The 576,716-nt window shown below is 43.9% G+C and overlaps 1 protein-coding gene and 3 non-coding genes across 4 annotated transcripts; 2 read left to right on the top strand and 2 right to left on the bottom strand.

Annotated features, from left to right (window-relative positions):
- The first annotated feature begins 141,709 nt into the window (after nt 1-141,709).
- Nucleotides 141,710-380,150, top strand: LOC126109439 (mothers against decapentaplegic homolog 6). The gene is made up of 6 exons (XM_049914470.1): nt 141,710-142,058; nt 255,322-255,375; nt 309,521-309,577; nt 368,207-368,410; nt 370,342-370,645; nt 376,160-380,150. The coding sequence occupies exons 1-6, from the start codon at nt 141,710-141,712 to the stop codon at nt 376,161-376,163; spliced, it is 972 nt and encodes a 323-aa protein (XP_049770427.1). The 3' UTR covers nt 376,164-380,150.
- Nucleotides 165,034-165,107, bottom strand: Trnat-ugu (transfer RNA threonine (anticodon UGU)). Its single transcript has one exon. It is a non-coding gene; the product is annotated as a tRNA-Thr (tRNA).
- On the bottom strand, nt 318,717-318,791 carry Trnal-caa (transfer RNA leucine (anticodon CAA)). The gene has a single exon. It is a non-coding gene; the product is annotated as a tRNA-Leu (tRNA).
- Nucleotides 380,151-481,108: 100,958 nt separating the features above from the next.
- On the top strand, nt 481,109-481,179 carry Trnag-gcc (transfer RNA glycine (anticodon GCC)). The gene has a single exon. It is a non-coding gene; the product is annotated as a tRNA-Gly (tRNA).
- Nucleotides 481,180-576,716: the final 95,537 nt, after the last annotated feature.

The following is a 576,716-nucleotide window of genomic DNA, read 5'->3' as shown; positions in this document are numbered from 1 at the left end:
ATACAGCGTGTCCACAATCTTCACATTGGTGATAATGCCGCACGACTTTAAATTTTGTCGCCGATTAAATGGCAATCGTCATTCGCTTTCATTAACACTGACCACCCATTAAGCCAGATTTACATGGAATGGAAGCTACAGCACATGTAATAGTCACTGATGGTTGCAGTGAACCATATAGTGGAAACCAGTTTCCAATTTCGTTTCTCGGTCAATATTTGGTGTGGCATGATAGGTAAAGTGTTGACAGATCCAGTCATGGATACCAGAACAGACGACAGGGATCACAAGGTGTATGCGCAGTACCAAGTCGCGCGGCTGACGTCACAGTGAACCCAACCAGCGCCCAGCAGCACTCAATCGCCGCAACGCATTGTGCTGTAATTGCGTTTACGAGCCAAACCAAGATCGTTTACGGCAGTGTGAATGTTTATTAGTGTCTGGCGACTGAGTTCAGAGCTACGCCGTAATTTTCTGTGTATTGACAGATTTTTAGTTTTTAAGCGAAAAATAATGGTCTGCTGCGCGATCACTGTGGTGTCACCGCCAGACACCACACTTGCTAGGTGGTAGCCTTTAAATCGGCCGCGGTCCGCTAGTATACGACGGACCCGCGTGTCGCCACTGTCAGTGATGGCAGACCGCCACACGGCAGGTCTAGAGACAGATCCTAGCACTCAGCCCCAGTAGTACAGCCGACTTTGCAAGGAACGGTTCACTGACAACTACGCTCTCATTTGCCGAGACGATAGTTAGCATAGCCTTCAGCTACATTTGCTATGACCTAGCAAGGCGCCGTATTCAATTGATATTGAGATTCTATTAATGTATCATCAAGAGTGATGTTCTACAAATGTGGATTAAAGTTAAGTATTCCAGAAGCTACGTACTTTTCTTTATAGCATTCATTACGTATCCTGTTTCAGACCTCACGCCAGCCTGCGTGAGTTTAAGCGCGTGCCTTTCGGCTTCCTCTCATTGTGTCTAGGCTGTCTTGTCTAGACACAACAATCACCAGTTGTACTAACCACAGCACGCGACTAAAAAAGTTAGGTACTAAGGCTTATATATTTCCTAAAAACAATGAGAAGAAACGAAAATTAATAAATGCTTGTAAATGTGCGGATTCGTTGTCAGTTGGAAATGCTTCTGTCCGCTGAGTACATTTTATTGATTTGGATTAGGAACGGATTTTAAAAGTGGTACAGTTGAATATTCCTTCGAAACCCAAGCTGAAGACTGGTGCTGTTCCAGCTCGAAATCTGCCCTCTTCTGGTGCTGATTTAGGGCGTAGTAGTGAGTCTAATAATTTGAGAAATATTCAGGCACAAAAACGTAGCTACAGTAAAGGACGTTTTTATAGATAAAATACTATTAAGTATTGAACAAATTATTACTAGACAAAAGATTAACCGTGAAAGAAAACACTGCTGTAAATGTCACAATGCGTGCTTACGCCAAGAATCAGAAATTATGGAAACAGAAATACACTCCTGGAAATTGAAATAAGAACACCGTGAATTCATTGTCCCAGGAAGAGGAAACTTTATTGACACTTTCCTGGGGTCAGATACATCACATGATCACACTGACAGAACCACAGGCACATAGACACAGGCAACAGAGCATGCACAATGTCGGCACTAGTACAGTGTATATCCACCTTTCGCAGCAATGCAGGCTGCTATTCTCCCATGGAGACGATCGTAGAGATGCTGGATGTAGTCCTGTGGAACGGCTTGCCATGCCATTTCCACCTGGCGCCTCAGTTGGACCAGCGTTCGTGCTGGACGTGCAGACCGCGTGAGACGACGCTTCATCCAGTCCCAAACATGCTCAATGGGGGACAGATCCGGAGATCTTGCTGGCCAGGGTAGTTGACTTACACCTTCTAGAGCACGTTGGGTGGCACGGGATACATGCGGACGTGCATTGTCCTGTTGGAACAGTAAGTTCCCTTGCCGGTCTAGGAATGGTAGAACGATGGGTTCGATGACGGTTTGGATGTCCCCTCGACGATCACCAGTGGTGTACGGCCAGTGTAGAAGATCGCTCCCCACACCATGATGCCGGGTGTTGGCCCTGTGTGCCTCAGTCGTATGCAGTCCTGATTGTGGCGCTCACCTGCACGGCGCCAAACACGCATACGACCATCATTGGCACCAAGGCAGAAGCGACTCTCATCGCTGAAGACGACACGTCTCCATTCGTCCCTCCATTCACGCCTGTCGCGACACCGCTGGAGGCGGGCTGCACGATGTTGGGGCGTGAGCGGAAGACGGCCTAACGGTGTGCGGGACCGTAGCCCAGCTTCATGGAGACGGTTGCGAATGCTCCTCGCCGATACCCCAGGAGCAACAGTGTCCCTAATTTGCTGGGAAGTGGCGGTGCGGTCCCCTACGGCACTGCGTAGGATCCTACGGTCTTGGCGTGCATCCGTGCGTCGCTGCGGTCTGGTCCCAGGTCGACGGGCACGTGCACCTTCCGCCGACCACTGGCGACAACATCGATGTACTGTGGAGACCTCACGCCCCACGTGTTGAGCAATTCGGCGGTACGTCCACCCGGCCTCCCGCATGGCCACTATACGCCCTCGCTCAAAGTCCGTCAACTGCACATACGGTTCACGTCCACGCTGTCGCGGCATGCTACCAGTGTTAAAGACTGCGATGGAGCTCCGTATGCCACGGCAAACTGGCTGACACTGACGGCGGCGGTGCACAAATGCTGCGCAGCTAGCGCCATTCGACGGCCAACACCGCGGTTCCTGGTGTGTCCGCTGTGCCGTGCGTGTGATCATTGCTTGTACAGCCCTCTCGAAGTGTCCGGAGCAAGTATGGTGGGTCTGACACACCGGTGTCAATGTGTTCTTTTTTCCATTTCCAGGAGTGTAATAGACCTCAGGCAATACAATGCAGATTTACGGGATCGCCTCTCTCGAAGTACGGCTGAGTTATATGAAATCAAAACATGTTCAAAAAGTGTTTCAGGGTTCATTTTCTGACCGTCAACAACGAGTGGTTATGAAAGAACATTGCACTAACTGGTCATCTGATGCTATAGCGAAGGCCGTGACTGTACGTTGCGTATCTTATAAAGTGTCATATTTTGTTAGAGATGTACTGAAATATCCTCTTACTTGTGAAGTCCCTATTAAAAAGAAGACCCAGACAAATTAGCGTTCTACCAGGTTCTATCAAACTCAAAGCTATTAACAAATTTTGAAAATGAAACCATAGTTCGCAGGCTATAACATTTCAACGACCATAGAAATATATAGTCTAACTAATATAAAGCTTAAAAATAATAGGAGTTACAATACACTAAAACCTTGTCTGTGTATGAGTTAAACATGAGTGCGCCGTGTGCCTATAAACTTCAATACAGTGCGGCGGCTTGGAGGGAGGGTTCACAGTGACGTCACAGCTCACGGCTTGCCTGCCTGTGACCCCTACCGTGTGTTCTGGTATCCGTGGCTCCAGTCAGTTCAGAACTGCGAACAATGGGGCAGAATTATTTGTATTTTTGAAAAGCTTTGAGGACGTTCCTTCCTGCATGACGAAACCCCTTCAAACGTACCAAACGTGTGAGGGAACATCTAGATCACACTTACCCAGATCGCTGAACTGGTCGTGCTGGTACAGTTAACTGGCCACCAAGATCACCAGAGCTTCTGCCACTATATATTTTGTTGATGGGGTTAGATGAAGTTGTAACCTCCCCCTCACTTATCGACCTTAATGACAGTGAAAAATTAAACCGCGTGTACCTAATGGAAATTTGGGAAAAGCAATCGTCACCGAAGTTAATCTGTCGGTAAAGAGGGAGGAAAGGGTTACATCTGAATGAAAGGAAAAATGCAAATGAAACTGGTGGAAATTAATTTTGAAAAGGGGTAAAGTTAATAAAGAAAGTAAATGTGCGGCCGTTACGTTAACAATTAACTAGCGGTAATTAGATATTTGAGATTTGGGGGAAATTACGGTTGCCAGTCATAAGGACAATTACTATAGTAACTGAAAAAGAAACGTTATTACACATATAATTAGCACCAGAAGCGTGGCAACTGAAGGTTGACACGTGTAGTGTGAAAACTGAAAGTTTTCAGAAGTAATAAATTTCGCTACACTCTGACTTAATTTAGCAAAAGAATTAATAAAACCGGAAAATTGAAAGTTAATTTAGTGACTGAAGTTAATAGTGAGCTTTCTTTCTGAAGCACATCGAAATTCAGTAAAATACGGTTATTCTTGGACTACCTCAACCATCATTTCAAAAGCTACTTGAATCTAGGCAATTTAGAAATAAGAGATTTAACTTTGATCTTTAATTAAATGATTCTGAACAATTAACAATAGTGAAATTTAGTACGTACCAAGCTGAGCTGCAGTCACAGGTAAGGTAAAATATGGTAACAAAACTCGCACTCTTAATTTGTGCTTGTGTAATCTAAGTATTGTAGCCAGCTATGAATACTTTAACTGAACTTTGAAATTAAAGTAGTGAAATGGAATGATTGTACTTTAATGCTGGCATCTGAATTTCAACGACGGGTTCATTTCAGAAAAGGAAGGGACCCTGCTTGGTAATGCAATTGGGACAATGAGCAACAAAGGTTCATGCTAAGTTGCTGTAATTTTGTGATGCAACAATTTTAAATGTTTGAAAAGCTGAGGTCTGCCATACAGTTCTAAAACTTTACGTTCTTCCAGTCTTCCTTGTTGGTTTATTGAAGGTTTGAAGCCGTCAATCTAGGAGGTGGCGACAGTCACTCATTTTCGGCCGTCGCTGATGCAGAAGCTGGATGTTGGCGCGCCTTCTTCTCGACACGGTCACCAGGCGAAACGGGCTCTTGATGTGCGCCAGCTAATGCTTCCCGTCCGCGACACCGTGTCTGAAACTATCATCGCAAGTCGAGCGCAATTACATGCTGCGAAACCCCGACAGTGCGGCAACTCGCGGGAGCTTCACACAACACACCTGCTCCACTGCACCACCCCAGCCAGAGTCTCCCTGCTCTGCCCGCACTCCACGCGGCAGAGTTAACACTACCAAAGATCCTAAACACTTTGGTTCTCCACACGACCTATCGACGTATTCGTTCGATAGCATAGTTTTCCCTAGGCAAGACCCAGCGTAAAAATACAAATAATATTTACAAAACTACCAATTATACATCGACATAAATGCATAAATATATATATACAAATAGTAAAACAATTGCAATATGTAAAGACACAGAAATGTCATATATTCAGGTAACAAAATAAGGAAAACAAATTTATAGTACAATAGATGGAAATAGGAGGATATGCATTTCCGGCGTTACACATGAAAAGCGAATATGCAAGATAAACAGGTTGGTCGCACCATTGACGCTGCGGCCGTCAGTGGGGAAGATGTAGAGGCACTTTAGACAAGCAACACAAACACTGAAACTGATGGTGGGATATTCGATCATCTATTGTGAACAGTACAACAGCTATAATGTGACATGCATGATAATGCTTTGAAGTGAATTGTTACAAACAGCATATACACGGTGAATCACCTAAAACTTGCAACGCAGATATTGCGGATATGGAAAGTGCTGTTGATGGGCGGTTTTCACAGAACGGACTGGATGTCCGGGACTCGTATTGTTAGCCAGTCAACAGATTATAATAATACTTAGAAAGTGTACATTTGGCGATTTGTGGTAAGTTCCTATGGAACCAAACTGCTGAGGTCATCGGTCCCTACGCTTAGACACTACTTAATCTAACTGAAACTAACTTACGCTGAGGGAAACAGACACACCCATTCCCGAAGGAGAACTTGAACCTCCGACGGGGGAAGCCTCGCTAACCGTGGCAAGGCGCCGAGACCGTGCGGCTACCCCGCGCGGCCTAGAACTTGTATTTTTTATGCTAAGATACACTTTTTAAACGGAACAATTCCTATTGACATAAACAGACTAAAAGTGGCATAAATCAGAAGGTCAGTGTGTGGGGCGGCTGGTTGGAATTAATACTTGTTCATAATATTTGGTTTGTAATGTAGAAACATTTCATTTCCCTGCCGTTTAACTATATGTGGGACGGCGGGTGGAATTAATTGTTATATAAATGTTCCTATTATTTATGCTGTCTTTTGCTGTTCTCAACACTGGCTCTCTAACTACAATATTGGCAACCAGAAAGTGATTAGCAAAACATGAAGCCTGTAATTAGAACTCCTAGTGCCCACTTCATCTGAGAAATACACTTATAGCTACAGCTTATAGCTCTGAGGAATTAGGAGAGTGTCTGGGATTCATAATCAAAAAACGATCCTGTAAAAACGTTCGCTATATTCTGAAAGTCACAGATCAAAAAAAAGAATCCACACAAGCCAACTACCAGAGCAGTTCAGAGTCTAATGCGCTGATGCAACTATAACTGTTCAAATTCAATGTTTAAGTGAATGTTCGCCAAAATTTGATGATAATGTTCATCAAACGCCACGCTAAATAATGGTAGAATGTTTGCCCCGCGACGGCACGTGAAAATACGACATACTCAAACTGAAGATAGATCATTAAAGTCATCCCAGAATTAACACTTCACTTGAAAATGATTTCATGGTTACGCGTAGCCCGAGTAACTTAATACGGCATCCGAGGCTGTTTATAGCAATGATACCGACGCGACTCCTGGCACAGGTGGTGTACTATTCAGCGTCTGGAGAGAACTGGGGCCTTCCTTCCTCGCACAGCGTTCTTATATATAAAGCCGCGGTGCGGACGGCTAAGGGAACGCCTGATCAAATCGGCTCTCCCAACTAGCCGCTGGGCTAGTAATGCACCACTTTAAGTTATTGAATAAATCATCGCTTCCTTTGCTGATGGCCGATGAAGCTCTCAATTTCAATGTGCATTCAGCACACAGGTAAGTAATCATAATAAAAGTCTGACGTGGCTAAGTCAATTATTTTGGGCGAGAGAATTAATTTCATTACACTACACGCAGTAGACGAGCTCTGAACTTGCCCTTTGGAGATACGCTATCGTTATAGTTATTGAGTTGAAACTTCTCACATCTTTATGATTATAGCGGATCTCCATTCTACTGAAATTTAAACATCCTAGCCTTATTTATTAGCCCACTTAATCCATCTTGCTTCCTTAATTTTTAAGACAAAAACCAGAAAATATTGAATTTCAACTAAAATCTTAATTTGTGAGATCCAGAAGACTGTTTCTACTAAATTATTATGAAAAAGGAATCTAAATATAAAGTTTTAACTCTCTAGCTCTTTTCTGTTGCGCCAATGATATTTACAGAAAAACGTCCAAATTTCGAAAATGATTAAAGTTATTGAACATATTCAACACATATTGATTTAGTATTACTCCTGACATGCTAGAACCGTTTCAGGTTATTTACTTGATTTTTTAAAGTATTGAGCAACATTTATGACGTCAGAGCTAGTTACAGCGGACTAGGCTGGCACACAATGGAAAGACTGGTGAGAATTTTATACGGCGTGAGTAGGCTGCTTCCCTAGAAGTGGTGTTCGTTGTAGGACTCTAGTGTCAGTACTGTGCAAAGTACTTCATTTATTTAATATATAAATTAAAAGTTTTTTTTTAGAAATTAGGTTCTCCGACACTTATTTGTGCCAGTCAGCCTGAGTAGTTGTTAGATATGATGTTATGTTTGCTTACAGTGTGTTTGTGTGTTCCTTGCGTGCTTTGCGACTTGCTAGTCACTTACTGTGTGACAGTCCAAGCAGTAGGCTGTGAGTGGACAATGGGATTTACCAATGCAGAAAACACCGACATGCTGATGATGTATGCAGCACGATATCCCAGTAGCATGAACCACCGCGGAAATTATTTAACAACCTCTTCCACCATTTAGATGAAAGTCGTAGTGTGACCTAGACAAAACACAACAGAAGGAAACACGTGACGACAGAAGATGGGGTAATTACTGCTGTTGCAGTCGATCCGCACGTTATCTCCCACGCAATCGCACGAGGCAGAGGCACGAGTCAGGCAAGTGTCCTACGCATTCTCCACCGACCTAGGTACCACCCCTATGACATCTCTCTCCACCATTAGCTGCATGGAAACGATTATGAGAATCGAGCTAACTTCTGTACATGGGCATTACAACAGGACACTCCATATTCAAACTTCATTTAAATATGTGAATCCGTACTTAAATTGAAGAATGACTGAGAAGATGAAACTTCTACGTTATTTGAGTCTGAAACAGATGAGTAAACCTGAACATACTCAGCCTACTTTCTCTTTACTTTTTCTTATCATGTCAACACTGACCCACAATATTCTAGCGCAACGCAAACTGACTGCTCAAAAAAATTGCAACTTGACTTCAACTAATTAGGGCAACGGCCTTGCGGCAGTGGATACCCCGGTTCCCGTTAGATCACCTAAGTTAAGCGCTGTCGGGTGTGGTCGGCACTTGGATGGGTGACCATCCAGGCCGCCCTGTGCTGTTGCCATTTTTCGGGGTGCACTCAGCCTCGTGATGCCAATTGAGGAGCTACTCGACCGAATAGTAGCGGCTTCGGTCAAGAATACCATCACAACGACCACCGGGAGAGCGGTGTGCTCACCCTACGCCCCTCCTATTCGCATCCTCCTCTGAGGATGACACGGCGGTCGGATGGTCCCGGTAGGCCACCCGAGGCTTTTTTTTTTTGAGTGCTTCAAATAATTAGTTCAAAAGAATGGCCATGCTTAAAAAGAAATCGTAACAATAACCTGTACATTTTATTAAGTGCTTACCTCACAAAAATCTTCATTACGCGAACTACTGCAATACAGCGAGCGTGAATAGTGCCACCTAATTACAAGATTCTAACTACTAAAGCAACTAACTACTAATAAGCATGTGGTTAGCAAAGAAAGATTTTGTTGCAAACCAAATAATGTATTTCTTACCTTAATATTGTGACATCCAGTTCAAACACGAATATAAATTGTCGTTGACATCCAGTACAAAGATATATAATCATTTATTTACTCGTTCGGCATCACAGAGGCATAATTTACAATATTCTTATCACTATATACTAAAAGAAAACAATATAATTCTACACTATATTAGATATGTTTTTGAGCCACTCTATGGCTGAGTCACTGAGTCTATGTATGTCCATAGCCATACACTTTGCACACGAGTAGATGGTCCATTGTCTGTATTTCACCGCACTCACATACAGCGCTGTCTGTCAGGCCCCACTTGTTCATCAAGTGTTTACATCTCCCAACACTCGTTCTGACCCGGTTTAGAGCTGTCCACACTCTTCTTGGTAGGTTGAAGCCATCAATCTTCTTGTTCGGATCGTGTACTAAGTTTTTGTTCTTAAATTCACTTGCCGACCATACTTCGTTCCAGGCCGTTCTCGGCTCAAAGGCTTGTAGTTCACCGATTTTCCAAAAAGGTGATCTGGATTTAAGCCTGTTTGTCGGTGACAGATCTTGGTGGATAGGGAGGTCCGGGTTGTCTATAATTTTCCTGTAGGTTTTTAGGGCTAGCTGTGATCGCCTGATTTCTGGAGGCTCTATGTTCGCCAGTACAGGAAGCCATGCACAGGGGGTGGCCCTGAGTGTTCCCAAGATTATTCGCATTGTCTTCCTCAGCTGGACATCCACTTTAGATACGTGTGCACCTCTCCTCCAGACTGGTGAACAGTATTCAGCTACACTGTAGACAAGGGCTAGTGCTGAAGTTCTCAAAGTGTTCGTTCCACATCCCCATGTTGTTCCAGCCAGTTTCGAAAGGATAGCATTGCGGGATTTTAGTTTTTGCTTTGTGTCTTCGAGGTGTGAGCTGTACGTTAGGGTCCGGTCTAGTTTCACTCCCAAATACGAAGTGCAGACAACCTCCTAGATGGTGTACCCCGGACAACGCTGTAACATGGTACAGCGGCGAAAAGTCTACACATCACGGCGGCCGGCCGCGACAATGCCTCCCGGCCCACACAAAGGCAAATAAAGCAGAGTCTTAGCATGAAAAGAAAATATAATCATGAATAATATTCAATCTCCAAGTCGGATACTTCCAGATCGTTAGCCTACGCTAACACTTCATACCTCTACCCTCTATGAACGCTAACTTCTCACATCTAACATCCATCACTGCTGGCTATTCACCTCCAACAGCCCAGTTGCTGGCGACTAACTTCCAACTGCAGAATGAGATTTTCACTCTGCAGCGGAGTGTGCGCTGATATGAAACTTCCTGGCAGATTAAAACTGTGTGCCGGACCGAGACTCGAACTTGGGACCTTTGTCTTTCGCTGGCAAGTCCTCTACCAACTGAGCTACCCAAGCACGACTCACGCCCCATCCAAGGTTCGCAGGAGGGCTTCTGTAAAGTTTGGAAGGTAGGAGACGAAGTACTGGCAGAAGTAAAGCTGTGAGAATGGGGCGTGAGTCGTGCTTGGGTAGCTCAGTTGGTACAGCACTTGCCCGCGAAAGGCAAAGGTCCCGAGTTCGAGTCTCGGTCCGGCACACAGTTTTAATCTGCCAGGAAGTTTCAACTTCCAACTCCTCAACACTACTGGCGATTAACTTCCAACAACGAGTCCAACCAGCCATAGAGTCTCTGACAAAGAAAGCTCAGTCAGAGATCCAATGCAAAGCGCTACACAGCGCTGCCAACACAGAATCAGCCCACTTAAAATATGTCTCACGTATCTTGTTTGGTGATGAAACCACATTTACCAATCATGGCCAGTTAAACAGCCGAATCGGTTCTGGCGCTGCAGTCCGGAACCGCGAGACTGCTACGGTCGCAGGTTCGAATCCTGCCTCGGGCATGGGTGTGTGTGATGTCCTTAGGTTAGTTAGGTTTAAGTAGTTCTAAGTTCTAGGGGACTTATGACCTAAGATGTTGAGTCCCATAGTGCTCAGAACCATTTTTTTAAACAGCCGAAACATACACTATTGGTCTGTTGACAATTCCCGTCGGCTTCATCAGGAACGTCAGCGTCCATGGAATGTAAACGCGTAGTATCGGACAGTAACAGTTCATAGGCCAGTTTCTCACAGACGGCACACTGAACACGCACAAGTATCGCAGCCCCCTAACAGACCATCTTCCGAGGATGCTAGAAAACGTTTCCCCGTCGACTAGGTGGAACCTGTGGTACCAACATGATGGCTGTCCAGACCACAGTGCACTAAGTACTACAGCGTGCCATTATGAATTGTTTCCAACTCGTTGCATTGGATGGAGAGGATCTGTAATTTGGCCGGCCCATTCCCCGGATTTAAAGCCCGTAAACTTTTTAGTGCAGAAAGCTAAAAGAAGCTGTCAACAAGGACATAACAAACTACACTCGATGCAACGACGTATTACTGCAGCCTGCTCGGACATCTCCACTGAAATGCTGGCACGTGTGCAGCAGTCATCCATACCAGACTGGAAGCATGTATTGCCACTGCCGGTGGTCGTTTTGAACACAACCTATGATGGTCAGCTGTCTCGTTACTGTTCAGAAACAACAGGACTAGTGTATGTTGTTCAAATGTGAGTGAATTCGTAAGGGACTAAACTGCAGATGTCATCGATCCCTATACTTACACACTACTTAAGCTAACTTATGCTAAGAACAGCACACACAGCCACGCCCGAGGGTGGACTCGAACCTCTGGCGGGAGGGACCGCGCAGTCCGAGACATGGCGCCTCAAACCGCTCGGCCACTCCGCGCAGCTAACTAGTGTATGCATTTGTGTTGTTCTTTAGTGTATGCTACCACAGACTGTACAAGAGTCGGTGTGGGAACTTTTAGAAATACGATATCTCGTAAACAGCTCGCACTAGAATACTGCAACAAACATCAGTGACATTCTAGTTTTGCCCAATTTTTTTAGTGTAGGGGGAGCAAAAGTAAGCGGGACCGTAATGCTGCACGTCGTGTACTTGTAGTAGCAGGTTGCGCCGCCAGAGGATTGAAGTAGGAGCTCTGCTGAGTCATTCTGCCACGCGGCGTTATCCATCAGTGAGAAGTGTGGTTTCTGTGGCAGTTCTTTGAGTGTGCGTACATTGCACACGTGACACGAGGAAATGGCTGGTTCTTACGAACAACGTGCGGCAGTTCAAATGGTTCAAATGGCTCTGAGCACTATGGGACTCAACATCTGTGGTCATAAGTCCCCTAGAACTTAGAACTACTTAAACCTAACTAACCTAAGGACATCACACACATCCATGCCCGAGGCAGGATTCGAACCTGCGACTGCAGCGGTCACGCGGTTCCAGACTGAAGCGCCTTTAACCGCACGGCCACACCGGCCGGCCCGTGCGGCAGTGAAGGTTTGTTTCTTGCTGGGCAAGAACGCAGCAGAAATTGTTGCGATGATTCAGACAGTCTACAAAGACCACGCTCTCAGTAAAACGCAGGTGTACGAATGGTTTTCTCGGTTTAAAAAGGGAGAAATGGTGGTCGAAGATCAGCCCCTTTCCGGTCGACCTTCAAGTCCCCAAACCGAAGACAACATCGACAAAATCCGTGATCTCATCAGTGAAGATCGATGCAGGACAATCGACCAACTCGAGAACTTGCCGGGTTGTCCTGGAGCCCAATTCAGCGTGTCTTTACCATCGATTTGGGGATGCGAAGAGTGGCAGCAAAATTCGTGCCGAAGCTTCTCTTACCAGAGATCAAAGGGATTGTCAGGTTCAAGCCTGTCTTGAAATGAAGGACGCGTTCAAAGATGATCGACACTTTTTCAACAAAATCATTACAGGTGACGAGTCATGGTGCTATGGGTACGATCCAGAAAGTAAACAACAATCATCACAATGGAAGTCACCTGGCTCACCTCGACCAAAAAAAGCTCGACAAGTGAAATCGAATGTAAAAACGGTGTTGATCTGGTTTTTTTTTGTTTTTTTTTTTTTTTGACATCAAAGGGATCGTACACTCTGAATTTGTCCCTGAAACCCAGACAGTAAACCAACAATTCTATTTGGAGGTTACGAAGCGGCTTCGCAGAAGTTTGTCGCGAAAACGTCCGGCTTTGTGGGATTCTGGTGTGTGGTTCCTGCATCACGACAACGCTCTCGCGCAGACGGCTCTCAGCTTTCGCCAGTTTTTGGCCTCAACGAAAACGACTACCTCGGCCCACGCGCCCTATCGCCGGATTTAGCAGCCTCGCACTTCTTCCTATTCCCGAGGATGAAAAGAGACTTGAGAGGGAAGCGTTTTGCGGATGTGGAAGACGTAAAACACAATGTCATGAAAGTGCTAGCAGGTATCAAAGAGGATGAATTTAAAAGGTGCTTCGAACACTGGAACGAACGTTTGGACAAGTGTATTAATGCTAATGGAGAGTACATCGAAGGAGATTAAGGTTGTATTTGAAAACAATAAAGTATATGCTTTCTAGAAAGAAATTCCGCTTATTTTTGGGTCCCCCTTCGTATAAATAGGAATTGTCCCATTTAAATAAGTGTATGTTTGCACAAAAATATACTTCCTGATATTAGAGAATCTCTTTATTGGATAACAATACGAGCCCGTTACTACCAGTCCATTCTGTGAAAACTGTTCATAAGTAGCACTTTACATTTCCGAAATATTTGTGACACATGTCTTAGATGATTCGCCTGGATATGTGCGGTGTCTGTTCTGTCGGTCATGTGAGATGTCCCCTTAGAAAAATTTGTGAATTATTGTGCTGGTAAACCCCTTACGTTATTTGATTTTCCAACAGCTGAGCAAAACTGAACGTACTCAGACATTACTCTCTCTACTTATTCTGATCAACACTAAACTGACACACAATATTTTTAGCGCAACGCAATCTGACTTTCAATAATCCCTACAAAACAATGGCCCTGACTAACATTATCCTATACCTTTCACATATCACCTACCTCATAAAAATCTTCGTTACTCGAACTACTGAAATACAGCAAGCGCCACTACTGCCAGCTAAATAAAAGATTCAAACTACTGAAGGCACTAACTACTGATAGGCATAGTTAGCAAATACAAGATTTTGATAGAGAACAAACAATGTATTTACCTTAATAGTGTTCAAAAGTCATGATATGTATAGCAGTTCATGACATCCAGTCTTACAAATTTACAGTCTCTGATGGACACACGTCCACATCATCCGCTCTCAAAACCCCGCCATTTCTCTCCCCACATCCACCACTGCTGGCGGCTCACCTCCAACTGCGCAACACTACGCGCTGTTAACAGCCAACTGCCCGACACTACAATGGCGACTCTTCCAACAATGCAAACCAGCCACAGACTGCACACAGCACAGTCAGTGATTTTCATATACAGCGTTACATGGCGTTACCAACATTAAAACCTAAACAGCCTACTTACACATGTTCTAGCGGACAATTCAGAAACAACAATCGCCACTGTTTTCGATACAGTGGTCGTAAACATCAACATTTCGAATGTCGGTATCTCCCTCGAAATACTGTTCCTAATTAATATTCTTCAATCGAATCACTTATTACTGAAAGGAGAACTCCTCAAAAATGGAAAATTCAGATTTCGTTGGTTTCGGCTTCTTGAGATGCATCGACGTGAATTAAAATGTGAGACCGCCATTGCCTGCTGCTTGTAAAGAGCGGATTTAAATCTGCAAATGTTTCTAATGGAGGAGATGTCACGTTTTAGAAATAAACGTGTCTGGAATCACGCTGAAACAGTCGGTGACTTTTGTCGAAAACTTTTTAACTATTCCACCTATAATATTGCGATGAGCAGCTGAGCGTTTGAAGTTTCAAATAATGATGAGAAAAAAACGAAAAAGAAAGAAACGTAAGCTTGATTACTTTTTTAGTATTCTCTGCGTCTTTCATTTTGAGGATAACAATATGAAGACAGATGGTTTTATTCTTGTCATGAGAGCTAAGGTAAGAAATGTCCTAATGACGAGTGTGTCTTTCTATACAGTCAATATTTTGTCCCCCTAAAAGAACTCCGTTTGTTCAAAGATGCATGCAGAGGTCAAAATCGCAATTATACAGTTACAACATTATTGTTCTTAACAGACATCGGCAGATTTGACAAAATCTTCCACTATTACCTACCATTTGCCCGGGTGAAAGATGTCGTGAAAAGAAAGTTACGAATGAGCGGTTGATTACTTATTCCAGATCAGTATATGACACTTATCACCGAATCCAGCCGCTTTCGTCGCTTTAAAGTTTATGTCGCAAAAATTTATACAGAAAGGTCGTCATCTCAACTGAAACAATGAGACGGACATTTGAAAACTGGACAAAGTATTTTTCGCTCTCCATAAATTTCTGTACCATGAATACATTCAGGAGAGGAAAGGTCTCGAAACAAGAACATTGTGTTTCCAGAAACAGAAGTATATGATGGAAACGTTCCCATAAACAAGAAAAAGAAAGACGATATTGAGAAACTACTAAAGTATATTACAGGTAAACAGTATCAAGTTTTTATAATCAGTAGGAGACGTAGCCTACAACAGAAGTGTATGAAGATGACTGAAAAGCGACCAGAACCAATCACTTTTTGCGACACGGTTTGTCTTCATTTTTGTATAAACTCAATATAATTTTGTGAACAAATGGCCTATCATCATTTGTAACATGTTCCGTATTCATTTTTTATGACCGTAGGCCGGTTTTCTGAACAAAGGTCATATTAAATATATTCAGTAGTTTAGGTTCAAAAGTATTTGGAAACGATATGTTATTTGATTATCATTTAAATGTAATTTATATCATGATTATGTACCGTAATTTTTCTGTATAATAGTATGCTCCGTGTAAATTGTTGTGGGTTGGCAGGAGAGCCAACACCGGGTACTAGAGGAAGCCGAAAGGCACGCGTTTTAGGTCACGCAGGCTGGCGTGAGGTCTGGAACAGGACAAGAAAATTAGAAAATTAGACTTTCGAAAAAAAACGGACGTAGCTGGTGGAATACTTAACTTTAATCCATTAATGATGAGCGTCGCTCTTGACTGTACATGATTACAGTATCAATAGTAACTGGTAATGGCGCCTTGCCTGGTCGTAGCAAATGACGTAGTTGAAGGCTATGCTAAACTATCGTCTCGGCAAATGAGAGCGTAATTCTCAGTGAACCATGGCTAGCAACGTCGGCTGTACAACTGGGGCGAGTGCTAGGAAGTGTCTCTAGACCAGCCGTGTGGCGGCGCTCGGTCTGCAATCACTGATAGTGGCGACACGCGGGTCCGACGTATACTAACGGACCGCGGCCGATTTAAAGGCTACCACCTAGCAAGTGTGGTGTTGGCGGTGACACCACATAAATATCTAAACTTTACATTATTTATTGCGCTGAAAATGCTGCCATTCATTAAACGTGTTTACTTTCATGTAATTGAAATAAGTGCCTTATATTCGCTTCATCATTTCTTGCTATAAAGGAATAACTCCATGTCATAAAAATCAGCATAGCAGCTACAAATGTTTTCCAAACTAGGTAATATAAGTCTTACACATGCCACCAAATGAATTGTTTCACACAGCAGAAAGAAATTCGACATTAAATTTTTAAATAATGCTGTGGAATGTTTTTTCTTCTTTCTGAATAATTTATCAGTGTGAGCTGTAGCCTTTTTGAAATAAGGGATGTAATTGGTATTTTGTAAAACGCGTTTCGTAATGTTTATTAACTCTTGTACAGGTGTAAACCTCGAAATGTATTGAATAATAGAGAAAATAAATGACAATGCATATTAAATGTGTTCTCTGTCGAAAAGCATTCTCTATAGAGTCTATGTACATATGAACTTTTGTTTCAAATTCTCGCTTCCGTCATAACTCCTGAGTACCCGACAATTTCTTGTGGGACAACCTGTATATGCGGGGGGCGCTCAGTAACTAATGCAACACATTTTTTTTTTTCTGAAAGCAGGTTGGCTTTATTCAGAATTCCAATACACTATATTATTATACACTCTTTTCGCTACAAACCCCTATTTTTCAGCACACTCTCCGTTCAAAGCGACGGCCATACGGCATCTTACTGGAAGGGTCTGTATGCCCGTCTAATTTTTCCTCCTATCTACGTGATTATGTAGCTCTCAATTCGTTCCAGCAATCAATCATTCATGATAGGAAACACAGTCATAACTCAGTCACTCAAAATGATTCAGAAATTTTAATTGTTAGAATGAAATTAGGCGATGATTCTTCTTCTCTGCAGGCTCGTGCTTTGCGGCTGTCTGCTAATCTGTACAAATAAACTGCCTCGTAATTTTGGGAGCGTTGTATAATCAGTCGGGAAACCTCAGATCAAGCGGATATTTGACTTTGATGAAGTTTAACCTTCCGAAGAAGTAATGGAGCTCTTGGATTATTGAATACAGGTTCGTATCCAGTCTTTCGGAAGTTCCCTTGAGATTAACAACTACGCAATATATCGATAAATATCATTAATACTCAAATGTCAAATACACATATTTTGTATGAAGGAGCAATCTATATACACTCCTGGAAATGGAAAAAAGAACACATTGACACCGGTGTGTCAGACCCACCATACTTGCTCCGGACACTGCGAGAGGGCAGTACAAGCAATGATTACACGCACGGCACAGCGGACACACCAGGAACCGCGGTGTTGGCCGTCGAATGGCGCTAGCTGCGCAGCATTTGTGCACCGCCGCCGTCAGTGTCAGCCAGTTTGCCGTGGCATACGGAGCTCCATCGCAGTCTTTAACACTGGTAGCATGCCGCGACAGCGTGGACGTGAACCGTATGTGCAGTTGACGGACTTTGAGCGAGGGCGTATAGTGGGCATGCGGGAGGCCGGGTGGACGTACCGCCGAATTGCTCAACACGTGGGGCGTGAGGTCTCCACAGTACATCGATGTTGTCGCCAGTGGTCGGCGGAAGGTGCACGTGCCCGTCGACCTGGGACCGGACCGCAGCGACGCACGGATGCACGCCAAGATCGTAGGATCCTACGCAGTGCCGTAGGGGACCGCACCGCCACTTCCCAGCAAATTAGGGACACTGTTGCTCCTGGGGTATCGGCGAGGACCATTCGCAACCGTCTCCATGAAGCTGGGCTACGGTCCCGCACACCGTCAGGCCGTCTTCCGCTCACGCCCCAACATCGTGCAGCCCGCCTCCAGTGGTGTTGCGACAGGCGTGAATGGAGGGACGAATGGAGACGTGTCGTCTTCAGCGATGAGAGTCGCTTCTGCCTTGGTGCCAATGATGGTCGTATGCGTGTTTGGCGCCGTGCAGGTGAGCGCCACAATCAGGACTGCATACGACCGAGGCACAAAGGGCCAACACCCGGCATCATGGTGTGGGGAGCGATCTCCTACACTGGCCGTACACCACTGGTGATCGTCGAGGGGACACTGAATAGTGCACGGTACATCCAAACCGTCATCGAACCCACCGTTCTACCATTCCTAGACCGGCAAGGGAACTTGCTGTTCCAACAGGACAATGCACGTCCGCATGTATCCCGTGCCACCCAACGTGCTCTAGAAGGTGTAAGTCAACTACTCTGGCCAGCAAGATCTCCGGATCTGTCCCCCATTGAGCATGTTTGGGACTGGATGAAGCGTCGTCTCACGCGGTCTGCACGTCCAGCACGAACGCTGGTCCAACTGAGGCGCCAGGTGGAAATGGCATGGCAAGCCGTTCCACAGGACTACATCCAGCATCTCTACGATCGTCTCCATGGGAGAATAGCAGCCTGCATTGCTGCGAAAGGTGGATATACACTGTACTAGCGCCGACATTGTGCATGCTCTATTGCCTGTGTCTATGTGCCTGTGGTTCTGTCAGTGTGATCATGTGATGTATCTGACCCCAGGAATGTGTCAATAAAGTTTCCCGTTCCTGGGACAATGAATTCACGGTGTTCTTATTTCAATTTCCAGGAGTGTATATTTCCTTTTTAATCGTACAGTTCGTATCAGTTATGTTCTGTGATAAATATCAATAATCAGATTACAGTTCTTCAAACAAAGCTCAGGCTAATCGGCACGAAGACAATCTCGGAAGCTCCCTTTCATTTTTTTTTAACAACCACCAGAGTACTCCAAAGAATAATTTTGCGCTTATGGCATAGCTATTGTATGAAACTATTTTGCGCATGGATTCTGCGAGTATGAAGATAGAAAATTTGTAAACGTCATTCAAGGGTAGAATTGTATCAGAATAATTCATCGAATATAAAGAGATATTACACCCGGATGGTACCACTCTACCGGTCGACGTCGGGGGCAACGTCTTGCTGCATCAGTAACCTCCCCATCATCCACGTCCTGCTTCTCCCGGTCTCCTTTGTTGGGTCATACAGATGACAGTCGGCAGGTGCGCGATCCGGACTGTAGGGTGGATCAGCTAGAAGAGCACAGTGAAGTTTTGTGAGCTGCTCTCGGGCCCGCGCATTCGTCCGAGGCGTAGCGAAGTTCCTCTGCATCCGACGATCACCTCGAATGAGAGTGTCCGCACGTTCCAATATTGCCGTAGTCACAGCTGCGAGCGGCAGGCCGGCACACGGGAGACAAACACCGCGTCCAACGACTCGCCGTGCTTTTGTTCAGTGCAAGGTCTCCGCAGACATTCTTCAAACGACTATTCGTAACTGCGAAGCTCTGGTTTCGCGCCATGCTCTGGATTTTCAGCTTGGAAACCACCTCCGTTAGAGACGCCATATTGAAGGCTACCTGTAGCGCCACCAACTGTCGAAACTTCATGAAACTCTAGGGGCTGAAACAGGAATATTCCACAACCTCTCGCTACAAATTCCACATTTCTTCAACCGAGAAAAAAAAGCGTTACATTACTTATTGTACGCCGCTCGCACAGGCCGTGTTTTGGTGCCAAGAAGCCCCTGACTGCACATTACAGGACTCCGGGAGCCACAGCCTGCACTTAGAGGATGTCCCCTCATGGTGGGTGTCGAGACTCGGCCGCGGGAGGCGAAGCCCCGTAGCCCGGGCGCTTATCACGGCAGCCGACAGCCCCCTGCAATGGATCAACACACGGCGCCGTGTCTCGGCCGACACGGCGCCGACACACAGTCCAGTCACGCTGTTATCACACACCCGGACCGGCGACCGTTAGCGGCGTACACACATTCAGACCGGTAGCCAGCGGAGCTGGGTGTGTGTGCGCGTGAGTCAGCTGTTGACGGCGACACTACGGCGCCGGTAGTCACCAGACGCCTCGCCAAAAGCGCCCGCCACAGCAACTGGGCTCTGCGTCTCAAAGGGTAGACACACTGAGCTGGCACCACAAGCGGCACATGGGCGAAACTTCAGGCCATTCCACATCCAAGGAAGAAGTTTAACATCACCATCATCATCATCATCATCATTTAAGACCGATTATGCCTTTCAGCGTTCAGTCTGGAGCATAGCCCCCCTTATACAGTTCCTCCATGATCCCCTATTCAGTGCTAACATTGGTGCCTCTTCTGACGTTAAACCTATTACTTCAAAATCATTCTTAACCGAATCCAGGTACCTTCTCCTCGGTCTGCCCCGACTCCTCCTACCCTCTACTGCTGAATCCATGAGTCTCTTGGGTAACCTTGCTTCTCCCATGCGTGTAACATGACCCCACCATCTAAGCCTGTTCGCCCTGACTGCTACATCTATAGAGTTCATTCCCAGTTTTTCTTTGATTTCCTCATCGTGGACACCCTCCTGCCATTGTTCCCATCTACTAGTACATGCAATCATCCTAGCTACTTTCATATCTGTAACCTCAACCTTCTTGATAAGGTAACCTGAATCCACCCAGCTTTCGCTCCCATACAACAAAGTTGGTCGAAAGATTGAACGGTGCACAGATAACTTAGTCTTGGTACTGACTTCCTTCTTGCAGAAGAGAGTAGATCGTAGCTGAGCGCTCACTGCACTAGCTTTGCTACACCTCGCTTCCAGTTCTTTCACTATGTTGCCATCCTGTGAGAATATGCATCCTAAGTACTTGAAACCGTCCACTTGTTCTAACTTTGTTCCTCCTATTTGGCACTCAATCCGTTTATATTTCTTTCCCACTGACATTACTTTCGTTTTGGAGATGCTAATCTTCATACCATAGTCCTTACATTTCTGATCTAGCTCTGAAATATTACTTTGCAAACTTTCAATCGAATCTGCCATCACAACTAAGTCATCCGCATATGCAAGACTGCTTATTTTGTGTTCACATATCTTAATCTCACCCAGACAGTCTATTGTTTTCAACATATGATCCATAAATAATATGAACAACTGTGGACACAGGTTGCAGCCTTGTCTTACCCCTGAAACTACTCTGAACCATGAACTCAATTTACCGTCAACTCTAACTGCTGCCTGAGTATCCATGTAAAGACCTTTAATTGCGTGCAAAAGTTTGCCTCCTAATCCATAATCTTGTAGAACAGACAATAACTTCCTCCTAGGAACCCGGTCATATGCTTTTTCTAGATCTATAAAGCATAGATACAATTCCATGTTCCACTCATAACACTTCTCTATTATTTGCCGTAAGCTAAAGATCTGGTCCTGACAACCTCTAAGAGGCCTAAACCCACACTGATTTTCATCCAATTGGTCCTCAACTAATACTCGCACTTTCGTTTCAACAATACCTGAGAAGATTTTACCCACAACACTGATTAAAGAGATACCTCTGTAGTTGTTACAATCTTTTCGATTTTCATGTATAAAGATTGGTGTGATTACTGCTTTTGGCCAGTCTGATGGAACCTGTCCCGACTCCCAGGCCATTTCAATTATCCTGTGTAGCCATTTAAGACCTGACATTCCACTGTATTTGATGGGTTCCGACTTAATTTCATCCACCCCAGCTGCTTTATTGCACTGCAATCTATTGACCATTTTTTCCACTTCCTCAAATGTGATCCTATTTCCATCATCATTCCTATCCCATTCTACCTCGAAATCTGAAACATTACCGATCGCATTTTCACCTACATTGAGCAACTCTTCAAAATATTCCCTCCATCTGCCCAAGGCATCCACAGGATTCACCAGCAGTTTTCTTGACCTGTCCAAAATACTTGTCATTTCCTTCTTACTTCCCTTTCGAAGACTGCTAATTACACTCCAGAATGGTTTTCCAGCAGCTTGACCCATAGTCTCCAACCTGTTTCCAAAGTCTTCCCACGATTTCTTCTTGGATGCTGCAATTATCTATTTGGCTTTGTTTCTTTCTTCAACATAGCTTTCTCTGTCTACCTGGGTTCTGGTATGTAGCCATTTTTGATACGCCTTCTTTTTCCTTTTACAGGCTGCCTTGACTGTATCATTCCACCAAGCTGTTTGCTTCATCCTACTTTTACACACTACTGTTCCAAGACATTCTTTAGCCACTTCTAGTACTGTGTCCCTGTACCTTGTCCATTCCTTTTCCAATGACTGTAATTGACTACATTCAACTAACTGGTACCTTTCTGAGATCGCTGTTATGTACTTCTGCCTGATTTCCTTATCCTGACGTTTCTCCACTCTTATCCTCCTACATATGGACCTGACCTCCTGCACATTCGGCCTCACAATCCCAATTTCACTGCAGATTAAATAATGATCAGTGTCATCAAAGAATCCCCGAATACACGTGTGTCTCTCACAGCCTTCCTGAATTCCTGATCTGTTATTATATAGTCAATGACAGATCTGGTTCCCCTGCCTTTCCAAGTATACCGGTGAATGTTCTTATGTTTAAAAAACGAGTTTGTGATTACTAAGCCCATACTGGCACAGAAATCCAAGAACTGTTTCCCGTTCCTGTTGGCCTCCATATCCTCTCCAAATTTACTCATAACCTTTTCATACCCTTCTGTTCGATTTCCAATCCTGGCGTTAAAATCACCCATGAGCAGAACACTATCCTTGTCCTTTACTCTAACATCACTGAGTGCCTCATAAAAACTATCCATCTTATCTTGATCTGTCCCTTCACAATGCGAATATACTGACACAATCCTAATTTTCTTGCTAGACACTGTCAAATCTATCCACATCAGTCGTTTGTTTACATACCTTATTGCAACTACGCTGGGTTCCATTTCTTTCCTGATGTAAAGCCCTACACCCCATTGTGCTATTCCTGCTTTGACTCCTGACACGTAGACCTTGTATTCTCCCATTTCCTCTTCTTTCTCACCCCTTACCCGAATGTCACTAACAGCTAAAACGTCCAGCCCCAACTTACTTGCAGCCTCTGCCAGCTCTACCTTCTTCCCAGAGTAGCCCCCATTGATATTAATAGCTCCCCATCTCATTACCATTTGTTTGCCAAGTCGTATCTTAGGAGTCCCTGGTTTGTCAGTTAGAGGTGGGACTCCGTCACCTCCAAACGTCCGAGGCATTTTGCTCTGATTGTTGCCAGCATCATATTTAAAGTACCAGGGAAGCAGGTTGCTAGCCTTACTTGCTCCGAGTCCCATTGGGTTTTACCCCTAACGGCTGAGGGACTAACCGGTGGATTTGGTAGTCTTTGCCGTATGAGCACAAAGGTGACCACGACTCAGAATATGTCCGAGATGCCCAGCCTTATTCCAAAGTAACTGGTATCCCGACTGTCGGGACCACTTACTTGGCCACTCATACGTTGCCCGTGGTTCATGAACTAGGACATGACTACAGAAACCCACACCATGAACCACTGAAGTTTAACAGGAAAAAAAAAATATTAGTCACCCTTCTGAAAGGGCACAATTTTCGCTTCGGAGTTCTTCCTTTTTTTTTACTGGAGTCAGTACTCGAAAAAAACTCTAACATTATATGATTGTGCAGTATTATGGGATACTGCTCAAACAACAATTTACATAATCTAAAACTCCGACTTGCATGGTTTACATAATAGAATGAAAGTGAAGAAAATTTTAACGATCTTCGCCCAGGATTTTCGCAACAGCACCTACGCTGTCTTGGACGCAAATCAGTTGTTCATCACCGAATGACTGGGCAGCGTGAACAGTGGCATTGGTGGTCCATTCCCTGTTCTCCTGTGTTGTCACATTGTGTCGGTCCTTTGGAAACTCCCCATTTCACAAGGTTCTACATCTACGCAGATACTGCGCAAGCCACCATACCGTGCGTGCCGGAGGGTACTCTGTACCACCGCTAGTGCTCAGTTCCGTTCCTGTTCCACTCGCAAGTAGAGCGAGAGGTAAACGGCTGCGTATATGCCTCCGTATGAGCCGTAATTTCTCGTATCTTCGTGGTCCTTAGGCGCACTGTATGTTGGCGGAAGCAGAATCGTTTGGCAGTCACCTTCAAATGCCGGTTCTCTAAATTTTCTCAGCAGCGTTTCCCCAAGAGAACGCCACCTTTCCTCCAGGGATTCTGATTCGAGTTCCCAAGGGATTAAAACATTTAAAATTTTGTTCGCATCTACCGGTAACGAATCTAGCAGCCCGCCTCTGAATTGCTTCGATGTCTTCCTTCAATCCGACCTGGTGCAGATCCCAAACACTCGAGCAGTACTCAAGAACAGGTCGCACCAGCTTCCTGTATGCGGTCTCCTTTACAGGTTCCACTCATCCCCAAAATTCTCCCAACAAACCATAGTCGACCATTCGCCTTCCCTACCAAAGTCCTCACATACTTGTTCCACCTCATATCGCTCTGCAACGTTACGCCCAGATATTTAAACGACTTGGCTGTATCAAGCAGGACATTGGTGTGTGTGTGTGAAATCTTACGGGACTTAACTGCTAAGGTCATCAATCCCTAAGCTTGCACACTACTTAACCTAAATTATCCTAAGGACAAACACACACACCCACGCCCGAGGGAGGACTCGAACCTCCGCCGGGATCAGCCGCACAGTCCATGACTGCAGCACCTTAGACCGCTCGGCTAATCCTGCGCGGCAGGACACTGGTAACACTGTATCCAAACGTTACAGGTTTGTTCTTCCTACTCATCCGCATTAACTTATATTTTTCCGCATTTAGGGTTAGCTGCCATTCATCACAGCAACTGGAAGTTATGTCTAAGTCGTCTTGTATCTTCCTACAGTCACTGAACTGCGACACCTTACCGTACACTACGGCATCATCAGCAAACAACCGTACATTTCTGCCCACGTGTCCGTCAAATCATTTATGTATGCAGAGAACAACAGCGGTCCTGTCACACTTCCCTGGGGCACTCCAGACGATACCCTTGTCTCTGATGAAGACTCGCCGCCTAGAACAACATACTGAGTTCTATTATTTAAGAAGTCTTCAAGCCACTCACAGATCTGTTTACTTATTCCATAGGCTGACAACGACCTTGCCGCAGTGGATACACCGGTTCCCGTGTGATCCCCGATGTTAAGCGCTGTTGGCCTTGGTCGCCACTTGGATGGGTGACCATCCAGGCCGCCATGCGCTGTTGCCATTTTTCGGGGTGCACTCAGCCTCGTGAAGCCAATTGAGGAGCTGCTCGACCGAATAGTAGCGGCTACGGTCAAGAATACCATCATAACGACCAGGAGAGCGGTGTGCTGATAACACGCCCCTCCTATCCGCATCCTCAACTGAGGATGACACGGCGGTCGGATGGTCCCGGTAGGCCACTCGTGGCCTGAAGACGGAGTGTTTTTCTTTATTCCATAGGCTCGTATCTTTGTTGACAGCCTGCAGTTGGGCACCGTGTCAAGGGCTTTCCGGAAATGTAGAAATATGGAATCTCCTGTTGGCCTTCGTCCTTTGTGAAGGTTGTCCCTGCCATTATCAACACCTGTGCCTGTACAGTGATCTGAGGATTGTGGTAGGGAGGGCTGACGGTCGACTCCAGTTTCTTGGGAGAATTTTGGGAAAGTGTGGTTCACCTGTAAAGGAGACCGCATACAGGACTCTAGTGCGATCTGTCTTGAGTACTGCTCGAGTGTTTGGAATCCAAACCAGGTCGGACTGAAAGAAATCGAAGCAGTTCAGAGGCGGGCTGCTAGATTTGTTACTGGTACACGCAAGTGTTGCGCAGATGCGTCGAGAACTCAAATCGGAATGTCTGAAGGGAAGATGTAGTTCTTTTCGAGGAAATCTACTGAGAAAATTTAGAGGACAGGCATTTGAAGCTGATTGCAGAACTATTCTACTGCCACCAACATACATAGCGCGTAAAGACAAGACGAGAGAAGTTAGGGCTCGTACGGAGACATAGGCATATAGACAGTCGTTTTTCCCTCGATCTATTTGCGTGTGTAGCACGAAAGGTGAAAACTGCTAGTGGTACTCGGTACCCTCCGCCACGCACCGTACGGCTGCTCGCGGAGTATGTATGTAGACGTAGATGTAGACAGCCTTACTCACCAAACTGCGCTGGAAACGGTGTAACACAGCACTAGCGTCATGTCTTCAGGAGATGACTAATTATTTGCCCAGTGTGCCCATTTGCCAGACATCTCAGCGAGGCTGAAACTCACCGCACGTCACCGCATGTAAACTAAAGATGTGCGAGATAACCGAAGGCGTGAAAAACAGGCTCGACTCCTGTCATACATAAAAAAAGGGTATTTTCTGCCTAGTGTCTTCTGAGTGAGATGCTGCAATTTCTTTTGAACGAGTCCTGCTTGCTAACCAAAAATCCCGCGCGGCAGTTCATGTAAAGGGACGCCAGACCAAGAAGCCCGAGCCACTTAAACGTCAGTCTGTTCGAACTTCGTGATCTTGCACTGTTCGCTATTACAAACTCGTGATAAAATCCAGCAGTAAAATTTCATAAGGTGTGGATCCACGGGGTGTAATCTCGGTGATTTTGTGATCCATAGCTATCTTACGTTAATGTTAATGACAACCATCTCAACTCTATTTCAAAGTCAACGTCAAAGTAGTCCCATACTCTGCAAATGAGCGAAGGAGAGCAGATGCAGAAATTCTCTATCGGAGCTCTTGGCAAGGTCCCCGTCACACGAATGTAGAATATCAACAGTGTTACATGGCCTCACATCGGGAGACACTGCTGAGAGAATTGTAATTGAATCCCGGACATTGGCGTAAACATTTGACTAATCGCGAAATACTTCCTGACAGTTAGTATGGGCAGAGGTCATTGTTGGCAACCGGAATAAAATAATAATTGGATCCTTTTACTGACCTCCCAGTTCAGATGATACAGTTGCCGTTAGGTTCAAAGAAAGCTTGAGTCTGATTTCAAACACGTACCCGACTCATACGATAATAGTTCGTGGTGACTTTAATTTACCCTCGATATTTTGGCGAAAATACATGTTTAATTCCGGAGGTACGCATAAAATACCATCTGAAATTGTGCTAAACGCATTGTCTGACAATTATTTCGAGCAGTTAGTTCATGAGCCCATGCGAATAGTAAACGGTTGTGAAAACACACTTGAACTCTTAGCAACAAATAATCCTGAATTAATAACGAGCATCATTACCGATTCAGGGATTAGTGAACACAGGGTTGTCGTATCGAGATTGAATATTGTAATCCCTAAATCCTCGAAAAATAAGTGAAAAATATACCTATTCAAAAAATCAGATAAAAATTCACATGACGCCTTCCTGAGACACAATCGCCAATCATTCCAAATTAACAATATTACTGTAGACCAGATATGGCTTAAATTCAAAGAAATAGTATCGGCAACAATTGAGAGATTTATACCAAATAAATTAACAAACGACGGAGCTGATACTCCTTGATACGCAAAACGGATTAGAACACTGTTGCAGAAACAACGAATCAAACATGCCAAACTCAAACAGACACAAAACCACCAAGACTGGCGATCTTTTATAGAAGCTCGAAATTTAGCACGGACTTCAATGCGAGATGCCTATAACAGTTCCCACAACGAAACTGTCTCGAAACCTGGCAGAAATACAAAACAAATTCTAGTCGTATGTGAAGTATGTTAGCGACAATACACAATCAAAGCCTTCGCGCAATGGAGATACTATCGAAGACAGTGCTGCCAAAGCAGAGTTCCTAAACACAGCCTCCCGAAATGCCTTCACAAAAGAAGACGAAGTAAATATTCCAGAATTCGAATCGAGAGCAGCTGCCGACATGAGTAACGTAGAAGTAAATATCCTCGAAGTAGAGAAGCAACTCAAATCACTTAATAAAAGCAAGTCTTCTGGTCCAGACTGTATACCAATTAGGTTCCTTCCGGAGTATGCTGATGCATTAGGTCCATACCTAAAAAACATATACAACCGTCTGCTCGAAGAAAGATCCGTACCCAAAGATTGGAAACTTGCACAGGCCACACCAATATTCCAGAAAGATAGTAGGAGTAATGCACTAAATTACAGGCCCATATCGTTAACGTCGATATGCAGCAGGTTTTTGAACATATATTGTGTTCAAACATTATGAATTACGTCGAAGAAAACGGCCTATTGACACACAGCCAACATGGGTATAGAAAACATCGTTCCTGGGAAACTAGCTCTTTATTCACATGAAGTGTTGAGTGCTATTGACAAGGGATTTCAGATCATTTCCGTATTTCTGGAAGGCTTTTGACACTGTACCACACAATCGGTTCGTAGTGAAATTGCGTGCTTGTGGAATATCGTCTCAGTTATGTGACTCGATTTGTGATTTCCTGTCAGAGAGGTCACACTTCGTAGTAATTGACGGAAAGTCATCGAGTAAAACAGAAGTGATTTCTGGCGTTCCCCAAGGTAGTGTTATAGGCCCTTCGCTGTTCCTTATCTATATAAAGTATTTGGGAGACAATATGAGCAGCTGTCTTCGGTTGTTTGCAGATGACGCTGTCGTTTATCGACTAATGAAGTCATGAGAAGAAGAAAAAAAATTGCAAAACCATTTAGAAAAGATATCTGTATGGTGCGAAAAGTAGCAGTTGACCCTAAATAACGAAAACCGTGATGTCATCGACATGAGTGCTAAAAGGAACTGGAACTTCGGTTGCACGATAAATCAGTCTAATCTAAAAGCCGTAAATTCAACTAAATACCTAGGTATTACAATTACGAACAACTTAAATTGGAAGGAACACATAGAAAATGTTCTGGAAAGGCTAACCAAACAGTGCGTTTTATTTGCAGGACACTTAGAAAATGTAACAGACCTACTAAGCAGACTGCCTACACTACGCTTGTCCGTCCTCTTTTAGAATACTGTTGCGCGGTGTGGGATCATAACCAGATAGGACTGACGGAGTACATCGAAAAGTTCAAAGAAAGGCAATACGTTTTGTATTATGGCGAAATAGGGGAGAGAGTGTCACAGAAATGATACAGGATTTGGACTGGACATCATTAAAAGCAAGGCGTTTTTCGTTGTGACGGAATCTTCTCACGAAATTCCAATCACCAACATTCTCCTCCGAATGCGAAAACATTTTGTTGACGCCGGCCTACATAGAGAGAAACGATCACCAAGATAAAATAAGGGAAATCAGAGCTCGTACGGAAAGATATAGGTGTTCATTCTTTCCGCGCTCTACACGAGATTGGAATAATGGAGAATTGTGAAGGTGGTTCGATGAACCCTCTGCCAGGCACTTGAATGTGATTTGCAGAGTATTCATGTAGATGTAGATGTAGATAAGAAACTTCGTGCCGCCATCTCTCCGGCTGACTCTCCTACGAGTCGTCAGATGCAATTTTGGCAGATGTTTGCAATTTAATTTTTTGAATTCTGTTGCTGGACTCATCCTGAACAATTACTTCTCATGCTCATCATGACTTCAAGCAACAAACAGTGTCAACAAAAATAATCTTTTTTTTTTTTACATCACAATCAAAATTATTTTTAAATCAGAATGTTACGTACTCGTTCGATAGAGCTCTCACAAGTTACTCTAATGCGGTACTCCTTCTATCGATACCATGTTAACAGGTACAGTAAAACGCGAAGAATGACAATCAGTACTCCAGCACCGACTGAGCAGCGCTGCTGCGCGCCGGTAACAGTTCAACAGGGGCCAGGGCGGTGCCGTCGCTAGTGTAGTACTGGCTATTGTTCCTGTTTTACAGTCTCTGTAAGTACAAACCGATAAAACGAATACAGCGCTAGACTAGCCTGGGACCGACGCCTTCCATCTAGACACAGAAAAACCTAAGTAAATTGTCAATTATTTCAAAAGCATTCGCTTATAGCGAATACATTCATCAATACATTTATCCCATTATGAGACAAAATGGTCAATGCCCTCATGGAAAAATGTTTGTCGTTCCCTACGGAACCAAGTTTGTATCTGGGAGTGCTCCTCTCCCTTCGAAGCCAATCGACTGCCACAAACGTATTTCTTCAGGACTCAAAAAAACATGGAAATCTCGTGAGGAGTCATAGGGACTGTTTGGAGGATGTGTGAGGCCTTTCCAGAGAAACTTTTGCTAGCGCAGTCGAAACAACCTTGGCAACATGTCGATCCGTCCACGTGTACTGTGCAAATGTTTCGCTGGGAAGCCCTTACACATCCTCCCCATGCGGTTTCCATATTTTTGGAGCCATGAAAAAAGCCGTGATATGCTTCGGGCTAAGAGCTGCACGCATGGGTACAATAGTGATTCAGCTGGCAATAGCAAACATTTTTCCATAAAGGCATTGACCGCCTTGCCTCACACTGGGATAAATGTAGTAACAGTTATAGCGACTGCTTTTGAAATAATAAATAGTTTACTTACTTTTTCCCATCTGTACTGTTTTCGTTTGACTGTCCCTTATATTTTTGACGACAACTTAAGAAATTTGAAATTTTTTTGCTCACCCCGCTTTAAAAGAGATCACACAAAATACAAATGAACACGAGTTTATTCGCTGATGCTGAGTTAATTGTAAATGATAAAAATAGACTGCAAACCGTTGTCCACAAGCTCAGCTGACTGTCTTCTTATAAGACAACATTAATGGCATTTAGGGGAGTTGATCATACAAGATCAAAAGTTGTCGTCTGCTATCAAACAATAGGACACTTAACTATCTGGAAAGTCAAATGAGTTACCTATCTTGCAAAATTGAAATATGTTTCTGGCACTGTAAACGGAAACTTCAAAAAATTGGTCAAATTGGAGTAGATTTCGCGCACTCAGGGTTCTCCACAAACTTAATTAAATAGGTCATCCATCCCAGTAATCGAGAAGCTCGACAATTTTTGCCTGCTATCGACACTGATATTGGCAAGATATCAGTCCCGGTAATTCCAAGGCATTCTAGAACGTTTTATCTTAATTTTCAGGTCGGATTACAAATTACAAAAAGAAACTTTTCGTGTGATACAAGTACAAATTAACAGTTTTCCGATTTTTTTATTTCCTTATACTGTGAAACCTTGTTTCTTGGCAATTTTCATCGCCCTAGGTCGTGGGCTTTGATGAGTGAGTTTTCGACTATCAAAATATGTGACATAAATGTCCGTATCTTTCGACTGTATTGACTTTAGAAGCTTCAATTTTTTACGCCCCCAACCGACCGTAGACCTCGGTGTATGTGACATCCAATTTATACAATGTAACTCCTCCATGAAAGAAATGGCTTACAAGGCGCTTGTTCGTCCGAGTCTTCAGTATTGTTAATTTATCTGGGATCCCTGTCTGGTAGACTGTTAGAGGAGATGGAGAAGATGCAACGAACAGCGGCGCGATTCGTCACGGGACCGTTTAGCTGGCGAGAGAGAGCGACACGGAGATGCTAAACAAACTCCACTGGCAGACGTCACAAGAGAGTCGTTGTGCAGCACGGAGAGATTTTCTATTGAAATTTCGGGACAGCACTTTCCAGGAAAAGTCGGACAATGTATTGCTTTCGCACACATACATATCACGTAATGACCACGAGCAGAAAATTCGATAAATTAGAGTCAATACAGAGTCTTACCGACAATCATTCAACCCACGCACTATTTCCGAGTGGAACAGGGTTGGAGGGATCAGATAGGGGTACCGAAAGTACCCTTCGCCACACATGATTAGGTGGCTTGCGGAGTATGATGTAGATGTAGATGTAGATCTTCATACGTCAACCCATTCCCGAGAAAAAGGCGTCTTAACAGACAGACAGACAGATACACAGTCGAGCAAATGACAAAGAAAATATATTTTTCATTTGATGCAATTACAAACTTACACTTTTTAGACTTTTTCCTTTACTTTTACTGTGAATCATTGTTCCCTGCCAAATTTAATGATTGTAGGCCAACAGGACGTAGCCTGTAGATCTGATGAGTGAGTTTGAGAGTACCAAAATATGTGACATAAATGGCCGTAACTTTTTATTTCATTTACTGTACAGCTTATACTTAATACGATGCCAAGGGCCATGAGCCTTAGTATGTGACATAAATTTCAGCTTGTTACGTCTGCGCGTTCCTGCAAAAACAGACCGGCAACAGATAACAAAATGGTTCAAATGGCTCTGAGCACTATGGTACTCAACTGCTGTGGTCATTAGTCCCCTAGAACTTAGAACTACTTAAACCTAACTAACCTAAGGACAGCACACAACACCCAGCCATCACGAGGCAGAGAAAATCCCTGACCCCGCCGGGAATCGAACCCGGGAACCCGGGAGTGGGAAGCGAGAACGCTACCGCACGACCACGAGATGCGGGCCAACAGATAACAAATGAGAAAACATTTTTGTGTGATATAGTTAGAAACTACGAATGTTCGGATATTTTTCTTTAGTTATACCATGAAACCTTGCTTTCTTTCCAAATTTCGTGGTTCTAGTTCATCGCGAAGTACCCCATAGGTATTGACCAACGAGTTCGCGAGCGTCAAAATACTTGACATAAATAACCGTCTCACAAGTTCCGACATGGTCGCGAATAAAGCAGCGACCCGAACATAGAATAAATGTCCTTTACTTTACGTCTATGGTTACAATTTTTTTGTCATCAGACTACCGGTTTCGGTCTATGATGACCATCTTCAGATCTGTATTATAAAAACATGTCCAATATACTGCAGCCATAGTGGCATCTTCAAATATTAAACACAAAATTAGCACCTGCATCGTCAAATATATATAAATTACACCATAGCCAAGAGCCATCTTGTCAGCAGCACCGCAAGACTTGTTTTTATAAAACAGATCTGAAGATGGTCATTATAGACCGAAACCGATGGTCTGATGACAAAAAATTAGTGACCATAGACGTAAACGAAATATATATAAATAACCGTGAAAGGTCTCTGTTGGATTCCTTTCATGTTTAATTTCTTAAATCTGTTGTCATTTATGGAATAAATTCCTCTTCTAAATGTACTGTGGCGTTTCTGACTATCTGGGAGGAGACTGAGCAGTGGAACGTGTTACTTTTACACATAAACAAGAACGATCTGTCACACTACTACACTTTAAAGCACAGTTTATATGTAATTCTTATATGTAATTCATGTCACACAGTCTCATACGGAACCTACATCCGCTTTCCTTTATATACTGTATATGATAAGATACTGTCATCCCCCTTCCCTTTTGTGTGAGAGGATGAATGAGCATATGTATTTCTAGTTGCATGCTTGAGGGCAGCAGACAAGGCTGTCTGCTAGAGAACAGTAGGACCAACGTCGGAACAGGTAGCTACGCTTCCTAAAAGCAAAGAGGTTTCTATCGTTAGTATGGTCCTGTCCGTCCGTTGTCATGTTGGTATAGGAAGCTGCCCCTCTGGCCACTTCCGTTGGTCTTTGTGAGCCACCCTCAGAAAGCACGCTGGGCAGTAGGGCAGTTGCAGTGTGGCCGTGGCGAGCGTCTGAAGTGGTAAGATCTCCGGCTAAGCGCGTGTCTGTTAAGTCCGTAGGACAATGGATTTCTTAAGTTCAGCCTAACTGAAAATTTAATCACCTTGATTTCAGGTTTAGCTCTAAAGTATCTAATGCTATCTTAAAGTGCAGCGGAGTGTAATTCTCGTGTTAAATTCAGATTATTTTGCGGTAGTTGCTTTGTTACTACTTTGTGAGTAAAGTGGAACCACGTGTTGATCAGTAACTCTAACTAAGTTCATCAATCTTAAATCCGAATGTGCGTGAGATTATAACGTCTCGTCTTGAGAATATTTTTTTTAATATAGCAACTTTTCTTTATGCTTTTCTTTATGTTCAACCCACGTGGGGTGTACTTTGCGAGACCACTACCACGTGCTTATATAACTGTTTGACCCATCAGGTTAATAGTAAGACGTTAGTAACCAGTTCAAGGTTTTTCTTTTGTCAATTGCTTTTCAATCTAATGTATTTTAATTATCAAAATTATTGTGGAGTTGTACGCTTTGTGTAAACCAAGTTGACCACGTGAAGCATGTGGTGTAATCATCAAAGTAGCCCTCAGCTATTCTTTTTGCGAAGACTTCACAAAGAGTTAATATGAATTTAGTATACCAGTGTGTGGTAATTACATGACAGACAGGATTGTGGTATGAACGTAATTTCTTTGGGTAAAAACTGAATCTGTTGGTTGTGGTTAATTTCTTCTTTCAACCTTACACATGGCGACCCTGTAAGGTTGTATCTTTAATTTGCTATGCTGAAGTGTAATATTGGTCAATAAAAGCGGTTTAAAACTGTGATCTGTCTGGGGACGTTAACCGTGGATTACTGGGCAACTGTTTCATCAGATATTTAGTCTAGGTTTACCAAGCAGACAAAACCGGTAATATACATATATAAAAAGGAGAATTTAAATAAAAGGAAAGAAATCAGTTTATATTTGGAAATTTATTTTAAGATTGTTCATTGGAATTTCAGCATATTACACGTGAGCTATAACTGAGCTGGTGCCTTATTTACGATTAAAAAAAAAAGTGAGATTGTAATTTTACGGAACACATAAAATATGGAGCCAAGATTGGGAGACTGTATACAACACTGCATTCATAAAATCACACACGAAGAACATTGAAACATAAGCAAGAAGAAATTAACCACAACCAACAGATTCAGTTTTTACCCAAAGAAATTACGTTCATACCACAATCCTGTCTGTCATGTAATTACCACACACTGGTATACTAAATTCATATTAACTCTTTGTGAAGTCTTCGCAAAAAGAATAGCTGAGGGCTACTTTGATGATTACACCACATGCTTCACGTGGTCAACTTGGTTTACACAAAGCGTACAACTCCACAATAATTTTGATAATTAAAATACATTAGATTGAAAAGCAATTGACAAAAGAAAAACCTTGAACTGGTTACTAACGTCTTACTATTAACCTGATGGGTCAAACAGTTATATAAGCACGTGGTAGTGGTCTCGCAAAGTACACCCCACGTGGGTTGAACATAAAGAAAAGCATAAAGGAAAGTTGCTATATTAAAAAAAATATTCTCAAGACGAGACGTTATAATCTCACGCACATTCGGATTTAAGATTGATGAACTTAGTTAGAGTTACTGATCAACACGTGGTTCCACTTTACTCACAAAGTAGTAACAAAGCAACTACCGCAAAATAATCTGAATTTAACACGAGAATTACACTCCGCTGCACTTTAAGATAGCATTAGATACTTTAGAGCTAAACCTGAAATCAAGGTGATTAAATTTTCAGTTAGGCTGAACTTAAGAAATCCATTGTCCTACGGACTTAACAGACACGCGCTTAGCCGGAGATCTTACCACTTCAGACGCTCGCCACGGCCACACTGCAACTGCCCTACTGCCCAGCGTGCTTTCTGAGGGTGGCTCACAAAGACCAACGGAAGTGGCCAGAGGGGCAGCTTCCTATACCAACATGACAACGGACGGACAGGACCATACTAACGATAGAAACCTCTTTGCTTTTAGGAAGCGTAGCTACCTGTTCCGACGTTGGTCCTACTGTTCTCTAGCAGACAGCCTTGTCTGCTGTCCTCAAGCATGCAACTAGAAATACAGATGCTCATTCATCCTCTCACACAAAAGGGAAGGGGGATGACAGTATCTTATCATATACAGTATATAAAGGAAAGCGGATGTAGGTTCCGTATGAGACTGTGTGACATGAATTACATATAAGAATTACATATAAACTGTGCTTTAAAGTGTAGTAGTGTGACAGATCGTTCTTGTTTATGTGTAAAAGTAACACGTTCCACTGCTCAGTCTCCTCCCAGATAGTCAGAAACGCCACAGTACATTTAGAAGAGGAATTTATTCCATAAATGACAACAGATTTAAGAAATTAAACATGAAAGGAATCCAACAGAGACCTTTCAACCGTAACTTCTGATTGCATTGATTTAGAAGCTTCAATTTTCTGCACCGCCAAGAGAACGTAGATCTTCGTATGTGACATAAATCCCAATACGTTACGGAGAAAATGAGGTTTCTAAAGTCGGACAGACACACAGACGAACGGACAGCATAACGACCCTATAGGGGTTCCGTTTTTACCGACAGAGATACGAGACAATGAAAATAAGGCGAGGAAAGAATTCAAAATTAAATTTCGTAAAACTTCGGCAGTTCTGATCTTAGCTACGGCAGAGAGACTTGTAACTTTGCTACATCACAGAGAAATAAGAATCAGGCGCATCGAATAAGATTTTAATGGCGGACATTTTAGGCTATGCTTTACCGCGACTGTTATTGATATCAAACGAAACAATAGGTTTACTGTTACCAGTTATTGTCTGTTTATCTCCACGACGTATTTCGAAGATTTAAACTTCCATCATCAGGTGGATTTACGTCTGTGAGTATGACATACACTATGTGATCAAAAGTATCCGGACATCTGCATGAAAATGACTTACAAGTTTGTGACACCCTCCATCGGTGATGGTGGAATTGAATATGGTGTTGGCCCACCCACAGCTTCCACTCTCGCAGGCATACGTTCAGTCAGGTGATGGAAAGTTTCTTGACGAATGACAGCCCATTCTTCATGGAGTGCTGCACTGAGGAGAGGTATCGATGTCGGTCGGTGAGGCCTGGCACAAAGACGCCGTTCCAAAACATCCCAAAGGTGTTCCATAGGATTCAGATCAGGACTCTGTGCAGACGAGTCAATTACAGGGATGTTATTGTCGTGTAACCACTCCGCCACAGGCCGTGCATTATGAACAGGTGCTCGATCGTGTTGAAAGATGCAATCGTCATCCCCGAATTGCTCTTCAACAGTGGGCAGTGAGAATGTGCTTAAAACATCAATGTATGCCTGTGCTGTGATAGTGCCACGCAAAACAACAAGGGATGCAAGACCCCTCCGTGAAAAACACGACCACACCATAACACCACCGCCTCCGACTTTGACTGTTGGCACTGCACACGCTGGCAGATGGACGTTCACCGAGCATTCGTCATTCCCACATCCTACCATCGGATCGCCACTTGTGTACCGTGACTCGTCACTCTACACAACGTTTTTCCACAGTTCAGTCGTCCAATGTTTACGCTGACTACATCAAGTGAGGTGTCGTTTGGCATTTATCGGCATGATGTGTGGTTTATAAGCAGCCGCTCAACCATGAAATCCAAGTTTTGTCATCTCTCGCCTAACTGTCATAGTACTTGCAGTGGATCCTGATGGCCGGCCGAAGTGGCCGTGCGATTAAAGGCGCTGCAGTCTGGAACCGCAAGACCGCTGCGGTCGCAGGTTCGAATCCTGCCTCGATCATAGATGTGTGTGATTTCCTTAGGTTAGTTAGGTTTAACTAGTTCTAAGTTCTAGGGGACTAATGACCTCAGCAGTTGAGTCCCATAGTGCTCAGAGCCATTTTTTTGGATCCTGATGCAGTTTGGAATTCCTGTGTGATGGTCTGGATAGATGTGCGTGTTGTGTTGCGATGTTTCGGGGAGCTTGTGACACTTTCAAGTGGAGAAACAAAACATTATTACAGAACATGGTTTGAGTTTCTTTGACTAAAAACTAAACGCGTATCTAATAGGTTACCCGCAGTCGTCAGGGGTTCCTTTCATTGTCGTAACACATGACATGTAAATTATCATATTTTGTAAACAAAGGTGGCATCTGGAAACTATTTGTGGTCTTGAAACTTCCTGGCAGATTAAAACTGTGTGCCGGACCGAGACTCGAACTCGGGACCTTTGCCTTTCGCGGGCAAGTCTTCTACCATCTGACCTACCGAAGCACGACTCACGCCCCGTCCTCACAGCTTCAATTCCGCCAGTACCTCGTCTCCTCGTCAGCGCACACTCCGCCCCAGAGTGAAAATCTCATTCTATCTGTGGTCTTGTTTTATTATCACTTGTAGATACATGTTTACTGTTTAGTAAAAAATCCCAAAATCATGTTCTGCAATAGTGTTTTGTTTCTTCACTACACGGTGTCACAAGTTCCCCAAAAAATCGCAACACACCACGCACATATGTAATTACTAACGAATGTAAATCCACTTGTCGATGGAGGTATAAACCTTCGAAACGCGTCATGGAGATAAATAAACAGTGACTGGTAACAATAAACTTGTTTCATTCGATTAAATAAGATGGCTAAGAGCTGTGAAAGGATGTACAAAATTAGATAATGCACAAAGTGAAGAAAACAGTTAAATACGTAATCAATAAACGACTGAAGAGATGAATATAGATGGAACGACCATTTGGAAATAGTGCAAGAGTGGAGATTATCATTAAAAGCCATGAAAATGTGCCACACGGAAAGCCAAGGAGGAGGTGGCGTAAATGAGGCTGATCTAAATACATTCAACAGGCGCCACATCTAATACCTAAAAGAGAAGATTACTATTATTATTATTATTATTATTATTATTATTATTCTTTACTGTCTCAGACATTATGTCTGGTTAAAAATGGAAAGTGACGCGGACCTTGATCAAGCGTGACTCCTTTTGACTGTACGGTATATGTTACATTGCATTTAGGAACTTTCGGGTAATTGAACATGTACCAATAATTACAGATTTCTGTAGTTGTATATATATGTTTGGATGTAGTTGTATTGCGTTGATGTACTGGTGGATATTGTGTGGTATGACTCCTGCAGTTGATAGTATAATTGGTATAATGTCAACTTTATCCTGATGCCACATGTCCTTGACTTCCTCAGCCAGTTGGATGTATTTTTCAATTTTTTCTCCTGTTTTCTTCTGTATATTTGTTGTATTGGGTACAGATATTTCGATTAGTTGTGTTAATTTCTTATTTTTATTGGGTTGAGTACGATGTCAGGTTTGTTATGTGGTGTTGTTTTATCTGTTATAATGGTTCTGTTCCAGTATAATTTGTATTCATCATTCTCCAGTACATTTTGTGGTGCATACTTGTATGTGGGAACGTGTTGTTTTATTAGTTTATGTTGTATGGCAAGCTGTTGATGTATTATTTTTGCTACATTGTCATGTCTTCTGGGGTATTCTGTACTTGCTAGTATTGTACATCCGCTTGTGATGTGGTCTACTGTTTCTATTTATTGTTTGCAAAGTCTGCATTTATCTGTTGTGGTATTGAGATCTTTAATAACATGCTTGCTGTAATATCTGGTGTTTATTGTTTGATCCTGTATTGCAATCATGAATCCTTCCGTCTCACTGTATACATTGCCTTTTCTTAGCCATGCGTTGGATGCGTCTTGATCGATGTGTGGCTGTGTTAGATGATACGGGTGCTTACCATGTAGTGTTTTCTTTTTCCAATTTACTTTCTTCGTATCTGTTGATGTTATGTGATCTAAAGGGTTGTAGAAGTGGTTATGAAATTGCAATGGTGTAGCCGATGTATTTATATGAGTGATTGATTTGTGTATTTTGCTAGTTTCTGCTCGATCTATAAAGAATTTTCTTATATTGTCTACCTGTCCATAATGTAGGTTTTTTAAGTCGATAAATCCCCTTCCTCCTTCCTTTCTGCTTAATGTGAATCTTTCTGTTGCTGAATGTATGTGATGTATTCTATATTTGTGGCATTGTGATCGTGTAAGTGCATTGAGTGCTTCTAGGTCTGTGTTACTCCATTTCACTACTCCAAATGAGTAGGTCAATATTGTATAGCGTAAGTATTTATAGCTTTTGTCTTGTTTCTTGCTGTCAATTCTGTTTTCAGTATTTTTGTTAGTCTTTGTCTATATTTTTCTTTTAGTTCTTCCTTAATATTTGTATTATCTATTCCTATTTTTTGTCTGTATCCTAGATATTTATAGGCATCTCTTTTCTCCATCGCTTAATGCAGTCGCTGTGGTTATCCAACATGTAACCTTCTCGTTTAGTGTTTTTTCCGTGGACTACGCTATTTTTGTTACGTTTGTCTGTTCCAAAAGCCATATTTATATCATTGCTGAATACTTCTGTTATCTTTAGTAATTGGTTGAGTTGTTGATTTGTTGCTGCCAGTAGTTTTAGATCATCCATGTATAGCAAATGTGTGATTTTGTGTGGGTATATTCCAGTAATATTATAGCCATAATTTGTATTATTTAGCATGTTGGATAGTGAGTTCAGAGCAAGGCAGAACCAGAAAGGACTTAATGAATCTCCTTGGTATATTCCACGCTTAATCTGTATTGGCTGTGATGTGATATTATCTGAATTTGTTTGGATATTAAGTGTGGTTTTCCAATTTTTCATTACTATGTTTAGGAACTGTATCAATTTAGGATCTACTTTGTATATTCCCAATATCTGTAATAACCATGAGTGGGGTACACTATCAAAAGCTTTTTGGTAATCAATGTATGCGTAGTGCAGCGACCTTTGTTTAGTTTTAGCTTGATATGTCACCTCTGCATCTATTATCAGTTGCTCTTTACATCCTTATGCTCCTTTGCAGCAGCCTTTTTGTTCTTCATTTATAATTTTGTTCTGTGTTGTATGTGCCATTAATTTCTGTGCAATGACTGAAGTTAATATTTTGTATATTGTTGGTAGGCATGTTATAGGGCGATATTTTGCTGGGTTTGTTGTGTCTGCTATTATTATTATTATTTTCGATTATTCCCATTTAAGAGAGCGTTTGAACTTGAATTCCTTTGTGATGATTGTTTATGTTTTTTCTGAGCCCAAATTTTCTTCATGTGTTCACTGTGTTGTTTCTTTCGCTCCGCTGTCCATTTGCATCCTATTCTCTTCTGTGTTGTGGTGTCAAATTTATGTTTTTTGATGATGTTCCTGAATTCAGTTCTATTTTCTGCATCGTTTACTATTATGTGTGCTTGTCTGAGGTCATCTTCAACTTCTTTTATCCATTTTGTTTTTCCTCTACCTGAGTTGATGACTTTAAGAATTCGCTTTGAAATTCTGTTTTCATTCATACTGTGGATATGTCCGTAGAACTGCATTCTTCTTTTCCTTATTGTATCCGTAATCTTGTCTGTGTATTTGTATAATTCTGATGTTGGTCTCTTCATCCAGAGTCCTTGCTCTTGTATCGGGCCAAAACTTTTCCTGAGAATTTTCCTTTCTTGTTTCTCTATTTCTTTGATTTTAGTTTGCCCACCTATTTGTGTTGTTTCAGATGCATACAGTGCCTCCGGAAGTACGACAGTGTTGTAGTGCCTTAATTTTGCGTTAATGGACATGGACTTTTTGTTATAATAGTTCCACGTGAGTTTATATGCTTTCTGTGGTTTTTTATTCTTTCCTCATTGGCCTTTGGTTGATCCCTGATGGCTGGATGATATCCCCCAGGTACTTAAAATGTGGTACTTGTACGATTTTCCCATGGGTTGTCACAATAGGCAATTTGTCTTGTGGCGCTCTTTCTATTTACTGGGTTTTCTCATAAGAGATTTGCAGGCCAGTTCTTTGTGCAATTTCGTGTAACTTCTCTATGGCGTTAGTGGCTTCTTTTCTACTATTTGTGAGGATTGCAAGGTCATCCGCAAAAGCTAAACACTTCAAATTGAATCTATTATCTTTTCTAATGCCAATTTGGATTCCTTTGACTTCTTTTTCCCATGTCCTGATAATTTTTTCAAGAATGATATTAAAGAGTAATGGTGAAATTCCGTCACCCTGTCGCACTCCAGTTTGGATGTCAAATGGTTCCGAGATATCCCCCATAAATTTAACCTTGGAGACTGTGTCAGTTAATGTTTCCCGAATGATTGCTGTTGTCTTTCTGTCAATGCTGAATTCTTCCAGCTATTGTATCTGCTATTATTATTATTATTATTATTATTATTATTATTATTATTATCATTGCCGTCAAACTGTAGAATCCTGCCACACATGCAGGTCAGAGATCTAGTACATAAACCCTGCTTACCCCCTACTAAGCGTTTTCGTGAACTTCATTGTCTACCTGTGTTTGGTTTCCCGCCCTTGTTGCGGTTACGTCATGGTTCTTCTTCCTTTTACGTGTGACAGCAGCGATGTGTATAGATATTTTCATCGTGTACCATCTCTGGTTTTGTGCATATACACTCCTGGAAATGGAAAAAAGACCACATTGACACCGGTGTGTCAGACCCACCACACTTGCTCCGGACACTGCGAGAGGGCTGTACAAGCAATGATCACACGCACGGCACAGCGGACACACCAGAAACCGCGGTGTTGGCCGTCGAATGGCGCTAGCTGCGCAGCATTTGTGCACCGCCGCCGTCAGTGTCAGCCAGTTTCCCGTGGCATACGGAGCTCCATCGCAGTCTTTAACACTGGTAGCATGCCGCGACAGCGTGGACGTGAACCGTATGTGCAGTTGACGGACTTTGAGCGAGGGCGTATAGTGGGCATGCGGGAGGCCGGGTGGACGTACCGCCGAATTGCTCAACACGTGGGGCGTGAGGTCTCCACAGTACATCGATATTGTCGCCAGTGGTCGGCGGAAGGTGCACGTGCCCGTCGACCTGGGACCGGACCGCAGCGACGCACGGATGCACGCCAAGACCGTAGGATCCTACGCAGTGCCGTAGGGGACCGCACCGCCACTTCGCAGCAAATTAGGGACACTGTTGCTCCTGGGGTATCGGCGAGGACCATTCGCAACCGTCTCCATGAAGCTGGGCTACGGTCCCGCACACCGTTAGGCCGTCTTCCGCTCACGCCCCAACATCGTGCAGCCCGCCTCCAGTGGTGTCGCGACAGGCGTGAATGGAGGGACGAATGGAGACGTGTCGTCTTCAGCGATGAGAGTCGCTTCTGCCTTGGTGCCAATGATGGTCGTATGCGTGTTTGGCGCCGTGCAGGTGAGCGCCACAATCAGGACTGCATACGACCGAGGCACACAGGGCCAACACCCGGCATCATGGTGTGGGGAGCGATCTCCTACACTGGCCGTACACCACTGGTGATCGTCGAGGGGACACTGAATAGTGCACGGTACATCCAAACCGTCATCGAACCCATCGTTCTACCATTCCTAGACCGGCAAGGGAACTTGCTGTTCCAACAGGACAATGCACGTCCGCATGTATCCCGTGCCACCCAACGTGCTCTAGAAAGTGTAAGTCAACTACCCTGGCCAGCAAGATCTCCGGATCTGTCCCCCATTGAGCATGTTTGGGACTGGATGAAGCGTCGTCTCACGCGGTCTGCACGTCCAGCACGAACGCTGGTCCAACTGAGGCGCCAGGTGGAAATGGCATGGCAAGCCGTTCCACAGGACTACATCCAGCATCTCTACGATCGTCTCCATGGGAGAATAGCAGCCTGCATTGCTGCGAAAGGTGGATATACACTGTACTAGTGCCGACATTGTGCATGCTCTGTTGCCTGTGTCTATGTGCCTGTGGTTCTGTCAGTGTGATCACGTGATGTATCTGACCCCAGGAATGTGTCAATAAAGTTTCCCCTTCCTGGGACAATGAATTCACGGTGTTCTTATTTCAATTTCCAGGAGTGTATATTACTGTATTTCAAATTCAAGTGTACCAGTGGAACATTCTGCCTTGTAGCAGTAAGTGTTCTGGTTACTTTCCCGAGCCACTAATGTCCTTTCCTCACCTGTTGTCGCTGTCCAAGATGGTGTGTAGTTTTCACAGCTAATACATATTTCATTGTGGCTTATCACGTCCGTAACCTGTTATGTTTGAGTTGATTAGTGGTAAGCAAGTCGTTTTGTCGGTCAGGCGGTGGCTGGCCATTGGTTGGGCTCACAACCTGTCTCGCCTAAGTGAACGAGGGCAGACTGACCACACTGGAGGCTTCCGAGTGCCGTTTTCTTTATTGGCCATTTCGCCGGTGTTTAATTGTCTGTTTGTGATATATCATAGCCAATGATTTAAAGATTGTTGTTTTTACTGGAGTTTATATATTTACGAATTTTGGAAAATCAATTGTGGGCCTTGTTGTTGTTGTGGTCTTCAGTCCTGAGACTGGTTCGATGCAGCTCTCCATGCTACTCTATCCTGTGCAAGCTTCTTCATCTCCCAGTACCTACTGCAACCTACATCCTTCTGAATCTGCTAGTGTATTCATCTCTTGGTCTCCGTCTACGATTTTTACCCTCCACGCTTCCCTCCAATACTAAATTGGTGATCCCTTGATGCCTCAGAATATGTCCTACCAACCGATCCCTTCCCTAGTCAAGTTGTGCCACAAATTTCTCTTCTCCCCAATTCTACTCAATACCTCTTCATTATGTGATCTACCAATTTAATCTTCAGCATTCTTCTGCAGCACTGCATTTCGAAAGCTTCTATTTTCTTCTTGTCTAAACTATTTATCGTCCATGTTACACTTCCATACATGGCTACACTCCATACAAATACTTTCAGAAACGATTTCCTGGCACTTAAATCTATACTCGATGTTAACAAATTTCTCTTCTTCAGAAACGCTTTCCTCGCCATTGCCAGTCTACATTTTATATCCTCTCTACTTCGACCATCATCAGTTACTTTGCTCCCCAAATAGCAAAACTCATATACTACTTTCAGCGTCTCATTTCCCAATCTAATTCCCGTAGCATCACCCGATTTAATTTGACTACATTCCATTATTCTCTTTTTGCTTTAGTTGATGTTCATCTTATATCCTCCTTTCAACACACTGTCCATTCCGATCAGCTGCCTTTTCTGTCTCTGATATAACTACAATATCATTGGCGAACCTCAAAGTTTTTATTTCTTCTCCATGGATTTTAATACCTACTACGAATTTTTCTTTTGTTTCCTTTACTGCTTGCTCAATATACAGATTGAATAACATCGGGGAGAGGCTACAACCCTGTCTTACTCCCTTCCCAACCACTGCTTCCCTTTCGTGCCCCTCGACTGTTATAACTGCCATCTGGTTTCTGTACAAATTGTAAAGTGTGGGCCTTAAGCCGCTTAAAACCTTATTCTTGAAATTACCCCTTAAGCAGAAACATTGCGGCCTTCTGCCTTAAAAGATTAAGGTAATATATTTTAAAGTTTTCAAATTTATTTGTGGCCCTTATCCGCTTGTATTGGACGTTGCATATGTTTGTTCTATCTACTTTTACCTTGAGGCTTTCCAGCATAGTTGTGATAACATATATATTTTAATTATTTTATTTGCTATTTTAACTGCATTTTTATTTTTTTTTACTTTTAAGATTACTTGTTTGGAGGCCCTCAGCCATTAAATAATTGCCTTTTTGAAACCCGTAGTTCTAAAGGTTCGGCTATGTGCCGTTCAGGTTTAAACGTGTTATTAAGTTATAATACACTACTGGCCATTAAAATTGCTACACCAAGAAGAAATGCAGATGATTAACGGGTATTCATTGGACAAATATATTATACTAGAACTGACATGTGATTACGTTTTCACGCAGTTTGGGTGCATAGGTCCTGAGAAATCAGTACCCAGAACAACCACCTCTGGTCGTAATAACGGCCTTGATACGCCTCGGCATTCAGTCAAACACACCTTGGATGGCGTGTACAGGTACAGCTGCCCATGCAGCTTCAACACGATACCAGAGTAGTGCCTGGCGTATTGTGACGAGCCAGTTGCTCGGCCACCATTGACAAGACCTTTTCAATTGGTGAGAGATCTGGAGAATGTGCTGGCCAGGGTAGCAGTCTAACATTTTCTGTGTCCAGAAAGGCCCGTACAGGACCTGCAACATGCGGTCTTGCATTATGCTGCTGAAATATAGGTTTTCGCAAGGATCGAATGAAGGGTAGAGCCACGGGTCGTAACACATCTGAAATTTAACGTCCACTGTTCAAAGTGCCGTCAATGCCAACAAGAGGTAACCGAGACGCGTAACCAATGGCGCCCCATACCATCACGCCGGATGATACACCAGTATGGCGGTGACGAATAAACGCTTCCAATGTGTGTTCACCGGGATCAACACGGATGCGACCATGATGATGCTGTAAACAGAACCTGGATTTATCCGAAAAAATGACCTTTTGCCATTCGTGCATCGTGGTTCGTCGTTCACCATCGCAGGCGCTCCTGTCTGTGATGCAGGGTCAAGGGTAACCGCAGCCACGGTCTCCGAGCTGATAGTCCACGCTGCTGCAAACGTCGTCGAACTGTTCGTGCAGATGGTTGTTGTCTCGCAAACGTCCCCATCTGTTGACTCACGGATCGACACGTGGCTGCACGATCCGTTACAGCCGTGCGGATAAGATGCCTGTCATCTCGACTGCTAGTGATACGAGGCCGTTGGGATCCAGCACGGCGTTCCGTATTACCCTCCTGAACGCATCAATTCCATATTCTGCTAACAGTATATTGGATCTAGGCGACCGCGAGCAGCAATGTCGCGATACGATAAACCGCAATCGCGATAGACTGCAATCCGACGTTTACGGAAGTTGGAAACGTGATGGTACGCATTTCTCCTCCTTACACGAGGCATCACAATAACGTTTCACCAGGCAACGCCGGTCAACTGCTGTTTGTGTATGAGAAATCAGTTGGAAACTTTCCCCATGTCAGCACGATGTAGGTGTCGCCACCGGCGGCAACCTTGTGTGAATGCTCTGAAAAGCTAATCATTTGCATATCACAGCACCTTCTTCCTGTCGGTTAAATGTCGCGTCTGTAGCACGTCATCTTCGTGTTGTAGCAATTTTATGGCCAGTAGTGTAAATCACAATTTATGTGAACCTGACCGACACCTTATTTGGCGCTTTCCATAATCCTAATCACCTGTTCTGCCCTGCGGGTGTAGCGAGCGTCTCAGTACAGTACTTCCGTCGATCAGATTTTTTTTTTAAATATTCTTGGTGAGTGACAACTCTGCCGCGCTCCGAACGCTAGGAACGGTCTTCTGCGTTCCTGTGTAATGGGGTCGTGTCAAGGAGATAACATGCGAGTAGCGAACCGCGTTACTTGCTCCGCGAGAACGCGCGCAGCATTCCGATCGACCCCGCGCGCGAGGCATTCAGCGCATGGGGAGCCCCAGTGGCCGCTTATGGTCGCGAAACCGCCGTACTGTCTCGGCGCTGCGCCAACAGATTCCAAGTCGTGCGGCAGAAGGAAGATCACAGATTTAACGACTCGTCGACATCGGCGGGACTCAGCACGACTACGATTGAGAAAGACGGTTAAGGAAATCGGTTGTGTCCGTTCTAAAATGAAAAATCTACTCTACACAATGACCTCCTTCATGTCAACCAGCATGAATTCCGGAAACACTGTTCATGTGGAATCCGAGACGCACTTTTGACACCCGATATTCTGCAAGCCGCGATCGAGGGAGTCAAGCGGGAGAATAACTACGCAAAAAAAAAGAAAGTTCTGTAGGTTAACTGGACCTCTTCAAATGGTTCAAATGGCTCTGAGCACTATGGGACTTAACAGCTATGGGCATCAGTCCCCTAGAACTTAGAACTACTTAAACCTAACCAACCTAAGGACAGCACACAACACCCAGTCATCACGAGGCAGAGAAAATCCCTGACCCCGCCGGGAATCGAACCCGGGAACCCGGGCGTGGGAAGCGAGAACGCTACCGCACAACCACGAGCTGCGGACTAACTGGACCTCTATATAGGGTAAGTCACAACCTATTGCCACCAAGAATAACTCCGAAAGTATGATAGGAGCTGACAAGTTTGTGGGACAAAAGTTGCATGGGACAACGGGGGCCATAATATGACGTTGCTTTTTGTTGCCAGGTGGTTCGAATGGTTCAAATGGCTCTGAGCACTATGGGACTCAACATCTGAGGTCATCAGTCCCCTAGAGCCGGCCGGAGTGGCCGAGCGGTTCTAGGCGCTTCAGACTGGAACCGCGCGACCGCTACGGTCGCAGGTTCAAATCCTGCCTCGGACATGCACGTGTGTGAAGTCCTTAGGTTAGTTAGGTTTAAATAGTTCTAAGTTCTAGGGGACTGATGTCCTCAGAAGTTAAGTCGCATAGTCCTCAGAGCCATTTGAACCATTTTGAAGTCCCCTAGAACTTAGAACAACTTAAACCTAACTAACCATGGACATCACACACATCCATGCCAGAGGCAGGTTTCGAACCTGCTACCGTAGCGGTCGCGCGGTTCCAGACTGAAGCGCTTAGTTCGCTCGGCCACAGCGGCCGGCTTGCTAGGTGGGGTTGCTTCAGTGATATGACGTTCAACTTTGTTTTTTAAAATGGGATGCTATAGTTTGGTACTTATTTTCTGATAGCGGGTACCGAGTCGAATCCAACGATGTGTAGTACTAAGGTCCTTGAAGGTCAACGAAGGTCAAACAGGTGGTATGGACGTCCATTTACAGATGGTGTTCGAAGTGATTACTATTGGTGACAATGCAGTGTTCCAACCTTCTTATCATGGTAAAAATATTTTATAAAAATTTTTTGTTCCTTTATAGACGCAATCACATTCTTATGACACAGTCATAACCGGTTTCGGCCATACAATGGCCATCTTCAGATTCTAAAGGCGGCATACACTGAACACAGGTTCTGGGTAACTGGGTAACAGGTAACTGTTAGCAGAATATAGAATTGATGCGTTCAGGAGGGTAATACGCAACGCCGTGCTGGATCTCAACGGCCTCGTATCACTAGCAGTCGAGATGACAAGCATCTTATCCGCATGGCTGTAACGAATGGTACAGCCACGTCTCGATCCCTCAACAGATGGGGACGTTTGCAAGACAACAACCATCAGCACGAACAGTTCGACGACGTTTGCAGCAGCATGGACTATCAGCTCGGAGACCGTGGCTGCGGTTACCCTTGACGCTGCATCACAGACATTTAAATCTATACTTGATGTTAACAAATTTTTCTTCTTCAGAAACGCTTTTCTTGCCGTTGCCAGTCTACATTTTATATCCTCTCTACTTCGACGATCATCAGCTATTTTGCTACCCAAATAGCAATACTCCTTTACTACTTTAAGTGTCTCATTTCCTAATCTAATTCCCGCAGCATCACCCGACTTAATTCGACTACATTCCATTATCCTCGTTTTGCTTTTGTTGATGTTCATCTTACATCCTCCTTTCAGGACACTGTCCATTCCGTACAACTGCTCTTCCAGGTCCTTTGGTGATTCTGACAGTATTACAATGTCATCCGCAAACCTCAAAGTTTTTATTTCTTCTCCATGGATTTTAATACCTACTACGAATTTTTCTTTTGTTTCCTTTACTGCTTGCTCAATATACAGATTGAATAGCATCGGGGATAGGTTACAACCCTGTCTGACTCCCTTCCCAACCACTGCTTCCCTTTCATACCCCTCGACTCTTATAACTGCCATCTACTTTCTGTACAAATTGTAAATAGCCTTTCGCTCCCTGTATTTTACCCCTGCCACCTTTAGAATTTGAAAGAGAGTATTCCAGTCAACATTGTCCAAAGCTTTCTCTATGTCTACAAATGCTAGAAACGTAGGTTTGCCTTTCCTTAATCTTTCTTCTAAGATAAGCCGTAGGGTCAGTATTGCCTCACGTGTTCCAACATTTCTGCGGAATCCAAACTGATCTTCCCCAAGGTCGGTTTCCATCAGTTTTTCCATTCGCCTGTAAAGAATTCGTGTTAGTATTTTGCAGCTGTGACTTATTAAACTGATTGTTCGGTAATTTTCACATCTGTCAACACCTGCTTTCTTTGGGATTCGAATTATTATATTATTCTTGAAGTCCGAGGGTATTTCGCCTGAGTCATACATCTTGCTCACCAGATGGTAGAGTTTTGTCAGGACTGGCTCTCCCAAGGCTGTCAGTAGTTCTAATGGAATGTTGTCTACTCCCGGGGCCTTGTTTCGAGTTAGGTCTTTCAGTGCTCTGTCAAACTCTTCATGCAGTATCGTATCTCCCATTTCATCTTCATCTACCTCCTCTTCCATTTCCATAATATTGTCCTCAAGAACATCGCCACTGTATAGACCCTCTATATACTCCTTCCACCTTTCTGCTTTCCCTTCTTTGCTTAGAACTGGGTTTCCATCTGAGCTCTTGATATTCATGTAAGTGGTTCTCCTTTCTCCAAAGGTCTCTTTAATTTACCTGTACGCAGTATCTATCTTACCCCTAGTGAGATAAGCCTCTACATCCTTACACTTGTCCTCTAGCCATCCTTGCTTAGCCATTTTGCACTTCCTGTCGATATCATTTTTGAGACGTTTGTATTCCTTTTTGCCTGCTTCATTTACTGCATTTTTATATTTTCTTCTTTCATCATTAAATTCAATATTTCTTCTGTTACCCAAGGGTTTCTACTAGCCTCGTCCTTTTACCTATTTGAGCTTCTGCTGCCTTCACTATTTCATCCCTCAAAGCTATCTATTCTTCTTGTATTGTATTTCTTTCCCCAGTCCTGTCAATTGTTCACTTATGCTCTCCCTGAAACTCTGTATAACCTCTGGTTCTTTCAGTTTATCCAGGTCCCATCTCCGTAAATTCCCACCTTTTTGCAGTTTCTTCAGATTTAATCAACAGTTCATATCCAGTAGATTGTGGTTAGAGTCCACATCTGCCCCTGGAAATGTCTTACAATTTAAAACCTGGTTCCTAAATCTCTGTGTTAACATTATATAATCTATCTGATACCTTTTAGTATCTCCAGGGTTCTTCCTTGTATACAATCTTCTTTCATGATTCTTGAACCAAGTGTTAGCTATGATTAAGTTATGCTCTCTGCAAAATTCTACCAGGTGGCATCCTCTTTCATTTCTTGGCCCCAATCCATATTGACCTACTATGTTTCCTTCTGTCCCTTATCCTACTCTCGAATTGCAGTCACCCATGACTATTAAATTTTCGTCTCCCTTCACTAACTAGACACATGAGACACTCCATTTCGGAAAACGTCCGGGAATTCCGTATTCAGAGGTACACAGTGTCAAGAGTGCGTCCAGAGTGCCAGATTTCAGGCGTTACCTCTCACCACGGACGACGCAGCGGCGGACGGCCTTCACTTAACGACCGAGAGCAGCGGCGTTTCCATACGGTTGTCAGTGCTAACAGACAAGCAACATTTGGTCAAATAACCGCAGAAACCATTGTGGAACATACGACGGACATATCCGTGTGTCCGTTAGGACATAGCAGCGGATGTGGCGTTGAACAACCATGGCAGCAGTGCTTTTGTCAACAACACGACATTCCCTGCAGCGCCCCTCTCGGGGGTCTGACCAAATCGGTTGGACCTTAGACGACTGAGAAACCGTGTTCTGGTCAGATGAGCCGCAATTTCAGTTGGTAAGAACTGATCGTGGGGTTAGGGTGTGGCGCGGACCCCACGAATCCATGGACCCATGTGCTGGTGCCTCCATAATGGTGTGGGCTGTGTCTACATGGAATAGACTGGGTCCGCTGTTCCAACTGAACCGATCATTGACTGGAAATGGCTGTTTTCGGCTACGTGGAGACTATTTGCGTCCATATTCAAGTTCCCAAACAACGATATACACTCCTGGAAATGGAAAAAAGAACACATTGACACCGGTGATGTCAGACCCACCATACTTGCTCCGGACACTGCGAGAGGGCTGTACAAGCAATGATCACACGCACGGCACAGCGGACACACCAGGAACCGCGGTGTTGGCCGTCGAATGGCGCTAGCTGCGCAGCATTTGTGCACCGCCGCCGTCAGTGTCAGCCAGTTTGCCGTGGCATACGGAGCTCCATCGCAGTCTTTAACACTGGTAGCATGCCGCGACAGCGTGGACGTGAACCGTATGTGCAGTTGACGGACTTTGAGCGAGGGCGTACAGTGGGCATGTGGGAGGCCGGGTGGACGTACCGCCGAATTGCTCAACACGTGGGGCGTGAGGTCTTCACAGTACATCGATGTTGTCGCCAGTGGTCGGCGGAAGGTACACGTGCCCGTCGACCTGGGACCGGACCGCAGCGACGCACGGATGCACGCCAAGACCGTAGGATCCTACGCAGTGCCGTAGGGGACCGCACCGCCACTTCGCAGCAAATTAGGGACACTGTTGCTCCTGGGGTATCGGCGAGCACCATTCGCAACCGTCTCCATGAAGCTGGGCTACGGTCCCGCACACCGTTAGGCCGTCTTCCGCTCACGCCCCAACATCGTGCAGCCCGCCTCCAGTGGTGTCGCGACAGGCGTGAATGGAGGGACGAATGGAGACGTGTCGCCTTCAGCGATGAGAGTCGCTTCTGCCTTGGTGCCAATGATGGTCGTATGCGTGTTTGGCGCCGTGCAGGTGAGCGCCACAATCAGGACTGCATACGACCGAGGCACACAGGGCCAACACCCGGCATCATGGTGTGGGGAGCGATCTCCTACACTGGCCGTACACCACTGGTGATCGTCGAGGGGACACTGAATAGTGCACGGTACATCCAAACCGTCATCGAACCCATCGTTCTACCATTCCTAGACCGGCAAGGGAACTTGCTGTTCCAACAGGACAATGCACGTCCGCATGTATCCCGTGCCACCCAACGTGCTCTAGAAGGTGTAACTCAACTACCCTGGCCAGCAAGATCTCCGGATCTGTCCCCCATTGAGCATGTTTGGGACTGGATGAAGCGTCGTCTCACGCGGTCTGCACGTCCAGCACGAACGCTGGTCCAACTGAGGCGCCAGGTGGAAATTGCATGGCAAGCCGTTCCACAGGACTACATCCAGCATCTCTACGATCGTCTCCATGGGAGAATAGCAGCCTGCATTGCTGCGAAAGGTGGATATACACTGTACTAGTGCCGACATTGTGCATGCTCTGTTGCCTGTGTCTATGTGCCTGTGGTTCTGCCAGTGTGATCATGTGATGTATCTGACCCCAGGAATGTGTCAATAAAGTTTCCCCTTCCTGGGACAATGAATTCACGGTGTTCTTATTTCAATTTCCAGGAGTGTATTTTATGGATGACAATGTCCCATTGCACCAGTCCAAAAATGCTGCGAAATGTGGCGTCAATGTGGTATGGGAGCAGACCGTCTTTGCCAACAGCACGACATCGCCTGCAGCGCCTCTCGTGCGCTCGTGACCATATCCGTCGCACCCTAGACGACTGGAAAACGGTGGGCTAGTCAGATGAGTCCCGATTTCGGTTTGTGAAAGCTGATAATAGGGTTCGAGTGTTGCGTGGAACCCACGAAGCCTTGGACACAACTTGTCAACAGGGCACCGTGCAAGCTGGCGGTGTCTCCATAATGCTGACCGATGCGGCCGAGCGGTTCTAGGAGCTTCAATCCAGAACCTCGCTGCTGATACGATCGCAGGTTCGAATCGTGCCTTGGGCACACAAGTGCTGATCTGAAGCACAGCAGAGGTAGCAAGCATACCTACAAACATGCTTCGTTCTGCTGTGCAGAATTCATTCCTGCACTTTCAGGCCGGCCGAGGTGGCCGAGCAGCTCTAGGCGCTACAGTCTGGAACCGCGCGACCGCTACGGTCGCATGTTCGAATCCTGCCTCGGGCATGGATGTGTGTGATGTCCTTAGGCTAGTTAGGTTCAAGTAGTTCTAAGTCTACGGGACTGATGACCTCAAATGTTAAGTCCCGTAGCGCTTAGAGCCATTTTAACCATCTCCAAATTGTGTTTACATAGAATGGAGTGGGTCCTCTGGTCCAACTGAACCTATCATAAATTGTAAATGGTTATATTCAACTTCTTGGAGACCATTTGCAGCCATCCGTTGAATTCATGTCCCAAACAACGATGAAATTTTTATGGATGACAATGTTCCATGTCAGCGGACCACAATTGTTGGCAATCTGTTTGAAGAACATCCTGGAAAATTCGAGGGAATGATTTGGCCACCCAAATTTCCCGAAATGAATACCATCGAACATTTATGGGACGTGATCAAGAGGTCAGTTCGTGCACAAAATCTGCGACGGGAACACTTTCGCAATTATGGACGGCTATAGAGGCAACATGGCTCAATATTTGTGCAGGGTTCTGTTCCACGTCGTGTTGATTACCCCGGGCAAAAGTAGGCCCAACACTATATTGGGAGGTATCCCGTGACTTTTGTCGCCTCGTCGTAATGTTTCTGTAGCCCTTCCGTCGGTCTCGCTTCCGTGGCAGAACGCCACACGTGAACCCTGGGTACACGCTGAATGAGTCAGAGCGACCTTCAGCTGCCAGATAAGATCTTCAAATCTCCTGGCTTTGCTACAAAGCAAACTCAGACTGCCCCCTCGCAGGGCCGAATGTTTAACTATCTTAGCGACGCTGTCCGAATCTTCCAAATAAATGCTGAAGATGTTATCAGAGCTAAGAGTGACTTCAAATCGAAACCCTTGCTAGACCAAAATATAGACATGCCCATTACCCAGGAAATCTGCACAGAAAACGAAGGCCACCAACGTCGGACAGGCATTATACTGGGTGGTTATAGTTGAACTTTCCCTACTTAAAGCGTTATAACACGGAAAATAATTACCATACGAGTACCAAACCAGGTAGCACTAATGTCAAGGACATGGGGAAGAGAAATAACGCAGAATAAATTCAACCGAAGCACTTTTGTTGTGCTGCTACGGTACACCATAGAATTACATACCGGCACCATTACTGCTACAGAAGGGACTCAATATGACGCCCATCAGTCTCCAGAAGTCTGAAAGTGCAAAAAAAATTGTTCAAATGTCTCTGAGCACTATGGGACTTAACTTCTGAGGTCATCATCCCCCTAGAACTTAGAACTACTTAAACCTAACTAACCTAAGGACATCACACACATCCATGCCCGAGGCAGGATTCGAACCTGCGACCGTAGCGGTCGCGCGGTTCCAGACTGTAGCGCCTAGAACCGCTCGGCAACCCCGGCCGACCTGAAAGTGCAGGAATGAATTCTGCACAGCAGAACGAAGCATGTTTGTAGGTATGCTTGCTACCTCTGCTGCGCTTCTGATCAGCACATGTGTGAATGTTCCCCTGGTATACTCAGCCATTCAGGTAGCCCCACAACGAGAAATCACAGGGAGTGAGAGCAGGTGATCGTGCAGATCAAGCATTTGGAAACGATCGGCTGGTAATTCTATCGTTTCCAAATATGTTTCGGCGACGCAGGTGAACTTGACGAGTGATGTGCGGTGGGGCCCCATATTACATGAAAACTGTCGAGTTCAATGCATCTCTCTCCTGTTGGGTGGGTATGACATGCTGGCGAAGCATATAGCACTAACGCTGGCCAGTCACATTCCACGTCTTTGGTCCTTGAGTGCCAACCTGTTCAAAAAAGTATGGGCCAATCATGAACGTAGCCTTGAAGCCACACCATATAGTGACACGTTCACCACACAGAGCGCAGTGGTTAGACACTGGACTCGCATTCGGGACGATGACGGTTCAATCCCACGTCCGGCCATCCTGATTTAGGTTTTCCGTGATTTCCCTAAATCACTCCAGGCAAATGCCGGGATGGTTCCTCTGAAAGGGCACGGCCGACTTCCTTCCCCATCCTTCCCTAATCCGATGAGTCCGATGACCACGCTGTCTGGTCTCCTTCCCCAAACAACCAACCACACAGAGGAACTTCACGCACACTGACTGGAGGTGATGATCCGCATACTGGGAAATTCTCTGTGTTCACCTCACCCGTCAGAGAAAAATTAGCTTCGTGTGTCATAGGGCGGTCCAGTGCCAGACCTCACCAACTTCAGTCATTGCGAGAGAGCGCAGTCAATACGTCGTTGAGCAAGCTGCTGTACGATATGGATCTTGTATGGTTACCGTTTGAGGATGGTTCAAGGCACCCTCTGTACAGTGGACCACGGGATTTTCAACTGTCGTGATTCAGTTCGCGCACTGCCCAACACTACAATGGCAGACAACAATGCAAACTAGCCAGAGACTGCACACTAGAGGTGGGTCGAACTCGTTCATTCCCGTGAACTACTTCATTCATTTCGCTCTTTGCCGTGAAGCGTTCAAATGAAGTAGTTCATTCATGAAGTACGGAAGCCTGGCTAAGTTGCCCAGTTCGCCGCTCAGCCGCTGCTACGCTCGCTTCGCCTCGCTCGTACAATAAAGCTTCGTAATACTTCACAATTTTACCAACAGATGGCGGAACTATGGAGTAACGTGCACGCAACGTTTTACGCTCTTACAGCGTCTGAGTTAACTTAAATAGAGCATGGTCGAAGGGGACAAAGGAAAGATAAACAGAGAAGGCTGTCACGTATAAAGAAGGTACTACATTTAATCTTGCTCGACATTTTCTCGTGAAGCGCCCAAAAAAGTCTTTATCTGCCAAATGAAACATTATTTGTTGTACTCGTGGACTGAAAAATAGGGCTACCAACGAAATGCAGTCCAATTTTATGTTCCTTTTAAAATTTAATCCAAAATAGAATGAGTATGTTTAACACTGTCGCAAAGTCTATATACCTACATTAAGTAATTATTCAGAAGTTTTCCTGTAGATTTTATTTTTGTTGACAATAATAACCCACTAGATTCAAAACGTAAACTGTCACCTGTAGTCATTGGTATGATTTCAGGTAAAATCCCTCTTTGAGTGTTATTAACAAACCTTTTATTTTCATGTTGGCTGTGCGTGCTCACACAGATAGCCTCTTCGTTTCCATCTTTAATATTCATTTGTCTTCAAGCGCTGCCAACGGTAGGCTACCCGTAGACGCGAAGTTTAACTGCACAAATAGTCACGGGCAATGATGTCAGCACTGCAGGTAGCAGCTGACGCTGTCTTCTCCTCGCCCCTCACATCCCCCGCCCTCCTAAACCTATCGTTCCCCACAAACACCACGCGATTCGTCGACAGGCAGCACAGGGAGGACTGAAGTGAAGGGAGGATGAGTGACGTGGGTGAGGGAGAGGGGAAGAGAGTGAGTGAACTAGAAAAAAGTGTGGAGTGTGCCATCTGTGAAGAGTTTGAAGTACCAGTTCATTGAAATTGAGTGGTTAGTTCACACTTCACAGGAGTGAAGCGTTCATTTGAACGACTCATTCACGAGCTCCCCATCACTACTGCACACAGCACAGCCAGTGATTTTCATACAGAGCGCTACGTAACGTTGCCAAAAAGAAAACATAAACAGCCTACTTACAGCACTAAACTTGACTAAAACGGTAAGCAACATCTTTTTTCATATCAGTCTCATTACTTAATTGTCGCATCTCGTATGTTTGGGAAGACACTGATAACGCTGAACGAATTACTAGCACAAATTCAAATGTCCAACAAATGACAAGGAAAATAGTAGACATCACTGTCGTCAATGTTTATAAGTCGCCTCAATTAGATTGGCCAGACAACGTGTTAGATGTACACCCACACCCTGTAGCAAATGGTGGCGATTTTAATAGTCACCTCATTGCCTGGAAATATCGAATTACTCACAAAACTGGCGAGTACATTGTAAACTGGGTTGATTCAAAAAATGTTATTTTGAAGATATGGCCGCATCGACTTTAAGTTCTTTATTTATAAGCACAAACGGTTTCGCAGCATTTTAGCTGAATCGTCAGGCGCAATAAAATCAAGTCATGTTCCGATCGAGAAAAGAGAATGGGGTGATCCAGCTTTCATAGTCAGCAATTTTTCGCTAAGAAGCGCACATCAAGTATAAAACAGCGTAAAATAACAATCAATCCTCGTGTGATACTCTCCCGTAATACCATGAGTACCAGTATCAGATCAGATAACGGGTCGCCATGTACCGGAAAGTGGTGTTGTTGACAAACTTGGGTTCATTTGCGGCCATTCATGAACTTCATGTTCCCAAACAAAGATGGAATTTTTATGAATGACAATGCGCAGTGCCACTGGGCCACAATTGTTTGTGATTGGTTTGAAGGACATTTTGGACGATTCGATCGAATGATCTGGCCATCCACCGAACATTATGGGACCTATTCGAGAGGTCAGTTGGAGTACAAAATCCTGCACGGCAACACTTTAGCCATTATGGACGGGTTTGGAGCCAGCATCGCTCAATATTTCTGCAGGAGACTTGCAACGAGTTGTGCCTCTATGCCGCATCGAGTTACTGCTTACGCTGGGCAAAAGGAGATCAGACACGATATAGACCGAGCGAGGTGGCGCAGTGGTTAGCACACTGGACTCGCATTCGGGAGGACGACGGTTCAGTCCCGTCTCCAGCCATCCTGATTTAGGTTTTCCGTGATTTCCCTAAATCGTTTCAGGCAAATGCCGGGATGGTTCCTTTGAAAGGGCACGGCCGACTTCCTTCCCTAACCCGAGCTTGCGCTCCGTCTCTAATGACCTCGTTGTCGACGGGACGTTAAACACTAACCACCACCATCAGACACGATATGAAGAGGCATTAGGAGGTATCCGATGACTTTTGTCACCTCAGTTATACTGAACTCCACTTACATGCATAAGTTTCACATGCTGCTTGCTACATTCACAACAGTCAACACAGGCAAGACTTCGTTGCACAGATTTTTGTCGTACCAGTTATAATGCTCCCGGTGTCTTTGAACAGCCTAGCAGGCAACGAGAATTCTTACAGAAGATCGTCTTTAGCTTCAACAGGCGGTTCGTGCACCAGATTTTTCACAAGACCACAGAAGAAGAAATCGTGGGGTAATATCAGGGGAACGCACTGGCCACCAAACACGACTTCCTCTGTCTATCCGCCATTCATGGAATGTTTGGTTCAAGTGTTCCCGAACCCCCAGTCCAACTAACGAGGTTGGGACCGCGTACACTGACGAATAACAAGAATATTTTGTCAGGGTTATCAAGACGATATTTGCTTTTAAGTTTCGACTCAGTCGTTTCAGGACCAGGGTCCCTCGCTTCAAATTGATATGCGAGGTGCAACAATAAAATAATGAGACCAGATGAAGACATAACAAGATTAAACTTCCGCTCTGCACTGGAGATTAATTTTGGAAATGGTTTCCCTGTGATACCCTTCTTCTCAGGGGTGTTAGTCCAGAAATGTGTGCGTGGGTAAGTCCGTAGCAGCCTGTGAAGTCGAGAAGACAGATCGAATTGCTGGCAAAAGTAAAGCCGTGGGTCGTGACTGGAGAACAGAGTTGGTACGATCGGTTCTTCAGAAAGGTGCAGTTCTAGTTCAGAGTTAAATTACGGCAAACAGTGGCAGATTATAACTAAGATCGGAAATGGTGCGCACACTAACTTATAGCGAAAAGTTCATTCTGCAAATGAATGTACATTAATCTGTACGTGTTAACACCTCTGATTAGAAAATCTGAGCTAGAGCAATGCGCTATTAGTTAACACCACAGGTTACCTCACCAACATGCAATCGTTCTACATGGATCCTTCATACCACTATTGTTGTTCTCTGCTCACCTACCATTCCTGGAGCTCGAGGTACATGTCTATTTTCGCAAGAAAATATCTACACTTACCTTGAACATACGAGGTGCGACAATAAAATAATGAGACTGATTTTCTTTGCAAGATGTGGCAACCCTGCAGGCTTGCGTAGCCACAATATCTTTGACCTTGGTCTATAAGCTGCTTCTATTCCAAGCAGCACATCGATGCAACTGCTCAGTCGTGAGTTGTGCTATAATAAGTTAACACGTGTTGGTGTCTCTTTTCACGGAAATGGAACCGCATAATATTGCGCAACGGTATGCCGTTTCTTTTTGCGTTAAATTGGGTGAAAACGCAACGACAACTTAGACAACCTTCAGAAGGCTTTTGGAGAGGAAGTTATGTCAAGAGCTCAAGTTCTTCGTTGGCATAAAATGTTTAGTGAAGGCAGAACGAATGTTGAAGACCGCAGTGGACGACCATCAACCTCACGGACAGATGTCAACTTGGCCAGGCTGCGTGAACTCGTACGATCCGAGCGAAGGTTATCCGTGAAAATGATTGCAGAAGAAGTGAACATCAATCTAGAAACGGTTCGTCTAATAACAATTGAAGATCTTGATATGAGAGAGATTTGTGCAAAATGGTCCCGAAAAATCTCACACCACAACAGTGACAAACACGGAAAAATGTGGCAGCCGATCTATTAGAGCAAACGGAAATCAATCCAGAATTGTTAAGCCGTGTTATCACTGGTGGTGAAAGTTGGTTTTTTCAGTACAATCCAGAGACAAAACGCCAAAGTTCGCAATGGTGCTCAAAGGGATCACTCGGACCAAAAAAAAAAATAGCTCGCATGTCAAAGTCAAAAGTGAAATGCATGCTTCTGTACTTCTTTGATTCCAAGAGAAATTTTCATAAAGAGTGGGTGCCTCCTGGACAAGCAGTTAACCAATATCACTATAAAGAAATTTTAGAGAGACTTCGTAAAAGACTTCTTCGTGTCCGTGCCAACATTGCTGATTATTGGAGTCTGCATCACAATAATGCGCCATCCCATACTGCTCTGTCAGTACAGCAATTTTTAACCTCAAAACAAATTTCAGTACTACCACAGCCACCTTGTTCACCAGATATCGCTCCGTGCGGTTTTTTTTCTATTTCCAAGAGTCAAAACGGCGGTCAAGGGACGCCATTTTCAAACAACACAAGATGTCCAGAAAGCTGTGACGAGGGTCTTTGAGGATATTACAGAAGATGAGTTCCAGAAATGTTACCATCAATCGCAGAAACGCTGGAAAAAGTGTGTGCAATTAGAAGGGAAGTTTATGCTTATCCATTACGGATATTTTAGAACCGTGACTGTATATTAATGTAAATAAATTATACAAAACTGCAACCAGTCACTTTTTCATCAATAATGCTTTATTACATTAACCGGTTTTCGAACCCTTTCAGGTTCATCTTCAGATGATTTCGGCAGAATCCGGGAAGTTACATCATTACTGGTAGTAGCATAATGCTGGGTGCTGGTTCTATGGCAGAAAGATGGGTCACACTTCAATGTATCACCATGACTATACCTTATCTTTCGATATCGATGTAAATTTAGTTTTTACTTACTGCGACAGTATAAGCGGCTTTTTTCGTATCTGTCTGCCTCCATTTTGATGTCCAGAACACTTTCACACGAACTATATTAGTTCACACTTTAACAGTGACACTTTACCAGCATCCAGCATGCGCTTTACAACTGTTGCTTATAACAAAGATCTTGACAGAGAGATATGGCATAAGCCTACTTTGTACAGAGATGTAATTTGTTGTTCTTTACATGTGTTAAAGTCAATATAAGGGCAAGTTTTTTCATTAGAATGTTGATAGCATGAGAGCACTAGAGAAAATAATAATAAACTACTACAAGAATAAATTTCAGGTGATCTGTTATGTTATTTCTATTTGTGTGTTACAGGCAGGTTTTTTTTTTTTTTTTTTTTTTTTTTTTTTTTTTTTTTTTTTTTTTTACATGAATCCCTAGGAAACAATAATACAGAGTTACTGGTTCTGCAGTGAGGTGCAGTTGTCTGTATGACTAGGACCTGTATATTTAAATTAATAACAAATCTTCAGATGAAATGTTGGCTTATTTCTGTTGTTACGTTAACGTGATCTGGAATATTATCAAGAGCAGATTTTGTTTATTTTAACTAAAGGTATATGTATAAGAGTTAAAGTGTTTGTAATGGATTAAAGCTGTTTGAATGGCTGCACATTTAATATTTTAAAAAACATCATGAACAAAAGATTCTTTAACTGTTGACTTATTTTTATTCTAACATTAGAGTGATCTGGGATATTGGTAAAGGCAGCTTATGTTTGTTCCAGCTAGAATTAATATGTATAAATTACTGATTTATGTTAGCAATGGAGGGCTTTAGAATTTAGAGATATGGTACATGTCTTATTCTGTGGTAGTATATTACATTGACACCATTGTGGTTAGGATGTAAGGAGAGGGGGGGTGAGTCATTGGGAGGGGGGGGGGGTTTGGGGAGCCGGTGTAGCATTTATTGGGTGGTTACTTGTTTTTAACTAGTAGATCTTCAAAGTTCTGAAGGAAGAATTTGTTTCTCAGTTCAGTTTGATCATTGAGTAGGTTGTCAGGTGATGTATTTGTGTAGACAAATATTTCAATTTCTTCAAGAAGGTCAAGTATTGTGCCTTTGTTGGCAAAGTGTAGTATTCGGAGATTCTGTTCTATGTTGTTTGCAGAATGATTGTGTTGGGCAAGATGTGAGGCAAAGCTGGACTTGTTCAGGTTGTTAAGGCGGAGTGCATCCATGTGTTCTTTAAATCTTGTTGTGAAGCTTCTACCAGTTTGTCCAATATAGAAGCTTGGACATGAGTTGCAAGTGAGCTTGTACACACCTGACTTCTGATATTTTTGTATAGTGGTTTTGGTGCTGTGTATGATTTTATTTTGTACTTTGTTGTTGGTGAAGAAACTTATTTTTATGTTGTATGTCTTGAAGAGGTTGGCAATTTGGTGAGAAATCTTCCCTAGGAAAGGCAGGCTAACAAATGTGGTTTTCTTGTCTGTGGGTGGTTGTTCAGCAGTTGGTTGATTTAGTTTTGCTATATGGATTAGTTTATCTATTATTGCAGGGTTGTACCCATTGGTGGAAGCAATTGATTTAATAATTTCTGTTTCTTTTTGTCTTTCATTTGTGTCCATTGGGATTTTCAGCATGCGATTAACCATTGTTCTGAAGAATGCTTTTTTATGTTGGTCTGGATGGCAAGAGGATTTGTGTATGGTAACATTGGTGGTTGTTGGCTTTCTGAAAATTTGAAATTTATGCTTCTGATTTTTATTTGAGATTGTTAGATCAAGATAGTTAATGCCTTCTGGTGTTTCATGTTCTACTGTGAATTGGATTTTATTGTGTATTTTATTAAGTTCTTTGGCTAGATTATCTATTTCTTCTGTTGCTCCATTGAACAGAATGAGTGTGTCATCAACATAGCGTTTGTAATAAAGCAGCTTATCTTTTAGTTGTGTTTGGGACCTGAAAAAGTTATTTTCAAGGTTATTGATATATATGTCTGCTAGCAGGCCTGCAAGACTACTACCCATAGCCAGTCCATCTTCCTGAATGTAAAACTTGTTGTTGAACAGGAAGTAGTTGTGTGACAATATGAGTTCTAGGATCTCTATGAGTTCATAGATTTCAGCTCTCCCCATTGTCCCATGTTTCAGTAAGTTATTTCTTATTAAACTAATTGTTTCCTTGACGGGTATGTTTGTAAATAGGTTTACTATGTCAAGAGATGCAAATTTAGCTGTGACTGGGATGGGGATATCTTTTATACTATTGATGAGCTCATAACTGTTTTTAATGGAGTAGTTATTTTCAAATACATATGCCTTGCGGATAATATCATTAAGTTTTTTGGTGATTTTATAGCTTGGGCTATTGATAGAGTTCACAATGGGACGTATCGGACATTCTGGTTTGTGGATCTTAGGCTGTGATCTCAGTTTTGGTGCTGAAGGGTTCATCACTATACAGTGCTTTGCTTCTAATGGTGTCAACAAGAATTTGCAGTTTTTAAGTAACTTTTTAATATTAGCAAAACTTGTGTATTCTTCAGAAATAAAGGAAATAGCACATGACCCTACTCCCAAATTCCATGATAAAATTAAAAAGTTACTTAAAAACTGCAAATTCTTGTTGACACCATTAGAAGCAAAGCACTGTATAGTGATGAACCCTTCAGCACCAAAACTGAGATCACAGCCTAAGATCCACAAACCAGAATGTCCGATACGTCCCATTGTGAACTCTATCAATAGCCCAAGCTATAAAATCACCAAAAAACTTAATGATATTATCCGCAAGGCATATGTATTTGAAAATAACTACTCCATTAAAAACAGTTATGAGCTCATCAATAGTATAAAAGATATCCCCATCCCAGTCACAGCTAAATTTGCATCTCTTGACATAGTAAACCTATTTACAAACATACCCGTCAAGGAAACAATTAGTTTAATAAGAAATAACTTACTGAAACATGGGACAATGGGGAGAGCTGAAATCTATGAACTCATAGAGATCCTAGAACTCATATTGTCACACAACTACTTCCTGTTCAACAACAAGTTTTACATTCAGGAAGATGGACTGGCTATGGGTAGTAGTCTTGCAGGCCTGCTAGCAGACATATATATCAATAACCTTGAAAATAACTTTTTCAGGTCCCAAACACAACTAAAAGATAAGCTGCTTTATTACAAACGCTATGTTGATGACACACTCATTCTGTTCAATGGAGCAACAGAAGAAATAGATAATCTAGCCAAAGAACTTAATAAAATACACAATAAAATCCAATTCACAGTAGAACATGAAACACCAGAAGGCATTAACTATCTTGATCTAACAATCTCAAATAAAAATCAGAAGCATAAATTTCAAATTTTCAGAAAGCCAACAACCACCAATGTTACCATACACAAATCCTCTTGCCATCCAGACCAACATAAAAAAGCATTCTTCAGAACAATGGTTAATCGCATGCTGAAAATCCCAATGGACACAAATGAAAGACAAAAAGAAACAGAAATTATTAAATCAATTGCTTCCACCAATGGGTACAACCCTGCAATAATAGATAAACTAATCCATATAGCAAAACTAAATCAACCAACTGCTGAACAACCACCCACAGACAAGAAAACCACATTTGTTAGCCTGCCTTTCCTAGGGAAGATTTCTCACCAAATTGCCAACCTCTTCAAGACATACAACATAAAAATAAGTTTCTTCACCAACAACAAAGTACAAAATAAAATCATACACAGCACCAAAACCACTATACAAAAATATCAGAAGTCAGGTGTGTACAAGCTCACTTGCAACTCATGTCCAAGCTTCTATATTGGACAAACTGGTAGAAGCTTCACAACAAGATTTAAAGAACACATGGATGCACTCCGCCTTAACAACCTGAACAAGTCCAGCTTTGCCTCACATCTTGCCCAACACAATCATTCTGCAAACAACATAGAACAAAATCTCCGAATACTACACTTTGCCAACAAAGGCACAATACTTGACCTTCTTGAAGAAATTGAAATATTTGTCTACACAAATACATCACCTGACAACCTACTCAATGATCAAACTGAACTGAGAAACAAATTCTTCCTTCAGAACTTTGAAGATCTACTAGTTAAAAACAAGTAACCACCCAATAAATGCTACACCGGCTCCCCAAACCCCCCCCCCCCCTCCCAATGACTCACCCCCCCTCTCCTTACATCCTAACCACAATGGTGTCAATGTAATATACTACCACAGAATAAGACATGTACCATATCTCTAAATTCTAAAGCCCTCCATTGCTAACATAAATCAGTAATTTATACATATTAATTCTAGCTGGAACAAACATAAGCTGCCTTTACCAATATCCCAGATCACTCTAATGTTAGAATAAAAATAAGTCAACAGTTAAAGAATCTTTTGTTCATGATGTTTTTTAAAATATTAAATGTGCAGCCATTCAAACAGCTTTAATCCATTACAAACACTTTAACTCTTATACATATACCTTTAGTTAAAATAAACAAAATCTGCTCTTGATAATATTCCAGATCACGTTAACGTAACAACAGAAATAAGCCAACATTTCATCTGAAGATTTGTTATTAATTTAAATATACAGGTCCTAGTCATACAGACAACTGCACCTCACTGCAGAACCAATAACTCTGTATTATTGTTTCCTAGGGATTCATGTAAAAAAAAAAAAAAAAAAAAAAAAAAAAAAAAAAAAAAAAAAAAACCTGCCTGTAACACACAAATAGAAATAACATAACAGATCACCTGAAATTTATTCTTGTAGTAGTTTATTATTATTTTCTCTAGTGCTCTCATGCTATCAACATTCTAATGAAAAAACTTGCCCTTATATTGACTTTAACACATGTAAAGAACAACAAATTACATCTCTGTACAAAGTAGGCTTATGCCATATCTCTCTGTCAAGATCTTTGTTATAAGCAACAGTTGTAAAGCGCATGCTGGATGCTGGTAAAGTGTCACTGTTAAAGTGTGAACTAATATAGTTCGTGTGAAAGTGTTCTGGACATCAAAATGGAGGCAGACAGATACGAAAAAAGCCGCTTATACTGTCGCAGTAAGTAAAAACTAAATTTACATCGATATCGAAAGATAAGGTATAGTCATGGTGATACATTGAAGTGTGACCCATCTTTCTGCCATAGAACCAGCACCCAGCATTATGCTACTACCAGTAATGATGTAACTTCCCGGATTCTGCCGAAATCATCTGAAGATGAACCTGAAAGGGTTCGAAAACCGGTTAATGTAATAAAGCATTATTGATGAAAAAGTGACTGGTTGCAGTTTTGTATAATTTATTTACATTATAGAAGGGAAGTACTTTGAAGGAGACAACACTAAACTTGACTAAAACAGTAAGCAACATTTTTTTCACATCAGTCTTATTACATTATTGTCGCACCTCGTATTTATCGCCTTCCATCATCCCTGAAAATCTGTAACATCATTGCAGAATGTCCTTTTAGAAAGGAAGATCAGAGATTATCCTACCCATAAGCAGCACTATCCTGGGTTGAGGAAGGTTGAAGTTCATTATCACAGGAACAAATAAAGACAGGAACAAACAAATACAGAAAAAAAACATTTTTTCGACCATAATTTTATTTTTCCAAAAAGGGCCTTCACTTTCTTTTGAAGTCACAATGGTACAGTTATCAACAAACATTACTTCAAGAAAAAAATTTTCTCCCACTGATGCACAGAAGCACCTTACATAAACACATTGATTGAGGTGTTGGTTCTATATTATAACCAGCACAGTTTTCACATCTACCACGACTATAGCAATAAAATCTGGCCAAAATTTTGCGTTCCTATTTTGCTTGAAACATAAAATATCTTCTTCCTTCTTTTCTTATGAGAAGAGTTGGGTGATGTTTCTTGCTGTTATTGCTATCATCGAAATGAATTTCTTCAGCTTCTGGAGAATTAATGGAAGCATTTTGTTGATCACAGGTATATATCATGTGGTGTGGTTTCTCCTTTGTTTGGCCTGTGAATTGTTGAGTCCGCATTCTTCAAGAATCTCCATCGGTTTCAGAATCCCTACTTCCCACATTTGGTGTATCAACATCAGATGAAAACTCCTCCTAGAGAGCGGGTGGCAGTACTTTAGGTTCAGGGGCCACTTTGTGGAAGCAGAGATTAGCGGAGGTACGCATCTTTTAAAATGATCGCATGCATTAGTTAACTTTGCATTTCCGAAAAGGTATACATTGATACACAAAAATTCTGTCATGGTGGGCCGCACAAAAACCATTTCACCCACATCTGTCGTAGAGCGGTTCCAATATCTCCTCGTTTTTCAACTTTCTTATCATAGCCTGTTCTGCAAAAGTTTGAAGCTTGAGAGACTGCAGGGCACTCTCACTTCTGATTCGGTGTAGGGAATATGATCTACGGCGATGTGACTTCATACATTGTGATGAAATGGTAGGCAGCAGTTTATGGTCTTGTTTGCGTGCTCTAGGGAAAGAAATATAGTAAGCTTTACCTGCATCCAGGGTGCCGACTTAAATGACTGCAGTAAAAGCACGGCGTTGGTGGGGCAATGAACCGCATTTTTCTGGGGAACAATGAAGAGAGATTTCCAGACGACCGCGTGCAGCAGTCATATTGTGCAAAACACATTAGCTTTGGCGCCAGACGTCCAAGTATACAGCCTAGCGCCGAAAAGTTGCCGACAGCGCATTGTAGGCCTTGTTAGCGAGCAAGCCGCCAAAAGAAATGTAAACGTTCTGCAAATGTCCGTGGGACAGGAAAACTGGCACCCAGATGTGCAGACTCTGTTTCAAAACATGTTTTGTCAATGCAAGTTTATGGCCATTCTTTGCAAACTTTAAAAAGGACGCAACAGGGGAGATAACAAGCTGTTTATGGAGGGCTGTGCTTCCACCCTGTATTTTGTTAGCAAAAGACACGGCAAACGTGTGGGAAAGAGGCCGAGAAGCTGAATTTTTTTCTGTTTTCTGCCAATTAACTTAAAGTCTCTGACTGATCAAATTGGTTTGCAGTGCGAAGGCCATTCACCGAGCTAAGAATGCTGGGGTCCAGCCCGTGATTGGCTTGTGTGAAAATGGGGGAAGTCAAAAAAGAGAAAAGTGCTTTTGGAACCGAACTGACGAGGAAACAGGGAGAAAGGGAGATGGCACTCTTGTACAAGTCTCTTGTACAGGCGCTTCACTAGTAAAGAACTGTAGGTCTGTACCTAAACGGTGAGACTTGTGTCCTTTGCTACGGGGCGACTTAGAGCCTGTGCCAGTCACCTTCTGAACCGTCAGAGGTACTGCTTATATCAACACAGTCACAATGAGTGATGCGTGAGTGTACTTATTTGTTTTGAGTCGGCCGTCTAAACATTTGACGTATTCCAACACGCACAGTCGTGGTACGGAATCAAATTGATTTGACAGACCAGCAAATGGGTCCAACTGCACACTGGAATCCGTCGGGGATTCAGAGGCTCTTAGGGAAGAACCTGCGTTCTGAATTAACTGAACGCGAGACCACGTACTTGCATTTTTCGGGAATGCGCATCTAATAACAGATTGCCGCCGTCCATGACTTCAGTCGCCGAAAGCATCGTAGTGTGCCGCCTTGACCAGTAGGACGGTAAAGTATTCGCTGCTGCGACCTAGAGCTATAATATCTATTTCTCAGCACCCTGTTCTCACATACCATATTTTTCCTTTTTTTTTGTATGGTAGAATATAGATGCTTGTTGGTGGCATAGTTTGATGCCATAACCTGGATTCACGTGTATGAAGTGAGATAGAGCGAGTAGTGTTCTGGTTATTGTCGTTTGTCGATCCCCAGCAGATCACTTTGTCCACCACAGATCCTATTTTAGTAAGGCGTTTGTTACATAAATATTTTTTGTATGATGTTTCTTTAATAATTTTGTTGTCTTGTCTTGTTTAAGATCAATAAATCGATTGTGAATTAGACTACAACTTCTCCCGGAGTTCTGATTAATAGTTCCTTCGCATTTTTATGGCAGTCTAGATCAGAGACATAAGGAGTAGCTTTTTCATTTTACTGCATTAACAGTAATCCTCTTTCAAGATATAGGTTTGGCATTACATACAAGACAGGACATTTTAAACGAGAATTTTTAATATTTTCTGCTTATAAACAATTATTAGCAAAAAACACTTACCACAAACTGAGGGGGAAGTACACTCCTGGAAATTGAAATAAGAACACCGTGAATTCATTGTCCCAGGAAGGGAAAACTTTATTGACACATTCCTGGGGTCAGATACATCACATGATCACACTGACAGAACCACAGGCACATAGACACAGGCAACAGAGCATGCACAATGTCGGCACTAGTACAGTGTATATCCACCCTTCGCAGCAATGCAGGCTGCTATTCTCCCATGGAGACGATCGTAGAGATGCTGGATGTAGTCCTGTGGAACGGCTTGCCATGCCATTTCCACCTGGCGCCTCAGTTGGACCAGCGTTCGTGCTGGACGTGCAGACCGCGTGAGACGACGCTTCATCCAGTCCCAAACATGCTCAATGGGGGACAGATCCGGAGATCTTGCTGGCCAGGGTAGTTGACTTACACCTTCTAGAGCACGTTGGGTGGCGCGGGATACATGCGGACGTGCATTGTCCTGTTGGAACAGCAAGTTCCCTTGCCGGTCTAGGAATGGTAGAACGATGGGTTCGACGACGGTTTGGATGTACCGTGCACTATTCAGTGTCCCCATGACGATCACCAGTGGTGTACGGCCAGTGTAGGAGATCGCTCCCCACACCATGATGCCGGGTGTTGGCCCTGTGTGCCTCGGTCGTATGCAGTCCTGATTGTGGCGCTCACCTGCACGGCGCCAAACACGCATACGACCATCATTGGCACCAAGGCAGAAGCGACTCTCATCGCTGAAGACGACACGTCTCCATTCGTCCCTCCATTCACGCCTGTCGCGACACCACTGGAGGCGGGCTGCACGATGTTGGGGCGTGAGCGGAAGACGGCCTAACGGTGTGCGGGACCGTAGCCCAGCTTCATGGAGACGGTTGCGAATGGTCCTCGCCGATACCCCAGGAGCAACAGTGTCCCTAATTTGCTGGGAAGTGGCGTTGCGGTCCCCTACGGCACTGCGTAGGATCCTACGGTCTTGGCGTGCATCCGTGCGTCGCTGCGGTCCGGTCCCAGGTCGACGGGCACGTGCACCTTCCGCCGACCACTGGCGACAACATCGATGTACTGTGGAGACCTCACGCCCCACGTGTTGAGCAATTCGGCGGTACGTCCACCCGGCCTCCCGCATGCCCACTATACGCCCTCGCTCAAAGTCCGTCAACTGCACATACGGTTCACGTCCACGCTGTCGCGGCATGCTACCAGTGTTAAAGACTGCGATGGAGCTCCGTATGCCACGGCAAACTGGCTGACACTGACGGCGGCGGTGCACAAATGCTGCGCAGCTAGCGCCATTCGACGGCCAACACCGCGGTTCCTGGTGTGTCCGCTGTGCCGTGCGTGTGATCATTGCTTGTACAGCCCTCTCGCAGTGTCCGGAGCAAGTATGGTGGGTCTGACACACCGGTGTCAATGTGTTCTTTTTTCCATTTCCAGGAGTATATGAAGACCGGATTATCTGACGAAACAATCAGAATTTAGCACAGACCGACCACCTTCCATCTGCACGCAACCAAACAGGGCAAGTACTGCGAGCACATACAGGCTGCTTTGGTGCCACAGGCAACGCATTCGTGAAAAATCGTGCAGTGTGTCAAAAACGTAGCAAACAAAAAATAAACGGGACACCGCATCCCCCTCAGACTTCAAACAACTGAGAATACTGTACCATCTCTTTCTTGAAGCGAAACACAGGAGCCCTGGTGATTATAAAGGATTGAAACTGTGTGCCCAACCTGGACTCGAACGTGGGACCAAGGTAAAGGTGCCTGGTTGGAGCCCCGATCTAATCTACCAGGAAGTTTCAGACAGTCTGGATTTCAGGGCGCCGTTTTGAACCACGCGCGCTAGGCATGTGAATTTAGCTTCTTCACAAGTGCCCCTTGGGAGAGACGTATGCCTGGGATCTCGCTTTGTGATAAAACACTTAATGCGGAAATCCGTAAAAGAACCTGTCGAAGCGACGTGATCTAACACTCGCCACCCCTAAAGATATAGGTCTCAAGTTGACTAAATGAAGGTGAGTGGAGATAGAGCTAGGGACGGGTAAAACCGATCAGTTAAGACCGATACCGGTATTTTGGTTCTTAATGACGGGTATTTTTCGGTATTTGTTTTGTCTCGGTCACAGCAGCTGTTTTTTTACTAATATCAACTAGCTATAGTACCAGTGATAAAATTTTACTTTTTGTAATAAATCTTTTCTAAAAATAGGAGAAATTTTATACGCAAAATTTGCACCGGTTTGAAACAGTGCTATTTTAATAACAATGCCGATATAAACGGGCAACAAACACACGGCATAAGAATTGGTACAGCATTGTTGAGACAATAAGGTCCGTTTTGCCGCATGTATGCCTTAACGTACGCACGTACGTCCATTGTGCAGGACTTGCCCCCACCTGGTCTATACACACTACTGGCAATTAAAATTGCTACACCAAGAAGAAATGCAGATGACAGACGGGTATTGGACAAATATATTATACTAGAACTGACATGTGATTACATTTTCACGCAATTTGACTCCTTAGATCCTGAGAAATCAGTACCCAGAACAACCACCTCTGGCCGTAATAACGGCCTTGATACGTCTGGGTATTGAGTCAAACAGAGCTCGGATGGCGTGTACAGGTACAGCTGCCCGTGCAGCTTCAACACGATACCACAGTTCATCAAGACTAGTGACTGGCGTATTGTCACGAGCCAGTTGCTCGGCCACTATTGACCAGACGTTTTCAGTTGGTGAGAGATCTGGAGAATGTGCTGGACAGGACAGCAGTCGGACATTTTCTGTATCCAGGAAGGCTCGTACAGGACCTGCAACATGCGGTCGTGCATTATCCTGCTGAAATGTAGGGTTTTGCAGGGATCGTAATGAAGGGTAGAGCCACGGGTCGTAACACTTCTGAAATGTAACGTCCACTGTTCAAAGTGCCGTCAATGCGAACAAGAGGTGACCGAGACGTGTAACCAATGGTGTCCCATACCATCACGCCGGGTGATAAGCCAGTATGGCGATGACGAATACACTCTTCCAATGTGCGTTCAACGCGATGTCGCCAAACACGGATGCGACCATCATGATGCTGTAAACAGAACCTGGATTCATCCGAAAAAATGACGTTTTGCCATTCGTGCACCCAGGTTCGTCATCGAGTACACCATCGCAGGCGCTCCTGTCTGTGATGCAGCATCAAGGGTAACCGCAGCCACGGTCCCAGAGCTGATACTCCATGCTGCTGCAAACGTCGTCGAACTGTAGTTCTAAGTTCTAGGGGACTGATGACCTCAGAAGTTAAGTCCCATAGTGCTCAGAGCCATTTGAACCAATTACTTACCTTATGAGTCCACCTAATTTTCAACATTCTTCTGTAGCGCCACATCCCAAAGGCTTCGATTCTCTTGTCTCGCCTTCCCCACAGTCCATGTTTACTACCGCACAATGCTGTGCTCCAAAGGTACGTTCAGAAATTTCATTCTCACATTAGGGCCTATATTTGATGCTAGCAGACGTCTGTTGGCCAGGAATGCCCTTTTTGCCGTAGCTAGTCTGCTTTTGATGCCCGCCTTGCTCCGTCTGATTTATTTTGCTGCCTAGGTAGCAGAATTCCTTAACGTTGCCCACTTTGTGATCCCCAATTCTGATATTAAGTTTCTCGCTGTTCTCATTTCTGCTACTTCTCATTACTTTCCTCTTTCTTCGATTTACTCTCTGTCCGTACACTGTACTCTGACTGTTCATTCCATTCAACACAGCCTGTAATTCTTGTTCATTTTACTCGAGGATAGCAATGTCGCCAGCAAATCTTATCGCAGATATCCCTCCACCGTTAACTTTTATTCTTCCCCTCAACGTTTCTTTTATTTCCGCCATTGCTTCTTCGATGCGTAAACTGTAGGAGTGAAACACCACATTGCTCTCTCACACTCGTTTTAATCCTCCTACTTCGATCTTAGCCTTCCAGTCCCAGTGTTCCTTGTTGATTGCTATACATATTGTATATTATCCGTGTTTCTGTATAGTTTACAGCTGCTTTCTGAGACTTTAGAACATCTTGCAGATTTTTACATTGTCGAACGCTTTTCCCAGATCGACAGATCTTTTAAAACTGTCTCACTGTCTTTATTTTTCTGCAGTCTAGCTTCCATTGCGAACAAAATTGCCTCCCTCGTGCCTTTACCTTTCCTAAAGCCAAACTAAACGTCACCTAAGAGATTTTCAGTTTTCTTGTCCATCTTCGGGATATAATTTAGGTCAGCAGCTTGTGTCCATGAGCTGTTAAACTGATTCTGGGATATATCTCGCACTTGTCTGCCATTGCTAACTACGGAATTGGGTCGATAATATTTTCCCGAAAGTCTGATGGAATACCTTCACTCTCATAGATCCTACCAATCAATTTGAATAGTGAAACTTCTTGGCACATTAAAACTGTGTACCGGACCGAGACTCGAACTCGGGTCCCGAGTTCGGGTCTCGGTCCGGCACACAGTTTTAATCTGCCAAGACGTTACATATCAGCGAACACTCCGCTGCAGTGTGAAAATATCATTCTGGAACTTGAATAGTCATTTGGTTGCTATTTCCTCCAATAAGTACAGAAATTCCGAAAGAAAGTCATCTATGGCTTCCGCCTTATTTGATCACGTACCTCAGCATAAAGTGCGGCGGGACCACGTCGGTAAGTAGCTGACAAACGGGTTAGAAAGATTGTTCATGCGGGAATGAAACGGAACAACAGTAGCGGAAAAGGCAAACTGATGTATGAGACTGGGTTTTGGCGAGATGTTATCTACGCGAAGTTATCGTTGAGCACTGCCCCTCTGTTTGGAATAGATACGAGTATATAACGGAATACATTAAATGTATTCGCAATTGCGAATATAGACAACCATCGGCTCTGTAATTGAATAACAATTAAAATTTGTGCTGCACCGGGACTCGAACACGCATCTCCTACTTTCGCGAGGGGTAGTCACACGATTAGGCTAACTGAGCACGTTTCGCACCGATAGCACAAATTTCCATATGTTGTCAGCCACGTATCTACAGACTGTACTCATACATCCTTTATGTACACTATGCGATCAGCAGTGTCCGAACTCCCCCAAAAACACACGTTTTTCATATTACGTGCATTGTGCTGCCACCTACTGCCACTTACTCCATATCAGCGACCTCAGTAATCATTAGACATCGTGAGACAGCAGAACGGGGCGCTCCGCGGAACTCAGGGACTTCGAACGTGGGCAGGTGATTGGATGTCACTTGTGTCATACGTCTGAACACGAGATTTCCACACTCCTAACACCCCTAGGTCCACTGTTAACGATGTGATAGTGAATTGGAAACGTGAAGGGACACGTACAGCACAAAAGCGTACAGACCGACCTCGTCTGTCGACTGACAGAGACCGCCGACAGTTGAAGAGGGTCGTAGTGTGTAATAGGCAGACATCTATCCAGACTATCACACAGGAATTCCAAACTGCATCAGGATCCACTGTAAGTAGTATGACACGCGGGACGTAAGAAAGCTTGGATTTCATGGTCGAGCGGCTGCTCATAAGCCACACATCACGCCGGGAAATGCCAAACGACGCCTCGCTTGGCGTAAGGAGCGTAAACATTGGACGACTGAACAGGGAAAAACGTTGTGTGGAGTGACGAATCACGGTACACAATGTGGCGATCCGATGGCAGGGTGGACGGCCGAAGTGGCCGAGCGGTTAAAGGCGCTACAGTCTGGAACCGCACGACCGCTACGGTCGCAGGTTCGAATCCTATCTCGGGCATGGATGTGTGTGATGTCCTTAGGTTGGTTAGGTTTAAGTAGTTCTAAGCTCTAGGGGACTTATGACCACAGCAGTTGAGTCCCATAGTGCTCAGAGCCATTTGAACCATTTGATGGCAGGGTGTGGCTATGGCGAATGCCCGGTGAACATTATCTGCCAGCGCCTGTAGTGCCAACAGTAACATTCGGCGATGGTGGTGTTATGGTGTGGTCGCGTTTTTCACGGAGGGGGCTTTTTTGTGTGGCACTATCAGAGCACGGGCCTGCATTGATGTTTTAAGCACCTTCCTGCTTCCCACCGTTGAAGAGCAATTCGGGGATGGTGATTGCATCTTTCGACACGATCGAGCACCTGTTCAAAATGCACGGCCTGTGGCGGAGTGGTTACACGACAGTAGCATCCCTGTAATGGACCTACCTGCGCAGAGTCCTGACCTGAATCCTACAGGACACCTTCGGGATGTTTTGGAACGCCGACTTCGTGCCAGGCCTCACCGACCGACATTGATACCTCTCCTCAGTGCAGCACTCCGTGAAGAATGGGCTGCCATTCCCCCAAGAAACCTTCCACCACCTGACTGAACGTATGCCTGCGACAGTGGAAGCTATCAAGGCTAAGGGTGGGCTAACACCATATCGAATACCAGCATTACCGATGGAGGGCACCACGAACTTGTAAGTCATTTTCAGCCAGGTGTCCGGATACTTCTGATCATATAGTGTATATATTTTAATTGAAAATCGTTTGCCCGGTGTCGGCGGATAGATACGATATTGCAGCGCTTGTTTTGTTCAGAAGTACGGTGCAATGTTCCTTCGGACAAGCATGGAATGTAGTATTTATCCGCCGATAACGGGCAAGGGACTTTCAATTAAAATGTCTCCCCTGTAGGAAATATACGTAATGGATGTACGAGTGCAGCTTGTACACACATGACTGACTACATATGGAGGTTTGCGTCTGGTCGTGAGTCGCGCTCGAATAGCCCAATGTGAAAGCGACCGCTTGCTGTACGCGTGAAATCCGGGTTCGAGTCCCGCTGCGCCATAAATTTTTTACCGTCATCATTCCATTATACAGCTGATGCAACTGGGAATACAGTATTTTCATCTGTTTCATAACGGCCGTAGTCACCACAGTGCCTTCCTTCGGAAATGAATGCATGTATGTTGTTAACGAAATTTACGAAATTCAGTGTACCGTACATATACGAGGGTCATTCCAAAAGAAATGCACACTATTTTTGTAAAAATACAGTTTTCATTCTGCATGTGTGAAAGTGTTACAGTGTGTAGATACAACCTTTCCGCTTGTTTTCAAACTTAGTTCAACCTGTTCCCGTGAGTGACGCCGTCACAGCATGTCTTCAAGATGTCTGCTATACTTGTCGTTCGTCAGAAGCAAAGTGCTGTCACAGAACTCCTGTGCTGTGAAAACGAGACAGTGGGAAACATCGACAAGAGGTTGAAAAAGGTGTACGGAGATACTACTGTCGACCGCAGAACAGTTAGTCGGTGGGCAAGCAGGTTACGTGATGAAAGCGGGCACGGCAATATTGAGGATTGTCCTCGCAGTGGCAGGCCTCGTACTGCACACACTCCGGACAATGCGCAGAGAGTTAACGAATTGCTGACTGCTGACAGACGCATCACAGTGAACGAATTGTCACGCTACGTTGGGATAAGGGAAGGAACAGTTTGCAGAATAATGAAAGTGTTGGCGTTAAAAAAGGTTTGTGACAGGTAGGTTCCCAGGATGTTGACAGTGGCTCACAAAGAAACAAGAAAAACGGTATACAGCGAAACTTTGGAACAGTAAGAGAATGGTGGAGATGAATCTCTCGGAAGACTTGTGACAGGTGATCAAACATGGCTCCATCATTTCTCACCAGAGACGAAGAGGCAATCAATGCAGTGGCATCATGCAAATTCACCCAAGAAAATTTTTTACCGTGCGGGTATACAGACCCTGGTTCCAAGATAGCGTAAGGCAGTTGAGAGGGGGGGGGGGGGAATTATGTGGAGAAATGAAAATATTGTTCCTCAAGGATGTATCTACACACCGTAAAACTTTCAAATATGTTGAATAAAAGATGGATTAGGGGGGCTATGCTCCAGACTGAACGCTGAAAGGCATAATCAGTCTTAAATGATGATGATGATGATTACAAAAATAAGTGTGCATTTCTTTTGGAGTGACACTCGTAGAAGCATAACGTAGCTATTTCAACCACACTCCGTCCGTTAACTGAGAGATGTTTGGGTTAAGTAATTATACCACAAAACATCCTGCACCGCATATCATGCGGCAACTCTGACTATGAACACGTTTGTAGAGGACTGACCGAAAGCCACATTGCAGTTTTTAATTTGATTTAATCTTATCGGTCGTGGGACTTTCTCTGTCACTTACGGCTTCTTTCATTTCTGCCGATGATATGTATATGACTGTTATGAATGCCGAGTTACTTACAACATGGCTCGACGCTAACCTCTGCCTCCCTATAAACGGCTCACTAAGTCACAGCGATGATCAGAGGAAGGTAACGGCAAACCATTTCCAACAGGACCATGGTTAGTAAAGCACTGTGGAGCTCAAATCAGCCTGCGACTTGCGAACACCTTTGCCTTACAGATTTAACATGCAGCACGTAGCACTTGTGTGATTACCAAGAACTCTGATAGCAAGCCAGTACTGAGCAATGAATGAACGCTGAAAGCTGAAAGAAATACACTCCTGGAAATGGAAAAAAGAACACATTGACACCGGTGTGTCAGACCCACCATACTTGCTCCGGACACTGCGAGAGGGCTGTACAAGCAATGATTACACGCACGGCACAGCGGACACACCAGGAACCGCGGTGTTGGCCGTCGAATGGCGCTAGCTGCGCAGCATTTGTGCACCGCCGCCGTCAGTGTCAGCCAGTTTGCCGTGGCATACGGAGCTCCATCGCAGTCTTTAACACTGGTAGCATGCCGCGACAGCGTGGACGTGAACCGTATGTGCAGTTGACGGACTTTGAGCGAGGGCGTATAGTGGGCATGCGGGAGGCCGAGTGGACGTACCGCCGAATTGCTCAACACGTGGGGCGTGAGGTCTCCACAGTACATCGATGTTGTCGCCAGTGGTCGGCGGAAGGTGCACGTGCCCGTCGACCTGGGACCGGACCGCAGCGACGCACGGATGCACGCCAAGACCGTAGGATCCTACGCAGTGCCGTAGGGGACCGCACCGCCACTTCCCAGCAAATTTGGGACACTGTTGCTCCTGGGGTATCGGTGAGGACCATTCGCAACCGTCTCCATGAAGCTGGGCTACGGTCCCGCACACCGTTAGGCCGTCTTCCGCTCACGCCCCAACATCGTGCAGCCCGCCTCCAGTGGTGTCGCGACAGGCGTGAATGGAGGGACGAATGGAGACGTGTCGTCTTCAGCGATGAGAGTCGCTTCTGCCTTGGTGCCAATGATGGTCGTATGCGTGTTTGGCGCCGTGCAGGTGAGCGCCACAATCAGGACTGCATACGACCGAGGCACACAGGGCCAACACCCGGCATCATGGTGTGGGGAGCGATCTCCTACACTGGCCGTACACCACTGGTGATCGTCGAGGGGGCACTGAATAGTGCACGGTACATCCAAACCGTTATCGAACCCATCGTTCTACCATTCCTAGACCGGCAAGGGAACTTGCTGTTCCAACAGGACAATGCACGTCCGCATGTATCCCGTGCCACCCAACGTGCTCTAGAAGGTGTAAGTCAACTACCCTGGCCAGCAAGATCTCCGGATCTGTCCCCCATTGAGCATGTTTGGGACTGGATGAAGCGTCGTCTCACGCGGTCTGCACGTCCAGCACGAACGCTGGTCCAACTGAGGCGCCAGGTGGAAATGGCATGGCAAGCCGTTCCACAGGACTACATCCAGCATCTCTACGATCGTCTCCATGGGAGAATAGCAGCCTGCATTGCTGCGAAAGGTGGATATACACTGTACTAGTGCCGACATTGTGCATGCTCTGTTGCCTGTGTCTATGTGCCTGTGGTTCTGTCAGTGTGATCATGTGATGTATCTGACCCCAGGAATGTGTCAATAAAGTTTCCCCTTCCTGGGACAATGAATTCACGGTGTTCTTATTTCAATTTCCAGGAGTGTATATTGAAGGTCTGTACAAAGGCAATGAACATGAAGACTGGGTTATAGAAAGGAATGAGAAAGTAAATGAAAATGAGGCGGGAGATATAATTCTGCGAGAAGAATATGACAGAGCACTGAAAGACCTAAGTCGAAACAAGTCCTCAGGAGTAAAAACTATTAACATCTTTGTAAGGGCCAACCTTCACAAGACAATTCCACCGGGTGTGTAAGACATACGAGACATACGAAGGTTCAAAATGGTTCAAATGGCTGTGAGCACTATGGGACTTAACATCTGAGGTCATTCCCCTAGAACTTAGAACTACTTAAACCTAACTAACCTAAGGACATCACACACATCCATGCCCGAGACAGGATTCGAACCTGCGACCGTAGCGGTCGCGCGGTTCCAGACTGAAGCGCCTAGAACCGCTCGGCCACACCGGCCGGCACATACGAAGGTTCAAGAATAATGTAACAATTCCAAAGAAGCCAGATGCTCACAAATGTGAATACTACCAAAACATCAGTTTGGTAAGTTATGGTTGCATAATAATGACAAGCATTATTTACTGAAGAATGGAAAACCTGATAGATCCCAAACTCAGGGAACATCAGTTTGGGTTATGGAGAAATGTGGCAATACATTAGACAATACTGACCCGACGAATAACCTTAGAACAAAGGCTAAAAAAAAAGGCATGTCTACCTTTATAATACTGGTAGACATTGAAAAAGCATTTGACGATATCAACTAGAATACACTCTTTAAATTTTTGAAGGTATCAGGGGTAAAATACAGGGAGAGAAATTTTATTTACAGGTTGTGCAGAAACCAGACGTCTATTACAAGAGTTGAGGGGCATGAAAGGAAAGCAGTGGTTCACAAGGGTTTGAGACAAGGTTGTAGCCATCCCCGATGTTAATCAGTTTCTACACTGAGCGAGCAGTAAACGAAGCCAAAGCAAATTTTGGAGAAGGAATTGAAGTTCAAGGAGACGAAATAAAAGCTTTGAGGTTTACCGATGACTTTGTGATTCTGTTAGCAGAATGGAATGTGTGGTCTACTGAATAGAGCTTACAACATGAACATCAACAAAAGTAAAGTATAGGAAATGAAATGTAGACCATTTAAAACAAGTGATGGCGAGGGAATTAGGTTAGAAAATAAGACGCTAGGTAGTTCCGCAGCAAAGTAACTAATGTAGATTGTAATAGAAAGGATGTAAAATGCCGACTGGCAATTGCATGAAAAGCGTTTCACAATATGAGGAGTTTGTTAACAACAAATATGAAATTTAAATGTTAGGAAGTGTTTTCTGAATTTACACTCCTGGAAATTGAAATAAGAACACCGTGAATTCATTGTCCCAGGAAGGGGAAACTTTATTGACACATTCCTGGGGTCAGATACATCACATGATCACACTGACAGAACCACAGGCACATAGACACAGGCAACTGAGCATGCACAATGTCGGCACTAGTGCTGTGTATATCCACCTTTCGTAGCAATGCAGGCTGCTATTCTCCCATGGAGACGATCGTAGAGATGCTGGATGTAGTCCTGTGGAACGGCTTGCCATGCCATTTCCACCTGGCGCCTCAGTTGGACCAGCGTTCGTGCTGGACGTGCAGACCGCGTGAGACGACGCTTCATCCAGTCCCAAACATGCTCAATGGGGGACAGATCCGGAGATCTTGCTGGCCAGGGTAGTTGACTTACACCTTCTAGAGCACGTTGGGTGGCACGGGATACATGCGGACGTGCATTGTCCTGTTGGAACAGCAAGTTACCTTGCCGGTCTAGGAATGGTAGAACGATGGGTTCGATGACGGTTTGGATGTACCGTGCACTATTCAGTGTCCCCTCGACGATCACCAGTGGCGTACGGCCAGTGTAGGAGATCGCTCCCCACACCATGATTCCGGGTGTTGGCCCTGTGTGCCTCGGTCGTATGCAGTCCTGATTGTGGCGCTCACCTGCACGGCGCCAAACACGCATACGACCATCATTGGCGCCAAGGCAGAAGCGACTCTCATCGCTGAAGACGACACGTCTCCATTCGTCCCTCCATTCACGCCTGTCGCGACACCACTGGAGGCGGGCTGCACGATGTTGGGGCGTGAGCGGAAGACGGCCTAACGGTGTGCGGGACCGTAGCCCAGCTTCATGGAGACGGTTGCGAATGGTCCTCGCCGATACCCCAGGAGCAACAGTGTCCCTAATTTGCTGGGAAGTGGCGGTGCGGTCCCCTACGGCACTGCGTAGGATCCTACGGTCTTGGCGTGCATCCGTGCGTCGCTGCGGTCCGGTCCCAGGTCGACGGGCACGTGCACCTTCCGCCGACCACTGGCGACAACATCGATGTACTGTGGAGACCTCACGCCCCACGTGTTGAGCAATTCGGCGGTACGTCCACCCGGCCTCCCGCATGCCCACTATACGCCCTCGCTCAAAGTCCGTCAACTGCACATACGGTTCACGTCCACGCTGTCGCGGCATGCTACCAGTGTTAAAGACTGCGATGGAGCTCCGTATGCCACGGCAAACTGGCTGACACTGACGGCGGCGGTGCACAAATGCTGCGCAGCTAGCGCCATTCGACGGCCAACACCGCGGTTCCTGGTGTGTCCGCTGTGCCGTGCGTGTGATCATTGCTTGTAGAGCCCTGTCGCAGTGTCCGGAGCAAGTATGGTGGGTCTGACACACCGGTGTCAATGTGTTCTTTTTTCCATTTCCAGGAGTGTATTTGTATGCAGAGTAGCCATGTATGGAAGTGAAAGATGGACAATAAACAGCGGAAACAGAAAGAGAACAAAAGCTTATGAAATGTGGTGCTACAGAATAATGGTGAACATTAGATGGGTAGATCACATGACTAATGAAGAGATACTGAATAGTACTGGGGAGACAATAAATTTGTGGTACAACCTGATTAGAGGAAGGGATCGGTTGATAGGACGCCGAGGGATCGACAATTTAGTAATAGAGAGAAGTGTGAGGGGTAAAAACCGTGGAGCGAGGGCAAGAGATGAATACGGTAAGAATATTCAGAAGGAAGTAGGTTGCAGTAGTTACTTGGAGATGAAGTATCACAGAGAGCTGAATCAAACCAGTCTTCTGACTCAAGGCCACAATAACGACAAGTTCATGGAAAAAAAACTTGCTCATGTTTTATGGCTAATACTGTTATACTGTTGCAAGTGTAAGTATTTTTAAGTCTCTTGCATGTATAATAATTAGTTCTTCATATGTATTTCTACATTTATTTATTACACTTCATTGGAAAAGTTGATAAAGGTTGCCCCCTCGTTGAAACCTTCATTATTTATTGCCTGGGTGTATTTTGTGTCGACAGCTGCTGTATAATTCCTGTGATGCTGCTGGCTTCTTTTCCTGTCCCGTTGTTCTCAGTTGCTGTGCCTCAGAATTTCCGTTTATCAAATACGGAATACAAAAAGTTGCTGTTTATTCACCTGGCTATAGTACTCTTCCTTAAAATAACACGCAGTGAATTAAAGCATTTCGACAAGTAATCTGTAAACCTTGTACAGGCCTAATATAGGGTACGGCGCTTAAATCCGGACAAATTTCAAATAGTCGTCTTCAGTACTGAGACTGGTTTGATGCAGCTCTCCATGTTACTCTATCCTGTGCAAGTTTCTTCATATACCAGTACTTGCTGCAACCTACATCCTTCTGAATCTGCTTGGTGTATTCATCTCTTGGTCTCCCTCTACGATTTTTACCCTCCACACTGCCCTCCAATACTAAATTGGTGATCCCTTGATGCCTCAGAACATATCCTACCAACCGATCCCTTCTTCTGGTCAAGTTGTGCCACAAACTCCTCCCCAATCCTATTCAATACCTCCTCATTAGTTATGTGATCTACCCATCTACTCTTCAGCATTCTTCTGTAGCACCACATTTCGAAAGCTTCTATTGTCTTATTCATCATCATCATCATTTAAGACTGATTATGCCTTTCAGCGTTGTCCTATTGTCTAAACTACACTCCTGGAAATGGAAAAAAGAACACATTGACACCGGTGTGTCAGACCCACCATACTTACTCCGGACACTGCGAGAGGGCTGTACAAGCAATGATCACACGCACGGCACAGCGGACAGACCAGGAACCGCGGTGTTGGCCGTCGAATGACGCTAGCTGCGCAGCATTTGTGCACCGCCGCCGTCAGTGTCAGCCAGTTTGCCGTGGCATACGGAGCTCCATCGCAGTCTTTAACACTGGTAGCATGCCGCGACAGCGTGGACGTGAACCGTATGTGCAGTTGACGGACTTTGAGCGAGGGCGTATAGTGGGCATGCGGGAGGCCGGGTGGACGTACCGCCGAATTGCTCAACACGTGCGGCGTGAGGTCTCCACAGTACATCGATGTTGTCGCCAGTGGTCGGCGGAAGGTGCACGTGCCCGTCGACCTGGGACCGGACCGCAGCGACGCACGGATGCACGCCAAGACCGTAGGATCCTACGCAGTGCCGTAGGGGACCGCACCGCCACTTCCCAGCAAATTAGGGACACTGTTGCTCCTGGGGTATCGGCGAGGACCATTCGCAACCGTCTCCATGAAGCTGGGCTACGGTCCCGCACACCGTTAGGCCGTCTTCCGCTCACGCCCCAACATCGTGCAGCCCGCCTCCAGTGGTGTCGCGACAGGCGTGAATGGAGGGACGAATGGAGACGTGTCGTCTTCAGCGATGAGAGTCGCTTCTGCCTTGGCGCCAATGATGGTCGTATGCGTGTTTGGCGCCGTGCAGGTGAGCGCCACAATCAGGACTGCATACGACCGAGGCACACAGGGCCAACACCCGGCATCATGGTGTGGGGAGCGATCTCCTACACTGGCCGTACACCACTGGTGATCGTCGAGGGGACACTGAATAGTGCACGGTACATCCAAACCGTCATCGAACCCATCGTTCTACCATTCCTAGACCGGCAAGGGAACTTGCTGTTCCAACAGGACAATGCACGTCCGCATGTATCCCGTGCCACCCAACGTGCTCTAGAAGGTGTAAGTCAACTACCCTGGCCAGCAAGATCTCCGGATCTGTCCCCCATTGAACATGTTTGGGACTGGATGAAGCGTCGTCTCACGCGGTCTGCACGTCCAGCACGAACGCTGGTCCAACTGAGGCGCCAGGTGGAAATGGCATGGCAAGCTGTTCCACAGGACTACATCCAGCATCTCTACGATCGTCTCCATGGGAGAATAGCAGCCTGCATTGCTGCGAAAGGTGGATATACACTGTACTAGTGCCGACATTGTGCATGCTCTGTTGCCTGTGTCTATGTGCCTGTGGTTCTGTCAGTGTGATCATGTGATGTATCTGACCCCAGGAATGTGTCAATAAAGTTTCCCCTTCCTGGGACAATGAATTCACGGTGTTCTTATTTCAATTTCCAGGAGTGTATTTATCGTCCACGTTTCACTTCCATACATGGCTACACTCCATACAAATACTTTCAGAAACGACTTCCTGACGCTTAAATCTATACTCGATGTTAACAAATTTCTCTTGCCATTGCCAATCTACATTTTATATACTCTCTACTTCGACCCAAATAGCAAAACTCCTTTACTACTTTAAGTGTCTCATTTCCTAATCTAATTCACTCAGCATCACCCGACATAATTCGACTACATTCCATTATCCTCGTTTTGCTCTTGTTGATGTTCATCTTATACCCTCCTTTCAAGACACTGTCCATTCCGTTCAACTGCTCTTCCAAGTCCTTTGCTGTCTCTGACAGAATTACAATGTCATCGGCGAACCTCAAGGTTTTTATTTCTTCTCCATGGATTTTAATACCTACTCCTAATTTTTCTTTTGTTTCCTTTACTGCATGCTCAATATACAGATTGAATAACATCGGGGAGAGGCTACAACCCTGTCTCACTCCCTTCCCAACCACTGCTTCCCTTTCATGACCCTCGACTCTTATAACTGCTATCTGGTTTCTGTACAAATTGTAAATAGCCTTTCACTCCCTGTATTTTACCCCTGACACCTTCAGAATTTGAGAGAGAGTATTCCAGTCAACATTGTCAAAAGCTTTCTCTAAGTCTACAGATAGTTATTACGACTCATTATTACTTCTGCACAGTCCTTATTAATCAAAACAGAGTACGTCAGTCGTATTTTTATTATCTACGAGGCGCATTCAAGTTCTAAGGCCTCCGATCTTTTTTCTCTGGACTGGAAAGAGATAGAAACATGCGCATTGTTTTAAAATGAAGCCGCGTTCATTGTCAATACGTCCCAGAGATGGCAGCACCGTACGGCAGATGGAATTTTACCGACAGCGGCGAGAATGAGAACTGTTTTAAATACTTAAAAAGGTGATGTTTTCCTTACTTGAACAGCGTGCAATCATTCGTTTTCTGAATTTGCGTGGTGTGAAACCCATTGAAATTCATCGACAGTTGAAGGAGACATGTGGTGATGGAGTTACGGATGTGTCGAAAGTGCGTTCGTGGGTGCGACAGTTTAATGAAGGCAGAACATCGTGTGACATCAAACCGAAACAACCTCGGGCTCGCACGAGCCAGTCTGACGACATGATCGAGAAAGTGGAGAGAATTGTTTTGGGGGATCGCCGAATGACTGTTGAACAGATCGCCTCCAGGGTTGGCATTTCTGTGGTTTCTGTGCACACAATCCTGCATGAGGACCTGAAAATGCGAAAAGTGTCATCCAGGTGGGTGCCACGAATGCTGGCGGACGACCACACGGCTGCCCGTGCGGCACGTTGCCGAGCAATGTTGACGCGCAACGACAGCACGAATGGGACTTTCTTTTCGTCGGTTGTGACAATGGATGAGACATGGATGCCATTTTTCAATCCAGAAACAAAGCGCCAGTCAGCTCAGTGGAAGCACACAAATTCACCGCCACCGAAAATATTTCGGGTAACCGCCAGTACTGCAAAAAATGATGGTGCCCATGTTCTGGGACAGGGAGGGCGTAATCCTTACCCATTGCATTCCAAAGGGCACTACGGTAACAGGTGCATCCTACGAAAATGTTTTGAAGAACAAATTCCTTCCTGCACTGCAACAAAAACGTCCAGGAAGGGCTGCGCGTGTACTGTTTCACCGAGACAACGCACCCGCACATCGAGCTAACGTTACACAACAGTTTCTTCGTGATAACAACTTTGAAGTGATTCCTCGTGCTCCCTACTCACATGACCTGGCTCCTAGTGACTTTTGGCTTTTTCCAACAATGAAAGATACTCTCCGTGGCTGCACATTCACCAGCCATGCTGCTATTGCCTCAGCGGTTTTCCAGTGGTTAAAACAGACTCCTAAAGAAGCCTTCGCCGCTGCCGTGGAATCATGGCGTCAGCGTTGTGAAAAATGTGTACGTCTGCAGGGCGATTACGTCGAGAAGTAACGCCAGTTTCATCGATTTCGGGTGAGTAGTTAATTAGAAAAAAAATCGGAGGCCTTAGAACTTGAATGCACCTCGTAAATCGAACTTTCAAGTTTGTTTCTTCGGGTACCCCTGGTCTACCGTTTCCGATATTGTGGCCAAGTATAATGTTTCGGAGAAGTCTGGGGAAGGTTCCGCTAACCCGGCGAGGATACCTTATTCGAGGAGACACGTGTCACGAACTGCGGCAGTCACAGAAAAGGCCCATCAGGCGACGATTTCGAAGGACCTGGGGCAATCGCTGAGGAAACTGGCGTCAGTATTGAACGTCAGAGAGCCAACAATGCGTCGGATAGGAGAGAAGGACCTCATACGGGCCATTTAGTCCAAAAACTGGCTCTCAGGTAACGTTGATATGGTCTGGTCAAAGGAGTTCTGGCCCCCGAAAATCGCCTGCACCATATTCAATATTAAACCATGAAACTAATTCAGACTCGCCCTCAGAAAAATCAAAAAGAGTTCGATTAGTTTCAGCCAAACAAGAAACAAAACAAATGAGCCTCCTCAACTACTATGTTTGGAGCGCAGTCGAAAGAGTTACGAATAAGTTAAGACGAGACACCCGTATGTCGCATCTCAGCGCACGGCTGTCGAAGCAGCATGAAACGTCCCCTTAGAAAAATTATGAATTACTGTGCTGGTAAACTTCTACATTATTTGATGCAAAGACAGCTGAGTAAAACTGAACGTACTCACACAGTTCTCTCTTTACTTATTCTGATCATCACTAAACTGACACACAATATTTTAGCGCAACGCAATCTGACTTTCAATAATCCCCACAAAAGAATGGCCCTGACTAACAATAACCTATACCTTTCATGAATCACTTACCTCACAAAAATATTCGTTACTCGAACTACTGCAATACAGCGAGCGCCAATACTGCCAGATAAATAAAAGATTCTAACTACTGAGGTCACTAACTACTGATAGGCATAGTCAGCAAATAAAAGATTTTGATACAGAACAAACAATATATTTACCCTAATAATGTTCAAAAGTCATCATATATATATATATATATATATATATAATCAATTCATGACCTCCATCTTTACAAATTTCCTTCTTTTGGCGGACATTCGTCCAGATCGTCTGCTTATAGTAACCTCTCAAAACTCTGGCTTCTCTCTCCCCACATGCACCACTGCCGGCAGATCACCTCCAACTATAGTTGTGGCGATTCGTGAATGAGTCGTTCATTTGAACGACTCTGAATAAAGAATCGTAAGAATCGAATCGTGATACGGACGAATCGTCGTTCAAAAGAATCGTAAGAACGATTGCGTGTTTCCGAGTCGTGACGATTCCAAGCTCCAACGGTTCATCGATTCTTAGTACGCTATGCTTCGAAAGCAACTTCCGAATCATGCCGAGTCGTGGCGAATGATTACGACCGCCAGATGGCAGTCAAGTGGAGGATGCGTGTGAACAAAGGAAGCAATTTTGCACTACCTTTCGCACAAATCGACTCCTCTTTCCTGGCATACTGAAACAAAACAATAGATGCAATCAAATCAAACGCGAGCTTTTGTCAATTAAGGCATTACACGTATAAATCGAAAATGACACTTGTAACGTCATTTGCATGTTTACTCATATATAAACTATTTCTGACATAGTTCGATTCTAACCCCATTGACGATTTCAGACATGTCCTGCCATCTGTGAGTAAGATGTAGAACTTTTCGCATTCCATAAGAATCGTGCCATCGCAGACTAGAATGAATCGTGAAAGAATCGTGAACGAATCGTAGGAATCGATTCACGATGTGAGATTGAATCTTAGGAATCGAATCGGGAAAAAGAATTGTGTTGCCCAACTCTAGGTCCAACTGCACAACGCTACGTGCTGTTCACATCTAACTGCCCAACACTACACAAGCGAATATTTCAACAATGAGTCCAACCAGCCGCAGACTGCACACAGCACAGTCAGTGATTTTCATACAGAGCGCTACGTGGCGTTAATAACATGAAACTCTAAACAGCCTACTTAACAAGCATCGCGCATACGGAAAGGGCTGTTTTAAGGACTGCGTGCTATCGCAGACTGGAAGCGGTCATTGCGGCTCAAGGATGCTACATCGAGTAATGTTACTCTCGAAAGATATCACCACTTATACAGGGTGTTTCAAAAATGACCGGTATATTTGAAACGGCAATAAAAACTAAACGAGCAGCGATAGAAATACACCGTTTGTTGCGATATGCTTGGGACAACAGTACATTTTCAGGCAGACAAACTTTCGAAATTACAGTAGTTACAATTTTCAACAACAGATGGCGCTGCGGTCTGGGAAACTCTATAGTACGATATTTTCCACATATCCACCATGCGTAGCAATAATATGGCGTAGTCTCTGAATGAAATTACCCGAAACCTTTGACAACGTGTCTGGCGGAATGGCTTCACATGCAGATGAGATGTACTGCTTCAGCTGTTCAATTGTTTCTGGATTCTGGCGGTACACCTGGTCTTTCGAGTGTCCCCACAGAAAGAAGTCACAGGGGTTCATGTCTGGCGAATAGGGAGGCCAATCCACGCCGCCTCCTGTATGTTTCGGATAGCCCAAAGCAATCACACGATCATCGAAATATTCATTCAGGAAATTAAAGACGTCGGCCGTGCGATGTGGCCGGGCACCATCTTGCATAAACCACGAGGTGTTCGCAGTGTCGTCTAAGGCAGTTTGTACCGCCACAAATTCACGAAGAGTGTCCAGATAGCGTGATGCAGTAATCGTTTCGGATCTGAAAAATGGGCCAATGATTCCTTTGGAAGAAATGGCGGCCCAGACCAGTACTTTTGAGGATGCAGGGACGATGGGACTGCAACATGGGGCTTTTCGGTTCCCCATATGCGCCAGTTCTGTTTATTGACGAAGCCGTCCAGGTAAAAATAAGCTTCGTCAGTAAACCAAATGCTGCCCACATGCATATCGCCGTCATCAATCCTGTGCACTACATCGTTAGCGAATGTCTCTCGTGCAGCAATGGTAGCAGCGCTGAGGGGTTGCCGCGTTTGAATTGTGTACGGATAGAGGTGTAAACTCTGGTGCACGAGACGATACGTGGATGTTGGCGTCATTTGGACCGCAGCTGCAATACGGCGAACGGAAACCCGAGGCCGCTGTCGGATCACCTGCTGCACTAGCTGCGCGTTGCCCTCTGCGGTTGCCGTACGCGGTCGCCCTACCTTTCCAGCACGTTCATCCGTCACGTTCCCAGTCCGTTGAAATTTTTCAAACAGATCCTTTATTGTATCGCTTTTCGGTCCTTTGGTTACATTAAACCTCCGTTGAAAACTTCGTCTTGTTGCAACAACACTGTGTTCTAGGCGGTGGAATTCCAACACCAGAAAAATCCTCTGTTCTAAGGAATAAACCATGTTGTCCACAGCACACTTGCACGCTGTGAACAGCACACGCTTACAGCAGAAAGACGACGTACAGAATGGCGCACCCACAGACTGCGTTGTCTTCTATATCTTTCACATCACTTGCAGCGCCATCTGTTGTTGAAAATTGTAACCACTGTAATTTAGAAAGTTTGTCCGCCTGAAAATGTACTGTTGTCCCAAGCATATTGCAACAAACGGTGTATTTCTATCGCTGCCCGTGTAGTTTTTATTGCCGTTTCAAATATACCGGTCATTTTTGAAATACCCTGTATGTAAAAAGATTTTCATTTGTATTTCGTTTTAATAAATTTGCTTTTCAAAAAACGTTTCTTTTGTCCGTATTTCCTCTCCTTACCCGTTATGTATCAGTCTGTATATTACTAACCGGCTAACCCGGTTCCAGTTGCAGCATCCCTATCTAACGTTTCCTAGGAGCAACAAAAATTTGACTTTCAATATTTGATATCACTCCGTGCGCGGCAGTTCCAATATGCCGCGCACGAAAATGCCATTTTTCAGGGGTTTATATCTCGGGTTCTCTTCATCACGGAGATAAAGGGGTCAAGTGTTTTGGATAGCCCGCGCCCTAGCGATGATTTGTATACGTATCAGGAGAACGGACGTACTCTATCGTACAGAACAGGGTCAAAATTTACACATGACACACTTACTCAGTGCCAGGCGAAGTGAGGAAATCGGTTGGTTCTTTTGCATTAGTTGTGGTGTAATAAGGTCAAGCTTAGGTGCCTCATAAAAGCACCATCCGTTCATGGGTCCTCAGAAAACCCCGAAGAACCATGATTTTTTGATGCGAAAAGTACCTATTATGGGGATGGACACTTCCATAATTCCTATCCACGACAGATCGTCGAACTTTTTGCCATATGTTCATAAGATGATATTCTGTAGGAACTTCGAAACTTTTTTTAGATAGCATTATTCGTTTCCGAGATCCAGAGGTTCAAAGTTACCGTACTGATGCAGAAAAGCGCAAAACCGGATCTTAGCCGTTATTTCACGGTGGGTCGCAATTACCTAAACAACTAACCATAGAAAAAGTCTCAAATTTTAACTGTACATTCTTTAGACATTCATCTAGGAACGCCATTTTCCCGTTCTTGAAAATCAGTATGCGTTAACAAGATACACTTGAAAACTATAATTTTTGCTTACCTAAAGTACCAACTGTGGGAATTGGCACTTTAGTAATTTCTGTTCATGACAATTCGTCGAAATTTATTACCGTATCTTTCAAGATGATGTTCTCGGGAATCCCTGAAACTTTTATTCCAAATAATTTATCGTTTACCGAGATCCAGAAGTTCAAAGTTACCGTACTTATGCACGGACAATATCGACGTAATATCTGATCTGAAGCGTAAATGTACTTTTAACTGGCGTAGTGAACATATGCCAAGGGTTCTAGGGTCATCGTAAGCTTTCTGATGTGACCAAAGTATGTTTTAGGTTAACATTTTTTCATGAACAAAACTTTATAACGCGTTCTCTCTGTATAATGGGAATTTCACGCTCTCCCAGACATGCTCGAAGTAGTACCACTGTGACAAAAAAATGCTAAGAAGGGTCTTAACAGGCCTTTAAAAAAACTTAAAGTTATTGCCAAAAAATATGTAACACTGGAAAGACTGCAAATTCAGTAAAATATTTCTAATAAGATTTTTATTCTTTCAACATACAAATCGTAAGCCAGGCATTTTCGATGACCTGCGATCGTTGAGGAAAACATCCAGAAAAAATGTAAAGCAAACGTTTTGTGTTAACCCAATGTTATGCGTATTTATTTGTCGTTTATATGTGTGAAAGTATACTGAAATGCCAAAGAAACTGGTATAGGCATGCGTTTTCAAATACAGATATACGTTCCGGCCGCTGTGGCCGAGCGGTTCTAGGCTCTTCAGTCTGGAACCGCGCGATCGCTACGGTCGCAGGATCGAATCCTGCCTCGGGCATGGATGTGTGTGATGTCCTTAGGTTAGGTAGGTTTAAGTAGCTCTAAGTTTTAGGGGACTGATGACCTCATATGTTAAGTCCCATAGTCCTCAGAGCCATTTGAGCCAAGCGGAGCAAGTTATTTCGCATAATCTTTACAGAATCTTATAGGTATCTCATCTGGTCCTGACGCCTTCCCATTACTAAGCGATTGTAGCTGCTTTTCAATTCCGCGATCGGTTATCTCAATATCTGCCACTAGCAGACGTTGGAAATCGTACGAGGAGGTCAATCCCAATACGCTGGAAAGGCGTTTCGGCTGGTGGAGTTGGTATGAGTCGTCCAGGTGGTTTCTGAGGAACTGCCTTTCTCCTTTGACACTCTCGACAGTGTGACACACAGTGACGGACACTCCTAAATAAACCTGGCCACAAAAATCTCTTGCGGATTCTATCGTAGGTCTTAATACACCCTAAATGTCCAGCCTCAGGTGTGTCATGGAATTTCTGTAGAACATCTAAGCGCATGTGTTTAGGAGTCACTGGTAGCCACCTCTTTCCAAACGGATCAAAGTTTTTCTTGCAAAGTAATCCATTAACTACCTTAAATTGTCCTTTCACATCCTCTGGCCGGTTTAAGGCAAGCATAATTTATCTTGGGGTCTTTCTTCTGCTCAACAGAGAGATCCTGGAGTAGAGCGAGACAGTCACTATCTTCATCAAAGTCTTGATGGTCTTGCACAGGGTTTCTTGAGACAGTCGGCATCTTAGTGTTTTTTTTTTCACTTTTGTACACTATAGTAATGTCATACTCTTGAAGACCTAGTGCCCACCTGGCGAGTCGTCCTGATGGCTCCTTAAGATCTGCCAACCAACTAAGTGAATGATAGTCTGTAACAACTGTGAATGGCCTTCTATAGAGATACGTCGAAATTTGCACATGGCCTAGATCACAGCAAGACATTCTCTTTCTGTAGTTGAGTAGTTTCTCTGCTTTTGTAAGTGTCCCAGAAGCATAGGCTATAACCTCCTCTTTTCCATACGAAATTTGCACCATAACAGCACCGATCCCATACCCACTGTGTGTAGTTCTGTAGGTGCTCTATCATCATACAGACCATGTACAGGGTCAGTCGACAGAGCTTTTCGCAGCACATAGAAAGAGTCTTGTTGAGCACCAACCCAGATAGATTTAGCATCAGATTTTATCAACTCTTGGGGTGGCCTGGCTTTGATTGAAAAGTCTTTGATAAAACAACAGTAATAAGAACACAATCCGAGGAAGCTTCTCATATCTCTAATACTTTTAGGAATAGGAAATTCCGTAATAGATCTCACCTTTTCTGGGTCTGGCCGCACGCCTTCGTTTGACACAAGGTGTGCAAGTATTTTGATTTCTTTTGCTCCAAAGAGAGACTTTCTTGGATTAAGTTTCAGTCCGCCTTGTTGGAGACACTTAAGAACGGCCCTCAGTCTTTTTACGTGTTCACTAAATGTCTCTGAGAACACTACAATGTCATCTAAATAACAAAGACACATCGTCCACTTCAGGTGACGTAGAAGATTATCCATCATCCGTTCAAAAGTTGCTGGTGCATTACACACAGGCCCTCAGGGGTGATGAATGCAGTTTTCTCACGGCCTCATATACGTCGATTTGCCAGTATCCCGAGTACATGTCCATGGTTGAGAAAAACTTAGCCCCATCAGACAATCTAGGGTATCCTCAATTCGTGGAAGAGGGTAAACGTCCTTTTTTTGGTATCTTATTAAACTTCATGTAATCAACACAAAAGCGCCAACTGCCATCTTTCTTGCTGAAGACCACGGGCTCTGCGAAGGCTGAATGATGTCATTCTTCATCATTTTCTCCACATCGTCGCGAATTATTCGACGTTCCATTGCTGACACACGGTATGCTCTCTGGCTTATTGGTTGATGGTCTCCAGTGCTAATCCGGTGCTTCACTGTCGATTTGTCTAATTTGCTCTTCACCTGTCGATTGAAGCTTTCAGAGAACTCTTGAAGAATGGCAAGTAGCTTTTCCTGTTGTTCCTTAGTGAGATTTGGTGATAGTCGAGCTAGAAGATTGCCGGCCGGGGTGGCAGAGCGGTTCTAGGCGCTACAGTCTGGAACCGCGCGACCGCTGCGGTCGTAGGTTCGAATCCTGCCTCGGGCATGGATGTGTGTGATGTCCTTAGGTTAGTTAGGTTTAAGTAGTTCTAAGTTCTAGGGGACTGATGACCTCAGAAGTTAAGTCCCATAGTGCTCAGAGCCATTTGAACCATTTGTTAAAAGATTTTGTCTCGTAGCGGTAGCGCTAATTTCGCCCACAGACTCGGCATGAGAGGTTTCTATGAGACTCAGCTGTTCTTCAATTACGGCTCAGCGTTTGCTACGCACGTGCGTCTTGGAAGGATCTGCGGTTCAATGTCTATTCCACTTCCTCCCTTATGACATCTTGAAGCGTGTCAGTTTTTCGCTCGCCGTGTAAACCAAGTGCCTTCTGAACTTCCTCTCTCACTATCTGACGAATAACACTTGTGAAATCAGTTGCTTCCTCCATCACAGACATCGATACGCACTGGACTCGCATTCGGTAGGACGACGGTTCAATCCCGCGTCCGGCCATCCTGATTTAGGTTTTCCGTGATTTCCCTAAATCACTCCAGGCAAATGCCGGGATGGTTCCTCTGAAAAGGCACGGCCGACTTCCTTCCCCATCCTTCCCTAATCCGATGAGACCGATGACCACGCTGTCTGGTCTCCTTCCCCAAACCAACCAACCAACCAACATCGATACGACGTTTGGAAGCCGTTCAAACTTCTTGCGTGTTATTCCTTTTTGATGCATTGTCTCGATATACTGCACCATTTTATGAAGTCGTCTGCTGTGGAAACCTCCTTCAGGAGTAGGGCTTGATACGCGGCCTCAGCAACACCCTTCATGAGATGTGCAACCTTACCTTCCTCCTTCAATCTAGGATCCACTATTTTACACAGCTCCAAGACGTCTTGAACGTAGGATGCTGTAGTTTCTTCTGGACGCTGTGCCCTGCACTTTAATTTATCTTCAGCCTTGCACTTCTGTCGTCGGTTGTCGCCGAAATACTTGCGCAGTTCCGCTTGGAATACTTCCCAGCTTGTGAACTTCTCCTCTATACCATTTCTTGGCAGTGCCCTCCAAGTAGAAAAATACGTTAGCCAGACACGGTGTCATCCCATTTGTTAAATTTGGCTATACGCTCATATACCTTCAGCCACTTGTTTGGATCTTGGTCATCGTCACCAGGGAACCCGGAAGGATCTCTCGTGTGGTGGCACACAGTTGCTGTCATCGCAACATCCTCTTCTCCTTCTGTCTCCGATAGATTGCTATCAGTTGAATGTGGCTCGAACTCGGGTTTCTCTCCACGTAAACGGCGGCTCTGTCGTAGCCTGACGGGAGCCACTGTGTCGTCGATAATGTGCGCTGTCATAAGTTCAAACACCCGGCGTCTCCACCAGAATTGAGTCACGTAGAAGAAGGTGTAATTAGATGAATGATGAACACTAACTTCACTTAACGAAGATTTATTCAGCACTTGCACATACAAGAGCGCGGAGCGAACTGCCTCAGGCCAGAACACATACTGTAACACCCCACCCGTCACTTATCTGGTTTTGGTGTGTGTTCACCCCAGGTAATTGACTAACAGATCAACAGAGAGTGCAAAACTGCCGCAATATCGGATAACGCAAAGAAAGTAATAAGGCCCTGTGACTCCTGATTGAACAGCGGTGGCAGTGTTGACATTAATTGATTCAGAATTGATCCCTTTTAATTAAAAACGGGTGCACATTGATGTTATATTCAGCTATTGAACACGAGATGCAAATGTTGAACATAAAATTAAGAAAGTGACTTGGGATTTCAACTACTTGATTGAAAACAGATGCAGTCGATAGCACAAATTTATTTTAACTCCCGACCTTCAATCATCACATTACAAGACTCTACTATCAGGCAGTGGTAATAAATTGCGTTTGCGTGGAGTAAAGCGCGATAAATCAAAAGCAATTCCTACCGACTGACCCAGGCCTAATGCGAAGTGCGAGAAGAACTCTACAGTACACGGCCCATGAAACCCTCGTGGAAACTTTGCCGACGTGATCCAACAAATTAATCAGTGGCCGGAGCGGGCGCAATATCACCGAATTCAGCGTGGCGGAGCGGCGTCGTTGTGCGGACGTCGGCCGACCTCGTGGTGCTGCAAGGCTGCGCTCGTCTTATTCACTCCTAGCTATCTTGCTCAGCACATAGCTAGACCAAAACTTCCTATCTCCAAGCTCAACCGTTCCATTTGCTAAGTCCTAAAGTGCAGAGATGCTCACACTTTCTCAGGCAAGCTGAGTAAAGAACGCGACGTACGCACTCTACGCAAGCTGGGAACGGAAGACCTCCACAGGGACTTCTCCCAGTCCGCTCTTCGCCTAGGTTTCCCCTCCAGCAAAATCACTTACGCCAATTGCAGCGCCAGTCGCGTTAATTATGCGTCGCTTCCCAGCGCCGACCAATGCCTGCTCTGGGAAGTGAACAAATTCCCACAAAATTTCCCTTCCTCTCAACTTTTGCTATTTAGCTCCTCCCAGGCCACCCATCGAGGTTAGCGTCTGCACAAAACACAAATTTTTCTGGAATTCTGACTCCCAGGAGAGTACTTCAAATTCCTCGGTCCTACGTTCCCATCGGAGGCCGGCGTATTTCATTCTGTTGCTCTTCACCTGATTTACTTCAAACTCTGCGGACCGTGAATTCAGCATGAAGTTGCTATAGTCACGAACACGCATATTTTGGCCTCTGTTGACCGCTCCACCGTAGCTTTGTGCGGCTTTGTCGCATGTTTCACTGAAAATGGGACGACGGACATTTATCAACAGGCGTACTAGTTCTCCGTCTGCTTCCTGGTACACCAGCATGGAGTTGGGGTCAACCACCCCCTCTCACTGTCACTCATCTTAAGGCAGCCGGAGGCCGCGCCCTGTTACCGCTTTCTCAGAGCTCGAGCCGCCCTAAGCTGCCTATTGTCGCTTCTCTTAGCCGCTCCCCGGCCGGCCACGGTCAACTCTGTATACTTCCCTGGGGTAAACTAGCCTCCAGTAAATCGACGCGTTTCCACAAAGTTTTTCATGTCGTGTGAATTACCTTAAAACCATCACCCGACATTAATTATTCCAATACGTCCATACTATACCCTCTACAAGATGCATTGTGCCTTGTCAGTCATTTTTGTTCAGCCCTACTGTTCACTCAACGTGAGTTAGGTGATCTTTAATGACTTCATGTAAGGGGCATAGTTCTTGCCATCTTACAATACAGTATAGATACAGCTAGAGTACATTCCACTACAATGATTCTTAACATTTGTGGCTACTTCTAGAATGTAATCTATAAATTAAAATTGTACAGTCCTGGTGAGTTTTGAACTCACAGCCCTCCATACAAGAGTTTAGTATCATAACCACTACACGACAGTGCCACTTAGCTTCTTCTGCGACAATATGACGTGAAGTCACGAGGACTGTACACCGTCTTCGATCAGTCAGATTTCGCGGAAGTAAGTGTTTGTGTGCCACCCGTAACGTTGACAAAACCGCGTGACAAGTGGTGACATGATTTTCCACTTTTGTGGCGAGCAATCAACTTTGATTGTCAGAAGTTAGGGCGAAAGACCTTTTAATGGGAACTTACCGTAGAGGTCGCCTGTGAACTGCTCATTGTGCTGTTTGTGATAGAGACATCTAGTTATTATTATTAGTACCATCAGGAATATTACTATGTTATGTGTGTGAAAGTTTATCAAATACGTCAATTAGAACTCAAAATCTTCATTTATAATCATAATTCCTGATTCCACAGAGTAAATAAAGAATATAAATATTTTTTTTTCAGTGGGCAAGACAAGAATGTGGACTTGCAGACTGGAAACTATGGTCAGTACGTTTTCCATCGCTTTCTGGCTGACCACATAAATAGTTTTCAAGCTCTTGTGAAAGACGGTGAACAATATTTCCTACTACTTATGAGTCATTCTGAACTAACCCGCCGCCCCACAACAGGTTTTGATGAGTGAATTAGCATGTATCAAAATATCTCGCATAAATGGCCGTATCTTTTGACTATATTGACTTAGAAGCTTTTACACTGCCAAGGGGCCATAGAGCTCAGTATGTGACATACATTTCAACTTGACACGTCTACCGATATCTGAGAAAAAGGAGTCGTAACACACGGACTCACAGATAGATAAGAAATGTCAAAAAAGTTTTTGTTGCTATAATTACTAATTTTTCTTTTGGCTGTACTGTGAAACTTTCCTCTTCGCCTAATTTCATGACTGTACATCAACGGGAAGTACCCTATAGGTTTTCTTCAATGAACAAAAACACAACAAGTAGAACAACATCCATGGAGCCTGTAAGTAGAATTATAAATTATTACTACGCCAAAGAAAAGCTAACCACCAGAGCAGTTTATAGCCTATATACATTAAGTCTCTGTATGACCGTCTTTTTTTAAGATGGTTGCGGGACTCGACTGTTCGATAGAGGATATCAAATGAAACACCTTTCAGATGTCATATTACCCTAGTTTAAATTAAAAGGAAGGTCAGCGTTGCCCGTAATATTGATGGTTTATTGATAGCAAAATCGATTCTCAATCACATAATAGTGATCATCTTCAGTGCTGGAAGTTAAAACTTTCACATAGCGATCAGTGAATAAAAACAAAAAACAGCAATAACACCTGAGTATAAACCGTTGGAAAGAACATACCTGTGGTCTACAAATTAAACTCATGGACACTGGTATCACGTTATCAGTAACCAAAACTGAGAAGCGATCACAATAACTGAAGCCGCTGTTTACTTTCACCTATACAGCAGACCTCGGTGTGACAGGGTTTTGGAACGCCCTCTATGTGGCGTGTGTGACGTGAAGACTTAACAATTCTTTATTTGCCAAGAGATTACCACAAAATACCAAAGTGCACTTGCAAATCATTAATTATTTATTATTTCAATTTTAAAATTGTACATTAAAAAACGCATAGTAAAAAAGACATCTTGCCAACATACGCTGGCGTGTTGTTTTCAAACAACTTAAAAAAACATGCAAGAATAAAAATCAACAGGTGAAGTTATATGGTGTCATATTACAGGACTAGAAAAGAAGAAAAATATACAAATAGCATGACATCTTGCCAACATACGCTGGCGTGTTATTTTCAAACAACTTAAAAAAACATGCAAGAATAAAAATCAACAGGTGAAGTTATATGGTGTCATATTACAGGACTAGAAAAGATGAAAAATATACAAATAACATGACATCAAATATAACAGAATTTATTATACCACAGTAACCGCCATCTGGCGTAGGGAGTCAGAGATATAAAGTTCTTAATTTATGTAAAATATTACATTGAAACCAAGAAGTCAAATACATAAAGAGTGGTAATTATACAATGTATGTCACAATATAGCAGGTCAAAATACCATGAAACTCATTATGTGTTATAGAAATTTTTTTAAGGGTGCAGACTAACAATTTTTTTTATCGTATTTAACGACGTGATGAAACACACATCTCATTCATCCCGTTGGGACATGTTAACACTTTATATAAATTAAAAAATCATCGTAATTATGAAAGCAGAATGTTTTAAAAGCACATTGTGGATGCAGAGATCATTCAGCGCATTCGTGAGGGAAAACTACTGTTACAAATTATTTATTTACGCTGTATTTCATCGTTTGGAGGTAGTTATTTTCTCATAGGACGATTCTAACACTGTTTTCTACCGTAGGGCAACAACACACCAAAAATACTTCGCCACAGTGGAATAACAAAAATCGAAAACGGACGATAATGTAAAGTGTATCTTGAAAATCATGTGAACAGCCGTCTGATGATGAACTTGCCAGTTCGAAACCGGTAACGGCGCTCTTTACCTAAATAAATAGCAGTATTAATAGTGGCTGGTTGCTCTTTTCTAATTGGTAAGAATTAACCTACATTAAAATTCATGTCTATTGTAAGGCACAGTGATTGTCAGAGTGTTATTTGTGAAAATAATATATTAGGTCAGAAACTTAATACCAGCAAAAGATCTCAATAAAGTGCTATCTTGTGAACGTTCAAACAATTTTATCAGAAAGTCAGGTGCGTTAAATTATATATTCATTTGCTGTGTAATTAAATTAACAGTTCTGTTACAGTCATTGTTTGCAAGACTGAAGATAACAATTAACAATATTCAGGGCCAATATTTTAATCTGAGTCACTTGTTTTACAGTCAAATAGCATACGTTAATTACATTGAAAACGGATTGCTTTCTCAAATGGTTCAAATGGCTCTGAGCACTATGGGACTCAACTGCTGAGGTCATTAGTCCCCTAGAACTTAGAACTAGTTAAACCTAACTAACCTAAGGACATCACACACATCCATGCCCGAGGCAGGACTCGAACCCGCGACCGCAGCGGTCTCGCGGTTCCAGACTGCAGCGCCAGAACCGCGCGGCCACTTCGGCCGGCGATTGCTTTCTCGCCGCCGAATTGTTTGATGTCTGGATTTCACATGGTGTAATGTGCACTTCACATATTTTCATTCAAAATTAAACTTTCCCATAGTTCTGTTGCCCAGAACCGAGGTTTACGCATTTCGATATCAAAGCAAGTTTTACCAATTTCTTAGATACCAACCAAGCACTTGCAGATACGAGATCAGAAGCTTTTACACGTCAATTTCACATAAAGTGAAGTAATACATTCAGTGGTGCTTGCTACAAATAGTAGGGTTACCACCTTAAGTTCGACTTTATCATAAATTTCTCTGAATCCCTGTCAAAATAACAAAATTCCTAGAACACATTAAGACGATTCGCCCTGAAAAAAAAAAAAAAATGTCGAAACCTCTAACGGACGGAGCGCTGACAACAGCGGTACGTTTCTCTATAGCATTGGTACTTCATTGAATCTTCTGCCAGGCATTTTATTGCGAATAGCAGAAAAAAAGAGGGCGTGCTGGTCGCTCGACGCAACACAGGAAGTGAAATCTCATGTCATCCAATATGCGTAAAAAAAAAAAAAAAAGCTTTATGTAGATGAAGCGATGCTACGTACGACTCTATAGTTAGTTTCTCAATAAAACTTTTTCTTTCGTGTAAAAAAATAAAAACCATTCTTTTGTGATTCGCTCTCGTTTTCCGCTATACAATCTTTCTCGTACGGTTTTGAGGAAACTTCTCGGTAAAAAAAAATGATTTTCCGCATATTATTGCCGCACATCGCAGCTTGATAAGGGACTGATTTTTCTTTTTGTTATTGTCCATAGCTATTGCGATACTTCAAAGTAAAGTTTCTCTTCTTCGTTTGTTGCCGATATGTGCCGAAGCTGCAAATAAAAAAATTACCGAAACGAAAAGACAGCGGCAGCCATAAGCGGACGATGCTCACTGGACGTTTTTCAGTCTATGCTACCTTGTTTCAGGAAACTGTGACAAGAGTAAAAGAGACTGGCAGGCCAAATACCTGTTACTTCTCAATGAGCAGCTGAACGAAGCCCAGGAAGACACGTCGGGAGTTTCCTTATCATCATGGCCTTCTTTCGTTTCTTCAAACAGATCGTCTGCTCCTATGCGGACTTCACCACCCATTGCTGCACGATCGATTGTGATTGCTCTGTCTTCAAATACAGCAGTTTTTCCCCAATACTCCGTACGCTGAATTACATACTACTAAATTTAACAGGTGCTGAATGCCATTATACATCTATCTTCCGCATTGACTGAAGTACGCTACCATACTAGGTGGTATAAACAAAAATAAACTATTCATAGTGGTATTTTTATCGTCACTCAAACACTTGCACCGGTTTACATATACACCTACATCTACAATACATTACATCTATACCCGGTAAGCCACCGTGAAATGCATGGCAGAGGATGCGTCCCATTGTACCAGTTACTATGGTTTCTTCCCATTTCATTCATGTATGACGCTCGGGAAGAATGATTGTTCGAGTGCTTCTCTGCGTGCAGTAATTATTCTAATCTTACTCCCACGATCCCTATGTGAGAGATACGTAGGGTGGTCATTTAAAGCCAGGGTTCTTGAAGTTTTGTTATTATACTCTCTTGGGATAATTTACGTCTATCTTGAAGAGTCTTCCACCTCAGTTCCTTCAGTATCTCTACGACACTCTCCCCTGTTAGTCCTATCTGGTATGGATATTCCAGAAGAGGTCGCACGAGTGGTTTGTAAGTAGTCCCCTTTGTAGACTGACTGCACTTTCCCAGTGATCTACCGATAAACCGAAGTCTATCACTTGCTTTACACACTACTGAGCCTATGTAATCATTCAGTTTCATACCTGTACAAAATGTTACTCCGAGGGAATTGTATGAGTTGGCTGATTCTAGGTGTGACTCACTGATACTATAGTCATAGTTGAAGCACCCTGCTAAACCTGCAGGACAGGACAGGTAGTTGGAATTGTGGAAAGGGGCCAAAATAAGCGGCTGTCAGTTACACCCGAACACATATAACTTCATTTATTTGACTAAACATTACAGTACAAATTCTTGAACTTAGTTGTCGGCTGAATACGCCACACTATCTTATGCCTTAAGGGCACAACCACCTTAATTTAAAAAACAGCTAAAAGCCATTAACTCAAAATTCAGACGCACAAAAGAATATTTAGAAGGCAGAAGGCCTCACATTAAGTAAGTTCTATAATTTGGCTGAAGGCCCTGTTGCGTAACGGATAACGCTTCTGACTACATATCAGAAGATTCCAGGTTCGTATCCTGGAAGGGTCGCCATATGAAACATCCCCTTAGAAAAATTAATGAATTATTGTGCTGATAAACCTCTTACGTTATTTGATTTTCAAACAGATGAGCAAAACTGAATGTACTCAGACATTTCTCTCTTTACTTATTCTGATCATCAATAAACTAGCACACAATATTTTTAGCGCAACACAATGTGACTTTTAATAAACCCTACAAAAGAATGGCCCTGACCAACAATAACCTATGCCTTTCATGAATCACTTACCACACAAAAATCTTCGTTACTCGAACTACTGCAATACAGTGAGCGCCAATACTGCCAGCTAAATAAAAGATTCTAGCTACTGAAGGCACTAACTACTGATAGGCATAGTTAGCAAATGAAAGATTTGGATAGAGAACAATGTATTTACCTTAATAATATTCAAAAGTCGTCATTATATATAATATATATCAGTTCATGATAAAAGTATTACAAATTTACTCTTTCTGATTGACACACGTCCAGATCGTCTGCTCTCAAAATTCTGCCATCTCTCTCCCCACATCCACCACTGCTGGCGGCTCACCTCCAACTGCGCAGCGATCCCTGCTGTTCACATCCAACTGCCCAACGCTACAATAGCGAAAATTCCAACAATGCAAACCAGCCACAGACTGCACACAGCATAGTCAGTTATTTTCATACAGAGCGCTAAGTGGCGTTACCAACATAAAAACCTAAACAGCCTACTTACAACTTGAAAAGAAAGAAACTTTAATTTTAAAGCGGTTGAAGGCCAATGACCTAAAACACCACTAAAAACAATTCAACTTTAATTCAAAACAATTGTCTATGAGCCATGCAAATAGATGCAACAGAAAATAAGAAAAGGCAGTGCAGCTAACGGCCCTCAGAAGTTTATGTGAAACAGGCAGTCGGCCCAACCATTCTCGATCCGAAAAGAACCCAACCAACAGACAGTCAACGGACCCACCGACAAGGTAACTTGCACTCCACTCGACACAACCCAGAGTTCAATGCAAACGTAAAAGGCATGGACACGCACAACCAAGTATACAGGATGATTCAAAAAGAATACCACAACTTTAAAAATGTGTATTTAATGAAAGAAACATAATATAACCTTCTGTTATACATCATTACAAAGAGTATTTAAAAAGGCTTTTTTTTCACTCAAAAACAAGTTCAGAGATGTTCAATATGGCCCCCTCCAGACACTCGAGCAATATCAACCCGATACTCCAACTCGTTCCACACTCTCTGTAGCATATCAGGCGTAACAGTTTGGATAGCTGCTATTATTTCTCGTTTCAAATCATCAATGGTGGCTGGGAGAGGTGGCCGAAACACCATATCCTTAACATACCCCCGTAAGAAAAAATCGCAGGGGGTAAGATCAGGGCTTCTTGGAGGCCAATGATGAAGTGCTGTGTCACGGGCTGCCTGGCGGCCGATCCATCGCCTCGGGTAGTTGACGTTCAGGTAGTTACGGACAGATAAGTGCCAATGTGGTGGCGCTCCATCCTGCTGAAATATGAATTGTTGTGCTTCTTGTTCGATTTTCCTGGGCCGCGAACAAATGCTTGCTGGATGCGTCCTACATTTTCATCACTCGTTCTCGGCCGTCCAGAACTTTTCCCTTTGCACAAACACCCATTCTCTGTAAACTGTTTATACCAACGTTTAATACACCACCTATCAGGAGGTTAAACACCATACTTCGTTCGAAATGCACGCTGAACAACTGTCGTCGATTCACTTCTGCCGTACTCAATAACACAAAAAGCTTTCTGTTGAGCGGTCGCCATCTTAGCATCAACTGACGCTGACGCCTAGTCAACAGCGCCTCAAGCGAACAAATGTACAACTAAATGAAACTTTATAGCTCCCTTAATTCGCCGACAGATAGTGCTTAGCTCTGCCTTTTGTCGTTGCAGAGCTTTAAATTCCTACAGTTGTGGTATTCTTTTTGAATCACCCTGTACATTAAGCTGTCGAACTACACACCATGCTGGACAGCAACAACACAGTGAAGAAAGGACACTGCCTAAATTTACGTCAACAGCCAGGGCAGGCAACCGCAACATTAACGGCCACAAGGCAGAAAATTCCACTGGTGCAATTCAATTAATACAGTTAGACTCCACCGGACGGTGGCTAAACCTTCGCCAACTCGAACACCCACGTTGTTGCTCGTGGGAATGTCCCAACAGCCAACAACAAGAACCAAACGGCACAATGTGAACAGTCTTGACTTGCTGGTAAATTAAATCCACACTCAACTCTCGAGTCCAGGGTCGGTGAGCCACGGACCTCGTAGCAAGGGGAACAGCCCCACACACTCCGACACTGCGTAGAGACCGCCAGCGGGCCAGGCAATAGCACGCTCTGCGCAGATCTACTCGCTGCTCCACGCCAACCAACCAACTTCTCGCACACAGTACAGCCGGAAACTATCAGCACCAGGTTCAAAATGGTTCAAATGGCTCTGAGCACTATGGGACTTAACTTCTGAGGTCATGAGTCCCCTAGAACTTAGAACTACTTAAACCTAATTAACCTAAGGACATCACACACATCCATGCCCAAGGCAGGATTCGAACCTGCGACCGTAGCGGTCACGCGGTTCCAGACAGAAACGCCTAGAACCGCTCGGCCACCATCGGCCGGCATCAGCACCAGGCCAAAGATGGTACAAGGTGCGAATATTGATACACACTGCAGCTGCCTCTCATGGAGAGAGCGAACAACAGCATAATCGCAATAACCGCGGGAAACCAAACACGGAATAGGAACCAAGGTTTAAACCAACGCATAACATGAGCCCAACATGGCTCAATAGTATACTACATTTTTTTCCATTTAGCGAAGTGCACAATTTTACATTTCTGAACATTTAAAGCAAGTTGCCAATTTTTACACCACTTTAAAATATCATCAAGATCTGACTGAATATTTATGCATAGCTTCTTTCGGACAGTACTTCACTATAGATAACTGCATCATCTGCAAAAAGTCTCAGGTTACTATTGTCTGCGAGGTCATTAATATAAAGAATGAACAGCAAGGCTCCCAAAACACTTCCCTGGGGCACACTCAAAGCTACTGCTATGCCGGCCGCGGTGGTCTAGCGGTTCTAGGCGCGCAGTCCGGAACCGCGCGACTGCTACGGTCGCAGGTTCGAATCCTGCCTCGGGCATGGATGTGTGTGATGTCCTTAGGTTAGTTAGGTTTAAGTAGTTCTAAGTTCTAGGGGCCTGATGACCACAGATGTTAAGTCCCATAGTGCTCAGAGCCATTTGAACCATTTGAGCTACTTCTACATCTGAAGATGATTCTCCATCCTCCCTACCAAAAAGTTCTCAATCCAGTCACAAATTACATTTGATAATCCACATGATCGTACTTTTGACAAGAAGCATAGGTATGGTAGAGAGTCAAATGCTTTTCGGAAATCAAGAAATACTGCATCTGCCTGATTGGCTTCACCCAAAGCTTTCAGTATGTCATGTGAGAAAAGTGTGAGTTGTGTTTCACATGACTGATGTGGTATTCCAACTCAAAATACGTCATTATGCTTGAGCTCAGAATATGTTGTAAGATTCTACAAGAAGTCGATGTCAAGGATACTGGACGGTAGTTTTGTGGATCTCTTCTGTTGCCCTTTCTTCCAACTACTGGGCCTGTTTTGTGCTCGAGGGATCTACGATAGATTATAGTTAGAAGAGCGGCTAACTCAGCCGTAAATTGGGTTCAGAATCTGATGTGGATTCCACAGAGCCCTGGAGCTTTGTTCAGTTCTGACGATTTCAGCTATTTCTCAGCACCACTCACATTGTAAGGTGTTCACGTCATTTTGATTTTTATATGTTATTGATGTGAACGTCAGAGGGAGAGCAAGTTGCCCAAGTTAAACAATCTTTGGTCTTTTCGTGGCACAGTCTTTGCCTCTGCGCAATCTGATACATTCTTGGCTGAAGTGTGGTAGGTGATGGACGCGTCTAGTACTGCTGTGTTGAAGTGTTATTGTATCTGTTACTTGAAAATAGATTTATTGTAAAGGACATTTTTTAAAAAAATGTGTGTGAAATCTTATTGGACTTAACTGCTAAGGTCATCAGTCTCTAAGCTTACACACTACTTAATCTAAATTACCCCAAGAACAAACACACACACCCATGCCCGAGGGAGGATTCGAACCTCCGCCGGGACCAGCAGCATGTAAGGGACAGCTAGGACGAATATGAGGTATATATCGAACAGCGGAAGAGATTTAAATTCTGAATAAGGTTTTTTTTTCTTTTTCGAACAGAAGAAATTTGAGCTAAGGCTGCCGCACTGCGCACATAATTCGTAGAAATTATTTGTGACAGCTAGTTAACTTTATCGCTTGCTCAGAGCTAGAGAAAGATCACCCCGTTTCCGTGAAAGATGCATTAAGTTTGCAACTGATTAAGTTGCTTGGTTTTTATAGAAATTCTCTTTAAACATTGTACACTTTTTGAATCATTGTTCACTTCGCTAAATATGGTATTGTTCAGACCAACGTTGTGTATGAAGACCACGCGAAGTTTTACACTGTCTCTTTGAATACATACTTCATTCTAAAATCGTTGTCTTGGAATACCATTTCATAGGAATCCCACTGTTTATCATTACGCATTACCACATTGCTATGAGTATAGTTTGGAGCCGGCCGAGGTGGCCGAGCGGTTGTAGGCGCTACAGTCTGGAACTGAGTATGTACTGACTTGGCAGAAAATCCTAAGAAATTTTGCCCGCATCTCGTGGTCGTGCGGTAGCATTCTCGCTTCCCACGCCCGGGTTCCCGGGTTCGATTCCCGGCGGGGTCGGGGATTTTCTCTGCCTCGTGATGGCTGGGTGTTGTGCCCTGTCTTTAGGTTAGTTAGGTTTAAGTAGTTCTAAGTTCTAGGGGACTGATGACCATAGATATGAAGTCCCATAGTGCTCAGAGCCATTTGAACCATTTGAGCCATCCTAAGAAATTTTGGCCTTATGTCAAAGCGGTAGGTGGATCAAAACAAAATGTCCAGACACTCTGTGACCAAAATGGTACTGAAACAGAGGATGACAGACTAAAGGCCGAAATACTAATGTCTTTTTTCAAAGCTGTTTCACAGAGGAAGACTGCACTGTAGTTTCTTCTCTAGATTGTCGCACAGATGACAAAATGGTAGATATCGAAATAAACGACAGAGGGATAGAGAGACAATTAAAATAGCTCAAAAGAGGAAAGGCCGCTGGACCTGATGGGGTACCAGTTCGATTTTACACACAGTACGCGAAGGAACTTGCCCCCCTTCTTGCAGCGGTGTACCGTAGGTCATTAGAAGAGCGTAGCGTTCCAAAAGATAGGAAAAGGGCACAGGTCATCCCCGTTTTCAAGAAGGGACGTCGAACAGATGTGCAGAACTATAGATCTCTAACGTCGATCAGTTGTAGAATTTTGGAACACTTATTATGTTCGAGTATAATGACTTTTCTGGAGACTAGAAATCTACTCTGTAGGAATCAGCATGGGTTTCGAAAAAGACGGACGTGTAAAACCCAGCTCACGTTATTCGTCCACGAGACTCAGAGGGCCATAGACACGGGTTCACAGGTAGATGCCGTGTTTCTTGACTTCCGCAAGTCAACTTCGATACAGTTCCCCACAGTCGTTTAATGAACAAAGTAAGAGCATATGGACTATCAGACCAATTGTGTGATTGGATTGAAGAGTTCCTAGATAACAGAACGCAACATGTCATTCTCAATGGAGAGAAGTCTTCCGAAGTAAGAGTGATTTCAGGTGTGCCGCAGGGCAGTGTCGTAGGACCATTGCTATTCACAATATATATAAATGACCTTGTGGATGACATCGGAAGTTCACTGAGGCTTTTTGCGGATGATGTTGTGGTATATCGAGAGGTTGTAACAACGGAAAATTCTACTGAAATGTAGGAGGATCTGCAGCGAATTCACGCATGGTGCAGGGGATGGCAATTCAATCTCAATGTAGACAAGTGTAATGTGCTGCGAATACATAGAAAGATAGATCCCTTATCATATAGTTACAATATAGCAGGTCAGCAATTGGAAGCAGTTAATGCCATAAATTATCTGGGAGTACGCATTAGGAGTGATTTAAAATGGAATGATCATATAAAGTTGATCGTCGGTAAAGCAGATACCAGACTGAGATTCATTGGAAGAATCCTGAGGAAATGCAATCCGAAAAAAAAGGAAGTAGGTTACAGTACGCTTGTTCGGCCGCTGCTTGAATACTGCTCAGCAGTGTGGGATCCGTACCAGATGGGGTTGATAGAAGAGATAGAGAAGATCCAACGGAGAGCAGCGCGCTTCGTTACAGGATCATTTAGTAATCGCGAAAGCGTTACGGAGTTGATAGATAAACTCCAGTGGAAGACTCTGCAGGAGAGACGCTCAGTAGCTCGGTACGGGCTTTTGTTGAAGTTTCGAGAACATGCCTTCACCGAAGAGTCAAGCAGTATATTGCTCCCTCCCACGTATATCTCGCGAAGAGACCATGAGGATAAAATCAGAGAGATTTGAGCCCACACAGAGGCATACCAACAATTCTTCTTTCCACCAACAATACGAGACTGGAATAGAAGGGAGAACCGATAGAGGTACCCTCCGCCACACACCGTCAGGTAGCTTGCGGAGTATGGATGTAGATGTAGATGTAGATCAGTACGGTCGCAGGTTCGAATCCTGCCTCGGGCATGGATATGTGTGATGTCCTTGGGTTAGTTAGGTTTAAGTAGTTCTAAGTTCTAGGTTACTGATGACCTCAGAAGTTAAGTCCCATAGTGCTCGGAGCCATTTGAACCATATAGTTTGGAAATTTTATTTAGAAATAGAAATCGAGCTTAGCCGTTGCCTGCTTGCTGTCGGGTGTTGTGCTTTCGAGAGATCTGCAACAATGTTGCCATGACGCGAGGTAAATGGAAATTTTAATTAGAGCCAGGTAATTATTCTACTTCGGTTGCTCATTTAATACAAAGACAAGCTGCAGTCAGATACAGTTCAGTTGAAATTAGCTTCTCTTTAGTCAAAGGTGAATATACGAGTGTTAGTTGGATAACAGTTTGTGGATACATAGTTTTGGTAATACATAGATTTTTTAGAGTGGGAGGTAAAGCTGGGCAAATTTCATACACAAACAAATATAGTGGGGAGGTTACAGTCTTTCCAATAGTACGAGGATTAAACTGGGGCAGTTCTCCTGGGTTTTCCTCTGTAAACGAACATTTCAAAACAGAGTTAAGCAATTTATCCTTTGCTCTGCTACCCTGAGTGGTTCAGTTCGTGTGTCATTCGCTAAGGACTGGTCACTAACTTTGGTGCCAGGAATAGCTTCTCAGGAGGAGAAGTACTAAGTTCAAAATTTCTGCCCTACTTTGTCGGAGTAGCCGATGCCAGTTGCTCCAATAACTGGAAACTATCTCGACTAATTCTGTAGCAGTTGTGAAGTTTGTACTGGTGTTGGGGTAGCTCACGAGAAACCACACCTGAACGGTGGTAGGCATTTATACCGTTGAATGGGTCCACCCAGTGCTTCCGTTCCTTTTCCAGTTTCTTGTGCTTTAGTTAATGGTAAGCCACAAAGTGTCATCTAAGAAGAGCCCGTGACTACAACTGAAACTGAAACGTGATTCGTGCTGTCTTGATGGTGTCGTATGGCGAGCATCGTTTCATCCCAGAAGGCGTTCGACACCGTTGCTCACAAGCATATTCTAACCAAACTGCGTGCCTGCGGAGTATCGCCTCAGTTGTGCGACTGGATTCGTGATTTCCTGTCAGAAAGATCACAGTTCGTAGTTATAGACGGAAGGTCATCGAGTAAAAGTAATACCCGGCGTTCCTAAAGAAAGTGTTACAGGCCCTCTTTTGTTCCTGATCTACACTCCTGGAAATTGAAATAAGAACACCGTGAATTCATTGTCCCAGGAAGGGGAAACTTTATTGACACATTCCTGGGGTCAGATACATCACTTGATCACACTGACAGAACCACAGGCACATAGACACAGGCAACAGAGCATGCACAATGTCGGCACTAGTACAGTGTATATCCACCTTTCGCAGCAATGCAGGCTGCTATTCTCCCATGGAGACGATCGTAGAGATGCTGGATGTAGTCCTGTGGAACGGCTTGCCATGCAATTTCCACCTGGCGCCTCAGTTGCACCAGCGTTCGTGCTGGACGTGCAGACCGCGTGAGACGACGCTTCATCCAGTCCCAAACATGCTCAATGGGGGACAGATCCGGAGATCTTGCTGGCCAGGGTAGTTGACTTACACCTTCTAGAGCACGTTGGGTGGCACGGGATACATGCGGACGTGCATTGTCCTGTTGGAACAGCAAGTTCCCTTGCCGGTCTAGGAATGGTAGAACGATGGGTTCGATGACGGTTTGGATGTACCGTGCACTATTCAGTGTCCCCTCGACGATCACCAGTGGTGTACAGCCAGTGTAGGAGATCGCTCCCCACACCATGATGCCGGGTGTTGGCCCTGTGTGCCTCGGTCGTATGCAGTCCTTATTGTGGCGCTCACCTGCACGGCGCCAAACACGCATACGACCATCATTGGCACCAAGGCAGAAGCGACTCTCATCGCTGAAGACGACACGTCTCCATTCGTCCCTCCATTCACGCCTGTCGCGACACCACTGGAGGCGGGCTGCACGATGTTGGGGCGTGAGCGGAAGACGGCCTAACGGTGTGCGGGACCGTAGCCCAGCTTCATGGAGACGGTTGCGAATGGTCCTCGCCGATACCCCAGGAGCAACAGTGTCCCTAATTTGCTGGGAAGTGGCGGTGCGGTCCCCTACGGCACTGCGTAGGATCCTACGGTCTTGGCGTGCATCCGTGCGTCGCTGCGGTCCGGTCCCAGGTCGACGGGCACGTGCACCTTCCGCCGACCACTGGCGACAACATCGATGTACTGTGGAGACCTCACGCCCCACGTGTTGAGCAATTCGGCGGTACGTCCACCCGGCCTCCCGCATGCCCACTATACGCCCTCGCTCAAAGTCCGTCAACTACACATACGGTTCACGTCCACGCTGTCGCGGCATGATACCAGTGTTAAAGACTGCGATGGAGCTCCGTATGCCACGGCAAACTGGCTGACACTGACGGCGGCGGTGCACAAATGCTGCGCAGCTAGCGCCATTCGACGGCCAACACCGCGGTTCCTGGTGTGTCCGCTGTGCCGTGCGTGTGATCATTGCTTGTACAGCCCTCTCGCAGTGTCCGCAGCAAGTATGGTGGGTCTGACACACCGGTGTCAATGTGTTCTTTTTTCCATTTCCAGGAGTGTATATTAACGACATAGGAGACAATCTGTGTAACCGTCCTAGATTGTTTGCAGACGATGCTGTCATTTACCGTCTTGTAAAGTCATCAGATGATCAAAACGACTTTCAAAATGATTTAGGTAAGATATATGTGTGGTGCGAAAATTGGCGATTGACCCTGAATAAAGAAAAGTGTGAAGTTATCCACATGAGTACTAAAAGAATCCGCGAAATTTCGATTACGCGATAAGTCACACAAATCTGAAGGCTGTAAATTCAACTAAATACCTAGGGATTACAATTACAAGTAACCTACATTGGAACGATCCAACAGATGCATCAGGTCTACTAAAGAGACTGTTTACACCACGCTTGTCCGCCCTGTTCTGGAGTACTGCTGTGCGGTGTGGGATCCGCATCAGATGGGACTGACGGATGACATCGAAAAAGTACAAAGAAGGGCAGCTCGTTTTGTACTATCGCGAAATAGGGGAGATAGTGTCACAGACATGATACGTGAACTGCAGTGGCAATCATTAAAACAAAGGCGTTTTTCGTTGCGACGGAATCTTCTCATGAAATTTCAATCACCAGTTTTCTCCTCCGATTGCGAAAACATTCTGTTGGCACCCACCTACATACGGAGAAATGATAATCACGATAAAATAAGAGAAATCAGGGCTCGCGCGGAAAAATTTAAGTTCTCGTTTTTCCCGCGTGCCGTTCGAGAGTGGAACGGTAGAGAGGTGGTTCATTCAACCCTCTGCCAGGTACTTTATTGTGAATAGCAGAGTAATCACGTAGACGTAGATGTAGAAGCAGATGTAATACGAGTGTCGCATTGTTAAGCGTCGCGTCACACGACCCTCATTCCGACATCTCTGTATCTCCGTTTTTTCACAGATGGTTGCGAGTCCTGGGATGTTCAGTACAGAATGTCAAGTCAAACATCTTCCAACTGTCTAATTCCCGAAGTGTTATTTCATTGGGCTACCAGTTTCGACGATATACAGGATGTATAAAAAAGAACCATCCTATTTGGCACGCCTATATTTCGCAAACTAAAACACATAAAGAGCTAATTTTGATCTTTGGCGAACGTGAAACCCAAAAATTTTTTTCATACCTGTTCATAGGTGTTTAATATGCCCCCCTTGAGATGCACGGCATATGTCAATGCAGTGTACAAATTGTTCCCACACTGCAGCCAGCATGTCTTGAGTTACAGCTTCCACAGCTGCTGTTATGCGATGTCTCAGTTCATCCATTGTTGTTGGTAATGGAGGCACACAAACAGAGTCTTTTATAATACCCCACTAGAAGTATTCACATACCGGGTGATCAAAAAATCAGTATAAATTTGAAAACGGAATAACTTACGGAATAATGTAGATAGAGAGGTACAAATTGACACAGATGCTTGGAATGACATGCGATTTTATTAGAACCAAAAAAATACAAAAGTTCAAAAAATGTCCGACAGATGGCGCTTCATCTGATCAGAATAGCAATAATTAGCATAACAAAGTAAGACCAAGCAAAGATGACGTTCTTTACGGGAAATGCTCAATATGTCCACCTTCATTCCTCAACAATAGCTGTAGTCGAGGAATAATGTTGTGAACAGCACTGTAAAGCATGTCCGGAGTTATGGTGAGGCATTGGTGTCGGATGTTGTCTTCCAGCATCCCTAGAGATGTCGGTCGATCACGATACACTTGCGACTTCGGGTAAAGCCAATAATCGCACGGACTGAGGTCTGGGGACCTGGGAGGCCAAGCATGACGAAAGTGGCGGCTGAGCACACGATCATCACCAAACGACGCGCCCAAGAGATCTTTCACGCGTCTAGCAATATGGGGTGGTTCTAATAAAATCCCATATCATTCCAAGCATGTGTGTCAATTTTTACCTCTCTATTTATTAAGTTTTCAAATTTATACTAACTTTTTGATCACTCGGTACAGTCAGGTCCGGTGACCATGGAGGCCAGTAATCTAAGGCTGAATCATTTGGTCCAGTGCGCTCGATCCATCGCTCAGTAATCCTATGATTTAAAAATTTCCAAACTTCCATATGCTAGTGTGGCGGTGGCCCATCCTGTTGGTAAATGAAGTTGTTCGAATCAGTCTCCAACTGTGGGAAAAGAAAGTTCTCAAGCATATCGCCATATGTGCTTCTCCTAACAGTGTTCTCGGCAAAGAAAAATGGTCCATACACCTTTTCCCGAGAAACCGCACAAAACAAATTAGATTTTGGAGAGTCCCTCTCATGTTGTACAACTTCATGTTGTTGTTCCGTACCCCATATTCTCACATTATGACGGTACACCTTCCCATTTAAATGGAATGTTGCCTCGTCACTAAACACTAAGTGTGGAGGAAAACTGCCATCCTCCATCTTGCAAAGAACAAAATTACAGAACTCCACACGTTGTTGTTTGTCTCCTTCATGAAGAGCTTGCAGCAGCTGAATTTTGTGCGGTTTCACGTGTAGACGTCGACGCAACACACGCCAGACGGACATCGGGGGCATGCTGAGCTGTCGAGCTGCACGGCGAACGGATTTCTGCGGACTCCTCGTGAAGCTATGGCGGATGCGTTCGGCGTCTGTGTCAGACAATCGGGCACTGCCCGGCGATTTGCCTTCACACGAACGACCTCTTTCGCGGAATTGTTCATGCCATCGTCTAATGCTCTTGCTGTAGGAGGATCCACACCATACCCAGTACGAAAGTCACGCTGAACAGTCATTACCGACCCGCACTGCGCGAAACGTAGAACACAAAACGCTTTCTGTTGTCCCGACACCATTTTTGCCACAACTGAAGTGGGCGCACACTGCTTCTACCTAGCGGGAACCACGCAAAGCTCGAGAGTTTGCCCATTCCTACAGTACGCTGTTCACGCACATCTCTCACATGAAATAATAGTTATGATTTTTTTTTTTAAGTGGATGATTCTTTTTGATACACCCTGTATTACGCTATCTTCAGGCCCCTGTGTACTGACAACAATGGTAACAGTATGAAACAGGTAGCAAAAAGGGGTGGTGCAAGTCTTGTGTACAGTGGTAATATGTAGTAATATAACAATACCAAACTGCGCAGGAAGTTACATCAAAGTTACAGATAAATTAAGAAATAAAATAAGAGAACAGTTGCACAGTCTAGTAATATAAACTAGGGAGCAAAATATATGTTTCATATAATCGTAAAAAAGATCCTACTAAAGAGGTCAATGTTGCATATTATGCATAGATAATCACGGTATAGTGCTAATGCAATACCCATGAAACAAAAGGAATAAAACAATATAATAATATACTGACGAGCACAGACTGAAGGTAAAACATCTGATGACATTTAGTCATATACTAGTAAAATATAAACCACTTACTGGAGGTTATCCCCACAACTGTCTGTATAATCATGATCGATATAGTAATAATAAGTAATAAAACGAGAATATAAAGTTACATCAATGCAGTTTATCAATCAGAGACTCACCAGATACAACTTATTTAATAAACGATTTTTAATTAATCAAACTGTCAACTAACATAATAGACCCTAAAGGATTCCCACTAAGCAGTAAGTACTGAAGTATATGGAAAAGGGCATAACTACCGTTATCATGAAGGTGACACGTATTCTTGTAAGCAGGCGTTTGGCAGAGTGATGTACCAAACCATCGGCTGTAAAGTAAGTCTGAAGAAGAGTACTGCAATACATACGCAGTATATTAGAAAGACACTCATTTCAGTCAGAACAACCAGAGACAAGCACCTACATGTGTCATGTAGCCCTTAAACAGGGAAAGAGAAATGATAGTACGACCTAAGACAGAAAAAAACAACCAGAAAACATGTGTCAGGGTACGTCATACAGTGTGAATATATCAGTTGCTACCTTTATGAGTACATGGTGAAATGAGAAAGTGGATGTCGAGGAATATACCAGAACAATGTGTTGGGTATTGTCAAGGCATTAGAGCTACACATGTCCAACCTCAATGAACATCCATGTCAACTAATATTTGTTCCGACGTATCGTGTTGCATATCGCATCGACTCAGCTCGAACCGCGCCTTACAGCTGCGGCTATCCACAATGTCTACATCTACATCTACATACTTCTCAAGCAACCTGACGGTTCGTTGCAAACGGCTCCCTGTACCGCTAATAGTTGTCCTGTTCCACCCGCAGATAGAGCGAAAAAAGAACGACCACCTATAGGGTGTTTCACAGTTCGTATTACACACTTCCCCCCATGAACCATGGACCTTGCCGTTGGTGGGGAGGCTTGCCTGCCTCAACAATACAGATAGCCGTACCGTAGGTGCAACCACAACGGAGGGGTACCTGTTGAGAGGCCAGACAAATGTGTGGTTCCTGAAGAGGGGCAGCAGCCTTTTCAGTAGTTGCAGGGGCAACAGTCTAGATGATTGACTGATCTGGCCTTGTAACACTAACCAAAACGGCCTTGCAGTGTGGTACTGCGACGGCTGAAATCAAGGGGAAACTACGGCCGTAATTCTTCCCGAGGGCATGCAGCTCTACTGTATGGTTAAATCATGAGGACGTCCCCTTGGGTAAAATATTCCGGAGGTAAAATAGTCCCCCAATCGGATCTCCTGGTGGGGACTACTCAAGAGGACGTCGTTATTAGGAGAAAGAAAACTGGCATTCTACGGATCGGAGCGTGGAATGTCAGATCCCTTAATCGGGCAGGTAGGTTAGAAAATTTAAAAAGGGAAATGGATAGGTTAAAGTTAGATATAGTGGGAATTAGTGAAGTTCGGTGGCAGGACGAACAAGACTTCTGGTCAGGTGAATACAGGGTTATAAATACAAAATTTAATAGGGGTAACGCAGGAGTAGGTTTAAAAACGAATTAAAAAAATAGGAGTGCGGTTAAGCTACTACAAACAGTATAGTGAACGTATTATAGTGGCCAAGATAGACACGAAGCGCATGCCTACTACAGTTGTGCAGGTTTATATGCCAACTAGCTCTCCAGATGATGAGGAAATTGATGAAAAATACAATGAGATAAAAGAAATTATTCAGGAAGGGAGACGAAAATTTAATAGTCATGGGTGACTGGAATTCGACAGTAGGAAAAGGGAGAGAAGGAAACATAGTAGGTGAATATAGATTGGGGGTAAGAAATGAAAGAGGAAGTCATCTGGTAGAATTTTGCACAGAGCATAACTTAATCATAGCTAACACTTGCATCAAGAATCATAAAAGAAGGTTGTATACATGGAAGAATCCTGGAGATACTAGAAGGTATCAGATAGATTATATACTGGTAAGACAGAGATTTAGGAAACAGGTTTTAAATTGTAAGACATTTCCAGGGGCAGATGTGGACTCTGACCACAATCTATTGGTTATGAACTGTAGATTAAAACTGAAGAAATTGCAAAAAGGTGGGAATTTAAGGAGATGGGACCTGGATAAACTGACTAAACCAGAGGTTGTACAGAGTTTCAGGGAGAGCATAAGGGAACAATTGACAGGAATGGGGGAAGAAATACAGTAGAAGACGAATGGATAGCTCTAAGGGATGAAGCAGTCAAGGCAGCAGAGGATCAAGTAGGTAAAAAGACGAGGGCTAGAAGAAATCCTTGGGTAACACAAGAAATACTCAATTTAATTGATGAAAGGAGAAAATATAAAAATGCAGTAAATGAAGCAGGCAAAAAGGAATACAAACGTCTTAAAAATGAGATCCACAGGAAGTGAAAAATGGCTAAGCAGGCATGGCTAGAGGACAAATGTAAGGATGTAGAGGCTTATCTCACCAGGGATAAGATAGATATAGCCTACAGGAAAATTAAAGAGACCTTTGGAGAAAAGAGAGCCACTTGTATGAATATCAAGAGCTCAGACGGAAATCCAGTTCTAAGCAAAGAGGGGAAAGCAGAAAGGTGGAAGGAGTATACAGAAGGTCTATACAAGGGCGACGTACTTGAGGACAATATTATGGAAATGGAAGAGGATGTAAATGAAGATGAAATCGGAGATACGATACTGCGTGAAGAGTTTGACAGAGCACTGAAAGATCTGAGTCGAAACAAGGCCCACGGAGTAGACAACATTCAATTGGAACTACTGATGGCCTCGGGAGAGCCAGTCATGATAAAACTCTATCATCTGGTGAGCAAGATGTACGAGACAGGCGAAATACCCTCAGACTTCAAGAAGAATATAATAATTCCAATCACAAAGAAAGCAGGTGTTGACAGATGCGAAAATTACCGAACTATCGGTTTAATAACTCACAGCTGCAAAATACTAACGCGAATTATTTACAGACGAATGGAAAAACTGGTAGAAGCTGGCCTCGGGGAAGATCAGTTTGGATTCTGTAGAAATGTTAAAACACGTGAGGCAATACTGACCCTACGACTTATCTTAGAAGAAAGATTAAGGAAAGGCAAACCTACGTTTCTAGCATTTGTAGACTTAGAGAAAGCTTTTGACAATGTTGACTGCAATACTCTCTTTCAAATTCTGAAGGTGGCAGGGGTAAAATACAGGGAGCGAAAGGGTATTTACAATTGGTACAGAAACCAGATGGCAGTTATAAGAGTCGAGGGGCATGAAAGGGAAGCAATGGTTGGGAAGGGAGTGAGACGGGGTTGTAGCCTCTCCCCGATGTTACTCAATCTGTATATTGAGCAAGCAGTAAAGAAAACAAAAGAAAAATTCGGAGTAGTTATTAAAATCCAGGGAGAAGAAATAAAAACTTTGAGGTTCGCCGATGACATTGTAATTCTGTCAGAGACAGCAAAGGACTTTGAAGAGCAGTTGAACGGAATGGACAGTGTCTTGAAAGGAGGATATAAGATGAACATCAACAAAAGGGAAACGAGGATGATGGAATGTAGTCGAATTAAGTCGGGTGATGCTGAGGGAATTAGATTAGGAAATGAGACACTTAAAGTAGTAAAGGAGTTTTGCTATTTGGGGAGCAAAATAACTGATGATGGTCGAAGTGGAGAGGATATAAAATGTAGACTGGCAATGGCTAGGGAAGCGTTTCTGAAGAAGAGAAATTTGTTAACATCCAGTATAGATTTAAGTGTCAGGAAGTCGTTTCTGAAAGTGTTTATATGGAGTGTAGCCATGTATGGAAGTGAAACGTGGACTATAAATAGTTTGGACAAGAATAGAATAGAAGCTTTCGAAATGTGGTGCTACAGAAGAATGTTGAAGATTAGGTGGGTAGATCACGTAACTAATGAGGAGGTATTGATTAGGACTGGGGAGAAGAGAAGTTTGTGGCACAACTTGACTAGAAGAAGGGATCGGTTGGTAGGACATGTCCTGAGGCATCAAGGGATCACAAATTTAGCATTGGAGGGCAGCGTGGAGGGTAAAAATCGTAGAGGGAGACCAAGAGATGAATACACTAAGCAGATTCAGAAGGATGTAGGTTGCAGTAGGTACTGGGAGATGAAGGAGCTTGCACAGGATAGACCAGCATGGAGAGCTTCATCAAACCAGTCTCAGGACTGAAGACCACAACAACAACAAACAACATTACACACTTCAAAATGTTGTGGAAGGTACTTAGTAGATCAAGTTTTACACATGAGCCCATGTCATCCAACGACGCTACAGAGCGTGAAAGCAATAGGAACTGACGCCTGTAAATGTATGTACACTCATGCACATAAATTAAGGATAATTGCAGAATGTGGTGCCACACAACGTGGCACTACACAAAACTGGATCTAATAGCATAGGCACATAGGGAACACACATGACACAGATCTGTAAGTCCACGGTGTTGGTGATAAGTTGAGAAAACCGTACAGAAACACATGTGCTACAAAACGCCACTGTTTCCTGCGCATGTACCCCGACATAAAAATGGGATATGATCACCATGCACACGTACACAGGCCGCACAACGGGTTGGCATACTCTGGATCAGGTGGTCGAGCAGCTACTGGGGTATAGCCTCCCATTCTTGCACCAGTGCCTGTCGGAGCTCCTGAAGTGTCGTAGGGGTTTGAAGACGTGCAACGATACGTCGACCGAGAGCATCCAAGACGTGCTCGATGGGTTTTAGGTCTGGAGAACATGCAGGCCACTCCATTCGCCTGATATCTTCTGTTTCATCCTCCACGATGTCAGCTCGGTGGGGCCGTGCGTTATCATCCTTTAGGAGGAAGGTGGGACCCACTGCACCCCTGAAAAGGCGGACATACTGGTGCAAAATGACGTCCCGATACACCTGACCTGTTACAGTTCCTCTGTCAAAGACATGCAAGGGTGTACGTGCACCAATCATAATCCCACCCCACACCATCAAACCACGACCTCCATAAAGGTCCCTTTCAAGGACATTAAGGGGTTGGTATCTGGTTCCTGGTTCACGCCAGATGAAAACCCGGCGAGAATCACTGTTCAGAATATACCTGGACTCGTCCGTGAACATAAACTGGGACCATTCTTCCAATGACCATGAACTTTGTTCTTGACACAAGGCTTTACGGGCTCTCCTGTGACCAGGGGTCAGTGGAATGCACCTTGCAGATCTCTGGGAGAATAAACCGTGTCTGTTCAGTCGTCTGTAGACTGTGTGTCTGGAGATAACTGTTCCAGTGGATGCAGTAAGGTCCCGAGCAAGGCTACCTACAGTAATCTGTGGCCGTCTGCGGGCACTGATGGTGAGATATCGGTCTTCTTGTGGTGTTGTACACTGTGGACGTCCCGTACTGTAGCGCCTGGACACGTTTCCTGTCTGCTGGAATCGTTGCCATAATCTTGAGATCACACTTCGTGGCACACGGAGGGCCCTTGCTACGACCTGCTGTGTTTGACCAGCCTCTAGTCGCCCTAGTATTCTACCCCTCATAACGTCATCAATATGTGTCCTTTGAGTCATTTTCAACACACAGTCACCATTATCACGTCTGAAAACGTCTGCACACTTACTCGCTGCACCGTACTCTGACATGCACCAACACACCTTTGCGTATGTTGAAAGGCATCCACATGCCTTGCTCATACTGTGGCATCAAGCAGTCAGGCCTGCAAGATGAGTGGTCTGCCAAGCGAGTGAATTCATTCTTATTTATCAAGTAACATGTGCTCTAGTACTCACAATTAAGTTACAAATTATTCTCCTGTTTGAGTATTACGCAACGGAAACGGATAACGCACATCTGACTATTAGTAATTTACACAACTCTGACTGTTCACTACGCACTGGCAATACCACATATTCTTTCTTACCCAACGGCTTTGATCAACACGTGGCCATCGATAAATTCTATAACCTAAACACACCATAACATTTTCTACAACAATTGCACATGAGAAACTCCGCCCAGTGGGCATGGCTTTACATTGGTAATTCTCTATCTTATGGTCTCGTAATTATCTAATACTACAGTGCACTTTCTGGATAGGATGGTGGATCTTTTATTATATCTCACACTTCGACTCTCACACCCATCATCACGAAAATTTCCTCCAGACCGAGCGGTACAAAAAGGAACATGCATAACCCACTGCCTCTGAAACTATCTTGTTACTCTCCCATGCAAACCACACATACTTAAATTACATGAAATACTCCACACTGGCAACATGGAATACAAAACAAGGAATAGTCACAACGTTATAATCACATCACTTTCAGCTTTCCCACTTCAATTAGTATTCATCCCAGTTTCACACGACACTGCCCCACTTCGTAACTTTTCTTTCCCACTATGAACTCTGGATGATATATGCACGTCTTCCTGTGCAATGCAAGCCAAGTGGCGTTGCTGGATAGACGGCTGACTCACCTTGCTTCACTCTCAGAGTATTATAGTTTGAATCAAGCGTTACACGGAAACATAACACGTAAAGTAATATTAAGAACATATTCATCACACACGCGAGTCCTCAACTGATACCATGGACGAGTACTTCTCTTTATCCTTTGTCTCATACACAGATTGAGACTCACACAGTACTCACCACGTGGAAGTACTCGTCTCCAATTTCAAGTCCTGCACACGCCATTTCTTAAATATTTCGAACTTGTAGTACACACGCTAGTAATTCAGCTTAACTTAAGCACTCGGAAGTATTTCAACTTATTGCTACACGTGGTTTCATTGTGACCGTTGGTCACTTCCGAAGATTACTACGATCCCCTTAATATTACCTGCCTGACATTTAATTCTCCCCACAAAAGTTCCTGAAATAGAGAAATTATTATTCTAAACTACTCTTAAGTATTTCACATGCATACCATGTCTCCACTCTTTTGTCCTTACGGGGCACGCCTAAGACAGGTCTTACCAACACTAGATCCAGCGGAAGAGTGCTGAAACATGGCCGTTCTTCAGGTCATCTCGCACCTCTGTCGAAGTGGGGGAGCACCTTGCTACCGTATTAGTCAGCCACATTTCAGGCGCTCAAAGCTCAGGTAAATTTCATCTCTTTGGCTCCACCAAAGGTGACCAAAGGGCCGTCTCAAAGATGATCATATATTGCACCTTCACCATCTGCGGTTAGCAGATGACCATATATTCATTCATTTCGCAGATCTCACCAAATTGGGTGTAGGGATTTATTTTGTGGCAGTGAACATGTGATCAAGGAAATAAATAAATTGTCATTCTTTTCTATACGTGTATCCGGCTTCGGTGTATTAAGTGAAATTGAGGTATTATTACAAAAAATTTGTTGTTCTGACAAGAATAACGAAGAATGTTGTACCTATTTTCAATGTCGGGCGGTACTGTACCCTTTCAATGTGGACTGCTGCCAGCGCCACCGTGCGACGACCGCAGGTCAAATGCACTGCATGGTCATACCCCGAGGTGATTTAAACCCGCAAACTGCCCACCAGAGCGTAGTTTCACCATGTATCAGCATTATCCTTAATTTATGAGCATGAGTGTATATACAGGGTGATTACGTGATGATGTTACAAACTTTCAAGGATGATGGAGGAGAAAAAAGTATGAATTTGACATAAGAGTCCCTGTACCGGAAACGAACGAGTAGAAAGTTATAAGCTAAAGCCGTCCTGTTAACTCTGACATTGGAATAGATGTACTGTTACTGTTGTTGGTAAGACGATAGGCAACTTTCAGAGGTGGTACTGTGGACCAAAATAATAATAAAATGTCCAGTAAACATGGGCTTCAAAACGCGTACCTTAAGAGCTCTGAGGACTAGTTCAGTAGATGTGTTTTTCACAGTAGCGAAGGTCGTTGGTTCAAATGGCTCTGAGCACTATGCGACTTAACTTCTGAGGTCATCAGTCGCCTAGAACTTAGAAGTAATTAAACCTAACTAACCTAAGGACATCACACACACCCATGCCCGAGGCAGGATTCGAACCTGCGACCGTAGCGTAGCGAAGATGAAGAAATGCTCATAGTTCTTAAGGTATGCATTTGAGACCCCAAGTTTACTGGACTTTTTTCCTTGTTTTGGTCCATACTACCACTTCTCAAAGTTGGCTACCTTACCATCTTAGCAGAAACAGTACCAGAACATGTATTCTACTGTCACAGGTATCAGAAAGTACTGGTAGCTTATCATCTGCAGCCGCACGGTTTGAGGCGCCATGTCTCGGATTGTGCGGCCCTTCCCGCCGGAGGTTCGAGTCCTCCCTCGGGATGGGCGTTCAAAATGGTTCAAATGGCTTTGAGCACTATGGGACTCAACATCTGAGGTCATCAGTCCCCTAGAACTTAGAACTAGTTAAACCTAGCAAACGTAAGGACATCACATACATCCATGCCCGATGCAGGATACGAAACCTGCGACCGTAGCGGTCGCGCTGTTCCAGACTGTAGCGCCTAGAACCGCTCGGCAACCCCAGCCGGCTCTGCAACGCAAGTAGCCCTGCAAAACCATGCAAACCGAATGTAAAGGTATTAACTAACAGCTACAAATGGTTGAAACTTCCTGGCAGATTAAAACTGTGTGCCGGACCGAGACTAGAACTCGCGACCTTTGCCTTTCGCAGACAATTGCTCTACCAACTGAGCTACCCAAGCTTGGGTAGCTCAGTTGGTAGCTCAGTTGGTAGAACACTTGCCTGCGAAAGGCAAAGGTCCTGAGTTCGAGTCTCGGTCCGGCACACAGTTTTAATCTGCCATGAAGTTTCATATCAGCGCACACTCCGCTGCAGACTGAAAATCTCATTCTAGATACAAATTGTTGTTTCAATTAAATATTTCCGTAATTGTGTTATCATTTAGCAAAATGTTGACATTACTGATTAAATAAAACAGAAACCCACTGATGACGGCACAGAGGTGCTGAAGCATGTTTAGAGACCAGAATGAGATTTCCCGAGTTCGAGTTTCGGTCCGGCTCACAGCTTTAAGCTGCCAAGAAGTTTCATATTTGGAAACTTTGAAAAATGGTGTTTTGAGTAACTGGCAAACCTTACATCCAGCAATTAAGGTTTGTTTTTCCTACTCATCCACGTGTACTAGTATTTTTCTACATTTGGAGCTAGCTGCCATTCATCACACCAACTACATATTTCGTGTAAGTCATCGTGTATTTTCCTGCAGTCACTCACCTTGTACACTTTTCCGTACACTGCAGCATCGACTGCAGTGAACCACAGACAGCTGACCACCCTGTCCGCCAGATCATTCACGTATATAGGAAATAATAGCGCTACTATCACACCTCCCTGAGGCAATGCTGACGATACGCTTGTCTCTCACGAACGTTCGCCATTGGCGACAACATACTGTGTTCTTGTTGGATGGCCAGCCGGGGTGGCCGAGCGGTTCTAGGCGCTACAGTCTGGAACCGCGCTGCTACTACGGTCGCAGGTTCGATTCCTGCCTCGTGCATGGCTGTGTGTGATGTCCTTAGCTTAGTTAGGTTTAAGTAGTTCTAAGTTCTAGGGGACTCATGACCTCAGAAGTTAAATCCCACAGTGCTCAGAGTCATTTGGATGTGAGGTCCGCCAGTTATGCAAAACACCGTTTTTCTCAGTACCCAAACATGTTTCGGCACCACTGTGCCATCATCAATGAATTTTCGTTTTTATTTATTCTTAAATGTGAACATTTTTGTTGAATGATTATAAAATTATGTGCACTTTTAGTTCAAACAACAGATCGTTTCTTTTTGTAAATACCTTTACATTTGGTGTTCATGAATTTTACGGATCACTTGCGTGTTAATTACTACTGGTAGCTTGTCATCTGCAACCAAACGATGTTGATGTTTTTTTTTTCTGTGAGTTAACCTTCTCATACAATAAAGGATCCTTCTTTCTATGTATTCGCAATACATTACATTTGTCTATGTTAACCTCAAAAGGTTCGAAAACCGGTTCATGGAATACTAAATAACTATTCAAAAAAGTGACTGGTTGCATTTTTATGTGTTTGGATTCATTTAACAGTCACGGGATCTACAAAGTAATGGAAAAGCCTTAATCTTATCTAGCTCATTCTTGATGGCACCCGGCAGAACGACGGGCGCAGTTCACGCAATGAAGAAGCAAGACAGCACCAATGTCATTCATCTACATCTACATGGATACTCTGCAAATCACATTTAAGTGCCTGGCAGAGGGTTCATCGAACCACCTTCATAATTCTCTACTATTCCAATCTCGTATAGCGCGGAAAGAAAGAACACCTGTATCTTTCCATACGAGCTCCGATTTCCCTTATTTTATCGTGATGATCGTTTCTCCCTATGTAGGTCGGTGTCAACAAAATATTTTCGCATTCGGAGGAGATAGTTGGTGATTGGAATTTCGTGAGAAGATTCCGCCGCAACGAAAAACGCCTTTCTTTTAATGATGTCCATCCTAAATCCTGTATCACTTCTGTGACACTCTCTCCCATATTTCGCGATAATACAAAACGTGCTGCCTTTCTTTCAACTTTTTGTATGTACTCAGTCAGTCCTATCTGGTAAGGATCCCGCACCGCGCAACAAATTTCTGAAAGTGGACGGACAAGCGTAATGGCAGTCTCCTTAGTAGGTCTGTTACATTTTCTAAGTGTCCTGCCAATAAAACGCAGTCTTTGGTTACCCTTCCCCACAACATTTTCTGTGTGTTCCTTCCAATTTAAATTGTTCGTCATTGTAATACCTAGGTATTTATTTGAATTAACGGCTTTTATGTTTGACTGATTTATCGTGTAATCGAAGTTTAACGAGTTCCTTTTAGCACTCATAACTTTTCGTTAGTTCAGGTCAACTGCCACTTTTCGCGCCATTCCGACATTTCTTCTAAATCGTTTTGCAGTTTGTTTTTATCTTCTGATGACTTTATTAGTCGATAAATGACAGCGTCATCTGCAAACAACCGAAGACAGCTGCTCAGATTGTCTCCCAAATCGTTTATATACCAGATAAGGAACAGCAAAGGGCCTATAAAAGTACCTTGGGGAACGCCTGAAATCACTTCTGTTTTACTCGATGAAAAAAAAAGTGGCTCTGAGCACTATGGGACTCAAATTCTTAGGCCATCAGTCCCCTAGACTTAGAACTACTTAAACCTAACTAACCTAAGGACATCACACACATCCATGCCCGAGGCAGGATTCGAACCTGCGACCGTAGCGGTCGCGCGGTTCCAGACTGTAGCGCCTAGAACCGCTCGGCCACCCTGACCAGCAGAGCTGTTTTCCATTCTCCTGGTAGTTCTTCTTTGGTCCTTATTGCCTGTATCAGACGGTCTATTTTTTCTGCAAGTTTATCTCCTCCTGGCAGGATCATTTCAGCCTGTGTTCCATCTTCACCTGGACTCTTATTCTGTTTAAGGTGTCTGATTCTGGTTTTTATCTCATCCAGGGTAGGTGGAGGATAGTCTGCATCGGCTGTAAATGGGTACTGGAAATCAAACTGAAGTCCAAACGCTCTCCTAAAAGCAAATATTCTCAATAAACTTACTTACTCACTGGCCATACCGGACTCGAGAGTCCATTACCGCAGCAACGTATTTTCGCCATCTGTCCCTGTCTTGGGCTATTTCCTTCCATTCACCTTCAATACCTAGGCTCCTCAAATCAGCCTTCACATTGTCCTCCCATCTACGCCTCGGTCTCCCCACAGGACGTTTTCCCTATAGGTGCCCTACCAGTACTCTGCGCGCTGCCCTGCCCTCATCCATTCGAGCTACGTGACCCGCCCAACGCATCCTACGCGATTTAATAATACTGATTATGTCAGGACTTGAATAGAGTTCGTGAACCTCTTCGTTATGCAGTTTTCGCCACTCTCCGCTAATGTCATCCCTTTTAGCTCCGAAAATTTTCCTCAAAATTTTGTTTTCAAATACTCGAAACGGCTTTTCATTTTGCACTGTGAGAGACCAAGTCTCACACCCATACAGCATAACTGGTAGAATAATAGTTTTGTATATTCTAATCTTTAAATAATAAGTCATGGATGCAAAATACTAACGCGAATTCTTTACAGACGAATGGAAAAAACTGGTAGAAGCCGACCTCGGGGAAGATCAGTTTGGATTCCGTAGAAATATTGGAACACGTGAGGCAATACTGACCCTGCCACTTATCTTAGAAAATAGATTAAGGAAAGGCAAACCTACGTTTCTAGCATTTGTAGACTTAGAGAAAGCTTTTGACAATGTTGACTGAAATACTCTCTTTCAAATTCTGAAGGTGGCAGGGGTAATATACAGGGAGCGTAGGGCTATTTACAATTTGTACAGAAACCAGATGGCAGTTATAAGAGTCGAGGGACATGAAAGGGAAGCAGTTGTTGGGAAGGGAGTGAGACAGGGTTGTAGCCTATCCCCGATGTTATTCAATCTATATATTGAGCAAGCAGTGAAAGAAACAAACAAAAAAATCGGAGTAGGCATTAAAATCCATGGAGAAGAAATAAAAACTTTGAGGTTCGCCGACGACATTGTAATTCTGTCAGAGACAGCAAAGGACCTGGAAGAGCAGTTGAACGGAATGGACAGTGTCTTGAAAGGAGGATACAAGATGAACATCAACAAAAACAAAACGAGGATAATGGAATGTAGTCGAATTAAGTCGGGTGATGCTAAGGGAATTAGATTAGCAAATGAGACACTTAAAGTAGTAAAGGAGTTTTGCTATTTGGGGAGCAAAATAACTGATGATGGTCGAAGTAGAGAGGATATAAAATGTAGACTGGCAATGGCCAGGAAAGCGTTTCTGAAGAAGAGAAATTTGTTAACATCGAGTATAGATTTAAGTGTCAGGAAGTCGTTTCTGAAAGTATTTGTATGGAGTGTAGCCATGTATGGAAGTGAAAGTGGACGATAAATAGTTTGGACAAGAAGAGAATAGAAGCTTTCGAAAGAAGCTGCTACAGAAGAATGCTGAAGATTAGATCACATAACTAATGAAGAGGTATTGAATAGAATGGGGGAGAAGAGGAGCTTGTGGCACAACTTGACTAGAAGAAGGGATCGGTTGGTAGGACATGTTCTGAGGCATCAAGGGATCACAAATTTAGCATTGGAGGGCAGCGTGGAGGATAAAAATCGTAGAGGGAGACCAAGAGATGAATACACTAAACAGATTCAGAAGGATGTAGGTTGCAGTAGGCACTGGGAGATGAAGAAGCTTGCACAGGATAGAGTAGCATGGAGAGCTGCATCAAACGAGTCTCCCGACTGAAGACCACAACAACAACAACAACAAATACCTTTACATTTGGTAGGCATGAATTTTCTGGATCACTTGTGTGTTAATTACTACAGGTAACTTGTCATCTGCAACCAAACGATGTGTAACCTCCCCACAGATAAATAATACGTATAATAACCTCCCAACAGAAAAAATACAACTATAACATTGACATTTAGCGTAACCTCCCATAAAATAAATTGCGTTACCTATAAATAATAAAATGTGACTAATCTCTCAAAAAAAATGAGGCTCACTTATAACCTTTCAATAATTGACTGTGAATTTAAACTGGTTAATTTTGGACGTCAGCAGTGTTGCATCATGGCCCTGAAAGATCATTCTGAATAAACTGAAAATTCTTACCTCAATAAGGTCGCCGGATAACGCATATATATCTGCTCCTATAAGAAATTTTTCTGGCACAGCCGAGTGCAATGCTGGCCGATAGATTTATCATGTATAAAAAGAAACAACTGATTTTTCTTTACAATAATCGGGATGACCATGGATTGGAGAAATTAGTAAGTTCTTTAAATTGAGATGAATGATTATAAAAAGTAAATTTTTAATAAGAAAGAATATTATTAAGAGATTTTTAAAAACATTTACATGGGGCTTGACATAACAATAGTACATATGCGCGAGGCTGCTTTTACCTTATATTATATCGCTCAGGCTGCGCCATCGCTCCAGACGACCGGCCCAGCGAACTCTACAGACACGACTGCTCGCTAGCAACTACTTACTACTGCTACACAGTTCCTACTGCTGACAACACAGCTCTCTGGTCTGAGATTCTCTAATAGCTTAATAGCTTACATATCGCAGGCAGCGCGTGAGCAATCTGCTCGAGTGCGCTAGCAATTAATCATGGACCTCTTACAGATGATGATTTTTTTTTTTTTTTTTTTTTTTTTTTTTTTTTTTTTTTTTTTGCTTGGAGTTAACCTAATCATACAATAAAGGAGCCTTCTTTCTATGTATTCGCAATACGTTATATTTGTCTATGTTAACCTCAAAAGGTTAGAAAACCGATTCATGGAATATTAAATAACTATTCAAAAAAGTGACTGGTCGCATTTTTATGTGTTAGGATTCATTTAACAGTCACGGGATCTACAAAGTAATGGAAAAGCTTAATCTTATCCAGCTCATTCTTGATGGCACCCGGCAGAACGACGGGCGCAGGTCACGCAATGAAGAAGCAATGGAGCACCAATGTCATTAATGTCGTTTACGTCGTACAGTTCTAAAAATCATAAGTACTGAAGTTCATACGCTCCCCAAAAGCAAATATTCTCAATAAACATAGTAGATAATTGTAAACGCGTCGCCGGCGAGCGAGCAGCTCCACCTGCCCGCCCTAGGCGCGGCGGCCGGCGGGCGGATGTTTGCGAGACGGTTAGTAGCGCGCGGCCTCGCGGCGGCGGCGGCGGCGGCGGCGGCGGCCAGGTCGGTTTGTCGCGCCGCGGCTGGCGCCAGCCCGTCGCCCTCGGGTGGGCGGGGAGGGGGCGCAGGCGCCAGGCGCGCCCGCCATGGCCGCGGCGGGGAGCGGCGGGGGAGGGGAGGGGCCCCGGCGACAGGCGCGCCGCCGCCGGCGCCCGCCGCAGCCAGCCAGTCGAGCTCCGAGCGTGGCCGTGTGCGCAAGTCGAGCGGTGCTCGCTGCCCGCCAACCGCGACGCACAACATTACACAGAAACCTCCGGTGCAGTGCGCGTTTCCGCTCCGTCGCGTGTGCCGAGATTCCCGCTGTGACGCGACTGAAGACTGCAGCATGTCGTGCCCTCCGGCCGAGCGCGGCGGCCGCGGTTCTGCGAGGCGACGCCGTCCGGACGCCGCCTTCTGAGGGGACGACGCCGGAGTGCCTTGTTCTGCCTTCCTCCGTCCACAGCGTCCGCTGCTGCTTCCGCGTCCTTCTTGCCTTCTCGCCGTCCGCGTCTGTACCTGGCATCTCTCCCTGCCGTCGGTGGACGCACACCGTTCGAGGTAGTCAACCCACAGCAAAACCATTCTCTCTGCCGCGCTGTAGAATCCAAGTAGCTTCAAATTCGCCTTCTCGCGTGTGACGTAACCACGTTAAAGGACCAGCATTCGGATACAACACCCCTACCCTGCCCTCCTACTTGTATTTCCATCATATCCGCCTACACGTGATACAAGTTGCCTTCCAGAAGTACAGCTCTCGTTAAAGGTGTTTCTTTGTCATTCTGCATTGAAATACACAGTGTTTCGACTCTTAGAGTCACACGAACTGCAGTCATATTCGTTGCAGCACTGTTCGCTCCCATCACTTTCCCCCACTTTTGCTGATTTCTTACGCTACGACACCCGTGTTTCTAATTCTTGCTATAACACGACTGTATCGCCATCGATTGTGGACTCCGTATATGGTACGAGTGTGCAGTCAGCTGCTACCGGTTGATTCGCGCCTACAGTGCAACACACGCAAGCGAAATCATTGTCGGTCGAGACCGTGAGGGGGGGCGGTCTCGTGTGCTACGTGCCGAGAAGTGTTGCTCGCTCTCTTTTTAAAAATGTATTTCTGACTTGGGCGCCGGGCGCAATTTATAGCAGCGGACGCGAACGCACGTGGTCGTGTGCGAGAGCGACCGCGTCGACGCAAATGCGAAGCCGAAGAGGAAGAGGAGGCGGAGGAGACGGCTATAAATGTGGGCTGCGACGCGACAGCACGGGACACGCCACGCCTCCTCCGTATGCTGACGTTCGTCACTGCCCTCCCGCGACAACAATAAATAAATTCGTTTCGTAACTGTTTCGCGGTGCACCACGTGATTGCTTGCGCGCCGCACTCGCGAGCTTAAAATTGACCTGTGGAACAGGCCACGTAGTAACATGTACTGTGTAAGCTGTGCCGCGAATCGAGATGCAGACGTTCGGCAATTCCGAGTTTGTAGAAGACCAGTTTTTACAAATTTTGACCCAGACGATTGTCCCCTTTGCCGTGGTTACATTCCACTACATTTGCAGTGTTGAGAACAAAACCGTAATAGTCACTTTAAGGTGTTTAACATTATCCAGACTCCATAACCGTGTCCAGGCTAGTTACCGGTATCTTCGACCATTACTTATCTTTTTTTTGCGCAAGGTGGTGTTCTACTCTTCCCGTGGAACTGATCAAATACAATTTAATAGTGCAATTTCTGTGATACTGGGGTTGCACAGTGTGACTATCCTTGCTATTACTGTGATGAAACTGTTCTGCCAACACAGAGCGCAAGCGTACAGGTGAGTGGTCGGGGTTTGATTCCCGACCGGATCGGAAATATTCTCCACTAGGGGACTGGGTGCTGCCTTGTATTTATGTTCGTATCGCCATACATGATGTTCCAATTACAGACAGACGTAACCTCAGATTCATTGTTTTAACATTAGGAACAAGTGAAAACTGATAAACAACGTCAAAGATGACGTGCTCGTCGGCTGTGCCACATTTAGTCTGAATAGCTTGGGAGCAGGTTAGATAAATGATGAAAACTTCGGTTTGTATCCGCCTAAAGTAGAATCGTGATTATACTATACCTGAAACCCTATCATTATTGTGTGCACCTTATTATCGATCCCATGAGAGTGAATTTGCGTCATTTGGATAGCTTCTGCACTGGTTCAGCCCTTCTATAACTCTACCCAAAGGCAGAACGGTGTTTTCGAGTTAAGAAGCACACTAAGTGACGTATAACAGGTAGAAAAGCGAAATGTAATTGTTGTTTAGTACAGACTCAAGTGGAATTGGCCCGAGCCGGCGTAAAACTAGCTGAATAAAAGCAAAAAATTTCAAAGTGACTTTTTCAGTTTTTTTCACATACTCCTAAGAGTAAGTTATATATACCTACTGTCTTGAAAACATTTCACTAGTATACATACATTTGGCAGTTATGTAATTTTAGATATCAAAAAGTACCTGGCAAACTTCAGAGAGCTGTCTGTATCAGTGACCTGCTTATCTTGCTGTGCCGTGGGATGGAAAAACAAGTTCTGCAGCTTCGACAAACACAAAGGCTACTCGTCCTTCAGTTTCTCCATCTCTAGTGTCATATTTATAGGCTGTTCATTATCGTCTCTGAATATTTTGCAGTTGTGCCGAATGTCGAAGGCGGCGCTAATTCATTACTTATCGTTTTTTACATTCTTATTTGTTGCTCCATGTATGTGGTACAACAAAAATTGGAGATGAGTCGCGTACATCACTATTCAATTACACACGTAAGCCGAGATGGTAAAGATGCAGAGCAATACTAACCAACGACCTATCTACTAACGTAACAATGGAATATCTTCCTCTGTATATCTTTGAGCGTTACCGGCGTGAAACAAAACAAACCCGCTGACGGAAAATTGAATTACGTAACAGGTATCAAAGTGCAGATCCGTTCGTAAAGGCGTTACATGTTTAGTTGAAAACAGTTTATCGCTTCGATTCCTCCACAAATGTTGATGAAAACCGATTCACTCAGAAAGTAGCTAAATAAATGGCTAATTTAATACTTCTTACAGGAATTGTTTATTTGGACGATGCTCTGTTACTGACTTTAACAAGATAAACTCTTTGGCTTGAGCGTAGCCTGCATTTTAATACTTGGGTCTCATTTTTCCGTAAGATGACTGTACTCTTACTGGATTATGCTTCCAGAAGAATAAAATCCGTGTCAGTAAAGAGTGTAATTACTTCAAAAATTTTAGACATACAAGCGATATGTAAAAACGGCTTTGGCTGGCAAAGTGCTCAGAGTTTCATGGTGACAACTTCGATCGGAATGCAGAAATTAGTGAGTCATATTAAAATACTTCTTCCATTTTGTATGCATATACCCACCCCTTGTAATTTTTCTCCTTGGTGTCTCTAAAGGTGATATTTATAATCATTCTCTTTGCACTTTGAGAGTACATTAATAGATGTGACACGAGTGACTGGCAACGTTTAGCAAGAGATATCAATCCAGTTCTCTCACCAGCAATTGTTGTCTCATAAAAAATACTGAGGAGACATATGATGAATAAAGGATTGGAATTAGTTCGCCAAACCACGTTTTGCGATGTGACAGATATTTACGTATTGTGAGGTAAGACTCGAAAGAATGTATGCAGTACCTTTCCTTTTACAGGATGAAATCTGATTCATTAACGTAAAGGAAACATTATTCTATGCTGTTGTAGTAAACCGCACTATTTCTTTGGCTTTGTCATGGTCTGTTAGTGGTAGGTCTGCTGATAAAATGAAGCTGTTATGTAGTTATTTGTATCCCCATTGTCTCGAAAGTTTTTACAGATATTCAACGTGATTATTTGTACCCTACTTTTTTAGTGAAATTAAGGTACAATACCATTAGAATGAACCAGACAAATGCATTGAATTGAAACAAATTATGCTTTAGCTGCTTTTCGGACATTATTCGAATGTAGATATAACTGCAAGCAGTTCAAAAATCGGTCGTCCATCAAACACTGACAAAGTGTTCATTAAATGATGATGCTATTACAAATCGCTCTACACTATACACGTTAAATATTTGTTTGGGGAATTCACCTATACAGCCAAAAATGACTGTTTATAATTACTAACTATTTTTTATCTTTCTATAACATTGCATAAATTGTAAGAGAATATTGCAGCAACATGATTCAATCATTTGTGTCAAAAACCAAACATTCAGTGACAGCAGATGTGCTCCCAGTGTTGCAGTTTTGAACTTGCTGTTGCTCAAAACGGAAAGGTGCTATTAATGGATTGTGTCTGAGTTCCTTTTCTCATATCTTATTCTGACAGAGATTTTGTGTGTCTGATATTTAACCTGGCGGTACCCTCTTCTTAAGTTTTGTGCCAGATGTGTGATATCCTCACATGTTCATCGCAAAATTCTTTTACTGCTTACCCAAAAATAGCCTGTCTTTTCGTTCAGTGGAGTATAAGCTTGTTGTGCGCTTCCGTTACTCCATTATAATTATTCTGCTTACACTTCTTTGAGTATACACTAACTGCTTTCAGCCATTTTGCAACTTGAAAAGCTATCAATGTTTAGATTCAGTTGCTTTGTTTCGTTCACATTCATATGTATTTCGACGGGAGCTTAAACGCATTCGTCTAACTATTCTAAAATCATGAATGTTATTGCCTCATGATTGGATCTACTGATCGCACCCAAGTTCTATGTGTATGGTAACAACGCCTGTAAAAAGTTCACAAAAGTTCGATCGAACTGATTTGTTTGTAATAAAAATTCTCATCTAAGCCAGATTTTAGTAGACCTTGATCTTGTCGTCTTCAGTGCAAACTGATTTGATGCAGCACTTCATGCTTGCCTATCCTGTGCAAACCTGTTCATCTCTACATAACTACTGCAGGCAAAGTACATCAGAAACTGCTTATTGTATGCAATCCTTCGTCTCCTCCTACAACTTTTACCCCACAATCTTCCTTCCATTATCAGATCGACGATTCATTGATGCCTTAAGGTGGTGCTATCAACGGAACGATTCTTTTCGTCAAGTTGTACCAGAAATTTATTTTTACCCCAATTCGATTCAGAATCTCCTCATTTATTATTCGATGTACCCAACTAATCTTCAGCATTCTTCTGCAGCACTACGTTTCAAAAGCTTATACCGTCTCTTCTTGTCTGAATTGCCTGTCGACCACATTTCACTTACATAGACGGCTTCACTCTAGACAAGTATTTTCAGAAAAGAGTTCCTAATAAGTAAATTGAAATTAGATGTCAACAAACTTCTCTTTTTGTCGTAGATGCTCTTGTTGTTATTGGCAGACTGCATTTCATAACTTCGCTGCCTCGTCCACCATCAGTTATTGTGTTGCCTAAATAACAAAACCTATCTACTACTTATAGTCTCTTATTTTCTAATCTAATTCCCTCAGCATTGCCTTAATTACTTCGATTACATTCCATGACCCTGTTTTTTACTTTTGTTGACTTTCACCTCACTTCAACGCTCTATCCCGTTCAACTGCTCTTTCAGACCTTACAATGTCACTGGCAAACTTCTACTTCCTCTGCCTGAATTTTTAATTTCTTTTCCAAATTTCTGCTTGATATCCTTCACATCTTGTTCAATCTACAGATTACATAACATAGGATAGTAGACCTACTACAGAATCTACTTCCGCTATCAATAATTATACTTAATTCGAAGATAAGTTATTGCAGTTTTATAAAAATGGGAAAAAATCACCCAGAACATTGATGTTCCACGATTCCTTATTGCGAAATCTTTTAAAGAAATATATTTGTACCTCGATATTTGTTAAATTCTCTACCTTGCGAAATTGAGGGTTTTTTTCTCTTAAGAAGTGGTTCGAAGTCTCACTATAGCAAATATAGATGAAACCTTGAGAGTTAAAGCACGGAATACGTGAAGCCTGGGACTGTGTTTTGTTATTGCTGACATAGGGACTGATTCTGTCATGGTTATAGATTATTTTTTATTTGTTTTATTTATTTATTTTTGAAGTACCATCACAATACTAACGCGCGCCAGCAGTAAAGACAATTTCGTGTAGTGATCATGAAGAGGGATAAAGATGTGCATTATGTTTTTAAAACGTGCCGTATTCAGGTTCCCGGATAGTGGGGAAGTAATTTACGCTGTTGGTTTGCTTATGGATGGGTACGAAGACCATAGCATGTGTCTGTTTCTCACTATTGTGGATCACTTAAACTGCTCCTTCGCTGAGGAATCAAAAGTCGATTTTCATTCTGCTACCAAGCCATTTATAATTTTTTTTTTTTTTTTTTTTGCCTTTAGAAGAAAGACAACACTTTAGAATAAATTTAGCGAACGATATTTGAATATGACTATGCAACCATTGTGCTACCGTGAATGTATACTTTGTGACATTGTAGGGGTCGTGAGAAAACTTGGCAAAGGTTAGAGCTCGTACAGTGGCATTTACGCAGTCATTTTCCCCCATGCTCAACACGCGAATGTAACGTGAAAGAAAATCGATAGTATTGGCACGACGTGTCCTGTGCCACTAATTGTGTATGTATGTAGATGTAGGTCGTCACAATACAGAGATTAAAAACGATCACACGTGTCAGAAACTGAATAATACGCTTAGAAAATGGAATATAAATGTGTGTCAGTCTTTCACAATCAAATTGACTCACTAATAGAGGGATTTTCGTTCGATTTCAGTTTTTTAATCAGGCGCTATAGAACACATTAATGTCAGCTGCATCTTTCCTTCCTTGTTCTCCACATTTCCTTATGTATTTCTTCAGTCCATGTTACAACAGTTTTCTTTCTGGGCTTTTACTGGAAACTTGCATGATTTAGTGTATATTCTTTAAGCGATGTACGTACTTTAATATCTTCTAGAGTAGTTTTGAGTTCCTCTATGTCGTCTCTGGTTTCCGTGATCCACGACTTAGCCGTTTCAATTTTGCAAATTACACAATTACAAGTGATAGTATCTTCGTTTTTGTCCACGACAAAAAGTGTTACCGGTGAACTTGTAAGATAATGACAGAAGATTTATCAGGAAATGTTACTCACAAGGGAACCTCCCCATCGCACCCCCTCAGATTTGAGCACGGGGTCCCGGGTTCGATTCCCGGCGGGGTCAGGGATTTTCACCTGCCTCGAGATGACTGGGTGTTTGTGTTGTCCTCATCATTTCATCATTATCCAGGAAAGTGGCGAAATTGGACTGAGCAAAGATTGGGTAATTGTACGGGCGCTGATAACCACGCAGTTGAGCGCCCCACAAACCAAACTTCATCATCATCCCCTCAGATTTAGTTATAAGTTGGCACAGTGGATAGGCTTTGAAAACCTGAACACAGATCAATCGAGAAAACAGGAAGAAATTGTGTGGAACCATGAAAAAAAATAAGCAAAATATACAAACTGAGTAGTCCATGCGTAAGATAGGCAACATCAAGGATAGTATGAGCTCAGAAGCGAGCCGGCAAGGTAGCTTAGCGTGTTCGGCCAGAGAGCAGGTTGGCCTCTGTAGTAAAAAAACTGAGTAGAAGGATCAACAAACGAACTTTAACGGATGTCATGTGACGTCCGGAAAAAAAAGCCCCATGGTCGCGTGGTTAGCGTGAGCAGCTGACAAACGAGAGGTCCTTGGTTCAAGTCTTCCCTCTAGTAAAAAGTTTACTTTCTTTATTTTCGCAAAGTTATGATCTGTCCGTTCGTTCATTGACGGCTCTGTTCACTGTAATAAGTTTAGTGTCTGTTTTGCGACCGCACCGCAAAACCGTGCAATTAGTAGACGAAAGGACGTGCCTCTCCAATGGGAACCGAAAACATTTGATCGCAAGGTCATAGGTCAACCGATTCCTCCACAGGAAAACACGTCTGATGTATTCTATACGACACTGGTGACAGCATGTGCGTCACATGACAGGAATATGTTGTCGACCCACCTAACTTGTACAGTTGGCGAATGGGTAAAAAGATTCTTCTACCTTGCCCGGTTTAGGTTTTTTTGTGGATGTCATAATTACTCCCAAAAAAGTGATGAAAACGTAAGAGTTTGTCACATAAACTGCAACAAATGAATGCAACAGTTTCACAGTCGCACAGTTTTCCCTGTGCTCTGTCAAATCATATGTTTTTAACGTTTTCAAATTTATCCGTGTGTAGACTGTCAAATCCTGCATATGTCCAGGACGGACAGATAATAATTATCTGAAAATGAAGAAAGTAAACTTTTCTCTCGAGGGAAGACTTGAACCAAGGACCTCTCGTTTAGCAGCTGCTCACGCTAACCACTGGACCACGGCGCTCATGAGTTCACAATATCCTTGATGTTGCCTATCTTGCGCGTGGACTACTTAGTTTGTATATTTTGCTTATTTTTTGCATAGTTCCACACAACTTCTTCCGGTTTTCTTGATTGATCAGTGTTTAGTTTTTCAAGGCCTATCCAATGTGCCAACTTATAACTAAATCAGAGGGGGGTGCGATGGGGAGGTTCCCTTGTCAGTGGATGCTATTGTACTATACATATCGACCCAGGAGCAGTGATCAATATTCAATGATATAATAGGAACGATCATCCAAAGCAAAAATAATCAAGAAGCATGGGCTCTAAAATGCATACCATAAGAGATATGAGAGTACTGTGAAACGAATCTCTTCTGCTACAAGCGCTTTGATTTCCATATTTTGAGAGGAGTATACAACAGGCTCTTTGCTTTTCATATTGTGAGAGGTGGTGGCATTCACCAAAACAGAAAAAAAAGAAAAGATGTCCAGTGAACATTGACTTACAGCGCTACGAGCACCACTTCGTTGCTGTGAAATGCATCTCCAATGAACAAGTGCTCATAGTTCATAACGTATGTTTACTGGATATTTTTTCCTTGTTGCAGTTAACGCAGATAGCAGTGTGCTGATATTCGCATACTACCCCCCCCCCCTCTCTCTCTCTCTCTCTCTCTCTCTCTCTCTCTCTCTCTCTCTCGCAACACACACATACACACACTCCACCCTCCGTTCCCAGTTTCTCCGTTTTCTACTACTAACAAAACTAGAGTAATTTAGATTGTGTGGTTTCATAGCAGCTTTTTTTGTCCACTTCAAGCCTGAAAAGGTTCGAAATGCGTTACAATATTTCATAGTTATTCTTAGCTAGTACGGCAACAGAACAGATAAATTACTTCAGAATATTAAAATTTCGTAAATAAAACTGTTTCTTTCCATTATCAAAATAAGTCAACGGAAGTCACGATGCTTTATTTCTCAGTGTCACACAGCACTTCAGCCACAGCTAAATAAGTCAAAATTAATTGAATTGCCATTTCGTTTCGAATATCCATGTTTTTCGATCTAGAATTCGTAAGCGGATGACGAAAGTATGAAAGCTAACAGATATCGGAATCTTCCCAATCAAATTTTATTCCATCAATGTTATCCGTATAGATTGTAGTTGCATGTCTTTCTTGCAGCTGATCTCTGAGTTTCGCTGATCGTCAGATATTGGTTTACTGTCGACTGTCGATCAGTTGGTGCAGTCTAGAAGTTTCCGCTGAATAGTAATTCTCTAAATACCGAGCTTGAAGTTTGCAATTTGAATCCGTTTTTTGCGTTGGGGGACTGGACCAGCTCACACGCTGTTTACAGTCGTAAGTGTTTATTTGTGAGTGCTTAAAATTACACGAGCATTATAAATAACGATTGTGGAGTATCATGGATGATTCCGCTAACAGCAGTTTCGATGAAGTTCAGAGCAGCTTTTTATTACTAGAAATTCCATGTGAAAACCTGTTATGCAAAAAGATAATTTTATCATAAAAGTGTATTAAATGAAAATGCTATTTCACTCTCAAAAAGTGAAAGTAATACAGCGTGGATATGAAGTACTGCGTTTCTGAAAGCGATATCCTCTTCGTTTAATCATCGAAGGTAGTATATAGGGGCGGGGTTGTGTTGTTGCACACTGCACAAGTGCCTCATTATATTTTTAACTTTTGATTAAATCCATTTTCCGGTAATTACCAAAAATCATTGCCTGTCGAACGCAAAGGCCGCTAACGATTCATATCGAACGTGCAACCCTGTGGCTACTGTTTACAACGTTCACTACAGCAACGATAAAAGACGAACGTTTACTAACTTACAATTAATTATAAATGAAAGTAGTAAATTTACTTACTGTACTCGTCTGGAAATGAAAGTACTAAATTTACTTACTGTACTCATCAGTCACGTTGAATGCATGGCATCTGCTACCCTCATTTGGAAGCAATGCGAAGTCCCAACAAAATTTAAACGTTTTTTCATACTACGGAACCAAGGAATTAGATTTCGCCATGTGAGACTGTCGGCATTTTCACTCATTGCTATTCACAACCGAAAACGATAAACTGTGTCCCCCTGGTAACGCACTAAACATTTACCACAATACCACCAGATTTGTGTGGTCGACATCGAGTCGCACGTTCGATATATATCGCTAGGCTCCCTTGAGTTCGATAGGCAGTCATTCTTAGAAATTACCCATGTTTCGTTCAATAGATTGTATTATGTTTACAGACAATTTGAAACGTTTGCTTTTATTTTTTAGCACATGGAACGATAAGGAGATTTTGTAATGAATTTGCCTTCTCTGTTTCAGTGTTCAACATAAAGATCCAGAGGTGTTCCGGATTCGGCTGTTTTATAGTCGCAGCATGAGACATTGACTGTTAGCTTGTTTTCAGTATCCAGAAAGTGCCTCTTACAAGAAGTGCTCAGCAGACAAGGATAGTGAACAGAAAACTTGAATGTGTTTCGTATTTGTACGCTTATTCGACAGCGCTACTCTATTGAATGTGCCTGAGGTGTTTTTTGCCATTTTGTAAGATTTGCCAGCAAACACGAATCAGAATTACTGAACTGCCTGAGCCGCTGCTTGCCGTCAATCATCAAAGTCTGTGATCGTTTTGTTTCTGAACAGTTTAATATTTTGTGTACAACGAAAGCACAAACTTCGTGCCGTCCAGTTTCAACATTAATCTTCGATCGAATGTTGAATTTTCCTCGTTGCGTACGCGTGATAAGCGTGAGTTCTTGCTGCGTGTGTGAAGATTGAGTGTAAGAACAGCTTTTAGACACGTGTGCATTGGAATACCGGCCCAGTCAAATTGGGCCGCGCTGGGCGCGAGAGCCGCTACGAAGATATTCCACACCGGCAGCCGGAGTGCATAGGCCGAAGACGCACCAGCCGAGGCACCCGGGCCGCAGAGAGAGCTCGTTGGCCCTTCGAGCGCAGAGGAGCCCGCGCGGAGGCGGCGCCGGCGTCGCGCGGCGGCAGCTAGAGGAGGCGGAGGGGGAGGCGGCGGGCGGCGGCGAGCCCCCCGCGTCCGCATGCGTGTGCGTGTGCGGCGAGCGCGTGCTGGCCCCCCGATGCGGATGGTGCCTGATGGCGATGCTGGGCCGCGGGCGGCGGCGCGCGGCCGCTGCAGCTAGGCGGCTGGCCCGCGATGCGGCGGCGGCGTCGCCGGCAGCCGCCGCGGCCGCCGACCTGGCGCTCGACCGCCTCTCGGACCGCCAGCTGGAGCTGCTGGCGGCGGCGGTGGCGGCCGGCGGCGGAGGCGGCGCCGGGGGCGGCTGCGTGCTCGTCGAGGCGGCCGACCTGGCCGCACTCTGCTGCCGCGCCTGGCGATGGGACGACCTGGAGCCGGACCAGCTGAGGCCAGCCCCCCACTGCGCAGCCGTCAGGGACCCCATCTACCACTGCGCCAACCCCTACCACTGGAGCAGGCTCTGTCCGCTCGGTGAGTACGCCTATTTCTTGTATTCTCTTCTTCTTACTAACCCCTAACAAGGAGGCCACCCGACAACAGGGTTCTCGTATTTTTTTTTTTTTATATTTGCGATACGTGAAGTTGACATAGAAGTATGTTCGATACCGGCTATCGACTTTGATCAGTGGCATTATAAACACGTGACAAATGCCGTTAAAATTATGGCGACTATAACTTAAATATTATTGGCCATCGTTCACTTATTTATTTATTGCGAAATTACTGACCTGTTACCTGATGTTTTAAAACAGATCGTACATCTTACAATTTCCGTTTTTCTTTTGCATGCTACAAAATTTACAAAGTATAATCCTTTTCAAATTAACAATAATTTAAGGTCGTAGTATAAATAAAATTCGGTTGTTTTTTAAGAAGAATATAAAAAGATGATTGGATAGAGGAGAGATTTGTTAGTGCCATGCCCGATTTGTGATTGACGGTGAATACCTTGGAATGCTTTCTTCGAGCTGTTGACCGCCAGATACACACACACACACACACACACACACACACACACACACACACACACACAAGCTTATTAGTAGAGAAATAGTATTGCTAATCCTATGTTTTAGCTTTAGGTGCTCATCCGTGTACAGCATTTGGTGATTTCTGGGCTAGACCGCCAGTATCTTATGCTTATTTACTGTCACCTCTCGTCTTCCTCCTCATTGTAGTGTTTTTCGCTGTTACTATGGATATCGCTGTCCAATCTCTGGAGATTCGTAAGCTTAACCAACGAGCAACAGAACTCAACACGTGCACCAAAAGGTAACGTGACAGCAGCAGCCATTAATCCTACGTCACTGACCAAAACCGCCGATGACATCTCTCCTGACCCAATTTAAGTTCCTCGAAAATCTTAAAATTCGATTTTCTGGCGAATTTTTAAGAATTGCATCGTAGCGCTTTGAGGGATTGATATTTGAATATTATCTGTAATGGATGCAGATGAGCTACGTAGTTGTAGAATAATACCCGCTACCTGTCACAATAGAAAGTGATTTTATTTAATGCACTACCGGTTTCAGGCTTGTGCCCGTCTTCAGGTACTGTCACATTCTATTACGTGTTTCAATGCCCAGTGTTGGAGGTCACCGTTTCAATAAACATCTCGGAAATTGGAAAAATGATTTCATTTCAGCACAGCGCTTTTCATTGAAGGCAAGCCTTCGTCTATAATACATGTACGCTGGCGCAAATATCTTGTTCTCTGTGACTTTTTGGCATTTGACGAATGTTTGTGATGTGTGCTGTATATGTAAGCAGCATTCTGTGAATAGTTGCGATCTGTACTTACATGTAAGCAGTATTCAAGTAGAAATATTTTGTAAGCAAGTTTCCCTAGCGGCATCGATTTCGCATTATAGTAGCAGTGAGACGAAGCCAGTGATAACCACTCTCATTTGAACTTCTTTGTGCCATATTCATCTTTGTGTATCTGCAGCTGTCGCCTTTCTTTCCGTGTTTGCAGTTAAATTAACTACCCTGGTAACTCCATGATTTATTCCTATAGCTAAAAACATGCAAGTTCACAAGCTATGTAATGTCTTGTTAATGTTGCAAGAAGTTGATAGAATAAATAACACGGTGAAGTACACCACAGAAACATAAAACACTACTGTAAATACAGTTTCAATGCATGTACGCAGAGAAATAATATCAACACGATTTGGAGGGAAAATGACAAATGTTACCAACTGTGAAAAAATTCAGTGATCCCTGAGTTGCTTGTAAGGGAAATTTCGTGGCATCAATCAAATCTTTAAAACAAATCAATTATTACACTTTCCTCTCCTTTTTTTACACCAGAAAGCTTAAGAGTATCAAATCGTTCGTTTGTGAGCAATATTCTAAGATGAGCCGCTCGAGTGGTTTGTAAGCAATTTTTTTTAGACTGTGTATATAAGTATGTGTGAAATATGTTAAATATATGTGACATGCGCGTACGCGACTCAAGCAACGGGTAAAGAACTCCGCCGAAGCCCCTGGATCGACTTCAGCCAAACGTTGTAGAAGTACTTCTACTATCTGGAAATAGAAACTGTGATAGAAGGAAGAAGAGGAGGTGCACAAAGAGAGTGGAGGGAAAGGATATAGACACATAGGGAAGCGGAGGAGTTGGTCAGAGAGCAGGGAAAGGAGGAGATGCCAATAGTATAATCACTTTTCTGGAGACTAGAAATTTACTCTGTAGGAATCAGCATGGGTTTCGAAACAGACTATCGTGTGAAACCCAGTTCGCGCTGTTCGTCCACGAGATTCAGAGGGCCATAGACTCGGGCTCCCAGGTAGATGCCGCGTTTCTTGACTTTCGCAAGGCATTTGATACAGTTCCCCACAGTCGTTCAATGAACAAAGTAAGAGCATATGGACAATCAGACCAATTGTGTGATTGGATTGAAGAGTTCCTAGATAACAGAACGCAGCATGTCATTCACATTGGAGAGAAGTCTTCCGAAGTAAGAGTGATTTCAGGTGTGCCGCAGGGGAGTGACGTAGGACCGTTGTTACTCACAATATACATAAATGACCTTGTGGATAACATCGGAAGTTCACTGAGGCTTTTTGCGGCTGATGCTGTAGTTTATCGAGAGGTTGTAACAATGGAAAATTGTACTGAAATGCAGGAGGATCTGCAAGGAATTGACGCATGGTGCAGGGAATGGCAATTGAATCTCAATGTAGACAAGTGTAATGTGCTGCGAAGACATAGAAAGAAACATCCTTTATCATTTAGCTACAATATAGAGTTAATTCCATAAATTATCTGGGAGTAGGCATTAGGAATGATTTAAAATGGAATGACCATATAAAATTAATCGTCGGTAAAGCAGATACCGACTGAGATTCATTGGAAGAATCCTAAGGAAACGCAGTCCGAAAACAGAGGAAGTAGGTTACAGTATGCTTGTTCGTCCACTGCTTGAATACTGCTCACCGGTGTGCGATCTGTACCAGATAGGGCTTATGGAAGAGATAGAGAAGATCCAACGGAGAGCAGCGCGCTTCGTTACAGCATCATCTAGTAATCGCGAAACCGTTACGGAGATGATAGATGAACTCCAGTGGAAGATTCTGCAAGAGAGACGCTCAGTAGCTCGGTACGGGCTTTTGTTGAAGTTTCCAGAACATTCATTCACCGAGGTGTCAAGCAGTATATTGCTCCCTCCTACGTATATCTCACAAAGAGACCATTAGGGTAAAATCAGAGAGATTAGAGCCCACACAGAGATATACTGACAATCTATCTTCCCTAAAAACAATACGAGGCTGGAATAGAAGGGAGAACCGATAGAGGTACTCAAGGTACCCTCCGCCACACACCGTCACGTGACTAGCGGAGTATGGATGTAGATGTCGATAGATGATTGGAATAAATACGGACGCAGGAAACGCGGGGAACTCAGTTATGAATAAAAGTGACTGGCTAGTTATTAGTGTATTTCGATTGAGAAAGTAATTATCGATTCCGTAAACGGGGGAAGGAATGTCCTTTCCAAAGCGAGTTTTTTACGCGTTAGAGAAATAAATTAAGCTGCCATCGAAGTCTTCAGGAGGTACGATCATTTATCTGCCTCACTTTATACTGCTCGCTAAAAGGGTCACGGAACGTTCCACGTGTTAGCAATACGCCTGCATCTCATTTTGCGGCTTCTCGCATCAGCGCCCCACGCTTGTCACTTTCCCCGCGGCTGTGGTCGCCTCCACAGCACGCTTTGTCGGTTTTGATCCGCGTCGCCTCTTCCGTGTGCTCTTCGCACCTTTCTTCGCCGTCGCGTCGCGCAGAAAGGAAGAGAAGACGAGCTAGCGGTAGTAGCCTTCACTTGTTTGCGGCTGCGGGCGCCAGACGCGTCATCTCCCCCCTCCCCCCACCCTTCCCCCTTTCTCCTCTCATCAGTCTTTTTTTTTTCCTCGCTGCCTTCCGCGCCAGGCGCCATGGCGCGTCTCGTCGTGTGATCGCAGCTGCCGCGGTCGTCGGGGGGGGGGGGGGGGGGGGAGTTGTGGATAACGAGTGGCGAGGAGCCTGGAGGAGGCCGCTGTGAATTTGTGTCGGCCCCGAAATTACAGAGGGGGCCGCAGCGGACGCGATCGCCGAACAAAGGAGCGCCGGCTGATAACAGGGCGCGCAGCAAAAAGCGCGCCCAACCTGTTCTGCCCGCTCCCAAATTATCCGCCGTCTCCTCACGACGCGATAGTCATGAGCGCCCGGCGCCGTCCTTTTATTCCGACTAATCGCCGCAGGTAAGGTAAATAAAGATGGCGGCGCGCGCGCGCGCGTTTGGGGGAGGGGGAGGTGCTCTTCTCATTACGGGCAGGAAGCGCTGCGGTTTTGTCGAGTCCTCTTAATAACGGCTGATGTCTTTAACCACTGCTGCCATGGCGGTCTCGTAAACCCATGCGACTTTGAAGAAAGAGCGGAATTCAAAACGCGAGTTGTTCATTATTATAGGTGACATTGTCAGCAGGCGAGCGATCTCTGAATTTGATTAAATCTTCTTACTCACTCTCTCCGCCTTCAGGCCATGAGTGGCCTACCGGGACCATCCGACAGCCGTGTCATCCTCAGTGGAGGATGCGGTTAGGAGGGGCGTGGTGTCAGCTCACCGCTCTCCTTGTCGTGAAGATGGTATTCTTGACCGAAGCCGCTACTATTCGGTCGAGTAGCTCCTCAATTGGCATCACGAGGCTGAGTGCACCCCGAAAAATGACAACAGCGCATGGCGGCTGGATGGTCACCCATCCAAGAGCCTGCCACGCCCAACAGCGCTTAACTTCGGTGAACATGGGAACCGGTGTATCCACTGCGGCAAGGCCGTTGCCTTAAATCTTCTTACTAGAGAAATTTCTTTCCCCAGATCGCAGTAAATATACGGGGTGAACATTAATAAAACCGACAAACTGCAGGGACATATTCCTGGCTGCAAATGGGGGGAAAAAAGTACTCTACATGTGTCCAGAAATGGATGATGTGCATGCAACGACGACAAATCTCGCGGGACACATTACAGAGCTGCTTCGCATCCACATTACAACAAATGTTGAAATTAGCCCCTATGGGATTGAAGGTTTCAGCGGTAGTAGCGATAGTAGCTGTCATGAATGATTGACATAACCATACAATGGCTTATGCCATGTTGACAGGTCCCTTGTCTGGAGCTTGAACTAGGGTTCGTATCAATACGCTGTAGAACCCGATCCTCCAAATGTGGTGTACGCACAATCTACATCTACGTGATTACTCCGCTATTCACAATAAAGTGCCTGGCAGAGGGTTCAATGAACCACCTTCATGCTGTCTCTCTACCGTTCCACTCTCGAACGGCACGTGGGAAAAACGAGCACTTAAATTTTTCCGTCGAACCCTGATTTCTCTTATTTTATCGTGGGTGCCAACAGAATGTTTTCGCAATCGGAGGAGAAAACTGGTGATTGAAATTTCATGAGAAGATCCCTCGCAACGAAAAACGCCTTTGTTTTAATGATTCCACTCCAATTCACGTATCATGTCTGTGACACTATCTCCCCTGTTTCGCGATAATACAATCCGCCGCTTCCCTGCACCTTCGTCTGTCTGAAAGGACATACGATCACACCAACGCCCAAAAAGGGCTTGTGTGATATTGTTTTCCGTGATGGTACTTGTTTTGGTGCGACCGTGCTGGCTTCCATCTGTTTGGATCTATGCAAGCACCATCTCGATTTGTTCCCGACATGAATACCGGACCATTCTGTTGCTTACAGTACGCTGCGTCAATCATGCAGACTGCAACACACGAGGAAGACACGGCACATAGTCAGAGAACTTTTATCCGTCAGCGCCATATATCGTGGCAGCGATGAATTTCCGTACACACACCTTTTCTCCTTCCTGCCACCACCCCGTACCCCCAAGAGGGGATTAGTGTATCCTAACTGTCTCCGACTAGTGTACTCCATGGAATAGTGCGAAAGTGTTCAGATGTCTGCGAACCGTGTAACTGAGGCGGGACGCGGGGACCAGTCCGGTATTCACCTAGGGGGATGTGGAAAACCGCCTAAAAACCACATCCAGGCTGGCCGGCACACCTGCCCTCGTCGTTAATCCGCCGGGCGGATTCGATCCGGGGCCGGCGCGCTTACCCGAGTCCATGAAACAGCGCGTTAGCGGGCTCGGCTAACCTGGCGGGTTAGTCTTGTTAACGTTTAAAAACACCGAGAGTGATGCTCAGACAAGTAATTTAATCTGACACATGGGCGCGCAAATGTCGGGAAATACCCCAAAAGCGCATGTGACGTCACCAGATGACGTACCTCGCCGCACGTGCGGTGATGGAGCCTATTGGCCTACCGCACCCGATGTTCCCGACCCAAGTCAAGAGTCACGTTGGCGTGGCCCTGGGGCGACGTGCGCGAATCAAGCCCGTCCAGCTCAGGGTTGGAGTCTTACGTCTGCCAAGTACTATTATTTTTCATTGTTTTAGACAATAATGTGTTTATATGGGTGTAAGATTTATTGTTTTATTTAACTGTCTCGCGGTCTCCGCCGGTTAACTGCGAAGTACTGTACAACAGAAACGTACCTATTGTGGGTGACAAGTAAATGCGTGCAAGGTTCCCAGTTGCTCCGCTACCGGTTAGTGAATTACGTGTTCTTTAGTAAATCAAGCCCGTAAACCAAAAAGGAAGAAATACAAAACAAAATGGTTCAAATGGCTCTGAGCACTATGAGACTTAACACCTGAGGTCATCAGTCGCCTAGAACTTAGAACTACTTAAACCTAACAAACCTAAGGGCATCACACACATCCATGCCCGAGGCAGGATTCGAATTTCCGACTGTAGCGGTCGCGCGGTTCCAGACTGAAGCGCCTAGAACCGCTCGGCCACAGCCGCCGGCGAAATATAAAACAATAACAGTTTTTGCATGGTTACGGCGTTGACAATGATTTCGTTAGTTGTGAGATTTAAACAGATAACATTTCAAAACGTGTAGGCTTGTGGAGCGATGCGTGGATCTGCCTCCTGTCGGCTTGGGTAACACCGACAAGTCCAAACGCTGCACGGGCGGCGAGGTATATCTGGTGACGTCACATGATCATTTGTCATCCTCTTTTGATGTATTTCCCGAGATTTGCGGCCGCATGTGTCTTTCATTAAATTATTTCTCTCAGAGTCAGCTACATCACTTCGACGGCTTTTAAACTTGAATAAGAAACACCGTGTATATATAGGCAACTAGCTTCAGCAAGTTAAATTGCCGTGTTCAGATTGTCATCATACGTAGATCATGTAGGGCACGGTCATTTAAAAAGAGTTGTTCCCAAATATACCGACGACTAAATGAATGTGCTCTACATAGTGGCGAAGCAGTGTGCGATTTGCAGGGGGAGATGGGAGGGGATTTCCCCCCCTCTGCATCAGACCATCCCCTCCTCTGGTTTTAGTTTATGCATCGCAACCAGGGATGTTTATTTCCCACGCACTGGAATAAAACTTAACATATAATTTAAATTTGTGGAGCTGAATACTGAAAGTTTTTAATAAGTCTTACTATTAATACTATTAATATGTTTCAGTTTTCTATCATCGGAATAAGTACAGCTTTTCACAAATGTGCCTCTACTTTTTGAATTCCCCTCTCATACCTCTATGTAGATGATTTTGTAAATAAGCTTTACCCATAATGTACTTTTAAAGATATAACAAGGGATGGCTTTTCTGATAGTGCATATGCGTGAATAGTAAGTTTCGGCATTAACATCTATTTATAAATAGCTGTTTAGCCATGTGTAATGCCACGGTCCAAGCTAGTAACATATATAATTCTACTAACCCCCAAGACATCCCCCCCCCCCACTCCCACTGCTAAAAGCACAAATCGTACACTGTAAAGTGATCTACCTATGTACAAGATCTGAAAATGGCGATTTAACTTTCCGGAATTAGTTGTCTCTACCTAGATTTATTGCGATCTGGGCAAATAACTTTCAAAATGGTCCAAATGGCTCTAGGCACTATGGGACTTAACAAAATGGCTCTGAGCACTATGGGACATAACATCTGTGGTCATCAGTCCCCTAGAACTTAGAACTACTTAAACCTACCTAACCTAAGGACACCACACACATCCATGCCCGAGGCAGGATTCGAACCTGCGACCGTAGCAGTCGCGCGGTTCCGGACTGAAGCGCCTAGAACCGCTAGGCCACCGCTGCCGGCCCCTCCTGAAAAGCGCTGTCCCGAAATTTCAATAGTAAATCTTTCCGTGATGCGCAACGCCTCTTTTGTAACGTCTGCTAGTGGAGTTTGTTTAGCATCTCCGGAACGCTCTTTCGAACCACTGACGAAACGCGCCGCTCTTCAGTTGAATCTTCTCTATCTGCTCTATTAGTCCGATAGGGATCTCGAATAGATGAACAGTACTCAAGAATAGGGAGAACAAGCGCCTTATAAGCAACTTCTTTCGTGGATGTATTACATTTTCTTAAGATTCTTCCGCTGAATCTGAGTCTAGTATCTGCTTTTCCCACTACCTGTTTTATATAGTCATTCCACTTAAGGGGGCTAGGACGTCAAACGGGCCGACTTGGAGCAGGAGAGGCACCACAGGACATTTTAATTTACACTGTCTATACTTTTACAAAGAAATTCATAAAACTTTAACAGCGTGACCAGGAAGGATTCAGGTTTCATACTGATAGCAGTGGAAGCTCAAAAACGTAACAAAATACATTTTTTTACAAGTGAAATTTCATCATTTTTTTCACTTACTATTGGCTGCATTTGTTGCTATAGGTACACTTTTCTTCATAAGTAAGAGAGACTGTTCGATGAATTTTGCACAGCATACAAACCATACTTACAGGTGTCTGAAACTCTAGAATCTATTCAATTTATGAAAAAATGAATGAGCTGTTACGTTTTAAACTTTGTTTAAAAAAAATCAATTTTTTTAGTTAATTATCTCAATTTTTACCACAGTTTTTAATAGATTTGGAAAATTCTACAGTTTCATACACCTGGAAGTATGGTTTGTATGCTGTGCAAAATTCATCGAACAGTCCCTCTTAGTTATGAAGAAAAGTGTACATACAGCAACAAATGGAGCCAATAGTAAGTGAAAAAAATTTTGAAATTTCACATGTAAAAAAATTTATTTTGTTATGTTTTTGAACTTCCAATGCTATGAGTGTGAATCCCGAATCCTTCCTGGTCATGCTGACAAAGTTTTATGAATTTATTTGTAAAAGTATAGACAGTGGAAATTAAAATGTCCTGTGGTGTTTGTCATCAATAGTGTAGCTGTATGGTAGTGGATTTCTCTTCCTATGCGTGCCCAATGTAACGTGTGTACGTGCACAAGTTGAGACGCAGCCCCTACGCTTGACCGTAACTCCCGGCGAGTAAAATTTGAGCGCTGAGGTGAGAACGGTGGGCCCCGCAGAGAGGAGAGAAGTAGACTCGGTGATAAATGTGTGGGCGGTGTGCGGCGGAGGGTGGGGAAGAGCCGGGCGTGTCCCGCGCAGCGGCTATCTGCGGCCGGCGCTGGCCGCCTGCCGAAACACGGCACAAAAACCTCCGCGGCCGGCATTCCATTCACTCCCGTGACACGGGAAGCCTATTAGCGCCATTCATACAGCCGACCGCCCAGCCTCACCCGGCGCCACGGATGTCTCCGTGCGCTACCCCCTCCCACTCCCCCCCCCCCCGACCCACACACACATGCATATCGATACTCGTCTATCACTTAGGCCGGTATTACACTATCAAATTTCTTTGTCCAATATCTTTGATGGTGTAATAGGGACTTTGTCAAATGTCGGCCAATATTTGATCAAATCTAGGGCCTCGCTGTAGATTTGATCAAAGAAATCGCTTGTCTTTTGTTCACACTTCACTGCAACGTGACATGTTACCACGCGGAGCTGTAGCGTTCTGTCGTCTGTAGTGTTTTTATAAACATTGCCGGTAAATACAATTGGTGTGTGCCGACAACTGCAAAATTAATAGAGATGTATGAAGCTGATGAGGCGCTTTAGAACGTGAGGCACCCTGAATTCAAAAATAGATTAAGAAGATCGGAGACTTGACCTGACCTAACCTAACCTAACATAACATAACCCTCTCCTGTAGCAAGGAATCGGAGTGTTACAGTGAGCCTGTCTTCTGAAGATGGGCAGTTCTTAAGTGAATTATTGTGCTTTGTGATATGAGGATACACTTCACTGAGCGCATACAGAAATGTATGCTCATCCATTCTTAATGATGTACGACTTGACGTCATCCACTGTAACAAGTTTTGTTGAATGCTTTTATCGTGTCGTCGTAAAACCCACGGCTTCACCCAGATTAGATTAGTTTTTCGTTCCATAGATCCGTGCTGAGGAGATCCTCGTGGATGTGGAACATTTCAATTTTTTAAAGCTGAAATAACAATACTGATAGTATGAATAAATACATCATTTGTTTCTATTAAAAATTTCGTCAGTGGAGTAGAATGAGTTGGCCATTAGTAAGTCTTTCAGGCTCCTTTTAAACTGTTCTATATTTGTAACTAAATTTTTTATGTTTGCTGGCACATTATTGAAGATGAGTGTTCCTGAGTAGTGGACCCATTTTTGAACTAAATGAAGTGCTTTTAAGTCCTTGTTCAGATCATTTTTGTTCCTGGTATTGTATGTATGAACTGAGTTGTTTGTTGGAAAAAGAGATATATTATTTAGGACAAATTTCATTAAGGAGTAAATTTACTGAGAGGCAGTAGCTAGTATACCCAGTTCTTTGAAGAGGTTTCTGCAGGACGTCCGTGAATTTACTCCCCAAATAATGCGTATTACACGCTTTTGGACTCTGAAAACTTTTTTTGTTTGACTTGAAGATTTACCCCAAAATATTATCCCATTTGACATTATGGAATGAAAGTAGGCAAAGTATACAAGCTTTTTCATTTTTATGTTGCCTATGTCTGCTATTAACACTAGAATAGCAAATACAGATTTGTTAAGGCGTTTCTGCAGTTCTGTGGTGCGCTCCTCCCAACTGAATTTATTATCAAGTTATAATCCCAGGAATTTAAGACTGTCAACCTCGTATGTATGGTTCCTTTTTTTACCCCACTTCTTTTCCGCATGTGCACACAATGCAATTGCGGTACGTGCAACTGCTGCGGTTAATAACAAGTTGTTGTCAGCCAACTTGAACTTTGACGAAAAATTTGATGACACTGTAATACCCCTTCTACCGCTACGTCAAAGATCTTTGTCAAATATATTTGACGGAATATTTGATCAAATCTTTGACAAAGAAATTTCATAGTGTAATACCGGCCTTAGTATTTGCAAAACTGTTTTTATTGGCGATGTATTTACACTACTGGCTATTAAAATTGCTACACCACGAAGATGACGTGCTACAGACGCGGAATTTAACCGACTGGAAGAAAATGCTGTGACATGCAAATGATTAGCTTTTCAGAGCATTCACACAAGGTTGGCGCCGGTGGCGACACCTACAACGTGGTGACGTGAGTAAAGTTGCCAACCTATTTCTCGTACACAACCAGCAGTTGACCGGCGTTGCCTGGTGAAACGTTGTGATGCCCCGTGTAAGGAGGAGAAATGCGTTCCATCAGGTTTCCGACTTTGATAAAGGTCGGATTGTAGCCTATCGCGATTGCGGTTTATGTCTTTTAAGAAAGAAAAATTTGTTTTGCTGTTAAAAATCTTTCTGGAAAATGGTCTTCGAGTGAAATTGACCACCCAATAAATAATAAATTGAACAGCAGCTTAAGGTGTTGCACGATATTGTTTCTAGAATGTATAAAAGCTGTGAAGCATAATCAACAAAAATATATACTATACGTGTACTAGTAAAGTTTGCCAGAATTGTGTAACGATGTGACTCTGTAGTTTCAAGCGTGGCTGGGCGCCCGCAAACCTTGGCAAAAACAGGTGTGCTCTCGTAGAGATTTAACGACGAACTTTCCTTTTGCTCTACCAGACAGGCCGTTATTTGTTTTCTATATGGATCGGAGGTGAATACAGCAGTCTGGAACTGCACGACCGCTACGGTCGCAGATTCGAATCCTGCCTCGGGCATGGATGTGTGTGATGTCCTTAGGTTAGTTCGGTTTAAGTAGTTCTACGTTCTAGGGGACTTATGACCACAGCAGTTGAGTCCCGTAGTGCTCAGAGCCATTTGAACCTTTTTTTTTTTTTATACAGCAACAAGAAGACTGTATTAACTGTCGTAATTTCTGCATACGTATTGGAATATACATTCTCTCTCTCGCCCCCTCCCTCCCTCCCTCTTTCCCCACACTTCATTACTAAATTAATTATTCATTGACGAACATGAAATTGGGTAAAATTCTTATGCAGATCGTAGTATTGATTTATACAGGACGTTAAATTATTCCATGCATCGAGAGGTGGTAGCATGGACCAAAACAAGAACAAAATGGTAATTAACATGGCCTGTAAAATGCATAGCTTAAGAAGTATGAGCACTTGCTTATCATCGCTACTGTGAAACACATCTCTTCCGATGCAACCTCTTTGCTATTACGATCTATAGAATGTTGTACGCAAATGGAAAAACATATCCTGTTACTGTGAAACAACATAGCTTCTAATGCAGTCTGCTTGCTATTGCAAACAACCTGCACTTGGCAGCTGTGGCTAAAGGAGGTGCTCAATATGGTGCCCGTTCATAGTAAGGCGTACTTCTGTCTGGCGTCTTGTGGAATCACGCACTCTTTGAAAAACTCGAAGTTGGTCACAGACGCGCTGGCAGTCATTGATGGCGCGTCCCTGTAATGCTCGCATATCATTAATGAGGCTTACATATACAGAATATTTACAGTGTCCCCACAACCAAGAATCCAGGGCCTTAAAATCGGGTGAACGAGCCGATCAAGGTATTGAACATCGATTGTCCGTCAAATGTCTGTGTGTGGTTTTCTCGGACATGTCGAAGAAAATATACAGGTGCTTCATCACACACGAATCACATCTCCAGCCTTTAATGCGCTGTTACATTCTCTATCAGGTTAGGCAGGTCGCTTAATAGGAACTGACAATACCTTGCACCAGCCACCCTTTCTGGTACTATGTAAGAAGCTGTTAGATCTGTGAAAGTGCTCATAGCTCTCAGGACATGCATTTTAGAGCCCATATTTAGTCGATATTTTTGTTTTGTTTGCGTCGATACTCAGTGCATACCTCAGTAAAAAGGCAACAGTCTTTTTAATACCCTCATATAACTAGATTTCAGTGGCCTGGTGGTCTTAGATTGTCCTGGAGACATATTAGTCTCAATTTACTTACACTAAAAATATAAGCTGAAGTAATTAATTAAAATTTTATGCCAAAGTTGGTACTTGAACGGGGGTCTCCTGCTTATTAGGCAGATGTGCTAATCACTATCGTAGCAGCTACGTAGAATACCATTGTCCAGTGTGCTCCCTAACGCAAACTTCAATTCACACTTCAGCCCATGTTGATTTTCCCCAGCCGTTCGCTGTGGCCGAGCGGTTCTAGGCGCTTCAGTTCGGAACCGCGCTGCAGCTACGATCGCAGGTTCGAATCCTGCCTCGGGCATGGATGTGTGTGTTGTCCTTAGGTTAGTTAGGTTTAAGTAGTTGTAGTTCTAGGGGACTGATGGCCACAGCAGTTAACTCCCATAGTGCTCAGAGCCATTTGAACCATTTTTTGAACCATTTGGTTTTCCCCTTCCTAAATGGTTCAAATGGCTCTGAGCACTATGGGACTTAACTTCTGAGGTCATTAGTCCCCTAGAACTTACATCACACACATTCATGCCCGAGGCAGGTTTCGAACCTGCGACCATAGTGGTCGCGCGGTTGCAGACTGTAGCGTCTAGAACCGCTCGGCGACCCCGGCCGGCCTCCGCTTCCTAAATCGTCAGTATTGCTAAGGCTCTGCGATATTGGAATAGCGCCCAGCTTTCTACGTAATGAGGAAATCCTACCTGCACCTCAGGTGTAGATGATTTATTGATCTGACGGAATAGCCATTATAATAATAGTGGCGATTTAAGAAGGGGATATCAAGATGGGCAGAGGTGCGAACTGAAGATTGTGTTAGCGCCGCACGGGACTACAGTAGCTAGTGCAGGTGTGGTAACCATAATGCTGTGGTCGAATAGTGGTTAGCACATCTCCGTAGGAAGCAGGAGACCCGGGTTCAAGTCCTGGGCGTGGCACAAATTTTAGTTAATTGCTTCTATTCTTGTCGAAAATAACGTTGCGACTCACATGTGTCCAGGAAAATGTAACTCCAAGATTTCAGTGAGACTGAACACTTGTCTGTTTTAAGTGTGGAAGCGCAGAGGCTGTTGACTACCTGGGGAAGCCACAGGGAAGCATGTCCGCCCCCGGTAGCTGAGTGGTATGCTGGCGCGGTAGCTCAGTGTGTGTTCGGCCAGAGAGCCGGTTGGCCTCTGTAATAAAAAACTGAGTGGGAGGATCAACCACCGAACTTGAACAGGATGTCTTGCGACGTCCGCAACTATGAAACACAACGGGAAAAAAGGGGTCAGCGCGACAGAATGTCAATCCTAAGGGCCCGAGTTCGATTCTCGATTCCCGACTGGGAGATTTTCTCCGCTCAGGAACTGGTGTTGTCCTAATCACCTTCATCATTCCATCCCCATTGTCGCGCAAGTCACCGAAGTGGCGTCCAATCGAAAGACTTGCACCAGGCGAACGGTCTACCCGACGGGAGGCCCTAGTCACACGACATTTTTCGTTTACAGGGAAGCATGAAGTAACGACCAGCGCATCTAATGGATAGTTGTTGCGGTCGGTCGTAGCTTTGAAGGGCGTACGTGACTGAGATGAGTAATACGCGGTGGCAGGATCTGGTATTAAAGTCTTCGCTGGATGACAGCACTCGCCTGTAGTGCGGCAGCAGATCCTGCGGATACTAGATAAGAGAGCAGGAAGTAGGCCGAGGAATGCGGTGAGCGGTGAGCAGTGAAAGTGTGGACGAGTCGCGGTGACTCATCCCGCAGTCTCGGCCACGCCTTCACGCCGCCCTATCTGATGCCGAGGCGGCTGTCCTCACCTGCCGTCTCGCATTCTACTCTCTGCACCACTATCGAGGCCGCCATATTTACACATCGGCTGCAATGTCCACGGCAAAGTCCTGGGGAGGTGGCTTCACTGTCCATCCGTCAGAATTGTTACGAAGCGTCACGTGTCTGCATTTTGTGGATCAGTGTTCAAATGGCTCTGAGCACTATGGGACTTAACATCTATGGTCATCAGTCCCCTAGAACTTAGAACTACTTAAACCTAACTAACCTAAGGACAGCACACAACACCCAGCCATCACGAGGTAGAGAAAATCCCTGACCCTGCCGGGAATCGAACCCGGGCGTGGGAAGCGAGAACGCTACCGCACGACCACGAGATGCGGGCGTGGATCAGTGTAAAGAGTGCTTGTGCAGCACGTGTTCTAATACTCCCGAATAACACCGGAAAGGGGGGAGGGCGGGAGGAAGGAAGGGCACAGCTTAATCCTTTGCCGCACCATTTAGTTCGACGAACTCCGTGCCCAAGCGATTGGAGAGGACGTTTGGGAAACGAGCCAGAGTGATGTGTGAGACAATTTCAACAGAACCAACATGCCCGGCCGCCGTGGCCGAGCGGTTCTAGGCGCTTCAGTCTGGAACCGCGTGACCGCTACGGTCGCAGGTTCGAATCCTGCCTCGGGCATGGATGTGTGTGATGTCCGTAGGTTTAAGTAGTTCTAAGTTCTAGGGGACTCATGACCTCAGATATTAAGTCCCATAGTTCAAATTCCGCAGCATACCCATAGCCTAGAGCATTCTCAGTGCTTCGAATTTGTAGCCCTTGTGCGGGGAATAACTTCTGTTCCTGCCGCACTACCATCCTACATTATCGAGGGCGCGTCTGAATGTGTTCAGTACAACCGACACACCATGCCATGTTTGGGTGGTTCCAAGGTTCGGTCACGGGGGGAGACTGGACGGCCGTATGTCAAGGCCGCCTTTTCGGCGTCGCACCGTTGCGAAACTGTCGCGTCGGGAGCAGATAATACAGTGGCCGGCGCCGACTGCGTCAATCTGCGACATCCTTGGCTGGTACTTCTTTACACTAAGATGACGAAAATCATGGGGTAGCGATATGTGCTTATACGGACGTAGTTGCACCATCGAATACACAGCGTATAAAAGAGGAGTGCTTTGGCGAATCTGTCATTTGTACTCGGGTGATTCAAGTGGAAAGATTTCCGACTATTAATCAAATTGCGTGCATATAGAGTATCATCTCAGTTGTGTGACTGGATTTGTGATTTCCTCTCAGAGGTCACAGTTCGTAGTGATAGGCGGCAAATAATCGAGTAGAACAGAAGTGATATCTGGCGTACCACAAAGTAGTGTCATAGGCCCTTTGCTGTTCCTGATTTACATAAATGATCTACATCTACATCCATACTCCGCAAGCTACCTGACGGTGTGTGGCGGAGGGTACCTGGAGTACCTCTATCGGTTCTCCCTTCTATTCCAGTCTCGTATTGTTCGTGGAAAGAAGGATTGTCGGTATGCCTCTGTGTGGGATCTGTTGTTGTTGTTGTCTTCAGTCCTGAGACTGGTTTGATGCAGCTCTCCATGCTACTCTATCCTGTGCAAGCTTCTTCATCTCCCAGTACCTACTGCAACCTACATCCTTCTGAATCTGCTTAGTGTATTCATCTCTTGGTCTCCCCCTACGATGTTTACCCTCCACACTGCCTTCCAATACTAAATTGGTGATCCCTTGATGCCTCAGAACATGTCCTACCAACCGATCCCTTCTTCTGGTCAAGTTGTGCCACAAACTTCTCTTCTCCCCAATCCTATTCAATACTTCCTCATTAGTTATGTCATCTCTCTGATTTTATCCTCATGGTCTCTTCGCGAGATGTACGTAGGAGGGAGCAATGTACTGCTTGACTCTTCGGTGAAGGTATGTTCTCGAAACTTCAACAAAAGCCCGTACCGAGCTACTGAGCGTCTCTCCTGCAGAGTCTTCCACTGAAGTTAATCTATTATCTTCGTAACGCTTTCGCGATCTTCTCTATCTCTTCTATCAATCTCGTCTGGTACGGATCCCACACAGGTGAGCAGTATTCAAGCAGTGAGCGAACAAGTGTATTGTAACCTACTTCCCTTGTTTTCGGACTGCTTTTCCTTAGGATTCTCCCAATGAATCTCAGTCTGGCATCTGCTTTACCGACGATTAATTTTATATGGTCATTCCATTTTCAATCATTCCTAATGCCTACTCCCAGATAATTTATGGAATTAACTCTATACTGTAGCTAAATGATAAAGGATCTTTCTTTCTATGTCTTCGCAGCAAATTACACTTGTCTACATTGCGATTCAATTGCCATTCCCTGCACCATGCGTCAATTCGTTGCAGATCCTCCTGCATTTCAGTACAATTTTCCTTTGTTACAACCTCTCGATAAACTACAGCATCAGCCGCAAAAAGCCTCAGTGAACTTCCGATGTTATCCACAAGGTCATTTATGTATAGTGTGAATAGCAAAGGTCCTACGACACTCCCCTGCGGCACACCTGAAATCACTCTTACTTCGGAAGACTTCTATCCATTGACATGCTGCGTTCTGTTATCTAGGAACTCTTCAATCCAATCACACATTTGGTCTGATTGCCCATATGCTGTTACTTTATTCATTAAACGACTGTGGGGAACTGTATCGAACGCCTAGGTGATAATCTGAGCAGCCCCCTTGGATTGTTTGCAGATGACGCTGGTAAAATCATCAGACGATCAATTCCAATTACAAAATGATCTAGAGAAAATTTCTGCAAGGGGCGAAAAGTGTCAATCGGCACTAAACAAAGAGAAGTGCGAGGTCATCCACATGGATACTAAAAGAAATACTATAAATTTTGTGTATACCATAAATTGCACAAATCTAAGGGCTGTCAGTTCGCCTAAGTATCTAGGAATTACAAATGGTTCAAATGGCTCTGAGCACTATGCGGCTTAACTTCTGAGGTCATCAGTCGCCTAGAACTTAGAACTAATTAAACCTAACTAACCTAAGACATCACAAACATCCATACCAGAGGCAGGATTCGAACCTGCGACCGTAGCGGTTGCGCGGTTCCAGACTGTAGCGCCTAGAACCGCTCGGCCACTGGGGCCGGCGATGACCTCAAAAGTTAAGTCACATAGTGCTCAGAGCCATTTGGACCTAACACAGAATGTTTTCCGTTTTTGCGAGAGAAAATGCTTGTGGCGTTCAGATGTACGTACAGAAAATGAGAACTGAAGACCAGTTGACTTAGCTTCGTTATTTTGTGCCAAGAAGGTTTCCTCTAACGAATATCTTGAGTGGGACTTTCTTTTGTGACGGCATTAAGTCTATCTCGTCCAGATTCGTTTCGCATCGTAATAAAACACGCGGCCGTAAAACGTCGGCTTCTGCTGATCGACCAGGTGTGCGCTCTCACGCGGACGTGATGTTTTTAGACACGACACCGCACTACGCAAGGCTTAAGTATATGGTTGCGCAATTTTGCTGTGTAAACTTCCTGACGGCCCGTAGCGTCCAGGGAAACCCCCGGTTTCTGCGTGTTCGCGTAAGTAGTTACGCAGTTAATGCAGCCAATTAACGCAATAGCGTACTTACCGCTCGATGCGGATGCCCTCTGACGGAAAAACTGGTGCTAGCAGCTGGGGAGGACACCTGTGTGGAGGCTACAACCAGGGCGTGGTTCTTCGTTGTAAAGAGAAACGCATCTGGTCGATATAAAAAAACTCCTGCGGTCATAAGGAGTCATAACTGTGGTAATTTGCTCTGCTTCTGTCGGCAAACAAATGTTTTTTGATGTGCATGCTGAATTTATGCGGCTGCACGCCCGAAACTTTATGAAAAGTGTTTTCTTGTCTTCTGTTTATTACGAAGTGTTCGGCAATTAATTTGACGAGCAGCTTGGCGTGTCCGTTCTGGGAATGAATTAGGAAGTCGAAATGAATGATGAATCTTGCCAAAATCTCCTGTTAAGAGATACTAACATTCAGCGTTAAGACAAACCAGCTCTAGATACTCAGATACCTGTTAAATTAAGTTCTTAAGCCGCTGTAGCATAATTTCCAGTGAGTATTGGGAGGTGTGAGATTGTTTCTAAGTACTCACCAATATGCTGTCGATATGGTTCCACGTATCGTATAGCCGTTTCGGCGCCTTCCATGACCACCAGCGGCGTACATCGGCCCTACATAATGCAAACCCAAAACAGCAGGGAACCTCCGCCTAGCTCCACTCGCTGGATAGTGTGTCTAAGGTGTTCAGCCTGATCTGGTTGCCTCCAAACATGACGATTGCCTGGTTGAAGGCATATGCGACACTCATCGGTGAAGAGAACGTGATCGGTCCTGAGCGGTCCATTCGGGATGTTGTTGGGCCCATATGTACCGCGCTGCGTGGTGTCGTGGTTGCAAAGATGGACCTCGCCATGGACGTCGGGAGTGAAGTTGCGCATCATGCAGCCTGTTGTGCACAGTGTGAGTCGTAACACGACGTCCTGTGGCTGCACGAAAAGCATTATTCAACGTGGTGGCGTTGCTGTCAGGGTTCCTCCGAGCCATAATCCGTAGGTAGCAGTAGTAGCCCTAGGGCGGCCTGAGCGACGCATGTCATCGACAGTCCCTGTCTCTCTCTGTATCTCCTCCATGTCCGAAGAACATCGTTTTGGTTCACTCCAAGACGCCTGGACACCTCCGTTGTTGAGAGTCCTTCCTGGCACAAAGTAACAATGCGAACCGCGGTACTGATCGTCTAGGCATGGTTGAACTACAGACAACACGAGCCGTGTACCTCCTTCTTGGTGGAATGACTGAAACTGATCGGCTGTCGGACCCCCTCCGATAGGCGCTGCTCATGCATGGTTGTTTACATCTTTCAAATGGTTCAAATGGCTCTGAGCACTATGGGACTTAACATCCACGGTCATCAGTCCCCCAGAACTTAGAACTACTTAAACCTAACTAACCTAAGGACATCACACACATCCATGCCCGAGGCAGGATTCAAACCTGCGACGTAGCGGTCGCGCGGCTCCGGACTGAGCACCTAGAACCGCTAGACCACCGCGGCCGGCGTTTACATCTTTGGACGGGTTTAGTGACATATCTGGTCAAAAAGGACTATGTCTGTGATACAATATCCATAGTCAACCTCTATCTTTAGGAGTTCTAGGAAGCGGGGAGATGTTAAACTTTTTTTGATGTGTGTACTTAGACCCTGACAAAGAGTGTTCTGGTGGACTGTAGATATGGAACAGCAAAGGGCCTATAACCGTACCATGTTACACAGGGCCGTTCGGGTACTTTCGGTTAAGGCGCGTTTACATTGAGCTCAGAACATGTTTTTGTTCGGAACATTGTGTGCAGCTTGTTCCCTCAACATGGTGGCAACATTGTTCGTTGTTCGCATTCCCGTTTACACTAGCGACCAACATTTCTACGTATTCGCATAGTCTGCTGATAGGTTACTTTGTGTATTCACATCAAGAGATGGCTCTGAGCATTATGGGACTTAACTTCTGAGGTCATCAGAACTTTACTTAAACCTAACTAATCTAAGGACATCACACACATCCATGCCCGAAGCAGGATTCGAACCTGCGACCGTAGCGGTCGCGCGATTCCAGACTGTAGCGCCTAGAACCGCTCGGCCACTCCGGCCGGCTCACATCAAGAGATACGCTATGTCAAGTGAAGAGGAACAGTTAATGACAGTTAATAATACTTAACGAAATGAACAGACGAAGAAAACGACATAGTCGTCGTTGGTGGACCAAAACATACTATGGAAGACGTGGCGGGAATTACATGCTTTGTGATTTGAAATGTTGTTGAATATTATAGGACCAGTTGTTTAAAAGAAAGACACAAATTTCAGAAAAGCGATCCCTGTGAACCAAAGACTAGCTGTTACTATTCGTTTTCTGGCATCAGGAGACTCCTATCAAATCCAGCCATATCTCAAATAGTTCCATATCCTCCAGGAAACGTAGATATTTAAATCCAAACCACTTCGCTTCGTAAAGTGTGTCAGTGCCACATTCAGGTTTTTTCTTTCCTCTATTTTTCTTTTCTCTCGTCGGTACTGAGACAAGAGTGATATAATTTTTTTGTCCACGTCACTGCTGCTCGTGCCAAGCGCCGCAGCAACTTTTTGAAATGACTCATGTTTGATTTTAGCATTTTTGTAACTGCGCAACGTACATTCCACAGGCACTCCTCTGCCTCATACAGCGATATCAATTGGAAAATGTTGTCTCGTGACCATCCCATTTCAAATAAAAATGAAGGGACATAAAATAAACGCACCAATACACTCCAGCAAAACAACCACCAAAACACCCAGAGCAAACGAACACTAGCGCTGCGTAGCTGAATTTAGTGGTAGCAGGGCACGAACAATGTTTCTTTGATCTCTACCGACGCAGCTGTGGAACTTTGATTTTGTGTTGCGAACATCGGTAGTCCATTACTAGCCACGAACAATGTTGCGAACAACGGTGTGAACATATATACGAAGACAGTAACTTGTTCTCGAAAGAACAGTTACTGTTGATGACCGTGCAGCTTTTCCCTGGAATAAATGATGACTAACTGAAAACCTCAGCTGCCGACAGGTGTTGTTGATATACCTCGATGTGGACAGCTGAAAATGTGTGCCCCGACCGGGACTCGAACCCGGGACCTCCTGCTTACATGGAAGACGCTCTATCCGTCTGAGCCACCGGGGACACAGATGAATAGTGCGACTGCAGGGACTTATCCCTTGCACGCTTCCCGTGAGACCCACATTCCCAACTGTCCACAATTGCACATATGTATTGTACCTTATAGACATTTGCCCATCCACTCATTACTCGCGCACGCTTTGGCGGTTCCCGTAAGAGTTTGGGCAACCTGTGCGCATTCGCACAGACGAAGGTCAATGGCGCGGTAGCCTTAACTATACAGGGTGTTACAAAAAGTTACTGCCAAACTTTCAGGAAATATTCCTCACACACAAAGAAAGAAAATATGTTATGTGGACATGTGTCCGCAAACGCTTACTTTCCATGTTAGAGCTCATTTTATTAATTCTCTTCAAATCACATTAATCATGGAATGGAAACACACAGCAACAGAACGTACCAGCGTGACTTCAAACGCTTTGTTACAGGAAATGTTCAAAATGTCCTCCGTTAGCGAGGATACATGCATCCATCCTCCGTCGCATGGAATCCCTGATGCGCTGGTGCAGCCCTGGAGAATGACGTATTGTATCACAGCCGTCCACAATACGAGCACGAAGAGTCTCTACATTTGGTACCGGGGTTGCGTAGACAAGAGCTTTCAAATGCCCCCAAAAATGAAAGTCAAGAGGGTTGGTGTCAGGAGAGCGTGGAGGCCACGGAATTGGTCCGCCTCTACCAATCCATCGGTCACCGAATCTGTTGTTGAGAAGCGTACAAACACTTCGACTGAAATGTGCAGGAGCTCCATCGTGCATGAACCACATGTTGTGTCGTACTTGTAAAGGAACATGTTCTAGCAGCACAGGTAGAGTATCCCGTATGAAATCATGGCGGTGAATCGAGGAAGTACAGTACATACTGACGAAACTAAACTGAGCTCTAACATGGAAATTAAGCGTTTCCGGACACATGTCCACATAATATCTTTTCTTTATTTGTGTGTCAGGAATGTTTCCTGAAAGTTTGGCCGTACCTTTTTGTAACACCCTGTATATACGAAGACAGTAACTTGTTTTCGAAAGAACAGTTACTGTTGATGACCGTGCAGCTTTTCCCTGGAATAAATGATGACTAACTTACAACCTCAGCTGCCGACAGGTGTTGTTGATATACCTCGATGTGGACAGCTGAAAATGTGTGCCCCGACCGGGACTCGAACCCGCGATCTCCTGCTTACATGGCAGACGCTCTATCCATCTGAGCCATCGAGGACACAGATGAATAGCGCGACTGCAGGGACTTATCCCTTGCACGCTTCCCGTGAGACTCACATTGCCGACTGTCCACAATTCTTCGAGTCCCGGTCGGGGCACACATTTTCAGCTGTCCACATCGAGGTATATCAACAACACCTGACAACAGCTGAGGTTTTCAGTTAGCCATCATTTAATGGTGTGAACAACGTTGCGAACTCAGTGTAAACGCGGCTTTAGACAGCATACGTGGATTCAGGCCGCGAGCGGGAATATGAGTTCTCTGGGCACCACGGAAGAGAGGAGTGTTAGAGGCTGGTAGCAAGTAGCCCGTGAGAGCGGCCCGAGGCGCGCGCTGTACAATGCCCCGTGCGTTCCCACGGCAGCACTCGGCCTCTGGCTCTGGCGAACCGGTTGGCGCCTCAGCCCCCTGCCCGGGGCCACTGTACTCTTTCTCCGCTCCTCTGCTCTCCGGCTCTGCGCTCCTGCCGTGCTGCCCGTACACCCCAGCTGCGCCGTATTTTATTATTATTGTTATTATTCGTTGTAATAGCGCGAAACTGGACGCGGCATTAATCGCGGCCGCGCCGATATAACTCAGGCGCGTCCGCACGGCACGCCATTACTCCAGTATTTATTCCCGGCGCTGGGTGCAGGTGTCTTAAGGCGCAGCTTCCGCGACCATTCCGTCTTTCCCACGGCTCTTAATTCTGCGCTTCCAGTTTTCTTCCCGTCCGGCTCCGCCCGGGCGAGTAGCGCGATCGCAAAAACGGGCGCAAAAATATGCTCGGCAGCCGCTGTGCGTAATCCAATTTCTCTGGCTTATCGTCGGCGATCTCTCGCGAGGTGTACTCCGCCGACTGAGAAAAAGGAGCATTTTCTCGGCATTAGCGCGCCCTCCCGAGACTTGGGAGCGATCTCGTTGCATCTTTCTCACGTCAGCCGGTGATCGCTCCAGAAGTAACGCCTTCTATTTGTAATAAAACCTATTAACAGTGGGACTACAGCACAAAGCATTAGGTACGTAAAGTAACCAATCATGTTGCGTGCGCGTTGCCTCCACTCACGAAAGACTAATGTATAGCAGTGGCAGCAGCAGTAGTTCATCAGAGGAGAAGCTCCTCGTTTCCGAGAGAAAGATGATAGGAATCTGCTGCATAGTTGTTGAAGAATTAATGTTGAATGTACTCGAAGGCAGATAGGATATTGGGAATAAGTAATATCTTGCGTTCCCAAAGGAAGTGTTATAGGCCCTCTGTTGTTCCTGATCTATATTAACGACATAAGAGAAAATCTGAGTAGCCGTCTTAGATTGTTTTTGCAGATGATGCTGTCATTTGCCGTCTTGTAAAGTCATCAGATGATCAAAACGACTTGCCAAATGATATAGATAAGACATCTGTATGATGAGAGAAGTGGCAACTGACCCTGAATAAGGAAAAGTGTGAAGTTATTCACATGAGTACTAAAAGAAATCAGCTAAATTTCGATTACGCGATGAGTCACACTAATTTGAAGGCTGTAAATTTAGCTAAATACTTAGGGATTACAATTACAAATAACCTAAACTGGAACGATGACTTCGATAGTGTTGTGGGTAGAGCAAATCAAAGACTGCGATTCATTGGCAGAAACTTAGAGGGTGCAACAGAGACTGTTTACACCACGCTTGTCCGCTCAGTTCTGTAGTATTGTCGTGCAGTTAGGGTTCAAATGGCTCTGAGCACTATGGGACTTAATTTCTGAGGTCATCAGTCCCCTAGAACTACTTAAACCTAACTAACCTAAGGACATCACAAACATCCTTGCCCGAGGCAGGATTCGAACCTGCGACCGTAGCAGTCGCGCGGTTCCAGACTGTAGCGCGTAGAACCGCTCGGCCACTTCGGCCGGCGTTCGGTTTGGGATCCGCATCAGGTGGGACTGACGGATCACATCGAAAATGTTCAAAGAAGGGTAGCTCTTTTTGTATTATCGCGAAATACGGGAGATGGTTCCACAGACATGATATGTGAATTGCAGTGGTAATTATTGAAACTGAGGCGTTTTTCGTTGCTACGGTATCTTCTCATAAAGTTTCAATCACCTGTTTTCTCCTCCGATTGCGAAAACATTTTATTGGCACCCACCTACATAGGGAGAAATGATCATCACGGTACAGTAAGAGAAATCAGAGCTCGCACAGAAAAATTTAAGTGCTTCTTTTTCACGCTCGCCGTTCGAGAGTAGAACGGTAGAGAGACAGCTTGAAGGTGGTTGATTGAAACCTCCGTCAAGGACTTAATTGTGAGTAGCAGAGTAATCACGTAGACGTTGACGTAAACGCTACGGCGTGCATTTAAACCAAACGTGATTTGCATCCTACTTGCGCCACTCGTATGGTCTGGTGCGAAAACTGAATAGACATATTTCAGATGTAGAACCACGGCTATAAACTTTCCTTTATGTAGCACAACTCATTCTTGCTGTAGCGATTTTCTTACATCGGTGTATAAATAATGTAATAACCTGAATATGGTCGATAGACAGGTAATTCGGTGGTGAAACGAGCCGTCACACCGATGAACTACGTTGAGTCCGATCTCCAGCTTTTTCGCAGAGGAGCGGATAAGATGAGCAGGCGCTTATCTGCGGGTGCACAGCCACCGGGTGACGTCACAGCGGTATCTGCTGCCGGCCCGGTGTGCTCCCAGCCGGCTCGCGATAACGCCGGGCACGCATGCATCGCACGCACTGCTGCAGCTACGTACAAAGGTACAACTCGCCAACAGTACATTTAACGGAGGACGTCGAGTTGAGGCCGCTAAGCACTGTGGTTGATCCAGAGAATCGGGACCAATGTGGTTAAAATCTAAAACTCGCAGCATAAAATATTCTTATAAATCGCATTTCCTCCCTCCGTCTTATATCGATTCCGAAGCTCGCTTGGAAGTTCATGGTTGGGCAGTAGTACACTACTGGCCATTACAGTCGCTACACGAAGAAGAAATGCAGATGATAAACGGGTATTCATTGGACAAATATATTATACTACAACTGACATGTGATTGCATTTTCACGCAATTTGGGTGCATAGATCCTGAGAAATCAGTACCCAGAACAACCACCTCTGGCCGTAATAACAGCCTTGATACGCCTGGGCATTGAGTCAAACAGAGCTCGGATGGCGTGTACAGGTACAGCTGCTCATGCAGCTTCAACACGATACTGCAGTTCATCAAGAGTAGTGACTGGCGTATTGTAACGAGCCAGTTGCTAGGCCACCATTGACCAGACGTTTTCAATTGGTGAGAGATCTGTAGAATGTGGTGGCCAGGGCAGCAGTCGAACATTTTTCTGTATCCAGAAAGGCCCGTACAGGACCTGCAACATGCAGTCCTGCGTTATCCTGCTGAAATGTAGGGTTTCGCAGGGATCGAATGAAGGGTAGAGCCACGTGTCGTAACACATCTGAAATGTAACGTCCACTGTTCAAAGTGCCGTCAGTGCGAAAGAGAGGTGACCGAGACTTTTGTGGCGGCGTTCGTAGCGACAAACACTTCGCTGTAGATACGGCTTACGAAGTCACCGCCACACTTTTAATAGCAGGCCGACCGGTCCGCTGGAACAGTGAACAGAAAGATGAAAACCCAAACACTCTGATTAAATAAAAGTCGGTACTTATCATAACGAAGATACAGAAACACAGTAGTGAACTCCGTGTCTACAGAAATCTGTCTAGTTCGAGTCGGAGCGGCTAGGTCAGCGTCGGCTGACGACAAACAACAACTCTGCTGCGATGAACACACAACGGACTAGCAAGTACACAAATCGGTGGCGAGTACACCACTGAGCGGCGAATACAGAACTCCTAGCGCTCGCGACTCCAGCGCTTAAGAAGCCAGAAGCCAGCGGTGGCGCGCGCAGACTTGCGGCGATTTCCTGTATCGCTGGCGCTGCTTATGCGGACGGCGTCCGGACTTAGATGCTGCCAACCTTTTGGCAGCGGGCTCGGTTGGCATTACTGGCTAGGATATAACAGAGACGTTTAACCAATACCGTCACGCTGGGTGATACGCCAGTATGGCGGTGACGAATACACGCTTCCAATGTGCGTTCACCGCGATGTCGCCAAACACGGACGCGACCATCATGTTGCTGTAAACAGAACCTGGATTCATCCGAAAAAATGACGTTTTGCCATTCGTGCACCCATATCAACAGATAAGCTATAGTCATGGCGATACATTAAAGTGTGTTCCATCTTTCTGTCATAGAGCCAGCACCCAGTATTATGCTAGAAATAATGATGTCTTCCTGAAATCATCTGAAGATGAACCTGAAAAGATTCAAAAACCGGTTCATGGGATAAAACATAATTATTCAAAAAGTGAATGGTTGCAGTTTTGTTTAGCTTATTTACATTCAATATACAGTCACGGTTCTAAAAAATCCGTAATGGATAAGCATAAGCTATAACGTACGTTAAATGTGGTATCTCAGAAACCACTCGGAATAGGGAATACGCCCATATGAAGTTTTTTGCTACAAATGAGAGTTTCTGTCATACCACTAAATACTGGGACACCCAGTTGATAATTCACGCCCGATTCCAGCAACATGAATTGAGATAATCGAACCTGTAAAGAAGTATCGATGTCAAGAAGTCTTTATTACAGTAACGTCCGCAGATCGCCGGCGTGTCGTTTGCGTACATGCCTCTAGATTTCGAGGTCCCCTGTTCGATTCCCGATCGGGTCGGGATGTTCTTCGCTCGAGGATTGGGTCCTTGTATTGTCCAGACCATTTCATCTCAGAACGTCATGTTGTTGTTCTGGACTTCAGTCCTGAGACTGGTTTGATGCAGCTCTCCATGCTACTCTATCCTGTGCAAGCTTCTTCATCTCCCAGTACCTACTGCTACCTTCATCCTTCTGAATCTGCTAAGTGTATTCATCTCTTGGTCTCCCTCTACGATTTTTACCCTCCACGCTGCCCTCCAATACTAAATTGGTGATCCCTTGAAGCCTCAGAACATGTCCTACCAACCGATGCCTTCTTCTAGTCATGTTGTGCCACAAATTTCTCTTCTCCCCAATCCTATTCAATACCTCCTCATTAGTTATGTGATCTACCCATCTAATCTTCAGCATTCTTCTGTAGCACCACATTTCAAAAGCTTCTATTCTCTTCTTGTCTAAACTATTTATCGCCCATGTTTCACTTCCATACATGGATACACTTCATACAAATGCTTTCAGAAACGACTTCCTGACACGTAAATCTATACTCGATGTTAACAAATTTCTCTTCTTCAGAAACGCTTTCCTTGCCATTGCCAGTCTACATTTTATATCCTCTCTACTTCGACCATCATCAGTTATTTTGCTCCCCAAATAGCAAAACTCCTTTACTACTTTAAGTGTCTCATTTCCTAATCTAATTCCCTCAGCCTCACCCGACTTAATTCGACTACGTACCATTATCCTTTTTTTGCTTTTGTTGATGTTCATCTTATACCCTCTTTTCAAGACACTGTCCATTCCGTTCAACTGCTCTTCCAAGTTCTTTGCTGTCTCTGACAGAATTACAAAGTCATCGGCGAACCTCCATGGATTTTAATACCTACTCCGAATTTTTCTTTTGTTTTCTTTACTGCTTGCTCAATATACAGATTGAATAACATCGAGGAGAGGCTACAACCCTGTCTTACTCCCTTCCCAACAACTGCTTCCGTTTTAGGTCCCTCAACTCTTATACCTGCCATCTGGTTTCTGTACAAATTGTAAATGGTCTTTCGGTCCCTGTGTTTTACCCCTGGCACCTTTAGAATTTGAAAGAGAGTATTCCAGTCAACATTGTCAAAAGCTTTCTCTAAGTCTACAAATGCTAGAAACGTAGGTTTGCCTTTCCTTAATCTTTCTTCTAAGATAAGTCGTAAGGTCAGTATTGCCTCACGTGTTCCAACATTTCTACGGAATCCAAACTGATCTTCCCCGAGGTCGGCTTCTACCAGTTTCTCCATTCGTCTGTAAAGAATTCGTGTTAGTATTTTGCAGCTGTGGCTTATTAAACTGATTGTTCGGTAATTCTCACATCTGTCAACACCTGCTTTCTTCGGGATTGGAATTATTATATTCTTCTTGAAGTCTGAGGGTATTTCGCCTGCCTCATACATCTTGCTCACCAGATGGTAGAGTTTTGTCAGGACTGGCTCTCCCAAGGCCTTCAGTAGTTCCAATGGAATGTTGTCTACTCCGGGGGCCTTGTTTCGACTCAGGTCTTTCAGTGCTCTGTCAAACTCTTCACGCAGTATCGTATCTCCCATTTCATCTTCATCTACATCCTCTTCCATTTCCATAATATTGTCCTCAAGTACATCGCCCTTGTATAGACCCTCTATTCGTCATATACGAACATAAAGTATGCTCTAAGAAAACTGAAAGACGTTCACAATTGGGAACTAAATTTGACGTTTTTATTGGTGTTAGCTGAAGTGCCGCCCCAGTTAGAGAGATGACGAGTATACCCGCTGTATGATGTAACAGCGTTGCTTGGACGCTGGGTTGTCAGAAGGGCCGTCAGCGGTATCGGCGCCGGGCAGTCCGTATCTTTTGTGTGGGGACGCAGGTAGCGAGCTCCAGGCTACACTCCCCCCCTCCCAATCCCCACTGTCAGGAATGCGCCGGTGGTGGGGGTGGAGACCCCACCCTGCGGCGCGCTGCCTGTGCCGGCAGCCGAACCAGAGTATCTCTCGTGGGCCTTGAGTGTTTACAGAGTGATGGGATACCTCAGAGGGCCGATACCACCCCGACGACAGTCAAGCGAATTGAGCGAACCTCCGCCATATTTTATACCTTGAAAACGGAAGGGGGTGCTGTAGCGTAGTGGCAGATAATGTGAAGTAACGATGAGGAATCTCTTACCGTTCAGAAATTACGGTAAGAGAAGAAATTTGGTCTGGGAATAGCGGGCGGTAACTGTAACATCTACCGGGTGATCCTCCTAACAGTCGTCAAGCACATTTTCTCTGATTTTTCGGCAGACATTTGTAATTTCGATTTTTGCAACGTGTCGCTGAGTGAGCCCAGACAGGAAATGTTCATCACCTCTTTCATGCGACACTGAGTGTCGACGGGAAGGCTTCGGTTTCGGTACACACAAAATTATTTTTAAAGCGGAATTTCACGCGTCCATACGATATACCTGTCCTAAATTAGGCTAATATACTATTATTTTCATCGAGGCAGCAACAACAGCAACTGTTACGAAATTGTCTCGAATGAAAAACAGGCCACAGTTGCACTAATTAAGAAACTTCGTGGCAGATTAAAATTGTGTGCCGGACCGAGACTCGAACTCGGGACCTTTGCCTTTCGCGGGCAAGTGCTCTACCAACTGAGCTACCCAAGCACGACTCACGCCCTGTCCTCACAGCTTTACTTCTGCCAGTACCTCGTCTCCTACCTTCCGAACTTTACAGAAGCTCTCCTGCGAACCTTGCAGAACTAGCACTCCTGAAAGAAAGGATACTGCGGAGACATGGCTTAGCCACATTCGCTGGAAGAGGTAAAGCTGTGATGACGGGGCGTGAGTCGTGCTTGGGTAGCTCAGATGGTAGAGCACTTGCCGGGAAAGGCAAAGGTCCCGAGTTCGAGTCTCGGTTCGGCACACAGTTTTAATCTGCCAGGAAGTTTCATATCAGCACACACTCCGCTGCAGAGTGAAAATCTGCTTCTGCACTAATAATGTTTATTTTAAACCTTGACCATGGTTTCTGCTATAACATAACCTTCTCCAGAAGTCATAAAGTTTTAAAATTGAAAAAATGTCTTAGCCCAGCGGTTGCGTCAAGATCAATAAAATAAAATTAATTAAAATAACTTCAACAGACATAAGCCTGTTTTCATCATAAGTAAAATTACATATGCCACCGTATGTCCTCCGCCACTACATCTGTTACACGTGCACCTAGTATAACAGATGTAGTGGCGGAGGACATACGGTGCCATATGTAATTTCACTTATGATCGAAACAGGCTTATGACTGTTGAAGTTATTATACCTTCCTCTGGTATCACTACTCCAGGAAACAATCCTGCAGTGCATGTTATTCCGAATTACGATGCAATGCTCCTTCGGACATGCATCGATCTTCAAGTAAAATGTCTCCCCTGCAGCAGGTTCGAATCCTGCCTCGGGCATGGATGTGTGTGATGTCCTTAGGTTAGAGCTTTAGGTAGTTCTAAGTTCTAGGGGACTGATGACCTCAGATGTTAAGTCCCATAGTCCTCAGAGCCACTTGAACCATTTTGAACCGTTGTTTCCAGTTCACAATGGGAGAGATTTTTATTAGAACACAAGGAAGCGTGGAACGATGCTGATCAGTTTCTCTGTTCCCACTTCCGTTGTTGTAGTCCTCTGTCCGAAGACGGGCTTGATGCTACCCCACCCTGTGGATGCCTCTTCATTGCTGAGTAACGACTGCACTCCACATCCATTGGAACCTGATTACTGATTTGGTCCCGCTGTACAATTTTTATCTCACACACTTCCTTCCATTGCCAGACTGACATTTCCTTCACACCTGTGAATGTGCCCTACCAACAGCCCCTTTATTTTAGCCGTCTCATTGCCTCTCCAATTTGAGGCATTACCTCTTCATTACTTATCCGCTCTACTCATGTGGTGTTGTCCGCAGCTCGTGGTGTAGTGGTAGTCGGCACGGTAGCTCAGTGTGTAATAAAAAAACTGAGTAACTGGATGAACGATGAACTCGAACGAGCGTCGTGCGACGTCCGCCTTGAACAAATACAAAGATAAAGCGGTTAGCGTTGCCGCCTCCGGATACCGGAATCCCGGGTTCGATTCCCGGCCGGGTTGGGGATTTTTCTCCGCTCGGAGACTGCGTGTTTGTGTTGCCCTCATCATTTCATCATCATTCAAGAAAATGGCTTGACGGGACAGTGAAGAGATTGGGAATTTGCACGGGCGCTGATAACCGCACCGTTGATTGTCCCACAAAACAAATATCATCTGATGTCCAGCATTCTTCTATAGCATTAGTTCCCACTCAACGTCGCCAAGTCTTCTCTTGACAAAACTGCCTGTCGGTCCTACCTAGTTAATGACTCCCGGCGGGTTAGAATAGCGTTGTCTGTCGGCGACAGAATGGCGCCGAGTCCCATTATCTGGGAAGACCCTTGGCGCCCGTCTGTCCGGCGACTACTCTACACAAACCGCCGCCACGTGGAGAGGATACCGTTAGCGGGACACCCCAACCAGCGAGTGGTGGCTCACCCGGGGTGAGACTGGCCAGGTAGACGGACGGAGAAGATGCTGCTAAAGGGGACACCTGGCACTGTCCTCTGTACGGTAGGGCGGGGCTATGTGGGTAGCAATAAGAAAACATTCCATTACTCAGCCCGTGTGCGCAGCTAGGACGCCATTATGTTACAGGACCGTTGCCCAAGCGGCAAGAAATAATACAGAAAGGAATAGAAGGGGGAAGATACTATTGCTTTTAAGAGTCCGCCATGCAGTATGAAGTCTGTTTAAAAGGAGGTGTGTTACTGAAATACATGAAAGCTAGTTGCAAATCTTCCGCTACAAGTTATACAGCATTCTCCAATTCGGTCAGCAGAACAACTGGCGATAACTGTTATAAATTTTAGCCACTGCTTACATTTAAAAAATAATAAGGGAATGGCGCTGTGTGAATCAGTCTTTATCGGATTATCATACGTACTATTTCTTCCTTATTAAAGTATTGGCCTAAGTACACGCAGTAATCACTCAGCCTCATTTACAGAATTTATTTTTCGTAAAATTCTCGACGTTGCCTGGAGACGTGGAGCTGAGGTAGAAAATTCTGTGAAGGAATTGGAATGCACGGGAATTTTCCCCTTGGACCCCAGACACAACACACACATTCCTTCCTTCGTCCACATTTCTGAATCAGAAGTAAATCCAGGCCCTGCGACTCCTCCTAATCCTGCAAGAAATTCGGGGAGTCAGAGCTCAGCAGCATCGCCATCATCATTTTCTTCTGTATTGACAAGCCCAATGAAAACCACCGGTGTCCCGGCGGAGGTTCGAGTCCTCCCTCGGGCACGGATGTGTGTGTTTGTCCTTAGGATAATTTAGCTTAAGTAGCGTGTAACCTAAGGGACTGATGACCTTACCAGTTAAGTCCCATACGATTTCACACACATTTGAACATTTGAAAACCATGGGCACCACATGCACGAGGAGACAGCGACATTCAGCTTGCCAGCTGACTTCACAAGAGGGAAGACCAAATTGAATTTTAAAAACTACCAAAGAAAGAACGTGAACGGTTGCACAAATGCGTCGGATGTTGGAGTGAAATCTTGAAAGGCAGAAGGCCATTCATCTTCAGGATCACTGCAAACTAAAACGGAAGAAGGATACGTACATTGTTGTTCTGCAACATCAGATATAACGTCCATAGATCTGCGGAGAGCCGGCCGCTGTGGCGGTTCTAGGCGCTTCAGTCCGGAACCGCGCTGCTGCTACGGTCGCAGGTTCGAATGCTGCCTCGGGCATGATTGTGTGTGATGTCCTTAGGTTAGTTAGGTTTAAGTACACTACTGGCCATTAAAATTGCTACACCACGAAGATGACGTGCTACATACGCGAAATTTAACCGACAGGAAGAAGACGCTGTGAAAGGCAAATGATTAGCTTTTCAGAGCATTCACACAAGGTTGGCGCCGGTGGCGACACTTACAACGTGCTGACATGAGGAAAGTTTCCAACCCATTTCACATACACAAACAGCAGCTGCCCGGCGTTGCCTGGTGAAACGTTGTTGTGATGTCTCGTGTAAGGAGGAGAAATACGTACCTCACGTTTCCGACTTTGATAAAGGTCGGAATGTAGCCTATCGCGATTGCGGTTTATCGTATCGCGACATTGCTGCTCCCGTTGGTCGAGATCCAATCACTGTTAGCAGAATACGGAATCGGTGGGTTCAGGAGGGTAATACGGAACGCCATGTTGAATCCCAACGGCCTCGTATCACTAGCAGTCGAGATGATAGGCATCTTATCCGCATGGCTGTAACGGATCGTGCAGCCACGTCTGGATCCCTGAGTCAACAGATGGCTGCGGTTACCCTTGACGCTGCATCACAGACAGGAGCGCCTGCGATGCTGTACTCAACGATGAACCTGGGTGCACGAATGGCAGAACGTCATTTTTTCGGATGAATCCAGGTTCTGTTTTCAGCATCACGATGATCGCATCCGTCTTTGGCAACATCGCGGTGAACGCACATTGGAAACGGGTATTCGTCATCGCCATACTGGCGTATCACCCGGCGTGATGGTATGGGGTGCTATCGGTTACACGTCTCGGTCACTTCTCGTTCGCATTGACGGCACTTTGAACAGTGGACGTTACATTTCAGATGTGTTACGACCCGTGGCTCTATCCTTCATTCGATCCCTGCAAAACCCTACATTTCAGCAGGATAATGCACGACCGCACGTTGCAGGTCCCGTACGGGCCTTTCTGGATACAGAAAAATGTTCGACTGCTGCCCTGGCTAGCACATTCTGCAGATCTCTCACCAATTGAAAACGTCTGGTCAATGGTGGCCGAGCAACTGGCTCCTCACAATACGCCAGTGACTACTCTTGATCAACTGTGGTATCGTGGTGAAGCTGCATGGGCAGCTGTACCTCCACACGCCATCCAATCTGTGTTTGACTTGATGCCCAGGCGTATCAAGGCCGTTATTACGGCCAGAGGTGTTTGTTCTGGGTACTGATTTCCTAGGATCTATGCACCCAAATTGCGTGAAAATGTAATCACATGTCATTTCTAGTATAATGTATTTGTCCAATGAATACCCGTTTATCATCTGCTTCTTGTTAGTGTAGCAGTTTTATTGGCCAGTAGTGTAGTTCTAAGTTCTAGGAGACTGATGACCTCAGATGTGCTTAGAGCCATTTTGAGCTGTAACTGAATAGAGGAAGTAGGAGGAAGGCAGCTTTATTAATAGGAACATGTTAAGCACGGCGGGACGATTCCTCCCTAGCGACGTTCACCTTTTTACTGAGGTGCTAAATTCCAGCCTACATCCACATTTTTCTGTATGAGGAACCTGTCCCTAAAGTTTGTCGGAGGGTTTTGAGACGCCCTGTATATGTTTATACAGGGTGGTCCATTGATCGTGACCGGGCCAAATATCTCACGAAATAAGCATTAAACGAAAAAACTACAAAGAACGAAACTTGTCTAGCTTGAAGGGGGAAACCAGATGGCGCTATGGTTCGCCCGCTAGATGGCGATGCCATAGGTCAAACGGATAAAATAGGTACCCCCATTTTTATGCCATCTAGCGGGCCAACCATAGCGCCATCTGGATTCCCCCTTCAAGCTAGACGAGTTTCGTTCTTTGTAGTTTTTTCGTTTAATGCTTGTCTCGTGAGATATTTGGCCCGGTCACTATGAATGGACCACCCTGTATGTATATTTGTGTGTGTGTGGGGGGGGGGGGGGGGGCTGAGCGGTTCCAGGCGGTTCAGTCCGGAACCGCACTGCTGCTACGGTCGCAGGTTCGAATCCTGCCTCGGGCATGGATGTGTGTGATGTCCTCATGTTAGTTAGGTTTTAGTAGTTCGAAGTTCTAGGGGACTGATGACCTCATATGCTAAAGCCGGCCGCGGTGGTCTAGCGGTTGTAGGCGCGCAGTCCGGAACCGCGCGACTGCTACGGTCGCAGGTTCGAATCCTGCCTCGGGCATGGATGTGTGTGATGTCCTTAGGTTAGTTAGGTTTAAGTAGTTCTAAGTTCTAGGGGACTGATGGCCACCGATGTTAAGTCCCATAGTGCTCAGAGCCATTTGAACCATTTGTTAAGTCTCATAGTGGTTAGAGTCATTTTGAGCTGTAACTGAATGGAGCAAGTAGGAGGAAGGCAGTTGCATTGCACGGACAGTGCTGCGATGCGTTGTGTAGCAGCGTTGCAGTGTTACCCGGCTGGGAGATGACGAGACGGATAGGTTTGTCGGATTCCGCTCACGCGCTGCCGACTAGCCGGTGGCGTGCATTGGGCAGCAGTGTGGCCACACCTTCCCATCGACATGATGTGTGAGGCGCGCCGGCGGGGTGAGGACTTGGCGGCCGCTTTAGGCCACGTGCTGGCGCGGCTATTTCTGTCCGCCACCGGTCCCCACTCCGCGGCGGTGGCGCCAGAGCGCCAGCCAGCCCCGCTGGAAGGCCAGCTCTTGCGACACGCGCCTCGCCGCCGCCCGCCGCCCGCCTTCATTCAGTCCATTGCCCGCGCTGCTCTGCCCACGTGTGCCTGCCTTCCAGGCCGGGGCCGCTTCTCAAACTGTCCACAACGTCGGAGAGAATCTACCATTCCGTTCCTACAATCTGATGTTTGGTTCAATCGGGGAAACAAAACAACACTGTTTTAGCCCTCGTTCCCCGCACCGCAACTGTGTTACTGTGCCGTTTCTCCCTTCATTACTGTAGTAAAGCCACGCAGCACCAATGACGAGTCCCAGGAGGCCCTTCACTACGTCTGCCTATCAGTGTGGACAACTGTAATATACTGCGAATACATAGAAAGAAAGATCCTTTATCAGAATCAGATTTTCGCTCTGCAGCGGAGTGTGCGCTGATATGAAATTTCCTGGCAGATTAAAACTGTGTGCCGCACCGAGACTCGAACTCGGGACCCTTGTCTTTCGCGGGCAAGTGTTCTACCAAGTGAGCTACCCAAGCACGACTCACGCCCCGTCCTCACAGCTTTACTTCTGCCAATAAAGTTTGGAAGGTAGTAGACGATGTTCTGGCGGAAGTAAAGCTGTGAGGTCGCGACGTGAGTCGTGCTTGGGTAGCTCAGTTGGTAGAACACTTGCCCGCGAAAGGCAAAGGTCCCGAGTTCGAGTCTCGATCCGGCACACAGTTTTAATCTGCCAGGAAGTTTCAAGATCTTTTATCATTTAGCTACAGTATAGCAGGTCAGCAACTGGAAGCAGTTAATTCCATAAATTATCTCGCAGTAGGCATTAGGAATGATTTAAAATGGAATGATCATATAAAATTAGTCGTCGGTAAAGCAGATGCCAGACTGAGATTGACTGAATGAATCATAAGGAAATGCAGCGCGAAAACGAGGGAAGTACGTTAAAAAAATGGTTCAAATGGCTCTGAGCACTATGGGTCTTAACATCTGAGGTCATGAGTCCCCTAGAACTTAAAACTACTTACACCTAACTAACCTAAGGACATCACACACATCCATGCCCGAGGCGGGATTCGAACCTGCGACCGTAACAGTCGCGCGGTTCCAGACTGAAGCGCCTACAACCGCTTGGCCACCGCGGCCGGCAAGAAGTAGGTTGCAGTACACTTGTTGGCCAACTGCTTGAATACTGCTCACCGGTGTGGGATCCGTACCAGATAAGGTTGATAGAAGAGATAGAGAAGATTCGACGGATAGAAGTGCGCTTCGTTACAGGATCATTTAGTAATCGCGAAAGCTTTACGGAGATGATAGATAAACTCCAGTGGAAGACTCTGCAAAAGAGACCCTCCGCCACACTCCGTCAGGTGGCTTTCGGAGTATGGATGTAGATTTACATGTACGTATAAAGGGCGTTCAAAAAGTTTTGCAGTCGTCTCTAATTTTTTCATTTTTTCCAGGAGGAAAATTATTTTTTTTTTTTTTTTTGTGAACATAGTTGGAACATTGAGCGTACTCAGTGTAGCCTCCATCAGCTGTGATTCATCTGGCCCAACGTTCTTTACATGATGTAAATGCACTTTGGTAAAATTCTGGGGACTGACTTTTACATCATCGCTTGACACAGGAAATAACGTCTTTCTCACTATGTATGTTTTACCGCGCAGGGGGCCCTTCAGACAAACAAAGAGGTAAAACTCAAATGGAGCCAAGTCTGGGCTGTAGGGAGGACGAGGAACAATTTTCCAACCCCATTTTCCTGATTTTCTCATGCGTCATAAAGGCTGTATGGGGTTTGGCATTGTCCTGGTGTAGTCTGATGAGCTGACCCTGAAGCTGTGGTCTGTGGGTCTCGATGGCACGTCGCAGCTTGTCCAGTGAGAAACAGGAACGGTCCCGGTTAATTGTGGAGCCAGGATCCAAAAAGTCAATGTAAATGACACCACACTGATCCCAGAAGAAGGAGGCCACCACCTTTCGGACTGCTGTTCTGTTCGTGAAAGTCTTGGTTTCTTCTTCCGAGGGGAACCCGGTTGACGCCACTCCATGGATGGGGTTTTGCTTTCAGGTGCGGACAAAAACAATCGTGTTTCATCCAGGGTAATGACTCCGTCAAAACATCACCGACCTTGAAGAGGATCTCCATCACCGACCGTTGTCGCAACCTGACATCTACTTCACGGTCCGTTGTGGCTCATCTGTAAATAAAACAAAATCCTTTTATATACCAACTTATAGCTAAATGTTCCAAGTATGTTCACAAAGAATTTCATTCTCATCCCGCAAAAAATAAAAAAAAATTAGTGGGGACTGTGCAAAACTTTTTGAACGCCCTTTGTACGAGCATACGCCCCAAGTAGGGTTGCCATGTATCCGACTTCAGATGGACGTTTCCGGCTTTCTCTGGTCGTGTTCAGGCCATATATACAGGGTGTTTCAGAAGTGATGGTCATTATTCAGGGATATGACAGGAATGATCATTCGAAACAAAAAAAGTCAAGTAAACATGGGTTCTGAAACGGATACCTTAAGAGCTGTGAGCAATTCTTGAACTTCGATACTGTGAAACAACTCTCTTCCACTGGAAACTCTTTGCTTTCCATATTTTGGGGACTGTTATCGTGGCGCAAAATAAGAAAAATTGTCCAGTAAATTGTCTGAAATGCATACCTTAAGATCCACACTGAAGCGCTCCTCTCTGTGGTAAGGCCACAAGAGGGCATGAAACACCAGCTGTTAAAGAAACGTAAGTACCCTGTGCTGCTTCGGATTACGTTCGAATTTCGTCGAATTGTTACGAACTGTCCCTTGTGGCTGCACCCAGTACAGCAGAGCAAAAACTGCAGTCGTACTGCATTCTAAAGGGGAGAGATCATGTTATTATGCGACTGCTAGCAATATCAAATGTGAGCAATATCAAAGATTGTGAAGAACGTCTCCCTGTCCTGTTGTTCATAACAATGGAAGCCGTCGTTTTTCACCGCGAAATGTGTGGGAATTAACGTATCAAGAAAAAGATTTTTTTTTTACTGACACCCTTTATGTCACTTCTTGAGGCGTTTTCGTGTCGAATTGTGAGCGGCGGTTTTTCTTAAATGTTTTCCTCGGCCACTAACAAGAAACTGTGTGTGGTTCTGACCTCCATCATACAGACATCAAACGAAGGGGTGAAATGTGGGTAAGAGGGGCTGTGACGACCTTCCCATCGTGTGAGACGTCCACGGCTTCCGTTGAGTAGAAGTGCGGTGAAATTTGGTACCAACAAAACATCATTAACGCACTCTACGCGTCACACAAACTTCTGGGCTGTGGACTTTTCTTCTCAGGTATCGTGACCTTGCTGTTTGAAGCGTTGTCGAGTTGGAAGTTGACATCGCACCGTGGCAAGCTTTTGCATCATTACAAAGGAAGGCTGTAGACATCTGTGGGACAAACGTCAAACTTATGTGTCGCACAGGGAGACAATTACAGCGTTTCGAAAAATGATCCTGTTATTCTCTTCCCCAATCTAGCAACGATATGGTAAAAAGAGATGGGCAAATCATCTGCAACAGGCCGTTAATAATTGCACACACTTGTACTGTACCTGTCGTGTCACTGTAGGATCGTTTGTCTCTCGTGGCGTATCTACCGACTGAGCACACTATTATAAGGACGATTCACGACCCGTCCTCGCAGCATTACTACCGCCAGTAGGTCTATCTCATCTCCTATGTTCCCAACTTCACAGAAGTTCTCCTGCGAAACTTGCGGAACCAGCTCTCTCGGAAGATAGGATATTGTGGAGATGTGCTCTAGCCACAAGGATATTGTGGAGACGTGCTCTAGCCACAGACTGCGGGTTGTTTCCTGGAAGAATTTTCACTCTGCGGCAGACTATGCGCTGATATGAAACTTCCTGACGGATAACACTGTGTGGCGGACAGTGAAAGGCAACGGTTCCGATTTCCGAGTCTTGATACAGCACCCAGTTTTAATCCTCCAGGAAGTCTCGTATCAGCGCACACTCCACTGGAGAGTGAAAATTTCATTCTGAACACATCCCCCAGGCAGTGGCTAGGGCAGTTCTCCCCAGTACCCTTTCTTACAGGAGTGCTAATTCTGCAAATTTCGCACGAGAGCTTCTGAAAAGTTTCGAAGGTAGGTGACGAGGTGCTGGTGGCAGTAAAGCAGTGAAGTCGTGTCGTGAGTCTGCGTGGGTAGCACAGTCCGTAGAGCACTTGCCCACGAAAGGCAAAAAGTCCAGATTTCGAGTCGGCCCGACACACTGCTTTGGATCTAAGCACTACGGGACTTAACATCTGACGTCATCCGTCCCCTAGACTCAGAACTACCTAAACCTAACCTAGGGACATCACACAAATACATGCCTGAGGCAGGATTCGACCTGCGACCATACCAGCTGCGCGGTTCCGGACTGAAGCGCCTAGAACCGCTCGGCCCCAGCGTGCAGCACCCAGTTTTACTCCACTTTCATAGCGCTCTCCACTTTTTCTGTTGCGGCAACTGCTCACAGGAGGCTACACTTACGTAAACGGCTCATGCATTGTCCAACGCGCGCCGAAAATGGTATCTTTTTCTAAGCGCTTGTCCATCTCGAATTCCCACGTCTGTTACTTTCATTTTCGGCAAAGCACAGCATACACCATAATTTTGGACGAAATCGGTGATGAGGAGTAGGCGCGGTCCCCTTGTCAGGTGAAGAGGGCGTGACGGCAGCGGCAGCGTAGCGTAACGAGTGGCGCGCTGGGACCACAACGCAGTCCCGGAACTGCGGACAGCGCCGAAACGTGGAAAGGCGGAGAGCGGCAGGTGGCTAGCGTGGCGGGACACACACCTGAGGCGGGCGGGCACAGGTGTGCGCCTACTGGACGGTGACCGGCGCCCGGTCCAGTCCAGTCCACTCGCGCCGAGCCGGGCCGGGCCGGGCCGGGCCGGTCCGACAGGCCGGGCACCTGCGCCCGTGCATCTGGGCAGCAGCCACCGGGGCCGCCGCCGAAGAGCGGCGAAACGTTCACCGCTCCCGCTGCAGCCTGGCCGGCGCCTACTCAATCTACCAGGTGGTTACTACTAAAGTGCAGCTGCTCACGAACGCCCAGTATGGGCTGCAATCATGATATGGCAGCGAAACTCGATAGATATGATAATGCGTTACTGCGGAACCGATGTACGGTGAAAAAAAAGTTCCAATTTTGGCCACCAGGTGCAAATATGGCGCTGTACAGCATCACGTCCACGTCTCCGGTGAAAAAAAAAGTTCCAATTTCGGCCACCAGGTGCAATTATGGCGCTGTACAGCATCTCGTCCACGTCTCCGGTGAAAAAAAAAAAGTTCCAATTTCGGCCACCAGGTGCAATTATGGCGCTATACAGCATCTCGTCCACGTCTCTGGTGAAAAAAATAGTTCCAATGTTGGCCACCAGGTGCAAATCTAGCGCTGTACAGCATCTCGTTCACGTCTCCAGTGAAAAAAAATAGTTCCAATTTCGGCCACCAGGTGCAAATCTAGCGCTGTACAGCATCTCGTCGACGTCTCCAGTGCTGATATTGAGCACAGTGTGGAAGCGGCGGTTGATATATTCATCATTATAGGCTACCTTTCTCACGGGCTTGTCCTTGTCCTAATCTATTACATATGGAAACATTTCTACAAGCCTTTCTTGCATCCATATCGCCAGAGTCGCACCTGATGGCCGAAACTTGAACTAATTTTTTCCAGCGTAAATCGGTTCCACATTAAGATATCTACTAAGTTTCGCTCCCATACGGTAATTACAGCCCTCACTGGGCTTCTGTGACTAGCTGCCCTTTAATCATAAACACTCAAGTACTGGTACCTTGTGAAGTTTCGAATGATACACCTCAGTGTGAGTTACTGCACTTCTGTGCAAATCTTATAGACGAAAAAAGTAACTTTCAGATGATGATTCACTTTGTGAATAAAACGGCAAAGGGTCCCTCGGAAACCCACCACTTCAGCAATAACCACAGTAGCACCTGCCCCATTTATTGACAATTTTAAAAAATGTGCCTTTACAGAGAAAACTTTCCAAGCAGTGCTAGGCGCTTGCAGGTAGGCAACCTCTTTACATCGCATAGTGTACCAATTGCCTCCAAACGCTTTTTCAAGACCTTCTCCCCTTGCATTTCTAACCGCATTCTGAATGCAAATAGGAGATCTATAACTGCACAGTTTTCTCTGAACTCATACTGCAGCTCCTGTAGTTGTGATTCTACTATTTCCCGTAGTGTTGTGTCGAGTATTGTCTTAAATATTTTTTGATGGCTCCGAGCACTATGGGACTTAACTTCTGAGGTCATCAATCCCATAGAACTCTTTTTTTCTTTTTTTAAAAAAATTCTTTATTTCAACAACAATAATAATCGATCAACATAACCCACTTTCTTATATGATTATTGGGTCTTAATTTGTTTAAACATCAACTGCAGCTAATTGTAATTTAATGAATTGTGAGCTACAGGTATAACTAATTACAATGGGCAGCTAAATTCCTACAGTTTAGTGTATGTAATCTTAACTAACTCTACTGCCTGCAGCGTCACAGTTGTGTCAGAGATATATATATAAAGCTACTTTATTGCCTTGCCCATCGAACTAATCCCGATGGGCGTGCCCCTGACACTGGGCAGGTCAAGATGTTATTCGCTGCAGGTTCCTAATACTAATTTCCTAATCTAAGTCCTACTATCTAGTTCTAACCTAAGTCAAATGCGGTGCTTTGTCTAGTCGTTGATATTGTTCCCCACCGCCCCTGGTCCCGTACGTGACGGATTCCACACTACGAGGCCGGCCGGTTTGGTCATGCGGTTCTAGGCGCTACAGTCTGGAACCGCGCAGCCGCTACGGTCGTAGGTTCGAATCCTGCCTCGGGCATGGATGTGTGTGCTGTCCTTAGGTTAGTTAGGTTTAAGTAGTTCTAATTTCTAGGGGACTGATGACCTAAGATGTTGAGTCCCATAGTGCTCAGAGCGATTTGAACCATCCGGACTACGAGAAAGTCGGCCTATCCACGCGCAGGCGGTATAGGAGTAGGGCGCGTATTTGGTATTTAGTATATCTCACTTTTTAACATTAATTTATGTCCCTCAGGTATGCGACTTAACCGTAGCGGTTCCGGACTAAAGCGCCTAGAACCCCTCGGCCACAGGGGGCAGCACACAGTTTTACTTCACTTTCATAGTGTTTTCCACTTTTTTTGTTGCGTGAATCTGCTTGGGTAGCTCAGTCGGTAGAGCACATGCCCACGAAAGGCAAAAAGTCCAGGTTTCGAGTCGGCGCGGCACACTGTTTTGGCTCCGAGCACTATGGGAATTAACTTCTGAGATCATCAGTCCCCTGGACTTAAAACTACCTAAACGTAACTAACCTAAGGACATCACACAAACCCATGCCCGAGGCAGGATTCGAACCTGCGACCACAGAAGCAGCGCGGTTCCGGATTGAAGCGTCTAGAACCGCTCGGCCACAACGAGTAGCACACAGTTTTACTCCACTTTGCCGGCCGCGGTGGTCTAGCGGTTCAGGCACTCAGTCCGGAACCGCGCGACTGCTACGGTCGCAGGTTCGAATCCTGCCTCGGGCATGGATGTGTGTGATGTCCTTAGGTTAGTTAGGTTTAAGTAGTTCTACGTTCTAGGGGACTGATGACCACAGATGTTAAGTCCCATAGTGCTCAGAACCATTTGAACCATTTTACTCCACTTTCATAGCGTTCCAGCCTGTAGCGCCTAGAACCGCTCGGCCACCCCGGCCGGCTAAATATTTTTTGTCTGGGAGACAATAAGGTGATTATCATTACAACAGTTCGTTCAGCTTCCTTTTCTGAAGGGAGGGCTTATTATTCCGTGTAGACCTTTCCCGCCAGCGATAAGGACGAGAATTTGGTAGGTGGCCGGCGGGCGATCAGAATGCGGAGAGGCACTTCTGCGGAGCGTCCAGCGCGATGGCGGCCGGTGCGGACTGCCAAGGCCGCATTCCGGCTGGAGCGTCCATTAGAAGTGGCCGCGGACGCACCTGGCGCAGATCTGGCCGCGGCTATTTTTACATCGCGGCGCGGCGCGGCGTCCCTGCCAGTGACCCGCGGCAACTCAGGTGCGTCCCAGGGCGACGCCAAGCGGCGGGACGGCCGCCGCTCCCAAGCGCACGGATCCGGCACTCGGCGGGCACTGACGTCATCGGGGAGCAGCTGCAGGTAGTCGCGTAACGCCCGAGCCGGCGTGAAAACCATCGTCCAGTGGGGGTACTTCAGCTGACTTGTGGTGCGCCTACTGGCAAGTTGCAGAACCAAGCTGCGGTCTAAGCCAGGCCTGTAAAACCTGGTTGATCGGGAGCGCGTGCGACACTAACAAAGTGATACACGAAAGCAAACAGGAACAACGGAGTCCGCAGCTCGTGGTCTTGCGGTCGCGGTCTCGCTTCCCGAGCACGGGGTCCCGGGCTCGATTCCCGGCGGGGTCAGGGATTTTGGCTGTTTGTGTTGTCCTCATCATTTCATCGTCATTCATGTAAGTGGCGAGATTGGACTCAGCAAAGGTGGCCGAGTGGTTCTAGGCACTACAGTCTGGAGCCGCGTGCGACCGCTACGGTCGCAGGTTCGAATCCTGCCTCGGGCGTGGATGTGTGTGATGTCCTTAGGTTAGTTAGGTTTAAGTAGTTCTAAGTTCTAGGAGACTGATGACCTCAGATGTTTAACTCCCATAGTGCTCAGAGTCATTTGAACCATTTTCTTACTGTCAGATATCGAATGGTGCCATTCCACCCAGAATTCGAATCTTCTCGATTCTACATCTACATCCATACTCCGCAAGCCACCTGACAGTGTGTGGCGGAGGTGGCATCAAGCAGCCTGCCACCTGTTCAAATGTGTGTGAAATCTTAGGGGACTTAAACTGCTAAGGTCATCAGTCCCTAAGCTTACACACTACTTAACCTAAATCATCCTAAGGACAAACACACACACCCATGCCCGATGGAGGACTCGAACCTCTGCCGGGACCAACCGCACAGTCCATGCCTGCAGCGCCTAAGACCGCTCGGCTAATCCCACGCGGCGCAGCCTGCCAGCTGCCGGCAGGTTTGGTGAAGAGCGATGATGATAATGTTTGGTTTGTGGGGCACTCAGCTGCGCAGTCATCACCACCCATACGAAGTCCCAGTTTTTACACAATCCAATCTAGCCATTGTCACGAATGATGATGGCGAAATGATGACAACACAAACGCCCAGTCCCGGGCAGAGAGAATCCTCAACCCGGCTGGGAATCGAACCCGGGACCACGTCATCCATACTTGGTGAAGAGTGATGTTAGACTGTTCACAGTGGTAGGATTGGTACCACAGAAAGCATGTTGTTCTGCCGAGTCCCGCATAGCAAAGGAAGCCGACAGATTGAGCTTTGGCATAATGTGGGCGAGATGACTCATTCGACGACACACCTGCCGCTGCATGACGCGTCTTCTAGAGTGGAAGGCCGCGGTGTGTACGGTGGTCCAGCTAGCCGGTCCCCGGGACTGGACGTGCTGGTGGCCAGGGTGCAGATTGCCGCAGGCTGGCTCGGCGACAGCAGACGCGGGCGCGTTGAGCCTCGGCCAGAGCGGCCCGTTTGATCTGCGGGCGCTCAGGGACGGCCCGGCCTTCGCATTCTGCTGAACACCGCCGGCGTCACGGCTCGCCGCTTTCTGCGTGTGCACGCCGATCACACGCGGCGCCTCTGTTGGCTCGCCGGAGACCGCTGACGTGTCGGCTAAAGTGCTGGAACTTCCAGCGCCAAGTAGACGTCGGTAATGTGGGCTCGCCCTCGAGAAGCCTCGCGTAAGTGTGGATGGTAGCACCCACAAGACAATTTGGCTTCAGCCAGTTACACACCCCATACATGACTTACCCCAGTTATATGTGCGCTTCCAGGCCGAAAGTATTCGGAGACGTATTTGTGGACTCTGATTTGATATGAGATGTGTCCACTATTCACCTTTACGAAGGGTTACTCTTCTAGGGACACATTCAGTGAGGTGTCTAAATGTCTGTCGAGGAATGCCAGCCCATTCTTGTCCATGTTGGACACTGGAGTGTAGAGACAAGTCGACGACATATCTCAGGGGTGACCAACCTCTTACGTGAGGGAATGACAGCCAGTTTTTCTTCGACAGCGGAAAGTAGAAAAAGTAGTGGTTGGACACTGGAATGTAGAGCCAAGTCGACGTTTATGTCAGGGGTGCCGAACCTTTTACCTTACCTCGAGCCGGCCTGTGTGGCCGAGTGGTTCTAGACGCGTCAGTCCGGAACCGCGCGAGCACTACGGTCGCAGGTTCGAATCCTGCCTCGGGTATGGACGTGTGTGATGTCCTTAAGTTGGTTAGGTTTAAGTAGTTCTAAGTTCTAGGGGACTGTTCTAAGTTCGAGGGGACTGATGACCTCAGATGTTAAGTCCCATAGTGCTCAGAGCCATTTGATTTTGAACCTTACCTCGAGGAATGGTAGCCAATTCTTTCAGGAGAGCCGAAAGTAGAGAAAGTAGTAATGTTGGACACTCAAGAGCGAAGTCGACGTTCTATGTCAGGGGTGACCAATCTTTTAGCGTACCTGGACCACATTCGACGAAGACGAGCGTTTTTGGTCCGCACATAATATACTTAACACTACTGAGGAAAACAAAGGGGGGTGGATCAGTGAGAGAACAGTATGGTGTGTCGGCAGTCTCAGATTACGTAAACGAAATTTTATGCAATTTTTTCCGGTCGTGTGATGTATGCGTACTCCTTGGTCCACTTTGGTACGTGCTTCGGGCCGCCTACGGCCCGGGAACCGCTGGTTGGACTCCCTTGTTCTAACTCATGCCAAACGTGTTCCTCTGGGTTCTGGGAAGGCCAGTCCGTTTCAGAAATGTTGTTGCCGACGAACAATTGCCTTACCGGTGCTGTTTTATGACTGGATGCGGTGTCGTCCTGATACAGTCTATATCGACATCTACATCTCAATAGACATTCTGGAAGCCACCGTATGGTGCGTGGCGAAGGGTACCTCGTACCACCGCTTGTCACTTCCTTTCCAGTTCCAGTCGCAAATAGACCGAGGGAAAAACGACTGTCTGTGTGTCTCCTTGCGGGCCCTAATCTCCCCAATGTTATCTTCGTGGTCCGTACCCAAAATGTACGCTGGCGGCAGTAGAATCGTTCTCTAAATTTTGTCAGTAGTGCTCCTCGAAAAGAACGATGAGCGATTCCTATTTCAGTTCCCGAAGTCAAAGTCCTCGCAGCCAAATGGCACAGTAGTCATTACTCCACAAAGGGAATAGACATCTTTAGGCGTTGGCTGTTCTATCGCCTTTTTGGTGCAGTAGGTGGTAAATATGTGACCGTAATTAAAACTGCTAAATATGGCTCTTCTTTTTGTACCGACACAATCTTTTAGCTGTTCTTAGGGCAGTAGTTGATACGAATTTCGTCTCTGCTAGAACTGGAGTTTCAGTTGGTCGATGTAATAATTATATGTATTCGTTAATAGTTTATTAGGTGCAAAAAGAAGTGGGACTCGGTTCCTGTACCACATCAGATAATCGGACAATGGGAAGTAGTGCAATATTCTCTACTGGGAGAATTACGGCAGGTAAAGATGCCTAGAACTAATTCAGTGCAGCATTACTCACTGTAGCGTTTGTGATGAATATCTCAACAGGTGTCAATTACAGATTTTGTTGTCCATGTGATTTTGGTCTGACAAGCTTAGAGAGTACACAGAAAATCTTTCGAAATATAATACGGTTGAAATTGTGAGAAAGACTGTGGCAACTTGCAGCAGCACGACGACACGGAAGAAAATAGTAAAAGTAATTTCGTCACATGCCCTGACAGGCCCATCGGTACGACCGACCGCCGTGTCGTCCTATGGCATATGCTTTCATTGGATGCGGTATGGAGGGAGGGGCGTGGGGTCACAAACTGTTGTCAGTTTTAGTGACCTGGAGCCGCCACCTCTCGCTCCAGTAGCTCCTCAGTTGGGTTCACGAGGCTGAGGGCATCCCGTTCCAGTACTCCCAAGAAGGAAAAAGTCCTGGCAGTACCGGGAACCGAACCCGGGTCCTCCGCGTGGCTGTCAGCCGCGCTTACGACTCGACTGGAGGAGGGGGGAGGAGGGGGTTGGACACAATAGTCGAAGTAGAAACGCCTATAACTAGCTTCGAGGAACTTTACTGCAAAGGCAGCCACATGCCAAAAGAAATCAGAACAAAGTGACCTAGTTGCTCAGAAGTGATGGGCGCCGACAGTGTGGTACGGGAAACGCAGAGCGTGGCGCATTCCGGCCCCTGCGGCTGTCCTTGCGCCTTATCACAGGACGTGCGGATGGTTGTCAGTTCGGCGAAAGGGGAGATAGCGGCGGGCCTAGGAATGTGCCCCGGGGGTGACACGCGGCCGGCTGAATCACCTCCGGCAAGTGTACGCAGCGCCACTGCGTCCCAGAGTTCCCCACAAGATACTCTCTGCGTCTCGTTCCCAGGCGTGATACAAGTCTGAACCATCTCCTGTTACAACGGCATGGTCGTATGTACTGCAGTCTGGTGCTTCCGGAAGCCAAAACCGGCAAAGGCAGTTCCAAGCCATCGTACAGTGGAGTGTGGAGAGCACTTCGTACTAATGCTTAAAATCTTCTGCCCCATTCAGTGCACGAATCAACTGTAGCGAAAGAACTAACAAGGGAAACTCCCCATCGCAACCCCCTCAGATTTAGTTATAAGTTGGCACAGTGGATAGGCCTTGAAAAATTGGACACAGATCAATTGAGAAAACAGGAAGAAGTTGTGTGGAACTACGAAAAAAATAAGCAAAATACACAAACTGAGTAGTCCATGCGCAAGATAGGTAACACCAAGGATAGGATGAGCTCAGGAGCGCCATGGTCCCCTGGTTAGCGTGAGCAGCTGCGGAACGAGAGGTCCTTGGTTCAAGTCTTCCCTCGAGTGAAAAATTTACTTTCTTTACTTTCGCAAAGTTCATTGACGTCTCTGTTCACTGTAATAAGTTTAGTGCCTGTGTTTTGCGACCGCACCGCAAACCCGTGCGATTAGTAGATGAAAGGACGTGCCTCTCCAATGGGAACCGAAAACATTTGATCACAAGGTCATAGGTCAACAGATTCCTCCACGGGAAAACACGTCTGATATATTCTATACGACACTGGTGACGGCATGTGCGTCACATGACAGGAATATGTTATCGACCCACCTAACTTGTACACTTGGCGAATGGGTAAAAAGATTCTTCTACCTTGCCCGATTTAGGTTATCTTGTGGAATTGATAATCACTCCCAAAAAAGTGATGAAAACGTAAGAGTTTGTCACATAAACTGCAACAAATGAATGCAACAGTTTCACAGTCGCACAGTTTTGCCTGTGCTCTGTCAAAACATATGTTTTTAACGTTTTCAAATTTTTCCGTGTGTAGACCGTCAAATCCTGCATATGTCCAAGCAAATCTGAACATGTTCTGGAATTTTGGAGAGCGAAGTTGATTATGTGTGAGTGCCTGAACTGGGATAATTGTCTGAAAATAAAAAATCAAACTTTCGAGTCGAGGTTAGACCTGAACCAAGGACCTCTCGTTCCGCAGCTGCTCACGCTAACCACGGGACCACGGCGCTGCTAAGCTCACACACTCCTTGATGTTGCCTATCTTGGGCATGGACTACTCAGTTTGTATATTTTGCTTATTTTTTTCATAGTTCCACACAACTTCTTCCTGTTTCTCGATTGATCTGTGTTCAGTTTTTCTAGGCCTATCCACTATGCCTGAGGGGGGGGGGGTGCGATGGGGAGGTTCCCTTGTAAGGTCTATGGTACAAACGAAAGAGGGCACGTAGAAGGCAATGAGTTAAGCAAATAATCATAGTAAACATACGTCTGGAAACTAATGATTTGCCCGATGCGACAGGTAAAGATGCCGAGAATTATAGCGTCTCCCGTTAGGTATGAGCGCCTGCCCGATTTCATGCAAATCACATAACGTATCTGTCATGCATGGCCTTTCTCGTGACAACTCGCGGCCGTACAGTGCAGGGGCAAGCAAGTCGCTCCTGCAACGTTTTCGATGGAAAATATTTGATCACCCACCACACAGCGCGGACTTGGCTCCTTCTGAATTTCGTCTCTGTTCGTATGAAGCACTGGCTATGAAGACAACATTTTGGCACAAACAACGGACTGTAGACGAGCGTATAGAATTGGCAGAAACAGGCGGCTGCCTTCTATGTGAAGGGTATTGGAAAGTTACTGCAACGCTAAGACAAACCCACTAAAGAGACAGCCTACATTACACTTGTCCGTTCTCTGCTAGACTATAGCTGCGCGATATGGGATCCTTACCAGGTAGGATTGACGGAGGACATCGAAAAATTGCAGAGAATGGCAGCTCGTTTCGAGTTATCGCTCGATAGGGGTGAGAGTGTCACTGATATGATACGCGAGTTGGGTGGCAGTCGCCGAAACAAAGGCGGTTTTCTTTGCGGCGAGATCTATTTACGAAATTTCAATTACCAACTTTCTCTTCCGAATGCGAAAATATTTTGTTGACACCCACCTACGTAGGGAGAAATGATCATCAAATTAAAATAAGAGAAATCAGAGTTCGAACGGAAAGATTTAGGTGTTCCTTTCTCTCACGCGCCATTCGAGAGTGGAATGGTAGAGAAGTAGTATGAAAATGGTTCGATAAACCCTCTGCCAGGCACTTAAGTGTGAATTGCAAGGTAACCATGTAGATGTCGAAGCGGGGGCGACGACTGTCTACATAAGCAGCTGGAAGCTGTAGCTCACTGTTGCAAATAAAACATTTTTTTTATTTTCGCAGTGGTTTCCATTTCGCGTCAGGTCGGACCTTACTTTCAGAGTAGCTGTCCGTCTGCTTAGCTGGGTGGTAACGTGCTCGCCTCCCGTGCAAGCGGGCGCGGTTTCGATTCCCGGTCGGCTTGGAGACTTTCTCCGCTGGTGGACTGGGTTGTTGTGTTGTCCTCATCATCATTTCATCGTCATCACCGGCGCGCAAGTCGTCCAGTGTGGCGTCGACTGAAATAGACTTGCCCTTTGCGGTTGAATAGGGGTCTCCCGAACAACGATGCCATACGCTCATTTCACTTCAGAGTAGCTCTCCCACAATTGGCAAAAGTGCACTTGTGCACACTTAGTATCGGGGAAACAATTGACTTGAAGCGTCTTGACTATAAATGAGTTAATGTTTGACGGTAAGCATGTAAAATCTTCACGGTTGAACACGCGAGTCCCTAATTATGTTGGTTTTGTCAGTTTCGGATTATTCCACCTTTAGACTGACGAAAAAGTGATTCTTTATGCTGAAGTTGTACTGCAGTATTAGTAAGCGGTAAATTGTTTTCGTTTCATAATTTTGTGGGGCTGTCGCGATAGAAAGTCTCGAGTCGGTTTGGAAGTCACCAAGTGCTTTCATTCTCAAGTACTATAGGAATATAGCTGGGTAACTTGCGAGCAAAAAGAAAAAAAAATGGTTCAAATGGCTCTGAGCACTATGGGACTTAAAATCTGAGGCCATCAGTCCCCTAGAACTTAGAACTACTTAAACCTAACTAACCTAAGGACATCACACACATCCAAGCCCGAGGCGGGATTCGAACCTCCGACCGTAGCGGTCGCGCGGTTCCAGACTGTAGCGCCTAGAACCGCTCGGCCACCCAGACCGGCAGGGCTCTGCAGTCATAGATTGTGCGGCTGGTCCCGGCGGAGGTTCGAGTTCTTCCTCTGGCATAGGTGTGTGTGTTAGTCCTTAGAATAATTTGACTTATGTAGTGTGTAAGCTTAGGGACTGATGACCTTAGCAGCTAAGCCCCGTAAGATTTCAGACACATTTGAACATTTTGAACATCTGATGATGGACCGACAGGGTCCGAAATGCATCGTGTACGTAATAAAACACGAAAAGTTGTGACTGAAGGCGTTTTTTAATTTATGCTTCCAGTGTATTGAATACACTCATGTTGAAGCTGCGAAATATGGATAAAATTAAAATGTAGAAATTGTACACTTATAAATTAAAAAACGCTGCGTTCGAGGCGGCGGTGTACGTCACCGTCGTTGGCGCTACCTTGACAGCGGAACAAGAAACGTTAAACCGACTATACGTGCTGGCGTTTTCCTCACACAGCAGATGCAGCATTTCGTCAGGCAAGTGAACCGGAATGCAGTTTGGGTGTGGAGAAGGCTGTGCGCGAGCGATGCGGCGCCGAGGCGGCAGGCCGCGGTGGCGCCGCCAGCTTGCGCGAGCCGCCGCCAGGGGCGCTGGCGGCGCGGCCCGGCCCGGCCAGGCGGGGCGGCCATCTTGCATAAACAGCTCATTATCATCCGGCGGCGAGTCGCTCTCTCTCTCTCTCTCTCTCTCTCTCTCTCTCATACGACCGCTCCCTTCTGTTTCTTTTTCAAGAGTAAAAAAGAAATAAAAACAAGTAGTGGCCGTCCTGAGCGGGGAGCAGAGGAGAGGCTTGGAAGCGAGCCAGGCGCTGACCGAGTGCGGGCGCGCCGCCGTGTGTGTGTGTGTGTGTGTGTGTGTCGGCGGCGGCGGCAGCCAGCAAAAGTGAAAGAAACCGGCAGGCCTGCTGGCGTCGTACAAGCGAGGCGCTCCGATAGACCGCGCAAGCCAGCTAAGCACACTCCCACTGGAACTACTCCCTTGCTATACACAAAAGACGGGAGGTGTTCAAAGTCTGGACACACCTAGGAACGCTTATGCGTGCTCTAGTACTGTAGTGATCACTGCTACATTGTCTTCAAAACGTGGTGTCGTGGCCTGTCTCTACGTCACAGCATCCCGGTTTCGACTCCCGGCCCGGTCGGATATTTTTTTAACCTGGGGACTGGTTGTTTACCTTGTCCTAATCTTCTTCGACCCTTAACTCGCCTAACTGGCGTCCAATAGAAGGAATTGCACCAAGCGGCCGAACTACGCCAGATCAGATCTCTCGACAGTTAAAATCATACGATCATTTCACTTACTCCCTATGTTGTCGGGCCTACTGATCTACTCACAAAACGTGTGCCTGCAAACCGACAGTGATGTGGAGATTTGCCACGTGGTTTCACACTCCACGTCAAACTGTAGGTACGATTTCTCCCGTTGGACAAATTGGGTAGGTTGGATGCATGCAAGTCACCGAAGTGGCGTGCAACTGAAAGACTTGTACCAGATCGTTTACCTTTACGAAATAATAACAATTATCATTATTATTATCGGCTCCATATTTACGCTGTTTATCCATACTCTGTAGTACGGGCAGACATTACTGGGGGTAGTAACGTGAAATTTTGCAGTGATTGTGCGCTTTCAGTCTGCGTTTAGTGCTCATCTAATCTGAGATAAATCTGAAAGTGGTCCAGAAAGACGACAGAGAAATTAACTAGTGTAAGAGTTCAAGGAAAATTCGCCATTAGCTGGCCGCTGTGGCGCTTCATTCTGGAACTGCACTGCTGCTATGGTCGCAGGTTCGAATCCTACGCCGGCCGAAGTGGCCGCACGGTTCTGGCGCTGCAGTCTGGAACCGCGAGACCGCTACGGTTGCAGGTTCGAATCCTGCCTCGGGCATGGATGTTTGTGATGTCCTTTGGTTGGTTAGGTTTAACTAGTTCTAAGTTCTAGGGGACTAATGACCTCAGCAGTTGAGTCCCATAGTGCTCAGAGCCATTTGAACCATTTTTTCGAATCCTGCCTCGGACATGGATGTGTGTGATGTCCTTAGTTTAGTTAGGTTTAAGTAGTTCTAAGTCTAGGGCACTGATGGCCTCAAATGTTAAGTCCAATACTGCTAAGAGCCATTTGAACCATTTGAAAATTTACCGTTGACGATATTTTGGCACCAAACGCTAAGTGCGTTTGGCGTAAATGTATGTCACACGAAGTTGCACAGGGTATGGTTGTGTAAGCCTGAAAAAATCATCAATCACGTAACTACGGTGCACCCTCATCTTTCGTGGCGAGCTGAATTACAATGAAGTCCTTCACTGGTTTCCTAGTGACTTCGTCCGAATGGCACACCGTTTCGATGAGTGTTTAATCGTCTCCTAGCGAACACGTGTTTGTAGGATTCGACATAGGTTCCGAAAACTAACATTATTTTATCGTGATGTTGCCGTATTAAGTACACTCCCCCACACCCCCTAATATATCGATGTAAAGACCCAACAGATTTGAACAAGCTTTCATTTTTTGCGCGCAGTAGTTGCTTCTGAGGTAGATAAACTGTGTTTTCTTGCTCTGTTTCTTGTGCGTGCGTAATGTTAGCCGCCAGATGTTAGCCTACACGTTTTCACGCGAAGTCTGCATTATCGAAGACCTGCTACGGAAGCGACGAATAGCGTCCTCCTAAAGAGAGGAGAGGACAGACGATATTGCGGTTGTGAAATGAAAACTCGTCATTCCTAGGCGTCTCAAGGAAAGCACACATGGTAGTTGCGCTTTGTTGCTTTATTTTGCGTCGATAAAGTTAGGATAATATAAATAGCGGCATAGAATTCCAGTCATCAATTTGAAGGGGAAAGAGAGAAACTACAGTGCTGCCAGAATGCCGAAATGTCTCTGTGCGCGCTGGTCTTACCCTAACCTTGTTTTCACGATATGTACGGGAACAATACGTAGGATTATAGTATACTAACTACCTCAGTACCCAGCATTGTGTGGTCGAATCGTCTTCTAGTTCCTCTCTCTCACCGTCGCCCCCCCCCCCCTCTCTCTCTCTCTCTCTCTCTCTCTCTCTCTCTCTCTCTCTCTCTCTCTCTCTCTACGCACCTCCACTTGGTCCTCCCTGGGTCCATCTTCACATCTCACTCTCTCTGTCCATCTGCTCTTCCCTCCTCTCTCTGTCCATCTGCTCACACCACCCTCTATCCATCTGTTCCTTCCCCCTCTGTTTATCTCTTCTTCTGCTCCCCCCCCCCCCCCCATCCATGCCCTCCTTAATCCATATTTGCCCATCTCTTCCTCATTCCTCTCTTTGTCTCTCCTCCTCATCTCTCACTTCGACTATCTCTTACTGATCCCTCACTTTGTCCATCTCCTCTTCACCCCTCATTTCCTCCATCTCCTCACAGCTCTTTTTGTCCATCTCATCATCATCCCTCACATTGTCCATTTCCTCTTCATCCTTTTCTTTGTCCATATCCTCCCCCACTCTTTCCCCATCTTCTCCTCTCGACGTTCCTGTTCATCTCTTTCTCCCTACCTCTCACTGCCCATCTCGTCTCCTTCCCCTCTCCTCCTCTTTTCTTTCTCTGTCTTCTCCTCTTCTCCCTATCAGCGTCCATATGCTACTCTGCCCTTCTTTCTGCACGTTGTATCCGCCAATAGGAGCCTGGTAGTTTTCACTATCACAATATATTTCCTTTCCAGATCGTAACTAATATGTGTATCAAATTTGGTTGAAATTGTTCCAGAGGTTTCTGATAATCTTCTGCCCATGACTTCGCTCTTGTACGCACATGTCAAATATACTTGACGTATATTTAACATATTTCAGAGGTATCTGTACATATTTCCTGTATATATAGCGAATTTGGCCTTGCAGATTCATTTTCACGCAGCTTAACGTTCATGACGACGTATCCCCGGAACTATGTGTCGTACAATGATATATTTTTGGAGATACAGGCGACGGAATATGTGGATACTCTCTGCAAAATGTATCGCAAATACAGTTAGTAGTAAAGATGTAATAATTTAAGATGTGTTGCTTCATGGGACAGTTTTACTGCTTGAATAGCGAAAATTTAGTAAGGGATAATTTTTTTTTCTTTTCGTCATTTTGCGGGGTTTCTCAGCGAGAAAAATATTTCATAAATGATTGAACTATGTTCGGAGTTTGTTGCAAGTCACTACCTGTTCTTATTTTGAAATAGTGGATGGGTAACGCAGGGTATTCGCGCGTCGTGGGCTACACTTCTTTTTTACCCACACCTCTTTGATAGGTACGTGATTCTGACCCCCACAGCGATTTTTTCAAACTGTACACGATATGTGTACCAAGTTTGGCTGATTTTGAAGATGTGAAAACACATACACACACGCATAGATGTACGTCCATCCATTTTTATAATCTGTATAGGTTCCTCGAATCGTCACTGCCGCGCGGGATTAGCCGAGCGGTCTAGGGCGCTGCAGTCATGGACTGTGCGGCTGGTCCCGGCGGAGGTTCGAGTCCTTCCTTGGGCACGGGTGTGTGTGTTTGCCCTTAGGATATTTTAGGTTAAATAGTGTGTAAGTATAGGGACTGATGACCTTAGCAGTTAAGTCTCATAAGATTTCACACACATTTGAAAATTTTTTTCGAATCTTCACTAATACCGTTTGTTGACAAAGTAGGCTATGGCCGGATAGTTGTCTTTAAAGTGGGCTAGTTGAAGCTTTAGCATTTCGGTGGCCGTATCACATGGGTCAAAGGAGTCACCTTTCGTGCTACCATTCTTTGTATACATTCATTATCCTCGGTTAGTCATGTTAGATTTGGTATTGGTCCCATAAATATAGCAATATTGAAAGTTGGGTTGCATGAGGGGCTCGAACAGTTAAGATACGGAGGCGATACCTGAACCGTAATTCACAAGGGGAACGAGGCGAGGTGGTTATGGATTTGCGGTCACGTTCTGACGAGGATCACAGCAGCTTGAAACGAGTTGTGAAGAAACGTAATTCGGGATGGCTTGCCGCCTAGCTGTCACCGGCGTCATAGCGACACGTAGCTACGCAGGCGGCGGGCGCGGGCAGCACGTGGGTCGACCCAGTGGCCCGGTAGGTGTGGGGGAGGGGCAGCCGCCAGACGCGAAACACAAACTTCCGGTCCCGCCTGCTGCCGCTATCTGGGGCGCCGGCGGCCTAGCCAAGGAGCCGGGCGTGCGCGGCGACCGTGGCGGCACGCCGGTTCCCCGCAGAGACGGCAGCACACGTCTTCTCCCAGGATGTGGTTTTTACTCTCAGATATAACATACTTAACGACGTACGTGCAATCTGCTAATGCTCAGTAGCGCGCTGCGGAAAAAGTAATTGACTGGCAGGAAGCTGACTTTACAATCCAATATTACGCGTTTCGAAAATTGGAAATTTGTGGTAAGTTCTATGGGACCAAACTGCTGAGGTCTGGTAAAAAATACCAGAAATATTGCCCCTTAGACAGTGTGTCTAATAGTGTATTTTAAATACGACAGTATGCCATCTTGGGCACTGTATAACATTAAAACACTTAATAATGGCACTGTAAAGCCGAAATCATGATCGTGTAAATGTAACACTGCAAATAAAAATGTGTAATGGTGATACTGACTTTAAAAGTTCAAAAGGCTCTGAGCACTATGGGACTTAGCTCCTGAGGTCATCAGTCCCGTAGTATTTAGAACAATTTAAATCTAACTAACCTAAGGACATCACACACATCTATGCTCGAGGCAGGATTCGAATCTGCAACCGTAGCGGTCGCGCGGTTCTAGGCTGTAGCGCCTAGAACCGCTAAGCCACCCCAGCCGGCTGACTTTAAAGAAATATATTATGACTGTGGCCCCACATTATGAAAAAATTATTAAAGGTACTTTTTAGTTGTCACTTTTTAGCTGTCAGCAGGTACGTTTCAGTTGTCACTGAGTACTCTTCAGTTGCAAACGAGTACTTTATAGTTGTCGATGGGTACTTTTTAGTTCTCAGTGGCTTCTAGTGTATTGAACTGGGGATGTAGAAACGACGGAGAGGCTCTGTCCCTGCCGTAGCCCTCAGTGGTTTACAACCCCACAACAGGCTACGGAAGTCCACACGGAACCCAGTGTTATTGTGCGGGTCGGCCCCCAGTGGACATCCCTCTCCCCCTCCGCCCCAGAAACGTATCACACTAGACGAGTGTAACCCCAAATGTTTGTGTGGTTGTGTAATTATGGAGACAGCCGGCCGCTGTGGCCGAGCGGTTCTAGGCGCTTCAGTCCGGAACCGCGCATGTGTGTGGTGTCCTTAGGTTAGTTAGTTCTAAGTTCTAGGGGACTGATGACCTCCCATAGTGCTCAGAGCCAGCCGATTATGGAGACAGAGTTTGCGCGGCAATTGCCGACACAGTGTCACTGAGCCACAATAACGGGAACCAGCCGGCATTCGCCGAGGCAGATGGAAAACCGCTTTACAAACCATCCACAGGCTGACCAGCACACCAGACCTCGGCACTAATCCGCCGTGCGGATTCGTGCCGGGACCAGCATGCCGGAAAGCAGTGTGTAAGACCACACAGCTAACTGGGCGGGCTTCTCAGTGGCTTATTCTTCACAGAGGCTAAGAACAGTTGTTGTTACCACGAACCATTCGCGACTGCAACAAGAGAGCGGTGAAGTGAGAATTGTACACATTGTACCCTCTACTTCACGCTGTAAACTGACTTGTAGTGTATGAATCTAGATGTAGATGCAGATCTGGACCGATTCCTCGGTGCTAATCTTGCTCATGCCAAAAATCACCTAGCAGTAAAGCTTCTGTGTCTTGATGTTGGCTGTAAATTGGTACTTTTTAGTTGTCAATGGGTACTTTTTTTGTAGTCAATGAGAACTGTTTACTTGGCACTGGGTACTTTTAAGTTGTCTACGAGTACTTTTTAGTTGTCAACTGGTACTTTTTAGTCATCAGTGGGTACTTTCTAGTTGTCAGTGGGTACTTTCTAGTTGTCAGTGGGTACTTTCTAGTTGTCAGTACGTACTTTCTAGTTGTCAGTGGGTACTTTTTAGTTGTGAGTGGGTACTTTTTAGTCGGCAATGGGTACTTTTTAGTTGGCAATGGGTACTTTCTAGTTGTCAGTGGGTACTTTCTAGTTGTCAGTGGGTACTTTCTAGTTGTCAGTGGGTACTTTCTAGTTGTCAGTGGGTACTTTTTTGCTGTCAGTGGGTACTTTTTTTGCTGTCAGTGGGTACTTTTTTGCTGTTAGTGGGTACTTTTTTGCTGTTAGTGGGTACTTTTTTGCTGTTAGTGGGTACTTTTTTGTTGTCAGTGGGTACTTTCTAGTTGTCAGTGGGTACTCTCTAGTTGTCAGTGGGTACTCTCTAGTTGTCAGTGGGTACTTTCTAGTTATCCGTGGGTACTTTCTAGTTGTCAGTGGGCACTTTCTAGTTGTCCATGGGTACTTTCTAGTTGTCCGTGGGTACTTTCTAGTTGTCAGTGGGTACCTTTTTGCTGTCAGTGGGTACTTTTTTGCTGTCAGTGGGTACTGTTTTTGCTGTCAGTGGGTACTTTTTGCTGTCAGTGGGTACTTTTTTGCTGTCAGTGGCAACTTTTTTGCTGTCAGTGGGTATGTTTTGCTGCCAGTGTGTACTTTTTTGCTGTTAGTGGGTACTTTTTTGCTGTCAGTGGGTACTTTTTTGCTGTCAGTGGGTACTTTTTTTGCTGTCAGTGGGTACTTTTTGCTGTCAGTGGGTACTTTTTGCTGTCAGTGGGTACTTTTTTGCTGTCAGTGGCAACTTTTTTGCTGTCAGTGGGTACGTTTTGCTGCCAGTGGGTACTTTTTTGCTGTTAGTGGGTACTTTTTTGCTGTTAGTGGGTACTTTTTTGTTGTCAGTGGGTACTTTCTAGTTGTCAGTGGGTACTCTCTAGTTGTCAGTGGGTACTCTCTAGTTGTCAGTGGGTACTTTCTAGTTGTCCGTGGGTACTTTCTAGTTGTCAGTGGGCACTTTCTAGTTGTCCGTGGGTACTTTCTAGTTGTCAGTGGGTACTTTTTTGGTGTCAATCGGTACTTTTTTGGTGTCAGTGGGTACTGTTTTTGCTGTCAGTGGGTACTTTTTTGCTGTCAGTGGCAACTTTTTTGCTGTCAGTGGGTATGTTTTGCTGCCAGTGTGTACTTTTTTGCTGTTAGTGGGTACTTTTTTGCTGTCAGTGGGTACTTTTTTGCTGTCAGTGGGTACTTTTTTGCTGTCAGTGGGTACTTTTTGCTGTCAGTGGGTACTTTTTGCTGTCAGTGGCAACTTTTTTGCTGTCAGTGGGTACGTTTTGCTGCCAGTGGGTACTTTTTTGCTGTTAGTGGGTACTTTTTTGTTGTCAGTGGGTACTTTTTTGTTGTCACTGGGTACTTTCTAGTTGTCAGTGGGTTCTTTTTTGTTGTCAGTGGGTACTGTTTAGTCGCCAGTGGGTACTTTTTAGTTGTAAACGCGTTTCCGTGTCGTTGGTAAGCCGCAGCGACGGTTTGTGCCGTGCAGCCGGGTGCGGGCTAGTGGGGCCAGCTTTCCTCGGCAGGCGCGCCGCGCGCCACCGCACCGCCAGCTCTCGCAGCGAGGCGCGGCGCGGCGTCGGTGACGTAACAGATTCCTGTCCTGCCGCGTCCGCAGATCGGCGCGCTGCGGCCGGCTTTGTTTTCTTTCTCCGTCCCGCCTGCCCTTCGCCACTGCGCCGCCAGCCTGTTGTTCCCGCTAGCTGGTTGTGAGTGACAGCCGGGCAGCTTTTCTGCCCATCAGCACTTCCGGCCGCGGGAGCCGCCGCTACCTGCCGATGTGACTCGACTAGCCGTCTCCTCGCCGTACAAAGAAATACTGCCGTGTGCGCCGCTCTCCGCCTCTTACGTAACGCACTCTGCCACTGTGATCCTTGGCTCAGCGCTGGTCCAAATCCTGCTTGCGAACTTGCCGTCTGTGCAATTCTGCAGTAACCAATAGCGCTCTCTCTCTCTCTCTCTCTCTCTCTCTCTCTCTCTCTCTCTCTCTCTCTCCCCTCCCCTCCCCACCCCCTCACGGCCCGCATTCTCTGAAGAAGGGGTTCCCAAAAAAGTTTTCTCGAGGACCCCCTCATCGTGATTGGCACCTTGTCATATCACAGTATCTACCTTAAAAAGCCAAATTAAAAGTCTTTTTATAGTTTTCTATTTGTGGTTCATAGAAAAAACGTTGAGATATTCGTTGCTGAAATAATATTGAGCTTAAAACTTTTTCAATTTAGCCATCATTGTTGTTGTTAAATTTTTGATTATTGCTCAAAATCTTTCTCTTCCTCTCATCAAAAGCTCCCCTCCCCCCCCCCCCTCTCGCATTTATACTGCTGTGTAGATGGCACTACCGTCACGCAATGCCGAATGCGTGACTCTTCCTGGCTGCCGTCAATCGTTCTCGATTACTTTTAATCGTAGAATGAGGGCATGTCACACCGCCGGTGATGGTGTCGTGTACATTTAAGCTAGGCGCTGCCTTTGTTCGTGTTCGAGGCGAAGAGGCGAGACTGTGTGCAGGCAGTGGGTTTCCCACTGTGCGGAAGAGATGCCCAGTATACGGACAAGTTGACGTAGACGCGATCATTTCTTGACGCCTGTCAACTTTCCGTGTGCGCAAATAACAATGGGAAGGCATGCCCAAGAGGGCAGCTGTCCCTTCCCCCCCCCCCCCCCCCACACGCGGAGCTCAGATGTTCAGGACGCTCCTGGGCACCTACAATGATCTTGCAAGGCATTGTTCGCACTTGAATCCCCGAAGTGTAATAAATGCTTATGTCTAAGACACAACCGTAGATCAACATGAGCAATCGTTAAAATCACACAGGTTGTCTGTGGCAGCTCTAGCAACGTGATCGTGCAGTGGAAACTAAAGGTTTCCGCAGAGTTCAAATATGTGTTCGAAAATCATTTTCGCGACAGTAGTCAGTATAGTCACCGTCATCTCAGGTGTTTTGTCTCCTTTGGTAAGCTTAACTGTTACACATGTGTTTTGCAAAAGTGTTTACAAGAGCTGTCATAACGTCACGGCAACTCCGGCTACCCATGGTATGTTGGAGCCTGACCCAGAGGTTGATAAAAAATGAACCGATTTGAAAGATGCCATAGCAACTAGTAAAAGAAAGTGCGTGTTTTGGTTCTATTTATTTAAAACGCCAGTGGTCGGGAATCAAATATACGTATTTACAACTTTGGTTTGCTTTGTAGATTCAAAAAGTTACGTACACAACGTATTGAAGAAATTTTTGCTTGCAACGGTGCTCATTGGCTTCCAGAAATATGCATGTCTTGAGGTGAACACGACAACTTCTCAAAATACATAGTGTCGCAGAAAGTTGAATTTTCAGGACGAGCGAAAAACTCAGCAAAAAATATTTCAGGAATTTTTTCGAATTTTTCACAAAATATTGGTAGGCTGTTGATAAAAATGAGTTTATTAACTGGTAAGTCTTTTTGTACTTTCAGCATAACACGACATCTGTGGTGGACTAAGTGCAGTTTGTTGTGTTCTGCGCATAAAATAAATTGATGGAATTTATGCAGTTTCATTGATTAGTTGATTCGTTGATTCAGTCATTCATTCTTACTGCAGGACAAGATGCTGTTTCTTGCAGTTACTACTTTTCAAAGCTCTCTTTGAAGTTTTAAAGTGAGTTTTTGAGGCGATCTAATTGTAGGGATGGTGTAGAGCGAGTCACAAGATACACGATTTCATTTCGAACTCAATTTTGTCCAGCAGTATTTTGGTGCTCCATTTTTTTAATACGTAAATGGAAGAAGTGGATGGGTGTCTATCTAAAAGGTCACACAAATGGAGACTTTCGCGTGTATTTCGGGCTATGAGCGCTTACAGATACTGGATGGAACAGTACTTACTGATACGACTGATAGACACATATCCTTTTAGCGACAAGCACAGCCTACTGCTATATTTTTGACAAGGTTTAGTTCCCTGGTCGGCAATGGTGGTGTAGCAGGTAGAGAACTAGACACTGGCACTCGAGTTCCAGGGCGATGGCGGAGATATTTCCTCGTTCCAACTGTGTAGGACGGACCCACGTCCACTCAGCATGCTTTCGAAGTTATTATCGTTATCCTAGTGTCAGAAACATACATAAAACACAGTTTATACAATTATTGACAGATCAACTTAGTTTCTATTATATTTGACCAGAAGTTGGCCACTTTCAGTGCATCTCTTTAAAGTCAGTACCGCCATTAGACTGTTGTTTATGTACAGTGTTACATTTACACTTACTCAATCATGGTTTCGGCTTCAAAGTGCCATTATCAAGTGTTTTAAGTGTTATAAATTGCCTAAGATAGCATACTGTTGTATCAAAATACACTATTAGACACACCATCAAGATGGTATACTCAGTGATGAAACAAAGCGGTAGACTCTGCCACAAATATCGACGCTTGGACAGTGTGTCTAATAGTGTATTTTAATACGATAGTATGCAATCTTAGGCTATTTATAACACTTAAAACACTTGATAATGGCACTCTGAAACCGAAAACGTGATTGTGTAAGTGTAAATGTAACACTGTAAATAAACAGCAGTCTAATGACTGTGGCCCCGCATTATGAAAGAATTATTAACTTTCAGTGCATTTTCCGTTGCCTGGTGAAGTTGGCAGGTGGTTGGACACGGTGCACAGTGAAGTGTATGTTGACCGTCTGTTCTTCAAAATGGTTTAAATGGCTCTGAGCACTATGGGACTTAACTTCTAAGGTCATTAGTCCCCTAGAACTTAGAACTACTTAAACCTAACTAACCTGAGGACATCACACACATCCATTCCCGAGGCAGGATTCGAACCTGCAACCGTAGCGGTCTTGCGGTTTCAGACTGTAGCGCCTAGAACAGCTCGGCCACCATGGCCGGCGTCTGTTCTTCCCTGCAGCCACTGTTTATCCCCATTTTGCCATGTTAGCCTGTGATCTGCCCATTCCCGACCTCAGCCTATTCCAGACTGGCCAGTTGCTTTCAAAATGACAGTCGGGTACCTTTGCCGCGGGTGAATGGCACCTGGGGGCGAAGGACCAGACAGCCTCCCACTCCTATTGCCACGGTGAAGAGAGGATTATACTCTACCCACAGTCGCGGGTGCCAACGGCCTTACCGCAGTGGTAACACCGAAGCTAAGGGATGTCGGACTTGGATGGGTGACCATCTTGGTCTGTCGAGCGCTGTTGGCGAACGGGGTGCAGTCAGCTCTTGTGAGGACCTACTTGATTGAGAAGTAGCGGCTCCGGCCAGAGAGCGGTATGCTGACCACATGCCCATCCGTATCCGCAGCCAGTGACGCCTGTCGGTGAGGATGACACGGCGGTCGGTCGATGTCCTTGGACCTTCCGAGACCTGTTCGGAGGGATAACAGTCACGGGCTTCCGCTGCAGACTTTACTTTTTGGTCCAGTGGCGTAACCGTCATCTTTGATGTGTTTTGGACCCTACAGTGCAGACAGCGAGCTGGAATCCAGCTCCTTTGCCGAGTCATAGTCGTTTGATGTGACACTCTTTGGAAGGGGAGGGTGGGGGGAGGCGTTAATATCACTGGCGAGTGATTTTGCTGACCAAATGCCCATCCGTATCCGGAGCCAGTGACGCTTGTCGTCTGAGGATGACACGGCGGTCGGTCGGTTTCGTTGCACCTTCCGAGACCTGTCCGGAGTGATAACAGTCACGGGTTTCCGCTGCAGACTTAATCTTTACCTTATTCCACTGACGTAACCGTCATGAAGTGTTTTGGACCCTACAGTGCAGACAGCGAGCTGGAATCCAGCTCTTTTGCCCATTCATAGTCGTTTCATGTAACACCCTTTGGGAGGGGCGAGTTGGGGGGGGGGAGGGGCTTAATATCACTGGAGAGAGATTTTGCTGACCACAAGCCCATCTGTATCCGCAGCCAGTGACGCCTGTCGTTGAGGATGACGCGGCGGTCGGTCGGTACCTTTGGACCTTCCGAGGCCTGTTCGGAGGGATAACAGTCACGGGCTTCCGCTGCAGACTTAATCTTTACCTTGTTCCACTGACGTAACCGTCATGAAGTGTTTTGGACCCTACAGTGCAGACAGCGAGCTGGAATCCAGCTCTTTTGCCCAGTCATAGTCGTTTCATGTAACACCCTTTGGGTGGGGAGAGTTGGGGGGGGGGGAGGGGCTTAATATCACTGGCGAGAGATTTTGGTGAGCGGCGGTGATGGTAGTGCTGTGAGGCGACGTGGCAACAGCGCGGCCGGCTCTGCTGGTGCGGCGGCCGCTGGCGCGCCCCGTGTGTGTGTGTGTGTGTGTGTGTGTGTGTGTGAGCGACCTTGGCTCTCGCTGGCCGGCGGCTGCTGGCTGCTATCTGCCGCTCTGGCGCCGGCGAGGAGCGCCGCACGCAGGCGCCACGGCCCCAGGCAGCGCGCATGCGCACTCGGCCGCGCCGCGCGCAACAAAGGAACGCCGCCCGTGTCTGGACCGCCACCGGCGTGGTCCACAGTCTGTTGCGAGCGTCAACAGCGGTCCCGTCCTGCACGCGGTGCGGAAGCGGAAGCAGTTAGATGCGGCGCATTCGACTGGCGCTCGCGAAGCCTGCGGTTCAATGTCCTGTTCGCTGTTCTCGATAGTTTTCCTTATTGGCTATAGAAAAATGCTGGACCTGAAACGGGCAATGATGATGATAATGTGGTGTGGCGACACAAGAGCCAGCTGTGCAATGCCCGTTTAAATACACTGACGAAAAAAAGATACACCACCAAGGAGTTGTGCGACATAACGAAAGTTGAAACTTAGTGGCAGATTAAAACTGTGTGCCGGACCCAGACTCGAACTCGGGACCTTTGCGTTTGGCGGGCAAGTTTTTTTTTTTTGCTATTTTGCGTAAAACTGACATGGTGAGACCGCGGCTCTGTACAATTAATGTAGGTTAATTCTTACAGAGAAGAAAACAGCAACCGGCCACTATTAATAGTGCTGTTTATTTAGGTAAGCCGGCCGGTGTTGCCGAGCGGTTCTAGGCGCTTCAGTCTGGAACCGCGCGACCGCTACGGTCGCAGGTTCGAATCCTGCCTCGGGCATGGATGTGTGTGATTGTCCTTAGGTTAGTTAGGTTTAAGTAGTTCTAAGTTCTAGGGGACTGATGACCTCAACAGTTAAGTCCCATAGTGCTCACAGCCATTTGAACCATTTTTTATTTAGGTAAATAGCGCCGTTACCGGTTTCTAACTGGAAAGTTCGACATCTGACGGCTGTTCACATGATTTTCAAGATACACTTTACATTATCGTCCGTTTTCGATTTTTATTATTCCACTGTGGGGAAGTATTTTTGGTGTGTTGTTGCCCTACGGTAGAAAAACAGTGTTAGAAGCGCTCTATGTGAAAATAACTAACCTCCAAACGATGAAATACGGCGTAAATAAATATCTAAGGTTAAGTGGTTATGGTACTTACATCGAAAATTTCGCGGGCAACAACACACCAAAAATGCTTCGCCGCAGTGGAATAATAAAAATCGAAAACGGACGATAATGTAAAGTGTATCTTGAACATCATGTAAACAGCCGTCTGATGAACTTTCCAGTTCGAAACCGGTAACGGGGCTATTCACCTAAATAAATAGCAGTGTTAATACTGGTTGGTTGCTGTTTTCTTCTCTGTAAGAATTAACCTACATTAGGTTTTTTTATCTCGTTTTGTTCGTTTTTCGTTCGTTGTATCTGCTCGGGGCGGACGTCACGAGACACCCGTTTCAGTTCGTCGTTGACACATTGACATTTTTTTCAGCGACCTACGGAAACCATCAGAGCTACCCGAGCACGTCACGCCCCGTCCTCACAGCTGTACTTCTGCCAATACTTCGTCTCCTACCTTCCAAAATTTACAGAAGCTCTCCTCTGCAGAGTGAAAATCTCATTCTGGATAACGAAAGTTGTTACGCGTGTCTTTATATCTGAAAGACGATTTCTAGTTACGAGCTACTCGCGTAAGAGAGATGCCACTATGAGGATGTAAACCAGGTCTGCTTTAAATACATGCTGTTAGGGTAGTCAGCTTTAGTTACCTTCGAGATTGGTGGACTTGGCGACTTGACGTTAAGAATGCCGTTTAAGGCGACAACATACCATATCAGTACCTGAACAGGTTCAAATCGCTCTGAGCACTATGCGACTTATCTTCTGAGGTCATCAGTCGCCTAGAACTTAGAACTAATTAAACCTAACTGACCTAAGGACATCACAAACATCCATGCCCGAGGCAGGATTCGAACCTGCGACCGTAGATGTTGCTCGGTTCCAGACTGCAGCGCCTAGAACCGTACGGTCTTTCCGGCCGGCACCTCACCAGGTGTGAATGAGCTCTTGGTATAGGGCTACGAGAAGCAGGATGTTCCTTCTGCGATATTGCAGAAAGACTTGGCCGGAACGTAACCACTGTACATGATTGCTGGCTGTGGTGGTCACGATGAAACGTCCCCTTAGAAAAATTAGTGAACTACTGCGCTGGTAACCCTCTTACGTTATTTGATTTTCAAACAGCAGAACAGAACTGAACGTACTCAGACATTTCGCTCTTTACAAAATTGTTAAGGCTTTCGTGGCCACTTGTTGACAAACTGCCTATTGGCTTCTGTCTCGGGTTCTTCGGCCGACGTTCATCTAATGATTTTTCTGACGTTTCGCCAGCACGAGTGGCTGGCATTGTCAAAGCTTCACCCTCCATTGCCGGTGGTCGCTCTTTACTTATTCTCATCAACATTAAACTGACACAATATTTTTAGCGCAACGCAATCTGACTTTCAAAAATCCATACGAAAGAATGGCCCTGACTAACAATAACCTATACCTTTCATGAATCACTTACCTCACAAAAATCTTCGTTACTCGAACTACTGCTATATATATATCAGTTCATAATATCCAGTATTACAAATTTACTCTTTCTGATGGACACACGTCAAGATCGTCCGCTCTCAAAATTCTGCCATCTCTCTCCCCACATCCACCACTGCTGGCGGCTCACCTCCAACTGCGCAACGCTACGCGCTGTTCACATCCAACTGCCCAACACTACAATAGCGACTATTTCAACAATGCCCACCAGCCACAGACTGCACAGAGCACAACCAGTGATTTTCATATAGAGCGTTTGTTGTGTCTAGACAAGACAGCCTAGACACAATGAGAGGAAGCCAAAAGGCACGCGCTTAACTCACGCAGGCTGGCGTGAGGTCTGAAACAGGATACGTAATGAATGCTATAAAGAAAAGTACGTAGCTTCTGGAATACTTAACTTTAATCCACATTTGTAGAACATCGCTCTTGATGATACATTAATAGAATCTCAATATCTATACTGGTAATGGCGCCTTGCTAGGTCGTAGCAAATGTAGCTGAAGGCTATGCTAACTATCGTCTCGGCAAATGAGAGCGTAATTCTCAGTGACCCATGGCTAGCAACGTCGGCTGTACAACTGGGGCGAGTGCTAGTACGTCTCTCTATACCTGCCGTGTGGTGGCGCTCGGTGTGCAATTACTGACAGTGGCGACACGCGGGTCCGTCGTATACTAGCGGAGCGCAGCCGATTTAAAGGCTACCACCTAGCAAGTGTGGTGTCTGGCGGGGACACCACAGCGTTACATGGCGTTACCAACATAAAAACCTAAACAGCCTACTTACAACGAGAATGTACGGTCTCAAGAAGTTCGGGCTCTTGAAGGCCATGTGGCACTACCGAGAGGCTTTTGGCTCTGGCGCTTCGTACAGCGTCTGGAGCAGCAGTTTGAGCAGCAGTTGGCACTCTTACAAATCGGCTGCTTTATGGACAGCTCCGAACGACATACCCTGTAGCGTACATTCCATTGACCCTACTGCAGTGGAGTCAGACGAGAGCGCATTGGAGGGCAGGGTGAAGGCCTGTTCTGGACCTTCACCTGGAGGTATGGACTGGGATACGATTTCACGTAACAGGAGCACTCTCTTTGTTATCCCACGCATCCTGACTGTAAATTTGTACGTCAATCAGTGATATGACCTGTTGTGCTGCCATTCACGAACAACATTCCAGGAGGCATTTTCCAACAGGATAACGCTCGCTGTTGTAACACAACATGCTGCACAGAGTGTCTGGGCTGCTCAGTCACATCAAACACAAATGGATCATCATTGGACGACAACTCCAGCGTCATTTATAAACCGCATTGACCGCCCCTGTATTGGTCGACCAAGTGCAACAGGCATAGAAGTCTCTCCCGCAAATTGATATCCGGCACCCGTACAGCACAATGCATGCACGTATGCACGCTTGCGTTCGACATTCTGGCGTTCGACATTCGACATTAATGTACCAGCACTTCACTTTTGCAACGGCGCATCTCGCACGTACAGTAACTTGTCATCTTGTAATGTTAATCACTTAAATATATTACCTAGACGAATATACACTCGAAATTTCATTACTCTGCATTAATTATTTTTCGTGTTGCGGTTTATTTTCCTTTATGATATGCGGATATAGGTCGCGAAATTATTTAACCGTGAGCTGCAAAGAAGGCCAATGTATAAAGTAGTGAAAACAATCGTATACTGTGGCAAAAGCAGTTACCAGGCTCAGATTCATTGGAAGAATCTTTATGTTTTATAATTCATCCACGAAATACGTGGCTGGTTCTTTCGTTCATCAATCTGGGTCTCTTCATTCTACGACTTTGTTCCTGTTCCCTTCACTCTGTCCATATTTTCCCTGTTTTGTTCCTTTCTTTAACTTCATAATTTTGTTTCTGAATTTGTCTCTTCCGTGTATCACTTCGCTACTGATCTCTGTAAAATCATAGAAAATTCCTAAAATTCTGAGAGAGGGTTGTATGACCTCCAGACAAAAACCTTAATTCTACGAAAGTTATTTACACAGACGGTAATTGCAAAGTTTTGAGTCCCACTGAGGGAGTAAACAAGTCTCCATAAAATTTCTTCAAAGACGTCGGTGAGGGTAACCACCACTGACGAGCGACAAAATTAAGGGAATCTATTCCTATCAAACTGATCAAATACGAGAATGGAATAGTATGTTCGCGTGCGCCACGCTTGCAAATAATGTACGGAGGTGTGCAACGATGTACATGTTAGACGGACTGAGTCAGACATTCGTAAGAGTGCATCTGCACGCACCTAGTGAACTAAGCAATCTTGTTTCACGGTTGGCGTGTGTACACATGCCTGGAGGTCTGTTATGGCTACCAGATGTTCCCTGTTATTGCTGTTGTCCTGCGTTGTTTACATCTTGTCGATGTGCTCCCGACATCTAGTCTAGCGATTCTCAACTGCTTTCCGGGGAACCTGCTCCCTATGTCGTGCACGCAGACAGTTCTATTTTCTAAACACCGCTGAACATAATGGATACGTTTCATCCTCGATACTGAACTGTTTGCTGCTTAACTGCACCCTTAATTTCTTGACATTTTCGATTTTCAGTTGTTCGAGGCGCTTTTAGGTCTTCATACCCAAAATATATCTGAACACTCCCCTTCTCTGTTATCCCCCCTCTCACTCTCACTCCCGCCCTCTCCCCCCCCCCCCCTCTCTCTCTCTCTCTCTCTCTCTCTCTCACACACACACACACACACACACACACACACACACACACACACACACACACAACTCCTCCTCCTTTTGATTTTTCTCTGTGACAGTGAAAAATTTTGTCAGAAATTAATTGCCAGTAATTCCACTCAGACCTAAGGTTTCGGGTGGTGGTTGCTGTGGATTGTATGGCAAATGGCAAAACTGGTGATTCCCTTCTCATTTATTCACAGTTGGGAACCCCCTCTGTTACGCCACCAGCACGCCTGGAAATTCGCTGAATAGGATCACGGATCTATAATGGACCAGATTTCAAACAACGGGATAGCGAAATAAGTAAACAGTGGACAGTAGTAAGATTCCTCGTTGGGCTAATTGTTTTCGTGTAAACTGTGTGAGAATAATCATCGACCCAAGATCATGCTCCTCTGGGTAGAGAACGAAAAGGGAAGAAAGCAAGTTGCTGGTCACTCTGCAGGGTTTCCAGAATGCACACGTACTGAAATGTTCAATGAAATCACGACTCAGGGCGTTCGTTGGCTGCGAAATACTAGATTTTAGGTTCAATTTCAATGTGTTCAATTGGATCATACACTACTGGCCATTAAAATTGCTACACCACGAAGATGATGTGCTACAGACGCGAAATTTAGCCGACAGGAAGAAGATGCTGTGATATGCAAATGATTAGTTTTTCAGAGCATTTACACGAGGTTGGCGCCGGTGGCGACACCTACAACGTGCTGACATGAGGAAAGTTTCCTACCGATTTCTCATACACAAACAGCATTTGACCGCCATTGCCCGGTGAAACGTGGTTGTAATGCATCGTGTAAGGACGAGAAATGCGTATCATCACGTTTCCGACTTTGGTAAGGTCGAATTGTAGCCTATCGCGATTGCGGTTTATCGTATCGCGACATTGCTGCTCGCGTCGGTCGAGATCCAATGACTGTTAGGAGAATATGGAATCTGTGGGTTCAGGAGGGTAATACGGAACGCCGTGCTGGATCCCAACGGCCTTGTATCACTATCAATCGACATGACAGGCATCTTATCCGCATGGCTGTAACGGATCGTGCAGCCACGTTTCGATCCCTGAGTCAACAGATGGGGACGTTTGCAAGACGACAACCATCTCCACGAACAGTTCGACGACGTTAGCAGCAGCATGGACTATCAGGTCGGAGACGACGGCTGCGGTTACCCTTGACGCTGCATCACAGACAGGAGCGCCTGCGATGGTGTACGCAACGACGGACCTGGGTGCACGAATGGCAAAACGTCATTTTTTCGGATGAATCCAGGTTCTGTTTACAGCATCGTGATGGTCGCTTCCGGGCTTGGCGTCATCGCGGTGAACGCACATTGGAAGCGTGTATTCGTCATCGCTATACTGGCGTATCACCCGGCGTGATGGTATGGGGTGTCATTGGTTACACGTCTCTGTCACCTCTTGCTCGCACTGACGGCACTTTGAACAGTGGGCGTTACATTTCAGATGTGTTACGACCCGTGGCTCTACCCTTCATTCGATCCCTGCGAAACCCTACATTTCAGCAGGATAATGCGCGACCGCATGTTGCAGGTCCTGTAGGGGCCTTTCTGGATGCAGAAAATGTTCGACTGCTGCCCTAGCCAGCACATTCTCCAGATCTCTCACCAACTGAAAACGTCTAGTCAATGGTGGCCGAGCAACTGGCTCGTCACAATACGCCAGTCACTACTCTTGATGAACTGTGGTATCGTGTTGAAGCTGCATGGGCAGCTGTACCTGCACAAACCATCCAAGCTCTGTTTGACTCAATGCCAGGCCGTTATTACGGCCAGAGGTAGTTGTTCTGGGTACTGATTTCTCAGGTTCTATGCCTCCAAATAGCCTGAAAATGTAATCACATGTCAGTTCTAGTATAATGTATTTGTCCAATGAACACCCGTTTATCTTTTGCGTTTCTTCTTGGTGTTGCAATTTTAATGGCCAGTAGTGTACAACCCTATCCATAAAAAAGGAACACCTTGGACATTCCCAGAAAATCTGTTGCGCGGCTGATGCACTTGTATTACTCTTCCACCAGCGTTGATTAGAGTAGTGGCCGGAGCTTAGATGTGGTGTGTGAACGCCGGCCGGTCTGGCGGTAGTGCACTGTGGCGGCCGGTACACGAGACGGAAGGCGGGCGCGTGGCGTGTGCGACGCATCGACCCACGCCGGCCGCCGTCCCCGGTTCGATACCCGGCGCCGCACGCGTCGGCACGTCGCACGACAGGCGTCTGCACTCAGTAGCCGCGCTGCGCCTCGACCCGGCCCTCTGGCCACGGCTCCCAACACTGGCGATATTGATCGCGGTGCATAGTGACCGGTTTCCAGGAGGTTCCGATATTCGCCTGCGTCGTGACTGCTTGAGGTCGCTTCCCAGACGCCGTGTCCTGCCCGGATGATTTTTTGGAGACAGGATTAATTTGACTTGGTCGAATCAGCGTAGAGTGAAAACGAGAAGCTGCTTTACTTACTAGAAAGCCATCTGGTCAAACACCACCACCGACATTATCAAACACTAAATACTAACATTCGGACTGATTCTCCAAATGCCCGCATCTCTTGGTCGTGCGGTAGCGTTCTCGCTTCCCACGGCCGGGTTCCCGGGTTTGATTCCCGGCGGGGTCAGGGATTTTCTCTGCCTCGTGATGGATGGGTGTTGTCATGTCCTTAGGTTAGCTAGGTTTAAGTAGTTCTAACTTCTACGGGACTGATGACCATCGATGTTAAGTCCCATAGTGCTCAGAGCCATTTGAACCATTTTTTGATTCTCCAAATGACACTTGAACCTGTGTCTCCACAATTAGATTGCTGGGGATTGTATGACACAGCGGCCAAGCACACTGTTCGTACTTTGGGACAGCGGGATCCTGAATGAATATAGGATTAACAATGGTCCGAAAGAACAGATACCATCGGTGACCATGTAGTTCTCTTAGAATGAAATGATATTTAAATCAATACCTTAAGCTGTCGAGAGGCGTCGATATACATCGACGGGGACTGTTAAAAATGTGTACCCCGAGCGGGACTCGAACCCGGGATCTCCTGCTTCCGTGACAGACGCTCTATCCATCTTAGTTACCGAGGGCATAGAGGGAAGTGCGAGTTGCACGCACCCCGTAAGACCCACATTCCCAACTTAATGTCCACACACTACATTCTTCAGTTGGCTAACTGGCCACTGACCTCCTTCTTCTGTGCTGGATGCACACGCATTGCCCGAACTCTTACGGGACTCGGTAAGATAGTGTGGCTCAAAATGGCTCTGAGCACTATGGGACTTAACATCTGTGGTCATCAGTCCCCTAGAACTTAGAACTACTTAAACCTAACTAACCTAAGCACATCACACACATCCATGCCTGAGGCATTGCTCCTGACGATCCTTTGGCGTGCCGGCAGGTTTATTCGTTAATGTAACAGCAATCGATTGAGTTCATCCTGCCCACATAAGCCGAGCCAATTGTTCAAAAATTAACTGTTGCTGTTAAACTGAGATATCCACAAACTACGAAGAAGAATGAAGTATGACAGTCGTCAGTTAGGAGATGCTGATTTTTTTCTGTTATTATTCCCGGGACAATAACTGGTTTTATTATTTACTATGATACGCTTCACAATGTGTGTGCTTCTGCTACAATGTTCTTATGCTGCAACATTTATCTGAAAATAGTTGTGGGTCACAGCTAAACCATTAAAGAAAAAATACAAACAGAAATACTATATGCATTTACAATTGGCGTAAGCTACTTGACTGATAGATTGATTTTTGCAACACGGAACTAACATGTACTGTTGAATAGTAATCCTAGTTTATTACATCTTTTATGACAGAGTAAAAGGGGACTGGCTAGTTCCGAATTGTTTCGTCTACACATGTATTATCAGATAAACTAGTTAAACTGGACGTAATGCAGACGAGAACGCTAGAAACAGGGAAAGGTGACGAAAATTTTGATCCAGCGGACATGGAGCCGAATTTTGAGTTACGAGTTCTGAAGTTGACAGGAAATTAGTAAGAAAGCACCGGGAAACTCGAGAACATAGATCAGGCACACGAATTTGAATCATTCACCCTGAAATCGAACATGCACCGATTGGAGAGTTCCCAGCAGATTAAAAATGTGAGCCGGCTCGGAATTTGAACCCGGAAGTCTTGCCTATCTAGGCACGCAGTTTTCATCTACCAGGAAGTTTCGGCCGGCTCAGACTTCTTTCATAATCGGCCTCCCAACTTTCTTATAAAGAGAACTGCGTGAAAAAGTACGCTCTAACTCTGGAGCCGATGATCGATAAACAGCGGAATGCCCCGTGACGAATGATCGCAGTTTGCTACGTTCCGATCACTGGGTTGCCCCTGGGAATTCGAAAATAGCACGCTGACAAATTCCGATCAGCATATAAGGAAGCATCGGACAACGCCTATCCTAACAAACATGTTTTCCCAGAGGCTGATCAGCTATTGAGTTCGAACATTATCAGGGAACCGTAGTAGGGTCACGGAAGTATAAAAAAGGAACCAGTGACGACAAGTTCCTCGTAACGCGGCTTTTAGCCCTGCATTTCATCGCCAGCGCTGGCACGATAACACTTTCGGGGAAGTGTTGCAAAACGGCAGTCGCCGCTTCTCTGAACGACGAACGGTAAACAATGGTCCACGCGTACTACGTAGCCAAAGTGGCCGAGTCTGTTAACAGATCTGGTGTCAGAATACACCCCGCACATCATCATCAGCTCCTATCAGTCGTTATATCTACCACATACTGTTAGACACATACGGTTACTGTCAACAAGCATGGGCCTGAAGATGATGATGTAACAACATCGAAACTAGTTGCCAATAAAACCAACACCTTAATATAGCTGGAGGAATTTCGTCATTTTTTAACGAATAGCTCTTCAGTTGGCTTCACAAGAGCTGACTGCACCCGGTTGCCCAACAGCCCTCGGCAGACCCAGAAGGTCACCCATCCAAGTGCTAGCCAAACCCGACAGCGCTTAAGTGATCTGACGTGCAACTGGTGTTACCATTGCGGCAAGACCGTGCTGCCCGACCAGAAGTCCATTACACTGCTGCGCACATACTAGCCCTGTTTGTAGTACCTCTGCCAGTGATTCTACTGGACTCCCTCGCCTGAGAGAGTAAAAGGAAGCTGGAAGCGAAACAAAAAGTGCGGCGCGTGGGTGGCGCCGGGGGTGTCCGTGAATGGCGACCGGGCCCTGCGCAGCTTGCGGGACAGCGGGCTGGCGAGGCGGGGCGAGGCGTGCTCCATTGAGCGCGGAGCGGCGCGATCGCATCTCGCATTATCCGGCGCGGGCAGCCGTGACGCTGCAAAAGGGAAGAAAATGGTCAGCCGGCACGGGCGCGGGCCGTGGGACACACCTTGCACAAAAACGGCTCGTTTTCCAGCACGACAACACACACAGTGTCAACTAGGCACCAATCGTCAGCAGGCTGAAAGAAGAAAGCCCACAAACACAGGCGACGTTCTCAACTAGTCTTCCCTTGTTATTATCTGAAGATGTCCACCCCTGGTAGCTGAGTGGTCAGCGCGACGGAATGACAGTCCTAAGGGCAAGGGTTCGATCGAGCTGATACAGAATTTGTGAACAGTTTAGAACTTTGATTTTCGGCAAGCTGATGAGAGAGATTTCATTTCGTCATCCACACCATATGGACATTCCCATACTACCCGTAGGGCCGCAACGTACAGTAATTGTGTCGAATGGGGCGAGCCCACAGCCGGTGGGGTCGAATGGGGCGGGCTCGCAGCGGGTGAGGACGAGGTGCGCGAGTGTGTGTGTGTGTGTGTGTGTGTGTGTGAGCGCGCGCCGCTCCGCCGGCCGGCCGGCCTTGAACTGGACTGGCCAACCAAACTGCCGGGCCCCGCTGTGTGTGTGTGTGGCTCGACTCCGGCTCGCCGTGCAGATTCCGCCGCTATGCCTTAACCTGCGGCCGCCAGCCTCGCCTACCTGACCCTCTGCCTCTGCACCACTCATACAGGCGAGTGCAGCCACAAGGCGCCGGCACCACGAGCCCGGCAAGCGACCACGTCCTCCCATCTGCCACTAACGTGTCCAAGGCGACCTCGCTCACCCCTTTCTGAGCACTTTGTTCTGAGGCGTTTTCCCAACTGCGGATCTACACTGACATTTCCTATGTATGTATGTAGCCAATCGTTGGGTTATTTCATACGCGGAAGACAACGGGCGCTGTCAGTGTATTGCACTAATTGTCTCGAATGGGGTGAGCCCACAGCTGGTGGGGTCGAATGGGGCCGGCTCACATCGGGTGGGGATGCGGTGTGTGTGTGTGTGTGTGTGTGTGTGTGTGTGTGTGAATGCGAATGCACAAGTTTAAAGAAGGTGCAGCTGGGACAACGGATAGCGACAAATAACCATTGTCGTATTTTCATTACATGTGCGAATTAGAAATTATCGAAGTAACCCAAATTGTTAAGTAGCAGGCTAGACGCATGATCCGCAGCTAGTCCTACGATTAAGAGTGACCACTTCTTTCACCTCACGCAACGTTCAGTAACGTGAAAAATGTCAAGCTTGTCCGCGATCGGAACCTAACAGTAAAATGTCTAGTAGTAAAGGAATATGGTGTTCAATCTTCAGCCTGATGACAGCTTTATTTAAGTACAATTAGTTCCTTATATGCAAACGGGAGCAATTATATTGTATCTAAACGGGAGCGTGATTGCTACAGAAACAAATCTCGGTCGTATTGGAGATTCCCTGACTCCTGAAACACTTTGGAAAACATGTTTCTTCATACGTGGGTCCACAGCATCAACATAATTTCAGGATGCTAAAATAATTTCAAATATCCACTGCAAGGCTGTAAAAGTTCTTTACTCGAGATGACCTTTATTGCATCATTGTTACGTTACTCACCAATTTCGGCCTTTGGCCATTTCCAAATGCCTGTAATAACAGGGCCAACAAAGTAAAGTCAACCACTAAAGTAAAAGGATATGTTGTGCTATAAAGTAAATTAAGTAAGGACTCCTTCGTTAACAGCAGTTCAGTTACATGATACGCTACAAAATGCGAGCCTGTATGCAGCATGCGACGTGTAAGACTATATAGGGTGGACCAGCACTCAACCTGCAAAGTTTCAGAGAAACTTTTATCGACCAAAACAAGAAAAAAAAGTCCATCATACATGGGTTCTGAAATGTGTACCTAAGACCAATGAGCAGTTACTGAATAGATGTCTTCCACAGCAGCAAAGATGATCAAGTGCTCATCGCTCTTAAATATGCGTTGTAGAGCCCTTGTTTAATGCACTTTTTTCTTGTCTTGGTCCATATTAGCACCTACGAAAGTTTGTCGGCGGAGTTCTGGTTCACTCTCTATATACAGATTTTCGATGTACAGGGTTATTACAAATGATTGAAGCGATTTAACAGCTCTACAATAACTTTATTATTTGAGATATTTTCACAATGCTTTGCACACACATACAAAAACTCAAAGTTTTTTTAGGCATTCACAAATGTTCGATATGTGTCCCTTTAGTGATTCGGCAGAACATCAAGCCGATAATCAAGTTCCTCCCACACTGGAGCATGTCCCCATCAGTGAGTTCGAAAGCATGGTGCGAGCTCGCAGTTCTGGCACGTTTCTTGGTAGAGGAGGTTTAAACACTGAATCTTTCACATAACCCCACAGAAAGAAATCGAACGGGGTTAAGTCGGGAGAACGTGGAGGCCATGACATGATCTCCACCACGACCGATCCATCGGTTTTCCAATCTCCTGTTTAAGAAACCTGAAGTGCGGCTTCAGCCGAACAAAACTTTGAGTTTTTCTACGTATCTGTAGTGTGTCGTGACCATATGTCAATGAATGGAGCTACAGTGAATTTATGAAATCGCTTCAGTCATTTGTAATAGCCCTGTATGTGTTGGAACGACTCTGTTCCCAGTTTTTAAATGTGGAATACATACCACTGGTGCAACTAACTGCAAGTACTGTAGGACAAAAGCAATTATAAAATGCGACAAGTAGCGATGTTAGAAACGTGGTTTACCTTGCTACTTTGTTGGTATTGTTATTACATGCATTTGAAAGTGGCCACACGCTGAAATAGGCCAGCTACGTAAATCTACATCTACATGACTGCTCTGTGATTCACGCTCAAGTACCTAGCAGAAACTCTAGATGCAACGAAAAACCCCTTTGTTTTAATGACTGACATCTCAACTCGTTCGCAGCTCGTGGTCTCGCTGTAGCGTTCTTTCTTCCCGAGCACGGGGTCCCGCGTTCGATTTCCGGTGGGGTCAAAGGATTTTCACCTGCCTCGAGATGACTGGATGTTGTTGTGTCGTCTTCATCCTCATCATCATTCATCTCTGTTACGGTCGGAGGAAGGCAATGGCAAACCACCTCCACTAGGACCTTGCCTAGTACGGCGGTGTGGGTCTCCCGGATCGTCTCCTACGCTCTGTCAAGGACTATGGAACTTCATCATCTCAACTAGCTTATCATATCCGTGACATTCTCTCTCCTATTTCGCGATAATACAAACCGACTGCCGTTCTTTGAACTTTTTAGATCACCTTGGTAATTGCTAGGTATTTAGTAGAATTGACAGCCGTTAAAGGTTGCGTCATTTATCGTGTAATGAAAATTTACCGGATTTGTTTTTGTACACATGTGAACGATCTCACACTTTTCCTTAGTGAGAGACAACTGCCTTTTTCACACCATTCATATATCGTGTCTAAATCATTTTGCAATTGGTCTTGATCTTCTGATGACTTCAACAGACGGTAAATGATGTCAGCAGTCGATTTAGCGATCTAAGAGGACTGCTCAGATAATCTCCTAAAACGTTTACGTAGATTAGGAACAGCAGAACCCCTATAACACATCCTTGGGGAACGCCGGAAAACAATGTTTACTCGATGATTTTCCGTTAATTACTACGAACTGTGACCTTCCTGTGAGGGAATCACGGGTCCAGTCGCACAACTGAAGTGATACCTCATAGGCCCAGAATCTGACTAGAAGTCTCTTCTGAGGAACGGTGTAAAAAGTCGGGGAAAGGATTTACCCACACATTACACAGCACCGACACTCCAATGGGCCGCTGTAAATGTGGTTGAACTTACAAGTCTGGCTACGTTTCGTCAGTGGAGCGCCAACTCACATTCGTTGCAGTGTACCAAATGTTCCAAAAAACTATTTACGAGGGAATCCGAAAAGTAAGGACTCCTGTTTTTTTACAAGTACATAGGTCTGTTTATTTCTACAGTAGTTTACATCCGTTTACAGCTTGAACATTTAGCTATTTTCCGACATAATCACCATTACTGTCTCTGCATTTTTGTAGACGCTGTGGCAGTTTTTGTATGCCCATGTCGTACCAGCTCGCCGCCATGCTGTTTAGAAAGTTATGAACTTCTTCTGTCACCTCGTCGTCGGAGCTGAATCGCTGGGAGCACAATTAACGCTGACAGGTAATGCGAGAAAACGTTCAGATGTGTGTGAAATCTTACGGGACTTAACTGCTAAGGTGATCACTTCCTAAGCTTACACACTACTTAACCTAAATTATCCTAAGGACAAACACGCACACCCATGCTCGAGGGTGGACTCGAACCTCCGCCGGGACCAGCCGCACAGTCCGCGACTGCAGTGCCTTAGATGGTACTGCGAAACTCTGAAAAAATTCAAATGCGCAATTCAGAACCGGGGAAGAGGAATGTTGATCAAGGGCGTACACATTCTGCATGACAAAGCTCGCCCACACATCGCTCGGCAAACCGTTGCCCTCCTGCAACAGTTTCAGTGAAACATAATCACCTACCCAACCTATAGTCCTGACTTGGCGCCCAGTGACTATCACCTGTTCCCTAGGTTAAAAGAACATTTGGCCTGAAAGCGATTTAGCTCGGATCGGTAAGGGCAGCTGAATCACGCTGTACAGGGTTATTACAAATGATTGAAGCGATTTCACAGCTCTACAATAACTTTATTATTTGAGATATTTTCACAATGCTTTGCACACACATACAAAAACTCAAAAAGTTTTTTTAGGCATTCACAAATGTTCGATATGTGCCCCTTTAGTGATTCGGCAGACATCAAGCCGATAATCAAGTTCCTCCCACACTCGGCGCAGCATGTCCCCATCAGTGAGTTCGAAAGCATCGTTGATGCGAGCTCGCAGTTCTGGCACGTTTCCTGGTAGAGGAGGTTTAAACACTGAATCTTTCACATAACCCCACAGAAAGAAATCGTATGGGGTTAAGTCGGGAGAGCGTGGAGGCCATGACATGAATTGCTGATCATGATCTCCACCACGGTTTTCCAATCTCCTGTTTAAGAAATGCCGAACATCACGATGGAAGTGCGGTGGAGCACCATCCTGTTGAAAGATGAAGTCGGCGCTGTCGGTCTCCAGTTCTGGCGTGAGGCAATTTTCCGCGGGCTACGCGTGAAACTTGCCCGCACTCGTTCAACCATTTCTTCGCTCACTGCAGGCCGACCCGTTGATTTCCCCTTGCAGAGGCATCCAGAAGCTTTAAACTGCGCATACCATCGCCGAATGGAGTTAGAAGTTGGTGGATCTTTGTTGAACTTCGCCCTGAAGTGTCGTTGCACTGTTATGACTGACTGATGTCAGTGAATGCATTTCAAGCACGACATACGTTTTCTCGGCTCCTGTCGCCATTTTGTCTCACTGCGCTCACGAGCGCCCTGGCGGCAGAAACCTGGAGTGCGGCTTCAGCCGAACAAAACTTTATGAGTTTTTCTACGTATCTGTAGTGTGTCGTGACCATATGTCAATGAATGGAGCTACAGTGAATTTATGAAATCGCTTCAATCATTTGTAATAGCCATGTATATCGCCTCAAAATCAACATGAATGAACCGAAGCTACAAAAGAATTATTATGAGCTGAAATCAACCATTCCAATCATATTGAATAGCACGTATCCTGCAGATTTGTTTCATTTTAACAGTGCCAGTTTTAAAATAAGAAAAAAAACTGCACAACAGCTATGTCAGTAGTGAAATAGCGCTACGCTACTTCTTTACTGACACATTAATTCGTTTCATTGACTCACAATGCATAAGTGAGTCGGACATCGATGTTACACCTGGTGTGGGGAACCATCGGCTATGCCTGAAGGTTTTGTTTCTGGGTGGATGCGGAAACCGTGGAAGTACAACGGTACGTCACGGTCATATTGCTTCCTCATGTGTCAACCTGTCATGCGACAGTATCGTGGTGCCATTTTTCAATAGGACGATGCTCGTCTACACAGGACACACGTGGTTATACGTGCTGTTTGTGTGATGTTGAGGTACACTTGTGGCCAGGCCGGTCCCCAGATCTGCCCCTGATACAACATGTGTAGCATCAGCTCCTACATCGACATCGTCCCAGTGTCATTATCCAGGATGTGACGGACCGATTACAAGGGTTGGTGGCCAGCTAGTTTCAGGTGTGCGGCAGGGGAGTGTTGTAGGACCGTTGCCATTCACAATACACATAAATGACCTTGTGGATGACGTCGGAAGTTCACTGACGCTTTTTGCGGATGACGCTGTGGTATATCGAGAGGTTGTAACAACGGAAAATTGTACTGAAATGCAGGAGGATCTGCAGCGAATTGACGCATGGTGCAGGGAATCGGAATTGAATCTCAATGTAGACAAGTGTAATGTGCTTGCGAATACATAGAAAGATAGATCCTTTATCAATTAGCTACAATATAGCAGGTCAGCAACTGGAAGCAGTTAATTCCATAAATTATCTGGGAGTAGGCATTAGGAGTGATTTAAAATGGAATGATCATATAAAGTTGATCGTCGGTAAAGCAGATGCCAGACTGAGATTCATTGAAAGAATCCTAAGGAAATGGAATCCGAAAACAAAGGAAGTAGTTTACAGTACACTTGTTCGCCCACTGCTTGAATACTGCTCACCGGTGTGGGATCCGTACCAGATAGGGTTGATAGAAGAGATAGAGAAGATCCAACGGAGAGCAACGCGCGCTACGGTCGCAGGTTCGAATCTTGCCTCGGGCATGGATGTGTGTTATGTCCTTAGGTTAGTTAGGGTTAATTAGTTCTAAGTTCTAGGGCAATGGTGACCTGAGATGTTAAGTCCTATAGTGCTCAGAGCCATTTAGAGCATCGCGCTTCGTTACAGGATCATTTAGTAATCGCGAAAGCGTTACGGAGATGGTAGATAAACTCCAGTGGAAGACTCTGCAGGAGAGACGCTCAGTAGCTCGGTACGGGCTTTGGTTGAAGTTTCGAGAACATACCTTAACCGAGGAGTCAAGCAGTATAATGCTCCCGCCTACGTATATCTCGCGAAGAGACCATGAGGATAAAATCAGAAAGATTAGAGCCCACACAGAAGCATACCGACCATCCTTCTTTCCACGAACAATACGAGATTGGAGTAGAAGGGAGAACCGTCAGAGGTACTCAAGGTACCCTCCGCCACACATCGTCAGGTGGCTTGGGGAGTATGGATGTAGATGTAGATGTAGAAGATAGAATGGCTTCCCAATCGAATCAGTGCGTGCATCCAGGCCAGGAAGTGTACAGCGTCGTATTGTTAAATGGCGTCATATTGCCAATTCTTTGTAAATTTGACTCGATATCCTAATCACAGAAATAACGTCAGATACCCTTCTAATCTGTGAAGTTTCATTTCTAATCCACAGTTGGGTGCTTCACTTTAGTCGGGCAGAGTATCTGGGTATAGGCTAGTGTATGCAGCACGTCCAGTGTACAGTCCAGTGTGAAAGTCCATTTGGTAACTCCGCTTCCTTTGGCAGTCACTTCTCCGGCCACATGAGCGTTTGTTCCGGCCAGCCTGAGACCTACTCGACAGTCCCTAGCGTAGTAGTCGACATAACGGAGGTGGCGCGCAACCCTAAAAGTTCTCGGCCGGTAAACCGTGTCAGCTGAGCGGCTGTAAATCGCGTTCTCGCCACTACTAGGCCACGCTAGCGATGTTTCCAACTTAGCTGGTGCGCCGTGGAAAAATTGGCGGCAGGTGCAGTGTGTGGTACGCGCGCTGGGCAGGCGGGGGGGGGGGGGGGGGTGTTGCCGCGTTTTACGGCCGGCCATGCATCCCGGACACCTGTTGTGCGTCGCCTGATGCATGGCAGGCTACGTACACTGGTGGCGGAGAGCACCCACGCTGTGCGCTACTCATTACTCTGCGCAGCACAGGGCGGGGGACTGCAGCCTCCAGTCTCCGTCACACACAGGCCTGTAACAACCCCGGAAGCGTTTTGTCACGGGTCTGATGTACTAACTGCAAGTGTTGGCCTATATTAAATTGGCTCGCTACTTCACTTTCGGTTTCGCGGCGAGTAGTCGTGTCTCACTCTTTCGGCCTGTAATCAGCCTTCATTTTAAGGAACTTACAATGCGGGTTTTCAGTTCTTCATGTAAAGGCAGATTTAAGGTGGTGGGCTTTCGTTGTATCATTATATTGTATATTGTGTTATATTAATAAAGATTTTTTTAAAAAAATGTCAGTGCCCAACCTCCGACAGAATCTCGAACGTTTATCACGGATATTTCGAGCATTTTGGTATGTGTATTAGTAAAAGCCTAAAACGTGTAACTAGGCTGTTAGTTGGTAACGCCACGTAGCGCTCTGTATGAAAATCACTGGCTGTGCTGTGTGCAGTCTGTGGCTGGTTTGCATTGTTGGAATATTCGCTATTGTAGTGTTATTGTAGGATTATTGAAAGTCAGATTGCGTTGCGGTAAAAATATTGTGTGTCAGTTTAGTGTTGATCAGAATAAGTAAAGAGAGAAATGTGTGGGTACATTCAGTTCTGCTCAGCTGTTTGAAAATCAAATAACATAAGAGGTTTATCAGCACAGTCATTCATAAATTTTTCAAAGGAGAGGTTTCAAACTGTGCATGGTACCAGTTGAAGGTTGGCTTCCTAATAGCCTGCAGTGGGAACGATAATTTTATTTTCAATATTTCATATGACTCTGACCTCATTTAAAAAAAAATTTAAATTGCTGTCTCCATGTACTCATGAATAGGTATAATGTTACGTTTGAAAGTTGGACACAAAAAGTGTTAGAAACTGTATACATGTTTTGAGGCCTCCTAACTCACGGCGAATATACTACGTTTTCGTTGTTTACGCAGTAAAACTTTAGCAACAAGCATATTAGCTATCCACATACACCGTTGAAGATAACCTGCAAAATTATGCGACACATAGTTTAGGAGAAAAAAGTAACTTTGCAGAAAAATTCAATATCGGTTGTATAAATGTTGATTGAATTAAAAACTATGTTGGAAGGTGGTTCTGATATGATTATTATTTGTAAGGTAATCAGACGTTTGAAGATGTTTTATACGTGGGATTTATACTGAATGGGGAGAGGGGAGGTAGGGTTACTGGTAATGTAGTTATTTGTGTTATAGTTTAGCGTGCAGTTCAGGAAATGCACTGTTAAAGGAGTGTATTGTAATGCCCAGTTGCCTTTTTCTCATTACTTCTCGTAAATGCTTTTGAAAATAGCATACAATATGAGTTATTGGACACATACTGCAAGACGATGGAAACTCCTTCGCATTTTCCAATGTCATCCAGCCACCTGCCCTTACCTTAGCCACCTTATCTCGCGAGTCTCCTGACTGCATGTCCCACCCATCTTCATTTTATTTCATTGCATCTCCCCAGCATCCATTTCTCATTGTACACTTAGCAGGCCTCAGTTTTAGGATCGTTCCGAGTCTCACTCCAGAGAGTTAAGAAACAGGTAAACGAGTATAGTTTACGCTATATTGCGAAATGTTAGACAGTGTCAGCACTAAAAAATTAACTTTTTGCTGCTGCTAGATTTGACTCTTGGCCGGCACGATCACCTGATAGTGATATCTAGTTGTGCGGCCATCTGAAGCACAGGGTTTACCGGGGGAATGTTGACACTTGCTGATCTGAAGCGCGGCGCAACAAGAGAGGTAGCCAGCATACCCACGGCCATGCTTCGTTCTGATGGGCAGAAAGCAGTCTTGCACTTCGTGGCTCTTCTGGGCACCATAATGAGCCCCTTTTTGTAGCAATAATGGTACCGGTATGATGTAGCGTAGCAGAACATTAGAGTTGTTTGAATTGAATTGATTCTGTATCATTTCTCTTCCCCATGCCATTGACATTAATGCTACCGAGTTTGGTACTTGTACGGTAATTAGTTCCCGTGTTATAACGTGTTAAATAGAGAAGGTTTAAGTATAATCACCCGATAGTGTTTTAAGGTTTATAGTCAGCCAGGTGGTGAAATAGTGGACACTAGATGGAGTAAAATAGTTACGTTTGTAATTATGATGGTATGTGATGTGTGTGTGCGTGGGTGGGTGTGTTTTATTCCATAAAGCAGTGGAACACAGATTTGATAGGTAACCCTCTGATTGATAAGGACATAATTATGACGAGATAAAAACGGCTAGACAGGACATTGTATCGGTTAGGTTGCGGTCAAGTTGGGCTAATGGTGAGTGGTTCAGTCGCCTGGTATCGGTTAGGCTGCGGTGAAATTGGGCTAATGGTGAGTGTTTGAGTCACCCTTATTCCCCCGAGCAGGAATGTAAACACTTGGGCGCAGCCCAGCGCCACCGCGGCGGCCCATTTGACAGTAGCGGCGGACACAGGGTGAGGGGCGGTGCGATCTTGCGCGGATGTGGATGAGCCGCGCACGGACGAGCACGCGGGCGGGTGCGTGCGGTGAGCAAGCGTGCAGCAGCGGCAGGGGCAGGCCTGGCGCCACGGGCCCCCACGTGTGGCAACGCCGCGGGTCCGCCTGCCGCACCAGCCCGGCCGGGCACGCCGCAGCCTGCGCCAGGTTCGTGAATTGTGGCGGCAGCCGAAGCGGCGCGGCCGTTCGTGCCGGATCAACACCAATGAGCAGACTTTCCGAAATAGTGTGAACGCCACGTCTCCGTACCTGCTAGCGTTCTGCTCCGCCTGTGCTTGTGTGCTGCCACTCTGTCACACGGATTGTAAGAAGCAGAACAAACTGACTGTGTCTACGAAGTTGCGTCACGCGTGTATCGAATCCACGAAGGGCATCGAGGCCTACTACTGTACGTGACATCAAAACTGCACCAGAGGTCTACTGAAAATACAGCGAGCGAAGTAGCGCCACATTCACTGGAGTCGCATTCGGGAGAACGACGGTTCAATCTGGTCATAAATACTTACGTTTCATAACTGCGCTCGTTGTCAATCTCACTTTCTCCCTTTCTCGCGTTTTCTCTTCTTTCTCACGTTCTCTCTATTTCTCTCACTTTCTTAGTTTCTTTCACATTCTCTCTCTCTCACTCTCTCTTTCTCACCTTCTCCTTCCTTCCTTTTCATGCTCTCTCTCTCTCTCTCTCTCTCTCTCTCTCTCTCTCTCTCTCCCTCCCTCCCTCCCTCCCTCCCTCCCTCCCTCCCTCTCCTTCCCTCCCTCTCTATCCCTCCCTCCTTCCCTCCCTCCTTGACCCTCTCCCTATTCTCTTTCTTTCTTTCTTTCTCATGTTCTCTCTCTCTTTCTCTATCACGTTTTCTCTCTCTCTTTCTTTCGTTATCTCTGTGTCTTTCTTTATCATGCTCTCTCTCTCTCTCTCTCTCTCTCTCTCTCTCTCTCTCGCCCTCTTTCTCAAGTTCTGTCTCTCTCTTGTTCCCAAGTTCTCCCTCTCTCTGTCTCTCTATTTATTTCTATCTTCTCTTTCCCTCTTTCTCATGTTTTCTCTCTTTCTCCCCCCCCCCCCCCTCTCTGTCTGTCTGTCTCTCTCTCTCTGCGTGTGCGTGTGGTACTCTGGTTCTGGGTTTCCTCTTCTTACTCGAAACTCACTGTGCAGTGCGACTGGATGGCGATAGCCGCGTGTCCGTCGAGACGTCCATCTGTCAGAACCCGGAGGGCGACAGGCGGGCTGTTACACAACTCGGCATATTGGCGCGATAGCCGCTGACGTCACGACCCGTGAACCTCTTCGTCGTCCTCGCTTTTAAACCGGCAGTAGGGAGGAGGCTCCTCTGCCAGTTCCACGTATGGCGGAGGTGGTCTTTCTTACATATCCCGTGACCAGCCAAGGAACGTCTTCGATAATCTCGTTCACAGTCTAACTCAAGCGGAAAGCGACAGTAGGAATGGCGTGCCTTTCCGATTCTCGAGTTTAAATCATTACACGAAATGCTGGGTAGAGATAATAAAAACTGGAAGATTTGAAGAACTGTTCTTCCATTCGTTGGCACACTTCGAAGTCACAAGTCGTGATGCAAAGTTTGGCAATATATGGCTATTACAAGAGATGGGTGAGGTGTGACTGCTAGTTTAAGATTGTATGTAATCGTGAGACTGCATATGTAGGATCTCATTGATTAATGTATATTTGTAAAATATACCGATCAAATGCCGCATGAGCACTCTGTGTGTGGCAACAGCAGGGTCCCTTATGCTGTACTTTATTGACGACGTAATTAACACCTATGTTTTATGTGCTAGATGCCCGATCTGCACGATCTAAACTTGTAGTAATTTTTTTATACCATCAGCAACATTTTCCGGAAAATTACTTCCTACCGCATATCCTCCTAAACCAGTGGATCGATTTCAGTGCCGGTACACATATCATTTGCTAATTTGCTACATTGGAAGAAGAACTGTGTAAGAACCACCTGTCTTCTATAGGGTGGGGATGAAAATGTGGTGACGTAGAAGCGTAAGTCAAGAGTGTCTGTAGCAATGATGAGCAAATTTCGCATATACGTGTCTCATTATTTGCATGAAAATACTATGTATGTTATGTACACCTACCTACCACCCCTAGCGGTGATTAAGAATTGTGACTAGTAAAAACATTTCATAACGACCAATTTTAGTATGGACTCCTTTGGGGTCGTTAGTACCAGTGGTAACAGTCCTGATGACGTTTCGGCCCTGGACGTGTGTATGGGGTGCGGATAGGGGGGCGAGGAGGGGAGGATGCAAATACAGTGACATATCAGCCAGTCTCTGCAACACGTGCACAATTTCTGGACACGGAGCTTTACAAGTTACTTCAGCAATTGCGTCCCAGCGAGCATAACAAAAGGTACGAATTTTGCATTTCAGCAATTGCGTCCCAGCGAGCGTAACAAAAGGTACGAATTTTGCATTTCAGTTCTCCAGGATATGGTAGAGGACCGTTTTCCGAACTTTTTACGGAGGAATCGACGTTTCACCTATCTGGGGATATATATATGGTGGCAGATAGACACTTCCCTCCCTGGGCAGCCGTACAGCTGAAAAGGGGTGACATTAACGCATAACTCAATATTTGGAGTACATGTGTTGTAAATGAATGAAGATAGAAACTTGGAGGAAATTCTAACTTAACGCAGAATAATACAACGTCCGTCTCCGTAGGTGAAGGTCAACGCGGCGGACTGCCATTCCGAGGACCCGGTGCCAATTCCTGGTACTCCCTGGGATTTTTCCTTGACGGACGGATGGATATGGGGTGCGCAGGCTCGTGAGGACAAGTGAGGAGTTGCTCGACCGATTATGGGAATAAGGTAACCCTACTATCCCTGGGGATGAAGATGAGGTTGGGGTGATGTGTATAAAGGTCCTAAAACGATCTGTAGGTATTTCTTTGCTGTATTTAGTTGACGTGGAATACTTTAAAGGTACCAAATGCAATTTGTCTCTAGTTTATTTTCTTCAATGTGTCAACGAGGTCACGAGATTGAGCACTGCAGTGAGCCAGTAATTTTGTCAGTGTTCCGGGACCAGATATGGTGCCACACGACTGATTAGCAGAGATAAGTTTAACATCGTCTCTGGAGTGATGTAGTGTAAAACACCAGAGAAGTGAACATGCAACCTACAGTGCCTTCAAAAACCGCATGCAAAATTTTCGTATTCCCTCTCTCGTTGCGTGCAGACTGTTGGTCCTACAGAAAAAATGAACAGCACATTTTTGTAGGAAATGTACTCTAGTTAAATTTTGTGGTGAGATACGTTATCATTGGAGGCCACAGTTCTCGAGTTATTCAAGAAAAACGCATTCGAAGGCCTCTTTTGTAGGTTTTTCCGGAATAATTCGTAAACCTCAGACTCTAGCGAAAATGTATCCCTGTGCAAAATTTAACTGCATTAAATTGTCCTGCAAAAAGGTCCTGTTCATTTTTTATGTGGGAATAATAATTTGCACACAGCGAGGGAGAGAATATGAAAATATTGCTTGTGCTGTTTGAAGGTGTTGCGGGATGCATAAAATCCATCGGTAAGGGCAGCTGAATCACCCTGTGCGTATATACATGTAATATTTGTGTGTGAGAGAGATAGATAGATAGAGAGAGAGAGAGAGAGAGAGATGTAGGCAGACGAAGCCGCGGGTGAAAAGCTAGTTATTTATGACTGTTCGTGCTGTTTGAAGACGTTGCGAGTTGCATAAAATCCAACGGTAGGGGCAGCTAGATCACCCTGTGCGTATATACATGTAATATTTGTGTGTGTGAGAGAGAGATAGAGAGAGAGAGAGAGAGAGAGAGAGAGAGAGAGAGATGTAGGCAGACAAATCCGGGGGTGAAAAGCTAGTTATTTAGAATGTTCGTGCTGTTTGAAGACGTTGCGGGTTGCGGAAAATCCAACGGTAGGGGCAGCTGGATCACCCTGTGCGTATATACATGTAATATTTGTGTGTGAGAGAGATAGATAGAGAGAGAGAGAGAGAGAGAGAGAGATGTAGGCAGACGAAGCCGCGGGTGAAAAGCTAGTTATTTAGAATGTTCGTGCTGTTTGAAGACGTTGCGGGTTGCGGAAAATCCAACGGTAGGGGCAGCTGGATCACCCTGTGCGTATATAAATGTAATATTTGTGTGTGTGAGAGAGAGAGAGATAGATAGAGAGAGAGAGATAGAGAGAGAGAGAGATGTAGGCAGACGAAGCCGCGGGTGAAAAGCTAGTTATTTACGACTGTTCGTGCTGTTTGAAGACGTTGCGGGTTGCATAAAATCCAACGGTAGGGGCAGCTGGATCACCCTGTGCGTATATACATGTAATATTTGTGTGTGAGAGAGATAGATAGATAGATAGAGAGAGAGAGAGAGAGAGAGAGAGAGAGAGAGATGTAGACAGACGAAGCCGCGGGTGAAAAGCTAGTTATTTGTGACTGTTCGCGAGGAGAGGAGGCTGTACGGTGGAGGGGGAGCAGAGTTAGGACGGCGTAGCGCGGCCGCCGTACCGTAGGCCAGGTGCAGCGCGCGACGGCAGCTGCGGCGCCGCGCCGGCAGATAAGTGGCGCCAGGCGGCTGGCGCCGCATGCACGGCCAGCTGTCCGGCGCCGCGCCGCGCCACAAAAGCTTCCTGCTGCCCGCCCGCCTTCCTTCCTGTCGCTCCGCCCGCGATTATAATCTGCCCACAAAAAACAGACCACCTGCAGCTCACCACACCAGCATCTACTGCGCTTACTACGACGGCTCTGTCGCCAACACGTCCCACTCTCACTCGGTACAAAATACTCTTACAACCAGAGGTCTCCAGCGGTAGGAACGACTCTTCGAAACCATGTATTATGTTATGTTAACCGGGGATCTAGAACATTGTGGGGAAGACGAGCCAAAGGTTGCGTTTCATTGGCAGGACACTCAAAAGATGCAACAAGTCCACTAAAGAGACAGCTTACACTACACTCGTTCGTCCTCTGTTAGAATATTGCTGCGCGGTGTGGGATCCTTACCAGGTGGGATTGACGGAGGACATCGAAAGGGTGCAAGAAAAAAGGGCAGCTCGTTTTGTATTATCGCGTAATAGGGGAGAGAGTGTGGCAGATATGATACGCGAGTTGGGAAGGAAGTCATTAAAGCAAAGACGTTATTCGTCGTGGCGAGATCTATTTACGAAATTTCAGTCATAAACTTTGTCTTCCAAATGCGAAAATATTTTGTTGAGCCCAACCTACATAGGTAGGAATGATCATCAAAATAAAACAAGAAAAATCAGAGCTCGAACAGAAAGGTTTAGGTGTTCGTTTTTCCCGCGCGCTTTTCGGCAGTGGAATGGTAGAGAGATAGTATGATTGTGGTTCGGTGAACCCTCTGCCAAGCACTTAAATCTGAATTGCAGAGTAGTCATGTAGATGTAGAAAAGATGGAGAGGCTCCGTCCCCGCCGCAGCCGCAATGGTCCACAACCCCACGACGACTACCGCAGTCCACTTCACCCCCACGCCGCCCCACACCGAACCAAGTATTATTGTGCGGTTCGGCCCTGGCGGTCACCCCCCCCCCCCCCCACTCCCCGGGAACGTCGCACACCAGACGAGTAGACGAGTGTAACCCCTACGTTCGCGTGGTAGAGTGATGGTGGTGTACGCGTACGCGGAGAACTTATTTGCGCAGCAATCGCCGACATAGTATAGCTGAGGCGGAATAAGGGGAACCAGACCGCATTTGCCGAGGCAGATGCAAAACCGCCTAAAAAATCTTCCACAGACTTTCGACAAGAGGAGAATAGGAGCTTTCGGAATGTGGTAGTACAGAAGAATGATGAAGATTAGACGGGTAGATCACATAACTAATGGGGAGGTACTGAATCGAATTGGGGAGAAGAGGAATTTGAGGCACCACTTGACTAGAAGAAGGGATCGGTTGGTAGGACATGTTCTGAGGCATCAAGGGATCACCAATTTAGTATTGGAGGGCGGCGTGGAGGGTAAAAATCGTAAAGGGAGACCAAGAGATGAATACACTAAGCAGATTCAGAAGGATGTAGGTTGGAGTAGCTACTTCAAATGGTTCAAATGGCTCTGAGCACTATGGGACTTAACTGCTGAGGTCATTAGTCCTCTAGAACTTAGAACTAGTTAAACCTAACTAACCTAAGGACATCACACACATCCATGCCCGAGGCAGGATTCGAACCTGCGATCGTAGCTGTCTCGCGGTTCCAGACTGCAGCGCCAGAACCGCGCGGCCACTTCGGCCGGCGGAGTAGCTACTTGGAAATGAAGAAACTTCCACAGAATACAGTAGCATGGTGACCTGCATCAAACCAGTCTCTGGACTGAAGACCACAACAATATCAGTTTTGCCGAGGCTCTTCGATATTGGAATGGCACCCAAGCTTTGTACATAATGGGGAATTCTGACGATTTAAGAAGGCGAAGTTTGTGTTAGCGAGGGTATCCCGTGCAGCTGTGTTTCCGGGAGAGACAGGGCGGTGTAATGGAACGCACATTTGCCTAAGAAGCAGGAGAGACGGGTTTATAAGTTGTGGTCTTGGCACAAATTTTAATTCATTAGTTCGGCTTATATCATTATCGAAGATAAATGTGTGAAATCTTATGGAACTTAACTGCTAAGGTCGTCAGTCCGTAAGCTTACACACTACGTAACATAAATTATCCTAAGAACAAACACACACACACACACACACACCCATGCCCGAGGGAGGACTCGAACCTAGGTCGGGATCAGCCTCACAGTCCATGACTGCAGCGCCTCAGACCGCTCGGCTAATCCCGCGCGGCATCGAAGATAAACTTCATACTCAGTATTTCTCGAGGAAAATGTAATTACATCAGATCAATAGATCACCTACGCCTGAGGCAGGATTTCTCCATTATATACAATGCTATTTGGAGTAACCCAGAAAAATCTGAACTGATTTGTCCTCTGTTTGTTTATTTATTTATTTCGCCTCGTGTATAGCGCGTCTCGCGGAACATTAAATGATGATGACGATGTTGATGATTGGTTTGTGGGGCGCGCAACTGCGCGGTCATCAGCGCCCGTACACATTCCCAATCCGTAAAAAGCGAAATCTAGCCTCTTTCATGAATGATGATGGAATGATGAGGACAGCACAAACACACAGTCCCCGGGCAGAGAAAATCCTCAACCCTGCCGGGAATCGAACCCGGGACCCCGTGATCTAGAGGTAGCAACGCTAGCCACGAGACCACGAGCTGCCGACGAACACTGAACGCGAAAACTTCGTACTCGCATAGTGGTTCCGACCCCACGTTAAAGTGCTGTTGCCGGCCGCTGTGGCCGAGCGGTTCTAGGCACTTCAGTCCGGAACCGCGCTTCTGCTGCGGTCGCAGATTCGAATCCTGCCTCGGGCACGGATGTGTTTGATGTCCTTAGGTTAGTTAGGTTTACGTAGTACTACGTCTAGGGGACTGATGACCTTAGATGTTAAGTCCCATACTGCTTGGAGCCATTTGAACCGCTTTTTAAAGTGCAGTTCCCACTACTGGCTGTCTGAGAATGTCGTGCTCTTCAACAAGATGTGTATGTTGCTTAGAACGGGCCGGGTTAGTAAAGCACTGCAGCGGGTAACTCGACCGTGTAAGGGACCACTGTAGCTGTCTATGAATCATAAATCAGCCGCTCAACACCGACATCGTTGTCATGTAGATGTGGAATACTCTAACGGAGAGTCCAGTTTAAAAGCCCGCAGACGTTTGTGAGTTTAGGTGCCAGCGGCGGTGACGTCGCGGCGGAGACGCCCGCGAACCACACCCCCCACCTCCGCCTCCTCCTCTCCCAGCAAGACGCGCCGAGCGGACGAGTTTATTTTTGCCTGCGGCTCGCCGTTGCGTGGGCGGGCGCCATGTTGGGACGCGCCGGGCATTGAGTCATCCTCTGGTCTCGCTGCAGCCGCTAGCCTGCCCTCTCCGCTTCCAGAGTAAACACCAAACCCACCCGCCCACCTCCCTAGCCAGCCAGCTAGTTGCATTCGCGTTCTCTCCGCGTGCCGGCCGGCGCGCACTGTAAATCAGTATCGTGAGCTGCAGTCCTTCACGCCTGACAAGTACTGGGCGGGGCAGGGCGATGGGGAGATGCGCCAGCTGCAGTGTCCACACAGAGAGAGCTCTCCGTCCGCGTTGTCACCATGCGGCTTACGCCCTAAAGCTGCAAGTGAAAATCGCGTGGGCAGGCACCTGGAAACAATTTTACTAGGTGCATACTGCGGTCTTCAGTGCAAAGACTGGTTTTTGCGGCTCTCCACGCTACGCTTTCCTGAGAACATCCTGAGAAGTCCACGCCTGAAGTCCAAATCTCCCATCAGAATATTTTACCGTCGGGATATCGTCATTTTTAAACCATGCAGTAGATTTGCACTTCCCACGGACATTATAATACACTACTGGCCATTAAAATTGCTACACCAAGAAGAAATGCAGATGATAAACGGGTATTCAATGGACAAATATATTATTCTAGAACTGAAATGTGATTACATTTTCACGCAGTTTTGGTGCATAGATCCTGAGAAATCAGTACCCAGAACAACCACCTCTGGCCGTAATAACTGCCTTGATACGCCTGGGCATTGCGTCAGAGCTTGGATGGCGTGTACAGGTACACAGCTGCCCATCCAGCTTCAACACGATACCACAGTTCATCAACAGTAGTGACTGGCGTTTTGTGACGAGCCAGTTGCTCGGCCACCATTGACCAGACGTTTTCAGTTGGTGAGAGATCTGGTGAATGTGCTGGCCATGGCAGCAGTCGAATGTTTCCTGTATCCAGAAAGGCCCGTACAGGACCTGCAACATGCGGTCGTGCATTATCCTGCTGAAATGTAGGGTTTCGCAGGGATCGAATGAAGGGTAGGGCCACGGGTCGTAACGTCCACTGTTCAAAGTGCGGTCAATGCGAACAAGAGGTGACCGAGACGTGTAACCAGTGGCACTCCTCACCATCACGCCGCGTGATACGCCAGTATGGCGATGACGAATATACGCTTGCAATGTGCGTTCACCGCGATGTTGCCAAAGACGGATGCGACCATCATGATGCTTTAAACAGAACCTGGGTTCATTCGAAAAAATGACGTTTTGCCATTCGTTGCACCCAGGTTCGTCGTTGAGTACACCATCGCAGGCGGTCCTGTGTGTGATGCAGCGTAAAGGGTAACCGCAGCCACGGTCTGATACTCCATGCTGCTGCAAACGTCGTCGAACTGTTCGTGCACATGGTTGTTGTGTTGCAAAGGTCCCATCTGTTTACTCAGGGATCGAGACGTGGCTGCACGTTCCGTTACAGCGATGCGGATAAGATGCATGCCATCTCGACTGCTAGTGATACGAGGCCGTTGGGATCCAGCACGGCGTTCCGTATTACCCTCCTGAACCCACCGATTCCATATTCTGCTAACAGTGTCGACCAACGCGAGTAGTAATGTCGGGATACGATAAACCGCAATCGCGATAGGCTACAATCCGACCTTTATCAAAGTCGGAAAGGTGATGGTACGCATTTCTCCTCCTTACACGAGGCATCACAACAACGTTTCACCAGGCAACCCCGGTCAACTGCTGTTTGTGTATGTGAAATCGGTTGGAAACTTTCCTGATGTCAGCACGTTGTAGACGTCGCCACCAGCGGCAACCTTGTGTGAATGCTCTGAAAAGCTAATCATTTGCATATCACAGCATCTTCTTCCGGTTAAATTTCGCGTCTGTAGCACGTCATCTTCGTGGTGTAGCAAATTTTAATGTCCAGTAGTGTATTTTCTAATAGCATCAAGGGGACCGGTCTGGAATTAAATCCACGACATTGGTGCAAAGACTGGTGATTAAGAACTTGACGCCGACATCTCTCTTCCTCTTGCGGGTTGCCAGTGAATATTTCCATCACGAGGATTCAAAGCGGATTGTCTGGGAGTCTAACGCCACCGCACAGGCGTGGTTAGCGATCTCTGCTACGGAAGAATGTTCCGTACACCTATTACCACATATTCAGTGGAATGCGACCCCTCTTGCAGAGGCGCCTTTGGCGGCACATTTACGTGTGCAGACGAGTGCCGCTTTCCGCTTTACGTGGACGCCGAAGCAGCGGCGATAAAACAGTGGCGTCGGCCGCTGCAGGCGCGATCGCCGGCAGATAGCGCGGCCAATCACACGCCAGATTACGGCGCGCCTTATCTCGCAGGAGGCCTTGCAAGGATGCTGGCGAGGTAACGCGAACACACCTCGCCACGTAGCACGGCTTCGCTCCGCTACACCGGGTGAGCGTACCGCAGACTTATTACCGTGACACGTCAGCTCTCACAAACAAGCACTTGTCTGAGCCTTTCAACGTACACGATTCCTTTACGCCGCGCCACAGAGCTTACTACACATAGAAACTGGTACACCTGTATTCTAATGTCGTGTAGGGCCCCCCGCGAGAACGCAGAAGTGCGTGGCGCGGACTCGACTAATGTCTGGAGTAGTGCTAGAGGGAACTGACGCCGTGAAACCTGCAAGGCGGTCCATAAATCCGTAACATTACGAAGGGGTGGGAATCTCTTCCGCACATCACGTTACCAATATGTTCAATAATGTTTGTGTCTCGGGAGGTTGGTGGCCGTGTACCGCAAGTTTCTAGACGAACGCAAGGTTCCAAATGATTGGAAAAGAGCACAGGTAGTCCCAGTCTGCAAGAAGGGTCGTCGAGTAGATGCGCAAAACTATAGACCTGTATCTCTGACGTCGATCTGTTGTAGAATTTTAGAACATGTTTTTTGCTCGAGTATCGTGTCGTTTTTGGAAACCCAGAATCTACTATGTAGGAATCAACATGGATTCCGGAAACAGCGATCGTGTGAGACCTAACTCGCTCTATTTGTTCATGAGACCCAGAAAATATTAGATACAGGCTCCCAGGTAGATGCTATTTTTCTTGACTTCCGGAAGGCGTTCGATACAGTTCCGCACTGTCGCCTGATAAACAAAGTAAGAGCCTACGGAATATCAGACCAGCTGTGTGGCTCGATTGAAGAGTTTGTAGCAAACAGAACACAGCATGTTGTTATCAATGGAGAGACGTCTACAGACGTTAAAGTAACCTCTGGCGTGCCACAGGGGAGTGTTATGGAACCATTGCTTTTCACAATATATATAAATGACCTAGTAGATAGTATCGGAAGTTCCATGCGGCTTTTCGCGGATGATGCTGTAATATACAGAGAAGTTGCAGCATTAGAAAATTGTAGCGAAATGCAGGAAGATCTGCAGCGGATAGGCACTTGGTGCAGGGAGTGGCAACTGACCCTTAACATAGACAAATGTAATGTATTGCGAATACATAGAAAGAAGGATCCTTTATTGTATGATTATATGATAGCGGAACAAACACTGGTAGCAGTTACTTCTGTAAAATATCTGGGAGTATGCGTGCGGAACGATTTGAAGTGGAATGAACATATAAAATTAATTGTTGGTAAGGCGGCTACCAGGTTGAGGTTCATTGGGAGAGTCCTTAGAAAATGTAGTCCATCAACAAAGGAGGTGGCTTACAAAACACGCGTTCGACCTATACTTGAGTATTGCTCATCAGTGTGGGATCCGTACCAGATCGGGTTGACGGAGGAGATAGAAAAGATCCAAAGAAGAGCGGCGCGTTTCGTCACAGGGTTATTTGGTAACCGTGATAGCGTTACGGAGATGTTTAACAAACTCAAGTGGCAAACTCTGCAAGAGAGGCGCTCTGCATCGCGGTGTAGCTTGCTCGCCAGTTTTCGAGAGGGTGCGTTCTGGATGAGGTATCGAATATATTGCTTTCCCCTACTTATACCTCCCGAGGAGATCACGAATGTAAAATTAGAGAGATTAGAGCGCGCACGAAGGCTTTCAGACAGTCGTTTTTCCCGCGCACCATAGGCGACTGGGACAGGAAAGGGAGGTAATGACAGTGGCACGTAAAGTGCCCTCCGCCACACACCGTTGGGTGGCTTGCGGAGTATAAATGTAGATGTAGAAGTGTTTATACTCAGAAGAGTGTTCCTGGAGCCACTCTGCCGGTAGCTTACAAATCCCTCGTTCGACCAATACTTGAATATTGCTCTTCATTGCAGGATTCTTACCAGATACGAACTAGGGAAGATCCAAAGAAGAGAAGCATGTTTCGTTACATGTTCTTTTTTTCCATCAGTTTTTGACTGGTTTGGTGCTTCACGATTTCCTCTCGTTTGCCAACTTCTTCATCTCAGAGTAGCATTTGCAACCTAAGTCCTCACTTATTTGCTGGATGTACTGAAATCTCTGTCTTCCTCTACAGTTTTTGCGCTCTACGGCTCCAACTAGTACCATGGAAGTCATTCCCTCATGTCTCTATACATTTCCTATAACCCTGTCCCTTCTCCTTGTCAATGTTTCCTCTCCGATTCTATGCACAACCTCCTCATTCCTTATCTTATAATTCCACGTAATTTTCAACAATTGTCTGTAGCACCATATCTAAAAAAAAAAGTTCAAATGGCTCTGAGCACTATGGGACTTAACATCGGAGGTCATCAGTCGCCTAGAACCTAGAACTACTTAAACCTAACTAACCTAAGGACATCACACACATCCATGCCCGAAGCAGGATTCGAACCTACGACTGTAGCGGTCGTACGGTTCCAGACTGAAGCGCCTAGAACCGCTCGTCACACTGGCCGGCGAACCATATCTCAGATGCTTCGCTTCTGGTTTTCTCACTGTGCATGTTTCATTACCATACAATGCTGTGCTCCATACGTACATTCTCTGAAGTTTCTTCCTCAAATTAGTGTACTTGTCTTGGCTAGGAATTCCCTTTTTGCCAGTGCTGGTCTGTTTTTGATGTCCTCCTTGCTCCGTCCGTCATTGGTTATTTTACTTCTAGGTAGCAGAATTCCTTAACTTCATCTACTTCTTGACCATCAACCCTGATGTTAATTGTCTTGCTGTTCTCGTTTCTGCTACTTCTTATCACTCGTCTTTCTCCGATTTACTCTCAATCCATATTCTGTACTCTTTAGACTGTTCATTTCATTCAATAGGTGATGTAATTCTTCTTCACTTTCACTCAGGATAATAACGTCATCAGCGAATCGTATCCTTTCATCTTGAATTTTAATTCCACTCCTGAATTTTTCTGTTATTTCCATCATTGCTTCCTCGATGTGCAAATTGAGCAGTAGGAGCCAGAGACTACAGCCCCGTCTTGCACCTTTTTTTATTCCGAGCACTTCGTTCTTGGTGGTTCACTCTTATTATTCCCTCTTGGCTGTTACACCTATTGTATATGAGCCGTCTTTCCCTATAGCTTACCACTACTTTTTACATAATTTCGAACATCTTGCACCGTTTTACATTGTCGAACGCTTTTTTCAGGTCGACAAATCCTATGAACGTGTCTTGATTTTTCTTTAGTCGTGCTCCATTATCAACCGTAACGTCAGAAGATTCATTTAGCGAGCGCGAAAGCGATCATGCAACTCCATTGGCACACGCTGCAAAAGTGGTTCTATTTCACGGTGTGGTTTACTGTTAAAGTTCCGAGAGCGTACATTCCTAGAAGATTAAACTAACATATTGCTTCCTGCTACGTACATCTTCAGAAAAGACTGAAGGTAAGATCAGAGACATTACAGTTCACACGTGGTATTACCAATAATCGTTGTTCGCACGCAACATTCGCTTGTGGAACATCACTAACCTCATAATGGTGGCTGGTATTTCGTCTTGACGGGCCAGAAGTGCAGAAGTTCGTCTAGGTTTGAACCCTACTTTGGCTCTTTGCTTTCTCCTGACTCTTCAGCTATCTTGAACGTCTGGCTACGGAAAAAGTTGTTACATCTTGATTTATACGTACTAGATCTGTGACAGGCATCTGCGCTAGTACAGCACTGCATTGTAAGAATCTAACCCTCCCTATTTTCTCGCATTGGGCAGGAAATTGCTTTCGGGTACGTGCCTCGAAGTAGGAAAAATGCACTTTACCTCTGACCGATTAGTTATCTGATGAATGAATGCTGATAAAAAGGAAACTATGCGGAGATTATATTCGTAGCAACGTTTCTCAGGGCGGAAGATACGTGACGATGAAAAGTAAGGGATTGAGTAATTCCACCGAAAATTAGTTTTTGCAAAGTGAGCTGTTAATACTAGTACGATCTTGGTTGAATAACGTGATGGATACACGCGGACGTCACTGTATCAAACGTTTCTTCACGAAGTGTGCGACAAATTGCGTGAGGAAGGAGGTAATGTAGCATCATGGGGAAAGTCTTGGAGTGTAACTCGACGCTGCTATTTTTCGAACTATTTCGTGAAACAGGCACCGGGTTTGAAAGTACGTCCACGCGAGGGCAAATTATCTCATGACTGATGTCGAAGGGGAACCCTGTAGACACTGACCATACATTCTTCACTTACAACTTGGCACATTATATTTGTGATTTTGGCTAGGCGACTGTGGAATTCCTACGTTCTTGCCAAAGACGGAGACCCTATCAGAAGAATGCTTTCTTCCACAGTACGTTTGACAGTGCAGTGGTATGAAAGAAACAGGATAGTAGGATGCTTATCCATTGTTCAGTAACATGGAAATGAAACATCAACAACAGTCTAGAAACTCGAGTCTAAACCAATAAACTGGAACACATCCGGTGTACAAGTAGCCAAATGAAATACACACGTCTTTGAAACTTCCTGGCAGATTAAAACTGTGTGCCCGACCGATACTCGAACTCGGGACCTTTGCCTTTCGCGGGCAAGTGCTCTACCATCTGAGCTACCGAAGCACGACTCACGCCCGGTACTCACAGCTTTACTTCTGCCAGGAAGTTTCATATCAGCGCACACTCCGCTGCAGAGTGAAAATCTCATTCTGGAAACATCCCCCAGGCTGTGGCTAAGCCATGTCTCCGCAATATCCTTTCTTTCAGGAGTGCTAGTTCTGCAAGGTTCGCAGGAGAGCTTCTGTAAAGTTTGGAAGGTAGGAGACGAGGTACTGGCAGAAGTAAATCTGTGAGTACCGGGCGTGAGTCGTGCTTCGGTAGCTCAGATGGTAGAGCACTTGCCCGCGAAAGGCAAAGGTCCCGAGTTCGAGTATCGGTCGGGCACACAGTTTTAATCTGCCAGGAAGTTTCATATCAGCGCACACTCCGCTGCAGAGTGAAAATCTCATTCTGGACACACGTCTTTGCTGGTCATCGTGGCTCATTCCACTCCAGTAAATGAGATTCCAGGCCGAAGACGTGTCTGGAGAAGTCCCGGACAGCGGTGGGTACCAACATGGTTGTCGCCCCCCATGGGACCCGACAGCCAGCTGCCATTTCTCTCATGGCAGTATTCTTTTAGTTGTTATCCGCAGAACCCTTACAGCACAGCGGACGTAGATGATATTCTACGCCCCCTTTTGTTGCTCTTACGACAAGCCACCCTTGTCGTCTTGTTTGCCAAACCCGTTCTCGACCAGCAAAGTCGGCAGATCTCCCCCCAAATGAGAAAATTTGGAGCTCGGGATTTTGACGATCTAATGAGCCAGCTGGACAGAATTTGACACGATATCCCTCAGGAAGACATCCAACAATTCTGTCAAAATACCTCGCCGAATAACTGCTGCCGTAAGGGCCAGACTAATGGAAATACTGGTAGAAGCTGACGTCGGTTAAGATCAGTTAGGATTCCGCAGAAATGTTGGAACACGCGAGGCAAAGTGACCCTACGGCTTATCTTAGAAGATAGGTTAAGGAAAGGCAAACCTACGTTTCTAACATTTGTAGACTTAGAGAAAGCTTTTGACCATTTTGACTGGAATACTCTTCAAGTTCTGAAGATGGCAGGGTAAAATACAGGGAGCGAAAGGCTATTTACAATTTTTACAGAAACCAAATGGCAGTTATAAGAGTCGAGGGGCATGAAAGGGAAGCAGTGGTTGGGAAGGGAGTGAGACAGGCCTGTAGCCTCTCCCCGATGTTATTCAATCAGTATGCTGAGCAAGCAGTAAAGGAAACAAAAGAAAAATTTGGAGTAGGAATTAAAAACCATGGAGAAGAAATGAAAACGTTGAGGCTTGCCGGCGACATAGTAATTCTGTCAGAGACAGCAAAGGACGTGGAAGAGCAGCTGAACGGAATTGATAGTGTCTTGAAAGAAGGATATAAGATGAACATCAACAAAAGCAAAACGAGGATAATGGAATGTAGTCGAACTAAATCAGGCAATGCTGAGGGCATTACATTAGAAAATCACTTACAGTAGTAAATCGGTTTTGGTATTTGGGGAGCAGAATAACTGATGACGGTCGGAGTGGAGAGGATATAAAATGTAGACTGGCACTGACAAGGAAAGCGTTTGTGAAGAAGAGAAATTTGTTAACATCGAGTACAGAATTGTCAAGAAGTCGTTTCTGAAAGTATTTGTATGGAGTGTAGCCATGTATGGAAGTGAAACATGGACGATAACTAGTTTGGACAAGAAGAGAATAGAAGCTTTCTAAATGTGGTGCTACAGAAGAATGCTGAAGATTAGATGGGTAGACCACGTAACTAATGAGGAGGCACTGAACACAATTGGGGAGAAGAGGAATTTGTGGCACAACTTGACAAGAAGAAGGGATCGAGGACACGTTCTGAGGCATCAAGGGACTACCAATGTAGTACTGGAGGACAGCGTGGAGGGTAAGAATCGTAGAGGGAGACCAAGAAATGTATACACTAAGCAGATTCAGAAAGATGAAGGCTGCAGTAGGAGGTACTGGGAGATGAAGAGGCTTGCACAGGATAGAGTAGCATGGAGAGCTGCATCAAACCTCTGGACTGAAGACCACAACAACAACAACAAGGGCCAGGGTTGGATCAACGCGTCATTCACTTACTCATTTTCGTGAATTAATCATTCAATTTTTATTAAGTTTTAGCCATTCGTTTGTCTGTAGAGCTACGTCATATCTACCGATTTTCGTCCCATTCGGATTATTCCTTCGTGGTGCATCGATTTTTTCATTTTTTCCTTAGAATGTGTTTAAGATAGTCGTCTAAATACAACACGGCTGCTTTAAAGAAACAAGTAGCTCGAATTCGCCAACTGTGATTTCGAAATGTACGACTTTTTAAACTGTGTGGTGGAAGGCCTGAAACAGTATCGTTGGTAGCGGTTAAGGGTTGTGATGACTGGGTGTTGTGTAATGTCCTTCGGTTAGTTAGGTTTAAGTAGTTCTAAGTTCAAGGGGACTGATGACCGTAGATGTTAAGTCCCATAGTGCTCAGAGCCATTTGGACCATTTTTTGGTTAAGGGTGCTCGGGCGAGACCGTCGCTTTATGGGGGAGGTTTCCCGTCCAATTTACAGACGAAGAATTAACGAAGAAAGTAGGTTACACAATTTTGATGTTGTCGCTGTAACAGCTAGCGGTTGTCTGGAAACGGACACCTATGCAAATGGCGGCAGACAGCCCCGTGGCGCCTCTGCAGTACAAAGATAGCCGCCTGCTTATCTCTGCTCGTTGCTCCCGTCTCGTTCCCGCTCTCCAACTGGCGCCAGTAAAGTTGCACAAATTAAGAAGCCGTAATGTCCCACAGGGGATCATGCTTGGCCCTTTCCAAAAAATGTCGGAGTAATAGGTTTCAGAGCTGAGGTCTTGAGCTCCTGGTGATTGCAGTAAAAACATAAAACGGCATCGGCGCAGAATTTTGCTAGGTCAGATTAAATGTAGAAATAATTACATTGCTATTCGTCAATTCTGCATCTTCAAACCGCGCAGATAAAGCATGGACGTGACAAGCGAAGCATCTTGTTAATAGGATGTTTATTGCATCCCGTTATGCTTTCTTCTTTCAAAGAGGACGTAACACTTCTGTTGCGGTGATGACTGTTTTTGAAATTGCAGATACTCACTGGGTCTGAACACACATTTCACTAGATAACATCTCACTCATATTCATAACTTTATCTCAATATTCACAAAAGTACGCGTAAATGATTTTAAGTGCAAGCTGCGTATTTTAGAACTCAAAATCGAGAGTGCCTCAATATTGCATGTTTACCTCTGCTCAAACATTAGCTCATTCATGTTATGAAAGAAAAGATAGATGAAATGAATTCTCACATATGTTGCATGAAACGCTGTGCTTGTAATCAAGCGAATGAACTCATCATTTCATTCAGATAACTCTCCCAAAAATGATACAATACCAAACCATAAATTACTGTAGCTGTTTCACGTCCCCGCCGTTAATGGGCGTATCATATGTGCGGCGGGATACATGAGATTTATAATTAAGTTCGTGTATTAACACTGAAAAAGAATTTCGTATAATCTTCATTTTAGCACAACAGCTGCAACCCTGTCTAACGGTGAAATGCTCCATATATTCTCTCGTAACGTCCCCATCTACGATTCTTTAAAGAATCTAACTCCCACGTATGAAAATACTTCAAGCGTCTGATCACTTTACAAATGAGATAAGGTGTTGAATATTTGACGATAAGCATGTAAAACCTCTATGGCTGAATCCGCAGGATACTGTTTGCAAAATGTTTTGCAAATAGATTTAGGAGTAAAGAAGTAATGAATAAAAACGCCATACCTGAAGTTTTACTGCTTGAATAGCATTAAGTGTTGTAAGCGACAATCTTTTTACCTTTCACTATTTTGTGGCGGCGTGCCACCGACAAAGTTTCGAAAAGCTTTGAAATTATGTGTAAATTTTGTTGCAAGGCGGTGAGTACTGTTGGTTCTCAAATACTAGGCGAGTATAGTCGGACTAATTCGCTTATAATGAGCTACGCTACTTCATGATATAGACACTGTAACTGTAGCACGTAAGATTATACCTCTTAATGAGTAGATTGACGCCATATTAATTTTTTAAAATTATATCGATAATTGTGCGAAACATTGCAAACCAAATTCTTGTTGCTCATAGAGAGGCAACCTGCAAGAGGTGCTGTGTTCCTGTATAGTAGCATATTGAAAAATATACACTACTGAGCCAAAACATTATGACCTCCTGCTTAATAGCTTCTTTGTTCGTCTTTGGAAGGGAATGCACGTCACTGATCCAAAAGCTTGTTGGTAGGTTTGTGGTGGAGGTATGTGTCATTCGATGTCTACGCACTGGACTAGTAATTCGGATACATAAAGGGCGGCTGATTTGCACATGTGGTCGTGGCGCCCGATAGCGACCCAGATGCGCTCCTTAGGATTTACATCATGCCAATTTGGCCGCCGAGGGGTCAACGTGAGACCACTGCAGCACAGTTCTGGCTCCAAGACATGGACAATTATTGTTCTGGAAGATGGCATCGCCGTCGGGGAAGACATCAAGCACGAAGGTGGTTCGCAGCTGTCAGCGTGTGTTCGATTACTACCACAGGTCCCGTGCCAGCGCAGGAGAATGTCTCCCACCAGCCTGTGTCCGTGGCGCGCTGCACGTTTCGAGCCTCGACAATGGCGTTGGTGCAGACGACCATCAACCTAGTGCAGCAAAAATGTGATTCACCCGAAGAGTCGACACGTTTCCATTGATCGACGGTCGAATTCCCGTGGTCCCGTGCCCACTGCAATCTTAAGGGGCTCCGGAACGCCCTATACTTGCAATGTTAAAATAATGCTTATAAATTACATCTTTCCTCACAAAGTATTTGAGGTAGCAAGTTGAACTTTTTACAGATTATTTATTGGAATATGGGCTACAACTTAACACAGGGATTTTACAAAATTTTAGTTCAGTTATTAAAGATGATTTTTTTCAATTGAAATTTAAAATTCACAACATTTTTTTGCAATTTTTTATTTATATATTCAAACATATACAGCTTTTTGGAAAAAGGCTGTGTTAAATTATGCAGAAGGGACTGTGTAACATTTACTGAAAGTTTGAAACAAATATGTTTGGAAGATCCTTAGAAAACATGAGAAAATAAAAGTGTTGGGAATCGAGCGACAAAGATTCGATTAACTTTTAGTGCATTCCGGGTCCATAGGATGGATTATCTTCATCCTCTGCAAACTCCTCCTCCAGCTTCCTCTTGTTCCTCCTCCTGTTTACTCTTGCTTGTATTTCTAGACTCTTTACAGCCCTGTCTGCAGCCCGAAGGCGTTCCTTGTCTAAAGCAAGCATCGTTCGTACCATGTTAGAATGTTATTATTTACAGTAATAACACATACCTTTGGCTTTCCAACATTTCTCCTTTTCTTAAAAGCCTTCAGAGGATTTCTAATAACTTTACTTTTACTCATTATTATACTTCAACAAAACAGAGACTCAAGAAACAGAATTAATTACGAATATTTTCGAGATAACGACAGAGTACATAAACATGAAACAATCGACAATCACACCAGCGATATACACTCCTGGAAATTGAAATAAGAACACCGTGAATTCATTGTCCCAGGAAGGGGAAACTTTATTGACACATTCCTGGGGTCAGATACATCACATGATCACACTGACAGAACCACAGGCACATAGACACAGGCAACAGAGCATGCACAATGTCGGCACTAGTACAGTGTATATCCACCTTTCGCAGCAATGCAGGCTGCTATTCTCCCATGGAGACGATCGTAGAGATGCTGGATGTAGTCCTGTGGAACGGCTTGCCATGCCATTTCCACCTGGCGCCTCAGTTGGACCAGCGTTCGTGCTGGACGTGCAGACCGCGTGAGACGACGCTTCATCCAGTCCCAAACATGCTCAATGGGGGACAGATCCGGAGATCTTGCTGGCCAGGGTAGTTGACTTACACCTTCTAGAGCACGTTGGGTGGCACGGGATACATGCGGACGTGCATTGTCCTGTTGGAACAGCAAGTTCCCTTGCCAGTCTAGGAATGGTAGAACGATGGGTTCGATGACGGTTTGGATGTACCGTGCACTATTCAGTGTCCCCTCGACGATCACCAGTGGTGTACGGCCAGTGTAGGAGATCGCTCCCCACACCATGATGCCGGGTGTTGGCCCTGTGTGCCTCGGTCGTATGCAGTCCTGATTGTGGCGCTCACCTGCACGGCGCCAAACACGCATACGACCATCATTGGCACCAAGGCAGAAGCTACTCTCATCGCTGAAGACGACACGTCTCCATTCGTCCCTCCATTCACGCCTGTCGCGACACCACTGGAGGCGGGCTGCACGATGTTGGGGCGTGAGCGGAAGACGGCCTAACGGTGTGCGGGACCGTAGCCCAGCTTCATGGAGACGGTTGCGAATGGTCCTCGCCGATACCCCAGGAGCAACAGTGTCCCTAATTTGCTGGGAAGTGGCGGTGCGGTCCCCTACGGCACTGCGTAGGATCCTACGGTCTTGGCGTGCATCCGTGCGTCGCTGCGGTCCGGTCCCAGGTCGACGGGCACGTGCACCTTCCGCCGACCACTGGCGACAACATCGATGTACTGTGGAGACCTCACGCCCCACGTGTTGAGCAATTCGGTGGTACGTCCACCCGGCCTCCCGCATGCCCACTATACGCCCTCGCTCAAAGTCCGTCAACTGCACATACGGTTCACGTCCACGCTGTCGCGGCATGCTACCAGTGTTAAAGACTGCGATGGAGCTCCGTATGCCACGGCAAACTGGCTGACACTGACGGCGGCGGTGCACAAATGCTGCGCAGCTAGCGCCATTCGACGGCCAACACCGCGGTTCCTGGTGTGTCCGCTGTGCCGTGCGTGTGATCATTGCTTGTACAGCCCTCTCGCAGTGTCCGGAGCAAGTATGGTGGGTCTGACACACCGGTGTCAATGTGTTCTTTTTTCCATTTCCAGGAGTGTATATTGAACCATCAGAGGTTAGCCACAACACATACTTTATCTCACATCACTAAAATGTACCTGATGAACACGGACGTTAATAATAACACCATTTGACAGCAGTTTAACAGCGCCATAGTGGGTCACGCCCATGTAGAACACATTTAAAAAAAATTTAAAAATAGTTGTAGTATTCGGAATTGAATAAATTATATATCTATTACAAGGTAATAGCCTGCAGATTCAGAAAACGCAAAAAAGTAAAAATTGAACTTTTCATGATTTTGAGCCTTTCGGGAGCCCCTTAATTGGTGGTGCCGTCGGGTCAACGTGTGAACACGTAGTGGTGGTCTGCTGCGGAACTTCATGTTCTGAGATAAGCGGTGTGCTCCGAAACACTTCTACCCTCACCAGCATTATGTTCTTTAGGCACAGTTCACAGAGCAGACGTCCCGTAGTGTAGCGGTAGCGTTTTCGCCTACCACGCAAGGGACCCGGGTTCGATTCCCGACAGGGGACTGGGCGTTGTGTGTCCATCATCATTGACCCGCAAGTCGCCGAAGTGGCGTCAGCTAAAAAGGACTTGCAATACGGCGGCCGAACTCCCCCGCATGGGACCTCCCGGCCAACAATGCCATACGCTCATTTCATTTACAGAGCAGACAAGCCTCCGAACCCCACTTTCTGTGCTGAGTCGTGGACGTCCAACCATTCGGCGACTAGTGGTAGTTTCACTACCCTGCTACCTCTTTCCGCAGATGCGCACTACAGTAGCACATGACCATTCTACCAGCTTCGCCTTCTTCCAGCGTGATAATAATCTGCCCTTCGTCAAAGTCGCTTATCTCAATGGATTTCTCCCTTTACAGTCCATATCTTCGCTAGGGTGTTGCCCCGTCCGTGTCTTCTCCGCTTACAATGTTTTGTTACCGCGTCACGTGCCCGCAACGCCATCGGGCGGAATCTAGCGTCGCGGTGGGCAGTAGTCGTAATATTTTGGCTCATCATTGTAGATATGGTTAGGCGTATCCCTGCAGTTCTTTCCGTTAAAGAGGTGAAATTTCATGACGGATTAAAATTTTGCCGGGCCGGGACTCAACACGGAACATCGCCTCTCGCCAGCAACATTCTTTCCGACTGGCAAGGAGACGGCACGACCGCGGGGTCGGGGATTTGTCCGCAATTTTGTGTGTTGAAAGAGGACCCCTAACACCTCAGGTAGTTAAAATATTAGGACGCACTACTCGGAAAATCCCGAGAAAAATCGATCCAAAATTTCTTAGGTGCCTTATGGGTATAAAATGTTAGTCCAATGCCGAGCCGCCGTCTGGCATACATGGTTAATGCTCGGACCCTTACGCCAGAGGTCTCGGGTTCGATTCCTCCTCTGGCACATTTTTTTTTCTTCTGTTGCTTGCAAAATTGCAGCGCATTGTTACAGGAGAATCGTGAAATTAATTCCCGGGAAGATTGTATAAAAATTCATTCTATAATTCACCATCAGTTATCGTCACCAACATTCCGAGACATGTTTTAATATGCCTGGTTTGCCTCAAAATTGTCAGAAACTGGAAACTTTTCGTAAATGTTAATGGGGCATGTTTTTGTACAGATTTATTGCAAACGCCCTGTGATTGTAAAAAAATCCGCTTTTATATGTTGCGCAAGATGTCGCAAAAATTATTGCTTTGTTTGTTTTTACGATAATTACCACTGCGGTTCTTGTTTATAATTGTTATATGTATAAAAATTGAACGTTTCCCAATCGACTTTGCTATTCTGATTAAAAAGGCAATGTTTCTCTTCATATACTTTACAATGAAAAATGGAAAACCCACTGCCGTGATTGTTTTTGGACAAAAAGAAAATAATTTTTATTCAGTAATGTAACTAATTTGTTAAAGATAATGTAGCTCTGGGAAACTTTCTGAATAATTGGTGGAATAACCAAAGAAAATGAAACAGAAAAAAAAGTGCCAGAGAAGGAATCGAACACGAGACCTCTGGCGTAAGAATCTGAGCCCTAAACACCTAGGCCAGACGGCGGCTCGGCAGTGTACTAACATTTTATATTCATAAGGCACCTGAGAAACTTTGGTTCGATTTTTCCCGGGTAGTGCGTCCTAATATTTTAACCACGTGAGGTGTTAGGGGTCCTCTTCCACCACACAAAATTGCGGACAAATCCCCGACCCCACGGTCATGCTGTCTCCTTGTCTAGGTCGCCATGTCGTCACGGTCCGTCCGGCACCCCCCCCCCCCCCCGATCCCCCCCGCTGCCCGCCCGGCAGTGCCCATGGAAGGTTCGAGTCCTCCCTCAGGCGTAAGTTAGTTTAAGTTAGCTTAAGTAGTGTGTAAGCAAAGGTACCGATGACCTCAGCAGCGTGGTCCCGACTGACCTATTCGATTCGAGCGTAGCCAACGGCGTGCCGAGACAGCTTCAGTTGCGGCACTAGGTTCCCTACTTCTCGGGTTGGAGGCAGCTGTACCTGCGAAGCGGAGCTGCGTTCTCGGCCTGCGACCCCGTGGCAGCGTGCAAGGGGCGGCGAGTGAATCGCGGCTGCGTGCGCCCCCCCGCTGCAGCGCCGGTTCCCCTCCCCTCTGGCGTGCCTTCCTTTTTTCCTCCTTTCGTTTACTTTTCCTTGCTTTTTTCTCCCGCCCGGCCGGCTCTTATTTTTATTATTTCTCCGGGCGCCGCGGAACGGGTTCCGGCGGCATTAAAAATAGCGCCGACGGCGGTGACGTGGGGGCACCTGTTCGGTTCTGCTGCCGCCGTGAGCAACTGGCCGCTCTTCGGACGCAGACGCACGCACTGGCACTCTCCGCGTTACGCAACGCCGCGCGTCGACGTCAGTGACTCTGCTGCCGGCCGCGCCGGGGGGAAACGGCCGGCAGGAATAATTCCCCGCGACTGCTGGCCTGCTCTGCCCATACGCATATTTAGTAATTCCTTATTGGTTTTCGGTTTCTCGACCATACAACCGTGTTTCGTATACACATTTGTAGGAAATTAAGGTTCGTTATCCTCTCATTTAACAGCAATGAGTGTCTAAAGTTTTCCATAGCAAAAGATTGCTCGGTCGGTTGATTCGAGGGAGGGGACTAAACAGCAAGATCGTCAATCCCGATAGCAAAAGTATAATTATTGCCGACATTTGAGTATCACATCAAAAAACTTTATTAATTGTATGTATTACTTTACTTTATGTGAATACAAACCGCAGTGCTCCACATCTTTTAGCGGAAATATTAGTTATTAAGCATACATCGTAGATCATTTTAATGAACTGTCAAAAGTAGTTAAATTAGAACTAACAAGTTTATCCAATAATGCAGTCCTTGTGGTTCATAAGAACTTAGATTTTGCCAGTCTCAATTTTTCCTCCTCTGTGCTGATGCATGGTTTTAAAAGTTCTTTTGTCAATAGTACTTTGTTCTGTCACTTATTACTGTAATTACACACTTTTCTTTTAGCTCCAGAAATGTTGCTGCTGCTGCATCTACGCTGGCTTCTTTCTCTGCTCTTTTCTTACTTTCTTTTTCTCTTTTTTTCTTATGTTCTTCCCCTCTTTTTCTTACTGTCTTTCCACTTTTCCTCTCTTTATTACTATCTTCGCCCCCTTATTTTCTTCTTCATTTACTTTCTATCTCTCTCCTTTTCTCACTTTCATTTCCTCGTTTTCTCTTACTTTCCTCTTTTTCTCTTACTTCCATCTCTGCTTTTTCTCTTACTTTAATTTCTTCTTCTCTTACTTTCTTTACCTTTTTTCTGTTACTTTCTGTACCTTTTTTCTCTTACTTTCTTTACCTTTTTTCTCTTACTTTCTTTACCTTTTTTCTCTTACTTTCTTTACCTTTTTTCTCTTACTTTCTTTACCTCCTTTTTCCTTACTTTCTTTACCTCCTTTTTCCTTACTTTCTTCGTCTTTTTCCTCTTTTCATGTCTTTTTTCTTAGTTCTTTCATCTCTTTTTTCGTATTTTCTTTACCTCTTTTTTCTAACTTTGTTTGCCTAGTTTTTATTGCTTGCTTCCCATCATTTTATTTTCATTCTTACGATCTTTTTCCTTACTTTCTTCCCATCCTTTTTTTTACTTTCCTTCCCTCTCCTTTTCTTACTTACTTTCCCTTTTCTTTTCTTACTTTCTTTCCCTCTACTTTTCATACTATCTTCCCCTCTTCTTCTCATATTTTCTTTCTCTCTTTTTCTTACTTTTTCTCTCTTATTTGCTTACCTTTTTTCTGTTATTATTTCTTTCCTTCCTACCCCAATGCTCTCCCTCCCACTGACGTGCTCTCTCTCTCTCTCTCTCTCTCTCTCTCTCTCTCTCTCTCTCTCTCTCTCTCTCTCTCACACACACACACACACACACACACACACACACACACACACACTCGCCAAGAGATGGAATGCCACTTGTTTCACCAAGCTGAAAGTGATTTAATAGGCGACACAGCTGTAAGATTTCTATACAGGACGTATCACAATTAGTAACGGCCAATTGGGGCACCGAGCTGACATATGTACATAAACTGACATGGATGCAAGTGTAAGAGAGAAAAGAAGCGGGGTGGGCACCAAATGAAAGTCGTTTGTGTGAAAATTTGTTCTCGAACCAGCCCTGAGCACGAGGCTATCATTTGGGAACTGGTGGTTTCAAATTTCGTCTGCCAGTACTAAGTTTTCTGTGTTGTTTTTGTAAATCAAGTGAGGCAAATACCTGGATGTTGCATTTGTAAAAGGCACTGGCTATTTCCATACGAACTCTGAATGATTTCTTCATCGAAACAATGTTAAACTGTAATTTTCCTTATAACAAGTAGTACTAGCTTAAGGATAAATAGTACTCTTTGATGCGCTGTTGAGTGATCAGAGTGTAGATGTACATTACATGGGGCCCCTGGAACATGCAGTGTCTTCTCGTACACACGTTTCTTAACTTATCTCGTTCTTTACTGGAGATCACAACTGCGAATAACTCACATTATGGTGGTTGAGTACTTTATCGAGGTATTTTATCGACGCGATCATGTTTCGCGCCGAGCATGCTCGGCATTATCAGTATGTCTGCAGCCATTTCTTGTTAATTTCTGTACTTAGCTGTCTACTGACAATTTTGCAGTCTCTTTTTTTATTTTTGTTGTGTGTAACGATCGATACGCTGGTGTGATGTCCGCAATAACCGGCCCTGTCTGTTCTTCTGTTGCAGAGTCACCTCCTCCCCCGTACTGCAGGTTCCCCAAAGAGAAGCTTAGACCTGAAGGTGAGTACACAGCACGGCGCGACGCCTTATCTGCGCTTCGCAGAACGCTTTTGTTTACACTGCGGCTCGGCGCCGCCGCGCAGTGGAGAGGTCGAGAAATTTCCAGAGAACTCCCTAATCAGCTGTTCCCGTGGCGTACTGCCGCGGGTCTCTTGCTGCTTTAGAGCACCGAGACTGCGAATCCCGCGTTACTAACCTAGCTTTTATCGTCCCGTTAGTTGAAGAACCCTTATCGGACGCGCAACAAACTGAAATTTGGCAACAGTTGAGCAAAGTGGCTAAGTAAAAATTCTTTTTTCTCTGCCATTAGCCAGTAATTCATACGATATCTGCCAGCACATTATATTATGTGACTCAAGCGCATTGCAGAACTTCAGTTTTCGCAACACTGTATCCTTTCCGACGCAGCGACAGGCTTGGGGTAAGGTGTGCTCTTCACAGTTGATGTAAACGTCATTATCTGCGAGCTCTTTAAGATGGTGAATGACTCGATGCTCCTCTATTTTTAGACTGTTATTGAAAACTGTTTTTCTTGTAACGAGGACTTAAAGGTTTCAAGAGTATCCTAATCAGTCAAGGTGCAGTAAATGAGACCGTTCAACACTCGGTATCACCACCATCGTCGCTGCTACTGTTATCAGTAGATGGCAGATACCGCTTCCAGGAACACTTGGAAAGTGATTCTCAGCGATCAGCTGGCGTTCCATGAAGAACCTACACTAGTTCTGAGTTGCAATACTACGAAGTCTCAGGGTAGACGTGCTGTGCTTGTCAACCATCGTCCAATGACGTAGTCTACTAGACATACCTCAAAATTCGTAAGCGAAGGCAATAACATACACTACCACCCATTAACACTGCTACATCAAGAAGAAATGCAGATGATAAACGAGTATTCATTGGACAAATCTATTGTACTAGAACTGACATGTGATTACATTTTCACGCAGTTTGGGTGCATAGATTCTGAGAAATCAGTACCCGGAACAATCACTTCTGGCCGTAATAACGGCCTCGATACGCCTGGGCATTAAGTCGAACAGAGCTGGGATGGCGTGTACAGGTACAGTTGCCCATGCAGCTTCAACTGGATACCACAGTTCATCAAGAGTAGCGACTGGCGTGTTGTGACGAGCCAGTTGCTCGGCCACGATTGACCAGACGTTTCCAATTGGCCAGGGCAGCAGTCGAACATTTTATATATCGAGAAAAGCCCGTACATGACCTGCAACATGCGGTCCTGCATTATCCTGCTGAAATGTAGGGTTTCGCAGGGATCGAATGAAGGGTAGAGCCACGGGTCGTAAAACACCTGAAATGGAACGTCTACTGTTCAAAGTGCAGTCAATGCGAACAAGAGGTGACCGAGACGTGTAACCAATGGCACCCCATACCATCACGCCGGGTGATACTCCAGCATGGCGATGACGAATACACGCTTACGATGTGCGTTCACCGCGATGTCGCCAAACACTGATGCGACCATCATGATGCTGTAAACAGAACCTGGATTCATCCGAAGAAATGACGTTTTGCCATTCGTGCACCCTGGTTCGTCGTTGAGCACACCATCGCAGGCGCTCCTGTCTGTGATGCAGCGTCAAGGGTAACCGCAACCATGGTCTCCGAGCTGATAGTCCGTGCTGCTGCAAACGTCGTCTATCTGTTCGTGCAGATGGTTGTTGTCTTGCAAACGTCCCCATCTGTTGACTCAGGGATCGAGATGTGGCTGCACGATCCTTTACAGCCGTGCCGATAAGATGCCTGTCCTCTCGACTGCTAGTGATACGAGGCCGTTGGGATCCAGCCCGGCGTTCCGTATTACCCTCCCGAACCCACCGATTCCATATTCTGCTAAGACTCATTGGATCTCGACCAACGCGAGCAGCAATGTCGTGGTGCGATAAACCGCAATTGCGATAGGCTACAATCCGACCTTTATCTAAGTCCGAAACGTGATTGTACGCAATTCTCTTCCTTACATGGGGCATCACATCAACGTTTCACCAGGCGACGCCGGTCAACTGCTGTTTGTGTATGAGTAACCGGTTGGAAACTTTCCTCATGTCAGCACGTTGTAGGTGTCGCCACCGGCGCCAATCTTGTGTGAATGCTCTGAAAAGCTCAGCATCTTCTTCCTATCGGTTAAATTTCGCGTCTGTAGCACGTCATCTTCGTGGTGTAGCAATTTTAATAGCCAGTAGTGTAGCTTGTGTTGGCGTATCGCTATCCCTTTTGCCACCTCGGTGCAGTATGATTGTGGAGCTCCCAGGGTATTCACCTATGGCGTTTTGGACGCTGCTTCCGAGGGAGACTTCGGCGGCGGCGGCGGCGGCGGCGACGCTCGGCTGTGGCCAAGCGGGGTTCGCTCGTCCGTCACGCCGGGAACAATGCCACCAGTTGAACGCGGGCGCGCGGCCGAAATTAATTGAAATGGGCCGAGATTGCGGCGGCGGCGGCGGCGGCATCGCGGCTGGGCTGTTTTTGCCTCGGCCAGATTCAGTTGTCGGTCGATAAGGGGCCCCTTATCTGTGACCTTCCCCCCAACGCGGCGTGCAAACACTGGCCGGAGTGGAGCAGCCAGCCCCGCCGCTCCTCACAGACTGATGCCCTTTTTCGGTCCGGCCGAGAACTCACTGACGCGCGCCGTCTTGTCCCGTCTCTTCCCCCAGCCTGTTACTAGGAGGAAGACGACGAGCAAAACATCCGTCGCGCTCTGGAACTTCGTGCGGTACCCAACCCTTGCCGGCGTTCCGCACTGTCGCCTGATAAACAAAGAGCTTACGGTATATCAGACCAGCTGTGCGGCTGGATTGAAGAGTTTCTAGCAGACAGAACACAGCATGTTGTTCTCAATGGAGAGACGTCTACAGACGTTAAAGTAACCTCTGGCGTGTCACAGGGGAGTGTTATGGGACCATTGCTTTTCACAATATACAGGGTGTTACAAAAAGGTACGGCCAAACTTTCAGGAAACATTCCTCACACACAAATAAAGAAAAGATGTTATGTGGGCATGTGTCCGGAAACAATTTCCGTGTTAGAGCTCATTTTAGTTTCGTCAGTATGTACTGTACTTCCTCGATTCACCGCCAGTTGGCCCAATTGAAGGAAGGTAATGTTGACTTCGGTGCTTGTGTTGACATGCGACTCATTGCTATACAGTACTAGCATCAAGCACATCAGTACGTAGCATCAACAGGTTAGTGTTCATCACGAACGTGGTTTTGCAGTCAGTGCAATGTTTACAAATGCGGAGTTGGCAGATGCCCATTTGATGTATGGATTAGCACGGGGGAATAGCCGTGGCGCGGTACGTTTGTATCGAGACAGATTTCCAGAACGAAGGTGTCCCGACAGGAAGACGTTCGAAGCAATTGATCGGCGTCTTAGGGAGCACGGAACATTCCAGCCTATGACTCGCGACTGGGGAAGACCTAGAACGACGAGGACACCTGCAATGGACGAGGCAATTATTCGTGCAGTTGACGATAACCCTAATGTCAGCGTCAGAGAAGTTGCTGCTGTACAAGGTAACGTTGACCACGTCACGGTATGGAGAGTGCCACGGGAGAACCAGTTGTTTCCGTACCATGTACAGCGTGTGCAGGCACTATCAGCAGCTGATTGGCCTCCATGGTTGATCCAACAATGTGTCAATCCTCATTTCAGTGTAAATGTTCTCTTTACGGATGAGGCTTCATTCCAACGTAATCAAATTGTAAATTTTCACAATCAACATGTGTGGGTTCATGAGAATCCGCACGCAATTGTGCAATCACGTCATCAACACAGATTTTCGGTGAACGTTTGGGCAGGCATTGTTGGTGATGTCTCGATTGGGTACGTTATCAAGATTTCATACGGGATACTCTACCTGTGCTGCTAGAACATGTGCCTTTACGACAGAACATGTGGTTAATGCACGATGGAGCTCCTGCACATCTCAGTCGAAGTGTTCGTACGCTTCTCAACAACAGATTCGGTGACCGATGGATTGGTAGAGGCGGACCAATTCCATGGCCTCCACGCTCTCCTGACCTCAACCCTCTTGACTTCCATTTATGGGGGCATATGAAAGCTCTTGTCTACGCAACCCCGGTACCAAATGCTTCGTGCTCGTATTGTGGACGGCTGTGATACAATACGCCGTTCTCCAGGGCTTCATCAGCGCATCAGGGATTCCATGCGACGGAGGGTGGATGCATGTATCCTCGCTAACGGAGGACATTTTGAACATTTCCTGTAACAAAGTGTTTGAAGTCACGATGGTACGTTCTGTTGCTGTGTGTTTCCATTCCATGATTAATGTGATTTGAAAAGAAGTAATAAAATGAGCTCTAACATGAGAAGTAAGCGTTTCCGCACAAATGTCCACATAACTTCTTTTCTTTCTTTGTGTATAAGGAATGTTTCCTGAAAGTTTGGCCGTACCTTTTTGTAACACCCTGTATATAAATGACCTGGCAGATAGTGTCGGAAGTTCCATGCGGCTTTTCGCGGATGGTGCTGTAGTATACAGAGAAGTTGCAGCATTAGAAAATTGCAGCGAAATGCTGCAAGATCTGCAGCGGATAGGCACTTGGTGCAGGGAGTGGCAACTGACCCTTAACGTAGACAAATGTAATGTATTGCGAAAATCTAGAAAGAAGTATCCTTTATTGTATGATTATATGATAGCGGAACAAACAATGGTAGCAGTTACTTCTGTAAAATATCTGGGAGTACGATTTGAAGTGGAATGATCATATAAAATTAATTGTTGGAAAGGCGGGTGCCAGATTGAGATTCATTGGGAGAGTCCTTAGAAAATGTAGTCCATCAACAAAGGAGGTGGCTTACAAAACACTCCTTCGACCTATACTTGAGCATTGCTCATCAGTGTGGGATCCGTACCAGGTCGGGTTGACGGAGGAGATAGAGAAGATCCAAAGAAGAGCGGTGCGTTTCGTCACAGGGTTATTTGGTAAGCGTGATAGCGTTACGGAGATGTTTAGAAAACTGAAGAGGCAGACTCTGCAAGAGAGGCGCTGTGCATCGCGGTGTAGCTTGCTCGCCAGGTTTCGAGAGGGTGCGTTTCTGGATGAGGTATCGAATATATTGCTTCCCCCTACTTATACCTCCCGAGGAGATCACGAATGTAAAATTAGAGAGATTAGAGCGCGCACGGAGGCTTTCCGGCAGTCGTTCTTCCAGCGAACCATACGCGACTGGAACAGGAAAGGGAGGTAATGACAGTGGTACGTGAAGTGCGCTCCGCTACACATCGTTGGGTGGCTTGCGGAGTATAAATGTTGATGTAGACGTGTACCATGAAATCCTCACCGCTGCTTAATCTGTCCATAAATTGGAGATCTTCTACAGTGAGTCCAAAAAGTATTCGTCTAGCTGCATATGTTTTAGAGAACAAAGTCTTTGTAACATGAAAAGAAATGTATACAAAATTTAAAAAGAGCCAGTCATGCGAGAAGTACCTCGGTAACTCATTTTTGTTGAAAAGCAAGGAAAGAAATACATTCAAATCGACAGCAAGGTTAACAAAATAGAAAAGATAATACAAGAGCTAGTTCACAAAGTATTCGTCAACCGTCTGAACGTGCCGAAATTGTGCGAGCAGTGATTAAACTGTGACGCTGACCCACGGCACACACTGGAGTCAACCGTGAGCGGCCCCACTCTATCGCCTGTTGGGGTTCTGAACGGCGCCGATACGGTGCAATTAGTGCCGTGGGCCGTAAGGGTAGTGAGACAACGCTGATCCAAAGGAAACTTATTCTGCGCTTCCATGATGGGTGCAAATCCTCTTTACGAGATTGCTAAAGTAGTCGGTAGACTAGATCGACGGTTCAGTCGACAATAGATCGATTTTGCGCAACGAAATCATTAAAAAACCAACCACGTACCGGATGCCCTCACACTTTGACTGATGCAGACGTCAGATTTATCATGAGCGAAATGAAGAAGAAACGTAAAATCAACGCTTTTAAGTTGGCTGGGGTGTTAAGAGTCTAGCGGAAAGCGCCGGCCGAAGTGGCCGAGCGGTTCTAGGTGCTACAGTCTGGAACCGCGCGACCGCTACGGTCGCAAGTTCGAATCCTACCTCGGGCATGGATGTGTGTGTACGGGACTGATGACCTCAGAAGTTAAGTCCCATAGTGCTCAGAGCCATCTGAAGTCTAGCGGAAAGAAGGTATGTGCCAACAGAATCAGAAATACCTTCAAAACGTATGGGTATCACGGCCTGGTAGCGCGCAAGAAATTTTTGGTCAGTGAACGAAATCGAAAGAAAGGAGTTCATTTTGGGGTAGATCACAGATTCAAAAAGGAAGACTTCTGGAATGGAGTAATATTTTCTGATGAGAGTAAATATAACGTATTCTGGTCGGATGGCAGGCGAATGGTGTGGCGCAAGAAGATTGCGGAGATGATGTCACGCAATCTTGTGCCAAAGGTTAAACTCAGTGGTGGCTCCCTGATGGGGTAGGGCTGTATGAATGCTGCAGGTTCTGGAAAATTACATTTCACAGAAGGTACAACGGATCACCACACGTTTATCAACATTTTAAAGGACAGTCTGAATCCTAGCGCCGAAAAATTAGGTGTGCAAGGAAATAACATTACCTGGTGGTAAATCACTAGTGATTTACCACCAGAAGGAGGTTCTTACTCATTGGTCTGAAGATGACCACAGTGGTGGTCGAATCCGGTAACCATAATAAATAAATTGTGATCAAGACTGTTTTTGATAGTAAATAAAGGTGTATGTTCTGTGAGCAGTTCCATGAATCGTAAAATATACGAAGATGAAAAAAATGTAGTTTGTAATTTTTTTAAATTTAAATAATCTTTATTAAAAGATCAGTAATTAGAAATTTATGTTTGCAATGAAAACTCGATTTTTGTGTGTGGTATGTAAATGGAAACAAGAAGACATGTAGTTTTCATAAAAATGACGGATATGTGGCAATTAGCATATATTTGATTATGTATTCTATTTTTGAATGCTGTAGGTGTTCTAACTGATTGGAGGAAAGGCGAGATAAATAGGACCAAAACGAGAATCGAACCAGCGATCCACTGATATAAGTCTTGAGCGCTACCGATTTTTTTCCCACCTTTAGTGTGTTACGCTAAGTGGAGGACATGCACCTTTGTTTAGAAGTATGTTTCTGTCGATAATCGCACCTGGACATGGCAGTCGAGCATTCTTCCGAAGAGCTACGTAACCTACCAAATATTTGAGCTAGATTTAACGTGTTAAAGTTGGTTGGAAAACTTCAACTTTGATGTTGCCAAAATGTTTTACATTTCTTTGGCAGACTGACATGTGGTGTCTGAAATTCACTTGTCGTAATTATCAATAATTACAAAAATCCGATTGGCGTGTGGTCTCCTTGTTATTTCGGCAGCTTCAAATAATTACTTACGGGATAGGCCTTTCAGCGAATTAGAATCGGGACAAGATGTAGATATTTTCATTGGCCATGTAGTGCTTCGGTAACATCTTTAGAAGTCTGACACAGATGCTGGAAAACACGACCACAGTGGGGAAATTATTCGCCCTTAAAATCAGTGTAGTGGGATCCGACCGCCACCCCATTAGGAGGATTAGGGGAAGGCCGGAAAATTAACCTGTAACGGGTCATTTACGGGCCGTGACCTTCGGCAAGGGCCGACCGCTTCTGTGGGTGACAGGACCGGTTTGCCATTGTCCGCGGGACAGCGGCTGTTCTCCAGCCTGAAGGCAAACAGGCTGTGGTTTCCAGTAATCCGTCTGAAGGGTGGTGGCGTGGCCCGACTAGGTCGAGGGTTTTTCCCACTGAATGGCCGGCGTCTCAAAGTTCCCTTTGGGAAACAACTTCTGAATGTGTCGACAAGCAGCGGCACTTTACAGATGTATCCTGAACAGTAGCAGGAAACGGCCAATCGCAGTGTCTATTTTCTGCGCAGCAGAATGAGGGTTGGGTTGGGTTGTTTGGGGGAAGAGACCAAACAGCGAGGTCATCGGTCTCATGGGATTAGGGAAGGAAGTCGGCCGTACCCTTTCAAAGGAACCCTCCCGGCATTTGCCTGGAGCGATTTAGGGAAATCACGGACGCGGGATTGAACCGTCGTCCTCTCGAATGCGAGTCCAGTGTGCTAACCACTGCGCCACCTCGCTCGGTTGCAGGAGGACGAAATGTCGGTATGTGAAAATAGCGTCGTGGAGCTGTGGGCAGCTCGCGGAATCGGGGAATCTGTCGGTGGCCCTGACAGAGTGTAGGAGGCGAGTTTGTGTCCTCTGGCGTGGAGCTGGTGTGGAGGCGTACTGCGGAAGTTTGTAGTCAGTGGCCACTAACGTTGTTTTCGCGTATGGAAGGATCAGAAAGTTTTCGGAAGTGCGTTCACTTTCGCGCGCGTGCGAAACGTCTTGATTCATTGGTGATTTTCGGGTGAGCGTACACAGACTTTGTTTTTATTTGGTCATGTGGCATCAGTTGGAGTTCGTTGTTGTTCCCTTCACTCAGTTTTTTCATTACAGAGACCAGCCAGTTCTCTGAGCGAACACGCTGAGATACCGTGCTGGCTCTTTTTTTTTTTTTTTTTTTTAATGTGTGCGCGACCGGGATTCGAACCTGGGACCTCCTGCTTACTAGCAGGCAATCTGCCGCTCCCTCCCTCTTTTTTTTTTAAAAAAATCTCATTTTGTTCGTTGTATTTGTTCGGGGCGGACATCCCATGCCGCTTATTGAAGTTCATCGTTGATCGATTCCCTCAATTTCTTTCTCTCTCTCTTTTAATTACAGAGGGCAGTTATCCCTCTGACCGAACACGCTGAGCAACCGTGTCCTCGTCCTGTTTATTACGCCTATGCGCTAACCACTACGCCACCCATGCATAGTGGCTTTGCACAGATCCCAGCTCAGTCCAGGTTTCCACTCACGTCTCAGTCCACTTCGTATTCCTCCTAAACTCGAAGAGGTTCGCAGCAGCTCTCCGACTGTATTGGAATAGCACGTCAGCATCGACCGAACCAGGAGATCCTGGCTGAAACCGTGGTGTGTGTGCTTTAAGTAATAATAGTAACAACAACAACAAAAATCAAATGAAACTGTATGGTTCGAGAGATCTCTTCAAGTCTCAAACATTTATGATGTACGTATGCAGACTGAAGAAACGAATGAAAATTTGCACCAAGTCAAGAAACGAAGCTGGGTCTCCTGGTCGCTAGGCAGATGTACTAACAACAAGGCCGCCCTGTCACGATTGCTTCGCACAGTTGCAGTGGTGAATTTATGGTGAATAGCAAGTGGGCTGAGGCGCGGATGGGAATTTGGTATGAGGAGGGAGGCCTGCTAGGATAGTCCGTGCAGTTGTGCAAAGCTACCGTGCCAGGGTGGCGTAGTGCTTAGCGCATGTGCGTAGTGAGCAGGAGGCAAGGGTTCGAAGCCCAGCCTTGAGGGAAATTGCCATTCGTCGCTTCAGACTGCATATAAACATAATAGATTGAGTTTTGATCCAATAGAGACTCGAAATGTGAAGTTCTCCTGTATTCCCTTACCCTCCTTGAATTGAGACTGTGCTCGTGTCTTCACAAGACATGGTAGAGACAGGTTCATGGCGGTGTGGCGAATTGATTACGGTGTTTGTTGTCCGGTGTTGGGACTAGGTAGCTGTTGAAGATAATCAGACTGTTTCATGGATTGAAATGAAATGTGTGGGGTCCTCAAAAAAATGGTTCAAATCGCTCTAAGCACTATGGGACTTACCATCTGAGGTCATCAGTCCCCTAGACTTAAACCTAACTAACCTAAGGACATCACACACCTCCATGCCCGAGACAGGATTCGAACCTGCGACCGTAGCAGCACCGAGGTTCCGGACTGAAGCTCCTAGAACTGCTCGGCCACAGCGGCCGGCCTGTGGGGTCCTGGCCACTCGTCTCTAATAGAATGCCTAAAGGATGCTGCTTTCTCCGGTAGCTATAAAACAATTTACGCAAATCACATTAATGGTTGAGAACAGTTAACTTTCGTTTACGATGTTCTGTCGCAAGCTATTGGCGACATCCAAATAATCAGCGTCTTTCGCTATATACAATGTCCATGCAGGTAATCGATATGGATCACAAGTAACAGCTGTACTAGTGTCCGTCTTCTACTGTCCGGCCGAAGCTGGCAAGGACGGCGCGTATATTCTCTTCGTGTAGAGGCCGCTGCTGTCGTGGTGCCGTCCTAGTCACCGAACTATTGGCTGACGTCGTCTCACAGTCTCCTCTGCTGTTGCGTTCTTCATCTTCGTGCCGGAACTTGTCGTTACGCCGGAACAAAATGCACCCGCGGTTTCGAGTATGGACATCCATCAGCTTATAATGGAATGACGACAATGAAAGCTTGTGCTGGACAGGGACCCGAACCCGGATTTGCCGCTTATCGCGAGTCGTCGCCTTCCCATTTGGCTACCCAAACACGACTCGCGGCCAGACGCAACCTTCCATATGCCGTCATCCATGTGTCTACTAGCCGTACTCGTACATCCATTTCGTATATTGCCCTGCAGGGGAGATATTTTACTTGAAGATCGCTGCATGTCCGAAGGAGCATTGCATCGTAATTCGGAATAACACAGGCACTGCAGTATCGTTCCCTGGAATAGTGATAACAGAGGAGGGTATTGTTTTAACCCTGACTCGCGGGCCCAATCGTGGTGTAGCACGAGCTAAATATCACCCAGGTCAGCTAACAAACGTTTTGGATGAAGTCTACACAGAAGTGCGTCGCGTAGATTGTCTCGCGCACCGCCCCCGTGTCACTACAGGACTTCACTAGACGCTACAGAAGTTCGGAGACGATCCGTGAGCCGGCCGGAGTGGCCGAGAGGTTCTAGGGGCTACAATCTGGAACCGCGCGACCGCTGCGGTCGCAGGTTCGAATCCTGCCTCGGACATGGGTGTTTGTGATGTCCTTAGGTTAGTTAGGTTTATGTAGTTCTGAGTTCTAGGGCACTGATGAGCACAGCAGTTAAGTCCTATAGTGCTCAGAGCCATTTGAACCATTTTGAACGATGCATGAGGAGGAACGCTTCAAGCCACAAGATGAGGAATAAACCCCAGACACTGGCCCAGGCTACTACAGTAGCGGGCAGCGTTAGCACAGAAGGGCGGCTAAGCAGTGACATGTGGCGAGGTGGCGAGTTGCTCTTCAGAAAGGTGTGAAGGCTGCAAATTCTCTTCCGTAACCGGCGGAGCACTAGGCCTGCGTTTGGGGCGACGTGCGAGTAGAAATAGCGAGGCGCGCCGCCCCTTCGCAGCCAGTGCTGCCCCCTCCCCCCCGCCTCCGGCGCCGCCGCCGCCAGCCGCGTCTATAAATAGCCCGGCCACTGCCGGCGGCGGCGGCGTCGGCCGTCTTGTGGCGCGCTGCCGTATCGGCGCTGAGGCGCCAGCGCAGCCGGATCCTGAGGCCGGCAGGAAAGGGAAAAGGAAGAGCAGGAAGGAAAGTGGCCGGCGGGCGGCGCTGAGCTCACGCCTCTGACGGGGAAGGGGCCGAGGCGCAGAAAGCCGCGCGGCGCCGGTCACGTGACCTTGGCGCCGTCCTCTGCCGGAGGCCGGCGCGGCGGCGCCTTGTGTTGTCTGCACGCAGGCCGGCCAGGCCCCAGCAGTGTACAAGCTGCGGTCTAAAGGGGCGCCCTAGCGGCTAGTCGCTGTGCAAGCACGGGCACGCGTGTGGGCGCATGCCTCCCACTCAGCCTGAGCGCCTGCGTTGGGTGATCCCATTCACACGCAGATTCTTTGCCCCCGTCGGCGCGCCATCCTGGCAAATCGGAGGCGCGCGCGCCTCACCTACTCTACAGTCTTTCTCAAACGATTTTACGCAAACTACTTGGCGAAAAATTTTGATTCTTCTGTTATTTATAGCGTTACCTGTAGTTACTCCACAAAGTATTCACCTAATACATGGCTGTATGTATAAGGGTGTATAAAGCGTGCAAACAGGCGGACTAAAATAAAGCAGAAACGAGGACGTCTCCATTGATCAGTGAAAATTAGAATACAATAAAGAAACACAGATTGCTATGTAAATAAATATGGTTAAGCATTCAGAAGTACAGGTAGGCAATGTAAGACGCAAAATAAGTATTCGTCTACAGTATTGAAAATCCCAAAAATTCAAATGGCTCTGAACACTATGGGACTTAACATCTGAGGTCATCAGTCCCCTAGAACTTAGAACTACTTAAACCTAACTAACCTAAGGACATCACACACATCCATGCCCGAGGCAGGATTCGAACCTGCGACCGTAGCAGTCGCGCGGTTCCGGACTGAAGCGCCTAGAGCCGCTCGGTCACCGAGGCCGGCTTGAAAATTACACTTTGAACATAGAATGTTGTTGTTAGTTCTTAGTAGAGCCTCCTTTCCTCTTTATAACCGCTCGCATTCTTCTTGGCATGGATTTCACCAGAGATTCTGTTGTTTGCACTGTAATTTTACGCCAATCCTTACGCACATAACGGTGGCGACATGTCTGATCGCCGAAATATTGTGCCCGTTCGACGCTGTGGAGCGGCAGTGCATCCATGGACTGTTTGAGCAACAATATTTTATAAATATCGGTAACTAAGAAGTTGTCTTTGCATTGAAATCTGGAATTTCGCATGTAGTATGTTATTAGGAACAAGAAGACATGGTGCAGAATCTGAATTACGCGGGGGGAAAAATATGTTTGAATCAGCGATCCATTGATTACCTAGTAATCATTCTCGAACACCATCGAGTCAGCCCTGCTGTCTGGCCTACAAATGGCGTTCGTTGTTTTGCATGCTATACTTGCTTGTAAGGAGTCTTTATAATCGTCAGGGTTGACGAACCGCAAACGTGCAAAGAACCGATAATCCTCCATAAATTCTATTTGTTTCTCGTTAGCTCAGACAGCCATGGTACTAAGACAAACACATGCAAGAAGTTGAATCCTTCATCCTCATCAAAGAGAGAAAGCTGCATTTCTGAAAACGATATCGTATGAGTGGGAATAGTATCGTTTGTATTGATCTGGAACATACTTTCTGCAATAGGAAGTGTGTAATCGGTCGAAGAAATGCGATCTCTGCAAGTCAGTACGCCACTATGTGCGCGGTCGCATCGTCCGATCGTATTGTCTTCGGACGACGATCGGTGTAATTCAAATCAGTTTGATATCTTTGGTCAAATCGACCAGCGTTATCACACACCAAGTATGCACTTGAGAAACTGATAAGTTTAGTCCAAGGGTGAGTGAGTTTGTGGCGTCATAATCACAATATAGTCTGGAATTTGTGGACTGAAATCGCAGTTTTATTGGAAGCCACAAAGTAGGAAAATTTTTTATCGGAAATTTTAGGCGTAGAAAATAATTTCTTCAAGTAAGATGGCTGGCGTATCTATTTCTTATAGTTACTGTAGTGGATCTTTTTTGGCTTATGATAGGTGGGCATTACCTGTCTGCGAATTATTATTTCTGCTTCCTTGCGTTTTTAAGGCTGTAGGGTGGTGCTTTTTCTGTGAAGTGGTTTAAAAATGTGGTGTGCGTGTTTGCAGTTTTCACGGCTTTAGGTTACGATGGCCAGCAGCCGTCACCGGCGGGGAGCGGCTAACGTTTTCAGACGAGTTTAACAATTCTCGATTGCTCGTTTAACTGTATATAAGTTCTGGATAGCACACGAGAAATTTAAGACTTTAAGTAGTTATATTTTCAACTGTATACTGATTTCCCGTGGGACGCCCACCGAAGCGAGCGTACACGAAGTATGGCGGACAACTCGAGTCGCGACCTCAGCCGACTAGTGTGACGTCACAACTTCGATGCGGGTCGCCCGTATTTCTCGTGTGCCCCGGTCTATGAGATGTGACGTCATATACATTGAGGTGCGTGAAAAAACTAGCTTTTGTTAAAAACAGAGTGCACATTACCCGAAGAATACTCAGCTAATTTTCGTTTTCTGGTACCGGCGGAGGTTCGAGTCCTCCCTCGGGCATGGGTGTGTGTGTTTGCCGTTAGAATAATTTAGGCTAAGTAGTGTGTAAGCTTAGGGACTGATGACCTTAGCAGTTAAGTACCATAAGATTTCACACACATATGAACATTTTTTTTTCGTTTTGACTTTTCAAAAAATGTCCAAATGTGTGTGAAATCTTATGGGACTTAACTGCTTAGGTCATCAGTCCCTAAGCTTACACACTACTTCACCTAAATTATCCTAAGGACAAATAAACACACCCATGCCCGAGGGAGGACTCGAACCTCCGCCGGGACCAGCCGCACAGTCCATGACTGCAGCGCCTAAGACCGCTCGGCTAATCCCGCGCGGCGTGACTTTTCCATTAGTCTACAGTGATTAGTCGTTAAGTAGTAAAACACATATAATTAGCGGTTTACGTCCTGAACCATAAGGGTTTCACGTGCTTAACATAAAATATTTAACACAATAACGCGTTTGTAAAGAAGTCTTACGTTTGAAGCTGTTTTGTGTAGAAGAATGGATTCTTTAAAGAATCAAGAGCTACTGGTTGGTACTGCCTATAGCATTATTTCATATTGACGTTAGCTTCTTCGTGGACTAATTTTACTGGAATATTTTCTGCCGATATTAGGTCTACCACATACTTCCACTCGCGTCGTCTTTCGGTAACACGATACAGCCTGCATTTCGAGTGGAATGTTTGCAGCTGTTTCCAAATTTGGTTGCGTGCGTGGTTGGCTGCCTTAGACGCAATGACTAAACGGCACTAAGACCTTTTATCAACTATGAATGCTTCCCTACGTTGTGTTTGGTATTTTATCCATTTTCAGCAGCTATATACCGAAATAATAGGCGAACACTTGCATAATTTCCTTAGCCGGTTTCAGGCAGAAGGTTGTAACTGTCGCATTATTTGCGAGTTTCAACATGGAGAAGCATGCAGCATGTTGCTGTTGTCATTTGTTGCATACATCATATTGTTGACACTCGCAAATAATGCGATGGTTACAACTTTCTGAAGGAAGTCCGCGCAGGATTAGCCAAGCGGTCTTAGGCGCTGCAGTCATGGACCGTGCGGCTGGTCCCAGCGGAGGTTCGAGTCCTCCCTCGGGCATGTGTGTGTGTGTGTGTGTGTGTGTGTGTGTGTGTGTGTGTGTGTCCTTAGGATAATTTAGATGAAGTGGTGTGTAAGCTTAGGAACTGATGACCTTAGCAGTTAAGTCGCATAAGATTTCGCACACATTTTCTTTCTGAAGTAGGGCACTAAGTGCCTGAAACCGGTTAAATAAATTAAAATTTCTTTTATGCAACTGGTTGCTGATTATTTCGATATTCCTACGTAGTGCGTTAGACGCAGGTGCGTACCTGCAGCTGGTTAAATGAGAGAGCCGCCGGCAGAAAGCGGGAGATAGCGCACACCTCGCAGAGTGAGCGCTGAGTGGAGAGGGGCGGGAGTCTGTCTGCCACGTGACCTTGCGGCTGTCCTTTGCCGGCCTTGGGGACGGCACGGCACGCAGAGTAGCGCTGAGGTGGCAGGCGGGCGCGCCGTCTCTCTCTCTCTCTCTCTCTCTCTCTCTCTCTCTCTCTCTCTCTCTCTGGTTGACAAAATACCGCGGAGCCCAGCCCATCCTCGCCACGGTCACGTGGCCTGGCGACGCCCTGCTACACGCACCGTCAACACGTGCTCAAGCGTGTCACCGCTGCTCCGCCGTTGCGAAGTGCGTGCGTGACCTGTGCGTGCCCCATTTGACTTGTGTGCCGTTGCGCACCCTGTACCCCATTTGACTGCTCCCCTTTCGCAGGTGTGGTACACTGCAAGGAAGGGCCGCATGCAAGGGCCTGATGTAATTCCCAATGCCCCATTTGTCTTCTGTGCCGTTGCGCACCCTGTACCCCATTTGACTGCTCCCCTTTCGCAGGTGTGGTACACTGCAAGGAAGGACAGCATTAAAGGTCTCTGATGAAATTGGAATATTCACCATGACACTGTGACTGGCGTTGGAGTACGTAGGTTATACACTTGAGGTGACATAAAGAGTTATGTGACAGCGGTATGCGCATGCACAGACGGCGGTAGTAACGAGTGCACAAGGTATGTAACGACAGCGCATTGGCAAAGCTGTCAAATGGTTCAAATGGCTCTGAGCACTATGGGACGTAACATTTGAGGTCATCAGTCTCCTAGAACTTAGAACTACTTAAACGTAACTAACTGAAGGACTTTACACACTTCCATGCCCGAGGCAGGATTCGAACCTGCGACCATAGCAGCAGCGCGGTTCCGGACTGAAGCGCCTAGAACAGCTCGGCCACAGCGGAAGAGGAGCTTGTGGCACAACTTGACTAGAAGAAGGGATTGGTTGGTAGGACATGTTCTGAGCCATTAAGGGATCACCAATTTGGTATTGGAGGGCAGCGTGGAGGGTAAAAACCGTAGAGGGAGACCGAGAGATGAATACACTAAGCAGATTCAGAAGGATGTAGGTTGCAGTAGGTACTGGGAGATAAAGAAGCTTGCACAGGATAGAGTAGCATGGAGAGCTGCATCAAACCAGTCTCTGGACTGAAGACCACAACAACAACAACCACCTATACCACGGTCTCGTAATGAAACAGTTGCTGAGCGGCCGCGGAGAAGGCGACGGGCGCCGCTGGGAGCGGCGAGTATTTCTGAGGCGCGGCGCGGCGGCTGCAACGGCTGCCGCCATTGGCCGAGCGCCGGAACAGCTGACGCGGCGCGGCCAATGGCGGGCGCCGGCTGTGCGCCTCCAGGAATCCGGCGGCGCCTCTTCAAAGGGACCGTCCGCTGTGCTGTGGGTCCGTGGGCGCGTGTCCGCTGCTCAAAACAAAAACTCGCGCTGCAGTCCGACACACGCTACGCAGAGCGCCTCTTCCAGTATGCCGTTAACCACTCGTCGTGCAGAAGTGAATCGTGGACGTCGGATAAGGTGAAAAAGGAGAATAAAAGAGTTCGGGATTTAGAAAAACGAGGCCGTGACGACCCGAGGGATGTCGACCGAGCGCCGTGTCATCCTATGCCTCGCGGCGTCGTGCGGGTGTGGTACGGAGGGGCATGTGCTCAGCTTGTCGCTCTCCTGGACGTTTTGCAGACATTCCAGACTGTAGAGCTGCCTCCGCTGGATAAATTGCCGGTTCGGTAGGTCAGCGTGTTCGGCCAGAGAGCTGAGTGGCCTCTGTAATAAAAAACTGAGTGGGAGGATCAACAAACGAACTTTAACGGGTGTCATGTGACGTCCGCAACGACCAAACACAACGATCAACAACGAACAAAATGAAGGAAGAAGAAGGAAAAAAATCAAGTAACTCCTCATTTGACATCACGAGGCCGAGTGTACACAGTACAGCAGAAGCAGAGTTCGTTTTGTTTGCAGCTGACACAAGTATTGCAATAAATAGTATATCCAGTGTAGTTCTAGAAAGATCTGCCAATGATATTTGTATGGATGTTAATAAATGGTTTAACCCTGTATTTGGCAAATGGTGAAAATAAAAACAAAAAAAAATTCAGTGCTTATATTTATTTATTGTGCTTAAAGAAATACAATTCAGACGGTTTTAGAAATTTTTGACAAAAATTATGAAATTATGAAATGTTGCTTACAAGCAACGTTGCCAGCAATAGACTACATTTATACATATTATAGAAAAAAAAGTGTTTGCCAATAACCTCAAGCAAAAGGTTTCCTGTACGTGAATAATTTAATTTATAAATAGATTTGTGCATTCCTGCTGTGCAATAGAACTGTTTCATTTTCCCCTCCTAGTTCTTCTTGCAGTAGAATTTTTGGAAACAGTTACTCTTTGGAACGAAGCACAGTACTAGACTGCATTTTGAACACATGAAAATCCAGATGGACAATAACGACAACGAGCTTTGGGACCATATACAGGCCAATGCTCCATATTATCAACTCGGGCATCTTGTGTAACAGTCGGAGTTGTTGGCTTCCCCCTCTTCTTTTGCGGTGGTGTTAAGTCTATTGAGGGCCTTCCTACTTTTCTTTTCCCTGAAAACATCAAACCATTGGCAATATCTGGGCAGATATGACTTCATTGAGGCCCTTTTGTCCAGAGATTCTCTTCGAAATACCAGCCAGGCATTTACAACACTCAGATCTAGCATAAATCCAAACAATCTCATGTACCAACACCTAGTTTTCATTGGTACTCTGTAGAGCTCTATCAGCATACCAGCAAGATCAACTCCTCCCATATGCTTGTTGTACTGACGTACAATACTGGGACAGGGCACATCAATTCTTCTTTTTTCATTGCTGTCCCATCATTTCACTGTTGAGAGTGGTTGGACACCACAAAATGAGCTTGCAAGTGTCACGATTTTATTGTTTTGAATATCCGGCGTAAGCATATGTAATATACTAATGGAACATGTCTCAACTATGGGCAATGTTGCTCACAGGCAACATAAAAGTTTTATACTATTTACGTAATTCAAAACAATATTTGATTGAAATATTTCTGCTGTAAACTCACCTCTGGGTATTTCTTGAAGAAAATCTGCTAAGATTACTGCCAATTTTTCGAAATCCACTCTTTCAGAACCAAAATAAGACACCCCTGTTGCTCACACGAGGAGATCTCTGTAACACCACTGCAGAAGATGCCATCTCGTGTGGAAAACTTTGACTACTACAACTAGTATTCGCAGTGTGTAAAGGAACATTGCCTGGAGGCAACAATGCCAGTAACAGGCACTGGGAAGTGTTTGTTGTCCCATAAGGCCAACGTAAATTTGATGTTGCTGGAGAGCAGCACTGCCAAATAAGGGGTTAAAGCCAACTCACTGACATTAAACTTCGAAAAGACTCACTATATTCAATTCAGAACCTGAAGAGGTTTCCACCCAGCATATGCATAAAGTATGAAGAAGAGCAGATAGAAGAGACTGACAGTCTTAAATTCCTGGGATTACAACTTGATAATAAATTCAGTTGGGAGGAGCACACCACAGAACTGCAGAAACGCCTTAACAAATCTGTATTTGCAATTCGAGTGTTAGCTGTCATAGGCGACATAAATATGAAAAAGCTTGTATACTTTGCCTACTTTCATTCCATAATGTCATATGGTATAATACTTTGGGGTAACTCTTCAAGTCAAACAAAAGTTTTCAGAGTCCAAAAGCATGTAATACGTATTATTTGTGGAGTAAATTCACGGACGTCCTGTATAAACCTCTTCAAAGAACTGGGTATACTGACTACTGCCTCTCACTATATTTATAATGAAAATTGTCCTAAATAATATATCTCATTTTCCAACAAACAGCTCAGTTCATAGATACAATACCAGGAACAAAAACGATCTGCAGAAGGACTTAAAAGCACTTAGTTTAGTTCAAAAAGGGGTCCACTACTCAGGAACACTCATCTTCAATAATTTGCCAGCAAACATAAAAAAATGAGTTACAAATAAAGATCAGTTTAAAAGGAGCCTGAAAGACTTACTAGTGGCCAACTCCTTCTACTCCACTGACGAATTTTTTAATAGAAACAAATGATGTATATATTCATACCGTTAGTATTGTTATTTCAACTTAAAAAAAATTGACATGTTCCACAACCACGAGGATCTCGTCAGCACGGATCTATGGAACGAAGAACGAATCTAATCTAATCTACCAGAGAAAAGGAAAAATTCTTGGCAGTGCCGGGAATCGAACCGGGTCCTCCGCACGGCACCCATCTATGCTGACCACTTGGCTTCGGACGCGGACCAGTGTTTAAGAAGTATATTGAAAACTAATTACGGTTTTAAGAAATGAAATGGTCTTACGCAGAAACGCCGAGGAATGCAGATGGATGCACAACATAGGGTAGAAAAAGAGGCAGGTAATATGACGTGTTGTCAGAGAACAGTACGGAATCCAACAGTAGTGGGCAAAAACTGTAGCGGAAGGCAAATACTGGATTGTGGTGTGTGCTCCCTGCCGCCGTTGGATAAGCAGCTGCAGCAGCAAGTCGTATACTCCTAGCTCACTCATTTGTTACATAGTTTAATTCTTAATTTCTTTGCGTGTTTTTGGTACTTGCATTGTTTAATTCATAAATTTCGGGCGTATTATAGTATCTGAGAGTTGTAGCATCGCGTTTTAGTACCTGAATAGTGTAAATTCGCGTAGTCGTCTGTCATCTGTTTTCGTTTTGAACGGCCAGTGTCGGTTGGTCACAGTCAGTGTGCTCCCTGCCGCCGTTGGATAAGCAGCTGCAGCAGCAAGTCGTATACTCCTAGCTCACTCATTTGTTACATAGTTTAATTCTTAATTTCTTTGCGTGTTTTTGGTACTTGCATTGTTTAATTCATAAATTTCGGGCGTATTATAGTATCTGAGAGTTGTAGCATCGCGTTTTAGTACCTGAATAGTGTAAATTCGCGTAGTCGTCTGTCATCTGTTTTCGTTTTGAACGGCCAGTGTCGGTTGGTCAGTCAGTGTGCTCCCTGCCGCCGTTGGATAAGCAGCTGTAGCAGCAAGTCGTATACTCCTAGCTCTACCACATAAATTTCGGGCGTATTATAGTATTTGAGAGTTGTAGCATCACGTTTTAGTACTCGAATAGTGTTAAATCGCGTAGTCTCCTTCCGCCGCCGAGCAGTGTGTCAGCAGTGCACAAGTGGCAGCATTACTGCATTTACTAGGCAATCTTGTATTTTAATAACCGCTTCAATTTTGTCGTTTTGTTTGAGCTCTCTGTAGATTAGTTCAGACGTTCTTTGCACAAGTTTTTAGCATGGATAGGGACTGCAACTGCTGTGTTCGGATGCAGGCTGAGTTGGCATCCCTTCGCTCCCAGCTTCAGGCAGTGTTGGCTTCGGTCACACAGCTTGAGGCTGTTGCCAATGGGCATCACTGTGGGGGTCCGGGTGGGGGTTTGTCGGGGACGGCCAGCTCGTCCCACGCATCCCCCGATCGGACTACGACTGTGGTTGCCCGGGATACTGCCCGCATTGAGGCTGATCCCTCACCTGTGGTAGAGTGGGAGGTCGTCTCAAGGTGTGGCAGGGGGCGAAAGACATTCCGGAGGGCTGAACGGAAGGCCTCTCCAGTTTGTCTGACGAACCGGTTTCAGGCTCTGTCTCAGGCTGATACTGATCTTCAGCCTGACATGGCTGCTTGTCCTGTTCCAGAGGTTGCCCCTCAGTCTGCAAGATCCGGGCAGTCGCAGAGGGTGGGCTTACTGGTAGTTGGGAGCTCCAACGTGAGGCGCGTAATGGGGCCCCTTAGGGATATGGCAGCAAGGGAGGGGAAGAAAACCAAAGTGCACTCCGTGTGCATACCGGGGGGAGTCATTCCAGATGTGGAAAGGGTCCTTCCGGATGCCATGAAGGGTACAGGGTGCACCCATCTGCAGGTGGTCGCTCATGTCGGCACCAATGATGTGTGTCGCTATGGATCGGAGGAAATCCTCTCTGGCTTCCGGCGGCTATCTGATTTGGTGAAGACTGCCAGTCTCGCTAGCGGGATGAAAGCAGAGCTCACCATCTGCAGCATCGTCGACAGGACTGACTGCGGACCTTTGGTACAGAGCCGAGTGGAGGGTCTGAATCAGAGGCTGAGACGGTTCTGCGACAATGTGGGCTGCAGATTCCTCGACTTGCGCCATAGGGTGGTGGGGTTTCGGGTTCCGCTGGATAGGTCAGGAGTCCACTACACGCAACAAGCGGCTACACGGGTAGCAGGGGTTGTGTGGCGTGGGCTGGGCGGTTTTTTAGGTTAGATGGCCTCGGGCAAGTGCAGAAAGGGCAACAGCCTCAACGGGTGCGGGGCAAAGTCAGGACATGCGGGGACCAAGCAGCAATCGGTATTGTAATTGTAAACTGTCGAAGCTGCGTTGGTAAAGTACCGGAACTTCAAGCGCTGATAGAAAGCACCGAAGCTGAAATCGTTATAGGTACAGAAAGCTGGCTGAAGCCAGAGATAAATTCTGCCGAAATTTTTACAAAGGCACAGACGGTGTTTAGAAAGGATAGATTGCATGCAACCGGTGGTGGAGTGTTCGTCGCTGTTAGTAGTAGTTTATCCTGTAGTGAAGTAGAAGTGGATAGTTCCTGTGAATTATTATGGGTGGAGGTTACACTCAACAACCGAGCTAGGTTAATAATTGGCTCCTTTTACCGACCCCCCGACTCAGCAGCATTAGTGGCAGAACAACTGAGAGAAAATTTGGAATACATTTCACATAAATTTTCTGAGCATGTTATGGTCTTAGGTGGAGATTTCAATTTACCAGATATAGACTGGGACACTCAGATGTTTAGGACGGGTGGTAGGGACAGAGCATCGAGTGACATTATACTGAGTGCACTATCCGAAAATTACCTCGAGCAATTAAACAGAGAACCGACTCGTGGAGATAACATCTTGGACCTACTGATAACAAACAGACCCGAACTTTTCGACTCTGTAAGAGCAGAACAGGGAATCAGTGATCATAAGGCCGTTGCAGCATCCCTGAATATGGAAGTTAATAGGAATATAAAAAAAGGGAGGAAGGTTTATCTGTTTAGCAAGAGTAATAGAAGGCAGATTTCAGACTACCTAACAGATCAAAACGAAAATTTCTGTTCAGACACTGACAATGTTGAGTGTGTATGGAAAAAGTTCAAGGCAATCGTAAAATGCGTTTTAGACAGGTACGTGCCGAGCAAAACTGTGAGGGACGGGAAAAACCCACCGTGGTACAACAACAAAGTTAGGAAACTACTGCGAAAGCAAAGAGAGCTTCACTCCAAGTTTAAACGCAGCCAAAACCTCTCAGACAAACAGAAGCTAAACGATGTCAAAGTTAGCGTAAGGAGGGCTATGCGTGAAGCGTTCAGTGAATTCGAAAGTAAAATACTAGGTACCGACTTGACAGAAAATCCTAGGAAGTTCTGGTCGTACGTTAAATCAGTAAGTGGCTCGAAACATCATGTCCAGACAATCCGGGATGATGATGGCATTGAAACAGAGGATGACAAGCGTAAGGCTGAAATACTAAACACCTTTTTCCAAAGCTGTTTCACAGAGGAAGACCGCACTGCAGTTCCTTCTCTAAATCCTCGCACCAACGAAAAAATGGCTGACATTGAAATAAGTGTCCAAGGAATAGAAAAGCAACTGGAATCACTCAACAGAGGAAAGTCCACTGGACCTGACGGGATACCAATTCGATTCTACACAGAGTACGCGAAAGAACTTGCCCCCCTTCTAACAGCCGTGTACCGCAAGTCTCTAGAGGAACGGAAGGTTCCAAATGATTGGAAAAGAGCACAGGTAGTCCCAGTCTTCAAGAAGGGTCGTCGAGCAGATGCGCAAAACTATAGACCTATCTCTCTGACGTCGATCTGTTGTAGAATTTTAGAACATGTCTTTTGCTCGAGTATCATGTCGTTTTTGGAAACTCAGAATCTACTATGTAGGAATCAACATGGATTCCGGAAACAGCGATCGTGTGAAACCCAACTCGCTTTATTTGTTCATGAGACCCAGAAAATATTAGATACAGGCTCCCAGGTAGATGCCATTTTCCTTGACTTCCGGAAGGCGTTCGATACAGTTCCGCACTGTCGCCTGATAAACAAAGTAAGAGCCTACGGAATATCAGACCAGCTGTGTGGCTGGATTGAAGAGTTTTTAGCAAACAGAACACAGCATGTTGTTCTCAATGGAGAGACATCTACAGACGTTAAAGTAACCTCTGGCGTGCCACAGGGGAGTGTTATGGGACCATTGCTTTTCACAATATATATAAATGACCTAGTAGATAGTGTCGGAAGTTCCATGCGGCTTTTCGCGGATGATGCTGTAGTATACAGAGAAGTTGCAGCATTAGAAAATTGTAGCGAAATGCAGGAAGATCTGCAGCGGATAGGCACTTGGTGCAGGGAGTGGCAACTGACCCTTAACATAGACAAATGTAATGTATTGCGAATACATAGAAAGAAGGATCCTTTATTGTATGATTATATGATAGCGGAACAAACACTGGTAGCAGTTACTTCTGTAAAATATCTGGGAGTATGCGTGCGGAACGATTTGAAGTGGAATGATCATATAAAATTAATTGTTGGTAAGGCGGGTACCAGGTTGAGATTCATTGGGAGAGTCCTTAGAAAATGTAGTCCATCAACAAAGGAGGTGGCTTACAAAACACTCGTTCAACCTATACTTGAGTATTGCTCATCAGTGTGGGATCCGTACCAGATCGGGTTGACGGAGGAGATAGAGAAGATCCAAAGAAGAGCGGCGCGTTTCGTCACAGGGTTATTTGGTAACCGTGATAGCGTTACGGAGATGTTTAACAAACTCAAGTGGCAGACTCTGCAAGAGAGGCGCTCTGCATCGCGGTGTAGCTTGCTCGCCAGGTTTCGAGAGGGTGCGTTTCTGGATGAGGTATCGAATATATTGCTTCCCCCTACTTATACCTCCCGAGGAGATCACGAATGTAAAATTAGAGAGATTAGAGCGCGCACAGAGGCTTTCAGACAGTCGTTCTTCCCGCGAACCATACGCGACTGGAACAGGAAAGGGAGATAATGACAGTGGCACGTAAAGTGCCCTCCGCCACACACCGTTGGGTGGCTTGCGGAGTATAAATGTAGATGTAGATGTAGATGTAGATGTGGATGACGAACTGTGACTGTGATTTAAATTGGCGATTTATCTCGTAATAGCCGGCCGCGGCCCTCAGTCCGGAACCGCGCGACTGCTACGGTCGCAGGTTCGAATCCTGCCTCGGGCATGGATGTGTGTGATGCCCTTAGGTTAGTTAGGTTTAAGTAGTTCTAAGTTCTAGGGGACTGATGACCTCAGATGTTAAGTCCCATAGTGCTCAGAGCCATTTGAACTATATATCTGGTAATAAATATGCAACCAGCCGCTTTTTTACCATTTATTCAACCAGTAACATATTTTCGAACCACTGCAGGCTCCTCATCAGATGTAGGTGTTACTGATGCCCGCGGATTTGTTTTTGTGGCGTTGTATACGTTCTGACGTAGGGAAATCCACTCCACCACCAATCAAAAACAAAGAAGAGTAAACGCACATTTTCGGAAGAATATCTGCATTTTAATTATATTTTATGTTTTTTTATAAAGAAATTTTAAATTAATGTAAAAATTTTTAGTTTCATGGTACACTCAAAAAGATTATTCATATGTTATTACCTTAAAAATTGTTTTATTAAAAAGAATATTCGGCAATAATATATACGGCGAAATAATAACAGATGCACAATTGTTATAGGTAGAGGGCACTTTTTACTGTTACCAATCAGGTTACTCTTAAATACTGCGATAATATGTTTTAACAGATTGAAATTTACTTTACTTATGACAGTGAACTGTGTGTTCTGTACGGACAATTTACTCTGTAACTACAACATATGGTATGTTGGCATTTAATACGTTCCAAAATTTCTTTTTGTAAACTAAGATATTTTTTCACTAATTGTATCTCTCTTATTAATTACATTTTTAACATTGTCTAACAGATCTGAAGATGGGCAGCTAGCCCGAAACCGGTAATTGAAAATAAAGAATAGCGATCGAAGACTGAAACTCCATATTTTTTTAATAAACATTTCAAGTCACCGATCGGTTCAGTTGGACCAGAGCCGGCCGCGGTGGTCTCGCGGTTCTAGGCGCTCAGTCCGGAGCCGCGCGACTGCTACGGTCGCAGGTTCGAATCCTGCCTCGGGCATGGATGTGTGTGATGCCCTTAGGTTAGTTAGGTTTAAGTAGTTCTAAGTTCTAGGGGACTGATGACCACAGATGTTAAGTCCCATAGTGCTCAGAGTCATTTGAACCATTTGAAGTTGGACCAGAGGACATAGTCCATCCATGTAAACAGACCCCACAGTATTATAGACCCACCACCAGCTTGCACAGTGTACCCGAAATTTGGTATTCAAATGTGTGTGAATTCCTAAAGGACCAAACTGCTCGGTCCCTAGTCTTACACAGTACTTAAACTAACTTACGCTAAGAACAACACACACACCCATGTCCGAGGTAGGACTCGAACCTCCGGCGGGAGGGGCCGCGCAGTCGAAATTTGGTATTGTCAGCACAGTCTTGACGCAGAGGATCTCGGAATATTGAATTCCCTAACGATTTCCGAACGGTTATGCCCCGTGCGTCTAGCTCCAACTACCTTACCGCGTTCAAAGTCTGTTAATTCTCGTCGTGCGGTCATAATCAAGTCAGACATCTTTTCATATGAATCGCCTCAATACAAATGACAGATCCGCCCGTGCACTGCTTATTTATACCTAAAGTATGCGATAGTACCGCCGTCTGTGCCGGCCGGAGGGGCCGAGCGGTTCTAGGCGCTACAGTCTGGAACCGCGCTGCTGCTACGATCGCAGGTTCGAATCCTACCTCGGGCATGGATGTGTGTGATGTCCTTAGGTTAGTTAGGTTCAAGTAGTTCTAAATTCTAGGTGATGAGCACAGCAGTTAAGTCCCACAGTGCTCGGAGCCATTTGAACTGCCGTCTGTATAAATGCATATCGCCATCCCACGGTGTTTGTAACCTCAGTGTAAGCACACAGTTGTATTTGTAATACTAGCAGCGGAATGCCTGGCGCGTGGTAAGGAAGGGGCGGACGTTTTCGGTGCGGGTAGTAGAGCGCGCCTCGGCGGCGCTCGGGCGGGCTCGGCCGCAGCCGCCTCCCCCATTGAGGAGGCGGCATTCCTGCGCGTGACGTCACGTCGCCCACTCGGCCCCCCGGGCGCCGGCGCCAGCGAAGGCAGGAATTCCGTCAGAGGCGCCCGACTGAGCCACCGGCCGCGCCGGGCTCGCTACCTGGAAGCGGACCGGAGCGCGACGCGGCTTCTGAGTACCGGGTCAGCCCGTGTCACGAGGCACACGCAACTAGGGGGATGACGTTACTCGCTCGCACCATTCGTGGAGGTCGAGGGCTGTCTCAGATCACGGCAGAATCTGTAAAGATCCCGGCGTAATTTTCCCTGCGCCATTCCTCGAATGCCGTCTAAGCTGGCCGGTGGAGAGTCTGACGTCAGTCTGAAAGCGCATCGAGGCTGGAAAGGCGACCTTGCGCGCAAATCAAACTGCGCATTTTAATTACCACGAGTCGAGTAACAAAAGGTTTATTGGTTTCAGTGACGCATGTACACCACCTGATAAAAGTGTCCGGGTACCCGTATGTAAGACGAGTTTGTCACCAGATGTCATGTGAGCCCTACCAATATCTACATCTACATCCATACTCCGCAAGCACCGACGGTGTGTGGCGAGGGTACTTTGACTGTTGTGTTGGCAGAAGAGTGTTACTCTTGGAGGCCAAAATGCACGCGTTTTAGCTCACGCAGGCTGGCGTGAGGAGGGAAGAACTATGCTGACGTGAGGTCTGCATCATGACAAGGAATTATAATTTAGAAAGCGGACGTAATTAGTTTGATTCTTATCTTTAATCCATTAATGATGAACGTCGCTCTTGACGGTACATGATTCACAATATCAATATCAATAGTAAATGAATATGGCCCCTTGCTAGGTCGTAGCAAATGACGTAGCTCAAGGCTATGCTAAACTGTCGTCTCGGCAAATGAGAGCGTATGTAGACAGTGAACCATCGCTAGCAAAGTCGGCTGTCTAACTGGGGCGAGTGCTAGGGAGTCTCTCGACTAGACCTGCCGTGTGGCGGCGCTCGGTCTGCAATCACTGATAGTGGCGACACGCGGGTCCGACGTATACGAACGGACCGCGGCCGATTTAAAGGCTACCACCTAGCAAGTGTGGTGTTTGGCGGTGACACCATATTGAGTACCTCTATCGGTTCTCCCTTCAATACAGTCTCGTATTGTTCGTGGAAAGAACGATTGTCTGTATGCCTTTGTGTGGGCTCTAATCTCTCTGATTTTATCCTCATGGCCTCTTCGCGAGATATACGTAGGAGGGAACAATATACTGCTTGACTCCTCGGTGAAGGTATGTACTCGAAACTTCAACAAAAGCCCGTACCGAGCTACTGAGCGTCTCTCTTGTAGAGTCTCCCACTGGAGTTTATCTACCATCTCCGTAACGCTTTCGCGATTACTAAATGATCCTGTAACGAAGCGCGCTGCTCTTTGTTGGATCTTCTCTATCTCTTCTATCAACCCTATCTGGTACGGATCCCACACCAGTGGGCAGTATTCAAGCAGTGGGCGAACAAGTGTTCTGTAACCTACTTCCTTTCCTACATCGCTACCTCTCCCCAGTGCAGCACTCCGTGAAGAATGGGCTGCCATTCCCGAAGAAACTTTCCAGCGCCTGATTGAACGTATGACTGCGAGAGAGGCAGCTGTCATCTAGGCTAAGGGTGGGCCAACACCATACTGAATTCCAGCATTACCGATGGAGGTCGGCACGAATTTATGAGTCATTTTCAGCCAGGTGTCCAGATACTTTTGATCACATAGTGTATCACGCGCCTGAGTAACACTGCCCTAGGATTGTGAAGACAGCTTTTCGTGTCCGGAGATCAAAGTTGTTGAGTCCATAATTTGGATCCGTTCAATGTTTCCATGCTTCTCTGAAATAAGTCATCGAGGGTTCACCTACTGAGACGGTTGGGACAGTTTAGGAGATGATACACATCCTAATATCAGGCATAATTATACCTATCGTCGGGTTCGTACATAAGGCACTGGTTTGTTTTAACTGGTGCTACGCCCACTCTGATGCGATTCAGGCTCCTCCAAATTTCCCGTCTCAACATCGTCATTATTATGAATGGCATTCGTGTGGAGGCTCTGGGAGTTCTTTGTCGAGAGATCTCTTGCGAGAGAAAAGTCTTCGTAAAAATTTCCAAATAAGCTGTGACTTACGCTTATGCTTAAGATTCTCAGTATGTTGGCGACTAACTCACTGTGGTTGGCTGTTCGGAAGTGCGGCCATATCGTATATCGAGCGTGGTTGGTTTCATGCATCCAGTTATTAGTCGGCGTGTTTGATTTAAGTTTACTTTCAGATTAGAATACAGCGTACACAGTCATTAAAGCAGTCCTACGCTCTCCGTAGGCGAATGCAACAGAAATAAAGCTTGACGTGTGGTATGGTGGAAGTATAGTCTCACTTGGCTACTGTACGTGTAGGGAAGTTGTATTCACGCAAACGCCTGAGCCGTAGGCAACCGAGTTTGACAGGAAGGGTCGGCGTACTGCGGATATGGAAGACTGCAGGCGGGATCTGCCTCGTCGTGCGACCAGAAAACTTCGTTGGGCGGCCGTGGAGTCGTGGGTCGAAGACACCAGCGAGAAGTTGGGGAGGGCAGAAGCGACAGGAAAGTACTGCCGTGCACGCGCCTCGAGGCTGTCGGTGAATAGTGACGCGGCTGACGAATTGAATTTGAGGACACTTTCCGGGTTAATGACGCGACGACATAGGGCGTTATGTTCAAAAATCAGCCTTGAGTCACGTATCTGTACTATCACAGAAGTTACTCCTCATTCTTTGATGCCTTAAAAGTCGTCCTATTATCTTGTCCCTTCTTCTTGTCAGTGTTTTCCGTATGTTCTTTTCTTCTCCGATTGTGCAGAAAACCTCCTTGAAACTTTCTGGCAGATTAGTGTGCTGGACCGAGACTCGAACTCGGGACCTTTGCCTTTCGCAGGAAGGTGCTCTACCATATGAGCTACCTGCAGGAGAGCTGTGAAGTTTGGAAGGTAGGAGACGAGGTACTGGCGGAAGTAAAGCTGTGAGCACGGGGCGTGAGTCGTGCTTGGGTGGTTCAGATGGTAGAGCACTTGCCCGCGAAAGGCGTAGGTCACGAGTTCGAGTCTCGGTCCGGCACACAGTTTTAATCTGCCAGGAAGTTTCATATCAGCGTACACTCAGCTGCAAAGTGAAAATCTCATTCTGGCAGCTCATTCCCTATCAGTGCACCTAAGTCTTAGCACGCTTCTCAAACGCTTCGATTCCCTCCTTCCTCTCAGCTTCCTCCACCGTCTATGATTCACTACCGCACAATATTGTGCTCCAGGCATATGTTCTCAGAAGTTTCTTCCTCAAATCAAGGCCCATATCTGATACCATTAGACTTCTCTCGGCTAGGAATGTCGTCTTCGTCTGTGCTAGTCTGGTTTTTATGTTGTTTCTTTTAATCCTCTAGAATATTTTATATTGTTCATCTGTCACGTGTTATTTCGCTTCCAAGCTATCAGAATTTCTCCTCTAGATATACCTCGTGACCCCCAGTATTGCTGTTTATTTAACCACTGATCTTATTTCTGCTATTTGCCAGTAGTTTTCATCTTTCTTCGATTCCCTCTAAATCCAATTTCTGTGATCGGCAGACTGTTTATCCAACAAGTCCTGCAGTTCTTTCTCGCTTTCACTGAGGTTAGCAGCATTATTACAGAAGCTTAATGCTGATATTTATCCAACCTGAATTTTAATCTCTCTCCTGAATCTGTCTTTTTTTCTTCCGCAACTGCTTTTTCGATCTATGAATTGCACAGCGAGGGCGAAAGGATGCATCCATTTCTTACACATCGTTATTGATCTTCCGTTTTCATTGTGACTCCGCCGTTTTTACACTTCTGTACTAATATATAAAGACAAGTCGTAGTTTAATGTTGTTACAGAAAACCTCGAAAACTACTTCAAATTTTTGTACGATATTCTAATAAACGACGTAGGCTACATTAAAAAAAATAGTAGATGTAGCGATTGTTTATATACATACTACATCAAGGGGAAACGTTATCAGAAAAAAATCTCAAAGAATTCTTTACCGATTTACTATAAATTTTCAGACGATGCTGCAACAGACATTGAGACGGACATAGGCTATATATCCTTGCAACAACAGTGTACACGTTTTCTGTTAAAACCTGTTGCGTGACAGAAAATGCTGTGCTGTGAAAATGTGCGATTTCGTTTTCTTTCTCGCAACTAACACAACAGATAGTTTTTAAACCATTAGACAAATTGCTTCTCACAAGTAGATAACTTTGAACAAAAATGGTGTACACAACTGTGTACTGTTTTGTACGAGGGCATGGGCTAGGCTGTTTTAGTTTTATTTCTAGGCCATGCCCTCGTAGACATATTATAAAATCAGGTTTATCTTCTGAAGAAGGCTCAATTACTTGGGCTGTGACCTAGGTAAAGGTCGGTTTCATCACTGCAGTCGAGGCTGATAGTTTTATATATATTAATTTGTTTTTCATACAGTTTCGCAGCTGACACTCTGTAAGTGTGGGTTCTGCCCCGCGGCGCGTTGGTTGTGAGGCCGGTGCATGGCGGCCTGTTTTCTGGAAGGCAGCTGGCGCTAAGTGGCGCCTTCCTGTGCTCGCCCACGCCGCGAAGGCCGCCTCATCAGCGCCACCAGTTCGCGGAATACACGCAATGCGTAGCCGGCGCACGGGGGGCGCCTCGGCCGCCCGTTGCCGCCATCCTGGCAATCAAAGCCCACCGGAACTGAATATGACTCGGGAGGGTCGGCCACCACTGCGACGATCGCGCCTCCCTTCTCTGTATCGCCCAATGGTCTGTATCTGTACTGGAGTAGCAGCACGCGTAAGGCTCTCGTCGTGTCTTGCCTCGGCAGAAGCAACACACGGAATCTTTGAAATGTCCAGCCACCAGGCGTCACGATGTAATGTCGCCACAGTTCAGGGGTAGCACACAGACCTCGAGTCCGTTGCTTCTGCTGTGAGGCTTTCCTGAAACTTCCCTCCATATAAGTATATAGTTCTGGCAATACCAGTCATGACCTTCTTCTTCTGTGCTGATGCACACATATTCCCCGAAGTCTTACGGGACTTGGTAAGAATGTCTTCCCAGAGTAATGAGTGTGTTGCGGTGGGACGCTACGAATGTAGTGTGTTGACATACAAGGTGAGAATGTGGGTCTCGCGGGAGGCGTGCGCGAGATAGTCCCTGCAGTCGCGCTATCATCTGTGGCCTCCGGCACGGTAGCTCAGCGTGTTCGGTCAATGGGTTAGCAGCCCTTTGTAATAAAAGAAAACTGAGTTAATCGATCAACAACGAACTTAAACGGATGTCTTATGACATCCGCCCCGAGCAGATGCAACGAACGAAAGTGAACAAAATGAGATAAAAAAAAATGCTGGATAGAGAGTCTGCCTTGTAAGCAGGAGATCGCGGGTTCGAGTCCCGGTCGGGGCATAGATTTTCACATCTCCCCACTGATATATATCAACGCCCTTTAGCAGCTGAAGGTATTAATATAATTTTAATTTCGTTCAAGAAAATTAAGTCCGTCGTTTAAAGGGATGCCAGGAATTTTTCTACCATGCACAGTTCCTGAGATAAAATTACAAACTGTACAACGAAGTAGTTCAGTAATGAATATGCTTGCAAGAATTAGACTCTAAGTTACTAATCAATTTTGTCTGCCAAAAAGTTATTGTCGTTTCCGAAAAGAGTTAGCAAATGCCATTAAACCACCGATTCCGTAAATAATCGAACTCCCGTGCGCCACTGCGTCAACGTCCATGTTGCCGATGGTCACACGCCCACCTTAGTCGTAGTTGCCGATGTCGTGGCGTTAACATTGGCACATGCGTGAGTCGTCGGCTGCGTAAGTCCATCGTCAGGAATGTTCGATGCACGGTGTGTTCACATGCACTTGTTGTCTGCTCAGCAGTAAAGTTTGATGTTACTTTCGCTACAGTTCAAATGGTTCAAATGGCTCTGAGCACTATGGGACTCAACTTCTGAGGTCATTAGTCCCCTAGAACTTAGAACTAGTTAAACCTAACTAACCTAAGGACATCACCAACATCCATGCTCGAGGCAGGATTCGAACCTGCGACCGTAGCGGTCTTGCGGTTCCAGACTGCAGCGCCTTTAACCACACGGCCACTTCGGCCGGCGCTACAGTTCGCCGGCTGTTTTTTTTTTTTTTTTTTTTTTTTTTTTTTTTTTTTTTTTTTTTTTTTTTTTTTTTTTCCCAGTGTGCCTAGTCTACGAAGTCCGACGTCTGTATTGAGGGGTGGCCACCCAACTTCACAAAGTCAGAACGTGGTTTCAAAAGTTGTTCAAATGGCTCTGACTACTATGGGACTTAACTTCTGAGGTCATCAGTCGCCTAGAACTTAGAACTGCTTAAACCTAACTAACCTAAGGACAACACACACATCCATTCCCGAGGCAGGATTCGAACCTGCGACCGTAGCGGTCGCGCGGTTCCAGACTAAAGTGCCTAGAACCGCTCGGCCACCCCGGTAGGACCTGCTAACACTAGTATAAGGTTCTTCTTTATTGCGTTGGGTTTGTCCAACTGAGGCGCGAGTGTATCCGCGTGTCGTAAGACGGCGGCCAGTGGGCTGTGGGCCGTGGGCTGGGGTAGACGGCGCCTGCTGCAACCTGCCGCGTGGCGGCGCCGTCTAGACAACCTGTTTGTGACGGAAGTGTGCCGGCCGAGCCCAGGCGGGCCGCGAGAGGTCGTCTGGCTGCGGCGCTGGCGAGCCGAGCCGGGGCGGGCGGGCGGCCTAGGCCGGGCCGCCGCCGCCGCTGCCGCCGCCGCCGGCCGGCTGGCGCCGCCGCCGCTACTCGCCGGCCCGAAAACATCGGCCGTCTCATTCACCGTCCTACTGTAGCCCAGGGGCGGTGCCGTCAAAGGTTTAGCTGCAACTGGCGGAGGGCACTTGGTGTACCACCGTCACATACTGCCTCCCTCCACTTTTTCTGTTACCCGCGAACGGTGCTTCGCAATAAACATTCTGCATTTGCGTTCGTGCCAACTCGAAATACCTTTGATTTCAACTGCACGATCTGTTCTCGACATACGCATATCATTAAACATCATACACTGACGTGACAATAGTCGGGGGACAGCGATATCCATACCTACACTACTGGCCATTAAAATTGCTACAGCAAGAAGATTTGCACATGATAAACGGCTATTCATTGCACAAACTAGAACTGAAATGTGATTACATTTTCACGCAATTTGGGGGCATAGATCCTTCAGTACCCAGAACAACTACCTCTGGCCATAACGGCCTTGATACGCCTGGGCATTGAGTCAAACAGAGCTTGGATGGCGCGTACAGGTACAGCTGCCCACGCAGCTTCAACACGATACCACAGTTCATCAAGAGTAGTGACTGGTCTATTGTGCTGGCCAGGGCAGCAGTCGAACATTTTCTGTATCCAGAAAGGCCCGTACAGGACCTGCAACATGCGGTCGTGCATTATCCTGCTGAAATGTAGGGTTTCGCAGGTATCAAATGGAGGGTAGAGCCACGGCTCGTAACACATCTGAAATGTAACGTCAGTGCGAACAAGAGGTGACCGAGACGTGTAACCGATGGCACCCCATACCATCACGACGGGTGTCACGCCAGTATGGCGATGATGAATACACGCTTCCAATGTGCGTTCACCGCGATGTCGCCAAACACGGACGCGACCATCATGATGCTGTAAACAGAACCTGGATTCATCCGAAAAAATGACGTTTTGCCATTCGTGCATGCAGGTTCGTCGTTGAGTACACAATCGCAGGCGCTCCTGTCTGTGATGCAGCGTCAAGGGTATCTGTAGCCATGGTCTCCGAGCTGATAGTCCGTGCTGCTGCAGACGTCGTCGAACTTTTCGTCCAGATGGTTGTTGTCTTGCAAACTTCTCCATCTGTTGACTCAGGGATCGAGACGTGGCTGCACGATCCGTTACACCCGTGCGGATAAGATGCTTGTCATCTCCACTGTTAGTGATACGAGGCCGTTGGGATCCAGCACGGCGTTCCGTATTACCCTCCTGAACCCACGGATTCCATATTCTGCTAACAGTCATTGGATCTCGACCGACGCGAGCAGCAGTGTCGCGATACGATGAACGGCAATCGCGATAGGCTGCAATCCGACCTTTATCAAAGTCGGAAACGTGATGGTACGCATTTCTCCTCCTTACACGAGGCTTCACAACAACGTTTCACCAGGCAACGCCGGTCAACTGCTGTTTGTGTATGAGAAATAGGTTGTAAACTTTCCTCGTGTCAGCACGTTGTAGGTGTCGCCACCGGCACCAAGCTTGTGTGCATGCTCTGAAAAGCTAATCATTTGCATATCACAGCGTCTTCTTCCTGTCGGTTAAATTTAGCGGCTGTAGCACATCATCTTCGTGCTGTGGCAATTGTAACGGCCACTAGTGTATGTTGAATCATGCATTTCTCTCGCTGTTTCTACATTTTCGGTGGCCGAGCGGTTAAAGGCGCTACAGTCTGGAACCGCACGACCGCTACGGTCGCAGGTTCGAATCCTGCCTCGGGCATGGATGTGTGTGATGTCCTTAGGTTAGTTAGGTTTAAGTAGTTCTAAGTTCTAGGGGACATATGACCACAGCAGTTGAGTCCCATAGTGCTCAGAGCCATTTTTTCTACATTTTCGCCCAGTGTACTTACGTACGTCGACACGTTGTTCGCCGTAACTCGGCGAATAGCACACATCCATAATACACTTAGTCGTTCTGGATTTATTTGTGCCGGCTTCACTAACTGCCGTGTCCGCCGGTAGACAGCCGTACACATGGTGGGCGCCGCGCGGCAAGGCCAGACTGTACTGTGGCGCCACGCAGTTATAACCTGGCGCCGCGGAGAGCGCTCAAAACGCCGATTCTATCTCGCTCCCGCCGAACGCCAGACAAGCAGTTCGCAAATGCCAGCCGCGGGTTTAAAGGGACGCGCAGCTCCGCTGGTCAGCCAGTGTCTCCGGACTCCCGCAGAGTCGCAGTATCCGCCGAATGCCTCGCTGTGCGTGTAACAGTGCCGGGACGTACGTACAGTCACCGCCGCCGCAGGCACACTGGACCCACAGTAAGTACTACGTGTTCATCGCCCACTGGAATCTGAAACTAGGCCAGTTATATTTGTGCTAGAGCTACTTAACAAGTATGCCGCGCAACACCCGCCGGCCGTGCGACCGAGCGGTTCTAGGCGCTTCAGTCTGGAAGTGCGCTGCTGCTACGGTCGCGGGTTCGAATCCTGCCTCGGGCATGGATGTGTGTGATGTCCTTAGCTTAAAATTCTTCCAGTCCATACGTGGCATTACAGCAAACCAGTGCTTAACAGTATTGGTTAAAAACATTCTTGGTTGCAATTTTGGTTTTTTTATTTTTCAACGACGCTTTTCGCCTTAATTTGCCATCTTCTGGTTATCTTTCCTAGATGGACGCGAGAGGCACCAAGATCTGCATAACGCGTTCCCGTTCACAGGAGCCATCTAGAACAGATAACCAGAAGTGCCCAAATAAGGCGAAACGCGTCGCTGAAAAATAAAAAAAATAAAATAAAATTGCAACCAAGACTGTTTTTAACAAGTAATGTTCTTAGGTTAGTTAGGTTTAAGTGGTTCTAAGTTCTAGGGGACTGATGACCTCAGATGTTAAGTCCCATAGTGTTTAGAGCCATTTTAACCAATTGAAGTATTCCAGTTAAGTATTTGCATAATTCTTTTAATAAATTCGTGGTAATTATTAGTTTTTCTGTGTTCGTACCAGGAACTTCGACAGTTCCTGTCCGCAGCTCGTGGTCTAGTGGCTAGGGTTGCTGCCTCTGGATCACGGGGTCCCGGGTTCGATTTCCGGCCGGGTCGCGGATTTTTCTCTACCGTGAGATTGGGTTTTTGTGTTGTCCTCATTATTTCATCATCATCATTATTCGTGACAGTGGCTAGATTGGACTGTGAAATAAATTGGACTGTGCACACAATTGGAAGTTTGTACGGGCGTTGATGACCTGCGCAGTTGAGCACCCTATAAACCAAACATCATCATCATCATGATCGTCGTCGTCGCAATTCCATTTTGCCGTGTAATGGAGACATTAGTTTTTATGTGCCGCCGGACGCTGTGGCCGAGCGGTTCTAGGCGATTCAGTCTGGAACCGCGCGACCGCTACGGTCGCAGGTTCGAATCCTGCCTCGGGCATGGTTTGTTAGGTTTAAATAGTTCTATGTTCTAGAGGACTGATGACTTCAGATGTTAAGTCCCATAGTGCTCAGAGCCATTTGAACCATTTTTCTTACGTGGCTAGAAAGTCACCTCAATAACACCACCTACTTCCGTGCTAGGCAGTTCGTGTCATCTTTATTGGACGCAATATCAAAAAGTAGAAAAAAAAAATGCTCAGCAACCATCGTCGTGACATGCATAGTTTGCGTTTATTGAACGTCAAGACTCCAACCATTAGAAAACGTTACATATAGTGAGCTGTGTAACAGAGGTAAGCATCGTAAAACTGCTTTAAGAGGGGGTTCGAAGGGCTGTGAGCACTATGGGACTTAACTTCTGAGGTCATCAGTCCCCTAGAACTTAGAACTACTTGAACCTAACTAACCTAAGGACATCACACACACCCATGCCCGAGGCAGGATTCGAACCTGCGACCGTAGCGTTCTCGCGGCTCCAGACCGTAGCGCCTAGAACCGCTCGGCCACCCCGACCGGCTTTCGGACTTCAGTGTATCTTCAAAAGCAGTACGAGTTTTCGCTTCCACTCAAGGAAATTTTTTATTTCCAAACTTCGGCTACAAAACACCGGTGAAGATCTCGAACCCTCACGAGATCGGTGTGTTACACGGGGAAGCAAGACTCTTTAAATAACAGGGCTAGTAGCTATTATTGTGTAAGTGGAGAACGAACCGTGTGTATTGTGTCCGCAGCTCGTGATCTAGTGGCTAGCTTTGCTGCATCTCGATCACGGGGTCCCGGGTTCGATTCCCGGCAGGGCTGGGGTTTTCTCTGCCCCAGGACTGGGTGTCCGTGTTGTCACCATCATCATCATTCGTGACAGTGGCTAGATTGGATCAATTAAAAAATGGGACTGAGTAAAAATTCGGTCTTTGTACGTGTCCTGATGATGGTGGTGGCCGCGCGGGATTAGCCGAGCGGTCTAAGGCGCTGCAGTCGTGAACTGTGCGGCTGGTCCCGGCGGAGGTTCGAGTCCTCCCTCGGGCATCGGTGTGTGTGTTTGTGCTTAGGATAATTTAGATTAAGTAGTGTGTAAGCCTAGGGACTGATGACCTTACCAGTCAAGTCCCATAAAATTTCACACACATTTGAACAATTTGGTGATGATGTTTGGTTTCGGGAGCGCTCAACTGTGCGGTCATCAGCGCGCAGTCGAACATCCGACAAACCAAGCATCAGGCAATCGTGTGTATTGTAAACGCCTGTATAAAAAGGTGAAGTGTTGGCACCGTGTACGAAGGAAGGTGGCTGTAGGTCATTGGTAAGTGAGGAGATGATCAAAAATGGAAGATGGTGACAGGAGTCAATGGAAGCGTGTGGGCAGGGGCAGTGGAACGCGACTGCTTTCCCGCGCAGCCCGCGGTACAGATATAGCTGCAGTCCCGTCTCGTGTGGCGTAGTGGCGCTGGTGCCGGCTGCCCTTGGAGGGTCCAGCGTGCCAAGGCGAACGGGTCAGGCTGCGGCGCGGCCGCTCCCCAGGCACGCACAAGTCGCGCCGATCCCACCCGATCCGATCCGATACACTCGGCGCGTATCGCGGGCCGTCCGCGTCTCCATCTGTCAGGGGCCCACCCACCTGGCCGCCGGGGAGCGCAGCCGGCCGCAGCGCCGAGCTGCTGTGTCCAGTCCGTCGGGAGCACCGGCCTACTGCCTGTCTGGATCGAAATCGCCGGGATCGCCTAGTCCAGTCTGGGACGGCCTAGTCCGTTGGTCTGGTCGAAACCACTGCTCGCCGTGCACAGAGCAAGCGGTGGAGGTGCTTCTCGCACTGTCTGTTATCTGAATTGAATGCATCACGAAGTCGTATGAGAATATACCACATAATATTCGAAGGGACTTCGAAACGTAAGTTATACATTATTATTCAATGCTCCACTACTCTTGAAGGAAGGGAGGAGTTGTGTTTACGTCCTGTCCACAACGAGATCATTAGAGAGGGAGCACAAGATCTTAATGTTTCTGCGATGGGGAAGGAAATCCTCCGTGCCCTTTGAAAGCAACCACCTCAGCATTTATGATGTATACAGGGTGTTACAAAAAGGTACGGCCAAACTTTCAGGAAACATTCCTCACACACAAAGAAAGAAAATATGTTATGTGGACATGTGTCCGGAAACGCTTACTTTCTATGTTAGAGTTCATTTTATTACTTCTCTTCAAATGACATTAATCATGGAATGGAAACACACAGCAACAGAACGTACCAGCGTGACTTCAAACACTTTGTTACAGGAAATGTTCAAAATGTCCTCCGATACATGCATCCACCCTCCGTCGCATGGAATCGCTGATGCGCTGATGCAGCCCTGGAGAATGGCGTATTGTATCACAGCCGTCCACAATACGAGCACGAAGAGTCTCTACATTTGGTACCGGGGTTGCGTAGACAAGAGCTTTCAAATGCCCCCATAAATAAAAGTCAAGAGGTTCGAGGTCAAGAGAGCGTGGAGGCCACGGAATTTGTCCGCCTCTACCAATCCATCGGTCACCGAATCTGTTGTTGAGAAGCGTACGAACACTTCGACTGAAATTTGCAGGAGCTCCATCGTGCACGAACCACATGTTGTGTCGTATTTGTAAAGGCACATGTTCTAGCAGCACAGCTACAGTATCCCGTATGAAATCATGGCGGTGAATCGAGGAAGTACAGTACATACTGACGAAACTAAATTGAGCCCTAACATGGAAATTAAGCGTTTCCAGACACATGTTCACACAACATCTTTTCTTTAATTGTGTGTGAGGAATGTTTTCTGAAAGTTTGGCCGTACCTTTTTGTAACACCCAGTATATACAGATTGAAGTTACAAATGAATTTTTTTTTACTAAGGCCAGGATTCGAACTCAGGTATGCTGCAGACCAGGCGGATGCGCTAACCACTACACCACCACAGTGGCTTTGCACAACTGAACAGACTCTAACACCCTGTCGGGGTAGACGTCAAACATGAAAGGATGCAGCTGATCCACAGTAATGTTCACCTAGATCACGACTGTCATTGTATCTTCCATTATTATCACGAGTCCCATAGACGCCCAAGTGAACGCTCCCCCCATCCCCAAACCCCGCTTCGTATAATGATGTCGCGATCGGTATGCGTCCCTGCTAGAGATGGGCAAACTTGTTCATCCTCGGGAACTAGTTCACTGCTGATCGTTCTTTTTTGGGAACCGTTCATTTTTACTCGTTCACCGTGCATTAGTGCTTGGTATATGGTTCTTATGAAAAACTGAAAGCTAGCAGTGTAGGTGACTGAAGGATGGAGAGCACCAAGAGGGGACACTTGCCTCCCCCCTGGAGTATAGAGTTTTTATTCATTACAGAATTCTTACACACTTTTAGAAGTAATTTCTATGATTCTGTAGAACCTCTCGTTTAGCCAACTGTAGCCTTGTGTTGCTGATCGCAGGGAAGTAATATCGGGTGGCCCACGGAAAACCGGCCCCTAGTACAGACTGCTCGCCAATTACGGACGATGTGTTACCCGTTACGAGCAGACACAACAAACAGACATACATGTAATAATTAGGCAGTGAAGAAATAACAAGCTAATGCAAGCAACAACTGCGAAACAATCGATGACGACGTGTAGAGAGCTGGAGAAGAGAACATGAAAATCTCACGCGAATCGCATGGGCTATAGCTCATGTAGTCTTGTAAACCTGTTGGTGGCTCTTTCCCAACTTCATAGACCACAATTCTTCGTTTCAACTTCCACTACATAGATATGCAACTTTGTAAACAATAATCGTTTACACTCTATATGTACTTCACGTTGCCTCTGAGTTCGTAGGCGAAGTAGAGTGTTCATAGAAGCATAAAATAAAATGTGGTTTTCTCATACTTGCGTCACACGTTTAATGAAAATTGGGTTTTTATGTTGCATTATTAAAGTTAATGCAGCAATAATAATAATAATTAAGTTCGCAGTAGTAAAGTTTTTGGTTTGAAAGCTCTTTCTGAACAAATGTTTTTGAGATAATAAGTAAACACGATTTTATGGCAATCTATGTCTTTTCAAATGGAGAGGCACCGCTTTTCCTACTGAGCCGAAATGACCCACAACCCACCTTTTTTTTCCCCAAAGAAACCAAGCTAGCAGGTAATACAAATTGGAAACAATCAAACTTAAAAATAATTAGAGCCTTCCTAAATGTAATATTTTGTATATGAAAGATACACTAAAATCGTTTTACATGAATTTTCTTACACTAAAAATTAAGCAAATGATTGGAAGTTAGCTGCTAAATCAAGTCGATGAAACGAAAAAATATATGAATAACAAAAAAAAACTTGCCTTGTTATAAGTATGTCTTCTGCTGTTCATCGATATAATGAAGTGAGCTGAGATGCCCTTTTGTTACCTGAAAAGACGTAGCTACCTATTACATACAGCGTAATTTTTATGTAATTTACGTTACTATAAAATACTTTTTGATTGCCGGTGGTGGACGCTGAATAGCCAGAACCAAGTGCAAGAGCAGTTTGGAACACATGTAAAATAGGCGAGCGCAGTGAACGAAACGAACAACTGGATACTGAACTAACTAGGAGCAGTCGGCAGTGGAACTGAGACAGGCGGTCATGCGAAGAACGACGAGTGCGGCCGAGCGAAACCGAGACTGAGACGAGCACGGGACGGAGGCTGGAACGAGAACTGCCGAAGTGACCGCCCGACCGAGGTGAACTAATGAACTATGAACCGATCGTTCCTCGTTCCCGGGAACTATAAGTAGCCCGCCGCGACCGAAGTGAACTATGAACCGATCGTTCCTTGGAATTCGTTCCTCGGTCCTTTCGTTCATCTTGGTGAACCGTTCCTTTGCACCCGTTCGTTCGCAAACTACCCATCTCTAGTCCCTGCTGGATTGCATGTTTCCGGCTGCTATTGGCCTGGACGGCGGCGTATTTGAAGACGCTCACGACAGTAGCATCCGGACAGCTGAGCACGTTCGGCGTTTCAGGGATGCTCATTCCCAGGCAGGGAGCCGTAACAATGTGCCCTTTGCCAAGTCATTAGTGTCATTGGATTTCAGCATTCAGTCTCGCGGTGGGTAGTGGTCATAATTTTGTTGCTCATCATTCTCTATTCTCAACTGGCACCTGTAATATACTGTTTAATATACCACGCCGATACACGTTCTGCGATTTATAGTTCGAATCTGTATTGTACTTACAAGGGAACCTCCCCATCGCACCCCCCTCAGATTTAGTTATAAGTTGGCACAGTGGATAGGCCTTGAAAAACTGTACACAGATCAAGGAAGAAGTTGTGTGGAACTATGAAAAAGTAAGCAAAATATACAAACTGAGTAGTCCATGCGGAAGATAGGCAACATCAAGGAGGATGTGAGCACAGGAGCGCCGTGGTTAGAGTGAGCAGGTGCGGAGCGAGAGGTCTTTGGTTAAGTCTTTCCTCGAGCGAAAAGTTTACTTACTTTATTTTTGCAAAGTTATGATCTGTCCGTTCGTTCATTGACGTCTCTGTTCACTGTAATAAGTTTAGTGTTTGTATGTTGCGACCGCACCGCATAACCGTACGATTAGTAGACGAAAGGACGTGCCTCTCCAATGGGAGCCGGAAACATTTGATCGCAAGGTCATAGGTCAACCGATTTCGAGCCCTGGTCTGGCACACAGTTTTAATCTGCCAGGAAGTTTCTTCAGTATAGAGAATGCTGCATAGTACCAGCGAAATGACCAGTCTTGAAGATATTGTAGAACTGGGCCCCGGACAGTCAGCGCTTATGGTTCAAATGGCTCTGAGCACTATGGGACTTAACTTCTGAGGTCATGTCCCCTAGACTCAGAACTACTTAAACCTATCTGACCTAAGGACACCACACACATCCATGCCCGAGGCAGGATTCGAACCTGCGACCGTAGCAGTCACGCGGTTCCAGACTGTAGCGCCTAGAACCGCTCGGCCACCCCGGCCGGCTTCAGCGTTTGTGTTCTTTTCGCATAGAGGCCACTGTTGTCGCGTTGTCGTCCTGGAGAAGGGGTCGGTCAGCGTGCTATAGGCTGACGTCTTCTTCACAGCTCTTTCTGCCCTCTCGTACCCGACTGGCGCCACGCCGTAACAGTATGGACCCTCGAGTGTCTAAGTAATCTTGATACCTGTAGGGACTATTGTGGGCCTAGTGATCTCGGCGCCTGTATCGGGCTCTGGTGTGTCCAGTAATCTTGATGCCTGTGCGGATGCTCGTGGGGTGAACCCCTGTGCTGAGAGTGCAGACAGACACTCGGGCGGCTGCTCGCTCTAGGAGCGCACGCGCCGCGCGCCCGTAAACACTGCACACGCTAGGCTGTGCCAGGGCAGAGCGCGGCACACGACATCCGGCTGGCGGCGCGGCGGCCTCGCCAACCTCTCGCAGGGCCCCCGGCGTCGGCGGCAAATTTTAGCCGGCGGCTGGCGCCACTGCGAGAACGCGCCGCTCCACGCACTCGGGCTCGCCGTAATCTCAAAACAAACCTCGCCTCGACACAGTCCGAAACTCTGCGCCACTTGTCGTCCACTGTTCGTAATTAAAATTGCGCCAAAGAGACGGTATTACCTCGTTCTTGGACTGTAGGTGATACAGACGGTGCATGGCGTCATTATTTAGAAACAAACATCTCGATCAGCTGACTAGAGGCGCCGGCCGCGGTGGCCGAGCGCATCTAGGCGCTTCAGTGTGGAATCGCGCCACCGCTACGGTCGCAGGTTAGAATCCTGCCTCGGGCGTGGATGTGTGTGATGTCCTTAGGTTAGTTAGGTTGTAGTAGTTCTAAGTTCTAGGGGACTGATGACCTCAGCTGTTACGTCCCACAGTGCTCACAAGGGAACCTCCCCATCGCACCCCCCTCAGATTTAAAGTTGGCACAGTGGTTAGGCCTTGAAGAACTGAACACAGATCAACCGAGAAAACAGGAAGAAGTTGTGTGGAACTATGAAAAAAATAAGCAAAATATACAAACTGAGTAGTCCATGCGAAAGATAGGCAACATCAAGGGAAAGGTGAGCTCAGGAGCACCGTGGTTATCGTGAACAGCTGCGAAACGGGAGGTCCTTGGTTCAAGTCTTCCCTCGAGTGAAAAGTTTAATGTTTTATTTTCGGACAATTATTATCTGACAAACTCTTATGTTTTCATCACTTTTTTGGGAGTGATTATCACATCCACAAGAAAACCTGAATCGGGCAAGGTAGAAGAATCTTTTTACCCATTCGCCAAGTGTACAAGTTAGGTGGGTCGACAACATATTCCTGTCATGTGACGCACATGCCGTCACCAGTGTGGTATAGAATATATCAGACGTGTTTTCCTGTGGAGGAATCGGTTGACCTATGAGCTTGCGATCAAATGTTTTCGGTTCCCATTGGAGAGGCACGTCCTTTCGTCTACTAATCGCACGGTTTTGCGGTGCGGTAGCAGAACACAGGCACTAAACTTATTACAGTGAACAGTGGTAGGTGGGAGTGCCATGAACACCATACTCGAAATTCTGACCGGTGATGGAGTGGGGGTGCGTTTCAAAGTCACTGTCGTACGTTTTTCTTTAATAACTCGAAAACTATGGCATCTGGCGAAAAATTTAGCAACATAAATTTCCTTCGAAAAGGTCCTGTACATTTTTTTTCTCTTGAACTAGCAGTTTGCGCATCGCGAGCGATGAAGTGTGAAAATCTCGAGCGTGATATTTGAAGGCGTTACAGGTTGGATAAAACCCATCGATTTGGGCAGCTGAATGACCTGGTATATTGTAAGCAGTAACGGTCCCATCACACTTCGTTGCGGTACTGTGGAAATTACCTTTGTATCTGTCGATTTTGTTTCGAATGGCAAGCCAGTGCCACAGGGCTCAAATTAGTAGTAGGTGTAACTAATGAACCTTGTCTCCTAGGTTAAAGCGAGCGCAGAGCATGGATCCTCATACGGAATTCACCTCGGACACAAGCAGTTTATTTGACCACATTGTGAGGGGAACGTATTAAAGGTCTGAAACCTACGTGTTGGACAGGTTTTAACTTGAGTGGCTTTATTTAAGACACCGCCCCCCCCCCCCCGCCCCCTTTACAACGAAGCTTATTTCTAAGGCTGTCCAAGGCAAACAGCTCGTCAACCTTAGACGGTATTCGTCTGTGAGTCTAGGATTGCCGGCACCACGCTTGATGCATAATTTTCCGATTATTTCGACAAGGTGACAGGTTAGCGACAGGCACGTCACGTCAACGCAGAAAATGTTCGGAGGAAGCGTGAAGTGTGGCGAATTACGTAATTTGTCTCTTTTAATACAGCCAGCGAAAATAGCGATGCAGCAATGGTGTGACGCGAGCGTAGCACATTACGTCACATTGACACCATGTGATTCGCAAGTCATTCCGCACCCACCTTATTTACCTGATCTCGCGCCCTCAGGGTTCAAAATGGCTCTGAGCACTATGGGACTTAACTTCTGAGGTCATCAGTCCCCTAGAACTTAGAACTATTTAAACCTAACTAACCTAAAGACACCACACACATCCATGCCCGAGGCAGGATTCGAACCTGCGACCGTAGCGGTCGCGCGGTTCCAGACTGTAGCGCCTAGAACCGCTCGCCCAGCCCGGCCGGCGCGCCCTCAGGTTTTCACCTTTCCCGCTCTCTATCGAACGACCTCAAGGAAGTCCCTTTCCGGATGAAAATGCTCTCCGAGCATGGCCCAATGATTTCTTCCTCAAAACCACGTGATTTCTACAGTCGCAGAATCGAAAAGTTACCCCAGTGTTGGCAGACTGTTGCGTTTATGAAACGTACTGAAAAACGCAAAGAATTTATGCAACAACACAATAAATTTCTCTATTTCTCATTATTGATTGTAACTACACTCCTGGAAATTGAAATAAGAACACCGTGAATTCATTGTCCCAGGAAGGGGAAACTTTATTGACACATTCCTGGGGTCAGATACATCACATGATCACACTGACAGAACCACAGGCATATAGACACAGGCAACAGAGCATGCACAATGTCGGCACTAGTACAGTGTATATCCACCTTTCGCAGCAATGCAGGCTGCTATTCTCCCATGGAGACGATCGTAGAGATGCTGGATGTAGTCCTGTGGAACGGCTTGCCATGTCATTTCCACCTGGCGCCTCAGTTGGACCAGCGTTCGTGCTGGACGTGCAGACCGCGTGAGACGACGCTTCATCCAGTCCCAAACATGCTCAATGGGGGACAGATCCGGAGATCTTGCTGGCCAGGGTAGTTGACTTACACCTTCTAGAGCACGTTGGGTGGCACGGGATACATGCGGACGTGCATTGTCCTGTTGGAACAGCAAGTTCCCTTGCCGGTCTAGGAATGGTAGAACGATGGGTTCGATGACGGTTTGGATGTACCGTGCACTGTTCAGTGTCCCCTCGACGATCACCAGTGGTGTACGGCCAGTGTAGGAGATCGCTCCCCACACCATGATGCCGGGTGTTGGCCCTGTGTGCCTCGGTCGTATGCAGTCCTGATTGTGGCGCTCACCTGCACGGCGCCAAACACGCCTACGACCATCATTGGCACCAAGGCAGAAGCGACTCTCATCGCTGAAGACGACACGTCTCCATTCGTCCCTCCATTCACGCCTGTCGCGACACCACTGGAGGCGGGCTGCACGATGTTGGGGCGTGAGCGGAAGACGGCCTAACGATGTGCGGGACCGTAGCCCAGCTTCATGGAGACGGTTGCGAATGGTCCTCGCCGATACCCCAGGAGCAACAGTGTCCCTAATTTGCTGGGAAGTGGCGGTGCGGTCCCCTACGGCACTGCGTAGGATCCTACGGTCTTGGCGTGCATCCGTGCGTCGCTGCGGTCCGGTCCCAGGTCGACGGGCACGTGCACCTTCCGCCGACCACTGGCGACAACATCGATGTACTGTGGAGACCTCACGCCCCACGTGTTGAGCAATTCGGCGGTACGTCCACCCGGCCTCCCGCATGCCAACTATACGCCCTCGCTCAAAGTCCGTCAACTGCACATACGGTTCACGTCCACGCTGTCGCGGCATGCTACCAGTGTTAAAGACTGCGATGGAGCTCCGTATGCCACGGCAAACTGGCTGACACTGACGGCGGCGGTGCACAAATGCTGCGCAGCTAGCGCCATTCGACGGCCAACAACGCGGTTCCTGGTGTGTCCGCTGTGCCGTGCGTGTGATCATTGCTTGTACAGCCCTCTCGCAGTGTCCGGAGCAAGTATGGTGGGTCTGACACACCGGTGCCAATGTGTTCTTTTTTCCATTTCCAGGAGTGTATAATTCGAACACAATTGTAACGAACATGGGAACGTCTTGTACGAATTTGAGGCAAGCACCAGAAAGAAATGTTGGACCAAATGCCTTGCAGGTAGCTGGTAGGATATAAGCCTGCTGTTTCTTTTTAGATTGCGTTCCCAGATCGTCAACACTAGCAGCATTATTGTGGAATCATGCTTTGGGAGCACGAGCATTAGCTGTCTACTGCAGTCTTTTCCCAGTGCTTATCAAATTGAGAGAGCACTTCCCTAGCAGTGTTCATATTCCACAAATTTCCAGAGGCTTCTTGAAACCCTTCCGAGCTAATCTGTCAAACCATGTACAGATAATTCTAGAGGGGAACGAAGCACTTTCCTCAGGACATGGTTTCTCAGCCGTAGGATATTCGGAGGATCGCGGTGCAGCATCGACGAAACAGCTCAGAACTAATATCACCAATATCAGAGGTTAATATATCACACACGAAATGAATGAAAACGCTGGTTCAAATGTGTTTTTGTATGTTTTCTGTGCACTGTACTGCACTGCACCACAAATTGCAATGAGTAATCAGAATAGGAACAGCAATCCTGATGTTCGCGGGCTTCTTTTACAGTTGTAAAAGAGGAGAGCACCAGCTAGGAAAAATGTGTTTTACTGGATGCACATCCTTTGTAGTGACTGACAGTTCGCAATTTTTCACAAACACAACTTTTATTTATGTACGTTTACAAGGTTGATGACTGAACAACAAAAGAAAGGTAACAATAACGATGGCAGTAAAAGTCCGCTAATTGAGGCAAACAAAAATACACTTCTAATTTTCCACAAAGGTTCGTGGTAAAACACACACACACACACACACACACACGAGTCCAATTCAGAGACGAAGACGTAATCTTCAGCCGTCGAAGTCCATGAGGTCGGCATCTGGAATGAACTGAACTTCGAGGCTGGTTCTAGCCCCTAAATAGCCGTCTCCAGCCAATCATGTTTTGCCGTAATGATACTTCCTGCAGGCCGTGGCTCGAGCTCTTCCTACAGGAAGTATTGGTCGGAATGTCTGTTTCCATTACCTTGTATGTAAATAGCCAGTGTTTACTATAGTGCTTTTGGTACGCCTTGAACATAGACAACCCCGTCCTCTGTGGTGTAATATGGGTTGCCGGCCCTCAGGGGCTACCTTGGCTCCGGCATAACATCCTCATTCGGTGAAATCGTTTCTGGCGTGTTATACGGACTGCGATGCTCGTCTAAACTGGCACAAAATTGGCTACAGAAATCGCAGGGATGCATCTGCCCCGAGCTGTCTGAGGTGGCATCACATGGCACCGGACCACCCCTGTTTTTCTGATTTTAAAGCACTACGAAACTGGTCATTAAATAAATTTGTAAATAATAGATTTCAGCTATCAGTCGTCCTTTTTAAATTTTCTTGGCAGATCTAGATTTCAGCTAGAAATTAGCCATTCTCAATGCACTATCATTTTTCATCAATGCATGTAATGCCTGTTGGTCGGGCTTTATCCACAGTTCATTGAATTGAGTATTCAATTAACTTTTTCAAATGTGTGTGAAAGCTTATGGGACTTACCTGCTAAGGTCATCAGTCCCTAAGCTTACACAGAACTTATCCTAAGGACAAACACACACATCCATGCCCGAGGGAGGACTCGAACCTCCGCCGGGACCAGCCGCACAGTCCATGACTGCTGCGCCCCAGACCGCTCGCCTAATCCCGCGCGGCTTCAATGAACTGTGGATGAAGCCTGACCAACAGGCATTACACGCATTGATGAAAAATGATAGTGCATTAAGAATGGCTAGTTTGTAGCTGAATTCTAGATCTTCCAATAAAATTTAAAAAGGCGACTGATAGCTGAAATCTACACTCCTGGAAATTGAAATAAGAACACCGTGAATTCATTGTCCCAGGAAGGGGAAACTTTATTGACACATTCCTGGGGTCAGATACATCACATGATCACACTGACAGAACCACAGGCACATAGACACAGGCAACAGAGCATGCACAATGTCGGCACTAGTACAGTGTATATCCACCTTTCGCAGCAATGCAGGCTGCTATTCTCCCATGGAGACGATCGTAGAGATGCTGGATGTAGTCCTGTGGAACGGCTTGCCATGCCATTTCCACCTGGCGCCTCAGTTGGACCAGCGCTCGTGTTTTGTGCAGACCGCGTGAGACGACGCTTCATCCAGTCCCAAACATTCTCAATGGGGGACAGATCCGGAGATCTTGCTGGCCAGGGTAGTTGACTTACACCTTCTAGAGCACGTTGGGTGGCACGGGATACATGCGGACGTGCATTGTCCTGTTGGAACAGCAAGTTCCCTTGCCGGTCTAGGAATGGTAGAACGGTGGGTTCGATGACGGTTTGGATGTACCGTGCACTATTCAGTGTCCCCTCGACGATCACCAGTGGTGTACGGCCAGTGTAGGAGATCGCTCCCCACACCATGATGCCGGGTGTTGGCCCTGTGTGCCTCGGTCGTATGCAGTCCTGATTGTGGCGCTCACCTGCACGGCGCCAAACACGCATACGACCATCATTGGCACCAAGGCAGAAGCGACTCTCATCGCTGAAGACGACACGTCTCCATTCGTCCCTCCATTCACGCCTGTCGCGACACCACTGGAGGCGGGCTGCACGATGTTGGGGCGTGAGCGGAAGACGGCCTAACGGTGTGCGGGACCGTAGCCCAGCTTCATGGAGACGGTTGCGAATGGTCCTCGCCGATACCCCAGGAGCAACAGTGTCCCTAATTTGCTGGGAAGTGGCGGTGCGGTCTCCTACGGCACTGCGTAGGATCCTACGGTCTTGGCGTGCATCCGTGCGTCGCTGCGGTCCGGTCCCAGGTCGACGGGCACGTGCACCTTCCGCCGACCACTGGCGACAACATCACACCCCACGTGTTGAGCAATTCGGCGGTACGTCCACCCGGCCTCCCGCATGCCCACTATACGCCCTCGCTCAATGTCCGTCAACTGCACATACGGTTCACGTCCACGCTATGGCGGCATGCTACCAGTGTTAAAGACTGCGATGGAGCTCCGTATGCCACGGCAAACTGGCTGACACTGACGGCGGCGGTGCACAAATGCTGCGCAGCTAGCGCCATTCGACGGCCAACATCGCGGTTCCTGGTGTGTCCGCTGTGCCGTGCGTGTGATCATTGCTTGTACAGCCCTCTCGCAGTCCGGAGCAAGTATGGTGGGTCTGACACACCGGTGTCAATGTGTTCTTTTTTCCATTTACAGGAGTGTATTATTTACAAGTCAATATAACAGTCGCTGCGTGCAACAGCCTTCTGATGATTAAATAAATTGTTTTCAAGAGCAGCCAAGCGGTTATTTTTCAACGCGTCGGCTTATGGCAGCGGTTTTCCCTCATATAAGATAGTGCGTAAGACGGAGGAGGTAAATAGCGAAGAGGGCGTCGGTGTCCAGAAGATGTGTTGCGGGGGCCCTGCGGGGTACGGTGGAGAGCAGAGTAGAGTTCCGGGTGCGCGGCGAGCTTTTTGCGGCAGGTGTGTGCGCCGCTGCAGCCGGCCTTGGAGCCGCCCGGCCTTGGCGTCGTCTCCCGGTCAAAAACATCGACACACCGCACCACCCCGCTCGGCAGATTCCTGCGTGCAAGGAGTATGTTAGAGACGAACTCAGTCTGCAGCTGCGGATAAAAAGACTAGAAAAGGAAACTTCCTGGCAGCTTAAAACTATGCGCCGGGCCGCGAATCGAACTCGGGACCTTCGCCCTGCGGGACAAGTGGTATGTCAACTGAACGACACAAGCACGACACATGACTATAATACCGTGGGCTGAATGGTTCAAATGGCTCTGAGCACCATGGGACTTAACTTCTGAGGTCATCAGTCCCCCAGAATTTAGAACTACTTGAACCTAACTAACCTAAGGACATCACACACATCCATGCCCAAGGCAGGATTCGAACCTGCGACCGTAGCGGTCGCGCGGTTCTAGACTGTAGCGCCTAGAACCGCTCGGCCACTCCGGCCGGCCCTTCCCCCTATCCTTTGAACTGAGTTAGCTAGCCTGTTACGGTGAGACCTACAGTTTAGAATCACTCCAATTCAGTATCACATCATTAGTTAAAGTCCTATCCATGTAATCTTCAGCATTGTTCTGTAGCACCACAATTCAAAAGCTTCTGTTCTGTACTTTTTATTGTCCACCTTTCGCTTTCGTAAAGGCCACACTCGAGGGAAACAGGACTTCCTAGCACCTGAAAATTTATGTTCGATTCTAGCGATATCTTTCAGAAACGTCGATTGAGGAGGAGGAGGAGATTAGTGTTTAACGTCCCGTCGACAACGAGGTCATTAGAGACGGAGCGCAAGCTGGGGTGAGGGAAGGATGGGGAAGGAAATCGGCCGTGCCCTTTCAAAGGAACCATCCCGGCATTTGCCTGAAGCGATTTAGGGAAATCACGGAAAACCTAAATCAGGATGGCCGGAGACGGGATTGAACCGTCGTCCTCCCGACTGACGTCGATTGAAGTAATGTAGTACATACAGGGCGATTCCGTCACCAGGTCTGGTGATCAGGAACTGTACGTCGCAACCTCTCCTCCCATTGCCGGCCAAATACTGACTGTGAAAATTTAATCCACCACCAGGATTCGAAACTGCTCGCCACCGAGTCGACCAACACGGTACTGGTGTGCGTTAGCAACTCCGCCAACCCGAAGGTTGGTTTCAAGGTGAGAGTGTTTCGCTAGGAATGGTCTGATTGTAGGTTGTAGGCCGTTGCCTGCCCCCCCCCCCCCCCCCCCCCCAAAATGGGCTACCATAAGTAACTGTAGACCAGTAGTTCCCAACCTGGGGGTAATTACTCCTGAGGTGTAAAACGTAATTTTCTGAGCGCTAGAAATAAAAGTGTTAGATTGCAATTTCACTATTTCGTAAGAATGTAACACTCATTACATAATCGCCAATTTTTCAAACATCAGTATTAAACGTGTGACACAGTTTGATGGAGGTTACAGCTTGTTAAACGAAACTTACTCACATAGTCCAGCCCGCCCGGTTAGCCGCGCGGTCTAACGAGCTGTTTCCCGAGCGGGAAGGCGTGCCGGTCCCCGGCATGAATGCGCCCGGCGGATTAGTGTCGAGGTCCGGTGTGCCAGCCAGCCTGTGGACGGTTTTTCAGGCGGTTTTCCATCTGCCTCGGCGAATGCTGGCTGGTTCCCCTTATTCCACCTCAGTTACACTATGTCGGCGATTGCTCCGCAAACACTGTCTCCATGTACACCATAATTACTCTACCACGCAAACATTTGGGGTTACACTCGTCTGGTATAAGACGTTCCCAGGGGATCTATGGGGGGCCGAACCGCACAATAACCCTGGGTTCGGTGTGCGGCGGCGGCGGGGTGGATGAACTGCTGTGGGGTTCTGAACCACTGAGGGCTACGGCGGGACGAAGCCTATCCGTTATTTCTAGGTCCACGCCTTAATTGACAGATTGTCTTTGATCATGATGAAGATCGTTCTATTGAGTACAAAATAACAACAGATTTTTTTATGTGTATGCATGTAAACTGTACTTGCATCAAAAGTAATTGCTTTGGCTACGTTAGCCGGCCGGAGTGGCCGAGCGGTTCTAGGCGCTACAGTCTGGAACCGCGCGACCGCCACGGTCGCAGGTTCGAATCCTGCCTCGGGCATGGATGTGTGTGATGTCCTTAGGTTAATTAGGTTTAAGTAGTAAGTTCTAGGGGACTGATGACCTCAGCTGTTAAGTCCCATAGTGCTCAGAGCCATTTGAACCATTTGGCTACGTTAAAGCGCAGGAACTACGCGACCAACTAATTTTTATTGCTTATAAAATGCAATTTATATTCTGTAAGTATATAAAAGTGGACTAACAACGAATGTTGGGCAGTTCTAATTATGTACAAAATAAACAAACAAACAAACCTAGAAAACTCGTCGGCCCTGAGTTTCTCTCTTACACATTCATTTATGTTTCTTTCCGTAGCAATGCTACCAGTACTACTGGTAACCCTGTCATTTAAGGCGTTATTTATGTTCTGCACCAAAACTACCGAATTGTGGTTTTCGAAGAGCCCAACCCTTTTCGCGACCCGTCCTCACAGCTTTACTCCCGCCAGTACCTCATCTCCTATCTTATAAACTTGACAGTTCTCATGCGAAACTTGCAGGGCTAACACTCCCGGAAGAAAGGATATTGCGAGGACATGACTTACCCGTACATTACACAATAGACATAGACCATCCACCACATACATACTTTAAACTCTGTACCATGCAGCTGCAATAGTAAAATTGAGACACATACGTCACATATGCTTAAATATTTCACGAAACTGCTTTCTCACAGTTGTAAGTAGCTCCCACAATGAACCAGGAATTGCTTCATTATTCATTTGCAACTAATTGACAGCTCAACACTACAGTAACTACTTAATGACTACTACTCGTACACTGGCGTAGGACCTACACAGTAATTATTATTATTATTATTATTATTATTATTATTATTTGTAGCCGCTATTAGGCACACAACAGTTGCAGCCTGAAGTTTTCCAATTATGCCTCAGATAATGATACCGAAAACTAAGCTTGCATTCAGAATTCGTCTCGCAGGCAATTTATTGTAGTAATTTTTACGTAATTAAGTACACTTTGTGGTAGTCTAATTAATGTCATTCGTTGTTGGCTTAAAATCGCCCAAAGAGATAAGATTGGGTGGTCCATGTCTAGTTCGAGATGAAAGCACTTTAGTTCATAGATACACTGGTCTCTGTAATTTGATGTATTCATCGGATTTCAGGTCCATTTTATGTGCTGCTCTTGGTATGAATGACTCCTCCCGTATTAATTTAAGAAAAAAATTCAGTCATTTTTCAGTGTGCTAATGATATTGTTCTTTTCCTTTCAGATCGAGCTCCTAGTGAAAAGAAAATGTTCCCGGGTTCGCTGACGACCAACGGCGAAGGTCAGTTTGAGCGCTGGCGCTTTTAATGTAATTAGTAATTGCGCCACGCCTGTCGTTTCATCCTTTCACGTCACATTTCACGGCTCACGTCATATTTTGTGTGTTACCGCTGATGAGTTAGGGCTACAGTGTATGAAAGGTGCTGCGCTTCACAATGGTACGGACAGAGTAAACTTTCCAGGTTCGAAGGCTGTGGTTTGACATTTCCTGACGTCGCAGTCTATGCAAACAACACCGCGCGGAGGAGAATGGTGAATAGTAAAAGTCAATTTTTGTAATCTGTATGATGCAGTGATGCTACATTCTCTGTTGTTCGTATTGCTATATCGCCGGTACCTTTATTGACTAGGAAAATTATTGGACAAAGCTTCTTGTACGACACCTGCACGATTAGATGCTCGAATTCTAATAGGGGAATTGTCGATAGGACGAATGCAGTTGCGGCTGGGTTTCTTCTTCTCTATGCGTAATAATTGGCGCAGCTATCTCTGCTGGCTTCAACCGTAGGTTTCTTGCCGCGGCGCCGTTGTGGGTGCGGAAAGCGGATCGCAGCGGTTGCTTATCTTATCACATCTCCGGTTTGTCCCGGTAGCCGGGTTGTCTCTATGCGCCCTTGCACTATTTCACTTAAGCAGGTGCTCCGTTTGGCAATGAGTTCCTGAAAATATTCACCTGTAGCGTACCGTTGCACGGAAGTGAAACTCAAACCAACACGAATTCGGACATGAAGAGTCTGGAAGCATTTGAATAATGTTCAAACTTGAGCCAACAGATAGTCCAACATGAAGTACACCTCAATCTACATCTACGTGATTACTCTGCTATTCACAATAAAGTGCTTGGCAGAGGGTTTAATGACCCACCTTCAAACTGTCTCTCTACCATTCCACACACGAACGGCGCGCTGGAAAAATGAGCACTTAAATTTTTCTGTGCGAGCCCTGATTTCTCTTATTTTATCGTGATGATCAATTCTCCCTATGTAGGTGGGTGCAAAACAGAATGTTTTCGCAATCGGAGTAGAAAACTGGTGATAGAAACTTCATGAGAAGATCCCGTCGCAACGGAAACGGCCTTTTTTTTTAATAATTGCCACTGCAGTTCACGTATCATGTCTGTGGTACTATCTCCCCATTACGCGATAATACAAAACGAGCTGCCCTTCTTTGTGCTTTTTCGATGTCATCCGTCAGTCCCACCTGATGCGGATCCCACACCACACAGCAATACTCCAGAATAGGGTGGACAAGCGTGGTGTAAGCAGTCTCTCTAGTAGACCTGTTGCACCTTCTAAGTGTTCTGCCAATAAATCGCAGTCTTTGGTTTGCTCTGCCCACAACATTATCTATATGATCGTTCCAATTGACGTTATTTGTAATTGTAATCCCTGAGTATTAAGTTGAATTTACAGCCTTCAGATTTGTGTGACTTATCGCGTAATTCGGATTTCTTTTACTACTCATGTGAATAACTTGACACCTTTCTTTATTCAGGGTCAATTACTACTTTTCGCACCATACAGATACCTTATCTAAATCATTTTGCAAGTCGTTTTGATCATCTGATGATTTTACAAGATGGTAAATGACAGCATCATCTGCAAACAATCTAAGACGACTACTCAGATTGTCTCCTATGATGTTAATATAGATGATGAACAATAGAGGCCCTATAACACTTCCTTGGGGAACGCTAGATATTACTTCTGTTTTACTCGATGACTTTCCGTCTATTACTACGAACCGTTACCTTTCTGACAGGAAATCACGAATCCAGTCGCACAACTGAGGCGATACTCCGTAGGCACGCAGTTTGGTTAGAAGACACGTGTGAGCAACGGTGTCGAAAGCCTTCTGAGAATCTAAAAATGTGGAATCAATTTGAAATCCCCTGTCGATAGCACTCATTACTTCATGAGTATAAGGAGCTAGTTATGTTTCACAAGAACGATATTTTCCGAATCCGTGCTGACTATATGTCAATAAACTGTTTTCTTCGAGGTACTTCATAATGTTCGAATACAGTATATGTTCCAAAACTCTACTGCAAATCGACGTTAGTGATATGGGACTGTAATTAACTGGATTACTCCTGTTTCCCTTTCTGGGTATTGGTGGGACTTGAGCAGTTTTCCTGTCTTTAGGTACGGATTTTTCTGTGAGCGGGCGGTTGTATATAATTGATATATATGGAGCTATTGTATCAGCATACTCTGGGAGGAACCTGACTGGTATACAATGTGGACCGGAGGCATTGCTACCGAGGATATCTACTTCTATGTTTCTCATCTTGGCAGTCGTTCTTGATTGGAATTCAGGAATATTTACTTCGTCTTTGTTGGTGAAGGAGTTTCGGAAAACCGTGTTTAATAACTCTACTTTAGTGGCACTGTCATCAGTGAGTTTCTTTTTTTTTTTTTTTTTTTGAAGGTGGGTGGGAGGGGTGAGGCATCAGAGAGAAAAAGTTTCGGAAAGATTGGAAATTATGTGTATTGTTGGAAATCACTAAGACCTCTCATTCTTAAATACTACGTCTATGTAGTCCGGGTAATTTTGGCGCCCTGAGTTACTATAGTTGACGACATATGCACAGTTTCTAAATGTAAGACTTGTATTATCGTGTTAAACCTTTAACGTGAGATTTTACCTGTTAATGAGTAGATTATGACAGAATTTAGTTTTTTATTAATTCGCTTGTTATTTATATGAAATAATCAAATTCAAATCTTTGTTGGCCTTATTAGCTGTCATGTAGGTAACCTGCAGCTGGCACTGGATGAGTTTTTTTCTTGTTGAGAAATAAATCAGAGCATACCGTGTGTCAGCAACGGAATGTCGAATAATTCGCGACGAGATAGAGAAAATGATGAAGAATGACATCATTCAGCCTCTGCAGAGCCTCGTCAGGAAGAAAGATGGCAGTTGGCGCTTTTGTGTCGATTACAGGAAGTTTAATAAGATAACTAAAAAGAACGTTTACCCTCTTCCACGAACTGACGATACACTAGATTGTCTGAAGGGGAGCGGTAGCTCAGATGATGGAGACGCATTAGCTGTGTGTCAGGCGAACTCGGATACATTGTACATCTTGCTCAGAGTTGGGAGAGAGTGTTTGTTTGTGTTTTAGACGCAAGTTTTGCCAGATGCTGGCTGACATAGCCTGTCATCTCTTACCTGCTTGCGAGAGTAACGTTTGGGAGGCGCTATCCCTGCTCACGACGTGCTTTGCGCTCTAGAGCTGTTGTGCTTCTCCAAAACACTCGCGTTATGATTTGAAAGAGCATAACTGAACGCGAGGAATCTGTTTTTGTTGTGTGTTAATCGGTGCCACTCAAACTACCTCCCACGGCAGCAGGATGGAGCCTTACCCTCGCAGTGTTGCAAAAGTGATTCGGTTCCCTGTGGAAGTCTACCTGCAGTTTGTAGTGTCATTCTTAAATACTGGATGGACGTAATCTGGATAATTTGCGCGCCATGACTTCACCGCCTCAAGACTTACAGTTTCGAACTTTGATGGTTGACATGTTTTGTTACACGTTCACCGTAAAGTACAGCTCTTAATGGTTACATTATGGCCGCATTTTAAATTCGGTGAGTAATTATTACCGAGTGAGGTGGCGCAGTGGTTAGCACATTGGACTCGCATTCAGGAGGACGACAGTTCAAACTCGCGTCCGGCCATCCTGATTTACGTTTTGCGTGATTTCCCTAAATCGCTTCAGGCAAATGCCGGGATGGTTCCTTTCAAAGTGCACGGTCGACTTCCTTTCCCCATCCTTCCCTAATCCGATGACACAGATGACCTCGCAGTTTGGTCTCCTCCCCAAATCAGCCCGCGTCCAGACGACCTATATGCATCATTGTGCGTAAGAGGTGAGGGCTGTGGTGTAATGTACTGGTGTAATAGCATTCCCGCTTAGTAAGCAAGGAGACCCAGGTCGCGGCTGTGGCACAGATTTTAATTCATTTATTCAGCTTGCGCCATTATCGTAGATAAAGATGAGACTTAAAATACCCGCCGGGTTAGCCGAGAGCGCTAATGCGCTGCTTCCTGGACTTGGGTAGGCGCGCCGGCCCCGGATCGAATCCGCCTGGCGGATTACCGACGTCGGCCGGTGTACCGGCCAGCCTGGATGTGGTTTTTAGGCGGTTTTCCACATCCCACTAGCTGACTACCGGGCTGGTCCCCACGTCCCGCCTCAGTTACAGGACTCGCAGACGTCTGAACACGTTCGCACTATTCCATGGATTACACTCGACGCAGACAGCTGGGGTACACTGCTTGCATCCTGGGGGTATGGGAAGGGCATCCGGCCACCCCTAAACTGACCTTGCGAAATCCGTTGCTAACCATGCCGACCCTGCGAAACCGCGGCATAGGGCACCAATGAAAGAACAAAGAAAGAAAGATGAGACTTAAAATGTTTGGAAGAAAATTTAATTTTACACGATTATGTTAGTAAGTTATTTCTAGATTTCATCTTTGAGTGGAAGCTTAAGGGTCCTGCGCTAATCTAAACTAGGACCATTTGTATTACACGCGCAAACGGACACTCAGCGCAGTGGCTGATGGTAGCGACCGTAGAGGCATTTCCCATGTACAGTCGCTCCCATCAACCACTGCGCCGAGTGCCAACTTCGTTTGCGCGAATAATATTTGTTTTGATGGGCGAAGTTGACGTTTGGAATCTTTATCCGTATTTGTTAGTTCTTCGAACACTCGGAGTATATGTTCGCCTTTGTTATTCGGTCATTGTGAGGTCGAGAAAATTTTGCTGTGCTCGAGTTGTTCTGTAAATTTAATTTTTCCGTGAACTCCACTTATTTTTTCGGCAGTACTGTAAACATCGTCTCTGTCACTTTCATAGTCGACATAGCTCCAACAATAAACAATTATGCGAAGTATTTCAGCACTATGTTCTGTAGTTCGTTATTAAAAGTATTATCCAATGTTAGCGTATTATCAAAGCTTCGTCTGCGACGTGTCCACGTCTGTGCCCACATATAGAGAGCTGAATGTCCAAATGACGGTGGCTAAAGATTATTTTACGAGTAGAAGTGAATCAACTGTATTCTTGTTTTTTATTTACGATATGTATGTCGGAACGAGTGCTGCGTCATAAGGAGGTCCCAAGATTCATTTCAAGCTGGTGAAGTAGTCGCATCTCACATTGCTTCACTGGTGGACACTGGTGAAATTACTCTAACTGAAGGCAGTGCTGGAACTTTCGGTCCGAAATATAGTCGCTGGACTTTTGTTCATAAAATAGTTATCTGCATTACTAAGCGGCCACTCAGTCACTTTGGCAGGTTGTATGTATAACGGCTTCCAGGGGCAACAAAAATCTGATTTTCAATATTTCATGCATGGAATTTACTGCCGTCATCTACTCAAAAGAGGTAGTCTTGTGTTAGAGATTTAACACACTAAGTCGAGTATTAAGGATAGAACCTGAGGAAGTATACTCACGGCGCGTACTTCACCTATACTACAACAAACCACGACCGGAGAATGACTGCACTTACCGACCTTCACATTTCTAAATTAATATTTAACACATTAACTCATTTACCGACCTTCACATTTCTAAATTAATATTTAACACATTAACTCATATATAAAGTAATTAGACATTTGAAGCTTGTGTTATACGCGGAATTGAGAGAGGAAGGCGTTGGTTCAAATGGTTCAGATGGCTCTGAGCACTATGGGACTTAACGTCTATGGTCATCAGTCCCCTAGAACTTAGAACTACATAAACCTAACTAACCTAAGGACATCACACAACACCCAGTCATCACGAAGCAGAGAAAATCCCTGACCCCGCCGGGAATCGAACGCGGGTGCGGGAAGCGAGAACGCTACCGCGCGACCACGAGCTGAGGACTGGAAGAGGTTGGTCCATTTCTGGTGTTTCGCTGGCTACCATGTGAAACCGCTGAAGATTTTGCATTTTTTAGCCTTCTATCTTCGTACTAGTGTGACGCTAAAACAAGTTCAAATAAAACTCTTTATTTCCTCCCACGACGTGGAACGATTATAGTCACATTTTTCCTAGCTGGATGCAGCCAGTAGTTTGTTGTGGTTTCATTTAGCTACAAAAAGTATAGGTACTTGTTAGCGTAGTATGGCAATAAGATTATAAATTTATATAAATTTTAAGCCTTGATAGTTACTTACAGCGTGCTCTAGTGCGCAGAACCCAGCAGTTCGCCTTAAATATACATTTTTAACTTACTTCAGAGAACACCAAACAGTAACATACTGCAAAGATTATAACGATGTAAAGATATAGTGCCTCGTCTCAAAGACCATTCATTACTTACATTGTGACCGTTAAAAAATGTCCAAATGTGTGTGAAATCTTATGGGACTTAACTGCTAAGGTCATCAGTCCCTAAGCTTACACACTACTTAACCTAAATTATACTAAGGACAAACACACACACCCATGCCCGAGGGATCAGCCCCACTGTGACCATTATAATGAATGAACTGAGACAAGGCGCTTTACCTTTAATTCGTTATGTTATTGGTTCGTCTTCTTTGAAACAAATTAAGTTAAATACGTATACATATGACTGACTGCAGGTTTCTGTGCACTGGAACAGACTGTTAATAAATCTGTCAATATGTAAACTTTATAAAAACTTACAAGCTTGGTGCCACAGTATGCTAACAAGCGGCTGTTATGGTTTACGTAGCAAAATCAAACAACAAAAAACTACTGGCTGCATCCAGCTAGCAAAAATGAACATGAGTGTAAACACTCGAAACGCTCTGTGGGAGGAAATAGTGACTGACACAGATAATTGTTTTATTTGACCTTTTGTTGTCATAAACAGTAAAAGTTCCTTAAAGCAGTCCAACGTGGACGAGATAGTATATGAGGATGATATCTGTTCTTTCGGACATGTCCGAAAGAACAGATACCATCTTCATATAGTTAAGGCTAACCGGCCATTGACCTTCTTCTTCTGTGCTGGATACATACGCATTGCCCGAAGTCTTACGAGACTCGGTTAAGATTGTCTGCCGCGAGTAATGAGTGTAATGGGCAGGAGCACTACGAATGTAGTGTGTGGACATTAAGTTGGGAGTGTGGGTCTCACGGGGAGCGTGCAAGGGATAAGTCCCTGCAGTCACATTATCCTCTGTGCCATCGGCGGCTCAGATGGATAGAGTGTCTCCCATGTAAGCAGGAGATCCCGGGTTCGAGTCCCGGTCGGGGAACACATTTTCAACTGACTCCGTTGATGTATATCAACGCCTGTCGACAGCTTAGTGTCTTGATTTAATTATCATTTCATGGGCAAGATAAGGTTTTTGGTGTGACGCCATTCTTCATATTGCACTAATAATTCCCTCTCGACGCAACTGCTATATATTTCAAGATTCTCTATAATCTGTTTTGTATATTCTGCTCTAAAGCCGTTGTGTCGCTACTATTTTCCCCTTCAACTGCACCAGCAGTTTAACTACTCGTAGATGGTGTAGTATCTGCGTTTCTGTGGTAGAGAGCTTTACATACACTTCTCATCGCGCCTCCTCTTTTCAGTGCTGCTTGATTTCTTACCTTTACTTGTCCGCACAATTTTAAACATTCTTCGATAGCGCCACTTGACAAATCCTGAGATTCGTCTCCTCATTTCACCGCCATCGTTTCAGGACTCTACTTTCGTATCAATATCTGACACCAGTGGAGCACAAGTGGTATTTTTGTGATTATTGGCCGGCCGGGATGGCCGCGCGGTTCTAGGCGCTACAGTTTGGAACTGCGCGACCGCTACGGTCGCAGGTTCGAAACCTGCCTCGGGCATGGATGTGTGTGATGTCCTTAGGTTAGTTAGGTTTAAGTAGTTATAAGTTCTAGGGGACTGATAACCTCAGAAGTTAAGTCCCATAGTGCTCAGAGCCATTTGAACCATTTTTTGTGATTATTGTCGAATTCTTCAGAGGAACCAGGTAGAGGTGGTAGAGTAATTGAGTGCGATGGCGGTGTGGGGCGGGATGGGGTGATCGGATGTGAAGGGCAGCGACCCCGTGGCCGGGGTTCCCGGTGATGGGCCGGCGACAGCACGTGGCGCGCTGATCCGCACGTGGCTTGCGGGGGAGGTCCGCTGAGGCGTCCGGGAATCCCCCTGCGTGGCAGTGCGTGCGGCGCGGCGCGGCGTGCGTAGTGCGTGAGGCGCCGGGCTGCGTCTCGCAGGCTCCGCGCCTTGCCCATCCTTCAGCGGCGACTCGTTCCGTGCACGCCAGCAGACACTGACGAGGACTGCTCGTCGATCTCGACCCCTTTAGCAGGTGGGGTTGAGGGGATCCAAAGAAGAGCAGTAATGCTCAGTCACCTCAAAGATTTATTTTGAACCACTGTATGTGTTTGTACATAGTTCCGCCTAGTCAGCGCGTACACAACTTTCCCACTAGAGCGCGCCCCGCTAAGCACAACAGCGCAGGCGCAGCGCTTGTCCGTCTCCGCACTACGAGATGGTGCTGTCTTAGAGACGGACCAAATTCTGCTTCCGCCGATCCGCTTATTAATATGTAATGCAGCCTATGACATTGCTGCTAACGTAGAACCTTTTCTCCTCGCAGATCACACTCGCGCAGTGATACCTGAACGCTCGAGGTATTGTAACGAGTGTACAGACCTCCGATTGGTCAGTCTGCATTTGTCTGTAGTCAAGTTTCAGTCTGCACATAATAAGATTACCATATTCCTGTACATAGCCATGAAGATAAATGTATAGACACTTTTGTCAAGTATAGGAGATATATGTGAGAATAAGTTTAACGTACCAATACCAAGGGAACTTCAGATTGTCAATTGTAACTAGCATCCAGAACCAAGTTAAGTAATTTTTATGCTTGTTATTATTTTAATAAATGTGTGTGAAAATTAATCAGGTTCTGTTTAAAGTTGGTCACCGTCAATCTGCTACACTAAGCATGCAAGTGGCATTTCTATCGTCTGACCTAACGGCAGAAGATAAACACGCCACGATAGGACCACGAGACATATTGCTGACACTCGCCTACATCGTTAGAGCGACAAGTCAAATAATCTGATGGTGTGTGTACCGAAGGTCTTACAGTACGCACACCACAGTATGGTTCTTCCTGGCAGATTAAAAGTGTGTTGCCGGACCGAGACTCGAACTCGGGACCTTTGCCTTTTGCGAGCAAGTGCTCTACCAACTGAGCTACCCAAGCACGACTCACGCCCCGTCCTCACAGCTGCCAGTACCTCGTCTCCTACCTTGCAAACTACAGAACCTCTCTTGCGAACGTTGCAGAACTAGTACTCCTGAAAGAAAGGTTATTGCGGAGACATGGCTCAGCCACAGCCTCGGGGGGGGGGGGGGGGGGGGGGGGATGTTTCCAGAATGAGATATGCCCACGAAAGGCAAAGGTCCCGAGTTCGAGTCTCGGTCCGGCACACAGTTTTAATCTGCCAGGAAGTTTCATATGAGCGCACACTCGGCTCCAGAGTGAAAATCTCATTCTGGAAACTTCCTGCAACGGCCTTGCCGCAGAGGTAACACCGGTTCCCGTGAGATCACCGAAGTTAAGCGCTGTCGGCCTGGGCTAGGACTTGGATGGGTGACCATCCGCTCTGCCGACGCTGTTGGCGAGCGGGGTGCACTCGGACCTTGTGAGGCAATCTGAGGAGCTACTTGGTTGAGAAGTAGCTGCTCCCGGTCTCGTAAACTGACATACTGCCGGGAGAGCGGTGTGCTTACCAGTATCCGCATCCAGTGATGCCTGGCTCTGAGGATGACACGGCGGCCGGTCGGTACCATTGGGCCTTCCAAGGTGTGTTCGGACGGGGTGTAGTTGTTTCGTACTTAAATGCTGTATTGTTCGGCTTGTGTTCCCGGCAAGGAATGTAGGTACGGAGCTTCTGATGTTAGTGAAACCGTTAGAGTGAGGAAGTTTTTAATCTTAAAGGACAAGATTGCTTTCGCTTTGTTGTGTAGCCGGCCGTGGTGGCCGAGCGGTTCTAGGCGCTTCGGTACGGAACCGCGCGATTGCTACGGTCGCAGGATCGAGTCTTGCCTCGGGCATAGATGTGTGTGATGTCTTTAGCTTAGTTAGGTTTAAATAGTTCTAAGTTCTAGGGGACTGATGACCTCAGATGTTAAGTCCCATGGTGCTCAGAGCCATTTGAACCATTTTTGAATTTGTTGTGTAAACAACGGGTAACGTAGGCGGATCGAGCGCTCTTGGCCTTCACATTCACGATCCCGTCTCGAATAAATGAGACGTTAATGCAGCTATACTGCGAGTGGTTGGGAAGAGTTAAGTTGTCCGTAAGGTGGTTCAAATGGTTCAAATGGCTCTGAGCACTATGGGACTCAACTGCTGTGGTCATAAGTCCCCTAGAACTTAGAACTACTTAAACCTAACTAACCTAATGACATCACACACATCCATGCCCGAGGCAGGATTCGAACCTGCGACCGTAGCGGTCGTGCGGTTCCAGACTGTAGCGCCTTTCACCGCTCGGCCACTCCGGCCGGCTGTCCGTAAGGTGGCCACATCGCGAATTCACGCAGGTGCGGGCGCCGCCTTTCGCAATGAATGTGCTGGCAGCTTTTGGCGGCGTGGGACGTCTTTTTGTTTGTACGGCGGTGATGGAATAAACAAGTGGGGGCGGAGCTGCGCTGGCAGGCTGCCGGCGCCTGGCGCCACTCCCTGTTACTGGCGCCACCGCGGGAAGTCCGCACGAGCGCGACAGAGCCGGCTGGCACGTGGCGCGCGCGGGTCGCGGGAAAAACACGAGTCCGGCGGCGCTGCGTGCGCAGCGGGCCCCAGAGAACGCAATAAACTGGCAGCCAAGGACGCGGGAAATATTTTTATTCCATAATTACCGCATTCGGCGAAACTAAAAAAAATGGCTCAAAAGGCTCTGAGCACTATGGGACTCAACTGCTAAGGTCATCAGTGCCCTAGAACTTAGAACTACTTAAACCTAACTAACCTGAGGACATTTCACGGACCCATGCCCGAGACAGGATTCGAACCTGCTACCGTAGCAGCAGCGCGGTTCCAGGCTGTAGCGCCTAGTCGGCCGAAGTGGCCGAGCGGTTCTAGGAGCTACAGTCTGGAACCGCGCTGCTGCTACGGTAGCAGGTTCGAATCCTGTCTCGGGCATTGATGTGTATGATCTCCTTAGGTTAGTTAGCTTTAAGTAGTTCTAAGTTCTAGGGGACTAATGACCTTAGCAGTTGAGTCCCATAGTGCTCAGAGCCATTTGAACCATTTTTGTAGCGCCTAGAACCGCGCGGCCACCCCGACCGGCCCGACGAAACTAAAGCCGCCACCATCGGATCTTAGGACACATACAGGTTACAACATCAAGGCAAACAATGATAATATTAATAGTTGTCTACAACACGCAGGTGCTCTAGCTTGCGCTTGTATCTGATGAATACACTTAACATTTATGTCATCTCTCTTGGACGCCTATGTGCTAATCACGACAATTTTGTAAGGCCTGCGTGTTATAGGCAACTATAATATCATCATTGTTTGCCTTGATGTTGTAACCTGTGTGTGTCCTAAGATCCGATGACTGCGGCTTTAGTTTCGCCGAAACCGGTAATCATGGAATGAAAACAATTCGTGCGATCTTGGCTACCAGTTTCTTGTGTTACAAGCATCTAGATCGCTTCCACATGAGCACAATGTGGTCCCTACACAAAACTGTTTGTTTGACTGGAAGCGTGAACGCGCAAGGCAGAAAAGGTCTAGTCTTAGACCTGGTGCTGAAAAGGGAATGCAATTACGCTTTCTTTGAAAACATGAGAAACAGTTTCACTTGTGTTAGTATTGGTACTATTACTCTTAACTGACGCAACTTTCATACGAAATATAACGCAATTACACTGAAGCGCCAAAGAAACTGGTGTAGGTATGTCTATTCAATTACAGATATACACTACTGGCCATTAAAATTGCTACATCACGAAGATGATGTGCTACAGATGCGAAATTTAACCGACTGGAAGAAGATGCTGCAATATGCAAATGATTAGCTTTTCAGAGCACAGGCGCCGGTGGCGACAACTACAACGTGCAGACATGAGGAAAGTTTCCAACCGATTTCTCATACACAAACAGCATTTGACCGCCATTGCCTGGTGAAACGTTGTGATGCCTCGTGTAAGGAGGAGAAATGCGTACCATCACGTTTCCGACTTTGGTAAAGGTCGGATTGTAGCCTATCGCGATTGCGGTTTATCGTATCGCGACATTGCTGCTCGCATCGGTCGAGATCCAATGACTGGTAGCAGAATATGGAATCTGTGGGTTCAGGAGGGTAATACGGAACGCCGTGCTGGATCCCAACGGCCTAGTATCACGAGCAGTCGAGATGACAGGCATCTTATCCGCACGGCTGTAACGGATCGTGCAGCCACGTCTCGATCCCTGAGTCAACAGATGGGACGCTTCCAATACAACAACCATCTGCACGAACAGTTCGACGACGTTTGCAGCAGCATGGACTATCAGACCGTGGCTGCGGTTACCCTTGACGCTGCATCACAGACAGGAGCGCCTGCGATGGTGTACGAACCTGGGTGCACGAATGGCAAAACGTCATATATTCGGATGAATGCAGGTTCTGTTTACAGCATCACGATGGTCGCATCCATGTTTGGCGACATCGCGGTGAACGCACATTGGAAGCGTGTATTCTTCGTTGCCATACTGGCGTATCACCCGGCGTGATGATATGGGGTGCCATTGGTTACAGGTCTCTGTCACCTCTTGTTCGCACTGACGGCACTGTGAACAGTGGACGTTACATTTCAGATGTCTTACGACTCGTGGCTCTACCCTTCTTTCTATCCCTGCGAAGCCCTACATTTCAGCAGGATAATGCACAACCGCATGTTTCAGGTCCTGTACGGGCCTTTCTGGATACAGGAAATGTTCGACAGCTGCCCTGGCCAGCACATTCTCCAGATCTCTCACCAATTGTAAACGTCTGGTCAATGGTGGCCGAGCAACTGGCTCGTCACTATACGCCAGTCACCACTCTTGATGAACTGTGGTATGGTGTTGAAGCTGCATGGGCAACTGTACCTGTACACGCCATCCAAGCTCTGTTCGACTCAATGCCCAGGCGTATCAAGGTCGTTATTACGGTCAGAGGTGGTTGTTCTGGGTACTGATTTCTCAGGATCTATGCACCCAAATTGCGTGAAAATGTAATCACATGTCGGTTCTAGTATAATATATTTGTCCAATGGATCATCTGCATTTCTTCTTGGTGTAGGAATTTTAATGGCCAGTAGTGTACACATTGAGCAGGCGAGCTTCGGACGTGACATCTGTTTTAAAGGCGCACTCCAAGGTATCAAGTCAGACTGAGAGTGTCAACCAAGCAGTGTTTTACGCGGTCCATTACTTTTGGCGCCGTATGCGTGTTTGTGGCTGCGGTTGCCGGCGCCTTGTTGCTGGCAGCGCCGTGTCGGGGACTCCCCTTCTTCCCCCACCCCTGCTCCATCCCTCCTCCCCCCACCCCACCCCCTGCTTCCCCTCCGGCGCCAGGACGTTGCGGGGGCGTGCCGGCGGCGCCAGTCCGCTCCCTGCTGACTCACGAGGCCGAACCGTTGTCACCTGGAACACGCCTGGCCCATCCCTTCTCTGCAAGCGCAATGAGCCAGCCCCAACAGAATGTCCTGCTCCGTGACAAACAGCGTGGATTCAGGCGAAACGCGACTCGCGTTTTTGTCACCTCAGGGCGATGCAGTAATTCTGTACTCCCCAGGAGCATTTGACTTACTACCATGGCCAAGCTTACTGTCGAAAGTACTATCGTATGTGTGGTGTATCAAGCGAAGATTGTCCATCTATTGAAGATTTCATGATCAGGAGGTTTTGTTGTTTACCTCATAACATTTCCAGCTTTCCGTCACGATTTTATTGTATTTATTTCGTGCCTAGTGCTTTTCTGGAAATAACTATAAAATTCATTTTTCCCGTGTTGAGGCATTTAAACGTGATGTTTTCGATGCGTGGGCTGCTATGCCGTAACACGAAAAACTTAACTTGCCAATGGGATTTAATTCCATAAACGTGTCACACAAATGATAATCGTGTCATGCAGCAGAAAATCCTATTTCATAAGAAAAAAAATACTTTTATAAGGGCAAGCTTCCGTTTCTAATGGATAAAATAATCACATTCAAACCTCCTGGCAGATTAAAACTGTGTGCCGGGACGAGACTCGAACTCGGGACCTTTGCCTTTCGCGGGCAAGTGCTCTACCATCTGAGCTACCGAAGCACGACTCACGCGCGGTCCTCACAGCTTTACTTCTGCCAGTATCTCGTCTCCTACCTTCCAAACTTTACAGAAGCTCTCCTGCGAACCATGCAGAACTAGCACTCCTGAAAGAAAGGATACTGCGGAGACATGGCTTAGCCACAGCCTGGGGGATGTTTCCAGAATGAGATTTTTCACTCTGCAGCGGAGTGTGCGCTGATATGAAACGTCCTGGCGGAATTAAGGCTGTGAGGACGGGGCCTGAGTCGTGCTTGGGTAGCTCAGTTGGTAGAGCACTTGTACGCGAAAGGCAATGGTCCCAAGTTCGAGTCTCGGTCCGGCACACAGTTTTAATTTTCCAGGAAGTTTCATATCAGCGCACATTCCGCTGCAGAGTGAAAATTTCATTCTAGAATAATCATACTGTCAACACTGAACTTACTTGTAGATTCCTTAGTGAGCACGATTCTTTCACTTAGGAACGATAGTGTTGTACGTAGATACCAAGTCTCTACTAAGCTTCATCTCAAGATGTCTGTCAGTCAACCGAAATCCGTTTATCAGCAAGCTGTAATTTTGTTTTATTGCGATCAAGACTATTAAAAACAAGAAAAATAGAATTTTGAAAGGAAATTCATAGATATAAGTAACTTCAGGTGTGTCACAGGAAACAGTGTTGGTACTTTTGCTATTCATTTTGTGTATTAGAGACCTGGCAGACAATGTCCGTAGTTACCTCAGACCTCTTGCAGACGATCTAATTATCTATGGATTGTCTCAAAAAAGCTGCAGAAATATGCACTTAGATCTTGAGAAGATTTCAGAGTAGTGTAAAGATTGAAATTGTTTTGATTGTAAAAGTAGTGTCGTGTCATTACTCAATCAGAGTCGGTCAACGCACCAAAATACCGATAAGTAACAACTTGTAGGGATACGAAACTCAGTCGAACAGAATGCGCAGAAATCTTAATACGCTTTGGATTGGAATGCCGTCGCACTTCTGTGGTATGCAGTCTTACAGATGTAGGCGTCGTAACAAGATTAACACGCAATGTTTCAGTTTGTGGACCATAAATCAGTAAATTCTCACTATGATAAAATCTTCAAGCTAGCAGCTTTATCTTCCTTGTACTGTGACAAGATGAGCTCCGATCTTGCCTACAGGAGACAGCATTCTGGTTCACTCGGTGGCCTTGATAAACTAGCTGTGACCGTGAATACATCTCCAGAAAGGGAATGGTAGATGAAAGAAACAGGTCATTCACCAATTGCTCATCACAAAGCAGGGACTCCAAGAAAACATAATCCCATATAGAAAAAAATACCGATGAATTTTTAAGAGGAATTTCGACACATGCTATCGACAGCGGATCTCAAACTGATTCCATATTTCTAGGTGTCACAAAGGCTTTGGACGCCGTTTCTCACAAGCGACTTATAATCAAATTTCGTGTCTACCGACTATCGCTTCAATTGTGCGACTGGATTCCTGATTTCCTGTCAGAAAGGTAACTGACGAAAAGTCGGAGTTAAAGCAGAAGTGATATCCGGCGTTTCACAAGGAACTGTTATAGGCTCTTTGCTGTTCCCGATTTATTTAAAGGATTTAGGAGAAGACTTGAGCAGCCTCCTTAGATTGTTTGCGGATCATTTACCCTCTAGTAGTCATCAGATCAAAACCATTTGCAAAATTTATTTTGATAAGATATCTACTTGGTGCGAAAAGTAGCAATTGTCCCCAGATGACGCAAAGTGTGAGGTCATGCACGTGAGTACTAAAAGGAATCCGTTGAATTTCGTTTACGCGACAAATCACAAAAATCTAAAGACTGTCAATTCAACTAAAGACCTAAAATTTGAGATTACGAAGAGCTTGAATCGAAACGATCACATAATGTTGTGGGGAAAGTGAACCAAAGACTGCGTTTTATAGGCAAAACACGTAGAACGTGCAATGGGTCTGCAGGACACTATCCATGGCCTGGGTGCGATAAGCGAGTTGCGGCAGCAATTATTGAAACAAAGGCGTTTTGCGTTGCGGCTAGATCTTTTCACAAAATTTCAATGTCCAACGTTCTCCTCAAAATGTGAAAAATTTTCTTGACGCCCAGCTACATAGGGAGAGATGATGATTTTAATAAGATAAATCATAGCGCGCACAAGATTGAAGTGCTCGTTTTTCCTGCACGCTGTTAGAGTGGAACGGTAGAGAAATAGCCCGAAGGTGTTTCGGTGTAACATGCGCGAGGCACTTACGTATGAATTGCGAGCTAGTGATGTAGAGCTAGATGTAACATTGTCACTGCAGCATTTATTTGCATACTGGTAAACTAAACCTCCCCTCTCGTTGGTGTTGATAGATTTTTATTTGTATTAGCGGGTCATTCTTCGCGAATCTCAAAAGTAATAAGTTCTCCGTTGCTCATGCCACTAGCTACGCCATACTTTAAATCTTAAATAAATTAAAACTGTAGGAAGCATGCTGTACATTCTAGTGACAGATACATTTTCTAGTAGTACTGTCTTATTCTATTACTCAAAAAAATAATTTATCACTGAAGTTCAAAGTCGCTCGGTGTTTAACGGCGTTATGCGATTGTTTGGCAAGTGAAGACAAAGTACAAAACTTAATGAAACCTTACAGTTTTGCAGTAAACCTTTGCGGTTCTAATACCACCTTTACTAACTTTACTATCAAACCCCCAGAAATGGCCAGAAATTTGGAAAGCTGGATTGGTCTTTTTTATTATTATTATTATTATTGCGTTCACTCCCGCGCACTTCAACGCCAGCTCTTAACTCGCGCTGTGCCCAAACCTCTTTCATGCTATGTACGTCTCCAACTCTGATATTAGGTGGAAGTCGCTAGGTTGGAGGCGTGTGTGTTGTGACCGATGTGCCAAAACTTTACATCTGAATACTTTGTGTGTGTGTGTGTGTGTGTGTGTGTGTGTGTGTGTGTGTGTGTGTGTATGTGTGAGAGAGAGAGAGAGAGAGAGAGAGAGGGGGGGGAGGAGGGGAGATGCATGTTATCATAAAGTAAATAAAGTCATCGAGGCAACACATAATTCTCAGTTTGCTTTGAGTGATCCGACGTCTCGCAAAGCATAATTTTTGATAGTGCGTCCTCGCGTCGGTAAATTGATAGCAAGCAGACGTTAAGTCATTTTTGACAAGTTACGACCGTGATCCCAGCCCGTCGGGGCAGTGCGTTTCCAATTGGGCTGTCCTGATACATTTGATGCACCGATTCAAACGGCCGCTGCTACACTCTTGAGCTGACACCATAAATTTGAGTCGTTCCGTGAAGCGACAGCACTATTACACATTTGTCGCGAAAGGATTTTTACCGCTTGTATGCTTTCACCGCCTTTAAAAAATTCTCACCCCAGCAGTGGATATGATTCAGAAAGAAAATCCACACACGTTAATTCTTTTCTACTGATCTAGAGAATATCGTCTCTTCAGTTTATCAGCGGAAGGCGGTGTTGTCTGTAGAGAAGTAGCAACCCCAGGCGATTGCAGGGAAATGCAGCGAGGCCGGCTGACAATTGTAGACTGGCTATTGACTCACAGTGTAAATAAATGTAGCATACGGCGCATAAATAGACGAAAAATATCCACCTTTGTTCTATTACACTTTTGGAAACTAATCACTGGAATCAACTATCGTAAAATACCTAGGGTCAAACATCCACAGAGACCTAAACAAATAGTAAGAAAAGCAGATGCCACATTGTGATTCAGTGGAAGGATCTTAGCGAAATGTGATTCATCCACGAAAGGAGGAGCTTAAAAAAGTGTTAGATTCTTGAGTATTGCTCATCAGTCTGGGGCATTAGCAAGTACGATTTGTAGAAGACATAGAGGCTATTCAAAGAAGAGTTGCGCGTTTCGTGACGGGCTCGTGACGCTACGTAAGTGATCGTCAAACCTACAACGGTACACGCTGCAAGAGCGACGTTCTGCGTCGCGGAGTGTCTTACAGCTAAAATTCCGACAGAGTACGTTCCGGGAAGTCAGACAACATACTACTTTGTCCCACATACGACTCGCGACTACAAAATCAGAGGTATGTATTCTGCTAAAAGTCTACTAACACAGGGCACAGTCCCAACTGCAGGTTGCCTATCTAGCACCTTCCAGGGGCAACAAAATAGTTAAGTTATTAACAGAATTTAAAATTTTAAAATGCTGTCATAATGTACTCACAAAGAGGTGTAATCTTATTTTAAATCTTCAACACAGTAAGACAAGTATTATATAAGGGGCCGATCAAAAAGTTTCTGTTCGGAGGCCGTACAATCCAGAACCGGGACGCTAGTGAGGTACAAACGCTGTGAGCGTTGAAGCAATATCCCACCGACGCACCAGGATGAAGATACCGGTTTGCTAAAACACCGTGTCCTGCTGCGTGAAGAAGTCCGTAACTGCCTGGTGCACATCCAAGTCCGACAGAAATCGTCGACCCTTCAGGGTCTGTAAGGGGCCGGGTGCATGATATTCGCATGTGGAGACATCAGGACTATAGTGCGGGTGCTACTGTCCTCCACTTGATTTGGCGTAAGTTCTGCGATACATTTCCGATATGGGGACTCGCGTTACCATGAAGCAGCAACACCCCTTGTCGCAGTGGAGGTTTTAGACATGGTGTCCCACACACCTCCTTCATTATCCGAAGGATCCTTCACTCTCCAGCGCAGTGTGCGCTGATATGAAACTTCCTGGCAAATTTGAACTGTGTGCCGGACCGAGACTCGAACTCGGGACCTTTGCCTTGCCTTGTCGTGTTCGAGTTACGGCGCGGCACACAGTTTTAATCTGCCAGGAAGTATCCGAAGGATGTCTATCGGTGTTTCGCCTTCGATAGCGAAGAAAAGAATTTCAGCACGTTGGTCCATTTTGGACGCATTTGGTAATAACGTTGCTTTCGTTACCGCACGCACGTCGGAAAGACATGAATGCCACGCGAATTCTTTGCCTAGTTGTCGGTGCTTGTATACTCGCACCTGAGACTTGCCACGCTCCATATACGGTACAGCAATTTCCTCGAACGGAAACTTTTCGACCGCCCCTTGTAATTAGAAACTGTGTGTCTTGAAGCAGCGTAAGTCACGGCGTGCAAATTCGAAAAATGGTTCAAATGGCTCTGAGCACTATGGGACCATCTGAGGTAATCAGTCCCCTAGAACTTAGAACTACTTAAACCTAACTAACCTAAGGACAACACACACATCCATGGCGGAGGCAGTATTCGAATCTGCGACCGTAGCGGTCGCGCGGTTCCAAACTGAAGCGCCTAGAACAGCTCGGCCACACCGACCGGCGAGCGAATTACCCAGACTATATTCCTATAGTGGTCGAAAATGCGAACGGTTTGCGGTTTTCAACAAACTTCATGCATAATTTTCGAAACTTTTCTCGCTGACACCCACCACAAAATGTTTAAAGGAAAGAGGTTTATCACTTTTTCTTTGTGCGTGCAGTAGAAACATTTTAATATATTACTTCTTTACTAACTGCATTTGCAACACTTTTGCAGACAGTATCCACATATACCACTGAATCTACCGGCGTAATCAATCCTACGACACATCGTTAATGAGGTATGACGTCATAAAATTCACACGCGTGAAAAAGTAGCTTTTGCTTGAAACGTTAGACAAATTAGCCAAGCTATATTCATCCAGTGTTCGATAAGAACACTTAGCCAATTCCAACAAACCAGAAGCATAATTGGAAGCTATTGTATACGTGGCAGTCATATTCCTTAGTCGGGGGGACGAAGGGGAGCTGTTGTTCACAATGCTTGGGGCCTGTGGCATCTGACATTAAACTGCAAACCTCTTCGCGATGTACAAGCCTTCCCAGTACTGTGCCCATACTGACCAAGAGGGGATTGAATTTTGTAAACTGTATCTTTCTTGAATGAGTTGCATTTGTATAGGTATGTTTTGACTTCGACTCGTTTTATGTTGTCGTACTACTACTTCGCTGCAGTGAGTTTCAGCAGTCTAGAATTTCGTGTTGCAACTTTAATGTGGACAAAAGCGTCGTTGGCGAACGATATCTGTCACTGAGTCTCGCACGTTTTTCATCCGCCAGTGTTAATGTACCGCAAATATTATTTGCTGTTGAACACTGTACTGTAGTGACATGCTTGCAGTAAAACTTCGATGATGTTTTTAAACCGGGGGTACTTTTCCTGAGGCAGGAGACGCGCCGCCGTGAAGCACCCCGTGGCGCCAGTCTCTGGCGCCAGCGCGCGTTTTCGGGCTGGGCAGGTGGCGCGGTGTTACGCCAGCGCGTCGCCTCGGCCGCTCCGCCTATTCCTGCTGTTAACGACGGCCGCGTCCTCTGGCGCGCCAGTGGTTTCCCTGGTATCGCGCCGGTTTCTCCGCGTGGCCGCCCGGCTGGCGCCAGCCCGCTGGCGCCCGCCTTTCCCTTCCCTTCCTATCCTCGAGGCTGTTTCCGCCTCCACTGGCGCCAGACGCCGCTGTATTTATACAGGCGACTGGCGACCGGCCGCCGTAGTAGGGGTGTCCACGCGGCTACCCATCTCCTTAGGTTCGCCCACCGTGCTTCGCGCTGTGCCGCCGTGTTATACTGCGATACACGGACGAAGGCACTTCACACATCCGTCGGACGTAACTTTGTTGCCAGGTCCAAGCGACAGTTCGGTAAGCGCAAATGTTAGCTAATGCGCATCAGTGGGAAAAACAAACCCATAATGTTCGGATACACCATTAGTAGTGTCCTGTTTGACAGTCGCGTCGTTTAAATATGTGGGCGAAATAGAACGAGCATGTGAGAACTGCGCTAGGGAAGGCGAATGGTCGACTTCGGTTCTTTGGAAGAATTTCAGGAAAGTGTCGCATATACGACGCTGGTGCGACCTATTCTTGAGTACTGCTCGAGTGTTTGGGATCCGTACCAGGTCGAACTGGAGGAACACATCGAAGCAATTCAGAGGCGGGCTGCTAGATTCGAACAACACGCAATTATTTCGTGATACTTCGAGAACTCAGACGGGAATTCCTCAAACGAAGGCGACCTTTTTTTCCCAGGAACACTATTGAGAAAATTTAGAGAACCGGCATTTGAAGGTGACTGCAGAACGATCCTACTGCCTCCAACATACATTGCGCGTAGGGACCGCAAAGATATAAGAAACTAGGGCTCATACGGAGGCGTATAGACAGTCGTCTTTCCTTCACTCTATGAGTAGTCCCCGGGCACCGTTCGGAGGCTTGGGGATTGTGTATGTAGATTTAGATACACATGCTTAGCCTCGTAGAAAAACGCTTATCGTGCGAACTGTGTGTTTCGATTGCTTACGTGGAATTTCTCGCGTACCACCGCCATCAACAACTCGCAACGACTCACGAATTAACTCGGTACGATCGCTTTTAGTATATGGACTGGCTAACGTATTAACAACAGATCGTTCAGAATACTACCGAATGCTAGTTGGATGTCGGAGAATTCTATATTTACATGGATACTCTGCAAATCACATTTAAGTGCCTAGCAGAGGATTCATCGAACCACCTTCACAATAATACTGTTATTCCAACCTCGTACAGTACGCGGGAAAACGAATACCTATATCTTTCCGTGCCAGCTCTGATTTCCCTTATTTTATTATGATGATCGCTTCTCTCTATGAAGGTCGCCGTCAACAAAATATTTTCGCAATCGGAGGAGAAATTTGTTGATTGAAATTTAGTGAGAAGATTCAACCGCAATGAAAAACGCCTTTGTTTTAATGATGTCCACCCCCAATCCTGTATCATTTCAGTGACACTCTCTCCCCTATTCGCGAAAATACGAAATGTGCTGCCCTTCTTTGAACTTCATCTATGTACTACGTCAGTCCTATCTCACAAGCATCCCATACCGCGTAGTTCTAAAAGACGACGGACAAGCGTAGAGTAGGCAGTCTTCTTCGTAGATCTATTACATTTTCTGCCAATAAAACGCAATTTTTGGTTAGCCTTCCCCACAACATTTTTTACGTATTCCTTCCAGTTTTCGTAATTGTAACACCTAGGTATTTAGTTCATTTTGACTGATCTATCGTGTAACCAAAGTTTAACGTATTCCTTTTAGCACTCATGCGGATGACCTCACACTTTTCGTTATTTAGGGTCAATTGCCAATTTTAGCACCATACAGATATCTTCTCTAAATCGTTTTGCACTTTGTTTTGATCAACTGATGACTTTAGTAGTCCATAAACGACAGCATCATCTGCAAACAGCCTAAAACGGCTGCGCTGATTGTCTCCTAAAGTCCGCAGCTCGTGGTCGTGCGGTACCCACGCCTGGGTTCCCGGGTTCGATTCCCGGCGGGGTCAGGAATTTTCTCTGCCTCGTGATGACTGGGTGTTGTGTGATGTCCTTAGGTTAGTTAGGTTTAAGTAGTTCTAAGTTATAGGGGACTGATGACCATAGATGTTATGTCCCATAGTGCTCAGAGCCATTTGAACCATTTTGTCTCCTAAATCGTTTATATAGATGACGTAGGTGCGCGTATCAAGCCTAAATTCGACCGCCATCCTTCGTGACTGCAAATGTAGTCAAGCATCAGACGCTATTCTTGGTCTGCATGTCTACTGCAGTATAGCGGCCTCCCTCTGCTTATCTCCCAGTGGTTAAATTTTTCATTCGCTTAGTGTTATTGTCTACAGAGTGTAAGCGATAACCGTTTACAACGTACCACAATTGTGTGGCATTTGTTTTGCAACACCACCACATACAGTCAATTAGCACAAGTACATGAATCTTTGAGTAATGCAGTTTACACCCAGATGGGTTTAAGCACGTGGGCTTGGTACGTGCTGAGAACTGTCCCATAAACGGACAGTCGCTTCAAGAATTAAACATTCGTCCAGAGATAGTCAGTTACGTCAGTGCAAGGCTGTGGTTGGCCCTAACCTCGTGGTGGACTGTTTATTTGTGGAAAGCATATTCTACACTGATGGCCGCTGCTAACGCGAGCTCCAGCCTGCGTAGATGATGCCCTCTGACCGAGAACTGATGAAGACAGACTCCTGACTGCCGATGATAAAATGATGGTTGACAAGCAACTCCGAACTGTTGGCTCCGCCGATGAATACACTCGCTGGGTTGCAGGTTATAAAGCCACGTGGATTACTACAGTGGATCCGCGCGATTGGCTGATGCTGGTGGCGGGAACGTGCGCCCCGCTCGTTGACTCCGCAACTGGAGTGATGTCATCGTTATGTGTGACGGGCGCGTATGACGAGGTGTGGCAAAATAGTGTGGACGACGCTGGCGGCAGCTAGGGAGAGCTGCCGGAAGTCCTCGCTGCTCACGACCTCGCCTCGATATAGGCACCCTGACACGTCGCTACGTCAGGCGGGTGGACTAGCGAGGCGGGATACAACAGTGGTTTAAAGTGGGGACGAACAATTTGATGAGAGGCTTGTGGTATATCATGTTGGGAAAGAGCCTCAAGTTGCACAACAGAAGCTACCTAAGCTACAGGGCATACGCATAGCGCTCGACTTTCAATATTGTCATTCTTCGTGCAAACTAGTGCTATTGATAAAATATCGATTGATTTGCTCCCAATATACGAGTCGTATTTTTTAAGTAAGTACCGTTTTCAAAATAAAGAAAGACTTGCTAAGATATCTCAGTAATCTTATTTTTACATGAAAGCCTGTACCTTAATCTACGCACTGACGCCATTACAGTCGTATTCTTCCTTGTTTAGCCGTCCGCGGTGGTCTAGCGGTTCTGGCGCTCAGTCCGGAACCGCGAGGCTGCTACGGTCGCAGGTTCGAATCCTGCCTTGGGCATGGATGTGTGTGATGTCCTTAGGTTACTTAGGTTTAAGTAGTTCTAAGTTCTAGGGGACTGATGACCACAGATGTTAAGTCCCATAGTGCTCAGAGCCATCTTCCTTGTTTACGTTATTTACTTAGTATTTAAGACGCCTCCGATAATCGTGAGTCCCGCCGACTGTGAAGATTTCTTAGTGCTAAAGGCCTAAAAGCGGTAGATATTCATCGTGAGATTTGTGCAGTTTACGGAGAAAACATTATGAGTGATGGAATGATAAGGAAGTGGGTGAGAGCATTTAAAGATGGCCGCACAAATGTGCATGATGAACAACGAAGTGGGCGTCCTTCGGTCGTTAATGAAAGTTTGGTGCGAGAAGTGGACAATAAGGTGAGAGAAAACAGACGCTTTACGACATCCTCCTTGCGGGATGACTTTCCTAATGTTTCTCGTAGTGTTTTGTATGGCATTGTGACCGAGCACTCGAATTACCGAAAATTGTGCGCACGTGGGGTACCGAAAATGTTGACGGGTGTGCACAAAATCAAATTTTTAGACAGTGCATTGACTTTCCTTGAGTGGTACCACAACGACGGTGATGATTTCTTAAGCCAAATTGTTACGGGCGATGAAACATGGGTAGCCGGCCGTGGTGTCCGAGTGGTTCTAGGCGCTACAGTCTGGAACCGCGCGACCGCTACGGTCGCAGGTTCGAATCCTGCCTCGGGCATGGATGTGTGTGATGTCCTTAGGTTATGAAACTTTCTCGCAGAGTAAAACTGTGCCCGACCGAGACTCGAAGGTCCCGAGTTCGAGTCTCGGTCGGGCACACAGTTTTAATCTGCCAGGAAGTTTCATATCAGCGCACACTCTGCTGCAGAGTGAAAATCTCATTCTGATCCTTAGGTTAGTTAGGTTTAAGTAGTTCTAAGTTCTAGGGGACTGATGACCTCAGATGTTAAGTCCCATAGTGCTCAGAGCCATTTGAACCATTTGTAATTATCATTATGTTCAATAGAGAATTGTTGATGAAAAAAAATGCGGTGCATTTCTTGGATATCCTCGTAAATTTCTAATTGTTGTACAAGATAAACTTTGATGCGATTTTATCGTTACAGCGATCGGAGTGTCTTAATGCTTCCAAATTTATGTGAAAACTCTGGAAGCTTTTTAAATGAAACAAACGTTATTACCACGGCGGGAGGGAGGAAAGTATGCGGTGACGTGGCCCCCACGCACGCTGACGGTCGGCACGTTTCAGGCGAAGGGGCAGTTCGGCGCCAGAGATAGCGGAGCGCTGTTCGGGCCCCTTATCTGCAGCCAGGAAATCACGGCACATCTGCTCCCACGCAGCGCCTGATAAAGGCACACAGGCGCCAGCCGCCGGTGCGAAAGTTCACAGCCGGCCGTCGGGCGGCACTGGCTCGCACACCGCATTCCAAAGGCTTCTTGTCTGGAGTATCTGGCGTCCAGTCTGCCCATTAAGAGCTATAATCTTATGTCTAACACTGTAAGAGAAATTCAGTGTGTATTTCGGCCTAATAGCCCAACAACATATTTGTGCCAAGGAATATACGTGGAAAGGCGTATGAGTATGCTATTTAGCTCCGTAACCTGTATGTAGATTTCAAGCAGCTCTTGGTCTTGATAGGGCAAAAATAATAAATGATCTGCTAGTGCTACCTAAGTACAGGGTTATTACAAATGATTGAAGCGATTTCACAGCTCTTCAATAACTTTATTATTTGAGATATTTTCAAAATGCTTTGCACACACATGCAAAAACTCAAAAAGTTTTTTTAGGCATTCACAAATGTTCGATATGTGCCCCTTTAGTGATTCGGCAGACATCAAGCCGATAATCAAGTTCCTCCCACACTCGGCGCAGCATGTCCCCATCAATGAGTTCGAAAGCATCGTTGATGCGAGCTCGCAGTTCTGGCACGTTTCTTGGTAGAGGAGGTTTAAACACTGAATCTTTCACATAACCCCACAGAAAGAAATCGCATGGGGTTAAGTTGGGAGAGCGTGGAGGCCATGACATGAATTGCTGATCGTGATCTCCACAACGACTGATCCATCGGTTTTCCAATCTCCTGTTTAAGAAATGCTGAACATCATGATGGAAGTGCGGCGGGGCACCATCCTGTTGAAAGATGAAGTCGGCGCTGTCGGTCTCCAGTTGTGGCATGAGCCAATTTTCCGCGGGCTACGCGTGAAACTTGCCCGCACGCGTTCAACCGTTTCTTCGCTCACTGCAGGCCGACCCGTTGATTTCCCCTTACAGAGGCATCCAGAAGCTTTAAACTGCGCATACCATCGCCGAATGGAGTTAGCAGTAGGTGGATCTTTGTTGAACTTCGTTCTGAAGTGTCGTTGCACTGTTATGACTGACTGATGTGAGTGCATTTCAAGCACGACATACGCTTTCTCGGCTCCTGTCGCCATTTTGTCTCACTGCGCTCTCGACGCTCTGGCGGCAGAAACCTGAAGTGCGGCTTCAGCCGAACAAAACTTTATGAGTTTTTCTACGTATCTGTAGTGTGTCGTGACCATATGTCAATGAATGGAGCTACAGTGAATTTATGAAATCGCTTCAATCATTTGTAATAGCCCTGTACAGGGTGACAATAATTGAATTATATGAAAAAAGACGTGAATTAGTTACAAACTTCATCGTGTACACTCTTTATTCAACAGGTAAACCTCACTACAGATATTCGGATTTAGGCTATAAATAAATGCCGTGTGGCTGTGGCCTCCCGTCGGGTAGACCATTCGCCTGGTGCAAGTCTTTCGAGTTGACGCCACTGCGGCGACTTGCGCGTCGATGAGGATGAAATGATGATGATAATGACAACTCAACACCCAGTCCCTGAGCGGAGAAAATCTCCGACCCAGCCGGGAATCTAACCCGGGCCGTTAGGTAAGACAATTCGTTGCGCTGACCACTCAGCTACCGAGGGCGGACATCTAGGCTATGACATGTCCGATGTGCCTGCCATCATTGGCGATGATATGACGCAGACGAATACCGAAATTCCCCATGATCCGCTGAAGTGTAACATCGATGCTGTCGAGTACCTCCTGACTGGCTGTTTTCAGCTCTGCAATGGTTTTAGGGTTATTGCTGTACACCTTGTCTTCAATATAGCACTACAAAAAGGAGCCGCATGTGTTGTTCCGGAGAATATGGTGGCCAATCGAGGCCACTGGGTGCCTCTGGGTGCTCCAGAGCCAAAATGCGGTCTCCAAAGTGCTCCTCCAGGACATCAAACATTCTCCTGCTCCGATGGGGTCGAGCTTCGTCTTCCATGAACCACATCTTGTCAAAATCAGGGTCACTTTGGATACTGTGGATAAAACCATCTTCCAAAACCTTCACGTACCGTTCGGTAGTCACCGTGCCTTGAAGGAATATCGCAGCGATTATTCCCTGACAGGACATTGCACGCCGGCCGGAGTGGCCGAGCGGTTCTAGGCGCTACAGTCTGGAGCCGCGAAACCGCTACGGTCGCAGGTTCGAATCCTGCCTCGGGCATGGATGGATGTGTGTGATGTCCTTAGGTTACTTAGGTTTAAGTAGTTCTAACTTCTAGGGGACTGATGACCTCAGAAGTGAACTCCCATAGCGCTCAGAACCATTTGAACCATTTTTTTTTTGACATTGCACACCACACAGTTACCCATTGAGGGTGAAGAGACTTCTCAATCACGAAATGCGGATTCTCGGTCTCCCAAATGCACCAATTTTGTTTACTGACGAACCCGTCCAAATAAAAGTGGGCTTCGTAGCTAAAGCAAACCGTACCGTGTTCACACTAATTCCCATCATGCCCCGCGGCCAACCGTGTGCATTTTCAATGTTCTAACGCAAACCGTTCAGGAGTTATGACGCTTTCATTTCATATAGTTCAATAATTGTCACCCGGAATGTTCTTGTTTGACAGAATGGTTCAAATGGCTCTAAGCACTATGGGACTTAACATCTTAGGTCATAAGTCCCCTAGAACTTAGAACTACTTAAACCTAACTAACCTAAGGACATCACACACATCCATGCCCGAGGCAGGATTCGTACCTGAGACCGTAGCAACAGTGCGGTTCCTGATTGAAGCGCCTAGCACACCGCTCGGCCACAGCGGTCCCAGCAGTGAAAATATTCATTATAACCTAGCTTTAGCCGTAACTACCCTATTCTACTTCAACTTTCCCTATCATCCGATAACGGTTTCCTAAGAAGTCGAAAGCCGAAAAATACAATGAAAGAATTTTTTTGGCTCCGGTGAGAGAGACAACAGCTACATTGACAAGTGAGAATCTTCGCTGGGCCTAATGCTGTCTGCTCTGTCTGAAAGTTTGTGCGCTTTGGGCAGTTGCAGAGGGGAGCGACAAGTGTGGGTAGACTGGAGACGGAGACAACATAACGCAAAAAGCGCGCCGCCTCGCTCGCACACACATACACTTACAGAGAGCGAGCGCCAAGCGGCTGTCCTTGACTCCTGGCGCGCCCACACACGATGATGGCCGGGCCAGGCGCCACACACACACACACACACACACACACCGCCTACCGCAGCGCCGCCGCCGGCCGGCCCGCTAACTAACGCCCGGCGCCGCGTATTTACACCCCGCTGGACAACAAATCCTCTCTCCTCTCGTTGCGCCGTAGCTGACTGTACCTCGTTCGTCATAAGAATAAACCTGACGCAAACAAAGACGAATGCGATGACTGCTGAGCAGCCGTAGCACACGTTCACTGGTGGTGTTACGCTCTTGGAAGTTGTTGTTGTTGTGGTCTTCAGTCCAGAGACTGGTTTGGTGCAGCTCTCCATGCCACTCTATCCTGTGCAAGCTTCTTCATCTCCCAGTACTTACTGAAACCTACATCCTTCTGAATCTGCTTAGTGTATTCATCTCTTGGCCTCTCTCTACGATTTTTACCCACCACGCTGCCCTCCAATGCTAAATTAGTGATCCCTTGATGCCTCAGAAAATTGTCCTACCAACTCGTCCCTTCTTCTTGTCAAGCTGTGCCACAAACTCCTCTCCAATTCTATTCAATACCTTCTCATTAGTTATGTGATCTACCCATCTAATCTTCAGCATTCTTCTGTAGCACCACATTTCGAAAGCTTCTATTCTCTTCTTGTCCAAACTATTTATCGTCCATGTTTCACTTCCATACATGGCTACACTCCATACAAATACTTTCAGAAACGACTTCCTGACACTTAAATCTATACTCGATGTTAACAAATTTTTCTTCTTCAGAAACGCTTTCCTTGCCATTGCCAGTCTACATTTTATATCCTCTCTACTTCGACCATCATCAGTTATTTTGCTCCCCAAATAGTAAAACTCCTTTACTGCTTTAAGTGTCTCATTTCCTAATCTAATACCCTCAACATCACCCGACTTCATTAGACTACATTCCATTATCCTCGTTTTGCTTTTGTTGATGTTCATCTTATACCCTCCTTCCAAGACACTGTCCATTCCGTTCAACTGCTCTTCCAAGTCCTTTGCTGTCTCTGACAGAATTACAATGTCATCGGCGAACCTCAAAGTACTTATTTCTTCTCCATGGATTTTAATACCTACTCCGAACTTTTCTTTTGTTTCCTTTACTGCTTGCTCAGTATACAGATTGAATAACATCGGGGATAGGCTACAACCCTGTCTTTCGATCATACTAATGTATTAGATATCTTATTACTGCGTTACGGTAAATGAAACTTATGATCTTCTAATGTGTCAATTGCCATCAACGTTTTTCTTAATAATATTTTAGCTACGTGGTTTTCATTTGTACAGTCTCTGTACTGTTGGACTCTGATTATCGCTCTGTTAATAGGCAGTGTGAAAATGCCTGACGCTCCTTCCTGCTCCGTAGTGAAACACGCACGTGGACCAAAAATTAATAAGTGTCGAAAAACAGGCTATTCTTAATAGTTTTCACAAAATTACATGCTAAATCAGCTTTCAACTTATTCAGGAAACTGTATTTACCGAAGTTTCAGGATTCTTTAATTGCGTTCGGTAGCGTTGTAGATGAAGTGTCCATTATAGTCTATCGAGTGAGGGTTCAAATCTCGCTTTGGTTGTTATTTTTTTTTTGTTCAGTTTGAAATACCTACATCTTTTAAACGTGAAATTCATCAAATGATTCAAATGGCTCTGAGCACTATGCAACTTAACTTCTGAGGTCATCAGTCCCCTAGAGTTAGAACTACTTAAACCTAACTAACCTAAGGCCATCACACACATCCATGCCCGAGGCAGGATTCGAACCTGCGACCGTAGCGGTCGCGCTGTTTCAGACTGTAGCGCCTAGAACCTCTCGGCCACCCCGGCCGGCTTCATCAAATGTACGCTAATTAACACATATCTTATCATTTAAATGAAATACGCTCGTGTTATGTTTCTAGTTACAAATTGCTTGCGAAATTCCAGTTTTCATTGCAAATATAAATTCTTAACTATCGATTTTTTATAAAAGATTGTTAATATATGTTTTGTAAATTAAGAAAAGAGCAAATCAAATTTTTAGAACAAACGTGAGAAATCAGTTTATATTTGTACTACGTTCAGTGTTTTATAATACCGACGTGCTCTCGCACTAGTAGCTAGAATGATAAGCGTCGTGAAAACGTGGACAACAGTTATTTTCACACGCAATACTATTAACCTAATAACTGTATAACAACATGACAACAGGCCTAAAATAGTTCACAAATATTTTCATCTTTAGTTAACTTCGGCATTCGAAGAAATGTGACAGCGATGCTCTTCTGTTTGCTCTTATCACACCTGCCATATGTTTGTTGACCTTATAGCACTGCTTTACCGAAAAGAAAAAAAATGAAAGTGTGAAATCTAAACAAAAGAACAGTAAACATCAAAATGTGGAAAATAAACAATAAAATTCCTTTAACAGCTCAAAAATATTACGCTCTAGAACATTTTAAAAAGTATATTCGCACTCTACACACCAAAATTCATGTTGATCTCACGTCCCAGATGCAAAATGGCTGTAAGTAATGTTACATGAAATATTGAAATTCAAATTTTTCTTGCCCCTAGAAGTCGTTAGGCAGCATGCAACTTAGACCGTGCAGCGCGTTGGCCGTTTAGTAGTACGGATGTTTATTCACGGTTGTTTGATTGCATTTCATTGCAGGCATCAGAATTAGTGTCTTGTTATGTTAGTATCTCGCCTATATCTGAAAGACCATATTGCAACTCATACTTTAGTGTTTGGAAGATGGTTGGTAGAACCACTTTCAAACTATTTCCATCCCGCTCCACTCCCGAGCAGTATGTGGGAAAAATAAATACCTAAATCTTGACATGCGAAGTCAGATTTTTCATATTTTAATACGACGATCGTTACTCCCTGCGTGAATGGGACTCAAAATGTCGTTCGGAGGACAAGGTTGGTGGTTGGAATTTCGTGGAAAGACGTCTTCGCAACTGCAAACGCTTTTGTTTAAATGACTGTCAATTGGTCATCTACCGCCCATTGCTATCACTGACTGGTGAGTTGCTTTAAAGTGATCCAGTTGAGTACCGACTGTACTGTCGTAACACGGTACTGGTTGTGATGAGTCACAGGTCTTGCAAATGCGGTCAAAACTATTTTGAAGAGGCATTTTTTTCCAAAGTAGTTCACGCACTTCAGTTGACAATGTAAAATTTCAGAGTAATTAAAATAAAATAATCTAATACCGAAATTAAGTCGTACTCTCTTTCAGTGTCGTAAAGATCTTTTTTTTTCTTTTCTTTATCTTTTATTTTATTCAGAACAGCTGTAAGAGATGCACAAGATAATTTAGACTTAACACACACGGCAGGATCTTTCTCGTACTGCAAGGACCCCAACTAAAGCAAAAATTGCATTTATTTTAAACGTACCTCTTAACACAATTTCAGAGCATGACTGACAGGGAGCAAAATACTATGGAAGCCGCCACAGATTTAAAAAGTATCTGTCAATGGAAGACTTAACCGCCCACTGCCCAAAGAGCCAAGAACAGCACGTTGGGCTTGCCTGGATGGTAAATGTGCCCTTACTTTGTGTATCCTATAACACAGATTAATAATCAAGTGATTACAAGGTCAAGTAGTATGTAGATAAGTGACAGTGAAATTATCTTCTAAAGAAATGTCTGTAGAGTACTTGGGATTCAAGCCTCGCGTTTCAGATGAAACTACAAAGGCCAGATGAATACTGTATGCGTATGAAGCGATGTCGTCGAATAACTGAAGACTGAGAAGCCTACTAATGAGGCCAGATTAAAAGGAAAGAGAAATGAACCCGGTTGACGAAGGCAATTGACGTTGTGCTGGTTAAAGGTTGAACGTCTATGAGATAAGCGTACGACAGTGAGATCACTGTAGGAATGCTAATGCCAGGACGTGCTGAAAAGGTATTGCCTCTGAATTTTTTATTCTGTTCTCAACACGGAGGTATTACATGTCATGCATATTACTGGTCGACTTTCCGCTTCGCTGACGCATGTCGCAATACTCTTCTGTTAGAGGGCTCGAAATTGTAGCGTGAAAAATGACTACGTGTAACGTAACTACATTACTGGCCATTAAAATTGCTACACCACGAAGATGACGTGATACAGACGCGAAATTTAACCGACAGGAAGAAGATGCTGTGATATGCAGATCATTAGCTTTTCAGAGCATTACTTTCAAGATTGGCGCCGGTGGCGACACCTACAACGTGCAGACATGAGGAAAGTTTCCAACCGATTTCTCATACACAAACAGCAGTTGACTGGCGTTGCCTGGTGAAACGTTGTCGTGATGCCTCGTGTAAGGAGGAGAAATGCGTACCATCACGTTTCCGACTTTGATAAAGGTCGGATTGTAGCATATCGCGATTGCGGTTTATCGCATCGCGACATTACTGCTCGTGTTGGTCGAGATCCAATGACTGTTAGCAGAATATGGAATCTGTGGGTTCAGGAGGGTAATACGGAACGCCGTGCTGGATCCCAACGGCCTCGTATCACTAGCAGTCGAGATGACAGGCATCTTATCCGCACGGCTGTAACGGATCGTGCAGCCACGTCTCGATGGGGACGTTTGCAAGACAATAACCATCTGCACGAACAGTTCGACAACGTTTGCAGCAGCATGGACTAGCAGCTCGGAGAGCACGGCTGCGTTTACCCTTGACGCTGCATCACAGACAGGAGCGCCTGCGATGGTGTACTCGACGACGAAGCTAGGTGCACGACAACGTCATTTTTTCGGATGAATACAGGTTCTGTTTACAGCATCATGATGTTCACATCCGTGTTTGGCGACATCGCGGTGAACGCACATTGGAAGCGTGTATTCGTCATGACCCGGCGTGATGGTATCGGTTGCCATCGGTTACACGTCTCGGTCACCTCTTGTACGCATCTGACGGCACTTTGAACAGTGGACGTTGCGACCCGTGGCTCTACTCTTCATTCGATCCCTGCGAAACCCTACATTTCAGCAGGATAATGCACGACCGCATGTTGCAGGTCCTGTTCGGGCCTTTCTAAATACAGAAAATGTTCGACTGCTGCCCTGGCCAGCACATTCTCCAGATCTCTCACCAATTGAAAATGTCTGGTCAATGGTGGCCGAGCAACTGGCTCGTCACAATATGGCAGTCACTGCTCTTGATGAACTGTGGTATCGTATTGAAGCTGCGTGGGCAGCTGTACCTATACATGCCATCCGAGCTCTGTTTGACTCAATGCCCAGGCGTATCAAGGCCGTTATCACGGCCAGAGGTGGTTGTTCTGGGTACTGATTTCTCAGGATCTATGCACCCAAATTGCGTGAAAATGTAATCACATGTCAGTTCTACTATAATATGTTTGTCCAATGAATACACGTTTATCATCTGCATTTCTTGTTGGTGTAGCAATTTTAGTGGCCAGTAGTATAGTTGCCTATAACACGCAGGCCTTACACAATTGTCATGAGTAGCATATAGGCATCCAAGAGAGATGATATATATGTTATGTGTCTCCATCACATACAAGCGCACGCTAGAGTACTTGCGTGTTATAGGCATCATTGTTTACCTTGATGTAACCTGTATGTGTCCTAACAAGGGAACCTCCCCATCGCACCCTCCTCAGATTTAGTTATACGTTGCACAGTGGATAGGCCTTGAAAAACTGAACACAGATCAATCAAGAAAACAGGAAGCAGTTCTGTCGAACTATGAAAAAATAAGCAAAATATACAAACTGAGTAGTCTATGCGTAAGATAGGCAACATCAAGGGTAGACTGAGCTCAGGAGCGCCGTGACCCCGTGGTTAGCGTGAGCAGCTGTGGAACCAGAGGTCCTTGGTTCAAGTCTGCCCTCTACAGAAAAATTTTAATTTTTTATTTTCAGACAATTATTATCTGTCCGTCCGTTATGTTTTCATCACTTTTTTGGGAGTGATTATCATATCCACAAGAAATCCTAAATCGGACACGTTAGAAGAATCTTTTTATCCATTCGCCATTCGACAACATATTCCTGTCATGTGACGCACATGCCGTCACCAGTGTCGTATAGAATATATCAGACGTGTTTTCCTGTGGAGGAATCGGTTGACCTATGACCTTGGGATCAAATGTTTTCGGTTCCCATTGGAGAGACAGGTCCTTTCGTCTACTAATCGCACGGTTTTGCGGTGCGTTCGGAAAACACAGACAATAAACTTATTACATTGAACAGAGACGTGAATGAACGAACGGACGGATCATAACTTTCCGAAAATAAATAAAGTTGTCGCTCGAGGAAAGACTTGAACCAAGGACCTGTGGTTCCGCAGCTGCTCACGCTAACCACGGGACCACGACGCTCCTGGGCTCAGATTATCCTTAATGTTGCCTATTTCCGCATGGGTTTTCATAGTTCCACACAACTTCTTCCTGTTTTCTCGATTGATTTGTGTTCAGTTTTTCAAGGCCTATCCACTGTGCCAAATTATAACTAAATCTGAGGGGGGTGCGATGGGGAGGTTCCCTTGTAAGATCCGATGATGGCGGCCATAGCCCGGTGTAGGTACAGTTGCCGCTGCTCCGGAAGAAGAATAAGACGTGTGGAGCGGAACGGGTGTCCGTATAAGGCGAGCATTCCTGGCGCCAGCTACTGTACTGTCGTGTCAACACGTCGCACGTTCCGCTGGGGCACGTCACCGCCCTTCTGCCGAAACACGCGCGCAGCTGCAGGCGGCGTTCGCCGAACTAGCAGTGCGTCGTTCACATTCAGGCCCATCCCCTCCCGTCTGTTCTACATCTACATCTACATCCATACTCCGTAAGACATCTCACGGTGTGTGGCGGAGGGTACCTTGAGTATCTCTATCGGTTCTCCCTTCTATTCCAGTCTCGTATTGTTCGTGGAAAGAAAGATTGTCGGTATGCCTCTGTGCGGGCTCTAATCTCTCTGATTTTATCCTCATGGTCTCTTCGCGAGATATACGTAGGAGGGAGCAATATACTGCTGGACTCTTTGGTGAAGGTATGTTCTCGAAACTTGAACAAAAGCCCGTACCGAGCTACTGAGCGGCTCTCCTGCAGAGTCTTCCACTGGAGTTTATCTGTCATCTCCGTAACGCTTTCGCGATGACCAAATGATCCTGTAACGAAGCGCGCTGCTCTCCCTTGGATCTTCTCTATCTCTTCTATCTAGTACGGATCCCACACTGGTGAGCAGTATTCAAGCAGTGGGCGAACAAGTGTACTGTAATCTACTGCGTTTGTTTTCAGACTGCATTTCCTTAGGATTCTTACAATGAATCTCAGTATGGCATCTGCTTTACCGACGATCAACTTTTTATATGATCATTCCATTTTAAATCACTAGTAATGCCCACTCTCAGATAATTTATGGTATTAACTGCTTCCAGTTGCTGACCTGCTATTTTGTAGCTAAATGATAAAGGATCTATCTTTCTGTGTATTCAACTGCTTCCAGTTGCTGACCTGCTATTTTGTAGCTAAATGATAAAGGATCTATCTTTCTGTGTATTCGCAGCACATTACACATGTCTACATTGAGATTCAATTGCCATTCCCTGCACCATGCGTCAATTCGCTGCAGATCCTCCTGCATTTCAGTACAATTTTCCATTGTTACAACCTCTCGATATACTACAGCATCATCTGCAAAAAGCCTCAGTGAACTTCCGATGTCATCCAGCAGGTCATTTATGTATATTGTGAATAGCAACGGTCCTATGACACTCCCCTGCGGCACACCTGAAATCACTCTTACTTCGGAAGACTTCTCTCCATTGAGAATGACATGCTGCGTTCTGTTATTTACGAACTGTTCAATCCAATCGCACAATTTTGCGTGATAGTCCATACGCTGTGACTTTGTTCATTAAATGACTGTGGGGAACTGTATCGAACGCCTTGCGGAAGTCAAGAAACACGGCATCTACCTGTGAACCCGTGTCTATGGCCCTCTGAGTTTCGTGGACGAATAGCGCGAGCTGGGTTTCACACGATCGTCTTTTTCGAAACCCATGCTGATTCTTGCAGAGTAGCCGGCCGCGGTGGTTTAGCGGTTCTGGCACTGCAGTCCGGAACCGCGGGACTGCTAAGGTCGCAGGTTCGAATCCTGCCTCGGGCATGGGTGTGTGTGATGTCCTTAGGTTAGTTAGTTTTAAGTAGTTCTTAGTTCTAGGGGACTTATGACATAAGATGTTGAGTCCCATGGTGCTCAGAGCCATTTCTTGCAGAGTAGATTTGCAGTCTCCAGAAAAGTCATTATAGTCGAACATATTACATGTTCCAAAATTGTACAACATAAAAGGATGTGGACGGTATTATGTTGTTGGTAGAGACGCAGTAGTGGCTGAACCCAGTGACTTCCTTCGTGGACTAGTGGGTAGGATATCGCTGAGAAACAGATTCAACCCTTAATGATCTAACGAATGTTGCAGTTCTCCAATTTCAACGCTTCTAAAGCTGCCCGAGTTGACTGATTGTGTGATGTCACTGTGAAATGGATACGTGAAGGAGCGACCAAAGCTAAACTGAGATCAGGCAGAACTTCGAACATTGCGGAGAGTGACTAAAAATAACATGAAATCAGCGGAAGGAGTCACTTGTGACTTCTGAGGTGCTACCAACTGTGCAGTTAGCACAATGGCTTTGCGTAGGGAGTTAAATGAACGGTGTGCAGAGCTGGGTTTAACACGATCGTCTTTTTCGAAACCCGTGCTGATTCCTACAGAGTAGATTTGTAGTCTCCAGAAAAGTCATTATACTCGAACATAATACGTGTTCCAAAATTCTACAAAGAAATGGTTCAAATGGCTCCGAGCACTATAGGACTTAACAACTGAGGTCATCAGTCACCTAGAACTTAGAACTACTTAAACCTAACTGACCTAAGGAGATCACACACATCCATGCCCGAGGCAGGATTCGAACCTGCGACCGTAGCGGTCGCGCGGTTCCAGACTTTAGCGCCTAGAACCGCTCGGCCAATCCGGCCGGCCTAGGTCTATATACAGGGTTATTACAAATGATTGAAGCGATTTCACAGCTCTACAATAACTTTATTATTTGAGATATTTTCACAATGCTTTGCACACACATACAAAAACTCAAAAAGTTTTTTTAGGCATTCACAAATGTTCGATATGTGCCCCTTTAGTGATTCGGCAACATCAAGCCGATAATCAAGTTCCTCGCACACTCGGCGCAGCATGTCCGTCCCCATCAATGAGTTCGAAAGCATCGTTGATGCGAGCTCGCAGTTCTGGCACGTTTCTTGGTAGACGAGGTTTAAACACTGAATCTTTCACATAACGCCACAGAAAGAAATCGCATGGGGTTAAGTCGGGAGAGCGTGGAGGCCATGACATGAATTGCTGATCATGATCTCCACCACGACCGATCCATCGGTTTTCCAATCTCCTGTTTAAGAAATGCCGAACATCATGATGGAAGTGCGGTGGAGCACCATCCTGTTGAAAGATGAAGTCGGCGCTGTCGGTCTCCGGTTGTGGCATGAGCCAATTTTCCAGCATGTCCAGATACACGTGTCCTGTAACGTTTTCTTCGCAGAAGAAAAAGGGGCCGTAAACTTTAAACCGTGAGATTGCACAAAACGCGTTAACTTTTGATGAATTGCGAATTTGCTGCACGAATGCGTGAGGATTCTCTACCGCCCAGATTCGCACATTGTGTCTGTTCACTTCACCATTAAGAAAAAATGTTGCTTCATCACTGAAAACAAGTTTCGCACTGAACGCATCCTCTTCCACGAGCTGTTGCAACCGCGCCGAAAATTCAAATGGTTTGACTTTGTCATCGGGTGTTAGGGCTTGTAGCAATTGTAAGCGGTAAGGCTTCTGCTTTAGCCTTTTCCGTAAGATTTTCCAAACCGTCGGCTGTGGTACGTTTAGCTCCCTGCTTGCTTTATTCGTCGACTTCCGCGTTCAACCGTTTCTTCGTTCACTGCAGGCCGACCCGTTGATTTCCCCTTCCAGAGGCATCCAGAAGCTTTAAACTGCGCATACCATCGCCGAATGGAGTTAGCAGTTGGTGGATCTTTGTTGAACTTCGTCCTGAAGCGTCGTTGCACTGTTATGACTGACTGATGTGAGTGCATTTCAAGCACGACATACGCTTTCTCGGCTCCTGTCGCCATTTTCTCACTGCGCTCTCGAGCGCTCTGGCGGCAGAAACCTGAAGTGCGGCTTCAGCCGAACAAAACTTTATGAGTTTTTCTACGTATCTGTAGTGTGTCGTGACCATATGTCAATGAATGGAGCTACAGTGAATTTATGAAATCGCTTCAATCATTTGTAATAGCCCTGTACTTATAAAACATAGGAGGCCCTCTTTTGGGTTTACGCTCGTATTTCTTCATGTGCTGCACCCACATATTAAGTAGGAAGGGGAAGAAATGTCGCCGGTAGACCAGTAGGCAGAAGATGGCCTGCATGTACGAGGTGGAACGGTAAGTGGGTTACTGCAGGGGGGCGCAGACTGCGTGTTGGCGTGGCTCTCGGAATGCGCCGCTGGCGCGGCGACGTAATAATTTAGAGCGGTATTTGCCGCGGCTGTTTACCGCCGCTCGACAGCCGAACGCGTGCGGCGCGGTGCGGCGCCATTGTGCCGGTGATCCTGAGCAATGTTTGCCGCGTCGCGCTATATATAGTCTAGTCTGCCGTGGCGCCAGCCGGCTAGGTGCGCGCCCGAGCTACGGGCGCCGTCCACCTGTTGGTAGGCGGGGGACACTACGCGACGGGCAGCTCGACACTGCTCACACCAGCAGAGATCCGTGAAATTATCCCGAAGACTCGGAATAACGCGCCGGGCAGCGACTCCATAAGCTACACCGATTTGAAACAGTTGCCCAGGAAGCCAACTGTCCTCCTTACCCGAATTCTCAACAGCTGTTTTCTGCAGGGATATTTTCATACGGCATGGAAGACGGCTCGAGTAGTTCCAATACCCAAGCCAGGTAAAGTCCCAGCAGAACCCAACAGTTACCGGCCAGTTAGCCTCTTGCCGACCCTTGGCAAGGTGCTCGAGAGAGTGCTGTTGAAGAGGCTCCATGACACGCTTACAGCGCATGATGTTATACGACCCGAACAATTCGAGGACAAGTTAACTGCCGAACTTCAACTTCTACGGATCACCGAACGGATACAAGAAGGATACAACAAGCAGCACTTCACGATTGGTGTCTTCCTTGACATCGAAAAACCTTACGATAAGGTGTGGCGGCCCAACCTTATCGTCAAACTGCATCGCACTACCCCTATTGCGGATTGTTACATTGGACTCATAGACAGCTTTCTGCAGGACAGGAAACTGTATGTCCGAGTCGACGATAAAAACTCCGAAATGAAACTGATCTCCGCAGGAATTCCGCAGGGCTCTGTCATTTCGCCTCTACTTTTCAACTGATATATAAATGACATCCCAACAGTCCCCCTCGTTACCGCGAGTTTTTATGCGGACGATACGGCCTTTCTGACAACTGGACGACACTTGGAGGACCAGCTAATCGCTAGGATGCAACTTGTTGTATTGGAACGCTGGGCGCTGCAAAATAAGATAACGGTCAAAAAAATGGTTCAAATGGCTCTGAGCACTATGGGACTTAACATTTGAGGTCACCAGTCCCCTAGACTTAGAACTAGTTAAACCTAACTAACCTAAGGACATCACACACATCCATGCCCGAGGCAGGATTCGAACCTGCGACCGTAGCAGTCGCGCGGTAAGAGACTGAAGCGCCTAGAATCGTATTATTTTATAAATGACATACATGTACTGCCAGTCTTTCACGACGATTCCGTACTTATAGTCTATAATACATTTCTAGTCATAATTCTGTGACCATGTTATAGAATATAGTCCCATAGTGCTCAGAGCCATTTGAACCATCTGAACTACTGCTCGTGTTGCTACGTAGTTTGCCTGTCAGTTGCTACGTAGTTTGCCTGTCAGTATTAAACCGTCATCTTTGTACCCGACTCATTGTTTCTTCGATACATCATTCACCTGAGGTTGGAAGCCATTTTATTAAAATATTGAAGCATCGGTGCTAGGGTTCGACCAAACGGCAGTTCACTTCTACACAGAAATATGTGCTCCCCAGATCTTGTGTTCCATAGTGGCTATCTACTGTTTCGCAAGGTGTTAGCGGGCGAAAGCATACCTACATTAAATGTAAACGGCGTGGATGCCAGGCAACAGATATGGGGAGGGGGTGGGGGGGGGGGGAGAGGGGACGGGGAAAAAGGAAAGAGAGATGCAGGCTAAAGAAAAAATTGAAACACGGCTGTCTTCAAATTGCCGTATGTTATCTACCTGCCTGCCTGGACTAACTGTGAGTGTGTTTTACCTTTAGAAATGATTTCAGGAGCTCGTAATTATAACAGCGGAGTGTGTGTGTGTGTGTGTGTGTGTGTGTGTGTGTGTGTGTGTTGAGGCAGGCAAGGATAGGGCAGCGGTCCGTTATTTGGTTGTAATAGCGCCTGGGGTGCCTGAGGGAAGAGTGAAATGATAGGCCAGTCAGGGACGGGTATTACATTGACCACAGAGGGTGGCGGGGGTGGTTTTAGGGTTCTGAGGATGTGGTCTGTGGGGTAGTCAGGCGCGAAGGAAGCGATACAGATAACGGTAGACGAACCTGGAGTTTCTGCTAGGTTCGGAGCCAAATGTGCCACATCATTTACTTAATGAGATGCATATAAAAAAAAGAAAAGAAAAAAGAGATGTTCGGAATTTCCATAACTGCAAGAGCGTCTTTTAACCCGTGACCACTACGGAGAAAACGCAGTTTCGTCAAGACAGGCAAATCTATAACACTAACCGGCAAATCCTGTGCACGGTGCCTTCCAATAGCAGCAGTAATTTGATGTTAACTGTTTCGGGTAACTGACTGAATTTATAAATTAAAAATTCTCATAATCTAATCATTAAAAGACAGGAAGTACTCCAGTTCGAAACTATGTATGTCATGAGTCAGCATAACTCACGGAGCGAAAATCCATTATTTGACAATGAGAGCACTCAGTGACTTTTGGTAAAGTTTACCGCATAATGTCAGACATTTTGTAATTTTTTCCTCCGTTATAGCTTAACGTCAAATATTTAATACAGTAACACATTTGTAAAGTAACCCGAAGTTTTAAGCTCTTTTATGCATGGAGTTTGAGTCTTTAAGAAATCTCGAGTGGGGTTTATTGTAATTAGCTGAAAATAACCACTAAAAATGTAATACGAAAAAGGTGAAACCCGTGTGCTACGTCACATAGCAGCAAGACAGGCGTTTGTATTCACGAAACAAGCGTGAGGTGTGTGGTTTGTGCAGGGCGCCTGCCGTGTAGGCACGCCCGCTACGCAGTCTGGGCGTGCGGGTGGTCTTTGGCTATTCTGCAGGCGTCACCAGCTCGTTGCGGAGTCCTCTGTGCTGTCGGCAGTGCGAGTGTGGGAGGGGGGGGGGAGGAGGAGGCGGTCTTTGTTCCTCTTAACTTGTACACACCGAAATATTTCAGATTTTGAGGCTATTCAAGGTTCTTTCGAATGAACTGCTGTGGTATTCAGTTTGAAGACTGGTTTGCTGTCAGCCTATCCTGTGCAAGTTTTTTCCTCTTCGCTTAGTTACTACATGCTTGCTTCCTGTACGTAAACTTCGGTCTCCCACTACACTTTTAATCCCACACACTTTGCTCCACCAAATTCCTTGATGCCTCAGGAAATATCAGCCGAACCCCTGTAAGTTGCAACATAAATTTCTTTTCTCTCCACTTTCAGTATCACATCATTAGTTAACTTCCTATCCATCTAATCTTGAGCATTGTCCTGTAGCACCAAAATTCAAAAGTTTCTGTTCTGTACGTTTTATTGTCCACCTTTCACTTTCGTACAAGGCCACATTCGAGGTAAACAGGACTTCCTAGCACCTGAAAATTTATATTCGATGCTAACAGATATCTTTCAGAAACGTCGATTGAAGTAATGCAGTACACACACGGCGATTCCGTGATGATACAAACTTTCAGGGGTGAAAGAGAGGGGTAAATGTGTCAAGGGATCCTGTTCTGGGATCAAGTGAATCGAAAGTTATAAGTGGAAATCTATACCTCTGGCAATGCAATCCTTGTACCAATACTGTTGTACTAAGACTGTAGGGTAGGTAACTTTGAGGTGGGAGTATGAACCAAAACAAGAAAAAAAATAGTCAACATGGGCGCATAATTGGTACCTTAAAAGCTGTGAGCGCATATTCATCTTTGATTCTGTGAAACATATTTCTTATACTGCAGGCCCTTCGGTTTTCATATTTTTGGAGGAGGTAGTAGGGACCAAAACAATAAAAAAAGTGTTGTAAATACGTGCTAAATTGATGAGACGTATTTCACAGTATTGAAGACGAAAAAGTGCTCATCTCTTACGATGTGTGTTTTTGAGCCTATTTTTATGGACATTTTTTTCTTTCTTGCTCCATACCATGTACATCTGAAAAAAGTTGTCTACCCTATAGTCTTAGATGTACACGTGTTCCACTGTCAGCGTTATCAGCACGGTTCTCGCTTGTAACTTTCGACTCGCTCGTTTCCGGACGAGGTTTCCTTACCTCAAATTAATATTTACCCTTCTCCATCATGCCTGAAAGTTTGTAACGTAACGGGATCGCCCTTTATATAGGGTATATATGAAAGGGTTTTGGGGCCACATCGAAGAGTTGGTAATAAAGGATAGCGTGGAGAGGGGGCACTGTAGACAGAGCCCGTTTATCTGAAATAGCACCAAGAGGTCTGAGCTTAACCGCCCCATCGTACGAACAGATCACCGTCAACAGAGTCACACGCCCTCACTTAATGAGACGCTGCGGCCAGGTCTGGAATTTAATCTGTACAGTGGTACAAAGTCTGGTGATCAGGAACTGTACGCCGCAACCTCTCCTCCAGTTGCCGGCCAAATACTGGCTGTGAAAATTTAATCCACCACCAGGATACGAAACGGCTTGCCACCGAGCCGAGCAACATGGTACAGGTGCGCGTTAGCAACTCCGCCAACCCGAAGGTTGGTTTCAAGGTGAGAGTGTTTCGCTAGGAATGGTCTGATTGTAGGTTGCCTTCCCCTCATCCTTTGAACTGAGTTAGCTGGCCTGTTGCCGTGAGACCTAAAGTTTAATGTGAACTCATAATCACGGGACACCTGGGCATTTTTCAAGGTGACAAATATTGACAAACGTGAAAAAAGTGACGACTGGCAGATATGAATTCCAGGACTCACTGGGAATGAAAACTCCAAAACTATGGATCTATGACTGGGCTCTTGCGCACAGCACGTGACGGTGAAAATATGCTGGTTATCCAAGATTCGTGCGTCCTTTACTGTCGAAATTTCGGAATCAGTCTTGATAATTAACAAAATGTGCCAGTGCACTTGTTTTTGCAAAAACCTCTTGGTCGCTGTAATTCGTGCCACTGACATGTTTGTGTGTCGTGTGACAACTAGTTGGGTTGGGTTGTTTGGGGGAAGAGACCAAACAGCGAGGTCATCGGTCTCATCGGATTAGGGAAGGATGGGGAAGGAGGTCGGCCGTGCCCTTTCAAAGGAACCATCCCAGCATTTGCCTGGAGTGATTTAGGGAAATCACGGGAAACCTAAATCAGGATGGCCGGACGCGGGATTGAACCGTCGTCCTCCCGAATGCGAGTCCAGTGTGCTACCACTGCGTCACCTCGCGCGGTGTGTGACAACTAGTTATGCAAGCAGGGTGGAAATAATTTGAGTGAAATGCAGATCAGGAAAAGTAGTGCAGTAAATCTAGTGGAGATTTTGAAACAGTGTGACGCATCGTTGTACTTCTGAGAAACTAGAAATACCGTGGATCCGCAAGCGAAGTTCCAGTATCTCTTGAGTGTGGGTGGGAACTAGCGATAAAAACTGCTTTCCTTGCGTCTGCCGATGCTGTGGTTGCCTGATGATATCGCACGTTTGCTCGGGTATCTTAATGAGGCAGGCGAACTGCTGCAATCGTGGTCCAGCCATTTACCATCTACTAGTCGCTGTAAGACTGCGTGCGGAAAGTACGCCGCACCAGTACTAGCAATTTCTGCACTATTCCACGCTGCCAAAAATGTTGGCCTTTATAGGCACCTTCATATATTCGCGAGTCCCATGCGAAATACACGATGGCAGTTGAACAGTTGTATTGGACTCTGCCTTTCTTCCAAAGATTCAAATTCAAGTTGTCATCTATGACATTTCGTTCTTTTGTGAATCAAGCAGCGCCTCTGAAATTCCTCCGCTGTAGAAGTACGGTGTCATGGCCGACTGCAAACGCTGACTCAATACTGTAGAATTAATTGTATTGGCTTGCTGTTTGCGGTTGCTTTACATATCTGCCGCAGTTTCTCACAATCTCAAGTCTAAAGATCACCGTAACTACTACTAATTCCATGCTGTTGTTCAGTTCCATAAAACTACACTAAGTGTACGTATTTAGACGAGACAGGCTACTGCTACTTTAATCAATTGGCTCTGAGCACTATGGGACTTAACATCTGTGGTCATCAGTCCCCTAGAACTTAGAACTACTTAAACCTAACTAACCTAAGGACATCACACACATCCATGCCCGAGGCAGGATTTGAACCTGCGATCGTAGCGGTCACGCGGTTCCGGACTGTAGCGCCTAGAACCGCACGGCCACACCGGCCGGCTAATTTAATCAATTTTGGATTTATGTCGTTATTACAGGCGTATATTCGTCCAGTTGGGACCACACTCTAAAGAGGTCCGAATCAGTGTATTGGGGAGGAATACAGTCAAAATTTTGTAGGCTTTCCAGCGTCATTGTTTCATCCCATCTGGTGACTCATTTATGTACATTGCGAACTTTACTATGCCTTTAGTTTATCCGAGTACGTTTAGGCGTATCAGCTCCTCGTCATGTACCCAGACATTCATATTTTGTCATTATACTGTTGACCAACGCTATCTCACCGTGTTGATCATCTTGAGGTATCCAGCAGTGGCTTGTTAATATTTATAAGATACAACCGTAGCTGTACTGAAAGTTTTACAATATGCCGGTTTCGTGCGGAAGAGCATCAGATTACTCTTCCAACAGTCTTCAAAAGAAGTCCCCACAGAGTTGTGCCCATATCGTGACCTAAGCAATGTAGTTAAGTTACGTAACGTTAAACGAAAATTCTGGATCATGACCGTCATATAAACTCTCAGCTCCAATTGTGGATCAGTTTCTGCCAGGCGTTCGTCAGTGTGTTTATATGATCGTATTCCAGAATTTGGACTTACATAATTAGACTTACTGGGTAATGATATTGGCACAACTTTGTGATGATTACTAATGAAGACTGTCGGCGGTGTCGCACAATAATATTCTAACAAAACCGGTCGTGATACAATAATAAATTTTTATGGATGTACCTGTGGTAGTCCCTTTTTCTTCGTCTTCTTATTATTATTTCATGGTTCATCCACTGTCGATTTCGTGGTCCAGTACCAGTATGGTTTGATCACATTGTGTGGTAACCATAGTGTACTAGCAGTTTTTCATGAGAGGCTGTTCGCGATATTGTTACAAATATACTAGCATTTGACTGTGTCCCGCGCTTTCCCTTGCAAATTTAGTATTGTGTGTCTTTCGCTTCATTGTAATGTTGTCCCCATCTGGTAGCTGAGTGGTCAGCGCGACAGAATGTCAAACCTAACGGTCCTCGGTCGATTCCCGGCTGGGTCGGAGATTTTCTCCGCTCAGGGACTGGGTGTTGTCCTTACCATCATCATTTCATCCCCATCGGCACACAAGTCGCCAAAGTGGCGTCAAATCGAAAGACTTGCAACAGGCGAACGGTCTGCCCGACGGGAGGTCATAGCCACACGGCATTCATTGTAATGTTTCCCAATAAAAGAATAAGCGAGCACGTGAGGACGGCAGTTGGGAAGGCAAATGGTCGACTTCGGTTTATTGGGAGAATTTTAGAACAGAGTAACTCATCTATAAAGGAGACAGCGTAAATCACGATCCACTCGTGTGTATTGCTAACGTGTTTGGGATTCACCTGCCAGCTTGAATTACAGCAAGGCATCGAAGCAGTGCAGAGGCAAGCTTCTAGATCTGCTAGCTGTAGGTTAAAAGGCTCTGAGCACTATGGGACTTAACATCTGAGGTCATCAGTCCCCTAGAACTTAGAATTAGTTAAACCTAACTGACATAAGGACATCACACACATCCATGCCCTAGGCAGGATTCGAACCTGCGACCGTACCGGTCGCGCGGTTCCAGACTGAAGCGCCTAGAACCGCTCGGCCACACCGGCCGGTAGCTGCAGGTTCGATCGACATGCGAGTTTCATGTAGATGCTTCGCGAACTGATATGGGAATCTCTGTAGGAAAGAAGACATTCTTTTCACGATACACTTTTTTTTTTTAGATAAGTGGCAGTTTGAAGCGGATTGTAGAACTATTCTACTGCCACCAACGTATATTGCTCGTAAGGATTAGGGAGACGAGAAAAATTAGGGCTTGTGCGGAGGCATATAGATGGTCAATTTTCCGTCTCTATTCGCGAATGGAACAGGAAAGAAAGTGACTAGTGATAGTACAAGGTACGCTCCGCCATGCACCACACAGTGGCTTGCGGAGTCACCGCGGCGATGAGTGTTAAAATGTAAGTTGATGTTGGTGAGAGGGTAAGGGAGTGGATAAACTGTTCGCCCTGGATCCAACATCCGACATTCCGCGACTGGTCACACAGGATTGGCTTTCGACAGATTGTTGTTGTTGTGGTCTTCAGTCCTGAGACTGGTTTGATGCAGCTCTCCATGCTACTCTATCCTGTGTAAGATTCTTCATCTCTCAGTACTTACTGCAACCTACAGCCTTCTGAATCTGCTTAGTGTATTCATCTCTTGGTCTCCCTCTACGATTTTTACCCTCCACGCTGCCCGCCAATGCTAAATTTGTGATCCCTTGATGCCTCAGAACATGGCCTACCAACCGATCCCTTCTTCTGGCCAAGTTGTGCCACAAACTTCTCTTCTCCCCAATCCTATTCAATACTTCCTCATTAGTTATGTGATCTACCCATCTAATCTTCAGCATTCTTCTGTAGCACCACATTTCGAAAGCTTCTATTCTCTTCTTGTCCAAACTATTTACCGTCCATGTTTCGCTTCCATACATGGCTACACTGCATACAAATACTTTCAGAAACGACTTCCTGACACTTAAATCTATACTCGATGTTAACAAATTTCGACAGGTAGTGAGTTCGAATCCCGTCGAGCCTTCACGCTTTAGACTTTTGTACGTATCTTACTTCTCTAAATCACGTCCGCGGGTTCGGTTTCCGCGACGCACCGGGGGCGTTGACAGGAACTCCGCTGGTCGTCGCTGGCAGGCTAGGTGCGCGCGCGGTCGTAGCGCTGGGCGCGGGGTCACGTACAGACCCCGGCGGCGCCTCTGCGCTGAAGTAAGCCACTAAAATTAGTGGCGCCGTGACGCCACGCGCGCGCACACATGCACACACGGCAGGGCCCGGCTGGCGCCTAGGGTATGAGGGGGAGAAGGGAGGGGTGTCTGCCGCAGGTGGAGGGGAGGCGGCGGCGGTGGCGCCGCGCGCGGCCGACCAAGCAACTGCGAATCCGCGCCGCGTACTCAGCCGTGTCTCGGCCCTGATTGGCCGATCATCGGCGCTGCGCGCGATCCACACACACACGCTGCCTCACGTACGTGTCGGGCTGACGCTGCAAAATGACAAATGTGCGCCACAGCCGTTTTTTAATACGCGAACTTTAGGTAGGATAATTTCTTGTAAAGCACTGAATAACCGAACATCACGCATTGGCATATTTCACGATATCTCAAAGGCTTTTAATTGAGTGAATCATGAAATTCTTCTCGATAAGTTTAAGTATTGTGATATGAGCGGGACAGAGCACAGATGGTTCAATTTATATTGAACTGGAAGAATAAAGAAGGCTGAAATTAACAATACAGATGTTGTTGCTAAAAATGGTTCTGAGCACTATGGGAGGTCATCAGTCCCCTAGAACGAAGAACTACTTAAACCTAACTAACCTAAGGACATCACACACATCCATGCCCGAGGCAGGATTCGAACCTGCGACCGTAGCAGTCACGCGGTTCCGGACTGAAGTGCCTAGAACCGCACGGCCACCGCGGCCGGCGATGTTGTTGTTGTTGTTATTGTTGTTGTGGTCTTCAGTCCAGAGACTGGTTTGATGCAGCTCTCCATGCTACTCTATCCTGTGCAAGCGTATTCATCTCCCAGTAACTACTGCAACCTACATCCATCTGAATCTGCTTAGTGTATTCATCTCTTCGCCTCCCTCCACGATTTTTACCCTCCACGCTGCCCTCCAATGCTAAATTTGTGATCCCTTGATGGCTCAGAGCATGTCCTACCAACTGATCCCTTCTTCTTGTCAAGTTGTGCCACAAACTCCTCTTCTCCCCAATTCTATTCAATACCTTCTCATTAGTTATGTGATCTACCCATCTAATCTTCAGCATTCTTCTGTAGCACCACATTTCGAAAGCTTCTATTCTCTTCTAGTCCAAACCATTCATCGTCCATGTTTCATTTCCATACATGGCTACACTCCATACAAAACTTTCAGAAACGACTTCCTGACACTTAAATCTATACTCGGTTCTAGGCGCTTCAGTCTGGAACCACGTGACCGCTACGGTCGCAGGTTCGAATCCTGCCTCGGGCATGGATGTGTGTGATGCCCTTAGGTAAGTTAGGTTTAAGTAGTTCTAAGTTCTAGGGGACTGATGACCGCAGATGTTAAGTCCCATAGTGCTCAGAGCCATTTGAACCATTTGAACAAATTCTCTTCTTCAGAAACGCTTTCCTCCCCATTGCCAGTCTACATTTTATATCCTCTCTACTTCGACCATCATCAGTTATTTTGCTCCCCAAATAACAAAACTCCTTTACTACTTGAAGTGTCTCATTTCCTAATCTAATTCCCTCAGCATCACCTGACTTAATTCGACTACATTCCATTATCCTCGTTTTGATTTTGTTGATGTTCATCTTATATCCTTCTTTCTCTTTCAAGACACTGTCCATTCCATTCAACTGCTCTTCCAAGTCCTTTGCTGTCTCTGACAGAATTACAATGTCATCGGCGAACCTCAGAGTTTTTATTTTTTCTCCATGGATTTTAATACCTACTCCGAATTTTTCTTTTGTTCCCTTTGCTGCTTGCTCAATATACAGATTGAACAGCATCGGGGATAGGCTACAACCCTGTCTCACTCCCTTCCCAACCACTGCTTCCCCTTCATGCCCCTCGACTCGTATAACTGACATCTGGTTTCTGTACAAATTGTAAATAGACTTTCGCTCCCTGTATTTTACTCCTGCCACTTTCAGAATTTGAAAGAGAGTATTCCAGTCAACATTGTCAAAAGCTTTCTCTAAGTCTACAAATGCTAGAAATGTAGGTTTGCCTTTCCTTAATCTATTTTGTAAGGTAAGTCATTGGGTCAGTGTTGCCTCACGTGTTCCAACATTTCTAAGGAATCCAAACTGATCTTCCCTGAGGTCGACTTCTACCAGTTTTTCCATTTGTCTGTAAAGAATTCGTGTTAGTATTTTGCAGCCGTGGCTTATTAAACTGATAGTTTGGTAATTTTCATATCTGTCAACACCTGCTTTCTTTGCGATTGGAACTATTAAATTCTTCTTCAAGTCTGAGGTTATTTCGCCTGTCTCATTCGTCTTGCTCACCAGATGTTAGAGTTTTGTCAGGGCTGGCACTCCCAAGGCTATCAGTAGTTCTATTGGAATGTTGTCTACTCCCAGGGCCTTGTTTCGTCTCAGGTCTTTCAGTGCTCTGTCAAACTCTTCACACAGTATCATATCTCCCATTGTATCTTCATCTACATCCTCTTCCATTTCCATAACATTGTCGTCAAGAACATCGCCCTTGTATAGACCCTCTATATACTGCTTCCACCTTTCTGCGTTCCCTTGTTTGCTTAGAACTGGGTTTCCATCTGAGCTCTTGATAGTTTGCAAAAATCAGCACAGTCCTCTGTCTGGGGAAGTATCAAGACTGGTGTCCCACAGGGTTCAGTCTTGGGTCCCCTATTGTTCTTAATATATATTAATAACTTGCCACGCTATATTCATGAAGATGCAAAAGTAGTTCTATTTCTGATGATACAAGTATAGTAATCACACCCAACAAACACGAATCAGCTGAAGGAAATTATTAAGTCGTTTCTCTGCAAATGGACTCTCACTAAATTTTGTTGAAACACAGTATATACATTTCTGTACAGTAAATGGCATAACACCATTGATAAATATAGAGTATGAACAGAAGTCTGTTGCTAAGGCAGAATATTCAAAACATCTTTACATCTGCTACATCTAAGTTCTTTGACCATAGCCCATATGTTTGTATGTAAACATAGTGTATTTCACGAGTGCACATCATAATAGTGAAATATGGAGCTATACTCGGTAATACGGATATATGGACGTGAAAATGACCGTAAGTATGTAACTAAGTGGCAAAACTATCACCACAGCATAACTGTAATAATGGTGCTTCATCTTTTTGTAAGTATAGATATATCTTCGTCAAATGCTGCCTTACGACTTACAATTGTCCCACTTGTAGCTGTGTAGTCACCAGCAAATGATTTTTTGTATTTATACAGTGATCTGCAACAGTACAAACATGTACATGAATGTATAAACACCTGAAGATGGGCGCAAGCCGAAACGGTCGTCTGACGAATAAACAACCTTTTATTGTGACTGGTAGCGGATATTTTTCTACAACCCCATAAAGGAACAGTTTGTAGTTCGACAGCATCCACTATGGATAAAATTCATTCAAACAAGTACAGTGTTGACGAAGGAAAATGCTTCACACTGTCAATGCTTTCAGGTCAGCTTTGCAAAAATCGACCCCGATTACGTGCTGACTCACGAGAAGTCGACGGAAGACCTCACTGCTAGGTGCGATAATATTGTTGTCGACTAATACTCACGCTAACAGCGAACCAGACCGTAAGGATGGGCCGATGCGGCCACGACAACAAACTGCCCACGCCAAGCCCGCCTCCCGTAGGGCGAGAGTCAAATATGTTTACGCGGCGTCCAGAAATAGCGGTCGCGCGCGGCGCCGGTATATTTCGCGACGCCGTGGCGCCAGAGGGTCGGGACAGCGCCTGCTTTTGGCAAGGCCGCCGCCGCCGGCAACGTACCACGTGCCGCCGCGCCTCCGGAACACTACCGAATAACTCCAGCAAAACCGCGTACTGGAACGTAACCGGCAAATACCGCTCCTGTGGAACACAGCTGGCTCCTTACTCGCAAAAAGTGATGGTTACTATCGACAGTGGGTTTCAAGATCACAACGTATTCTTACATCTTCAGAAGGCGTCATCAGAAATAAAGGTCATGTACACTACTGGTCATTAAAATTGCTACACCACGAAGACGCGAAATTTAACCGACAGGAAGAAGATGCTGTGACGCAAATGATTAGCTTTTCAGAGCATCCACACAAGCTTGGCGCCGGTGGCGACACCTACAACGTGCTGACATGAGGAAAGTTTCCAACCGATTACTCATACACAAACAGCAGTTGACCGGCGTTTGCCTGGTGAAACGTTCTTGTGATGCCTCGTGTAAGGAGGAGAAATGCGTACCATCACGTTTCCAACTTTGATAAAGGTCGGATTCTATCCTATCGCGATTGCGGTTTATCATATCGTGACATTGCTGCTCGCCTTGATCGATATCCAACATCTGTTAGCAGAATATGGAATCGGTGGGTTCAGGAGGGTAATACGGAACGCCGTGCTGGATCCCGACGGCCTCGTATCGCTAGCAGTCGGGATGACAGGCATCTTATCGGCATTGCTGTAACGGATCGTGCAGCCACGTCTCGATTCCTGAGTCAACAGATGGGGACGTTTGCAAGACGACAACCATCTGGACGAAAAGTTCGACGACGTCTGCAGCAGCGTGAACTATCAGACCGTGGCTGCGGTTACCCTTGACGCTGCATCACACACAGGAGCGCCTGTGATGGTGTACTCGATGACGAACCTGGGTGCACGAATGGCAAAACATGATTTTCTCGGATGAATCCAGGTTCTGTTTAGAGCATCATGATGGTTGCATCCGTGTTAGGCGACATCGCGGTGAACGCACATTGGAAGCGTGTATTCGTCATCGCCATACTGGCGTATCATCCAGCGTGATGGTATGCGGTGCCATTGCTTACACGTCTCGGTCACCTCTTGTTCGCATTGACGGCATTTTGAACAGTGGACGTTACATTTCAGATGTGTTACGACCCGTGGCTCTACTCTTCATTCGATCCCTGCGAAACCTTACATTTCCGCAGGATAATGCACGACCGCGTGTTGCAGGTCCTGTACGGGCCTTTCTGGATACAGAAAACGTTCGACTGCTGCCCTGGCCAGCACATTCTCCAAATCTCGCACCAATTGAAAACGTCTGGTCAATGGTGGCCGAGCTACTGTCTCGTCACAATACCCCAGTCACTACTCTTGATGAACTGTGGTATCGTGTTGAAGGTGCATGGGCAGCTGTACCTGTACACACCATCCGAGCTCTGTTTGACTCAATGCCCAGGGGTATCAAGGTCGTTATTACGGCCAGAGGTGGTTGTTCTGGGTACTGATTCCTCAGGATCTATGCACCCAAATTGCGCGAAAACGTAATCACATGTTAGTTATTATGGCCAGAGGTGGTTGTTCTGGGTACTGATTTCTCAGGATCTATGCACCCAAATTGCGCGAAAACGTAATCACATGTTAGTTCTAGTATAATATATTTTCCAATGAATACCCGTTTATCATCTGCATTTCTTCTTGGTGTAGCAATTTTAATGGCCTGTAGTGTATATAGTAATCGATCGAAACAGCTGTTATCCGGCGGTGAGCAGCCCTCTTAGATTTTGTTTGCAGAAAATGTTGTCATGATCAAGACCAATTGCAAAATGATTTAGGACAAAGTATCTGTATTCGACTCGACTACTGAGGTTTCCGTGCAAACTTAATTATGTATATAGACTATCCATCCATTTCGGGAATGGATGGATAGTCTCCGACGGATTTATCGACATTAATACTGGCAAGCAATCGGTCCCAGTGACTGCAAGACGTTCGAGAATGTTTTAATTTCAAGTTTGAAGTCGGATGGCAAACGACGAGAGACATATTTTTTTCATGTGATATAATTACAAATTGACAGTTCTCATGTTTTATTCCTTTACTTGTACTGAAACCTTTCTTGCTGCCAAATTTCATGATACTGCGTCAAGGGGAAGTACCCGTAAGTTTTTAATGATTGAGTTTGGAAGTATCGAAATGTGGCATTGACTTAGAAACCTTTTTTTATTTTTTGTTTTTTCATCGCTACTCCTACGATCCTCTCTTGCACATCCTTACAATGTTCTTAGAAAGACATTTCTTGAACCTGTACCCTACTTTCTTCGTGTTGTCACTCATGCACCGTTACTGCTATGGTATTGTAAAATCTGAGCCATGTTCTTTCCTAGCTGTGTTGTGCAGTCTTTTCACAATAATTTCACCTACGGAAATAAATTTAATGTTTGGTCCACGTCATAGTTCTGTTCGCATGTGATTTCGCATCCTAGTTATTTAGAATCTTTAACTCGCTGAAACATTATACTAGTCAGTTATTTTTTTATTGTTTTATATCTTACTGATTGCATTCCCTGAAATGCCATCACTTTTGTTTCTTCTACGTGTTGACTGTCTCCTGCAACTTATTAGCCCCTTATGGCCTTAATAAATTTCTTGATGAACGGTAAAAATCAAAAATCGTGATACTTTAGAGATACCCCAAAAACTCAGGAGAATTCAGCATTTGTCAGAAGCGTTGGTAGCTTCATGAAGAATCAGTATCTAAGGGAACTGGCGTTCAAAAACGGTTAACCTTACAGTTATTATCAAAGCATTGGTATGATGCGAATTCGTGAGGCTCGGAAGTAATGGGTTAAGCGACCATCTTAAGGTCACCTTCTATCTCTAAAATTAGTATTAGGCCATCCGTATGTAGGATTGTAACGACCTAAAAAATACTCCTTCTTTTAAGCACAATTTTCCATTTCCTGATTACTTCATCTATATATTTACTAAAGAGTGTCGGAGAAGCACAAATTATCCTTGTCTTACTCCTTCGTTTTTCTCTATTGGCTCTAATTGTTTTCCGTATCTATAACAATTTCGATCTTGCTGATTTTTAAAAATTTATTTTAGAACTTTACAGTCTTAGTAATATAAAATTTCACTTGCTTTATGTAGTGGTTCGTTGTAAGAACTTAAAAGGCGGTCTTCGCCGTCTTTAAAGTGGAAGGATGCCTGGAATGCGGGAAAGAACTCCCCTCAAGGGACTGGTAATCTGGAGCTATTTACGTCCATCAACAAGCGGCCGTTCTCAGAATACAAATAGATCAGCCGTGGCCTAAAGCCCTGACTCTCTCTTCTGCAAGGCGACTCACAGTAGTTAAGAGCACAGCCTGCACAGGAATTAAGTAAACAAGTGCTCGTATTCTATTTACTTGTCCTATGATTAAAAAAAATACAAATACACAACATTTGTGGACAAATGTGGCAGCCGGCCGGTGTGGCCTAGCGGTTCTAGGCGCTTCAGTCTGGAACCGCGCGACCGCTACGGTCGTATGTTCGAATCCTGCCTCGGGCATGGATGTGTGTGATGTCCTTAGGTCCTAGGGGACTGATGACCTCAGATGTTGAGTCCCGTAGTGTTCAGAGCCATTTGAACCAAATGTTGGCAATAACAAGCTCGTACATTCTTGCATCACCAGATCGTGGTGAATGTCCATTATGGTTCCTCGAAGAGGAGAACCAGTAACGGTATGGTGGATTAACTGTAAGAGGCAGCGCAGCCACAAATATGCAGAATTAGTCCATCTCTACTAGTGCGGTCTCTAACAACATGTGCATTCTCCGGTTCGAACCCAGTTCGCGACCGTGCATTGACGTCTGAGGTGATCGCATCCTTGTAACCACATGAAATGGTTTTCTGTCAGATGCTTACTGACTGCTGGTAATAACAGCATGAATGGTTGACACCTGAAGACATTGAGTTCTTGATGCACTAGGTTACAAATTTCCGTTACATGCTCTGCCTGTCTCTTGACTGATGGATTTGTGCATTAGGGCAGGATGTGAGACAAGTAAAAGTATTTTTTGGTAGGGTTGTGGCATTCCCCCCCCCCTCCTCCCCCCAAATACCCTCCCACCTCCTTTCCCCATTCCTCCAACTGGTCCGCAATTTATTTCAACATGTGCGAGAACCGAGGATTATGCTACTAAAATTTTTGAAATCAGTCAGTGATCTTAAAATTTGTTAAAATTAAAATTTAAAACAGTCTTGATCGCAATTTTTTTTTTTAATTGGAGTGAGTGACCGGTTTCGACTCTTTCATAGAGTCATCTTAAGACTGTTGACGATTAAACTTGTATTCCTTGTATAGTATTATAATTATTTTTCGGCTAGTCTTTTTCTCTCAGGATGACAATATTGTCATCCCAAGAGAGAAGGACTAGCCGGAAATATTGTCATCCTGAGAGAAAAAGACGAGCCGGAAAATAAATGGAATACTATACAAAGAAACAAGATTAATCGTCAGCAGAGTCTGAAGATGACTCTATGAAAGAGTCGAAACCGGTCACTCACTCCAATAAAAAAAAATGCGATCAAGACTGTTTTAAATTTTAATTTTATGCTACTAAAATCGTGGTAATGCAAGTCTTAAGTTACTATGACAGCGGGAGAGCAGCGAAGGGAAATTCGGTAGTTATAGTCGTCGCTGTTGTGTGCAGGACGTTTATCTGCCCCAGCACGACCCGCTTGGCGTCCATCCAAGATGGCGCTCTTCGTGCGACTGAGTCACGTGCGGAAGCAACTTGCGGTTCTGTCCATGGTTTCCCGAATACCTGGTTCAAATACACATACATATAATTTCGGTTTTCCTATACCCATCTCCTCCATCCCATTCACGCCCTCAAAACAGAACACTGGAACTGCGTCATGAATTCGAAACACTTAAGAATAAGCGTTGTCCTGATTTGCGTAGAAGCACTGCTGATACGACCCCCCGTATAATTCAATAACTTTTACACCAACTATATTGTCGAGTAGATTGCGCATTTTTGTACATCGTCTTTGCATGGAGACATCAGGATGGCTTTTGCAAACACCAGCAATAACAGCGTTAAAATTAAACTTGCAAAATGCTACGTACAATGAAACTTTCTCGCAGACTAAAACTGTGCCAGACCGAGATCGAACTCGGAACCTTCGCCTGTCGCGGGCAAGTGCACAAACCGTGAATCGTGTTTGGATAGCTTAGTCGAGTCGGGGAGTACGTGCTCACGAAAGGCAAAGGTCCCGAGTTCCAGTCCCCTTCCAGCACACGGCTTTAATCCTCCAGAAGGTCTTATATTTCTTTCTGTTACATACAATATTTATTTCGTGTTATACCTATTTTATACATTTATTAATGTACAAATGATAAGCTATTTGTTCATGTCACAAACAATATCTTTCAATTCTTTGAATGTATTTAAACATTTTTGTGTTAACAAATATTTTGATGTTGTGTTACATTCGTTCCTCTTACGTATTCTTTGAAAAGTTGTGAGACTCCTGAAGCAAATCAAACTATTGATGTATGGCGTTCGATGTATTGATGCATAAAGGATGTGAATAAACGTTACTAATAAACGAGTCGCAACAGTTTCAGGTGTGTTTATTACATAACAACCGGCTTCGAGCTGTATGGACATCTCCAGGTGACATCGAAAATTCGCCAACAATATACGTAACTAATTGGTAAATTGTCCATCCCGATTGTTTGCTGAATCGAACTCCCATATGTAAAACACCTTCAGATATCTGATTATTTTACAAGTGAGTTAGTGTGTTAGGCATGTATACGAGAAAAAGTTTTGAAAAGCTTGGAAATTATATCTGAAGTTTGCTGGAAGTCATTGTGTGCTCCCATTCTCAAATAGTGGATGAATATAGTCTGGGTAATATGTGCGCCGCGAGTTACACTGTCTTAAGACTCGTGCTTGTCTTACAGTGTTAAATATTTAACATAAGATAATAGTCCTTAATGAGTAGATTACACCAGTATTTTATAAATTTTTAATTTCGTTAAATAATTATGTGAAATACAGAAATTCAGATTTTTGTTGTCTCCTGCAAGCTACTAGATAGGCAATGTGGAGTTGAGGCTGGGTGCCATGAACTGGATTAACCTTCTAGCAATATAGATTCTCACAAAGTGGCAGACGTTTGCCAGAGCATTTCTTAGAAATGTCCAATTTCTAGTCACTTTGTTATATAGTTTCTTACTTTCCCGTTGATTCATTGTCATCTTGTAGACTCAGATGTACTGCCAATGATCTGCATCTTCCCATCACAGTATTTCGACGACGACGTAAGTCGGCATCCTCGTCAAAAAAATGGTTCAAGTGGCTCTGAGCACTATGACTGAGGTCATCAGTCCCCTAGAACTTAGAACCACTTAAACCTAACTAACCTAAGGACATCAAACACATCCATGCCCGAGGCAGGATTCGAACCTGCGACCGTATCGGTTGCGCAGTTCCAGACTGTAGCGCCTAGAACCGCTCGGCCACCCAGGCCGGCGTGTCCTCGTCAGGTGTTTTCTCCGGGAAGATGGGGAGCACCGGCAGAATACCAGATTGTGTGACATGACAAATTTCTGCCCCTTTGTAAGTTGCAAAACCCGTTACTGAATTTTCGATATCACCTGAAGACGTCGATTTAGAACGCAACTGGTTGAGGCATAGTAAGTTCACTTGAAATACGGTGTGGAGGTGCTAAATGATGGACGTGAGGGAGGGTCTCAGTAGGTAGCTCTTTTGACAGCGAGATGGTGTCTGTCTGTGTGCAGGTGACGGGTTCGGCGGCGGACGCGTGTGGTGCAAGCTCGCTTACTGGGAGCTGGCAACGCGCGTGGGGCGGCTGTTCCCCGTGGAGGCGGCCACCGTCAGCGTCTTCTCAGCGCCGCATGCCGGCGATGGGCTCTGCATAGAGGCGCTCGCGCCCTCGGCCGCCCACGACGCCGTCCGGCGCACCCGCCCCAAGATAGGGCTCGGTGAGTACACGCCTCAGCTCTGCAGCGTGCGGCCGATGTCACATTAGCGCAACAAACTGTACCAAAAACGGCGCATTATGGAGAGAATCTCGAGTGCCGTGTGTCACTGGCACTACCTCTTTTCATCATAAGCAAGTATAATAACAAAAACCACCATATATGGCAGACTAGTGTGGCAAACACTGAAACAAACATGGCGGCGGTTCGGTTTGCTTCTCAGCCAATCACTGCACAGGACATATGACCTTGTCAGCGAATCGCACTACAGGACACGTGACCTTGTCAGCGAATCGCAGCACTGGACACTTGACCTTGTCAGCAAACTGCAGCACAGGACATGTGACCTTGTCAGCGAATTGCAGCACAGGACACGTGACTTTGTCAGCGAATCACAGCACAGGACACGTAACCTTGTCAGCGAATCACAGCACAGGGCATGTGCCCTCATCAGTGAATCGCAGCACGGGACACGTGACCAATGCGAATTAAGGATGGGCTGAACTGTGACTTTCCAATATCATTTAATACCACTTTTTGGTGATTGCGATTCCTCACAGTTCAAAATCACATTTTATGAATTCACAACTTGTTTCCCTCCACACTGCACCAACATTAATGCTATTTTTCACTGTAACTGTTACTCTGTGATTAGTCACAAGTGTCCTATGACTATACTATCAATGAGTCACAGTTGGAATCGACCAACTCATACAAATACCTGGGTGCAACACTTTGTAGGAATATGAAATGGGATGATAACTTAGTGTGTTATTTTTGCAGTTCGGCACTATCTCTGAATACTGCAAAACTGCATACTAGCTACTGGTACTGACTCCACAGTTTCCACATAACTATATCTTTTTACAATGACTAAGTAACCCGGCAATGCTTTGCAGTTGGCAAGTATATATGGTAATTGGATATACAGGTATATACCAATATCCTACCACCCTCCCCCCCCCCATCTTCTCTCTGCCCATATCTGCCTCCCTCTCCTCTTCCCATCATCTCCTCCTCTCCCCATCTCTCTGTGCATCACCTCCTCTCCCCTCTATTGCACTTCTCCTCTTCCATGTCATTGTCCATTTTCTCCCCCCCCCCCCCAACCCCACCCTCATCTTCTCACATTCTCTCTGACCTTGAGCCTTGTTTATTATTATTGCAAATGAAACCTTGATTGGGAGCTGAAGTTGCTTACAATCAATGGGTAAATCAATTGGGGATCATTGGTATACAGGGTATGAGAGACCTCCAGCTGCTGGACCTGTGTGGATAGTAGCCTCACTTGGATAGTACTTCACTTGTTTCTATATGTGAAGGGGTCAAATTACAAAGTTTTGGGCAATCCAGATTCTGTAGTAGTATTCTAGTAATACTATAAACTACAACTTTCCTCTTTTCAATAAAACCACTGGTGAGGAATAAAACAAAACAGCAAATTGTTGTGTACACATTTTTTGTTTGAAATTATATTTAAGGAAAGATAATATATATGGGGGACAAAATTTGTCTAATGATTTACAAGCCCTCCTGTCACAGCAGAAACTGACTGCGAGAAAGAGATTCACAGCTCTGCACAACATTTCCTTTCTCACAGTTGCTTTCAACATGACACTTGTACATTGTCATTTAAAAAGATATGTATCCTGTGTCTGTCTGAATGTTCATTAGTGTATTGAGAAAAAACTTGACATTAATTGGTAGCAAACTTTTTGAGACTTTTGGTAACAGTGGTAGATGGTGATTTGTTTTTATGTAGTAGTACAGATGATCAGAACTGAAGTAGCTTTTTGCACAGTTCATTAAAAAAATTTTACACTGATGATCCACGTGTGCCCCTTCGATAATGTGTTATAATTTTTCTTGACTTTATGCGTGACACGCGCCACGTATGTGGAAAACTTTTGTGACACTCGGCCTCTCTTCCTCAGGTGTTACCCTGAGCCTGGAGGGAGACACGGTGTGGGCGCACAACCGCAGCAAGGCGCCCATCTTCGTCAACTCGCCGACCCTGGACGACCCGGACTCGCGGGCGCCCCTCGTGTACAGGGTGCCGCCCGGCTACTGCCTCGACATCTTCGACCGCAGCAGAGCGGTGCCGGACCGCTGCGCCGAAGGGCCCGTCGACCCCAACTCGGTGCGCATCAGCTTCGCCAAGGGCTGGGGCCCCAAGTACTCCCGCCAGGAGGTGACGGCCTGTCCCTGCTGGCTCGAGGTGCTGCTCGCGCCCTGCAGGTGAGTCGCAGAGTCGCCTGGCGACCCGTGCTTCGTACGGCAAAGGGGAGCCCCGACACCTGACGGCGAAGTGCCCGAGGCTGCCAGTGGTACTGAAACACGCAGTAGACACTGAGGCATTGCCAGAAACACACAATTGTGCAGAGTGACGGGTTGTGGGAAGCAGCCACACTTAGAGTGTGTGAACTGTCAGGGCTCTTCTTTCACCGTACCGACTTTAGTCAGTCAGTCCTGCGGCTGATGACTATCTTAAAGATCGGGCCGTAAGTCACAACGTGCTCAGTAGAAGTTTGTCTTCCTTGTACCTTTTTATTGAGTGTAAATGTACCTGCCTACAGTGTTTACAAAGTGTAGTTTGTCACAATTAGTGTGGAATAAAAACAAATTATGAGGGGCATTCATAAGTAAGACAATACATTTTTTTCCTGAAATCATTTTGGTTTTACTCAGAATTCCAATACACCATAATATTCTCCACTTTATTAGCTACAATCCGTATTTTTCGTGCATTGCGGGAGCCTGTATGCCCGTACACTACCACTCTGCTGTTCAACATTGGAGCCAATGTCGTGCTTTGTGAATAACCTCCCCATCATCCACATACTGCTTCTCGGCATCCTTCATTGGGCCAAACAGATAGAAGTCAGTAGGTGTGATATCCGGGCTGTAGGGTGGATGAGAAAGAACTGTTCAATGAAGTTTCACGAGCTCTTCCTGAGTGCTCAGACTATGTGAGGGCTTACGTTGTCTTGTAGATGGAGAAGTGTGTTTGCATTTTTATGGCAACAAACACACTCAAGTTGGTTTCTTTCAGTTTCCTGAGGGTAGCATAGTACACTTCAGAGCCGATAGTTGCACTGTGGCTTCACCGGCTGAAGGTGCGGCTTTGAACTTTTTCTTTGGAGGAGAGGTGATGTCTCTGCACTCCACGGATTGCCCATTTTATTTCCAGTTCAAAGTGATGAACCCGTGTGTCATCACCTAGTCATGATCAGCCTTGTAAGGTGCGACCAATTTAACACGGACAGTCCTTCGTTGCTCTTTATGACCTCTTGTTAAGCAGTGAGGATAAAAAAATCACACACCTTTGAGTACCCAAACTGTGGTAAGAATGTCAGCACTACCATCTGAGTTGTGCAGCTGAGCAGCAAGGTGTTTGACTGTGATCTGTGGATCACATCCAGTGAGTGTCTGCACATTGCAACAGTCACAGCGGTATGTGGCCGACTGGCATGGCAGAGATTGGGGATGTTTGTGTCACCTTGTTGCATGATGACAGACACCGCACCCAATGACTCATCAGGTCTCCATAGACATTGTGCAAGTCTTATGAATATCTACAGGCTTTCTGCCAAAAGAAACTCAATTACTGCTCTGTGCTGAGAATGCACCTCTATTACAGATGCCGCTTTGGAAACTGTGTACAGTACCCACCTATTAGAACTTCATGAAATTATAAGAACTGAAGTCCCACAGCAAATTCCATCATTTTACACCAGAATTGGTTGAGAAAAACAATGTGTTGCGTTACTTAGTGAATACCCCTCATGTGTTAATAGAACTATTATAACACTTTAGACAGAATCTCCATATTACGAAACAGATGGACTAGTTATCTAGTTTAACTAAGAAGTTGATGTCAGTTGAAACTGTGATAGGGTTGGGTTGGGGGTGATGGGGAGAGCATGATGATCCTCGAGGCCACTGCATTGCATATGACAGCTGATATAGGAATGCCTGTGCTGGGTTGTCTGGACTTCACAACTACTGCCCAGGTTACACTGTACAGCATATCCCCATTTTGTAAGATTTGCTTCCAGTCTAGTTCTTCCAATTGGCAATGTTTTGAGGGATTTCCAAACTTGTCAGTTTGAGATGGGCAGGGGCTGGTTCTTTTAATTATTACATCCATTGATGGTCTTCTGAAGTAGACCACATCTTGTCTTTAGGTGGAGTTATTTTTTCGTAGTAGTGGGTTTCTCTGTGGAAGCTATTTATCAGTCTTTGGGGTGTGGTAGCCAGTCAAATGTTGTGTAGGTGTTCATACTGATGGGGAGGGATTCCAGCCAACTGACAGAACTTACCTGTAACAGCAGATTTCAAATAGTCTTCACATTTTGTTCCGTGTAGCATCGACTCACTGAAAGGATGAAAATAGTTAATGCCTGCTCCTTGATAGGTGGCAACTGTAGTTTGAATCTTCAAGCCGTGAGCTGGTGAGTATGTCCTTATGTACCATCAGCTCATCCCTCTCCATGCAGGGACATTTGCAGTAGACATTAGTGGAATCTGAACATAACATATTTTCGCCACTGTGCTGACCTGACCGTGTGACTTGGTTTCCACTGGTAGCGTACAGTCAGTTCCCTCTGTTCCACACTGCTATAGTGCAGTACATTTCTGACTTCATTGCTGGTGCAGGTTTCAGCTTGGAAAGTAAACTAATAGTACTAGAGCAATATAAAATAATATTAGAGATTAGCATGGTCAATCTTGACTGGATCTCTCAGAATTATTGCAATGGACCATTCAAAACCTTTGAGCTGCTTTAGTGTTAATTGGAGCTGTAAAAGCAGAAGGGTTAAAGTTCTAGTGTCCCTCACAAATTTTTGTAGTCATCTTGAATCGTGTAAAGCAGATGTCAAGATCTGCCTTAAACGGTATGCTGTAAAATTGCGTCCTGAATGAAAAGAAAAAGATTTTATATGTGCTAATCATCTACTTTTGAGTCCACCACCAGTAGCTGAGTGGTCAGCGTAACAGAATCTCAATCCTAAGGGCCCAGGTTGATTCCCGGCTGGGTCGGAGATTTTCTCCACTCAGGGACTGGGTGTTGTGTTGTCCCGATCATCATCATTTCATCCCCATCGACGCACAAGTCACCGAAGTGGCGTCAAATCGAAAGACTTGCACCCGGCGAACGGTCTACCCGACGGGAGGCCCTACACACACGACATTATTATTTATCTACTTTTGAGTGGTACATCATGTTCTTCCTGGCAAGATTAACAAATAAATCTCCAGTGAGTGAGTGTTGGGTGTCATTATTGTGGAATTTCTAGTTCTGTGTTTTACTGCAGTATGGGAGAACACATTTATAAAATTCCTTGACTCTCTTTCATGACACTACCAAATGTATTTGTGTTCTTTGGTAGTAGCACTAAACTTTCTGATGCCGCTTCAAATTCAGTTTTTGATGACTGGGAGCATTTTGTGATAGCTGTAAGAGTGGTCAGGTTTGCGGAGAAAGTGTCCCGATGGGATGAACTGAGCAGGCTGCAACTGTCTATGACAACTCTCATCTTGTCATTTTGCAGTCTTTGGAGTGTGTCATTGCTAACACGTGCAGAACACTTCATGTTCTCCTTACCATTATATTGTAAATGTCACTCTGTTTGAAAAATGAAAGGGCATGTTACACGGAGGTGACAAGTCACGGGATGTTGATATGCACTATACAGATGGCGGTAATATCGCAGGCATAAGGCACAAAAGGGCAGTGCATTGGCAGAGTGCTGACTTTTGTGCTCACGTGATTCATGTGAAAAAGTTTCTGGCATGATTATGGCCTCACAACAGGGATTAATAGACTTCGAATGCAGAGTGGTAGTTGGAGCTAGATGCATGAGACATTCCATTTCAGAAATCATTAGGAAATTCAATATTCAAATATCCACAATGTCAAGAGTGTGCTGAGAATACCATATTTTAGCCATTACCTCTCAAAAATTTTGAGTAGGAATTAAAATCCATGGAGAAGAAATAAAAACTTTGAGGTTTGCCGATGACATTGTAATTCTGTCAGAGACGGCAAAGGACTTGGAAGAACAGTTGAACTGAATAGACAGTGTCTGCTTATAGGATGAACATCAACAAAAGCAAATAAGCATAATGGAATGTAGTTGAATTAAATCGAATGATGCTGAGGGAATTAGATTAGGAAATGAGACACAGTAGTAAATGGGTTTTGCTATTTGAGGAGCAAAATAACTGATGATGGTCGAAGTAGAGAGGATGGAAAATGTAGACTGGCTATGGCAAGGAAAGCATTTTTAAAGAAGAGAAATTTGTTAACATCGAGTGTCAGGAAGTCATTTCTGAAAGTATTTGTATGGAGTGTAGCCATGTATGGAAGTGAAACATGGACAATAAATAATTTAGACAAGAAGAGAATAGAAGCTTTCGAAATGTGGTGCTACAGAAGAATGCTGAAGATTAGATGGGCAGATCACATAACTAATGAGGAGGTACTGAATAGAATTGGAGAGAAGAGAAATTTGTGGGACAACTTGACTAGAAGAAGGGATCGGTTGGTAGGACATGTTCTGAGGCATCAGGGGATCCTGCCCTCCCCTTCCCCCATCTGCCCATCTTTCCTCTGCCTAATGCTACTCTTGACTTAGCATTTCAGATTCAGTGTCTAGCTTTCAGCTCATTTTTGCAAGCTGCAAAGGAGATTAGTACCAGCTTGTATGTATTTGGCAAGATGCATATGGTGTCATTTTGGTTGTGGTATTTTTTAAATGTATTCACATTGAGAGACCCATTAAAACTGTGGATCCCAACTATAAATGCACATCCCCACATAATTTCACTACCAGAGCAGGCCTCTGCCTTACTCAGAGTTTCCTTCCCATCCATTTGGTCTCAAGAGTTCTGGAGGTGTTGGTTCAACAGCAGCTACCGGGGGGGGGGGGGGGTTATAATTAAAGTGCAGCTACTCATGGAGCTCCAGTGTGGAAATTAATTATAGTATGGCTGTGAAACTTGGTACATATGCTACTGCGTTAACATGGAACCAATTTATAATGGAAAAAAAGTAGTTCCAATTTTGGCCACCAGGTGCAAATCTGGCACTGTTCAGCATCTTGTTAACGTTCCTGTCACTCATATGAAACAAACTTTATAACCTGCATTTAATAATAAGATTAACATTATGCTTTTCTCACTTGTTTGTCATTTTATGTACATGTCCTGTTTCTAATCGATTACATGTGGAAAAAATCTGATTTGTCCTTTTTGTATTCATAGTGTCAGATTTGCACATGGTGGCCAAAATTGGATATTTTTTTCTCCCCAGTATAAACCCGTTCTGTATTAATGCATTAGAATATCTACAAAATTTCGTTGCTATATGATAACTACACCCCACGCTGTACTTTTGTGAGTAGCTGCACTTTAACCATCCACTAGTTCGACAGGTACAAAGGCTTGATGAAATACAGTTCTGATGTTGGAGCTTTCATTTAGTGGATGAGGTGATCTCTGATAGTGAAACACATAATGTGTTTACCACAAAGTAATTGGTGTGAAGATCTGGTTTGGCACTTGGCTTGATATCCACACCCATAAACAAACTGTACATTCTAGAAAGGAATACATCCCTACTGACTTCTCAGTGTCATTGTTGCTCCTATTCAACTTTCATAAATAAAATAAGACAGAATTTTTTCATTCCTGTTACTTGAATTAATATTTTTCGTAGCACTAATCACACGTTATCTTCTGTCACAGGTGATGACAGCTGCCAGTGGAACGACACGCTTCCCCACTGTCGAACATCCGAGCGAGTGCGCATCACGGCACGTGCGACTACCGTAAAGTGTCGAAGCTTCACCTGTGCGGTGGAAAGTCGCTCGGCGCATACTGCCGGCGTATACCGCAAGATCGACAGGGTCCGGAGTCCTCGAGGGTGTCGGACCGTCTCTCGACACAAACTGTTCGGGCGACTGCGCGTCGTGCCGGAGGTTGCCGAAGCACTGACTCTCGTGTAGACGGATAAGTGTGATACGACTGCTTTGTTTTTTTCGACTGCTGAAATCGCAGAACGAGGGTTGTGATCGAAAACTCAGGGATCGGCTCGGTGGTCGATAATTTTTGTTTTAAACCTTCCCCTCCCCTACACACTCCCGAACATTAACGGAGACTGGACAGAAGAGAGACAGTGAAAGTGAAGCAGAATTACATAAATAGTGAGTATTCTTCAGGGGTGACATTGCTACTGTAAGCACTGTAGTGCCTTCCTCGACTCGTCGTGGCGGACGTCGAGTGTCTCGGATGTCTGCTGCGGGGCAGACAATTCAGTGCACACTGCCGGCTCTGCCCGGCACATCTGACGCTGTGTTCTGGGAGGAGCACAGCAGTGTTTGTGCTCGTGCCAGGGAAGGGAGAGCTTGCTTTTTTTTCTTCTGCGAGGTGCCTTGTGATAGTAGTGAGGGAAGGTGGCGTCTACGCGAGAGCTGACAGAGGGGCATCGTAGGCCTCTGAATTTCTGCTCAGTGTTTACCAGAGCTATTTTGTATATTACGTTTGTAAAGTATGGAACGGATTAAAGTTACGCATATACATATAAATATATATATATATATAAAAATATAAATAATATAAATGGAAATACCACATGTTATACATAATGTACAGTGTATCAAGATTGTTCTTTCCGGCTTATGTGAATAATTAAGCAGTTTGTCTGTGGTTTTCGTCACTATCTGGTAAAGCTGCAATAATTGACATTTTACGGTCTGTTCTACAGGCTTGTGCCTTTTTTTTTTTTCTTTATTTTTCTTCTTCAACGAAATCTCTTTTACTCCACATTTTGTTCAAGTAGGTCTTTTTATTCTTTCTTCTGCTGTCCGTAAATCCTCCCGTATTTTATCCAAAGCGCTTTCATATTCATAAACTTGCTTTCCAAAATCTGTTGAACAATGTTCAGCTTGTTTTTCCCACTTTTCCACTTTGTTTGTTTTCTCTGTATCGAACATTTTATCTTCTAAGACTTTCGTGTAATTCTGTATTGACTTCAATTCAGGTTTCAGTTTTTGTGCTGATTCACAGTTATAATTTTTATCATTCAGTTCACTTGCTTCCTGTCCATACGAGTCCATCATGTTGCAAAGTTTTGCCAGCTCGTAAGCTTTTTCTTGGGAGATTTCTCTGTGCTGCAGACTTAGAGAGTAATTTAATCTGTATATTCATATGTCACATATGAATGTAAAGATCTTGCAGAGCTATATATTCAAATGTCACACACGATTGTATGAATCTCGAACAGGAGTTAAATTGAGCACAAGAACAATTCACAATTCTGAATTGAGCTGTAATTTAAGTTTACATAATTCCGTAATTTGTAAGACAGAGCATTTTTGTTGCTAAATGAATGGAGACTGGAAGAAACACTTCAGTGGTGTCGTATTCTGTTGTGGTTTGTCCAAAGAATTTGTCTGGAGACTGTAGCTGAACACCGCTGGGAAGACTACTGAAATAAACTCCACTTTCTAAAGCTGCCTATTGTGATAGCGCTGTTATCATTTGCAATTTATTTTTTTTACACGAGTTTTCATTTATTCACCAAGCCTGCAGCACAGAGCATTTTATATCTAGTCTGAAACACTGCTCCTCATCATCCAGTAAAACAAAATTAAAGATAGTAAACATATGAATTCCTCATCGCCTTTGCCACTTGTGGCACTATACAGTTCAAAGTCCGGGTAACAGTAGAGAGGAAGCAAGTGCAATTCAGATAGGTAGGTAGGTGGCCACATGTAGCAGCCAGTAGGTAAATGTGAGTTGTCCAAAGATATTAATTTAAATATTCAGCGGCCTTTCACTGACTCGATGAGCTTTCAGTGTAACTTTCCAGAGAAAATGGAAACTGATATTGCCTTTTTTTGTAAAAAAAAAAAGTATAAATACGTGCAATAAGAAGAGTTGGCAATGTTAAGATAAAAAAAGAAAAAAAAAGCACTTTTGTTATCAATTATCAGAATTGTATTGTTTGTGATGGTTATATGGTGAGAAAACAGTGCCTTCAGTGTTGTTAAAATATTAAACTTCCTTCAATGCTGTGAAAATAGTTGCTAGTTCTTCTGGTCCAACAAGATATGCCTTCACCATTTTGCCTTCATGTGATAGAAAGGTAGGAGTTACATGGCAGTGGAGAGAGAAAGTAATTTTGAAATTTTTGAAAAAAATTGTATTAAATAGATGACATAAAACTAAATTGCTCTTTGTGCCTGTGTTAATTTGTACACATTTTATTAGTGCCACTTTGTCCCTGAAGTGATGCTTATTAGCAACACAGTCAATATTGAAATTCTGCTGGCATCAGTATTTCAGTACATGAAATTACTAGCAACAGTACTTAGACTGTGTTCAGGTTCTTAAAAAAATGAATAGGGAAGAATGCCTAAAACTGCTTAAAGAGGTGATATTTCATGTGTGAAGCAGTATCTCTTTCAAGCTTTTTTAAAAATACCAATAGTACTACGGTGATTTTTTTTTTAATTCCGTGTGGAATTCATTAAAATCACTGCTGTGCTTGTTGCCACGAGGAAGGATATTATGTGCCAAATATTATAATCAAAATTTTGAAGCAAATGTGCACCCCATTTTTCTCCTTTTTATTGTTATGTTTCACTGTAGTCCTAAAACCATTGACTTCATTTCATTGTATTCCAGTTTTGCCTTTACTTCTGTATGATTTAGCTTTAAATGGAAACTTGTCTGGTGGCTGTGCCTAAACTGAACTGACTGCCATAAATACGCACTGAAGCCTTTATTGGCAATTTGTAGTAGAGTCTGTCGAATGTAATTTTCAATCCGCATTCCGTGCAAAAGTGTTCAGTGCTCCTCCTTTCTAATATTGCAAAGACAATGAGCTTGTTAATGGTTTTATGGAAATGTTGTACTGCACATGGCAGCTTTATTGTAAAAAGAAATTTATTTAAATACCTATAAATATATATATAAATATGTATATGTAAAAAATATTATTTATGTGCCATTTTTATATTTGTATATTGTACTTACACATTCAGGGCAAGTGTGTGCAAAAGGAGGAGGTTGGTTGCAGATTTAAACTATTTATTTTCTTGCTGTTCCACAAATCTATTGTTAAATTTGAGGGCTCTTTACTGGTTTGTATTTACAAACACTGCTGTAGCCAACCAGAAACCATACTGAGAGTACACTTTGAGATAAGCCACACTACAACATGAAGCAGTGTCCAAAAATCCTGTTTAAATATACTGTACTTGTTTGTTTGAAGTTTTGTGTTACTGATTTGAAAAACTGTGCCATTTTGCATAATCCTTTGGAACTCTCAATATTTGGCTTTAGCAGTAGTGTTGTAACAATTTGTTTGGAAGGTTTTTACTCATACTACATAAAAAAATTAAATAAAAGGGGGGGAAAAACAAAAATTTTGTACGTACACGATCCTGCATGGGAAACTTAAGGGCACAAAATGTCAGAATGTTTCCTGTCGACAGAAGCAGAGCAGTAATATTGCAAAGCAATTACCTGTGGAAATAGTATTATCTGTTTGGCATTTCTCTGTGTTGTATTGTGGCTTCATCACAAGTGTGCTCGTTATATCAGATTTGCTTGTAACCTGTTCCTTAAAAATACAAAATACAAACATCTGCTTGAGAGTCAATGTACTTTGCTTTGCAGGCTCAATGTTCATGCTAACATATGGTTATAGTACCTCTGTGGTAAAACTGTAACATTTCTAATTCCTTTATACCTTTGGGCTACAGATGGCAAAAATTATCTAATTGCCAATATTTGGTATTTCTTGTACTCAGTGAGTACTATGAGGAGAACTTTTGAGGATGTGAACAAAGTAAGTTGCTGTGTCAGTATTAAAATGCCTGTTCAGCTGACAAAAGGCATGTTCTACAAAGGTGGATTTCTGAGGTTGTTATTAACATAGTTCTGGTAAAAAGGTAATTCCAGAGTATAGCGGGTACAACTCCTGTGTAAGGAGACAAGATAATTTCTTCTTAAAACTGCTTGTGATGATGTGTAACACTTGTAAATTGTATGGTCTCTCATATATTCGGCTGTTAAGAGATACAACTGTGTTACATTACAACACATCACTGTCAAAAATGGTTACTTCTTATATTAAGATAGAAATTATTAAAAAGATTTTTTGTGTTTTTTCAGTTATATAACTGGTTGCAGAACTGAATACTGAGAAATTTAATACATTGATCTGCTGTTACAATGTAATTTGTACCACTGCAAAATGTTGTTCCTGAAAACTATAATTGTAAAGTGTTTTGTGAAATTTATGTAGTTTGTAGTACTCCATTTAATTCAATAGCAGGGTTTCATATTGAAAAATTCTCTCATATATTATTGTGATGCATGTATATTTGATAAGGGTAACTGCTTTGGAATGCAGGCTTTCCCAGTGTATATCATGGAAGTTGTATGTTGTTTCGCAGTTGGATTCCACCGTGATTGTGCCCTGTTATGCTCTGGTCAATTGTTATTTCCTTTTGTACAAAACTAAAGCATTGGCACTTAAGATGAATTTCTGAGCCCGTTTTCTGCATAAATAATGCACCACAGTAGAAATGTATTTTGATACTGACAATATTAGGATCATTGAATCACTTACTGTCTTTTGGAGATTGTAGCACAGCTGAGAGCTCTTCACTTACAAAATTTTTTCCTACATTACCGAGTATAAATTGTGGAAATTATTGAGACTTAAAGGTGACAATCAGATGAAAGATTTAAGAGAAACTACTGGTTTCTCATTTTTCTGAATGTATATATTGTACAAAAAAGTGAGTGTGAATGTGAAAATGCATGCTTGAAACAGTGGAATGATTTGCACTCCTTGGCAGGAGTGACAATGCCTCATTTATAATAAACATGAAGGAATTTTAAACAAGTGTTTTCATTGCTCTTAACCTTTCCCGTGTTTATTCCTGTAGCACCTCTGCCAACCAGAAAATAAAAACCTAGCTGTAAACTCATTAAGTATACACTTAAGTGCTCAAATCTGAAAGAAAACAATGTTTAAATTATTGTGCTCATCTGTCTCTGTGAGTGCATGTGTGTGTATCTTGGGCAAGCCAGGTTATGAATGTACGAACCAATTGGCACCCATTCAAGTGAAGTGGGATCCTTTTGAAATACAAAGTTGCAGAGCAGATAAATGTGTCTATAACATCTGTGTTATAAAGCCCACTAGTAAATTACTATGTCAGTTTAATCCGTGCATTTCCCAGACCTTTAATCACGTGCTACAGCAAATGACACAGATGAAATTATCAAAAAAATCAATATTGTATGAACGCGCCTGAAGAACCGTGACTGGCAGACAAGGATAAATTGTATAACTTCTGACTTTGAAGCATTTCTTTTTCTAAAGTGTGTGGAGATCTGGTAAATTATCAGAAGCAAGTGGGAAAAGAACAAAATCTACACAAAACTGTTTTTCAAGATAACACAGCAGCAAAAATCACAAGGGTGGAGCAGACACCTGGATAGCATAATAGTAATAAGCAAATCAGTTTTGAGAAAGAGAAAAGTTTGCTAGACAGCTTAAATATGGTCCTTAGTTGACATTTATAAAAAAGAAATAGGGGAATCAATCAATCTCTCTCTCTCTCTCTCTCTCTCTGAAAACAGTTCACAAAGTGGCTGATGAGACTGATGGTTAGAAATCAAATGGCATTTATTATTTATTTATTTATACACATATTCTATAGACCACTTTATGCATACGAGAGGCTAGGATTTGGTAAGTGAAGAATATATAAATGTTGATCACATAGAACAGAGTGTAGTTGATGATCAAAAAGATGCACAGCAAATAAAAAATATAAAACTAGAATAAGACAGAAGGAAATGATACAATGTCATACACAAATTAATACATGTTGTACAATACATAAACACTAAGCATATGTACATAAGAAATCTATATAAAAATCAGCTGATGAATAGGAAGTTTTATCAAGTAAATATATCATTTTATTTTATTTTTAAATAATACACTTTTGCCACATAGGTATTTTATGTTATTTGGCAATGAATTACATGTTTAATACTGGAATACTGTACACAAAGTTAGATTTTTGAGATCACAATGACGAACGTTCCTTTCTTCTGTTGTGATCGTGGTACATTTAATTGGTTTCATAGCACGCAAGATTATCAACAATGAATCTCATAATGGAGTAAATACAGGGTGTTTCAAAAATGACCGGTATATTTGAAATGGCAGTAAAAACTAAACGAGCAGCGATAGAAATACACCGTTTGTTGCAATATGCTTGGGACAACAGTACATTTTCAGGCGGACAAACTTTCGAAATTACAGTAGTTACAATTTTCAACAACAGATGGCGCTGCAAGTGATGTGAAAGATATAGAAGACAACGCAGTCTGTGGGTGCGCCATTCTGTACGTCGTCTTTCTGCTGTAAGCGTGTGCTGTTCACAACGTGCAAGTGTGCTGTAGACAACATGGTTTATTCCTTAGAACAGAGGATTTTTCTGGTGTTGGAATTCCACCGCCTAGAACACAGTGTTGTTGCAACAAGACGAAGTTTTCAACGGAGGTTTAATGTAACCAAAGGACCGAAAAGCGATACAATAAAGGATCTGTTTGAAAAATTTCAACGGACTGGGAATGTGACGGATGAACGTGCTGGAAAGGTAGGGCGACCGTGTACTGCAACCACAGAGGGCAACGTGCAGCTAGTGCAGCAGGTGATCCGACAGCGGCCTCGGGTTTCCGTTCGCCGTGTTGCAGCTGCGGTCCAAATGACGCCAACGTCCACGTATCGCCTCATGCGCCAGAGTTTACACCTCTATCCGTACAAAATTCAAACGCGGCAACCCCTCAGCGCCGCTACCATTGCTGCATGAAAGACATTCGCTAACGATATAGTGCACAGGATTGATGACGGCGATATGCATGTGGGCAGCATTTGGTTTACTGACGAAGCTTATTTTTACCTGGACTGCTTCGTCAATAAACAGAACTGGCGCATATGGGGAACCGAAAAGCCCCATGTTGCAGTCCCATCGTCCCTGCATCCTCAAAAAGTACTGGTCTGGGCCGCCATTTCTTCCAAAGGAATCATTGGCCCATTTTTCAGATCCGAAACGATTACTGCATCACGCTATCTGGACATTGTTCGTGAATTTGTGGTGGTACAAACTGCCTTAGACGATACTGCGAACACCTCGTGGTTTATGCAAGATGGTGCCCGGCCACATCGCACGGCCAACGTCTTTAATTTCCTGAATGAATATTTCGATGATTGTGTGATTGCTTTGGGCTATCCGAAACATACAGAAGGCGGCGTGGATTGGCCTCCCTATTCGTCAGACATGAACCCCTGTGACTTCTTTCTGTGGGGACACTCGAAAGACCAGGTGTACCGCCAGAATCCAGAAACAATTGAACAGCTGAAGCATTACATCTCATCTGCATGTGAAGCCATTCCGCCAGACACGTTGTCAAAGGTTTCGGGTAGTTTCATTCAGAGACTACGCCATATTATTGCTACGCAAGGTGGATATGTGGAAAATATCGTACTATAGAGTTTCCCAGACTGCAGCGCCATCTGTTGTTGAAAATTGTAACTACTGTAATTTCGAAAGTTTGTCCGCCTGAAAATGTACTGTTGTCCCAAGCATATTGCAACAAACGGTGTATTTCTATTGCTGCTCGTTTAGTTTTTATTGCCGTTTCAAATATACCGGTCATTTTTTAAACACCCTGTATATTGGGAAGTTGTAAGTACACAAAGTTTCTCTAAGCAATTATGACAGGAGGTTCTCTGAGTACTCAGCACATAATTCGGATGACCTTTTCCCTGCAGAAAGAAAAGTTTATTTGATGTGAGTGTTTTGCGCCAGAAGACAGTTCAATAGAACATAAGACTGAAAGTACCCAAATTAAATGACTTTGTGATACTGATGTCTTACGATCTATGAGAGTATCCGAACAGCAAAATTAGCTGAGGACAACAGTTTTACAGTGCAGAGGATGTGATTTTCACAGCTGTCTTTGTGGAGGCCTTCGAATTTGGTGTAGCAAGCATACCTTTTGTATTTGCAGACTGTCAAGTACAATAGGCATCTCCTTTAGGAATTTGTGTTTGGAACTCAAATGGATATAATTAGTTTTGCTCAGGTTTATCAACAGTGAGTTTTCTTTGAGCCTGGTTAGGAGTTCTGAAAGTAATTTGTTGGCTTCAGTCTCTACTTTGGTGGATTGTTTGTTGTTTATCATAATGCTAGTTTCATTGGGAAGTTGCATGTTTTGTATGATCTAGGTAGGCCATTTATACAGGGTGTTAAAAAAAGAACTATCCAATATTACAGGTGACGGTTGTATGTATCAAAGCGAGAAAAAAATGTCCTTTAACCATGGGTCCTACCCAGCATACATTGTGAAATATGACCAGTTGTTCAGAGGTGGTGCTCAACACGTTAATTCATCTCAATGCATGCCTGTGCCCTACGGTGTAAGGACTCATGCATTCTTTGAAATTGCCGTGGTTGGTTCTGAATGTGCTGAGATGAATGGAAGACATGACTGTGAAGTGTCTGCACGTCATTTATTGGAGTGGCACAGACCAATTGTTTCACGTGTCCCCGTAACCAGAAGTCTAGGGGATTTAGGTCCTGGGAACGAGCAGGCCAAAGTATGGGACATCCCCAGCCAATTTACCGGTTTTCATATGTCCTCGTCAGGTGCCGATGCACAGTGCAGAGAAAATGTGCTATCATGCGTGAACCACATCTGTAGTCTTTCCTGGCGTGGCTTTTCCTCCAGCAAGAGAGGCAGCGCATCCTTCAGAAAGTGATGGTAATGAGCCCTGGTAGCACGTATGGCTCTGGTAATTTATTGCCAAATTTCTAGAAGTGCATGGGGATTTTCGATGGCCCACTCGTGCTGATTATGGAAGTTTACAATGCTATCTCATGTAAACCCTGCCTCACCACTAAACAAAATTTTTTAGGCAAATTGTGGATCTGCACTACACTGCCGCAAGAACCCTTGGCAGAACTGCACTCTGGCAGGACGGTCTTGTGCCCTAAGAGCCTAGACGTGGTGAACACGGTGCGGATACGACGACTGCTCCTGAGGTACCACCCAGACCACAGGATGACTAACACCTTCAGTTCTGCTGTTCATCACATACTGGTTCCAGACTTGTCATCCACTGCACCTAGAACACGCTCCTCCAATTCACATTTCAGACATGTGAACTGAACAAGGCTTCCACTGTCTACTTTGTTAGGTACGGAGCCTCTTTCCCCAAGACGCTGGAACAATAGGCTGAACATCTTAACAGATGGTAACCTGCGTGCTGGAAATCTTTCAGTGTACAGGTTATGGGCTCTTTGATTAACTCCATTTGCTGAACCATAGCAGTAAATAATTCTGCCATTTTCCTTGTGGAATCAAAGTCCTCAGTTGCTAGGTTGCATCAGAGTATCTGCAAGAGAGAAAACGTCTACTTTAAATGTGGCCTATAACTAAGCAAATGTCATGGTATGCACCCTGAATTAGGAGAAATATACGCAGATGTAAACAGTAGAATCACACAACATAAAAGGAACAACTGACTCAGCCCACTGAGGTGACTAATGTTTACATCGATAATGCATGGGAGTATGGCAGCACCCTGTTGATCTCAGTAGGACATAGAGGCGCAGTGCAACAATGGTGCTTGTACCTGCAACCACATGTTTGTGATGTCTTCCCATCTCACAGTATTGCATACCAGGGGTTGTAATTAATGTTAATTATTGGGTAGTTGTCTGTAGTAGGACAAGTAATTCATTGCTATGGATGACATCACAAGAGCATCTCCTATGTGAACACATACAGGGTGTTACAAAAAGGTACGGCCAAACTTTCAGGAAACATTCCTCACACACAAAGAAAGAAAATATGTTATGTGGACATGTGTCCGGAAATGCTTACTTTCCATGTTAGAGCTCATTTTATTACTTCAAATCACATTAATCATGGAATGGAAACACACAGCAACAGAAAGTACCAGCGTGACTTCAAACACTTTGTTACAAGAAATATTCAAAATGCCCTCCGTTAGCGAGGATACATGCATCCACCCTCCGTCGCATGGAATCCCTGATGCACTGATGCAGCCCTGGAGAATGGTGTATTGTATCACAGCCATCCACAACACGAGCACGAAGAGTCTCTACATTTGGTACCGGGGTTGCGTAGACAAGAGCTTTCAAATGCCCCCATAAATGAAAGTCGAGAGGGTTGAGGTCAGGAGTGCGTGGAGGCCATGGAATTGGTCCGCCTCTACCAATCCATCGGTCACCGAATCTGTTGGTGAGAAGCGTACGAACACTTCGACTGAAATGTGCAGGAGCTCCATCATGCATGAACCACATGTTGTGTCATACTTGTAAAGGCACATGTTCTAGCAGCACAGGTAGAGTATCCCGTATGAAATCATGATAACGTGCTCCATTGAGCGTAGGTGGAAGAACATGGGGCCCAATCGAGACATCACCAACAATACCTGCCCAAACGTTCACAAAAAATCTGTGTTGATGACGTGATTGCACAATTGCGTGCAGATTCTCGTCAGCCCACACACGTTGATTGTGAAAATTTACAATTTGATCACGTTGGAATGAAGCCTCATCCGTAAAGAGAACATTTGCACTGAAATGAGGATTGACACATTGTCGGATGAACCATTCGCAGAAGTGTACCCGTGGAGGCCAATCAGCTGCTGATAGTGCCTGCGCACGCTGTAGATGGTACGGAAACAACTGGTTCTCCCGTAGCACTCTCCATACAGTGACGTGGTCAACATTACTTTGTACAGCAGCAACTTCTCTGACACTGACATTAGGGTTATCATCAACTGCATGAAGAATTGCCTCGTCCATTGCAGGTGTCCTCGTCGTTCTAGGTTTTCCCCAGTTGCGAGTCATAGGCTGGAATGTTCCGTGCTCCCTAAGACGCCAATCAATTGCTTCAAACGTCTTCCTGTCGAGACACCTTCGTTTGGGAAATCTGTCTCGATACAAATGTACCGCGCCACGGCTGTTGCCCCATGCTAATCCATACATCAAATGGGCATCTGCCAACTCCGCATTTGTAAACATTGCACTGACTGCAAAACCACGTTCGTGATGAACACTAACCTGTTGATGCTACGTACTGATGTGCTTGATGCTAGTACTGTATAGCAATGAGTCGCATGTCAACACAAGCACCGAAATCAACATTACCTTCCTTCAATTGGGCCAACTGGCGGTGAATCGAGGAAGTACAGTACATACTGACGAAACTAAAATGAGCTGTAACATGGAAATTAAGCGTTTCCGGACACATGTCCACATAACATCTTTTCTTTATTTGTGTGTGAGGAATGTTTCCTGAAAGTTTGGCCATACCTTTTTGTAACACCCTGTATACATACAGTATGTCCTATGTCAGAACGCATGCTTTATAGGATGCATGGTCATATGACATTTTTGTCTTGTGTTGATGCATACTATCATCCTCTGAAATATTGGATAGTTTCATTGAACACCCTGTATGCACAAGAAACAGCAATGGACTGAGGACAGATCCCTGGAGGATTTACAGAGAGGATTGCCCCAGTTGGACCTGCTTTGCTGCCCTCTTCCAGAGCTACCTTCTGGTTCCTGCCTCAGACGTAGGATTTCAGCCATTCTACCACTATAATTGCGTAGGCTTCCGCGTCCAGAGTCACTCGACATAAAAGTTTTCTGGGTATGGTACCGCGTCAAAATGCAAAATGCAAAAAAAACCGTGGCCGAAACGTTGGTTTTTATCCAGCAGCAGTAGTTTTTTTTACATTATGACATGGTACCACACCCAGAAAACTTTTATGTCGACCATTCTACCACTGTCCGTCTGGTACTAGAGTGGCACCCTCTGTCGAGAAGTATTTTGCGATTCACATAGTCGAAGGCCTTTGGAAGATCACAAAATATCCCAACAGTCTTCATTTTTTAATCTAGAGATTCCAATATATTATTCATGAAAGAAAATACAGCTTCAGTTGTCGATGTAACTTATAGCATTACTCTGTCAACTTGTGCCTCTGTCGAATCTGAATCGAAAGTAACTGGCAAATGTAGGCAATTTCAAACAATGTTGGCCACACTAGATTTAGAGTCCCAAACATTTTAATTGCAGTTTGACGTTAAATAACCTACAGTTTCTGGCCAGATCGAGTTTCATTCACTATAATTTATGTACAGATAAGAGGATAAGCCACATACTACACTCCATTGAGATCCTATATTGTGATTGTTTGAGTGCAGTAATTTAACACTGATATGACCCTAAAGTTTACATGTGATAAGAAAATCATTAAATACTTTCTCTAATTGCACTGTCCCTCCAAGTGGATAGTTATATCTAAACAAAAACAATGTGAACAATAAATGTCATTTGGAAATAACACAGCTCACAGTCTGATTCTATTGTCACAGTAAGCATTATTGAAGACCATTACAGTTCACGCAAGTAATTCAAGTTTGCAGTCAATCATTGAAAAATGGTCGCTGAATTACAGAAAGAACTCCCGGATGCAAAATTTAAGTGATTGTAATTTGTGCTAATTCATTTGCGGTACAAATTTAGACATGTATCTTGCTCATTTCATAATCTACCATAGCCTGACTGAAATGATTTCCAGCAGCCTCTCTTATATAAGATTACAATAATGAGCAATGCATTCAGCAATTGCTGTTTGCAGTCTTTTACAAATTACAATTAAAGGTTTCTTTTTCTGAACAACTAGATATTGGAATAAAATTAGTTTGACTGAGGGCTTTTATACAAAACAATAACTGCTATTGTATTATGCCGTCTAATTTGCCGGAATTGGGACTCTAATTCAGAAACAATGTTTTAAATAAGAATGCTAATTACTCTGAAACTAAATGAGTTCAAAAATTACGAAAATATTTCCAGTATTAGCTGCCTAGATACTTCACTCATTTATATGTATTTTTGATTAACTTCGTCTGAATGTTAGTTATTGGTTAACTGTTTACGTATAAACAATGGTAATGAAATTTGAAATTACTGGTATTTGTAATTAGCACAACTTTTAGGAAAATTAATTATACCAATGGCTTCTAACTAACTAAATAAAAAAAATATAAAAAAGCTTTTAAAAATTTGGGAAAATGAAATCATAACAGAGGGAAAGAGTCCACCTGCTTTGTTACAAACTATTGACTGTATTGTGATCTGTACCAGCTTAGGCTAGCAGTCCGTACTGGAATGTGTCCAAAAATGTGAAAAAAAAGAAAGAGAAAAACCTTGATTCCACACATCTATAACTCTACTCTGACACTTTAGTGTGCATATATTAGCATAGTTACTGACTGTGCAGTTCAGTGTTTAACATTTTCTGTCTGGTACTAAATCCTGGCCGTTGTTCATCAGTGACTGTGAGTGCTATAGCTGTTCACACATTACAAAAGTATGAAGATAACTTTTACAGTTAAGATAAAGATAAGATGCAATTTAAATGTATGAGGGTCACTCCAAAAGAAACGCACACTATTTTTTTAAAATTCATCTTTTATTCTACATGTTTGAAAGTTTTATAGTGTATAGATACATCCTTTAGGAAAAATATTTTCATTTCTCCACATAATTTCCATCCCTCTCAACTGCCTTACGCCATCTTGGAACCAGTGCCGGTATACCCTCACGGTAAAATTCTGGGCCAACCTGTTAGAGCCACTGTTTGGCAGCGTACACAAGGGAGTCATCATCTTCAAACCTTGTTCCACGAAGAGAGTCTTTCAGTTTCCCAAAGAGGTGATTGTCACATGGAGCCAGGTCAGGACTGTAAGGCGGGTGTTTCAGTGTTGTCCATCCGAGTTTTGTGATCGCTTCCACGGTTTTTTGACTGACATGTGGCCGTGCATTGTCGTGCAACAACAAAACAACCTGCTTTTGTGGATGTGGTCGAACACGACAGTCGAGCTTGAAGTTTCTTCAGTGTTGTCACATATGCATCAGAATTTATGGTGGTTCCACTTGGCACGATGTCCACAAGCAAGAGTCCTTCGGAATCGAAAAACACAGTAGCCATAACTTTTCCAGCAGAATGTCTAGTTTTGAATTTTTTTTTTCTTGTGTGAATTTGCATGATGCCACTCCATTGATTGCTTCTTCGTCTCTGGTGAAAAATGATGGAGCCATGTTTCATCACCTGTCACAATTCTTCCAAGAAATTCATCTCCACCATTCTCATATTGTTCCAAAAGTTCGCTGCATACCGGTCTTTTTTTGTTTCTTTGTGAGCCACTGTCAACATCCTGGGAACCCACCTGGCACAAACCTTTTTTAACATAAACACTTTCAGTATTCTGAAAATACTTCCTTCCCCTATCCCAACGTATCGTGACAATTCGTTCACTGTGATGTGTCTCTCAGCAGTCACCAATTCATTAACACTCTGCACATTGTCTGGAGTGTGTGCAGTACGAGGCCTGCCGCTGCGAGGACAATCCTCAATATTGCCGTGCCCGCTTTCATCACGTAACCTGCATGCCCACCGACTAACTGTACTGCGATCGACAGCAGCATCTCTACATCTACATCCATACTCCGCAAGCCACCTGACGGTGTGTGGCGGAGGGTACCTTCAGTACCTCTATCGGTTCTCCCTTCTATTCCAGTCTCGTATTGTTCGTGGAAAGAAGGATTGTCGGTATGCCTCTGTGTGGGCTCTAATCTCTCTGATTTTATCCTCATGGTCTCTTCGCGAGATATACGTAGGAGGGAGCAATATACTGCTTGACTCTTCGGTGAAGGTATGTTCTCGAAACTTTGACAAAAGCCCGTACCGAGCTACTGAGCGTCTCTCCTGCAGAGTCTTCCACTGGAGTTTATCTATCATCTCCGTAACGCTCTCGCGATTACTAAATGATCCTGTAACGAAGCGCGCTGCTCTCCGTTGGATCTTCTCTATGTCTTGTATCAACCCTATCTGGTACGGATCCCACACTGCTGAGCAGTATTCAAGCAGTGGGCGAACAAGCGTACTGTAACCTACTTCCTTTGTTTTCGGATTGCATTTCCTTAGGATTCTTCCAATGAATCTCAGTCTGGCATCTGCTTTACCGACAATCAACATTATATGATCATTCCATTTTAAATCACTCCTAATGCGTACTCCCAGATAATTTATGGTATTAACTGCTTCCAGTTGCTGACCTGCTATTTTGTAGCTAAATGATAAAGGATCTATCTTTCTGTGTATTCGCAGCACATTACACTTGTCTACATTGAGATTCAGTTGCCATTCCCTGCACCATGTGTCAATTCGCTGCAGATCCTCCTGCATTTCAGTACAATTTTCCATTGTTACAACCTCTCGATACACCACAGCATCATCTGCAAAAAGCCTCAGTGAACTTCCGATGTCATCCATGAGGTCATTTATGTATATTGTGAATAGCAACGGTCCTATGACACTCCCCTGCAGCACACCTGAAATTACTCTTACTTCGGAAGACTTCTCTCCATTGAGAATAACATGCTGCGTCCTGTTATCTAGGAACTCCTCAATCCAATCACACAGTTGGTATGATAGTCCATATGCTCTTACTTTGTACAGCTTTTTCAACCTCTTGTGGATGTTTCACACTGTATCGTTTTCACAGCACAGGAATTCTATGACAGCACGTTGCTTCTGACGAACGTCTAGTGTAGCAGCCATCTTGAAGACGTGCTGTGACGGCGCCACTCACGGGAACAGGTTGAACTAAGTTTGAAGACAAGCAGGAAGGATGTATCTACACACTGTAAAACTTTCACACGTGCAGAGTGAAAGCTGTATTTTTACAAAAATAGTGTGCATTTCTTTTGGAGTGACCCTTGTACAGGTGGCTATAATTAAACTCTTGGTGCTTGAGCTGGTGTAGATGGAAAACTATTTACTATACGAGTACCAAACTTCATAGGAATGATGTTCCGACTGTGCATTGCAGGGTTAATGTTAGTGTCATGACTTGCCTTTAGGCGCCTGTACTGATGCAGTGATGTAGGGCTGAAATGTAAGCATCAGTGTGCATTATACTTGCAGACAGTCAACACGGGTCTGGACAAAGTGAGCAGAGCTTTACCGGTAGAGCTGTTTTATCAAAATAACAGGAATGGTGCTGCTGCTCTTAGTGAATATCAACACATTAAAGGAATACGGAGCAGTTTCCTTTCCACACCGGTGTTGAAGAACATGATTTGGATGTTCATAACTGCCACTTTTGGGGATCACCACAACCAACAAAAGTTACCCTGTACAGTGAATGCATAGCTGCGTGGTGTGGCTTCATGGCACAGTTCACAATTGGCCCATTTTTCTTTGAGGAACTTGGACCCTAAGGACCGAGGGCATTCAGTGCGCACAGCATATATTACTGTGATCTGCTTCCCCAACATGTGATCCTTGGTCTACAGGAGAGAGGTGATTTGGACTTAAGGGGACCACACCATGGTTCAGGTAAAAAAAATCGATTTTTGGTTCTCATCATATTTTGATAGATTAAGGTTTTATTTAAGTACTCTGAAAAGGATTTTGTTGAAAAAAAATTGAAAAACTGACTGCAATATTAGAGAAAGCTGTATGTGAGGCCAGTGAGGAAAGCATGAAACTGGCTGCTAGGAAAGCACTGGAAGAAAATGATGGATGTTCAGATATTGCAGTTGCACTTGGTGGAAGTTGCCAGAAAAGAGGACATACTTCTCTGAATGGAGTAGGGACTGCCACGAGACAGTAGCAAAGAATTAGATGTGGAGATAATGTCTAAATATTACAAATGTTGTAAAGTCAATGAACATAAAGAACACAACTGTGCAGCTAATTTTAGAGGAACAAGTGGTGGTATGGAAGTTCATGGAGTACAACAAATGTTTCATCGCACAGTAAGGCATATAACAATTTGGTGAGCTCTAAGCCATATAGAGATGCCATTATTAGCAAAATAGAATGTGTAGGCCATGTTCAAAAATGTTTGGGAACAAGGCTGAGAAAACTAACTGTTGATATGAGAGGAAAAAAATTTGAAGATGGAAAATTGTTGACCGGACAGGGTTGGTTAAATAAAACTGAAATAGAAAACTTGCAGGTATACTATGGGCAGGCAATTACGAGAAATAAAGAAAATCTGGAGGCAATGAAGAGAGATGTTTGGGCCATATTCTTCCATAAGTCCTCTACTTATGATAAGCCATGTCATGGATTGTGTCCATCAGGAGAAAATTCGTGTTGCAAATACAATAGGGCTCAGGCAACTGGAGGATCTTATTCTCACCAGCATTCTCTTCCTGCTGCTGTTATTACAGCAATTAAACCTATTTTCAGAGACTTGGCTCATCTTGACCTTCTAAGGAAACGTCTGTATGGGCAGGCACAGAACCCAAATGAATGTTTCAACAGCATAATTTAGAACCAGCTTCCTAAAATTGTATTTGTAGGCATGCATACAATGAAACTAGAAGTACATGTTGCTGTTATTACATTCAGTTGTAGTAATATTGGAAAGTTTTGGGTACTGAAAAAGCTGGGAATTAATCCTGGTGGAAATGTGATCACTGGGCTGCGACATTGCGATAAAATGAGGATAGCTGATGCAGACAGGTCTGCATCTAATATGGCCAAGAAAGTAAAACAAACAGCCAGGAAGGTGAAAGAGAAGCTGGAAGACCTGCTAGAAGCCAAAGAAGGCCCATCATACGCAGCAGGACAGTTTTAATTAACTGTAAGTAACAAATTTCGAAAGTTTTTTCTTTAAAGTCAATTTCCCGCAAACTAAAATTATCAGTACATATGCCCCATTATATCAGAAACTATCATAGACAAATGAATGAAATTTTCAGAGACTCTGCATAACATATAAAGCCACATCTGGTAATACATTTATTAATATTCCCTGATTAGGAAGTTCACAAAAAAACTATTTTGTGCAGAAAAAACTTAATATTTTTTTGTTAATGAACTTAGAAAACTATTTCTTAAAAATTATAAAATGGATAAAGTAGATTTTATTACAGTTGACTCTGTCAGCATCATGTAACATACAGGACAAATACTAAGGTCCTGCATCAAATAGTTTTTCAGAAATTGCTCAAATAATTGCCTAAATTAACATGGGTTAGATAAGATAGGCAGGGTGTGGTCCCCTTAAACTGTTCTGATGCACGATGGAACTCATGAGGTCTTTCAGATACTCTGTAACACTTTGGAGAAAACTGGATCTATGGCTGATCATTCAAAACTGTATGGCCACAAGCATTCAAAACTGTATGGCCACAAGATTGCCAGACTTGTTGTTCTTGTGGTCTTCAGTCCTGAGCCTGGTTTGATGCAGCTCTCCATGCTGCTCTATCCTGTGCAAGCTTCTTCATCTCCCAGAACCTACTGAAGCCTACATCCTTCTGAATCTGCTTAGTGTATTCATCTCTTGGTCTCCCTCTACTATTTTTACCCTCCACACTCCCCTCCATTACTAAATTGGTGATCACTTGATGCCTCATAACATGCCCTACCAACCGATCCCTTCTTCTAGTCAAGTTGTGCCACACACTCCTCTTCTCCCCATTTCTATTCAATACCTCCTCATCAGTTATGTGATCTACCCATCTAATCTTCAGCATTCTTCTGTAGCACCACATTTCGAAAGCTTCTATTCTCATCTTGTCTAAACTATTTATCGTCCATGTTTCACATCCATACATAGCCACACTCCATACAAATATTTTCAGAAGCGACTTCCTGACCCTTAAATCAATACTCGATGTTCACAAATTTCTCTTCTTCAAAAACGCTTTCCTTGCCATTGCCAGTCTACATTTTATATCCTCTCTGCTTCGACTATCATCAGTTATTTTGCTCCACAAATAGCAAAACTCATTTACTACTTTAAGTGTCTCGTTTCCTAATCTAATTCCCTCAGTGTCACCCGACTTAATTCAACTACATTCCATTATCCTCGTTCTGCTTTTGTTGATGTTCATCTTATATCCTCCTTTCAAGACACTATCCATTCCATTCAACTGCTCTTCCAAGTACTTTGCTGTCTCTGACAGACTTACAATGTCATCGGCGAACCTCAAAGTTTTTATTTCTTCTCCATAGATTTTAATACCTACTCCGAACTTTTCCTTTGTTTCCTTTACTGCTTGCTCAATATATAGATTGAATAGCATCGGGGACAGGCTACAACCATGTCTCACTCCCTTCCCAACCACTGCTTCCCTTTCAAGTCCCTCGACTCATAACTGCCATCTGGTTTCGGTACAAATTGTAAATAGCCTTTCGCTTCCTGTATTTTACCCCTGCCACCTTCAGAATTTGAAAGGGAGTATTCCAGTCAACATTGTCAAAAGCTTTCTCTAAGTCTACAAATGCTAGAAGTAGGTTTTGCCTTTCCTTAATCTTTCTTCTAAGACAAGTTGTAGGGTCAGTATTGCCTCACGTGTTCCAACATTTCTACAGAATCCAAAATGATCTTCTGTTAGGTCGGCTTCTACCAGTTTTTCCATTCATCTGTAAAGAATTTGCGTTAGTATTTTGGAGCTGTGACTTATTAAACTGATAGTTCGGGAATTTTCACATCTGTCAACACCTGCTTTCTTTGGTATTGGAATTATTATATTCTCCTTGAAGTCTGAGGGAATTTCGCCTGTCTCATACATCTTGCTCACCAGATGGTAGAGTTTTGTCAGGACTGGCTCTCCCAAGGCTGTCAGTAGTTCCAATGGAATGTTGTCTACTCCCAGAGCCTTGTTTCGACTTAGGTCTTTCAGTGCTCTGTTAAACTCTTCACGCAGTATCGTATCTCCCATTTCATCTAGATCTACATCCTCTTCCATTTCCATAATATTGTCCTCAAGTACATCGCCCTTGTATAGACCCTCTATATACTCCTTCCACCTTTCTGCTTTCCCTTCTTTGCTTAGAACTGGGTTTCCATCTGAGCTCTTGATATTCATGCAAGTGGTTCTCTTTCCTCTAAAGGTCTCTTTAATTTTCCTGTACGCAGTATCTATCTTACCCCCAGTGAGATAAGCCTCTACGTCCTTACATTTGTCCTATAGCCATCCCTGCTTAGCCATTTTGCACTTCCTGTCAATCTCATTTTTGAGACGTTTGTATTCCTTTTTGCCTGCTTCATTCACTGTATTTTTATATTTTCTCCTTTCATCGATTAAATTCAATATTTCTTCTGTTACCCAAGGTTTTCTACTAGCCCTCGTCTTTTTACCAATTTGATCCTCTGCTGCCTTCACTATTTCATTTATCAAAGCTACCCATTCTTCTTCTACTGTATTTCTTTCCCCCATTCCTGTCAATTGCTCCCTTATGCTCTCCCTGAAACTCTGTACAACCTCTGGTTCTTTCAGTTTATCCAGGTCCCATCTCCTTAAATTCCCACTTTTTTGCAGTTTCTTCAGTTTTAATCTACAGTTCATAACCAATAGATTGTGGTCAGATTCCACATCTGCCCCTGGAAATGTCTTAAAATTTAAAACCTGGTTCCTAAATCTCTGCCTTACCATTATATAATCTATCTGAAACCTTCTAGTATCTCCAGGGCTCTCCCATGTATACAACCTTCTTTCATGATTCTTGAACAAAGTGTTAGCTATGATTAAGTTATGCTCTGTGCAAAATTCTACCAAGCGGCTTTCTCTTTCATTTCTTGGCCCTAATCCATATTCACCTACTACGTTTTCTTCTCTTCCTTTTCCTACTGTTGAAGTCCAGTCACCCATGACTATTAAATTTTCGTTTCCCTTCACTACCTGAATAATTTCTTTTATCTCATCATACATTTCATCAATTTCTTCATCATCTGCAGAGGTAGTTGGCATATAAACTTGTACTACTGTAGTAGGCGTGGGCTTCGTGTCCATCTTGGCCACAATAATGCGTAGACTACGCTGTTTGTAGTAGCTTACCCGCACTCCTATTTTTTTATTCATTGTTAAACCTACACCTGCATTACCCCTATTTGATATTGTATTTATAACGCTGTATTCACCTGACCAGAAGTCTTGTTCCTCCTGCCACCGGACTTCACTAATTCCCACTATATCTAACTTTAACCTACCCATTTCCCTTTTCAAATTTTCTAACCTACTTGCCCGATTAAGGGATCTGACATTTCACACTCCGATCCGCAGAACACCAGTTTTCTTTCTCCTGATAACGACATCCTCCTGAGTAGTTCCCAACCGGAGATCCGAATGGGGGACTATTTTACCTCCGGAATATTTTACCCAAGAGGACGCCATCATCATTTGACCATACAGTAAAGCTGCATGCCCTCGGGAAAAATTACGGCTGTAGTTTCCCCTTGCTTTCAGCCGTTCGCAGTACCAGCACAGCAAGGCCGTTTTGGTTAGTGTTGCAAGGCCAGATGAGTCAATCATCCAGACTGTTGCCCCTGCAACTACTGAAAAGGCTGCTGACCCTCTTCAGGAACCACACGTTTGTCTGGCCTCTCAACAGATACCCCTCCGTTGTGGTTGCACCTACGGTACGGCTATCTGTATTGTTGAGGCACGCAAGCCTCCCCACCAACGGCTAGGTCCATGGTTCATGGAGGGAGACTTGAACCCGTGTGATTTCTGGCTGTTTGGTTACCTGAAGGACACGTTGTATCAACAGGACACAAACACACGTCAGAGGTTGAAGGTGACCGTACATCTACATCTACATTTATACTCCGCAAGCTACCCAACGGTGTGTGGCGGAGGGCACTTTACGCGCCACTGTCATTACCTCCCTTTCCTGTTCCAGTCGCGTATGGTTCGCGGGAAGAATGACTGTCTGAAAGCCTCCGTGCACGCTCTAATCTCTCTAATTTTACATTCGTGATCTCCTCGGGAGGTATAAGTAGGGGGAAGCAATATATTCGATACCTCATCCAGAAACGCACCCTCTCAAAACCTGGCGAGCAAGCTACACCGCGATGCAGAGCGCCTCTCTTGCAGAGTCTGCCACTTGAGTTTGTTAAACATCTCCGTAACACTGTCACGGTTACCAAATAACCCTGTGATGAAACGCGCCGCTCTTCTTTGGATCTTCTCTATCTCCTCCGTCAACCCGATCTGGTACGGATCCCACACTGATGAGCAATACTCAAGTATAGGTTGAACGAGTGTTGATGGACTACATTTTCTAAGGACTCTCCCAATGAATCTCAAACTGGTACCCGCCTTACCAACAATTAATTTTATATGATCATTCCACTTCAAATCGTTCTGCACGCATATTCCCAGATATTTTACAGAAGTAACTGCTACCAGTGTTTGTTCCGCTATCATATAATCATACAATAAAGGATCCTTCTTTCTATGTATTCGCAATACATTACATTTGTCTATGTTAAGGGTCAGTTGCCCCTCCCTGCACCAAGTGCCTATCCGCTGCAGATCTTCCTGCATTTCGCTACAATTTTCTAATGCTGCAACTTCTCTGTACACTACAGCATCATCTGCGAGGGAGGCTGCTGGAATCCCACCTGAGATGTTTCGGGCAGCAGTAGAGCAATCTCTAGAGCGGTTCCAGGCTGTCGTGGATGTAGACGGTCATCCCATTGAGCAATGTTTGTAACCTGGAATGCAATCATGGTACACAATTAACAAATGTTACTGTCTCATGTGAAAACTAAAATGTGTTTCTGTCACTGGTTTATTTGTTATTTCTCTTCCGCTTGTCCTTACAAATGTTACCACGTAGTCTTGTTGTCCGAACGACCACTCGCTTTATATGGGGGCTCTCTCAAGTAGAGAAAGTTTAATTATAATGATCCTGTGCTATCTGTGTTCATCACTTGCAATTTAATCTGCAGTTTCTAATTGACAGTGTATTATTGTCCTTCTTACATGGGTTTTAAATTGCTTCATGGCTTGAAACTCACTGGCAGGTTAAAACTATGCTGGACTGGGGTTCTTACAGAGTGAGCTATCAAGGCAAGATTTGAAACCTCTCCTCACAATTTTAGTTCTGTCAGTATATCTCTCTTTTCTACACCCCAAAGCAACTCTCCTGCAAATTTTGTTGTACTAGCATCATCCCTTTTGTATCTTTTCTGCCACACGTGCTAATGAACCACAATATGGAGTGTGGATGCCATTAATGCGGTGTTATTTTTGTGTGGCAGGTAATACTTTAAATTTAAAAGCTATGCAATATCACACAGTGTCCCAACAGAAAAGTTTTTTTTTTTTTTGTCTACCAGCAAGACAAAAATCATTAGCTCACTGAAACGCACTTCTGGCTATGGTATATTTCTACCAAAGTACTGAAATGTTGTGCCAGGCTGGTTGCAGCACCCTCCCCCCCCCCCCCCAACCCCCCCCTTCTCTCTCACTCTACATTTGTCTTTGTGATCAGTCAATGTCAATTTTCTGAAAGACTGACATATGCAATACTAACTCCTGTTAGTCAAGGTGAGTGAGTTAAATGCAATAAGCAATATTTGGCCTGTCAAACTTGGCTCTGGTAGAACAAAGCAAGAAAAATACCCTGTTGATATTTACTGTCTTCTTACTGAGGCTTTAGATTGTGTAGACTCCAACAAAGAAGTAATACTCTCGATTCTTTAAGATATCGAACTCCCATGTACAAAACAGCTTCAGACTTCTGATTACTTTGCAAATGAGTTAAAGTGTTAAATATTTGACATTAAGGCATGTAAGTGAGAGACAAATTAGGAAAGTTTGAAATGATGCTTAGCACTCGTTGGAAATTGTAAGTTCTTTCATTTCAAAACACTGTATGAGCATAGTATCGAAATGGAAGAGGACATACATGAAGACAGAATGGGGGATACGATACTGCATGATGAATTTGGCAGAGCACTGAAAGACCTATGTCGAAACAAGGTCCCAGGAGTAGACAACATTCCGTTAGAACTACTGATAGTCTAGGGAGAACCAGCCATAACAAAACTCTACCATCTGCTGGACAGGATGTATGAGACAAGTGAAATACCCTCAGACTCCCAGAACAATATAATAATTCCAATTCCAAAGAAAACAGCTGCTGACAGGTGTGAAAATTACCAAGCTATCAGTTTAATAAATCAGGGCTGAAAAATACTAGCATAATTCTTTACAGAAGGATGGAAAAACTGATAGAACAACCCCAGGAAAGATTCTGGAGGAATGCAGGAAAACACAAAGCAATACTGATCCTACACCTTCTCATAGAAGATAGGTTAATGAAAGACAAACCTACACTTATAGCATTTGTAGGCTTAGAGAAAGCATTTCTGAAGGTGGCAGGAGAAAAATCCAGGGAGCAAAAGGCTATTTATAATTTGTACAGAAACCAGATGGTAGTTAAAGGAGTTGAGGGGCATGAAAGGGAAGTGGACTATCCCTGATGTTATTCAATCTGTTTATTGAGCAAGCAGTAAAGGAGACAAACAAAAAATTTGCATTATGAATTAAAGTCAAGGGAGAAGAAATAAAACTTTGAGGTGTGCCGGTGACTTTGTAATTCCATCAGAGACAGCAAAAGACTTGGTAGTGCAGCTGAACGAAATGGATAGTGTCTTGAAAACAGGATGTAAGATGAACATCAACAAAAGAAAAACAAGAGTAATGGAATGTTGTCGAAATAAATCAGGTGATGCAAGGATATAAGATGAAGACTGGCAATGGCAAGAAAAGCATTTCCGAATGTGTCAGGAAGTATTTTTTGAAAGTAGAAAGCAGTTTAGACAAGAAGAGAATAGAAGCTTTCAAAATGTGGTGCTACAGAAGAATGCTGAGGATTACATGGGTAGATCATGTAACTGATGAGGAGGTACTGAATAAAATTGGGGAGAAAAGAAATTTGTGGCACAACTTGACTAGAAGAAGGGATCGGTTGGTAGGACATGTTCTGAGACATTGACGGATCACCAATTTAGTATTGGAGGGCAGCATGGAGGGTAAAAATCGTAGAGGGAGATCAAGAGATGAATACACTAAGCAGATTCAGAAGGATGTAGGCTGCAGTAGGTGCTGGGAGATGAAGAAGCTTGCACAGGATAGAGTAGCATGGAGAGCTGCATCAAACCAGTCTCTGAACTGAAGACCACAACAACAACATGAGTGTAGTCTACACATCTGCACTTAATTTTAAACAAAAGCTAGTTTTTCATGCATCTAATGCTTGTGATGTCATATCTCCAGAATTATGTGTCATACAATGATATAATTTTGCAGGTACATTCAGTGGTGTATGTGGATACTGTCTCCAAAACGTGTTGCAAATATAATTAGTAGTAAAGAAATAATAAATTAAAATGGCATGCCTGATACAGCAATTTTACTGCATGAACAGTATAGGGAGTGATAAATCTTTCTCCCTTCATCATTTTGTGGGTGTTGGAAGTGAGAAAAAGTTTTGTTAAGATTTGAAATTGTGTGAAAAGTTTGTTGCAAGTCTCCAAGTGTTCTCACTCTCAAATGGATATTTGCATGCAGTGAGTTATGATGCCTCAATAAATACACACGGTTTCCAACTTTAATATTTGTCTCACTGTGTTGAATGTTTAACATAAAAGTATGCCTCTTAAACAAGATCTGCCTACTGTCTCTCTATAAGGACAATGCTAATGTTGGTAAGATATATTATTTAATATAGGTTCTGCTTTTGCAAACAGTCGGTACATATTGTAACCTCAGCTAGGCATTATGAAAGAGTGTTTCGCTTGAGCTTTGCAGTCTTGGAAGTGACTGTTGATGTGAATAAACCATCTGTTGGTTGATCTTTTCAAAACGGCTTTTTGCCATATCGTATGACTTGAGAGGTAAGTTTTTACTTATTTATCTTGAAGTAATAAGCTGTGTACTACTGTCATTAATTTCTAAAGGTGTGTATTTATGTTTTAAAATAAAAATCTGCAGTTAAAATAACATTGGTATATACAACAAATATTTTCTGGTGTTCTTTGTAAAGGACAATAGTCATTCTCACAAACATATCAGCCCTACATCAGCATTAAAGAAAATTATAACTTCTTAATTTTGTTTCAGAGGTTTTACAGTTGATGAAGCTCTCCATAGTCCTGAGGGGAAGGATGAAGACACACCTTTTCATAAAACTTCAAAAACACTTGTAGTGCCACCCATGAATGCATAAAATCCTGACTTGTCAGGATTCTGGGGAAGAAGATTCTGGGGAAGAAGATGCCATGTAACCTAACAACTTACCAGGGAGTATGTTGAGGGCTGAAGTAAAAATATTTCAGTGCTGCATTCCTACACCAGTGGATACAGACGGAGATGAAGAAAGTATAGAACAAGAGATAATGGAAACTCAGTTCCTAGAAGAGGACAAAAGCAGAAATATCTGTGGCACAAGTAGTAGTCACTAAGACAATATTTTAGATGAAAGTGAAGCAATTCTAAGTTGTAGGATCACTCCCCTTTAGAATCATTTTCATGCTTTTTGGACTATGATGTGCTGCAACTTCTAGCAGACACAAATAACAGACATGCTGCAAGGAAGAACAAACTTGGTGACATTAGCATTGAAGAACTGAAATGCTTCATAGGTATTCTGCCTCTAAGCAGTTATGTTCCAGTTCCACAATGAAGACCGTTCTGGGGAAAAAATGAAGATACTTTCAATGAAACTGTTGCAAGTGCGCTTTCTAGAGATAGATTTGTTTTTATCTTTTCCAAACTCTGCTGTTGTGATAACGAGGCTCTTCATCTGAATGATAGTTTTGCAAAGGTTTCCCCTCTTTTCCAAAATTTTGCTGCTCACCATGAAAACCACAGTGTTGATGAGGCATGGTGTCATATTTTGGGCACTCTGGGTGAAAAAACAGTTTATAAGAGGCAAGACTATTAGATACAGATACAAACTGTGGGTAGGCACCCCTTCAAGTGATTATATTTTATGGATGGGGCCTTATCAAGGATCAAAAACAAAAGTTTTCAATAAGTACAAGTTGTTCAAGCTAGGACAGCCCATTGTTCTGCAGCAGGAAGACATAAGCAGAGAAAGGATTGGTACCTTCCCTTTCCACTTAGTTTTTGACAACTTCTTCACAACTGTACCACTTCCTCAAGAACTGAAGAATCACAAGTTACAAGGGATAGGAACCATAAGGGAAAACTGATTGTCAAAGTGCCCCTCAGTCTAAAAAATGATATGAAAAATTAGCCCCACTGATTCTATCAATCTTGAATAACAGAAGATTCATCCATTGTGATAACAAAGTGGAGTGATAACATCCTAGTAACTGTTGCCTCAAATGCATCTCCAGTTGCACCATTGCATATGGTCACAAGATACTCCAGCGAAAAAAGAAGGAAATTTCTATCACTCAGCAACATGCAATCCATGTATATAACAAGAGTATGTGCGGAGTGGAGCATGGTGATGAAAATAAAAGTCTTTACCATGTTTCCGTTCATGGTTAAAAGTGGTACATGCCACTGTTGTCATTCCATTGCAGGGTTGCAATAGCTCTATTAGAAAGCAATTCATCCAGAAGTTACAATAAGTAATGTAGCAGACCATCTAGCTTGGAAAATATCAATTCAAGGTACAATAGAATTAATCAATCCAAAAATAAAAAAGATACCGTTTTTGTCATAACAACGTTTCTACTAAATGGCAGAAGTAAAATGTTGCCCTTCATGTAACATGTGTCCACCCTAATAGCCGAACAGTCAGTGCATTGGAATGCCATGCACGGGGGCCCGGGATCGCTTCCTGGATGGGATGGGAGATTTTCTCCCCAAAGGGACTGGGTGTTGTGCTGTCCTCACCATCATTTCATCCCCATTGTCGACACACAAGTCGCCCAATGTGGGATCACACTCAATAAGACTTGCACTTGGTGGTCAAACTTCCTGCCTGGGAACTCCTGGCCACTGATGCCATATGATGATTTCCATTTCCATGTAATATGTTTTGCTAGCTACCATACGTGAGACTAAAGAACTGTTTTATAGAAATGCTGATAAAATATACCCATATGGCCATATTGTCTCTTTAGATGGATACCTGTTTTTGACAAAATAGTACAAGATAAGTTCAAAATTCCATTAAATTCTTGTCTACAACATCACTGGCATCCATTCTGTGCAAAATGTTTAAATTTTTTTTGAAAAATAGTTCACCAGGTGCAACTAGGTTAATGAATATATTATGACAGCATTTTAAATTGTTAAATACAAAAAATAATTATATGAAATATTGAAAAACAAGTTTTTGTTGCCCCTGGAAGTCGCAGTCCGCAACTGGAACTGGCTCCCATGAACCTGGTTAGCCATTTAGTAATCCAGATCATTATTCCATCATAATTTAGAAAATTAATTACTCCAGTACATAAATTTTGTCGTTGAGATGATTTTCGTAGCAAATACATTAATAATGTCAACACACATTTTATTGTTGACAGTGGCAGTGTTATAAACAATGTCACCAGTACTTACTTGATTTCTGTCACTGTTCAACTGTTGTCAGGTTTGTAAAACAGAAATAAAGTAATACAATCTGGGAATAATTTTCTCTTTATTGTACCAGGCAAAAAGAAACCAAATCACACAACAATCAAAACATTTTAAGTGATAGACAGTTTGACTGTGTAACAAAACTGACATTGAGAAAAACAGTAACTGAGTCACACGATCACAACCACGATAATATTTGTAACTTCTTGCCCAGTACACATTTTCATATTTTGTTGTGATTTTTGTTACAATTAGATGATGATATACATATAATTTCATAATAGATTTTTTTGTAATAGATTGCTTAACTAACATTATTACAATCATGATATTTCATTAACATTTACTTTTCCTGATGAGCTACAAGCATTTCAAGGTTCCTCTTTCATTCCTTCCAATTTAATAATTTCTTCACTTACCAAGGGCTTTGATGTTTGTCCACATAAGTTTGAACTTTTAGTTTGATGTTAATTTTACAGGAAATATAGTTTTCAAGAACTCCTTTTTTAAGAAATTTATAAAACATATAAGATTTAAGTGACACACACAATGCAGTTTCCCTTACATGTGTATTTATTGACTGAGACAATTAGTAAATCCAAGTTTTAAATGAAGAAAAAAAATTCTGCAACATACAGAAAAATTGAGATTATGTATACAAAGACAAAATATGAGTGTGTGCTGAAAAGTAATGCCTCCAAATTTTTTAGGTGAAAACTCTTAAATTGCTTAAAATAAAACAGATGTTATTAACACTGAATAACTGAATTACATTCTCCATCAGGGTTTCGATTAGCTCTCATTGTGCCATGAAATGAGAAATGTTCTGCTCCCTATCCTTCTCACCCTCCCACTGTGGTATTTTGCCATCCACCAAACCTACGCAATATCCTCATCCATCCTTACACAACCCCTTACCTCATGGCTCATACCCCTGTAATAGACCTGTCCCATACATCCTCCCACCACCACCTACTCCAGCCCGGTCACTAACGTCACCTATCCCATCAAAGAAAGGGCTACCTGTGAAAACATTCATGTGATTTACAAGCTAAACTGCAACCACTGTGCTGCATTCTATGTAGGCATGACAACCAACAAGCTGTCTGTCCGTACGAACAGCCACCGACAAACAGTGGCCAAAAAACAAGTGGACCATCCTGTTTCTGAACACGCTGCCGAACATGATACCCCTCATCTCAATGGCTGCTTCACAGCCTGTGCCATACGGATCCTTCCCACCGACACCAGCTTTTCAGAATTGCGCAGGTGGGAACTTTCCCTGCAATACATCCTATGTTCCCGTAACCCTCCTAGCCTCAATCTTTGTTAGTCACTTTCCTCACCCATCCAGCCCCCTCTCTGTTCCCATTCCAGCACTACATAGCCGACGTATCACTGCCACAACCAGTATTTCAATTTCTTTTTATTTCTCTCCTTTCTGTTACTTACCCCCACCCCCTCCCCACCTTCTCTCCTGCCCTCTGTCTAAACTACAGCACTTCACTATCCACCACCTCCACCATACTACCCCTCCCCCTCCCCCTCCAGCCTCCTCCTTACCTCCACCCAGTTGCCATTCCCATCATGCACTGGTTCTGCTGCTTGCAGTGTGGTTTCAATTACCTGAGACTGCAGACATGTGTGCGAGTTGCGTTTGTATGAGTGTGTGTGTGAATGTGTGTGTACATGTGTCTATTGCTGACAAAAGCCTTAATGGCTGAAAGCTATAATTGTGTGAATCTTTTTGTTGTGCCTATCAGGGCTCAGCATCTTCGCTATATGGTGAGTAGCAACTTTTCTTCTCTAATAGTGTTACATTCCATCCTGGAATTTCCATTGTTTGACTAACATTCTACATCTTTACACTTCATATGTACATATTTATTTATCAACATAATCACCCTGGTGATGAACATGTTCCTCCCCGTGAGGGACCAGTTTGTTGATACCTTCACTGTAGACTGTTTGACAGTGTTGACAGAGCCATAACTTCACTTCTGCTCCATCACTACCAAAGTGAAGTTCTCAAAGGTGTTCTTTAAGTTTTGGAAAAAGATGAAAATCAGATGGAGCCAAGTCGGGACTGTATGGAGGGTGATTGATGACAATGAACCTGAGACATTGGATTGTTGTAGAAGTTGCAGCATTCGTGTGTGATCCGGCATTGTCATGCTGAAGGACATGGTGCCCCATGTGTGGATGGACTCTTTGAGTTCATGAATCGATTAGAGCACACTGTTTCTCATGTGCCAACATAGTTACGTTACACACCGCCATGTTACACGCTACAGTTCGGAACGCTCTAGTGGTAGAGTGTTGCAACTTGTGTCAGCGAAGCAGCAAAGTCAACCGAGTAATATGTGTGACTTGTAATACCTCATGTGATAGTGAGGACAAAATTAAAAAAAAAAAAAACTGGAGGCATTACTTTTCAGCAGTTCCATACTATGCAAAGACTAAAGAGAGAAATTTATGATGTACATATTGGGTTAAATTTAGTTTCATACGAGGGCTTTTCAGAAAGTACGGAACATTTTGGCATTAAAAAGAAACTAAGTACAAGAAATACATGTTATCATATACATCTAAAAGAGTGACTGACATACTCCACTTTCCACATAGTCACCAAACACATCGAGGCACTTATCATAGTGGTGGACAAGCTTTGAACCACCTTCGTCGTAAAATTCTGCTGCCTGAGACTTCAGCCAGTGAGTCGTGCTGCCTGGAGTTCTGCATCATCATCAAAGTGCTGCATCGCTAGCCAGTTCTTCATCTTGGGAAACGAGTGGGAGTTGCTTAGTGCAAGATTGGGGCTGTAGGGCAGATGAGAGAAAATTTCCCATTCGAATGAATTAAGGAGTTCTTTAGTGCGGTTTGCTGTGCGAGGTCGGGCATCGTCATGCAAAAACAAAATTTTGGACATCAGCTTTCCTCGGCATTTGTTTTAAACTGCTACAAGTGTGACAGTGCCAGGTAGAATTTATGGTTGCTCCACGTTTGAGAAAATAATTAAGAAGTACACCTTGCCTATGCCAAAACACTGTCGCCATCAGTTTCCTTGCTGACGAGGTTTGCAAACATTTTCTTGGTTTTTGGGGGGACGTTGTGTGCTTCCACTCAATGGACTGTAATTCTGTCTCGCAATTGACGTGTTTCACCCAAGTCTCATCACTGGTTACAATTCAATCCTGTAATGAATCACCATGTTTGTGGTAGACCTCCAGAAATGTCAACGTTGCCTCCATTCACTGTTCTTTGTGGTGCTCTGTAAGCATTTTGGGCACCCATCATGCACAAAATTTGTGTTAGCCTATCTTTTGAGTGACAATTTCAAACAAAGTCTATGAAACCTGTGAAAAAGAAAGCAAAAACTCCTTTACTGTGAAGCGATGGTTTTCAAGAATCATTTCATCAACTTTAGCCAAAAGATCATTAGTCACAGTGCTTGGGCGTCCACTCTTCTCTTCATCATGAATGTTAGTTCAGCCATTTTTAAACCAAATGCACCATTTCTGGATGGAACATTCACTGATTACATTGTTCCCATACACTTCACACAGTTCACGATAGATTTTTTATAGATTTTAGGTTTTTTGCCAACAGAAACTGTACCACAGACTTCACCCCACAACAGGTGGGATTTTCAATTGCAATGCTTATTTCAAATTCAAATATCGAAAAAACCAGACACGCAGAGACATTCCCGCTGTCACGGATGAATACAGACTGAGCTGTCGAGCATGCACATACCAAAATATACGCGATTGGCACGCGCCTAGCGGCGTCAGATGGAAACATTCCCTGATTTCTGAATAGCCCTCATATATTGTGTTCTTTGATATTACTTGACATTGGCTGTTACATTTTAAGATCATAAAATTCCTCTTAGGAAGCTAAACTGTTATGGCAGCAAAAGCATCCCCTGTGGATGAATTACACCATACCTTAGTAATAGAGTCACATTAACAAATGATACCATAAGAATAAAACTAAATACAGAGTAGGGAAATAAATGTGAAACTTTCCGTCTCTGGGTTTGACCTACTCTCATTCTCAGCTTATATAAATGATTTAGCCAGGACATTGCAAGACTCTTCAAAAACAGTGATGGCTTTTGATGGCAATAATAAACAGCCCAATGACATCCACACAAGACATAGCCAGGAGAATAATTAAACAGGATTATGACTGAATCACAGCAAACAACCTAATGAGCAACCTTACAAAAGCTATTACTCTGCAGCAGATACAGCAGCGAGAACATTGTGTGAAGTGGATAAAAGCACATGTTGCAGAGGTCTCCCTAAGGATTTTGGAATTCTAGGTTGGCTATGAACAGTGTTGGAGGAAGGATAGACTGCTGCTCACAGCAAAGATAACATACTGAGCACAGACAGGCACAGTGATAAAAGACTGTTACACACTGAACTTTCAGCCAAAGCCTTTTTCAGAAACACACACACATTCACACAGGCAAGCAGACCTCATGCACACATGACAGCTATCACTGGCTGCTCTGGCCAGAATGCAGCTGTCATGTTGAAATCTGGATTATTGCTTTTGTTCCATATGACAGTTGTTTTCTGGCTGGAGTAGCTGGAAATAATGGCCATGTGTGTGTGAGGTGTGCTTGTTTGTGTGAAGGTGTGTGTGTGTGTCTGAAGAAGGCTTTGGCCAAAAACTCAAAGAGTAACAGTCTTTTCATTTTACCTGTCTACAACACAAAGTGTCATCTTTACAGTGAGTAGTAACCTATCGTTTTCATAATACTGTTGATTTAGGAATTCTTAGACTCACTCACGAATACATTTCCTCCCCGATAATTTTGCCACTCAGAATAAAGGCTAATTTTACCTCTAATGTGGTCTGCACAATCACAATATGTGAGACACAAATACTTTTTATGCAGACTTTGCCGGTTGGAGTGGCTGAGCGGTTCTAGACACTACAGTCTGGAACCGCGCGACCACTATGGTCGCAGGTTTGAATCCTGCCTTGGGCATGGATGTGTGTGACGTCCTTAGGTTAGTTAGGTTTAAGTAGTTCTAAGTTCTAGGGGACTGATGACCTCAGCAGTTAAGTCCCATAGTGCTCAGAGCCATTTGAACCATTTTTACAGACTTTCCCTACTCTATAGTGTCAGAGTGGAGATAAGTACTGTGATGCAAAGGCATTCAACAAGTTCCCATCTAACTTAAAGGAGAAACAATTCAAAAGCAAATTTAAAACATACCTTATTATCTGACTATATAAATTCAAGAACTGTCTACTACAGGGAATCATGAAGAGAAAAGTAAAAGAAAAAGACAGAGGGGAAGAAGAAGGTTTGAAAAGATAACAGATGTGGAAAGAGGAAGACGCTACAAGCAAATGGAGGAAGACGCTCAGGACAGAGAGAGAGACAGATGGGGGATGTCCAGTTGATAGCTGTCCAAGGTTGGATTTACTGAAAGAAGAAGACAGATTCAAGAACTGAAAATTCCTGATAGCTGCATGAGGTGTAGCAGTGTTCATTGCACAAGTGCAAGACAAGTTCTGTATTGTGAACCCTTCTGTTGCTACAGATTTAACAATTTTTGTAACTGTTTCCTCAAAAAGTCCATTGTAATCAAGTAAACATTAACAATCAAATAAACATTAACAACACAACAGAGGAAAGTCCACTGGACCTGACGGCATACCAATTCGATTCTACACAGAGTATGCGAAAGAACTTGCTCCCCTTCTAACAGCCATGTACCGCAAGTCTCTAGAGGAACGGAAGGTTCCAAATGATTGGAAAAGAGCACAGGTAGTCCCAGTCTTCAAGAAGGGTCATCGAGCAGATGCGCAAAACTATAGACCTATATCTCTGACGTCGATCTATTGTAGAATTTTAGAACATGTTTTTTGCTCGAGTATCATGTCGGTTTTGGAAACCCAGAATCTACTATGTAGGAATCAACATGGATTCTGGAAACAGCGATCGTGTGAGACCCAACTCGCTTTATTTGTTCATGAGACCCAGAAAATATTAGATACAGGCCCCCAGGTAGATGCAATTTTTCTTGACTTCCGGAAGGCGTTCGATACAGTTCTGCACTGTCACCTGATAAACAAAGTAAGAGCCTACGGAATATCAGACCAGCTGTGTGGCTGGATTGAAGAGTTTTTAGCAAACAGAACACAGCATGTTGTTATCAATGGAAAGACGTCTACAGACGTTAAAGTAACCTCTGGCGTGCCACAGGGGAGTGTTATGGGACCATTGCTTTTCACAATATGTATAAATGACCTAGTAGATAGTGTCGGAAGTTCCATGCGGCTTTTCGCGGATGATGCTGTAATATACAGAGAAGTTGCAGCATTAGGAAATTGTAGTGAAATGCAGGAAGATCTGGAGCGGATAGGCACTTGGTGCAGGGAGTGGCAACTGACCCTTAACATAGACAAATGTAATGTATTGCGAATACATAGAAAGAAGGATCCTTTATTGTATGATTATATGATAGCGGAACAAACACTGGTAGCAGTTACTTCTGTAAAATATCTGGGAGTATGCATGCGGAACGATTTGAAGTGGAATGATCATATAAAATTAATTGTTGGTAAGGTGGGTATCAGGTTGAGATTCATTGAGAGAGTCCTTAGAAAATGTAGTCCATCAACAAAGGAGGTGGCTTACAAAACACTCTTTCGACCTATATTTGAGTATTGCTCATCAGTGTGGGATCCGTACCAGATCGGGTTGACGGAGGAGATAGAGAAGATCCAAAGAAGAGCGGCGCATTTCGTCACAGGGTTATTTGGTAACCGTGATAGCGTTACGGAGATGTTTAAAAAACCCAAGTGGCAGACTCTGCAAGAGAGGCGCTCTGCATCGCGGTGTAGCTTGCTCACCAGGTTTCGAGAGGGTGCGTTTCTGGATGAGGTATCGAATATATTGCTTCCCCCTACTTATACCTCCCGAGGAGATCACGAATGTAAAATTAGAGAGATTCGAGCGCTCATGGAGGCTTTCAGACAGTCGTTTTTCCCTCGAACCATACGCGACTGGAACAGGAAAGGGAGGTAATGACAGTGGCACGTAAAGTGCCCTCCGCCACACACCGTTGGGTGGCTTGCGGAGTATAAATTAGATGTAGATGTAGAATAATGGAAAGCCCTAGAGAAATACATAAATTAAGTGAAAGGCAACCACACAACTATGATGGACTGACCTGCAGAGCACAGATACACATAACAAGGAGCGGCATTCACATTAGCTTTTGAGCTCTTGATCTTTTTGTATCAAAAGTACACAGAATCACACACAGAAGTGCACAGACACACAAATGTACAGTCCCACAGGTGTGGTGACTAATTATTGGTAATCAGTTATTGAAAGCTATTGCCTGAGCTGGTAGAGGTGGGGAGGGAGTAGGGAAGGATGCGAAGAGGGCATGGTGGGAAAAAAAAAACAAGTCTCGGGATAGATGACTCTGAAGCCCTCAACAAGACGAAAGGAGTATAGTGGGTAGAGCAAAGGCAGATATAGGAAGATGGAGAGGGAAAAATGGGAAAAAGGAGAGGAGAGTGGAGATCAAGAGGGGGGAAAAGGGAGAGGAGTGGAAAAGACAGGGAGGAGAGAGAGAAAGAGAGAGAGAGAGAGGGGGAGAAAGAGAAAATGCCTGCATGGGACTGAGGGAGAATGGTGGGTGAAGGCAGAGCATGATCTGGACAGGGAAGGAGTGGTGTGGCCAGAAGACAGAAGGAAAAAGTTCAGGTAAGGCAGTGGGAACCAGGTTAGCTGAGGTTTAGGCCAGAGGGATTGTCAGAATGTATGGTATGGTGTGTAGTTCAGAGAAACTTCAAATGGCCCATATAATGAAGCAGCTGTTGCAGTCATTAAGCTACCAATGGAAGGTAAATGGCAGATAACTGGGAAAGCAGCAGCTTTTATTACCAAATAACTTTCTAATGTACTGGGTTATATTACGATGGCATAAGCACAAAAATGAGGGTTGGAACTTAAATTGTGCCAACTCTATTTAGTCACAACCAATACAAAAGAGTTACGTGTTTGCACATGTTACCGTCCTTCAGAGTAGTCACCAAAGTTGTATAGAACCCATTGCCAGCGATGTGGAAGGCATAGTGTACCATTAGCAAAGCCTGTTCTGTTGATGGCGCAAATGGAGCGGTCTACTGCCTGTCAAATCTCTGGAATAGTTCTAATGCGAATGCCACGAAGTGGTTCCTTCATCTTCAGAATCAAATTGAAGTCACGAGGACTTAAGTCCAGGAGTATGGTTGTGCCCACGCACTGTTGTGCAAAATGATGGGTGGGTTGCGCAGAAAGTGTCGTCGCTTCTTTTGCAAAGCTGGTGATGGGTGATGCTCCAAAAATGAACAGTCATATCGTGCAGTGACAGTCTGCCGTGGAGGAAGGTAATGCGTTAGGATAACACCGTCACAGTTGCACACGAGAATCACCATAACTTTCACCATGCTGGGGCTCTCACACACTTTCGATTTTTGCGGTGACCTGTAATGATGCCATTCGTTGGATTGGTGTTTCTGTTTTGGCTCGTACGATTTGGCCCATGTCTCATCCAGTGTTACATTACGGCATAAGAAAGCCTCTCCTTCACGCTCATAGCGCTCCAAGTGCGTCTGAGCAGCGTCATAACGCATCCATTTCTGCATTTCCGTCAAGTCGTGCGGAACCCATTGTGATGCGATTTTGAGCATGCCCAGGCATTCCTTCAGGATGTGAAGCACAGTTGTATGCAGTAATCATGAATCATGGCATCAATCACTGTCCAATAAAGTGACAACAGCATGCACTTCTTCTTCAGGGATGCTAGGACGACTTGCCCGATGCATGTCTGCCACAGTTTGTTGACCTTTGTTGAAGGCTTTTACCCATCATGCCACTGTTCTGTACCGCAATCCTAATTCCCCACATGCCTCTTGAAGACCTCAATGACACTGTTGTGCTGTACAACCTCTGGCACATTCAATCTTGATCCAGCTCCGTTGTTCCTGTTTCGAAAACATAGTAACACTGTTACGTTAGACCTCTCATTCACAAGTGACTATGTTTCCCTCGATTCTGCACATGCCGGTGACACAGGTTGGGCCATTTGCTCAGAGGTAAGGTAGGTATGTCAACAATGTGTGCTATAAGCGACAATAGTAGATTCCATTGCATAGTGTCTTCACAGCAGTGTTGCCAATTTAAGTTCCAACCTACGTAGTATCAAGCAGTGTACTGACAGTCTGTTGTTAATGATCAGTACTAGTTGCATTTCTGAAAGAGCTTGTCTTTTATTAGTGTAGATTTTAACTTGTTACACTTCCCTGAAGATTTCCTCCTTCATGGGTTCTACAGAAAATGAATAATGGATGCCTTCGATGCAGATGGAGTCGTATCTTGAAACAGAAAATGTAGCCACCAAATATGCTTAGTAACCAACCTAACGGTAGCAGAGGTTGCTGTAAAGAGGTTGCGTGCTCACGCAAAGCATATTTCTTGTCAATGTGTGCATTAATGCTGCAACAGAAATAATGTTGGAAACACAATCAATAACAATTAAAATAATTTCTTAAGAGGAATACTGAAGTTTAGTTTGATGATGAGAGTGCATGTCACTGAGGCTATGTTCTGAACATTGGTCTAAATGTGAAGAATGATTGACTAATTTACTAGCAGTCTGAGTGTTGTTCTGCTGTTAATGATGGTATTTAAGTTGCAGCTCTGTCAACAATGCACAGTGACACTAGCATACACACTGATGGAAAAAATTGCAACACCAAAGCAACATAAATGAAAGTTAATATGCATGTGTTTATATCAATTCAAATTTCACAACAGCTGCATAGGAGCGGCACTAGTAGTGCCAATATGAGGATGCAAATCACAAACCTTTAAATATGTGTAGTAATGTTCATGCCTCATCAGGGGACAATGCCTTAACATAGCACTGTCCGTGCGGGCAAGGAGGTTAGTGAGCTCCGGATCTGGAGGGCTATGCTGGTGGTAGCGTAGCTACCAGCAGGGTCACCCAAGCTGGACAGGCCAAAGGGGAAAGCCAGACAAAGTGTGTCCCACAATGACCTATCACTGCCCTTTCCTATCCCAAAACTGTCCTCACCATTTCCTTTTCCTGTCATTCCCTGGTATATGTACAAGGTGCATTCAAGTTCTAAGGCCTCTGATTTTTTTTCTAATTAACTACTCACCCGAAATCAATGAAACTGGCGTTACTTCTCAACGTAATCGCCCTGCAGATGTACACATTTTTCACACAGCTGACGCCATGATTCCATGGCAGCGGCGAAGGCTTCTTTAGGAGTCTGTTTTGATCACTGGAAAATCGCTGAGGCAATAGCAGCACGGCTGGTGAATGTGCAGCCACGGAGAGTGTCTTTCATTGTTGTAAAAAGCCAAAAGTCACTAGGAGCCAGGTCAGGTGAGTAGGGAGCATGAGGAATCACTTCAAAGTTGTTATCACGAAGAAACTGTTGCGTAACGTTAGCTCGATGTGCGGGTGCGTTGTCTTGGTGAAACAGCACACGCGCAGCCCTTCCCGGACGTTTTTGTTGCAGTGCAGGAAGGAATTTGTTCTTCAAAACATTTTCGTAGGATGCACCTGTTACCGTAGTGCCCTTTGGAACGCAATGGGTAAGGATTACGCCCTTTCTGTCCCAGAACATGGACACCATCATTTTTTCAGCACTGGCGGTTACCCAAAATTTTTTTGGTAGTGGTGAATCTGTGTGCTTCCATTGAGCTGACTGGCGCTTTGTTTCTGGATTGAAAAATGGCATCCACGTCTCATCCATTGTCACAACCGACGAAAAGAAAGTCCCATTCGTGCTGTCGTTGCGTGTCAACATTGCTTGGCAACATGCCACACGGGCAGCCGTGTGGTCGTCTGTCAGCATTCGTAGCACCCACCTGGATGACACTTTTCGCATTTTCAGGTTGTCATGCAGGATTGTGTGCACAGAACCCACAGAATGCCAACTCTGGAGGCGATCAGTTCAACAGTCATTCGGCAATCCCCCAAAACAATTCTCTCCACTTTCTCGATCGTGTCGTCAGACCGGCTTGTGTGAGCCCGAGGTTGTTGCGGTTTGTTGTCACACGATGTTCTGCCTTCATTAAACTGTCGCACCCACAAACGCACTTTTGACACATCCATAACTCCATCACCACATGTCTCCTTCAACTGTCGATGAATTTCAATTTGTTTCACTCCACGCAAATTGAGAAAACGAATGATTGCATGCTGTTCGAGTAAGAAAAAATTTTAAGTGTTTAAAACAGTTCTCATTCTCGCCGCTGGTGGTAAAATTCCATCTGCCGTACAGTGCTGCCATCTCTGGGACGTATTGACAATGAACGCTGCCCCATTTTAAAACAATGTGCATGTTTCTATCTCTTTCCAGTTCGGAGAAAAAAAATTGGATGCACCTTGTACAAAAGGACAGAAAGACCTCTACAAGCAAGGAGAAACCAGTCTTTCTATGGGAGAAAACCTCAAATGAAAAATCCTGGTCCTGGAAAAAATAACCACCAGTATGAGCATCACAGAAGAGCCTCAGAGAGGACTGATCTCTGTAAAACTACTAAGCGAGAACAAGGACTAGGGAAGGAAATACAACTAGGGATATGGAATGTCAGAAGCCTATACCAGCCTGAGGCAGCAAAATGCGTAGTAAGGAAGCAGATAAGTATCAAATAGATCTCCTGGCCCTGCAAGAGACAAGGTGGACAGAAACCGGAGCTACAGAAATGAAAAACTATGTGATATTCCATGGAGCCTCAGAAGCAAACCACTCACTAGGAACTGGTTTTGTAGTGAAGAAATCACTCTGTACCACCCTCATAGATTTTAAATCAATCAACCCCAGAATCTCACTCCTAACCATAGACACAGGAAAACACAAAATCACATATATAATTTGTCATGCCCAACTGAAGAAAGCGATGACATCAAAAACAAATTTTCTACAAGGAATTAGAAACGGTTTTAGACAATGTACCAAGTGAACATTAAAAAATTATCCTTGGAGATTTTAATGTGAAAACAGGGAAAGAAGCAGCCTTCATGGGGCCATTGGAAAGCACAGTTTACATGATGTGAGCAGTGATAATGACACTAGGCTGGTTAGCTTTGTGTCTGCAAAAGGCTTGTTTATAAGTAGTACTGATTTCTACAGGAAGAGATTATATAAACGAACCTGTGTGTCTCTGGATGGGAAGACAATGAACCAAATTGACCATCTAATTGTAGAGATGAGAATAAAGAAGTGGATACAAAATGTCAAAATGGCAAGGGATACGAAATGTGGATCTGACCACTTCCTTGTCAGGGGAAGGATGAAAACAATAGCGAGAGCCAGTAAGTTCAAAAGAATGCAAAGAGTCACTTGATATGACCAGGAGAGACTGAATCAAGATAATATAAGAAGAACTTTCAAGATAGCACTGACAAACCATTTCGAGGCTTTGAATGAAGAGGAAGGAGATACTGTGTTAGATCAGAACTGGAAGGCGAATGCAAAGACCATTAAAGAAACAGCCCAAGAAGCGAACTGAGGGAAAAAGAGTGTGGTTTGATGAGGAGTGTGGAAGCTATCAGGGAGAGACAATGGGCTAAACTATTGTGGATACAAAGTAATGTGCAGCAAGAAGAAAGATCAAAGTTTGAAGAAATACAGCAACAGACACGAGGAGGGACATACCATCAACACAAATTCATAAAAGATGCCAATGGAAGAAAACAGAAGATAAAAAAATTGGAAGAAGATGGGTGGAATACTTCACAGTATTACCAATCTCTGATGAACCAACTGAACTATTCGAATTTGGTGACCCAGTAACAGTAGACCCAGAATATCCTCCACCCACCATCGAAGAGATAAGGAACCAGATAAAAAACCTTGTTGTTATTGTTGTTGTGGTCTTCAGTCCTGAGACTGGTTTGATGCAGCTCTCCATGCTACTCTATCCTGTGCGAGTTTCTTCATCTCCCAGTACCTCCTGCAACCTACATCCTTCTGAATCTGCTTAGTGTATTCATCTCTTCGTCTCCCTCTATGATTTTTTCTCTCCGCACTGCTCTCCAATACTAAATTGGTGATCCCTTGATGCCTCAGAATATGTCCTACCAAGCGATACCTTCTTCTAGTCAAGTTGTGCCACAAATTTCTCTTCTTCCCAATTCTATTCAATACCTCCTCATGTGATCCACCCATCTAACCTTCAGCATTCTTCTGCAACAACACATTTCGAAAGCTTCTACGCTCTTCTTGGCCAAACTATTTATTGTCCACATTTCACTTCCATACATGGCTACACTCCATACAACTACTTTCAGAAACGACTTCCTAACACTTAAATCTATAGTCAATGTTAACAAATTTTTCTTCTTCAGAAACGCTTTCCTTGCCATTGGCAGTCTACATTTTATATCCTCTCTACTTCAACCATCATCAGTTATTACAGTTCATAACCAATAGATTGTGGTCAGAGTCCACATCTGCCCCTGGAAATGTCTTACAATTTAAAATCTGGTTCCTAAATCTCTGTCTGACCATTATATAATCTATCTGAAACATGTCAGTATCTCCAGGCTTCTTCCATGTATACAACCTTCTTTTATGATTCTTGAACCAAGTGTTAGCTATGATTAAATTATACTCTGTGCAAAATTCTATCAGGCAGCTTCCTCTTTCTTTCCTCACCCCCATTCCATATTCACCTACCATGTTTCCTTCTCTTCCTTTTCCTACTATCGAATTCCAGTCACCCATGACTACTAGATTTTCATCTCCCTTCACTATCTGAATAATTTCTTTTATCTCATCATTTCATTTAATCAATCTCTTCATCATCTGCAGAGCTAGTCGGCATATAAAATTGTGCTACTGTGGTAGGCGTGGGCTTTGTATCTAACTTGGCCACAATAATGCGTTCACTATGCCGTTTATAGTAGCTTACCTGCATTCCTATTTTTTATTCATTATTAAACCTACTCCTGCAATACCCCTATTTGATTTTGTATTTATAACCCTGTATTCACCTGACCAGAAGTCTTGTTCCTCCTTCCACCGAGCTTCACTAATTCCCACTATATCTAACTTTAACCTACCCATTTCCCTTTTTAAATTTTCTAACCTATTTGCCCGATTAAGGGATCTGACATTCCATGTTCCGATCCATAGAACACCAGTTGTCTTTCTCCTGATAAGTAAAGTCCAGGAGAGGAAGGAATTCTCACTGAACTTCTAAAGTCTGGAGACAAAATGCTCTGTTTCAAAATCCACAATCTAATCTGGCAAATTTGGGCAAAACATGAAATACCAGAGGAATGGAAGGGAGCTGTGATATTCCCCATATATAAAAAGAAAGACAAATCAGTATATGACAACAATAGGGGCATAGTGCTACTCAACAGCTGTTATAAGATCTTCTCCAATTGCCTATTAGAATGAGTAAAACCTGTAGCAACAGACATAATTGGAGAATACCAAGGAGGTTTTCAAGCAGGACGATCGACCATGGACTAGATTTTTGTCCTAAAACAGGTCTGTGAAAAAATGTACAAATACAGCCAAGAGATACATCTCCTGTTTGTAGGCTTTGAGAAGGCTTACGACAGTATACATAGCCTGATTAGAACTACGGCAGAGTTTAGTATGCCAAAGAAATTGGTCAAACTGGTAAAGGTGTGCCTAAATGACACAAAACTTAAGGTTAAGGTAGGCAATAAAATGGCAGAAAGCTCCCAAGTTGTAACAGACTTATGCCAAGGAGATTGGCTATCACCTTTCCTCTTTGACCTGGCACTTGAGAAGGTAATGCAGGATTTCAACAAAGAAAACTTCCAGGGCATTCAAATTGGCAATGAACACATTACATATTTGGCATATGCAGACAACATTGCACTATTAGCAGGCACACAAGAAGATCTGAAAACAAGTATCCCGAATTTGGAGTTATTGGCAGCTAGGATCGGTCTACAAATAAGCTCTGAAAATACTAAGTATATGATGATAGGGAGCAAGATCCAAAACTCTCAAGATTTAATTTTGACATTAACTGAAGCAGAGATAAAAGCATGACTGCAGGTGGGAAACAGATACTATCACTCTCTAGACCCTATATTAAAATGTAGAAGTGTCTCGCAACAACTAAAGCTACGGTTGTATAAGACATTAATAATGCCAGTAGTACTTTATGGTTCTCAAACCTGTAGCACTCGAACACAAGACCTTAACTGACTGCTTACATTTGAAAGGAAGGTTCTCAGGAAAATATTTGGGCCAGTCTGAGATTGGACTACTGGAGAAAGGAGAAGACACCATGACACAGAATTAGAAGAGCTGTACAAGGAGCCTAACATCTTGGGAGTGGTGAGAAGCAAAAGATTGCAATGGGCTGGACACGTAGTTACAATGGAGGCAACAAGGTGGCCAAAATTGCAATCGACTGGAGCCAGTCAGGCAGCAGACCAGTGAAACAACCTAGAAAGAGGTGGATCAATGGAGTGAGAGAAGACTTTTTGCAGCTGGGAGTCACAGAAAATTGGAGACAGGTAGCAGAAGACAGAGATAGATGGAGAGCTCTAACTGTGGTGGTGTGGGGTCAACTGGGCCCAACTGCATGAATGAATGAATGATAAATGGTCATGAGCTTTAGTCACCTTTGAGATTTGATGTGGTGAGTTGATGATAGTCAACACCTCACTGTGTTTGAACAAGGTCATGTAATAAGGTGTGTAATCTTACCTCCTACTCATATCACATTTAAAATTCTCTGTCTATAAAAATTTTGCAGCTTTGAGAGGCATGTTGTTGTTGTTGTGGTCTTCAGTCCTGAGACTGGTTTGATGCAGCTCTCCAAGCTACTCTATCCTGTGCAAGCTTCTTCATCTCCCAGTGCCTCCTGCAACCTACATCCTTCTGAATCTGCTTGGTGTATTCATCTCTTGGTCTCCCTCTACGATTTTTACCCTCCACGCTGCCCTCCAATACTAAACTGGTGATCCCTTGATGCCTCAGAACATGTCCTACCAACCGATCCCTTCTTCTGGTCAAGTTGTGCCACAAACTTCTCTTCTCCCCAATCCTATTCAATACTTCCTCATTAGTTATGTGATCTACCCATCTAATCATCAGCATTCTTCTGTAGCACCACATTTCAAAAGCTTCTATTCTCTTCTTGTCCAAACTATTTACCGTCCATGTTTCACTTCCATACATGGCTACACTCCATACAAATACTTTTAGAAATGACTTCCTGACACTTAAATCAATACTCGATGTTAACAAATTTCTCTTCTTCAGAAACGCTTTCCTTGCCATTGCCAGTCTACATTTTATATCCTCTCTACTTCGACCATCATCAATTATTTTGCTCCCCAAATAGCAAAACTCCTTTACTACTTTAAGTGTCTCATTTCCTAATCTAATTCCCTCACCATCACCCGACTTAATCCGACTACATTCCATTATCCTCATTTTGCTTTTGTTGATGTTCATCTTATATCCTCCTTTCAAGGCACTGTCCATTCCATTCAACTGCTCTTCCAAGTCCTTTGCTGTCTCTGACAGAATTACAATGTCATCGGGGAACCTCAAAGTTTTTATTTCTTCTCCATGGAATTTAATACCTACTCCAAATTTTTCTTTTGTTTCCTTTACTGCTTGCTCAATATACAGATTGATTAAGGTCGGGGAGAGGCTACAACCCTGTCTTACTCCCTTCCCAACCACTGCTTCCCTTTCATGTCCCTCGACTCTTATAACTGCCACCTGGTTTCTGTACAAATTGTACATAGCCTTTCGCTCCCTGTATTTTACTCCTGCCACCTTTAGAATTTGAGAGGCATAGGATATATAAAAGAAACTTTTTACTTACTTCATTTTTTCTCCTTGTTGTTGGCTCTAATTACTGTTGTATCCAGGGGTACAGTATTGAGGCTGAAATTTTAATTTAATGGTATCCTGATAACTAAATAGCTGGTATGTTACAATGAATATCTTTTTATTTTATCTCATTCCTCTAAATCACACCGATTTTACAATTTTCTTTCCTGTCATACCACAAATTACATTATTAGTGACACAGTCCAAAACACATCTGATTCGATCAGATGCATGCCTACTACTACTTACATTTTGTGGTACTCACAATATTCCAAAGAGCTTGCATAGCAAAAGAGTGTACAAACTTTCTTGACCAAAGAAGAATCTTCACTAAAATATATCATTATCGTGTAAATAAATTTAATGGTTAGCATTAGACTGCACAATTAATAATATGAATTTTAAATGTGCCAGAAATTTCATAATTTCAGATGTTTTTAATAGAAGAGTAATTTTAACTATATGTACAGAGTACTAACAAATTAAATTTTCTTTACATATTTTAGACCAAAACATAGCACATCGTATACAAAATCATATTAAGTTCATTCAGTTAGACAGCTGATATAATGTTCACCTATACAAGAATTGATAGTATACATGGTATCGGTTATTTACATAAAAAAGGGTAATGTTAGAGAAGGGTGACCCATTACAATATCCCCCTCACAAAATTTGGGAGCAGAATGTTTATAATATTTTGTAACAGACTATAAGGTTTGCCAGACGGTGTATAAAATGATGCCCAGGATAGCAGATAGATGTGTAGAAGTATCTGATACATAACATATTTCAGAGAACATAAGAAAAATATCTACTAAACAAATCATAATCTATACATATATCAGGATATTGCATTCAGATTTTCAGATCTGTGGAACATACTATCACAAGACGAATAGTACGAGGTCAAAATTACAATATAGAAATAAATACAGAGACAATTTAAATTACTATACTTTATGAATTTTAAGTTAAGATCTATACATTCAAACTTTCAAAATCTTTAAAAGAGAAGAGAAAAAATTTCAGAGCCTAAGTGAACAAAGAGTGAGCCGATTCGAAAAACTCACAACGACGGGTACAGACCAGAAGAATGTACTCAATCATGAGTAGGAATCAATGAGCCATATAAACCATAGTGTTTATGGATGTGTTTGCCAATGAAAGAACAAACTAATGGCAAAAAAAATTACGGGCTAAGTTTAGGATATGAGGATCGACCCATGAATCCAAACCACACTGGGTACAAACCAGCAAAAAAGTTTCAACTAAACAAAATTAATAAAGCTCATAATCATCTCAATAAGTCCAATTATCTGCAAAGAGTAACTGTAAGAAGCACCTAGCTTCTATCAATTGTTCTCCTTGAGTACACACCAGGAGTACTCAATAGAGAGCCAAGCATGAGTCTGTCCTCAACTCAAGATCAAATCAGATACAATAGTGCAATACACAGGATAAATTCAGGTAAACATAGTCGTAAATAGCTTTAAATGATTACACAATCCATTAACTTGAGAACCAAAATCAGAGTACGAAAGCAGACATGTATATATCTTGTTATGTTGTCTATACTAGTAAATGTCTTCCACACTATTTACTAATTTGTCCATACAAACTAACCTATGTACACAAAGGCCTAGAAGACTCATTTGAAATTCATTAAAAAATACATACTGATTTAAAGTTACATAATGTATTGGAAAGTCAATCCCCCTATGTGCCTTTATTCTGAATAACACTGTCTACAGTCTCGGCTAACAATTCTAACAATATCAGTCACAACACAGATCCAGTTAACAGATGCTCAAGTGTTACCCAGCACCCGCAGTCTCTTGCAAGCTGACTGGTACAGCCAGCAGGGTACAGCCATACAGCAGTGTGGGGAGAGGATCTGCCAACATCTTTCTGCTTCCTCCTTAGAGTTATCATCACATGCTCCAATGGATAGGTAACTTCCTGTATAGCATACACATCAAATCCTGAAACATTGTTTCATGTACTAAATATACTGTTCAATACCTTCTTCACATCACATTCTTAGTAACTTTTCAAAATCAATTATATGGGATTTATGGCAGGTGAAATTAATAACTGTTCACATATGAAACATTAATAAACAGAGTTAAATGCAATGAAAAAAATGGACTAATAAGGTAATACACACAGATATGCTCAGATACCACTCCTAATCTTTGCAGTACATATTATGAACATTGTCCCATTTCAAAATTGCAAAATAACCAACTAATGTAGTCTCATGGCATATATGTATAAAATTCTAAAGCACATATCTATTGTTGTTGTTGTTGTTCTGGTCTTCAGTCCTGAGACTGGTTTGATGCAGCCCTTCATTGTACTCTATCCTGTGAAAGCTTCTTCATCTCCCAGTACTTACTGCAACCTACATCCTTCTGAACCTGCTTAGTGTATTCATCTCTTGGTCTCCCTCTACGATTTTTACCCTCCATGCTGCCCTCCAATGCTAAATTTGTGATCCCTTGATGCCTCAGAACATGTCCTACCAACCGGTCCCTTCTTCTTGTCAAGTTGTGCCACAAACTCCACTTCTCCCCAATTCTATTCAATACTTCCTCATTAGTTATGTGATCTACCCATCTAATCTTCATCATTCTTCTGTAGCACCACATTTCAAAAGCTTCTATTCTCTTCTTGTCCAAACTATTTATCGTCCATGTTTCACTTCCATACACTCCATACAAATACTTTCAGAAACGACTTCGTTATACTTAAATCTATACTCGATGTTAACAAATTTCTCTTCTTCAGAAGCGCTTTCCTTGCCATTGTCAGTCTACATTTTATATCCTCTCTACTTTCATCATCATCAGTTATTTTGCTCCCCAAATAGCAAAATTCCTTTACTACTTTAAGTGACTCATTTCCTATTGTAATTCCCTCAGCAACACCCAACTTAATTTGACAACATTCCATTATCCTCGTTTTGTTTTTGTTGATGTCCATCTTATATCCTCCTTTCAAGACACTGTCCATTCCATTCAACTGCTCTTCCAAGTCCTTTGCTGTCTCTGACAAAATTACAATGTCATCGGCGAACCTCAAAGTTTTTATTTTTTCTCCATGGATTTTAATTCCTACTCCGAATTTTTGTTTTGTTTCCTTTACTGCTTGCTCAATATACAGATTAAATAACATCGGGGAGAGGCCAGAACCATGTCTCACTCCCTTCCCAACCACTGCTTCCCTTTCATGCCCATCGACTCTTATAACTGCCATCTGGTTTCTGTACAAATAGTAAATAGCCTTTCACTCCCTGTATTTTATTCCTGCCGCCTTCAGAATTTGAAAGAGAGTATTCCAGTCAACATTGTCAAAAGTTTTCTCTAAGTCTACAAATGCTAGAAACGTAGGTTTGCCTTTCCTTAATCTATTTTCTAAGATAAATCATATGGTCAGTATTGCTTCACGTGTTCCAACATTTCTACAGAATCCAAACTGATCTTCCACGAGGTCGGCTTCTACCAGTTTTTCCATTCGTCTGCAAAGAATTCGTGTTAGTATTTTGCAGCTGTGACTTATTAAACTGATAGTTCTGTAATTTTCACATCTGTTAACACCTGCTTTCTTTGGGATTGGGATTATTATATTCTTCTTGAAGTCTGAGGGTATTTCACCTGTCTCATACATCTTGCTCACCAGATGGTAGAGTTTTGTCAGGACTGGCTCTCCCAAGGCCGTCATTAGTTCCAATGGAATGTTTCCTACTCCCAGGGCCTTGTTTCGACTCAGGTCTTTCAGTGCTCTGTCAAACTCTTCACGCAGTATCGTATCTCCCATTTCACCTTCATCTACATCCTCTTCCATTTCCATAATATTGTCCTCAAGTACATTGCCCTTGTATAGACACTCTATATACTCCTTCAACCTTTCTGCTTTCCCTTCTTTGCTTAGAACAGGGTTCCCATCTGAGCTCTTGATATTCATACAAGTTGCTCTCTTTTCTCCAAAGGTCTCTTCAATTTTCCTGTAGGCAGTATCTATCTTACCCCTAGTGAGATAAGTCTCTACATCCTTACACTTGTTCTCTAGCCATCCCTGCTTAGCCATTTTGCACTTCAAGTCGATCTCATTTTTGAGACGTTTGTATTCCTTTTTGCCTGCTTCATTTACTGTGTTTTTATATTTTCTTCTTTCATCAATTAAATTCAATATTTCTTCTGTTACCCAAGGATTTCTACTAGCCCTCGTGTTTTGACCTACTTGATCCTTTGCTGCCTTCACTACTTCATTCCTCAAAGCTACATATTCTTCTTCTACTGTATTTCTTTCCCCCATTCCATATCTATTACAGAACATATTTGTATAGTACATAATAGATTTTAACTCAGTCAATAGAAAAGACAGAACTTTAAAAATCACATCATCTTAGATACTAAACTCCAGAAAACAAAACACAGTTATATAGCCTTATGCATATGCAGATAGATTTAAGCTCAGTCAATGGATAAGATAGAACTCTGGAAACTACATGATGTTACATACTACATTCATCACAAACAAAACACAATTACATAGTCTTAAAAATCTACAGACATAGTGAATTTTTCTTCTAGACTAAGGATCATTATGCATCCATGTTCATGTCTCTTGCCCTCTATACTAAACATTAACAGTACTTCCCATTTTACATACTTGCTTTGCTTACTAGTGGCTCCACTTGTCTTTACAAGTGCAATGGACATTTCCACAAAATTCTTACCATACTTGTTCTCATCTCTAAATTGTTCAGATATGTCACAAAATGGGCTACCTGTGTCAATCAAACAGTTCCCTTCCCACTGATCAATCTTAATCTTAATGCAAGGACACCCAAAATCTGAATAATCATATTTGTTATTGGACACTTTGTTGTAAGAGATCACTTTCAGTTTCAATCAAATTCTACATCTACACTGTTTTTGCAGGGTTTTATCAATTTTACCAGTACCATTGCATTATTTTGGTTACACATGTTGTCAGGTAATGACTGAATACATGGAATGAGTTCCGTAGCACAACTAATATCACTTATTACAGAAGGAACACAAAATATATTACTGCAAAAATTACATTTACTAGTTAAGTCTTCTTCCAATTCATTCCACCAATTTGGATAATGACTTTCACTAGTCACTGCTAACTTACTCCAGAATGCACATTTATCTATGTTATCATCAATTTGTCCCAAACCAACTTCAAAAAGTTTTCACCTTTATTCTCTAGGCTGACAATAGCTCACCTTTACTATTTGGATCTTTACTCTGCATGACAAAAACTGCTTTGACTGGACTGGTATTCCATGACTCTCACTTACATCATCACATACATCACTTACCTTACCTGTATTCATAAATAATTCTGAAACTTCATTATTCGTAAACTCCACAAATACCTGATACTCATCATCGTCATCCTTACTATCATCATATTCTTCCAAAATTAATTCATCAGTAACATCATTAACACTACAAGTTTCATCCCCATCAAAGTCACATACCTCACCTATATTCATTTGCAACAAGCTACCAGTCTCTGACTTAATTCACAGCTCTCATTCATATCTACATCAAAAATGCCACCAAATTCCGATCCAATACAATAATCACCTGTTTTACATATATCAATAACTCTGTTTTCTGACCAAGAGAAGAAATCATTAGTACACTCTACAGCAAAATTGTCATTACTCACACATTCTGGTTTGTGATAAGTATTACATCAATATAATTAAACATAGTATTCCAAAACTTTTGATCAAAACATAAATGAGAAACCTGATGTTGCTTCTGTTCAACTTCAGATACTTGTGTCATATTATTTATACTGTTATTATTGTCTAATTGTAAGTATAAATTGGGGGTTCTGTACTTGTATTTCCTTGCCCCAAAACTGTGGGCATTCATTGAGGCAGACCGCCGTTTCCTGAATAGTTGCCTCTGTGCTTGTTTCTCCTATTAAAATGCTCTTGGTTATCCCCATTGTTCCTATTCTGCTGATGTTAAAAATTTCTGTCTCTATTGCCATTTTGACCCTGACAGAAATTACCATTATCTCTGTTTCTATAGTTATTACCATTGTGATCTCTATCATCTTCATTATTATGGTACATGCTTCTTCCTACTGCCCTATCCAGCCTGTCAACAGATCCTACAAATTGTTCAAGGCAATCGTCAGTTGTGTGTACTAAATCCCACTGCAACCTTTCTGGTAATCTCCATTTAATTCATCAATCAATGTCATTCCATTAAATGGTTTCTCAAGGTGTGTTTCTTTCTTATGCTGATTCTTACAAAACTCTTTCTGGGTACCATCCCTATTCCTATAATTTGGACCATTTAGAAATTCACTTTTAATTCTCCCTTGTTCAGCTTCTGACCAAAATTTATTTAAAATACTTTTTTTTGAAACTTTGATATGTCTCACACTGACTTAAATTTACATTCACCCAAGACAGAGATTCACCTTCAAGACATCTTTTAACAAATTTAATCTTTTGGTTGTCACTCATGCCCACTGCAAAACTACCTCTACAGCGATGCAGAAATGCACTGGATGTAAATTGTCTGATGGAAAACTTTTGATTGGAATATTGGACCATACAATACCATTATTTGAATACAGATTGTTGTGAATACAATTTTCCTGAACTACTGAAATTCGTTACATTAGTTAGCATACTGTTTTCACCAATTAAAATTTTTTGATCTAAACTACTAAAGTTTTGTTCCATTTTTTTCCTCTACAGCCTTCTGTTGAACTCAGATGTCATTAACATTTTCCTACTGATTTGCAGATTGTGTAACTAACTCATTTTCCAAAACAACAAATTTATTTTCTAATACATCGACTTTTTCATTCACACTTTTTGATCCATCTGACAACCCATCTCTTAGCTCCGAAACCTGGCAACTAAGTTGGTCTATTTGCTATTGTACCCTGTCCATTTTATCATTGATTTCAGCTTGTATTTCCATAAACTGATCATTGGCTGCACTAAATTTGCTATTGTTAGCTGCTTTTATTTTTGTTAACTGATCATTAACAGCACTCAATTTGCTATTGTTATCTGTTTTTGTTTCTATTAACTGATCGTTATTTGCACTCAATTTTGGCAAAATCAACTGCATAAAATTGGTTTTCACTGTTTCTTTGCTTTCTACATTTTCACTTTGTTCAGACATGTCTAGGCTGGGTCCTGCAGCTTTCACTTCACCATCACTAACATGAATTCTTTGCAGACGAATGGAAAAACTGGTAGAAGTCGACCTCAGGGAAGATCAGTTTGGATTCCGTAGAAATGTTGGAACATGTGAGGCAATACTGACCCAACCTCTTATCTTAGAAAATAGATTAAGGAAAGGCAAACCTACATTTCTAGCGTTTGTAGACTTAGAGAAAGCTTTTGACAATGTTGACTGGAATACTCTCAAATTATGAAGGTGGCAGGAATAAAATACAGGGAGCGAAAGGCTATTTACAATTTGTACAGAAACTAGTTGGCAGTTATAAGAGTCGAGGGGCATGAAAGGGAAGCAGTGATTGGGAAGGGAGTGAGACAGGGTTGTAGCCTCTCCCTGATGTTATTCAATCTGTATATTGAGCAAGCAGTAAAGGAAACAAAAGAAAAATTCAGAGTACGAATTAAAATCCACGAAGAAGAAATAAAAAATTTGAGGTTTGCCGATGACATTTTAATTCTGTCAGAGGCAGCAAAGGACCTGGAAGAGCAGCTGAATGGAATGGACAGTGTCTTGAAAGGAGGATATAAGATGAACATCAACAAAAGCAAAACGAGGATAATGGAATGTAGTCGAATTAAGTTGGGTGATGCTGAGGGAATCAGATTAGGAAATGAGATGCTTAAAGTAGTAAATGAGTATTGCTATTTGGAGAGCAAAATAACTCATGATGGTCAAAGTAGAGAGGATATAAAATGTAGACTGGCAATGGCAAGGAAAGCGTTTCTGAAGAAGAGAAATTTGTTATCATTGAGTATATATTTAAGTGTCAGGAAGTCGTTTCTCAAAGTATTTGTATGGAGTGTTGCCATGTATGGAAGTGAAACATGGATGATAAATAGTTTGGACAGAAAGAGAATAGAAGCTTTTGAAATGTGGTGCTACAGAAGAATGCTGATGATTAGATGGGTAGATCACATAACTAATGAGGAGGTACTGAATAGAATTGGAGAGAAGAGAAATTTGTGGTACAACTTGACTAGAAGAAGGGATCGGTTGGTAGGGCATATTCTGAGGCATCAAGGGATCACCAATTTAGCATTGGAGGTGAGCGTGGAGGGTAAAAATCATAGAGGGAGACCAAGAGATGAATACACTAAACAGATTCAGAAGGATGTAGGTTTCAGTAGGTACTGGGAGACGAAGAAGCTTGCACAGGATAGAGTAGCATGGAGAGCTGCATCAAACCAGTCTCTGAACTGAAGACCACAACAAAAACAACCTTTGTCTCTATTCATTTACCTAGCAATCACACAAGTCAGACAAAAAAAATTAATTTCACAAATGATTTGTGCTTGTCTCTTCTGATGTCCTTCGTTGTATTTGTGAAGTCCTCTTTCAATTCATTTGGTCTGTCATTGTCAATATTATTTCATCACTGTCGACATACACTTGTCGGGCAGCCCTCAGGTCTCCTTTCATTGAGTGATTGAAGTTAATTTACATTTTGATCTAAAAATACACAAATAACTGTCCTTTAGTCTTCTGCAACAGACGAAACTTCATTATCAGTCAACAGATCCCATACGAGCCCCACTTGTAATCTTACAGTCCCACACATATAACAACTAAAATTCTCTGTCTATAAAAATTTTGAAAGCTTTGAGAGGTGTAAGATATACAAAAGAGAAACTTTTTACTTATCTTCATTTTCTCTGCTTGTTGTTGGCTCCAATTATTGTTATGTCTAGGGGTACATTCTTGTGGCTAAAATTTTGATTTAACGGGTTCCTGATAACTGAATAGCTTATGGAGATTTGCCCGTTGCTACGAATATCTTTTTATTTTATCCCATTCTTCTAAATCACATCGACTTTACAATTTTCACTCCTGTCACACCATGAATTACATTGTTAGTGACACACTCAAAAACACATCTGATTCCATCAGAGATATGCCCACTACTACTTACATTTTGTGGTACTCGCAATATTCCACAGAGCTTACATAGCAAAAGATTTTACAAACTTTCTTGACCAAAGGACAGTCGTCACTGAAATATATCATTATTGTGTAAAAGAAACCGGAAATAAATTTAATGATTAGCGTTAGATTGTACAGTTAATAATATGAATTTTAAATGTGCCAGAAATTTTGCAATTTCAAATATTTTTAAAAGAAGAGTAATTTTTACTGTATGTACAGAGTTCTAACAAATTAATTTTTTTAATGATATGAGTATAATAGAGGGAAACATTCCACGTGGGAAAAATGTATCTAAAAAATAAGATTATGTAACTTACCAAACGAAAGCGTTGGTATGTTGATAGAGACACTAACAAACACAAACACACATACAAAGTTCAAGCTTTCGCATCCCACGGTTGCTTCATCAGGAAAGAAGGAATGTTTGTGTTTGTTAGTGTCTCTATCAACATACCAACGCTTTTGTTTGGTAAGTTACATCATCTTTGTTTTTAGATAAATTATTTTTTTTTTTACATACTTTAGCCCAAAACATAACACATCGTATAAAAAAATCATATTAAGTTCATTCAGTTAGACAGCTGATATAATGTTCCCTATAAAAGAATTGATAGTATACATGGTATTGGTTATTTCTATAAAAAAAAGGTAATGCCAGAGGAGAGTGAGCCATTACAATATCCCCATCACAAAATTTGGAAACAGAATGTTTACCATAATTTGTAACAGACTATAAGGTTTGCCAAATGGTGTATAAAATAATACCCAGGATAGCAGATAGGTTCTATAGAAGTATCTGATACATAAAATATTACAGGGAACATAAGAAAAATATCTACTATATAAATCATAATCTATACATATATCAGGATATGGCATTCAGATTTTCAGATCTGTGGAATGTTTTGTTACAAGACAATGTAAATTATTAGAATTACAAATTGGAAGTTTACATCTATAAAGTCACACCTTCAAAATCTTTAAAAAAGAAGAGCAAAAATTCAGAACCTAAATATACAGTGAGAGAACTGACTCGAAAAACTCACAACGATGGGTACAGACCAGAAGAATATACTCAATCACGAGTAGGAATATAGCACAAAATCAATCAGCCACATAAGTAAGAGTATGCCAGGATATGTTGACTCATGAAAGGACAAAAAAGAAATAATGTTAGGGCCTAAGCTTACCATGTGGGTACCAATCCACAAGTCCAAATCACACCAGGTACACACCAGCAAAAAATTGTTTGACACAACAAAATGAATATAGTTCACACTCATATATAAATAAGTACAATCATATGTAAAGAGTAACTATAGGAAGTATCTAGCCTTAATTTTGACCAGGAGTATCCAAAACAGAGTTTGCCCATAACTCTAGGTCCAATGAGATACAACATATTGATTTAAAGTTACATAATGTATTGGGAAATCAGTCCCCATACTTGAAAAACCATACATTAATAATAGAAATTTTAAGTGTGTCATTGTTTTGTAATTTCAAATGTTTCTAAATATACAAATCTCAGTCACAACACTGATATAGTTGACAGATCCTTGAGTACATTATACAGCCATACAACAGTGTGGGAGTGGATCCACCCACATGTTTCAGTTTCCTCCCTAGAGTTCTCATCACAGGCTCTAGCAGATAGGTAACCTCCTGTCTAGCATTCACATCAAGTCCTGAAACATTGTTTTGTGTACTAAATATGCAGTTCAATACCTCCATCACATCACACAGATTATGCAGTGCTTATTTATATATAAAAAAAGTATACAGGTTTTACGTCAGAAAGAATTAAAAGTGTTCACACATGAAACTTTAACAAACAGATGCAATGAAAAATGGACTAGTAAGGTGATAAAGTACAAATCTATTACAAAACATAATTATGTAGTTGTATGAACCTGTAATTATAGCGTATCATAGATTTCAACTCAGTCAACAGATACGACAGAACTTAAGTAATCACATTATCTTACATACTACACTCCTGACCAACAAAACACAATTATATAGTCATATGAATCTGCAAATATAGTGTATATTTTCTTCCAGACTAGGGATCATTACGTATCCATGTTCAACAGTCTTGTCGTCTGTATTAAAAATTAACAGGACTTGAGATTTTACCAATTTTCTTTCCTTAGCAGTAGCTCCTCTTATTTTTGCATGTACAATGGGCATTTTCACAAACTTCTTACTATACTTGATCTTGTCTCTAAATTGTTCACATAAACCACAAATCAGGCTTCCTGTATCAATCAAACAGTTCCCTTCCCACTGATCAGTCTTAATTTTAACGTAAGGACACCCAAAATCTGAATCAACTTCTCTGTTGTTAGACACTTCATGTAAAAGATCACTTTCAATTCTATCAAATGCTACATCCAAACTGTCTTTACAGGGTTTCATCAACTTAACTGGTATCACAGCATTACTTTGGTTACTCATGTTATCAGATAAAGATTCAACACAACAAGTGAATTCCATCACTTGTTACAGAAGGAATGCAAAATATAGTACTGTCAAAATTACACTTCCTGCTTAGATCTTCTTTCACCTCATTCCACCAATTTGGATATAAATTCTGAGTAACCATAGCTAACTTATTCCAGAATTCACATTTATCTACGTTATCATCAATCCGGTCCCAAATTAACTTCAAAAAGTTTTCACCTTTATTCTTTTGGCTTACAGATAACTCACCTTTACTGTTTTGATCATTACTCTGCATGACATTAATGAAAAACTACTTTGACTGGACTGGTATTTCATGACTCTCACTTACATCATCACATACCTCACTTGCCTTACCTGTATTGTCCACATCATTCACAAACAACTCTGAAAGTTCATAATTCTTAAACTCCACAAATACCAGATACTCATCATCATATCGCTCCAAAATTACCTCATCAACAACTTCACTAACAATACAAGTCTTACCTGCATCAAAGTCACTTACCTCACCTACATTCATTTGCAATAAGCTACCACTCTCAGACTTACCAACCTCAGTTATTTCATAGCTCTCATTCACATCTGCATCAAAAATATGACCTAGTTCAAATCCAATACAGTCACCACCTGATTCACATACATCAATAACACTGTTTGCCAACTAAGAGGAAAATTCATTAGTACATATTACATCAAAATTCTCACTACTCTCACATTCTGGTTTGTGATTAGTACCTACATCACCATAATTAAATATAGTATCCAAAATTTTTTTATCAAAACATAAATGAGTAATCTGATATTCCTTCTGTTCAATTTCAAATACCTATGCCATATCATTAACATTTTTGTTATTGTCTAATTGTGATTGTAACTTGGTAGTTCTGCGTTTGTTGTGTTTCCTCACCCCAAAACTGTGGACCTTCATTGCAGCAAACTGTAGTTTCCCGGGTAGTTACTTCTAGGATTGTTTCTCCTATTAAAATGTCCATGGTTATCCCCATTATTCCTGTCCTGCTGATGTTCAAAATTTCTCTCTCTATTGACACTTTGATCCTGATAGAAGTTACCATTATATCTGTTTCTGTAATTATTTCCATTGTGATTTCTATCATCCTGATTATTCTGGTATACACTTCTTTCTACTGCCCTATACAGTCTGTCAACATATCGTAAAAATAGTTCAAGACAATCGTCAGGTCTGTGTACTAAAGCCCACTGAAGGTCTTTTGTCAAATAGTTTGTCAAGGTCTGCTAATTCTTTAAGTTGGTTCTTACAAAACTCTTTCAATGTACTATCCCTACTCCTATAATTAGGACCACTCAAAAATTCACTTTTAATTCTCCCCTATTCAGCTTCTGACCAAAATGTATTTAAAAAACTTTCTTCGAAACTTTGATGTGTTTCCCACTGACTTAAGTTTAAATTTACCCGTGATAGAGCTTCACCTTCAAGACATCTTTTAACAAATTTAATTTTTTGATTGTCATTCATGTGTGACACAAAACTATCTCTACAGTGGTGCAGAAAATCCACTTGATGTAAATTGTCTGATGGAAAACTTTTGAGTGGAGTGGTTGCATCACGCAGTACTGTTGTATGCACATAGACTTTGGTTCACACATGTTTCCTGAACTGCTGAAATTTTTTGATCTAAAACAGTTACATTAGTTTGCATATTGTTTTCAACTTTTAAAATTATTTGGTCTAAACTGGTGATGTTTTGTTCCATTTCTTCCCTACGGCCTTCTGTTCAACTCTGACGTCATTAACATTCTTCGATTGTCTTGCTGATTCAACTATCAACTCATTATTCAAAACAATAAATTTATTTTTTAAAGCATCAACCTTTTCATTCACATTTTTTAACCCCTCTGACAACCCAACTTTTAGCTCTGGAACTTGATTACTAAGTTGGTCCATTTGGTTTTGTACCCTGTCCATTTTAATACTGTTTTCAGGTCATTTAATTCTCCTTGTGGTGAAGTAAATTTGCTATCATTATCTGTTCTTATTCCAGTCAACTGATCATTGACTGCACTAAATTTTCTATTGCTTGCTAAAATTAACTGAAAAACCAGTTTTTACTGTTTCTTTACTGACTAAGATTTCACTTGGCTCAGACATGTCCTGGCTGGATCCTACAGCTTTCAGTTCTACATCACTCCTACCCTCATTTCTATTCATTTTTTTAACAAGCGCACGAGTCCACAAACAAATTAACTTCACAAATAGTGCTTATCTTTCCATTTTTGATGTCCCTTTCATTTGATCCACTCCATCATTGTTGGTATTACATCGTCACTGTTGATGTAATTTATTTTGTTGGGGAACCCTCAGTCTTCTTTCTTCGTGTGATCAGAAATCCATTCATACATAAATTGCAAATGACACAAATCGCTCTCCCTTCTTCTGCAACAGATGAAACTTCATTATTAGTCAACTGATCCCAGACGATGCCACCACTTGTAATCTCCCCCTTCCTCAAAATTTGTTGTTGTCACTATCTTTATGGTTAACTCTTTTAATAAGATTCGAGAGGAGTAAGATTTACAATAAACTTTTTACTTATCTTCTTCTCTCGTAGTTGGCTCCAGTTTCTTCACATCAAGGGGTTGGTTCTCGAAGCTGAAATTTTCATATTTCAGAATCTCATGCTTACAATTGGCATAATTAACTCTGAAGAATGCCTGTTCTGTATTTTTTGTTTTCGAGAATATTTTGTTCTCTCACATTTTTCTATGTCACATGGTCTTTTAAATTTTTCACATTAACATAGCTGAAATTACATTGTTCTTCCCAAATATATATATAAAAAAAAAAAAATCTGATCACATGAGAGGCATGCCCACTACTACTTCACTCTGCAGTAATAACAATATTCAAAGGGTTTACAAATTCTCTAGACAAATGAATTTATATTATTACTTTGTAAATGAATCCAGAAATAAACATAATAAATAGTACCAAAGTGTGTAATTAATAACAGAAATTTTAAGTATCCGAAATATTTTGTACTTTCAAATGTTTCTAAAAGAAAATAATTTTAACTGTACCTACAGAGCTACTACATATCAGTTGTGACAAGTAAAATAAAGTAATTTCTTTTTATAAATGTCAGCTTGAAATATAACACACCCTGTACAAAATCATATGAAATTTTTTAGAATAACAGCTGAGATAATATTAAGCTGTTCAGAATTCAAAAATATTTCTGGTATTGCCTACTTCTGTTGAGCAAAAGTGATGCTAGAGGAGGGTGTCCCTTTACAAAGTATAAATACGATATCCACAACATAGGGCACATTCACTTCTATTATTAACATAGCAGCTGCTCAATTTCCTGCTGTCAGCCAAAAGTGAGAGTGGCAGATGTGATCTAGTAAGTCTATTATAATGTGACTTTTTCATCACTTGCACATACAAATTAATACACATGCAGTTTAGTGTTAAACAGAGCTATGCCTTAACATGTAATTTTGGTTGTCACAAATATTGTCTCCTCCCTTCCCTCCCAGGGCTGTGGTTATGCTGGGGTGTAGGAGCAGAGTTTAAATTGCTGTGAGTGAAGCAGTGACATTCCTATTCTTATTTGTGAAAAATAGTTGTCTGTTTCGGCCTCTCCTCCCTCCCCCCCCCCACCCCCCCCCCCACCCCCCTTGAATATTTCATGATTCCAAAATGTATGGTTAGGTGTGAATGAAACAAAACTGAAATTGCTGGGAATGAAGCAGTGACATTTATATTCTTTACTGTCAAAAATATTTGGTTGTTGTTCTTTGAATAGGTCACAGTTGCTAGGAGAGTGGTGAGGTGGTTTATGGCAGTTTTTTTTTTTTTATGAATATATTGTGATTTCTGAGGGTGTGATTAGCCTGTGACACAAGAGCACAGCTCGAACCATCACAGAAAAACTCATTTCTATTGCCAGACTGATCTATAGTGTAGTGTGGGAGCATAACAGCTTTGTTGTGAGTTGGTGAAGCCAACGAATGTGAAAGCACTATATCTGGTTGTGGTGACAGACTGGTCCGTGGCATAGCCCATGGTCTATGTTAGGTTCGAATGTAACTGTTTGGTTATGAGGTGATGAGGCTAGCAAACATGAAAGCAAAAAATAAGGTTGTGGTGACAGATTTATCTGTAGCTTTGGGCAAATATTTGGCTATTTTTCTAAATACGTCATGATTTCCAAGGGTGTGGATAGGCAGGAAACTAGGACCACAACTTCAGTTGATGGAGCCTACTATTTCTTACAACATAAATTATAAATTTCCTTTTTCATGAAACTGTCAGTTTTTGAGCATAACCCTAGCACAAGCTCTACACAGGTCAAATTGGTGTTATTGTTCAACCAGTGTCAATACTGTAGCGAGTAGTGTGACATACTGCGATATTTGGGCCCATTCGAAGGTGAGTATCATTACCCTAATCGTAGTTAAATGTTAAAAATGGAGTGCCGCAGGTGCTGCTAGATGAAGGTGTGTTTTATAGACCAATGGAAAGCTGACCTAAGGTCATGGTTGGTGGAACACAACATACATCCACGTGCAATGTAATGCCCTAGATGCCATGCACCGTGTAACATTTTACTGTTGGTGGCACCAACAGAAGATTAGTCATGTAGTCAGTGTGCTGTGCATATTCAGGCTGAGTGCTCTGGATTGGTTCTTGGTTCAGTGATTTGCTTATGACAGACTGAAAATACTACAACCTCTGTGCCAAGTGGATCTCCACGTATTATTACAAGATGGTGAGACTAGTAGGGCTTTGAAATTGAGCTTTCAGTGGTATTCTGCGAGGATGAAAAATGCTTCCTTAACCCATTGAATTGTTGACAAAGGAAGTCTTTACAAGAATAATAATAATAAAAAAATTCTCTCTAGGATGACAATCAATCACGACTGCTCCAGATCATACATCACTAGGCAATGAAGATTTCCAGCACCTTAGAGCGAACCAAAGCCTGAACTTCGTAAATCAAAAAGTTGTTATGTTCATACACAGAAGAAAGAAATATTACATTACTTTTTTGTTGTGGCAGGTAAACTTTATCTACCTGGTACAATTGTGGTGGAATAATTACTTCGAAGAACACTGCAAGTTTGGCTAGAAACTAAAATTCTGTGCATTTCAGGGAAACAGGTGGCTTCACTTTCCTCAACATTAAAGGTATGTTACAGAGTCACTTTTCGTGATGATATACACTTTGTATATTACTTTGGGACATCTGCTTCCTCAGCTCGTGGTCTGGAGGCTAGCACTGCTGGATCTGGATCACAGGGTGTCAGGTTCGATTCCCGGCTGGGTTGGGAATTTTCTCTGCCTGGGGACTGGGTGTTTATATTGTCCTCATCATTTCATCGTCATCATCAGCCATGACAGTGGTTAGATTGGACTGTGAAAAAAATTGGACTGTGTAAAAATTGAAACTTTGTATGGGTACTGATGACCGCGCAGTTGAGCACCCAACAAACCAATCATCATCATCATTTGGGACATCCGGTGGTTTCATGCTTAATGTTTTTTCATCTTTTGTGTGTTCACACATTGAAAATATAATGTGAATGGCTTATTACATCACAGGTTGTGCTCTGATTCTCTGCTTTGCTTGCCAATGAGATCACATGTCCTGTGCTCCGATTGTCTAACAGAAGCACATTATGCAGTGAAATCTCAGTTACACAGTTTCTAAAGCTTTGGTGGATTTTGTGTTTATATTTGCATGTTTTAAAAATATGCAGTCTCAGTGATACAGCACTTTAAAGATCTCCACATCCCTTTTTGTATCGTTTGTTGTGCTACAGTGGCAGAAAGTCCAGTTACAGTATATAAATACAGAACCCAAAATAGATACTTAATAATTAAACCTTGAAGAACTTTGTCATTGCAGTAGAGGTCATTCATTGATTACAGGAGAAGTCTTAAATTAAATTGATAAACATTTTGATAAAGCAACTTTATAATGAAAGAGATACCGGTATTTGATCAAACATGTTTCCACTCTTTGTGTGGTTATGAAAATGAAAGTGTTGTGTATCTTTTGCCATTATTATGCATACAGTGTTTGAACATAAATTGGACTTTGCATTGCTAGTGCACCTTTATTACAATGTTATTAAATTCTTCATTTATCATGAGGTTGTAAGAGGAAGACCTGTGCCGCCTTAAGCTTGGTGGTATGTCTTAAATAAAGTTGATTTGTAATTGTTATAGCATCAATAGAGTATAACACTTTAATTCAGATAAATATCAACATAATTAATTTCAAACTTAAGTATCAGTAACCAAGGTTGCATTACAGAAGCATAAATACTACAGAAAATTGTAAATAATTCTTGTCAGTATTTTTCAGCCATGACTTATTAACCTGATAGTTCAGTAATATTCACTCCTGCCGGCGCCTGCTTTCTCTGGAACTGGTAGTGTTCCATTCTACTTCAAGTCTCATGGATCTTCAGGTGGAACAGTTTTGTCAGCCTGGTACTCCCAAAGTAATCAGCAGTTCTGACTGAATGTTTTCTGCTCCGTGGGCCTTGTTTTGTTTAGGTTTCTCAGTGCTCTTCCAAATTCTCTTTACGGTATTATACCTCCCATCTCATCTTCATCTGCTTCCTCTTCCCTTTCTATAATACTGCCATAAAGTTCTTTTCCCTTGTATAGCTCCTCTGTATATTCCTTCCACCTTTCAGCTCTCCCTTCTTCCACGTGAGCTCTTGATATTAATAATGATACCTTTTTCTCCAAAGGCCTCTAATTTCCCTATTATGGGTTATCTATCTTTTCTCTAGCCATAAGTGCTTCTATAGCCTTGCATTTGTTCTCTAGCCATTCCTACATAGCCATTTTGCTCTCTGTCAGTCTTTTTTTTTACACATTTGTATTCTGTCTTGCCTGCCTCATTCGCTGCTTGAAAATATTTTTCTCCTTTCATAGTTAAATTCAGTATCTCCTGTGACATCAAAGGATTTCTGCTAGGTCTTGTTTTTTTACCTATTAGATCACACTGGCATGTAAATTACCATAATTAGTTGATTTAATCATTTCACTATTTTTATAAGAACAAATAAAGCAAAATTCGTAATCATACAATGAAGGCTTTCATGACCGGATGTTTCAGCTGCTGAGAATTCTTCTGGGTTGTACGGCTGTGGTCCACGGAACTCTTCAATCCCTGATGTTCCGTCCAAGTCTACGTTGGACATCTTCGGAGGTACGCCTGATTGTGCTGAGTCTTGCCAACATTTATCCTTGCATAAGGATTCCAATCATCATCCACAACAGAAAAGAGGTGTCATTAAAAGTCTAGTGGACAGAGCTAAAAGGATTTGTATGCCTGAACACCTGGACACTGAGTTAAAACATCTAAAGCAGGCTTTTGAGAAGAATGGGTACTCTAGTGAGGGAATAAACAGAGTTTTGTGACCAAATAACAGGAGGCCTGAGGACAATGATAGGACACAGTAATGGAAGAACACGGTTTCTCTACCCTTCATCAAAAAAGTAATGGATCAAATCAGCAAGATTCTAAGGAAACATGACATTTGACCGATTTTCAGACCAACTAAGAAAATAGGCCAAGCACTTCGTTCCATTAAGAATAAACATCCCCTTCTGTCTGCAAGTGGTGTATACAAGATTCTGTGTACATGTGGTAAGGTCTACATTGGAACTACAAAGAGAAGTGTGAATACACAGTTGAAGGAACATAAAAGTCTTTGCCGACTAAGGAAAACAGACAAATCAGCCATGGCGGAACATGCTCTTCAATCAGGTGACCACATAGTGAAATTTTCGGAAACTGAAGTTTTATGTACTATGACAAACTATTAACCATAGCTACATAGAGAAGCCATCAAAATATATAAACATGGGGATAATTTTAACAGAAAAGAAGAAGCCATGAAACTCAGTGATATATGGACTGTGGAGCTACAGAATAGATGAGAAGTTTTTATCTTTGATGTACTATAATTGATAGTTTAAAAAAAATCTTTGTCAAGGTTTATCTCTGCTATCATGTGGAATCCAGACCATGCCCACTTTCCACAGTATTTAGGTCACTCTTTGACATCCGACATTTCAGTCGGCAAGACTCAGCACAATCAGGAGTACCTCCGAAGATGTCCAACGTAGACTTGGATGAAACATCAGGGATTTAAGAGTTCCATGGACCATGGCCATACAACCCAGAAGAATTCTCAGCAGCCAAAACTCATAAGTTGCAGAACACAGTGTTCTTCACAGAAACAGGATGTGGTTTGACTACCTTAGTTTGTTATCAAATTAATGATATGAATATGTGTATGTGTGGATGGATATGTGTGTGGGTGCAAGTGTATACCTGTCCTTTTTCCCCCTAAGGTAAGTCTTTCCGCTCCCGGGATTGGAATGACTCCTTACCCTCTCCCTTAAAACCCATATCCTTTTGTCTTTCCTTCTCCTTCCCTCTTTCCTGACGAGGCAACCGTTGGTTGCGAAAGCTAGAATTTTGTGTGTATGTTTGTGTTTGTTTGTGTGTCTATCGACCTGCCGGCGCTTTTGTTTGGTAAGTCTCATCATCTTTCTTTTTAAATATATTAGTTTGTTATCAGTATGAAATAATAGATATGTTGAAGCATCCATCAACTAGCTATCTGCTGGTCAGCTAGTTTTTCTCCTAGTTCTTCACCTTTAGCCCTGGGGCTGGGTGTTTGTGTTGTCCTCATCATTTCATCATCATTTGGGAAAATTCGAGACTGGACTGTGAAAAGATTGGGAATTTGTACAGGTGCTGATAACTGCATCGTTGAATGCCCCACAAATCAATCATAATGATGATGATGCTGCTGATGATGATGATATCATCATCATCATCTTTAGAGGTTGTGCAAAACTGAATATAGTTTGTTTTTCTGTAATTAATAGAAAAATTGTTTATGTCAAATCAGTTCAGCAGAATCCCTAAAAATCTTATTAGCTGACATCTCAAGTTTGTCTAACCAGTTATCAGTAAATGATGTAGTGTCATCAGCAAACATTGTAAATGTGCAATATTCTACTAATAACATTTAAAAAAAGTAGGGCCCTCAGAACTGAGCCCTCAGGCATTCCACAAGTGATGCTACCCCATTCTGATGATGTTGGAACACATTCTCAATTATCCAGTACAAATTCCTATTTACTGTTTGAAAGGTAGGAATCACGTCGCTTCCATGCTGCACAACTTACGCCTCTGCATTTGATGACTGAAACAGTGAAACGCTTTTGATAGTTCACAAAATATTTCAACCATCCTCATTTTTTTATGAATTCTAAAACATTGGCAGCAAATACTAATATTGCCTCTGCTGTTGATAACCCTTTCTGAAATACAAACAGACTTACACCTACAATTTAGGTGCTTTGTGACAACTTATAAGTAGTGAGACTGGTCTATAGTTAGCAGCATCTGTCTTATCTCTCTTCTTACACAATGGTTTTACAGCTATGCATAAGCCTTTTGGAAACTATTCCTTGGATAAGTAATGTATCAAAAATATGGCAGAGTAGCAGTATTTTAATAATTTACTAGATATCAATTCCTGTAGAGTTTTACTTTTCAGAGATTTAATCATTTATTCAGTTTCCTGTAAAGTAATTGTTGTTACTTGGATATGTTGCATTGTGCTAGGAACACTGGCTTGCAGAAAATTCATGACTTCATTTATGGAGGCCTGTGATTCTGTTTGTTCTATTACTTTTGAAAAATGTTTGTTGAATGTATCGGCCACTGTTTTTGGATAACTGGCAAGATGGATCCTCATTTGTTATTCAGATATATTCTCTACAAATGGCACTTTTCCCTGTTTCCTTCTTTACAGAATCCCACTTACTTTTTACTTTATTGTGCGAGTTTTTTGTCCCCAAGAATATATTCTCTGATGTCTCTGTGGTCATTTTAAGAATTCTATTGTACAATTTTTAATGTCTAAGTCCAATCCAAATGCAGGTTTGATTTCTGCCGAGTATTAACCGAGTGAAAGTTGCTTATTCTTGGGAATAAACTAATATTGGTGACAAGAAACAACAATAAGGAATATACATATTGAGAGGCCAACATCAAAATACCCACACTCATGAAAAGAGGTTGACAAGAGGTTCGTGAACTTACACCACTTATTGCCCAAACCACCCATTTCTGAGCCAAAAATATCCTTTTAGAATGGGAAGAGTTACCCCAAAACATAATACCATACGACAATAGTGAATGAAAATAAGCAAAGTAGACTAATTTTCATGTTGAACAATCACTCACTTCTGATACCATTCGAATAGCAAAAATGGCAGTATTAAGTCTTTGAACAAGATCCTGAATGTGGGCTTTCCATGACAGCTTACTATCTATCTGAACACCTAGAAATTTTAACTGTTCAGTTTCACTAATCATATGCCCATTCTGTGAAATTAAAATATCAGGTTTTGTTGAGTTGTGTGTGTGAAACTGTAAAAACTGAGTCTTACTGTGATTATGTGTTAGTTTATTTTCTACAAGTCATGAACTGAGGTCATGTACTGCAGTATTTGAAACTGAGTCAATGTTGCACACAACATCCTTTACTACCAAGCTAGTGTCAACAGCAAACAGAAATATTTTAGAGTTACCCATAATACTAGAGGGCATATCCTTTATATAAATAAAGAAAAGGAGTGGCCCCAACACTGATCCCTGGGGCACCCCCCACTTGACAGTACTCCACTCAGACCCCACGTCACAACCGTTATCAACATTGTGAATAATGACCTTTTGCTGCCTGCTGCTAAAGTAAGGGGTGAACCAGTTGTGAGCTACTCCCCGTATTCCGTAATGGTCAAACTTCTGGAGCAATATTTCATGCAGACAAAACAGCTTGCTAGTTGTCATGCCAACAGAGAAAGCGGCACAGTGGTTGCAGCTTAATTTGTAGATGACGTAGCTGTTTTCATATGTAGCCCTGTCTTTGATGGGATCTGAGACAGCACTGGAGAAGGTGGTAGTGGGTGTATGCATGGGACAGGTCTCGCATCTAGGTCTGATGCAGGGATATGAGCTGTGAGGCAGGGGGTTGAGAGTAGGGATGGTCGAGGATATTTTGTATGTTTGGTTGGCCTTGGAATACCAACACAGGGCGTGTGGGAAGAACAGTGGATTCCTGAGTTCAGGGCATGATGAGAGATAGTCGAAACCTTTGTAGAGGATGTGATTCAGATCTTCCAGTTCTGGGTGGTACTTACAAGGGAACCTCCCCATCACACCCCCCTCAGATTTAGTTATAAGTTGGCACAGTGGATAGGCCTTGAAAAACTCAACACAAATCAATCAAGAAAACAGGAAGAAGTTGTATGGAACTATGAAAAAATAAGCAAAATATACATAGTTGTCTATGTGCAAGATAGGCAAGATCTAGGATAGTGTGAGTTCAAGAGCGCCGTGGTTCCGTGGTTAGCGTGAGCAGCTGCGGAACGAAAGGTGAACGGTTCAAGTCTGCCCTCGAGTTAAAATTTTAATTTCTTATTTTCGCAAAGTTATGATCTGTCTGTTCGTTCATTGAAATCTCTGTTCACTGTAATAAGTTTAGTGTCTGTGTTTTGCAACCGCACCACAAAACCGTGCGATTAGTAGACGAAAGGACGTGCGTCTCCAATGGGAACTGAAAACATTTGATCGCAAGGTCATAGGTCAACCGATTCCTCCACAGGAAAACACGTCTGATATATTCTATACGACACTGGTGAAGGCATGTGCGTCACATGACAGGAATATGTTGTCGACCCACCTAACTTGTACACTTGGCAAATGGGTAAAAAGATTCTTCTACCTTGCCCGATTTAGATTTTCTTGTGGATGTGATAATCACTCCCAAAAAAGTGATCAAAACATAAGAGTTTGTCACATAAACTGAAAATAAAGTATTAAACTTTTCACTGGAGGCAGCACTTGAACCAAGGACCTCTCGTTCCGCAGCTGCTCATGCTAACCACGGGACCACTGCGCTCCTGAGATCGCGCCATCCTTGATGTTGCCTATCTTGCGTATGGACTACTCAAATTGTATATTTTACTTATTTTTTCATAGTTCCACACAACTTCTTCCTGTTTTCTCGATTGATCTGTGTTGAGTTTTTCAAGGCCTATCCACTGTGCCAACTTATAACTGAATCTGAGGGGTGTGTGATGGGGAGGTTCCCTTGTTAGTCACGCAACAAGTGCTGCTTTGTGACTGGATTGTGGGACGTGGGAGATAGTAGGTGACTGAAGAGATGGAGCATGGCTGATCTGTTTCTGGACGAGGTCTGTGAAGGCCATGAGACCTTTGGCACATTTAGAGACGTGATAACCATGAGTGACTAGGCTGTACAGAAGGACATCTTGGTATGGAATGGTTGGCAGCTGTCATAATGGAGGTACTGTTGTGATGGGTAGGTATGATGTGGACAGAGGTACTGATGTAAACACCTGATGTCAATGTTGTTGGGTTGAGAAGGTCTAGGTGAAGTGAACTGGGGAGAAGGGCAATCCTATCAAGTCAGCACAAGGTTTTAATATTCTGCTAGAAACACCATCCTCCTTCTTTTTGTACAGTGCTATTTACCCACGTAACACCTCGTCAGGACTGTCATGGTACTTCACCAATTTCATGGAGAATCAACTGTACCTGAACACAGAGTATTATTATGATGAAGTTGCCACTCCCAAAGACATTTTAAAGCTCCTGCCAGCTCCTCGCCCCCCACCCACACTATAACAACTTTAAGTTAAATGATGAAACTATAGAATGTGTAGACTACACAAAATTTCTTGGTATGCATGTTGACAGTCAGTTAAACTGGAAAGAACATATTAAAATACTTAGCAACAGAATTGCTGCAGCATGCTATGCTCTTAGAATTCTGACTGCAGTGTGTGATACTACATGTGTCAGATCTGTATATTTTTCTTGTATCCACTCTGATATTAACTATGGAATAATATTTTGGGGAGTCAACAGTAAAAATACTCAAATAATTTTCAAGTCACAGAAAAGAGCAATTCATATAATAACCAAGAGTGGCAGTAGGGCTCACTGCCTTGAACATTTCCAAAAGCTGCAAATCCTAACTGTCCCCTGTGAATACATTTTTCAAAGTGTTATGTATATATATACAAAAAAAATTGACTGCTATGTTAAAAATTCTTTAGTACACAGCTATGAAACTAGAAACCAATACAATCTGCATCTAGAGAGGAAAAATAAAGTTAAAACTCAGCAGAGCTTGTTGTACAATGCAGTTAAATTATATAATAAATTACCCCAAAATACACTCCTCGAAATGAAAAAAAGAACACATTGACACCGGTGTGTCAGACCCACCATACTTGCTCTGGACACTGCGAAAGGGCTGTACAAGCAATGATCACATGCACGGCACAGCGGACACACCAGGAACCGCGGTGTTGGCCGTCGAATGGCGCTAGCTGCGCAGCATTTGTGCACCGCCGCCGTCAGTGTCAGCCAGTTTGCCGTGGCATACGGAGCTCCATCGCAGTCTTTAACACTGGTAGCATGCCGCGACAGCGTGGACGTGAACCGTATGTGCAGTTGACGGACTTTGAGCGAGGGCGTATAGTGGACATGCGGGAGGCCGGGTGGACGTACCGCCGAATTGCTCAACACGTGGGGCATGAGGTCTCCACAGTACATCGATGTTGTCGCCAGTGGTCGGCGGAAGGTGCACGTGCCCGTCGATCTGGGACCGGACCGCAGCGACGCACGGATGCACGCCAAGACCGTAGGATCCTACGCAGTGCCATAGGGGACCGCACCGCCACTTCCCAGCAAATTAGGGACACTGTTGCTCCTGGGGTATCGGCGAGGACCATTCGCAGCCGTCTCCATGAAGCTGGGCTACGGTCCCGCACACCGTTAGGCCGTCTTCCGCTCACGCCCCAACATCGTGCAGCCCGCCTCCAGTGGTGTCGCGACAGGCGTGAATGGAGGGACGAATGGAGACGTGTCGTCTTCAGCGATGAGAGTCGCTTCTGCCTTGGTGCCAATGATGGTCGTATGCGTGTTTGGCGCCGTGCAGGTGAGCGCCACAATCAGGACTGCATACGACCGAGGCACACAGGGCCAACACCCGGCATCATGGTGTGGGGAGTGATCTCCTACACTGGCCATACACCACTGGTGATCGTCGAGGGGACACTGAATAGTGCACGGTACATCCAAACCGTCATCGAACCCATCGTTCTACCATTCCTAGACCGGCAAGGGAACTTGCTGTTCCAACAGGACAATGCACGTCCGCATGTATCCCGTGCCACGCAACGTGCTCTAGAAGGTGTAAGTCAACTACCCTGGCCAGCAAGATCTCCGGATCTGTCCCCCATTGAGCATGTTTGGGACTGGATGAAGCGTCGTCTCATGCGGTCTGCACGTCCAGCACGAACGATGGTCCAACTGAGGCGCCAGGTGGAAATGGCATGGCAAGCCGTTCCACAGGACTACATCCAGCATCTCTACGATCGTCTCCATGGGAGAATAGCAGCCTGCATTGCTGCAAAAGGTGGATATACACTGTACTAGTGCCGACATTGTGCATGCTCTGTTGCCTGTGTCTATGTGCCTGTGGTTCTGTCAGTGTGATCATGTGATGTATCTGACCCCAGGAATGTGTCAATAAAGTTTCCGCTTCCTGGGAAAATGAATTCACGGTGTTCTTATTTCAATTTCCAGGAGTGTATAAAAGATATTGACACAATTGGACAGTTCAAAACAAAACTAAAAACAATTTTATTAAATAAAAGTTGTTACACAGTAACGGACTATCTGAATTAAAACATGTAGTGTATTTAAAGTAGCCGCATTCTAATACATGAGGAAATAATTATAATATGAAATCCAGAATTGTACAGTACTACAAGAAAATTACATAAGGAAATAAAACGAATGTAAGATACTTTAAAAATGTGTGTAAATATTAATTTTATGTGTATAAATTGTAGGTATATTGTATTGTACATGATTTTGCTGACGAAATCCACACAATGTAAATTGTTACATGGATTAATAAAGAAATCAATCAATCAATCAACCCCACTCCTCTGACAGTATGAAATCTGTGAACGCCTGCATCTAGTGTAATTGCATGGTGAAATGTGACATTGTTTTACAAAGTGTCTGTGTATCTTATTTTAGACAGGGTGTGGGGACCAGCTCTATATTTACCTAGCTGGATGTGGAAAACTGCCCAAGAAAGATATCCTGGCCATCCGGTGCACCTGCCTCTTCCGTCATCTGTGAGGCAAGTTTGATCTGGGGCTGGTACATCTCCCAGTATCTGAGAAGTGGGTGCTTTAAAGCACTAGGCTATCTGGACAGCTAGAAACACCGTAATATCCAGCAAAATTACTACTTTTTGAGTGACATGACAAACTCTGTAATCTGTGTAAGGGCTGCATTTTTGGAACTAATGTTTGTTAGTGGTGCACGCAGTGTCAGTGCAAGTAAATTTTAACGCATATATAGTGGGTTGATTAGTAATGGATGATATGGTTTGTGCCCTGTGTTGAAGTAATCACTGAATTTGCTGGTCAACATTTCATAGTGCCGCCACTATTGCTATAGGTTTGTTTTTTAACAGTTTTCCAGATTGTTATTGCCTTAATCGTGGAGCACTTATTTTAACAAAAACACACTTCCTCTTAAAAAAACACAGATGAGAGTATTTTACACTGCTGATAGCAATGTTATTTTAACTCTTGACTACAAATTTTTCTCTGAATTAGACAGAGCTCTATCTTCACAGCACGAGACAACATTGTCACAGTTTGTAATCTTAAAAGTATATGATCTGCACTCAAGCTGTTCTTGAGATTCTGACACAGGCTACTTTAGGTGTGGGTAGTGTTCCCACCATTCTCAAAAAAAAATGTGTCAAGTATTACATAGTGTCTAGGTACGTGGATCTCTCCTCTTATTATTTTTTTAAATTTTTATTTGCTTGTCAAGTTCCTTAGGACCAAATTGAGGAGCAAATCTCCAAGGTCATGGATCATGTCAGTACATGACATTACAACATAAACGTAATAACAGATGAAAATAAATGTTCACGAACCTTAAAAAAGTTAGTCCATAAGTTTAAGTAAACGCTATCAGCAATACAATAAAAATCAGCTCAATTATTCAAGGTACTCCTTGACAGAACAGAAGGAGTGACCCATGAGGAAACTCTTCAGTTTCGATTTGAAAGCACATGGATTACTGCTAAGATTTTTTAATTCGAGTGGCAGCTTATTGAAAATGGATGCAGCAGTATCCTGCACACCTTATTACACAAGAATTAAGGAAATCCGATCCATATGCAGGTTCAATTTCTACCGAGTATTAACTGAGTGAAAGCTGCTCATTCTTGGGAATAAACTAATATTGGTAACAAGAAATATCCAGATTCATGAACATAGGTTGACAAGAGGTTCGTGAACTAACACCACTTATTGCTCGAACTGCCTGTTTCTGAGCCAAAAATATCCTTTTAGAATGAGAAGAGTTATCCCAAAATATAATACCATATGACAATAGTGAATGAAAATAAGCAAAGTAGACTAATTTTCGTGTTGAATGATCACTCACTTCTGATACTGTTCAAATAGTAAAAATGGCAGTATTAAGTCTTTGAGCAAGATCCTGAACATGGGCTTTCCACAACAGCTTACTATCTATCTGAACACCTAGAAATTTTAACTGTTCAGTTTCACTAATTATATGCCCATTCTGTGAAATTAAAACGTCAGGTTTTGTTGAATTGTATGTTAGAAACTGTAAAAACTGAGTCTCACTGTGATTTAGCGTTAGTTTATTTTCTACAAGCCCTGAACATAGAGCATGAACTGCACTATTTGAAACCAAGTCAGTGTTGCACACAACATCCTTTACTACCAAGCTCGTGTCATCAGCAAACAGAAATATTTTAGAGTTACCTGTAATACTAGAGGGCATATCATTTATACAAATAAGGAACAGGAGTGGCCCCAACACTGATCCCTGACCCCCCCCCCCCTCCCCCCCCACTTGACAGTACCCCACTCAGATCCCACATCACAGCCATTATCAAAATTGTGAATAACAAGCAGGCTTGTGTCTGTATATGTGTGGATGGATATGTGTGTGTGTGTGTGTGTGTGTGCAAGTGTATACCCGTCCTTTTTCCCCCTAAGGTAAGTCTTTCCCCTCCCGGGATTGGAATGACTCCTTACCCTCTCCCTTAAAACCCTCATCCTTTCGTCTTTCCCTCTCCTTCCCTCTTTCATGACGAAGCAGCCGTTGGTTGCGAAAGCTAGAATTTTGTGTGTATGTTTGTGTTTGTTTGTGTGTCTATCGACCTGCCAGCGCTTTTGTTTGGTAAGTCTCATCATCTTTGTTTTTAGATATATAAGTATCTAGGTAGCGTGATAAAGAATGCTGGTATGGAGGAAGAAATCAGCAAAATGGTTCAACAGGGCAATGCATTTTACAAGTGTGTGAAGGCTTAGTCTGGGGAAGGAAGGTGCCAATGAAGTGTAAGCAAGTGCTTACAAGACATACTTTACACCCATAGTGTCTATATTTTGTTCAGCTTACAGTTCATCACCATTTGTGTGCATACAAACGTGCTGCTCTTATGACTGTTGTATTGTGCTTTAGCTTTGTTCTTCTAGATACATATTTCTTGTGGTAAATATGTCATTTCCCTTTCATGCAGCATCAAACTGGGTTGGGAGTTTTGTGGTACTTACCCACTTCCTGCTCTCTTTCTGACACTGGAATCAAGAGGAGCATCTGATACAAGTAATCAGCTTTGGGTAATGACATAGGAAACATGTGACAAACACTGTAAACAATATGATGAGTATATGTCATATCAGTGAAGATTTTTCAAGCAGTTTAAGTTACATGTTAGTCTGTTACCACAATCTCGTTTTCAACTCTCACATTCATTAGCTGCACCAACTCACAGGCAGATTCTCACGTTCCAACCTAACCTAGACCTAAGGCTAAAGAGCAGATCAATCTGGCAGCACTTTTTTTCACATTTGTTAGTTTCACCAACTAACAACAAAACAGTGAATATATGCAACCAAAGGTGACATCATAGCCCTTAACTCCTGAGTATCAGTGGTTCCTACCTGAAACCACCATTTTTATTAATTTTTTAAGCGACAGTGCATTTCTCATGAAACCACCAATGACATTGCAAGACAGAGACATCAAATGAGACACTCAGGTATGTCTACAAATGTAGTGTGTTGTTACAATCACTTGTGGCATTCAAAACAACAGCTGGTGTGGAGATTGTGCTAGATAATTGAAGAGATTTTGTCATATTTTATTATTATTATTATAATTATTATTATTATAGTGAAGACATCACTGACAGTGAAAGCAAGTATATCAAAAGCTAGAGTAATGTAAATTTGAGTTCGTATTACTGCTTTTATGAGTGATTTTGAAATGAAACAATTGGATCAGTATGTATTTTTGATATAAGTCTATTAAATTTAAAGACCCTTTTTGCTTGTTATTTAGGACTATAATTTGTTTTAGGCATCACAAGTTCACGGAAGTTTCGAGATGTGGAATTGTAGCTAGGAAAAATGCAAAATTGCTTTAAAATATACCTCATGAAATGATAGGTGGTTGAAAACTGTATTTCCCAAAGTGAAACAAAAACTTTAAACCAACTGACTATATAGTTTTTGTCAATTTCTCCTTGTATTCGTTGCTTACTACATTGATAAAGGTCAATTTTTGAGAAAAATTTTAAAATCTTGTTGGGACTCAAATAGTTAACATCAAATCAGTGGTCAAAGCTGATCATTCATAATAATATAACCATTTTGTTCCAGTCCAGATTTATTCTTCTTAAACCAGTGTTGACTGTGTCAAGTCATCTAGCTCAGGGTCTTCTTCTCCTGAAACTAGGCCTCCATCTTAATGTATCTTCAGTATCTTCCATCTTAATGTTGTCTTTAAATATCCAAACCATTTTAATCTACTCTTCTAAACACTATCATTTACTCCAGTTTCCTCCTTAACATCCTCATTTGTTGTCTCACCTCATTTTCCATAACATAATTCATAGGAGTTTCATTTCACTGGCTTGGATTCTACTCTTCTCTTCTTGTCATTAAAATGGTGGAATACAAACTACCGATGATTGGAAAATGAGAAGTAATGAGGAGATTTGTCAAAATGTACAAAAGATATCAAAAGTAGTGACAAAGCACAGATTAATCATATTCATATACCTCTACTGACTGAATGGTAACAGGCTAGAAAAACAAATACGTGTGTATTTATGGAAAAGGAAGTCAACAACAGCATGTATTACAGGAATAAGAAGGGTTCTAGAAAGAAACTTCATCAAAGAATAAGAAATAACAGAAAGGACAACTTTGAGCTGAAATGCTAAATTTATAAGGCTATCAAGGCTGAATAAGTGGGAAATAAGGAACAATTGGGATGGAAGAAAAGAAAAGCCAACACAGCAAGAAGATGGGGTATTCAAAAAACGCAGAATGACAAAGAAAGAAGAGAGGTTGAAGTTACATGATCCTAATTGGTCAATACAAAGATAAAATGAAAGAAAAATACTGGCATCAGCCACATAGACCATTGAAATAATTCAAAGGTAACAAGTGAAAATTTGTACCAACAGTAGCTCAACCAGGATTTCCTAGTTTATGTGAGTGGTTACCTTAACCACTCCAATTATCCGAGCACACTTCATGTCCGACCCAAATTCCCAACTTGTCACACACTACTTCTATAGGGCCTCCTGAATATTTTCTCCATGTGACGTAAAAGTTTTCTGGATATGGTACCGCATCATAATGTATAAAACTACTGCTGCTGCTGCTGGAGAAAAACCAACATTTCGGCCACGGTTGCAGCAGCCTTCTTCTGGATCTAGTGGTGACCATTAGACCCACAAGGAGGTCACTGCAACCATGGCCGAAACGTTGGTTTTTCTCCAGCAGCAGCAGCAGTAGTTTTATACATTATGACTTGGTACCATATCCAGAAAACTTTTATGTCGAATGACTCTGGCCATGGAAGCCTATAGAATTATATTTTCTCCATTACTCGCAGCATCTTGCACAATTTCCACAAGAGGTCCAAAAGAACAGACACACACGTTCATGATTCTGTAGGTGTATATATACATGAGGAAAGAAATACTGATGTCAGCCACATGAGGGCATTGAAATATTCAATGGCAACAAATGAAAATTGTCCAAAAGAACAAACCCCACACATGTAATAGTAATATCCTTGCCTCTGTGACATTTCACAATATCTTCAGTGTAGATGCACCGTAGGACTTACCTAGGAATCGTGTGAGATGCTGCGAGCAATGAGGAAACTGGACAGGGGGCCCTACAGAAGCAGTGTGCAACAAGTAGGGAATTTGAGTCAGATATGTAGCAAGCTCGGACAGGCAAAGTGGTTAAAGCAACTGCTCACATAGAGTGGGAATTCCGGGCTAGATTCCCAGTCAACTACAAATTTTGACGTCTCACCACTGAATTATTTCAGTGGCCTCATGTGGTTGATGTCAGTACTTCTCTTTCATCATGTATATATCAGCTGCAGAGTTGTGACACTGTCACATGTTCAAAAGAACAGACACCTCACATATAACAAATGGCTCTGAGCACTATGCGACTTAACTTCTGAGGTCATCAGTCGCCTAGAACTTAGAACTAATTAAACCTAACTAACCTAAGGACATCACACCCATCCATGCCCGAGGCAGGATTCGAACCTGCGACCGTAGCGGTCACTCGGCTCCAAACTGTAGCGCCCAGAACCGCACGACCACTTTGGCCGGCTTCACATATAACAGTAAAAAAGATAAGGTAATGAGAACATTATTTTCTGAGGAAAAAGTGATATTTATGGCTGTCCATCTTATTGCATGGACGAGGGACTTCAGTTGATGTTATATATGAGAAAACGTACCACCACAACTGTATCTTGATAATGTCTTTCTTCTATAACACTAGTTGCTGTGGCACATTACCATCATGCTCTGGGCCCACCACTGCCAAAAGAGTATTTGACTTCCTTGACACATTTTCTGTGGGTTCTTGTTACTAGCCCACTTGTACTAGTAACAAGGATCCCACAGAAAATGCGCCAAGGAAGTCATATACTCTTTTGGCGGTGTTGGGCCCGGAAGATGGCAGCAGTGTGCTGCTGAAACTAGTCGTGTGATAGAAGAAAGACATTCTCAAGATTCACTGTCATTAAATAAATCACTGTCATTAAACTTTGAGAAGACCCACTATATGCAGTTCAGAACATGTAAGAGATTTCCTTCCAGCAAGTGTATAACATATGAAGACACACAGATCAAAGAGGTTGACAGTGTTAAATTTCTGGGATTACAACTCAATAATAAATTTAGTTGGGAAGGACATACCACAGAATTGCTCAAGCTCCTAAACAAGTCTGTATTGGCAGTGAGAATTATGTCAGATGTAGGAGATATAAATGTAAAAGAACTTGCATTTTTGCTTACTTTCATTCTGTTATGTCATATGGGATAATATTCTGGGGCAACTCATCAAACCGAGCAAAAGTTTTTAGGGTGCAAAAGCGTGTGATAAGAATCATTTGTGGTGTAAATTCAAGAACATCATGTAGAAACATGTTCAAGGAACTTCGTATTCTAGCCACTGCTTGTCAGTATATTTAGTCCTTAATGAAATTTGTTGCAAGTAATGCATCTCTATTTCCAACCAATAGCTCAGTACATAGTATCAATACTAGGAATAAGAACAATCTACATAATGACCTAAAATCACTTACAGGGCTATTACAAATGATTGAAGCGATTTCATAAATTCACTGTAGCTCCATTCATTGACATATGGTCACGACACACTACAGATACGTAGAAAAGCTCATAAAGTTTTGTTCGGCTGAAGCCGCACTTCAGGTTTCTGTCATCAGATTGCTCGAGAGTGCAGTGAGACAAAATGGCGACAGGAGCCGAGAGAGCGTGTGTCGTGCTGGAAATGCACTCACATCAGTCAGTCATAACAGTGCAACGACACTTCAGGATGAAGTTCAACAAAGATCCACCAACTGCTAACTCCATTCAGCAATGGTATGCACAGTTTAAAGCTTCTGGATGCCTCTGTAAGGGGAAATCAACGGGTCGGCCTGCAATGAGCAAAGAAATGGTTGAACGCGTGCGGGCAAGTTTCACGTGTAGCCCGCGGAAAATTGGCTCATGCCACAACTGGAGACCGACAGCGCCGACTTCATCTTTCAGCAGGATGGTGCTCCACCGCACTTCCATCATGATGTTCAGCATTACTTAAACAGGAGATTGGAAAACCGATGGATCAGTCGTGGTGGAGATCATGATCAGCAATTCATGTCATGGCCTCCACGCTCTCCCAACTTAACCCCATGCGATTTCTTTCTGTGGGGTTATGTGAAAGATTCAGTGTTTAAACCTCCTCTACCAAGAAACGTGCCAGAACTGCGAGCTCACATCAATGATGGTTTCGAACTCATTGATGGGGACATGCTGCCCCGAGTGTGGGAGGAACTTGATTATCGGCTTGATGTCTGCCGAGTCACTAAAGGGGCACATATCGAACATTTGTGAATGCCTAAAAAAACTTTTTGAGGTTTTGTGTGTGTGTGCAAAGCATTGTGAAAATATCTCAAATAGTAAAGTTATTGTAGAGCTGTGAAATCGCTTCAATCATTTGTAATAACCCTGTACTTTGGTCCAAAAAGGGGACCAATATTCAGGAACACACATTTTCAATAAATTGCTAGCAACCATTACAAACTTGGTTTCAGATAAAGCACGGTTTAAACAGGGTTGTTTGAAAGATTTCTTGATAAGCAACTTCTCCTTCTCTACAGATGAATATCTTAACAGAGACTGTTAAGCCAGCTTAAGTAAAAATGTCGTACAGATTTCAGTTTTGACAGCACTTGGTCACAAGTCAAGATTGGTATTTTGTGTGCGATAAATTTATTAATAGTGCATAACAATGTTTCATTCTGACAGCGTAGTAATTCTGTAAATATTAGCTGTTCCAGTTTACCGCATTGTATTCACCTGTTTCAACACTCTCTCCTGAAAAATGATCAGGGTAGGAAGTATTATAGTCAAATTTTTTTATGTTACACTTTCTGACATGTTCCACATCCATGAGAATCATCTCATTTTTTGGGCCTGTGGAACAAAAACTGAATCTAATCTAATGCAGCTATGGTAGTACTTTTTACCATATAAAAGGTGATATGTATCTACAACTTTGGGCAAAGAGTCCATCATGCTCTTAACATATTGACAGAAATGGGAGTTGATGAAAAACTACTACAGTTTATGAGGACAACCGTGACTAACAAGAAGTCCAAAATTAAATTTCAACAACATTTCTCTCATCATCATCATCATCATTATTTAAGACTGATTATGCCTTTCAGCGTTCAGTCTGGAGCATAGCCCCCCTTATACAGTTCCTCCATGATCCCCTATTCAGTGCTAACATTGGTGCCTCTTCTGATGTTAAACCTATTACTTCAAAATCATTCTTAACCGAATCCAGGTACCTTCTCCTCGGTCTGCTCCAACTCCTCCTACCCTCTACTGCTGAATCCATGAGTCTCTCGGGTAACCTTGCTTCTCCCATGCGTGTAACATGACCCCACCATCTAAGCCTGTTCGCCCTGACTGCTACATCTATAGAGTTCATTCCCACTTTTTCTTTGATTTCCTCATTGTGGACACCCTCCTGCCATTGTTCCCATCTACTAGTACCTGCAATCATCCTAGCTACTTTCATATCCGTAACCTCAACCTTGTTGATAAGGTAACCTGAATCCACCCAGCTTTCGCTCCCATACAACAAAGTTGGTCGAAAGATTGAACAGTGCACAGATAACTTAGTCTCGGTACTGACTTCCTTCTTGCAGAAGAGAGTAGATCGTAGCTGAGAGCTCACTGCATTAGCTTTGCTACACCTCGCTTCCAGTTCTTTCACTATGTTGCCATCCTGTGAGAATATGCATCCTAAGTACTTGAAACCATCCACCTGTTCTAACTTTGTACTTTAAATATGATGCTGGCAACAATCAGAGGACATTTCTCTACATTCTTTAAAATCAAAAGAGGAGTTCTGTCTCTTCAGAGATTTTCTCTGTGACATGCACGAGTAAAGGCCTCTTGCTTTTCAAGCGACATCATTTCATATAAAATCCTCGAGCTTTCAGCAGCTGTCTCCACCAACTTCATCAGCAGTAAAACTACTGGTTTCTGGTGCTAACACAGTGTTCTGCTTTTGTAGTCTGCCAGAAGCTGCCCAATTCACCTCCCGACAGATGCATCATTTCAGAAAGTTCCAGATGCTGCTGCCTCCTCTATATATGTGGAACACTGTGCCAACCTTTGCAGTCAGTAGTTTACTTCTAATCAGTAGTGCAGAGACAGCTGTCAAAAGCTCAAAGATTATACTCAAAATGATACAGTTTGGAAAGTGAGAAGGCTTAATAAAAACAGAGGTTTGACACAGAGGTGGACTTTAACATTGCTGACCTGATTTTTGTGTCTCTCTGAAGTCTCATGGAAGTTCATCATCATCAGTCCTCCTCTGATGATTACCGGATGTTGTAAACAGTTATTAAATAAATGCACATAACACTGTCAAATTTTATTTTTCAGTATCTTGACATTTATTGATTCTAAACTGTCACAATGATCGACTTGCTTGTAATGCATTAACATAGGTTTCCAAACACAGATCTGCAAGCTACACAAACTGTGATTCATCTCACAAATTCACAAGCGGCAGAGACTAATATAGTAACTCCGCACACTGACTGTGCAGCTAAGACTCGCCACTGTCTATGGTGGAGACCAACTGCAAGCTGCCTAAGAAATGCTTATATTACAAAATTATATGGTGTAAATGACTGGGAGACCCTGAAGAACAAGTTCAGCTGCCTAATTTTAAAGGTTTTTCCTATCCACCATTATGTACTGGTACCTTCCTTTGCAAAGTATGAGAGTTGTGTGTGTAAGTGTATCTGGTAAGTAGGCAACTGTAATGGTTGTGTGCATGGTATAGCGACATGTTTGTGTTGGATGATGGTAAGAGAAGCGAGAGGGTGAAAGCCCATGCTAGCACACAGCCTACTGCTCTCAAAGAGTACCACGGTTGCTGCCAATCCTAACTTTCCCATCCAACGAATGGATTACTGAATATTAAATTGCTCTACAACATACAAAATTTATTGAAAATGTAATGTTTTTTACAAACACATAAAGTAGCTTCTCCCATCTATGTATGAAAAATGATATCCATATGACCACCCAAGGTCATGTGGCAATGAGCAAAGTGTTCATCAAAGTTCTCAACGGCGCATTCACAAACATCAGGTGAGATTTCGTTAATAATTCTTTTAATTTCACAAGCTCCGACATTGTCGTGAAAGAACAGTGAGCCGTATATGCAATAAGCTTCCTTTAATTTACGTCTATGGTCACAAACTTTTTGTTAACAGATTACCAGTTTTGGTGTTTAATGACCATCATCAGATCTGCAGCAAAAATGGGGAAAAACATAAATACACTCGCAGATTGTCTACAGCTTAAAAACAATACATAGACCATGAAAAGTAGTACTGACAATATATACATTTGTGTGCTTTAATTATGAAGAGACATACCTGTTTCATAAAAATAAAGTCCTAATGTACTGCAGGCATAGTGGCATTGTCAAATGTTAAATGCGGAATCATCACCAGCATTGTCAGATATATGTAAATAACATCATACGCACGAGTCATGTAGTCAGTACCACTACTGTTCAAAACAAGCTGCCGTACAGTAGCCACAAGATGTTTGTGTTGTAAGTCTCTATCAATGACGAACCAATACTGAAACCAAATGTTTAGGACTTTGGCTGCAGAGTAACATCAGATGGAATAAGCATATTGAATATCTCAATGCAGAACTGAGCAAAACATGTTACCTTTTTTCTTCATTAAAATCGTGCTGTAGTGAGAAAACAGTATTGAATGCATATCTTGTGTACTTTCATTCTCGTCTTAGATATGGGGTCACCTTCTGGGGAAACTCTGAAACAGTTAATAGCACTTTTAAACTACAAAAAAGGGCCATTAGAATTTTGTTTGGGTGCAAGCCTAGAGACTCTTGTAAACCCCTGTTTAAGAAATCTGGTATTCCTCCATTACCATGTGTATACATTATGGAAACCTTTTTGTTCTTTAAATTAAATGTAATAGGCAAGGACCGGAGACTGCAAAAAAACTGTGATATACATGAGCACTTTACCAGACAAAACAGAAACTTACATATGACTCAAATCAGCACGGCACTGTGCCAAAAAGGTACTTTTCACATGGGAGTTAAGCTTTATAACAAACTTCCTGAAAACATAAAAGCTATCACTGAGGTCAATACATTTGGAAAATCTCTTAAGTCATATTTACAGCATCACTGCTTTTACTCCATTGAACAATATTTAAATTTATGAAATGTGTTATATAAATACTTACGTGTAAAGTGTATTATTGTAACCTTAAATATGTATGCCTTGTAATGACATTCAGCCTGTATATTTACAACTTGACTTGTCCAATGTCTTATGCATAAGCTGCTATGTAGACAACAGGACCAATAAAAAATACAATACAATACAATACAAAGTTCACCAGATGTCACTAATGTCAGCAAACACTAGTTTTCAATAATTAATTGAAACAGCGAAAATAAAGGGGGATACAATAGTTGAAGTCTGTGATGAGCTTATAACGTATAAAAGGCATTACATTAATAAAAAGCAATACAAAAGAAGAACAAGACAAAAGTAAGATTGTTAAAAAGAAGAAGAGTTAAGAAACAGAGGTTGACATGTGCTCTAGTGGCAATATTCTAGATAACGACATAAATATTAAACACCTTTGCTAGTGCACTGGATAATATTAAAAAACCATAAAACAAATTCCTAAAGGAGCCACAAATGAAAGAAAACATAGTGCTGCACATAATCAGCGCCCTCTGTTAGTGCTAACGCCAGAATTCCGCACAGGCGGGAAGTGGTTCGAGGAACATGATCGACAGAGGGCCCCTTGTACCCTGCAGTACTCCGTTGCAAGAAAAGAATTATAAAATTCCTTAACAGAGCATGACCCACATTATCTGGTTAATGCAGTCTATGAGGTGAACAGAGAAGGAACAAGAACATACTAGAGTCATACGTAAAATGTATGAAAATGAAGTAAATTTGTGAGGCACTCAATACTAGGTTAAATTATCAACACACTATGTATAACAGAGGCGTGCATGATTAGAGTAAAACATTGTCAAATAAAGCAAAGTAGGCATTGGGTTCAAAGTCACTCTGCCAGTTAAACAGTTTAGTTGGTTCTTTATTTTTTGTTTTATAAAATTTCAAGCTCCTCTAACAAATTAAGAGCACGGCCTTTTTCCACACTGTGAAGAATACGCATACAGTTCTCAATGCCCCGTATGGAATGACAAGTATCATATAAATGCTGTCCCAAAGCCATTTTGTTTCATGGCTGTGAATGTTCTTTAAACCTTAATTTAACAGAGTGGCCTCTTTGACCAATATAATATTTGTCACAGTTACTGCAGTCAATTCTGTATACTTCAGAGCCGTCAAATTTATCACACTTCCCTTTTAGTTTATGTTTTATTTGGTTTTGTTAGTTTATTGATAATTTAACCTAGTACCTGGCGCTAATTCCTTAACATTTGACGATACCACTATGGCTGCAGTACATTAGAACATTGTTTTTATGAAACAGGTATGTCTCTTCATACTTAAAGTGCACAAATGCATTTTTTTTAAATATAATCCATTATGGAGTCGAGGTAGCAGTTGTCGTTATACTGGTTATCACTGTTAGCATTCAACCATGATTCTTATACATGTATTTTGACAACGCATTTCAAGAGACAATGCTTCCATCATCAGGATGTAAAATCTATGTCTTCCCAACTATTTGTGATGGTATTTTGTCTTTTTAGTCCGTTTAATTTCATGACATAGATTTTACAACCTGATGATGGGAGCATTGTCTCTTGAAACGCGTTGTTAAAATATATGTATAAGAATCGCGGTTGAATGCTAACAGAGATAACGAGCACAAATGCATATATTGTCAGTACTACTTTTCATTATGGTCTATGTATTGTTTTTAAGCTGTAGACAATCTGCGAGTGTATTTATGTTTTTTCCCATTTTTGCTGCAGATCTGATGATGGTCATTAAAGACAGAAACCGGTAATCTGTTATCAAAAAGTTTGTGAGCATAGACAAAAATTAAAGGAAACTTTGTCCGCCGCTCGTGGTCTCGCGGTAGCGTTCTCGCTTCCCGAGCCGGGGTCCCGGGTTCGATTCCTGGCGGGGTCAGGGATTTTCACCTGCCTCGAGATGACTGGGTGTTTGTGTTGTCCTCATCATTTCATCATCATCCAGGACAGTGGCGAAATTGGACTGAGAAAAGATTGGGTAATTGTACGGGCGCTGATAACCACGCAGTTGAGCGCCCCACAAACCAAACATCATCATCATCATAAAGGAAACTTAATTCTTTTAATTTCGTCCTTCAATTTGTGTATTGTTTGAGGTTTGTTCACATACACTTTTGATTCCTTAAATCACCACAAAAAAAGTTACAGGGCATAAAATTGCATGTTCTGGCAGACCATTCCTGATTGCCACACAAAGAGATAATTTTTTGAGGAAACTTTTCATTCAACAGAGCAATCATTTCACAGGCTGTGTGACATGTTGCACCATATGGCTGAAACCAAAAATCTACATTTTCATCAATAAGAGGGAAAACCAATCAGAAAGCATGTTCTGGTAAAGGTCACCATTTGCAGTGACAGTAGCTTTCTCATCGTTTTCAAAAAAGTATGGGCCGACGGCTCACCTTGTCCAGAAACCACTCCACACAGTCATGCATTGTGGACGCATCTCATCTTCCACAGTCACTTGCAGGTTTTTGTGACCACCAAAGTCTGCAGTTCTGCTTGCTGATGTACCCACTGAGGTGGAAGTGCACCTCATCTGAAAAAATTATTCTTTTTGTGAAGTTCTCGTTCTCCACTACTCAAGTAAAGACCCACTGAGCAGATCGATGTCTCGTTCTGTGATCTGGAGGATTCAACTCGTGTGTAAGCTGAATCTTGTACGCATGCATTTTCAGGTCTTTTGAACGGATTTCATGCAGTGAACTTGATGATAAATTCAATTGTTGAGCTCATTGGCGAACCGATTTTCCGGGGCTTACGATCACATTGTCATGCATGACAGCAATGTTTTCTAGTGTTCAAACAGAAAGCGATTGTCCTGTTTTCTTAATGTTAGAAACAGAACGTGCGGTCTCAAAGTTCTGGGCCAACTTTTGAACTGACGAATTGGTTGTAGCATCATTATGTCCAAATGTCACACGTAATTCACAATGGTTCCCGTGGGACTTTTACTGTTTTTGTGATAAATTTTTATCACTTGGATATGTTGCTCAGCTGTCATCCACTCCATGACAAAAATAATCATCAAACAACAATGCTCACTGCACCAAAACTATCAGGCTACTAATGGGAAGGGTCACAGATAACAAACATGAAAAAGCCATGGCTGCCATCTGTCATATGACAAAATGGTGCAAAATTCAAGTTTGTCCTTACTTCCTGGACACCTGTTACTTTATGCTACAATCTCTCCTCCCCTTGCTGTGTAAATATTGCAACTGAAAATTTTCCAGCGCAAGGATTCGAAGTGGCTCATCTCTGAGTCGAGCGCCACCATACAAGTACGTGTTATCAACTTCAGCTACTGATGTGGGTATCCCTATATAAAGACACCCATAGTATAGAAATTACAAACTGTTAAAATACAGAGTTATTAAATTTCAGATATCACAAGTAACCCCATCCTTGATTCTTTAAACAATCAAAGTCTCATGTACAAAACTGCTTCCAACATTTGTTATAGAAAAGAAGTAATAAATTAAAACATCATTCCAGATGCTAGAGTGTCATAAGCTGTTGAAAGTGTAATAAGTGTTAAACTTTTTTACATCATTATTTTCAGGTGGTGTCAACAAGAAAATTTTTTGAAAAGGTTTGAAATTATGTGTAAAGTTTGTTGTAAGTCGCTATGTGTCCTCATTCTCGAATACTGAATGAATATACAGCAGTCTGGGTAATTTGCACACCACAAGTTAGTGCTGCCTCAAAACATATACACACTTTCTAACACTTGTTTATACACAGTTTCTAACACTTGTCTTATTCCATGGAACCTTCTATGTAGTATTGTGCCTCATAATGAGTAGACTATGACAACATTTTCAACTTGATCAGTTATTATATGAAATACTGAAAATCAAATTTTTGTTTCCTATGGAAGACATTAGATAGGCACCACGCTATTGTGATTGTGTGACTGTTTTAGCCATTTAGTAGTGTTGATCATAAGACAACAAAAGTAAAAGATACAAAAGAGCATTAGACAGAAATATCGTCATTTAGTTTCAGCATGGATATTTTTGAACTGGTGTCAATAGTGATTCAGTTTTATAATTTGAATAGTTAACTAACTAACATGTTATTTCAGTAATAGTATACATACTGGGAATCAGAAAAATCAGGGCTACAAAACTATTACAGAATTTTGAAAGAATCACATTTTAAGAGTGTAGTGTTCAAGAACACTAAAAATTTTGATTATGAATAACTTTTGGCACATCATGTTTCTAGAAAAATAAAATATTGTTTGAAAAGTGGAGTATGAGGTATGTCAATCAAAAAACAAGCAATTTTTTTAGTAGGATCAACTTTTGACATGCATACAGTTTACAGGTACTGTTATTTATTAATATCTCTTTAAGTAATTTTTTTTACTTGAACTGTTTATACTGTAATCATCAGCAGTCTGTAAACCATACAGTGAATAATAAAGTTTAGTGAAATACAGTGAGGATAAGAATTTAGCAATTTAAAGGACACACAGTATCAGTATATGTGTTATGTGTCTAACAGAAAACAGAAGAAGAAACAAAATGTTTTAGGGGTAGAATTATAGGAATTTGAGCTATTTAAATTTGCTGTGTTTCAGCCTCTTGCCAGTCTTGTTCAACAGCATACTGTAGAAAATAATACAAGAAAGGCACAGTGATGTGAAACTTCAGGTTTCAAGCTTAAAGGATTGTAACTAAGAAGACTCTGTTTAGCTTTTGCAGCTGGTATAGCTATTATGACATACAATTTTGAAACTGCAACAGAATGAATTAATATACCGAAAGAAGTAGCAGAACAAACTGGCTTCTCCCACACAACCCAGCTAAACACCAGGTATGCAACGATAAAACTTGCAAATAAATCTAAATATCTGGGCAACTCTACTACAGTCAATGAAAAGCTTTGAAAACAAGAACTGAAAAAATGGCAATTACTTATAAATCATAAGAAATACATACAATAAAAAGTGTTTTTCCATAAATAGAAAAATTTGTCATTACAACGCTATCATAAAACCAGTGTGTTTACAAGCATCTATCTTACACACTCTAAGAAATCTTTGTTAGAAGGGAAGAATAAGAGAAGAGAAGATTTTATGGTGGGTGTAGATTAAAAGAGTGTGATGTACAGCAGAAAATAAAAACAAAGAATTTATTCTAAAATAGAAAAAATTATAGATAAAATTGGAAAATAAAGAGCTCCATTATACATCCGCATAGGAAGATGAGTGATTTTACAAATGGACTAAATGTATCTCTGATTCAAAGGTGAAAGCAATAATACTGTGGTACACAAACATCAAAAAAGATCTATAGAAAATGAGTATCCAACCAGAAGAAACACAAAAATTGAAACACCTTCAGAACAGCTGTAGAGATGAGGAACAAACAATGGGTGCTGATTAGTGAGATGAAACCTGTGGTAGACACATTGCATTAATGAAAAACAAAAATTGTCATAACAGTTTTATGCTTATCATGATTAGCCAGCTAATGAAATAAGTGAAATGAAATGATCGTACGGCATTGTTGGCCGGAAGGCTCCATTCGCGGGAGTTTGGCCGCCATATTGCAAGTCCATTTTAATTGATACCACTTCGGCGGCTTAAGAGTCAATGATGATGGACACACAACACCCAGTCTCATGCCGGGAATCGAACCCGAGCCCACTGAGTGGTAGGCGGTAACGCTGCGGAGGCAGACAATGAAATAAATAATAGATTGCTACTCACCGTATAGTGGAGATATTGAGTTGCAGATAGGCACAACAAAAAGACTACTAAACACTTCAGCTAATGGTCATATGTGTGTGTCTGTGTTGTCTAGTTCAGAAGAAGGTCTTCTGGCCAAAAACTTACATGTTTAGTAGTCCTTTTGTGGTGCCTGTCTGCAACTCAAAACCTCCACTACATAGCGAGTAGCAATCTATCCTTTTCATAATACTGTCATTATTCCATCCTGGATTTTCCATTGTCTGAAATAAATAACAGTTATTATAAAGCAAAAAGATGGAAGGAGTATATAGAGGATCTATACAAGGGAGATGTACTTGAGGGCAATATGTTATTAAAATGGAAGAGGACATAGAGAGGGGAGATATGATACTGTGTGAAGAATTTGATAGAGCACTGAAAGACCTAAGTTGAAACAACACCCTGGGAATAGATAACATTCTGTTAGAACTACTGATAGCCTTGGGAGAGCCACCTATGACAAAACTATTCCATCTGGTTAACAAGATTTATGAGACAGGTGAAGTATCCTCAGACTTCAAGAAGAATATAATAATTCCAGTTCCAAAGAAAGCAAGTGGTGACAAGTGTGAAAATTACTGAACTTTCAGTTTAATAAGTAATGTTGCAAAATACTCACATTAATTCTTTACAGAAGAATGGAGAAACTGGAAAAATAGCCAATCTCAAGGTAGATTAGTCTGGATTCCGGAGAAATGTAGGAACACGCGAGGCAATACTGACCCTACAACTCCTCATAGAAGATAGGCTAAAGAAAGGCAAATCTGCATTTATAGCATTTGTAGACATAGAGAATGTTTTTGACAACATTGACTGGAATACTCTCTTTCAAATTGTAAAGGTTGCTGGGTAAAATACAAAAACCAAAAAGCAGTTATAAGAGCTGAGAGGCATGAAAGTGAAGCAGTGGTTGAGATGGGAGTGAGACAGGGCTGTAGCCTATCCCCAATGTTATTCAGTCTGTATATTGAGCAAGTAGTAAAGGAAACAAAAGAAGAATTTTGAGTAAGAATTAAAATTCAGGGAAAAGAAATAAAAACTTTGAGGTTATGCCGACGGCATTGTAGTTCTGTCAGAGATAGAAAAGTAGTCAGATGGAATGGACAGGGTCTTGAATGGATGATATAAGATGAATATCAACAAAAGCAAAATGAGGACAATGGAATGTAGTCAAATTAAATCAGGTGATGCTGAGGGAACTAGATTAGGAAATGGGACACTTGAAGCAGTATATGAGTTTTGCCATTTGGGGAGCGAAATAACTGATAATGGTTGAAGTAGAGAGGATATAAAATGTAAACTGGCAATGGCAAGAAAAATGTTTCTGAAGAGGAGAAATTTGTTAACATTGAGTATAGATTTAAGTGTCCATAAGTCTTTTTTGAAAGTATTTGTATGGAGTGTAGCCATGTATGGAAGTGAAACATGGATAATAAACACTTTAAACAAAAAGAGAATAGAAGCTTTTGGAATGTGGTGCTACAGAAAAATGTTGAAGATTAGATGGGTAAATCATGTAACTAATGAGGAGGCACTGAATAAAATTGGGGAGAAGACAAATTTGTGGTACAACCCGACTAGAAGAAGTGATTGGTTGGTGGGACACATTCTGAGGCAACAAAGGACAACGAATTTACTACTGTAGGGAAGAATTGGAGGTAGAAATCGTATAGGGAGACCAAGAGATGAATACACTAAGCAGATTCAGAAGGAAGCATGTTGCAGTAGTTACTCAGAGATGAAGAGGCTTGCACAGGATAGAGTTGCACGGAGAGCTGCATTAAACCAGTCTGTGGCCTGAAGATCACAACGACATAATGTTAATACTTAGATTATTGCTATAAATGATGGAGGTGGTGTTCGCTAAGCAAATTATGCTCATCATGTGAACTATTCATGAGGGCCGCCTCAGTTTTACATTGTAAAAACAACAGAAGCTTATCAGTTAAGCCAATGACCACACTAACAAATGACATCACCATCCAGAAATGAAGAATTATGGTAAAAACTACTATCCTTAGGAAAGCATGCAACAAAAAATTTTAGTTGTCAGCATTTAAATGATCAATTGTCTCTCTTTTATTGTTGAGAACAATTAAAACAACTTTGGTGAGAAACCAGAACGATGCAAATATGTAAGAAATTCAAGTCTTAGGCTCTCAATTTAAAAATATTTCATCAAAATCTAAAATATTTTTCTTCTCTCTCTCTCTCTCTCTCTCTCTCTCTCTCTCTCTCTCTCTCTCTCTCTCCCTCCTCCCATCTCCTCCTCCCTCCTTCTCTATATATATATGTAAGAAAGAAGGAAAAAACAGGTATTACTTCCCCTTCTACAAACTGGATATTTAAATGGAATTTCTGGTGATATTCTCTCCTTCTCACAACGCCTGAAAAACACATAAACTCTTTTAACTTAAGGCATATGTTGCACATGAAAAGTTTTCTTGTTATTCTATCATTTTGCATGTTCTTGAGCCAGGGAAAGGAGGTCTGTAGATGAAGGAAATTGATGGGCTGAAGTCAAATATAGTGGAAACTGAAGTTTGTTGGCTGGTGGAACAGTACTTCTGATCAGGTGGATAAAATGTTATAAATACAAAATGAAATAGGGCTAGGTGCAATAACAATACCCAAATAGGGGTAGGTCTGAGTGATCTCCCTCCAAGATTTTTACTCCCCAATACTAAACTGACGATCCTTTGACGTCTCAGAATGTGTCCAATCAACCAGTCCCATTATTTAGTAAAGTTGTGCCACAGATTTCTCTTCTCCCAATTTCTATTCATTAGTTACATGATCTGCCCATACTATGTAGACATTCTTCTGTAGCACCACATTTCAAAAGCTTCTGTTCTCCTCTTGTCTAAACTGTCCATGTTCACTTCAGTACATGGCTCCACTGTGACAAATACCTTCAGAAAAGACTTCCTAACACTTAAATCTATATTTGATTTAACAAACTTCTCTTCCTCAGAAACATTGTTTTGTCATTGCTAGTTTACATTATATATCCTCTCTACATCACCAGTCATCAGTCATTTCACTGCCCAAATAGCAAAACTCCTCTACTACTTTAAGTGTCTTGTTACCCAGTTTAATTTCCTCAGCATCACCCGACTTAATCCGACTGCAGTCCATTATCCTTGTTTTGCTTTTGTTGATGTTCATCCTATAACCTCCTTTCAAGACACTGTCCATTCTGTCAACTGTACTTCCAAGTGCTTTGCTGTCTCCAACAGAATTACCATGTCACTGACAAACCTCAAAGTTTTTATTTCTTCTCCCTGGACATTAATCCCTACTACAAATTTTTCTTTGGTTTCCTTTACTGCTTGCTCAATGTACAGACTGAATAACATCAGGGATAGGCTACAACTCTGTCTCACTCCTTTCTCAACCACTGCTTTCCTTTCATGCACCTCAACTCACAAATGCAATGTGGTTTCTGTACAAGTCGTAAACAACCTTCCATTCCCTGTATTTTACCCCTGCTACCTTCAGAATTTCAAAGAGAGTGTTGCTGTCAACATTGTTGAAAGCTTTCTGCAAGTCTATAAATGTTATAACATAGGTTTGTCTTTCCTTATCCTATGCTCTAGGGTTAATGTTGCCTTGCACAATCCTACATTTCTCCAAAATGCAAACAGATCTTCACAGAGGTCGGCTTTTATCTGTTTTCCATTCTTCTGTATAGAATCTGAGTTGGTATTTTGCAGCCATGACTTATTAAACTGATCGTTTGGTAATATTCACTCCTGTCAGCCCCTGCTTTCTTCGGAACTGGAATTATTACATGCTTTTTGAAGTCTGAGTGTGTATCACCTTGCACACCAGATAGAATAGTTGTGTCATGACTGCCTTCCCCAAGGCTATCATTAGTTCTGATGGAATATTGTCTACTTCACGGTTCTTGTTTCAACTTAGGTGTTTCAGTGCTCTGTCAATTTTTTCTCAGAGTATTGTGTCTCCCATCTCATCTTCATCTATGTTCTCTTCTCTTTCTATAATATTACCAACAACTCCTTTTCCCTTGTATAGTTCTTTTGTACAAGGGGGGGTCTAAAAGATTCTAACCTAACAAATAAAGAATGACAGAAATTTCATAATAACAATTTATTTTTCAATTTAATACCTGTGTATGGTATTAAACTTGTGGGCATGCTCAGATAACTTCTGCAAATGTTGAGCCCAACGAAGCGTTCACGGTATCAATCACTGCATCATCATTGTCAAATTGTCGTCCTTAGAGGTCTTATTTTGGATTTGGGAAAAGAAAAATGTCTGATGGAGCCAAATCTGGAGAATATGGTGGATGATGTAACAATCTGCAGTCCTGCAGAGTTTCCAGTGTTGCGAGGGCTTTGTGCGCAGGTGTGTTGTGCTAATGCAAAAGGACTCCATGCAGTGATTTTCTGCACCTTTTTTTTCTTTATCTCTTCTCTCAAATGGTGCAGGAGACTGCAATAGTGTGATGCATTGATAGTTATGTACTTTTGCAAATAATCCACCATAATTACCCCTTCTGCATCCCAGAAGACCAATACCATCACCTTACCGGCTGATTTTTGCACCTGAAATATTTTTGGGGTAGGGGATGAAAGTTGTTTCCATTGTTGTGATGTTGTTTTGGCTGACAATTTCTTCACAACACTGCATACGCTCCCGTCTCTGATCTGCATTCAAGTCTTTCGGGACCCATGGAGATTAAACTTTCCGCATTCCAAAAATACCAACAACAGTGTCATGAGCATGCCCATGGGGGATTCCAAATGTGGTTTCAATGTGCTACAATGTTGTTCAATGATTCTGCAAAATCGTATCATGAATTTCAGTCACTGTTTCATCAGTGGCAACAGTGACAGGCCTTCCGAGCATCTTCCACACTCGTTCTTCTGCTCTGAAGTTGGATACCCAGTTTTTCACTGTTGCATAAGACAGAGTACTGTCCTTAAGTACATACTGCATGTCTTATGCAATTTCCTTGGGCATCATTCCCTTCAAATGAAGATGTTCAATCACAGCACGGTTCTTGATTCTCCCAATATTCGGCATTTTGCTTACACTATGGCATACAATGCATCCTAATGGCAAAATTAACGAAGCTGGATCCATGAAATTTGACTTGCATTCCGTAAAAGGGTCACCAAATCATAGGTGGTGTTTTTGTGCATTACAGTAACTATCTCAGGCTAGAAACTTTTCGACCACCTGCCATAAATTCCTTCCATTTTACAGCTTTTCCGTATTTGCTTAGTAATGGTTTTCCATCTGATATCTCGATTTTGACACAGCTGCTTCTCTTTTCTCCAAATGACACTTTAATTTTCCTGTAGGCAGTATCTATCTTTCCCCTAGTGAAATATGTTCATAAATCCTTAGATTTGGCCTCTTGCCAATCCTGCTTAGCTGTTTCACACTTTCTGTTAATCTCATGTTTTAGTCATTTGTATTTCTAATAGTTAATTGAAACCCTCAGCTGCCGACAGGTGTTGTTGATATACCTCGATGGGGACAGCTGAAAATGTGTGCCCCAACCGGGACTCGAAGCAGGGATCTCCTGCTTGCATGGCAGATGCTCTATCCATCTGAGCCACTGAGGACACAGATGAATAGCACGACTGCAGAGATGTATCCCTTGCACGCCTCCCATGAGACCCACATTCCCAACTGTCCACAATCTACATATGTAATGTTCCTAATAGATATATGCCCATCCACTCATTACTCACGCCCACTAAGGTGACAATTCCGTAAGAGTTCGGACAACCTGTGCACATTCGCACAGACGAAGGTCAATGGCCAGGTAGCCTTTAACTATATATGAAGATCGTAACTGTTCTCGAAAGAACAGGTACCATTGATGAGTGTGCAGCTTGTCTAGAATAAATGATAATTAATTGAAACCCTCAGGTGCTGACAGGTGTTGTTGATATACCTCGATGGGGACAGCCGAAAATGTGTGCTCCGACCGGGACGTGAACGTGGACAGTGGATTTTATTTTAGCTAGTGTTTCTTTTGACAGTTCTCTGTATGCTTTTTGATTTGGCAAAATATTCATGAAATTTGACTTTAAGGGTCTGAAACATGCAACTGAATGCATCATTTGGTGCCAATTCTCCACATATTTGTTACCAATCTACAAAAGACACTGTGGTTTTTATACCATCTAAAATTTTCTTCATAGTAACCTTATTTCTGAATAGGCAATTTGAATGCCAGACAGGAATTTGTTTTGCTACTCACTGAGTTTGTCTTTAGCATCATGATTATTGCACTGTGATCTGCAAACACAGGGCCAATGACAAGCAACTTTGTAGCCCCAGCTATTTAGGTTTGTGACAGTTTCTCAAGCCTGACAGCTGGGTTGTCAATCTGCTGCTTTTGGTGAGTCATGTCAATGAACAGACTTGTAGTTTTTGGTTCTGTTAGCTTTCTATCATGTGAATCACACAATTTAAAATAAAGAGGAACATAACTGTTGGTACTTACAGTTTTCTTTTTAAACACAGTCCACAAGACCGTTTACTTATGACTGCACAAAACTCTTGTTTGACCTATTCTTGGGTGTTGCCCCATACCCTAAGTTTGAGAGCATTCACTCAACTCTAGAGACAGGAGCTAGAAGAGAGGTACACTTTTAAAATTCCATGAGAGTAATTGTAGTCTGTACAGAGGATAACCAGAAGACATTCTTCCCATCTTACTATTTACACACGAAACAGATAGAGGGGTTGGGGTTATGATACTGGTACCAGAAGTACTCTCTACCACTTCCTGTAAAATGGTTTTGACAATATTATGTAAAGGATAGATTGCTACTCACTGTATAGCAGAGATGTTGAGTCACACAGAGGCACAACAAAAAGACTACTAAACATGTAAGCTTTTTACCAAAAAGGCCTTTTTCCAAATTAAACAACACACAAACACACACACACACACACAAAATTATGCAAATGCAATGCACATGCACATGACAACAATCTCAGGGTAGGGCAGCTAGGTGTAGTCAGGAGATTAGATAGAGGGCAGGGTAAGGACCACAGAAAAGAAAAGAAGTAAAAAAGACTGTGGGTCTGTTAGTGGAATAGAGAACTGTGTAGTTCTGGAGTTGGCACAGCACACAAAATCAGTGGATGAAGGACAGTAAGTAATGAAGTGTGACAAAATAAAACGCCTACAGCTGTCCTTATGATTTTATTTATTTTGTTGCAACTAGTTTCAACACATCAATGTGTCACCTCCAGGCTGTTGTTGATGCGGTACAGGTTTATATGGTTCCTATATATGTTGTTGTTGTTGTTGTTGTCTTCAGTCCTTAGACTGGTTTGATGCAGCTCTCCATGCTACTCTATCCTGTGCAAGCTTCTTCATCTCCCAGTACTTACTGCAACCTACATCCTTCGGAATCTGCTCAGTGTATTCATCTCTTGGTCTCCCTCCACGATTTGTGCCCTCCACGCTGCCCTCCAATGCTAAACTTGTGATCCCTTGATGCCTCAGAACATGTCCTACCAACCGATCCCTTCTTCTTGTCAAGTTGTGCCACAAACTCCTCTTCTCCCCAATTCTAATCAATACCTCTTCATTAGTTATGTGATCTACCCATCTAATCTTCAACATTCTTCTGTAGCATCACATTTCAAAAGCTTCTATCTGTTCTTATCCAAACTAATTATCATCCATGTTTCACTTCCATACATGGCTACACTCCATACAAATACTTTCAGAAACGACTTCCTGACACTTAAATCTATACTCGATGTTAAAACGTTCCTCTTCTTCAAAAACGCTTTCCTTGCCATTGCCAGTCTACATTTTATATCCTCTCTACTTTGACCATCATCAGTTATTTTGCTCCTCGAATAGCAAAACTCCTTTACTACTTTAAGTGTCTCATTTCCTAATCTAATTCCCTCAGCATCACCCGACTTAATTTGACTACATTCCATTATCCTCGTTTTGCTTTTGTTGATGTTCATCTTATACCCTCCTTTCAAGACACTGTCCATTCTGTTCAACTGCTCTTCCAGGTCCTTTCCTGTCTCTGACAGAATTACAATGTCATCGGTGAATCTCAACATTTTTATTTTTTCTCCATGGATTTTAAGACCTACTCCGAATTATTCTTTTGTTTCCTTTACTGCTTGCTCAATATACAGATTGAATAACATTGGGGACAGGCTACAAACCTGTCTCACTTCCTTCCCAACCGCTGCTTCCCTTTCATGCCCCTCGACTCTTATAACTGCTATCTGGTTTCTGTACAAATTGTAAATAGCCTTTCGCTCCCTGTATTTGACCCCTGCCATCTTTAGAATTTGAAAGAGAGTATTCCAGTCAACAGTGTCGAAAACTTTCTCTAAGTCTACAAATGCTGGAAACGTAGGTTTGCCTTTCCTTAATCTATTTACTAAGATAAGTCGTAGGGTCAATATTGCCTCACGTGTACCAACATTTTTGCGGAATCCAAACTGATCTTCCCCGAGATTGGCTTCTACCAGTTTTTCCATTCATCTGTAAAGAATTTGTGTTAGTATTTTACAACTGTGACTTATTAAACTGATAGTTCAGTAATTTTCACATCTTTCAACACCTGCTTTCTTTGGGATTGGAATTATTATATTCTTCTTGAAGTCTGAGGGTATTTCACCTGTCTCATACATCTTGCTCGCCAGATGGTAGAGTTTTGTCAGGACTGGCTCTCCCAAGGCCGTCATTAGTTCCAATGGAATGTTTTCTACTCCCAGGGCCTTGTTTCGACTCAGGTCTTTCAGTGCTCTGTCAAACTCTTCATGCAGTATCGTATCTCCCATTTCATCTTCATCTACATCCTCTTCAATATCCATAATATTCTCCTCAAGTACATCGCCCTTGTATAGACCCTCTATATACTCCTTCCACCTTTCTACTTTTCCTTCTTTGCTTACAACTGGGTTTCCATCTGAGCTCTTGATATTCATACAAGTGGTTCTCTTTTCTCCAAAGGTCTCTTTAATTTTCCTATAGGCAGTATCTACACTCCTGGAAATGGAAAAAAGAACACATTGACACCGGTGTGTCAGACCCACCATACTTGCTCCGGACACTGCGAGAGGGCTGTACAAGCAATGATCACACGCACGGCACAGTGGACACACCAGGAACCGCGGTGTTGGCCGTCGAATGGCGCTAGCTGCGCAGCATTTGTGCACCGCCGCCGTCAGTGTCAGCCAGTTTGCCGTGGCATACGGAGCTCCATCGCAGTCTTTAACACTGGTAGCATGCCGCGACAGTGTGGACGTGAACCGTATGTGCAGTTGACGGACTTTGAGCGAGGGCGTATAGTGGGCATGCGGGAGGCCGGGTGGACGTACCGCCGAATTGCTCAACACGTGGGGTGTGAGGTCTCCACAGTACATCGATGTTGTCGCCAGTGGTCGGCGGAAGGTGCACGTGCCCGTCGACCTGGGACCGGACCGCAGCGACGCACGGATGCACGCCAAGACCGTAGGATCTTACGCAGTGCCGTAGGGGACCGTACCGCCACTTCCCAGCAAATTAGGGACACTGTTGCTTCTGGGGTATCGGCGAGGACCATTCGCAGCCGTCTCCATGAAGCTGGGCTACGGTCCCGCACACCGTTAGGCCATCTTCCGCTCACGCCCCAACATCGTGCAGCCCGCCTCCAGTGGTGTCGCGACAGGCGTGAGTGGAGGGACGAATGGAGACGTGTCGTCTTCAGCGATGAGAGTCGCTTCTGCCTTGGTGCCAATGATGGTCGTATGCGTGTTTGGCGCCGTGCAGGTGAGCGCCACAATCAGGACTGCATACGACCGAGGCACACAGGGCCAACACCCGGCATCATGGTATGGGGAGCGATCTCCTACACTGGCCGTACACCACTGGTGATCGTCGAGGGGACACTGAATAGTGAACGGTACATCCAGACCGTCATCGAACCCATCGTTCTACCATTCCTAGACCGGCAAGGGAACTTGCTGTTCCAACAGGACAATGCACGTCCGCATGTATCCCGTGCCACCCAACGTGCTCTAGAAGGTGTAAGTCAACTACCCTGGCCAGCAAGATCTCTGGATCTGTCCCCCATTGAGCATGTTTGGGACTGGATGAAGCGTCGTCTCACGCGGTCTGCACGTCCAGCACAAACGCTGGTCCAACTGAGGCGCCAGGTGGAAATGGCATGGCAAGCCATTCCACAGGACTACATCCAGCATCTCTACGATCGTCTCCATGGGAGAATAGCAGCCTGCATTGCTGCGAAAGGTGGATATACACTGTACTAGTGCCGACATTGTGCATGCTCTGTTGCCTGTGTCTATGTGCCTGTGGTTCTGTCAGTGTGATCATGTGATGTATCTGACCCCAGGAATGTGTCAATAAAGTTTCCCCTTCCTGGGACAATGAATTCACGGTGTTCTTATTTCAATTTCCAGGAGTGTATCTTACCCCTAGTGAGATAAGCCTCTACATCCTTACATTTGTCCTCTAGCCATCCCTGCCTAGCCATTTTGCACTTCCTGTCAATATCATTTTTGAGACATTTGTATTCCTTTTTGCCTACTTCATTTACTGCGTTTTTATATTTTCTCCTTTCATCAATTAAATTTAATATTTTTTCTGTTACCCAAGGATTTCTACTAGCCCTCGTCTTTTTACCTACTTGATCCTCTGCCACCTTCACTACTTCATCCCTCAGAGCTACCCATTCTTCTTCTACTGTATTTATTTCCCTCATTCCTGTAAATTGTTCCCTTATGCTCTCCCTGAAACTCTGTACAACCTCTGGTTTAGTCAGTTTATCCAGGTCCCATCTCCTTAAGTTCCCACCTTTTTGCAGTTTCTTCAGTTTTAATCTACAGTTCATAACCAATAGATTGTGGTCAGAGTCCACATCTGCCCCTGGAAATGTTTTACAATTTAAAACCTGGTTCCTACATCTCTGTCTTACCATTATATAATCTATCTGATACCTTCTAGTATCTCCAGGATTCTTCCATGTATACAACCTTCTTTTATGATTCTTGAACCAAGTGTTAGCTATGATTAAGTTATGCTCTGTGCAAAATTCTACCAGACGGCTTCCTCTTTCATTTCTCTCCCCCAATCCATATTCACCCACTATGTATCCTTCTCTCCCTTTTCCTACTCTCGAATTCCAGTCGCGCATGACTATTAAATTTTCGTCTCCCTTCACTATCTGAATAATTTCCTTTATCTCATCATATTTTTCATCAATTTCTTCATCATCTGCAGACCCAGTTGGCATATAAACTTGTACTACTGTAGTAGGCATGGGCTTCGTGTCTATCTTGGCCACAATAATGCGTTCACTACGCTGTTTGTAGTAGCTTACCCACACTCCTATTTTTTTTATTCATTATTAAACCTACTCCTGCATTACCCCTATTTGATTTTGTATTTATAACCCTGTATTCACCTGACCAAAAGTCTTGTTCCTCCTGCCACCAAACTTCACTAATTCCCACTATATCTAACTTTAACCTATCCATTTCCCTTTTTAAATTTTCTAACTTCCCTCCCGGTTAAGGGATCTGACATTCCACGCTCCGATCCGTAGAATGCCAGTTTTCTTTCTCCTGGTGACCTAAATGATTAATGGAAAATCTCATATAAAGATGTTAAATAAATACTAATAATGCTTCCCCTTTTTTCCCCTCTCTCCTCCCTGACACAGGAACAAAGTTCCAAAAGCTAGGATACGTAAATTTTCCGTTCTGTTTTGTGTATCTATCGGCTGTATTGAACTGAGGTGAGTACTGGCCAGCCCCTTTGTTAGTATTTGATCGCTATATATATCACATCAGTTGCCAGCATTACTGGATACACAGATAATGTGTCAGCACTCCAACCATCAACTGCCAACTGACTCGACAACCATTCAGATTTGAGTGCCGACACGTTATGTGCATATCCAGTAATGCTGGCAACTGATGTGATATATATAGGGATGATATTAACCCATACCGCATCAACAACAGCCTCAAGATGACACATTGAAACGGGCTGCAACAAAATAAATAAAATAATAAGGATGGCTGCAGGTGTTTTATTTTGTCACAATAGTAAGCGGCCATCATCCCAGAGACCTCCTGCCAAAAGGATGGTGTGGTACCAATGTTCGATACCACACTTGTTAGGGGTTCCAGTTGTCGACCACAGCCCATATTAGTATTGTTGGACCCGCGAGTTGTGACCAGTGCTGCTAGCGCTGCTCCGCAGCTTGTATCTAGCTTCTAACGAGCTCTCGTCCACTCTTGTTCAGAACGTCAAGTTGTAAAGTAGTATAGCCTTCAGCTGATAGGAAGCAACCTCTAACAAGGTGCTTAGTAACATATGGCCTAAGTGAGGCCTCAATAGCTGTCTTTGTATGCAGCCAAGAAGAATCCTGTACAACCAGTTAAGCACAATATATATTATTGTTTCCCAACGACTTCTAATTATTTTAGTCATTGCAGATCCAGACCTTGCAGCCAGCACCTTATCGATGTTACTGACAAACTTGCTGTGATTTATATATGTTTCTATTTAGCATTGGCCACCAGTCAACATTGGCAATGACTCATTCGTCATCATCATAACAGGTGGACATACAAAAACTTGATGTACCTTACCAGGTAATGGAACAGTTCTGCAGGTTTATTAGTAACAAGATCAAGCTAATGAAGATAGCAGCAGCGCTCAACTTCAACAAGAGATGTTGGTATTTGAATGGTTCTCGAGTCAGTTGGCACTTGATGGTTGGAGTACAGACACATTATCTGTGTATCAAGCAATGCTGGCAACTGATGTGATCTATATAGGGATCATATCAACACATATATGATGCACTGAAGCTTTGAAACTGGTTGCAACAAAATAAATAAAATCATACGGATGGCTGTAGGTGTTTTATTTTGTCACAATAGTAAATGGCCATCGTCCCAGAGACATCCTGCCAAAAGGACAGACATACAGAAAAAAAAGTAACGAAGGCTGAGGCAAGGAGGGTTACGGGAACATAGGATATATTGCAAGGGGAGTTTCCACCTATGTAATTCATAAAAGCTGGTGTTGGTAGGAAGGATCCAGATGGTACAGGCTGTGAAGAAGTCATTAAAATAAAGAACCTTGTGTTTGGCAGTGTGCTTAGCAACTGGGTGGTCCAGCTGTTTATAAGCCACAGTGTGTTGGTGGTCATACATGTGAACACACATGTTATTGGTTGTCATGTCCATGTAGTACACAGCACAATGGTTGCAGCTTAGCTTGTTGATCACATGACTGGTTTCACAGTTAGTCTGCCTTTGATGCGATAGGTGATGCCTGAGACCAGATTGGAGTAGGTGGTAGTGGGAGAATGTAGGGAACAACTCTTGCATCTATGCCTTTTACAGGGATATGAACCATGAGGCAAGCAGTTCAGAGCAGGGGTTGTGTAGGGGTGGACGAGGAGTGTAGGGATGGACGAGGACATTGTGTTGGTTTGGTGGGCAGCAGAATACCATTGTGGGAGGGGTGGGAGGGATAGTGGGTACCATATTCCTCATTTCAGGGCACGATGAGAGGAAGTCGAAATCCTGATGGTGAATGTGACTCAGTTGCTCCAGTCCTGGGTGGTACTGAGTCACGAGGGGAATGCTTCTCTGTGGCCAGACAATGGGACTTTGGGAGGTGGGGGGTTGGGGTGACTAGAGAGATAAGGCACTGGAGATCTGTTTCTGTACAAGATTGGGAGAGTAATTATGGTCTATGAAGGCCTCAGTAAGAACTCGGCATATTTCGAGAGGGACTGCTCGTCACTACAGATGCGATGGCAATGGGTGGGTAGGCTGTATGGAAAGGACTTCTTGTTATGTAATGGGTGGCTGCTGTGAAAGTGGAGGTATTTGTAGTGGTTGGCAGGTTTGATATGGACAGAGGTACTGATGTAGCTGCCTTTGAGGTGGGTTGGCTTGAAGAGGACCAGGTGAAGCGAATGAGGAAGAAGGTGTTGAGGTCTGAGGGAATTTGGACAGGGTGTCGTCATCCTCAATCCAGATCACAAAGATATCATCAGTGAATCTCAACAAGGCGAGGGGCTTGCGATTCTGACTGGTTAGAAAGGATTCCTCTAGATGGCCCATGAATAGATTGGCATAGGATAGTGCATTGTGGGAACCTGTTGCTACATACCGGATTTGTTTGTAGGGGATGCCTTCAAAGGAGAAGTCATTCTGGGTGTGGATGTAGTTGGTCATGGTGACCAGGAAGCAGATTGTAGGGCTTGAATCCATCAGGAAAGGTCGTGTTCAATAGTGGCAAGGCCACGAGCATTAGGGATGTTAGTGTAAAGGGACATTGCATCAATAATGACGAGCAGTGCATCGCATGGTAAAGGAACAGGAACTGCGGGGAGACGGTATAGGAAATGATTGGTATCTTTATATAGGCGCGTAGGATGCGGGTGATACGTTTAGGGTACAGTATTGGTCGTTATTTCAGCCTGGATTTTCCGATGTTTGTAAAATGTCTTTCGTTTTTATTATTTCAGTAAATGGCTATAGTGTGACCTTGCAGCCCCTCCCTCCACCCTTCAAATCTTGATGTGTTGACAGAATGATGTATTGTGGACCCCGAAGTCAACGATTGTGAATGCCAAATAGATATTGTGGTAACATATTGACCTTTAACGTAGCTTAATGTTTACGTTCGCGCCATGTTTAAGAGCACTTTGCCGTATTTGACGCACTTTTGTTTATAAAAACTAAAACTGCTAGGTAATGAGAGTAAATACATATCAAATGGTATGTATCTGATGTAGAGATATATTAGACGAGTACTTGGACACATGTAGTGTACACAGTATAAATGAACTTCTCACTACGTAGCTTTTATCCAGTGAGCCGTATCAACACTTAAAGTACAGTGTTAAGTAATTAAATATAACATCTGTTGTGTCTCAAATCTGTCACGTCAAATACGGTAGGTACAGTTTTACTCTCACTTTAATACAACATGAAAATAATTCCGAATGACAATAATACTGTGTTTGTGTCGATGGAATATATTTTCACGCTTTGAGAAAGGGTTTGCCGCCTTAGTGTCATCATCATCATCATCGATTTCTGCTATATTAGCAGATCCTTTGCCTCTTCATTTTCTTGCTATCCATTCCTTCCTACTTACGGCCGCAGTATGGTGTACCGGCCTCTGATCACCACCTTAGTATATTATTTCTTATATAAAATTGAGTTTCAACAATTTACATGTTCTGAGGTAATTGTCAGGAAGCATCGGTGGTTCAGTGGTAGAATGCTCGCCTGCCACGCGGGCGGCCCGGGTTCGATTCCCGGCCGATGCAAAATTTTTTCCAATTAAATTGATTCGTATTTTTTAAGTAGTACCTACATAACTAACAGTAACATAGTCATAAATGCAAACCAACCAAAGAAATTTTGGGATGACAGCTGCACATGAATTGAAATATGGAAAGTGCTAAAAGAAATACGAGTACGTACCAAACCTGGATCGTAAGTGGGTCGCAGTCTAAAGCATCTACTAAGCAAAGAATGAAAGTGAAATGTTCAATGGAAAAAGCTGTGAGAAAATTAACAGCAACGTGAAAAACTGTAGCTGAAGAAATCCACCCACCATGCAGATTGCATTTCTTTAATAGTGATGCAGAGCTGTCACCCACACAATCACCCATCATCTTAAATCCGAATGTGTGATAACCATGGCTAGCTTTCTGTGGCTTAAACAAATCAGTTGCAAGCTGTTGCCTAGGGAATACATTACTTCAGTCAGTACGTATGAAGCCTTTTGCGAGAATTTTCTGTGTGCACTCATTAATCCTTAAAGCCATGGAACCTGGTATTCTAGTAGATTTCCAAAAAGCATTGTACTCAGTAACACACTTAAGCCAATTACCAAACGTACGATGATAAGGGGTATCAAGCGAAATTTGTACTCTGATTTTGGAATTCTCGGGTAGGTAGGATGCAGCATGTTATCTTAGATTTAGAGCCGACCACAGATGTAGAAGTAATTTAAGGGAAGTATTTGGGGACACTTACTGTTCATGTTGTGCATTAACAAGCTAGCAGACAATATTAACACCAACTTCAGATTTTTCGCAACTGGTGCAGTTATCTATAATGAAGGACTGTCTAAAAAAAGCTGCAGAAGTATTCTGTCAGGTCTTGATACGATTTCGGAGTAGTGCAAAGATTGACTACTTACTTTAAATATCCAGAAATATAATATTATGCACTTCACTAAATCTTACATTTTGCCAACAGTGTCTAATGTTTGGAACAGAAAGGTCACAATGTAAGGATGTAATATCAGGGTTCCCACAAGGATCAGTATTGTGCCCATTACTCTCCACATTACCGGTACATGTTAATGATGTGTCAACTATTCTCTTCCTCTGCAGATGTCACCTATAAACTATGTTCAGTTACATCTAAGTGCAAGTCCAACAAACCGGTTCTTGGCTATTCAGTACGTAAATACCGATTTATTTGCCCTGTCAGAATGGGCGCAGGACATAGGTTTGAAACTTAACCCTTTGTTTCCTGACATAAGAAAAAATGTACTTTTTAACATTTTCTTTGCAGAATTTATGCTATTGTGGCCTCAAATGACGGTAGGATTTTTTGTAAAATTTTATTTTATTTTTCACAACTTTTTTCTCTCCTGGTACTCACAAGTACCATCAGACTCCATGGACAGAATCACAACATGCGCAGAAAAATGCTCCAATTTTTATAAGTTGTACTTTATTCCACATAAATATTAAATATTTTAACATTAGAAAATTAATTAACAGAAATTAACAGAAATATGATATTTCTGAATTTTTTTTAAATTTCACATAGATTTAATCTAGAGCAACTTCACAATACATAGTAACTTAGTTATACATTTTTGACAGTATATACGTATCACATATTTAGTGATACCTCATGAAATTGTAGGAAACAGTTCTTTCTCTCATTGCAGCACAAATACACTTTACATGTACCACATTGTGAATGTGCTCTCGACTGAATTTTATTTTTCGCACAAATTTCGCATCGTCCTCTTTTACAACTGAACACTACAAAATGGTTGCCTCTGTTGCCAAGACGTACATCCTTCGGAACAGAAAAGTTATCCTTCCTTCTCTTTGGGAGAGTTATTTCATCTTTAACAGAGTTTCTCTTTTTGAGATTTGGCACTTGCTGTTCATTCATTAGACCTAGTGCCACAGCACACCTGAATTCCAGCATTGGCAGTGCCCCATGTAGATCACTGAAAATGACGTAAGCATTGACAAAAGCAATTTCTATTGCTCCACAGAAGAGACGGTGCCACCATTTCTTTGATCGCTTGTCAAGACCATAAGTTGAACGTAATCTGTCTGCATGATCCACACCACCCATGTTTTTATTGTAATCACATACAATAACTGGACATGGTATAGTCATACTAGTTCCATCATTCTGTTTTCTTGTCACTACGCTCTGTTCAGTGCCATGGAAGTTTGACGCAAAATACACTACTTTATTTTCCTTCCATTGAAATACTGTTAGGTCTAAAGATGACTCTCTGTGATTTGATTTAGACATTTTTCTTTAGGTAAATTGCCTGGCAAACCTTTCCTGTTTGTTCTAATTGCTCCACAGGCAAATGTATTTACCGATTTCTATGTGAGAAAAAGTGGACAGAACAACTAGTGAGAGGTAACGCATTGTTGCTACAATAAAGTGTTCACACAACCTGACGGTACTAATAAGTCCGCCTTATATTTTCCACTTTATCTCATTCACACGTAACGTAATGCTTCAAACTATTATGAAAAAACAAAGAAGATAAGTACGTACAATGGAAAACTCAACGGAAGTTTCAATAAATTGCGCACAAATTCAGGCAACACCATGGAAACAAGCACATACAATCTTCTGTTTTCACAGCAGCGCGCGAAAAACAATTTCAAGCTCTGACCGCCTGAGAGGTCTATGTATTGCACAATAACATCTATGAAACAGTAGAGTAGAGTTACTGTTACGTACCGACAGGCTCTCAGATCACGAAACTGCACCACGAGAAAATAATGAGAGTCAAAACTTACTGGTACTTTTAAGTACCGTCAGGCAACAAAGGGTTAAACTCATCTGAAATGCGAGCAATCTTAGACTTGTTACCCCTCAGTTGAGAGAATCTCTTCCACCATTAACCCTAAACGCCACAGAGATAATGTTTTATTCTTGGGGATAATTCTGGACTGTCGGTTACACCGGGATGAATATGCAAAGGCAGTATGAAAGAAGGTGTCAGAGACACTTTATTCACTGATGACCTCAGATGGTGGTGGTGGTGGTTAGTGTTTAACGTCCCGTCGACAACGAGGTCATTACAGACGGAGCGCAAGCTCGGGTTAGGGAAGGATTAGGAAGGAAATCGGCCGTGCCCTTTCAAAGGAACCATCCCGGCATTTGCCTGAAACGATTTAGGTAAATCACGGAAAACCTAAATCAGGATGGCTGGAGACGGGATTGAACCGTCGTCCTCCCGAATGCGAGTCCAGTGTGCTAACCACTGCGCCACCTCGCTCGGTGATGACCTCAGATGTTAAGTCCCATAGTGCTCAGAGCCATTTGAACACTTTATTCACTACAGAAATTTGAAAAAGGTATTCCCTTTCTCACCTAAAAAAAAGTTTAGAGAGACACTAATCTTCCCTGTAGTTAGCTATGGTGATGTCATTCTCCAAGGATGTTTGCACAAAAACCTAACACAGGTTGCAGTGGCGATAAAGACCCGTGAACGATACATTCGTGACGTACGCTTTTTCGACTATCTCGCACCAGCCTACGAACAACTATCATGCCTATGTGCCAATAACTGTTGAGGCTATCATACTCTATGTTTGCTCTATCATCTTTTCAATCACTGCACTCCCCTTTTATTTGCTGCAACTCTTACACTACTATCGTAACAGCACAGCAGAAATACTCGTTCTCAACAAAGTAAAATTCTTCCTGTACCATCTAGTAACACTGCCAAGTTCCCTAAATAATTTTCTGTACCAGGAAAGTGACTTTGGAAAATTTTCATCAAGATATCAGAGAAATTAAGTACCTTCTACACTTGACGGGACAGCTAATGGTCCACCTTCTGCCACAATAGTCATCTCTCCTACACTCTCTGCAGCTCCTTCTCACCAACCGACCCTCCCCCAGACCTGCTTTCTACCCCGTGTTGACAGAGTTCTTTATTTAGGTATTGTTCTTTCCTAACAACCCGTGTCACTGTCATTTCAGAATTTTCTTCTTCCTTCATCAATCCCGCATCTGATAACGTTATCATGGTTTCATATGTGCTTAGCTGATCCCTATCATTCTAAATGTCATTTATTATTATTATTAATATTATTATTTGTGTTAAGAAATCTTTACAGACAAATGAAAAACCTGGTAGAAGCTGACCTCGGGGAACATCAGCTTGGCTTCCGTAGAAATGTTGGAACCCACGAAAGGCAAACCTACGTTTCTAGCATTTGTAGACTTAGAGAAATAAGTAGACTGGAATACTCTCTTTAAAATTCTGAATGTGGCAGGGGTCAAATGCAGGGAATGAAAGGCTATTTATAATTTGTACATAAAGCAGATGGCAGTTATAACCGTCGAGGAGCATCAAAGAGAAGCAGTGTTTGGAAAGGGATTGAGACAGGGTTGTAGCCTATACCTGGTGAGCAATCAGTAAAGGAAACTCAAGAAAAATTTGGAGTAGGAATTAAAATCGATGACATTATAATTCTGTCAGAGACAGCAAAGGACCTGGAAGAGCAGCTGAACGGAATGGACAGTGTCTTGAAAGGAGGATTTAAGATGAACATCAACGAAACGAGGATAATGGAATGTAGTCGAATTAAATCAAGTGATGCTGAGGGAACTAGATTAGGAAATGAGACACTTGAAGTGTTCCCTCTCACTGGGAATATACCCAGCCCACATCGCTAGTTATACCTTATCAAAGCTCTGGCAGTGAACACGAGAAAATTGTGGTCTAAGCGAGTCTAACGCTTCTGTTCAGACTCTGGTTGACCAGTCTGGTGTTGCAATTGAATATAGCAAAATGAAAGCCGAAGTTTTAAATTTCACATTTAAGTACTCGTTCACACAGGAGAATCGTACAAACATGCCGTCATTTGACCATCGGACAGGCTCCCGTATGAACGACACAGTGATAAGCACCCTGGCGTAGCGAAACAACTGAAAGATTTGAAAGTAAATAAATCAGCAGGTCCGGATGGAATACCAGTTCGATTTTACAATGAGTACAGCATTGGCCCGTTACTTGCCTGGAATTTATCATGAACCTCTGGCCCTGCAACAAGTCCCAAGCGACTGGAAAAAAGGGCAGGTGATTCCAGTATCTGAGAAGGGTAAAAGAGTGCTATACCACCTACTGCGCTCCCCCCACTTAAGCCCTCGTGAGTTCAACTCGATTACTAAACTGAAGGAAACACTTCATGGCATTCGCTTAAGAACTGTTACAACTTCCCCGTGCAATAGACTGCGCCGCTCGAACTGTCAACACAACTGGCACTGCTAAGAGTATCCTACAACTTCCACATCGCTGGCAACGGGTTGTACACAATGCTGGTGATTACTTTGAAGGTCAGTAAAACTTTGAAACACGTATCTATTGCCGGCCAGTGTGGCCGTGCGGTTCTAGATGCTTCAGTCTGGAACCGCGTGACCGCTGCAGTCACAGGTTCGAATCCTGCCTCGGGCATGGATGTGTGTGATGTCCTTAGGTTAGTTAGGTTTAATTAGTTCTATGTTCTAGGCGACTGATGACCTCAGAAGTTAAGTCGCATAGTGCTCAGAGCCATTTGAACCACGCATCTATTTTGTATGAGCTGTAAATAAATAGTTGCCACTATTAAAGTTCCAACCCTCGTACATAAATGATTTGGCAGACAGGATGGGCAGCAGTCTGCGGTTGTTTCCTGATGATACCATTGTGTACGGTATGGTGTCTAAGTTGAGTGACTGTAGGAGATACAAGATGACTTAGATAAAATTTCCAGTTGATGTGATGAATGGCAGCTAGCCCTAAATGTGGAAAAAATATAAGTTAATGCGAATGAGTAGGAAGAACAACCGTGTAATGTCCGAATGTATGAAGTGCATTCAAGTTCTAAGGCCTCCGATTTTTTTTCTCTGGACTGGAAAGAGATAGAAACATGCGCATTGTTTTAAAATGAGGCCGCGTTCATTGTCAATACGTCCCAGAGATGGCAGCACCATATGGCAGATGGAATTTTACCGCCAGCGGCGAGAATGAGAACTGTTTTAAATACTTAAAATGGCGACGTTTTCCTTACTTGAACAGCGTCCAATCATTCGTTTTCTGAATTTGCGTGGTATGAAACCAATTGAAATTCATCGACAGTTGAAGGAGACATGTGGTGATGGAGTTATGGATGTGTCGAAAGTGCGTTCGTGGGTGCGACAGTTTAATGAAGGCAGAACATCATGTGACAACAAAACGAAACAATCTCGGGCTCGCACGAGCCGGTCTGATGACATGACCGAGAAAGTGGAGAGAATTGTTTTGGGGGATCACCGAATGACTGTTGAACAGATCGCCTCCAGAGTTGGCATTTCTGTGGGTTCTGTGCACACAATCCTGCACGACGACCTGAAAATGCCAAAAGTGTCATCCAGGTGGATGCAACGAATGCTGACGGACGACCACATGGCTGCCCGTGTGGCACGTTGCCGAGCAATGTTGATGCGCAACGACAGCACGAATGGGACTTTCTTTTCATCGGTTGTGACAATGGATGAGACGTGGATGCCATTTTTCAATGCAGAAACGAAGCGCCAGTCAGCTCAATGGAAGCACACAGATTCACCGCCACCAAAAAAAATTTTGGGTAACCGCCAGTGCTGAAAAAATGATGGTGTCCATGTTTTGGGACAACGAGGGCGTAATCCTTACCCATTGCGTTCCAAAGGGCACTACGGTAACAGGTGCATCCTACGAAAATGTTTTGAAGAACAAATTCCTTCCTGCACTGTAACAAAAACGTCCGGGAAGGGCTGCGCGTGTGCTGTTTCACCAAGGCAATGCACCCGCACATAGAGCTAACGTTACGCAACAGCTTCTTCGTGATGACAACTTTGACGCGATTCCTCATGCTCCTTACTCACCTGACCTGGCTCCTAGTGACTTTTGGCTTTTTCCAACAATGAAAGACACTCTCCGTGGCCGCGCATTCACCAGCCGTGCTGCTATTGCCTCAGCGATTTTCCAGTGGTCAAAACAGACTCCAAAAAAAGTCTTCGCCGCTGCCATGGAATCATGGCGTCAGCGTTGTGAAAAATGTGTACGTCTGCAGGGCGATTACGTCGAGAAGTAACGCCAGTTTCATCGATTTCGGGTGAGTAGTTAATTAGAAAAAAAATCGGAGGCCTTAGAACTTGAATGCACCTCGTAGTATTGTTAGTGTAGTCCTTGACCCTGTCTATATCGTTTAAATATCTGGGCGTAACGTTGCAAAGTGATATGAGACGGGCCGAGGATGTGAGAACTGTGGTAGGAAAGGCGATTGGTCGGCTTCGGTTTATTGGGAGAATTTTAGGAAAGAGTGGTTCACCTATAAAGGAGACCGCTTAGAGGATGCTGGTGCGACCTGCTCTTGAGTACTGCTCGAGTGTTTGGGATCTGTAAGAGGTCGGACTGCAGGAAGACGTCGAGGCGATTCAAGCTGCTAGATTTGTTACCGGTACGTTCGAATAACACGTAAGTGTTATGGAGATGCTGCGGGAACTCAAATGGAAGCCATTATGAAGATGCTCCAGGAACTCAAACTGGTATCCACGGAGGGAAGGCGACGTTTTTTTCGAGAAACACTATTGAGAAAATTTGGAGAACCAGCATCAGAAGCTGACTGCCGAGCTATTCTACTGCTGCTAGCATACGAGGGCTATTCGGAAAGTAAAGAACGATAGGTCACGAAATGGAAACCACAGTGAAAATCAAAACTGTTTTATTTGCAACAGTTAGCTACAACTTCCAGCTACTTATCTCCATAGTCGTCGATCCGACTTAGAAGTTTGTCGTAGCGTTTTACGAACTTTCCAATACCCTCGTTATAGAAGGCAGCCGCCAGTGCTTTCCGTCAATTCTCTACGCTGGCCTACAGCTCCTTGCTTGTGCCAAAGTGTTGTCTTCATAGCCAGCGGTTCATGTGAGCTGAGATGAAACTCAGATGGAGACAGTTACGGGCTGTGTTGTGGGTAATCAAACATTTACAATTGGAAACGACGCAGGAGCATCTTCATTGCCCTTGTAGAAAGCGGCTGAGAATTGTCTTGAAGAAGAAAATGCACGACAGTTATGTAATGTTGGCTGCACAGCTTCAGGCGAAATTTCTGACCAGGCCCTCGTACTTGGAGGGAGACAGTATTGTTCTAGGTATCTTTATGTGATCCCTGTGTGCTCAGAACTAAAAAAACGTCGTAACGCGATCGTCAGGCATACTAGAGACACTGCCCAACACACCTGTGCCAAATTTCATCAGATTTTACTGTGGTTCCCACTTGACGACCAATCGTTCTGAAACGTCCCCTTAGAACAATTTATACTGTACATGACTGTGCTTAAACTGACACACAATATTTTTAGCGCAACGCAATCTGACTTTCAGAAATCCGTACAAAGGAATGGCCTTGATTAACATTAACCTGTACCTTTCATAAATTACTTACCTCACAAAAATCTTCGTTACTCGAACTACTGCAACGCAGCGAGCGCCACTACTGCCAGCTAAATAAAAGATTCAAACTACGGAAGGCACTAACTACTAGGAGGCATAGTTAGCAAATGAAAGATTTTAATAGAGAACAAACAATGTATTTACCTTAATAGTCATAATATATATAGCAGTTCATAATATCCAGTATAACAAATTTCAAAACTCCGCCATCTCTCTCCCCACATCCACCACTGCTGGCGGCTCACCTCCAACTGCGCAACGCTACGCGCTGTTCACGTCCAGCTGCCCAACACTACAATGGCAGACAACAATGCAAACTGCATGGGGGCTTAATTAAATAATAAAATGCAAATGCAAATAATTTTAGTAGCTGTAAGTCCGATTACGCAAGTCTCGTAAACGGCTGGCCCTGACTAGTATTAGTACGCAATCTGACTGCATAGAACAACAACAAAGAATGAAATGAAAATTTCAGTTAATACAATTAATTAATTAAGTCCCCAGCAACTATAAAACCTACGAAACCAACAAAGCACAAGTGTAGCTGTTCTGTATGTGGTAGTATGACTCAACGCACTTCTGGCACGGTTCTTCTTCAACAAAACAAGAATTTTTAAATAGCAATTATACTGACGTGATAAAAGAAAATTACAAATACCATAATTGTGCAAGAAAACCAAAATTACACTCTAATACAAGAACACAAGCCAGATGCTTTGTTGACTGAACCTGTAATGACACATTATTCAGGACACACAAATAAATAAACAACATAATATTTATTACCTTCATATATATTGACGAAAAGCACTCAGATCATTACAATATCTCCATTGGAATAACATCTGCTATCTCTCCCATCAAATAACTGCATAAAACATGAGACAACACTCTTCACTACCACATCTCACTCTGACTTCAAGCCAAGCAGTGTCCACCACAACTTCTCGGTAAGAACTGCTTGCCGCTACGTCTCAATAATCACTGCCAGTGGAGGCGGCGGAACAATACTCTCTGGCGCGATTTCTGGCGCTGTGGCTCAGTGTAGCCACCTTTCATATGCCCTTCCTCCACGGGCTAGAATTTGATGGTATTTTTGCCAGCATTGGTGGTGAAAATACCACCAAATTCGTCAAAAAAAAAATACAGACAAAAATAAAAGATAATATGAATACGTAAATATCATATAACTAGATAAAATTTTGGCTTTGCACTGACCTTTCAATAGCCTAATATATAAAATACACTAAGCAATACAAATTCTTTCATACATGTGACTTTACATAATAGTTTATACAAATATCATGTGGTTAAACAATTCAATCAATAGCGTCAGCAATGACGAATATGAGCAGGTAAGAGTCTTATAACTTTTCACAAACAGTAATACACAAAAAAATCAGTTTATACAAATTTTCACAACAAGTAGTTGACAGTTCCAGCAGTAGCACCCAGCACTGTTGAATAGGTGCTACAGCAACAAGTGACATCATCTCAGTAGAAGCAGTCCATCAGTGGCACCCAGCATTGTGGAACAGGTACAGACTCCAACAGGTGACATCATTTCAGTAGAAGCAGTCCATCAGTGGCACCCAGTAATGTTGAGTAGGTGCAGACTCCAACAGGTGACATCATTTCAGTAGAAGCAGTTCATCAGTGGCACCCAGCATTGTGGAGTAGGTTCAGACTCCAACAGGTGACATCATTTCAGTAGAAGCAGTCCATCAATGGCACCCAGCAATGTTGAGTAGGTGCAGACAGCAACAAGTGACATCATTTCAGTAGAAGCAGTCCATCAGTGGCACCCAGCAATGTTGAGCAGGTGCAGACACCAAGAAGTGACTTCATTTCAGTAGAAGCAGTTCCATCAGTGGCACCCAGCAATGTTGAACAGGTGCTACAGCAACAAGTGACACCATTTCAGTAGAAGCAGTTCCATCAGTGGCACCCAGCAATGTTGAACAGGTGCAGACACCAACAAGTGACATTATTTCAATAGATGCAGTCATCAGTGGCACCCAGCAATGTTGAGCAGGTGAAGACATCAGTCCATAATATTCACTATCACTAATCACACTGTTGATCAGAGTTTATCAGCAGAAATGAAACATGTCCTAGTGGCACCAATCACGTAGAAAAAGTGCAAGTAACAGTCCATAATATTCACTATCACTAATTGACAGTTCATCAGCAGTAATTAAACATTTCCAGGTGGCACCCATTATGTTGAACAAGTGCAGGTAACAATCCATAATATTCACTATCACTAATCAGACAGTTCATCAGCAGAAATTAAACATTTCCAGGTGGCACCCATTATGTTGAACAAGTGCAGGTAACAGTCCATAATATCCACTATCACTAATCAGACAGTTCATCAGCAGAAATTAAACATTTCTAAGTGTCACACATCAATTTGAACAGGTGCAGGTGTGAACAACAGTTTGTGTGCACACACAATTGCTTTTACAAAATTATTATCAATGCTCTTACACTAAACATACAAATCATAACAAACACACAAATGATGTCAGATAATTGTCATATTAACTATTGCAAGTACACAAACATCAGTAAACCTATAATATTTATGGGTGTCAGTGCAAGCCACTACAAACAAATAAAATAATATTTAGGAGATAGGAGGGTAGGATTAGGAAAGGAAAACACACAAAACACACTCACTCATCTTTCATCCACATTAAGTACTACTGTGTAATTGAATAGTGTTAACTGTGTACATGCACTTCTGTCAAAATTTCATGTTCATCATGTGTATCAAGTAATAGTGGCAGCAATGTATAACAGTCAATAATAGTTAAGTCAACGTCATAGTCATCATGTCAAGACCAATGTTTGCCAAGCCAGATCAAATGTACGGTTGCTGAACAACTGTCAGTGTGCCAAGATATGCAACTTCCTCTCTCCAAAAAAAAAAAGTACATACTGCTTAGTGATTTAACAAAGTGTGTGTAGACAATCTTCCTTCCATTTTAGTGTTCTAGTCTGCTATCTTCATCCTCCTTGTTCCATATAGACCAACCAAAAAAAAAAAAAAAAATGCACCTCACTTACTTTACCTCTTATACACCAAAACTCCAATCAACTTCATATAATCTCAATACATCAATAATACCTCTTCAATACGTCGATACATATAAACCTTATTGCCAGTATCATTTCACTTCCATAACAACTCTTTCCTCTAGTCAGTCTCCTCGAATAAGTACAGATAAAATCCTAATGCAAACCTCATCATCCCATACAATCCGAAGACACACTGTCAACACACAACCTCTGTGTAATCCATCTGACCAAAATCTTCTACTCATTATGAATTATAAACAAAGAATGCATACATGACCTCTAACAGACTTAGTTCGAATAACTCTCAGTAATTAAGTACGATTACGGAGTGTGAATGATCCTAATATTTCACAGTGTGTACACCACTTCAAGAATTATGGCAAACAGAAGCAAACATGTGGAGTATTTCTTGTGTCAAGTGTCACTTCCTATTTCAATTGCTCACGAAAAATGCAGTGTAATAACTGTGTTGGTATGTCGTTAGCTTCCTCCCTATTGGCATACATTTATACAGCTTTCATAAAACCTCCAGCTCATGTGACTTCTATGAAGTTTCTTGTACTAATGTCATTCGTCGAATTATAGCAGTTCATTTTCTTATCTTAAAAATATAAAGCACTGAGCGTAAGCAAAACAAGCAATAGCGAGTAAATATACCAGTAGTGAACAGAATGTCAACAAGTGGATGCAGCACAATTCTTACAACGAGGCTCTGCCAAGCAAACAATCTGTAACTAATACCATAGTGTAACCTAAACTCTATGTTCATACACAGTACAACAGCATTTCTATATACAAAATTAAAGAGTAGTTGTGACAACAAACAGAAATGTATAAATATGCAATCCATACGCATAGCAGCAAACATATCTTACGTAATAAACACGTCATCAGCATCGTATAACTGTAAGCAAATAAATGTTCATATGTAATCTTAATAAATAAACATGAAGGCGCAAGCAAATAAGTAAACATGAAGGCGCAAGCAGATAAATCACAAAGTATAACTTACATACCTAACCACATCAGCACAATTAATCAGGTGACAATTATAATTTAAATAAATAGGCACAGCAGGCACATAATTAAAAAATATGACATCAGTGAAAAAGCAGTGCAGCCAAACGATGCATAATATACACAAGTTACAACTCAGTTCATTAATAATCATTGTCAAATCAGTTAACGTACGCAAGCACGTCGCTTCACAAGCAAATTCATAGAACATGTAATTAGCACAAGTATGAATCACGTAATCGCGAGCAGCAAATTACGTCTAAAGTACGTACCTAAGTGGAAATATGTTACCTGAAAAATAAACTCAATTAATAGTTACCTTTTTTTAGTTTATTAGTTTCTTCTTGGAAATTACGTTCTTCCTGAAAATTTCTCGATAGCAAGTCGTCTTAACGTCGGAGACACACAGAATTTACCTGAAGTTCTTAAATATCTTATAGAACCGTATCCTGAAAAATACTGAACGTTAGTATCATAATTTATCAAGTCATTATAGCTTTATACTGATTTTATTCGGAGAAAGACTGTATTTGTTTACGGCTGTCAGTGCATTCGCACTGAGCGCTCGATCAGCTGTAGGCGCGAGACGTAGGACGTGATTGTTTGCGGTCAACGACTGCCTTGTGCGGCGCGCAGACTTGACTGTTGCTTTGAGTATATGCCGCCGCCAAAACACAGCGCGGTGTCCTTGTACTCTCCGCATGTTTACATGTAGCTGTTAGTTTCTCATAAGTATGTCATTCTACAAAATTTTTTCAAAAGTATATCATTCCACAAAATTTTTAACGTTAGATATATGATGTATTCCCTTAGAGCGTCGTGATTTAAGAGTTTCTACTTCTACAGTGTTATCATGAATAATTTTGCGAATTCTATATGGGCCGTTATAAAGCAGAAAAAATTTGCGACACAAGCCTTTTCCTTTGTGAGACAAACGATGAGACTTAATTAACACTTTCTGACCAACTGACAAGATTTTTAAACGACCAGGACGCTTAGCTGATTTCTCTCTTCTAGCAGCCGCAGATGCAATATTTCGTAGAGCCAGGTTGACAACTTCAGAATGCCGCAGTTTCTGTGTAGGCGGAAAAGGAACGATTTCAGAAATGCGATTTGTCAGTGCTTTGTTTTTTAATATCAGTATAGGTGGTAAAGAAGTTGAGTCGTTAGGAAGTTCATTCAGAATGTTTTGAAAAATATGAAGATACTGATCCCAAGTTCTGTGATTCTGATGACAATAAAGACGACACAATTTATTGATTTCCTTCATCCATCTCTCTGAAGCGTTAGATTGAGGGTGAAAAAGTGAAATGAAAATTGGTTTAATTTTCCGACGCCGTAGAGTACGAAGCCAAATTTTAGAACGAAACTGTGATCCATTATCTGATATAACCTTATCAACATGACCCACTTCTTTAAGAAAATGGTTAATGAAAGCATTAGATACTGAACGAGCTGTTGCTTTGCGTAACGGTGTAAAACACACATATTTTGATGTCAACTCCACTGCTACGAAAATGTACGCAAAACCATTAGTAGAACGAACCACCGGACCGAACAAATCAACAGCAGCCATGTCCTTTAATTTTGCTGGAATGATAGGAAACAACGGTGCTCTGTGAGAAACTGTCGGCGGCTTAGCCTTTTGACATAATTTGCATTTGGCAAGAACAAATCGAATACGTTTTTCCATATTATTGAAGTAGCAATTTTCTCGTAATTTATGAAAGCATTTTCTGGGACCAAAGTGTGCATAACTGAAATGCGTATACCAAATCAGCTTATTAACCCACTCATCAGGAATACAAACTAACCAAACAGAGTTGTCGACCGATTTTCGTTTAAAAAGAATGTCATTGCGAACTAAATAATGCTGTCTAATCGCTACGCTTTCCTTTCTCTTCCACTTCTCCTTAATGTCCTTCCAGATTGGATCCTTATTTTGCTCCTTAGCAATGTCCTGGAGCGAAGACGAAATAAAGTTCTCAAACGCAACACCTTGAATATACATCAAACAATAATTGTTTTCCTTGCAGTTCTCTTCAGCACTTTGTTTCAAACCCATAGGTGCACGTGATAAAGCATCAGCAACAATATTTGAAGAACCCTGTATGTAAACAATACTAAAATCAAATTCCTGTAGGTACAACGCCCATCGTGACGATCTGCCATGAGTTAATTTTGTCGACATAAGAAACTCCAGAGCTCGATGATCGGTGTAAACCTTAGTATGTCTGCCCAATAAAAATGTGCGAAATTTTGTAAAAGCCCAAACAACAGCCAAAGCTTCAAGTTCCGTAATCGAATAATTCTTTTCTGATTTAGAAAGAACACAACTTCCAAATGCAATAGTCTTTTATACTACAACGCCGTTTTCTTCTATCTCTTGAAATAAATGTGCACCTAGTCCTTTGTATGATGAGTCCGTCGCCAAACAAAAATCTTTAGATAAATCCGGGTGTGAAAGAAGTGGAGCAGCAACTAAAGCATCACAAAGTTGTTCAAATTCTGATTGAGCTTCCTCATCCCAACACCAATTAGATTTCTTTCCAGATAGTTCACATAAACGAGGTGTGGCCAAATCGTCCAATTTAACAAAGCGTCTAAGAAAATTACAGACACCAAGAAAACTACGAACATCACGTTTTGTAGTAGGAACAGCATAATTACGAATAGCGTCTAATTTTTCTGGATCAGGAAGAATACCTTCTGTAGAAATAATGTGACCGAGAAATTTCACCTGAGAACGACCAAATTCAGATTTTTCTAAGTTCACAGTAATGCCAACGCTTGCAAATATACTTAATAATGAATCCAAAATTTTGTTGTGTTCACTCCAAGAATGTTTAGCAATAAGAATGTCGTCAACATATGAGGTAATATTGTCACGAAGATAAACAGGTAAAATTTCGTTTAAACTACGAATGAATGCTGCTGAAGATACAGTAAGTCCAAACGGTAATTTCCGAAATCACTTTTGGGTAAAATAGTCATATCCGGTTATTTTTTACACGCTCTCTAGATAGATTGATAGTTGAAGAGTTGTTTCGATAGATGCAAAGAATAGTAAAAGAGTAGGCAGCGGTACAGAAAACTAGAAGAGAAATAGCACCACTACAGCTCGGGGCCCTGTGCACGCTACGGCACATATTCACTTAGCGTAGTGAATCCCCTGAGGACTTTAATAGCCGCACATAAATTTTAGTTTTTGACTTAGTGGCAAATTTAGCGGAAGTGCGTACATAAATTGATCTAACCATGCACATGGATGTATGTCATTCTTAGAATTGCGGAAGATCTTGAATTTCCGAACAGTCAAAAAGTGTTTATAGTCAAAGTTTTCGCCTCGTGGCGACAAAGACCTACCGCGTCTGTCCCAGTCCCAATGTCGATTATTGTCAAGTTCGCGCGCCTGGCGCTCTCTTGTTGCATCTCGTAAATGAAATAAATTACTTTCTTCAAAACCCGCTGCTATCGGTGATTCCAAATTTCTTCTACCGTCCTTTCCTACGATTTTGCTTTCAATTTGTTTGACTTGCTTTTCTAATGCCTCCACTTCCCTTTTAACGCGTTCATTAAATTTTCCCTGATGTTCAACATGCTTATTTATGTTCTGGTACTCTTCAGTTTCTGCAAATGGCAATGGTGCTGTATCATCTGAATCTCTGTCCCCATTTAAACTAAGATTTGTCAATTTATCTGAAATCTCCTCCACTCTTTCCGATAAGTCACCAATTTGTTCTTTCTGTTTATTTACGTCTTCCGTAAGTATCGCGACTCGCGTTTCAGTATTAACGCATTTAGTAGTTAACTGTTCATACTGTTGTGTTAGGTTATTTAATCTGTCATTTGGTACGGATTCCTCGATTCTCTCAAATATTTCTTCCTTATCTTTTGCACGTTGTAAATTTAACTCTGAAAATTTCTGTACTATCGCGCGATCTCTTTCTTCCTGTTCTCTATCCTGTTCCCTTTGTCTAATCTCTACTGCACTTAATCTATTATTGTGAGAATTCAAAATCGGTTGTACTTCTTCTCTGATTTCTTTCTTTAATTCATCTTTCATATTTTTGAAACATGTCCCTATTCGTGAGTCTAACCGTGTTTCCACTTTTTCCATATCAGTTTCTAATCGTGTTGCCAAAGTTCCCATCTGTGATCCCAGTGAATCTAACCGTGTTTCCATTGTTCCCATCTGTGTTTTTAATTCAGATCTAAACCGTGTTTCCATTGTTCCCATCTCAGTTTTAAATTCAGATCGAAAATTTAATATTGCACTCATCAACTGCTCCATATTAACTTGTTCGAGATTCCTTTCGCCCCTAACATTTCCCACAAAACCAGCTTCCTTCGTCATGGCTGTAAAGCTATCTGTATTCGATACTATTCCATAATCTTCTATCGTTACTCTCGTATTCTGTGAATTTTCTGATTGAGAAAAACCTTGAACTGGTTCCGGACTGTCTTCCCGACTTATTAAATTGTTTTCAACTCCATTATTCATGATACTGTTGTCCTGTGTTGGCGAGTTCGCCAGGTCAACAATTTCGTCATTCTGACTATCTATCATTTTCGCCTTTTTCATCGATCGCGTAATCATTTGCAAAACATACAAAACTCGTCACAATACGAAAATTACGGAGAATTTAACACGTTAATACCAACAATACCATTCACACGATATGCTTCCCTCAAACACGATTAACGAACAATTGAAATAATTGCACTAAATTATCAAACCTGTAGACAAGACAACAAAAAATAAATAAATTTTGAAAAATACCATTAGAAGAATACCAATTACCAAATCTACACATGCAATATAGACTACAATTACTAACACAAATTACTACAACAATACTAAGGTCTACTATTTTTACAATCAGAAGAATTCCAAGGGACGATCCGAAGCAGCGGTCGCCACGTGCATGGCGGCTTAAATAAAATAAAGATATAAAAATGCAATGCAAATACTTTTAGTAGCTGTAAGTCCGATTACGCAAGTCTCGTAAACGGCTGGCCCTGACTAGTATTAGTACGCAATCTGACTGCATAGAACAACAACAAAGAATGAAATGAAAATTTCAGTTAATACAATTAATTAATTAAGTCCCCAGCAACTATAAAACCTACGAAACCAACAAAGCACAAGTGTAGCTGTTCTGTATGTGGTAGTATGACTCAACGCACATCTGGCACGGTTCTTCGTCAACAAGACAAGAATTTTTAAATAGCAATTATACTGACATGATAAAAGAAAATTACAAATACCATAATTGTGCAAGAAAACCAAAATTACACTCTAATACAAGAACACAAGCCAGATGCTTTGTTGACTGAACCTGTAATGACACATTATTCAGGACACACAAATAAATAAACAACATAATATTTATTACCTTCATATATATTGACGAAAAGCACTCAGATCATTACAATATCTCCATTGGAATAACATCTGCTATCTCTCCCATCAAATAACTGCATAAAACATGGGACAACACTCTTCACTACCACATCTCACTCTGACTTCAGGCCAAGCAGTGTCCACCACAACTTCTCGGTAAGAACTGCTTGCCGCTACGTCTCAATAATCACTGCCAGTGGAGGCGGTGGAACAATAGTCTCTGGCGCGATTTCTGGCGCTGTGGCTCAGTGTAGCCACCTTTCAAAACTAGCCACAGACTGCACACAGCACAGCCAGTGATTTTCATACAGAGCGCTACGTAATGTTGCCAATAAGAAAACATAAACAGCCTACTTACATAGCCCCCATGCTCCCCACAAAAAATTTTACAAATTTGTTTGGGCACTGGCCAATACATATTTGTGAAAATTCTTTTCACAATTACAATAACAAAGAAATCAAATGCACACACTTATCAATACAATGTGGGTCAAAGCCTAAAATTTTCTCACAGTCCATAAAGACAGTCATGTTCATTCATCACAGTGAAATTGCAGTGTTTTTGTCAAAGTCTGAGCAGTAAAAGAAAATGCACACAGAAGTAGTGGATTTCCATGCAGTCTTGAAGAAGTAGTGTTGTCCTTCCAACAGAAAGACAATGCTGACTCTTGACATGCTGACAGGTAATGGGCTACAACAGAGCAAACCCACAGCAGAGTCATTCGACGTTTTGAAGAAGATTGGTAGGTAGGTCATCACAGAGTAGACCCACTGTAGTCCTGGTAGAGAATATGGTATTGGTGGGCCACCAGAGGCGCAGACCCACTGCAGTCCTTGTAGAAATAATGGTATTGGTGGGCCATCAAAAATGCAGACCCACTGTAGTCCATGTAGAAAAAATGGTATTGGTGAGTCATCAAAGATGCAGACCCACTGTAGTCCTTGTAGAGATGGCCAGCAGCCATCTGTTGTGACTGTGCAGGTGCACAATCACCATCGAAGAGTCTTGCGGAGAATATAGCAAGTCCATAAACCACTACTTGTGCACTCACAAAAAATTTGTTTGATATGTCCTTCGAACCAGCAATGCTGTTATCCAGTCCCTTGCTGAATTATTAACACACGTGCAAACACTAACAGTCCCTACTTCTCACATATTGTCCATATACTATGACCAACAGAAAAGTGTGCAGTGAAATGTAACTAACAAGTTAATAATATGATGAATTGGTGTCAATTACAATTTTATAACAATAGAATACAATTACAAAGGTAGAAAATACATCATTAAAGAACATAACAACACAGATAACATTTGTAGTACAGGCTTTACAACAGAATAGAAAGAAACATATACATCAGTGTTACAGGAATTATGATATAAGTAAATACATAAAAGATCAGAATAACTTTCGAAACATCAACTTCACACATGAGCATTAAAACAAAACAGAATAAATAATGTCTAACGATATTTACAAGGTAAATAACATATTATTAATGCCAATTATATTTGAGGATAACAGTATTCCTCATCATAGTGAATGTAGCTTAGTATTAGAAGAAGAAAAAATTCTATGAAACTACACAGAGACAGGAAGAAAACAAATACACAAGGGTACACAAACACATAGTGGGATAACACAAAAGGAAAGGACAGGGTTTGTTTTCAGTGTAACATTTGGTACTGCAGTCCACCCCAAAACTTCATTCCATACATCTTTCCTTTTATTTCATCCTTTGTTTCCACCAAAAAATCCTATCCAAGCATGCTTTCTGTATTTATTTCACATATTTCTTACCTCATCATTTATTTCCAAGAAAATCCTACCTAAACCTGTTGTCCCTAAACCCTACTTTTTTTTGTTCATATCCTCTTTCAAAATTTTTTTTTTTTTTTTTTTTTGGCCACACCATTTTCTTATAGCTTCTCAATGCATTTCTTCCAATTCATCATAGTTAGTTTCTTATATAGTCTACCCCTCTTAAGCTAACTTAAATCTAATGAGCTCAGACGCTAAAATAAGGGACGAGGCAATGCAGCAGCACGAACAGCAATGACAAAAAATTTCAAATTGGCAACGCAAGCAGCAATATTACAACTAATATAAGGCACTGTGCAGCAAACAAGAAAAATAAAACAGTAGTAAAACTAGCTTAGAAGAGTAACACAAAGTCAAATTCAGTAACACTATGCCTGGCAAACAGCAGTAACTTATACCTAAACACGACATAGCTCAAGCAGAAAAAATATTACAGTAAAAACAACAATGCAGAAAAGGGAAATGTCTATTCACATCTTAATGTCTATGTAATTAAAGTGGTGCACCACAAGACATTATTCTACAAAAATTTACCAAGTACTTGAAAAGAAAATTATAGATGCAGTTACTGTTATTAGTCCCTTCTTGTTGTTCTCTCCATTCCAAGAGCTCCTTTTTCGAAGAATGTGGATCAGAAAATAATTATTTAATAGATCTGTTGACAGAAAGTGTTCACATTAGCAAATGCATTTTATTTTATTTTATAAAACCAATGCCGCAACACAGCTGGAAACTAGATATCAAATGAAATAAGCAACTATAAAAGGCAAAGCATAAAAATATCATTCAATAGTCATGTGACATTTCATAAGTTAGTAGAAATTCTCTCAACTCTCGTAGAAAGACGCTTGTCATAATCAGGTGTGCAGATGTAAGTATCTTTCCAAGTAATGAGGGTGTCACATTTGCGATTCTTTCTCTAAAGGAATGTCAATGGCGAGGATAATGGCCTCCTTTTTTTTCAACTAATGGCTTTCTTTTGTCAGACGACTACCTCTCAGCTGGGTGCCCAAAACGCGTTACGTCAAGGTCACTTAGCTTTCTCACTGAAATACTTACGACAGCAGTTTCTGCTACAGTGGCAGTCTCATACAAAAAATATTTCACAGGTCAAGAATTTGCATTACAAATCTGTAGAAACAAAATGCTATTGATACAACAGTGTCCAAAAAATTTTCGACTGCATTGTGATACATTCACGCATTTACACACATTTCATAACTCTTAAAGTACGACTCTCGGTTTCCAACATCCTTTTTCACAAGTCAGAGTCCCTAACCACTACTCCTTATTCCTTACCTTATTACACATATACATATTCGTCGACACTTCTTCAATATTTCATCTTAATAAATAAGTAGCATAATCAAATTCCTCATATAAGATCGGCTTATTGATCATAAACATACCTCAACAGCATAATACACATCGTCGTCATAAAAATAACATCATAACACCTCAGTCAAATCTCAAAAACGTCATAGCTTTCTGCAATAATTTCAAAACCTAGAGAAAATTCTCTGCTCATGTCAAAAGTGTCATCTACCTCAAACGTACCTTAAAAATCATTCTCCTTTACCAAATACATCATTCAAAGCTCTAATAGTATCACAATGGTTCCGAAAAAATATGAACAGTTCACAAAGTACAGACAAAATACAATTTCGTAAGTGTGAAGTTATCCAACGGTGTAATTACGTAAACATCTGTCACTGCCGTAGTAAAAAAGTTTGTCTCTCTCAGTTAAATGATCAGATAGCTGTGTAATTATGTGTCAAATAAAGCCGGCCGCGGTGGTCTAGCAGTTCAGGCGCTCAGTCCGGAACCGCGCAACTGCTACGGTCGCAGGTTCGAATCCTGCCTCGGGCATGGATGTGTGTAATGTCCTTAGGTTAGTTAGGTTTAAGTAGTTCTAAGTTCTAGGGGACTGATGACCACAGATGTTAAGTCCCATAGTGCTCAGAGCCATTTGAACCATTTTTTTGTTAAAGAAATATGGTACCGATGTGTAAAGTTGTATAAGCAAATACCATATTAGCTAGGGCTCCTTGTGCTTGCCAAACACATGGTACACAAAGTAGGCGTGTACCCCCCTGAGGATCAATGTAATTATACCCTCAGGTGTTACAGATTACAGCAATGGAATGAAATGTATCACGGAAAACTTTCCTTGTAATTCAAAAATCTTTAAAAATAAATGTTTTAAGTACAAAATTAATCACTGAAATGCGTGTCCTGTAGCGCTAAATGTGCATCTTGTAGTAAGATAATCTCTGTGGAAGTGTCGTAGTTATTTTCCTCCAAAAGCTAAGTTCTGCAGAAGCCAATATACTTACCTCATGATAAACAAAAGTGAAATGCTTTGCGTAGAGATATCTTAGTTATTATGCTTATTGTTGTGATGATGAAAGTACTGTGCTGTAACGTATTGTTGTGCTACGGAAAAGGCTGTCTCCTTGTAGCTATAGCACAAAAGTTATTACTAAAACATGTTTTACTTTCCAGAATAATTCAGAAAAACTGTGCAGCAGATATGAAACAGAAACACCGCAAAAGCAACATTGTAAATTGTCACTCATTAGTAGCGTCGTGATAAAATCGTGTAGCCGTCACATAAACTAACCATTGTCGCATCTGGTATCTCACAGAAAGTACCTTAAATCCAGAATGTATTTTCAAGTAAACCAAAATGTTGCATTAGAATCTCATTAGCAGTACTGGTAAATGTTCTAAGTATGTGAGCCTTATAGTTGTTACGTAATCGTGCAACTAACAAGCAAGAATGCACACACACAATAACACTGTGACGTCTGTTCACAATAACAATGCATTCGTAATTTCTATTTAAATTAGTTCTCTTGGTTCTTGATTTGATATTTAACTTCCAACATTGTTGCATGTTAACAGATTCTAAGTCTGACAAAGCATACTAGCAATGTAAAGTGAAAAGTTATATGGCAAAGACAAAGTAAAAGGCAGATTATCTTTCAATACACGGTTTTACATGTGAGATGTGGTGTAACCCTTTGCTCTTCTCAGTATGCAGAGTTTCAACTTGAATGCAATTATCATGCGGTATTCGTCCGTAAAGAATACTGGAATTTTGCTCAAAGTTAGCGTCAATGTTATTTTTCCCTGAGCCAGCGGGCGCAAGTGGCTGCCTGCGGTGCGAGTCATTGTCTGTTTCTTTGTTGGCGCGTGTCGTTATTGGGATTAGGAGACCTAACTTCTACAAATTCGCCTTGCCGAGAGGGCTCTGCTCTGTTTAAATCCCACCATTTCTGATGCAGTTCAGGTCTGTCGTTACGATCATATCATCTGTCGTCATGTCGGTAGATTCCATAGTTTCTTTCCTGTCGGTCACGTGGTGGAGAATTTTTCCCTGAATCGTAACTGCGCGCTGGACCATTGCGTATGAAGTTATTCTGTCTCCCGTGATAATAATTGTTCTGGTTGCCAAATTGTCTGTTTCTACGAGTGTCTCTGTCATATTCATTACTACGGAAATGCGATCTTTCTCTGTAACTATTATTACTCTGCCAGTGGTTGTCATACAGATGGTGTCTGTTTTGGTCACGATTTACGTTGTAAGAATAGGCTCGTCGTGGCCAGTTATTGTTTCTGTCGTCACGGAATTGTGACAGATGTGACCTGCAGTGATTGTTTTCCTGTTTTCGCATCCCGCGACTGTCTGTGTCAATTTCTAATTCTTGTAAGAGTCCCTGAAAAGCTTCAATGTCGTCTTTGCAACGTCCTGCTAAAATAATATGTCTCAGATGTTCAGGCAGTTTGATTAAGCAAATGCGGATGAGTTCTGAGGGGCTGTATGAGTTTGAAAGATACTGATTCTTATGCAACATGTCTTCAAAATATTTCACAAGACTGGAAAATTCAGATTGTTCGAAATGTTTCATCATTATGATGCTATGTTTTACTCGGTCTTGTGTAGCTTGAGACCAATATGCTGAGAGGAAGGCATGATAAAATTCTCCTTCACTGTGACAATCGTGAATGACCGATCGCATTCTTACAACTGGTTCATTCTCCAAGTAGCCACACATAAATTCTAATCTGTGCTCCAATGACCAGTTGGGAGGAAAACAATGAGAGAATTGATGGAGCCACACTTGTGGATGAATGTCGTTGGCAGAATTCTTAAACGTTTTGAATTTACGTGTAGTAATGAACAGCTTATAGTCAAAATCATCATGTCGGCGAGTCGCATGTCGGTCATTGTTACGTCGTGTCGGCGGTTCCATCTCAAAATTCGGTGCACATTGCCAATCTCTTTCATAACTTCCGAAATGCCCTGTGTTATTATTTTGTGGCTGTTCCGCATTTCTATGTCCCTCTTCCCGTACTGGGGCGCGAGTGTCCTCTGAAATACGTAATTCTTGTATTACCTGTGTCAGCTGATCTTGTACTTCCCGGATTTCTCTTTGGTGTTGCGTATTAATTTGATTCAGATATTGTTTCAGTTTCCTAATTTGTTCGCACTCTTCTGTGTCATTAAAGACTACCGGTTTTGTGTCATTCAGATTATCATCTACCTTCGTAGATAAGTTAGTGGCCTGATCCGAAAGTTCGGCCACTTTCTCTGATAATGAACTAATTTCCTCCATGTGTCTTTCTGAACCAATTTTCAGAGTATCTACTGTGTCCTTTAAGTTTTCTTGAGTTTTTGAAAGTTGTGTAACCAAATCGGTAGATGCAATTGAGTCAATTTTAGCTTGCAAGGTCTCATGATTTTCATGAACAATAGTTTGCAGTTCTTTTATGGCTGCTTCATGATTCTGTAATGCATTTTCATGACGCGCAAAAATATGTTGGAAATGCTCACAAATTTGTGTTTTTACGTCATTACAGACTTCCTGACATTTCGATTCAATGTTATGTAACTCAGCAGTTAAATCTTCACGTGTTTGTTCGAGAGTTTGTTCCACTGAGTCTAACTTTTGAAGCTTTTGCTGTGTTTGTCTCTGATTTTGTTCCATTGTGTGTAACTGTTGCTGTGTTTGTTTCTGATGTTGTTCCATTGTGACTAACTTTTGAAGATTTTGTTCCATTGTGTCTAACTTTTGAAGATTTTGTTCCATTGTGTCTAACTGTTGCTGTGTTTGTTTCTGATTTTGTTCCATTTTTTGCATTAATTGCAATAATAATGTATTAGTGTCTGGAATCTGTTTCTCTATGCTTTTTGGCAGTGCGTTTTCACCGGCAGCATTCACATTTTGACAAGCAGAAAATGTGTCTTGACTCATTTGAGAAAACGGTGAGGACCCAAAACCTAAGTCTACAGTATTTGCAGTATTGTGTTCTGTCATTTCAGATTCCTGAGGCGAGCTGTTGCCGACCGATCGATCGATAATGCTTCCCTGTTCACAACCTGTTTCACCGTCTACACCATCATTTGCCGCCCGCTCCATTTCCCTATGCACAATTACCAAATTACTACCCGGAATGTCTGTTAATTCACTACACAGTGGCGCTGATAAGCCACGCTCGTCGTCACTATTATTTCTCAGTTTACCCTGGAGCCCAGTGTTACGTTTTTCACACGCCATTATTGTGACAATACTTCACACGACAACACAGAAAAGCACAATTTGAATAGCAAAAATAAGAGAACACATTAACATAGCACTGAAAATAATATGTAGTTAATTGCAGCTGCGAAATACTTGGTGCAAACCTACATGCATGCCACAACCGTTTTACTGTACAACAATGAAAGGCTGCAACTACAAAGGAGATTCTCTCTACAATTACGCGCTAGCAATAAACAAAATCTACACTAATTACACAAACTACAAGAAAAAATCAGAAGATTCCAGTGAGGTATCCTAGGCTAAGGGTCGACATATGAAACGTCCCCTTAGAGCAATTTATACTGTACATGACTGTGCTTAAACTGACACACAATATTTTTAGCGCAACGCAATTTGACTTTCAGAAATCCGTACAAAGGAATGGCCCTGATTAACATTAACCTGTACCTTTCACAAATTACTTACCTCACAAAAATCTTCGTTATTCGAACTACTGCAACGCAGCGAGCGCCACTACTGCCATCTAAATAAAAGATTCAAACTACGGAAGGCACTAACTACTAGGAGGCATAGTTAGCAAATGAAAGATTTTAATAGAGAACAAACAATGTATTTACCTTAACAGTCATAATATATATAGTAGTGTCTCTCCCCACATCCACCACTGCTAGCGGCTCACCTCCAACTGCGCAACGCTACGCGCTGTTCACATCCAGCTGCCGCTGCCCAACACTACAATGGCAGACAACAATGCAAACTAGCCACAGACTACACACAGCACAGCCGGTGATTTTCATACAGAGCGCTACGTAACGTTGCCAATAAGAAAACATAAACAGCCTACTTACAGTTCCTTACTTTCCGAATAACCTTCGTACATTGCGCGTATGGACCACGAAGATAAGACACAAGAAGTTAGAGCTCATACAGAGTCATACAGACAGTCGTTTTACCCTCGCTCTATTTGCGAGTGGAACAGGGAAGGAAATGACTAGTATTGGTACAGGGAACCCTCCGCCATGCACCGTATGGTGGCTTGCAGAGTACCTATGTAGATGTAGATTATTACCGGAAACGTTTTTTCATGAGTTGTTCCTCGGCAGATGTAAGACAGGGCCTTCCAACGCCCTCATCTGGTCAGCCTAAATAAACAATAAATAAGTAAATAAAAGAAAATCATAATATCCTATTACTGCACCAGTGATTCACAATCATAATGAGTAAGCTTATACAAATACCTGGGTGGAACAGTTTACAGGGATATGAAATGCACTGTTTACCTGTCAGGTTCCTTTGAGTATGCTGATACAATAACTCCATACTTAACAATCATATAGAACCATTCGCTTGATGAAAGATTCGTGCCTAAAATCTGGAAAATTGCACAAGTCACACCAATACCCAAGAAAGAAAATAAGAGTAATCCGCTGAATTTCAGACACATATCACTAACGTCGATTTGCAGTAGGGTTTGAAACATGCTCTGTTCGGACATTAGGAGTTACCTCGAAGGAAACAATTTATAGACAACTAGCCAACATGGATTCAGAAAACATCGTTTTTGTGAAACACAGCTACACTCACGCTCACAAATTAAGGATAATTGCAGAATGAGGTGCCATACAACGTGGCACTACACAAAACTGGCGCTAATAGCATAGGCACATAGAGAACACACACGACACAGATCTGTAAGTCCACAGTATTGGTAATAAGTTGAGAAAACCGTCCCGAAACACATGTGCTACAAAACACCACTGTTCCCTGCGCATGTACCTCGACATCAATGTGGGATATGATAACCATGCACACGTACACAGGCCGCACAACGGGTTGGCATACTCTGGATCAGGGGTTTAGGTCTGTAGAACAGGCAGGCCACTCCATTCGCCTGATATCTTCTGTTTCAAAGTACTGCACCACGATGGCAGCTCGGTGGGGCTGTGCATGATCATCCATCAGGAGGAAAGTGGGATCCACTGCACCCACGAAAAGGCGGACATACTGGTGCAAAATGACGTCCCAATACGCCTGACCTGTTACAGTTCCTCTGTCAAAGACATGCAGGGGTGTACGTGCACCAATCATAATCCCACCCCACACCATCAAACCACGACCTCCATACAGGTTCCTTTCAAGGGCATTAAGGGGTCGGTATCTCGTTCCTGGTTCACGACAGATACCCAGCGAGAATCACCGTTCAGACTATACCTGGACTCGTCCGTGAACATAACCTGGGACCACTGTTCCAATGAGCACGTACTGCGTTCTTGGGACCTGGCTTTACGGGCTCTCCTGTGACCAGGGGTCAGTGGAATGCACCTTGCAGGTCTCCGGGTGAATAAACCGTGTCTGTTCAGTCGTCTGTAGACTGTGTGTCTGGAGACAGCTGTTCCAGTGGCTGCGGTAAGGTCCTGAGCAAGGCTACCTGCAGTACACCGTGGCCGTCTGCGGGCACCGATGGTGAGATATCGGTCTTATTGTGGTGTTGTACATTGTGGACGTCCCGTACTGTAGCGCCTGGACACGTTTCCTGTCTGCTGGAATCGTTGCCATAATCTTGAGATCACACTTTTGTGCACACGGAGGGCCCGTGCTACGACCTGCTGCCTTTGACCAGCCTCTGGTCGCCCTAGTATTCTACCCCTCATAACGTCATCAGTATGTGTTCTTTGAGCCATTTTCAACACGCAGTCACCATTAGCACGTCTGAAAACGTCTGCACACCTACTCGCTGCACTGTACTCTGACATGCACCAACACACCTCTACATATGTGGACTGCTGCCAGCGCCACCGTGTGACGAACGCAGGTCAAAGCACCGCATGGTCATACCCCTAGGTGATTTAAACCTACAAAGTGCCCACCAGAGTGTTGTTTCACCATGTACCAGCATTATCCTTAATTTATGAGCATGAGTGTATTATGCCCATTGTTTTAGTATCTGTACTGGATTAAGCAAAGATAATAAGAGTTATTACAGATTTCATCTCTTATAAAAGTGTAATAAAGCATTATTCATTGTTGAGGAATCGTCAGAAAACTAATGCTGCCTGCCAAACCGATAGTTTGTATTCTACTCTTGTGCAAGCGGAGAATTAAGACTGACAGTGCAACAAAGACAGGCATCTACCAAATAGCTGTAATTCTGTCGTTTGTGAAAAGAACTGAATACTTTTCAAAAGGCCACGTGTAATAACGATAACGATCGCATTAATATTAGGAATTTCGGAAAAATTTAGTGAACTGTATTATACGCGCAAACTGCGTTGACGATCAGCGCTGCGCTGTTGCTGGTGGGAACGACCGTCAAGGCATTTGCCATTTGCAGTCGCTTCCATCAGCCATCGCGCCGAGTGTGAACTTAAGAGGGTGGTTTGAAAAGTTCTGGGGATGGAATAGAAAAAAAGTACTTACATCAATGAATATTTTTTATTTTTCAAAGTAGTCTCGTTGTAGATTAATGCACTTGGTCTAACGATGTGTGCTGAGCGGGGATGCCGTGCAGTCTCAGGCGTCTTGTCACGGTTCGGGCGGCTCACCCCGTCGGAGGTAAGAGTCTTCCCTTGGGCATGGGTGTGTGTGTGTTCATTCCTAGCGTAAGTTGGTAGTGTGTAAGCCTAGGGATCGATGACCTCACCAGTTTGGTCATATAGTCCTTACCACAAATTTCCAAAAATTTTCCATCAATGTTCCAGTGCCTTGGTCCCGTCACGAAAATGAGTATCCTATCCTCCAGGCCTGCAAAATAGTTGTCAACTCCGGCTACCAATTCTTCGCTTAAAGTGAATCTTCATCCACCAAGAAACATTTTCAGTTTTGGGAAGAGATGTAATTTTGACGTGGTGACGGCACATCTGTGCGGACTCGCATTGTCTTGATGAAAGATGACTTTCTTCCTTGTTAAACCTGGCCTTTTTTCGCGTATCTTTTGCTGCAAATTGTCCAGGAGATTAGCACCGTATTCTCCAGTAACTGTTTGCCCAGTGGGGGATAATCTACAAACAGAATCCTCTTCGCATCCCAGAACACTGACGTCACGGCCTTTCCCGCCTTTCTACGGTGGCGGAGAATCAACATTTTCAACTGCTTTGACTGTTGATTTTGTCTCTGGGTATAGTAGTGCACCCAAGTTTCATCTGTGGTCACAAACCGGCGCAAAAAATCTTGTTCGTTTCTCCTACAACGGGCCAAACATTGTTTTGATATGTCCATTCTCGTGCGGTTGTGATCCAGTATCAAGAGTCGCGATACCCATCTTGCAGATAATTTTTTTCATTTCTGATTCTTCAGTTAAAATGTGATAGACCCTTTCAGATGACACCTGTCAACGGTGAGCAATTTCACGCACTTTCGATCAGCAATACTCCGCGACCATTTTGCGCACTTTTCCAATGATTTCTGGAGTAGTGACATATCTTGGCCGACCACTGCGCGGATCACCATCCAAGCTCTCCAGACCAAATTTAAATTCATTTGTCCATTTGGCAACAGTTGAATATGAAGGAGCAGAGTCCCCCAGTCTATTCTGGAAATCGGCACAAATGTCCTTTGCTTTCGTAGCTTTCTCTACGAAGTATTAAATCACTGCTCGAATCTGGATTTTTTCCATCTTCGCAGATCACTATGCAGGAACAACAAGAGAGCCACGTCACCGCCACAGCTCTCTTCCAAGAGCACCGACGTGGCACGTGTTTGCAGGCAACAGTCCAATGAGTATCACGTGAACAAATCGTTGCGCTATCGCTGACCTCTCGTGGTGATTCTGAGAATTTTTCAAACAACCCCCGTAATTCGCGCGCGTTGTACTAGTTTATGACGTATAACTGGAATACCACAAGTTATTTTATTATTAAGATCTACGTATGATTTCAGGTTGTAACGTTCCCTGGCAGCACAGACACTATTAATAAAATGAAATGGCATGTAATTGTACTATGTACGCCGCTATGAAGCAATTCGTATGTACTGTAATTGTTTAACAAAAAATATTATTTAATTTTGTATAAAGGACGTTCGTTATTATTGTAATATTTTCTGTAATAATATTCTCGATGTATTTATGATTGTAATATTTCTACACTCATAATGTAATTACGAAATACGTTAATATCTGCGATGAAAAAATGTAAAATATAGCCACAGAGGAAAATAATGTTGTAAGATTACAAAGAGATATTAAAAATCAGCAGTAGTATAAAAAGCACTACATAATGTGCATTCTTTGTCGTCTTCCTCAAGAACTGAGAGACACAGGAACCTGTGACGTAGCATTTTATGAATGAGTAGACTTCTTTTGTCTGTATCTATCTTTAGCCGCCATTAGAGGAGAAATTATAAAGGTGTGTAATTTTTATTATTGTTGTGGTCTAAATACATTATAATTTATCAAAATTGTGTATCACTAATGTAAATTAGCTTGCCCATGTCATCTATAATATTACTTTAAAGAATTTTCAGCATTTTTAGCGATTATCGTTGGTGTTGCTGGGCTGTGCCGCGACAGAACGATTTGCAGCGGCGGCACATTTAAAAAATTGTTCCGTTATAAAATTAACCAAACCCGTAAATCGGGAGCAGGTAAAATTAGCAGTGAATTACTAAATATTTTTCTTTTACAGCGATCCTGAGGCTGACGGAATTTATTGCTGGTTTTACAATTGTGCATTCATAGGCGGATAATTAACGTTGAAGTTGTTAATCTGTTGGTTCTTTCAATTTCTAAAGCAAATAACTTAAACGTATAGTGAAGTGTGTTTTGTCAATGATAATTAAACGTTCAGGTCGGCTTGGCAATATTTAACCATTTTATGCTAACAGAGACAGTCTTGTGTTCCATAGCTAACGCTGGGAAATAATTCAGTAAATATTTAAAAAACCACTGCATTTAGAAAATGTGTGCCAAGGCCGAAATACGTAAAAAATTTAATTTATACAATTTTCAAACTCATAAATGTTATTAATCAGTTAGTTTGAATTTATCAGCATGAGAGGGTTGCTAAGGCTCGCGTAATTTTAAATGTGCTTAATTCTGTCTAAATGAATTTTTATTACCACACGTAAATAAGGGGCTCTACAACAAAGTTCATACTGAAAGAGTAAATAACAAAAATATTTAAAGCCATTTCTTCCCCATTTTCATCCATTCATTTTTACATACTAAATAATTATATATATATATATATATATATATATATATATATATATATATATACATACATACAGGGTGATTCAAAAAGAATACCACAACTTTAAAAATGTGTATTTAATGAAAGAAACATAATATAACCTTCTGTTATACATCATTACAAAGAGTATTTAAAAAGGTTTTTTTCACTCAAAAACAAGTTCAGAGATGTTCAAATGGCCCCCTCCAGACACTCGAGCAATATCAACCCGATACTCCAACTCGTTCCACACTCTCTGTAGCATATCAGGCGTAACAGTTTGGATAGCTGCTGTTATTTCTCGTTTCAAATCATCAATGGTGGCTGGGAGAGGTGGCCGAAACACCATATCCTTAACATACCCCCATAAGAAAAAATCGCAGGGGGTAAGATCAGGGCTTCTTGGAGGCCAGTGATGAAGTGCTCTGTCACGGGCTGCCTGGCGGCCGATCCATCGCCTCGGGTAGTTGACGTTCAGGTTTCATAACTAACCTAAGTAGGACTCTCCATACAGTTGATTGTGGAATTTGCAGCTCTCTGCTAGCTCTGCGAGTCGATTTTCCTGGGCTGCGAACAAATGCTTGCTGGATGCGTGCTACATTTTCATCACTCGTTCTCGGCCGTCCAGAACTTTTCCCTTTGCACAAACACCCATTCTCTGTAAACTGTTTATACCAACGTTTAATACACCACCTATCAGGAGGTTTAACACCATACTTCGTTCGAAATGCACGCTGAACAACTGTCGTCAATTCACTTCTCCCGTACTCAATAACACAAAAAGCTTTCTGTTGAGCGGTCGCCATCTAAGCATCAACTGACGCTGACGCCTAGTCAACAGCGCCTCAAGCGAACAAATGTACAACTAAATGAAACTTTATAGCTCCCTTAATTCGCCGACAGATAGTGCTTAGCTCTGCCTTTTGTCGTTGCAGAGTTTTAAATTCCTAAAGTTGTGGTATTCTTTTTGAATCACCCTGTATATATATATATATATATATATATATATATATATATATATATATATATATATATATATATTCATTAAAGGTACAGGTGAGAAAAACTGTCAGCTCCACTTCACATTGCATGTAATGTCAGAGATTCTGCTTGCTGCAATGATTTTAGCTTGCTGCTCCGAGTCGAGTGACATAGATGTTGGTTTCAAACTTCAACACGGCAGAGACTGATGCGTGCGCAGGCTGTGTTATGGTGGGCAGTATCTCTTCTGGCGTGTAGCAGAGCACTTAAGCGGCTAGGATGGAAAAGTTCTAGGACTACAATCTCATGCTGATTGTTGTGATTTTGAACTAAAAAGAGAAAAAACATGTGAAAACACGGAAGTGGTTCCAACACGCGTGGAAAAAATAGAGGAACAGAAGGCGAATTTGCCATTCTGCACACCAAACTAACGGACGATGGAGCAAAGTTTTACGAACGTTTCAGCGTGTCAGAAAATTTATTCAACTTACTATTAAACAAATTGGAAGTTAGTCTGAAAAAGAGAAATACGATTTCATTTAGGTTAGGTTGTCGCATGAGGCACAGTACATTCCATAATATCTTACGAGAAACCTACAAGATAGCAACAGACAATATGATGGACGAATTCATGCCTACTTCGACAAAAGAAATGTGGAAGAACATCGCGACCGATTTTTATGAGTTGTGGAATTTTGCTACATAGCAGGAGCTTTGGATGTGAAACGAATTAATATGGTTCAAATGGCTCTGAGCACTATGGGACTTAACATCTGAGGTCATCAGTCCCCTAGAACTTAGAAGTACTTAAACCTAACCAACCTAAGGACATCACACACATCCATGCCCGAGGCAGGCATTCGAACCTGCGACCGTAGCGGTCGCGCGGTTCCAGACTGAAGCGCCTAGAACCGCTCGGCCACACCGGCCGGCGAATTAATACTATTCAGGCTCTTTCGAACACCAGATAACTAATCTTTAATTACAAAAGACATTCCCTATAATTTGAATGACCCTTGTATACGGTCAATGTTAACTTGATTGTTAATGATGCTGGCGCATAGGGAAAAAACAGTGAGACGGATTTTTTACAACTCAAATTCAAATAAACCTCTTCAACAATCTCGAACGTATGTAACAGCGAATTCTACCATTCGAAACACTGATACTCAACTTCAGTACGTTGTTGCAGCCGACGAAGCATTTACTTTAAGGGGCTCCGGAACGCCCTATACTTGCAATGTTAAAATAACGCTTATAAATTACATCTTTCCTCACAAAGTATTTGAGGTAGGAAGTTGAACTTTTTACAGATTATCTATTGGAATATGGGCTACAACTTAACACAGGGATTTTACAAAATTTTAGTTCAGTTATTAATGATGATTTTTTTTCAATTGTAATGAAAATTCACAACATTTTTTTGCAATTTTTTATTTATATATTCAAAAATATACAGTTTTTTGGAAAAGGCTGTGTTAAATTATGCAGAAGGTACTGTGTAACATATACTGAAAGTTTGAAACAAATATGTTTGGAAGATCCTTAGAAAACATGTAATTAGTATGATAAAATAAAAGTTTTGGGAATCGAGCGACAAAGATTGGATTAACTTTTTAGTGCATTCCAGGTCCATAGGATGGATTATCTTCATCCTCTGCAAACTCCTCCTCCAGCTTCCTCTTGTTCCTCCTCCTGTTTACTCTTGCTAGTATTTACTCTTGCTAGTATTTTCTGTAAGCCCTGTCTGCAGCCCGAAGGCGTTCCTTGTCTAAAGCAAGCATCGCTCGTACCATGTTAGAACCTATCTTCATTCCCATATTTCTAAATACCTTGCACCTTACAATGTTGCCATCATTGAAAGTCGCAACAGCAACTTTACTTTTACTCATTATTATACTTCAACAAAACAGAGACTCAAGAAACAGAATTAATTACGAATATTTTCGAGATAACGACAGAGTAAATAAACATGAAACAATCGACAATCACACCAGCGATATATATTGAACCATCACAGGTTAGCCACAACACATACTTTATCTCACATCACTAAAATGTACCTGATGAACACGGACGTTAATAATAACACCATTTGACAGCAGTTTAACAGCGCCACAGTGGGTCACGCCCATGTAGAACACATTTCAAAAAAAATTTAAAAATAGTTGTAGTCTTCGGAATTGAATAAATTATATATCTATTAAAAGGTAATAGTCTGCAGATTCAGAAAACGCAAAAAAGTAAAAATTGAACTTTTCATGATTTTGAGCCTTTCCGGAGCCCCTTAAAAACGTACTTAATGCGACCATATCCACGGGATGATTTGAACAGTTATAAGCGTAACTTCAACTTTCATTTGAGTCGTGCTAAGAGGATGTCAGAAAGTAGTTATGGTATATTGTTGTGGTCTTCAGTCCAGAGACTCGTTTGACGCAGCCCTCCATGCTACTCTATCCTGTGCAAAAGTCTTCACTCCCAGTACCTACTGCAACCTACATCCTTCTGTATCTCTTTAGTGTATTCATCTCTTGGTCTCCCTCCAATACTAAACTGGTGATCCCTTGATGCTTCAGAATTTGCGTTACTAACCGATCCCTACTTCTAGTCATTTTTAGCCACAAATTTCTCTTCTCTCCTATTCTGTTCAATACCTCCTCATTAGTTATGCGATCTACCCATCTAATCTTCAGCATTCTTCTGTAACACCACATTTCGAAAGCTTCTATTCTCTTCTTGTCTAAACTATTTATCGTCCACGTTTCACTTCCATACATGGCTACACTCCATACAAACACTTTCAGAAACGACTTCCTGACAAATCTATACTCGATGTTAACAAATTTCTCTTCTTCAGAAACGCTTTCCTTGCCATTGCCAGTCTACATTTTATATCCTCTCTACTTCGACCATCATCAGTTATTTTTCTCCCAAAATAGCAAAACTCATTTACTACTTTAAGGGTCTCATTTCCTAATCTAATTCCCGCAGCATCATCCAATTTAATACGACTACATTCCATTATCCTCGTTTTGCTTTTGTTGATGTTCATCTTATATCCTCCTTTCAAGACACTGTCCATTCCATTCAACTGCTCTTCCAAGTCCTTTGCTGTCTCTGACAGAATTACAATGTCATCCGCGAACCTCACAGTTTTTATTTCTTCTCCATGGCTTTTAAGACCTACTCCGAATTTTCTTTTGTTTCCTTTACTGCTTGCTCAATACACAGATTGAATAGCATCGGGGAGAGGCTACAACCCTGTCTCACTCCCTTCCCAATCACTGCTCCCCTTTCATGCCCCTCGACTCTTATAGCTGCCATCTGGTTTCTGTACAAATTGTAAATAGCCTTTCGCTCCCTGTATTTTACCCCTGCCACCTTCAGAATTTGAAAGAGAGTATTCCAGTCAACATTGTCAAAAGCCTTCTCTAAGTCTACAAATGCTAGAAACGTAGGTTTGCCTTTCTTTAATCTATTTTCTAAGTCGTAGGGTCAGTATTGCCTCACGTGTTCCAATATTTCTACGGCTTCTACCATTTTTACCATTCGTCTGTAAAAAACTCGTGTTAGTATTTTGCAGCCGTGGCTTATTAAACAGATAGTTCGGTAATTTTCACAACTGGTATGGTATATTGTCTTAAAAATTTAGACCATGTAATATCCGGATACAAGTTGATGCAAAGTACGTAGAAAGTACGACAGAAATATAAAGAATTACGTCACTGAGCAAATGTATTTGGGTTGTCGTGATCACACACCACAATACATTTACAAGGAAGGAACGGAGCGACAGATTCACTTCGTTAAACACTTCAGTTTTAAACTAAACGCATGCCGTGGGCAGTTCACCTAATACAGCCACGGCAAAATACTTCACTACACCAAGCAGTCGCGCGCAACAATGGATATACTTGGCGCGTTCCTTTCTTCGACAGCAATATTCCTTTTAAAAACCTTATTTTAGTGTTCAACTCTGAGGTTGGTTTGCAGCAGAGCGCCATTCCTCTCTTCTGTCTGCCTTCCTCTTCATTTCCACGTGTGTTACATCCAATGTCATTCATGATCTGTTTCATGTACGATATCCTTGGTCGCCCCCCGCGATTCCTTCCCTCAATAGCCCCTTCTGCTGTTGTTCCAGTGGTGTTGTTGTGTCGCAGGATGTGCCATACAAGCTTGTCTCTCCCTCTTTGAATGTGCCTCCACAGAGATCTGGTTTCCTATACTATTCTAAGCACCTCTTGATTTGTTACTTTGTCTCTCCAGCTGATCATCATCCTTCTATAGCACCACATCTCCAGGGCCTCTAGCCGTCTTCTCTCTTTTCTTCCAATTGCCCAAGTTTCACATCCGTATAGGGCCACACTCCAAACGAAACCTTTCATGATACGTTTCCTTATTTTCAGACTGGTGAGTAAGTTCCTTCTCCGATTAAATGCAATTTTGGTCTTTTTTATTCTAGTAGCAATTTCTTTCCGGCTTCTACCATCTCTTGTGATTTTGCTTCGCAGGTGAGTAAATTCCTCTATCACTTCCAGCTCCTCTCTTTCGATTCTCATTCTCAGAGGTTCATATTCTGCTCCTGCACTGCGTACCGTCACTTTAGTCTTTTTCTTGTTTATTCTCATTCTATACTGATTGTATAGAATTTTTTCCATTGTTCTGAGGACTTCCTCTAGATCTTATTTTGTCTCCGTGACTACAGCAATATCATCTGCATAACGTAACATGTCCATCTTCTGCCAATTAATTTTGAGACCCACTTTAGTGGTTTCTCGGACTTGGTCTATAGCTTCCTGGATGTAAGCGTTGAATATAAGAGGAGAGAGAGCACATCCTTGACTTACCCTTTTTCTAATATTTGCTTCTTGTTCCTGGTGACAGTTCCTAATCACTGCCATCTCATTCTTAGAGAATCTGAGTACCACACGGATGTCTTTGTACTTTATTCCACTTTTTGTAATTAGTAGATCTTTATTGCAAGCACCGATAACGAAATGAAAATGCGACACTGCCACGTTTTTTTGCCACTATGTGTCCGCCCTCGTGGTCTCGCGGTAGCGTTCTCGCTTCCCGAGCACGGAGTCCCGGGTTCGATTCCCGGCGTGGTCAGGGATTTTTTCCTGCCTCGAGATGACTGGGTGTTGTTGTGTCGTCTTCTTCATCATCATCATTCATTCCCATTACGGTCGGAGGAAGGCAACGGCAAACCACCTCCATTAGGACCTTGCCTAGTAAGGCGGTGCGGGTCTCCCGCATCGTTCCTCTACGCTCTGTAAAGAAGCATGGGACTTCATTTCCATTTTTTCAATACAACTGTGCAAAAGAACAAATAGACGTAAACTGATATTGTGACTCTGCTTTACAGTTCACGTGGAAGCGACATGCCGCTGTCATAACAAAATACACGCTATTATTGGCCTGTCTTTCCTAGTTCATTCTTATTGGGGCGGTCTTCAAATGACTTGACGACAATGGACACCGCGGTGTAATAAAAATTCAAAGCCTCTTTGACACGGCTTGTCGAACTCAATGACCGCGCCAACTTGTATTAAAATACATTGGAATTCGTTGCGACAAATCCACAATCCTCCCAACTCGTGACACGATCGATACAAAATACTGAAACCAAAGAATAATCAAAACTGAAAAGTTTAACTGATTCCAATTTCATTATCTGGCTTCGATGAAAATTTCAAAAAATGAAATTAGTAAATATGAATTAAACCTAATTTAAGGGGGCTCTTGACTCGTGAGCCGTTGGGTGAACTTGGCGACAACACGATGCATTCCAAGATGCTGTGTCAGGATTTCATGACATGATCCAACTGAAATGTTACATTCTTCCGTAATTTCTCGCACGATTTTGCTGATATTCCTGACATGAGCGTCGTCGGTAGACGTGGAAGGGCGTCCTGAACGAGGCTCATCTTTAACTTCCGTCCGGCCATTTTTAAACCGTGTGAACCATTCGTAACAACGAGTACGGCTTAAGCATTCATCATCGTAGGCTTCCTATGTCATTTGGTGTGTCTCTTTAAGGGGACCACACCATGGTTCAGGTCTAAAACAATCGATTTTCGGTTTTCATCATATTTCGATAGATTAAGGTTTTATTTAAGTACCCTGCAAAGGATTTTGCTGAAAAATTTTTTTTCGAGCATTTAAAGAGCATTTTCCTACCACGAGTGTTTATGTGCCACGCCCACTTTTCTGTCACCCACTTTTCTGTCACCCACTTTTGTGCATATACGAGGTGCATTCAAGTTCTAAGGCCTCCGATTTTTTTTTTTCTAATTAACTACTCACCCGAAATCGATGAAACTGGCGTTACTTCTCGACGTAATCGCCCTGAAGACGTACACATTTTTCACAACGCTGACGCCATGATTCCATGGCAGCGGCGAAGGCTTCTTTAGGAGTCTGTTTCGACTACTGGAAAATCGCTGAGGCAATAGCAGCACGGCTGGTGAATGTGCGGCCACGGAGAGTGTCTTTCATTGTTGGAAAAAGCCAAAAGTCACTAGGAGCCAGGTCAGGTGAGTAGGGAGCATGAGGAATCACTTCAAAGTTGTTATCACGAAGAAACTGTTGCGTAACGTTAGCTCAATGTGCGGGCGTGTTGTCTTGGTGAAACAGCACACGCGCAGCTCTTCCCGGACGTTTTTGTTGCAGTGCAGGAAGGAATTTGTTCTTCAAAACATTTTCGTAGGATGCACCTGTTACCGTAGTGCCCTTTGGAACGTAATGGGTAAGGATTACGCCCTCGCTGTCCCAGAACATGGACACCATCATTTTTTCAGCACTGGCGGTTACCCGAAATTTTTTTGGTGGCGGTGAATCTGTGTGCTTGCGTCTCATCCATTGTCACAACCGGCGAAAAGAAAGTCCCATTCGTGCTGCCGTTGCGCGTCAACATTGCTCGGCAACATGTCACACGGGCAGCCGTGTGGTCGTCCGCCAGCATTCGTGCCACCCACCTGGATGACACTTTTCGCATTTTCAGATCGTCGTGCAGGATTGTGTGCACAGAACCCACAGAAATGCCAACTCTGGAGGCGATCTGTTCAACAGTCATTCGGCGATCCCCCAAAACAATTCTCTCCACTTTCTCGATCGTGTCGTCAGACCGGCTTGTGCGAGCCCGAGATTGTTTCGGTTTGTTGTCACACGATGTTCTCCCTTGAGTAAACTGTTGCACCCACGAACACACTTTCGACACATCCGTAACTCCGTCACCACATGTCTCCTTCAACTGTCGATGAATTTCAATTGGTTTCACACCACGCAAATTCAGAAAAAGAATGATTGGACGCTGTGCAAGTAAGGAAAACGTCGCCATTTTAAGTATTTAAACAGTTTTCATTCTCGCTGTTGGCGGTAAAATTCCATCTGCCGTACGGTGCTGCCATCTCTGGGACGTATTGACAATGAACGCGGCCTCATTTTAAAACAATGCGCATGTTTCTATCTCTTTCCAGTCCGGAGAAAAAAAAAATCGGAGGCCTTAGAACTTGAATGCACCTCGTATTTTAGATCTTTATATCCCCTACAATGCGCGTTAGGGATTTGTTTGTACTCCTGAATGTATTGGCTGTCCTCGGAATGCAACGGTCGATATTCTTCAAGTGTGATTGCGAGTAGTTGTTATAGAAAACTTGCAGGTATGCTATGGGCAGGCAATTAGGAGAAGTAAAAGAAAATCTGGAGGCTATGAAGAGAGATGTTTGGGCCATATTCTTCCATAAAGCCTCTACTGAAGATAAGCCAAGTCATGGATTGTGACCATCAGGAGAAAATTAGTGGTGCAAATACAATGGGGCTCAGGCAACTGGAGAATCTTATTCTCACCAACATTCTCTTCCTGCTGCTGTTATTACAGCAATTTAACCTATTTTCAGAGACTTGCCTCATCCTGACCTTCTAAGGAAATGTCTGCATGAGCAGACACAGAACCCAAATGAATGTTTCAACAGCATAATTTGGAACCGCCTTCAAAAACTGTATTTGTAGGCATGCATACAACGAAACTAGGAGTTCGTGATGCTGTTATTACATTAAATTGTGGTAATATTGGAAAGTGTTGGGTACTGAAAAAGCTGGGAATTAATCCTGGTGAAAATATGATCACTGGGCTGCAACATTGCGAAAAAATGAGGATAGCCGATGCAGACAGGTCTGCATCTAATATGGCCAAGAAAGCAAGATAAACATCCAGGAAGGCCGAAAAGGAAGCTGGAAGACCTGCTAGAGGCCAAGAAGGGCCATCATATGCAGCAGGACAGTTTTAATTAACGGTAAGTAACAAATTTCAAAACACTCGTGCGGATGACAGGTGTGATCCACAAAGCAAGCGGTCTATTTGTATACTTTGAACGGTCTTTATGACTGGTTTTATGATTTTTTATTAAATCTAAATATAACACATTTAATATCTGTACACAGTATAATATATTCTAACGTTTGAAACAGTCTGACCATTCGAAGAACAATATTTTCAGCTGAATTACTGGCATTACATGGTCTCTCTTGTTGCTTACCGACGTACGGTTCTAATTTCAAAGTGTAAGCTGTTCTTCCAACTTGTCAATCTCTCTGCGAACACTTCCATCACGGATATTATCAAACCTCAGACATCTCTACAGAAACCTGAATCGGTTTTCACTTATGCATAAATAACATGATTCAAGTCCGTTTCCCTTTGAGTTATCCCACAATTTAGATATACTCTTCCAAGATCCACATAGATATAACAAACCAATGAAAGCTCTGATCTGTATCGCATCTGTTTCTTTAGCGTCCCTCTCCCTAGAGAAGTTAGCACGAACTTAATTGATGCATATGTTAGTGCGTATTGCGATAATGCTTATTATGTTTTCATCCAAGAACAAATTCAGAATTTCTATTTCTGTCTTTTTTATATGAGCTTGATTTTTTTGGTCCAGGCAAATGCGTAATAAAATGACAAAATCTGCTCCTAACACTGGTAGTGTTGTGGATTGGCAAGAGAGCCAACCCACTATGAGAGGAAGGCGCGCGTTTTAGCTCACGCAGGCTGGCGTGAGGTCTGGAACAGGTCAAGGAAATTAGACTAGCAAAAAAGGACGTAGCTGTGGAATACTTACCTTTAATCCATAAATGGTGAACATCGCTCTTGACGGTACATGTTTTACAGCATGAATAGTAACTGGTAATGGCGCCTTACTAGGTCGTAGCAAATGACGTAGCTGAAGGCTATGCTAACTATCGTCTCGGCAAATGAGAGCGTAATTTGTCAGTGAACCATCGCTAGCAAAGTCGGCTGTACAACTGCGGCGAGTGCTAGGAAGTCTCTCTAGACCTGCCGTGTGGCGGCGCTCGGTCTGCAATCACTGATAGTGGCGACACGCGGGTCCGACGTATACTAACGGACCGCGGCCGATTTAAAGGCTACCACCTAGCAAGTGTGGTGTCTGGCCGTGACACCACAGGTAGGATATTTATTTTTCCTCCGTTTAGTTATTCCATCTTTCCCTAAAAAATAATGCATCCTCTTGAGTTACTTCTTCTTGTCATTCATATTCATCATTTTCCGATACTTCTTGTTCCGTTCCTGAATCATGACCGCTTTTGAACAAAATACTCAGAGTCAGCGCTATCACTGTGAGCATCTTCATCACTCAGCTCATTGAACCATTCCAGCCATACATTAGGATCTCTACTAAACTCTGGCCGAGGTATTTTTGCATTTGGCATTTCTTCCACAATTTAAAAATAAAGAGAATACTAGGTAACACGGAAGGTAACAGCAGTCAGTTTCAGTATGTCTAAATTTACGCACATGAAAGATCGATTAAATCTGGAAAGCAGTAAAGTAATACAGACTCACTTTGTTTCAGACTGTGGCAACAGGCCTCGCGCGGATGACAAGTGTCCTCCAGACTATAATAATGTTCCATAGACTTGGCCACTGTTTCTATGTTTCGATACAGTGTATCGATACGTGGAACTGTTTCAGTGTTTCGGAACGGCTGTGGTTCACTGTTTCGAAACAGTGGTGTTTCATTCCGTCCCTGTCTCGGATAACCGGACCAGATTCGATCTCGAGCCAGCCACATAAACTGTATCGTTGTTTCAAAATAAGGCTGTTTCAGTCCACCTGTGCTTGGAACGGGCTAATTGTATCGAAACAGTGATGTTTCATTCCGCTCTGTGTCGGACGAGATTCGGGCTCGGCACAGGTACTGAAACACAACATACCACTTCGTGAAACACTTTCAGGAGTGTCGAAATCTTTTTGACAAGCAATAGCATGAAGCTTAAGATATCCGAAAATAAAGCTTCGTTTCTAGCTGACTGTCCTATTTCGAAATGGCGTAACATGTCCTTTATAAACATTAACCAAACAATAAAACAACGAATACTATTCACATTCAAAATAATGAATATGTGAAAATCATTAAGTTAAATTACACTTTTTTTATAACATACGCTTCTCTTTTCATGTACGTAATCCTATTAAGAAACGCAAGTAAGCCTACAACATTTTGAATAAAAGAAGGCGTAGAGTGACAGTTATTAGACATATACATAAATTTGATGTAGGTATCATTGCAAGCAATCTGTTTGACATATCACTGATAGTGTAATGGTGAACGGGAAGGACTAGGAAGCATGGTGAATTTATAGTAACGGTTCGGAACACATTGAAAGACAAAATTTTTTTCTGTTATATTTTGTTATTTATTCGAATTATTTGGCGTTATTTGTGAGTCTATAGTCACTGTGCCTATTATCCTCAATGATTCCCTTTGTGTGCATGGCAATTAGCAGGATGGGTATATTACCCATACTAACGGAATGTGGGAATCCCAGTAGCATATCCGTTGTTTCTGCAGTTTGCTCCCACCTCCAGTTCCGTTCGTGGTGGCCTTTCTGTCTTCAGCTACGGCTGTCCTCAGCCAATTGAAAAGTATGAAAGTCACACGACACGAAAGCAGCGCATTTGCTGCAGAAATACGAAACTGCCAAGACGCCTAAGTGATAGTTTCATACTTTCTGCGATATGATTATCGCTCTCGCACCTCATTTGTGTTTATATGGACATACTTATACAGTAGACATTCAAGATGGTAAAATATGTATGTTTATTAGATTACAAAACACAAACTGTTTCACTGTTTCGAAACAGCGTATCGAAACATTACATTGTACTGTTTCATTTGTTTCGAAACAGTTACGTGTTTCAGTTTGCCCATCTCTAATGTTTCATAAACAATGTATCTTTCGCAACTGAAAACCAACAATGATTGGAGCTTAACAGCCGGAGAGTTAACAGAAACGTACTGAAAATGGCACGAACTCAATCCAGCCACGTCAGACAAAATTGAGCGAGAAAGTCATATAGATGGCGAGTGTCATCCGCGCCAGCAATGGAGGGTTAAGAGGAGCAAGTTACACACACTTCTCAGTACTTATGGTGTACTGAATTACGTGTCGTAGAGCGATATAGTTTTACAGGTACATTTAGTGGGATATGTAGATACTGTTTTCAGTGTGTGTTAGGAATAGAGGTAGTGGCGCAGAAATAATAAATTAAAAAGATTTGCATGACGCTGAAGCTTCACTGCGTTTACATCGAGGACGTATTCAGCGACAAACTTCTTTCCTTGCATTATTTTACTATACACGTTAGCGAGAAAACGTTTCTTCAGGGTTTGAAATTACACTCCTGGAAATGGAAAAAAGAACACATTGACACCGGTGTGTCAGACCCACCATACTTGCTCCGGACACTGCGAGAGGGCTGTACAAGCAATGATCACACGCACGGCACAGCGGACACACCAGGAACCGCGGTGTTGGCCATCGAATGGCGCTAGCTGCGCAGCATTTGTGCACCGCCGCCGTCAGTGTCAGCCAGTTTGCCGTGGCATACGGAGCTCCATCGCAGTCTTTAACACTGGTAGCATGCCGCGACAGCGTGGACGTGAACCGTATGTGCAGTTGACGGACTTTGAGCGAGGGCGTATAGTGGGCATGCGGGAGGCCGGGTGGACGTACCGCCGAATTGCTCAACACGTGGGGCGTGAGGTCTCCACAGTACATCGATGTTGTCGCCAGTGGTCGGCGGAAGGTGCACGTGCCCGGCGACCTGGGACCGGACCGCAGCGACGCACGGATGCACGCCAAGACCGTAGGATCCTACGCAGTGCCGTAGGGGAGCGCACCGCCACTTCCCAGCAAATTAGGGACACTGTTGCTCCTTGGGTATCGGCGAGGACCATTCGCAACCGTCTCCATGAAGCTGGGCTACGGTCCCGCACACCGTTAGGCCGTCTTCCGCTCACGCCCCAACATCGTGCAGCCCGCCTCCAGTGGTGTCGCGACAGGCGTGAATGGAGGGACGAATGGAGACGTGTCGTCTTCAGCGATGAGAGTCGCTTCTGCCTTGGTGCCAATGATGGTCGTATGCGTGTTTGGCGCCGTGCAGGTGAGCGCCACAATCAGGACTGCATACGACCGAGGCACACAGGGCCAACACCCGGCATCATGGTGTGGGGAGCGATCTCCTACACTGGCCGTACACCACTGGTGATCGTAGAGGGGACACTGAATAGTGCACGGTACATCCAAACCGTCATCGAACCCATCGTTCTACCATTCCTAGACCGGCAAGGGAACTTGCTGTTCCAACAGGACAATGCACGTCCGCATGTATCCCGTGCCACCCAACGTGCTCTAGAAGGTGTAAGTCAACTACCCTGGCCAGCAAGATCTCCGGATCTGTCCCCCATTGAGCATGTTTGGAACTGGATGAAGCGTCGTCTCACGCGGTCTGCACGTCCAGCACGAACGCTGGTCCAACTGAGGCGCCAGGTGGAAATGGCATGGCAAGCCGTTCCACAGGACTACATCCAGCATCTCTACGATCGTCTCCATGGGAGAATAGCAGCCTGCATTGCTGCGAAAGGTGGATATACACTGTACTAGTGCCGACATTTTGCATGCTCTGTTGCCTGTGCCTATGTGCCTGTGGTTCTGTCAGTGTGATCATGTGATGCATCTGACCCCAGGAATGTGTCAATAAAGTTTCCCCTTTTCTGGGACAATGAATTCACGGTGTTCTTATTTCAATTTCCAGGAGTGTATGTTCAAAGCTTGTAGGAAGTTGCTATTTGCCCTCATTCTCAGATTCTGAATGGGTAATTTGCGTGATGTGAATTGCCTGCATCAACACATATACACAGTTTCTAACTTTCAAAAAATGGTTCAAACGGCTCTGAGCACTATGGGACTTAACATCTGAGGTCATCAGTCCCCTAGACTTAGAACTACGTAAACCTAACTAACCTAAGGACATCACACACATCCATGCCCGAGGCAGGATTCGAACCTGCGACCGTAGTAGCCGCGTGGTTCCGGACTGAAGAGCGTCGAACCGCTCGACCACAGCTGCCAGCTTCCTCACTTTAATAGTCGACTTCTGTATTAACCCTTTAACGTAATGGTTATTAATAAACAGCTTCATCTGCCTTTAGTCCTTTATTATTGGATCACTACCGGTTTCGCGTAACTGAAAGCCACATATTCAGGTGGACATCTGTATAACAATAAATCCTAAAGGAATAATAACCCTGAGGTATACACTGATATGGTAAATTATTTTACGATTTTTAAAAAATTTAAAAATATAAAAATCTTCTACATGAGAATATCAAAATGTTAGTACTCACATGACTAACACATTAGAATGGAAAAGTTTCCAAACTTTCTACCGAAAATTCGTTGTCCGTCAGAACAAAACACCACTAAAAGGCGGTATGTCGTAGAATAAAACAGCCGGATCACAATGTAGTGGGTGGGTCCCAAGCAAATCATACCATAGTGATCCATTGGTAAGGAGAAAATAAATGAAAACTTTTAAGGTCTATTTTTGGGCGATAATGAAAAACCAGTAAGTGTTTGCCACAAAATGGAGGGCTGTCTGGACCAAATCTGTGAAGTAAATAGCTGCTGACGGAAAAGCAGAATCTGAAAACAGCACTTCTTGATTCTACGATCGATAAGGAATCGTGAACAGGGTATGCGGCCGCGTCTTCTTGTCATACTGAGGGCAGGAAAGTAAACAGATTGCCTGTTAAAGATAAAAAAACAACCCATAACAGGCATATTTCTGGACCTGTCACAGGCTTTTGACACCGTTGACCACAAAATATTGCTGGAAAAAATAGAACACTATGGTATCAGAGGAACTGCAAACAATTGGAGTGCTTCATTCCTAACCAATCGGATGTAGAGGGTCAGCATTAAATACACTAATAGACAAATCAACTCAGTAACCGAAATCCTATCGAGTAATATGTAAAGCAAGGTGTACCACAGGGGTCAGTGCTGGGACCTCCACTTTTCCTCCTGTATATTAACGATTTGAGCCTGAATGTAGATGCACACAAAAAAATAATATTTGCTGATGACAAAACTGTACTCCTCAAAGGGGATGCTGTGCAAAAAGCTGTGAACTTGGCCACTGAACAACTCAGCAACTGGGCTAAAATCAACAGATTAATACCAAAAAGACAGCTTCCGTGAACATTTACACAACACAAAATGCAAATTACTCTCAGCCACTTGTCACTGTAAATAGCCAGCCAATAGATACAGACACCGTTTTCAAATTCCTGGGTCTGTGGGTTCAAGATAACCTGAAATGGAATACACATACAGGAAAGGTAAATGCCAGAATTAGTACTGGCTGTTATGCATTGAGTGTACTGAAATCATGTGCTAGCCTGAAAACATTAACCACTGCGTACCACGCTTACACACAAGCCCACCTAAAATATGGTGTGATATTCTGGGGAAATTCTCCAACTGCCCTGAGCACATTCAAAATACAGAAGAGAGAAATGAGGATTATTACTGGGAGCAAACCCAGAGACTCCTGCAAACCCATCTTCAGAAAGTTGGAAATCCTTACACTGCTTGCCTATACATTCTCGAGGCTCTAAAATTTTTCAGAAACCACATAGTGCCAACTGACTGCATAGTCGTAAAAAATAATGAAATACATAAACACAACACCAGGTAAAACTCAAATCTGCATGTTTCACGCACAAACACTCAACTGTATAGAAAGGGAGCTTTCCACATGGGCCTCCAACTGCTCAACAATCTTCCCACTAGTATTAAGTCCATCGAAGACAACATAAAATTTAGCAAAGCCGTGAAGTCATATTTGTTGTGTCACTGTTTTTACTCTATAAATGAATACCAAGAACAGTAATCTTGCTATTTATATTAAACTGAAAACAGTCAGCAATGGAGTGAAGTTTACTTAACCAATCTATGCAATATAATACAATATGATACTATACGGTAATACATGTTAACAATGAAACTTCCTGGCAGATTAAATCTGTGTGCCGGACCGAGACTCTAACGCGGTACCTTTGCATTTCGCGGGTAAGTGCTCTACCAACTGAGCTACCCAAGCACGACTCACACACCGTCCTCACAGCTTTACTTCTGCCTTTCTTTCAGGAGTGCTAGTTGTGCAAGGTTCGCAGGAGAGCTTCTGTAAAGTTTGGAAGGTAGGAGGCGAGGTACTGGCAGAAGTAAAGCTGTGAGGACGGGGCGTGAGTCGTGCATGGGTAGCTCAGTTGGTACAGCACTTGCCCGCGGAAGTCAAAGATCCCGAGTTCGAGTCTCGGTCCGGCACACAGTTTTAATCTGCCTGGAAGTTTCATATCAGCGCACACTCCGCTGCAGAGTGAAAATCTCATTCTGGAAACATGTTAACAATGTTAACTGTTATTTTCCGACATCTGTAACACACTGTGTACCATCAGATCACATGGAATACATAAAAACAGCGTCAGCTGTCCGCCCCGATAGCTGAGTGGTCAGCGCGGCGGTCTGTTACGCCAGGGGGCCCGGGTTCTATTCCCGGCTGGGTCGGAGATTTTCTCCACTCGGGGGCTGGGTGTTGTGTTGTCCTCATTATCATTTCCTCATCATCAGCGGAAGGCAACAGGAAACTACCACTGGAATCACTTCCCTAGACGCTCATGCGGTGGACCTCTCTGACGAGGCTTCCCCCATGGCAAGACCTGCCGTGAGGCAGAACACAAAGTGGCAATTGACATCTTTTTCGTCAATAACACCCGTATGTTATGCTAAAGCTAGGGCGTAAAGTAGGAACATTGTATGCGTATATTACGGCAAGGAAACAGATCCGATAATAAAGGACTGTTTAGGTATCTTGGCGAATGGATTCAACCCAACTTATCAGAAAAAACGTCATTATCCATGAGATTCAAGAAGTTGAAACTAGCCCATCGACTGACAATGAACACCTACAACAAAAAATGCCTGTCACACAACCTGAAACTTTCAGCACTACACATCAGTCGTACGACCTGAAGCCCTTTATGTCATGGAATGTCTTTCCCTGAAGTGGAGAGGTCTGATGGAAAAATTGGAAGTCAGAGAGAGGAGAATCCTCAAGAAGATCCTAGGCCCGGTACAAGAAGATGTAGAATTCAGAAGGCGACATAACTCGGAGCTCTACGACTGTGCAAAAAGAAGGGCAGCTTTCTATAGCCACGTTGCAATATTGCCTCCAAACAGATAGATCAACCGTCTGTTCACCTTCTGGCAAAACAAGAAGGTTCACACAACTTGGCTGTCAGAAACTGAAAAGGACATTAAAGAACTGGGAATAACTGATCTCCAGAACAGTGAGATACAGCCTGAAGGAAGTCCCATGATTTCAGCAAAAGTCCTGAAGGAAAGGAACACCCTGGCCAGAAGAAACGAAGGAGTTACATCGGCAGAGAATCCCACAGTACTGGGCAAAGATCAAAGTCGAACAGTGGAACAAGTGTGGTCCAAATTAGGTCCATTTCAAACAAGAAGAAGAAAGGACTAAATACAGCTGAAGCGGTTTATTAACACCCACGATGACTACTCATAGCTGTTTTTGCTCTACGTACAAGGTTGTCCACCTTTACCTTTATACCTCATAATAAACAAATTGTAACAGCATTTTAAATTTTTAAATTCTGTCAAAATGAAACACTGAATATCAAATTTTAGTTGACACTAGAAGTCGTTAGATAGACAACATGCAACTGGCATTTGCACCATGCACTGTGCATCGCTTAGCCATCTGGTGATATACGTGGGTCATTCAATAAGGACAGCCCCACTTTTTTTTTCTCAGAAGGTATTTATGTTAAGAGTTTGGTGACAATGTACGTAAACATGTCTTGCCCATGTCCTATTTTTCTACGTAGTCTCCATCACGTTCTATGACCATACGCCAACGTTGTGGAAGAGCATGTATTTCCTGCTGGTAAAAGCTCTTGTCCTGTAGGCGTAGCCATGTTTTCACTGCACGACGGACACTCTCGTCATCTTCAAAGTGTGTTCCCCGTAGACAACCTCAAAGCGGCCCAAAGAGATGAAAGTCCGTGGGTGCCAGGTCTGGACTGTAGGGTGGATGAGGCAGTGAAGTCCAACCCAATTTAGCGATGCATGGCTGATCGTGGAGCTCTGTTTCTGCATTTCCTGAGGCTGTAACTTTCTTTACCCATCACCCAACTGTACTCGTATCAACTGCAGCAGCGCCATACGCTGCAGACAAACTTTTACGGATGTTCACCCCCGTTTCTTTTTCTGCACATAAGATTTCAGTAACAGCACGATGCTTGTACAAGGTGCATTCAAGTACTAAGGCATTCGATTTTTTTTCTCCGGACTGGAAAGAGATAGAAACATGCGCATTGTTTTAAAATGAGGCCGCGTTCATTGTCAATACGTCCCAGAGATGGCAGCACCGTACGGCAGATGGAATTTTACCACCAGCGGCGAGAATGAGAACTGTTTTAAATACTTAAAATGGCGACGTTTTCCTTACTTGCACAGCGTGCAATCATTCGTTTTCTGAATTGGCGTGGTGTGAAACCAATTGAAATTCATCGACAGTTTAGGGAGACATGTGGTGATGGAGTTACGGATGTGTCGAAAGTGCGTTCATGGGTGCGACAGTTTAATGAAGGCAGAACACCGTGTGATGACAAACCGAAACAACCTCGGGCTCGCACAAGCCGGTCTGACGACATGATCGAGAAAGTGGAGAGAATTGTTTTGGGGGATCGCCGAATGACTGTTGAACAGATCGCCTCCAGAGTTGGCATTTCTGTGGGTTCTCTGCACACAATCCTGCATGACGACCTGAAAATGCGAAAAGTGTCATCCAGGTGGGTGCCACGAACGCTGACGGACGACCACAGGGCTGCCCGTGTGGCATGTTGCCAAGCAATGTTGACGCGCAACGACGGCACGAATGGGACTTTCTTTTCGTCGGTTGTGACAATGGATGAGACGTGGATGCCATTTTTCAATCCAGAAACAAAGCGCCAGGCAGCTCAATGGAAGCACACAGATTCACCGCCACCAAAAAAATTTCGGGTAACCGCCAGTGCTGAAAAAATGATGGTGTCCATGTTCTGGGACAGCAAGGGCGTAATCCTTACCCATTGCGTTCCAAAGGGCACTACGGTAACAGGTGCATCCTACGAAAATGTTTTGAAGAACAAATTCCTTCCTGCACTGCAACAAAAACGTCCGGGAAGGGCTGCGCGTGTGCTGTTTCACCGAGACAACGCACCTGCACATCGAGCTAACGTTACGCAACAGTTTCTTCGTGATAACAACTTTGAAGTGATTCCTCATGCTCCCTACTCACCTGACCTGGCTCCTAGTGACTTTTGGCTTTTTCCAACAATGAAAGACACTCTCCGTGGCCGCAGATTCACCAGCCGTTCTGCTATTGCCTCAGCGATTTTCCAGTGGTCAAAACAGACTCCTAAAGAAGCCTTCGCCGCTGCCATGGAATCATGGCGTCAGCGTTGTGAAAAATGTGAACGTCTGCAGGGCGATTACGTCGAGAAGTAACGCCAGTTTCATCGATTTCGGGTGAGTAGTTAATTAGAAAAAAAATCGGAGGCCTTAGAACTTGAATGCACCTCGTAAAGTGACTCATATGTAGACGCCATTTTGAAGCTGTTCTACGGCTCTGCCATCTGCCAGAACGGTTCGAAACTTCGCGGAGCACAGAACAAACATCAAATGTGAAGGACCAACAAGGACGTTTGTCTACGTATGTTAATTTTTTTTTTGTCATGTGGGACATTACTTACTGAACGACCCTCGTAGATTCTCAATATACACTCCTTCTCATAAAATAAGGATAATATTGATACATGGTGAAACAACGCTGTGGTGGGTGGTTTTCGGGTTTAAATCACCTCGGGGTATGACCATGCGGCTTCATTTGACCTGCGGTCGTCGCACGGTGGCGCTGGCAGCAGTCCACATACGCAGAGGTGTGTTGGTGCATGCCAGAGTACAGTGCAGCGAGTAAGTGTGCAGACGTTTTCAGACGTGCTAATGGTGACTGTGTGTTGAAAATGGCTCAAAGAACACATATTGATGACGTTGTGAGGGGTAGAATACTAGGGCGACTGGAGGCTGGTCAAACACAGCAGGTCGTAGCACGGGCCCTCCGTGTCCAAGCACTACAGCACGGGATGTCCACAGTGTACAACACCACAAGAAGACCGATATCTCACCATCAGTGCCCGCGGACGGCCACGGAGTACTGCAGGTAACCTTGCTCGGGACCTTACCGCAGCCACTGGAACAGTTGTCTCCAGACACACAGTCTACAGACGACTGAATACACATGGTTTATTTGGCCGGAGACCTGCAAGGTGCATTCCACTGACCCCTGGTCACAGGAGAGCCTGTAAAGCTTGGTGCCAAGAACACAGTACATGGACATTGGAACCTTGGTCCCAGGTTATGTTCACAGACGAGTCCAGGTATAGTTTGAACAGTGATTCTCGCTGCGTTTTCATCTGGCGTGAACCAGGAACCAGATACCGACCCCTTCATGTCCTTGAAATGGACCTCTATGGAGGTCGTGGTTTGATGGTGTGGGGTGGAATTATGATTGGTGCACGTACACCCCTGCATGTCTTTGACAGAGGAACTGCACCAGTATGTCCGCCTTTTCAGGGGTACAGCAGGTGGCACCTTCAATCTGATGGATGATAACGCACAGCTCCACCGAGCTGCCATCATGGAGGAGTACCTTGAAACAGAAGATATCAGGCGAATGGAGTGGCCTGCCTGTCCTCCAGACCTAAACCCAATCGAGCACGTCTGGGATGCTCTAGTTCGACGTATCGCTGCACGTCTTCAAACCCCTACGACACTTCAGGAGCTGCGACAGGCACTGGTGCAAGAATGGGAGGCTATACCCCAGCAGCTGCTCGACCACCTGATCCAGAGTATGCGAACCCGTTGTGCGGCCTGCGTACGTGTGCATGGTGATCATATCCCATATTGATGTCTGGGTACATGCGCAGGAAACAGTGGCGTTTTGTAGCACATGTGTTTCGGGACGGTTTTCTCAACTTATCACCAATACCGTGGACTTACAGACCTGTGTCGTGTGTGTTCCCTATGTTGCTATGCTATTAGCGCCAGTTTTGTGTAGTGCCACGTAGTGTGGCACCACATTCTGCAATTATCCTCAATTTACGAGCATGAGTGTAGTTGTAGTGTGCGCTGGTGGACGCTTTTATCTCGTACCGTTCCGCCCGCCGTATTACTCAGGCCTGAACGGGAAATTACAGCACCGTATCAGCGATAAGCGAATGTCGTCTGAGAAGCTATTTTCAGATCCTCGCCCACGAGCTACTTGGCGATACAGAAGTTTGCGGATGCGGATGCTCTCTGTGACGTAGCCTTGTGTAAGCAGGCGACTATCTGTCGGAAAGCCGTGTGCTAACACGTGAGCAAACAAAAGACTGCGCTCCGGAGATCCGCATTGTTCTTACGGGGTAAGTCCACTGGGATGTAGCTTCTGCAAGGAACTTCTGCAGGCATTGCTGCGCTGTTCACATTAGAACAAAGACTTGCGCAAGTTTACTTATGTAAGACGTCTGGGCAAATTAATTTCAGAAACTTGGCACAAGTGCTTGCAGAAGTGCGTGTACCAGAGTCGCGTCCTCAGATACGCAAGTGAAAGTTTACAGCGTCGTGATCAAAAACTGGAGCAGCTGTCACTGTTGTTGCGCTATTATTGTTGAAGAAAAATCTTGATGAAAGACAAAAAATTGAGAAAAAAGGAAATGTTTGGATGACGTAATGGATACAGAAGCGTACATACGAGGGTCGTTCAATAAGTAATGCCCCACATTTTTTTCAAAAGCCATTAATATATGTAGACAAACGTCCTTGTTGGTGCTTCACATTTGATGTTTGTTCTGTGCGTCGGTCAAGTTTAGAACCGTTCTGGTACCGTAGCACAGAGTCAAAATGGCGTCTACATACGACTCTCGTTACAAGCAGTGAATTCTTGTGAGTAGAAAAGGAAGAGTCACAAAAAACGTGAGTAGTAATGAATATATACCCAAAACATTTTGACAAGTCAAAACCAGTTTCTCTTAATGAAGGCATGTGTTAACTCACCGATGAAATTCAAATTTACATTGTTTGGTTTGGAGATGACAAGCTATCAATGCTGGACACTATGCAGATGGTCTCGCAAAATCGTATAATGTAAAGTCACTGTAAGAACCAAAAGAAACATAAACATTCTTCTGGCCTCACATTGTCAGCTCGGTTACAACCTAAAATAAGTTTATTTTACAGTTTTCAATAAACAAAACCCAATGATGATGGCACAGAGGTGCCGAAACATGTCTGGGTAGAAAGAAAAAACAGTGTTTTTGTAAAAAAAAAAGGCGGAACCTATATCCTATAATCACTCATCAAAACGTGCAGACTACTTTCCGTTGACCCAAGAGCATGAAATTTGTCAAGAAGCCAGTTCCACTGTTCAAGTAAAAGGAAACATCAGAAAATAGTTAATTTGTAACTACATCAGAGGAAAAAATTTTTTTGTCATTCATTGCTAGGCTGTCTGCTCGTCCGTCCGTCCGTTAAGACCCATTTCTCTCAGCATCTAGTAAATGCATCACGTTCCAATTTATGTCACATACTAAGGTCTTTGGTTCCTTGGTGATATAATATAAATTATTATTATTAAAAAATCGCTGAGGCAATAGCAGTACGGCTGGTGAATGTGCAGCCACAGAGAGTGTCTTTCATTGTTGGAAAAAGCCAAAAGTCAGTAGGAGCCAGGTCAGGTGAGTAGGGAGCATGAGGAATCACTTCACTTCAAAGTTGTTATCATGAAGAAACTGCTGCGTAACGTTAGCTCGGCGATCCCCCAAAACAATTCTCTCCACTTTCTCGATCATGTCGTCAGACCGGCTTGTGCGAGCCCGAGGTTGTTTCGGTTTGTTGTCACACGATGTTCTGCCTTCATTAAACTGTTGCACCCACGAACGCACTTTCGACACATCCATAACTCCATCACCACATGTCTCCTTCAACTGCCGATGAATTTCAATTGGTTTCACATCACGCAAATTCAGAAAACGAATGATTGCACGCTGTTCAAGTAAGGAAAACGTCGCCATTTTAAGTATTTAAAACAGTTCTCATTCTCGCCGCTGGTGGTAAAATTCCATCTGCCGTACGGTGCTGCCATCTCTGGGACGTATTGACAATAAACGTGGCCTCATTTTAAAACAATGCGCATGTTTCTATCTCTTTCCAGTCCGGAGAAAAAAAATCGGAGGCCTTAGAACTTGAATGGTACTTCAAATCTGTTGCTATTGTAGTTGGATGGTGGTTATGGGCTATCATGCGGAACCTATATCCTATAACTGAACTGTAGACATAGAAAGAAAGACTAACTGCAGATGCAAAAGAGGAACAATTTGATGAGTGAGTTTGCGAGTATCAAAATATGTGACAAATTGCTGTATCTCTTGGTTGCATTGAGTTAGAATCTTCACTTTTCTGCACCGCCAAGGGACCGTAGACTTCGATATGTGTGACATAAATATGAAATTTTTACGTCTGCCCGTTTCGCAGAAAAGGGGGTCTGAATTGGCGGACGGACAGACTACAACGTGATAATATGATGGTTCCGTTTTTACCACTTGAGGTACGGAACTGTAGAAAGAAAATAATACGTGTATTAATTCAAGCGTAATAGTCCTTACTGTTACTACATTTGTGCGGACGCCAATGCGAGATGCTTTTAAAAGTTTCCACAATGAAACATTGTCGCAAAATATGGTAGAAAACCCAAAGAGATTCTGGTCGTATGTAAAGTACACCAGTGACAAAAAAAAACAGTCAATACCGTCACTGCGCGATAGCGATGGAAATGTTACCGATGACGGTGCCACTGAAGCGGAGTTACTAAACACAGTTTTCCTTAATTCCTTCACGAAAGAAGATGAAGTAAATATTCCAGAATTGGAAACCTGAACAGCTGTTAGCATGAGTGACATAAAATTAGATATCTGAAGTATTGCGAAACAACTCAAATCACTTAAGGAAGGCAAGTCTTCCGGTCCAGATGGTATACAAGTCAGGTTCCTTTCAGATTATGCAGGCACAATAGCGCCTTTCTTAGCGATCATATACATCCGCTCACTTGACGAAAGGTCTGTTCCTAAAGACAGGAAAGTAGCACAGGTCACACCAATATTCAAGAAAGGAAACAGGAGTAACCCATTGAATTACAGACCCATATCACTGAACTCAATTTGCAGTAGGATTACTATACTCGAGCATTTTGAATCACCTTGAAGAAAAGGGCTTATTGGTACATAACCAACACGGATGCAGAAAATATCGTTCTTGTGCAACACAGCTAGCTCTTTATTCCCATGACGTAATGAGTGCTGTCGACAAGGGATCTCAGATCCATTCCACATTCCTAGATTTCCAGAAGGCTTTTGATACCGTTCCTCACAAGCGACTATTAACCAAATTGCGTGCATATGGAGTATCGTCTCAGTTGTGTGACTGGATTCGTGATTTCCTCTCCGAGAGGTCACAATTAGTAGTGATAGATGGTAAATCATCGAGTAGAACAGAAGTGATATCTGGCGTTCCGCAAGGTAGTGTTCCTGATTTACGTAAATGATCTAGGCGAATAATCTGAGCAGCCCCCTAAGATTGTTTGCAGATGACGCTATAATTTACCGTCTAGTAAAATCATCAGACGAACAATTCCAATTAAAAAATGATCTAGAGAGAATTTCTGCATGGTGCGAAAAGTGGCAATTGGCACTAATCAAAGAAAAGTGCGAGATCATCCACATGGGTACTAAAAGAAATCCGATAAATTTTGGATATACGATAAATCGCCCAAATCTAAGGGCTGTCGATTCGACTAAATACCTAGGAATTACAATTACGAGCAACTTAAATTGGAAAGACCACATTGATAATGTTGTGGGGAAGGCGAAACAAAGACTGCGCTTTGTTGGCAGAACACTTAGAAGATGCGACAAACCCACTAGAGAGAGAGCCTACATTACTCTTGTCCGTCCTCTGCTGGAATATTGCTGCGCGGTGTGGGATCCTCACCATGTAGGATAGACGGAGGATGTCGAAAAAGTGCAAAGAAGGGCAGCTCGTTTCGTGTTATCGCGCAATAGGTGTGAGAGTGTTACTGATGTGATACGCGACTTGGGGTGGCCGTCACTGAAACAAAGGCGGTATTCTTGGGGGCGAGATCTATTTACGAAATTTCAATCACCAACTTTCTCTTCCGAATGTGAAAATATTTTGTTGACACCCACCTACGTAGGGAGAAATGATCAACATATTAAAATAAGAGAAATCAGAGCTCGAACGGAAAGATTTAGGTGTTCCATTTTCCCACGCGCCATTCGAGAGTGGAATGGTAGAGAAGTAGTATGAAAATGGTTAGATGAACCCTCTGCCAAGCACTTAAGTGTGAATTGCAGAGTAACCATGTAGATGTAGATGAAACCCCGCTGTGACACAAGACTGCCAATTTCTCCATGAAAAAACGTGTGCCGTTTCCAACGAAACCATGTTTATACCCAGGCGTGCAGCTTTTCGTCCGAAGAAAATCGATGTCCCCGAATCTCTTTCTTCAAGGCTCCAAAAAGAAATTGCGTCGCGAGAGATGGGGACTGTATGGAACATATGTAATAGCTTCCGAGCGATATTTATACAGTGTAGTCCAAATAACCTTAGGAAAATGGGGGCTGGCGTTATTCTGCAACAGACTGATGCTGTACGTTAACATACCTAGGCGTTTGGACTTGACAGCGCACTTCAGTTCTTGCAAAGTAACCTCCACGTTAATAGTGGCTAGGACTGTTGATATTTTTAAAAATATCGACAATCCGATATATCAATACTTAAAAATATGATTATCGTGTCTCGATAAATAAACAAGAAGTATCGATGTAACGGCGGAATAACTGATGATGGTCGAAGTAGAGAGGATATAAAATGTAGACTGGCAATGGCAAGGAAAGCGTTTCTGAAGAAGAGAAATTTGTTAAAATCGAGTATAGATTTAACTGTCAGCAAGTCTCTTCTGAAATATTTGTATGGAGTGTAGCCATGTATGGAAGTGAAACATGGACGATAAATAGTTTAGACAAGAAGAGAATAGAGGCTTTCGAAATGTGGTGCTGAAGAAGAATGCTGAAGATTAGATGGATAGATCAGGCACTAGTGAGGAGGTACTGAATAGAATTGAGGAGAAGAGGAGTTTGAGTCACAACCTGAGTAGAAGAAGGGATCGGTTGGTAGGACATGTTCTGAGGCATCAAGGGGTCACCAAATTAGTGGTGAAAGGCAGCGTGGAGGGTAAAAATCGTAGAGGGAGACCAAGAGATGAATACACTAAGCAGATTCAGAAGGATTTAGGTTGCAGTAGGTACTGGGAGATGAAGAAACTTGCACAGGATAGAGTAGCATGGAGAGCTGCATCAAACCAGTCTCTGGACTGAAGACCACAACAACAACAACAACAACAACAACAACATAACGGTGGAAAAAATATCGGCATATCGACCTATAGAAGCAGCGGCTGCATATTGTAACTATTCCGCTCGTTTTAGAGCTGCATTTAATCCGTAGAAATATCGGAACACGTGAGGCAATACTAACCCTACGATTTCTCTTAGAAGCTAGATTAAGGAAAGGCAAACCTACGTTTCTAGCATTTGTAGACTTAGAGAAAGCTTTTGACAATGTTGACTGGAATACTCTCTTTCGAATTGTGAAGGTGGCAGGGGTAAAATACAGGGAGCGAAAGGCTATTTACAATTTGTACAGAAACCAGATAGCAGTTATAAGAGTCGAGGGGCATGAAAGGGAAGCAGTGGTTGGGAAGGGAGTGAGACAGGGTTGTAGCCTCTCCCCGATGTTATTCAATCTGTATATTGAGCAAGCAGTGAAGGAAACAAAACAAAAATTCGGAGTAGGTATTAAAATCCATGGAGAAGAAATAAAAACTTTGAGGTTCGCCGATGACATTGTAATTCTGTCAGAGACAGCAAAGGACTTGGAAGAGCAGCTGAACAGAATGGACAGTGTCTTGAAAGGAGGGTGTAAGATGAACATCAACAAAAGCAAAACGAGGATAATGGAATGTAGTCGAATTAAGTCGGGTGATGTTGAGGGTATTAGATTAGGAAATGAGACACTTAAAGTAGTAAAGGAGTTTTGCTATTTGGGGAGCAAAATAACTAATGATGGTCGAAGTAGAGAGGATATAAAATGTAGACTGGCAATGGCAAGGAAAGCGTTTCTGAAGAAGAGAAATTTGTTAACATCGAGTATAGATTTAAGTGTCAGGAAGTCATTTCTGAAAGTATTTGTATGGAGTGTAGGCATGTATGGAAGTGAAACATGTACGAATAATAGTTTGGACAAGAAGAGAATAGAAGCTTTCGAAATTTGGTGCTACAGAAGATTGGATGGGTAGATCACATAACTAATGAGGAAGTATTGAATAGGATTGGGGAGAAGTTTGTGGCACAACTTGAGCAGAAGAAGGGATCGGTTGGTAGGACATGTTCTGAAGCATCAAGGGATCACCAATTCAGTACTGGAGGGAAGCGTGAAAGGAGACCAAGAAATGAATACACTAAGCAGATTCAGTAGGATTTAGGTTGCAGTAGGTACTGGGAGATGATGAAGCTTGCACAGGATAGAGTAGCATGGAGAGCTGCATCAAACCAGTCTCAGGACTGAAGACCACAACAACAACATGACGGCGGAATAAATATCGGCGTACCTGTCTATAGAAATACCAACTGCGTATTGTAAATATACTGCTGGTTTTTGAGCTGTATGTTGCTTTATTATTAGACATTCTGTAAATCAACACGATAGCAGACTTCCCTATCGCCCTCAGAGCAAGAACTGAAAGAAAAACTACGCACGTTCACGCTTGGCGATAACCAGTATGCTAACAATGGCAGCTGCATGTTAGTGGCACAATAAAAGGTGTACGATGGGTCCGTCGTTCAGATCCGTCACAGATCGGATTTCTTCTGAACACTTCATGTCGACTTCCCTGATGTATCGTTTCTGCAAACGCCAGCGACCTACCAGTTGTAGTGTAAAAATTGTATGGTCAAGCTAAACGTTGCAGTTTCTGTTGAGAGTGCCGAAGGCTGATTACGTCAGCATTTCCCCTCACATGTCTCCGCCGACTGTAATGCCCACTCTTGTCATTTAGACTTTTGTTCACCATTTTCAGCAACTCTTTTTGAAGATGGTTGTGAGGTAAGGGGCGAGTTGCGGCGACCTGAAAATATACTAACAAGGGGAGGCCGCCAATTGTGAAATTCAGATTCGATTCATACTGCGCATAATAAAAACTCATGGCCAGAGCTGTAATGTGGCAAAGCACCAAGATGCACTTCTCAGCCGTTGACGAGAAAAGCGACAGTTAAAACAAATCGTTGCGGTGAAATACTCTCTACGATTAACAATTTTCTACAGCGTCGTGGTGCAGCGGTAAGCGCTCGGATTCGTAATCCGAAGGTCGCCGGATCGAATCCCGCGCCATTCAACCTTTTTTTTAGTATTTGTTTTTTGTAATTCAAATATATATATATATATATATATATATATATATATATATATATATATATATATATATATGTGTGTGTGTGTGTGTGTGTGTGTGTGTAATTCGCGGCAATCAGTTGCAACAATTATGCATATAATAAGTTGTTCAAAGTCGTTTGTCGTGGATAAACTGGCGACTTCGAACATCATTATGTTTTCCGCAAACAAAGTTGTATTTCACAAATGTTATTAATTGTCTTCATAATGTTAACCACGTATAGTTAACGGAAGACGTAGAAACGATATTCCGAAACGAATACGTATAGCGTAAGTCAAACGTTCGAATTAGGATAGAGACCCCACGAACACAAACTTGCTGTGGCAGGTATGAAATATAAACTGCGTTACTCGCTCGTTACACTTGAAGGACAGATGTTGAATGGGCCGAGATTCGATCCGGCGACCTTCGGATTACGAACCGGAGCGCTTACCGCTGCGCCACGACGAATAGAAAATCATTAATCTTAGAGAGTATTCACCGCAACGGTTTCTTTTAACTGTCGATTTTCTCGACAACGGCTGAGAAGTGCATCGTGGTGCTTTGCCACATTACAGCTCTGGCCATGAGCTTTCATTATGCGCAGTATGAATCGAATCTGAATTTCACACTTGACGGCCTCCCCTTGTAAGTTCGGCATTGGCGTGATGGCATGGACCGCTCGGCAAACTGGGGCCCCGACAACAAACACGTGGTGCCGAACGTTAGCCCAGGTCCAGCGAGCACGTGGCGGGGAATTCCATGGCGACTCTGTGTCGATGAAGGATCTATGCCGGGAGTGCCAAAGATGGCGGACTTTGTGAAAACTTAATGGCAGACTTTCCACAGTTCATATAGAAATTAATAGCAGCCAGAGGTATCATAATACCTCAAAAAGAAACATGTACATTACCATTATTTCCATGACAATTCTGATGGTGTAATCAGATGTTCAATATCTTTATTAGTCTAAATTGTATTGCATCACATGTTCCAACATTTATACAGAATCCAAACTGATCTTCCCCGAGGTCGGCTTCTACCAGTTTTTCCATTCGTCTGTAAAGAATTCGCGTTAGTATTTTGCAGCTGTGACTTATTAAACTGATTGTTCGGTAATTTTCACATCTTTCAACACCTGCTTCCTTTGAGATTGGAATTATTATATTCTTCTTGAAGTCTGGGGGTATTTCACCTGTGTCATACATCGTGCTCACCAGATGGTAGAGTTTTGTCAGGACTGGCTCTCCCAAGGCTGTCAGTAGTTCTAATGGAATGTTGTCTACTCCGGGGGCCTTGTTTCGACTCAGGTTTTTCAGTGCTCTGTCAAATTCTTCACATAGTATCATATCTCCCATTTCATCTTCATCTACATCCTCTTCCATTTCCATAATATTGTCCTCAAGAACATCGCCCCTGTACAGACCCTGTATATTCTCCCACCTTTCTGCTTTCCCTTCTTTGCTTACAACTGGGTTTCCATCTGAGCTCTTGATATTCACAAAAGTGGTTCTCTTTTCTCCAAAGGTCTCTTTAATTTTCCTGTAGGCAGTATCTATCTTACCCCTCGTGAGATAAGTCTCTACATCCTTACATTTGTCCTCTAGCCATCGTTGCTTAGCCATTTTGCGCTTCCTGTCGATCTCATTTTAGTATCTGACGATAAATTGTACAAGCAACACCCAGCAACGAATTTCCAAAATCTAAATGGTTCATCAGGTTTTGTCAATTGATGTGTCTTTAGAATGCTGTTATTGTAAACCTAAATTGGTATAAATTACAGGTATGTAACTTGAATAGTACATGAGTTATTCGAGGTCAAAGTGGCCGACTACTACTGAACGCGTCAGGCCATAAGTACTCCACAGTTACACGAAAAAATGGTAGGAGCATGCTTATAAATATATTTATTCATCTATGTCTTTGTTTATATCCGATATATGCTATTCATGAAGAAATTGGTTAAATATTTACTGCGTTTTATTAAAGCACAGAGACGTTAAGGCTACTGGCCTACCTTTTGTTGCTATTCCTTTGATATACAGGGTGAGTCACCTAACGTTACCGCTGGATATATTTCGTAAACCACATCAAATGCTGACGAACCGATTCCACAGACCGAACGTGAGGAGAGGGGCTAGTGCAATTGTTTAATACAAACCATACAAAAATGCACGGAAGTATGTTTTTAACACAAACCTACGTTTTTTTAAATGGAACCCCGTTAGTTTTCTTAGCACATCTGAACATATAAACAAATACGTAATCAGTGCCGTTTGTTGCATTGTAAAATGTTAATTACGTCCAGAGATATTGTAACCTAAATTTGACGCTTGAGTACCACTCCTCCACTGTTCGATCGTGTGTATCGGAGAGCACAGCAACATACATCGCGTTTCTACAGAATGATCTGCCAACGTTGCTCGAAAATGTCCCACTGGAAACGCGTCGACGTATGTGGTATCGGCACGATGGTGCACCTGCACATTCCGCAATTAACACTAGGCTGACCCTTGACAGGATGTTCGACGGGCGTTTCATAGGACGTGGAGGACGCATAAATTGGCCAGCCCGTTCTCCTGATCTTACACCTCTGGACTTCTTTCTGTGGGCTACGTTAAAGGAGAATGTGTACCGTGATGTGCCTACAACCCCAGAGGATATGAAACAACGTACTGTGGCAGCCTGCGCCGACATTACACGAGATGTACTGCGGCGTGTACGACATTCATTACGCCAGAGATTGCAATTGTGTGCAGCAAATGATGGCCACCACATTGAACATCTACTGGCCTGACATGTCGGGACACACTCTATTCCACTCCGTAATTGAAAACGGAAACTACGTGTGTACGTGTAGCTCACCCCTCATGGTAATGTACATGTGCGTCAGTGAAAAAGACCAATAAAAGGGTGTTAGCATGTGGACGTAATGTGCTGTTCCAGTCTCTTCTGTACCTAAGGTCCATCACCGTTCCCTTTGGATCCCTACGTAATTCGGTGCTCTCCGATACACACGATCGAACAGCGGAGGAGTGGTACTCAAGCGTCAACTTTAGGTTACAATATCTCCGGATGTAATTAACATTTTACAATGCAACAAACGGCACTGATTACGTATTTGTTTACATGCTCAGATGTGCTAACAAGACTAACGGGGTTCCATTTAAAAAAACGTAGGTTTGTGTTAAAAAACATACTTCCGTGCATTTTTTTATGGTTTGTATTAACCAATTACACTAGCCCCTCTCCTCACGTTCGGTCTGTGGAATCGGTCCGTCAGCATTTGATGTGGTTTACGAAATATATCCAGCGGTGACTTTAGGTGACTCACCCTGTATATGTTTATTTAATTTATGTATTTAATAATGTGTGTTAGAGCGTGTTTATGGTCCAGCCATATTAATATTTATTTAATTTCAAGTTATTTAAATGTCAATCCAGTATTTCGAATGTGTTTCATTATGTTTGTGTGCGTACGTTGGCTTGAAGATACGGCGCGAGCGCTCTAGCCAATCACATCGCTCGTGATGGGGAGACTGGATGGAAGTGGGAGAAGCAGTACAGAAGAGGGAAAACTGCAGTCGCAGGAGAGAGACTTGTACAGTGTGGAGTGGTTTGCGCGTCGTCGCGACACATAAAAATACTACGGAGTGCCGACTTGTGCACGTGTGAAATTTCCATGGCTGTGCATTTACACTCCTGGAAATTGAAATAAGAACACCGTGAATTCATTGTATCAGGAAGGGGAAACTTTATTGACACATTCCTGGGGTCAGATACATCACATGATCACACTGACAGAACCACAGGCACATAGACACAGGCAACAGAGCATGCTCAATGTCGGCACTAGTACAGTGTATATCCACCTTTCGCAGCAATGCAGGCTGCTATTCTCCCATGGAGACGATCGTAGAGATGCTGGATGTAGTCCTGTGGAACGGCTTGCCATGCCATTTCCACCTGGCGCCTCAGTTGGACCAGCGTTCGTGCTGGACGTGCAGACCGCGTGAGACGACACTTCATCCAGTCCCAAACGTGCTCGATGGGGGACAGATCCGGAGATCTTGCTGGCCAGGGTAGTTGACTTACACCTTCTAGAGCACGTTGGGTGGCACGGGATACATGCGGACGTGCATTGTCCTGTTGGAACAGCAAGTTCCCTTGCCGGTCTAGGAATGGTACAACGATGGGTTCGATGACGGTTTGGATGTACCGTGCACTATTCAGTGTCCCCTCGACGATCACCAGTGGTGTACGGCCAGTGTAGGAGATCGCTCCCCACACCATGATGCCGGGTGTTGGCCCTGTGTGCCTCGGTCGTATGCAGTCCTGATTGTGGCGCTCACCTGCACGGCGCCAAACACGCATACGACCATCATTGGCACCAAGGCAGAAGCGACTCTCATCGCTGAAGACGACACGTCTCCATTCGTCCCTCCATTCACGCCTGTCGCGACACCACTGGAGGCGGGCTGCACGATGTTGGGGCGTGAGCGGAAGACGACCCAACGGTGTGCGGGACCGTAGCCCAGCTTCATGGAGACGGTTGCGAATGGTCCTCGCCGATACCCCAGGAGCAACAGTGTCCCTAATTTGCTGGGAAGTGGCGGTGCGGTCCCCAAGGGCACTGCGTAGGATCCTACGGTCTTGGCGTGCATCCGTGCGTCGCTGCGGTCCGGTCCCAGGTCGACGGGCACGTGCACCTTCCGCCGACCACTGGCGACAACATCGATGTACTGTGGAGACCTCACGTCCCACGTGCTGAGCAATTCGGCGGTACGTCCACCCGGCCTCCCGCATGCCCACTATACGCCCTCGCTCAAAGTCCGTCAACTGCACATACGGTTCACGTCCACGCTGTCGCGGCATGCTACCAGTGTTAAAAAGACTGCGATGGAGCTCCGTATGCCACGGCAAACTGGCTGACACTGACGGCGGCGGTGCACAAATGCTGCGCAGCTAGCGCCATTCGACGGCCAACACCGCGGTTCCTGGTGTGTCCGCTGTGCCGTGCGTGTGATCATTGCTTGTACAGCCCTCTCGCAGTGTCCGGAGCAAGTATGGTGGGTCTGACACACCGGTGTCAATGTGTTCTTTTTTCCATTTCCAGGAGTGTAGAAGCGAATATCTCGCGAGCTATGTTGTCATTCATAGCTATTTACGTGCAGTAGGAATCTATTGTTTCCCTGTTATTCAACTTACATTTTATTGAAATTCCTGGACCATCGACACCAAATAGTGTTTTACAGAAATATACCGCATTCTCAAAAGTACTTCTACTATCGTACTCATCATTTAAAGTCGTTAAAATAGTACCGGCAGATTTCATTTAATTGCAATCTTTCATTTATAAATTTCTATATAAATTCGCAACTGTTGAGCGATGGGAACCTTCGACCATTTGATTCATGTGTGTATTCATATTGTATACTGTAGACTCAGCAGTATTTGGCTTGTAATGTGGCAACAACGTATCCCAGCCCCTAGACAACGAAACCAGCCAAAACTTTTAATATTACGAGTCGGAGGGAACGTAGTTACTATTATTTGGAAGCCCGCAAGATCGATGTGAAAAAAATAGCACACTGGTTACGCTAAAACTTGTTTCTTAACGCAACTGGTATGCTATTTCCTCACACCGGAAAGCTTGTTATTCCATTCACACTGTCACCTCCCAGTGCAATCGCAGTTGTGCTTTTGCGCCACGTGTACTTGGTTCAAATGGTTCCAATGGCTCTGAGCACTATGCGACTTAACTTCTGAGGTCATCAGTCGCCTAGAACTTAGAACTAATGAAACCTAACTAACCTAAGGACATCACACACATCCATGCCCGAGGCAGGATTCGAACCTGCGACCGTAGCGGTCGCTCGGTTCCAGACTGTAGCGCCCAGAACCGCATGGCCACTCCCGCCGGCCCGGTGTACTTGCTTCACACAGTCAAAGAGAAGTATTGGGCGTGCTGAAAGCGCAAGAAGTAGTAAGACTACTTCATACAATGAAAGTAAAACAATGTCCCACCACTATTTCAAAAGAACAACTTCAAAAAGAAAGATGGAAGGAGTATATAGCGGGTCCATACAGGGGCGATGTTCTTGAGGACAATATTATGGAAATGGAAGAGGATGTAGATGAAGATGAAATGGGAGATATGATACTGCGTGAGGAGTTTGACAGAGCACTGAAAAACCTGAGTCGAAAACAAGGCCCCGGGAGTAGACAACATTCCATTAGAACCAGTGACAGCCAAGGGAGAGCCAGTCCTGACAAAACTCTACCATCTGGTGAAAAAGAAGTATGAGACAGGCGAAATACCATCAGACTTCAAGAAAAATATAAGAATTCCATTCCCAAAGAAAGCAGGTGTTGACAGATGTGAAAATTACCGAACTATCAGTTTAATAAGTCACAGGTGCAAGTTACTACCGCGAATTCTTTACAGACGAATCGAAAAACTGGTAGAAGCCGACCTCGGGGAAGATCAGTTTGGATTCCGTAGAAATGTTGGAACACGTGAGGCAATACTGACCCTACGACTTATCTTAGAAGAAAGATTAAGGAAAGGCAAACCTACGTTTCTTGCATTTGTAGGCTTAGAGAAAGCTTTTGACAATGTTGATTGGAATACTCTCTTTCAAATTCTGAAGGTAGCAGAGGTAAAATACAGGGAGCGAAAGGCTATTTACAATTTGTAGAGAAACCAGATGGCAGTTATAAGAGTCGAGGGGCATGAGAGGGAAGCAGTGGTTGGGAAGGGAGTGAGACAGGGTTGTAGCCTCTTCCCGAATCTGTATATTGAGCAAGCAGGAAAGGAAACAAAAGAAAAGTTTGGATTAGGCATTAAAACCATGGAGAAGAAATAAAAAGTTTGAGGTTTGCCAAGGAAATTGTAATTCTGTCAGAGACAGCAAAGGACTTGGAAGAGCAGTTGAACGGAATGGACAGTGTCTTGAAAGGAGGGTATAAGATGAACATCAACAAAAGCAAAACGAGGATAATGGAATGTAGTCGAATTAAGTCGGGTGATGCTGAGGGAATTAGATTAGGAAATGAGACGCTTAAAGTATTAAATGAGTTTTGCTATGTGGGGAGCAAAATAACTGACGATGGTCGAAGTAGAGAGGATATAAAATGTAGACTGGCAATGGCAAGGAAAGCGTTTCCGAAGAAGAGAAATTTGTCAACATCGAGTATTGATTTAATTGTCAGGAAGTCGTTTCTGAAAGTATTTGTATAGAGTGTGGCCATGTATGGAATTGAAACATGGACGATAAATAGTTTGGACAAGAAGACAATAGAAGCTTTCGAAATGCGGTGTTACAGAAGAATGCTGAAGATTAGATGGGTAGATCACATAACTAATGAGGAGGTATTGAATAGAATTGGGGAGAAGAGGAGTTGGTGGCACAACTTGACCAGAAGAAGGGATCGGTTGGTAGGACATGTCCTGAGGCATCAAGGGATCACAAATTTAGTATTGGAGGGCAGCGTGGAGGGAAAAAATCGTAGAGGGAGACCAAGAGATGAATACACTAAGCAGATTTAGAAGGATGTAGGTTGCAGTAGGTACTGGGAGATGAAGGAGCTTGCACAGGATAGAGTAGCATGGAGAGCTGCATCAAACCAGTCTCAGGACTGAAGACCACAACAACAACAACTTCAAATATTTTTCGAAAATTGTGAAAAATATAATAAAACAGAGCCGGCCGCGGTGGTCTAGCGGTTCTATTCGCGCAGTCCGGAACCGCGCGACTGCTACGGTCGCAGGTTCGAATCCTGCCTCGGGCATGGATGTGTGTGATGTCCTTAGGTTAGTTAGGTTTAAGTAGTTCTAAGTTCTAGGGGACTGATGACCACAAATGTTACGTCCCATAGTGCTCAGAGCCATTTGAACCATTTGAACCATAATAAAACAGAAAAATATTGGCATGCGATATTGTCGTTTCCATATCGATATATCGGGTAAAGAACCGTCAATATATAGGGATATTTATGGAAAAATAATCGCTATATCGATATTTTATCATGAGCGCCAATAGTGGCGCTGTGTTCCAGAAATACAATGAGCAGCGGGCCCCTGTAGTCAGAGGAAAAAATCATACTGAGGTTCCCGGAGCTGGCGTGCACGGCCTCATAATTATCCGTCGGGGGCGGGGGGGGGGGGGTGATTCAGTGTGTTTCCACTGTTGGCTCTGACCTGTGCTGTGCGGCTCAAAATGACGACAACGTACTTACATGAATGTCTGAAAGAAGAGGCAATGTTGACGATCTACAGGTGTACGAAATAATTCGCTTACTGCGAATTCCTTGACACCAGCTGGATTGGGTATGCTATATGAAAATTTGTGCCGAACAGGGACTCGAAACCGTACTTTCCTCTTGTCGCAAGTGGTCGCCTTAACTACTAAGGGTCGTAGCACGGGCCCTCCGTGTGCCACAAAGTGTGATCTCAAGATTGTGGCAACGATTCCAGCAGACAGGAAACGTGCCCAGGAGCTACAATACGGGACGTCCACAGTGTACAACACCACAAGAAGACCGATACCTCACCATCAGTGCCCGCGGACGGCCATGGAGTACTGCAGGTAGCCTCGCTCGGGACCTTACCGCAGCCACTGGAACAGTTGTCTCCAGACACACAGTGTACAGACGACTGAACAGACACGGTTTATTCGCCCGGAGGCTTCCAAGGTGCATTCCACTGACCCCTGGCCACAGGAGAGCCCGAAAAACCTGGTGTCAAGAACGAAGTACATAGTCATTGGAACAGTTGTTCCAGGTTATGTTCACGGACGAGTCCAGGTATAGTCTGAACAGTGATTCTCGCTGGGTTTTCATCTGGCGCGAACCAGGAACCAGATACCAACTCCTTAACGTCCTTGAAAGGGACATGTCTGTTCAGATGTGCACTTCCTTAAAATAGATCCCTGAATTCAGTTTGGTAACGTTTGTGGACTGAATGAAAGGCTGGTCGTCTGCCGACTACAGATAGTGAAGGTAGATTCTATAATCATCTTTGAGACGGTTCTCTGGTCACCTTTGGCCGAACCAAGGAGAAGGAGTGTACCAGAGCACCAGAGGGCCTGGAATGTGGCTGACCAATACGGTTGCAAGGTCATCCGCCACTTCTGCAGAAGCGCGGGATGACCAGATGAACGGCCATGTTTCAGCACTCTGTCGCTGATTCCTCAGGTGTGAAGACGTGCTCTGCTGTGTGTGCTTCAGATAAACAAATTTAAGTGAAAATGGTATGCATGTGGAATATTTAAGAGTAGATGAACTAATAATTTCTCTTTTCAGAAACTTTTGGTGGAAGGCTGATGTAAATTGTTCTGAAAAAGGTAGACAAGTAAAAATACACAGGGAACATAGGACTCTTCGGAAGTGGCAAAGAAACCACGTGTTGTAATCATAAGACGAAATACTAGCGTGTGATAGTATTAAGATGAAATAATTGCGTGTGTAAACCTAAGTTGAAAATAATTGAGATTCCCCTGTGCAGAACGTAAATTAGAGACACGCACTTCCACGTGGTGAGTACAGTGTGAGTCTCAACCTGACTATGAGACAATAAAAGAAATTAGAAGTGCTTGTCCTAGCATTCAGCTGAGGACCCGTGTGTGAGATTTTTTAAGATACCAAAACTTCCATTATGAGGTACATTCGTGTGACGGCAGCATGTATTCAGATACTCTGAGAGTGAATTAAGGTGAGTCAGCCATCTACCCGGCAACTCCATGTGCGTTGATTGCACAGGGAGATGTGCATAAATCCTCCAGAGTTTCTGGTAGGAAAATTATTACGTGGGCCAGTGACTTGTGAATCTGGGGTGACTATTGTTTGATGTGGGAAAGCAGAACGAGTAGAAAACCAAACATTTTGTTTTTAGAGATGTGTTTCATACTGTCAGTTGATTTATTGTGTGTATTTAATCTGTGTGATTTGCATGAGACTAGCGGATTTAGTGGGTCGAACACGATTTTTCCCAGTACAGCACGAAAGTCAGTAAATTCGTTATGTTGCTAATGAATGAGATTACGAGAGTGTGGGAGAGAATGAAGTAGCAAAAGATTCCTTACCAATCCAGAAAGTGCAGAGTAGCAATAGACAGAAACATTACGAGACCATAGAATAGTAAAATGCTTATGTTATATCACGCCCATTGAGTGGAGAATCACTTGTTTTACTATGGTGTTTAAGTGTAATGCAAGAAATTTTGTAACATTAGCATAAAAGAATTTATTGTAATAAAAGAGGAGATATATGAGACAAGTAGTGGTCTTGATTATTGAGTTGTGGGTAGCCATTTTGTTGAGGTATTTTAACATAACCTCAATTTTCTTGCTGGGATGTCCAAGCTTTGGGTAAAATATATACCATAGGGGAAGGAAATGTGACCTTGCCAGGGTGGAGTGAGTCCATCAGATGCATTATCCATTCTGTTGCATTAAAAAGTCAGGACGAGAATAAATTATAGCTTAACTGATAGGCACTAGGTCTCATATTTCGAGCATAGTTGCAGTGGGTATGATAATCATGAAAATATTTCTGATGTACGAATAATAATTGCACTCGCTTGGCAAACCACTCTTCTAGTAGGCCTGACCATTAGATGCCACAAAATGGGGTTGGAACCTCCCACAGTGAACCTGAAACATAGATCTGAGATAAATTTATTAAAATGGTTATAAGTGAGTTCGTATTTGACTGTAACACACTAAGGTTACAGAAACTAGGCTTCTAAATATCACTTTAGTTGGTGTTGCAGTATAGAAGACATCTTCAGGTTCTTAGGTGCAAAAGACCTGAACTTTCAGAGATGCTTACTGCAGAAAATATCTACTGGAGGTGACTTGACGATGGTTCGGTTTGAGAGTCGCCAATACTAGTCGAAAGAGGGTTAAGTTGCAGAGAAAACCGTTCATATCGAAATAAATACACTCCTGGAAATGGAAAAAAGAACACATTGACACCGGTGTGTCAGACCCACCATACTTGCTCCGGACACTGCGAGAGGGCTGTACAAGCATTGATCACACGCACGGCACAGCGGACACACCAGGAACCGCGGTGTTGGCCGTCGAATGGCGCTAGCTGCGCAGCATTTGTGCACCGCCGCCGTCAGTGTCAGCCAGTTTGCCGTGGCATATGGAGCTCCATCGCAGTCTTTAACACTGGTAGCATGCCGCGACAGCGTGGACGTGAACCGTATGTGCAGTTGACGGACTCTGAGCGAGGGCGTATAGTGGGCATGCGGGAGGCCGGGTGGACGTACCGCCGAATTGCTCAACACGTGTGGCGTGAGGTCTCCACAGTACATCGATGTTGTCGCCAGTGGTCGGCGGAAGGTGCACGTACCCGTCGACCTGGGACCGGACCGCAGCGACGCACGGATGCACGCCAAGACCGTAGGATCCTACGCAGTGCCGTAGGGGACCGCACCGCCACTTCCCAGCAAATTAGGGACACTGTTGCTCCTGGGGTATCGGCGAGGACCATTCGCAACCGTCTCCATGAAGCTGGGCTACGGTCCCGCACACCGTTAGGCCGTCTTCCGCTCACGCCCCAACATCGTGCAGCCCGCCTCCAGTGGTGTCGCGACAGGCGTGAATGGAGGGACGAATGGAGACGTGTCGTCTTCAGCGATGAGAGTCGCTTCTGCCTTGGTGCCAATGATGGTCGTATGCGTGTTTGGCGCCGTGCAGGTGAGCGCCACAATCAGGACTGCATACGACCGAGGCACACAGGGCCAACACCCGGCATCATGGTGTGGGGAGCGGTCTCCTACACTGGCCGTACACCACTGGTGATCGTCGAGGGGACACTGAATAGTGCACGGTACATCCAAACCGTCATCGAACCCATCGTTCTACCATTCCTAGACCGGCAAGGGAACTTGCTGTTCCAACAGGACAATGCACGTCCGCATGTATCCCGTGTCACCCAACGTGCTCTAGAAGGTGTAAGTCAACTACCCTGGCCAGCAAGATCTCCGGATCTGTCCCCCATTGAGCATGTTTGGGACTGGATGGAGCGTCGTCTCACGCGGTCTGCACGTCCAGCACGAACGCTGGTCCAACTGAGGCGCCAGGTGGAAATGGCATGGCAAGCCGTTCCACAGGACTACATCCAGCATCTCTACGATCGTCTCCATGGGAGAATAGCAGCCTGCATTGCTGCGAAAGGTGGATATACACTGTACTAGTGCCGACATTGTGCATGCTCTGTTGCCTGTGTCTATGTGCCTGTGGTTCTGTCAGTGTGATCATGTGATGTATCTGACCCCAGGAATGTGTCAATAAAGTTTCCCCTTCCTGGGACAATGAATTCACAGTGTTCTTATTTCAATTTCCAGGAGTGTATATAAGCCGGAAATACGCTGAAAATGAAAAAAAAAGAACAAACCTTATCCTCAACTTCCTGCCCTGCAATGACCCAAAATGAACATATATGTCATTTAGCCTCGTCTGTGATAGTCGAATATTTTCGTCAACATCCGAACTCTATTCACAAAGCTACAGTGAAAGCGCACACCGGCAGCTGTGACCGAGCGGTTCTAGGCGCTTCGGTCTGGAACCGCGCGACCGCTACGTCGCACGTTCGAATCCTGCCTCGGGCATGGATGTGTGTGACGTCCTTAGGTTAGTTAGGTTTAATTAGTTCTAAGCTCTAGGGGACTGATGACCTCAGATGTTAAGTCCCATAGTGCTTAGAGCCACCACTTGAACCATTTTTGAATGCGTACAGAACGAACTGCTGCGTGTTGTAGCACAGCAGGAAGACGGGCAGGGAAGCAAGATCCTGCAGCCTGTGAGTTGGGCACAGCTTGATTTGGATGTGAGTGGAGCAGCCTGCTCATTCCGCAGATAACGTGCGGCAGCTTGCCTGCCTCGCTAACAGGCAAGCACGGGCAGGTTAAGATCGGAACGCGTACAACTCTGTCAAGAGATGACTTTGTTGCTTAATAAACGTAAACACCGTCCTACGTAGGCTGTAACGCTAGGTTTGTTTAATCGTGCGAGTACCTAATTTCGACTAAACGTCATTGTCAAACACCGGTAAAACCAACATGGTAAAGCACTAAGTTTCCAGAATGAGATTTTCACTCTGCAGCGGAGTGTGCGCTGATATTAAACGTCCTCAGAGCTTTACTTCCGCCAGTACCTCGTCTCCTATGTTACAGGAGGGCTAGTTCTGCAAGGTTCGCAGGAGCGCTTCTGTGAAGTTTGGAAGGTAGGAGACGAGATACTGGCGGAAGTAAAGCTGTGAGGACCGGGCGTGAGTCGTGCTTGGCTAGCTCAGATGGTAGAGCACTTGCTCGCGAAAGGCAAAGGTCCCGAGTTCGAGTCTCGGTCCGCCACACAGTTTTAATCTGCCAGGAGGTTTCATATCAGCGCAGACGCCGCTGCAGAGTGAAAATCTCATTGTAGAAACAGCCCCCAGGCTGTGGCTGAGCCATGTCTCCGCAATATCCTTTCTTCTAGGAGTGCTAGTTCTGCAAGGTTCGCAGGAGCGCTTCTGTGAAGTTTGGAAGGTAGGAGACGAGGTACTGGCAGAAGTAAAGCTGTGAGGACGGGGCGTGAGTCGTGCTTGGGTAGCTCAGTTGGTAGAGCACTTGCCCGCGAAAGGCAAAGGTCCTGAGTTCGAGTCACTGTCCAGCACACAGTTTTAATCTGCCAGGAAGTTTCAAGCACTACGTTGTCTGCATACATCGCCATGTGTAAGCAACACTTTACACACCTCAGCCGGCCGGAGTGGCCGAGCGGTTCTAGGCGCTACAGTCTGGGACCGCGTGACCGCTACGGTCGCAGGTTCGAATCCTGCCTCGGGTATGGATGTGTGTGATGTCCTTAGGTTAGTTAGGTTTAAGTAGTTCTAAGTTCTGGGGGACTGATGACCACAGCAGTTAAGCCCCATAGTGCTCAGAGCCATTTGAACACACCTCACATTAAGGCAACTTGCATTTGTAACGTCTGTATTCATGTCATTTTCAAATCACTCTTAATAACAAGTACAAAGTAGCCACATCTCGTCATTTTACGAAAGGACCCGCACTACAGTGGCACCTTTTAAGATCGTATTCTGAACTTTGCTCTGTCTACAACCACATGGTAACTGACAGCAACTGGCAATTTGTTGTCGCAGATACATATTCATCCAAAGATTTTAAGGCTCTTAATAAGACATGTCACAGGCACGTTACATATATTGCTGGCGTTCCAGACTTAGTTGATGTCAGGTATAAAAACAGTCATCGAGCAAGGAATACCTTAAGGGCATACAAATGGACATAAAAGATTGTATACAGTACATGGCACATCTCCAGACAAATTACATTATTTTAAACATCATGTTAACAAAAATATGTTTAAGGTATGTACAAAATTCCACAAATGATTGAAATAAGAATACTCCATCTATTGCTGGCGTGGCAGCTATACCGCCTGCCTTGTATTGTAAGTCATGACTGTCTGAAAGCCATTTCTACACTGAAGCGGCAAACAAACTCGTGTAGGCATGCGTATTCAAATACACAGATATGTAAACATGCAGAATACGGTGCTGCGGTTGGCAACGCCTACGTAAGACAACAAGTGTCTGGTACAGTTGTTAGATCGGATACTGCTCCTACAATGGCACGTTATCAACATTTAAGTGAGTCTGGAAGTGGTGTTACAGTCGGCGCACGAGCGATACGAGACAGCATCTCCGAGGTAGCGATGAAGTGGGCATTTTCCCGTCAGACCATTTGACGAATGCACCGTGAATATCAGGAATCCGGTAAAACATCAGCTCTCCGACATCGCTGCGGCCGGAAAAAGATTTTACGAGAACGGGACCAACGACGACTGAAGAGAATCATTTAACGTGACAGAAGTGCAATGCTTCCGGAAATTGCTGCAGATTTCAATGCTGGGCCACCAACAAGTGTAAGCGTGCGAACCATTCAAACGAAACATCATCGATATGGGTTTTCGAAGCCGAATGCCCACTCGCGTACCCTTGATGACTTTACGCCTCGCCTGGGTTCGTCAACATTGGACATTGGAGATTGGAATGTTGATGACTGGAAACATGTTGCCTGACCGTACGAGTCTCGTTTCAAATTATACACTCCTGGAGATTGAAATAAGAACACCGTGAATTCATTGTCCCAGGAAGGGGAAACTTTATTGACACATTCCTGGGGTCAGATACATCACAGTGACAGAACCACAGGCACATAGTCCACAGGCAACAGAGCATGCACAATGTCGGCACTAGTACAGTGTATATCCACCTTTCGCAGCAATGCAGGCTGCTATTCTCCCATGGAGACGATCGTAGAGATGCTGGATGTAGTCCTGTGGAACGGCTTGCCATGCCATTTCCACCTGGCGCCTCAGTTGGACCAGCGTTCGTGCTGGACGTGCAGACCGCGTGAGACGACGCTTCATCCAGTCCCAAACATGCTCAATGGGGGACAGATCCGGAGATCTTGCTGGCCAGGGTAGTTGACTTATACCTTCTAGAGCACGTTGGGTGGCACGGGATACATGCGGACGTGCATTGTCCTGTTGGAACAGCAAGTTCCCTTGCCGGTCTAGGAATGGTAGAACGATGGGTTCGATGACGGTTTGGATGTACCGTGCACTATTCAGTGTCCCCTCGACGATCACCAGTGGTGTACGGCCAGTGTAGGAGATCGCTCCCCACACCATGATGCCGGGTGTTGGCCCTGTGTGCCTCGGTCGTATGCAGTCCTGATTGTGGCGCTCACCTGCACGGTGCCAAACACGCATACGACCATCATTGGCACCAAGGCAGAAGCGACTCTCATCGCTGAAGACGACACGTCTGCATTCGTCCCTCCATTCACGCCTGTCGCGACACCACTGGAGGCGGGCTGCACGATGTTGGGGCGTGAGCGGGACGGCCTAACGGGTGTGCGGGACCGTAGCCCAGCTTCATGGAGACGGTTGCGAATGGTCCTCGCCGATACCCCAGGAGCAACAGTGTCCCTAATTTGCTGGGAAGTGGCGGTGCGGTCCCCTACGGCACTGTGTAGGATCCTACGGTCTTGGCGTGCATCCGTGCGTCGCTGCGGTCCGGTCCCAGGTCGACGGGCACGTGCACCTTCCGCCGACCACTGGCGACAACATCGATGTACTGTGGAGACCTCACGCCCCACGTGTTGAGCAATTCGGCGGTACGTCCACCCGGCCTCCCGCATGCCCACTATGCGCCCTCGCTCAAAGTCCGTCAACTGCACATACGGTTCACGTCCACGCTGTCGCGGCATGCTACCAGTGTTAAAGACTGCGATGGAGCTCCGTATGCCACGGCAAACTGGCTGACACTGACGGCGACGGTGCACAAATGCTGCGCAGCTAGCGCCATTCGACGGCCAACACCGCGGTTCCTGGTGTGTCCGCTGTGCCGTGCGTGTGATCATTGCTTGTACAGCCCTCTCGCAGTGTCCGGAGCAAGTATGGTGGGTCTGACACACCGGTGTCAATGTGTTCTTTTTTCCATTTCCAGGAGTGTATATAGCGGATGGACGTGTACCGGCATGGAGACAATCTCATGAATCCATGGACCCTGCAGGTTAGCAAGGGACTGTTCAAGCAGGCGGAGGCTCTGTAATGGTGTGGAGCGTGTGCAGTTGGAGCGCTATGGGACCCCTGATACGTCTAGATACGACTCCGACAGGTGACACGTTCGTAAGCACCCTGTCTGATCACCTGCATCCATTCATGTCCATTGTGCATTCTCATTGACTTGTCCAATTCCAGCTGGACAATGCGACACCCCAAACGTCCAGAATTGCTACAGAGTGGCTCCAGGAACACTCTTCTGAGTTTAAACACTCCCGCTGGGCACCAAACTCCCTAGACATGAATATTATTGAGCATATGTGGGGTTCCTTGCAACGTGCTCTTCAGAAGAGATCTCCAGCCTTTTGTTCTCTTACGGATTTACGGACAGCCCTGCAAGATTCATGGAGTCAGTTCCCTCCAGCACTACTTCAGACATCAGTCGAGTCTATGTCACGTCGTGTTGCGGCAGTTCTGCGTGCTCGCGGGGGCCCTACACGATAATAAGCAAGTGTACCAGTTACTTTGGCTCTTCAGTGTATAAAAACAGTCAGCGACCAAAGAATACATTGAATGCATACAAATGGACAGAAGTATTGTATACAGTACATGGCATATCACCAGACAAAGTACATTGTATACAGTACATGGCATATCACCAGACAAAGTACATTATTTTAAACATCACTCTGCCGGCCGAAGTTGGCCTAGCGGTTCTAGGCGCTACAGTCTGGAACCGCGCGACCGCTACGGTCGCAAGTTCGAATCCTGCCTCGGGCATGGATGTGTGTGATGTCCTTAGGCTAGTTAGGTTCAAGTAGTTCTAAGTTCTAGGGGACTGATGACCGCAGCAGTTAAGTTCCATAGTGCTCAGAGCCATTTCCACATCATATTAACGAAAATATATATGAGGTACTCGTACATACAAAATTCCACAAATGTTTGAATTACAATACTCCATCACTCACTGGCGTGCCTGGTACAGCGCCTGCCTTAAATCGTAAGTCATCAGTGTCTGTAAGCTATTTCTAGACACAAAGAAGCCAGACCTGAGTATTTGTACAGAAAAATAACCAACAGAATTTTTTATTTTAAATAACAACCAACAAACAGTGATTATTGTGTGATTCTTGAGCTTCTCCCGGCGTATTTGATAATCAAAATATCCACGGGTGTGTTGCCGGTCTATAGTGTCCAACGGGCACAATATTTCGGCGATCATACATGTCGCCATCATCAGGTGAACTGACGGACTGAGCTCCTGTGAACGTGCCGGCACGGAGATCCGTACGCTATGGCTGCTCAGAGGGAACTGGGTTCGGTCGCGGCGGCGGCCGATTTAAATACCCTCCGCCCGCGGCGCGCTCCCTCCGCCGTCCGCGCCCCGCTCCACGGTCGCGCGGTGAAACAGATTGCGACGGCGTCTGAGATGACGTCGGAGTAATGGCTCTGACCGCCGTGGTCGTCACAACTATACGTTTGCTACATTTACTCTCGATTAACCCAATCGCTGGTTCCCAAGCCTTGCTAAGATTATAGCCACAGTCACGGTTTATGAGGTCGTCATTGGTGCGAATTTCGATGGCCTCTCTAACAACGCTGTCCCAGTATCTCGACGTCTGTACCAGAATCCTCGTGCGGTCATACTCCATGGCGTGATTTTCCGACAAACAATGTTCAGCGACCGCCGACTTGCTCGGATACATCAGTCGAGTGTGCCTCTGGTGTTCACGGCATCGATCCTCGACGGTACGCATCGTCTGACCAATATACGACTTGCCACATTGACACGGAATCTGGTACACGCCGGCCTTTCTCAAACCGAGGTCATCTTTGGCGCCCCACATCCAGGTGACACCATCAATCCAATCCCAGGAAAAAGAAGTGCTGGGTGTCAGCTGATTCCGCCCATAAGAAGGCTACGGGACGTCAAACAGCTAAGTTCCAACGTCTCCTTGACAAACCATCCCTGCAGGTTCCGTGCAAGACTGTCATCAATTTGAGTGGCATGGTGTTGAGTGATGATGCGGTCTCGGTTTTGCAGAAAGGTCTCAACTTCGCTCCCACCCCCAAGTTCACTCCGGTCGCAGAAATTGTTAGTGCTGTTGAACAGGTTGCAGCTCGACTTCCGCCAGAATCAGCCGTGGAAATACGTCGTGAAACTTGTCCTGCGTTGACGAAATCCAAGCCGATGAAGTCAAATATCAGCAGTAAAGAGAGGGCGGCCATTCGTGATCTGAGGGAGCGCTCTGAAATTGTTGTCTTACCGGCTGACAAAGGCAATGCTACAGTTGTTGTCTCCCATAAGGACTACACTGATAAGATGCAGAGCCTGCTAAATGACGATTCCTACCGGAATATCAGCGTTGACACTACAAAGAAGGTGGAGAACAAGACGAGGGCGCTTCTCAAGGACGCAGATTTACCGGAGGGTGACGCTAAGAAATTGTTACCCCAAGGTCCGGTACCGCCTAGACTATATGGACTCCCGAAGGTTCACAAAGAGGGGGTACCATTACGCCCCATTGTCAGCAACATCAGGGCACCTACATATTTGTTGGCCAAATACCTGACGGGAATATTAAGTCCTTATGTGGGTAAATGTCCTCATCACATCCGTAATTCCGTGGATTTTGTTAAACGGCTTGATAGCTTCAGGTTGGATGAGTCAGATATCATGGTGAGTTTTGACGTCGTTTCCTTGTTTACGAGGGTATCCCTTCGAGAGTCACTAGAATTGATTAGTCAGAAGTTTGACGAGAAGACCACTGAACTTTTTAAGCATGTCTTGACTTCCACGTATTTTCTTTTTAATGGAGAATACTTCGAACAAACGGAGGGAGTCGCCATGGGTAGTCCACTCTCACCAGTGGTAGCGAATTTGTACATGGAGAACTTCGAGGAGGAAGCCCTGTCGTCATCCGTATGGAAACCTACTTGCTTTTTCCGTTACGTGGACGACACGTTCGTCATCTGGCCACATGGTATGGATAAACTCCTTGACTTCCTTACACATCTAAACTCCAAACACCCCAACATCAAATTCACTATGGAGACTGAAACGGAGGGTAAATTACCTTTCCTTGACGTCTTGGTCAAGAGAAGGGCTGACGGCACCCTAGGTCATGGCGTGTATCGGAAGACAACGCACACTGATCTGTATTTGCACGCAGACAGCTGCCACCACCCTTCACACAGGAACGGGGTACTTAAAACTCTAGTACATAGGGCGCGCACTATCTCTGACGCAGAGAGTCTACCCCAGGAATTGGAACACCTGAGAACAGTATTTCGAAAAAATGGGTACTCAGAGTGGCAGATTCAACGTGCTCTCCGCCCAACCACTGCAGCACAACCTGTTGAGATGGATGAAGTCGCGAGGGAGGAGGTAGGCACTGCATTTATTCCATACACAGGCGCACTCTCGGGGAAAATCGCCCGCATTCTGAAGAAACACCAGGTCGGAACTGTGTTTTGTCCTCCAAATAAAACTCGTGCACTGGTGGGGAGCGCCAAAGATGACCTCGGTTTGAGGAAGGCCGGCGTGTACCAGATTCCGTGTCAATGTGGCAAGTCGTATATTGGTCAGACGATGCGTACCGTCGAGGATCGATGCCGTGAACACCAGAGGCACACTCGACTGATGTATCCGAGCAAGTCGGCGGTCGCTGAACATTGTTTGTCGGAAAATCACGCCGTGGAGTATGACCGCACGAGGATTCTGGTACAGACGTCGAGATACTGGGACAGCGTTGTTAGAGAGGCCATCGAAATTCGCACCAATGACGACCTCATAAACCGTGACTGTGGCTATAATCTTAGCAAGGCTTGGGAACCAGCGATTGGGTTAATCGAGAGTAAATCTAGCAAACGTATAGTTGAGACGACCACGGCGGACAGAGCTATCACACCGACGTCATCTCAGACGCCGTCGCAATCTGTTCCACCGCGCGACCGTGGAGCGGGGCGCGGACGGCGGAGGGAGCGCGCCGCGGGCGGAGGGTATTTAAATCGGCCGCCGCCGAGACCGAACCCAGTCCCCTCTGAGCAGCCATAGCGTACGGATCTCCGTGCCGGCACGTTCACAGGAGCTCACTCAGTCAGTTCACCTGATGATGGTGACATGTATGATCGCCGAAATATTGTGCCCGTTGGACACTATAGAAAAGAAAATAGCTCTGAACACTATGGGACTTAACTGCTACGGTCATCAGTCCCCTAGAACTTAGAACTACTTAAACCTAACTAACCTAAGGACAGCACACAACACCCAGCCATCACGAGGCAGAGAAAATCCCTGACCCCGCCGGGAATCGAACCCGGGCGTGGGAAGCGAGAACGCTACCGCACGACCAGGAGATGCGGGCGTTGGAAACTATAGACCAGCAGCACACCCGTGGATATTTTGATTAGTGATTATTGTGATAATAGTCCCCTGCCTCCTGTAAGACTTTTATAAACTGTATTATTGAAATCAAAACATTCTAGAAGCACTTGGAATCCCTCGGATTCCTTGCCAGTATCAACGTCGATAACAGGCAAAAATGGACGACATTCTCGAGTCCCGGGCTGGATGAATTGTCTGAATATGTAATTAAGTCTGTACGGAACCCTGAGTACCCGAGTCTGCCTCGCACGTGCCTAATTTTTCGCTTATTCCCGTGCCTGACGAGTAAGTGACAGAGAAAATTTTGCAGAAGATAATGACGAGAACTTCAAGATAATTCCGCGTTTAATCAATGCTTATTGGAGAATGTTGGAGATCACAGATAACTTCTGTTACTGCATAATCTGGATATAGATAAAGGCGGTAATACCGGGAGATACAGATATAAAAATGTCATTGTATAAGAGCAGGTGTACGATAAGATGCATTTCAAAACCCAGTAAGGGAATCGATATAACCGAAAATTAAGTGGCTGATCTTAGATAAAGGCAGTTCTCACAGTACAAACGGGATTACCAACAGAATTCACCTCAAATTTCGTCAAATTTGTTGCGGATGTCTTCAGCGTACTGCCTCGATCATGACATTTTGGCTGAGTAAACACTCCTGAATGGATTGGAATTCCTGCCCGACTGTTGATTTCCTCTTTATTGAAGTCAAGCGCTGCAGTTGCCAGTTATGTTGTAATTTTATTTTCACAGCTGGTTTGGACTTATTACGAGTCACTTTCAAATGTCTTGAGGTCAATTTTTACTGTTTTATTATGCGAACATGCTGACTTCGGCGTAAACTACAACGTAATTGGTAACTGGAAATCTGATTAAATCGAATTCTGATGTTATTCTTTTGCCCAAAGGTACTGCCAGAGAGATCACTTAAGAAAACCCCTCGTAACTATGAGGTCCTAAGAACCCCGTTCCACAACGTGGTAATCAGGTAGATAATTAATCAAACACAAAATTACTTTTTTGTGACATTTCTGTCTGAAGTAAAAGACGTAGAAATTTGTGTAGTTTAGTTTGGAAACAAAGGTTCTACATAGGCAGCGCCTGTGTTGTTTGTGGCAATGTACAGAAGTTAAAACGCGGTATGTTGTTTGCGGTGGCCACGCATTTGGCGAATTTCAATGAAAAATATCATCCCTGATAGCGATGATATTTTGTAACGCATTCGTGAAACAAGTATGCTCTTAATAAGTTTCTGTTAACTTTCAAAATAATGAGGGTGGAGAAACTATCAGTATTCTTGGATTTGAAACACTTCATAAACTACACACATGTATTTTACTTTGATCCAAATCGAAAGAATTCTTGAATCCAATCATCATCGAATTTTAAATTCATACGTATTTGATAGTTACAATGGCGACAAGTCGCTACCTTGACTCCCCACTTCCCTTCTCCAGGACCCAGACACTCTCGCAATTAACTTACCAGAAATTACAAAGTTTATAAAGTTGATACATTTTGATAGTACAAGGAGTTTCATAGATGTCAGCGCAATCAGACTGCGATAACCTTTACATAGAAAGTATCATTAGAATCACAAACACATTTTGTAAACCATAAATGATTGGGTAATTTCAAATGCCATTTCTATAATCGATTTTTAATCATTTGCGTTTTAAATGAATTTTATCCACAGTGGATACTGTTGAGCTCCGTGACTATTCCTTTACAGAATGTGGAAAATTTCTGCTACCAGTCACAATAAAAGATTATTTATTTGTCACACGACCGTTTCGGGCTTTGTAGTGTAACGACGTAAGGTTTTTATAAATGATTTTCGTTTGGTATATGACCATGTGCAGACTTCGTCACCTACGTCAGTTACAACCCACTTCAAAATTATTTATATTCTTTTTAAATTGGCTCAGAATGGTTCTTGAACGAAACTGTAAAACATCCTTTGAGTCGTATGCACAGAATTACGTCACTCGGGCCAATTGGTTTGCGTAAACTTTTCCAATTTAGATTTCGTTTGTTTCTCCTCGGAAATTATATTGACACACGTTATCTTGATTTAATCGATATTAGAACCACATTGAATAAACTTTTGAGATTCATAGTTGCGATGGACGCTGTCAAAATTCAATAATCTTGTCAAATATATTATTAATTCATTCACATAATTCTTCATAAATAAATCCTCAGAACACGTATTTCAACTTTAGTAGCATCCACTAGTTTATTATCTTCCTACATACAGACGTGAACCTGAGCCTTGACGAGACAAAACTAACATTTTCAATAAGATTAAACTTCCTATGATATCATTGTTGTACAAAACATTACAAAATATCGTTTTTTTTATTTTTAGAAGCACGACGCAACAACTCGGTTCCAGGATCTTCTGTCTGGCTGTCGACCCGCGACGTATAGTGGCCAGCAATTTTCTCTCTGGTCCCGGCAGCGAAGATACTGTGTCCGTTCGTTTCGCCGCCCTCTCCGTACATGAAACATATAAAAAAATACAAAAACTTTAGACAATTCACAACCATTACAAAATATTACAAAAAATACATAAACAAAACACTAAATTAACTTACATTCACCTGCAAACTGGGCTGACACTGGTGGATGGGTGACGCTTCAATTTCGCGTCCCACTACATACCCCACCCACAAGCGCAGTTTGTCAGGTTTTAACCGAAAATAAAACTTTTTCTATATACAATATTTAACTGTTAATACATTTTCCTCACATGTTACGTAATCTAGAGTCCTTGCTCTTAGATAGATTTAATCCTTTTACTACGATATTGTTGTGACTATTTGTCATTTACTCTTAATTGTGCTATTATGGTAATTCATAACCGAATATATGGAGATTACTCCTTTTCATTTAATTTAGTACGTTCTTTAACGTTGTTACATTAGGACAGAGCGTTCAAATTGTGATAGATTAGTTTCAGTTTTATTCATTTCTTTCCAAAAATGTATATTAATAACAAGTTTCTCACAATAACTAATAGTACTATTTACTTTACGTCATTCTTTTCCCTAGTGCACTATTTAGCCTGAGGTCAAGAAGAAATCAAGCAAACTTTCTTTAGAATCTCGGCACGGCTTTCTTTACCTTCGGACACTTTGTTGGGTAATGGCAATTTATTTAGGAGAAACAAGCGAGAGAGCTCCGTTTGGTGTGTTCTATATTAACACTATTACAAATCTCTATTAAAGGCACTCTGCTATGTTCTCGTGAGCCATATAGCTCTGGACGCCCATGGTCCCTAAAATTATTAACCATCCCCTTTGGTTCCTACTATCCGAGTAAATATAAAAATATACAAAATTCCTTCTGACCTAATAACAAATTTTCCTCCATATAAATCCCCTTTTGGTTGTCTTTCTCTTTTTGAAGTACCAGTAGATTATTGTAAACACTTGTTTAAACTTTCTGTTATTTCTTTGAAAATAACACATAACTATCACGAAAAACTTCACATGAATAAACTATGAACGCTCTTCCGTATGTAACTTATACTAAATATTAACTTATTTAGGAATGAAGGGTTTCATTTGATCGACACTATATAATCATTTAATTACACCTGATGAAGGTTCCATAAGAAGTAACGTTTTGGGATGTACAATCTTATGTACAACATATGGACCTTCAAAGATAAAGAATAATTTTCTATATCACTTATTGATCTTCGAACTTTTAGGATGAGATCGTACTAATACACGATCACCTTTTCTCGTTCGGATGGATAATTCTTAGAATAACATTTTTCCTTCCTTTACATAATACGGTAATCCACTAATTAGGACTCGTATTAGATGACTTTCAATCATTGGTTCTCCAATTAATTTAGCACGGTTTAAATGCCATTCGAAATAATTCCTATAACCTCTCCACCGTTTAGAATATGGAGGAGGGTCTAACAACTCTAAAGTTAAGTATTGTTGTTTTCCTCTTGACGAATAATTTTGTTTAAACTGCTTAACAAAATCATCCCAGTCCCTAAATTCAGTTCTATGCAGTACTGCCCACTCCGCAGCTTCTGCTTCTAAATGTCCTATTACAAATTGAATCCGTTTTTCATTACTCCATTTAGGAGATAGTGAAGTTTCAAAAGCTTTTATAAAGATTATAGGATGAAGTTCGCCTCCTGGTTTGAATACAGGAAATCGACTTGCTACATTTGAATTTGTCGTTATATCATCCCAACATTCTGCGAGAGACAACATAGTTGGATTTTGTTTAGATTGCAGAGACGGAGTTGCATCGGATTGGCTTGCCGTGATTTCTTTATTCTTATTGTTGTCGTCAGAGCTAGCAAACTCGATGCGACTGTTGTCTCTGATTACTTTATTGCTTCTACTACTTGAAATGTTTTCATTATTATCTAATTCCGATAACCGTCTAGTAATTTCCTGTATTCGCATTTCTGTATTGGATACGCGATTAACTAATATCGATTCATCACTGCGTTCACGATGTGAAGGCTCTGTACCTTCATCAATGTTATTATCTTTCGGTAATTAAATGTTTCATGTTTTCTATTTCAGTATGATCTTTTTCTACTTGATGCGTTAATGTCTCTAATTCTACATTATCTATTGAAGAAATCTCTACAGGTTTTGGTAGAGACCTCTTTAATAGATTCTAATAATTCTCTACGAACAGTTTCTGTTTGCATAGAAAATTCATCTCGTAACATATCGTTATTTTTCTGTATTTCATTTACAACTAAGATATTGACATTATCTAGTCTCTCGGTTAAGTCAGTAATATCATTTCGCATGCGAGCTTTTTCCTCACGTGATTCCTGGATATGTTCTTCTAACCTTTTACAATTACCAGCAATCTTATTACTAAGTCCTACTAGTTTTTCCTGCATTTCAACTTTAGAAGCCTCTATTTTGTCACTTAATTCTCGACTGGTTTCATTAAGATGTTCCTGTAACCTGTCTGTCGATTTTGTTAGCTCCCCTTTAAGTTCCTCTTTTAATCTAGCCGTATATTCGTCGTTAGACTGTTTCAATCTAATAATAGATTCTTCGTTAGACTGTTTTAGTTCCTGTTTTAGTTCCTCTTTTAATCTAGCAGTAGATTCGTCGTTAGACTGTTTTAATCTAGTAATAGATTCTTCGTTAGACTGTTTTAATTCCTGTTTTAATCTAGCAGTAGATTCTTCGTTAGACTGTTTTAATTTAGCGATCTCTCTAAAAAGGGATCTCATGCTCCTATCGGACATAGATTGCTCTTCGTCTGACATTTCACTTCCCGACATTATTGTAAGATATTAACTAGTTACACACGCAGACTTGTAATCAACAATCCTGTAAAAGCACACTCCCTGTGTACAACACTGCACTTCCAACTTGAAACAAACTCACCGGACACTAATATTGTAGTTTGTAGTTCTCGGTGATCAGTGTGCTGCTATGGGCTGCAGAAGTAACAGCCGTCGGTGCAGCCGCTGAGATGCTACGACCCCGCTTCCACAGCCGGCAGGACGCTGAGTCGAACACCGGAGACGTCACTGGCTGCAACCACGCCCGGCACCGCCGTAGACAGGCGAAGCCCTCAGCAACACCTCTAATACCAGCCGGAGGAACGCCCCTCAGCTGACGTACTGGGCCTGTTAGTTTAGGGAGAAAAAAGGTTGTCGGGGTTTGCAGCGTTCAGCTGCTGCCCAACAGATGCGCCTTCTCGTGGAATAACTGCGTGACCGTACTGCCTGGTTGCGCTACGTCAGATGCCCACACCCGCGAAGTCGCCGCTGGCTGGTGAGGGCTCCACGAAAACTCGCGCTGACTTCCGAAGGACTCTTGATGCTTTGTTTCGTACCTGTGTGCCTTAGTTGCACACAAGTCCTGTTTATAAGGTCGCCACGGTGTAGTGTAACGACGTAAGTTTTTTATAAATGATTTTCGTTTGGTATATGACCATGTGCAGACTTCGTCACCTACGTCAGTTACAACCCACTTCAAAATTATTTATATTCTTTTTAAATTGTCTCAGAATGGTTCTTGAACGAAACTGTAAAACATCCTTTGAGTCGTATGCACAGAATTACGTCACTCGGGCCAATTGGTTTGCGTAAACTTTTTCAATTTAGATTTCGTTTGTTTCTCCTCAGAAATTATATTGACACACGTTATCTTGATTTAATCGATATTAGAACCACATTGAATAAACTTTTGAGATTCATAGTTGCGATGGACGCTGTCAAAATTCAATAATCTTGTCAAATATATTATTAATTCATTCACATAATTCTTCATAAATAAATCCTCAGAACACGTATTTCAACTTTAGTAGCATCCACTAGTTTATTATCTTCCTACATACAGACGTGAACCTGAGCCTTGACGAGACAAAACTAACATTTTCAATAAGATTAAACTTCCTATGATATCATTGTTGTACAAAACATTACAAAATCTCGTTTTTTTTTATTTTTAGAAGCACGTCGCAACAACTCGGTTTCAGGATCTTCTGTCGCTCTTTGGCTGTCGACCCGCGACGTATAGTGGCCAGCAATTTTCTCTCTGGTCCCGGCAGCGAAGATACTGTGTCCGTTCGTTTCGCCGCCCTCTCCGTACATGAAACATATAAAAAAAATACAAAAACTTTAGACAATTCACAACCATTACAAAATATTACAAAAAAATACATAAACAAAACACTAAATTAACTTACATTCACCTGCAAACTGGGCTGACACTGGTGGATGGGTGACGCTTCAATTTCGCGTCCCACTACAGCTTGCGCCCATCTTCAGGTGTTTATACATTCATGTACATGTTTCTATTACTAGAGATCAATAAAGATGGAGCATCATTATTATAGTTACGCTGTGGTGACAGTTTTGCCACTTAGTTACACCCTTATTGTCATTCTCACGTCCATATTTCAGTTTTATGAAGTTTAGTTGCGTATTTCACTATTACGATGTGCACTCGTGAAATACACTGTTTTTACATACAAACATCTGAAACATGGGCGTGAAAACGATAACAACTGTTTAACTAAATGGAAAAACTGTCACCACAGCGTAACTATAACAACGATGCTTCATCTTTATTGCTCTCCAGCAATATAAACCTGTACAGGACTATTACAAATGATTGAAGCGATTTCATAAATTCACTGTAGCTCCATTCATTGACATATGGTCACGACACACAACAGATACGTAGAAAAACTCATAAAGTTTTGTTCGGCTGAAGCCGCACTTCAGGTTTCTGCCGCCAGAGCGTTCGAGATCGCAGTGTAGAGGTGGGCCAAACGGTTATTCTGGAGTAACCGTTATCACAGTTCCAGTTATTCTTTGATAACCGTTATCGTTAACCGTTATTAATAACTGCCAAGTTATTTTTCGCTAGCGAATACCGATAACTCCGACAGTTAAATAACGACATAGTTGGAATCCATCAGTTTAGTTATCAGTATAACTGCGAGTAGTGTGAAATAGCAGGAATGTCGTATTAATCGTGTCATAACCTTAGCTTATTAACTCCGGGTACATTTTAGTTGATGTTAGAACGATTATTAGTGTTTCATATTATATGTTTGTAGGTTATCGGTCGCTATTAGAAATATTATCTTCGCAGCTGCGACAGAAAGTACGCGGAACTTCGCCAAAGCACTGTTTAAGTAAAATGTTAACAACGTGCGTTTTTAAGTATGAAGTAATATGTAAACAGTACTGTAGGTTAAATTCGAAGCTTAATTTCTTGTGCTGCTCACATAATAGAATAAAGTGTACAGACATAATACAACAAAAAATATATGTAATGTGACACATTCGTTTACTCCTGTGCTGTAAAAGCTAGTCCTATTGGGAAAAGTGTGAGTACGCTAATCCAAGTTTTATGTCAGATTTGCAAACTGCTCGATTTCTCCAGCGACAGCATGTTTATAACATATGAAGACATGCAGATCGAAAAGGTTGACAGTGTTACATTTCTGGGACTACAACTCGATAATAAATTCAGTTGGGAAGGGCATACCACATTTTTTCATTCTGTTATTTCATAAGGGAGCATATTCTGTGGGAACTTATCAAACGTAGCAAAAGTTTTTCGCATGTAAAAGCGTGTAATAAAAATCGTTTGTGGTATCAATTCAAGAACATCATGTAGGAACCTGTTCAAGGAACTTTGTATTCTAACCACTGCTTCCTAGTATATTTATTCCTTTATGAAATTTGTTACAAGTATTTCCAACCAATAGCTTAATACATAATATCAGTACTATAAATGGGAACAGCAATCTACATAAAGACCTAAAATTACTTACCTTGGTCCAAAAGGGGTCCAATATTCAGGAACATGCATTTTCAATAAACTGCCAGCAAGTCAGCAACCATTAAAAACTTGGTTTCAGATAAGGCACGGTTTACAGTGTGTTTGAAAGACTATTTGATACAGAAGTGTCTGATTCCACCCGTCATCAATATGCCGGAAATGGCTATTTTAAGTGTGTCTATGACGTCACTACATACACATGGCAACAAACACGAAGATACATATAAATAATACAATAACATTTCCCACCAAAAATACAATCAAACCAATGGGACAACTGTGGGAAGTTGGGGGTTTTAGGGTGAGGACAAGCTAGTAAAAAAAAAACACACCATGATCCCAAAACACAAAATGAAGAACAAAAAGAAAAAAAAATTACAGCATTCTGCTACACCAACAAAAATCTGCAGGAATCGGACACTTCCCTTGAACAATATAGGTCAACTATAGGTGACCATACCAAAACACCAATAGCCACAACTAAAAGTACGAAAATTGGAATCAGACATTTCCCTTGACCTATATAGGTCAACCTCAGATGACGATACTAAAACATCAACACACACAACTATGAAAATGGGAATCGGTAATTTCCGGTGACCTATATAGGTCCACCACAGCTACTGATGCCAAAAAACCAACACCTACAACTGCGAAAAATAAAACCACAATCCCAAAAGTCCACAAATCAATCATCCCTACATAAATTAAATCACATTCAATACATCATAAATACACAAAACATCACAGCTAGAAAAAAAATTTAATTACCACCAGCAAAATCCGGCACTGCAACCTAGATCGACAGCCCCCTCCCCCCCCCCCCCACACACACACACACAAACCAACTCATAAACACCGTGCCGTAATGACATTCACACACCACAACACCTTTACGTCGAAGCAGACGGGTGGAATCAGACGCTTCCATTGACCCCTCCTTCTACTCTGTAGATGAATATCGTAACAGAGACTGATAGACCAGCTTAGGTAAAAATTCTGCTATATTTCAGTTTTGACAGCACTTGGTTGCAACAGTCAAGATCGGGTATTCTGTGTACGATAAATTTATTAAAAGTACGTAACTGTGTTTTATTCTGTCAGTGTACCAATTCTGTAAATATTAGCAGTTACTGTGATATATTCACATATTTTGACAATCTCCTGACAAATGATGAGGATAATAATTATTATATTCCACTGTATTATGTTATACTTTCTGACATGTTATTTGTCATTCGCGATGGCCAGCGGCTATTTCCGTAGCAGTACGAAAATATTTGTTCGCTCCAGTTACTATCCTCTCTGGAAATATCACCTGGAACTACGACCTTTAACTGGAGTCACCGAGTCAGGAACGTCTAGACACACAGTTATTCCGTTACCAGCTTCCAGGTTATCTGTGGTGGTAGCCCGATAACTACCAGAGAACTAGAACTACGAGCCAATAACGATAACTGCCAGAGGAGAATACCGGTCTCTGACAGTTATTTCCATAGTCGCTCGAATTCCTAAGAAACTTGCCTTCTACTACCCGTCCAAGCTAAATTAACACGTAAGGCAGTGGCTTAAGGGAACGACCGTACTTGTTAATGCCTGTACTGCAGCTCCTATCAGCCACGGCTCGGACATTAACTTTATTTAATTGTTTATGCTAAAAGTAACGAAGGCCCACGAAATAGTACACAGTTCTTATCAACAGATGGCGCGCAGTCTCACAGTTATTCCCATGGTCTATAGAACGCCTTCCAAATGCGCAGTACGATCTTCGGTCAACAGATGGCGCGAGGCACTGTTGACACTAAACAGTTATTGAAATAACTGCCAGAATCAGAGGAACGGTTATCGCAGTAACCGTTACTTCTCAGTAACCGGTTATTTCTATCAGTTACGTTATTTTTTGCCACCTCTAGCGCAGTGAGACAAAATGGCGACAGGAGCCGAGAAAGCGTATGTCTTGCTTGAAATGCACTCACATCAGTCAGTCATATCAGTGGAACGACACTTCAGGACGAAGTTCAACAAAGATCCACCAACTGCTAACTCCATTCAGCGATGGTATGCGCAGTTTAAAGCTTCTGGGTGCCTCTGTATGGGAAATCAACGGGTCGGCCTGCAGTGAGTGAAGAAACGGTTGAACGCGTGCAGGCAAGTTTCACGCGTAGCCCGCGGAAGTCGACGAATAAAGCAAGCAGGGAGCTAAACGTAAAACGTACCACAGCCGACGGTTTGGAAAATCTTACGGAAAAGGCTAAAGCAGGAGCCTTACCGTTTACAATTGCTACAAGCCCTGACATCCGATGACAAAGTCAAACGCTTTGAATTTTGGGCGCGGTTGCAGCAGCTCATGGAAGAGGATGCGTTCAGTGCAAAACTTGTTTTCATTGATGAAGCAACATTTTTTCTTAATGGTGAAGTGAACAGACACAATGTGCGAATCTGGGCGGTAGAGAATCCTCAAGCATTCGTATAGCAAATTCGCAATTCACCAAAAGTTAACGTGTTTTGTGCAATCTCACGGTTTAAAGTTTACGGCACCTTTTTCTTCTGCGAAAAAAACGTTACAGGACACGTGTATCTGGACATGCTGGAAAATTGGCTCATGCCACAACTGGAGACCGACAGCGCCGACTTCATCTTTCAACCGGATGGTGCTCCACCGCACTTCCATCATGATGTTCGGCATTTCTTAAACAGGAGATTGGAAAACCGATGGATCAGTCGTGGTGGAGATCACGAACAGCAATTCATGTCATGGCCTCCACGCTCTCCCGACTTATCCCCATGCGATTTCTTTCTGTAGGGTTATGTGAAAGATTCAGTGTTTAAACCTCCTCTACCAAGAAACGTGCCAGAACTGCGAGCTCGCATCAACGATGCTTTCTAACTCATTGATGGGGACATGCTGCGCCGAGTGTGGGAGGAACCTGATTATCAGCTTGATGTCTGCTGAATCACTAAAGGGGCACATATCGAACATTTGTGAATGCCTAAAAAATCTTTGAGTTTTTTTATGTGTGTGCAAAGCATTGTGAAAATATCTCAAATAATAAAGTTATTGTAGAGCTGTGAAATCGCTTCAGTCATTTGTAATAACCCTGTTCATAAACAGGACACAAGCCCGAAACCGGTCGTGTGACAAATAAATAACATTTTATTGTGCCTGGTAGCGGAAATTTTTCTACACCCTATAATTTGCGTTTTGTCAAAAATAAGTTTATATGCCGGCACCTGGCGAAGAAAACAATACTGATTTAACAGCATAATTAGCGTTTTCAGAGATACAGGAAAAACACAAAGAAGTGGATTTTCAAAATATAATGGAAAAAAAATTTGATACATGAAATTTATGTTGATAGTCACCATATATCATAACAGCCCCGAAAGTTCCATTAACTAAAATAAGTTGATAATCACCAAGAAACAACTGTAGAATGTTAATAGTACTGAAAGGTTAATCTGACACAACTTTATCGTCATTTCAAAGTGTTGTTTGAGCATTTAGCATAATTTCTTTATTTGTGTGTTCTGCCTTATGTCAGGACTTGTCACGGGGGAAGCCTCGTCAGAGAAGTTCACCGCCTGAGCGACTAGGGAAGTGATTCCAGTGGTGGTTTCCCGTTGCCTTCCACTGGTAATGTTGAAATGATAGTGAGGACAACACAACACCCAGTCCCTGAGCGGAGAATATCTCAGACCCACCCGGGAATCGAACCCTGGCCCTTTGGCGTGACAGACTGCCGCGCTGACCTCTCAGCTACCGGGGCGGACGCATTTAGCATACTCCTGAGATTATACGCTTTGGAACCCAGTGACCTATTCAGCGAACTGATTGCTGCCCACGAGGTCATGTGAAATTAAAAACCAAAGTCACACAATAGATGGTTAGTAACCTGTCTGAAATATACAGGGATGGCCCAACTGAACTTAAAATATGTGCACCACAACTCCCATAGAAATAGTGTCAAGAGTTCCCATCAAGCTACTAAATGAAACTAAAGTTTGTTGTTGTTGTGGTCTTCAGTCCTGAGACTGGTTTGATGCAGCTCTCCATGCTACTCTATCCTGTGCAAGATTCTTCATCTCGCAGTACCTACTGCAACCTACATCCTTCTGAATCTGCTTAGTGTATTCATCTCTTGGTCTCCCTCTACGATTTTTACCCTCCACGCTGCCCTCCAATACTAAATTGGTGATCCCTTGATGCCTCAGAACATGTCCTACCAACTGATCCCTTCTTCTGGTCAAGTTGTGCCACAAACTTCTCTTCTCCCCAATCCTATTCAATACTTCCTCATTAGTTATGTGGTCTACCCATCTAATCTAATTATTTGCTAGATGCATTTATATGACTGTAATATTTCTTCTTCTTCTTCTTCTTCTTCTTTAGTTTTGGCCATCTTAGGACCCTAATCGATGACCGAATAATACAAATAATTATAAAAGAGCATAAGTTTCAAGATGCTACTTGAGGCGGGTGTAAAAATGAATGTGCACAATGGAAAGTAATAAACGCTAAAATGATGATTTGGCCCTGGCTGACTACCACCTGAAGCAGATCTTAGGATTTCTTAATGCTGTTTTCTACATACAAATTACAAACTACACATAAATGAATGATGAAGGCAACTAATAGTACTAAATGATATACATTGTTGTTCAATATATATTTATTATACATTAAAATCAACCCTATAAGTACAATTGCCCATATCTTATAACTAAAATTATTAATCAATTGCTCAACTCTGCCCGTTATTATGACCGCACGGTCTATATCACTAACGCGAAATGACTGACATCATCTACATACCAAAAACTAGAAGACACTACTTTCAAAGATGATCTACGGTGGTGTGGAACCTCAGTGGAAATAAACTAACATGATCACAGCTGTTTAGCTTTATAGCCCTAATAAGCCGAAGCAATTTGCGATATCACCGTATGTACTGCGTCCGGTGCGTCGAAGTGATGGTTCTCGTGCTCGTCTGCGACGATGGAAGAACTCCAGCTACAAAATAAAACCCTTTCAAACACTAGCACGGCAGAAGGCGGTCCTCTCACTAATATACTCTACTGCTGTCTTCTCCTCTCTGTGTTCTACAGACGAGAAACGCGAACTCCCAGTCACAAGGACGGAGTTCAGATAACGTCTCAACGTAAGTATGGGCAGAAGAAGTGCTCTCAATTACTGAACGCTGCATATTCAATGACGACTTCCAACCCGGGGTCGTCTGCCCCGGTAGCTGAGTGGTCAGCGTGACAGACTGTCAATCCTAAGGGCCCGAGTTCGATTCCCGGCTGGGTCGGAGATATTCTCCGCTCAGGGACTGGGTGTTGTGTTGTCCTAATCATCATCATTTCATCCCCATCGATGCGCAGGTCGCCGAAGTGGCGTCAAATCGAAAGACCTGCACCAGGCGAACGGTCTACCCGATGGGAGGCCCTAGCCACACGACATTTCCATTTACCCGGGGTTGAAGTTCAGAATCGGTTTTCAACAGTACAGTGCCCAACTGTTCTAACTATAAACTCTCCTGAGAGCAAAGACAACGAATCCGTCTGTACCAACAAAGCTGATACTGAGCGACCGTCACATGCGGGCGCTCAAAATAGAAGACCTCGTCTCTCCACGGTTGGATTCCCAGCAAGGCTCGGCTCCCCACCCTCGTAATTCCGAAAACGAATCATATTCCCGAAACCATGCAATATTCTCCCTCTCTACAGATTCTTCCGAACGCCGACCAACCATATTT

Source organism: Schistocerca cancellata, chromosome 12 (assembly GCF_023864275.1).
Source record: "Schistocerca cancellata isolate TAMUIC-IGC-003103 chromosome 12, iqSchCanc2.1, whole genome shotgun sequence".
Taxonomy (NCBI): domain Eukaryota; kingdom Metazoa; phylum Arthropoda; class Insecta; order Orthoptera; family Acrididae; genus Schistocerca; species Schistocerca cancellata.
The sequence above is the reverse complement of the archived record's forward strand: the minus strand, read 5'-3'. Positions and strand labels throughout refer to the sequence as shown.

What these genes read in the sequence shown, in the direction of transcription:
- LOC126109439 (XM_049914470.1), top strand. Translation starts at nt 141,710, where the DNA reads ATGCTGGGCCGCGGGCGGCGGCGCGCGGCCGCTGCAGCTAGGCGGCTG. An exon ending in AGAGAAGCTTAGACCTGAAG is followed by an intron (nt 255,376 to 309,520) that starts GTGAGTACACAG and finishes TTTTCCTTTCAG; the next exon opens with ATCGAGCTCCTAGTGAAAAG. An exon ending in CCGCCCCAAGATAGGGCTCG is followed by an intron (nt 368,411 to 370,341) that starts GTGAGTACACGC and finishes TCTCTTCCTCAG; the next exon opens with GTGTTACCCTGAGCCTGGAG.